At 40.5% G+C, this 551511-nt stretch overlaps 2 protein-coding genes across 25 annotated transcripts; both read left to right on the top strand.

Annotated features, from left to right (window-relative positions):
- Positions 1 to 107189: 107189 nt before the first annotated feature.
- Positions 107190 to 544683, top strand: LTBP1 (latent transforming growth factor beta binding protein 1; the record flags this gene model as incomplete). 24 transcript variants are annotated; one of them, XM_079721395.1, is made up of 34 exons in its annotated part: positions 107190 to 107659; positions 108726 to 108796; positions 163166 to 163463; positions 258607 to 258776; positions 281797 to 281964; positions 327908 to 328132; positions 329310 to 329584; positions 354227 to 354329; positions 358355 to 358426; positions 381418 to 381540; positions 391102 to 391269; positions 394194 to 394262; positions 396424 to 396446; positions 401101 to 401200; positions 402023 to 402121; positions 411821 to 411946; positions 413160 to 413285; positions 413688 to 413810; positions 417311 to 417430; positions 443227 to 443349; positions 449437 to 449559; positions 452054 to 452176; positions 458684 to 458806; positions 464568 to 464693; positions 493239 to 493364; positions 496974 to 497117; positions 508641 to 508817; positions 509532 to 509618; positions 511513 to 511641; positions 512316 to 512456; positions 513448 to 513618; positions 535482 to 535604; positions 542167 to 542316; positions 543701 to 544683. In XM_079721395.1, the coding sequence occupies 34 exons, from the start codon at positions 107190 to 107192 to the stop codon at positions 543880 to 543882; spliced, it is 4977 nt and encodes a 1658-aa protein (XP_079577521.1). In that variant the 3' UTR covers positions 543883 to 544683. The 24 variants fall into 24 exon arrangements, with proteins under 24 accessions (XP_079577521.1, XP_079577510.1, XP_079577512.1 ...); XM_079721384.1 differs by having other exon boundaries at positions 394035 to 394262; XM_079721386.1 differs by lacking the exons at positions 107190 to 107659; positions 108726 to 108796; positions 163166 to 163463; positions 258607 to 258776 and having other exon boundaries at positions 281742 to 281964; positions 402026 to 402121.
- LOC307064093 (GA-binding protein alpha chain-like) lies at positions 398301 to 399666 on the top strand (the record flags this gene model as incomplete). Its single annotated transcript, XM_079720579.1, is given in 2 exon segments — positions 398301 to 398491; positions 398493 to 399666. Coding segments are annotated over 2 exon segments (1365 nt in total).
- Positions 544684 to 551511: the final 6828 nt, after the last annotated feature.

Here is a 551511-nt window from a genome sequence, read left to right as displayed (position 1 = left end):
ACAGATAAATACTGGAAAGGGTAAAGATTTCAGGAATCGAGTAGAAGATTGAAGAAGAATTTCCAGGTTTTAGAAGTTTTTAGTTCTCAGTTTGTTTTCCTTTGGGTTCAAAGTAGAAAGGCACTGGTGAGTGTGAACTGCCACAAACCAAGTCCTAAAAGGATTATTACCTTCTAGTCCTATTTTCAAATGCTGTAGTGGACCAAAGTCTCCAGGAAGCTGCCCTACACCTCTTTTTTCTTGGGATGATCTCACAAAAGAGCTATTAGATATCTTCTTTTAAAGGTATAGACCTATTAGTTATGTTTAATAGTCTTACTAGGCAAGTGAATGTTAAGTGAATGTTTAACATAATTGAAGAAAATGCCGGGGATAGGTACTATGGTAAAGTAGGAAAAACTTGGGTTTTAGCAAAACCTCATCTCTACCACCTCCTGACACTTAATACTTAACACTCTGGTACTTGATTTTTTCATCTGTAGAGAGTGTTGTGATAATAGTACCTCCTATCAAGTTCTTAATATCTCTTATAGCACTTTCACCCAGCTGCAGAGTCAGTAACAGAGTGTCTGTTTAAACAGCTGTATATCATTTCCGATAGGGTCTTTGGTGCTTTGTATTGCTATGTTATGATTTATATACTTGCTATTTCCAAATGCCTTATCTTTTATAGATTTTAACTTTGGTTTTTTAGTATTAATACATTGGTTTTCAGAATTACTTTTTTGTTTTATCAACTAGAAAAATATAAAGATGTTATCCTTTAATCTTTATTTAGTTCCCACAGCATAAATAATAATACTTACTGAGTTCTCACTATGTACTAGGTAGGTTTGTGACATCACCAGTAAACTGAAGAAAGAGAAACAGCCGGACTTCGAAGACTGCTGAAACCTGCATTCTTTGTACTTGCTATGTTGGGGCTAGAAAGAACTTCCAATGGTCAGCTGATTTCAGCCTTCTCTTTCCAACAATGGGATACCTGGAAAGATTGCCTTTCATTGTTTATAAAGTTTTTCAAGGAGTGAGTGAAATTCTGTGAGGTCTCAGTTAACAATTGCCTGTGGTCTGTTAAGATTATTTAGGATTATTTGATCTTTATTTTAATAAATTCTTTGTTGGCCTTTTTCCAAAGAAGCAACATAGTAAATGGGGACCCTAACTGCAAAGGAGTTAAAATAAACCCAAATGGAATAAGAAATCACTTCCCTACACCCAAACCCAAAACTCAGGAAGCTTGGAGAGTTGATACTGAGTCTGGGAAGCAGCGCCATGGGGTGTGTGTTGAGGGGTCGTGAGTAGAGTGGTGAGGTTCAGAACTGCAGAATCCCAGAGTGGACTTTGAGGCTCCCATGTAGGGGTGGACATCTTGGCTTTACCTCAGATGGAGACTCAGTACAGTAATGAGGACCCCAAACATTGAAAGCACTGACTTATTTAATATATATATATATATTTTTAGATTTCTTTTTGTATGTGTGGACCATTTTTAAAGTCTTCATTGAATTTGTTACAGTATTGCTTCTGTTTTATGTTTTGGTTTTTTGGCCCCGAAGCATGTGGGATCTTAGCTCCCCGACCAGGGATCGAACCTGCACTCCCTGCATTGGAAGGCAGAATCTTAACCACTGGACCATGAGGGAAGTCCCCGACTTATTTAATGTTGTATCAAGGCTATTCTCTTCATGCTGTACTTATTTCTGTTGGACATCTATTAGTGTGCTTTCATAAGCAGAAATGTGAAGAAATGGTATCAAGTATGTGTAGTAAATTCACCTACTTTCCAGACTACATTCAAAGATTGTGACATAAGCAGAGGTATGGCTAAGTTTAGGCTATTTGTGACCATTTATCCAAATTATGGTAAGTCTACTAGGTTAAAACCCTAGGTGAGTCTGATGAAAAGTATTCTTTTTTCCTATTTCTGTTTGTATAACATTCACATTCATCTAAGTTGGTGTTTAGATAAGGTAACTCTACTTGCCAAGAGTGAGGAATAAAACCTGTTAAGTGGGTGCAGCACACTTCCTTTCTGCCCGTTCATTCAGCAGGCTCTATAGTGAAATGGCAAAGAGCCTTTATTCAAATGGTGGGCGCCATGCTGTGGTGATACAGATGGATTTTTCACAACGTGCAGAAGTGCTTATAAATAGATAGGTTTCAATCAACAAGCAGCTTATTCAGGCATGTGCTCAAATATAGTAGCTGCATTCATTAGATAGACATTTCCACTAATCCCAAGACTATACTAATAAAAGAGTAATCCTTTATGGGCTAAGGGTAGTGCTGGCTTGCTTTTAACTCTTAGAGAGTCTTTCACAGACCAAGGCCTAATAATAATTGTAGCTGCATTAGGTTTTCACCAAGTGGACTATAAAAGCTGAGCTTATCTTGAAATTTTGTCTTTTCTTATTATTTAAAATTGCAGTAGCTTAGTGGACAAAGAGGTACTTTTTACTCAGGATATGCAGCTCACAGCAAAGCCAATTTAGAAACCAATTTTGTGTGCATTTGTGTGTGTGTTCTCATTACTTTATTATAAAGCACCTTCTCTTTCACCCTGGTTAATAAAGTGGTTGATAAAGAGTTTACTTGAGCAGATTTTGTCTTCCCCTTTGACTTTAGGATAAATAACAAGTTAATGTCAATTTTGAGGAGATTTGCAAACTCTTAGTTAGAGTGGTTGGACTTTCTATGTGGACCTTTTTGGGATTGGATTTGTCCAACAAGGTCTTCACTCCTCCCACACTGTTCAGAGCTAGCTGTAATTAGTTCGCTTTGCACAGCACTAAAATTTTTCTCTTGCCAGTGATGTCAGATCTGCCTTCCTTTTTATTATTCTGACTTTTTATAAACACAGTGACCTGTGAGTCAACCACACCATCTCTTGGCCATGTGCCAACATTGTGATTTATGAAGAGGGACTCCCGCCAAGTACTGTGAGGCAGAAAGCTGCTATTATGAAAGTGGTCCTCTGAACGGTAAGTATCAGCCATTTTTGAATCTTTTTGTGGTGTTGCCAGAAAGGGGTGGGGGGAGGTAAATCATGTTAATGTTGTTAAGGAGCTGACCCATGCATTGCTAACGTTTTCCAGACTGAGGGCTCAAACGAACATGAGCATCTATAGGCATACAGATATTATTACACAATGCTGCTCACAGACAGAGAAATGCTTCCTGAAGCCTCTGTTACCATGGGACTTGAGGAAGTCCTTAGCCTCTCTGTAAACTGTCAGTGACCCATATGACAGAGATGTTATCACAAGATCAATTGGGAAGATGCATGTAGAAGTGAAAGTAAAAAAGTTTGATAGAAATACAAATAAGAGTGTCTTAGAAACCATTTGGTAATAAGCATTGATACAGCCTTTTCTGTTCTCCATTGGGAGTTTGATGACGTGTAGTACTGCTGGACCATGATGCCAAAGTGTCGTGATTCTCAGCATTTTCATTCTGTTGCAAAGTTTCCACGTTTCTGGGCTACAAGTGCGGATAGGGGAAGGGAAGAAGGAAAGACTGTGATAGATTTTTCTAAAGTCAAGGAGAAACAAAATCAATTTCCCATCATCAGGATTTCTTGGGTTGGTGCTAGGAAAAGGAAAGAGAAACAGTGATGAGGGAGAGTAGGCAGAACAAATGGTGAAATGGGGAATTGACTGCCTAGGATAAACTCAGGGTTAGAAGACCTGGATTTAAGTCCCAGCTTCACCACTTCCTAGCTGTGACCACACCTGAGCATCTGAACCTCTTTGGGTCTCAATTTTCTCAACTATAAAATGCAAATAGCCTACAGACCAGACAGGATTGCTATAGGGGTCATATCAGATGATGTGTGCAAAGTGTTTTTTGAGCAACTGAGCACAATTAGTTCTTGTTATGATCAAGAGAAAGGGGCATTGTGGATGGTCTTTTGGGTCCCAGGGACTGGTGGAGTCCCTGGATGGGGGCATCCAGCAACTTGGCTTCAATTTCTGAAATCCCTGTGGGGTCATGACCCTAGAGCTTGAGAAACAATGCTGCAGAATTGTTTCCAGTCTTCTGTGTGCCCTTTATCACACTACTTACTGAAATCAGTTTGGCCTATAAGATGTCTGGTGCCAGGATTGATAAAAGCTGTCTTGGTATTTTTACAGCCGTCTGGCCAGAAAACCTGTTTATGCCCCAACAGTTCTGTTTCACAAAAAAAAATATGTAGCAGTAGCAGAACTAGAGTGTGCTTCATATGCTCAGTTGGTGCCCTTGATCATAACCAGTAGGAAACAAGGTTATTTATTTTGGGGGGGTGGGTATGCATGCCCTGATTAATGTTCACCTTCCTACTTTAATAAATTACACACGTGTTCCTTCCATGTTCATTGCCAAAAAGTTAACAAGCTAGAAGAAAAATATGAATCACCCAAAATCCCACCCCTTTACTAGATAACCATATTAACATTTTTCTGCATATTCTACACTGTTTCCTATGAATGTGCACATACACATCTGAGAGAGAGATAGGCTTTAAACTTTTTTTTAATTAATTAAGTTTATAATTAAGCACATGGAAGTAGGCCTGCCTTTAATATGGTGGGGCTTTGAGCCAGAGTACAAATGGAGGCCCACATACCATATGTCTAAATTATTTAAAAGTTATAAACCAAACTAAGAAACTGTTAAATAAAATTTGTTTTGTTTTTTGATCTTGACAAATATTCCTTCATACTGACTTGGAAGGGCATTTAAAATTTTTTTTTATTTATTATTAAAAATTTTTATTGAATGAAAGATTGTTTAAATTCTACAGTGCTTTACAGTTTCCAAATGTTTCACACACATGATTTCATACAATCCCATAATAACCCCTTTTTTTTCCCTACTGCTATATTGCCCCTCCCCACTTCAGTCTCCCCACTGGTCACCAGTAGTTTGTTTTCTATTGATATATCTGTGAGTCTCCTTCTTTTTTGTTTTATTCACTAGTTTATTGTATTTTTTAGATTCCACATATAAGTGGATATCATACAGTATTTGTCTTTCTCTGACTTATTTCACTTAGCATAATGCCCTCCACGTCCATCCATGTTGTTGGAAATGACAAAATTTCATTCTTTTTTATGGCTGAGTAGTGTACCATTGTATATATATACCATGTCTTCTTTATCCATTTATCTGCTGATGGACACTTGGCTTGTTTCCATACCTTGGCTATTGTAAATAATGCTACTATGAACATTGGGTGCATGTATCTTTTCAAAGTAGTGTTTTTGTTTTTTTCAGGTATATACCCAGGAGTGGAATTGCTGGGTCACATGGTAGCTCTATTTCTAGTTTTTTTGAGGAAGCTCCATACAGTTTTCCACAATGGCTGCACCAATTTACATTCCCACCAACAGTGTACAAGGGTTCCCTTTTCTCCACATCTTCACCAACATTTGTTATTTGTGGGTTTTTTGATAGCCATTCTGACAAGTGTGAGGTGATATCTCATTGTGGTTTTGATTTGCATTTCCCTGATGATTAGTGATGTTGAGCATCTTTTCATGTGCTCAACATCTGATGAGCTGTTGGCAATCTGCATGTCCTGTTTGGAAAAATGTCTATTCAGTTCTTCTGCCCATTTTTTAATCAGGTTGTTTGTTTTTTTGATGTTGAGTTGTATGGGCTATTTATATATGTTGGATATTAACCCCTTATTGGTCATATCATTTGCAAATATCTTCTCCCATTCAGTAGGTATCTTTTTGTTTTGTTAATTGTTTCCTTTGCTGTGCAAAAGCTTTTAAGTTTAACTAGGTCCCATTTGTTTATTTTTGCTTTTGTTTCCTTTGCTGTAGGAGATGGATCCAAAAAAATATTGCTCTAGGTTATGTCAAAGAGTGTTCTGCCTATGTATTCCTTTAGTAGCTTTATAGTATCTGGTCTTACATTTAGGTCTTTAACCCATTTTGAGTTTATTTTTGTATGTGGTGTTAGAGAATGTTCTAATTTCATTCTTATAAATGTAGCTGCCCAGTTTTCCCAGCACCACTTATTGAAGAGACTACCTTTTCTCCATTGTATATTCTTGCCTCCTTTGTCATAGATTAATTGACCATAAGTGCGTGGGTTTATTTCTGGGCTTTCTGTTCCCTTCCATTGATCTCTTAGTCTGTTTTTGTGCCAGTACTATACTGTTTGGGTTACTGTAGCTTTGTAGTATAGTCTGAAGCCAAGGATTGTGATTCCTCCAGCTCTGTTCTTCTTTCCCAAGATTGTTTTGGCTATTTGGGGTCTTTTGTGTTTCCATGCAAATTTTTTAAGATTTTTTGTTCTAGTTGTGAAAAATGCCACTGGTAATTTGATAGGGATTGTATTGAATCTGTAGATTGCCTTAGGTAGTATGGTCATTTTAACAATATTAATTCTGGAAGGGCATTTTTAAAAATTGAATGATAGTTGACTTACAATGGCAGGTCATATTTTAACTTAGAATATTCAAAACCTCAGAATTCCAGACCAGAAGAGGGTGGTGCAGGGATAGTCGGCTCTCCTTCAGTGCACCCTAGTCTTCTGGGGCCTCTTGTGCACCGGTGTGCACACCCCAGCACACGTCTCAGGTCTATCATACCCCCCACAAACAGTTATAATGCTACCCCTCAGACCTAGGGGTGCAAGACCAGAGGCCACTCTACCCTCGGGAATATAGGCCTGGGAAAGAGGTCTACGCAGCTCTGTGATGTAGGCTTTGGGTATTTGGGCAGGGGATTCTGGGGTCTCAGTTACCTAAGCATGGCCTAGAAGGTGGGGGTAGTACAGGCTTTAGGTGAGCATGTCCCTTTCCCTTGGTCCCATGAGTGAGGGGTGTCTGTGGAGGGACAGAGAGGGACCCGTCAAAGTGAAAGGTCAAGGCAGAGGGCCCTCTTGACTGGTTTTAAGGGAGGTACTGATGGGAAAATAGTGTCAGATATAGGAAGTGTTGAAAGGAACACCTATTCACCAGTCATTAATTTTCCTTAAAAGAAACAGAATTTCCTTCCACATTCTAGAAAGGAAAAGAACAGGAGGAATAATTTAGCATCTCTACTCTGCATTTACTCCAGTGCAGGAATGACTTAAGGAACTAGACAAGTTCGGCCCTCCCTCTCTTCCTCTCTTCTCCTTCCCCCTCCCTCCCTCCCCCGTTCCCCTTCTCACTTTCCTGCCAAAAGAGAGGTCGAATTCTCTTCCCACCCCTGCTCTCAATGGAAGCACAAAAAGTCAAGGCCCAGCCTTGTCTGAGAGTTAGCCCCCCTCTGAGTCTCCTTAATGGGGCAGTAATTCTGGGTTGAGGAATGTATCTGCTCTGTAGTCCCGAACTCTTCCTTTATGGATCAATCCAAGAACTAAACTTCAGGAGAAGTATCAGGAGGCCCAAATGTGATAACACATCAAAATAATAAAACTGACATTTTAATTTCCATCTGTCTGAGTCCAGCATCATCAGTACGTTAATTAGTTTCAAAATCAGTTCAGAGAGGGGAGGGGGGAGTAATTAATTAGAGTCAGAATTCTTGGATTCAAGCCCTAGCTGTGTTCAGTGAGTTGTCTAGTGGATTTTTTTAAGCATGGTGAATTTTTAACCAGGGCTGTGAATCAGAACCACCTGAAGAATTTTACAAAAACCAAAACACAGGAAACAAAAAAATCCTAGATTCAAACCTAGGAGATTTAGATCCCCTAGCCCTGAGCAAATGTGTTTTTTTAAAGCTCCAAAGATGATTCTGATACTTGCCTGTGTTTGGGGATTGCTGAACATAATTAAGCTTTAGAAAATGAAAATAATTCCTGTATTGCTTCGTAACAGACTGATGGTAAGGATTAAATGAAAAGAAGAGCACTGAATGCTAAAGGTCTCTCTCTCTATATATATAAAGTATTGTTACTTCTATTATGAATAATTATTTAGTATTACTCGTATTAATAATTGTCTAGTATTATTAATTACTATAGCTATTAAGTAATGTACATTTGGAACAAAATATAGTAAAATAAATATCAATGTTAATTGCCAACAATATGATTAGACATCCAGAGAAACCCATACTTAAAAGAACTGAATATACTGGATAAAACATTTATTTAAAAATTCCTTTTAAAGGGATGGCTGAATTGGTGGGGAAATAGGGAAATTCTTGGTGGTCATAAAGCATGAATCAAGAGAAGTAAATAAATGCTAAAGGGGCTGTGTGCTCTGAAAGCATCTACTAATCCCTGGGGGGTAAACTTAGGTATTAATGGGCTGAGCATGCTTGGAGACATGAGACAAAACCTAGGATCCATTTGAGTAAGAAGATTGGCTCAGGGATCCTCTGTGTCCGGGACCATCCTCCGTGAAAAGTGTAACAACAGTTACAACAAAAACTCACTCCATAGAGGGACATTGATGGGATATTTATCTGTCTCAGACTTGGCTCTGGGTTAAGGGGGAAAAAAAATGAAAAATCTCTTCTTTGAAAATTCTGTGATAATTCCTAACAGCAAGGCTGCTTAATATTGGAATTCATACTCCCTGTGTGGGCCTAAAGACAAAAATTATATCTGGCCCACCCAGATTGATGTGCCACCAGATATTTGATAAAATAAACCTCTTTGGAAGAATGCATTTTGAACACAGACCTCAATGAATTATTCCAATAAGGTTCTAAGGAATAAGTATTCACAATAAAAAATAAGAAATGCAAATATGTAAATGATATCCAATAAGGGATTAATATCCAAAATATATAAAGAACTCATATAATTCAACATAAAGATAAATCCCAATTTAAAAATGGGCAGAGGGGGACTTCCCTGGTGGCAAATCTGCCTGCCAATGCAGGGGACACGGGTTCGAGCCCTGGTCCAGGAAGATCCCACGTGCCTCGGAGAAACTAAGCCCGTGCGCCACAACTACTGAGCCTGTGCTCTAGAGCCCACGTGCCACAACTACTGAAGCCCGCATGCCTAGAGCCCATGCTCCACAGCAAGAGAAACCATCGCAATGAGAAGCCCGCGCGCTGCAATGAAGAGTAGCCCCCGCTCACCGCAACTAGAGAAAGCCCACATGCAGCAACGAAGACCCAATGCAGCCAAAAATAAATGATAAATAAATTTATAGAAAAAACTGGGCAGAGGATCTGACTAGACATTTTTCCAGAGAAGAGAGGTACATGAAAAGATGCTCAACATGCTAATCACAGAAATGCAAATCAAAATCACGGTGAGATATCGCCTCACAACTGTCAGAATCACTGTCATCAAAAAGACCACAAATAACACATGTTGGCGACAGTGTGGCAAGAAGGGAGCCGTTGTACACTGTTGCTGGGAATGTAAATTGGTGCAGCCACTATGGAAAATAGTATGGAGTTTCCTCAAAAAAACAGATAGAACTACCATATGATCCAGCAATTCCACTCCTGGTATTTGAAGAAAATGAAAACACTAATTTGAAAAGATATATGCACCCCTATGCTCATTGCAGCATTATTTACAATAACCAAGATATGGAAGCAACCTAAGTGCCCATCGATAGATGAATGAATAAAGAAGATGTGGTATAAATATACAATGGAATATGACTTAGCCATAAAAAAGAAGGAAATCTTGCCATTTCATGGATGGACTTAGAGGGTATTATGCTAAGTGAAATAAGTGGGGAGGTAGTCAATAACTATGTAATATCTTTGGTGACATAACTAGACCTATCATGGTGATCATTTTGAAATGTATAGAAATACTGAATCACTACGTTGTGTAACAGGAATTAACAGTGTTGTGGTCAATTATACTTCAAAAAAAAACAAACAAACTTACAGAAAAAGAGATCAGACTGTGGTTACCAGTGGTGGGTGGGGGGGGGAGGGGGAACTGGATGCAGCCAGTCAAAAGGTACAAACTTCCAGTTATAAGACAAGTACTAGGGACTTCCCTGGTGGCACAGTGGTTAAGAATCCGCCTGCCAATGCAGGGGACTCAGGTTTGAGCCCTGATCCGGGAAGATCCCACATGCCGCAGAGCAACTAAGCTCATGCACCACAACTACTGAGCCTACGCTCTAGAGCCTGCGAGCCACAACTACTGAACCCATGTGCCACAACTACTGAAGCCTGCACGCCTAGAGCCCATGCTCCGCAACGAGAAGCCACCACAATGAGAAGCCTGCGCACCGCAACGAAGAGTAGCCCCCACTCGCCACAACTAGAGAAAAGCCCGCGTGCAGCAACGAAGACCCAACACAGCCAAAAATAATAAATTTTAAAAAAAGATAAGCACTAGGAATGTACTGTACAAAATGATAAATATTATTAACACTGCTATATGTTATATATGAAAGTGGTTAAGATAGTAAATCCTAGAAGTTCTTGTCACAAGGAAAAAGTTTTTTTCTATTTACTTTTGTATCTATATGAGATGATGGATGCTTACTAAACTTATTGTGGTAATCATTTCATGATGTATGTAAGTCACATCATTGTGCTGTATCTTAAACTTATACAGTGCTGTATGTCAATTATATCTCAATAAAACTAGAAGAAAAATAATCAGAAATGCACCATGGGTAAGAATCAGTTGAAACAGCAACAGAATAAGATTGAGAAAGACCACAGGTGTTGGAATTACAGAATATAGAAAAAGTACATTTTTTTATGTTTAAAGAAATAAAAGGGGAAATCAACTTTGAACTTAGAAGACTATCAGAAAGTTTCAGAAAGGTTTAAGAAGAGCCATATTAAACTTTGGGAAATGAAAAATATGATAATTGAAGTTAGAAATTCAGTAGATAGGTTAAACCAGGGTTTCTCAACCTGACGTTTTCAACATTTAGGCTGGATAATTCTTTCTTGTAGGGGGCTGTCCTGTGCATTGTAGGATGCTGACTAGCATCTTTGGCATCTATCCTCTAGATGCCAGTAGTATGCCCCTCCCAGTTGTGACAACCAAAAATGTTTCCACACACTGCTAAGTGTCTCCTGAAGGATAAAATCACCCTCTTTTGAGAACCACCGAGTTAAGACGGCAGATTAGACAGAGCTGAAGAGAATTTGTGAAGAAAAGGATAGCTCTGGACATAATACAGCACATTCATATCAGAAGGGAGAAAAATAAAAGGGAATTTAGGACACATGGAGGACAGATTTCCAGAAGGATGTTTCTAATCAAAATTTCAGAAGAATATTAAAGAGAATGGGAAAGAGGCATTTGAAGAGTTTGTAAATGAAAATTCTTCAGAATTGATGAAAATTATTCTCAAATTCAGAATTTCCATATAGATTTAAAACTCAACTTCTCAATTTACACATATACACAACCTTCAGGGATTTTGAAAAGAAAAAAAAATGATACCATTTGTAGTAGCATAAAATCAAATACTTAGGAATTAATCTTTTTAAAGATAGCAAATACCTCAACAGAAAACTAAAACGTTTTCAGAGAAATTTTAAAAGTCCTAACTAAATAAGTGGTAGGAGATACTATGTTCATGAATTAGAAAACTCAATATAGTAAAGATGTTGTTTCTCCCCAAATTGATCTATAGATTTGAAAATAGTCTTAATCAAAATTCCCATAGATTTTTTGGTAGAAAATAAAATTTTAATTTTAAAATGTATATGGAAAGTCAAGCACCGTGAATGCCAAAACAATCTTGAAGAATGAAGTTGAAGACTTACACTACCAGATACTGATTTATTATAAAGCAGCAGTAATTAAGACAGTGGAATATTGGTGCAAGGACAAATAGACCAATGAAGCAGAACATAGAGTCCAGAAATATACATATACAGACACTTGATTTATGGCAAAGGTGGCATTGCAAAAGAGTGGAGAAAAGATAACCTTTTCAATAAATGGTGCCAGGTATTTAGATTTCTATATAGAAAAAAGTTACTCTTGACCCTCCTACCTCACACCATACATTAAAAATCAATTGTAAGTGAGTAGACCTAAACGTGAAACAATAGTGCTTCTAGAAGATAATATAGGAGAATATTTTCATGACATTGGGAGAGCTAAAGATTTTGTTAATGAGAAACAAAAAAGCACATTTAAAAAAATATATTGAACTACGTTAAAGTTAGGAGCTTCTGTTCATCAAAAGACATGACAAGGGGAATCGAAGCTAAGAGGTGGGAGTAGATATTTGCAATACATCTAATTGGAAAGGATGTGTACTCAGAATATTAAAAATAAATAAATAAAAACCATAATAAGAAAAAAACCAACCCAACTAAAAAAACTGAGCATTTCACAAATGAGGGTAACAAAATGGCCAATAAATTCCAGAAATATGCTCAGACTCAGTCATCAGAGACTCAGTGATCAAATGCAAATTGAAGTCACAATGAGATGACCACATACCCAACAGAATGGCTAATACTGAAATGACTGCGCATACCTAGTGTTGGTGAGGGTGTGGAGTAACAGATGCTCTTAAACATTGCTGATAAGAGTATAAATTGATACAAATATTCTGGAAAACAGTTGAGCAATGTCTACTAACTGAAGACATACATACGCTAGGATCCAACAAGTTTACTCCTAGGTGAACGCACATGCACAATACAAGTGCATACACACGTGCACCAAAACTCTCATTCAAGAATGTTTATAGCAGAATTATCCATAATAGCCTCCAAATGCAAGCAATCCAAATATCCACCAACAGTAAAAGGCATACACCCATGGGGGGATAGCCATGCAATGGAATAGTATGCATCAATGAAAAAGAATTTATTATAGCTGCACCACAGCAACAACATGAGCGAATCTCTAAAACGTGTTGAGCAAAGGAAGCCAGACATGAAAAAAATGCATGCTGCATGTTTCCATGTACATAATATAAAGTTCAAAAAGCATCTGAGGACTTCCTGGTGGCGCAGTGGTTAAGAATCCGCCTGCCAATGCAGGGGACACGGGTTCAATCCCTGGTCCGGGAAGATCCCACATGCCGTGGAGCAACTAAGCCCACGAGCCACAACTACTGAGCCCACATGCCCCAACTACTGGAGCCTGTGTGCCTAGAGCTCATGCTCTGCAACAAGAGAAATCACCGCAGTGAGAAGCCCACACACCTCAATGAAGAGTAGCCCCTGCTGACTGCAACTAGAGAAAGCCCGTGCAGCAGTGAAGACCCAAAACAGCCAAAAATAAATTTATTTAAAAAAAGACAAGCAGCTGAAATTATAATACTTAATGATGCAGGCATGGGTGTGCAAACTGTAAAGGAAAGCAAGGAAGTGATTACCACAAAAGACCGGACGGTGGTTACCCCTGTGGGTGCACAGGGGTGATGGCTGGGAAGGTGTATGGAGGGCTCCTGGGGAGTTGGCAATATCATTTATCGACTTAGGTCCTGGTTAACGTGATTCTTTTGCCAAATCATTGAGTTATACATTTTTGTTCTATATATTTTTATGAATGTGTGTTACAGTTCATAGTAAAAAACTTTAAAATATTAGAAACAGTACAGTCAGGCTTAATGTGAATCTGACTGTCTGCTTTCCCCTCCGGATCTTTGCACCTTTCTACCTCTTTGGCCTTTCCTTCTTTTTAAGGAGACCTGACTCCTTTTACTTGCAAATCATAAAACTGACTTTTGAGAAAGCATACTTCTTTTTGAGGTGAAATTTAACATCACAAACCCAAACTTAACCCCATGTAACTTTAACTCTCCATCCACCCACCCCAGCCTCTCAAACACCTTAAACAAAATAAAACATTTTACAACTAACTCTAAGGTGGTTTTACCCTAAGACCAAAATGTGGATAATTTTACAGTATACCCTAAAAGTCTCTATTTCTTTTGTCTACATAGTTTACATCCTGTGCTTTCCACATTGCTCTCTGGCTAAGTAGCAGGGTACTAACCTAAGGGAACCTGGCCAGCTTTGACTCATTGATAGAATGTGGCCATCTTGGTGACCAAAGCCAGCTTCTCACATTTCTTCTTGAAAAGCGTGGTGTTGACATGTTTAATATCCTGTGGCATTTCCTCTGGGCTCTGTAGTCTGATGAAAAAAGTCCCTGTTGTTGTCTGACGGCCAAGTTGAATAGCAAGGCCTCAAGACCCTCCACTCGACAGCTCTGGCTGGGGTGGCGATTTCCCTTGAAGTTGTACTAGGAATCCTGATGGTCATATTTGGCAGGATCCCTACACTACCACCTTCAGGGAGAGCATTTATGTGTGCCTGGATGGTTTTTGAACAAACAAAGGTGAAATCTCTCCCATAACTTCATAGGGAATGATAAATCAAAACCTAGCACACCACAAAAAAAAAAAAAAAAAAAGAAAAGAAAAAGATAACCCTAAGATTTTAAGCTTTTCTGGAAGAATTCCAAAAACACATATTTCAAGGGAATTTCTCAGGGCAACCCTAAATAAACTGGCGACCTATAGATCAAAGACACTGTGTTTTATTAGCCATCTCCTGACCCAGCCAATCCTACAGTCCTTCTCTGATTGTTACATGCATTCAGATAAACCCTCTCCGTCTTTCCTCCTCTGAGAATCGCAAGAATCACAAATCAGCCCTGACAACATTTGGTTTCTCATCTTCAGGAATGTAGCTGGTACATTCTTCAAGTGAAAGAGGCAATCCTAGGAAGGCATATGAACCAGACCAGACAGAGTGAAGAGTATCTAATTTCATCTGCACAGAACAAAAGAGCGTCTTTCCTTTCCCAGCGCCTGTGCAAGTCTGAGGACTTGAATGAAAGCAGACTGGCCGAGCTTCGTCCTGAGGACAGAGTCACAGCTGGCAGGGGAGAGAGGTCCACTGAGGTACGGGGGACCACTTTCCCTGCTCCAGGACTGTTCTTACAGTAGGGTTCTGACTTGCCAGGAAAAGTGATGGACACAGTTATTTCTCCTTGATTGTAACATTCCACCAAGATACATGCTTCCCACACTGATCTCAAGTTCTATAGGTTCATTTAGGATATAATTATTAAAACATTATGAGTTTCTCATAAGTTTAATCTGTGCTAGGAAGTTAATGAGCTGTATAGGCAGCTTGATGTCACTTCCCAGGTTAGGTTACATAAGACGGTGACTTCTATCTTACAGGCAGACCTTCTCCCTCGCTGGCTTTGATAAAATGGGCCTGCATGTTGGAGAGGCCCAGGTGGTCAGGAACTGAGGGTGGCCTCGGGCCAGCAGTCAGCCAAGCCCTAAAGGAAGCAAGGATCTGAGGCAGCCCTTCAGTCCAACAACCTTCAAGAAACTGAATTCTGCCAAAAATTACTTGTGCTTGGAAGCAGGTCCTTCCTCAGGTGAGCCTTCAGATAAGACCCTAGTCCTTGCCAATTCTAATTTTGGTTTGGTGAGAGACCCTGAAGTATAGGATCTGGCTCAGCTGGCCCTGGCCTCCTGTGTCACGAAAATTGTGAGATAATGTGTGCTTTAAGTTGCAAAGTTTAACCTAGCAATCTGTTAAATAGCAATAGGTAACTAACACAGTAGATTTCACCTGTCACCTTTCTTTCCATAACATAAATCCTTAAAACTCCTAATAATTACAAAACAGAACTTCTTTGGAAAACTTTTCCACTGTTATTTCTAAGACGGTAGACTGACACAAGTTAAACTCAGTATGCTTTCACTGTATATGATACTGTGTTGGGATCAGTCATCTCCTTAGAGAGTTCTGTGTGAACTAACAGATGGTATAAGGGTAAGCGACAGGAGGGCTCTATGGTCTAAAATATGGCTCTAGTTATATCACCTCCCCACCCCCCACTTAAAGAGCTTCCAGAGTTCTCCACGAAATACAGACTCTCCTTGTGGCATCCGTAATGTGAGCACAAACCTCCTTCCCAGGCTTTCTCCCCGTGGCACCACTCCCTGCCCCCTCCCCACGCTGGGGCCTATCCCTCCCCGTGTGTGTCTCCCCCTGCCCTTCATAGCACTCTCCCCTCCGCCCACCATCTCATGTCTGCCAGTGGACGGCCCACCTCCTCCATGAGGTGTCTCCCTGATCCCACGGCCACCCCTGAGCCAGGTGCTCAGTCTCCCCCACTGTGCCCTCGCACTGCTTTTGGCCTTGCTTGGAAACCTGTCACGTGCCGACCTTCATCCCGGTTTGACCTCTGCCTCTTCTCTGATTCCTTCTTCTCTCATCTCCCACGTGAGACCAAAAACTCCACAAGGGGAGAGACTGTCCACCATTCTCCGTGTGGCCCTTCCCACACCCAGAACATCACCTCGGCACAGGGAGGAGGGGGTGACCCGATGTTTGTGGCATTGAATGTAACGCAGGGCAGATCCCCGTGTGGTGCAGCACTACCCAGAAGTTCTACTAGAGAAGGACTGTGTGGCCCAAGGAGCTTGGGAAACAAGGTGTGCCCTGTCCCTGCAGGAAGAGTCCTCGTGGACATTAGATGATGAAAGTTTCTAAGAAGTGCTGCAGTAGAGAAATGGGTGCCCCACCTTTGGGCTCTGGCTTTCTGTAATGCCGGGATTTGGGCAGGAGGTTTGGTAGCAGCCTAGTCATGTACCTACAGCGCCGCTGCCCATTTGGAACTCACAGTGGATGCCACGTGCTGACTTTTTTCTTGACCAGGCTGCGAGTTTATCATGCTAAATAGTCATTCATGCCCCTGGTTTACTCACAGGTGATGCCAGAATGGTTTCAAATCACGATGCTCTGGATGGATTCTCAGCTCCTAAAAATACACAGACCCTACTGTTAGAAACAAAGCCATCTATACTGTGTTGGATTCTCAACTCCTAAAAATACACAGATCCTACTGTTAGAAACAAAGCCATCTATACTGTGTTCCAAGCCATGTTTGATAACTAGTTTGACCTGACCCTCGTCCTCCTGGGAGTTTCTGCTGACGTTGCAGAGACTGTATTTAAAGAGATTTCAGGGGCTTCCCGGGTGGCGCAGTGGTTGAGAATCTGCCTGCCAATGCAGGGGACACGGGTTCGAGCCCCGGTCTGGGAAGAGCCCACATGCCGCGGAGCAACTAGTCCCGTGAGCCACAATTACTGAGCCTGCGCGTCTGGAAGCTGTGCTCCGCAACAAGAGAAGCCGCAATAGTGAGAGGCCCGCGCACCGCGATGAGGAGTGGCCCCCACTTGACGCAACTAGAGAAAGCCCTCGCACAGAAACAAAGAGCCAACACAGCCATAAATAAATAAAGAAAAAAATTAAAAAAAAAAAAAATAAAGAGATTTCAGATGTTAAGAGACTCACCTTTTCACCAACCTTTGCCAGAGTCATTCCTACTTAATGGATGTTTAATAAGCATTTCCTGTGTGTCAGGCACTATGCTAGGTGCTCAGGGTACAAAACTTGATAACAAAACTGTTCCTGCCCTAAAGGACGTATAGTCTGACTCAGAACATAAGAGATTCTCTTCCTACAATTCTGTGAGCGCTAAAACCCTGTTATACACGGGGACCACAAGCAAGAGTTGGGGAGGAGTCATAGTCTAGAGAAGGCAGGCCGAGGATGAGAGTTAGCTGAGAGATGCCAAAAGCTTTCTCTGGGATTAAAGGTAGAAAGAACTGGTCCAAATTCAACAAACATTTTTTTTCTTTTTTTTTAAATTAATTTTTATTGGAGTATAGTTGCTTTACAATGTTGTGTTAGTTTCTGCTGTACAGCAAAGTGAATCCATTTTACGTATACATATATCCCCTCGTTTTTAGGTTCTCAGTAGTTATCTGTTTTATACATAGTAGTGTATATATGTCAATCCCAATCTCTCAATTCATGCCATTTCCTTCCGCCCCCCCCATACATACAGCTTTTTGTTTTAATCACACTAAATGACCAAAGATGCCCGAATCGCGGTGCTCTGTCACCTCCAGCCTCTTGCCTGTGTTGTCCCTTCTCTGGAAACACTCCCTGCCTTTTCTTTGCCTACCCGACTCCTGCTCAACTCCCAGTCGGACCTGTTTTTTTCTAACACTCACTCTCTGCCAACAACTCTGTCTGCTATGTCCTAATAGTTCTAAGATGAATGAGACACACTCCCTCCCGTCCAGGACTTTAGCTGGGGGTGATGGGGGCAGAGGTCAGGTGAGGGACTGATTAACGGACACTGAGAGACTCCAAGGACTGCATGATGAATTGCCAGTAGAGGAACCTTCCATTTTAATTTAAGCAATCATTTCTTGCCTCTAATCTTTTTTTTTTTTTTTTTTTTTTTAAAGAGCTAACATCATTCCTCTCGGCGTCTTGAGCCCATAAACCTAAAGACCTAATAGCTGTGAGCTTCAGAGTTTCTGTCTGGTCACTGATCACACGCCCCCTGCCTTAAACACTGCTCCGCCTTCCTCTCTCCTCGTGCTTGGCTTCCGTAAAGGGCAGTGGAAGGAAGGAAAAGGAGGAGGGCGTGCCTCCTTCTGTGGTCTTGATGACTCTTCCCCTGGGATTCATTCTGGAGAGCCTATGGAAAAGTGACAGCAGTAACTAAATCTGGAATCTGTGTCCATGGCTGCAGCCAGGGAGACCCTGTGGTAGTTTTGACTCTGCCGCGCATTTATTCTGTGTCCTTGGGCGTGTTTCCTAAGTCTCTGTGCGTGTTTACCTCATCTCTAAAATGGGGTAAAAAGTATACTTCACCGGGCTGTGTGTGGATTGGTATTCTGTGCTGAGCATGGTATCTTCATAAAGGCTGTATGTGGTGCTTAATAAATACTAATTCTCTGCCTTGTTTTCCTTTTCTTTTAAATTTTTATTTTATGTATTTATTTTTGGCTGCGTTGGGTCTTTGTTGCTGCATGTGGGCTTTCTCTAGTTTTGGCGAGCTGGGGCTATTCTTCCTTGCGGTGCGCGGGCTTCTCATTGTCGTGGCTTCTCTTCTTCTGGAGCATGGACTCTAGGCGCGCGGGCTTCAGTAGTTGTGGCACACGGGCTCAGTAGTTGTGGCTCATGGGCTTCGTTGCTCTGCGGCATGTGGGATCTCCCCAGACCAGGGCTCGAACTCGTGTTCCCTGAATTGGCAGGCGGGTTCTTAACCACTGTGCTACCAGGGAAGCCCTCCCTTGTTTTCTTTAAAGCAGGGTGTCACACATGTTCTGAGTGTATAAGAACATTCAACTTTCAGATCAGGAACTCAGCCATCAGGACCACTGATTGTAGCTTTCAAAGCTGGATTTTTATACGGGGACCCTGGTTACAAGTAGGCTGTTCCCTTCTCCTGATAAGTGCAGGTGTTATACCTTTTCTATTGGAGTTGAGAAAATTTGGCCATTGTATTTGTACTTAAAACAGGTGATGTGGAAATTTTTGTTCCATTCTTGGAGAACTCCATCTCATTTTTCTCCAGGTTACTTGAGAAAGCCAAAGGAGTTGGTAGTTTATGTTGGCATGCAGGGTTGAGAGAGAACATAAAAATGGGTGGGACATATCTTCAGCGATGGATGGAGATGTGAACATTTTTGGCTTAAAAATCAATTTTCCTTTGCTATTGTACTCAGGCCAAGAAAGCACCAATTGCTTTAGGTCTTTCCTGCAGTAATTAATTCACCTGGAATGCCTTCCTCTCCTCCCTTCCTGTAGTCCTGTCCCCATGAATTATTTCTCTTTATTCAGATAATATTTACTGAGGTTCTGTTCTGGATGGATGCCGTCCTAGGGACAGAGCTGGAAGAAGCCAAGCCGGGCGGCAGAGGAGCTGGGGAGGCAGTGGAGACAGACATGCATGCGCTCACTGCCTCCACCCCTTGTCTTGAGTTTAAAGCATCTGGCCTTGCGACTCTCAGTACAGGGAGAAAGAAGGGTGCCCTGGGACCTGAGGGTCCTGAGGGGATAACTAAACTCGGAGCAGGGGAGTAAGTGGACGCAGGCACCACAGGACCCAGAGGGGAAGCAGCAGAACCAGGATGGGTGGTGGGTTTGGGGGCTCATGGGCGGCGCTTGAAGAAGCAGTATAGGTCAGCAGGGACGGCACGTGGAGGAGTAGCGAGAATGCCAGCGGTGCAAATGCAGCAGACAAGGGCCCTCTCCTCTCACATCTCTCTGGGTCTGACCGTTTTCTAGATCATTTTAGCTACAGTTAATGAGCTGCCATCACGTCGTTTAGGGAAGCATCCAGTGGGTCAGGCCCTGTTCTGGAAGTGGGGATACAAACAAAAGTGGGACGTGGTCCCAGCCCCCAAGGAGTTGCAGCCAGTTGCTGCTTTCCCAATCCGGGCTGTGTGAGAATCTCCCCAGAACTTTAGAGCACACACCAGCCAACGTTTCTGACTCTGGCGACTGGACTGGTCTGCCATTTCCCCACCTAGTGAGTGAATATGACCAGGAGGAGGAGGTCGGGGTCCCTTCTTTTCAGGCGCCGCGCTAAGGGCCTCACATAAGAGGGGGTGAGATAAGTAAACAGTGGTGTGCTTGAGTGGCTCAGCTCAGCTCACAGGAGTCAGTTATGCACATTTCTCAACTTGATATGCAGTGACATCACGCTGATACTTTGAAATCAGCCATGGAGGTATTATTTATGCCATGGAAATTGGCAAATGATAAAAATCACTGGCATTTCCCTTCCTAGAAAGCCAGTTGTTAAACACCTCTGTGTGGTGTGTGTGTGTGTGATTGTTCTCATTTAATTTAACCTTCACAATAAGCCCAGGTTTTATGCATGGAATAACACTTTACGGCTTTCAGATCACTTTTTTTTTTTTAATGTGGACCATTTTTAAAGTCTTTATTGAATTTGTTACAATATTCCTTCCGTTTTATGTTTTGGTTTTTTGGCCACAAGGCATGTGGGATCTTAGCTCCCCAACCAGGGATTGAACCAGCACCCCCTGCATGGGAAGGCAAAGTCTTTAACCACTGGACCACCAGGGAAGTCCCTCAAATCACTTTTAAATATGTTATCTTCCTCTCCCTGTAATCCCATGAGAATAGGTAGGCAGGTGCATTATCTCCATTTTGAAGAAATAATGGCTCAGAGAGGTCACACAGCTAGGAGGGCCATACCTGACATGGAGTCCAAGTTTGATTCCCGGCTGTACTTTTCCTACTCTGGCAGGCACTGCCCAGTGGTCAGATTTCTGTTTCTGAGTCAGTGTCCTGATCACAAGCGCTGGAGAGACCAGACCTGACCTCATTCTCAGATATCTGATAACCGGAAGTTTCCCCAACACTGGCAGGTGTCACTTAATAAATGACATTCCTGCTCTGTTTATTTTTATGCATTGCATCTTCTCCTGCTAGGTTCAGGGCCTAAATAGGCAGGCTTAACAGAGGCCTCCAATCCAGAGGGTTTATATTTTGAAGGGGTGTTGTGCTGTGCCAGGGAAGCTTGCTTTTGACAGGCATGGAAAGAAGAGAATCCAGAACATTACAAAACCCACCCCATTAAGGTCTTGGCCAAGGCCGTGGGAATTTCCAGAGTTCACTTGTTCTAACTGAGGTAGCAATTAGTGTACTTTGCTAGTATGAGGCCTAGAGATTTATGTCACCATGGAAAATCCCCAGCAGAGAAGGAGCTAGTTCTAAAGTGGTGAAAATAGTGGCAAACTCGCTGCTAATACTGCCTGCTCTGGAAACAAGAGTGTGTCCTGAAGAAGAGAGGAAAGAGAAAGTCCTAATTCCTAGGGTGTCACTCCCCACACTTCCGGTTTTGTCGAAACCTACCTGGTATCTGCTGGGAAAAACAACTGAGTGAAAAGCTGGTCACGTCATGGAAAAATCACAGTGAAAGACCTTTTTAAGATAGAATTTTCCATTCTGTCTGGTGTTTGGGCGCCTTGGATTGTTCCACTCCCATGAGCAAACGCTCCAGATGGCAACCCTCATCCTTCTCAGTGTGTCTCTCACACTCTGACCACCACCTGGAATTTCCACGGAGGGTGTCAGATGTCACTTCCTCTTTATGTCCTGAAGGGTGTCCTGTCTGAGGGATGGGCTTCCAGGTGGCACCGGATGGAAAACTTGGGAGGCTCGTGATTTGTATTGCTGTGGGTGAGAGAGGGGACATCAGGGCTGCAGAGGTTCTCGAATGGACGGGTCCAGCGCCCCTGGGGCCTGTTGGGGAGAGGCAGCTGACCCCTTCACCAGGCACCTTCCACAGCCCCCATGCTCCCTGCCACCCCCAGTGCTTAGCCCCACAGTGAAAATTCATTTTCTTTGGAATCCGTAAACACGAGGGTGCTCCAGAAGTGTCTCAGACCACGTGGATCCGCAGCAGTCCCCACGGTGTCTGCGCAGAATGCCCCCAGGTTGGGGCTGTTGACGGGAACTCTGGGACTCAGCCCTCCCAGGTGGACCCAGCCGTACCGCAGCCGGGGAATTGGCCTCAGGAGCTCTGGTGCTTTGGGGAGCAACATAGACGGACCCAGAGTTTCAGACTCAGGATGTGAGGGGAGACTGGAGGCAGCTTGTGTAACCAAAGAGACAGCAGCAGGAAGGTGCAGGATAAAGCAGATTTGTTGGCCAACATTTTCAAAAACATTGCTGCAGTGTGGTTCCCAGAGAAGCAGCACCGGCCCTACTTGGAAACTTCCCTGGCGGTCCAGTGGTTAAGGCTCTGTGCTTCCACTTCATGGGGCACAGGTTCAGTCCCTGGTTGGGGGACTAAGATCCCACATGCTGCATGGTGCGGCCAAAAAAACAAAAACAAAAAAAAGGAAACTTGTTAGAAATGCAGAGTTGCTGACCCCACTCCACCCATCTGAATCAGAATCTGCATGTTAACAAGAGCCCAGGGCACTCCTGTGCAGTTCCAGCTTGAGCAGCACAGTTCTGGATGAAGCCAGGCCTTTTGTCAGCTCCCCATGACTCTACCCGCTGACCAAGACGAGGTCCGGGGCACATCCAGGTGCTGAACTATTTATTCTACTGTAAATATGTTCACGGTAGAGAGTTCAGTGGGGGAGATCTCATTTCTCTCTCACACGCATACACGTATATTATGTCATAAAGGACCCAGACTCAGAAGAGATTTAAGTTTCATGCTCGGTTTTGTCATCTAATCCTTGTGGAGCCTTGACCAAGTCCCTGACTTCTCTGAACATGTTTCCATATCTCTAAAAAAAAGATAATCGATGACTCCACTGAGCTGGGCACTCACAGGGAGCAATCGGTAGACATTTCACACGTGCTAACTCATTTAGTCCTCTGGACAGCCCATACGTGCCAGCACTACTGTTTCCCACATTTGACAGGTGAGGACCTGGAGGCACAGAGTGCTAACCTCCTTGCTGGGGATCACACGGCTCGTGGGTGGTGCAGTGGGTCTGGTGCCTGGGTGGTCTGCCTCTGGAGACCCTTGAAAAAGCAGCCCACCCCTCATCTCCATCCTGCCTTCCAAGAGGAGCAGAGCGTGCCACTTGCAGCAGAACTTAAGAAACTCTCTTAGGTCTGCATTTCAGCATCGTCCCCACCCCAGGGACCAGAACCCTGGGGAAGGGGGACTGTCCCTGTGTCTCCCTAGTTCCACTCCAGCCAAAATGAACACTCTGGAGAATAAGGCTTTCAGTGCATAAAGTAAGGGCATGGAAGAACGTACATATTAGAGACTCGGGGTTAATGACTTTATAAGTGTGCAAAAGTTTCCTCCAAAGTGTTTCCAATTATAGGGAACTCACATAATAAATGATGAAGGTTCCTAGACCTTGGCGGCAGCAGTAGCAGAAGTCAGAGTGAGGAAGAAGAGGGAGTTCTCAATTCCCAGGGCCTGGCATCCCACACAGTCTTCCGGGCTACTGTGCTACCAATGGTTTCACATCCACACCTACCTAGGGGCTCTTTAGATAAATACTCGAAGTGGGAAATCAAACGTATTACTTTTTTAAAAAGTCATTGACAAAGCCCCTAAAATAGATTTCATTTCTCTTCTCCTTTCTGGACTAGAAATGTTTGGGAGTTTGAGACTGGCACTGATCACATCGTTCTTTTATGTCCCTAAAGGGGTTTGTTGTTGTAGGTTTGTTAATGGCGGTCAAATACACGCATGCCTCAGTCATTTTTAACCTGCTAGTAGCTTGTTGGACCAAACAAACAAACCACCCCTGATTCTCTGCTGACTACTTTTACCAGGATTAGGTCCTATAGTTACAGGACCTAATCAGGTTGCTGCCTAAGCCAAAGTCCACTCCCAGCCTTCCTGGCTGAACCGTCTTTAGCTTCTTGACAGCGGTGAGCCCCCTCATCCCTGTGGGTGGAGGAAACCAGTAAGGGTGCAACTGACGGAAGGATTGTGGACACCTGCATCTCTTTCATGTGCCCAAACCTTCCTTCCCTGAAGCAGGGAAGGGCATGGTCTTGGCACAGAAAGGATAGTCAAAGATGTATCAAAAATGCTCAACAGGATGGAAATTATGAGCTAACATTCCTGGGATCACAGCTGCTTGAACAGGTCTGTTCCAACTCTGGCTAGTCCCCAAAGAATGAGGAACCTGTCAGAAGCTCCCAGAACATCTCCTTAAAAAGAAAAAGCCCTGAGGAGCTCTGGGCTTTTAGTGGGCCTCTAGAGGAATATACTAGACCAATCACTTGTCATAGCATGAGAGACATGAGTGTTGTACTGGATATGAACTCATGGCTGTGATGTCCATTTTATGAACAAGTTGAGACTCATCTCATGAGAGATTGTCTGGGATTGCAGGGCACATGTTTTGACTCTGAAAGTCCTAGGAGAGTAGAGGGAAAGGTCACCATGTTATTTTAAACTCAAACTTGATCCTCAGATATATTAATGGCCTGGCATAATAACTTCATACAGCAGTTAAAAAATAACTCCCTACTCCCCTTGCCACTGCTCAAGGCTTCACCACACATGATTTTGGGGTTTGGACTCTACATTCTGAGAAAGATTAAAGTATCCAAAGAGACTCCAAGAAGATGGGAAAAAAATCAACATGAAAAGAACGGATGGAATTAGGTCTTATGCAGAATGTTTAAACATATTGGGAAGAAAGCCACAGGACAATGAAATTGCTGTATTTAAGTAAAAGAAGGTTGATGGTACAAACAGTGCCTATCTGTTTTCTATTGTCAGCTAATTAAATGATTTTATTGCCCGGCTCCCATGAGGTTCTATCTTGGGCACTGTAGGCACTGAATAAGAGCATCTTCTAAGGGAAGACCATGAGAGTTCTGTGGACAGAAACCGAGGAACAGATTCACCCACCATGATCCATGCAAACAAGGGCCTGTCAGGTTTCAGTGGTTCTTCCTGAGCCTACCTGGTGACCTCAGGTGATAGAGAATCAGGGATCCATTCTAGAGAGGAAGATTGAAAGACATGTAGATAAGAGACAAATAAGGACATAAGTAATTTAAAGGATATGAAAGAAAAAGTGGAGTTTCCTTCCATGGAGAGTCTTAAGTGTGGTAGCCACCTTTGTTATTTTAAGGATACTCTTGCCTGGAGGCAGAGGGCTGTGTTGGATATCCTCTCAAAGGTCTACCTATTTTTATGAGTCTATGATGTATTAGGACTGTGAGGTCGGAAACCCAACTCTGGCTAGCTTGGACAAAGGGGCAGACGTAGGGCTCATGTAACCAATCTCCAATGGGGCAAGTTTGTGGTTGGTCTGGGGGCCCCTAGAACCAGGGAATGGCGTGCCACCGACACTGCATTTCACCTCTTCCTTTCTCACAGAAGAACACATAGTCACCGAGAGACCTGGCTTTGCGTCTCACTCTTCACTGTTAAAGGAGAGCTGCCTCTCTTTCTTTGGTCCCAGGCCAAAATATTCTAGAGAAGGGCAAGGTCAAGTGCACACCTCTGAAGGTGGGCAGCCCACCTCTCACTGGTTGGAGTGAAGGGAGGAGCAGATCTCAGGAAGAAGGACTGAGCAGACACACCATAGATAGCCAGCATGGTACCAACCAAGATGCCAAATCCTAAGGATGTGTGAGCGGGGGTGGAGAAAAGAGAGAGAAGTAGGAAAAAATGTCTGGGAAGGGCTGGGAAGAGTGGGGGAAACAGTCATTCTGTAGCATAAGCATGCTAATTGGAAGGACATTCAGTTCTGCTCTTGAACAAAGATGCCTCAGGTCATACACATTTCTTGCCAATTTCCTTTCAACCTTAACTAATAACTTTTCCTCCTTAAATTCTGTCTGAGCTAGTTGGCAAAGTGTACAGACATTTTCTGTTTATTTGTGCTTGGTATGGCTAGAAAGATTCCCATGAAGTGTTTTGCCCTCATCATTTTGTCTATAAATTTCTACCCAACATGAACCTTTTCTTAATAGGCTACCTGGGAAATGGTGAGAGGTAGTGGTATTTGTCAGTAATTACATCTTTTTACTTGGTAGAATATATCTTCCAGTGATGAACTCTAGCTGTGAGTGTGATGGAAGCATGTTTGCCCTTGAAGCTGGACACAGAAGCAGGGTCTTAGCTTTCCCAGAATGGATCACCAGCCTGACAGTGGTGGTAACAGGGCTGTGCAGTGGACATGGCAGGACTTTGGAGCCAGAAAGACTAGGACTTGAATCCAGGTTGTTAAATAAGGACAGTAATGACTAAGGACTGATGGAGTCAGAGCTGTAACAGAGGATGTAGTGCACCATCCAGATCACCCTTCCCGACTCAGGCGTTCATTCCCCCAATTACTGAGGGTATCGGGGGCTGATCCCTCACTGCCAAGTCCCTTCCAGGTGTTGCCGTGGCCAAGGGACCAAAGTTATATCTCTCCCAGAGTGGCCTGGGCTGATTCAGGGGTTTAAAGGCCCAGCACTCTTACCTCAGCTCAAGGCAATTTTGAATGTGTCCCAGCTCTGTAATTCCCATAGGATCTGCTGTGGCCTTTTTTTGTGACTTCCTCAGTGTTCAGCCTCTCCCTCTGCCTCGTCCTGTCTCCTCACTCCCTAACAGGTGTTGCTTCAGAGGGCACTCCCTAAATAAGCTTCCTGCATGCAAATGTCCATCTCAACGTCTAAGACAGGCATTTACCTTGTAGGACTTTTTCCATTGGGATTAAAGCCAATGTATGTCTTGAGCAGGTGCTTGTAAAGTTATTTTAATGCTTTTAAAGCCATGACTTAACGTGGTTCAGTCCTGGAGTTAAGCCACAATTAGATAGAATACAGTTTATTCAATCAGAATAATTTCAAAATAACTCAAGTCCTTTACTAGTTCTATTAGGAGCAAGACTTTTGGTTGCAAGTTATAGAAAACCCCACTAAGATTGTTTATGGAGAGGAAAAGTATATATGTGTATCCATATGGTTGCTGGGGAAGATCATGAAACTATGAAGTCCAGGGGTAGATGTTCATGCACATTGGAACCAGGGACTTGGTGAGGTCATCAGGACCTAGTTTCTCTCTGTGTTGACCTCATTCTCAGGTAGTCTTTAACCCCCTGGTGGTAAGATGGCTGCCATTACCTGCGTTGTCTACACCAAAGTTTCAACCCCACAGCTCATGTCCAGTGGAAGAGAGGATGCCTCCTTTCTAAGTGCTCAAATAAAACAGGCATGTTGTATAGTGGTTAAGAGCATGGACTCTCCCCCCAGATTGCCCAGGTTCACATCCCAGCTCTGTCCCTTACCAGCTGTATGACCAGGGTTGAATTACTTATCCCCTCTGTACCATAGCTCCCTTATCAGTACAGTGGTTGATGGTAGCCTACGCTTTTCCACAGGATTACATGTGTGAAATGTGTTAATATTTGTATTGTGTTTAGAACAGTACCAAGCATATTGTAAACACTACATAAGACTTTGTTAAAATTAAAAAATACATATCTGATTAACCTGACTTGGGTCACATTCCCACCTCTGAATTTATAACTGTGGGCCAGAAGGAAACGATGCCCACCCCAGAAAGTGAGGGTAGAGTTAGCTCCACCGAAATACAGGGTCTGAGGTGGGAGATTCTCTAAAAGCATTCAGGCATCTGTTACCAGATGAAGGGGAATAGGTGCTGGGCAGGAAAATAACAAATGTCCCCTCTATTTGTATTTTTTAAAATTATATACATGGGACACACAATTGTTTAGCCATAGTTTTAAAAATCTTTAAAAGAAAATTAAGATATCTGTATAATTAAGTGATCTGCTAGACACCAGATATTATCCAAGTGAAGAAAAGTTAGCATCACCTCAAATGAAACAAATTTTATGCTTCTTAATTTAACACAATGAGAAGATATTCTCCTTTATTAACTTCTAAAAGTTTCCTTAGGACTATCTGGAATTGTGTGTGATGTGAGTCTCCAAATTTATTTTTTTCCTATATGGATATCCAGTTTCCCTGGTATTATTTACTGTAAAATCCATCCTTCCCCCACTGTTCTGCTCTATCACTTCAATTATATTTCAACTGTTCATACAATTACGAGTTTATTTCTGGCTTTCCATTCTGTTCCATTGGTCTATTTTATTTCTCTGCCAATACCACACTGTGTTCATTACTACACAGGCTAAAGCAAGAAGGTTTAACAGATAATAGAAGGTCCTAAAAAGAGAGTAGGAGAGTCAAGAAGGCAAATAAATCCTAAGTAAGATAAATAAATATTAATAATAAATAATGTAAGAAGATGAATAAACAAATGAAGCAAGAGAAAGCAATAACAACAATCAATTCACAAGAAACACATCAACAGAACTAAAGAAAATAAAAAACAAATGGAAAGTCTTAAAAGAAGCTAGAAAAAAAAGACAGATTACTTATTAATGAGCGACGCTTGACTTCAGTGGAAACAATGGAAGCGAGAAAACAGTGAAATGATACCTATAATGTATTGAAAGAAAGAACTGCCATCCTAGAATTCTGTACCCAGTGAAAATATTCTTCAAGAATGGTGGTAAAATAAAGATATTTTTAGGTAAAAAGAGTAGTTTGCCACCAACAGAAAAGGGAAATTATTCTAAATGGAAGGTCTGAGATACAAGCAGTAAAGACCAAAAAGCTCGGTAAATGTGGCTACAACAATTATAATGGTCATTTGTGATGGGTTTTGTTTTTCTTGGTTGTCTATTTTTGTATAACTTTCATTATTTCTCATGATTCTGTGTGTTGACTGGACTCAGCTAGGCAGTTTCTGCTCGTTTCACTTGGAATGTCTCATGTGGTTTCCATTAGATGCTCTCTATAGCCAGAGTCATCTGGAGGCTCAACTGGTCCACCATCATATCTGGGCCTCTCTCACTCTCTGTTTGATGTCAGGGCCTCTTCTACCCTTGTGGTCTCTCCAGCAAGCTAGCCGGATTTCTTATATGGTATCTCAGGACTCCTAAAAGTGCAAGAGGGAAAACTGCCAGGCCATCTCAACCTTTGGTTGAGAATGTCATTTCTGTATTAGTCAGGGTTCTCCAGAGAAACAGAACCAATAGGGTGTATATATATTTAAATATAGAGACTTATTAGAAGGAATTGGTTTATGTGATTATGGAGCCCAAGAAGTCCCAAGATCTGTAGTCAACAAGAAGGCAACCCAGGAGAGCCGATGATGTAGTTCTAGTCTGAGTCCAAAAGACTGAGAACCAGGAGAGCTGGTCATCTGTGTTCCAGTCCAAAAGTTGGCAGGATCAAGATCCCAAAAGAGCCAGTGTTTCAGTTTGAGTCCAAAGACAGGAAAAGACCAATGTTGCAGCTCAAACAGGCAGAAGGAATTCTCTCTTTTTGTTCAGCCTTTTTTTATTATTATTAATTTATATACTTCTGGCCGTGTTGGGTCTTCATTGCTGTGCGCAGGCTTTCTCTAGTTGCGGTGAGCAGGGGCTACTCTTTGTTGCGGTGCATGGGCTTCTCATTGCGGTGGCTTTTTTTGTTGTGGAGCACGGGCTTCTAGGTGTGTGGTCTTCAGTAGTTGTGGCACACGGGCTCAGTAGTTGTGGCTCGCGGGCTCTAGAGCGCAGGCTCAGTAGTTGTGGAGCACGGGCTTAGTTGCTCTGCGGCATGTGGGATCTTCCTGGACCGGGCTCGAACCCATGTCCCCTGCATTGGCAGGTGGATTCTTAACCACCGCACCACCAGGGAAGTCCCTGTTCAGCCTTTTTGTTCCATTCAGGTCTTCTATTAAGTGGATGAGTCTCACCCACATTCGGGAGAGCAATTTGCTTTACTCAGTCTACCAATTCAAATGTTAATCTCATTATGAAACACCCTCACACACCCAGAATAACGTTATTTTTTTTTTTATATTGGACTGTAGTTGATTTGCAATGTTGTGTTAGTTTCAGGTGCACAGCAAAGTGATTCAGTTATACATACACATATATCTATTCTTTTTCAAATTCTTTTCCCAGTTAGGTTATTACAGAATATTGAGCAGAGTTTCCTGTGCTATACAGTAGGTTATCTATTTTAAATATAGTGGCGTGTATATGTCAATCCCAAACTCCCGATTTATCCTCCCCCCCTCAACTTCCCCTTTGGTAACCATAAGTTTGTTTTCTGTGTATTTGAGTCTGTTTCTGTTTTGTAAATAAGTACATTTGTATCATTTTTTTTTAGATTCCACACATGTAAGTGATATCATATTTGTCTTTCTCTGACTTACTTCACTTAGTATGATAGTCTCCAACTCCATCCATGTTGCTGCAAATGGCATTACTGCATTCTTTTTAATGGCTGAGTAATATTCCATTGTATATATGTACCACATATTCTTTATCCATTCATCATAACATTTTTCCAATTATCTGGGCACACTAAGGTCTAGTCAAGTTGTTTTATAAAACTAACCATCACAGCTTCTATTGATTAAATCAAACCATGGGCCAGAACAATTAGACAGAAAACCACTGTGGAAATAGAAAACCTGAACTGCATTATAAACTTATTAGGTTTCACATACATCTCTAGAATACTCCACCTAACAGTATCAGAATGCATTCTTTTCAAGTGCACGTGGAATATTCTCCATAATAGAGCACATGCTAGACCATAAAACAGTAAGTTCAAATGGACTGAAATCATACAACAACAATGGAATGAATTTAGAAATCAGTAACAGAAAGAAACTTGGGAAATTCACAAATGTATGAAAATTAAACAACACACTCCTAAATAACCAATGGGTCAAAAAGAAATCACAAGGGAAATTAGAGAATACGTTGAGATGAATGAAAATGAAAACACAACATAGCAAAACCTAAGAGATGCAGCTAAGAGATGTAGTGGTAGTGCCTATAGGGAAAATTATAGCTATAAATGCCTATATTAAAAAAAAGAGGGACTTCCCTGGTGGCGCAGTGGTTAAGAATCCTTCTGCCAATGCAGGAGACACAGGTTCGAGCCCTGGTCCAGGAAGATCCCACATGCTGCGGAGCAGCTAAGCCCATGAGCCACAACTACTGAGCCCGCGTGCCACAACTACTGATGTCCGCGCGCCTAGAGCCTGTGCTCCGCAGCAAGAGGAGCCACCGCAATGAGAAGCCTGCACACTGCAGTGAAGAGTAGCCCCCACTCGCCACAACTAGAGAAAGCTCATGCGCAGCAACCAACACAGAAGACCCAACACAGCCAAAAATAAATAAATAAAAATCTCAAATAATTAACTTAACATTCCACCTTAAAACACCGGGGTGGGGCGGGGGAGCAAACTAAACCTAAAGCGAACAGAGGGAAGAAAATGATAAGGACTAGAGTGGGAATTAATGAAATAGAAAATAATAAAATCAACAAACCCCAAAGCTGGCTCTTTGCAAAGATCAACAAAATGGACAAACTTTTAGCTAGACTGACCAAAGAAAAAAGAGAAAAGCAAAATTAATAAAATCAGGAATTAAAGAGGGGTTGTTACTATCAACCTTATGTAAATAAAAACACTTATAAAGAAATACTATGAACAACTGTATAACAATAATTAAATAGATGAAATGAATAAATTCCTAGGCAGGAATTTATCAAACTGATACAAATAGAAAGAGAAAATCTGAATAGACCTATAACAAGTAAAGAGATTGAATTAGTAATAATAATATACCTGGCAAAATATACCTTTTGTAAAATCTGCGTGTAGACCAAACGAGCAGACAATTTTCAGTGTGTAGCTGGCTGCTTCCAGAAACTCCTTTTGCTGGAGCTTTTCTATGTTCAGGCTTTGAATCTCAGTAAATGCAAAAGTCCCTTGAAGATGTTTCACACTAAACTGGTATCAGTCATTTACACCTTAGTACACACCAAGGACTTGAGAGATGTGATCTTTAATAACGTGATAAAAGGAGATATTTCAAAGCCTTGAGATTCAAAGTGGAAAGAAAGGAACTTTACGGAAGGATGGGTGGATAAGCTGGATGCCAAGATCAGAGCCCAAAACTTACCTCACTCACTTTAAATTTCCACAGTACCAGGCGTGCTTAAGTCCTTTGCAGATAATGATAGCCAAGTGTCTCTCCAACAGAGGATCTTAAATAGGAATCTCAGTGCAAAGCCATGAATCTATAATAGTACGGTTTTGGACACATACCAGCAGGAAGGTAATGGGTTTGGGAGCATCAGAGACTTCACAGAGCCCCTAAAATCACGAATTAGGTTCGCAGTTAAGTCTGCTGGCAGCCTCCTAATGGATGTCCAAGCTACAATTACTACAAAGATTCTAAACTTTTCCCTAAATATCATGCTTCTCTTAGAGACTGGAGGATATACGAATCTTTGAAAACTGCTGTATAAATATTGACATCATAGTTATTTTGACCTCAGTAACCCCAAGCTACCAGCAATGGCAGAGGAGCCAGAGGGTTCAATGTGATTGGCCAGTCTGATAGTTTTTCTCTGATTTCAGAAAGCCAGTGATTCCTTAAGTGCGTTGGGAATGGAAACTAAACAAGAGACGTTGCTTTCCTCTTACGTAGTGGTTTCCCATCTGAGCCTCACATTTCAAGTCTTACCTGTACCTAACACAGCCTTTGGCGTGAAATGCTTCCATGAATAAATTAATGCTTTTAAGTGGCTTGCTTAACTTTGTTCTCCTGCACACATTCAGTGAGCTAATTCTATTAGCCCGGGCTGTTAATGGTCCGAGAAAGATTGAAGGAGTTCATTTTTGGCAAAGACTCCACATTTGTAACGTTAGTGGTTACTGCACCCAAGCCTTCCAACTTAATTGGAAACAGTGGAATGTAATTTAGTTGTGGCTGTTTCTCGAGCTGTAAATTTAGCTGATTTGAATGCCATTAAGGTTTTAATGGAAATAATTCCTCACTAATTAAGCAGAACCTCTATTTGCTGGTAGCTGGTTACAGGTAGGATATGCACCGAGGTTCACTCCTCTCTGCTTCTTAAAGCAAACTCTGCGAAGGTGCCCAGCCCCGGCTCTGGATACATTTGGCATCTAGAAACTCTGGTGTTTATAATCAAAACCAGAGTCTATTCAGTGACCAAACACTAAAACTGCTTGAGTTTTGCTTTTCTAGCTGAATTTCCAATGACAAAATATTGAAGGCGTTTCGTGTATTGGCTCTTTCCAGGAGATCTGCTACTAAGATAAGGCTAAAGCTTTATGACTTTGTTTAAAAAGAGAAGTTAGCATCTTAAGAATCGTCTTTTGAGAAAAAAAGGATAGAGCCAATACTTTCCACTTCATTATTTTATTAAGACTTTAGTGACTTTGAAAATCTGATATTTTTGTCTGCTGACACTTGTGGACCAATTGTAGTTTTCTAAGTTTTCCACAGGAGTGTTCAAGCCGATCAGGCAGCCCCATGCTCTGAAATATTTACAAGACATGGACAGTGATCCATCTCAGTCATTTCTCCAGGTCAGGAACCAGCCTCAGCTTAGTTTCAAGGGAAGAGACCTGAACCCCAGCTATTTCTGCTTTAGGCCAGTCTAGAAGCTTCCTTTCCCCTTATATAGGTAACTCTATGCCATGGAACCCCAACACAAAAGTTCTTCTACAGGGTCATGGTAAAATATCACTTTTAAGTTGCAAAGGCAAATGTAGCCAGAATTAGAGAACTCTGTGATTGCATTCCCTGCATCTTCACCATCCCCACTCCCCCAGCAGCTGAATCTTCCTCCTTCATCCATAAGAACTCACTCCACTGCTTGTAAATTGCCTTAGTTTTCGGCGGCAGCTTAGATGTTGGCAGCGCTTTATTCAGTCTGGGAAAAGGAGTCTGCAGTCAGCACATTCAATTCTGAGGTCTGATGGGAATGTGTGTGACCACACAGCGACAAGGTGATTCCACCAGCCCCGCAGGGATCAGCCTCGTTACTTCACAGTGACGTCACATGGGTCCTTGAGGGAGAAACTTCTTAATTCCTGCTTTCATCAGGCCATTAGTTAAACTATATGCTTGTCTCATCTCAAAATTCACTGTTTAGCTTACCCAGACTGGAGACCTAAGGATGAACACATCACTTCACTGAGGGAAAATAATCTGTTCTCATTCATTCATTATTCAACAACCATTTATTGAATGTCTAATCAGGAATCGGATAATCAGATTTTCCAAGATAGCCCCATTTAAAGAAATTTCGATATTTCCCCTGAAGACAATTTGTTAACGGTATCTTAAATATGGTCATAATAGTTGAGGTTCCTTATAAATATACAGATGAGGAGAACAAAGGGGGGTTGAATTATGTGTTCCACATTTGAGGTTTGACTGTCTGATCACTTCAGCTGTGTGTTAACATCTTCGTTAGAAGCAAAGATGAATAAGGCAGGATCCCTGCTTTAAATTGTTCACGTGTAACGGGATGGGAAGCGTGTATGTCAGTAACTCTAAATAGAAGGTGGAAGGGGACAGGGCTGAGAAGGAACTCACTGGGCGGCTCAGAGAAGATCATGTTGTGCTGGAAAGGCCACCCAGAGGAAGTGTTTTAGCCAGTGTGAAGACACGGAGGTTTTGGATTAGCAGAGGTGTGGTGGAGGGTATTGAAGGCAGGCAAAATGTGTGAGCAGCAATCTGCAAAGAAGGGTGGAGGAGTTCAGGGCACGGGGGGAGTATAGTGAGATGAAGAGGGAATGATAAACCCACCCATAAATCTCAGGCCAGGGAGACTGGACACCATGTAGTAGGCAGTGAGGGTGGAGTGAAGCTGAACATTCAGGCAGGGGGTGGAGGGGCGTGATCAGAAGGCCAATATGACATCATGAGTAGAATGGGGGTGGGCAGGGGAGGCATGGGGGGAACAAGAGGAACGCAGGGGACTAGGAAAGTGGGCGCACCTTCCACGGTGCACAGGAAATGGTCAGCCTCCCATGCAGGAGGCAGAGGATTGTCTGTGAAAATCTGCAGCCACGTGGGGTGGCAGGATGCGTTCTGACATCTGACGGTGTGCGTAAATACTCTGACCAGGAGAAAAAAGGCCTCTGGGCGTGTTAGAGCAGCACTTCTCAGGATTTAATGTGTACACAAACCACTTGGGATCTTGTAAAAAGGTGGATACTGAATGTGTAGGTCTGGGTGGGGCCTGAGATCCTGCATTTCCAACAGCTGCCCACCTGAAGCCCATGCTGTTGGCCCAGGGACCACTCTGAGTAGCAAGGAGCTAGAAAGACACACTTGTTAGTTTTAGGCAATGATTTATAATGGCTGAAAATCTGAGAAAGTGACTCAGTTGTTTCTTAGTGTGTTCATTTCTTTAAAATCTCAGTTTCAATGTGTCAAGAAGCTGGCACGTGGCAAAATTGTGTTTGCTTTTTGGTTCTAGCTTGACCCATGCAAAACTAGCCCTCTTCCCAGGAGCGTGTGTGAACTGGTGTTCTGAGTGGAGAGGTCACAAAGGAGACTCCACTTGGCTGTGAGCGACCCTTTGAGACAATGCACGTGGCTGCCCTGGGTTCAGGGAGGGGATCTCTCCTTTGTTCCAGAAGGCTCCCTTCTCTGTTTGAGATCTAAAGGACTAGAAGGAAGGAAGAGCATTGTCCAGAGGTGGCAGATCCTTGAATGCATCCTGATCCAGTGTTCTGAAGTCAGGTTGCAGCTTGGGAGGGGCTGGGGTGGGCCAGTGCCCCAGCAGGGGAGCAAGCTCTGCCACGTTTGGGGCGGGCCCCATGGCACCGAGGGATGCTGCCGCCTTGGTCCCTGTTACTGTGTGAGGCTCTTCATGTATGGGGAGACCAGCTGCAGCTTCGTGACAACCCTCCAGCGGCAGAGGCCCATGGCCTCTGTGTGAATCAGAAGAGCTGGCTTCGAGCTTCTCCTGGAGCTGGATGAGGGCGTGCATGTGTCCATTAATGCACTTTGAATGATCCACTTATAAATAAGGGGTCACTGTTTATCCCTCTTCATTATCTTAGGCCACAGAGGAAGTCAGATTTCTCTTAATAATCAAGTTAGTAGTATTCTGAGCCACCATTCGCTGACTTGGGCCATGGAAGCACATCCTGCTTTCCTCTCCTGGGACAGCCTTCTGGTCTCATCCCTGAAGTCAGAGCTCCAGCCGGACCCCGTGAGCCTGCAGAAGGGCTGGGCACTGCTATGGACCATGGGGCTTGTGGTCCCTGTGCACAGCCCAGGCCCAGTGCTGACTGGCCAGAGCATCATCCTGGAGGCTGGGAGCTGGGGGATCAGCCTTGCTCATCATATGGGATTTTTGCGGAAGCCTGTGGCTTTGCATAGTGTGCCTGTGAGCCCTTGCTGGACAACAGCCGCTTCTCAGGGGTGGTGATGGGGGCTACTAGATGGTTCCCCCCCAGGCCTGGGCCCAGCGGTGCTGCAGCCATGTGATTTTCACTCATCTGGGTCCTTAATAACCAAGCCCAGACATACTGCTCAGAGCCCCCACCATAAGGATCCCCATCACAGTTTATCCCCGGACAGTCGAGGTCCTGGGATAGAACTGGGATCAGGGGTCACCTAGCTGGTCTCCTTCTGGTTGGGAGGGGTCCCTAGGTGTCATTTTCACCCACTGATCAGCACTTGGGCCCAAGTAATCATCAGCTACTCTAATAATTAGAGGTGCGTGCATGGAACTTCTGGAGTTGAACAAAAAGGGTTCAAATTCTGGTTTGCCATATATACATGGCCTGCCCGTCAGGCACGCACATTGGGGCCAGCTTGACTGTGATCTGGGTTCCAAATCCTTGTCTTCCTTGTTGTTAGACCTTGGGCAGGTCAGGTAGTCATCGTGAGCCTGGGTTTTCCCGGCCATAAAGCAGAGATGGTGATGCTCCCCTGCCTCCTGGGATTGTGGGAAGAATGGAGTGATGAGATGCACAGGGAGATCTTTCACACTTTGTGTGTACACGGGAAGCACCCAAAAAATATTAGCTATTACCGTGAGGTGCTGCTTATTCAATAAGTAAGGAGTTGTGGTTTTATTAGAAACAAAGTAGGTACATCCGCTTCTTAGTCCCTCATCCCTCTGGGAAGCCAGACCGTGAGCTCGTAAATGCACGGTGTCCACCTGGTGGCCGCATCCCCAAACCTCTCGTCAAAAACCTTAGAGGAAATGAAAAGGCTTGTAATTCATAAGCCGAGGCTTCTCACAGGGGCGAGCGGAGTGGTGAGGAGGGTGGAGTGCACACTCTGGGGCTCTGTGGAGGCTGCGCAGGCAGCACTTTGTCCTGTGACTTTGCTTTGCTTTCTTGTCATAATATTTAATTAAATTTGAAATTTCAAATAACATTAAAGGAAGTGTGAGATACATCTACTCAAGAAGGGAGCATGGGTTGAGAGCCCATCTACAACCTAGAAAACGCAGCCGAGCTCACAGGAAAGTGACAGCTACAGGGAGCTATGGCGTTCCACACCTCTGCCCGGCCAGCCAGCCAAGGCCCACTCACCCCCAAGCTGGTAGTGGAGGAGTGAACCCCATGAGCCCTTGCAGTTGGCCTAATTGGAAAAAGCTGGCACCTGTACAGGGCGCTTCTGTGTTCTGGACCCTTGCTTTGGCTTTATAATGCTAATGAGTGAAACGTGAACAAACGTTCGTTAAAACCATTTGAAACACGATGCCCCTTCATCCTTAGGATTTCACTATTATTCCAATGATCCTTTAGGATGTGGGGCATAAACCCTTTATTCATCCTAAGAAGTCCATTCGCCACCCTGGCTAAATAAATCTTCTTTGTGGATCTTTTTTTTCCGCCCAGTTCTAATTTTCTGTACACTAAAGACTTAATAGAAATTTAACAGTTCATAAAAGTGAAAAATAAACTCACTGAAAGGTGCACAAGTGTGTAGCTTAATGAATTGTTATGAAGAGGATGGAACCAATCAAGAAACAGCATTACCATCCTCTCCACATGCCACGCCCCTCTCCCCCCCGCCCCACCCCACCGCCTCAGCCTAGTCACTAACCACCCCCAGAAGGGTGAGCCCAATCCTGGCTTATAGCAGCACAGAATTATTTGGCTCGTTTTTGAACTTTATATAAATGGAATCACACAGGATGTATTCTTTGGGGTCTGCCTTTGTCCAGCATTCTGTTAGGAAGACACGTTGTAGATCATTCCTTCTCAGTGCTGTTAGTGTCCGTTGTGTTGTCCTTCATGATTGGAGACATCCCCGTAGGAGGTAGGTGTATGTCCCTGACAGCATTGGTCCCAGGGATGGACATGTGGCCTGGGTCTGCCAATTGGGATTTCCCAGACTGGAAGCAGATAGTATCTATCTTCCCCATGAGAAGTGGTCTGTCATAGCCGACCCTGGAGTCAGGCCATCTGTGCTTCATTCTGGCTGTGTCACTTACTAGCTGTGGAATCTGCTGTGAGTTTTTTAACGTCTTCATTTCCTCTTCTGTAAAAGTAAATAATAATAATAGCATCAATGCCATAGAGTTGTTTCCAAGATTAAGTGAATGCTTAGAACCACGCCAGACATATGTTAAATGCTAATGGGTGGGTTTTTATTCTTGGATTATGAACTCTAAAGGTGTAAGGGCTGTGGTGGCCACTGAGTTGCCTGCAGTGTAAACACTGAGTTCTCCGAGGTTCTGTGTGCCACACGCCTGCCGTGCCTTTGCACATGCTGTTCCCTTTGCCTAATCTATCATCCTCCTTTGATTCTCACACAAAATTTCCATCCTTCTTGCATGTCTCAGCCCAAAAGGACCAGAGTACCTTCTTTGTTTGTAATAAAACACCATCCCCATTGCTGCCCCGATCATCATGCTACAATAGCTCTCAAAGTGTGGTCTGCAAACCCTGGGGAGTCCTCCTAAGACACTATTTCCCTTTCCTACTTTGGGGTCATTTGCACTGATGGTACAAAAGCAACAGTGAGTGAAACAGGCTGCTTAACATGAATCAAGGCAGTGACACCAAACTGTACTACTGGACATTGGATCTTTCACCATCATGTGCTAGTTAAAAAAAAAAAAAAAAAAAAAAGCCAGTTTCACTTAAGAATGCCTTTGATTAAGGAGGAAAATTTGTTAATTTTTGACCCTTGAATGCATGTACTTTTAAATTTCTGAGATACCAAATAGGAAGTATGCATAAAGCATTTCTTAAGTACACAGAAGTAGGATGGCTGTCTCAAGGAAAAGCACTTGTACGAATGACTTACAAGCTGAATTAGCTGTTTTTTCCATGGAATACCATTTTAACTTGAAGGAACAAATGACAGACAGGCAGACGGTGGTTATTCAGACTTGGGTGTCTGGCAGACATTTTCTTGAAAATGCATGAAAGAGAGCCTGTCATATCAAGGAGAATATCAGTCAGTATGTGTGGCCAAAGGTAAAATCTGAACTTCAAGTAAAAATTGGAATTTTAGAAAACATGTCAGTGCCACCACAAGCGTGACAGCTTCCCACTACTTAAAGACTTTTCTGGTGAGATGGGAGGAGATATTAACAAATGGGACTTGGCCAGCATATTACATCTGGTTCTTTACAGGCGCCTCCCCGTCTCCTCCCAATACTAACTCCATTCCACTCATCGTCTTCCTCCATCTACTGACTTGTACTTCATCCTTCATATCTCAGTGCCACCATAGATTTGATGGACTAGTTCACCCCGGGAGGGGCTGGGCTGACCCCAGGCCACCTGCCCATGGATGACTGCCTTGCGAGGACAATGCTGGTGGTTGGGTGACCCAGGGGTCCAGGAGGGATTTGGATTCTTATGGTGGGAGGCTAAAGCCAGCTGAGTGCAGGGAAGCTGGCTCCCTGGAGGGCTGACTCAACCCTCAGTGAATCATAGAAAAATTTAAATTACGTTCTTATTGAAAACTGATTAATATTACTCCTTAGCAATTATTGTGAGATACCTTTTAAAGTCCCTTTTGAGGAATATTTTTCTTAGGACATCAGAATCTCTGATGTCTCATTCCTTTATTTGCTTTAGAAAAATTTTGACATTATTTGGAAATAATTCTATAATCAAAACTAGGTGCAAAAATAGTACAGTGAGTAAGTTCCTCTATACCCGTCACCCAGCTTCCCCCAGTGATAATGTTTTACCTAATCATAGTCCATTATGAATACTGGGAAACTGACATTTGTGCTATTGTCACTAAACTACAGACCTTACTTATTCTATTGCCACAAAGAAACTCCTTTATGCTACTCCTTTATAATTATACTCTATTCATCTTTAAAATATAGTTTTTATTTTAATGAAAATTACAGTTCATAAAAATATCTCTGATTGGAAACACTAGCGCCAAGCATAGGGCCATGAATGTAGTAAATTATGTGGTATTTAAGCTTGAAAACCTGGCTGTAAACATTGACCTGTGGCTCACTTGCTGTGTGATTTTAGGGAAGGAACATAACCTCTGAGCCTTGGTTTTATAACCTACAGAATGAAAGTAATAAAACCCACTTGGTAGAGTTGGTGCACAGGCTAGATACAAAGTATATGAAGTGCCTGACACGTCTGTCACAGGCACCCTGTTGTGGTCAGTGTCTTAGGTCCGGTTATCCAGGAAGCAGAGAGATGGAGATCTGCATGCAGGTTGTTTACAGGGAGCACTCAAGGGATCCACACTTATGAGCTAGTTGGGACACAAGATGGCAGAAAGAGAAGGTGAACTGTGATGCAGTTGCAACAGGAGGCATCAGATGGTCCTGCAGGGAGCTGCAATGGCCCTTTAGAGCTGTCTAGGCCTTTGTACCCCTGCATCGACCAGTCGCTGTATGGGGCTGCTCTGAGGGAGGGGTGTATCTCTGGGCAGGGTGGCTCCCTGCAGCCAAGGGTAAAGCCTGAGGACAGACTCAGCTGTGAGCCTCTGCACTGCTGGGGAATCTGATCAGTGCTATCACAGCATCTACTGTGCTCACTATTACTATTACAGCTCTGAGGAAGGGGGACATCAAAAGCAGAGACATTCATAGGTTTCTCATCTGCCCCACGTGTGAACCACATCAAACACAGGCAAATGTGAATGGCTTGATAGCCCTAGAAAAAGCTGTTTCCTTTTCTGTGTTAGGCCATTGAAGGGGATCTGTTTATGTCTTCAGGAATTGCTATTTTGGGAGAAAGGAAAAAAAATAGGCAACGGATTCTACTCTTCCTTATAGCTGCTAAAGGGAATTTCCTAAAATTCTCTTTGCCAGCCCCATAAAAGAACTCCATCTTGTACTATCCTGCCCCTGAAGTGAGGTTTGGAGGCATACTTTTAATAATAACTTTTCAAGAAAGCCCTTCTCAGTGTGCCAAGGACAAGTTGGTATCAGTGACATTATCAGTAGTTGTGTTTGTTTAGTAATAGCTGGCAACCTACTGGAAGGCTGACACTGAGCTAAGGCCCGTGGAGGACACCAAAGAGGAGGTACTGCGTCTCCCACTCAAAGGATCCCATTTCGTGCCTGCTCCCCATGAACAGCTACTCAGAGATAGAATAAATAGTGGAATTTTGAAAGTACCAACCTAAGAAACACAGTATTGTTCTGATTACTCAGTGGATGTGGATTAAGATCCTGATGATTCATATCTAAACTTGATTAGTGTAGTTTGGTCTATAAATATTATGATATCGTGTCTCCTTTTATAAGGTAAAGATCATATATGTTAAAGGGAAGCACACCTGTTCTGGGCAGCATCCTGAGTTTTGGGGTGAACAGTTGAAATAAGTGTTCCTGACTTGTTAAGTCTCTGGAATAAATTTCTTTGGCCTGTTATCCAAGCAAATATTTGACTTTATTTGTTTATAAATAAAGATACAGGTCCATTGTACACAATGATAATGAAATGATAACAAGAAGAATTTTCATAAATTAAGGAGATTTTTCTGCCAGAAAGCTTGATACACACTTTCTGCCTTTATCAAACATGCATGCTCAGTATTTGGGGGAGGTGTCTGCACTAACACATAGTAGAGATTGACCTAGAAACTTCCACATCTGTGACAAGGGTACAAGCCCTCATACTCTTCAGAGCTGGGAAGGGTTAAACTCAACCCTGCTGGTCACTGTCCTCCAGTACTCTGTCTCTCTCCAGACTTACAGCCGTGGCCTTCTCAGGATGGGAGGACAGAGGGGGGTAGGTCACTGCCCTGGAATGCCAAAGGATGAAACTCTGCCAGGGGAGTGCCCTTGCAGGATGAAGGGAGGTGAAAGCACATCACCCCAGGGGTCTTAAATTGCACATGTTCCCCCTTTCCTCCTCACTTGAGGGAAAGGCCTGGGGGGAAGGAGCCAGATCAGATCCCCTTTGTGTCTCCACAGGGCCTTGCACAGATAGAGTTGGTAATTAATAAATGTTGGGTTGCTTCCATGTCCTGGCTATTGTAAATAGAGCTGCAATGAACATTTTAGTACATGACTCTTTGAATTATGGTTTTCTCAGGGTATATGCCCAGTAGTGGGATTGCTGGGTCATATGGTAGTTCTATTTGTAGTTTTTTAAGGCAACCTAAGTGTCCATCAACAGATGAATGGATAAAGAAGATGTGGCACCTATATACAATGGAATATTACTCAGTCATAAAAAGAAACGAAATTGAGTTATTTGTAGCGAGGTGGATGGACCTAGAGTCTGTCATACAGAGTGAAGTAAGTCAGAAAGAGAAAAACAAATACCGTATGCTAACACATATATATGGAATCTAAGAAAAAAAAAAGGTCATAAAGAACCTAGGAGTAAGACAGGAATAAAGACACAGACCTAATAGAGCATGGACTTGAGGATATGGGGAGGGGGAAGGGTAAGCTGTGACAAAGTGAGAGAGTGGCATGGACATATATACACTACCAAACGTAAAATAGATAGCTAGTGGGAAGCAGCCACATAGCACAGGGAGATCAGCTCGGTGCTTTGTGACCACCTAGAGGGGTGGGATAGGGAGGGTGGGAGGGAGGGAGACGCAAGAGGGAAGAGATATGGGAACATATGTATATGTATAATTGATTCACTTTGTTATAAAGCAGAAACTAACACGCCATTGTAAAGCAATTATACTCCAATAAAGATGTTAAATAAATAAATAAATAAAATGTATGTACGTATGTTGGGGACTGAATGGAGTTTTCTGTTACCTTATTAACTGCCAGAAAGTGACAATATGAGTTAACCAGCAGTGATCAACACCACAAATTAGTCATCCTTAGAGGCAGCAGGGTTTTGACTGTTATATCAGAGATCTTGGGTTCGTGCCTGGAAACTTCCTTGGGCAAGTGTCCTTTTAAAATCAGAATCTGTGGTGAACTCATCTAATGGATGGTTCGCACTCGTCTGGGCGTCAGAGGAGGCCTGGGCTCAGGTCCTTTCCCAGCTATGTGACCTTGGAGAAGTGGCCAAACCACCTTAAGGCACAGTTTCCTCAGTGGTTATATTGGTTGATCCAATGCTGCCTCTTACAGGCCTGTTTTACAGGTCTGATGAGCTCATGCCTGCAAAGCATCAGGCTCACCCCAAGTGCTTAATAAATGGTGGCCAGTATTATCATTACTAGGATAAACATATGTCATCCAAATCAAGATACTTTGACAGCAGAAAGGGGCATAAAAACAATTAGAATGATAACTTTTTCTGAAAGATTTACTTACTGGCCAACAAATTGTTGTCTTATATTGGTAGACCAATAAAATGGTTCTATTCAGGAACTATGTTCAAGTGTAAAATTCCTTTGAAGAAATTAAAGAACATCTATCTCTGTACATTAAAGAAAATTTGAAAACTTTCCTTATGTTGATGTGATCATTAAAAAATATTTTTCTTTTTTTTTTTTTATTAGTTTCTGCTTTATAACAAAGTGAATCAGTCATACATATACATCTGTTCCCACACCCCTTCCCTCATGCATCTCCCTCCCTCCCACCCTCCCCATCCCACCCCTCCAGGCGGTCACAAAGCACCGAGCTGATCTCCCTGTGCTATGTGGCTGCTTCCCACTAGCTATCTATTTTACATTTGGTAGTGTATATATGTCCATGCCACTTTCTCACTTCGTCCCAGCTTACCCTTCCCCCTCCCTGTGTTCTCATGTCCATTCTCTACATCTGTGTCTTTATTCCTGTCTTACACCTAGGCTCTTCAGAAGCTTTGTTTTTTTTTAGATTCCATATATGTGTTAGCATACGGTATTTGTTTTTCTCTTTCTGACTTACTTCACTCTGTATGACAGACTCTAGGTCCATCCACCTCACTACAAATAACTCAATTTCGTTTCCTTTTGTTGCTGAGTCATATTCCATTGCATATATGTGCCACATCTTCTTTATCCATTCATCTGTCGATGGACACTTAGGTTGCTTCCATGTCCTGGCTATTGTAAATAGAGTTGCAATGAACATTTTGGTACATGACTCTTTTTGAATTATGGTTTTCTCAGGGTATATGCCCAGTAGTGGGCTCGCTGGGTCGTATGGTAGTTCTATTTGTAGGGTTTTGTTTGTTTGTTTGTTTGTTTTGCGGTACGCGGGCCTCTCACTGTTGTGGCCTCTCCCGTTGCGGAGCACAGGCTCTGGACGTGAAGGCTCAGTGGCCATGGCTCACGGGCCTAGCCACTCTGTGGCATGTGGGATCTTCCTGGACCGGGGCACGAACCCATGGCCCCAGTATCGGCAGGCGGACTCTCAACCAGTGCGCCACTAGGGAAGTCCTATTTTTAGTTTTTTAAGGAACCTTCATACTGTTCTCCATAGTGGCTGTATCAATTTACTTCCCACCAACAGTGCAAGGGGGTTCCATTTTCTCCACACCCTCTCCAGCATTTATTGTTTGTAGATTTTTTGATGGTGGCCATTCTGACAGGTGTGAGGTGATAACCTCATTGTAGTTTTGATTTGTATTTCTCTAATGATTAATGATGTTGAGCATCCTTTCATGGGTTTGTTGGCAATCTGTATATCTTCTTTGGAGAAACGTCTATTTAGGTCTTCTGCATTGAGCTGCATGAGCTGCTTGTATATTTTGGAGATTAATCCTTTGTCAGTTGCTTCATTTGCAAATATTTTCTCCCATTCTTTCTCCCATTCTGAGGGTTGTCTTTTCATCTTGTTTACGGTTTCCTTTGCTGTGCAAAAGCTTTTAAGTTTCATTAGGTCCCATTTGTTTATTTTTGTTTTTATTTCCATTTCTCTAGGAGGTGGGTCAAAAAGAATCTTGCTGTGATTTATGTCATAGAGTGTTCTGCGTATGTTTTCCTCTAAGAGTTTTATAGTGTCTGGCCTTACATTTAGGTCTTTCATCCATTTTGAGTTTATTTTTGTGTATGGTGTTAGGGAGTGTTCTAATTTCATTCTTTTACATGTAGCTGTCCAGTGTTCCCAGCACCACTTATTGAAGAGGCTGTCTTTTCTCCATTGTATACTCTTGCCTCCTTTATCAAAAAGAAGGTGGCCTGGGGCTTCCCTGGTGGCGCAGTGGTTGAGAGTCCGCCTGCCGATGCAGGGGACACGAGTTCGTGCCCCGGTCCGGGAAGATCCCACATGCCGCGGAGCGGCTGGGCCCGTGAGCCATGGCCGCTGAGCCTGTGCGTCCGGAGCCTGTGCTCCGCAAGGGGAGAGGCCACAACAGTGAGAGGCCCGCGTAACAAAAAAAAAAAAAAAAAAGAAAAAGAAGGTGGCCATATGTGCATGGGTTTATCTCTGGGTGTTCTATCCTTTTCCATTGATCTATATTTCTGTTTTTGTGCCAGTACCATACTGTCATGATTACTGTAATTTTCTAGTATAGTTTGAAGTCCGGGAGCCTGATTCCTCCAGCTCCGTTTTTCTTTCTCAAGATTGCTTTGGCTATTTGGGGTCTTTTGTGTTTCCATACAAATTGTGAAATTTTTTGTTCTAGTTCTGTGAAAAATGCCATTGGTAGTTTGATAGGGATTGCACTGAATCTGTAGATTGCTCTGGGTAGTATAATCATTTTCACAATGTTGATTCTTCCAATCCAAGAACATGGTATTTCTCTCCATCTGTTTGTATCATCTTTAATTTCTTTCATCATTGTCTTATAGTTTTCTGCATACAGGTCTTTTGTCTCCTTAGGTAGGTTTATTCCTAGGTAGGTATTTTATTCTTTTTGTTGCCATGGTAGATGGGAGTATTTCCTTATTTTCTCTTTCAGATTTTTCATCATTAGTGTATAGGAATGCAAGAGATTTCTGTGCATTAATTTTGTATCCTGCTACTTTACCAAATTCATTGATTAGCTCTTGTAGTTTTCTGGTAGCATCTTTAGGATATTCTATGTATACTATGATGTCATCTGCAAACAGTGGCAGCTTTACTTCTTCTTTTCCGATTTGGATTCCTTTTATTTCTGTTTCTTCTCTGATTGCTGTGGCTAAAACTTCCTAAAATATGTTGAATAATAGTGGTGAGAGTGGGCAACCTTGTGTTGTTCCTGATCTTAGAGGAAACGGTTTCAGTCTTTCACCATTCAGAACAATGTTGGCTTGCAGGTATGTCATGTATGGCCTTTATTATGTTGAGGTAAGTTCCCTCTGTGCCTACTTTCTGGAGGGTTTTTATCAAAAATGGGTGATGAATTTTGATGAAAGCTTTTTCTGAATCTACGAGATGATCATACGGTTTCTCTCCTTCAATTTGTTAATATGGCGTATCACATTGATTGATTTGCATATATTGAAAACTCCTTGCATTCCTGGGATAAACCCCACTTGATCATGGTGTATGATTCTTTTAATGTGCTGTTGGATTCTGTTTGCTAGTATTTTGTGAGGATTTTTGCATCTATGTTCATCAGTGATATTGGCCTTCAGTTTTCTTTCTTTGTGACATCTTTGTCTAGTTTTGGTATCAGGGTGGTGGTGGCCTCGTAGAATGAGTTTGGGAGTGTTCCTCCCGCAACTATATTTTGGACGAGTTTGTGAAGGATAGGTGTTAGCTCTTCTCTAAATATTTGATAGAATTCGCCTGTGGAGCCACCTGGTTCTGAGCTATTGTTTGTTGGAAGATTTTTAAATCACAGTTTCAATTTCAGTGCTTGTGATTGTTCTGTTTGTATTTTCTCTTTCTTCCTGGTTTAGTCTGGGAAGTTTGTGCTTTTCTAAGGATTTGTCCATTTCTTCCAGGTTGTTCATTTTATTGGCATAGAGTTGCTTGTAGTAATCTCTCATGATCTTTTGTATTTCTGCAGTGTCAGTTGTTATTTCTCCTTTTTCATTTCTAATTCTATTGATTTGAGCCTTCTCCCTTTTTTCTTAATGAGTCTGGCTAATGGTTTATGAATTTTGTTTATCTTCTCAAAGAACCAACTTTTAGTTTTATTGATCTTTGCTATCATTTCCTTCATTTCTTTTTCACTTATTTCTGATCTGATCTTTATGATTTCTGTCCTTCTCCTAACTTTGGGGGTTTTTTATTCTTCTTTCTCTAATTGCTTTAGGTGTAAGCTTAGGTTGTTTATTTGAGATGTTTCTTGTTTCTTAACGTAGGATTGTATTGCTATAAACTTCCCTCTTAGAACTGCTTTTGCTGCATCCCATATGTTTTGGGTCATTATGTATTCATTGTCATTTGTTTCTAGGTGTTTTTCGATTTGCTCTTTGATTTCTTCAGTGATCTCTTGGTTATTTAGTAGTGTATTGTTTAGCCTCCATGTATTTGTGTGTTTTACAGATTTTTTCCTGTAATTAATATCTAGTTTCATAGCGTTGTGGTTGGATAAGATACTTGATATGATTTTAGTTTTCTTAAATTTACCAAGGTTTGATTTGTGACCCAAGATATGATCTATCCTGTGGAATGTTCCATGAGCATTTGAAAACAAAGTGTATTCTGTTGTTTTTGGATGGAATGTCCTATAAATATCATTTAAGTCCATCTTGTTTAATGTATCGTTTAAGCTTGTGTTTGCTTATTTATTTTCATTTTGGATGATCTGTTCGTTGGTGAAAGTGGGGTGTTAAAGTCCCCTACTATGATTGTGTTACTGTTGATTTCCCCTTTTATGGCTGTTAGCATTTGCCTTATGTATTGAGGTGCTCCTATGTTGGGTGCATAGATATTTACAATTGTTATATTTTCTTCTTGGATTGATCCCTTGATCATTATGTAGTGTCCTTCTTTGTCTCTTATAATAGTCTTTATTTTTAAGTCTATTTTGTCTGAGTTGAGAATTGCTACTCCAGCTTTCGTTTGATTTCCATTTGCATGGAATATCTTTTTCCATCCCATCACTTTCAGTCTGTATGTGTCCCTAGGTCTGAAGTGTATCTCTTGTAGACAGCATATATACTGGTCTTGTTGTTGTATCCCTTCAGCCAGTCTATGTCTTTTCATGGGAGCATTTAATCCATTTACATTTAAGGTAGTTATCAATATGTATGTTCCTATTACCATTTTCTGAATTGTTTTGGGTTTGGCATTGTAGGACTTTTCCTTCTCTTGTGTTTCCTGACTAGAGAAGTTCCTATAGCATTTGTTGTAAAGCTTGTTTGATGGTGCTGAATTCTCTTAGCTTTTGCTTGTCTGTAAAGGTTTTAATTTCTCCATTGAATCTCCATGAGATCCTTGCTGGGTAGAGTAATCTTGGTTGTAGGTTTTTCCTTTTCATCACTTAAATATGTCATGCCGCTTCCTTCTAGCGTGCAGAGTTTCTGCTGAAAGATCAGCTGTTAACCTTAAGGGATTCCCTTGTATGTTATCTGTTGTTTTTCCCTTGCAGCTTTTGATATTTTTTTCTTTGTATTTAATTTTTGATAGTTTGATTAATATGTGTCTTGGCGTGTTTCACCTTGGATTTATCCTGTATGGGACTCTCTGTGCTTCCTGGACTTGATTGACTCTTTTCTTTCCCATATTAAGGAAGTTTTCAACTATAATCTCTTCAAATATTTTCTCAGTCCCTTTCTTTTTCTCTTCTTCTGGGTCCCCTATAATTTGAATGTTGGTGCATTTAATGTTGTCTCAGAGGTCTCTGAGACTGTCCTCAATTCTTTTCATTCTTTTTTCTTTATTCTGCTCTGCAGTAGTTATTTCCACTATATTGTCTTACGGGTCACTTATCCATTCTTCTGCCTCAGTTATTCTGCTATTGATTGTTTCTAGAGAATTTTTAATTTCACTTATTGTGTTGTTCATCATTGTTTGTTTGTCCTTTAATTCTTCTAGTTCCTTTTTAAACGTTTCTTATATTTTCTCCATTCTATTTCCAAGATTTTGTATCATCTTCACTCTCATGACGCTGAATTTTTTCGGGTAGACTGCCTATTTCCTCTTCATTTGTTTGGTCTGGTGGGTTTTTACCTTGCTCCTTCATCTGCTGTGTGTTTCTCTGTCTTCTCATTTTGCTTAACTTACTGTGTTTGGGGTCTCCTTTTTGCAGGATGCAGGTTCATAGTTCCCGTTGCTTTTGGTGTCTGCCCCCTGTGGGTGAGGTTAGTTCAGTGGGTTGTGTAGGCTTCCTGGTGGAGGGGACTGGTGCCTGTGTTGTGGTAGATGAGGCTGGATCTTGTTTTTCTGGTGGGCAGGACCACGTCTGGTGGTGTGTTTTGGGGTGTTTGTGACCTTAATATGATTTTAGGCAGCCTGTCTGCTAATGGGTTGGGTTGTGTTCCCATCTTGCTAGTTGTTTGGCATAGGGTGTCCAGCACTGTAGCTCACTGGTCGTTGGTTGGAGCTGTGTCTTAGCATTGAGATGGAGTTCTCTGGGAGAGCTTTCGCCATTTGATATTATGTGGAGCCAGGAGGTCTCTGGTGGACCAGTGTCCTGAATTCGGCTTTCTCACCTAGAGACACAGGCCTGACACCTGGCTGGAACACCAAGACCCTGTCAGCCACATGGCTCAGAAGAAAAGCGAGAAAAAAATAAAGACAGAAAGAAAAAAATATAAAATAAAATAAAATAATTAAAATTAAAAAATTATTAAAAATGAAGAAAAAATTAAAAAGTAATTTAAAAAAAAAGGAAAGAAAGAAGAGAGGAACCAAACGAAAAAACAAATCCAGCAATGACAACAAGTGCTAAAAAACTATACTAAAAAAACAAACAAACAAACCAAAAACGGACAGACAGAACCCTAGGAGAAATGGTAAAATCAAAGCTATACAGACAAAATCACACAAAGCCCACCGCCTCAATTTTGGGATGATTCGTTGTCTATTCAGGTATTCCACAGATGCAGGGTACATCAAATTGATTGTAGAGATTTAATCTGCTGCTCCTGAGGCTGCTGGGAGAAATTTCCCTTTCTCTTCTTTGTTCGCACAGCTCCCAGGGTTCAGCTTTGGATTTGGCCCAGCCTCTGCATGTAGGTGGTGCAGTCATCTGTTCTTTGCTCAGACAGGACGGGGTTAAAGTAGCAGCTGATTAAGGGCTCTGGCTCACTCAGGCTGGGAGGAGGGAGGGATACGGAATATGGGGTGAGCCTGTGAAGGCAGAGGCCAGCATGATGTTGCAACAGCCTGAGGCGCACCGTGTGTTCTCCCAGGGAAGTTGTCCCTGGATCACGGGACCCTGACAGTGGCGGGCTGCACAGGCTCCCAGGACAGGAGGTGTGGATCTTGACCTGTGCTTGCACACAGGCTTCTTGGTGGCTACCGCAGCAGCCTTAGTGTTTCATGCTCATCTCGAGTGTCCACGCTGATAGCTGTGGCTCGTGCCCGTCTCTGGAGCTCGTTTAGGCAGTGCTCTGAATCCCCTCTCCTCATGCACCCCGAAACAATGGTCTCTTGCCTCTTCAGTAGTTCCAGACTTTTTCCTGGACTCCCTCCCAGCTAGCTGTGGTGCACTAGCCCCCTTCAGGCTGTGTTCATGCAGCCAACTCTAGTCCTCTCCCTGGGATCTGACCTCTGAATCCGGAGCCTCAGCTCCCAGCCCCCACCCGCCCTGGCAGGTGAACAGACAAGCCTCTCAGGCTGGTGGGTGCTGGTCAGCACTGATCCACTCTGTGGGAATCTTTCCACTTTTCCCTCTGCATCCCTGTTGCTGCGCTGTCCTCCGTGGCTCTGAAGCTTCCCTCCCATTACCCCCCTACGTCTCCGCCCACGAAGGGCCTTCCTAGTATATGGAAACTATTCCTCCTTCACAGCTCCCTCCCACTGGTGCCGGTCCCGTCCCTATTCTTTTGTCTCTGTTTTTTCTTTTTTCTTTTGCCCTACCCAAGTATGTGGGGAGTTTCTTGCCTTTTGGGAAGTCTGAGGTCTTCTGCCAGCATTCAGTAGGTGTTCTATAGGAGTTGTTCCACATGTAGATGTATTTCTGATGTATTTGTGAGGAGGAAGGTGATCTTCATGTCTTACTCTTCCGCCATCTTGAAGGTCTCCATTAAAAAATATTTAAGCAGAATAATTATTCTTGTTAGGTAGTTAATAGTTTAATCAATTTCTTTGCCTACCTGTCATCATATTCTTCTACAGAATATAGTTTTCAATCGTTTTATAATTTTTAACTTTTTCCACAAAATTACCTGCATTTTAAGTTTAATAAATTTGAAAATGCTGTTACTTCAATTGACTTCTCTACAGAGCACTATATATTTCATTGAGAAAATACTCTTTACCAGTGATAAAGTACCTGGTAAGCCAGGAGCAATTCTGCTAAGTAAAGGCTATTCTCAATTCTAATTTTAAAAAATTTTGAAATGTAGAAATAATTCAGTCCAAATATTTTCTCAGGTAATTTTGTCCTCTATTCAGAGTACCTTTTTTTGACAACTATTTTAATGACACAGCTTGTCAAGTAAGTTGTGTCTGTTTATGATTCTTTTGAATGGTTCCCCAAATTTAGAGGATTCAAGATTGTATGCCTTCTCAATTACATCCTGTTCTAGGACAGAAGCTAAATTTATCCAAATAAAAATAGGAGCTCCATCAAAATATTCCTCTCACAGGTTGAGATCATCCAGGACACAATTATAGAGTTTCAAAATTAAATCTTATACTTCATTAGAGGGCTCATGGTACCCATCCCCCTCTTTGCAAGATATATTTCAATGCCTTCCTGTTCACAGGGCTGGTTTTGTGGGCTTGTGACTTTCGTGCAGTGCTTAGAAAGGCTCCACACTCTGTTTATGGACCCACTGTTGCCATCTTGAAATTCTTATTTTTTACCAAGGGATTCTGCATTTTCATCTTGTACCGGGCCCCAGAAATTATGTAGCTGGTCCTGCCTGTTTGTCAGCTTGGTTTTAAATAATTGTATCTTTCTAAAAGATTCAAGCTCAAAAGCTGAATTTAAAAAAGCAAAACAAAACAACTCCATTTACTCCACACTTTGAAGACTTCTAAATGATTGTGAACAAAATGAAACCAAAATTCAGAGCATTGTACGACACTCAGGTTGATTTTAACAAGGTAGTTTATCATGAGGACTCAAATTTTCTAAATCAGTTGATAGGCAGAAAGGAGAATTTTGTGATCCAGTTACTGTGTGTGTCTGTGTGTGTGTTTTTGTGTGTGTGTGTGTAAAACTTGACAGTTCAGCTTCCTTTTCTGTTGGTAGACCATCACAGCTTGTTTGGACAAAAGTACTAATTACATACATACATTTCACTACCCAGTCCAAGTAAGTTTCTGCTCTACAGGTTCTTAATTTAGCAAAAATATTTTTTCTATCAGGATTCCAACCATCAAAATTTATTACCCCCCAGGGCTTCCCTGGTGGCGCAGTGGTTGAGAGTCCGCCTGCCGATGCAGGGGACATGGGTTCGTGCCCTGGTCTGGGAAGATCCCACGTGCCACGGAGTGGCTAGGCCCGTGAGCTATGGCCGCTGAGCCTGAACATCTGGAGCCTGTGCTCCACAACGGGAGAGGCCCGTGTACCGCAAAAAAATAAATACATAAATAAAATACCTAGAAACAAGTGACAATGAAAACACGACGAACCAAAACCTATGGGATGCAGCAAAAGCAGTTCTGAGAGGGAAGTTTATACCAATACAATCCTACCTCAAGAAACAAGAAACAGGTCAAGAAAAACAACCTAACCTTACACGTAAAGCAATTAGAGAAAGAAGAATTTAAAAACCCCAAAGTTAGCAGAAGGAAAGAAATCATAAAGATCAGATCAGAAGTAAATGAAAAAGACTACCAAACGTAAAAGAGATAGCCAGTGGGAAGCAGCTGCATAGCACAGGGAGATCAACTCGGTGCTTTGTGACCACCTAGATGGTTGGGATATGGAGCGTGGGAGGGAGGGAGATGCAAGAGGGAAGAGAAATGGGGACATATGTATATGTATAACTGATTCACTTTGTTATAAAGCAGAAAGTAACAAACCATTGTGAAGCAATTATACTCCAATAAAGATGTTAAAAAACAAAAAACAAAAAAAAGAAAGAAATGAAAAAGAAATGAAGGAAACGATAGCAAAGATCAATAAAACTGAAAGTTGGTTCTTTGAGAAGATAAAATTGATAAACCATTAGCCAGACTCATCAAGAAAAAAAGGGAGAAGACTCAAATCAATAGAATTAGAAGTGAAAAAGGAGAAGTAACAACTGCCACTGCAGAAATACAAAGGATCATGAGATTACTACAAGCAACTATATGCCAATAAAACGGACAACCTGGAAGAAATGGACAAATTCTTAGAAAATCACAACCTTCTGAGACTGAACCAGGAAGAAATAGAAAATATAAGCAGACCAGTCACAAGCACTGAAATTGATTAAAATTCTTCCAACAAACAAAATCCGAGGACCAGATGGCTTCACAGGCGAATTCTGTCAAACATTTAGAGAAGAGCTGACACCTATCCTTCTCAAACTCTTCCAAAATATAGCAGAGGGAGGAACACTCCCAAACTCATTCTACGAGGCCACCATCACCCTGATACCAAAACCAGACAAAGATGTCACAAAGAAAGAAAACTACAGGCCAATATCACTGATGAACATAGATGCAAAAATCCTCAACAAAATACTAACAAACAGAATCCAACAACACATTAAAAGGATCATGCACCCCGATCAAGTGGTATTTATCCCTGGAATGGACGGATTCTTCAATATACGCAAATCAACCAATGTGATAAACCATATTAACAAACTGAAGGAGAAAAACCATGTGATCATCTCAATAGATGCAGAAAAAGCTTTTGAAAAAATTCAACACCCATTTATGATAAAAACTCTCCAGAGAGTAGGCACAGAGGGAATTTACCTCAACATAATAAAGGCCATATATAACAAACCCACAGCCAACATCATCCTCAGTGGTGAAAAACTGAAACCATTTTCTCTAAGATAAGGAACAAGACAAGGTTGCCCAATCTCTCCACTATTATTCAACACAGTTTTGGAAAATAAATAACAGAAAAATAACAGAAAATAACAGAAATAAACAGAAATAAAAGAAATAAAAGAAATCCAAATCGGAAAAGAAGAAGTAAAGCTGTCACTGTTTGCAGACGACATGATACTATACATCCAGTATCCTAAAGATGCTGCCAGGAAACTACAAGAGCTAATCAATGAATTTGGTAAAGTAGCAGGATACAAAATTAATGCACAGAAATCTCTTGCATTCCTATATGCTAATGATGAAAAATCTGAAAGAGAAATTAAGGGAACACTCCCAATTACCATTGCAACAAAAAGAATAAAATTCCTAGGAATAGATCTACCGAAGCAGACAAAAGACCTTTATGCAAAAAACTATAAGACAATGATGAAAGAAATTAAAGATGATACAAACAGATGGAGAGATATACCATGTTCCTGGATTGGATGATTCAACATTGTGAAAATGACTCTACTACCCAAAGCAATCTACAGATTAATGAAATCCCTGTCAAACTATTAATGGCACTTTTCACAGAACTAGAACAAAAAAATTCACAATTTGTATGGAAACACGAAACACCCCGAATAGCCAAAGCAGTCTTCAGAAAGAGAAATGGAGCTGGCGGAATCAGGCTCCCTCACTTCAGACTATACTACAAAGCTACAGTAATCAGGATAGTATGGTACTGTCACAAAAACAGAAATATAGATCAATGGAACAGGATAGAAAGCCCAGAGATAAACCTACGCACATATGGTCACCTTACCTTTGATAAAGGAGGCAAGAGTATACAATGGAGAAAAGACAGCATCCTCAATATGTGGTGCTGGGAAAACTGGACAGCTACATGTAATATAACAAAATTAAAACACTCCCTAACACAAAAATAAACTCAAAGTGGATTAGAGACCTAAATATAAGTCCAGACACTATAAAACTCTTAGAGGAAAGCATAGGCAGAACACTCTATGACATAAATCATAGCAAGATCCTTTTTGACCCACCTCCTAGAGAAATGGAAATAAAAACAAACAAATGGGACCTAATGAAACTTAAAAGCTTTTGCACAACAATGGAAACCATAAACAAGATGAAAAGACAGCCCTTAGAATGGGAGGAAATACTTGCCAACGAAGCAATTGACAAAGGATTAATCTCCAAAATATACTAGCAGCTCTTGCAGCTCATTATCAAAAAAACAAACAACCCAATCCAAAAATGAGCAGAAGACCTAAATAGACATTTCTCCAAAGAAGATATACAGGTTGCCAACAAACACATGAAAGGATGCTCAACATCACTAATCATCAGAGAAATGCAAATCAGAACTACAATGAGGTATCACCTCTCAGCAGTCAGAATGGCCATCATCAAAAAATCTACAAACAATAAATGCTGGAGAGGGTGTGGTGAAAGGGAACCCTCTTGCACTGCTAGTAGAAATGTAAATTGATACAGCCACCATGGAGAACAGTATGGAAGTTCCTTAAAAAACTAAAAATAGAACTACCATATGACCCAGCAATCCTACTACTGGGCATATACTCTGAGAAAACTATAATTCAAGAAGAGACATGTACCACAGTGTTCATTGCACCTCTATTTACAATAGCCAGGACATGGAATCAACCTAAATGTCCATTGACAGATGAAAGGATAAACAAGATGTGGCACATATATACAATGGAATATTACTCAGCCATAAAAAGAAACGAAATTGAGTTATTTGTAGTGAGGTGCATGGACCTAGAGACTGTCATAGAGTGAAGTAAGTCACAAAGTGAAAAACAAATACCGTACGCTAACAGATATATATGGAATCTAAAGAGAAAAAAAAAAACATTTTCTGAAGAACCTACGGGCAGTACAGGAATAAACACGCAGACATAGAGAATGGACTTGAGGACACACGGAGGGGGAAAGGTATGCTGGGAGGAATTCAAAGAGTGTCGTGGACATATATACACTACCAGATGTAAAATAGATAGCTAGTGGGAAGCAGCCGCATAGCAGAGGGAGATCAGCTCGGTGCTTTATGTCTACCTAGAAGGGTGGGGTAGGGAGGGTGGGAGGGAGACGCAAGAGGGAGGAGATATGGGGATATATATATATGTATAGCTGATTCACTTTGTTATACAGCAGAGACTAACAGACCATTTTAAAGCAATATACGCTAATAAAGATGTTTTTAAAAAAATGAAGCACCTGATATATGTTAAATTGCCTGAGGCTGTCCTAGGAAAACCTGAAAGTATATAGTCAACCAGATTATCATCCCTTGCTTTGGTTTTCCTGTAACTTCCCGATGAAGGGTAATCTCGGACTAATTTTACAAACAACTTGTATGTAAAAAAAATGACCTTTTGTTTAAATGAGAAGGAGAATGAAGTTGGTGCAGTCTGAAATGGGATAATATAAAACTAAAAGATGCAAGGCAACTTGGGCTTATTCAGACATCATGACTTACCTCTCCTGGAAGCTAAATCCCAGGGACAATTTCTGATCATTTTCTTACTGGTCCAGAATGATTTCCAGTTAAAGTAGGCTGAGTTCTCAAGGGGAGGGGGAAAACTGGGTAATTTATCTTACTCTTGCTTCATAAGCCCAGGGCCTGCATAAATGCGAGCCTACAGCACTGAAATCCCCTTTTAACTGTGCCCCAAGTGAAGTGTCAGGAAATCACTGCTTTTTTTCTTTTCTTTTTTTGAGGAGGTGGCGTTAGAAGTCCAAAGTTATATTCGAGACCAGCTGTATACAAGTTGTATAAGCTTTATTGTCTGAGGGCTTCATCACCTGTAAAATGGTCCTTCATAGCATGGGCTGCCAACACATCTGGGTCACAACAGCTGGGAACAATTTTCAATTGGAAAAATAACTTATGTGGAAAAGGAGAATAAGCTTTCATCATATACTGGCTGGTTGTAAACTAAGGCCATGTCAGGGAGAAGTTCTAATGGCTTGTTTTTCTGTTTGGTTGTAGTCAGATATTTTGGGGGCATATAAGGCACACATTTCCCAGGTGATGAAACATTATAATAAAATGAAGTGGATCACCTTTTTACCTTTTTTGAGTCCCTTACTAGTGGATTTTGGGAAACAGATGCTGAATGTCTAACAAAATTTTTATACAACTTTGTTAGGGCTTTTTCACAGTAACCTGATCAACACATTGTAGAGCAAACACATCAAAGTAAAGAAGCATATCAAAGTATATAAGTATGACCTAACAGATTGAAATTGAATTTTTCAAAATATCAAATAATGCTATGTGGACTTGGGTGATCAGATGCCTGTGACTAGCGAGTCCAGATAGGAGAAAACAGAAGAGAGGGTCCTGTCCAGAAGCAGAGTAAAACCATATTTTAAATTTGGAATCTGTTATAGTTTTAATCATCAGATATCCTGTTCTTTTTCTGGTTTAGGAAGTGAAAAGCATGAGTGGACCTCAATCCACAGAGTGTTTCAGAAATAGAATTGCACGAGGTACTTGTAAATTCTACCTAGATTTGTATCTTGTCAACTCTAAAAGTCTTTCTGTTTGCCCAAAGTCATGATAAAAGGTTAGTTTTTTTTACAATTTCATTTGATGTATTTTTCAACTATTATTTATTTTATAATTTCTAATTTTAAAAATTTGTTGTAGTAGAACATAACATTTACCATTTTAATAATTTTTTAAGTGTACAATTCAGTGGCATTAAGTCCATTCACAATGTTGTGTAACCATCATCCCTATCTATTTCCAGAACTGGATTTCTAATTTTTTAAACTTCTTCAAGTTACGAGACTTTAGTGTAAAAGAGGGAAAATACATGATTCTGCTTTAAAGTGAGATCAATAAGCAGCTGTTTGTTTGCTTTCTTCCTGCCTGGGGATGTAGATTATCACTGAGACAGTTCTTGTTAGGTATGTCTGAAATTGTCAACTTACTGTGCTTTTTTGAACTCTGCTTTTATTCTGGGATGGTTGTAAACCAGGAAAGAGCTACAAAAACCTATACATGCTCTGAAAAGACATTTCAGCAGGACTATATGGCTGGTGTGGGAGCTGAGGGGAAGTTTATTATGTTCATATATGGAAGAAAGGGAAGTCATTCAAGACCCACAATGGTTAGATGTGACTATGTGTGTTAACTAAATAGGGGGACAGTTAGGAGTTTAGTTTCTAAACTTCTGCAGTTCAGATTGTGTATGGATGTTATGTCAAATGAAGATGCTTGTAAAATGAAATCTCGGAGTATGTATGTGTTAAAGGAAATCAACAAAGCGTAGACCTGAGTAACTTTAGACTCAAAGCTCCCGGAAGCTCCTGATCATCAGATCTAGCCACTTGGGTATTTACAGAACGTTTAATCTCTCCTAAATGTCCCATATTAATGTCCCCTGCAGACTCCCTCACTGGCAATAGCCCATCTCTAGGTAGCAGTGAAACCTTGCTGAAGTCCCATTTGGAATATTTATGGTCTATTTCTGAACCCATGTCTCTTCTGTTTTGAAATCATGGTTGCAAAAGGCTCAGAACTGAAAGGTTTCATTGTAAATGTCCCTTAAAGAGAAAAATGGAAATGGGACTCTTGGCTTAATTTATTTCATGAGTCGAGTAGGGATATCCATCATTATAATTGGTTTTGACAGAAATATGGCGAAATGTTAGCATTTGTTAAATCATTATGGCTACTATATGGATGTTGGTTTTACTACTCTCTATACTTTTCTGGATCTACTAGGACAAAACTGAATATAAACAATTTATAGAATTGACAAAGCAGGGGGCATTATCCTTCTGGGGTAGGCAAGGAAAATTTCAACTTTATGTTAATTTGGAATTTACTGGGCTCCCTAGAATAAAGTTGCTTCCAAACTCCCAAGCAATCTTATCTGCACATCTTTTGAAAAAGACTTCATTGTTGCATTCATCCCATTGCTTCAGGGGCAGTACAGCTTACAGTGAAAGAACATTTCCAACAAGTACTAAAGATTGTCCCTATGTTGGCTGGTTTGGAAACTGTGGTAAGTGAATTCAGAAAATAAATCGTTCTGATTCTTTCGAGCTGTGAGGCTTTGAACAAAATAATGAATACCCCTTAGTAATTGACATGCTTTGTTTGTTTTTGGTTCTTTTGAAAGCAATTAAGGAAAGGAATGGAAAGGAAAGAAGTGCTCAGAAGGCCCCCCAAAGCACTTTGGCACTCCCAAAGCAGCCATATGATGAATTACACAGTGGGGGTATATGGCTAAGTGGGTCCTATTTTTGTGTTATTCAATAACACTAGGAAACATGCTTTAGTTCACAGCATTGTTTCTCTTGTAGTGTCTCCATTCAGCAGCACGTAGCTTTTGGTATTGCTAGAGTGATTTCAGTGTACCAAGTGTCTTTGAGTAGATGTCTAAGGGGATAAAGCTAAGGAAAAGAAGAGGTAGGCAGAGGGCATTTGACCACAAAGACTGAGAATTTCATTGGTTTGTGGAAGAATTCCTTGGCTAGTACCTCTGGGAAATAGGATGGTTTATAGCAAAGATTCCCAGGCATACATGTTCTCAGTAACAAAGAGGCTTTGGGATGCTGTGTTGGTGAGGGTGCTTTTAGCTTCAAGAAACCTCGGACCCAATTCAGGATGGCTTGAGCCATGAGGGGATTCATTATCTTGCATAACAAGCCCTAAAGTAGGCATGCTCCACTCAGGCCACACCAGGGCGCTGGCTCCACTTCTCTGTGGCTTTCTGGATTTGTCCTCTTCTCCGTGTTGGCATCATTTTGCAGCAGCTCTGAACACAACGGTGTTTTGTGGTCTGTTTCACACCAGTCTTGCTGGACAATTTCATATTCACTAGGGAGTCCCAGCAACTGACTCTTCTTTTTTTTTTTTAAAGTGTAATTGATTTACAATATTGTGTTAGTTTCAGGAATACAACAAAGTGATTCAGATACACACACACACACACACACACACACACACACACTTTTTTTCGATAGGTTATTACAAGATATTGAATATAGTTCCCTGTGCTGACTCTTCTTAATGAGGAGGTGCTGGAACCAGCTACCACTGAGGACAGCTGAGGTTGGAAAGACGGAGGTGCTACAAAAGTAAGAAAGGAATAATTGTAAGTAGATCAACCCCAATTCTTGAGGAGGACACACCCACCTTCAGTTACTGTTTTCTGACTTCTGGGATAAAACAACCAGCAAATCAAGTGAAAATGATGCTGTGCTCTATAGGTCACTGCTCATTCTTACTCTAAAAATGAAAACAGTGTGCCTTTAAATCTGTCTGTTAACAGGATTTAAGTCTGTATGCCTAAATTTGTAAATGCAATTTTCTCATTTTCTTTATTTTCTAAATACATTATGCTTGTGGTTTTCATTTCCTCTTTGACCAGCTCGTTATTTAGGAGCAGAATCTTCAATTTATAGGAATTTGGTTTGTCATTGATGTTATCTAAACTTCTATAAGTTCTGTAACTTTTTTCTTTCTACTAAACAATGTTGTGGTCTTAATTTTTTTAAAAACTTTATTTATTTATTTATTATTTTTGCCTGCGTTGGCTCTTTGTTGCTGTGCACAGGCTTTCTCTAGTTGCAGTGAGTGGGGGCTACTCTTCATTGCCGTGTGCGGGCTTCTCATTGCGGTGGCTTCTCTTGTTGTGGAGCATGCGCTCTAGAGCGCAGGCTTAGTAGTTGCAGTGCAAATTAGTTGCTTAGTTGCTCGGCAGCATGTGGGATCTTCCTGGACAAGGGCTCGAACCTGTGTCGGCGGATTCTTAACCACTGTGCCACCAGGGAAGTCCAAACAATTTAAACAAACGTGTACGTGGAAACAGACACGGCCGAAAATTCCAAAGGCCGGGTAGTTACGCCATTTTATATGGTATGGATTTCATGTTGGGCTGTGGCTCTTTAGTGAACCAACTGGAGACATAATTAGCTTAGGGAAACAAGAATATCTTCAGAGATTTGTCCATTTGTGTAGGCAGGCTTGTATAACTCTTTAGAGGATCTCTGAAGAGTAGTAGTAACTATGGAGACTGCCTAGCTTTACTATGTCCCAATCAATCCTTAGGTTTCATGGTCTGGAATAAACACTAAGAACCAAAGAATTAACTGACATATTATGTGGCTCTAATAATAAGTAAGGACTCTAATTTTTTTTCAATTTTTATTTTATATTGAAGTATAGTTGATTAACAATGTGTTAATTTCAGGTGTACAGCAAAGTTATTCAGTTATACATATACATGTATCTATTCGTTTTTAAGTTCTTTTCCCATTTAGGGTATTAAAAAATATTGAGCAGAGTTCCCTGTGCTATACAGTAGGTCCTTGTTGGTTATCTGTTTTAAATATAGCAATGTGTACATGTCAATCCCAAACTTTCAATCTATCCCTCCCCCAACCCTTCCCCCTGGTAATCATAAGTTTGTTCCCTAAGTCTGTGGGTCTGTTTCTGTCTTGTAAATAAGTTCATTTGTATCATTTTTTAAGGTCCTGCATATAAGTGATATCATATGATATTTGTCTTTCTTTGTCTGACTTATTTCACTTAGTATGATATCTCCAGGTCCATCCATGTTGCTGCAAATGGCATTATTTTGTTCTTTTTAATGGCTAAGGAATATCCCATTGTATATATGTACCACATCTTCTTTATCCATTCATCTGTCAGTGGACATTTAGGTTGCTTCCATGTCTTGGCTATTGTAAATAGCACTGCAATGAACATTCGGGTACATAAGAACTCTAATTTTTAAACAAGCATACCAGAAATTATGCATTCAAATGAGTGCTGTCCTCTTCAACATGGTATAATGCAAAAGGACAAATTAGTTGAGTACCCCAACTTCACTGGTTTGGTTCCTTAAATAGCTATGTTGGGGATTCTGAGGGTGAATCTTGCTCAGCAGAAAAGAGTACCTTGATCTACTGTAAAGTCTGCCCTGAACCTGGGTGGGGAGGGTGGAAACACAAGTGCTATATAATTGTCCTTCCTGGTCTCATGGTAAGACCCCTGGATTTGGGGGTTTGAAGACCTGCGCTTGATGGCTCTGTCATTTACCAGCTGTGAGATCTTGTGAAAACACATGCTGTGCACCTCAGCTTCTTTAATTTAATGGTAATTAGTCATAAAAATATTTCCACTTTCTATTTCATAGATATGTATGTGATAGCCCCCTTCATAACCTATAACGCACTAATTGTTATGTTACTCTTTAAGGTGGTCACTCTGGTAGGCTATGATCTTATTTGCAATTATTTGGTCATTGTACATGCTACTAAATGGGAGTACATTTACATTTTGAGCAACTTGGGAAAAGCACTTTTATATGTACCTTGTTTTCTTAATTCAGTTAGATTACCTACAAATTAATTGATCATGACCTTTGGATCTGAATGACATGATTCTTCCCCCCAATTAAATTCACTATCAGTAGGTGAAGATTTGCCACCACTGGGTTATTAAATAGAGTATGCCACAGGTTTTTGAAGGTTCTTCCCAAAGAGGAATTCCAAAAAATGATTTATGCAATGGCAGTCTCATTAGTACTAGAGTATGGTCTTCTGAGGATACTATATTGAAGGCCCAAACTCACTTGCATGTATAACTTTCTGCTAGCTTGTTTATAAATCAGTCATTTTGCATTAGAATCTCATGGGCTGTATAGCAATATTCCCATGCGTTGAATCAGAATGATGTTCCTAGGCTGATCCTGCAGTAATTTCTAGGAATGCACAGTGATGTAAACAAGGAGCGCAGATGAACTCTCAGCTCCTGATGGAAAGGGAATTAGAGATTTCTGGTGTTTACTGATAATATGTCAATCTCCAAGCAACCAAATGTTGGTAACTCCAGAATTATAGAATATGGATTTAATACAGCTGTGAAAAACCTGTCTGTCCATAAGCACTACTAAGGTGAGGGGTAGGCAAGAAATATTGGCAGGAAAGCAAATGAATGGAGGAGAGTCTTTCAGCATTGGAGTCTGGGCTTTCTGAAGGGAATGTTGACATAGTTCTAATCCTAAGCTATGATGGGGGGTGCAGTACCTCTCTCGGGGGTGAGGGGCCTCTGCCCCAGGTCCTGAGCCTTCAAAGGTCATTCTCTGGCCTTCCTCTCACCATGAAAAGAAGAGTCCACAGGGCCACAGGATGTAACCATCTTCAGTCCACTGTGGTAGGAAGAATTCTAAGATGCCACCTAAGATTCCCACCCCCTGTATCTTCCCCTCTCCCTGTGGTGGGACCTAATAATATAATGGATGTCACTCCTGTGATCAGATTATGTTATATGGCAAAGGCATTTGGAAGAGATCATTATAGTTCCTAGTCAGTTGACTGTAAGCTAATCGAAAGAGAGATTGTTCCTGTTCGGCCTCATTTGATTAGGTCCAATTCTTTAAAAGGGGGACTGAGGCTTTCCTGACAAGAGAGATTCTCCTACCGGCCTTAAAGAAGCAAGTTGCTAATAGTTCTACAGCCACAAGGAATGGAATTCTACTGACAGCCAGTGACCTTGGAAGAGGACCCTGAGCCTCAGATGAGACCCCAGCTCTGGCTAATACCTCGATTGCAGCCTGGTGAGACCCAGAGCAGAAGACCAAGGTAAACTATGCCTGGACTCTTGACCCCTGGAAACTCCAGATAATAAATATCTGTTGTTGTAAGCCACTAAGTTTGTGGTGATTGAGATGCAGTGTAGAACACCTATGTTCATCTTCTCATCCAGTGGTATGCAAAGTGTGGTCTGTTTGCTACTGGTCCACGATGAGCTAAATAAGAGTCAGTGTTCAGTGCTTTCTATAGCAGTTTGACACTTCTCAGACATTTAAGTTGTATTTTACAAAAGCATTGGTCCATAGTGGAGAGGACATTTTTAAAACACAGCAAAAAATAGTTATTGCCCAGAGAAGCATGGTCCCAGTTCATGATCTGGGTACCTGTAACCCTGACTTCCCTGCACAAATGACCTGAAGCCAGGGCCTGCACAGTCCTCTTTCTCTGTTTGCTCATCTAACGGCAGGTAGTCCTGCTGAGGAAATGACTCTGGGCCTGAGGGCAGCCAATGGGCAGCTTTTTATGGGGAAGTGAAGATGGAGCTTAGAAGGTGTGGGTTGGAGTGTCCGCAGGTGATGTGAGCCCCTCAAAGTGCTGGTGGGAGGTGGGAAGAGAAGGCGCTAGAGGCTGTGGCGATCTCTCTACACGCCCCCTCAGGGTTTCCTGACAAAACACGGGAAGGCCAAATTTCCTAAATTCAAGTATGGCTTTCATGTCATTGTGAAGCTCTGTTGAACAATGTAGGAGGAGAGAACACATTTTACTTAATGTTATCTTGATTTGTATTTTTTAATATTCTAGACACATGCTATGTGGGCTTCCACTTGTACTTTTGCCCTGTCCTTGCACGTGTTAGGAGTGAGCCTGGAGTGTGGTCTTTGCTTGTGGGACTGTTCCAAGTTCTTCTCGTGGTGCCTGCAAACCTAGACCCCTGGCATGCTTAAATGGAGGTTTTCGTTTCTTTGTTTTATTTTTAGTGAGGCCCTACTGTAATCAACACTGAAGGGTTTTCTGCCCTCATTATGCTTAGATTTTTACTCCTTTTTTCTCAGTTACAAAATAGTGGGTTATCCTGGATTTGTAGTATGCAGCAGGAACCCAGGGAAGCAGCACCTTTCTTGAACAGCATTTCAGATCCACAGCAAATGCATTTGCCAGTGTGGTAGGCTGAATAGCAGCCCCCAAAGATATCTCTGTCCTAATCCCTGAAATTTATGAAAGTTACCTTTTGTTTGAAAAGAGACTTTGCAGATATGATCAAATTGAGGAGACTGAGATGAGGAGTTCCAGGGTGGTGTCTATATGCTATCGCGAGCGTCCTTATAAGAGGAAAACACAGAGAGATTTGACTCAGTAGAGGAAGGAAATACGACCTTGAACTGTGGTGTGACACTGCTGGCTTTGAAGGTGGAACAAGGAACCACAAGCCAAAGAATGCAGCTCTAGAAACTGGAAAAGGCAAGGAAAAGGATTCTCCCCTAGAGCCTCCAGAGGGAGTGCAGCCTGACGGACACCTTGATTTTGGCCCAGTGAACTGATTTTAGGTTCTGACCTTTCAGCCACCAGGTTTGTGATAACTTGTTACAGTAGCCATAGGAAACTAATACACCAAAAATTAAGGCTCTTTCTTTCAGTCTGAATTAAAAGTTTGGGGGGTTTGGTGCGTATGTGCAACCACTGTCACTTTTCTAGATGCTTTCACTATCAGTTTTCTAGAAGCAAGCTTTCTGGAATAGGCAGAGTACATGAGAGTGAGGAAGAGAGTAACACAGCCCCAAAGGACATGCTTCCAAAGCTATGTGGAAGGCTGGATCTCAGCTGATACAGTACTTTAGAACAAAAGAGTGTTTTCTTAAAATAACTGAAGGAATGCGGGAAAGGACTATATACGTGTTCAGTTTTATGAATGGCCCACAGTTGACATTTATGATGTATCAGTCCCTGTTAATAGCTTGACTGACAGACAATTAAGGGAGGCATAAGACTTCCATCCGTAAATAGTCCTGAGCACGCCCGAGAAGGAGCATGGTTTAGGGCAGCCTCTGGGGACTAGATGGAAATTAAAAAGTGAAACCAAGCGAAGGAAAACTCAGGGAAAAACTTAGGGAACAAAATTTCTGACCAAGATATCTGAGCCTGGAGTCATCTTTCGATCAGCAGGAAATGGTGAGAAGCCCCACATCTAAAATGACTGGGACGTGAAAGGATTTGTGGCAGGATAACGGGGAGTCTTCTCCACCTCTCGCTTCACTGGTCTCTGCTGAAGCCCTGAGTTAGTCCCAAGGACTGTGGATACCCTTGAGGCCAAGAGAGCGCCAAGTAGTGGAGCACATGAGCTGAACTTTCATTCCTGTCTTCCCTGGGGCTCAGAGGAAAGGCTATTTGGCAAGCAGCTGCTGCACTTCTCCCAAAAGACCTTTCTTTGTTCCCTTCAGCTCCCAGCCTTTGAACACATTCTCTCTTTTTCTGTTATGCAGGTGTATGCTTGGGTCCAGCCTGGAAAACATCGCTGAAAGTTACTTGTGTAGCACCTCATGCGTCTGTGATGAGCTTGCTGCTGCCGACTTTCACCTCTGCTTGCCAAACAGGTTTAAAAAAATTTTTTTTAATTCTTTGAATCAGACCTTCTGGCCATAATGTTGTCCAAACAGCTGCAAAACCGTCTTGCTCAACTAGTCTAAATTTGGATTTGATTTACATGAGAAGAAAAAACTGTAGAAAAGAGAGCTTACCACCCCAAATCCACTACCTCCTCTGGCTTCTCAAGAGGTCAGTGTTTGCTGGTTGTGAATGATGGTGATCTGCATGGTGAGAAGAAAGATGTTCCCCAGAAATACTTTGTTTGTTTTCTCTGGTGTTTAACACATTCCACCTGAGCTTTATTGCTGTGTGTGCTTTTATTCTTCCTGGGACACAGGGAGATCCTCAAGGCCATGGAGCACATCTTTCTTGTTTTCATATTCCATTCTCTTGCAACTGCTGCAATTCCACACTTAATATTGCAGTCCATTGAATGAAGAGAAACCTTTGCACATTAGTTATTTAACAAATTGGTAACAAAAGTACCTTGAATGTGCACAGCACCTAACTATTTTGACGTGTTTTTTAATCTAATGTCCCATTTTATCTCTACAACATCCCTGAGGACTCAGTATAACTAGTAGTAATAGTTCCATTGAACAGGTCAGAACACTGAAGTCTGGGAAACTTGTGACTTAAAAAAGGTCACACTGCAAATTATTGGCAGGCTTCATGTTAGGATCGGTTTCTTATTCTGCATCCTTGCCATGACAGCAACAACGTGATGCTTTAGTCCATCTAGTTGACCCACAGTGAAGTATAAAACTTCTCATTGGGCTTCCCTGGTGGCACAGTGGTTGAGAGCCCGCCTGCCAATGCAGGGGACATGGGTTCGTGCCCCGGTCCGGGAGGATCCCACATGCCGCGGAGTGGCTGGGCCTGTGAGCCATGGCCGCTGAGCCTGCACATCCAGAGCCTGTGCTCCGCAACGGGAGAGGCCACAACGGTGAGAGGCCCGCATACCGCAAAAAAAAAAACCCAACAAAAAACAAAACTCATTTTTGCAAGTTGGGAGAAAACGGGGACCCAGTCATCTGAGTTTTGACCTGGCTGTAAATTGTGCCAATAGGGCTGGAACTGTGGTCTCCCAGATTGGAGAGTGTCAATCAAACCTTCACTCTATGGATAACCCACAAGGACAGCCTCGTAGTTCTGAACCACAGCAGTTAAACCATAATATCAACTTTGTCCATTTTCTTAATGTACCCTCTTAATTAAGTCAAGTTATTTTGTCGGGAGTGACGGTGGGAGGCTCCAGGTATGGTGATTTCCAGAAAGAAAATCTTATAGATGCTTTTGAAGACTCGGAACCCAGAGGATGATACAGATTCTTGCTTCCTTTCCCATCAGGGCACTGCCTGTCCATATTGGAGCCCACCCTGGAGGCTAACTAGGATTTCCTTGCTCACCCACAGTCCCCTCTGCCCTTGGACCGCCCTTCCCAGGGCCCTCTCAGCTGAGTGCTTTCAGTCTGAAGGGGCAGCAGTAGATGCTTTAGGTTTTCCCCAGAGAAACCAAACCCCCCAACTCAAATCACATTTATCTTGAAACGTTAACCACTTTTCACAGCATAGCACCCACAAGTTACTCTGCTAACCGAGCATCAGTCTCTGCTTCATCTTACAAAAGATATTTCCCCAGCAAATATCTGGGAAGTGAAGGCAAGAGAAGAGTGAGAAGGGAAGAAAATCCCAGCCTGTCCCACTTAGAGTTCTGAGCGTGATCATATGTCCTAGTCTGTCCCACTCATTCATTCAGCAAATGTTTACTGAGGATCTGCCTTGTGGCAGGAATTACATTATGGGATATAAATATGAATAGGACATAGTCCTTGACTTGAGGGAGTTCATGGTTTAGAAAAGGAAACAGGTTTATTTTAAAGGGAGGTAGAATTACAGGGATAGAGAAATGCCCAGCGTAGCAGGAATGAGGAGCATTCCTGAAGGAGGTGAGGCTTCCTGGAGAAGAGGGTACTTGAATTGCCCCATTTTGCAGGTGAGGAAATTGAGACTCGGCAGAGAATCTGTGGCCAAATCACAGACTGCAACGCCGGGAAGAGCATCGCGTCCACTTCAGCATGATTGTGGCATGAAGAAAAGTCTGGCTTCACCACAGTAAGAGCCTGGGGGTCGTCGGAGTGGACCTGGGAACAGCACAGCCCAGGGAGACTGAGGAGAACCTCCAGGAACAGGAAGAGGATCCCCAAGAGGTAGACAGGAGGAACTGCTATGACCCCTTAGGTGTTCACAAGATGAGGTATGAGGGCTTTGGGGTTCCAGAAAATTTACCCAGGGTGGGGTGGGGTGAGGTGGGGCAGCAGTAGGGGAGGAAGGTTGAGAAAAACTAGGATTTTCTCAGAATTTTATAAAACATCTCCCTTTGCTTTTCCCTGCATTCACGTGCAGCCTTGCAGCACCTAATAATGTTAATAAGCTCAGCCTCTGAATATGTCATTTCATTCCCACAACAGCCCTGCAAGGAAGAGTCTTTCATTATCTCTCTCTTTAAAAATAGATGAAAAACTGTGGTTTCAGAGGTTTAGCAGTGCATTCCAGACTGCACCTGGAGTTTGAACCCTGGTACTTGGACTTTGGGGGTTCTTAGTTGCCACAGTAACTCAAAGACCAGAGGCAGCCTTGACATGAGACTAAATCCATAAATATCAGGTATTAGACCAGTACAAAAGGGGGCTGGGGAGTGTGCTAGCTGATATTTATCTCACCTATTAAGAGGTTTGTCTTATTAATCCTCACAACATCTCTATGAGAACAGCCCAGTTATTGCTCCATTTTACAGGTGAGGAAATTGAGGAGCAGAGATGTTAAGTTACTTTCTCCAGGTCACACAGCTAGTAATGTGTGGGCCAGGATTTGATTCCAGATATGTTGGATTCTGAAGTCCATATACTCGCAGCTATAATATGTAAGTTGTGAAAATAAGCTAAAGCCACAAATGTTTTGATATTCTAAATCAGTGATTCTCAACTGGGGCAGTTTTACCTTTTAGGGGACATTTGGCAATGTCTGGAGACGTTTAGATTGTTGCAACTGGGAGGGGTGTGCTATTGGCATCTAGGGGGTACAGGCCAGAGACTCTGCTAAACATCCTACAATGCACAGGACAGCCCCATGACAAAGAATTATCAGCATGTCAGGAGTGCGGAGGTTGAGAAACCGTGTTCTAAATTTAAATAAATTCTAACACATTTTGAAGAAATAGCATATTTTTCTCTACACTGTGAATTCCTAGATTAAAGGTCAGAGGATCCTAATTCCAACTTCCTTCCAAATTTACTTTGCTCGTTCCAGAACCTTTTGGGCCATGGGACCACTGGCTCCTGTTTTCAGTCCCTGTGAGGATAGATGATGTGAGTGCCAATGGTGGGCCCACCCTAGCCCTGAGACCTGGCTGAGAACAGAGGAGCATACCTCACCAGGCTCCAGGTCTGAAGCAGGGACACTGACTCAGGACAATGACAAGGGCAGGGCTCCTGGGAAGTGGATCAACCCTACCTTACTTGATAGTCTTTGGGTATTGTCAACTAAAAAAACAAGAACAACAACAACAGAAACACACTTGACCTAAAGGTGAGAGTTATGTTTTATTTAGGGAACTTGCTGAGGACTATAGCCCAGGAGACAGCCTCTCAGATAGCTCTGAGGGACAGTTCCAAAGAGGTAAGGGAGGAGCCAGAATATAGAGGAGTTTTTGCTGAAAAAAAAAAAAAAAGTAGTCAAACATCAAAAGATTACTGCTAACACAAAAACCAGACATCTCAAGATAATGATTTTAGTGCTTTTCTATGTATGGGAAGATGCAAGAGTCTGGGCTTATTGGAATTTTTTATTCGAGAAGCATCTTAACTATCTAGGGCCAGTATTCTGTTTTTCTCCATCCTAAAATCCCCTCAGGGCACAACACTGGGGCAGCTACAGTGGCTGATGGCTTGATGCTGGGCAAAATTCATTGTTTAAATAAATGCTGGAGAGGGTGTGGAGAAAAGGGAACCCTCGGGCTTCCCTGGTGGCGCAGTGGTTGAGAGTCCGCCTGCCAATGCAGGGGACACGGGTTCGTGCCCCGGTCCGGGAAGATCCCACATGCCACTGAGCGGCTGGGCCCGTGAGCCATGGCCGCTGAGCCTGTGCATCCGGAGCCTGTGCTCCACAACGGGAGAGGCCACAACAGTGAGAGGCCCACATACCGCAAAAAAAAAAAAAAAAAGAAAGAAAGAAAGAAAAGGGAACCCTCTTGCACTGTTGGTAAGAATGTAAATTGATACAGCCACTATGGGGAGCAGTATGGAGGTTCCTTAAAAAACTAAAAATAGAACTACCATACGACCCAGCAATCCCACTACTGGGCATATACCCTGAGAAAACCACAATGCAAGAAGAGACATGTACGCCACAATGTTCATTGCAGCTCTATTTACAATAGCCAGGACATGGAAGCAACCTAAGTGTCCATCAACAGATGAATGGATAAAGAAGATGTGGCACATATATACAATGGAATATTACTCAGCCATAAAAAGAAACGAAATTGAGTTATTTGTAGTGAGGTGGATGGACCTAGAGTCTGTCATACAGAGTGAAGTAAGTCAGAGAGAGAAAAACAAATACCATATGCTAACACATATATATGGAATCTATAAAACAAACAAACAAAAAAAAGTACTGAAGAACCTAGGGGCAGGACAGGAATAAAGACGCAGATGTAGTGATTGTTTCAAGATGGCGGAGTAGAAGGATGTGCACTCACTCCTTCCTGCAAGAGCACCAGAATCACAACTAACTGCTGAACAATCATCGACAGGAAGACACTGGAACTCACCAAAAAAAATAGCCCACATCCAAAGACAAAGGAGAAGCCATAATGAGATGGTAGGAAGGGCGCAATCACAATAAAATCGAAGCCCATAACTGCTGGTGCGTGACTCACAAACTGGAGGAAAAATGTCCACAGAAGTCCACGCACTGAAGTGAAGGTTCTGAGCCCCACCTCAGGCTTCCCAACCTGGGGGTCCGGCAACGGGAGGAGGAATTCCTAGAGAATCAGACTTTGAAGGCTAGCAGGATTTGATTGCAGGACTTTGACAGGACTGGGGGAAACAGAGACTCCACCCTTGGAGGGCACACACAGAGTACTGTGCGCATCGGGACCCAGGGGAAAGAGCAATTACCCCATAGGAGACTGAACCAGACCTACAGCTAGTGTTGGCGGTTCTCCTGCAGACGTGGTGGGTGGCTGTGGCTCACCGTGAGGACAAGGACACTGGCAGCAGAAGTTCTGGAAAGTACTCCTTGGCATGAGCCCTCCCAGAGTCCACTTTTAGACCCACCAAAGAACCGGGTAGTCTCCAGTATTAGGTTACCTCAGGCCAAACAACCAACAGGGAGGGAAACCAGCCCTACCCATCAGCAGACAAGAGGATTAAAGTTATACTGAGCTCTGCCCACCAGAGCACCAGCCAGCTCTACCCACCACCAGTCCCTCCCATCAGGAAACTTGCACAAGCCGCTTAGACAGCCTCATCCACCAGAGGGCAGACAGCAGAAGCAAGAAGAACTACAATCCTGCAGCCTGTGGAACAAAAACCACATTCACAGAAAGAAAGACAAGATGAAAGGGCAGAGGGCTATGTACCACATGAAGGAACAAGATAAAACCCCAGAAAAACAACTAAATGAAGTGGAGATAGGCAACCTTCCAGAAAAAGAATTCAGAATAATGATAGTGAAGATGATCTAGGACCTTGGAAAAAGAATGGAGGCAAAGATCGAGAAGACGCAAGAAATGTTTAACAAAGACCTAGAAGAATTAAAGAACAAACAAACAGAGATGAACAATACAATAACTGAAATGAAAAATACACTAGAAGCAGTCAATAGCAGAATAACTGAGGCAGAAGAACAGATAAGTGACCTGGAAGACAGAATGGTGGAATTCACTGCTGCAGAACAGAATAAAAAAAAAAGAATGAAAAGAAATGAAGACAGCCTAAGAGACCTCTGAGACGACAATAAACAGAATAACATTCGCATTATAGGGTTCCCAGAAGGAGAAGAGAGAGAGAAACGACCTGAGAAAATATATGAAGAGATTATAGTCAAAAACTTCCCTAACATGGGAAAGGAAATAGCCACCCAAGTTTAGGAAACGCAGAGAGTCCCAGGCAGTATAAACCCAAGGAGAAACACGCCGAGACACATAGTAATCAAATTGACAAAAATTAAAGACAAAGAAAAATTATTGAAAGCAACAAGGGAAAAATGACAAATAACATACAAGGGAACTCCCATAACGTTAACAGCTGATTTCTCAGCAGAAACTCTACAAGCCAGAAGTGAGTGGTATGATTGATGAAAGGGAAAAACCTACAACCAAGATTACTCTACCCAGCAAGGATCTCATTCAGATTCGACAGAGAAATCAAAAGCTTTACAGACAAGCAAAAGCTAAGAGAATTCAGCACCACCAAACCAGCTCTACAACAAATGCTAAAGGAACTTCTCTAAGTGGGAAACACAGAGAAGAAAAGAACTACAAAAGCAAACCCATAAAAATTAAGAAAATGGTAATAGGAACATACATATCGATAATTACCTTAAACGTGAATGGATTAAATGCTCCAATCAAAACACACAGGCCTGCTGAATGGATACAAAAACAAGACCCATATATATGCTTTCTACAAGAGACCCACTTCATACCTAGGGACACATAGAGACTGAAAGTGAGGGGATGGGAAAAAATATTCCATGCAAATGGAAATCAAAAGAAAACTGAAGTAGCAATACTCATATCAGATAACATAGACTTTAAAATAAGAATGTTATAAGAGACAGGGCTTCCCTGGTGGCACAGTGGTTGAGAGTCCGCCTGCTGATGCAGGGGACGCAGGTTCGTGCCCCGGTCTGGGAGGATCCCACGTGCCACGGAGCAGCTGGGCCTGTGAGCCACAGCCGCTGGGCCTGTGCGTCCGGAGCCTGTGCTCAGCAACGGGAGAGGCCACAACAGTGAGAGGCCCGCGTACCGCAAAAAAAAAAAAAGAATGTTACAAGAGACAAGGAAGGACACTACATAATGATCAAGGGATCAATCCTGGAAGATATAACAATTATAAATATATATGTGCCCAACATAGGAGCACCTCAGTACATAAGGCAACTGCTAATGGCTATAAAAGAGGAAATCGACAGTAACACAATAATAGTGGGGGACTTTAACACCTCACTTACACTAATGGACAGATCATCCAGACAGAAAATTAATAAGGAAACACAAGCTTTAAATGACACAATAGACCAGATAGATTTAATTGATGTTTATAGGACATTCCATCCAAAAACAGCAGATTACACTTTCTTCTCAAGTGCACACAGAACATTCTCCAGGATAGATCACATCTTGGGTCACAAATCAAGCCTCAGTAAATTGAAGAAAATTGAAATCATATTAAGCATCTTTTCTGACCACAATGCTATGAGATTAGAAATCAGTTACAAGGAAAAAAAAGTAAAAAACACAAACACATGGAGGTTAAACAATACGTTACTAAATAACCAAGAGATCACTGAAGAAATCAAAGATGAAATCAGAAAACCTAGAGACAAATGACAATGAAAACACGATCCAAAACCTATGGGATGCAGCAAAAGCAGTTTTAAGAGGGAAGTTTACAGCAATACAAGCCTACCTCAAGGAACAAGAAAAATCTCAAATAAACAATCTAACCTTACACCTAAAGGAACTAGAGAAAGAAGAACAAACAAAACCCAAAGTTAGTAGAAGGAAATAAATCATAAAGATCAGAGCAGAAATAAGTGAAATAGAAACAAAGAGAACAATAGCAAAGCTCAATAAAGCTAAAAGCTGGTTCTTTGAGAAGTTAAACAAAACTGGTAAACCATTAGCCAGACTCATCAAGAAATAGAGGGAGAGGACTCAAATCAATAAAATTGGAAATGAAAAAGGAAAAGTTACAACAGACACCACAGAAATACAAAGCATCCTAAGAGACTACTACAAGCAACTCTATGCCAATAAAATGGACAACCTGGAAAAAATGGACAAATTCTTAGAAAGGTATAACCTTCCAAGACTGAACCAGGAAGAAATAGAAAATATGAACAGACCAATCGCAAGTAATGAAATTGAAACTGTGATTAAAAATCTTCCAACAAACAGAAGTCCAGGACCAGATGGTTTCACAGGTGAATTCTATCAAACATTTAGAGAAGAGGTAACACCCATCCTTCTCAAGATCTTCCAAAAATTTCAGAGGAAGGAACACTCCCAAACTCATTCTATGAGGCCACCATCACCCTGATACCAAAACCAGACAAAGATACTACAAAAAAAGAAAATTACAGACCAATATCACTGATGAATATAGATGCAAAAATCCTCAACAAAATACTATCAAACAGAATCCAACAACACATTAAAAGGATCATACACCATGATCAAGTGGGATTTATCCCAGGGATTCAAGGATTCTGCAATATACGCAAATCAATCAATGTGATACACCATATTAACAAATTGAAGAATAAAAACCATATGATCATCTCAATAGATGAAGAAAAAGCTTTTGACAAAATTCAACACCTATTTATGATAAAAACTCTCCAGAAAGTGGGCATAGAGGGAATCTACCTCAACATAATAAAGGCCATATACAACAAACCCACAGCAAACATCATTCTCAGTGGTGAAAAACTGAAAGCATTTCCTCTAAGATAAGGAACAAGACAAGATGTCCACTCTCACCACTGTTGTTCAACATAGTTTTGGAAGTCCTAGCCGCGGCAGTCAGAGCGGAAAAAGAAACAAAAGGAATACAGATTGGAAAAGAAGAAGTAAAACTGTCACTGTTTGCAGATGACATGATACTGTACATAGATAATCCTAAATATGCCACCAGAAAACTGCTGGAGCTAATCAATGAATTTGGTAAAGTTGCAGGATGCAAAATAAATGCACAGAAATCTCTTCCATTCCTATACACTAATGAAAAATCTGAAAGAGAAATTAAGGAATTACTCCCATTTACCATTGCAACAAAAAGAATAAAATACCTAGGAATGAACCTACCTAGGGAGACAAAAGACCTTTATGCAGAAAACTATAAGACACTGATGAAAGGAATTAAAGATGATACCAACAGATGGAGAGATATACCACGTTCTTGGATTGGAAGAATCAGTATTGTGAAAATGACTATACTATCCAAAGCAATCTACAGATTCAATGCAATCCCTATCAAATTACCAATGGCATTTTTTACGGAACTAGAACAAAAAATATTAAAATTTGTATGGAGACATAAAAGACCCCGAATAGCCAAAGCAGTCTTGAGGGAAATAAAACAGAGCTGGAGGAATCAGACTCCCTGACTTCAGACTGTACTACAAAGCTACAGTAATCAAGACAATATGGTACTGGCACAAAAACCGAAATATAGATCAATGGAACAGGATAGAAAGCCCAGAGATAAACCCACGCACCTATGGTCAACTAATCTATGACAAAGGAGGCAAGGATATACAATGGAGAAAAGACAGTCTCTTCAATAATTGGTGCTGGGAAAACTGGACAGCTACATGTAAAAGAATGAAATTAGAAGACTCCCTAACACCATACACAAAAATAAACTCAAAATGGATTAGAGACCTAAATGTAAGACTGGATAATATAAAACTCTTAGAGGAAAATGTAGGAGGAACACTCTTTGACATAAATCACAGCAAGATCTTTTTTGATTCACCTCCTAGAGTAATGGAAATAAAAACAAAAATAAACAAATGGGACCTAATGGAACTTAAAAGCTTTTGCAAAGCAAAGGAAACTACAAAGAAGACGAAAAGACAACCCTCACAATGGGAGAAAATATTTGCAAATGAATCAACAGACAAAGGATTAATCTCCAAAATATATAAACAGCTCATGCAGCTCAATATTAAAAAAACGAACAACCCAATCCAAAAATGGGCAGAAGACCTAAATAGACATTTCCCCTAAGAAGACATACAGATGGCCAAGAAGCACATGAAAAGCTGCTCAACATCACTAATTATTAGAGAAATGCAAATCAAAACTACAATGAGGTATTACCTCACACCAGTTAGAATGGGCATCATCAGAAAATCTACAAACAACAAATGCTGGAGAGGGTGTGGAGAAAGGGTACCCTCATGCACTGTTGGTGAGAATGTAAATTGAAACAGCCACTATGGAGAGCAGTATGGAGATTCCTTAAAAAACTAAAATTAGAATTACCATATGACCCAGCAACCGCACTACTGGGCGTTACCCAAAGAAAACCATAATTCAAAAATACACATGCACCCCAATGTTCATTGCAGCACTATTTACAATAGCCAGGTCATGGAAGCAACCTAAATGCCCATCCATAGATGAGTGGATAAAGAAGATGTGCTACATATATACAATGGAATATTCCTCAGCCATAAAGAGGAATGGAATTGAGTCATTTGTAGAGATGTAGATGGATCTAGAGACTGTCATACAGAGTGAAGTAAGTCAGAAAGAGAAAAACAAATATCGTATGTTAACGCATACATGTGGAACCTAGAATAATGGTACAGATGAACTGGTTTGCAGGGCAGAAATAGAGACACAGGTGTAGAGAACAAACGTATGGACACCAAGGCTGGAAAGTGGTGGGGAGCGTGGTGGTGTGATGAACTGGGAGATTGGGGTTGACATATATACACTAATATGTATAAAATGGATAACTAATAAGAACCTGTTGTATAAAAAAATAAATAAAATTCAAAAAAAGTAAAAAATTTAACAATCACACACACACACACACAAAAAGATGTGGACGTAGAGAATGGACTTGAGGACATGGGGAGGAGGGAGGGTAAGCTGGGATGAAGTGAGAGAGTGGCATTGACATATATACACTACCAAATGCAAAATAGATAGCTAGTGGGAAGCAGTTGCATAGCACAGGGAGATCAGCTTGGTGCTTTGTGTCCACCTAGAGGGGTGGTATAGGGAGGTTGGGAGGGAGACACAAGAGGGAGGATATATGGGGCTATATGTATATGTATAGCTGATTCACTTTGTTATAAAGTAGAAACTAACACACCATTGCAAAGGAATTATACTCCAATAAAGATGTTAAAAAAATTAATAATTTGCAGTATGCTTTAAAGGTCTTCTCCCTCACTTGGGCCATTGATGTTTTCGTGCTTTTGAAGAGTATTCACTCTCTGTTATGTTTTTATAATACTTAAATCACCTTATATTCATCTGCAAGATCCAGTGTGTCTCATGATTTGCTGTGGAGATTAGTGCATTACTGATACTTTTCCTTTCATATGCCTTCTAAAGAAAAAAGAAAAAGAAGCATGGATGCAAAAAAAATAATAATAATTCATTGTTTACTGAAATGGGAGGCAACATTTTTTGTCCACAGCATTCTCCAGGATACAAATATAGCTTTTTCAGTTCAAAGAAGTTTTTGAATATCAAAATATATCAGGACTGCAGTGTGTTGTTGTGCAGGTCACACCCTTGGGGATGAGCTGGGGCTGAAATCCCTGGTTTGCCTTGCTCTAATTTGCACAAAGGCACCAAATGAGCTAGCAAAGACCCAACACTTCAGCTGACTTTAGAGTCTTTTGACTGAGAGAATATATGATAACCCCTTAACTACTGTGAATTTGGTAACATGTTAAAGTGAATTTGTATTTTATTAATCATGGCATCGCCTACACTTTTGAAAGACTGTAGTGCCAGTATAGGCCAGAGGTTATTTATTCAATCTACTGCTTGGCCCACATGGACTTGTGGACTCTTTGCAATAGCTCCAAGTTCTCCCAAGAGTCTGGGGCTGTAGTTCAGACAATCCTACCCTGGACCATCGTACACAAAGTCCTTCTATTCCCTAGCTTAAGAATTTATTTTAGGGGCAGAGGGCCAGTTGGCAATATATGAAAAGTTTTAAGCATTAATGTTACACAATAAAAAATGCAAACTTTAAACATTTTCCATTTCCCCATTTGAAAGAAATTATTCTTGGATAAAAACCAAAGAAGTAACGGCATTGTAACCCACTGCCAATCCCCTCTCCTTCCCGGATCTGCCACAGCTTTGTTGTTCTGTATTCGAAGACCTCACTTGTCCTATAGACAAGCTCTATCCAATTAAAATATAATGCAAGCCACATATATATGGTAAAACTTTCTAGTAGCCACATTAAGAAAGAAAAAAAAGAAAGAAAAAGAAAGAGATGAAATTAATTTTAACAATATATTTTATTTAGCCCAATATATCAGGTATCTTATCATTTCAATATGTAACTGATGTGTTAAAAATTATTAATATAGACTAGAATTAATATATGTGCTGACATGCACTGTGACACTAATATCTTCCATGATCTGACAGTTAAAATCAAGTGTAGTCCAACTGAAACAATAAAGTTGTGTCTAACAGAAAAATATTTTATACCACGTTCCATTTTAAAATTTAAAATTTGAATTATTTGAAATTATATAAAATTTAAAATTCAGTCCCTCAGTGATCCTGGACACATTTCAAGTGTTCACCAGCCACAGGTGGCATGGCTATTGTATTGGATGGCATAGCTCTGGACCTTCCATGTGTTTTAACAGACCTGTATCTAAACCTCATAGGCCCCTTTACCATATGTCAGTGGTTTGGGGAGAAGTTCTAGAATCTTCTCTGTGTAATATTAGAGCAGATCTGTGGTTGTTGTTAGGATGCTCTTGGTTTATGTTGAACTTAAAACCTTCCTGTAATGTTAGTCTGTTTCAGGCTGATGTTCCCCTGTGGAGATGAAGAATACTCTGCTATTCTGGGTCCCGTAGCGATCGCCATCCACAGTCGAAAGCCATTCCCAAGCAGAATGGTTTTCAGGGAGTCGTGTGCCTTTTGCCTTGTCTCCAGGAGTGTGGTTTTCTAAAGGATGAAAAAAGGTAGGATTCTGAAGAAAATTTTCATGGGTGAAGGTCAGGCTGAAGCAGAGGAGGGGAGAGGACTAAGGATGGAGCGGCTACCATCTCTGAGGGAAATCCACCCCCCACTAGAAGGAAGCCCTGTGGTGTGGTCAAAGCTGGGAGGAAGAAAGAGGGTCTCGAAAAAAAAATTCAGGCAATAAAGTTTACGTGGACACAGAGCAGCACACCCAAGGTCTACACAGCTACTGTGAAACAGTACATGGTCAGTACCTCTACTGACCTCTCGGCTACTCCAGAATAGTTCAATAATTAGACACACCCCAAACATGTTTAGCATCACACCACCCGCTGCTTCTCATGGTCAGCATTATTTGTCATAAAATTTGATCCCAATGTTTGCCATATTATTAGATATCCTATGAAACAGAATCTAATAATACACTTATTTTTTTCTCTAAATGAGTCCTAACCTTGCAACTGGGGTTGCAACTATTAACACTGTTGCCTTTTTTTTTTTTTCCACTTTCAAGGATTAGGTAATAATATTAAACTCCCCATCTCATGCTACTCTCTGCTATTTGCACTTGGCTTGGTGCTTGAAGAATGTTATTTCTAAATTAAAGCTGTGCTACTTTTTATCTCATGCAATTATCCCACACAGTTATGGGTTTATAGATTTACTCTATCTCCGAATGTTTTCTGTCAAGCTGAACACATCCAGTCACTACCTATTGAAGTTCCTCAGCTGAAATTATTTTCATCTCTGAGAATTTCTTCAGAGCTGTTTCTGTTATGGAGGATAAAAGGGATAAAGGATTCATAGTTGCCCAGAGTCTGTGCCTCTTTAAATACAGGCCTTGCATCCAGAGTTTGATTTCTTCCTTTTATGGGGGAGAAGTCCTGCTGTCAAGGATGGAAGGATTTAGGGAGTATGAAGCAGCAGGTTTGCCTGGGCTTGTGTTCTGCTCTTGTGTGGCTGCTGAGGACCTTCTGGCATGTTCTAAGAAAGCCAATTAAAGCAGAAAAGGCCCTTAGAACCAAATCTATTGCCCCCAATATAGCTGTTAAACTTATAACTTTTTGGTGAGCTGCTGGTGCTTCTTGTGGCCCTATAGCAGCCCATCTATGCTGCCTTATGCTTTTCTGTAGCCTTCTTGAAAACCCTTGTTAGATGTAGTTTAGTGAAATGTATTCATCAGAAACAGAAACCACTGGAGTATTGACTGCAAAATCAGTTCACAGAGTGAAACACACATTTCTATATCTTCATATTCTTCTAAGCACCTATTCAAATACACAATTGTTCCCAGGCTCTATGACCACACAACATTTTGTCTGTGAAGGGTAGATAGTTTAAGAAATTTATTTCTGTTTGATTTCAAATAGAAAAGAGACAGCATTTTTTTTTCAGAAAGGTACATTGCCTCTGACTCTTAAAATAGATTTTCTTCTTGTTCTCACTTTGTAACTGCTGTAGGTATGCTATTTGTTTTAATTCTCTAGAAAGAGTTAAACGTCTTAAAGGTGTTAACCCCAAATGGAAATAATTGGTCCCTAAACTAAACTTGTTCTTTATGCGAAATATAAGACTCTAAGGGATTCTAGCCTTTTAGAATTATCTCAGAATTTGCCCAGGAAGTATGACATTGGCAGAAAGGGGATATAGGTGCCTTTTCCTATGTTTATATGGACACGGATTCTGGGTTTTACAAATAGAGAAATACGGTACAAGTCCATGGAGATACTGGAGTGAAATGTAGAGAGAGAAGGAGAAAGATCTTTTTGTATTTTAAAATGAAATAGTATAACCAGTCAGAGAAAAGAGAGTATAAAGGTAAAGCTATTTTGACATTGTTTGCTCTCTTTAGTTCTCTGTATGGGGCATCTCAGAGAGAGAACACAGTTTCACAGCATGGATGGAAAGTGTAGGAAACGTTTTTAATCTAGAATAGCCAGAAAAACCTTGAAAAAGAACAAAGTTAGAGACTCATATTTCCCATTTCAAAACTTACTACAAAGCTACAGTAATCAAGATAGTGTATTGGGTTGGCCAAAAGGGTCAGTTGGTTTTTTCCATAAGATGGCTCTAGTAGTGCTTAGTTGTCTTTAACTTCATTCGAAACAATTTTGTTAGATTGTATCGTGACAACTGTCATATCAGCGTGCATTTAAAAAAAACTTATCAGAATTGGTGAACTTTTTTTTTTTGTGGCACGCGGGCCTCTGACCGTTGTGGCCTCTCCCGCTGCGGAGCACAGGCCCCGGACGCGCAGGCCCAGCGGCCATGGCCCACGAGCCCAGCCGTCCCGCGGCATGCGGGATCCTCCCGGACCGGGGCACGAACCTGCATCCCCTGCATCAGCAGGTGGACTCCCAACCACTGCGCCACCAGGGAAGCCCAGAATTGGTGAACTTTTGTGTAGCTATTTTAATAGTGAAGGTGGAAGAAAAAAGCAACATTTTCAGCATATTATGCTTTATTATTTCAAGGAAGGTTAAAACGCAAAAAAAGATTTGTGCAGTGTGTAGAGAAGGTGCTGTGACTGATCAAACGTGTCAAAAGTGGTTTGTGAAGTTTCGTGCTGGAGATTTCTCTCTGGACCATGCTCCATGGTCGGGTAGACCAGCTGAAGTTGATAGCCATCAAATCGAAACAATAACTGAGAACAATCAACGTTATACCATGTGAAAGATAGCCGACATACTCAAAATATCCAAATCAAATGCTGAAAATCATTTGCACCAACTTGGTTATGTTAATCGCTTTGATGTTTGGATTCCACATAAGTTAAGGGAAAAAAACCTTCTTGACCATATTTCCGCATGCGATTCTCTATTTAAACGTAATGAAAACGTTCCATTTTTAAAACAAATTGTGGTGGACGATGAAAAGTGGATATTGTACAATAATGTGGAACGGAAGAGATCATGGGGCAAGCGAAATGAACCACCACCAACCACACCAAAGGCTGCTCTTCATCCAAAGAAGGTGTACATGGTGGGATTGGTTTTCTCCTTCTGGAAAACCAAACAATTAATTCCAACCAATACTGCTCACAATTAGACCAACTGAGAGCAGCACTCGACAAAAAGTGTCTAGAATTAGTCACCAGAAAACGCATAATCTTCCATCAGGATAACGCAAGACTGCATGTTTCTTTGATGACCAGGCAAAAACTGTTACAGCTTGGCTGGGAAGTTCTTAATGGAAAAAATTTCAATTCCCTGGAAGACTGCAAAAGGTACCTGGAACAGTTCTTTGCTCAAAAAGATAAAAAGTTTTGGGAAGATGGAATTATGAAGTTGCCTGAAAAATGGCAGAAGGTAGGGGAACAAAACGGTGAACATATTGTTCAATAAAGTTCTTGGTGAAAATGAAAAATGTCTTTTATTTTTACTTAAAAACTGAAGGCACTTTTTGGCCAACCCAATAGTATGGGCATAGGATAAACATGTGGACCAGTGGAATCCAAAGAGTCCAGAAAAAAAACCATACATCTATGGCCAATTGTTTTTCAACCCACATGTCAAGACTACTCAATGGGGGGAAAATAGTTTTTTCAACAAATGGTGCTTATCCACTTGAAGCCAATGAGTCTTACCCAGAGTGAGCCATCAGTCTTGCAAGAATCTGGGAGGGGAGTGCTGCCGTGGAGAAGACGACTCCTCCCAGAGTGGGACTGGAGAGGGGAATAGGCCTCCCCTACCTCCGCCACACCATCCCCTTTCTCACTAACTTGCTGTGGTACTTGAAATTCCACCGGCAGCCAATCCCCTGGGTTAATGAAGGGCTCACAAGTGGAAAGGCCTGTGAGAGCCAGAGGGTGCTGGGAGAGAGCAAAGTGGGTGGGCTGGCAAGCTGGGAAGCACATCCCACATGAGAGTGCTCAGGACAGAAGCTGCAGGAGTTGTGTACATGAAAGAGCTTGAGAGCTTGCAGTCAAGCAACAAGTGGCTTCTTGGCCCAGTCTACGAGATTTGGAACATGGGCCACGCTAGCCTCCCTGATCCGTGGACTAGCTCTGGCATCCTGGGGGCTCACAGATGTCTCTGCAGAGGCGAGCCAGGCCTTGCAGGGTGGGCTCTCTTCATGAGCACCAGCACCTCACAGTGGCCTGAGACTTGAGCCAGTGAGTGAGGGTGGGCTTGTTCCTGAGCCATGGGGCTCTGCTACCCCAGCACCCTTTTGTTAACCTTTTAGGAGGTGATGGCTAAAGTTCCATATGGGGGCTAAGAGCCATCATAACTTGGGCCATAATACTGCACTCAAGGGCCAGCAAGGCTAGGGTAACTTAGGATTCATTTCTAAAACAATATTCTCTGTTCCGCAGCACATCAAATATTTTATAATCCAAATGGGCCGATGGCCTCTTGGCTTGCATTAGTGCAATGCTATTATCTCAATAAGTGTAAATCTCCACTCTGTTTATTTTGGACAAGTTTTGGGGCCTCAGATTGCTGTTCTTTGGTGTTGCTCTGAGCTTTGCTAGGAACGTACAAATGTGCAGACGACAAGAACAGATGTCAGAGCCCCTAGAAGATCAAAGTGTCGGCACTGCCTTAGAAAATCTGCCTAGGCCACGTAATTCTCTGAATCTGCAGGAAGACTGTCATAAATATTCAGTACAGATCTGCTCAATTGAATCAACTCTAAAGCAGGCCTATTCTTCACCACTCTTCACTGAGGCTGGTGCATCGGCGGTCATGACTGAAAGCCAGTCGTGGGGTGGGACTCCTGGCAACATTTGTCACTGCTGGCATCCTTCCCCCTAGCATTTGTCCCTTTCCCCAATATTGTAATTAATTTGGTGCAAAGAAAATTTTCTCTCTTCTGCACTAAAGCTACCCTAAAATTGTTTTCATGGTTGTTTGTCTTTTCAAAACAGAAAATAAGAACATACTGTTTCTAGTGTTGTGGACAGTGATTCCAGACAAGGGGAAACCAGAAGGGTTTTATAACTCAGGAAAAGAGAGTTCCCAGAGGGGCCCAAGCTGTTTTTCTTCTGTCCTTCACTATTGCTATTCTCTGATTCTCTTTTTGATTATTTTTCAGTTTCTCAACTTGCCATTCCACACGCCAGCCCTCTCTTTTCTGCCGTCCACTGCTTCACCAGGTTTCAGGTCCAGATTTCTGCCAGGGCTTCTCTCTCACATTTATGCAAAAGCTCAAAATTATTATTGTTTTGGATAAAGATGAGCATAATGCCAGTAGGATGATTTATAAAAAGAGAAGCTGCCCCCGCGTGCCCACTCCTGACTGGGTTGAATCCTTCTTATGGGAGCATGCTTAATTGACACTGCATTGTTTGCAAGGTTTCATTCAACTGGCTGACTCCGTTATCTTTTAAATTGTGTACTTTTCTACAAAGACGTTTCACTGGTACAGCTGGATAAAACAAATGTCAAATGGAAAAAAAATCAAAAGTTGATATTTTTAAGACCTATCCTTAACCTCATTAAGGTTATCTATGCCAAAACCAGCATCTGGTAGTAAAATCTTGTCTTTTTCAAACATTGTTTTCTCCAAAGAACCATCCAAAAGTTGCTACTGTGTGAAAGCTCTTTAGCCATTTATACGTTGTGGCTTTTAACAGCCGTGTCTTCCTGGCTGACGTTTCCTGGTCAAGGTTATCACCCAGCACTCAATAGACACAGAGTTCTGACGAGATCATGACGTGCAGTCTAAGAAATTACCTGCCACCGAGGATGATAATTGACAAGAGTCTCACCTTTTGCCATATGGCATGAGCTATCTCTGTCCCCAAATATGCAACTCTCATGGTGTGACAAATTGTTTGTGGGACAACACATGTTTTAGCTCAGACAGTTAGACAAAACACCCCATTGGCGTTGAAACCACAGCCTAGGCCCTTGAATAAGAAACATGCAAAATCACACCTGCTGGCCAGCATTGCTCCTTGTGTTTTCCTCCTCTCTCTCTTTTTCCTTTCCAACAAAGAACATTAAATGTCAAATGAATTTAATGTTGAGAAAAGGACCCAGGGTTAGGTTCCCACATAAACTTCATTCCATCAATATTTTAGGTGGCCTAACTATGGATTGCTTGAGTAGTGTGGCTGAGGTCACGCTGTTTGTGATCTGGAGTTTAAAGCCTGATGTTTGATTGATGCCAGACAGATGTGACATAGATGGCTGACAACACAACAGATCTAGCCTCAACGGTTATCTGTGGTTTAGGTCTGGTTATCCTTTAAAGATTGACATATTCCAGCAAAGAACTCTTTTGCCACAGTTATGTTCTCATGTGCATGGCCGTTAGCACCCAATATTGATTAGAGGATTCAATTGGCTGATCTATTCTGATATGAGAAAGCCTTAAGTCTTAAATTTCAAAAACTTCTCTTTACAAGAGAGAGTTTGTCCTGGTGACTTAGCAAGACGAGAATGTTGTGCTGTCTTTAGTAAAATTTGTGGTATTTGTGTCTGTTGGGTATTAATGTATATTATGTGCATTGAAAGCATGAGTGCCTTCTCTATTTTAAGCTATGAGCAAGGGACTGCAATTTTATAAGCCATATGTATATACAATATATAGTATATATAATAATATAAAATGTATTTATAATATGCATATAACAAAGTATATATGCAACTTTGCTAATTTTCTTGTTGTTTTCACTGGGAGCACTGTGAGTTTCCATAGAAACATGCTTGTGATAAAGTTTATAACCGTTTGCAGTTTAAGAATTGTGCCAAACCAAAAGCCTCTTTTCTGGAGCTTTTGGTAGACGCACAGCATGAAATGGGTGCCTGACATGTGTTTTCATGAGTTCTGTTGTCATCACTGAATCAAATGCAACCTCAGTCTTTCCAGTCCATCCTGCCAGCCCAGTTCCAGGTCCCATTTTGCAGGGTCCACTCAGGTGGCCATTCAGTGCCTGCCACCCAAGTCAAGTTTTGTATCATTCTAGCCATTTTCCCCCTATCCCTCAAATTCCGTATTCAATTTGTCAGTAAATTCTATGTTACTTCAAAAAAAAATTCAAATGAACTTCTCTCCAACTTGACTACACACCCTCAATGCACACTTCAGCCTCATCTAAATACTACAGTAGCCTCCTAAACGCTCTCCCTGCATCCCCCCAGCCCCACACGGATCCATTTACCACAGAGCAGCTGGAATAACTATCAAAACACACACATCAATCAGATCGTGTGACTTTCCTGCTCAAAACGTTCAACGGCTTCCCATATCTCTTGGCACACATTCTATATTCCTTAGGATGGCAATATCTTAGCCCCTGATTCCTGTCTGTCTCTTCAACCTTATCTCACAACCTCCCATCTTCCCCTTTCTTGCTCACCAAGTTTACTTTCCTGGCTCCTTTCAGTTCTGGGAAGAAGTCAAGCTCTTCCAGTCTCAGGGCCTTTGCACTTGCTGTTCTCTTTGCCCCAAAGTGTTCACACAACTCTACCCTTGTCATCATATAGGTCTCAGCACAAATGGCATCTCCTCAGAAAAGTTTTCCCTAAAACCATCTTTAGATAGATACTCACTGTTATTCTCTCTTTCTCCTGTTCCTTCCTTCCGGGCTTTGCTATAATTTGTGATTATGTTCCTTATTTACTTGTTTATTGTTTTCCTTCACAAGACTAAGTCCAATGAAGGTGGGAACCGTATTTATCATGTATCCTCAGTGCTTAGCACAGTATCTGGCACAAAGTAGGTGCTCAAGGGAATTCCCTGGCGGTCCAGTGGTTAGGGCTCCACGCTCTCACTGCGGACAGTCTGGGTATGATCCCTGGTTGGGGAACTAAAATCCCACAAGCCGCGTGGTGTGGCCAAAAAAGAAAAAAAAAAGTAGGTGCTCAATAAACACTTGCTGAATGAATGAACAGAAAATACTTTCAAATAGTAAAGAAAAATCTGCCTATTTAAAATTTCTACTGTTGATTCTAGTTCTGTTTTTGAAGGCAACATAAAATGACTCTACGGCTTTTTATACAGACATTTCAAATCTTTGATACCCTTCTTAGTCATCTGATTTCTGTGCTATACACACCTCTGAACCTTACCTTGTAGGGCATGGCTTCCAACTTTCTCATCACAGTGTTCATTCTTTGTTGGAAGATACCAGTTTCACGACATCCCTCATTGAAAAAGCAGATGTGTTCTGACCACCACAGGGTCCAGTAGGACTCACCTTCTTTGATGAGAATCATATCCAGCTTATGGATCTTTAGTTTTCAGGATCTGTTGTTTTTTTCCCCAATATATTGCAAAATAGAACATTTCCCAGGGTTTCTGGCATCTTTCCCATTCTTTATGGTTTCTCAAACTCACTGCTATGAGATTATATCTGCAAATTCTTTTCGTACTCTGTAATATAATTTGTCTGGATCTGGAGGTTTGAAATAATCTGTATGCCTAGATTTTTCTTATTCCCTAAATTATTGTGGGCTCCACTTTCCTCTTTTCATGGTCTCCTTTGCTGCACAATTAGAATTCAAAATCTATTCTCCTTGCTTCAGAATATGGAATTTGAGTATTTGGCAACTTGGACCTTTAGTTGCCTGTTAACATGACACTTTCTTCCTGGATCTGTCACTTCCTTGTTCTCCTCTTCCTCATTCTCTTCCTCCTTCTTCCTTGGCCATGGCTCATGGGCCCAGCCGCTCTGTGGCATGTGGGATCCTCCCGGACCGGGGCACGAACCCGTGTCCCCTGCATCAGCAGGCGGCCTCCCAACCACTGTGCCACCAGGGAAGCCCCTATGTTCTTTTATCTTATGTTCTCTCCCTTCTTCCTTTCCTCCTTTCTCTCCCTCCCTCCCTCCCTCCCTTCCTCCTCTCCCACCCCATTCTCTCTCTCTCTGAACTGAATTTTTCATGGAAGACCTTTTTAATCACTTGTGTTTCTTAGATTTCCCATTAGCTGAGGCTTCAGCCTTCCTGAAAACCATCATTTTTTGTATTGGTTCTTGACTGTATGTCCCTCATGATCTCTCATGAACTGGTCCTTTAAAAAAATATGAGTTCATGAGAAAGTTTTCTGTGTGGCCATGCTGGCTTACGAGTTTACTTATCCTTTTCCTTTTCACTGGAATTCTTCATTATTACGTTGCCTTAGAATGTATGTAATCCTCCCCTTCCTTGCTATTATAGACTCCCAAAAGACCTGGTCATGTTCTCCCAAGGTCCCTGTAATTTCTGTACGGAAACCAGTTCTTTTTCATTGGTTAAAATTATATCCAGAATGGCAGTTTCTCCTTCTGTCTGAGAGCTGAAATTGTTAGCTAGGAATGTTAAAAATGTTTATAAGCAACTCTATTTTAGCAAACTGTGAATTCCAAGAGACATAAAGATAGTTCAAGTCCCCATCCCTATGATTGCTCGCTTGTAGTTATGTGGTCTGCCTTCAGAAAGCCTCATCCTTGCCTGGGCCATCCATGGTAAAGGCTCACCCCAGAAGGACCCTTGTTTGTATTTCTCCTGTAATTCTATCCTGCTTCCACTCTTCCTGAGTGGCTTTCTGTACAGGACCGTGGCATCTTTTGCATCTCTTTTTCATATATAAGGCTATTTCTTCCTGCTTCTTTTGAACCTGCTGCTTCCTTTTCCTGCTGCATTTCAGGCAGGTGACTCATCTCACCTGTGTGAGAATGGCCATGCTTATGTTAACATTCCAAGTCCTCTTTCTTTACATCCCATCCTCTGTGAATTGAAGTCAGAAATCTTTTAGCACATAAGGGTTTTTCCTGATGAGTTTCTCTCATTTTCAACTAAGGATTAGGTATGAGGTACCACCTGTAGTGTTCCATTCATTTCTCCAGATTGTCCCATTCTTCTCACCCTTGATTCCCATTCTCCTTCATCCCTTCAGAAGACTTTCCCTATGACTTCCTAGTGCTCCATCACCCTAGTCTTTTTTTTGCTAATACTCTTGTGTATGGAAAGGTGTTCCTCCAGGAACTGTGTTGGTGAGGGTGATTAACTTTGGAGTCAGATGAAGTTTGAGAGCTGGTTCTGCCACTAACTAGCTGTGTGATATGGGGCAAGATACTTAACTTAAGCCTCATTTTCCCCAGCTATAAAATGGGAACAACTGTAGAACTTACCATTTAGGGTTGTCATGACTAAATGAGATAATCCACGCAAAGCATCCAACCCAGCACTTGATGCTTAGCGAGGGCTTCCAAAGTTGTTGTTACTATTACTAGTGGCATTTGGTAATTTTGTTCACCCTCTTGCCCTCCGCAGCCCTGGGTCAGGAGAGAATTTGGCTGCCTGGTGAGGGAAGAGAGGAGGACAATGAGCAGAAGACCCCAGAAGGCATGAGAGAGATTCAAGCCCTTGGGAGGAAGGGAGAATAGATGGAAGGAGCAGCTGGAAAGGACAAGCTCAGAGAGGATGTGGGTTTAGTCGGATGAGCACCTGGCACTCCGTTGCTTTTGTTCTTGTCTTGTGCCTTTTCCATCATTTTTACGGGCTGGTGTGTAGACATTTGCTGAAAGGGCTATCCCACCTGGATCTCATTGAAATCATGCAGCCTTTTCCTTCGCCGAACGTTTTTCTATCCCAGTGACCATATAAATGTTCCATTTGTGATGTAATTGTTCTGTTTCAGATTTTCTTTCCTAAACTAAAGACAAGAGTTATCCAAAACATTTGAGACAATGGCTTGAATGTAACACTTTGTATGACAAACTCTTTACTTCCTAAGGTTTGCATATCTTTTTCCTATTTAGTCGTCTACCTCTGGCTCGAGGTGGAGGCTCCAAAGGTCAGGGGTTGCACTGTGAAGGGGATGGAAAGATGAAGGGAATTACTTCTGTTGTAAAATTTCCACTTCCTAGAGAGTAGGGGGAAGCGTGAGCTAAACAGGCAGCTTTCGCTTGTTCGGAAATACAAATCCCAACCCTTATTTTGGTTGCTTAAAATGTCTGCAGAAAACAGCCAGGTTCTGCCAAAATTATTTTTATAAAGAAAATATTCTGTTGCTTTAGCTGCCTATGGCAGTGACTTTTTCTTGGAGTCAGTGAACCTTCCTTCCATTTCATGATTCTGCCATATAACCACACGTGGAAAGAGGAGGGAGGAAGGAGGAATGGGCCAGAATTTAACTTTGACCTTTTTAAAGGTAGAAAATGGAACAGATCTTGTTCAGTGAGGAAATCAGGTAGGGCATGAATTATTTATTTGTGGTAAAGTGGAAGGAGGAGTGGTTTCAACGTTAAAGACCTGGACTCACTCTAGGAGGGAGACCTCCCTTCCCTCATGCTCAGGTTCTCTAGGGCTCCTCAATTGTCTTCCTCTGTCCACCCACCTGCAGCCCACAACCTTGACCTGTGCTCTTATGGAGGCATCATGGAGAGGTTTTCCGACCACAGAGGAGAGCGCCCTTAATCCTGACTGAAGATTTGGGAAAAGGCTTCTCAGAGAAGATGACACTTGATATGGACTTTGCAGGGGGCTGAGCAATTCGAGAGGCAGAGCAGTGGGAGAATGGCATCCAGGCTGGTGGAGAAATGTGAGCAGTCACGGAGGTGGCATGACTTCATCTCCCATGAAGACAGAGAGGAGCCTTGTGTGCTTGGGTTTTATTCTGAAGGCAATGGGAAACATCAGGAGTTTTTGAGCAAAATGGGAACATGATGAGTTGTATGGTTTGGAAAATAAATCCAGCAGCCATGAGAGGTGCAGATTCAAAGTAAGGAAACCCCACAGGGTTTGGTGATGATGTTGGTGAGAAGTGGAACTGGGACAGTGGGAATGGAATAGAAAAGAGGGACACAATTCCATAGAGACTCATCAGGGAGGGTTGGAGGAGAGTAAAAGGCTTCTCTGAGCTTACATCTGGGATGTTGAGGGGATGGTGGTGATGTTAATTGAGTCGGAGCTCAAGGCAGAAGCATGACTGGGAGGAAGATGATGCGTTATGGATGAGAAGAAGTGTCTGTAGGTCCAGCTGAAAGCAGTTGGAAATACAGATGAGGAAAAAAGATGAAGTTGAGTTGAAAAGTTGGGCTCATTTTCATATGCATGTTAGCTAAAACAAAAGGAGGAGAGATCATCCAGGGGAAACATAAAGAAGGAAAAGAAAAAGCAATTGAGCATGGAATCTTGAAGAATGACTGTATTTAAGGATGAGCAGATGAAGAGGAACCCCCAGTAAAGACTGAGAATGAGCCTCCGTTCGTTCATTCATTCATTCAGTCAACAAATATTTATTGGTCACCCACCATGGGCAGGTCCTGGACATCAAGGGTACAGTGGGAAAAGAAGCCTGCCTCCCACAGCTTGCGGTGTTGGAGGTGCTGGAAGAGTGCAGCGCCCTATGGAAGCCCAGCAAAAAGGGAGGTGGTGGCTGGAGGGTGGAGGATGCGGGCGGTCAGGAAGAGCTGGGTCTGATGATGCCGACTGCACTGGAGGCTAAGACGTAGAGAGGAGAGGTGGCAAAGGGCGGGGGAGGAAAGAGGGACCGATGGGAGAGGAGACAAGGCAGAGGCCCAAAGGGGGTTTTGTCGCACTCGCTGAGCCCGACCTTCTTTCTCCTGCCTCACCTGGAAGCAGAGTGAACGCCAGCCCAATCAGCTTTACCTCGTAGCTGTAGCAACCGCTGGGAGTGGCTTTGTTGCACATTCAAGAAACTTTTAAGAGAGGAAGCTGCTTTAGATCGAGTTACACACTAATTAGAAATACAGCACCGTTCCTGTCTCTTAAGACATTCTCTTAAAGGCTTGCCCCATTGTCTCTTTCCAGAATTCATTTTCCCCGTACTATTTCATTCACAGAGATTCTGGGCCATAATATATATAAACTAACAAAATATTAAAGATATGAAATAAAATTATGCTACTATCTGATTAGAAAAGTTCTCATTGCAAAAACTTGGAAAATAGAATACAAAGTAGAAAATACAAATTATTCATTTCCCTATCTCTTACTATTCTTTTGTTTTTCTTCCTAATCCTGTTTCTAGACACATTTTTACTACATTTAAATGTTTGTGATCATTTTGTATTTACAGTTTCATATATTATTTTGTTTACTAATTATATCATAGGTATTTCCTCATGTCACTAAAATAGCTATAAAAACATTTCATTCTACACATGCGTTATACTTTATCCATTCCTGTGTTATTTATTTAGGTTCTTTCTAATCTTTCTCTCTTTTAATGCAGCAATTATCCAGCTTTATACATAATTTTTTGTCCCTGACTCTTCAAATCCACTCATACTTCAAAATGATTTCTGATATATTTTCCCCTAGAATCCTTATGTTTAAATGAATGTCTCATTAATACAATGAAAAGTGATTTCACCATCCTTTGTCTCAAAATGCAAGTTATTTTGAAATGTTATCTGATTATTTTGTAAACTCCATTTTTAAGTCAAGAAATTTGACCAAAATTGCGATAATGATAAATTGTATTTATTTTTGGCTCACTATTAAGCCTCAAGTTTCTACCCATGCTTGCTTGAATTCCACAGGTATAGCAAACGGGGAACTATTTTTCCATGTTCTTAGCTTTGTCAGAGAATATTAATTTTGAACCCAGGTCATCTCTCATTTCTCTCTTCATATTCAGTTTTTCTCTTTGCTTTATTATAACACATCACTTTGTATGCGGATTGAAAGGCTACTCCAGAAAGCAAATAGAATGTATTTCTGTTTGCTGGAAAAATTAATCTGCCTTATAGAGCTTTTCGGATTATCTTACCCTCAAACATTTGGTGTGCTTCTGTTTTAAGCGTTTCTTATAAGAAGAATAAAGCTGGATTTCAAAAAAATGAACTTTTGGGGCTTCCCTGGTGGCGCAGTGGTTGAGAGTCCGCCTGCCGATGCAGGGGACACGGGTTCGTGCCCCGGTCCGGGAAGATCCCACGTGCCGCCGAGCGGCTGGGCCCGTGAGCCCTGGCCGCGGGGCCTGCGCGTCCGGAGCCTGTGCTCCGCAACGGGGAGAGGCCACAACAGTGAGAGGCGGCCCGCGTACCGCAAAAAAAAAAAAAGAACTTTTAACTGGCAAGTTTAATTCATTATTTTTTGCGATCATTGATATATTTCAATTTATTTTTACTATCTTTTTCATGCTTTCTATTTGTCCTGTAAAGTTCTTTACTTATTTCACTTTTTTTGCTCCTCTAGTAGTTTGAAATTTATAGATTATCTTTCTAATTTTTTAATGGTTAGAGTTTTTAATTATGTTTACTCTCTTCCTAAAACTTAGAGGGCTTTAACTCTTTCAGCTTATAGGCTATTGTTACCCAGTATTTTACTTCTATTAAAAATGTTTTGCAAAACCTATCATATATAGAAAAGAATACAGCACACACACACACACACACACACACACACACTCATGAATACTTATGCACCTACTATTTTTTTGTACCTACTATTTTAAGAGACAGAATATTACCTCTATTTGTGTGCCCCCTCCCCCAATTTTTTTTACTTCACAAATTAGATGTATTAGTGTTGATGTTTATTTAGATTTATCCACATGATAAATGCAGTTTCTTTGCTCACCTGGTTACCTTCCTTCTTAAATCTCAAATCTCTCTTCTGTGGTGCTTTTCCTTCTTCCTATAGTATATATTTTTAAGAAGTTCCTTTATTTCTTCTGTATTTTAAATCTAAAGAGGGTCTGTTGATAATAAATTAGTTTAGCTTTTGTTTGTATAAAAACACCTCTATTTCATCCTCATTCTTTAAATTTTGTTGGATATACAATTATATATCTACAATTATGTCCTTTCAGCACTTTGAAGACATTATCTTACAGTATGTTGATATCTGCTGTTGTTCATAAGAAGTCAGATATAAAGCAGGTAAGCTGTATTTTGGTGTGGAGGGGGACAGTTTTTAAGCTATTCAATTTGTCTTATGTGTTCTGCAATTTCACCAGGATGAGTTTGGGTGTAAGTATTTTTTGGAATATTTTGTAGTTCCTAAATATTAGGAGCCATGAAAATTCTTGACTATTATGTCTCTCCCATTCTTTCTACTCACTCCTTCTGGAACTCTGATTAGATGAATGTTAGAGCTCCTCACTCAAACTTCATGTCTACTAACCTCTCTTTCATATTTTCCTCCTCTATCTCTTTGTACTATATTCTAAGTACTTTTGTCATATCCAACTTTCAACTTGCTAATTATGCTTTTCAGTTGTTCTAATCTGCTAGTTAACTCATATGTTGAATCCTAAGATTTCAACTATACCTTTTACTTGCAGAAGTTAAGAATCTGCCTGGATATTAATGATAGTATTTCATTCCTTGTCCATATACTGAATTCTTTACATATTGAAAACATACTTACTTTACAAACTATGGCCTGCCAGCCAAATCTAGCACACTCCTTTTTTTAAAATAAAATAAAATAATTTGTATTTAATTAATTAATTAATTAATTAATTAATTTGGCTGCATCGGGTCTTAGTTGTGGCACGTGGGCTCTTCCTTGCGGTGTACGGGCTTCTCTCTAGTTGTGGCGCATGGACTTAGTTGCCCTGCTGCATGTGGGATCTTAGTTCCCCGACCAGGGATCGAACCCACATCCCCTGCGTCAGAAGGCAGATTCTTAATCACTGGACCACCAGGGAAGTCCAACACACTCCTTATTTTTGTAAAAAAGGTTTATTGGAATACAGCTAAGCCCATTAATTTACATAATGCTTGTGTCTGCTTTCACTGTAGAATGGTAAAGTTGAATCTTTTTGATACTGACTGCATAGCTTGCGAAGCCTAAAATATACACTACCTGGGCCTTTATAGAAAAACTTTGTCAAGTCCTGCTACATGGGATAACTCTACTAAAGAAATTGTGTGTCTGATTCTGCTATTTGATGTTTCTGCTCTGTCCCATGATGTCTTGCTCTGTGAGTGGTCTTGTGATTTTTCACTGTGAGCTCATTTTTGTTGGGGCATTATCTGTGAGAATTTTAGGAGGCAACTTGAGAGAATATTCCCTTTATTTGTGTTTACTTTGCCCAAGTACCTAGGGAGCTAAAAATCTAGGACTATTTTAAATTAGTTTCTTTGGTTTAAAATAGTTTCAGAATAGGCAAGTAGAGTGAATTTGAACCCCAGGCTTCAAGTCTGGGGTATGGTTATTTCCTCTGGTTGGCAGGTGGGGACCTTTTCTTCCCTTGCAACCCAAATCAGAGCTGAGACACACAATTTTTTTGATGTCTCCTTTTGCAGGGCAAATATTTTCCAGTCCATTCTTTCACTGGAAATTTGGGCCTTCAGGGACTCATTCCAAAGTCTATGCTGACACTCACCTGCCTTGTCATGTCCCCCCCAACAGTGGCAAATGCCATTAGGGGTCCACTACCTGCTTGAGTGAGCATTTACCATTGCTAATTCTGGCTTCTGGCTTCTACTTCATTTTTAGCCCCTTAGTATTTACCTTAATTTCTTGCCAAGTCAGCTATTCATTTTATTCAGAATTTTACAGGTTTTTTTTTTAGGGGAGGATTTTCATGATAGGGAGTCTGTCATAATGCTGGAAATAAATGTCATGAAAATTTTAAATTAAAAAATGTACAGTTAGGATAATGGAAATGGGAAAGTTTTATAATACCCCTACAGGCTCCAAGCCTACCTAGTATTTACTTATATCTGAATTATGAGCTGCATCTCTGGAGTCAGACAACCTAGGTTTGGAACCAGGCCTTGTGTAGAGTGCGGGGAGAGAGGGAGAGTGGGCAAACGTTTTCTGAAAAGGTCCAGATGGTAAGTATTTTCAGCTTTGCAGGCCATATGCAACTACTCAACTCTGCCACAGAATCATGAAAGCAGCCATAATTACACACTGTGTAATGAATGGGCATGGCTGTGTTCCAATAAAACTTTATTTACAAAAACAGGCAGTGAGCTGGATCTGGCCTGCTGGTTATAGTTTGCAGACCCCTGGCCTCATGCAAATTAATAAACCTCTATAAGCGTAAGTTTCCTAATCTCTAAAATGAGGGTAATAATACCTGTGTTATACATAGGTAGTTATGAGCATGAAATTAGGAAATTCATGTAAATGCTGGTGTTAGCTATGATGATGCTGGCAATGATGATGGTGGTTTCAAACCAGTTCCCTGATTTTGTAAGATTATCAGGTGTGTCTTCTCTTCAAAACCTTCAAATACATCCAGTGCAGCAGCTGAGGACTCATAATAGAAAGCTAACAATACTGCAGCAACAAACAACTTTAAAATCTCAGTGGCTTTAAAGAACTCAGATTTAAGTCTTGCTCACATTAGGTTTCCAGTACAATTGATAGGAAACTCTCTTCACTGTTGTCCCTCTGGGACCCAGACTGATGGAGCAGCCACTGTCTTGAAATTGCTGGTTACCACAGAGGGAAGGAGCTCTGGAGGGTCTTGCAGCAACAATTAAATGCTTGGTTTGCAAATGCCACGTGTTATTTCTGTGCACCATTCATGGTCAGAATGGGTCACGTCTTTCCCCCGCCACCCCTGTCACCCCAGTTGCTGGGCATGCTGTCAGCAGACAGTCCTCCCCTGTCAGCCCCTCCAGGAGTGCGTGTGCTGCAGAGCTGCCCCCCTTCCCAGGGCAGCCCACATCCAGTGACTGCTCCAGGTGGGGCATCAAGGCCCGGCCACTCTGACCCGATGCAGGACAACTCGAATGGCCGCTTTAGCTTCAGAGATCCTCGTGGGTTCGGCTCAGTCTGCTGTTGGGCAAATTCGACTTCTCCCTCTGCCCGGTCCTTCTTCCTTCTCCTTCTTAATACAGGATTACTCCCAAGGACAGTCCTAAAATAAACATCCTATACACTAAACTCCATCTCAGGGTCCTTCCCAGAGAACCCAATCTGTGACACCCTCCATATGCCCAAGATGGGGAGGGCTAAGAATATCTCCCAGGGAGACCTGAGGACTACCTCATTCACTAGGGTGAGCAACGGTAGTGCGTACACATGGGAGCGTCTAAAACCAGAGCAATGATAATAGCAAATAGTTATTGAGTGCTGATTTGCTGCATGCTGTAGAAGAATATGTTGCTTGGATTAGCTTATTTAATCCTCTTAACACCCTACATATTAGCCCAGGGGATTAGACCAGATGAAGACAAGCTATGGCCTGCGGACCAAATCTGCCCATTCATTTCTGTATTGTCTAGGCAACTTTCATGCTACAATGGCAAAACCAAGTAGTTGTAACAGAGACAGTGTGGCATGCAAAGTTGAAAATACCTACTGTCTGTCCCTTTTCAGAAAAGCTTGCTAAACCTTGTGTTAGGTATTATTCCCATTTCACAGATAAGAAGCTTCAAGAGGTGCATGGTTTATTAAATCATGGAATGCCATTTTTTGATTACAAAGGTAAATGTCTACCACGTGGCCCCCTTCAGTGATGACAGGTGCAGAAACCCCCTGTGCCATTTATGGGTCTTTATAAGTGCTCAACAAATGAACATGAACGATTCTCTTCCCTTCCCTTCCTCCCACCATCTCCCTTTGTAAACTTAAGGCCTCCTCTCCCATCTCTGCTCTTAATCTCACAGAAGACTCATCAGTTTTTGGTGTCTTTGACTCTAAAACCCCTGGAGGAAGCCCCATTTCCCCAGAAATGGCTACTGGAAGAGTTAGCGCAGTAAGTGTGTAGAGGCTGAGCTGGCTATCAGGAAACACTTCACGATCACTAAGAAATTATTCTGTGTGCTAAACCAGACAGTGATTAAAAAAAAAAAAAAAGCAGCTTTGACAGATCTAAGGCTGAGATTATCTAAGCGGTTCCCAGGGCAGAACTGAGTAACCCCAAAAACATTCCCTCATAAAAGTGATTGTTCGAGGGGGATTCAAGAACTTAGTTCCTTAATGCCCAGTCAGCTTCTTCCCACATTCATCCAGAACATAGGCTGAGGCACACAAGTTTACTCCCAAACTCAGGAGCAGAACTAAGAACTGAGCCCAGGTTTTTTGACACCAAAGTTTGTGCTCTTAACCATATATCCTACTCCTTCCTGGCAAGCAAATATCCAGGATCATGTCCTTACATCCTACAGATGCTGTTCTACATGCTCATAGATTTTCCGCCAATGATTTTTCTAGCAATTAGCTACAAGAGGACTGTGGGAAGAGATCCCATATATCCATCTCTTTATCCCATGCCTTCTAAAGAAAACTTCCCCAGCTTTCAGAGAGAATCCTTGCATCTATTCAGGCCTATTAGATCCCTAAGCAAAAATTTCTAAAATCCATTCTCCATTCTTAGTTAATTAGAAAACAATTGGGGGAATTCCCTGGTGGTCCAGTGGTTAGGACTCTATGCTTTCACTGACAAGGGTGCAGGTTCCATCCCTGGTCAGGGAACTAAGATAGTGCAAGCTGCGTGGAGTGGTAAAAAAAAAAAAAAAAAGAAGAGAACAATTGGCTCTCAAAAATGGCTAGTGAATGAATAAATGAATCCATGAATGAATGAATGAGTCAGTCTCCAGACCCCTGACAACTTAAGGATCTTGGGCAAGGTTTTTTGCTTATGATGAAGAAAAGATAAGGACTTCCCTGGTGGCGCAGTGGTTAAGAATCTGCCTGCCAATGCAGGGGACACGGGTTCCAGCCCTGGTCTGGGAAGATCCCACATGCAGTGGAGCAATTAGGCCCGTGCGCCACAACTACTGAGCCTGCGCTCTAGAGCCTGCAAGCCACAACTACTGAGCCCATGTGCTCTGGAGCCCGTGCACCACAACTACTGAGCCTATGTGCCACAACTACTGAAGCCCGAGCTCTGTAGGGCCCACGTGCCTCAACTACTGAGCCCCCATGCTGTAACCACTGAAGCCCGCGTGCCTAGAGCCTGCGCTTCACAACAAGAGGACCCATCCAATGAGAAGCCCGCGCACCGCAACAAAGAGTAGTCCCCGCTTGTCACAGCTAGAGAAAGCCCGCGCACAGCAATGAAGACCCAACACAGCCAAAAAAAAGAAAGAAAGATATTTGGAGGTTTCTTGTCGTGGACTGCTCATAGCAGTTACATGTCCAAAAGGATAGTCATTCACTCAACAAACACCGTGCATTTACTTACAACAGATATTTACTATGATTTGCAAACTGTGTTAGGCACTGGGAACGTGACACACCAGGTGTCTGCCCTCAACACAGGCCTCTAGTGATGAGGTGGAGGCATGGAAGTCAGTGTGGGTGCAGGTAGCTTCATGGGGGTGGGGTGGCATTGAGGGTTGGCCGGGTACTTGTATGTTGGGAAGATAACATGGGGGGAAATATAAAGATGGAAGATGCTCTTCGAAGTGAAATGGAAGTGTAACATCCAGGTTGTGGATTGAAAAGGGTTAAGTGGAAAGTTCTGGAGCAGCTGGCAAATGTAATCTGATCCCTCTCAGCAGTAGCTTGGGCTTTAAAACCAGGAAACCTGGAGGAATCAACAGAGACTGGGCTGGTTTTACTGATCTCCCCTCACTGTTTAGAAAGCCAGGCCTCTCCTTGTCGAGCTAGTGTTTCTTTAGTGGTGTGAGTTACTTCTGTATATTGCTCAGCTCATCCATATTATGTGGATTTTTACTAGATCCATTCTCAGAGTATGTCCTGGCCTCCCATAACAGGGTAAGTTGAGAGGGCAACAAAAAAGAGATCCTATAAAAGCCGTCACTACTTTAATGGTATTACTGGGAATGTAACAGTTTTCAGACAGAAATACGACAAAATTCTTTCTACAGAACTTTTCAAACTGTCAGTTCAGAGGGAGAAAACTTTTTTTTTTTTTTTTCCTACAGAGAGCCACTGCTTGATTCAACTTAATTTAGGTTTTGGGGAAAATTTGGGCAAACCCCATTGTTCAGCAGAACCCTGCCTTCAAAGAGCTAAAGACAAGTCACTTTGTCATCCGTTGTCATTGTAACCAAACCTCAACTATTATTAACCATGACTTGCCTTAGTTCTGGTTTATCTTAGTAAGACCAAGAAGAAAAAAAGTCTTCAGCTGCAAAAGTATTCTGTGTCTACTACCAAGCATGTATTCTGTGCTTAATGCCAGAGATGGATGAGAAATGCTATAAGAATTAGGAAGAGAGAGTAAACTGAGGTTTCGGGTGGTCCAAAGAGCTTCATGGAAGTAAAGGATCTTGAATTCTATTTTGAAGGGGGAGTAGGACTTAGTTGAAGGATGATGGTATGTCAGGAGAATGATGTAAGGTGAGACTAGAGGCAGGAATATGGGTGTCCTTTTTTTGCAGATTAGTGGCTGGCCAGCCTTTTTTTTCTTTCAAAGAGAAAGAAGAAAAATGGGTAGATAAATGTAGTTGGAACAGAGGTTCATTTGGGAGAGTAGCCCAAGATGAGGTTGAAAGAGTGAGAAGGAAGCAATCTTTGAAGGGCCTTGGGTCTTAGAGGACCAGACAGGCTGTCTAGGAATTGATATGTAGAGGTGGTACAGTAACTTCCCTCATTTTCTTCTTTTTTCTAGGCTGCTTTATTCACTGTATGATATTTTAATCAATTTTATGGGAGGCAGAGAGAATATTTTTGGAAAAAAATAATTAGAATCAAGTGTTAAACTCAGGCAGCAACACATACTTGTACCATTGGGTGAAAATTCTAATGTAGACAAGAGAAATAACAATGATTAGTATCCTGAAATTTACGTAAAGAAGCAATTCCAGCAACTCAACAACCCGGGAAGCATAGAGGCTGACACAAAGCAGAAGATTCCTTTTAAAATTGGATCATGACTTGTCAGTAGCATTTGAGGGAAGAGAGCGTTACTCTGCTTGCCTACCAGGCATTCAACCAACCTTGCAGGTGTCTGGGCATCTTTGAACTTAAATTTAAGCAGGGAAACTAGGTAAACGTCCATTGACTGAACGGAAGGTTAGAGTGTTTGTTTTGTTTTGTTTGTTTTTTGCGGTACGCGGGCCTCTCACTGTTGTGGCCTCTCCCGTTGCGGAGCACAGGCTCCGGATGCGCAGGCCCAGTGGCCATGGCTCACGGGCCCAGCCGCTCCGCGGCATGTGGGACCTTCCCGGACCGGGGCACGAACCCGTGTCCCCTGCATCGGCAGGCGGACTCTCAACCACTGCGCCACCAGGGAAACCCCAGGTCAGAGTGTTTATAACTGAGACACCAAAGTGAACTGCATTTCATTGGGGGCTGTTTTGTGATCAAAAGGCATGTGTTTCATAGAGTTGAAGGGCATCTCAGTTCAGTGTACATCCAAGTATTTTCCAAGATGCAAACTCTTTGAGACAAAGAACACATTTCCTTTGTGCCCTCTTGAATGTTGACCAGCCAATGACCCAGTGAAGTTTGGAGGAAGTGAATGAAAAGTATAAATAAAATTGTATTGATAGCTACTTAATTATTATGTAGTTTCATGTTTAATATTCAAAAATTTGACTAAATGGGTATGAAAAGCCTCAATGAAAGTAAATTAATGAACAGATTTTGGTTCCCTGAAGACAGAGAGGCATTTCATTGTCTTTGGCAGCTGCCACTGTGTGATACTTATCCTTGATTATGCTCAAGGTAAATAAGAAAGGACCAAAATAATCAGAAAGGGAAATTTAGTGTACATAAAACTTTACTTTTGGTGAGTTTCCTTTTGTGGATGGGCTCTTCAAAATTTGTAGAAAGCTAGTCCATAACCCTGACACTTTTCCTTTTATGGGTTTCATTTCCCACAGTCCTTTTTTCAGTACTCACCACACATGTAATTACTTGTTCCAGGTCTGTTTACCTCATTAGACTCCATATATTGCCATGGCCAGGCACTCAGGGTCAGTACAAAGGCACTCGCTGGCCCGGGGCAACTTTGGATTGCAATCCAGCCAGGCATTATTTAAACTTCTCCACCTGAAATGGAAGTTTGTTTTGATTTTGCTGTATGGGTTTACGTAGGCTAGCTGGGGGCCTTAGGGTCAACAAACATTTGCTGAATGACAACTAAGGATGCTTAGATTTCAAACCTGAAGCTTTAAAGGGAAGGAAGGCACTGGTGTAAACCTTGGTTCCACTTGTTGCTCAGTTCCAGGGGCACCTCATCTTTCTCTGCACATCAGCTCTGTCTCCATCTTGCTGACACATCTTGGCAGAAACACTGATACCTCCATAGGTTGAGTCTTCAGCTTTACTTCTTTTTTTTTTTTTTTTTTTTATTGGCCTTGCAAACGCAAGACCTCAAAAAATTGGGTAAAAACTCAGAATTGTTCCTTTCCACGGAAATCTTTAGTAAAAGGCAAAAAGATTTATATGATCTGAAGAGAAACCAGAGTATCAGCTTTACTTCTTCATTGGTAAAGCTCCATGTGATTTTTCATGGAAGCTGAGTTAAATGTGGAGGAACTCGGGCTTACCTGGTGGCGCAGTGGTTGAGAGTCCACCTGCCGGCGCAGGGGACACGGGTTCGTGCCCCGGTCCGGGAGGATCCCACATGCCGTGGAGCGGCTGGGCCCGTGAGCCATGGCCGTTGAGGCTGCACGTCTGGAGCCTGTGCTCCGCAACGGGAGAGGCCACAACAGTGAGAGGCCCGCATACCACACACACAAAAAAAAAGTGTGGAGGAACTCACACATTTCTAATCTCCTTCATCTCTGCTCTTTTGATGAAATGGTTGAAAGAACAAGGGAGAGGACCACAAGAGTAAATGTAGTACCTACTTGCAGGCATCTCAAGCTGAAGCTGCGGTCTTTGGCCACCAGCTTGTGTGAGAGAACACGGGATGTCCTGTGCCTCCTGCTTCGCATGTGGTGTAGGGCAGCCAGCCAGCCACCATGCTAGCACCTTCTAAGGTCACAGGTTTAATTCTAGCCCAAACCTGGACAAGCTGATGTTCAGGTCAGAACCAGCCAAGGTTCAGAAATGGCTGCCAGGATCCTGGTGAGCAACCTGAGAAGATTAGCCCGTGGATGCCAGGTATAATTCTTCTCTCCGTGTATTTCCTTTTTCCTTTTCCCCTCCTCCTACCTGTTTGCTCCTCTTCTCATTCATTGATTTCTCCTTCATTTTGCACTTCTCCAATCCATCCTCTTCCTAGCTTCCCTGCACCCACCTCTTTTTGTCCCTCCTTCCACTGCATCCCCTCTCTTTTTGTCTTCACACTTTCTCTCCTGTTTTCCCGTCCCTTTCTTTTCCATTCCTCAATCTCCTTCTCTCTCTAGCCTTTACTGTCCTTTCTCTTCCTTTTGTCTACAACTCACTGAATTCCTATTTCTCTCTGTCTCTTCTCCCCTCTCTTTCTCTTTATAAGAATTTCTTGATGAAATTAGAACTAAGAGAGGCTCCATGAAATCCTTCGCTGGAAGAAAAGATGGGTGGAAGGGATTCTGATCGTAGGCAGCCACAAAAGTTGATTTGTAGCTGATCTTACATGTAGGAAAAGATTTTCAATTACAAAACTCATAAAATGTAAGGATGAGGGAAACTGGCTGCATTTAGAATTTGACTAATGGTTTCAAAGTGCTTTAAAAAGTTTGGCATTTGCCAGCCTTCCTTTCTTCCCCTAATCCTCAAACCCATGAGTTTTTATGGGAAATATAATCCTTTTTTCTGATTCATTTACACTTAGCTCATCTGAGTATTGTTTTGTAAAAACCATCTGAAGTCCAAGAAGTTTTATGAGATCTTTAAAGACTTGTGTTTTGAACCAGGAAGTTGTGTACTGCCAATATAAATGGACCTTGAAACCTAGGGGTCTTGGCATCAAACAGGGTCTAAACTTGGCAAAAGCTGGTCCCCATGCCTGACAGAAACTGGGCTTTCATTTTCAGATTAATAGCGAGTTCAGTGTTTTAGATGAGTGACCATCTCATATGATAGTACATAGGTTGCACAACACATTTTTTCAAGGATTATCTTACTAGTTATGTAGATAGCAAGAGACTGATGTGGAAAAACTGTGACTTTGCTGGAGTTTCTCAACTAGAGTGGGGCTGCTTGCTTATGTGTATATTACCACATTAATGGTTGTATATAAACACACATGCATACAAATGTGTATGGATCATTCATGGATGAGATTAACATTTACACTAGAGATTCTTCCTGTGGTTACATTTCAGAGATAATCTGATTGTAACGTATCCAAATCTGTCATAAGGCAGGTCGTAATCAGATTGAAGACTGAGGTGAGATACCCACCTCTGCTTTGCTGTGGGTCAAGAGAAAGATTGTGTTGTATCTTTTTAAACATTTTTTTTCTGCAGAGTCATAGAGCGTGGTTGAGCTCATTGCTGTCCCCAAATGTGAGGACCTTGGGTTGATCTCCAGGCCCTCTGGAAACAGGCTCTCAGGTGAAATGACTTGCTCAAGTTCCCATGGGAAGTGAAGCAGCCACACTGCTCCAGCCCAGCCCTCTGGATCCCTGTCCAGGCTCTGCCCTCTGCAGGCAGCTGCCTCTCATTGACCGAAACAGGCTTTGATGTATGCCGTCCATGTGAGTCCTGGAGTGCCTAACAAGAAGAGCTCACCCACCACCACAGACTGCAGTCTGGTCCTTTGGTGATGCTGTCCATCACTATTTCCTGAGCTTTCACCTGTCTGACACGTCTTCTTTCCAGCCTAGGCTCTTCAGCATGGAGTTATTGCTTCTAGACACCCCCTGCCCCCATCCACTTCAACTGTTGCTCATAATCCCTACCTGAGAGAGAAAATCTCTGTAGACTGATTTCAGCTGCGGGTAGGAAATGTTTTCCCTACATGTTGTGAATTCTCCATGAGATGACAAAGAATTATGGGTTGTCCAGTGACATTGGCCTCTCACAAATCAGATACTGCCTTGGGAGAGTTCGGTTATTATCTCAAACTGTTGCTTTATTTATTTATCTTTTTAAAAAGCTTTTGTTTATTTACATTTTTTCTTTCTAACCAGATAGGAAGTTTCTCCAGAACAAAAAGGTTGTGCCTGTGATACTTTGTTTCTGCAAAGGGTCAGCCTCTCTGCTTGCCTCAGAGTAGTACTTGGTGAACATTTATTAGCTTGTGCTATGTCCTTTCTACAGAATCCCAGGCTGGGAGGCAGTTTCTTCACCCACCCTCCTTCCTCAGTCTTCTCAGCTGGTTCCCTCTGGCCTGGCTCAGAGACTGACCTTGAGTGACCTCCCTCATCTTGTCCACAGGGATGTTCTTAGAGACACAGACTCTTGGGGCTGGAAGGAATTTTTAATCCAACTTCTCTTTTGGATTATACAGGAGGAAGTCGAGCTTCAGAGAGGAGAGGTGAACTGCCTGTGGTCTTTCAGCTACTTAGCGGCAGTGTTAGGACTGAACTGAGGTCTCTCCCTCTGGTCAGATGCTGTTTATTCTGCGACTGGCTCTCAGAGTGTGTTCTCACATGAAACTGGTGGTCAGGCAGATGGACTGAGACCCTCTCCTGCCAAATCAAATATTGGAGGTCTTTCTCCAATGTACAGAAAAAATAGATTAAGGGATTAAGTTTCTTCAGCTTTAAATCATTTTCTATTAATTCTTCTTAAACGATTGTCACCTGCTACCAATCGTCCACTAGCCCATGCGGGGTTTTCTATTGCATTCATGTAATAAAAGCGTGAATGCTGCTGGAGACACCGTTTTAAATTCAAATGCTAGAAGTAAATATGTTACTATTTCATGGTTTCCACCCAAAAGCACCCTGACCCCAGGGACTCTGTTCCCTGGGACATGCTGCATCTCCCTTAATGTGATTTTGGGTCATCTCCAGTGAGTGATCCTTTCCTTTCGGATAGGGGTCCAGGGAACTGATCTGACTTTAAAAAGAGACTAATAATGGCTTGGCGTTGTCATGGATCCTAAACCCTGTATTCCTGTCATAGAGGCCTTTTCACCAGGAGCAGGGCTGCCTGCGGGGTCGAGTCCTGTTGCGGTTTTCCCAGTCTACGCGGGCGCCCCCTGCTGCCCACGCTGGTACATGCCAAGAGAGGAGTAGGGTACCAGAAGCTGCACACTCAGAAACAGTCACGCGGAGTTTACATTCCCAAAGGGAACGATCTAAACACTTTCGATGGACACTCGGCGCACCCCGAGCAGTCCTTTCTGGGGACTGAATCTAGTATTTTAATCCAATACCCGCAGCAAGTATCCGAGCAAACACGGATAAGAAAATGACTGGAAATGCCTTCCAGACAGATCAAATGAGTCCTGTAGGGCTTCTAGAAGGAAAGGACTGTTCAGTGACTTTGCCGAGTCCTTTGTCCTTTCCCGGGAGACGGGATCGAGGAGCGGGGACCTCTGCCTTGCCGACCCATAGGAACAATCGATGTGGATGTGGAGGGTGGCGGCGTGTTCTCGGGCTCATCTCACGCTTTCCCCAATTAGGATTTACTGCCTGACGTCACGTCTGCCGGAGATTGGCTGTTCAGATCTGACACTCGGTTCCACGGCGAGAGAAACTTTTTAAAGACTTTGCAGCCCGGGCTGCCGCTGAGCGTCCCGCGCGCTCACACCCGCCCTCGCCCACTCTCGCCGGGTCCCGGGCGCGGCAGCCCCTGCGCCGGCGGCGGGGCGAGCGGACCCTCACCTTGCGCGGCCCGCGCCCCTCGCCCCTCCCCTCCCGGGCCCCGTGTTCCCCACCCCCACCCCGCCCCCTCCTCCCCGCCGCTTTCGGCTGGGGTCTGGGGCCGTTCAGCAGCCCGCAGAACTTCCTCTCCTGCAACCGAGTTTCCCTCCTCCCCGCCTTTCCCGGGCTCCCGGTTGTTCTCGGGGGAGCCTGAGCGCGCGCGGGCGGCCGCACCGGGCGAGCGGCGCGGCCGGGGGCGGGGGCCGGGGCCGGGGGCGCCGGCTGGGGCCCGCGATGGCGGGGGCCTGGCTCAGGTGGGGGCTCCTGCTCTGGGCAGGGTTGCTCGCGTCCTCGGTGCACTGCCGGGTGCGGAGGATCACGTACGTGGTGCGCCCGGGCCCCGGCCTGGCGGCGGGCGCCTTGCCCCTGGGCGGGCCCCAGCGCCCGCGAACCTTCAACGTCGCGCTCAACGCCAGGTACAGCCGTAGCTCGGCGGGCGCCGGGGCCCCCTCGGAGCGGACTCGGCGCACCAGCCCGCCCGGCGGCGCGGCCCTACAGGGGCTCCGGCCGCCGCCACCGCCACCGCCGGAGCCGGCGCGTCCTGGGGGCTCCGGCGGGCAGCTCCACCCCAAGCCTGGCGGTCACCCGGCGGCCGCCCCGTTCGCCAAACAAGGCAGGCAAGCGGTGCGCTCCAAAGTGCCGCAGGAGACCCAGAGCGGCGGGGGCTCGAGGCTGCAGGTTCACCAGAAGCAGCAGCTGCAGGGGTAAGCCCACACCCTCCCTCCTTCCTCGCGCGCGCCGCCCGCGCGGGGACCCGGGGAGTCGCGGCCCCTCGGAGCCCAGCGGTGGCCGTGGGCGTCGTGCGCCGTCGGTGGGTTGTCTCCTCCCCGTCCGCCTCTGCCTGCCTCGCATGCAGCGCGGCGGGAAGAGCGGAGTGCGGGGAAGCCGGGGAAGTCTGACTGAGGATAAACTCCGATCGCATTGTTACTGAGCTGCGGGTAAACACAAAAGGCATTTCTGCCTGGGGCGTAACCTCCTGTGCGCGAACCAAACTACTCCTAGAAGATGGGCGTAAACATGAAGTCACTACAGCTTAATCCCTCAGCATCAATTAAACTTCTCTTTGCAGCTCAGTTTGATTTTTTTTCGAGCTAATGGGGAAAAAAAAAGTTTGGAGGAGGGCTGCCTGTAAAGATCCACTTCCTGTTCTGTGACCTGGAATTTTCAGCATCCTAGTAATTGTGAGCTTGGCTTCCCTGCACCTGTGGGGTCTGTTTTCCTGGGGCGGCGTGTCTTAGCATTGACAGGAGTTTCTGTTGGATAGTTTCTGTTACTGGGCGTTCATAAACGTCCTCCCTGCCACTCCTCCTCATTAATCACAGGTTGAGAGTGTGGGGGAGGATTTGTTTTGCTTATTTGTTGTTGTTGTTGTTTTCTTCAGGGGTGGTTCCAAGCGTTGTGATTTCACTCCTGTTTGGACGCCTCTCTCTGAAACTCAGATTCAATTTAAAACGTGGGCGCAGATAATACACAAAATACATTTGGCTCTACTTTACTTTTGGAGTTAAGAAAACCGCTTATTTGGACCTTGTTCTCCCCTCCTGTATAGTTCTAGGTTATGCAGGTGTTGGTTCTCCCGTCCTTCCCTGATACACCGTCCTTACCCTTCTGCTTGGGCAGCTTTGGGTTGGACATCCTGGGTCCCTGTTTCGAAGCCAGAGGAATGTGGAAGCAGGAGGCTGGGCTTGCAGGAGCCCCCTGGAGGCTTGGGTTCTCTGGAAGGGAGTGTCGCTACTACTGGACTCAGGGGTCTTGCTTTGTTTGTTTCAGGGTCAATGTCTGTGGAGGGCAGTGCTGCCATGGCTGGAGTAAGGCCCCTGGCTCCCAGAGATGCACCAAACGTAAGTTTCCATGTTCACAGCAGCCCTGCACAGTAGGTGAAGTGGGTCTGACCCCACAGGGGTCACTTGAAGAGGCTATGCAATGTCTGAGATGCAGTCTACCCCGTTATCTGAAGCCTTCATCACCACCCAGGAAGGGCTGGGCCAGGGTAATGATGGTATCAAGGCTAGCAGCGATTCATTGTACAAAACCGTGCCGTGCATCCAAGATTCCCTTGCACCCAACCGTGGTATTAATTACTCTGTTAGAACTGTGAATCAGGGGCTAGGAAAAGAAATTCCCATTGGAGGATGTGCCGTATGGCAGAACCAGTACAATTAATTTAAACGTGGATATCGACAAATGAAAAACATTCTTTAAGTTGATGGTAGGAGGGGAATGGGAAGTAGGAGGCCCTGCTCTGGAATAAAACATCAGTAGTGTTAAAGCTTTCTGAAAACAGCACTCAGAATCTGCCATCCTTGTGGCCTGTTTCCTAGGAAGTAACCACTCTACTGTCCTTCAGAACTGACAAGTGGGTTTTCCTGCATCGCTTCTCCAGCTAATACACAGGCTTAGGAGTGTTTTGAAACATGTATTAATGATGCATATAGATTTGAGAACATCAGAAAATATTTCCCTCTGCATTGTGAAATTAAGGATTAAGGTAAAATATTCTTTGAGGGTCCTCTTGACGAGTTGATTCTGTCTGGTGCTAACTGGAAATAAAGAAATCTGACTTCCATTCAGAAAAAGTTAAGCATTCTTATGTGTTCTCTGCATAGACTTTGAACCATAAACATGTGGATTAGAATCGTTCAAAATTTTAGCTGCTTATTGGTATTCAGTGTAATAAGTAAAATTTAGCAATTTGTCTTGTATACGGTTTGGATTTTAAAATGCTGGTGAATGAATTAAAAATTTTTTCTATTACGGTCATTTCTATTACAGTCATTCTGGTGAACTTGCTTGTTGGAAGATGCCTTCAATCCCTGAAAGAAACAGGACTTTGGCATAGTGGCTTTAGTTTTGTAAAAAGCAATGTCCAGGTGGGTTATGATTTGGCTGTGATCAAGGAGTAGTGGCAGACATGAACTCACTAATCAGCCTCCTTGTTATTGAACTCAAACCGCTAGATCAGAAATACTCAGGGTTGTAGGCATTTTATTTTTAATTTTAAATTTATTTTATTTATTTATTTTTGGCTGTGTTGGGTCTTTGTTGCTGCTCGCATGCTTTCTCTAGTTGCGACGAGCAGGGGCTACTCTTCGTTGCGGTGCGCGGGCTTCTCATTGTGGTGGCCTCTCTTGTTGCGGAGCACAGGCTCTAGGTGCGCGGGCTTCAGTAGTCGTGGCGTGCGGGCTCAGTAGTTGTGGCTCGCGGGCTCTAGAGCGCAGGCTCAGTAGTTGTGGCGCATGGGCTTAGTTGCTCTGCGGCATGTGGGGTCTTCCTGGACCAGGGCTTGAACCCGTGGCCCCTGCATAGGCAGGCGGATTCTTAACCACTGTGCCACCAGGGAAGCCCCAGGCATTTTAGATTAAGTCGTAATTCTTCACTTCTTCTTAGATTACACTTGACAATAGTGCACCACCATTTTCCTGAATTTACAATTGCTTGGGTCCAATTACATACCCTCTCCTCCCTTTGGTAACTCCTGCTCAAAACCTGATATGATGTTGTTTGCTTGTTATGTGGCAGACAGCCCATCCATGACAGCAGCATTGCTGTGTAAAGTGGGGTATTGCTGTGTAAAGATTAAAGATACAGAGCAGGTTGTTATAGATGATGGCGAGTGCTCCTTGATGCCCATTAGAGAGAATGTGTTAAGACTTTCAAAGAAGTTTACTTGGCAAATGATGCCATTGAGTGCCCTCTCTGAAAAGAGAGTAGTACCCCATTCTAGGTTGTCTGAGGATTTGCAGATCCAAAGATGTTCTAGAAGATCCAAAGATGCTCTAGAAGGAGAACATCCAATCTTGAGGAATCACCTCATGGCTTCCTGCTTCTCCAAGTGAGGGAGGCAAGGGCACAAGTGTGCCTTGGTTTAGCCAGGTTTGCCCTCTGGTGACCCAGAAAGAGAAAGGCTGCAAAAGGCTACCAGTCAGAAAAGTTAGGGTTGAACAGTTACTGTATACAGTGTTCCAGAGGAAGTTGCTCCATTGGCTTAGTCTCATGATACCAATAACAAATGCTTCCGGCTTTTGGTTCAAGTTACCCTTCCAGCTTCTAGAAAGTAGCCCTTGGACAGCACCGGGACCTAAGCAATCAATGCAACATTAGCCTTCCAGTACTGCCCAATCTGACAAATTAATTCAGGCCCAAATGCTGGAAGCTTAAATCACAACTTTAAAATCACAAACTGTTGTGTTTTTAAAAATGATGCTGGGTTAGGTCAGTGCTCAATCCAAAGTAATATACGTTAGATGGATATGTTTCAATGGGGGGGTCTTGTGTTTGTCTCCCTATGCAGAGCCAGGGAGATGAGGGAGCCTTATACCTTCACACGGGACAACTGGGGTTACCACTGATGCGGCAAAACTTGTGTCCGTGGCTAAGCAGTGTGACACCAGGAAAGACCCCTGGCCTTGGGTTCAGGAAACCTGAGTTTAAACCCTCAAGCGTTCACTAGCTGTGTGGCCTTGGGGAATTCATTTGACCTCTCTTACCCTTATATTTTCCCATCCTGAAATGACTGTGCTAAAAACTTGACTACTGGGACTTCCCTGGCAGTCCAGTGGATAAGACTCCACGTTTCCACTGCAGGGGGTGCGGGTTCTATCCCTGGTTGGGGAACTAAGATCCCACATGCCGTATGGCGTGACCAAAAAAACAAAACGAAACAAAAAATCCCCCAAATTTGACTACTTTCTAGGATTGTTACAGGTATCAAGGTGAAATAGAATGATGGATGTGAAAGCCTTGATGAAACCAGAAGGAGTCTTAGAGTTTATTATTGAATCAAGCCAAGTAAATCCTGTCTCATTTATCTATTATTTGGTTTTCTTTTTTCCCTATGTATGTTTCTCCAGCTATTGTCATCATCTGCTTTTCAAAGAATGTACATGTGGATCCCTTTTTATATTACAGCTTTAAAGTAGTTTAGGGCTGGGGGAGGGGGAAATAGGGAGATATTGGTCAAGGGGTACAAAGTTTCAGTCCCTCAGGATGAATAAGTTCTGGAGATCTAACATACAGCGGTGTGACTATAGTTAACAGTACTGTGTTATATACTTGAAACTTCTTCAGAGGGTAGATCTTAGAGTGTTCCCACTACACCCACACACACAAAAACGTTAACTGTGTGGTGATGGGTATGTTTATTAGCTTGACTGTGGTGCTTATTTTACAATGTGTGCATATATCAAAACATTGTTATACACTTTAAATATATACAATTTTTATTTATCAATTATACCTCAATATAGATGAATAAAAAAAGGAATAAATGAAAAAGCCAGTCACTTCCATCCTGCCTGGCTTTGATTACTGAGAAAAAAGAAATCAAGTAGGCTGGGTTGTTCTGTATCCCAGAATGATTTATTTTAAAAGAACTTTGAAAGAGACTAAATATTAGATTATTTGTGTATCTCTAGTTCTCTTTGTGTAAAGCTTGCTGTTTAGATGGAAAATACTCCCCTAAGGTATTCATAAATTGAATGGAAAAAATTCTGACACCAATTTTTGTGACTACAACTACTTTGGTAAATAGTAGTGAAATTTAGACTGCAAAAGAAATTTATTTGTGGTCTCTTTCCTCTCTCACTTCCTTATTATGCTGAGATTGAACAATTGCACTTGGATATGGTTTATTACACTTAACAAATACAAAAACCAATGGCATGTCAATATGAATTTCCTTATTAAGATAGTAATCATCATATACATAATTAACACAACATTGTAAAACAACTATACTTCAAATTAAAAAAAGGTAGTAGTTAATACAATGTGTATGCACATGTAAATGTGCACATTAAATTTAAATCAACAGCAAGGATGCCTTGTAATTGTCAGTTCTATTTTGAGGATAATTGAAAGGGTTTAGCTGAAGAATTTCAGTTTATAGAGACTGTTTTCCAGTTGATGCAAAAAATATTTCTGCATAAGAGTTGGGATGTGTTTCTGTTGTTCAGTTTGCTTAATCCTGTGAGGAAAACAAGGTGCCTCTTCGAGGCAGACTGGATTGTTTTCAGTTGATTGAAACTTAATTCAAATGGGCCATAGGCAAATGCTTCTGAAGACTGAAGATTTAGCGAACCTGAAATTGCCAATCAGAGAGATGTGAAACAGACAGCAGCAGACCCACACGGGCAGAGAGAATGGATGTGGGTGTCCGCAATGGCAGCCCCGAGGGCTTTAGCCACCCCGTCTCTACATAGAGATGCCCAATTGCATGTTAATGCTTCTTTTCCAGACACCCTCTTTATGTGTGTCTCTAGGAATTGAAATCACAGCTCGAGATATGGCATTTTAGTTATTAATGTGGAATGACTGCTGATAGTGATGTCCATTTTGGAGAAGGCACTGCATCTGTTCCCTTTCCAAGGGGTTCACATTTATTGGGAAGGTGCTACCTTTTTTTAACCTGTCCCCATTTCTGCATTTCGTTCCCTCTGTCTAAACTGAACCCACCCCCTCTTGGTTGTTCCAATCTTTTTGTCCCCCTCTCAGGGTAAGCGCAGGCCAGAGAGAGACATTGCCAGTGGGCTCAGCTTTAAAGAGGAGACTGGACTTGGGAACAGACAACACAAAAGAATAAAGGGGAGATGAGGGTGAGGCCGGGTTGGCAGGATGAGGTGGATGGAACAGGAAAGATGGCAGATCTGAATCCAAAGCGGGTGCCTGGCACATGGCAAGCCCTCCCTAAATGCATGGATGGTTCTTTCATTTCTTTAACGGATATCTGTTTAGCTTTTACCATGTGCCAGGGTCTATGAATAGAGGAGAAACGCAGCCAGCTGTAGAGAGTGCAGGGTCTGTTTTTACTCACTTAACTCATGGCACATCAAATGACTTGTTCTCTCCTTAGCAAGAAACAGAAAATCGATATTCCATTGCTTTTCCACTGGCATTCAGCCCACAGTGCTTTGGGGGGGAAAAAAACCCAAAAGCCAACCCTAGACATTTTCCTTAATTATATACAGAAGAGACATAGTCACGTATACCCTTGGTGCTTAGAGTTGCTGCAGTCGAGGGCATCGTCCATGAGTGTGGGGTGTGGCTGGAGTTGCAGGTGACAGAGGCCTTTCAGGCCATCTCCTGTCCCTCTTGGCTTGGTGTTGTGCTAGCTGAGCTCGGGAGTCGGGCCCAGAGTGATCACACAGTTTTCATCTGCCCGCTGTGGCCATTGACAGCTGCTTCGCCAGTAGATCCACAGTGAAGTTTATTGTGGCAGCTGCTGGGAGCACCGCCCGGTCCCCAGTGCTGGGAGCAGGGGTGGGAGGGTCGGCTGGAAAATCTTGTCGTGCGGCACAGACCGCCCGGTGAAGGGAGAAGGACCCAGAGGTCAAGTTCACACTGGGTCAAATATGTGTTCTCAGCACTGGTTAAAACAAACATTTAGGAACCATAAATCCTGGGCTGCGATCATACTTAAACCTTCATTGTGAAACCCTGCAGCCCCTGGGCCAACCTGAACACCCCGCCCTCCAGCCCCTGCCCGGCCTGCTTTAGTGAAGTGTTTCTCTGCCCGGTGAACCCTTGGCCCTTAGGAAGCCTGACTTGTTCAAAGGACCTTTGGCCACCACAGGAGTCTGCTGTTTCTGAGCCTGTTATTTGTTGTCTTGGATATTCCAAACATACTCAAACATGTTTGGGAGCTCAATTAAATTTTCCTAAAATGCAGATTTTGCTTCCAAGTTCTTCCTAGCAATAAACAGGGCAACTAGGAGTGCTGGGGCGGTGTCACCACTCTTGTAACACTGACCAAGATCAGAGCAGGGGCTGAGAAACTGCTGATGAGGGGAGGGTAATTTGTGCAGTGCTTTAGAGCCTGTGGAGAGCGTTCGCTTTCTTTCTTTTACTTTAAAAAAAAAAAAAAAAAAAAAGGAATGCTTCACGAATTTGCATGTCATCCTTGTGCAGGGGTCATGCTAATCTTCTCTGTATCTTTCCAGTATTAGTATATGTGCTGCAGAAGCCAGCACTGGAGAGCATTTTCCTGACCTTCACACACTGGGAGTGTAGACCAGGCAGCCATGATTTATTACTCCCTTTTTAAATGGGGGGCAGGGCTCAGACCCCACCCCAGCTCTGTGGCTCTTGGTTTATTGTTCTTTCTACTGCCCTAGGCTTCCTGGACGTCCAGTGTGGCAGCATCTCTCTTGAGGTCTTGGTCTTTGACTCTCCTGACAGCCCTGCTTTGGTCTGGCTTTCACTGCCTCAATTCACTGTGTGATTTCCCAAGCCTGTAACAAAGTACCGCAAACTGGGTGGCTTAGAACAACAGAAATGTATTGTCTCAGAGTTCTGGAGGCTAGAAGTCCAAAATCAGGGTGTCGAGAGGGTTGGTTCCTTGTGAGGGAAGATCCGTTCCAGGCCTCTCTCCCTGGCTAGCAGAAGGCTGTCTTCTCCTTGTGTTTCTTCAACCTCATTTCCCCACTCTGCATGTCTATCTTTGTATCCAAATTTCTCCTTTTTATAAGGACACAAGTCATATCAGATTAGAGCTCACCCTAATGACCTCATTTTTAACTTGCTTACCCCTGTAAAGACCCTATCTCCAAATAAGGTCACAAACTAAGGTACCAGGGATCAGGAATCCAACATAGCTTTCTTTGTGGGGGGAACCATTCAACTCATAATAGAAGGCCATAGATGCTCTGCACGTGGGCTTGAGAAGTGGGCTGCTCAGAGCTGGGCCACCCCTGAGGCAGTCAGGGATTCCCTAGCAATGACCCCGGGTGGCTGGGCAGAGGCTCAGTTGCGCTTCTCCCACATAGTCTGTGACTGTGAATCTAATGCGGCTTCTTCCCTAATTCAGGAGCTCTGGCTGCTTCAGGGAGCAGAAAATGTGAGGAATTGGCCACTGGTGATTTTGGTTATACCTCTGGCCATTTCCACTTGGTCTGCTTTAAAGAGATTCTATGGTACCTCTTAAACATGAATGTGCAGCTAGTCGCTGGAGGAGTTTGTTAAACTGCTTTCTTGAATCAGTCTCTGGGATTTTTATTTAATAAGCACATCAGGTGATGCTGATGGAGGTGGCCCACCTTTTGAGAAACAGTGATCCAGAAGGAACCCTGTCCTGGGCAATATTTATGACACTTTGTGTGGGAATCTGAAGGCCAAGCCTAACACTTAGAAACTTGTCAAGGCGGGAGCCCTCTAAACATTGCTTTAGGTCAGTTTTAAATAGTACGTACAAAGATGGCTGCATACAGGGTTATTACACCCAGTTTTTCTTTAGTTAGTTGAATGATAGATACATGTATTTTTACAAGAGTTGGACACTTGCAAAGTTGTTAATGATACATAGGTGGTTAAATAAAGTGGTTTTAAAAAAGGTTGAAACACTTTGGAACACATTGGGCACTTTTTCCACTAAATATTTTATTTTTAATTATAAAATATTTTGAATACACAAAAATGCAGAAAATAATATATCCAGCTGCTGCTCATCGGGCTCATGTTTTTAAAACCACCCTGATGTGATAATTAAGCACAATAATTTACAGATAAGGGAGAAACTATGGTCTTATCTTGCTCTTTTTTTTTTTTTGGCTGTGTTGGGTCTTCATTGCTGCACACGGGCTTTCTGTAGTTGTGGCGAGTGGGGGCTACTCTTCATGGTGATGCACAGGCTTCTCATTGCGGTGGCTTCTGTTGGTGGAGTATGGGCTCTGGGCGCGTGGGCTTCAGTAGTTGCAGTGCGCGTACTCTAGAGCATAGGCTCAGTAGTTGTGGCACCCGGGCTTAGTTGCTCCGTGGCATGTGGGATCTTCTGAGACCAGGGATCGAACCCGTGTCCCTTGCACTGGCAGGTGGATTCTTAACCACTGTGCCACCAGGGTTATCTTGCTCTAACTGCATGTTTTACTAATGATGTTTCCTATCTTCCTAGGGGAGAGAAGATAGTACATAAATTGTTGGTGTGACACAAACTGGTTGTTTTGGTACTTATGGAAAAATACATCAGAGCTGTATTTGTATAAGCTCACGTGCACCTATTAATTTGCCTAGCTTATTATTAAGGATTGAACATTTCATGTAAGCACAGTCTATTGGGCACCAAGAATCTGTGTGCACAGTGTCATTTAGACCCAAGACAATGTGGTTACAAGAAGGAAATGCTACTGTCCCACCTGACCCACCTTTCTTGCCTTCCTCCTCTTTCTCTCCTTACTAGGCCTCAGTTTTGCTTGCCCTGAACTAGAGGCAGTATAGGTCCGTGGTTAGAAGTTCAGTCTTTGGAGTTAGAATACAAGGCACCTAACTTGATGTTAACACTTTGTCAACACATCCTCACTATGTGACCTTGGACTGTGAGAGCTGAGGCAAGGCTAAGTTACCCCATTCAGAGGACAGGTGTGATGATGGTTTGTGCCATCATTCAGAGGCTTGTTGGGGGACCGCATGAAGTAATATACAAAGAGTTCTCAGAGAGCAGCTGTCCCCCTGCCCCCCGCACAACAGTATTTGACAGATGTGAGCTCTCAGGGGTTCCTGTTTGCTTGCTTAGACCCTCTCCCTCCTGGGCGCCTCAGCTTTTTACACACCCCTCTTGGTGTTCTCAGATCCCCTGGTGAAAATCATGGCTCTCTCTTCCCCCCTCTGGGAGCACTCTGTTTTCACTCTTACTTTGCTCTGGGTGTGGCTGGACCAGGGGAGAGGGGCATCTGCCTCCCCATCAACGTGGAGCTCCTGGGGAGTGGCATTTTCTTTCTTTCTTTTCTTTAACAAACACATTTTAAAAATAAGTTTATTTATTTTTGGCTGCGTTGGGTCTTCATTGCTGCACACAGGCTTTCTCTAGTTGGCGGGGAGTGGAGGCTACTCTTCATTGCGGAGCACGGGCTCTAGGGTGCGCGGGCTTCAGTAGTTGTGGTACATAGGTTTATTTGTCCGCGGGATGTGGGATCTTCCCAGACCAGGGATCCAACCTGTGTTGGTCCATTCATCGGCAGGCAGATTCTTAACCACTGTGCCACCAGTGAAGTCCTGCAGGATTTTCTTTGTGTCATTTTAAGTACCCAGGCTCTGTTCCTTGCCATAGTACAAATGCTAACTGAATTGAGTGGAAATGAATTGAACCAGCATCTCTGATTTTGCTGTGTTGTAAATACTATCCTCTAAATGCTACATAAAGAAATCTACTTCCTTTTTTGTTTCCTCTCACCTTTGGGCAATAATTCTCCTTTGGTTTTCTTTCTACTATTTTTTCTGTGTGCTTATCCCTTGCCTGACAGACACTGCTTATTATGACAGCTTTTCAAGGACACACCACCTTATTCCATTTCCTCCTACTTCTCTGAAGGCTACCCTGGCATGGCCCAAACTTTAAGACAGCTTTTCCTTTCTCACTGCCAATTTTAGAATCTTTCTGCTAAACATCATCTGATAGAGATTTGGGACTAAGTAAAATGAATGTTGTATGATTTTCCCTGTAATTTTAGATCCCCAAATACTTCTCTTGGCCAACTACACTATTCCCTGCGGTTTTTTCACTCCACTACATTTGAGTAATATTGTTGGCATGGACCTAAGTAAACAGTTTGCGAAATGTAGTGTTTTGTAAATTAGGAGATGGATGGGCTGGCTTTTTAATACATGCTCTTGGTTCTGCTGGACCAGAGGAAGGATGAGTTTGGTCAGTGGATGGGAAGACAAATTGGAGGAAGGTTTTTTTAAATTTGTTTTATTTATTTATTTTTGGCTGCATTGGGTCTTCGTTGCTGCACGCGGGCTTTCTCTAGTTGTGGCGAGTGGGGGCTACTCTTCGTTGTGGCGCATGGGCTTCTCATTGCGGTGGCTTCTCTTGTTGCGGAGCACGGGCTCTAGGTGTGTGGGCTTCAGTAGTTGTGGCACTTGGGCTCAGTAGTTGTGGCTCGCGGGCTCTAGAGCACAGACTCGGTAGTTGTGGCGCACGGGCTTAGTTGTTCCGCAGCATGTGGGATCTTCCCGCACCAGGGCTCGAACCCGTGTCCCCTGCATTGGCAGGTGGATTCTTAACCACTGTGCCACCAGGGAAGTCCCTGGAGGGAGGTGTTTTTAACTGAAGTTGATGTGGTCAATTTACTCATCAGTTATTTAAAGGTGAGAACTAAATGGTTGGAGGGGAACCTTCAGAAGTATATTTTGGTAATGAATTAAGGGAGAATCTTCACAGGGGAAAGAAGATGTATCCAGCAAAAAGCCACTGGAGGAAAAGAGGATCATAAAATAAGGAAAATATAATAATAAGGATCCTTTGTCTTTGTAGACTTTAAAATGTTTGTATTTCTTACAGGATTACCAAACAATTCCAATCTCCCTTTCAATCTTGCAGGAACTTCAGTTTATTATTGTTACTATAAAATAAAAGTAGAATCTCTATCCTTTCACCCATATGTGTTACATTTAACACCATATCAAGTGGGCAGTTAACAATTAGCATCTTCAACATGTTTCATTGTAAAAGCCATTCAAGTCGGCTAAGAGGTACCACCTCATCTTGATGAATCATTTGCTACATTGGTTCAAGAGTGGGAGCGCTTCTGTCTCTGCCATTAGCTGTGAAGTTTCAAGCAGATCAATTAATTAACTCCTCAGATTTTTTTTCAAGCTGAATGAAATGAATGGGGATAGGGCCATTCATCACCCAACCTAATTCAAGTCATTCTTGTGAATTTTGGGCATACAAATCCTCTTCTGTCTTAACTTTTTTTTTTAATTGGGGTATAATTGCTTCACAATGTTGTGTTAGTTTGTGCTGTACACGAAGTGAATCAGCCATATGTATACATATATCTCCTCCCTCTTGGACCTACGCCCCCCCTGCCCCACATCCCACCCATCTAGGTCACCACAGAGCACCAAGCTGAGCTTCCTGTGCTATACAGCGGGTTCCCACTAGCTATCTATTTTACACATTTTTCACAGTGTGTCACTGTTGTGTGTGTGCACTTGTGGGTGTGTGCTTCCCGGCTGGGTGTGAGCTCTGTCTGTGAGGGATTGATCAACACCATAACCATCTTTGTATCCTCGGTACCTAGTAAGCACATAGACTTTTATGGAAGGAAGGAAGGAATGAATGATTAAATGAATGAATGAATTCATTTGTTGTACTTCACTGAGTCCCTGTGTGCTAGGTACTGGCACACAGAAGGTGTTAAGATTTATTTCCTGTGAAGAAAATAAAACAGGGTGAGAGGATAGAGAGTGATGGGGGACGGGGGACGGGGGATGGAGTAAGGAAAGGTCACTGTAAGGAAGTGGTTTATGAGACCTGTGTGATATGAAAGGGTCTGGTGGAAGAGCCTTTTTGGACAAGAGAACAGCTAGCACAAAGGCCCTGGGGTGGGAAATACATTAAGCATGGCCCTGTACAGGGACCCAGAAGTGAGTTTTGTTGGGTTGTTAGTGTAGGCTAGAGTAATAGGGGATAAGGGAGACAGGGCTGCATCCCCTGTCAGGTCTTGTAGGCTGTGGAAAGCCATAAATAGGGGACTTACAAATGCAAGTAGATTTTATTATTAAGGAATAAACACAATACAGGATTTGGTATTTATCAGCACTACTTTTCTATGTCTGTGAGTCTGTTTCTGTTTTGTAAATAAGTTCATTTGTATCATATTTTATTTTATTTATTTTATTTTCTTTGCGGTACGCGGGCCTCTCACTGTTGTGGCCTCTCCCATTGCGGAGCACAGGCTCCGGACGCGCAGGCTCAGTGGCCATGGCTCACGGGCCCAGCCGCTCCGCGGCATGTGGGATCCTCCCGGACCGGGGCACAAACCCGTGTCCCCTGCATCGGCAGGCGGGCTCTCAACCACTGCGCCACCAGGGAAGCCCTGTATCATATTTTAGATTCCACGTATAAAGTGGAAGTAAGTAAGTGGACTTACTTCACTTAGTATGACAATCTCTAGGTCCATCCATGTTGCTGCAAATGGCATTATTTCATTCTTTTTTATGGCTGAGTATTCCATTGTATATGTATGCCACATCTTCTTTATCCATTCATCCATTGATGGACATTTAGGTTGTTTCCATGTCTTGGCTATTGTAAATAGTGTTGCTATAAACATTGGGGTTCATGTATCTTTTCGAATTATAGTTTTCCCTAGATATATGGCCAGGAGTGGGATTGCTGGATCATATGGCAACCCTATTTTGGCTTTTTAAAGAAACCTCCATACTGTTTTCCATAGTGGCTGCACCAATTTACATTCTCACCAACAGTGCAGATGTTTTCTCCACACCCTGTCCAGCATTTGTTATTTGTAGATTTTCTGATGATGCCCATTCTAACTGGTGTGAGGTAATACCTCATTGTAGTTTTGATTTGCATTTCTCTAATAATTAGTGATGTTGAACATCTTTTCATGTGCCTATTGGCCATCTGTATGTCTTCTTTGGAGAAATGTCTGTTTAGGTCTTCTGCCTATTTTTTGATCGGGTTGTTGTTGTTTTTGTTGAGTCGTGAGCTGTTTGTACATCTTGGAAATTAAGCCCTTGTTGGTCTCATTGTTTACAAATATTTTCTCCCATTCCATAGGTTGTCTTTTCATTTTGTTTATGGTTTCCTTTGCTGTGCAAAAGCTTATAAGTTTGATTAGGTCCCATTTGTTTATTTTTGCCTTTCTTTCTATTGCCTTGGGAGACTGACCTAAGAAAACACTGCTATGATTTATGTCAGAGAATGTGTTGTGTATGTTCTTTTCTAGGAGTTTTATGGTGTCATGTCTTATATTTAAATCTTTAAGGCATTTTGAGTTTATTTTTGTGTATGGTGTGAGGGTGTGCTCTAACTTCATTGATTTACATGCAGCTGTCCAGTTTTCCCAGCACCACTTGCTGAAGAGACTGTCTTTTCTTCATTGTATATTCTTGTCCATTGTATATTCTTGTCTCTTTTGTCAAAGATTAATTGACTGTACGTGTGTGGTTTTATTTCTGGGCTTTCTATTCTGTTCCATTGATCCATATATCAGTTTTTGTGCCAGTACCACGCTGTTTTGATTACTGTAGCTTTGTAGTATTGTCTGAAGTCTGGGAGGGTTATGCCTCCAGCTTTGTTCTTTTTCTTCTGGATTACTTTGGCAATTCTGGGTCTTTCATGGTTCCATATAAGTTTTAGGAGTATTTGTTCTAGTTCTGTGAAAAATGTCATAGGTATTTGATAAGGGATTGAATTAAATCTGTAGATTGCTTTGGGCAGTATGGCCATTTTAACTGTATTAATTCTTCCAATTCAGTGTTTCATTGTTCTCAATGTATAAGTCTTTCATCTACTTAGGTGTATTCCTAAGTACTTTTTTTTTTGGATGTGATTTTAAAAGGGGTTGCTTTATTACTTTCCCTTTCTGATATTTCATTGTTAGTGTAAAGACATGCAACAGATTTCTGAATGTTAATTGAAAAATAATGTTTTAAATAGAAAATTGAATCACCTTTGTTGTTAATTTTTATTGATGAGAAAAGCTGCATATAGAATAGTGAAGTACCCAAGGCCATACGTAAATTACTGTCGCAGTCTAACTGCCTGCATTGTACCCAGATCGCCAGACCAGCCCCATGCTGATTGGACCTCTGTGCCTCTGCTGAGCTCTGGCAGAAGGTGACACTCTCACCAGAGCCATGAGGCCAAGACTTAGGATGGAAGTTTGAGGATCAAAAAAAAAAAAAAAAAAAAAGTCTCTGGTCACTGCTGTGTTGAAAAGCAAACTAGGGGGGATCTTCACATGGTACTAAATAAAAAATAAAATGTTAAATCCTTTAAAAAACTTTAAACATAAAAATCCCAATCTTGTGCTTGTAGAAAATTCACAGAGAGCAGTTAGGATGTGTTAAAGTAAGAGTGTAAAATTTTTGGAATACATTTGAATTCTGTTCTGAAGTTTTCTTCAGTGCCTCCGCCCCATCTAACTTATTGTTGGTGGGGTGAGCCCGAGATAGGTGCAAAGGTAGCCTGTGCTGGGAGATTTTGTTCCTATTTGTAAATGAGGTTAATACCACCCTTTGCAGTTAAGAGCAAATAAAATGAGATTCATGAACATTCTTCACAGAAGAGCCCTATAAACATAAGGTGATATTATTAATAAAGTTTTTCTGGCTGTTTTGTGAAAACTTTTCAATTGTTGGTGAAAACTTGTTTTCTGTAATGTGTTGGTATATTTCTTTTCTTGAAAATTAGAATGCTTGGGACTTCCCTGGTGGTCTAGCAGTTAAGACTCCGCACTCCCAATGCAGGGGGCCTGGGTTTGATCCCTGGTCAGGGAACTGGATCCCGCATGCATGCCGCAACTAAGAGCCCACATGCTGCAACTAAAGATCCTGCACGTGGCAACGCAGATGCCGCGTGACGCAACTAAGACCTGGTGCAGCCAAATAAATAAATAAATATTAAAAAAAAAAAAATATATATATATATATAAAAGAAAATTAGAATGCTTAATGTATTTCAGTAAGTTTTGGGGGTCACAGATCTTGTGTATCACACCTTTACATTGATCATCCCGTTTATGGTCCCTGGGGGCACATCCTGGAAGTTGGCTTGAAAATAAGCAAAAATACCTAAATCTCTACTTTAATTCCCCATCCACATGCACGAGTGATTTGTTTTATTCTCCTAAAAGTAGAGTGCAAGCAAAGACGAAGATTTCTTCTTTTGAGAAAGCTCCGTTTCTTTCTTATTGTGATAGTGAAAAGGTTATGTTTTTAGTCCAAAATTTCTCAGTAATTGGAGGTGAAATAATGCAGATGATAAATTAAAGTCAGGGACCCTGTTTTTGTTTTACTTTGTATCCTTTGGGAAGTTGGCCTACCCAGTGGTTCTGCATATACAATAGACCCTTAGTTGCTTGATTAATAAGCATTACAAGTCACATTTGTTTTGAGGAAAAGACCAGCTGAAATTCATTTAACTCAGTGGCTACCGAGATTATGTCAGTAAGCTGTTCCTTTTGTTATGAGAGAATGTATATTGCAACAAACCTCCCTGGGTGACAGTTTTTAATGCTCAGTGTTGAGTGCTAGAGGCTCTTTCTCTGGTAAAATTGCCCCATTCCTTCCTATAATACAGACTGCATGAGTGGCACTTCATAGACCTAGGGATTCTCAAAGCATGGTCCCTGGACCAGGGGCAGCAGCATTGCCTGGGAACTCATTAGAAATGCAGATTCTCAGGCCCCACCCTGGACTCGCTGAAGCAGAAACTCTGAGGTTGGGGCCCAGCACTCTGTGTTTTAATGTGCCCTCCAGGGGGTGCCGTTATAGTTGTGGTTTGAGAACCACTACTCTCGCTAAACCCATCTCCTCCTCCCTTTCTGTGTCCCCCCAGCACCCCTCCTTGATCATCCAAGGGGGAGAAGGAGTACAGGGAAATTGGCTCCTTTGGGCTCCAGGCCTTGGGGACTAGAAGCTTGTGTTTTCTCCCCTTCCCAACGGAATGGAGCGATTCCCTTGTCTCAGGTGGGAATTCTGGACCTGAGCAGATGCAGCTGTGCACATTGACACACAGCCTGTTCTGCACAGTGACCAAGGAGACTTGGAGAATCCATTTTGCCATCCAGTGAACGTGAGTTTTGTACCTTTGGGCCTTCCTAGTTCTGTTCTTTACTGTGGACAGTGCTGAAATCACTTCTTCATGTTCTTCAGAGCTGCAGTTATCAACTTTGTGTGGTGCATGGATCCCCTCTGTCTCACAACCCCCTGTGGGATGTATAAGAAATGCAAGTTGTGGGAATGAACTTATTTAGGAGACAGAAACAGACCCACAGACATAGAAAACAAACCTAGGCTTACCAAAGAGGAAAGAGGGTGGGGAAGGGATAAATTAGGAGTTTGGGATTGGCAGATACAAACAGTATATATAAAATATCAATAGATAAATGACAAGGTTCTACTATATAGCACAGGGAACTATATTCAGTGTCCTCTAATAAACCATAATGGAAAAGAATATGAAAAGGGATATATATATATATATACACATATATATGTAGTGTGTATATATATACACACACACACACACACTGAAAAACTTTGCTGTACACCAGAAACTAACACAACATTGTAAATCGATTATACTCCAATTAAAAAAAAAAAGAAATGCAGTTTATGGGGCCCCACCCCAGACCTACCACAGTGGAACCCCCAGGGGTGACCCATGACCCTCGTTTTCACAAGCACCCAGCCGACTGATCCACATGGAAGCTTGAGGACCCTGGGTTTAAAGTGGGTATACTGAAATAAAAGATGTCACAGGCAAGGAATGATGAGAAAGGTATTACACAATAAATAAAAGGAACAGGAGTGAATGTGACATCTTGTTTTGGAGGCAGGTGCTGTTACTCGTTTCCAAGATAGTTTAGAAGTGAAATGAAGAGCAAGCTGTGGTCCAGAACATGCCCTCGGCATTGGCAGGGACAAAGCTTTCTCTTGTGAAGATAAGGAAGTTCAGACGGAGAATGGACAAGGCAGAGTGGCTTGGCCATTCCTTGGGGTCCTGCTGACTCATTCCTAGAAGTCACTGGAGGAATGCATCAGATCTTTGGAAACTGACCAGTTGAGAATTTCAGCAATGACACACACTTTTATGAGATGTGTATTTAGGAGAAGAATTGCCTATAATAAGACTAGGAAACTTTGTAGAGAAAGAGTGAATGAGGAGTTGCTTTGCTTGTCCTGTGAAATAGGGACTGTTTTTCCCCAACACATATCTTTTTTTTTCCCTGCAAAATAATGAATGCAAAAACACTTTATCTGTGTATGGAAGAAAAATTAGGTTTTTAAAAAATATTTATTTCTTCTCCAAATAGAAAGTTTTTTTTGGGGGGAAGGTACCTTATTTAAATCATCAGTTACTGTGGTAATAGTTATATGTGGTTAAAAGTAAATATTTTATTTTTTCTTCCCAAACATCTAGTTATTTCCAAATACCTACATGTTACTTTTGATAAAACATTCAAATGTTTGAATATCATGTAGACAAGGCCATAATACTAGAAAATGGTGCTAAAATTTTGAAAAGACCCAAATTTCAGGAATGGCTTAAAATATGAATTTTAAAAAAAATTAGTTTTCACTCCTTCTGTCTTAGATGGGTAAACCCCTTTTTTTTAAAACAACTGTTAACATTTTTATAGCTGAGTTATCTCTCTGTATATGTCCTTAGAGGCCTATATCTTACATTTGCTAACCTTTCATTTTAATTCACTAAACTTTTGATAAATTATCTACTATATAGAAGGCCTTGTGTTATGGGCTAAGAAGACCCTGCTCTGTGGAGCTGACAGTCTAGTGGAAAGGACAAGATGACCATAATACTAGGAGTGTGGCAGACACACCCTAAGGTATCCCCTGATGGGTGACACCCTTGTATAATTCCCTCCTCTTGAGTGTGAGAAGAACCTGTGACTTGCTTCAAGTCAATAGAATATGCAAAAGGTGATGGAATGTCATTTCCTTGACTTTGTTGTGTTATATACAACTCCATCTTAGCCAACTGGAGTAAGAGACTTCCTGCTGGCTTGGAAAAAGTATGCTGCCCTGTTGGGCTTGTGGCTTGCCTATGCAGAGGACCATGTGGCAGGAAGCTGTGGGCTGTCTCTAGCTGGTAGCCAGTATGAACCTGGGGTGCTCAGTCCGACAGACACAAGGAAATGAAGTCTGCCAAAAACCTGAATGGTCTTGGAAGTAGATTCTTCCCCACTTGAGCCTCAGATGAGACTGCAGCCCCACTGACCCCTTGATTATAGCCTTGTGAAGAGCTAGGTCCTGAAGCAGAGGACTGGGTTCATCTGTGCCCAGACTACTCACTTACAGAAACTGTGAGATAATAAATGTGTATTGTTATAAGCCTTTGAAATGGTGATACTTTGTTAGGTACCACTAGAAAATTGGTACAAGGAAGAATGTGCAGATGCCGGGAGAGCAGCCCAGCCCCAAGTCTCATTCACTCATGTAACGAGCACCTAGTGAACACATTCTATGTGTCATCCACTTTCCCAGCACTGGAAATGCAAACATGAATAAAACATGGTTGTACCTTCAAGTAGCTCCCAGTCTGGAGTAGTGGGGCTATGAGGGAAGGACGTTGCTCTCCCTTGGGGGAATATTAGAGTAGAAATTGTTTGAAATGGCTTTTGAGGATAGAGAGAACTTGGACTTGGGGAGTCTGTTGGTGGGAAAACCTCTCATTCAGGTAATGGATGGTGCTGACTTTTACAGTTTGGCTGGAAAAGGGGTTTTCACTTTTGGAGGGTTTGGATTTGCTTTAACCGTAAGTCGTTATTGAAGAAGAAGAATACCATTGCAGTAGATGAATAAGGCACCCTCATAGATTAAAGGGGTAAGCTCTATGGCCAAAGTGGACAGCATAACATTTTATTTTAAAAACAATAAAATTACAAATCATAAGGGCTCTGAAGCATCCTCTGATAATCTTTCCCTTTCATTCAAGTCCTATATTGGATCACTGAATCATAAAACCAGATTGTCAAAATAGTCCTGAATAATTTTCTTCTAAGCCAATTTTTTTTTCTTATTGAGGGGGACTTGTGGGTAATGAAGACAGCAGCTTACATTTATTATGTTTTTAGCCTTTAGCTGAGGGCACCCAAATGAGGTCCTCTAAGGACCCTTTCCAAGGATGCTGTTTACAGAAGGTACCTACCATGCTACAAAGTGGTGTCCATAACAGGATGGCCTCACCCACAGCTCTGAGTTCCTAAATATGTCAGTCCAAAGAGGACCAGTGTGTATCTTCTTTCCAGTGTGTACCTGGACAAGCACACGACTATCGGCTTCTGCTTTATTGCCGGTGATCATCTCATAATACTGCTGATATTACAAGTGCTTTTGGCCAAGCCTCTTTTTTTTGGATCTGAATACATTTCAGGTTCCCCTTCATCTCTCCTGATGTTTCTCATCACTCAGCTTGGTGGTATAACACATGGCTTTGAAGGGCTTCTCTGATCTTGTGATCTTATGAAATCTCCTTTCCTGATGGTTTTTCAAAAACAGGAGAGCAGTTTCTCTGGCCTGTTTTAACGCAGGTATACCTGTAGAGTGGGCTTGGCTTGTGGGCCTGTGGGGCCAGGATGTGAGAATGGAAATCAATTTCTCTTCTCCTCTAGGCTCCAGGCTCCAGGCCCCAGTGGGGTGGCAGAGGTTCTGTAGGCAGGTCTGGGGATGTTGAGGGGTGAGAATGCAGACATTCAGGGGTGGATGGTGCCCTGTGTAACCCTCCAGGGGTACTTCTTGGTTTCTTCTGGAAACAGCAGGGAAGACCAGAGTGTTCCCTTTTCCATCCCTTCCATATCTGGCGTTTGATCAGCTCCTTTCCCTTTCCCACACTTTAAGATTCTCTGCCCATCTGTTCCTGAAGGAAGGTCACAGATAATTTGAAGCATTCTGAGGGTGTTTTCTGCTATCAGTTGCAGGTGCCAGAAGGTTTCTTTTCTATTCTTTCTTTTTTTTTTTTTTGCGGTACGCGGGCCTCTCACTGTTGTGGCCTCTCCCATTGTGGAGCACAGGCTCCGGACGCGCAGGCTCAGTGGCCATGGCTCACGGGCCCAGCCGCTCCGCGGCATGTGGGATCCTCCCAGACCGGGGCACAAACCCGTGTTCCCTGCAATGGCAGGCAGACTCTCAACCACTGCGCCACCAGGGAAGCCCTCTATTCTTTCTTGTGCCTAGTACATGGTGGATACTCAAAAAATATTTTTGAATGAATGAATCTTTCACATCTTTCTGACCCTGTTGGCACAATTGAGTCTTATAAACACAGAAGATTGAACTTGATTCATCTGTATTTCTGAGGGAAGTCTAGACTCTCAGGGCAGGGGATCAGCTAGGACTTTTAGGATGATGTTGGTGAGCACATCGATTGACTGGAGGATAAAGCAGAGGCAGCTGGAGCCAAGTGGAGTGGGCGTCTGCAGGGTGTGGTGCGAGAGAGGGTGGACTCTGAGGCAGAGTTAAGCAGGACCCTGTGGTTGTAAGAGGAAGTTACACAGACTGGCCAAAGGAAAAGAGGCTCTTTATTGCCAGGTAACTGGGAGGCCTAAGGTTGATGCTGGCTTTAGGTCTTGCTGGATCTAAGGGTTTGAATGGTCATAACAGGACCAAATTGGCTACATAATCTGCAGGCCTCAGTGCAAAATGAAAATGTGGGAACCCTTGTTAAAAACCATTTACCTAGCAGTAGGTTAAGTGTGAGCTATTGTTAATTTCCAAGCAAGAATAGTAATAACCAAGGGTAAGTCCTGCATTTTACCATTTTGGGAGCTGCTTTCTTGATCCAGTGCTTATTGTGCCCACTGATATTCTGTATCTATGCAGTTTGCAGAGGTTTCAGGCCAATTAGCTTACAGTCTCTTCAGGTCTACTGGATATTTTCATGATCTCTGGGTGTTCTGCCAGCCTGAAGTGCTTCTAGAGCTCACATTTAATTTTCAGATTTCAACCCAGTGATGACTATTTTTATCAGATCATATGGAGACAAAGTATAGAGGAGGTAAAAAAAATATTTTTTAGTGTGAGTTTAGTATGAGTAACTTTTCCATCAAGTTCTAATGGAGTTCCAGTTTAAAATTTTCAATTAGAAACACATGGAGTGAGTTTTCCCAAAGTTTCCCGGAGTGAGTTTCCCTTAACACTGTCGGTTTGGAGTCATATTATTCTTTACTATTTGCTTATATTGTTTACATGAAGACTGGTATCTGGGTCACTAACCACATTTTCATGAATTTGGATGCTTTTCGTCTAGGTTTCTTGAATACCCTCTTTGATGACTGTTTTATAAACTGCTAAATAAGTGAACGTGTGTGTGGGAGTGTTCTTCAGATACCTTGTCTGATTCATAGCACAGCACTGCAAAGCAGCTGTGTGGGGAAAAGTCCTAACATTTCCTTAGTCATTTTTATGACTCAGTTTGGTATTAGGATTCTACCTGTCTGTGCAGCGTTTTCATCTGAGACAAATTAAGCTTTTGGGTGCCACGTAAAGGAAGGTGAATGTCAGAGTTTTCCACGAAGAGATTAGTCACCTCTTTAACTGTGTAAGGCGGTTGAGGGGCATCCTTTCTCTTGGGAAGCGCCGGCATTTGTTCATCGCTCACGGTGGACAGTTCATCGCTCACAGATAAACAGTTTACTTTCAAAGATTATAATAGCTACTACCCCTGGCTCCAAGTAGGATTACACAGTTAATAAAGATAGCTGTGGCAGATTTTTGAAAGTATGATGACAAAACTTTGACTCAAGAAGACAGTGCTTATTTTCTTTTGCTTGAATCTGTTACTCATTTTGCTTTTTATCTCCTATCACAGAACTTGTTACTCAAAGTTACAAAACAAAATATGATCTCATACTTGCCTACCTTTCTTTTTATATATTTTCCCACAAAAATACGTGTAACTATAGAGAGTTTAAGCCAACACTTTTTTTTTTTAAACATCTTTATTGGAGTACAGTTGCTTTACAATGGTGTGTTAGTTTCTGCAAGCCAACACATTTTTTTTTAAACATCTTTACTAGAGTATAATTGCATTACAATGCTGGGTTAGTTTCCACTGTATAACAAAGTAAATCAGCTATACATATACATATATCGCCATATCTCCTCCCTGTTGCGTCTCCCTCCCATCCTCCCTATCCCATCCCTCTAGGTGGTCACAAAGCACCGAACTGATCTCCCTGTGCTATGCAGCTGCTTCCCACTAGCTATCTATTTTACTTTGGTAGTATGTAAGTCCATGCCACTCTCTTAATTCGTCCCAGCTTACCCTTCCCCCTCCCCGTGTCCTCGAGTTCATTCTCTACGTCTGCGTCTTTATTCCTGTCCTGTCCCTAGGTTCTTCATAACCTTTTTTGTTTGTTTGTTTAGATTCCATATATGTGTTAGGATACGGTGTTTGTTTTTCTCTTTCTGACTTACTTCACTCTGTTTGACAGACTCTAGGTCCATCCACCTCACTACAAATAACTCAATTTCGTTTCTTTTTATGGCAGAGTAATATTCCATTGTATATATGTGCCACATCTTCTTTATCCTTTCATCTGTTGATGGACACTTAGGTTGCTTCCATGTCCTGGCTATTGTAAATAGACCTGCAGTGAACATTGTGGTACATGACTCATTTTGAATTATGGTTTTCTCAGGGTATATGCCCAGTAGTGGGATTGCTGGGTCATATGGTAGTTCTAGTTTTAGTCTTTTAAGGAACCTCCATACTGTTCTCCATAGTGGCTGTATCAATTTACATTCCCACCAACAGTGCAAGAGGATTCCCTTTTCTCCACACCCTCTCCAGCATTTACTGTTTGTAGATGGTTTGATGATGGCTATTCTGATAATGGCCACAAGTGTGAGTGATACTTCACTGTAGTCTTGATTTGCATTTCTCTAATGATTAGCGATGTTGAGCATTCCTTTATGTGTTTATTGGCAATCTGTATATCTTCTTTGGAGAAATGTCTATTTAGGTCTCCTGCCCATTTTTGGATTGGGTTGTTTGTTTTTTTGATACTGAGCTGCATGAGCTGCTTGTAAATTTTGGAGATTAATCCTTTGTCAGTTGCTTCATTTACAAATATTTTCTCCCATTCTGAGGGTTGTCTTTTCGTCTTGTTTATGATTTCCTTTGCTGTGCAAAAGCTTTTAAGTTTCATTAGGTCCCATTTGTTTATTTTTGGTTTTATTTCCATTTCTCTAGGAGGTGGGTCAAAAAGGATCTTGCTGTGATTTATGTCATAGAGTGTTCTGCCTGTTTTCCTCTAAGAGTTTTATAGTGTCTGGACTTACATTTAGGTCTTCATCCATTGTGAGTTTATTTTTGTGTATGGTGTTAGCGAGTGTTGTAATTTCATTCTTTTACATGTAGCTGTAAGTTTTCCCAGCACCACTTATTGAAAAGGCTGCCTTTTCTCCATTGTATATTCTTGCCTCCTTTATCAAAAATAAGGTGACCATATGTACGTGGGTTTATCTCTGGGCTTTCTATCCTGTTCCATTGATCTATATTTGTTTTTGTACCAGTACCATACTGTCTTGATTACTGTAGCTTTGTAGTATAGTCTGAAGTCAGGGAGCCTGATTCCTGCAGCTCTGTTTCTCTTTCTCAAGATTGCTTTGGCTATTCAGGGTCTTTTGTGTTTCCATACAAATTGTGAAATTTTTTGCTCTAGTCATGTGAAAATGCCATTGGTAGTTTGGTAAGGATTGCATTGAGTCTGTAGACTGCTTTGGGTAATATACTCATTTTCACAATGTTGAATCTTCCAATCCAAGGCCATGGTGTATCTCTCCATATGTTTGTATCATCTTTAATTTCTTTCATCAGTGTCTTATAGTTTTCTGCATACAGGTCTTTTGTCTCCTTAGGTAGCTTTATTCCTAGGTATTTTATTCTTTTTGTTGCCATGGTAAATGGGAGTGTCTCCTTAATTTCTCTTTCTGATTTTTCATCGGAAAATGCAAGAGACTTCTGTGCATTAATTTTATATCGTGCTACTTTACCAGATTCACTGATTAGCTCTAGTAGTTTTCTGGTAGTGTCTTTAGGATTCTCTACGTATAGTACCATGTCATCTGCAAACAGTGACAGCTGTACTACTTCTTTTCCGATTTGGATTCCTTTTATTTCTATTTCTTCTCCGATTGCTGTGGCTAAAACTTCCAAAACTGTGTTGAATAATAGTGGTGAGAGTGGGCAACCTTGTCTTTTTCCTGATCTTACTGGAAATGGTTTCAGTTTTTCACCATTGAGAATGATATTGGCTGTGGGTTTGTCATGTATGCCCTTTATTATGTTGAGGTAAGTTCCCTCTATGCCTACTTTCTGGAGGGTCTTTATCATAAATGGGTGTTGAATTTTGTTGAAACCTTTTTCTGCATCTGTGAGATGATCATATGGTTTTTATCCTTCAATTTGTTAATATGGTGTATCACATTGATTGATTTGCATATACTGAAGAATCCTTGCATTCCTGGGATAAACCCCACTTGATCATGGTGTGTGATCCTTTTAATGTGCTGTTGGATTCTGTTTGCTAGTATTTTGTTGAGGATTTTTGCATCTATGTTCATCACTGATATTGGCCTGTAGTCTTTTTTCTGTGACTCTTTGTCTGGTTTTGGTATCAGGGTGATGGTGACCTCGTAGAATGAGTTTGAGAATGTTCCTCCCTCTGCTATATTTTGGAAGAGTTTGAGAAGGATAGGTGTTAGCTCTTCTCTAAATGTTTGATAGAATTCGCCTGTGAAGCCATCTGGTCCTCGGCTTATGTTTGTTGGAAGATTTTTAATCACAGTTTCAGTTTCAGTGCTTGTGATTGGTCTGTTTATATTTTCTTTTTCTTCCTGATTTAGTCTCGGAAGGTTGTGCTTTTCTAAAAATTTGTCCATTTCTTCCAGGTTGTTCATTTTATTGGCATATAGTTGCTTGTAGTAATCTCTCATGATCTTTTGTATTTCTGCAGTGTCAGTTGTTATTTCTCCTTTTTCATTTCTAATTCTATCGATTTGAGTCTTCTCCTTTTTTTCTTGATGTGTCTGGTTAATGGTTTATCAATTTTGTTTCTCTTCTCAAAGAACCAGCTTTTAGTTTTATTGATCTTTGCTGTTGTTTCCTTCATTTCTTTTTCATTTATTTCTGATCTGATCTTTATGATTTTTTTCCTTCTGCTAACTTTGGGGTTTTTTTGTTTTTCTTTCTCTAATTGCTTTAGGTGTAAGCTTAGGTTGTTTATTTGACATGTTTCTTGTTTCTTGAGGTAGGATTGTTTTTCTATAAACTTCCCTCTTAGAACTGCTTTTGCTGCATCCCATAGGTTTTTAATTTTATTTTATTTATTTTTTTTTTTGCGGTACGCGGGCCCCTCACTGCTGTGGCCTCTCCTGTTGTGGAGCACAGGCTCCGATGCACAGGCTCAGCGGCCATGGCTCACGGGCCCAGCTACTCCGCGGCATGTGGGATCTTCCCGGACCAGGTCACGAACCCATGTCCCCTGCATCGGCAGGCGGACTCTCAACCACTGCACCACCAGGGAAGCCCCATCCCATAGGTTTTGGGTCATCGTGTTTTCACTGTCATTTGCTTGTAGGTATTTTTTGACTTCCTCTTTGATTTCTTCAGTAATCTCTTGGTTATTAAGTAGTGTATTGTCTAGCCTCCATTTGTTTGTATTTTTTACAGATTTTTCCTGTATTTCATATCTAATCTCACAGCGTTGTGGTCGGAAAAGATACTTGATATGATTTCAGTTTTCTTAAATTTACCAAGTCTTGATATGTGACCCAAGATATGATCTATCCTGGAGAATGTTCCATGAGCACTTGAGAAGAAAGTGTATTCTGTTGTTTTTGGATGGAATGTCCTATAAATATCAATTAAGTCCATCTTTTTTAATGTGTCATTTAAAGCTTGTGTTTCCTTATTTATTTTCATTTTGGGTGATCTGTCCAGTGGTGAAAGTGGGGTGTTAAAGTCCCCTACTATGATTGTGTTACTGTTGATTTCCACTTTTATCGCTGTTAGTATTTGCCTTATGTATTGAGGTGCTGCTATGTTGGGTGCAGAAATATTTACAATTGTTATATTTTCTTCTTGGATTGATCCTTTGATCTTTATGTAGTGTCCTTCTTTGTCTCTTCTAATAGTCTTTATTTTAAAGTCTATTTTGTCTGATATGAGAATTGCTACTCCAGCTTTCTTTTGATTTCCATTTGCATGGAATATCTTTTTCCATCCCCTCTCTTTCAGCCTGTATGTGTCCCTAGGTCTGAAGTGTGTCTCTTGTAGACAGCATATATATGGGTCTTGTTTTTGTATCCATTCAGCCAGTCTATGTCTTTTGGTGGGAGCATTTAATCCATTTACGTTTAAGGTAGTTACTGATATGTATGTTCCTATTACCATTTTCTTAATTGTCTTGGGTTTGTTATTGTAGGTCTTTTCCTTTTCTTGTGTTTCCTGACTAGAGAGGCTCCTTTAGCATTTGTTGTAGAGCTGATTTGCTGGTGCTGAATTCTCTTAGCTTTTGCTTGTCTGTAAAGTTTTTAATTTCTCCGTGAAATCTGAGTGAGATCCTTGCTGGATAGAGTAATCCTGGATGTAGGTTTTTCCCTTTCCTCACTTTAAATATGTCCTGCCACTCCCTTGTGGCTTGCAGAGTTTCTGCTGAAAGATCAGCTGTTAACCTTATGGGGATTCCCTTGTATGTTATTTGTTGTTTTTCCCTTGCTGCTTTTAGTATATAGTTTCATTGTATTTAATTTTTGATAGTTTGATTAATATGTGTCTTGGCATGTTTCTCCTTGGATTTATCCTGTATGGGACTCTCTTTACTTCCTGGACTTGATTGACTATTTCCTTTCCCATATTAGGGAAGTTTTCAACTATATTGTCTTCAAATATTTTCTGTATCTTTCTTTTTCTCTTTTTTTTCTGGGACCCCTATAATTCGAATGTTGGTGTGTTTAATGTTGTCCCAGAGGTCTCTGAGACTGTCCTCAATTCTTTTCATTCTTTATTCTGTTCTGCAGTAGTTATTGCCACTATTTTATCTTCCAGGTCACTTATCCCTTCTTCTGCATCAGTTATTCTGCTCTTGATTCCTTCTAGAGAATTTTTCATTTCATTTATTGTGGTGTTCATCATTGTTTGCTTGCTCTTTAGTTCTTTTAGGTCCTTGTTAATGTTTCTTGTATTTTCTCCATTCTATTTCCAAGATTTTGTATCATCTTTACTATCATTATTCTGAATTCTTTTCCAGAAGACTGCCTATTTCTTCTTCATTTGTTTGGTCTGGTGGGTTTTTACCTTGCTCTTTCATCTGCTGTTTCTCTGTCTTTTCATTTGGCCTGCGTTTCTGTGTTTGGGGTCTCCTTTTCGCAGGCTGCAAGTTTGTAGTTCCCATTGTTTTTGGTGTCTGCCACCAGTGGCTAAGGTTGGTTCAGTGGTTTGTGTAGGCTTCCTGGTGGAGGGGACTGGTGCCTGTGCTCTGGTGGATGAGGCTGGATCTTGTCTTTCTGGGGGGCAGAACTGCGTCCAGTGGTGTGTTTTGGGGTGTCTGTGACCTTATGATTTTAGGCAGCCTCTCTACTAATGGGTGGGGTTGTGTTCCTGTCTTGCTCGTTTGGCATAGGATGTCCAGCACTGTAGCTTGCTGGTCATTGAGTGGAGCTGGGTATTAGTGTTCAGATGGAGATCTCTGGGGAGCTTTTGCCGTTTGATGTTACACGGAGCTTGAGGTCTCTGGTGGACCAGTGTCCTGAACTCGGCTCTCCCGCCTCAGAGGCACAGGCCTGACACCCAGCCAGAGCACCAAGATGTTGTCAGCCACACGGCTCAGAAGAAAAGGGAGAAAAAAAGAAAGAAAGAAGAAATAAAATAAAGTTATTAAAATAAAGAATAAAAAATAATTATTAAAAATAAAAAATTTAAAAGTCATAAAAAAAGGAAAAGAAAGAAAGAAGAGAGTAACCAAACCAAAAAAGAAATCCACCAGTGATAACAAGTGCTAAAAACTATGCTAAAAAAAAAAAAACAAATGGACAGACAGAACCCTTGGACAAATGGTAAAAGCGAAGCTATACAGACAAAATCACACAAAGCCCACCGCCTCAGTTCTGGGATGATTCGTTGTCTATTCAGGTATTCCACAGATGCAGGGTACATCAAGTTGATTGTGGAGATTTAATCTGCTGCTCCTGAGGCTGCTGGGAGAGATTTCCCTTTCTCTTCTTTGTTCGCACAGTTTCCAGGGTTCAGCTTTGGATTTGGCCCTGCCTCTGCGTGTAGGTCTCCTGAGGGCGTCTGTTCCCCACTCAGACAGGACAGGGTTAAAGGAGCAGCTGATTCAGGGACTCTGGCTCACTCGGGCCGTGGGGAGGGAGGGGCATGGAGTGTGGGGTGACCCTGCGGCGGCAGCGGCCGGCATGACGTTGCACCAGCCTTAGGCACGCCGTGCGTTCTCCTGGGGAAGTTGTCCCTGGATCCCGGGACCCTGGCAGTGGCGGGCTGCACAGGCTCCCGGGAGGGGAGGTGTGGACAGTGACCTGCGCTCGCACACAGGCCTCTTGTCGGCGGCAGCAGCAGCTCCAGCGTCCCACGCCGTCTCTGGGGTCTGCGCTGTTAAGCCGCGGCTTAGGAGCTCTCTGGAGTTCCTTTAAGCAGCGCTCTTAATCTCCTCTCCTCGCGCACCAGGAAACAAAGAGGCAAGAAAAACTCTCTTGTCTCTTCGGCAGCTCCAGACTTTTCCCCGGACTCCCTCCCATCTAGCCGTGGCGCACTAGCCCCCTTCAGGCTGTGTGCACACAGCCAACCCCAGTCCTCTCCCTGCGATCCGACCGAAGCCCGAGCCTCAGCTCTCAGCCCCCGCCCACCCCGGCGGGTGAGCAGACAAGCCTCTCGGGCTGGTGAATGCCGGTCGGCACCGATGCTCTGTGCGGGAATCTCTCCGCTTGCCCTCCGCACCTCTGTTGCTGCGCTCTCCTCCGCGGCTCCGAAGCTTCCCCCTCCGCCACCCGCAGTCTCCGCCCGCGAAGGGGCTTCTAGTGTGTGGAAACCTTTCCTCCTTCACAGCTCCCTCCCACTGGTGCAGGTACCGTCCCTATTCTTTTGTCTCTGTTTTTTCTTTTTTCTTTTGCCCTACCCACGTACGTGGGGAGTTTCTTGCTTTTGGGGAGGTCTGAGGTCTTCTGCCAGCGTTCAGTGGGTGTTCTGTAGGAGTTGTTGCACATGTAGATGTATTTCTGATGTATTTGTGGGGAGGAAGGTGATCTCCACGTCTTACTCCTCCGCCATCTTGAAGGTCTCCTTCTGCGAAATCATTTTTAAATGGACCTCCGGTGTCCGGAATTGCATTAATTATACTTTTTGGTTCGTTACACACTATCATTATTACTTGCAAATGAACTTTGTGATTCTAATGACTTGATTTTTTTTTCTCGACTCATGGTTGTATAATTTAACTTTTCAGTAAAGTTTGCCAAATAATCACCACTTGAACTATCTAAATACGAAGCTGGCTTTTGGTGGGTTTGGAAAGTGTGTAAAAGTCACACATAGACTTTCATGATAAAAATAAGGTTTTGGGACCAGAGGATAAACTCATTGGCTGCTTTGACTTTTTACTGTTACAGAACTTCAGGGATAAGTGACACATTGATGCTTGGCAAAGAGACATGGGGTAGGGTTTCAGGGAAATGTTTTCAGTTGTACATGACAGAACATGTCTGTCATCTTCAGTGGGTATCCTGACAACGGGAAGCGGGTGGCTGGAATCCCATTTGGAAATGATCTAGAAAACCAGACCTCTAATCCAGCTACCCCATCCCCACTCCAGCCCAGGAATCCTCCAGGCACCTCTTCCGCAGGACACTTAGCCTCTGCTTGAATCTTCTAGAGACAACAAGCTCACTTCTTCATGTCCAACCTTTTTTTTTTAAACAATTGTGAAAAATTAAATTGACTTTGTAGAGCTTAAATGTGCTTCCTTATAACTTTCATTCATTTGCTAGTATTGTTAGTCTCTACTTGTAGGTGACAAAGAGTCCTCATGGACATAAGGAATTCTTTAAAATATTGGTAGAGGTAGGATGATGACATGTAATTTCTGACTCTTGCGTTTTCTCAGCGTGCTTCTCCTTGACAGCATCTTACAACATCTGCTCAATTCAGCAAGTATTTGTCGAGGGTCATTTATACACGAGGCACTCTCAATGCTAGGGTGGAAGATGTAGGGACACAAAGCTGAGCTGGTTCCTGCCCCCCAAGAGTATGCTGCAGCTTGAAGTGGATCAGAAAAACACACGGATTGGTATAAGAGGGAAACCAAATGCCGGGGGGTCCGAAGGAGAGAGGTCTGTATCAAACTTGCCTGTGTTAGAGAAGTTGCAGAGCAACATGCAGAGGAAATTGAGTTAGTTGGGTTAGGATGCTTTTGCAGGCTGAGACTGGGAGAAGGGCATTCTGGGCAGAGAGATCAACATGAACCAAGCCTGGGGGTGGGAAGCATGAGTTGTGTCCCTAAGGTGGGGATTTGCTCAGCTTACAGCTTACAGGATGCTTGTGGAGGAAGGGAAGGTGATAAGGACCACGGGGTAGGCTGAGCCAAGAGCTCCCAGAGGCTGGATTCCCCATCTCAGTTATTTGTCCAGCAGCATCATGATTTCAGTGGATTGGAATCCAGGTGTTGTCACGGAGCCTCAGCTTCCTGGTCTGAAAATGGAGATCTGTGCACATCTTAAGGATTGCAGGACAGGTAAATGAAGAAGCCAGCGCCCTGCCTGGCACAGAGCAGAGGCTTGATAAACAACAGTTGTTGCTATCTCTGCATTTGATAGGCTTAGAGAAGCCGGAGAGTGGAGCAGATGCTGCTGTGGGGAGTGCAGGGTGATTTGTTGAGGAAAACAGGCCACTTCAGAGGTGGCACCCCAGGAAAGAAAGCAAGGTGTAAACGACAGTGGTGCAGTGGGGAATGGAAAAGAGGGCCAGAGACACTGATCAAGGAGGTGGAATCAGGTTTAATGTCTGGGGCAGGAGGAAGAGGGGAGAGAGGTCACCTCAGGTTTTTGTGGGGAGGGAGGGGGGCAGGAGGGGTTCCAGGGCTGGGCGTGTTGACGTGGAGAAGCCTGCAGGTCCTGCAGGGAGAGCGAGAGGCTGGGCCTGAGGGGTGGGCTGTGAGGTGGGAAAACTCGGCGAGGGGAGTCTCCCTGCACCCAAGGGAGCGCGCAGGGCACGCGGGCAGGCAGCAGGGAGCCCCGGTTGCACCCAGCGTGCAGGCCAGCCTTGGATGTGTTGCAGGGGGAGCCAGAACCAAAAAGGGGCTCATTTAAAAGCAAAGAAAGGAATGAATTCAAGAGACACCGTGAGAGGAGAATTGGTGGAGACAGCCTGACGAATGGTTCCCGGCGTCTTAGAGTTCTCAGGGAAAAAACCCAACACAATCGCCACATTGTTTTTACACACACACACACACACACACACACAGTCACACTCATGTATATGAGTACAAACCAAACACCATCTATTATTTAGGTCTGTTAGTTTCCTCAGAAAAACCCTTCAGGAAATCCTCAGCTCACCCAGAGAATGTGTCTATATTTAGAAGACATTCAGAGAAAGCCTATTGTTAAATTTCAGTTTACAGGCTAATCACTAAGAGACTGCAGGAATGTCCATCACACGTCTGCACTGAGTGCACAGTGGGAAGAGGGCTGCCTTTTTTGTTCTATTGAAGACCGTGAGGTGAAAACACAACCCAGTCCTTTGTGAGTGCCTCTTCCTGGCACTGTGACCCCAGAGAACCCAAGAAGGGTGATGCTGGAGGGACCCAGGACCACCTGGCCTAACCCCTTGTGTAATGGATGAGGAAGCCGAGGCCTAGAGCGTTGTGGCTGGGCCAGGGTCACACAGCTCATCGGAGGCAGAGCCTGGGACTTCTTGCTGCGCGTTCCTGCTGCTTCAAGTGATGCATTCATCCCAGGCCAGGACCTCTGGGCTGCGTTCACAGCAGTGGCCCAGACCGAAGGGGTCTTCTACTAGGAGTGTGTGTATGTGTGCATGTGTGTGTGTAGGGGGTCATTCAGGGACCATCCGGCAGAGCTAGACTGTGGGAAGGGCCAACCTGAGTGATTATTGCAATGCCCTGACCCCAGAGCCTGTACACTTATTCTGTACTAGTGGCTCTCAACCTTTGCTGCCTTAAGAAGATTAAAAAAATCTCAGTTCTCAGGCTACCTCCCAAACCAGTTGAATGAGACTTTCTAGGGGTAGGACTTTCTGTGAATATTTTTTTTAAAGCCCCCAGATGATTCCAGCTCAGCAGGGCTGAGAACCACTGCCGTACTCCATAGCTGGTAGGGTTACTGTAGGGCAGTGGTGCATAGGAATCTCCTGGAGGTCATATTAAAATGCAGAGTCTGATCCAGAAGGTCTGGGGTGGGCCTGAGATACTGCACGTCTAAGTGATGCTGTGCTAATGGTCTTTGAGTTTCCTTTATTGGCTGAAAGCTAAACATCAAGGTTCCTTCCAGCTTTGAGACTTTATGGCTCAACTGTCAGAACTGTCATGTATCCGTGATTTTACTGAGTGACAGCCCTCTGCTAGGTACATTATGTACATTATTTCCTGTCCTCTCAACAGCCTTCAAGTGAGGTATCATTTCCCCCATTTTAGAGCTTAGTCAGAGTGCTACCCTGAGTCTTCTGAATCTAACACCTGAGCGATTACCCTGCTACATTGCTTTCCCCCAGGCATATAGATATTGTTCCGAGAAAAGCTTCTGTGGCATTGTCTTCCTCTTCTAAGCCCATGGGCTAGGTTTGGAACCCTCGAGAAAAGTCTCCCAGGAAACCAGCAGTGATCTGGAACTTGTTTAGTTCCACGTGGACTTCTTCTGTCTTCCTTAGGTCCTGGTTTATGAGAGTGTCTTACGTGTGCGGTGGTGACACATTATAAAGTACATTTATGATGTTCAGACTCTTGTTTCCCGTAAAGCTTGCTATCAGTACCTGATACGTTATTGCATTTGCGGGATGCAAATTCTAGACCTGAATATGGTCCCTGGCCTAGAGGATGACAGGAGTCCCTTGAGAAGCTTGCAGAGCTGTAATTCTTGGGCTCCTCCCCCCGCCTAGGAATCATCTGCATTAAGCCTGGTCATCTGTGTTTCTGAAAACTCCCCAAACTGTTCTAATGTACACTAATATTTGAAAACCACTGCCTTCCTGGTTCTCAGAGTGTGGTCACTGGATCGTCAACCAAGCATCCCCTGAGAACTTGTTAGAAACGCACATTTTAGGGTCCTACCGCAGGCATATTGAATTAGAAACTGTAGGAGTGGGCCCAGTCATCTGTATTTTAACAAGCCCTCCAGGTGATTCAAAAGTTTGAGAACCACAAGATCCTTACTGCTCAGGATGTGATCCGTGGACCAGCACGGCAGCAGCACCTGGGAGGTTGTTGGAAATGCAGGGCCTCAGGCCCCATCTCTACCCTCTGAACCAGATATTCATTGTAACAAGATCTGTGCATATTCACGTTTGCACAGGTCTGCCCTAGGCTGTGATTTTCTTCCCTGGTTGTGCATTATAATCTGAGAGGCCTTTAAAAAATACCCCTGCTCCCACCCAAGGCAATTAAGGCAGAATCTGTGGGGTTGGGTGGCGCCTAGACGCCTTGTTTTTTTTAACGTTCCTCCTGTGATTCTAATCACGCAAACCACGTTGAGACCCACTGGCCTGAGTGTTGGTGCCTGGTTGTCAGCGATCCCGTTCTGGCACGTAAGGGATGAGACTGAAAAGGAGTCGAGCCCCAAGACATGCCTCCTTCCTGCTCCTCCAGCATCTCGGAGTGTGACTCGACATCCAGGCTCTGGGAGTCAAGGCTCCGGGACTGGCCAAGAGGACTCCCTGCCTCAAGAAGATCAGGAGGGATAAGTTCTCTTTATATTTTCAGATGAGAGAGTGAGAGACTGAGAGAGACTGAGAACATGAGATTGAGGGGGGTGGAGATGAACAGTCATACACCACAATGCTGCTCATACCTCATGCACGTAAGAACCGCCTTCCATTGCAGCTTCCTGGGCTCCACTCCCGAGAACCAGCCTCAGCAGGGCTTGGGAAGGGCCCAGGAATATGCAGGGTTAACAGGCTCCCCCACATGATTCTGATGTAAAAGTCCAGGCCCTACTCTGGGACAAGCACTGCTCAAAGGCTGTGAGCTGGCTGATATCAGGATTACCTGGAGAAACTGAAGAATATAGGTCTCTAGGCCCCATCCCCAGCTCTTCTTATTCACTCTGTCTGGTGAGGCTCCAGAATCAGCTTGTTTGATAAGGAGCCCGTGCTTTTTTTTGTGTGTGTGTGGTACGCGGGCCTCTCACTGTTGTGGCCTCTCCCGTTGTGGAGCACAGGCTCTGGACGCGCAGGCTCAGTGGTCATGGCTCACGGGCCTAGCCACTCTGCGGCATGTGGGATCCTCTCGGACTGGGGCACGAACCCGTGTCCCCTGCATCCGCAGGCGGACTCTTAACCACTGCGCCACCAGGGAAGCCCGGAGCCCATGCTTTTCGACCTGTGCTCTCAGAAACCCTCAGGATTCCACTGAAGTATATCAGCAGCTACAAAGGGGGAGAGGTAAGAGGAGAAACAGGGTGGGGAGGGTGCTCAGTCACTCATCCCTGCTTTGTCTGTTTCATATATTAAGCTTTAGTGTAAAATTGCATTTGAAGAGAGCATTGTGTTTTTTATAAAATGATGAAGATGAGTCATGGCTCTCCAGTGGTACAGGACCTCCCTGAAACTGACAGTGTTCTCACCTCTCAAGCCACAGTTTAGGACAGATCACCCATCCTTCCTGTCACTGGGACTGTCAATCCCTGAGCTGCCCATGGTGCTTATCGTCCTGAATGACCCTGACTCCACTCATATTATTGGATTGCCTGACTCTGCCTTTTGCCCCAAGTCCCAAACTATTGATACTTTACAGCTAATGAATGCTGGTTACCCCAGAAATGTCCTTTGCATAGATTCTAGTACCTTAAGACAGTGACTCTCAAATTTGACTGTAGCTCACAAAATTTTTCATGCATCGGAATCACCTGGAGTGCTTGTTAAAGCACAGATTGCTGGCTTCTGCATGTCTGAGGTAGGACGTGAGAACTTGCCTGTCTGGTAAGATCCCAGGTGATGCCGCTTGTCCAGGGACCACATTTAGAACCACTGCCTTAAGATTAAATAACTTTGATGCACCTGGGGCTCAGTTCTCCTGCTAAAGAGATTTTCTCATTGGGTCGCCCTTCCTTCGGTGTTAGGAAGGATGATGACAGAAAATGTCTTGCTTGAAGAGTAAATGGTAAGTGGCATGAAGAACTCTGTGCATTCGGATTATGGCTCAGTCCTTTGTGTCCTCAGTAGGTTTTGCTGGGCTCACCTGCTAGGCTGACAGCCCTTTACCATATGGTTCTGCTGGAAGGAGCATTGCAAGTGTGTTCCCCTTGTCACTCATCCCCCGGACCCTGCCCGAGGTGACAGGGATCTGCCAGTGGCTTCTTGTTGCCCAGGGCTTGGTCAGGCGAGAGTGTGGCGGGCCATCGCCAAACACTGGTTATCAGAAAGGCAATATTTTTTCCCTCTGAGGCATCATAGGACAGAAGTGTCCGGTATTAAATGGTATTCTTTTTATTTATTTTTTATTTATTTATTATTTAATTATTATTTTTATTTATTTATTTTTTTGTGGTACGCGGGCCTCTCACTGTTGTGGCCTCTCCTGTTGTGGAGCACAGGCTCCGGACGCACAGGCTCAGCGGCCATGGCTCACAGGCCCAGCCGCTCCGCGGCATGTGGGATCTTCCCGGACCGGGGCACGAACCCGTGTCCCCTGCATCGGCAAGCGGACTCTCAACCGCTGCGCCACCAGGGAAGCCCCTAAATGGTATTCTTAAGGACTCCCCTCATTGCAGTCCCACACTCTTGCATAGAGCTGGGCATGGTGGCAAGTCAGAGAGAGATGTCCTTCCAGTGTCCAGGCAGACACGGGATCGTGGACCCTGCTGCCTGGGTTGGAGGTATCACCAGTCACTGGTGGGAAATCCGCCTGGATTCTCCCCACTATCTGACATTTTGATCAGGCAGATGACTATAATTATTGTGACATTAAAAAATAGCCCTTGTGCTTTTTAACCTCTGTAGTGGTTCAGCTCTGTGGTGGAATATATTTAATTTCAGTTTTCAACAGTACACCTGTATGACTCCATTAACTACTTGTGAACAAGTGCAGAAGTTTAGTTAAGAAGGTAATTACGTTTGTGCAGTTGATGGGGCGGGCGTCTGTGGGATGGTGAAAGGAAAATGTGTGTTTCATGTTTGGCGGGGTGGGGTCAGGCAGAACCACTCTTCCCTTTTCTGCCCGTGAGGCTGGGTCGGGGGCTGAGAATCAGGATGAGTACTCGTAGGTGAGCGTGAACTGATGGGCACCGGGCGGGAATATCCTGGAAGGGGAGGACCGAGTCTCTTCTGCACAGTGCTCTTGGGGGTGGATGTTCCAGACCGCTCTAACCTGCCAACTGAAGGAAGTAGAAGATAATCAAAAACAGAAAACGAGGTGCTGGCATGACATTTCAAAAAACCGTTCCCATCACTGTCCCACTTGTAGGTCTGCTCTGTCCCATGTTGGCTGGGCTGACCACTTTGGAAACATCACGTTAGATTTTGTCCTTCCCCCCTGGAATCGCAATAGATAGAATGATAGAAGCTAGTCATTTTGGTGGGCTTCCTGGGTTCCAGACCCTGTTGCTCCTTGCTTAACATTGAGGTGGGCTCTGTTCTAGTGAAGTTGCATCATTCATGCACTTAATGAGCTTGAGTTACTACACGTGCTTGGCAGAGGGAGAGAGATGGTGTTTAAACAAAGAAATGGTGACTTGTTAAATGCAGAAAGACATTTGAGAGATAGTATGTTGCCCATACTAAGTAGATTTGCAAGTCATTTTGACTACAGGTGATCGTCATCTCAGGCCCTGATTTCACTCCCTGCCTCGCTCCCTCCCAAAGATGAGCCTTCCTTCCCCTACTCCCATTTTACACATGTTGAAGTTGAAGCTTCATGGGGCTAGTAAGTGATGGAACTCAGATTTAAACCTAGGCATTCTGACTCCAAAGCTCATGGTCTTCTCCAGTACCGGGAGCTGCTGGAATATACTCAGAGCTGTGTAGCCAGGTGATGGAGGTGGCACAGTGCTGACCTGAGGAGGAGGTGCTGGAATGGGTATCTTTGAGTCAGGAGAAAAGAAGTCATGGGCAGGACGGTAGAGCTTTCTTCAAATACTACGGAAAGGGGAATTGGTGAATGAAAACTGAGTAGGTAAATTTTTTTTTTCTTTTGGTACGCGGGCCTCTCACTGTTGTGGCCTCTCCTGTTGCGGAGCACAGGCTCTGGATGCGCAGGCTCAGTGGCCATGGCTCACGGGCCCAGCTGCTCCGCGGCATGTGGGATCTTCCCGGACCGGGGCACGAACCTGTGTCCCCTGCATCGGCAGGCAGACTCTCAACCACTGCGCCACCAGGGAAGCACTGGTAGGCAAATTTTAACACAATATCAGGAAAAGTGTTTTTAAGATAGAGCTGTTCAAAGATGACCTGGGCTGTTTGCAGTGTGTAGGACCTTATGGAAGGTGCTTTATTGAGATATAATTCACATACCATGTAATTCACCCATTTAAAATGTACAGTGTTTTCTTTTTTTTGGTGTGTATTACATTATCTTAAAAATTGTGGTAAAGTGTATATAACATAAAATTTGTAATAGTACTCAGTTGTGGCTACTGTTATCAAAGATGGGTATTTTTCTGTACTTGGTAACTTGGCCAGGAAATCGTTGGAAAGCTGTCTTTGATCATATTCAGTGCTTGAAAATGCATAGATACAGAGGCCTGTGCTGGGTCTTCTCCCTGCTTTATATGATCCAGGAGGCTCTATGCTCATTTTTATTTTGAAGACTTGATTACACAACCACAGTTTATAAGTGCTTAATGCAGGATAATTTAGCATGGTGGAATTAGAATTAGCAGAAGCCCTGGAATGAGAGATGATGACTCTTCTTCAGGAAGATTGTTTCTATTTATATCTATTCCTGTGAGACAAATTATCCTAATACTTAGTGGCTTAAGACAAACACCATCATTTATTTACTCATGATTTTGCAATTTGGCAGGGCTCAGTAGGGATGGCCTGTGTCTGTACCACATGGCATCAGCTAGAACACTCACATGGCTGGCAAGATGATACTGGCTGTTGTTGGTTAGGAGCTCAGCAGGGGCTGTTGGTTGAGGGCCTCAATTCTCTTCCATATGGGCCCCTCCCTATGGTTGATTGGGCTTCCCCTTAACATGGCAGCTGGGTTCCAAGAGGGAGGAAGTATTGCTTCCTGGCTTTTCAGGCCTGGGCTTGGAGGTTCTCAGCAGGGCACTTCTGCATTTCCTTGGTAGAATAGTCCTAGACCCAGCTCAGATTCAGGGGGGAGGGACATAAGGTCCACCTTTTGATGGGAGGAGCAGCATGGGGGTGGATTTGGGACCATCTTTAGAGACTGGCTACCACAAAGAACCACAGTAGTCTTTCTTCCTCATTTCACTCCACAGAAGGCTACCCCTAATCATGGTATGAGCTGGTGATGACAAATAATGGGAATAAATCTAAGGGAAAAAATGAGTACCTGGAATACATGATCTTTGGGGGATTGTGGCTTGAGGACAGTGACTTCACAGTCAGTCTGTTAAACAGGCAGTTGTGAGACATTCGTGATTATTGTATTTTTCACAGTTTACTAAAATCTCTACTTCAAGAATTGTGTAAAGTTTCTGTACTTTCTCTTAATTATGTTTTTCCCGAACTGATTAGCAGGAAATTTAGCAATTCTAAGAAAACAGAAACAAATAAAATAACTACTAAAATAAGTAGGTTATTCATGGCATATTTTGAACAATGAAAACAATTACTTGAATTAAATCTTTTAAAATTTATATGCTTTATTTTCTTGGAAAACACAAAAACATTAAGAAGTTGGGAATAGTAACACCCTATGGTCATCATCATCCATTATTTAACACTTCTGGCATCATGTTTCAAATGGAAATAGTTGGTTTATTTTAAGATTGACAACTTTAACAGAAAGATCATTCTTGTTAATTTTCCTCCTAATAATTTTTAAATTTCTGTTTATTTGCTGATTACACATTTTTATTCACTTCTGAGATGATCAGATATTATAGAAGGGACCTGAGAGATTGATTTAGTAAAAAAACAATTTAAATGCATATGGAAGATAGGCCCAGTATATGGATAAAAGAAGCATTTTACATTCACAATGTTTACTAAAATAATTTCTCTATTCTGAAGGATGTCAGAAATAAGAAAAGCTATTTAAACAATTTTAATTTTGTATATTAAAGTTTTGAAAACAGAGCTTTGCTTATTCCTTTCAACTGCTTGCTGATGGGCCCTTTGAGTTCTTAGTTCTATTTCAGCTTCAGTTCTGAAAATGGTTATATCACATTTCACAATAATAGAGCTAGTAGTCAGAGGGCTAAGTGTTTGCAAATAGCATCATCTGCTGTGCTTCTTCCTTCCATTTAGAGGCATGGCCTTATATTTCACAGTGAGGCTTCAATTGTTGCTCCCATCTTGGGTTTTAGAGCCCAATTATTGTGATCCCTGTAGCTGGGGCTGTGTCCACAGTCCATTGAATGTTTGTGTTCTACATTGATGCTCAGGCATCAGTGACATTTGCAAGTGTTTTTATTTTAGCAAGGAAAGGCTTTGCATGGCCTGGATTATATATCTTCCAGGGTATTCCCATCCTTGGTCACATAATACTCTTAATTTACCTGAAGGAATGCTGTCAAAATAAAGGGTAATTTTTAAAGCCTCTGTCTCACTCATGTAGCTATTATTCTTTTTTCAGTTAAGAGAATTTGTTTCAAAATACGAGTCTTGAGCACGAGAACAACCATATAATATTTTATTTTGGACTAATGATGCTCTCTGTCACTTTTTTGCCACCCACAGCTTTATTCTGGATGATTAAATGTGGGAAAGAAAGAAAAAAAGTTAGCTTATTATGTTTGATTCAATGTGAAAGACTGTCTTGGATAAGTTTAAAGTTCCAATGGTAGAAATAAAATTCTATCCCTGATATAGATGTGACCTGCTTCTCAAAAGCTTCCTTAGAGTCTATTTTGGGGCACATGTGGGACGAATTTGATGTGTGGAATAATAATAATAGCTGACACCTGTCAAATCCTACTCTGAAGCAGGCCCTATCCTAGTGCTTTGCATATATGCATTCACTTAATCCATACAGAAACCCTCTTCTTTTTATCACTCCCATTTTACAGATGGGAAAACTGAGATGGAAAAAAAGTAATAAAAATATACCCAAGGGCACACAGCTAGTCAGTGTCTGAGCTGGGCTTGGTTTGGGCTGCCTGGCTTCAGTAGGCTCTTTACCACTAGGTGACACTCCCTAATCAGAGTAAAGTTATGTTTTCTGTCTTAGTCTTTTTTTCCCTTTATTTTAATCCAAGTTTCAGATACTTGATTCTCAAGTTGGCAGTCATTTTGGCCTAATAATGCTTATTTTTTATTGCTCTGATTTTCAAAAACATTTTTGGTTCACAAAAATAAAAGAAGTCAGCTTTTCTAAGAGGTTAAACATGTAAATAATAGTGCTTGCCATATTACCCAATCATAGTATGTTAAGAATAAGTTTCAAAGTAAAACTATTTAGTGTTCCAATATAGTACAGTTATGAAAAAGTCTAGTGTATGATACTCTGTCTCCCATATTATTTATTTATTTAATTTATTTTTTATTTTTTTCGGTACTCGTGCCTCTCACCGCCACGGCCCCTCCCGTTGTGGAGCGCAGGCTCCGGATGCGCAGGCTCAGCGGCCATGGCTCACGGGCCCAGCCGCTCCGCAGCATGCGGGATCCTCCCAGACCGGGGCACGAACCCGCGTCCCCTGCATCGGCAGGCGGACTCCCAACCACTGCGCCACCAGGGAAGCCCTCCCATATTATTTAGATTGTAGGATTTACACCCCTTAAAAATTTAAATATGTTTAAACTAGCCATTAAGTGAATGAACATCTCTTTTCAATAAAGTATTGTTGATTTTTGCCATGCTATGAAAGTAAAAATAGGCCATTGTGGAAAATATGGAAAGTATAATATGGTATAAGCAACAACTTAATCACTTGTGTAATTTCACCACTCATTGGTATATAATTCATGTTTGCATTAGTATATCTTTCTTCCAGCCTTCCTTCATGTGTTCATTCATTCAGCAGTTAGTTATCTTCTTTGAGCCAGATGTTATTCTAAACCCAAGGGAAAAAGAAGCTATCAAAATAGTCTTTCTGCCTGAGGAGCTGATATTTTAGTGGGAGAAACAGACAATGAATAGATAAATAATATAGGGATAAGTGCTTTAAAGAAAAATGAGGCAGACTAATCGAGGCCCAGAGATTGCTGTTTTGGAGCAGACAGTCACAAGGGAGGCTGAGTGATGTGAGAAAGGTAGCCCGTGAATATCTAGGGAAGAATGTTACAGGCAGAGGAATAGCCAGTGCAAGGGCCCTGCAGTGGAAGCAGGCGTGGTCTGCCCAGGGGCTAGCAAGGAAGCCAGTGTGACAGGAGTATGGTGCTCAAGGCATGCTAGAAAGTGACATGGGAGAGGTGGTGGAGACTTGCAGGCTGTAAAAATAAGGGCTTTGCATTTCACTGAGTGAGATGGAAGCCTTTGGAGGGTTTAGTGCAGAGGAGCAATGTGATCTGACTTTGGTTCTAACAGAATCCCTCTGGCTGCCCTGGTGAGAATAGATTGCAGGGGACAGGGTGGCCTGGAGAAGGGTTTGAGGACACGTGGTGAGACATGCATAGAGGGAAGACATGTGAAGAGAGCTTCTACGAGCCAAGGAATTCCCGAGGCCACTAGAAGTTTGGAGAGAGCAATAGGACAGCCTTCAGAAGAAACCGTCCCCTCCCACACCTTGATTTCAGACTTCCAGCCTCCAGACTGTGAGACGGTGACTTTCTGTTGTCTAAGCCGTGAAGTTTGCAGTGGTTTGATACAGGAGCACTAGCTAACAAATGCGCTTGGGGAGCAACTTTGCGAACAGTGGCGCCTTTTAAGGAGCTGAATGCTGAGGAGGAGCTGGGGGTTGGTGGGAGGAGGGGAATCAAGGTGTGCTAGGTTTGAGCTCCTGTTAGACGTCCACTCGGAGCTGTCGAGGAGGTGATTGGACAGGGAGACCTGGAGCTCACATAGGAGGACAGGGCCTGAGATCCGAACTGGAGCACAGTTTGTGTGGAGGTCAAAGCCACGTGACTAAATGAGGTCATCAGAAGGGTCCAAGGACCAACCAAGCCCTGGGAAATGTCAACACTGAGAGATCAGGAAGGGAAAGTGGAGCCGGAGGGAGACTGAGAAGGTTGATGGTGAGGTGGGAAGGAGGCTGCTGGGGTGACGGCTCAGCCCAGGGAGGAAGGTGGTGAGGGAGGAGGGACTGACCCAGCGCTGCTCTTGGTTGAGAAGGGACAAGGCCCACCTTAGCAGCCAGGAGGACTGGCAGCCAGGAGGGGACCAGGGACTCTGACTCAGTGGACAGGCAGAGATGCAAAGCTGAGTGGTCTGAGTTCTAGAGAGAGTAGGAGGGTTGTTTTTTTGTGTTTTATTTTTTCATCTTGGCATTACATCATAAGCATTATCCCATGTCATTAAAAATGTTTTTAAAACATCGTTTTTGATGACTTAATCAGATTTCACGATTTTTATCTATTCTTTGTTTTATGGGTAAGATATTTCTATTTTTTTACCACCATATTGATTGTAATACTGCAGTGAACAGATTTGAATATAAAATTTCCTAGATTAGGAATGATAAAATACAAACGGCATGAGTGTTCTTAGGGCTTAATCTTAAATATGGCCGATTGCTTTATAGACAGTGTGTACCCGTGGACCCTCGCCTTGGCAGTGCAGGAGCTGGCTTGGCTCACGCCTCTCTTGCATACAGTATTGACTGTATGAACATCCAGAACAGTGTTAAGTTACAGTGGTGATGATGGGCATCAATGTTTTGTTCCTGACTTACAGGGTAACGTCTCTGCTGGTTACATTAAATTGTACTAGATCAGCGTTCTGGACACATACATTTAAGAATATATGGTAATTCCTTCCCTGTTCCCCTGAACTCCATCTCTTATGAAAAGTCATTCTGGAATCAGTAGAGTCAATTTGCATTTTGCTTCTTGACAGCTTTGTGGCAGGTTTCACCACAAACATTTGGCCCTGCACTCTGGGACTGGGCATAGGAGTTATTTATTTCTCTCAGCTTTCAGATCTCATAGTAAGTTCATGATCTCAGAGCGGTCTTTTCTAATACCCCGAGTCCCCCAGGGATGGCCTCTCCGCCACACACCGTCTTCCCTTTCCAGAATGCTTGTAGTAATTATAATCACTGTTGCTCTTGGTCTGCTGGCTGGGCTGTGGGCTCCACGGGGCAGAGATAGTGTTTTCTTCTCTACAGTTCTAGTCACAGGGCATGTGACGGTGCCTGGTGCAAAATGGAGTGCAGAATTGTCACTTGGGATTTTTTTGAGTGAGGGACTGAGGCACAGGTCAGACTTGGAACTGGCCCTAGGGCACACAGCTGGGGCGGGGTTCAGACTCAGGTCTGTGTGACTCCAGAGTCCAGCTTCATCTCACCCCACTGCCTACTGCCATCAGTAGGTGAGCTTGGGCAGGAAGGATTTTATATCGCCTCAAGGAAACAAACCATACTGAGAATTCTTTGTGTCCTTTTTGGTCCCTTGAATATAATAATTCAGAATATTTGTTGGGGCTTCCCTGGTAGCGCAGTGGTTGAGAGTTCACCTGCCGATGCAGGGGACGCGGGCTTGTGCCCTGGTCCGGGAAGATCCCACATGCTGCGGAGCTGCTGGGCCCGTAAGCCATGGCCGCTGAGCCTGCGCATCCAGAGCCTGTACTCCGCAACGGGAGAGGCCACAACAGTGAGAGGCCCGCGTACCGCAAAAAAAAAAAAAAAAAAAAGTATCTATAAAATATTTGTTGATTAACCATTTAGGACCCTTCCTCCTCATTTCTTCTATACCTTTATTATTCCAACGCATACTGTATGGTGATGATTTTTTTTTTTATACTTGTCTGTCTTCCCTACTGGACTCTGATCTTCATGAGAGCAGGAAATTTGTCTTCTCCATCTTTTTATCTACAGTACTTGGCACAGTGCTAGTATATAAGGGGGAGGGACTCAATGTTTGAATAATGAATGAAGAAATATTATGATGGTACTAAAACAGATTAAAGATTTATTATTTAGAAATATATGGTCTTCTTTCCAATGAACTATAAAGATATCATTTATAATCATACCTTATATGTGCATAATAATTTAGTCTGCAAAACCCAAGATTTGTCAGAAACTTGTGTTTATTATACATACGTGCTAGCATTAGTGCACAAAATAAAATTATACTATTATTAGAGAAGGTACTTAATGAATGACTGAACAGCAAAATAACCTTGTGTTTTTATTCACATTAATAGTATTGATATTTAAAAATTTATAGTATCATTATAATTCTAATTTTGAAAGACTGTAATGACATATTTTACTCAATCTATATGCTGCTTTTGCATTTTCATTGGTATAAATAACTGCTGTGGACAGCTGGACATATGTATGTGTATAGTTATTTCCTTTTTTAAACTATTTTCTTAGGGTAAATTTCTAGAAATGAGGCTACTGAAATAGCCTGAAACATATTGTTAAACTGCTTTCTAAAAGGCTTGTTTCAATTTACTACCACCTTTGTGACATGTTGTATTAATACTCTTACATGCCTTTTAAAAAATTAATTAGCCATAATAGTGTACCTCCTTGTTTTAGTTTGCATTTCCTTGGATGACTTAATTAATTTAGACATTATACCACAGGTTTATTTACTAATTGTATTTTCTTTTGTCTTAATTGTCTATTTCTGGCCTTTTTTCATTTTTTTCGATTTTGGTCTTAATTTGTTAAAGACAACTTTTATCAGTTCCTTCTATATAATAGCATTTTCTGAAAGTTTTCTGGTTTTTTTCTTTTGCTATTTTAAATTAAATATTTACATAGTCTAAACTGTAGATCTGTAACTTTGTTTTCTTTTTCACTGACTTAAAAAAAAAAAAAACTTAATAAAACGGCAGTAATAAGACCAGAAACAGAACTCAGAAAAACTGCTGGTAGTTCTTCACTACATGACTTCTGACTTAATTATATTATACTCCGTGAGTGATTTCAGTTACCCATGGCGTGGGGAGGAGTGTGTTTGGCCTCAGCTGACCATCTATTTTAAATTAAATAACATGGTAACAAGCTACCCCTGCTGAGCTCAGGCTTCCAGAACTTCCACCTTCCAGAACACAGCTCCTGGGGAATCAGGCAGATGAGGGTGCAGTCCTTGACATAAAGGCAGTAAACTCCTCATAAAGCCATGAGATTCTGCACACAACTTTTGTGACTTGTATCCCATGTAATTTGTGCTGTGCTCAACCATCTGACTATCTGCTTGGTTAAATTGTCACTTGAGAGTAGATTAGAAAAGCAAACAGCATAGAAAGGGTAGGGAGAGAGCCTGGCTTGGAGGGGAGAGAACAGTGAAAGCACACACACATCTGAGGTTTTTCGTAGAGATGTTCATAACGATCAAAACCCGTGAGTTATTAAATGTGTTGGTGCATGGTTCACCTATCTAGAACATTCGGTTTCGTGGAATTCTTCATTATTCCACAAGGCTGGATAGAAAAGTCATTGGGGTGTTATACTACCGTTTTTTTGCTCCTTAGGGATTTTGGAGGAAGCGGACCCAGAGACATTTGCAACGAAAGTGCAGCATTTTATTTGGTACAAGGAGCATACAGAGTGAGAGGTAGATGAAACTGTGTGACCTCATGCTATGTTTATTGTGATCTGATATCACTTAGTGTTATTGAATGACTTCAAAGGGCAGCTGGGAATTACTATGAAGACACACACAGCAAAGCAATTTCTCACCTGCTGTCTCTGATCACAGAAGACACAGTTAGACTCACATTTCTCCCTGCGACACATGCGGTCGACATGCTGCAACTTGTTTGGAGAAAAAGGCAAGGGGCAGAGAGTCACTGTTTGCCCTGTGTGGGCTGGGACGAGTTTTAAATATAATCAAGAGTTACTTTTTTGGAAATAAGAGCAATAGAGACTAAGCTTCAGGGCATGGGATACTTCCTAAAAATACAGTCACTGAACTTTTAAAGAACATTAGGATCAGCTTGTTAAATGGAGTAGAATTCAAATATGGAAGAAATCTGAGAGTATGGTTTGGGGCAAAAATTGAGGATTTGTTTCAAATGATGAGTGTGTTCCTAAGGCTGACTTGGAAGCCAGGATGGAGTAGTATTTTGTTGCCCATCCTGCTCACCCAGGTCTTGATGTGGGCTTCCTGCAGGCCCACTTTGTGCAAACTGAATTCATTATTGTCATGTTGGCAATTTCTGCCACTTTGACCAACCTCACCCCCATGATCATCCCTTCACCCTGTGATTAAGGGTCAGGTTTTAACTATCTTCAACTCAATTGCCTTTTGTTGGCTTATTTAAAAAAATTTTTTTAATTGAAAGGTATACAGAAAAGTAAAAAGGCTACCATAGTCAGCACCTATGTATCTACTACCCACAGTGAATACAGGTCTAACCTGTTGTCATACTTTCTATCCATCTTTTTCTTTCTTTTTTTTTTTTTTTTTTTTTTGTGGTACGCGGGCCTCTCACTGTCGTGGCCTCTACCATTGCAGAGTATAGGCTTCGGACGCGCAGGCTCAGCAGCCATGGCTCACGGGCCCAGCTGCTCCACGGCACGTGGGATCTTCCCGGACCGGGGCATGAACCCGTGTCCCCTGCATCGGCAGGCGGACTCTCAACCACTGCACCACCAGGGAAACCCCCCATCTTTTTTTTTTTTTAAGAAAAAAATTCCAATAAAGTGACCCATTTCCTTCTCTAGAATTGTTCTGCTTCCTTCCCTGAGGTGTCACTGTCATGAATTTAGTGTGATTCCAGTACATATTTTTATGCTTTTGTTGATTTCCTATGTATCCATAAGAACAATGAGTATTGCTTTATGTATTTAAAAATTACATGGACAGTTATTATAATATCATATAAAGAACAGTATTATAAAGTAGCATCCTATAATTTACTTTCTTCAGTCAATGTTATTTTCAAAAGATTCATCCATGTTGCTTGGTATATAGATCTAGATCATGATTTTAACTGCTGTATACTGTTACATTATATGAAATACCACAGTTTATCAATTCATCTATCAATGCCACTATTTTCCTACTATAATTGGTGGGCAATGAACATTCCTGTATATGTCTGCTTGAGCACATGACAGCCTAGAAGTGAAATTGCTGGGTATTAGGGTTTTCACATTATAACCTTACTAAATATTGCCATATTACTTTTCACAGAGGTGAGTATCAAATTACCCTCATGAGCAGTATATAAGAGTTCCCATTTCCCTATATCTTTGCTAACACTTGGTGGTAACAGACTTATTGCTAGTGTCTTGGGTGTAGAATTGCATCTCAATGTTGTTTTGATTTGCAGTTCTCTGATAATTGGAGAGGTTGAATATCTTCTCACATTTATTTCACATTTCATCATCTGTGAATAGCCAATTCATGTCCTTTGTCCATTTTTTTCTATTGATTTTTAGGAATACTTGATATATCTAGTTACTAATCCTTTGTTAAATATATTGCAGGTTGTCTTCTCTTTATCATTTGTGTTTCAATGTTTTGTATGGTATCTTTTAAATTTTGTTTTAGTCAAGTTCATCAATTCTTTTGGATTTTTACTTACTGTTTCACATTTGAGAAATTCTTTCTTCCCCCAAACCATGAAGATATTCTCTCACATTTCCTCTTAAAAATTTTAAAGATCTGGTATGTATATTTTTAAGTGGGGTAGGGATCTAGTTTTGATTCTTTTAGATGGTTGGCTCTTTCTTTTCCAACCCCAGTTTTTTAGTCCATTGTTTTTCTGTAGATTTGTTATACCTTCTCCATCATGTTGCAAGTCTCCATTTATATTTGAGTCTGTTTCTAAGCTTTTCGTTAAATTTCATTGATCTGTTTTCTATTTCTGAACTGGTACCACATTCTTATCAGTTATGGTAGTTTGTAGAATCTTTTGGATTATCTACATAGACACATAGGTAAACTAAAATAATGATACATTTGTTTCTCCCTTCCTACTTCTTAGACCTTTATTTCTTTTTTCTTGTTTTGCCAGGTTGGCTGGGACTTACAATATAACATCAGCGGTAGAGGTTATTGTGGGCATTTAGACTTGTTTCCAGCTTTGATAGGAATGTTTCTACAGTTTCCTGATAATATTTGCTGTAGGCTTTGGTATACTATTTGTGTGTGGGATTTGCTGTAGTTACTGTTTACCAGAACAAGGAAATCCCTTTGTATTCCTAGTTGGCTAACAGTTTTTGTTTGTTATTATGAATAAGTGATGAATTTTATTGGAAAATTTTATGCATTCATCGAGACAAGTTCTCATTTAATTTTTAACATGTGGAATTCCATGGATAGATTTGCTGACATTTAAAACCATCCTTATATTTCTGGAATTAATTCGGCTTGCTTTTCTGTTTTGGAAATACCATCGTATTTGATTTACTAATATTTTATTTAGGAATTGTGCATCTATATTCTTAACTGTGATTTGTATGAGTTTTCTTCTGTGTACAGTTCTTGCTTGATTTTTATATTGAGGTTTTACTCTTAAAGGGAGTTTAATTCTGGGGTCTGTACTGAATGTCCTGACTCTGGCGGGTCAGGACTGGGAATTTGCAGCTTACAGGTCCTGGATAGTTTGTTGCACCCTATGCCTGTGCAGCTCAGTATCAGGAGAAGAGTCCTGGGCCCTCTGCAGAACTCTGGGCTATCTCTGTGTGCAGGTCTCTCCTCTCTAGGACTCTGCCCTGCAGATTCCGGCCACTCAGCCTCCATCACGCTGTGCGTGGGCTCCCTCCCTGCGCGGTGATCTGCCAAGTGCTTCCTGCAGGTGGTTGGGGTGATCCTAGGGCTCCCCTCTTTATGCCCTTCTCTTAGGATTCACAGTCCTCTCTTGCCAGTTGTCTGGTATCTAACAACAGTTGTCTTATATCTTTCATCCAGTTTCCTAGTTGTTTATGGAAAAAAAGGCTTGTTTGGTAACAGTTATTCCATCATGGCCACTTGTTTCCATCATGGAAATCCGTTTCTTTAACATGAAAACAATCTTAAAAATGATTGTTCTGTGTTTGGAATGGGGGACAGGGTAGAGGGTTAATTCACTGTGCTTATCTCGAGGTGAAGTCATCTTACAGGATTATCTACTTAATGAATGGTGGGCTCCCCCCAACTTTTGGTTCCTTTTCACGAACTGAGTATCTCTCAGAAGCTTTTTTTTCTACTGCACCTGAATGTCTTAGGCTAATTCCCTAATGCACTTTTGTACTGGAGGTTTAGTATCTTGTAACAGCTCCTATCAGCCCATTGTGATGTTCTTTTCTGTGAATCCACAACCAGTTTGTTTCTGAGTGCCCCTACCCTTCAAAGTTCTTTTAGAACACATTGGATCTGGGCTTCTGAAACTGTTTAACAGCATACTTCAGAATGCCACTGCAGACCATGTACATGAGCAGAGTTCATGTAAATATTAATTTTGATTTAAAAACATCTTTGAAAGATTGGAGACTGTTTGAACAACTGGCAAACCAAACCCAGAGACGTAGTTGTTATTATGTAATGGATTAAGAGCCCACTTATTATCTTCCCTTTATAGATGTCCTTAAATCCCAGCATTCTTGGAAAGAAATGGCTGTACTTTGACATCAGTCAGCCAAGATGAGGTTCAGGCTCCTGTCCTTGGGTACAAAAAGTTTTGCGTTTTCCAATTATAACTGACCTCACGGTTTGTATTCTAGTTGGGAAATAAAAGAGCTTTGTTAAAAGATGATTAATGTATGTGACAGTACATGTGAAATGTGAAGTGAATGATGAAAAACGAGCAGGAGGTTCGGGTGATAAAAATGGTGCAGGAGGTCGGGGTGGGCGTTTGGGAAGGACTTCACAGAGAAGGAGGAGCTTTCAGATGAGCAAGAGCTTTCAGATGAGCAAGAGCTTGAGGGGCCGGCCCGTGTTTCAGGACAGGGCACCGGGTGTGCAGAGGCAGGAAGGGGTGAACTTTTGCAGGGATGGACCAGGGGGCACTGAGGGTGGAAAGGGGGGGTTGGGGTCCAGATGTAGAGGGTCTTGAATGTATCTCAAGGGCAGCTAAAATGTGTTGAAAAATTTTAAACGGAGAGAAAAAAATTAAAAGAGCTGCACTTTGGGAAGATTAGTCTGTCAGCAAGTCTGGTAGGATTTTGTTCCCTCACCTACTGGCTCTCAAGTTTGGCTGCAAATTGCAATCACCTAGAGAGTTAAAAAAACTGAAAAACAAAACTAAAACTGATGCATGAGCCCCTTCCCCCAGATATTCTGATTCAATCAGCCTGGAGTTAGGCCTGGGTTTTGAGAGTTTTTAAAAGCTCCCCAGGTGATTCTAATGTGCTGCAAAGCCTGAGAACCACTGCCCACACCACTGCTAAGATCTTTTTTCTAATTAAAAAAAAAGGTTTTTTTTAGTAATTAATTAATTTGTTTTTTTGGCTGCGTTGGGTCTTCGTTGCTGTGCACAGGCTTTCTCTAGTTGTGGCGAGTGGGGGCTACTCTTCTTGTGGTGTGTGGGCTTCTCGTTGCAGTGGCTTCTCTTGTTGTGGAGCACGGGCTGTAGGCGCGTGGGCTTCAGTAGTTGTGGCACATGGGCTTTGTTGCTCCGCGGCATGTGGGGTCTTCCTGGACCAGGGCTTGAACCCACGTTCCCTGCATTGGCAGGTGGATTCTTAACCACTGTGCCACCAGGTAAGTCCCACTGATAAGATCTTGATGTAGTGTTTACTCATTGTGTTCAACCACAGCTGGCCAGGCAAATGCAGAACCAACTGGTGGAAAACATTTTTTTAAATTTATTTTTTATTTTATTTTTTTAAATGTTGAGCCTTCTTTTAATTTATTTATTTTTATTTTTGGCTGTGTTGGGTCTTCGTTTCTGTGCGAGGGCTTTCTCTAGTTGCGGCGAGCAGGGGCCACTCTTCATCGTGGTGCGCTTGCCTCTCACTGTCGTGGCCTCTCTTGTTGCAGAGCACAGGCTCCACTCGCACAGGCTCAGTAGTTGTGGCTCATGGGCCTAGTTGCTCCGCGGCATGTGGGATCTTCCCAGACCAGGGCTCGAACCCTGGTGTCCCCTGCATTAGCAGGCAGATTCTCAACCACTGTGCCACCAGGGAAGCCCTAGTGGAAAACATTTTAAAGAACTTCTGTAAGAGTTAAAATATTCCACATAGTTCAGAACCTCAGTTAGAATAACAGTTTTTTCCAGTAACAGAGTCACAGAAAACAAACTAGTGGTTACCAAAGGGGAGAGGGAAGGGAGGAGGGACAGATTAGGGGTATGGGTTTAACAGATATAAACTAGTATGTATGAAATAGATAAGCAACAAGGATATATTGTATAGCACAGGGAATTATAGCCCTTATCTTATAATAAACGTTCATGGAGTAATCTGTAAATATACTAAATATCTATGCTGACACCTGAAACCAGTGAAATACTGTAAGTCAACTATACTTCAATTAAAAAAAAGAATAACAGTTTTCTCATAAATGCCTACAAATTTTTACATTGGCCATGAAGTAGATGGTGACAAATGTATAAACGTTTGGAAGGGACCCATAATTATCTTGAGAATTTGGTCACATGGAAAAAACTTTTAATTTTTTGCATTAAAAACAGAAGGGCAACATAAGACAAACACGTCTGTCATGGCAAGAATTCAGTCACATAAAAGCCATTGTAGTGTGAAAATACCAAACTTGCAGTGATAAAAATGTAAGTTCTCAAAAAACTTTGGTGGAAGGCTGCCAATTTCCAAATCCTGTGTCAGTGGTTCTCAAACTGGAGTGAGCATCAGACTCACCAGGAGGGCAATCAGATTGCTGGGCTCTAGTTTGGGATTTAGCAGACCAGGGGCAGCCCAAGAATGTGCATTTCTCAAGTGTTTCCAGGTGATGCTGCTGCTGGTCCAAGCACCACAGTTTGAGAAGTGACACGTGGGAACCGCTATTGCAGAAGGTCCAAATATCACACGAAAAAGGGCTTGACAAAATGTGGTTGCAGAACCTGAGTTTTGCTTTTCGTGTCAGGGGAGGGGCTTGTCTTGGCAATTAGGGAATCTGTCCCTGCCCCCAGTTTAAGCCAGCCCCTCCTGTCTGCATGCTCCAGGAGGCTGCTGTTGGAGCCCAATGGGGAAGGTGGAAGAGGAAATTGTCTAATGATTCTCCTTATTGTCTTTTCAGACTTAGTGTGAAAGGGTGTTATCGTATATAGTCATACTGGTATGTCATATGTTCTTTTCTGTGTGAGTTGAAAGTTATTTTTTTCCTTAATTATTCTTTCCGCACTCCCCTCACCCTACCACATGCAAAATTTGAAAGGTTAAAAGAAAATCGCTACCCTGTTATACTTCTAACCCATCCATGTCCTCCTCAAGATAGGCCCTTGTTGCATATTCTCAGTGGTTTGGGGAAGATTTCGGTGCTTGGCTTCCATCTAGGTACCAGCTTTTGTAAGCCTCTCCTGGCGTGCAGCCTTCCTGGTAGATTTGTAGACATTTGCAGTACACCTTGGGAGGGAGGAGAAGTGGAAATCATTCTCAGATGTTAAACTGAAACATGTTTCTAATTGAAAGCATGAAGAGAATGTATACATGAAAGTGCCGGGGGGTGATCTCTGGCAGAGTCTCAGCTTTGAAAGCCCCATCCAGTCCTCGCTTGTGGCCACTTCTGTTCTCTCTGGGTGGAGCCCATTTCCATTCCTGTGACATTCCATAAATAACCGTGGCCGAGTAGGGACCTAATGATCATCCCTCGGCCAGGAAAACGCTGATAAATTAGAATCGTGAACTTTAGAAGTGCATAGCTTTTGACTTTGAATTCTAGAAGCCTAATATGGAAAGAGCCCTCGGGGACCATTTTAGAACAAGCAGCTACTGCCCTCCCCCCTGCCCCTGGGCTTGTACAGGTGCAGAGGCCAAGCTTAAGTAACTTACCCCAAGGTCACTTCAGGAGCTGGCTGCATTTATCTTTCCTTTTATTATTTTTCTCCCAAGAATCCTTCCAAATTTTTAGAAAATTTGTCAGCCTAGTATTCTGACACTTGACAGCCATTTGTTATCATTATTTGCTGTAATTGATAGGAATTGTAGGGAGATAGGAAAAGTATCTTCTCTTGTTTATAGAAAATCAGTAGGTTTCAGGGCTTTTAGGTCTTGGTCATTTGGTTCCTCCATAACTGAGCCTCCTCTGGTTCATATTCCTCATCTATTTTGTGGTTGTTTGTAGACTGAACCTTGTGCTGAATTTTATGGGAGATTTAGTATTGGGATCTGCCTCAGGACAAAGAGTTTAAGTCAGAGGTGGGCTGATAGCAAAAGGTTCATTTAAATAATTAATTTGGACAAATAAAGAAGGGACTGAAGGAATCATGTCCGTAGGCCTATGATGTTCATAAAATTTAAGTCAGTAACATCTAAACTCCCAGGGGACCTTGCCTATGATAAAATCCACTCACCCTACCCATGACCCATAGCCCTGCTGACTTTAAAACTCTGCTCGGCCACAAGTCTGGTGATTCAAAGTACATGCATCCTAGTTAATAGATAAAGAGGTTGTTTCTTTTTGGTTGCCTTTTGTTATAAGATTAGGGATGTACTTGCTTAAAAAAAGAAAAAATCTATGCATATATATATGTATATATATGTGTGTGTGTATATATATATGTGTGTGTGTGTATATATATAAAGGTTAACTCTCAACCTTTCTGCCCTTGGTTTTTCTCTCTCTCTCAAAAAAAAAAAAAGTAGGTTGGACTAGATTTCTGAAACAGTCACTCCAAGCTCTGATAGCTTATGCAAGATGAAGGCTGTAACACTTTTGGGGGTTTGGGTTTGGAATTGGGCTTTTGTTTTTTGCCAAATGTTGTTTGGATGCCTAAAATTTAAACTTAAGCCACAGAACACAACTTAAAAAGAAGGGCAGGATACTTTCTTCTTTTCCCTGTATTTCTGATGCATTTCTGAGTGGCAGCTATAGTAAAGTGGTTAAGAATGATGACTTTGGAGCCAGTTCACTTGAATTCAAATCCCAGCTCTTCTATTTACTAATGATTGTGTGACCTTTGGCAAATTATATAACCCCAGTGCCTCTTTCTTCATCAGTAAAATGAGCAAAATAAAGTATCTACTTAAAACAGTTGCTGGGGGGTTAAATTTGTCGATATCTATTAGAATAATGCCTGGCACATAGGAAGCCATTAATAAATATTATCTATTATCGTCATCATCATCAACATCATCATCATTTTGTTTTATTGAGGGATAGCCCGATGCTACTGGTAAGCCTTTGGAAGAATTAGTAAAGTCTACAATGCTTTTCTTCAAAGTGTGTCTTCTATTTCTTTCTGCAGCAAGCTGTGTTCCTCCATGTCAGAATGGAGGGATGTGTCTCCGGCCTCAACTCTGTGTGTGTAAACCAGGGACCAAGGGCAAAGCCTGTGAGATAACAGCTGCCCAGGACACCTCGTCACCAGTGTTTGGAGGGCAGAGTCCTGTGGCTGCTTCCTCCTGGGTCCCTCCTGAGCAAGCAGCAAAGCACACTTCATCTAAGAAGGCAGACACTCTACCAAGAGTCAGTCCTGTGGCCCAGATGACCTTGACCCTCAAGCCGAAGCCTTCAGTGGGACTCTCCCAGCAGATACATTCTCAGTGAGTGTTTTGAACTTGCCTCCAGCTCAGGAGCATCTTAAGTTCTCTCTTGGATGCATTGCTTTAAATCACTCTTTTTTTCCTGCACAATTTGCAGAAATCACTTGGATAGTAATGTCCTTCTTTCCTTTTCTTAAGGTTTTACATGTTATGTTTACACATCAAGTGTCTTAAAAATACTTGATGTGTGTGTTTAGCCTCTGCAGGGAAGATTTACCATAAGCATTAAGCAAAGCAGTAGTGAGGATTAAGGGGATCAAGGTTGGAAGGGAATAATAGAGGTAGTTGTTTGGTTATGGTGGAGTTGTGAGTTAAACAATTCTCTTTTTTCGAGGTGGGGGGTGCTTTCAAGTTTTTGAAGTCATAATTTAAAAAGAGAAACCGTGAGTGTGATTTTTAAAGGTACATGGAAAAGGTAGGAACTCATCTTTCCACAGAGAAGGTATTCAAGTGAAAGTGAGTCCTGGGAAAGAGAATTTCTGCACCTTGGTAGCAGGTTAAGTGTATCTTCTATTAAACACCATGTTTACCTCCCAGTTGCCATGCAGGTCCATTTTTGGTGAATGAGCTTGTGTTTTATTTATGGGAGCATGGTTTTTTTTCTTAGCGTTAGGAAGTAAGTGCTATTCTGAACAAAATGAGAACTCTGTAAGGACAGGGTCCTTACACAAATTGTTTCCTTTTAATTAGCTACTCTACATGGATGACAAGATGCAGAATTACTGCAGCTATCACTTGTCATTTGTCTAGGAATGTAAAATACAGGAAGTTCTCAACTTAAAAATGACCCAGCAGTTCATCTGTAAGTCACTTGCTTGGAATTTTGAATGCTTTCCCCACCAACCCCCTGGGATAGCTTCCACCTGGTGATTAGTATCCTGTCAGCCCACAGAAGTTACTTAATCTGTTACTACAGATGAAATTATCCTAATTTATACTTCCCCTTTGAGTAGGCCACCTACTGTCCCTGATGAGTGGGGTCCTGATAACTTTTTCCTTTCTCTTGTTCCCTCCTCAGTCCTCTTCTTTTCATTTTTTCCCTCTCATTTCTTCTTGCCTCATTCTTCAATTCTACCATGATAAAGGGATTTGGGAGGCTGTGCTGGAATCTAAGCACTTTGCTACCATTTCAACTGGAAAACACATCCTGCAGCCCTCAAGAAGAAGGAATTGTAGTTATAGCCAGTACTTAGTAACTGCTTACTGCATGCCAGGTACTGTTTCACGTGCTTTGTATGATTGTTCATTTATAACTCACAGTGCTACCCCATCAGGTAGGTGCCATTACAAACCCCATTTTACAGGTGAGGAAACTGAGGTGCAGAGTGCTTAAGTAATGTAGTCAAGGTCCACAGTTAATAAGTGAATAATAAGTGTTAGGATTTAAATAGAGGCAGAATAAGGAGAATACATATTAGGCTTTAAATGGAGGCAGCCAGGCTCCAGCATCCATGCCCTGAAGTGTAAAGGGTGGCAGACTTTCTCTGTAAAGGGCCAGATAGTAACTATTTGTAGCTTTGTGGGACATATGGTTTCTTTTTTTTTTTTTTTTTTTTTATTAGTTTCTGCTTTATAACAAAGTGAATCAGTCATACGTATACATCTGTTCCCACATCCCCTCCCTCATGCATCTCCCTCCCTCCCACCCTCCTCATCCCACCCCTCCAGGCGGTCACAAAGCACCGAGCTGATCTCCCTGTGCTCTGCGGCTGCTTCCCACTATCTATCTACCTTACGTTTGGTAGTGTATATATGTCCATGCCTCTCTTTCCCTTTGTCACAGCTTACCCTTCCCCTTCCCCATATCCTCAAGTCCATTCTCAAGTAGGTCTGTGTCTTTATTCCCGTTTTACCCCTAGGTTCTTCATGACATTTTTTTTTTTTTTTAAATTCCATATATATGTGTTAGCATACGGTATTTGTCTTTCTCTTTCTGACTTACTTCACTCTGTATGACAGACTCTAGGTCTATCCACCTCATTACAAATAGCTCAGTTTCGTTTCTTTTTATGGCTGAGTAATATTCCATTGTATATATGTGCCACATCTTCTTTATCCATTCATCCGATGATGGACACTTAGGTTGTTTCCAGCTCCGGGCTATTGTGAATAGAGCTGCAATGAACATTTTGGTACATGTCTCTTTTTGAATTATGGTTTTCTCAGGGTATATGCCTAGTAGTGGGATTGCTGGGTCATATGGTAGTTCTATTTTTAGTTTTTTAAGGAACCTCCATACTGTTCTCCATAGTGGCTGTACCAATTCACACTCCCACCAGCAGTGCAAGAGTGTTCCTTTTCTCCACACCCTCTCCAGCATTTATTGTTTCTAGATTTCTTGATGATGGCCATTCTGACTGGTGTGAGATGATATCTCATTGTAGTTTTGATTTGCATTTCTCTAATGATTAATGATGTTGAGCATTCTTTCATGTGTTTGTTGGCAGTCTGTATATCTTCTTTGGAGAAATGCCTATTTAAGTCTTCTGCCCATTTTTGGATTGGGTTGTTTGTTTTTTTGCTATTGAGCTGCATGAGCTGTTTATAAATTTTGGAGATTAATCCTTTGTCAGTTGCTTCATTTGCAAATATTTTCTCCCATTCTGAGGGTTGTCTTTTGGTCTTGTTTATGGTTTCCTTTGCTGTGCAAAAGCTTTGAAGTTTCATTAGGTCCCATTTGTTTATCTTTGTTTTTATTTCCATTTCTCTAGGAGGTGGGTCCAAAAGGATCTTGCTGTGATTTATGTCATAGAGTGTTCTACCTATGTTTTCCTCTAAGAGTTTGATAGTTTCTGGCCTTACATTTAGGTCTTTAATCCATTTTGAGCTTATTTTTGTGTATGGTGTTAGGGAATGATCTAATCTCATACTTTTACATGTCCCTGTCCAGTTTTCCCAGCACCACTTATTGAAGAGGCTGTCCTTTCTCCACTGTACATTCCTGCCTCCTTTATCAAAGATAAGTTGGCCATATGTGCGTGGGTTTATCTCTGGGCTTTCTATCCTGATCCACTGATCTATCTTTCTGTTTTTATGCCAGTACCACACTGTCTTAATTACTGTAGCTTTGTAGTATAGTCTGAAGTCAGGCAGCCTGATTCCTCCAGCTCCGTTTTTCGTTCTCAAGATTGCTTTGGCTATTCGGGGTCTTTTGTTTTTCCAAACAAATTGTGAAATTTTTTGTTCTAGTTCTGTGAAAAATGCCAGTGGTAGTTTGATAGGGATTGCATTGAATCTGTAGATTGCTTTGGGTAGTAGAGTCATTTTCACAATATTGATTCTTCCAATCCAGGAGCATGGTATATCTCTCCATCTATTTGTATCATCTTTAATTTCTTTCATCAGTGTCTTGTAATTTTCTGCATACAGGTCTTTTGTCTCTTTAGGTAGGTTTATTCCTAGATATTTTATTCTTTTTGTTGCAATGGTAAATGGGAGTGTTTTCTTGATTTCATTTTCAGATTTTTCATCATTAGTGTACAGGAATGCCAGAGATTTCTGTGCATTAATTTTGTATCCTGCTACTTTACCAAATTCATTGATTAGCTCTAGTAGTTTTTCGGTAGCATCTTTAGGATTCTCTATGTATAGTATCATGTCATCTGCAAACAGTGACAGCTTTACTTCTTCTTTTCCAATTTGGATTCCTTTTATTTCCTTTTCTTCTCTGATTGCTGTGGCTAAAACTTCCAAAACTATGTTGAATAAGAGTGGTGAGAGTGGGCAGCCTTGTCTTGTTCCTGATCTTAGTGGAAATGGTTTCAGTTTTTCACCATTGAGGACAATGTTGGCTGTGGGTTTGTCATATATGGCCTTTATTATGTTGAGGAAAGTTCCCTCTATGCCTACTTTCTGCAGGGTTTTTATCATAAATGGGTGTTGAATTTTGTCGAAAGCTTTCTCTGCATCTATTGAGATGATCATATGGTTTTTCTCCTTCAACTTGTTAATATGGTGTATCACATTGATTGATTTGCGTATATTGAAGAATCCTTGCATTCCTGGAATAAACCCCACTTGATCATGGTGTATGATCCTTTTAATGTGCTGTTGGATTCTGTTTGCTAGTATTTTGTTGAGGATTTTTGCATCTATGTTCATCAGTGATATTGGCCTGTAGTTTTCTTTCTTTGTGACATCCTTGCCTGGTTTTGGTATCAAGGTGATGGTGGCCTCGTAGAATGAGTTTGGGAGTGTTCCTTCCTCTGATATTGTTTGGAAGAGTTTGAGAAGGATGGGTGTTAGCTCTTCTCTAAATGTTTGATAGAATTCGCCTGTGAAGCCATCTGGTCCTGGGCTTTTGTTTGATGGAAGATTTTTAATCACAGTTTCAATTTCAGTGCTTGTGATTGGTCTATTCATATTTTCTATTTCTTCCTGAGTCAGTCTTGGTAGGTTGTGCATTTCTAAGAATTTGTCCATTTCTTCCAGGTTGTCCATTTTATTGGCATAGAGTTGCTTATAGTAATCTCTCATGATCTTTTGTATTTCTGCAGTGTCAGTTGTTACTTCTCCTTTTTCATTTCTAATTCTACTGATTTGAGTCTTCTCCCTTCTTTTCTTGATGAGTCTGGCTAATGGTTTGTCAATTTTGTTTATCTTCTCAAAGAACCAGCTTTTAGTTTGGTTGATCTTTGCTATCGTTTCCTTCATTTCTTTTTCATTTATTTCTGATCTGATCTTTATGATTTCTTTCCTTCTGCTAACTTTGGGGGTTTTTTGTTCTTCTTTCTCTAATTGCTTTAGGTGCAGGGTCAGGTTGTTTACTCGAAATGTTTCCTGTTTCTTAAGGTGGGATTGTATTGCTATAAACTTCCCCCTTAGAACTGCTTTTGCTGCGTCCCATAGGTTTTGGGTCGTCGTGTCTCCATTGTCATTTGTTTCTAGGTATTTCTTAATTTCCTCTTTGATTTCTTCAGTGATCACTTCGTTATTGAGTAGTGTATTGTTTAGCCTCCATGTGTTTGTATTTTTTACAGATCTTTTCCTGTAATTGATGTCTAGTCTCATAGCATTGTGGTCGGAAAAGATACTTGATACAATTTCAATTTTCTTAAATTTACCAAGGCTTGATTTGTGACCCAAGATATGATCTATCCTGGAGAATGTTCCATGAGCACTTGAGAAAAATGTGTATTCTGTTGTTTTTGGGTGGAATGTCCTATAAATATCAATTAAGTCCATCTTGTTTAATGTATCATTTAAAGCTTGTGTTTCCTTATTTATTTTCATTTTGGATGATCTGTCCATTGGTGAAAGTGGGGTGTTAAAGTCCCCTACTATGATTGTGTTACTGTCGATTTCCCCTTTTATGGCTGTTAGTATTTGCCTTATGTATTGAGGTGCTCCTATGTTGGGTGCATAAATATTTACAATTGTTATATCTTCTTCTTGGATCGATCCCTTTATCGTTATGTAGTGTCCTTCTTTGTCTCTTCTAATAGTCTTTATTTTAAAGTCTATTTTGTCTGATATAAGAATTGCTACTCCAGCTTTCTTTTGATTTCCATTTGCATGGAATATCTTTTTCCATCCCCTTACTTTCAATCTGTATGTGTCTCTAGGTCTGAAGTGGGTCTCTTGTAGACAGCATATATATGGGTCTTGTTTTTGTATCCATTCAGCCACTCTGTGTCTTTTGGTGGGAGCATTTAGTCCATTTACATTTAAGGTAATTATTGATATGTATGTTCCTATTCCCATTTCCTTAATGGCTTTGGGTTCGTTATTGTAGGTATAGTCCTTCTGTTGTGTTTCTTGCCTAGAGAAGTTCCTTTAGCATTTGTTGTAAAGCTGGTTTGGTGGTGCTGAACTCTCTCAGCTTTTGCTTGTCTGTAAAGGTTTTAATTTCTCCATCAAATCTGAATGAGATCCTTGCTGGGTAGAGTAATCTTGGTTGCAGGTTTCTCTCCTTCATCACTTTAATTATGTCCTGCCACTCCCTTCTGACTTGTAGAGTTTCTGCTGAGAGATCAGCTGTTAACCTGATGGGGATTCCCTTGTGTGTTATTTGTTGTTTTTCCCTTGCTGCTTTTAATATGATTTCTTTGTGTTTAATTTTTGACAGTTTGATTAATATGTGTCTTGGTGTATTTCTTCTTGGATTTATTCTGTATGGGACTCTCTGTGCCTCCTGGACTTGATTAACTATTTCCTTTCCCATATTAGGGAAGTTTTCAACTATAATCTCTTCAAATATTTTCTCAGTCCCTTTCTTTTTCTCTTCTTCTTCTGGAACCCCTATAATTCGAATGTTGGTGCGTTTAATGTTGTCCCAGAGGTCTCTGAGACTGTCCTCTGTTCTTTTCATTCTTTTTTCTTTATTTTTCTCTGCATCAGTTATTTCCACTATTTTATCTTCCACCTCACTTATCCGTTCTTCTGCCTCAGTTATTCTGCTATTGATCCCATCTAGAGTATTTTTCATTTCATTTATTGTGTTTTTAATCGATGCTTGATTCATCTTTAGTTCTTCTAGGTCCTTGTTAACTGTTTCTTGCATATTGTCTATTCTATTTCCAAGATTTTGGATCTGGGAAATAGAATCTTGGATCAGCTTTACTATCATTATTCTGAATTCTTTTTCAGGTAGACTGCCTATTACCTCTTCATTTGTTAGGTCTGGTAGGTTTTTATCTTGCTCCTTCACCTGCTGTGTGTTTTTCTGCTTTCTCATTTTGCTTATGTTACTGTGTTTGGGGTCTCCTTTTTGCAGGCTGCAGATTCGTAGTTCCCGTTGTTTTTGGTGTCTGTCCCCCGTGGCTAAGGTTGTTACAGTAGGTTGTGTAGGCTTCCTGGTGGGGGGGACTAATACCTGTGTTCTGGTGGTTGAAGCTCGATCTTGTCTTTCTGGTGGACAGGTCCACGTCTGGTGGTGTGTTTTGGGGTGCCTGTGGCCTTATTATGTTTTTAGGTATCCTCTCTGCTAATGGGTGGGGTTGTGTTCCTGCCTTGCTAGTTGCTTGGCATAGGGTGACCAGCACTGTAGCTTGCTGGTCGTTGACTGAAGCTGGGTGCTGGTGTTGAGATGGAGATCCCTGGGAGATTTTCGCTGCTTGATATTATGTGGAGCTGGGAGGTCTCTTGTGGACCCGTGTCCTGAAGTTGGCTCTCCCACTTCAGAGGCACAGCACTAACTCCTGGCTGCAGCACCAAGAGCCTTTCATCCACCCGGCTCAGAATAACAGTGAGAAAAAGTAGAAAGAAATAATTCGTAGAAGAAAGAAAGAGAGATTGAAAGAAAGGAAGAAGGGAAGTAAGGAAGGAAGGAAGGAAGAAAGAAAGAAAGGAGGGAGGGAGGAAGGATGGAAAGAAAGGAAAGAAAGGAGGGAGGGAGGGAGGAATGAAAGCAAAAGGAAGAGTGAATGGAAGAAGAGAGGGAGGGAGGGAGGAAGGAAAGAAAGAAAGAAAGAAAGGAGGGAGGGAGGGAGGGAGGAAGGAAAGAAAAAGAAAGTGGAAAGAAGAAGGGTGGGAGGGAGGGAGGGATGGAGGAAAGAAAAAGAAAGAAGGAAAGGAGGAGCGGAGGGAGGGAGGGAGGAAGGGAAGGGAGGAAAAAAAGAAAGAGCAGGTAAAGTAAAATAGAATAAAGTATGAAATATAGTAGCGTTATTAAAATTAAAAAGTAATTATTGAAAAAAAACACGGACCGAAAGAACCCTGGGACATATGGTGGAAGCAAAGCTATACAGAGAGAATCTTACACAGAAGATTACACATACACATTCACAAAAAGAGAGCAGGGGGAAAAATCAAAAATCTTGCTCTCCAAGTCCACCTCCTCGATTTGGGATAATTCGTTGTAAAAAGAGGAAAAGGGCGAAAAGTCTGAAATCTTGCTAAGTCCACCTCCTTAATTTGAGATAATTCGTTGTAAAAAGAGGGAAAAAAAGGGGGGGAAAGTCTTAAATCTTGTCCTCAAGGTCCACTTCCTCAATTTGGGATGATTCGCTGTCCATTCATGCACTCCACAGACGCAGGGCACATCAAATGGACCGTGGAGCTTTAATCCGCTGCCTCGGAGGCTGCACAGAGAGATTTCCCTGTCTCTGCTCTCACAGCTCCCGGGTCTCAGCCTTGGACCTGGCCCCGCCTCTGCGCGTAGGTCGCCGGAGGGTGTCCGTTCTTCGCTCAGACAGGACGGGTTTAAAGGAGCCGCTGATTCGGGGGCTCTGGCTCACTCAGGCAGAGGGGAGGGAGGGGAATGCCCTCTCCTCGCGCACCAGGCAACAAAAGGGAAAAAAGTCTCTTGCCTCTCCGGTAGCTCCAGACCCTTTCCCCGGACTCCCTCCGGGCTAGCACTAACCCCTTCAGGGTCTCTTCCTGCCGCCAGCCCCAGACCTCTCCCTGCGCTCCGACTGAAAGCCGATACCCGAGCCTCAGCTCCCAGCCCCGCCCGCCCTGGCGGCCGAGCAGACAAGTCTCTCGGGCTGGTGTGTGCCTGAGGGCACCGATCCTCTGTGCCAAAATCTCTCTGCTTTGCCCTCCACACCCCTGTTGCTGTGCTCTCCTCCGCTACTCCGAAGCTTTCCCCCTCCGCCACCTGCAGTCTCCGCCCTCGAAGGGGCTTGTAGTGTGTAGAAACCTTCCCTCCTTCACGGCTCCCTCCCACTGGTGCAGGTCCCGTCCATATCCTATTGTCTCTGTGTATTCTTTTTTTCTTTTGACCTACCCAGGTATGTGGGGAGTTTCTTGCCTTTTGGGGGGTCTGAGGTCTTCTGTCAGCGTTCAGTAGGTGTTCTGTTGGAGTTGTTCCATGTGTAGATGAATTTCTGATGTATCTGTGGGGAGGAAGGTGATCTCCGCGTCTTACTCTTCCGCCATCTTCCTCCGGCTCTCTGGGACATATGGTTTCTATTGCAGCTTCTCAATTCTGCCGTCCTTAGCACAAAAGCAGCCATAGATAATTCTTAAGTGAATGAGTGTGAGTGCTCTAATAAAACTTTATTGATGGATATTGAAATTTGAGTTTCATATAAATTTCATGGCACGCAATATTATTCTTTTGATTTTTTTCTCAACCATTTAAAAATGTAAAAATCATTCTTAGCTTATGAGCCATACAGAAACCGCTTGTGTGCGCCAGCTTTGGCCCCTGAAGTGTAGTTTGCTGACCCCTTCTCTAAAGGATAGTAGTGGTTTTTTGTGTCAGAACATGTGTCTTTGAAATAATATAAAGCATTGATTATATCATAGCTAGACATCTCCCTGCATTGTTCTGGATCTTAAAAACAAAGAACAATTCTGTGTTGAACTGTGCCTTGGCAATCAAGAGTCAGATTACTGTGCATTGCAGTTATTTTTTTCTAGCATTATTACTTACATAAGCTGTGAAGTCATTTACAAGCGACATTATTTATCCTGAATATCACCATCCCCTGTTAGAATTTGACCCTCTATGATGTGTATATATGGATTGTTAGTGAGAACCACATGTCAGATGTCAGATAAAGGAGCAACCTTTTCCCCCCTCCCCCTTTTTTCTTTTTTTGGTAGCAGCAGTGTAATTTAGACAAGAATGTTGTGAGTCAAAGGGGAGGCTAAGGTTTCAGCTCCAACTTGGCTTTGGGAAAATAAAAGTCATTAGATAATTTGCTTCAGAGACCTCATCTGCTGAATGAAGATGGTTTTTACGATCGTATTGTTATAGGCATGTGTTTATGGGTGTGCCTACTGCGTGCTTTTGGGTGAGGAGAAGAGATGGCCCAAGATGCTAACAATTCTGATGTTTTCCTAATAAACTTTTGTCAGTTGCCCTGTTATCTGGGTACTGCAGGGAGTATTAAGATGTACAAGATCCAATTCTGCTCTTAAGGAGATTTTGAAGTGATAGATGAGCTCTCACTTGAGAGGGGTACAAAGGAAGGGGTACAGTTGGCCCACTGATGAATTTAGGTAATGACCCGATCACCTGAAATTTAAACTGTCAAGGAGGCACATGTGATAGGACCATTTTGGCTACTTTTGAGAAATGTAACAATTCTTAAGTTACCTACTTGTAATATTGCCTACTTTAGACTGTTTCACGTTTGGTTTGGTTTTTGTTTAGTGAAGGAGGAAATTAATTAAGCCTTCTTAAAATGCTTGTAGACATAAAGGCACCTAAAATATCAAAATGTGTAGTTAGTGTTACATCCATTGGGTGGCATATGAAATGCTGCAGTCTTGATCATTTATTCAGGTTTTTATTGAGCACATGCTATGTACCATGCATTGTTCTAGGGGCTCAGGATGTAGCACTGAAAACTAAACATAATGTCTGCCTTCCTGGAGCCTACAGTCTGGAAGGGGGGAGATGATTAATGAGTGGTGTAATTAAAACATATGTTAGATTGTGGTAAGTGCTGTGGAGAAAATAAAACTGCAGTAATGGACAGGGAGTGCAGAGTGGGTGTTGGATGGGAAGGAATGAGGGCCCTGGTGGTTTTAAATAGGCTTTCAGGGAAGGTTCTGCTGAGGAGGTGACATTTAAGCAAAGGCCCGGAGGAGGTGAGGGTGTGAATCATGGAGAAGTGTGGGGCTAGGGCAGAGGCCCCAGCGGGAGCCTGTCTGGGCTGTTTGAGGAATAGCGACTTTAGTAAAACTGTAATGTTAAAACTACACATTTTAGGCAGGTGGGGGTTGGATGAATTGGTTTTACTTTGGCCAAATTGGTTTTAGACAGCTTGGCTTAGAACCAGATACAAAGTTCTCTAGAAAAATCAAAGGAGGGAGCAATTGTTTATAGATTTTGGAGCATTGGGGATGTGGAGGTCTAGGGATGGCTCTGGAGAGTGTCATCTGTGTGCTTGAAAAGATGGTTAAACTTGACCACAAAGAACTGGAGAAGAGCATTTCTAGGAAAAGCAATGATGTGACACCAGAAAGACTGCTTTATTAGTTATCTACTGATGTGTAATAGGTCCCCACAAACTTGGCAGCCTAAAACAATAAAAATTTATTGTCTGAGAGTCTCTGTGGGTCAGGAATCCAGGAGGTGCTTAGCTGGAAGCTCTGGCTCAGAGTCTCTCATGAGGTTGCAGTCAGCAGGGTTGGCTCTACTGGGGCCAGAGAACCTACTGCCAAGGTGACTCACTGCCATGGCTGTTGGCAGGAGGCTTCACTTCCTTTCTGCACGGACCTCTCTGCAGAGCTGCCTGAGCATCCTCACAACATGGCTGCTGGCTTCTCCCTGAGCAAGTGATCCTCAAGCCACAGGACCTTCTCAGTCTTGAAAATGACACACCTTTACCTCTGCCTTATTCTACTCATTAGAAGCAAGTCACTAAGTTGAGTCCACTCTCAGAGGGACTGTAGTTAATAAGCTGCATTGTTTGAAGAGAGAAATATCAAAGAATTTGTGAACATATTTGAAAATGACCACATTTAGATATGATTTGAATGGAACTTGATATAAATGAAGACTAGTGGTAATGAAAGTTTTTAAAGGTTGGTTAAAAACCAAGTTACAGACTAAGATTTCAAGAAAACAATTCCAAAAAGACCCAACAAAACAAAATAGAAAAAGTAACGAAGGGGGAACCTATAGCTTAAAAGAGGTTTAAACCACAATGTTCATTGCAGCTCTATTTACAGTAGCCAGGACATGGAAGCAACCTAAGTGTCCATCAACAGATGAATGGATAAAGAAGATGTGGCACATATATACAATGGAATATTACTCAGCCATAAAAAGAAACGAAATTGAGTTATTTGTAGTGAGGTGGTTGGACCTAGAGTCTGTCATACAGAGTGAAGTAAGTCAGAAAGAGAAAAACAAATACCCTATGCTAACACATATATATGGAATCTAAAAAAAAAAAATGTCATGAAGAACCTAGGGGCAGGACGGGAATAAAGACGCAGACCTACTAGAGAATGGACCTGAGGACATGGGGAGGGGGAAGGGTAAGCTGGGACAAAGTGAGAGAGTGGCATGGACATATATACTCTACCAAACGTAAAACCAATAGCTAGTGGGAAGTGGCCGCATAGCACAGGGAGAACAGCTCGGTGCTTTGTGACCACCTAGAGGGGTGGGAGGGAGGGAGACGCAAGAGGGAAGAGATATGTGGATATATGTATATGTATAGCTGATTCACTTTGTTATAAAGCAGGAACTAACACACCATTGTAAAGCAATTATACTCCAATAAAGGTGTTAAAAAAAGAAGAGGTTTAAGAAACATATTAACCAATCACAATATTTAAATTATGTTTCTCCTGATGCAAACACATAAAAGAAAAAAGATAATGATGATAGAACAACCATGAAAATGCTGACATTGATTTGGAAATTTGATGATATAAAAGAATGATTGTTGATTTGGGGGGCTGTGCTGATGACCTTGTAGTTATGTAAGGAAGGGGAATAATATTAAAGTATTTACAGATGACATTGTATGATGTCTGAGCTTTGATTGCAATTATCCGCTGGGTTGAGGTATAGCGGTAACAAGATTGGCCACGAGGGGATAATTATTGAAGCTGGATGATAGGCACACAATTCTTACACAATTCTCTCTACCTTTATGTATTTTTGAAATTTTCTGTAATGGAGAGTAACAAAAAAGAGAGTTTCAAGGAGGAAGACTGCTACGATTTTTCTTCTGCCTTGGGAGAATAATCTGGCTGCAGCATCTAAAATGGATTAGGACTAGTGGTAATTGGAGGGTGGCTCTGTAATGGGTGTAGTGGTGCTGGTACCCTAGAGGAAGGACATGAGCTCGGGAGGTGTTGTTAATGAAAGATCTTGGCACCTACTCAAATGTGGGAGGCAAAGAAAAAGAGAATCAGGTACTATCCAGGCGTGGGACTGTGGGCGAAAGGGAGGGCGTGGAGGTCTTTCTATCCTACTGTCTTCCAACATTCCTTGGTAATATCATGGAACTCCACGTTCTTTGATGGTGGTTGATACTTGGTGAATGCATGATTTCTGACAGAGCTTTATAGATGAATAGCCAAGATCATCCTCTGTACCCCAGCAGGGACTAAAAGCAAGTGGGTATCAGTGGTACATGCCTGGCCACTTGGTCAGGTACTGGTTTGGAAAGACCTTGGTCAGGGCATTCTGGCAGTAGTCATTGCTGTAGTTGGTACTTCCATTCATGCTTTCCGTGGAAGTTTATTATTATGGCGTTCCTTTTTTCAGTTTTCCGGGCCACATCATGGACCCTCCGTGAGCTAAAGAAAAGACCAAATGATGCCTCATCTTCCTGTATACAAATTTTGGCCGTCACTTTTCTCATTCTTTGAACTTTTATGTCCCTTGATAATACTGCATTCCTTAGAATATTAACACTTCAGGTTACTTTCATAATTGCATCCTGTAGATGTTGTTCATGTATAGCTGTCCAGGTATTCAGCGAAGAATTGCTGCTGTTAGGTCACAGGTGCACCCCCAGTGTCTGTCTTTAGTCCTGTATGTAAAAAGGTATTGATGCTTATATGTTGTGGCCAGGAGCTCCACAGAGGAGCAAAAATCAAAACTGTTCAGTTTTCCAGAGCTTTTTCCTCACCTGTCAGTATCATTTTTCACATGTATGTTGAAGTTTCCCACAAGAATTTGTTTTCAATCCTCACTGCTGCTCAGTGAGGCTGTTTCAACTTGTGTGAAGTGTCTGTCTTTATCCTTGTTAATCATCATGGGTGTTACAGGCACTGACCATGGACCCATGAGGCAGAGGTCGTAAAGGACATTCTTCAGCTGCTGATGTCTTCTGCTTGTTTAGAGAATGTAGGTGCAAATGACCACTGCTTTGCCAAATGGGGAGCTGTTATCTGTACTGTGTAAGGAGGAGGCACTTTTGCAGGACACAGTGTGCCCAGTCACCGCTCTTTGAGCTTGAGAAGGAAGTCTGGTTTCACTCAGGATGTGGATGTCAAATCTATCTCAAGAGCGCACATGTATCCAGTCTTTTTTCTTCCCTGGTGATGGCTATTTTCATCATTTTATGTTTCAAAGGATGGTGGTTAGTTTCTCTGGAAAAAATAGTTTTTTTCCTGTCTCAAACCAGTGGAGGGGGCCTGAACTTACCGGATGTCGTGGATGTCTTTTCTGTCATCGTCTTCTCAGGGATGGGGTAAAGAGAAAAGAAGCAATTTAGAAAATGGTCTCTTTTAAGACAGGCATAATTCAAATATGTTCTCTGTTTATCAAGTGAGCTTATACTACACCAGATATTTTCTAACTATAGGGGAGGGCCCTTTAAAATCCACATTGAGATAATGGGTTCCACTTTCAAAGGTCTCGAGAAATGAATACTTCACATTTACCACGGGTCGGTTGATAGGAAGCAGTGGCAAGTGATGTCTGTGCCAGGGAGAAGAGGGTGCTACACTGTCCTTTATCTCTTTCCAGTTCTTAGCTTCCTGTCCCTGTGGTTGTTTGAACCTTAAAAAAACTATATGCAATGATATGTACAAGGATGGGAGACTTCGTGGAATGTTCCTTGAAGTATTCTACTCTCCAGATTAACAGCAGCAGCAACAAATATAAGCTCATTCGCTTTATTTGGACTCTCTCACACTACTCCTAAAGGAAAAAAAAACTCATTATAAAACTACACCAACAGGTGCAATTTTAGGGAGACGTTTCAAGCTTTTCGTGCACTAATAGCTGAGATTGCGACCTTATCTGAATTTATTAAAGTAGCCAAGGAAATGGTCAGTACTTGAATAGACGGTCTCCCCAAATGATCTCTCAGACTGTGGGGGGCCCTTGCTTAGTGTTGACCCCCCCACTCTGCTGGCCCTCCCCCATGTTTTTCTTCTGTGCTTCCTGTACTTAACCATTGTCATCATGCTTACTGCACAATCATCTGTTTTATCTACATAGGTACACAGAGGGGCTACAATAAACGTTTAATACATTTTTGTTGAGTTTTTCCTGGAGAAAAAAATATGAATCCCTAAGTCCCTGTCTAAGGATTGTTTCCTGAACGCTGATAGTGCAGGAGTGACCTTATTCTCTTGGAATAATGCCATTTGCCTTCGTAAAGCCCTGTACATTTGCACAATACTCTGCCTTCCTTGTTGTATTTGCCCAACAGGTCTATAAGATGAAAGTTTTGAGCCTTACTTTATGATGTGGGGGAAAAAAAAGGCAAAGTGGTAGAAAGTTGAAGAAAAGGAACTCAATCTGGGGATTTTAGCGTCCATGACACTTCATGGATGCGATGGGAACTAAAAATGTGAACCGATGACTGATTTTATCGTTTTATGTGAATGTTTTTTAAACTTTTATTTTTAGAAATAGCCTTTAATTCAATATTTTATTAGTCTAACTTTCTAAAAGCCAATTTATTTATTTATTTATGCGGCACGGCATGTGGGATCTTAGTCCCCGACCAGGGATTGAACCCACACCCGCTGCACTGGAAGCGCAGAGTTTTAACCACTGGACCACCAGGGAAGTCCGCTAAACTTTTTTTAAAAGTAGGAGTTAAATTAAAATTATATACAGAAGAGTAGAGAAATCAAAAGTGCACGCGCCTGGTGATTATCCCACACACATGGAACTACCATCCACGTCAAAGAGTAGAACGTTGCCAGCACCACAAACCCCCCTGTTTCCTAGATTTGCCCTTTTTCTTCTCCCTAAAGGGAGCCACTATCTTGACTTCTAACACCAGAGATCAGTTCTGTCTGTTTTGAACTGTATAGAAATGAATCATACGGCGTGTATATTTTCACTCACCATCATGTCTGAGATTCATCTACGTAATTATGTGTGGCTGCAATTCACATTTACATTCCAGAGATGATTCCATCGTATGAGTATACTGCGACTTATCATTTGTTCTGCTCTTGATGGATGTTTGGAATTTTTCCAGTTTTGGGCTCTTATGAAGAATGCCGTGTGCATAGGTATATGTGCAAATTTCAGAAAAAGACCTTTGTGAATCTAAGTCACCAGAAAAACAAGCCCAACTAGTTACAACAATGTCAGGGTTTGAGAAGGACCTCACAATCCGTTGTGTGAAGTTGGATCATGTTGGTATCTGTTGGCTCTTTGAGAAAAGCAGGCACATGAGGGAAGGGATGGGGTGACAGTGCGTCTGAGGAGCTGGAAGCAAGGAACTTTTTCCTCCTGAGCAGGACTTGGCAGGAAGAGTGGACTGTGGAGTTGGGTGGAGAGGCAGGGGAAGGGTCAGGGAGGTCACTTTGCACTCCATGCTGTCTGCACCTTACTGGGTCCCACAAGGAAGGCTTGGCCAACAGTGGTTTTGAGATACAACCAGTATCTGACTGGGTTTAAGTTCTGGACAAAGGTATATAAGGAATTATGTGGAAACTCAAAGTCTGTGATTGAAAAGGGCAGGTGCTGGGATAGTTTGCCCTCCAATTTAATTGCTAGAAATCAGGATGGTGTTTGGTGCAGTATAGTAATAATAATAGTTAATATTTACTGAGTGTTTATTCTGCGCCAGGCACTGCTTTAATTACTTCTTGAGTATTATCTCATTTAACGCTCTCAAAGGAATGTGAGATAGACATTTATCATTATTGTTATTACCATCCCCATTTCATATGATGAAGCAATTCAGGTGCACAGGGTTAAATAATTTTCCCAAGGGCTTTCCTGGTGGCGCAGTGGTTGAGAGTCCGCCTGCCGATGCAGGGGACACAGGTTCGTGCCCCGGTCCGGGAAGATCCCACATGCCGTGGAGCGGCTGGGCCCGTGAGCCATGGCCGCTGAGCCTGCGCATCCGGAGCCTGTGCTCCACAACGGGAGAGGCCACAATAGTGAGAGGCCTGCGTACCGAAAAAAAAAAAAAAAAAAAAATTTGCCCAAATGCACTCAGCTAATAAGTGTAGGGTCAAGATTCAAATTTAGGCAGCCTGTGAAGTTAACCTCTGTATACTGCCTCTTACTTTGATGGCATTCTCATTAGTTTCCTATCACTGCTGTAACAAATGACCACAAATTTAGTGACTTAAAACAGTGCAAATTTGTTCTCGTAATTCTGGGGTCCAAAGTCTGAAATGGGTCTCACTGGGCTAAAATGATGATGTTGGCAGGGCTGCCTTCCTTCTGAAGGCTCAAGGGAAGAGCCAGTTTCCTTGCCCTTTCCAGCTTCTAGAGGTTGCCTGCATCCTGTGTCTCATGGCCCCTTCTCCATTGTCAAAGCTGATAATCTCGGGCTGAGTCCATCTCACTGCCAGTCTCTGGTTCTTTCTTCTGTGTCCCTCTTCTACTTTTAAGGACACTTGTAATGACATTGGACCAACTTGAGTAGTCCAAGATAATTTCTCCATCGCAAGGTAAGCTGATTAGCAGCCTTAATTCCGTCTGCAACTTTAATTTCCTTTTGCCACGTAACCTAGCATAGTCAGAGGTTCTGGGGAGTAGGGTGTGGACATCTTTGGGGGGGCTGTTATTCTGGCTACCACAGACTTTTACCAGGGACCTGGTCTTGTCCTGGCAGTCTTCTCTGCTACTCACGAGTGACCTATAATCAGAAGGGATAGTATTGATAAATAGTCATCACAGTCCTCTTCAGTGAAGAGCAGAGACAGCCCTTATGACTCTTATAATTGTTAGGTTTAAACACTTCACATAGATTTAAGGTCTAAAAATGGCCCCCAGTTCTCTGAGACCTTGGGACCAGCACACTCAGGCACTTGTGGTGGATGGAAGGGGGGAAACCAAGAGATCAAGGGCCCAGACATGGCCAGGCACCAGGAGGGGCTGGCTGTCCTCATGCCCTTTGCCTCGTGGAACTAGGGGTTGAAAAGTCAACACCACTTTTGACATATAATGGCCCCACCCACTAGACAAAGTGGCCTGTGGACTCTGATTGCAACTCTCTTGGGAGGTGGGGCAGTGAGGAAGGCGTGGACAGACGTGGGGAGGAGTGGGGAGAGGGCTAGGAGTATCCCTCCCTTCAACAGTTACCCTGGGGCCCTCGAGTCCTGTAAAGTATTTCCCATGTGATTATTCTTCTATGATGAAATAAATCTCTGCACTGAAAGTTGAATTAATTAGTTGTCAGAGCACTTGCTGCGAACAGACCATAGTACTGGGATTGAAACACACACGAAGCCACTGATAAGCAATTGGAACAGAACACAGTTTGGCTGACACATGGAATCCATGAGCTTTAGCCTGGCCTGCATGGTCGATGCCAAGCATGAGAATGATTTTTAGGGCCTGACTATGGGTGTTATGCAGATTAAAGTAAAGATTCCTCTTTACATTTGGATATGTTTGGCATTCCATAGATACTGCCTGTGAATCCTTCCAAGGTGCCTCTGGGGTTGCACTAAATCCTCTTTCCTTGTTTTCCTTGGCTTAGCTGTTTGTTTATGTTTGAGAAAAGTGAAGACTAAATTATAAGACTAAATTTTTATAGCAGTTCTCTGCCCTGGAGTTGCCTGGGATTAGGATAAAGAACCTATAAGACGTGAGTCCTGTGTGAGGGAGGTGACAAGTACACCTCACATAATACAAAATATGCACACATAGGAAATAAAAATTTGAGTTAAATAACTTGTGTGGTAAATATGCCTACAGTTAGTCTATCTTCACTGAGGTTTTCAAGGTTGAGTATAGTTTTTACCTATTTATCTGTTCATCATACTAGAGATGACCTAGCAGAAATAGCTGATCCTAGGGTCCAGAGACAAGAACTTGTAAGTGGAAAGAAAGTCTACTTAAACACTGTGGAGAAGAGAAAGCCTCAATTTGCTAATCCAGGAAAAAATGTGTCATTTTTCAGGACTGCAGTTTTTGAACAAGGTGTTCATGCGTTTATGCAGGATGGCAGGAGGAACCAGCAAGACTGGGTGAAATTAAATTGGATTCAAGATTGTTCCTGTGCCCATTAGAGTTTGGGGGGCTTTTCCATGAGTGGAGCAGAAAGGGTCTGACTGTCCCCTGTATGCCAGATGCTGGGGACTTTAGGAAGTTTAGTTCAAACTAGAGGGATCTTTTCAAAATGTGAGTCTTGTCTTGTCCTGCTCTGCGTAAGTGCCTCACTGGCTTCTCAGTGCATCCTAGGGGATGGGACTCCACGGTCTCCACTTGCCCAGCCTGTCACTGTGTCACAGGCAGCTCCTTGAGTCTGCCCAGCTCCTTACTGACACACTTTCTCTGTCTGCAGCTACCTGTGCCATACATGTTTGTCTTCCCTGTTAACACCTGCTTGTTCCACTGGTCTCCGTTTCCTAGGGAAAGCGTTCCCTGCTACCCCCCTTACTCCCTGAAAGATGCTTTCCTAGCACCATGTCTCCTCACCTCCTCCCTTCATAGCATTCATTTCAATTTTTGTGATTTACTGTACCAAGCACAGTGCTTACTTGGTGAATGGAAAAATGTAGGTGATGATATGACTGCTCTGAATCGGAAAGTCTGATCACACAGGAATGCGGATATTAACCCATCTTCTAAGCTGCCTCCGTTTCCCCAAAGTAATCAGAAGAGACAAGTTCAATAAATCACTGATCAGAGTAGGCACAAGTTCACTCAGTCATTCCCACTCACTATTACGGGACAGTCGTGCAGCCCTGCATCCATCCCATTCTTCTGTGGTGCCTCTAGGTGATGATGGGACCTGCTTTCTGTGTATCTCTGAGTGTTATAGGAACTTGAATGGATCAGATTCCACTTAGTTCTCTGGATATTATCTTCTTGATGTTGCAGTGCCAAATCTCCGTGCTCCTTACACTTCCTAGAATGTCTGTCATAGACACAAGGCACATTAACAAACAAGAAAGTGACAGCAGAGCCCAGGCAGCCAGTCTCTTGGGAAAATTACTGAAACTGACACTATAAATCCAGTTTATGAGCTCGAATTTCCTAATACTCATGAGTATTTAATTAAATATTGGTTGATTTGAACCTTGATGCAAGATTGGCTCAAGTCTCAGAAAGCAAACAAGGACATTCAGACAGACTTCAGTTATTTTTCACTTAGAGTTCATATGATTCCAGAGTGATGTGATTTCATGGAGTTATAGCTCTTACCAAAAAACAGAAGAAATATTTTATCAATATCTTTGAATAGAATTAATCTTGTGTACTTGTCTCTTTTGAAAGTTATTTGAGCATAGCAGAAAATAGAACAAGAATGTATTAGATACAGATTTTTTTTTTCATCATCCAAAATTTTCAACCAGCACAGATCATAAAGTTTTATTGCCTAAAGGGGCAAATACCTTACCCAGAGTCACACGGGAAGGTAGCAGCAGAGCTGTGACTTGAACCTGACCTCTTAGTCCATGTTCTTAGTCCTTGCTATCTTTTATATGCTGTGGTCTGATTCTTTTACCATAATAATAAAAAAAAATTGCACAGTAATTTTGAAGCCCAAAATATAAATTAAAAGGGTGGAGGAGTGAAAAATTTTAGTCATTGCATGAATTCTCAAGTAAACCACTCTTGTTTGACAAAAAGTTGTTTATTTTCAAAACAATCAAGATTCATTTAGTCAAAATGTATTCTGTTTCATGAAGAAAATGTGACAGTTCATTATAATAAGTTACCTATGTAGAAGCTGTCCTAAATCTTTAAAAATTAGCTAGTATATCTGCCACAGATACAGAAATTATGTTTTAAAATTCTCATTTTAGGGCTTTATTGACATGGGTATCACTTTTATTGCTTTAAAGCGCCGCCTTTTTTTTTTTTTTTTTGCCTGATGTTGGTGTTTTGCCAAGTCCCAGTATTTGGAGATTTGATGGACAGAATCTAAAGTGAGACATCATTCTTTCTTAATTTGTCCAAAGCCTCTTTATGCAGCAGCTAATCCTTCCTAATTATATTTCTAGGAAGGATGTTCTTAACTCAAACAGGAAGATGACATGGACATTTTGAGGAGATTAGGGTGTGCTTTACTTTGAGAAAAGAAATTTGAAAGGAAGCACTCTCTTTTCCATTTCTCATTCCCTGGGCATAAATAACCCTTTTCCTCCTTGACCCTTTGTGGAATTCTTTCTTCTCTCTCTTTCTGTTTCTCTTCCATTCCTGTGTCTCCTCCTGGTTTAAGTAAGCTATTTGAAGGAATAAAAAAAAAAAATTCTTAAGAAACTCATTTCCATGTATGAGGCAAGCATTTCACAACTTAATTGGCTTAATGTCTTGAAAGGGGACCTGGGAATCTAAATAGTAGGAAAATTTAGTGTGCGTATATTAGAAATATTTTACTCAAGGTTGAAACACTTTGCAGTCTCCTTGATTAACTTCTTTGCTGCAATATTGTTTTGTATTAATTTAATGTAGTGATTTTTATGTGGAAGTAAATATGTTAGTCAGCGACATGTTTATTAGATTGCTTCAGATCCTTAATATTTTGAACAGAGTAAGTGTGGTCACTGTCAAATAAGACTTTGATAAATTATAGTCTGTAACATCTTAGAGGTTTTGAATATTCCTATGAAGTATGATATTATCACATGCTCACAGAATAATTTCAATTTGTTCTTAGTTTTTTTAAATTGAGGTAGAACATTTTCCACTTTTATTAGCCCTTTGTATTTTTATGTGGATAATCTATTTACATTCTCTGCCTCATTTAAATTACATGTAATTTATATTACGTGTTATAATTATTTATTTTTTAATTTGTAAGAGCTCTTTTCATATTAAAGATCCCTTTGTTAAACATTTCAAGAACTCTCAAAGGGGGAAGCTCTTGTATGCAAAGAATGTTATTAGTATTTTTTGAATCTTTTTATATCCCCATTTGGAAGAAACTTCTTAAATTGGATTTCTGAAAAATCCCACTTGCACATGAGGACAAGAATACAATCTATGACTCATTGGGTAATTTATTTCATAATTCTTCTCTCCTATAAGAGGCTTGTTGATTGACACAGGCAGACTTCTTTAGGTTCTCCTGAACCATCTACAACTTTCCAAGCCTAAATAGTTCTCAGGCATTTTGAACTGGTTGCCTTAACCCAGGCTCACCTTAATGAAGTTAGAAGCTCTCTTCTCCTCACCTCCACAATCCAAAATTTTAATTTACTATAGTTGATTCATTCAGTCTGTAGACAAATGTTTATTGAGTGCCAACCACGTGCCAGGTAATGTTCTAGGCACTCCAGTTGGAGAGATCAGGCTAAAATGCCTGATAAATAGTTAATAATATAGGATAATACCCAGCTGACTGGTAAATTATACATTCAAGCGAAGAATCAGGAAAGGGGCCATCAGTGGGGACAGGAGTAAGGGAAAACATACTAGAATCTGGAGGACTTAGAAAAGTGAAGGAGAAGCTGGCCTTTAAGTAAAGGCAGTAACAAGATAGAAGATATGGTGGGAATGAGTCTCCTGTTTCCATAGGACAGGTGGGAGATTAATCTTATGAGGGGGCATTGAAGAAGAGTAGGAAATGAGATGGGTTGGGTAGATTCAGGTTATGGAAAGCCCTGACAATCGGGGAGAGGATCTTTGAGTGTTGAGAAATGAGAGATATCACTAAAGAAATATAAGACTTACCTGTGGGAAGCCAGGTCAGGTAGGGTGCTGTGAACATGTGAGGGGAGGCCCAGGGGTTGATGGGCAGATTAGAGAAAACGATGCCTGAAGGAGCCAGCTTTGCAGGCTACCTACCCCTCATAGTAACTTCCTGAGAGCAAATCTGATTTTCTGTAAAACAGAAGGAATACAGACTACAAGTCAAGAAAACAGTTCCTTTGGATCCAGGCTAAGGAAGTATATGTATGTTTCTCTCTCTCTAGATATGTTAAATCAAATGATACATGACCATCCACCTGAGGAATGGGAAAATGCGGGACTGTCTTTGAAAGCTTCCTTCTCCTTACTCCACTTTATCCCTGGATTTAAATTCACCCACCTGTAATCAGAACCAGATTCTATTTTCTTCTGTGTTGATCAAGCTAACACTTCAAAACGTATTTGGTGACATTTCATCATGTTGTATACAAAAAGCAAGGCCCCTTTTTACTTTTTCAAATGTTCATCAGACTTCAGTTTCCTACCTTTACGTTGGTTGGTTGACAGCTTTTGCCGTTCACGTTATTTTTGCCCCTTCCAGCATCTGTGCATCTTCTCTGTGGTTTTCATGCTATGCTAGGAGTGATCAACTCACCTATATGCCTCCTCCACTAGGACTGAAGTCCCACATCTTCCATGCTGTCTTTACTGATGAGCTGGAAAGGAGCCTTGGACAGTTGTTTGTGCACATGCGCATACGCACATGTGCACATGCGCACACACACACAGGTCTGTGTAACAACCTACATGTTGATAGGCTCAATATCTTTCTAGTTGGATTGCATTATCTAGTTTCTAGTTGGTCTCATAGTTATTATTATTTAAAATAATATAATAAAAAGAATTAAAGTCTGAAACAATCGCATTATTATTTATTGTGCAATGTTAAATAATAAATAATGCAGTTTTGTTTCAGACGTGACTTACCTTTGTTGTTTAATTTCTTTGTTAGGGCCTAGGGTTGCTAGGAAAGGTTTTATGATTTACTTTGTGAAGTAATCAGTCCAGCAACATGCTGCTTGATAGTAACAGTAGTGTTGTCTTTCACAGAATCAGAAATACTTTCCAAACGCAGTAAGGAAATACTGTACTTCTTTTAAAAAAAAACTTATGGGCCTTCCCTGGTGGTGCAGTGGTTGAGAGTCTGCCTGCCGATGCAGGGGACATGGGTTCGTGCTCTGGTCCGGGAAGATCCCACATGCTGCGGAGCAGCTAGGCCCGTGAGCCATGGCCGCTGGGCCTGCGCGTCCGGAGCCTGTGCTCCGCGACGGGAGAGGCCCCAGCAGTGAGAGGCCTGTGTACCGCAAAAAAATAAAAATAAATTAAAAAAACTTATGTATATCATCTTCATGTCCAAAGGATGGTCTTTAAAAAAGGAAGGATTTGGTCCAGGGTCCATTAGGAATTCTTTGGCAAGAAACCAAAGGAAATGATTTGGGACTTTGAATCTCAAGTATTTTTATTGAGTACTTACTATGTGCCAGGTACTGTGCTAAACTAAAGACTCTTTAATTTCAGTGAATAATCCATATCTGTTATGTTTCTCACCTCCCTTTTTAGTATTTCTAGAATGAGGAGTTAAATTTTTATTTGTTTTTTAGTAAAGAGCTATATTTTTATAGGAGAAAGCATCTGCAGTGCAATTCCCTCTGTTGATATTAAATCAAATATTTGACCTGTTCCATGAAAGTCCAGTTCTGGTTTTAACAGGCCTGAAATCAGTTAATTAGATGATTAGCCTGCTGTAATATCATGCCAGGCATCCTTCTGACTTGTAGACAGTACTGTGGGAAGATCTCACTAACCCCTAACTAGCCTTTCAAACTCAAACCACTGCAGGTGTGGGGAATTAGATAAGAATGAGAAAAGAGATTTTTGCCTGACTGGAAACACTGAGCAACAATAGTGCATGAGTTGATAGCTCCTGTAGAGTTTTTGAAGAATAGGGTAAGGCAGCCACAGAAAAGAAGAGGGGCACTTGGTGTTTGTGATATTTCCCAGGAAGAGCAGAATCTGAATGCTAACTGGCTTCATCTGGATGGGCTTCCTTTTGTATGGAGACGCTGCCTCTACTGTTTAGGAAAAAATTCACACTAGAAAATAGTGCAACATTATGGTGCCATCTATCTTGAAAATGAATTATTTTTTATTGTCTGCTTTAAAGTAGTTCCCAGACGAGTAAAAAACTTCAACTAGCGTTGGTGCTATTTTGCATATGGACAAGTTCCGCAGGCAAAAGCCTTTAAAGGTGTATTTCAAAGGGGCCTCAGGAGTTATCCATGTGGTGTGATGAGGCTGCTTCTCATAAAGCTCCCAGGAATCCCACCTGCCCAGCTTCCTGGGCGCAAGGCGAGCATGTGGAGGAACGCTTGCACTTCTTCTCTGTTGATCCGGCTTGTGACAGGTTTTCAAGACATCTCTCTTTCTCTCAGATGGTATTTTTTCCCTAAATTCAAAGTTTCACTTTCTTCCTAAGAGTGCTTTGTATTCTTTTTTTTTTTTTTCTTTTTCTTCTTTGAGGGGATGAGGGGCCTGGATACACAAATCTATGGAGTTAGAAGGGTAAGGCAAAATTGGAAGGTTTGTTGTCTTTGTTTAAGGGAAAAAAAGGCTAAATGGTTTTACTTCTCAGATTTTCTTAGAATAAATTCAAATGAAAAAATAGTGGAAGTATTTTAACCTATGAAAATGCTTGCCAAAATTAATACAATTAAGATACTTAAGAGTTTAAATGTTTAGCACTGACAAAGCACTGGTGAAATCTTGGAGGTGAGTTTTTTTTTTGGTTGGTGGGGTTGCTACCTAAAACTTTGTAATATAAATGTATATAAACTTCAGTTAAACTATTAATATTTGGATTTTAAAGTCTGCCTGGATCAGAAAATGGATTTAGTATCCCACATCCTCTAGAATGATGACAGGCCATGGAAGCCCGGGACAATGCTGGCACGTTTTCAAAGGAATTCTTCCCTGGTCTGGATACTATAATAAACACAACTGCAGTTTGGTCGATTTATTATATACACAACATGTATGATAGTTTAGAAGTTGGGTTTTTGCTTTTGTTTTAGGCACACTGGTTATAGCTGATTTTGTAAAGGGTTTGAAATAGCATTTAGTTAAAAACGGGGGCTGGCATTCTTAAAAAAAAAAGACTGGTAATGATGAATACAGAAAATGCAAACATCTATACCAATCGATTCATAAAATGATTCGAGTTGAAACATATGGACACAAGTTGAACTTTTATGATTATGCCATTGGGCAGCAGGTGGCAAGCTTTGCTTTTCAATGAACTTGGGTTTTATTTTTATACCATAGAATGCCAAAATTTGAAGAGGGTGGTTTGAATCCACTGGAATATGTCATTTCTTGGCAGTGCGACCTTAAACCACCTCCTTTGCTCATTGTGCATAATTGCCTTTCTTTGGATGCTGAAGCCGGCCTTTGAGTTCCCATGTTCCAAATGGATAGGAATTAATTCATATGAGGGATGCTTTATTCTCTCGTGATTTTTAGCAACACATTGCTAATGGAGAAAATAAATTAGAAACAAATGAGTTTCTTGGGGCAGTCCCTGTATGATTTATAAGACTTTTTGTTGTACAGTTTTACCTAATAGTAAATCTTACATATGTAATCTTTGGGGGTTTCTTTTGGTTTCACTTTAAAAAATCACTTCTTACTGGCTAGATACCTTGATATGGAGGTGTGAGAAGTAATTAAACAGAACTGAACAGATTTCCATGAAAGTATTTTTTGGAAAATTGGAGAAGAAAAATACATGTTAAGACCAGAATTGAAAACCATTATCTTCCCTTAGGCTATACTGTGTGTTTAGTGAGGATTTGAATTTCAAGTCTGGAAGAAAGATTAAGCTTAAAGATGGGAGTGATGGTGAAGTGGGCACCAAATTATAGACTCTTTGTTTATACTTTCTATAAGAAATATTTCTTTTTGGATTGTTCTGTGCATTGTGAAAAATTCGGGAGAAGAGAATGAAGAAGGCTATGAATCACTGTAAACATTTAATAGTCTATAAATATCCAACACCTGCTATGTACTTAAATAGTTTTCTAGGCCTTTTGTTAGAATTGAGTTCATATGGGCTATATTTTATGTTCGTAATTGTTTATGTTCTCAAACTTTTTTCCTATTCCAGCTCTGCATTTTTGTGTTAGAAATCATATTTACAAAATAGTTTATTACAGAGTTTAAAGGGTGATAATGAAAAACCAAAGTGCTCATACCCACTGCCTAACTGGGTAAAACACTACCGTTATCGTAGAGGCACTCTATGTGGCTCCTCCCATGCGTAATTTGTATGAATCATTCCCTGCTTCTCTCTCTCTTTTTTATTTTTTTATTATAGCTTTACCATGTGTTTTGGTTCTTCTGAACACTGTTAATTCAGTAGCCATTTTTTTGACTTATTTTAAAAGTATAAAATAAGTATATTGTTTGTATTCTTCTGAGAGTAGCTCTTCTGCCCTTTGTAACAGTGGCTCTCAAACTTGAGTCTATCAGATTCACCTGAAGGCCTTTTAAAACCATGGCTTGCTGGGCCCCACTGTAGACTGACTTATTCAGTAGGTCTTGGGAGGAGGCCTGGTTAACAACCTTGCAGGTGATGCTGATGCTGTTGGTCTCGGGGCCACTCTTTGAGAGCCACTGATAACCCTGATGCTTCATAGCTGGCATTCATTTATTCTTCCTTCGTGTAGTATTCCATTATGTGAATATACCTCCGTTCTCTTGGTGATGGGCATTTGGGTTGCTTCCAGCGTTTTGCTGTTCCAACAGTTTTGTGATGAGCACTTTTGTGTGAGTCTTCTGTCAGATATTAAGTTTTTATAGAATGGAATAAGGAAACATCCAAGTGTTCCACTTGTCTTTAAGGGTAAGTTTTGTTTTGCAAAACTTTTTGTTTTAGAAAGTTCTTTCACACACTCTACTATATGAAATGACTTTTTAATTTTTTTTTTTTTTACAGATTTCTCTCATCACAAGAGTTTAAAACAACTTGTATAGAGTAGTTAAATTGATCAGTGTTTTCCTTTATAAATTATCTTGTTTAAGAAATCCTTCCCTCTCTCATTGCTCTAAGATACTTTTCTAAAAGCTTTTCCATTCACATTTGTTTAGTGCACCTGGAATTGATTTTTGGGTATGGTGTGATTTTATAATATTTATTTTACATATGTGTAACTTACTGGCTTAGTGCTATTTATTGACAAACCCCACCTCTACCCCCTACCCCTGAACTGTGATACCATATTTGTCATATGCAAATTTCTAAATATATGTAAGTCTGTTTTTGGATTTTCTGTCCTGTTATGTTGGTCTCTATCCTTGAGTCAATACCTTAAGTACTATAATTGCATAGTAAGTCTTGGCAGGCAGTTCCTCCCTCTTTGTTCAGCTGCATTTCCATATAACTATACAATCAACTTGTCACACTTTTTTCTAGAAACTTGCCTGGAATTTTGATTATTGCATTGAATCAGTATAAAATTTTGAGATGAATGTGCATCTTTTTGATATTGACTCTTCTTATCCATAAATATGTCCCTCCATTTATTTAGATCTTTCATGTCTTTTAACATGTTTTTATAACTGTCTTCATGAGGTTCTTGCACATCTTTTGTAAGATCTATTGAACTAATATTCCCAGTTGCTGTAGTAATGGAATTTTTCCTAAAATTCCATTTTCAAACATGCTTTCATATAGAAATGAGGTTGCATGTTTTTTGTACACTGAAACTTTGCTCAACTCACCTAATTCTGGTACACTGTCTGATTCTTTTGGGTTTTCTATATAGAGTTATATCTTGGAGAGAGATTATTTTTCTAACCTTCACATCTGTAAGTTTTATGCCTTACTGCATTGGCTGGGGCCGCCAGCTCATTGTGAGGCAGAAGTAGTGATAGTGGGTTTGGTTCCTTCTTTCGAGGAGAGTTCTTTTAGCCTTTTAATTGTTGAGCATCACATGTGCTGTAGGTTTTTTTTGTAATTAGCCTTTATCAAGTTAAAGGAGATCCCTTGTATTGCTAGAATGCCAAGAGTATCTGTTACAGATGTTGAATTGGATCATTTGATTTGATCATATGGTTTCCTTTTATCTTTAATGTGGGGAATTATATTAAAAGATTTGCTAATGTTGGAACAACCTTGCATTCGTATAATAAACTTCACTTGGCCATGATGTCTTTTTTAATCTTTCAGTGCTCTCAGTTTGCATCTGTATTCATGAGTGAGACTGGTGCTTTCTCACACTGTTTTGATATGACTTTGGTATTAAGGTGATGTTAGCATAATAGAATGAGATGGGGGGAGGATGTTCCTTCTCAGTCCTTTCTTGAGAAACTTTTGTATAAGATTGGATGTTTGGTAGGACTCATTTATAAAACTATTTGGGTATTTTCCATGTAGGGTGATCTAATTTTTATTGTCATTTTGTACTTACTATTTGTAATTGATCTTTTGGTCTTTTTTTTGGTTCTCCTTTTTGGATTATCTCTTTTTCTGCTGTTCCTCCCCCACCCCCCCACCCCTAGTACTTTGGATGATATACTCCATTTCTGTTCTTAGTGATTAGCCTAGATATTTACCCCAAATAAACACGTATATTTAAATTAACAAAGGCAAAAGGTATTTAGTATTTTTACCCTCCTACCAAACAGTATAAGCCCTGGGATGCTTACACTTGGATCACTCCCTCCAGAGGTCTGGGCTGTTATTTTTCAACATTTGAATTAAAAAAACTTTAATCCTACGAATTAAATGTTATCATTGCTTTATATAGTTAATACTTATCTAGATTTTTACCACATTTTGATCCTTTTTCTGTTGTTGTTCACCATTCCTACTTGCATTTTACACAGTCTCTTTGGGAAATTTTTTCTTGAAGTGCCACTTCCAGAAATTCCTGTGGCGAGGGTCTTGATTTCATTGAATTTTTCTGGGTGTGCAGTTGTAGCTTGACGGCTATTTTGTAAGCATTTTGAAGCCATTGTTCCATGGTCTTCTGGCTTCCCTTGTTAATTGTTGATAAATCAGCTGATGGTTTGATTCTTGTTCCTTTATAGGTAATCTCTCTATTCTTTCTAGATTTTAAAAATTTATCTTGGGATTTACTGGGATGTGAGGACTCATGTTCTTTCCTTTTGGAAGATTCTTAGTCATTTTTTTCTTTGACTATTTCCTCTCCCCAGCTCTCATTTTATACGTGTGGTTAGACAACTATTAAACTTTCTCAGTCTCTTAATTTCTATCTCATATTCTTCCTTGTCTCTCTGTGCTGCATATGGGGCAGTTTCTTGCAGTTTACTAATTCTCTGTTGAGCTCTGCTATACCTGCTGTCATCTTTGGGGTTACCCATTTCAAATGTTACATATTTTTTAAATCTAAAAGTTATATTTCAGTTTTTTTCACCTCTCCCTAGTCTTACTATATTAAGTCTTTTATCAGCTAGTCATAATTTCAATGGCATATTTATTTATGCATATTCAATAGACTGGAATTGTAAGATACAGAATATAAGTGTAATAATCTCAGTTGTTACTGGACTGAGACTGCAGTTTGATTTTTTTGTGCTGATTGTGGCTTATTTCCTTGTACATTTTGTGATTTCTGATTATGAGTAAATATTCACTGGAATTTTGTTTCTAGAATCCCTCCAGATCTCGTTTTTTTTTAAAATTTTATTCTCATGTTTTGAAACTTTATTTTTTTTAAAAATAGATTTATTTATTTATTTATTTCAGCTGCATTGGGTCTTCGTTGCTGCACACAGGCTTTCTCTAGTTGTGGCGAGCCGGGGCTCCTCTTCGTTGCGGTGCGCGGGCTTCTCATTGCGGTGGCTTCTCTTGTTGCAGAGCATGGACTCTAGGCCTGCGGGTTTCAGTTGTTGTGGCTCGCGGGCTCTAGAGTGCAGGCTCAGTATTTGTGGCACACGGGCTTAGTTGCTCCGCGGCATGTGGGATCTTCCTGGACCAGGGATTGAACCCATGTTCCCTGCATTGGCAGGCGGACTCTTAACCACTGCGCCACCAGGGAAGCCCAGATCTCGTTTTAAGATATGTTCCTACAGTGGGCGTTTATATTTGCTTTTAACAAGTTCCTGGGGCACTACCCATCTCGACCCACATTTAAATTTGAGTTGCCATTGTTCTGGTCACTCAAGTTTTTGGGTTTTTTTTTCCTTCCCTGTTTTTCTTTTTTTCAGGTATTTTTTAATTTGGCTGCTGAAACCGCCCAAAGGTGGATCTATAATTAGGAATTCTCACCCCCAGATTATTTTTGTTACTGTAACTTCGTGTATAACCAAAGCCCAAGCTGAGACAGGCACATATCTGCGTAGTCTTTCTATAAGGTGGCTTTCTTGGGTCACCTACTGAAAGTGCTACTGTTTGGTCTCACATGGACCTCTTACCTCTTCTGGTAACTGGGTTCGTGCCTGTGCCCCATACAGCACATTAAAACCCATAATCTAGACACCCAGAAATGGCAGATACCCCTTCAGGGCAAATACCTCTTGTGGTGCCAACTCATTTCCCTGGATTCATGCTCTCAGGTTGTGTCTGGCCTCTGAGAGTTTCTCTTACTCTGCTCTGCCAGCTCACCCATAGTTTGGTATTTTGTCCAGCAATTTTAGTTGTCCAATTCTGGCAAATTTTCTCTAGACATGTAACCCTCTGTTCTGCCAGAAGTAGTGATCCGAGTTAATTTAGTTTAAAGAGCTTTTGTTCTGAGAAATAAGAAACCTAATATTTGGAGGATAAACCTAAATTTCCCTGTGCTGCAAGCAGCTCATCTCACAATTGAATAAGTATACTCTAGGTCTTTGGAGTGATTCATGCATTCTTGTCGTTTATAGCATGAGAAGTCTTATGAAAACCTCCCTTTTTATGGGAGGGGAGGGAACTCATCCAACCAAGCAGACAGTGAGCCTGAGGGACCTGCAGGCTCCTCTGGGGCAGCTTTCCCCCTGTCTGCCCCTTGGCACCCTGACGGGGACACCTGTGCTCTGGGCTGTGCCTCCATTTCCTGCCCTTTGTCTTTTTGTCCCCAGCCTAGTTAAGCCTCATCTCCTGTTGCTTCATTTTGCTCAACAGTTTCATTTGGGCGTTCTTAAGCTCTCACAGACATGTACTTTTAGAGTACTGATGAGTGTATTCAGAGGTTAAATTGGCCTTTGTGTGTTATAATCCCTCTTTTCTCTTTCAGGGTTTGATGAAGGAAAATTGAAGGGTTGTTTATTATTACACAGGGGGGGCGGAGGAGAGGGCTAGTAATTTGGGGGTAGGAAAAGGGCAGACACATAGTTATTTCTTCTACTCCAGTGGCATCTGACAGGAGGAAAAACAGCCGCTCTTACAAGGGAGAGTCGAAGGCCCATCGATACCTACGTTAATATGCCTGAATTAGTGTAGCTGTATAGCTATAAATGAAAGTAATATTGTGTCTGTTTTGAGTGTGCTACTTCTTGGGTCTCAATTCATAAACTTTAGTGCTGTTTTAGACTCATCCCTTGCAATGACCACCTGTAACTTGGCAGCCTGAAGAGCATTGCCAAATATACCAGGACACCAAGTTAAACATCTTTTCTAGCCAAAATTGAGATCAAGTATATTTTTGGCTGACCAATTCTAATCTCAGACTTGTCTAAGTCATTGAGAAATTACATGTTACATTTGTGGGGGGCTATAATAATATAATCATGGGCAGTTAAATTAAATTGAGGGAGTGAGTGAAATTCTTTTTTTGTTTTTTTGCCCCATATTGTTTCTGTTTCAGGAATCCAAGTTGGAATTTGATAACCATCAGTTTAGTATGTCATTGTCAAATGCAGGGTGATAACAGGTTTGGAGAGGCAGCTCCTGGGCGGAGGAAAGGCTGATAATGGTTGCTTGAAGTTGAGGCTTCAGGTATGAAAGCTTGGTTTTGTGTGCTATTTACATTGGGACTGAAAACAGGATGAGGAAGGAGGCTAGGTGTAGAATCCTGGAGTGTAGGCTAGGAATCGAGGAGAGAGCAGAGATCTGATGGGGCAGGTTTTGGAGTCTGGGAGTGGCTGGCAAGGGCCAGGTACTGCAGTGGGTAGTATGGTGGGTACCAGAGGACAGAGACTCATAGAGGCTTCATCCCCTGGTGCGGAAGAAAATGAGCAAGGGTTACTTGAAGGATAAGCTTTGGATTAGTGATCATGAGTACTTATTAAAAGGAGGTGATAATCAGTAGTTAATGAGGGTTTGCAGACAGGGGGATGGAAGCCTGGCAGTTAGAGGGAGTTCACAGGGGACCTGAGGATAGGTGTGGACCCAGGTGTTTGGAGCAGTAGGTATTGTGGACTCCAGCTCCAGACAGCGCTTCTCCCACCACAGTGGTGATTAGAGTCCCTTCCTTGCAGTTAAGGAGCTCCCAGTTCAGTGGAAGGCGTATATACATACAGAGAATAATGTGTCATTGTGGTAAAGGTAATGGGAGAGGTTTTGCTGCAGGTGCTTTGGGAGTTGAAGAGTGACCTACCACTTCCTACTCCATCCAACCTAAACCCATTTCAGAGCCTTCTGTGATATGGACCCGTCTACTACTTGCTCAACCTTTACTTTTTTTTTTTTTTTTTTTTTTTTTGTGGTACGCGGGCCTCTCACTGTTGTGGCCTCTCCCGTTGCAGAGCACAGGCTCCGGACGCGCAGCCTCAGCGGCCATGGCTCACGGGCCCAGCCACTCCGCGGCATGTGGGATCCTCCCGGACCGGGGCACGAACCCGTGTCCCCTGCATCGGCAGGCGGACTCTCAACCACTGCACCACCAGGGAAGCCCTCAACCTTTACTTTTCATTAGTTTCCAGCCCATGTCCCCCCTCCTCCTGGCCCAGTCTCCTCTCCCAGTCTGTTACTTCCTTCTCATTCCACCCCTCATCCCTCATAATCTTTTTCAGCTTTGCACTTTTGTTTTCTTTCATCAAATCCCCCTTGAATTGTAGGGCATGATTCAATTCCTAAGAGCCTCCCTTGAACTTTCTCAGTAGCCAACATTTATTGAGAACAATGTTTACAACACATCTGGCGTTTTGCATGCATGATCTCATAACGGGTGTTGTTTAAATCATTGCTGTACAACATAGGCACAGAGCAATTGGAACAGAGCCAGCTGTGGTGTGGGGCAGGCAGGGTCCCCAAGGTCACCTGCTGTCCTGGAGGTTATTCCTTTGGCAGTGAATTATAGAGAGGTCTTGGGGAAGTTTCATGGGGGGAACGGCACTCGGGAGGCTCAGGACAGCACCTATTTGCCATCTGCTGTGGAAGAATTTCAACAGTTTTATGATGGTAGCACCATGTTGATATCTGCTAGCTGACTGTCAGGCTTCCCTTCAACAACCCCATCATTAACACCCTCTTCTTACACATCAGGAAAATTTGTTTCAGAAACATCAAGTAACCTGCCAAAGTGACAGCTAGTCAGCCAGAATCAGACCTTGAACCCAAGCCTGTCTGACGCCAAAGAATGATGGAGAACTCTTTACTACCATGTCACTTAACACAACTAGTGGTCAGTCATTTGCAGTCTTGGGTTCACCATTTCTTCTGGTCGAGTCTGTTTCTCTAGCTGTATGGCTCTCTAAAGACAGAGACCACATCTTTTCCATTGTCTGTATTCCCAGTGCCTTGTCTGGAATGGAGCACGTGGTAAATATTCATTCTTTTATTTATTCAGCAAACAGTGAACACTCAGGTACCGAGCTTTGTGTTAAGACATAAGCAGGGGATAAAAAGATATAGAAGACAGGATAGTTACCCATAAAGAATCCACAATTTACTGGAAGGCATATATGTATACAGTCATCTCTCAGTCTTCCCCAGGGATTGGTCCCGGGACCAAAATCTTCAGATGCTCAAGTCCCTTATGTAAAATGTTATAGTACAGTCAACCCTCTGCTGATCCATCCGTGGTTGGTTGAAACCACAGTTGTGGAACCCTTGGATATGGAGGGCCGACTATATATGCAAGCACACAAAGAAAAGTATAGTGCAATGTGATAAATACAATGATAGAAATTTGTGCCAGGCACATCTATTTGCATCTTTTTGACTATGTCAGCTGGATGAGGGTCATTTGGTAAGGGGATGTTTAGTTGTTTTTTTTTTTTTTGGGGGGTGGGGGGGGGGTTTTTTTTTTTTTTTTTGGCGGTACGCGGGCCTCTCACTGTTGTGGCCTCTCCCGTTGCGGAGCACAGGCTCCGGACGCGCAGGCTCAGCAGCCATGGCTCACGGGCCCAGCCGCTCCGCGGCATGTGGGATCTTCCCGGACCGGGGCACGAACCCATGTCCCCTGCATCGGCAGGCACTCTCAACCACTGCGCCACCAGGGAAGCCCAGATGTTTAGTTTTATAAGAAGCTGACAAACTATTTTCCAGTGACTCTACCGTTTTGTATTCCTAGCAGCAGTGTGAGTTCCAGTAGCTCCACATCCTCACCAGCACTTGGTAGTGTCAGTTTTTCTTGGTGCCTTTTAAATAAGAGTATAGTGGTTGCTTATTTTGGTTTTAATGCGAATTTTCCTAAAGAAAAATGTTGAGCATTTTTTCATATGCTTACTTGCCATTCATATATCTTCTTTGGTGAAATGTCTGTTTGGATCTTTCACCCATGTTTTTTTATTGGGTTATTGGCTTTCTTATTATTGATATGACTGATCTTGAACAGAACTTCCTTTTCAAGGATTTGTTAATTAGGTTTTCAGTGGCTTTTGATATAAATAGTTTATAAAGTGCTTCAAAGAAGATGATCTAGGAGTGATTGCCAAGGAAAACTGAAATGGACTTTGATCCTGACTGGAGCACAAGTGGTGAGGATGACATTTAATGTGTGCTTTTCCTCAATGTGGTTTTGAAACAGGAGGACAGAGAAAAGGGAGAGAGAGAAAAAAGCCAGGAAGCACAGGAGGGGCTTTGATCTTCAGTCTAAAAAGGAAAACAGGGATTTGTTCAGTTGCCAGTGGAAGCTGGGAGGGTTAGAAATGCCAAAGGGATGGTTTACTCTGATGAGAAAAGCAATTCCACAACAACAAGAAGAAATGCAGGGAGGCTGTTAGATGCTCATCCTTTTCAGCCCAGTACTGGATGAGGCAAGGCCAGTGGGAGGTCGATACCACTGGGCTGTGACCTCATATTATTTCTGTAACCCTGGAGTCATCTAAGCAGATATCCAGTACTTGGAGGAAGGGTTAGAATGCCTTACTCTGTGCCTTGATATTGACACGATGTATGTAGTTTCAACGTCTATACTGGTAATTGTTTTTCCTTAAAAAAAAACCCCACCAATTTATTATTTGGCTTATTACATAAAAATTTCTGGGAAGGAGTCTGTACAGCTAAAACTCTCCCTTTCTGTCACCTGACTTGTAGGCCCTTTGGCATTGGGAGAACCAACCAGGCTTCTTCTTCTACTTTTACTGGGGTTCAAGGCCTTTGGGACATCTGACCCCCGCCTTTCCCTTGGCATTGTCATACACTTGTGTATGAATATTTTTATGGGGATGGTTACATAGCTTTCCTCAGCCTCAAAGAGGCCTCTAACCCCCAAATGGCTGTGAAGCACTGCCCTAGAGGGCGTGCTTGGCAAATTCACTATAGTGATGGCACAGCAGACATTCTGTGTCTCAACTTGAAAACATTATGGCAGGAAGTCCTACGTCAGATGAAATTAGGTGTACATTCAAGTAGTGGGATTGAGCCTAGAGTCTTTTTAGCTCTTGTATAGGCAGCTTTGATTCTCTTCCCAACATAATTAACAATTGGCCAGGAAAACTTTTTTTAAACTTAATAAAAGAAGTACCCCAGTTAATGTGTGTTCCTGGTTATATAGCTATAATTACACAAACTATATTTTTGTGTTTAATAAAAAATCAACCCAACTTATAGGGTGACCCTAACTTATGCACTGTACCATGCTATGTATTGGAGAAGACAAGACAGTGTACGTTACGATCTTTTTGAGAAGACAAGGGGTCTATAAGCAGAGCATGAAGCCTAAGGGATTGTGTTAGGAGGAGAGTGGTAGGCTGGGTGGCAGGTTTTAGCCACAGCTGGATGGATAGGTGGTAGTCAAGAGGCTGAAAGTAGAGGAAATGGCATTTTAGTTGGGGGAAAATGTGTAAGCACTTGCTCACAGGAGGAAATTTAGGGAGAAAATGGTCTGAGCATGTTTCACATGGAGTATTCCTATTAGGGGAATCAGATGCAAGCAAGGTTGAGGATATGACATCAATGAAATGCCATTTTGGGAAAACCTGGTTGAGGGGTCATGTGTTGTAGAGACGAAAAGGGGGTTAGGATCAGATGATTCTGACACAGACTCCATGTTCACAGTATTTATTTATACCTTGTTTTCTAGAAGATCTTTTTAAATGTTCCAAAGGAAAAGTGCTTGGACCTCTTATTAAATAGAGTTGTTAAAAAAAAAAACCTATGTGGGATGAACCCAGCACTATGGCACTGAATAAGGTAAGATCCATAGTGCTGTTACCTGGCACCATTTTGGAGTGGTAGATTCCAGAGGTCTCTTGTAAAGAGAACAAAAGGGCCATCAGGAGTTTGGAAGCTGAGGATTTCAGGTGAAATTGTCTTGGTGGAAAGAGGCTAAGAGCGTTTATTTAGTACGAGGAGGTGTATGACCATAATTGAACCCATTCCTTACGGTGCAGCCAAGTACTGGCAGGAAAGACAGAACCAGAACCATGATGGGATTCTGGGAGTACAGTACAGATGCTCCAGGTTTCTTCCAGAGAACAGTGTTATTGGCCTCTACTAGTAGAGCAAAACAAGCCGGGTTAGAAGTGGTTGCAACAGTTAAATGTTTGCCTGGCACAGTGATATCTGCAACAGCTCTTTCCAAGGTCTGAGGTGCGAGTACCTCACTTGTGTAAGACTTTCCATTAGGATGCAAGAAAAAAAAGGTAGACATTCTACTTATACATACTTGTATCTAAAAATAGGAATTCAACTTTACTGATAAGCAGCATACAGACTGACCCTGATGCCTTCATGTGGTCCAAATGCCAGAAGGTCAGTGGCAGGGCGTGCAGCCTCAGCATTTCAAGGGAAGAGTGTACATTCCTCCCACAGGTGGGCTGACTTCGTTGATAGAAGTTTCTCTCTACCCAACTGAAAAGATTTACAGATTATACCATTTTAAAAGGCCAAAAAAAAAAAAAAAAATCTTACTGTACTTCATAATGACATGGCGTGGTGATCATTGTAATCTTTTGTACCACAATTGGTAACTGGAGCAAATTACTTAAAGGCGAGTTGTTGAATGTGGATTAAGAATTTTTCTTGCAGAGACGGGCATTTCAAAATTGCTGGCCTTTTACGTAGTACATGGCTATGGGATTATTGCCCTGCAAATACTTAATTGTGGAGAGAACATTGATAAAATAAGTATATGGAAATACTTCCATTATTAGGTGATTTTCATTGGTGAAAATAGTAGTTGTGTTTATGTATAAAACTCATATCTGCACACTTAACCCTTGGAAACAAACCAAAATCTTCCAAAGGTTTTCAAACTGAACTAAAACATCTTCCAATTAGTTTGCAAGACCAATCGAGTGACAGGACAAAGAAAGCTACTAATTTTAATTTTTTTTTTAAGCCTTTGAGAAATTAGTGTATGAGACTGAAACGTGAGGTTTTTGGAAGCACGTTTCTTTCTGGGTCTGTCTTTGTCAGGTGTCTATTTTAGCTAAACCAGACCTTGAAGCTGAATATTGAAATACACTGAACTTAGACCTTTGAGTTGCTCTATCAGAAAAGTGTTAAACGAAGATTTAAAAAAAACAAAAATGAAGCAGATGGTCACGTTGCAGTCACCGAAATGTTTTAGTGAAAACAAAAAAGATAAAGCAAAGTCATTTTTTAAATTCTTAACTGCATTTTTATCTCAGCTTTCCAAATTGTATTTGATGTATAATATATTAATGCAGTAAACATGTATATAATTTGTAAATAACCATATATTGGGGGTTAGGCTAAACTTTATTTCTGATGTGGTACATGATCATAAAAGTTGGTAGGCCGTTGGCATACAAAAGGAAATGTGCTGGAACTTATTTACAAAATCATCCTGGTCTCAGAGACTGAAAAATCCCTGAAACACCCCTCAGTCTTTCCTGTACTGGGAAAGGTGGCAGCAGTGACAGCAGAGGGGAAGAGGAAGGAGAGAAGGCCGTGCCCCATAGATTGAGTGGGGCCCCTGCTTATCTGAGAGTCTGGGAGGTGTGGGCTGGGCTGTGGAGAAGGAGGGGGGCTTTTACTGAAGGAGGCAGGGCTGTGCCCTGCTGGCAAGGCTCTGGCAGCTGGGAGGGAAGGAAGGAAAGCCTTGCAGAGGTTCTGCGAGGCCTGTTAATGCCATCTCTGGTAGCGACAGTTTTGATGGCGAATTGTGCCTTCAGGATAACACTGTTCAGTAGTAACATGATGCGAGCCACGTATGTAATTTTAATTTTCCTCGTAGCCACATTAAAAAGCAAAAAGATGAAATTGTTCAGTAAGACATTTTGTGTAACCCTATATATCTAAAACTTTATTTCATGTAGTCACTAGAGAATGAGATCTCACAGCGGCTTTTCTATGCTAAGTCTTGAAAACCAGCGTGTAGTTTTACACTTTTCATCTCAGTTTGAACTAGCCCCATTTTGAGGGCTTGATAGACCGAGTTAATGCAGCTTTAAAACAAGCACAATCAGAAACCTTACTGCGAAGCTAGAAGTGGAGATCATCTAACCTCATGGGCTTATATACCTGGCTGGATTCAGGATCCTCAACTACCACCATTAAAAAAAAAAAATTGGAGTCCTATATATTTTTAAAGAATATATAATCATTAAGTGACTTACACATTTTGATAGCCAACATATAGGTGAGTTGTGTACTGTTTCTGGATTCAATTTTTCCGGACAGAGACTGAGATGCTACAACTTAGCTTTTGACAGCCACTCAAAGAATAGAAGTTATTCTATGTATAAGATCATGCAGATATCTCTGAACCTATGTTGTCACCTGAATGTCCTAAAAGTGGGGTATGAGAGCTTTGGTCTAGGGAAAAAGCCCTGGATTTAGAACTCTTGGGGTCAGGTTTCTCCTTTGCATCATCCTAGCTTTATAATCTGGGCAAGTTATTGAACCTTTTGATGAAGTTTCTTTAGCCAGAAGATGAGCACGGTCACTTTTCAGTCTTACTGTGAAGTTCAGTGAGTTAAGGCAGGGAAAGTGCTGCGAAAGCAGGTAGGTAACCGCCTTCATCCCAACTATGGTGGTCCTGCTTTTGCTGAAATTGAGAATTCTCTGGATGTACCTGTCAATATATCAGCATTGCCTCAGAGCAGGGTTTTGTTTGTGATGGCTCACTTGCACTTAGGGCTACTCTTGGGTTCCCAAAGCTGGTGTCGCCAAGTTTTATAATCTGTGTGAAGCTGCTGGGGGTCTGCAGCCTTGGCCTCCTGCATGGTGTGTAATGGGCCCGGGGATGCTGGTGATTTCTAATCAAAAGCCGGCTCTTTCCCACACCTTGTTCATTCTGCTAGGCTTACAAGCATCTCAGTCCTAGTAGGCCTGTCAACTCTCCCCAGGAAATGTTGAACCCAAAGACATGGGCACATACGTTCATTTTCTTTTTAAATGAATACAGCCCTTTGCAGTTTTATTGGAATACCGATCCATGGTTTGCACAAGCTGTTTGAATTTTAAACAGATGTGTGTGAAGCTGGGAGTCAGCTTTGCATATCTCAGTCCAGTTTTATAGTCATTGACTTTTAGGGTTTCAGCCTGGTCTCATGCCTGTGCCTCAGGCGGACAAGCTCATGTGGCGTTCCATGTGTTTTTTTGTCCAGAGCCATGACACTTCAGCCAGGACCAAGGCAGCTTTCTGGCTCTCCAGTGGAAGGCCATGTCATATGACCATTGTTATGGGAAATAACCATGAGCACTCATAATCTACATTTTACTGATGGCCAAATATATGCATGTGTGGTATTTAGAAAGCTTTAGGTGAAAACATTTTTAATGGTGCACTGATTCTTTGAAAGAGGTGTCTGCTAATGTTCATTAAATTGTGAACCATTTTTAATGTTCATATCTAGCTAAGATTAAATTAGGTTCTCTAGACATATTTAAACATTTTCCATGCAAAAGTGAATGGGAAAATGTTGGACAAAACAAAGAAACTCCTTTATTGAAATCTAGGAGAAATGTATTTTTAAAAAAAACCCAAATAGTCAGTGTCTGGTATTATGTGTGAGTCTAGGGACCTGATTTACTATTTGGCAACCATACTTTATATTGACAATAAACTTATATTGTCTAAAAGAAAAACGCGTAGAGCCAAGATACAGGACAAAGCAGAGACTGAGATGCTAAGGGAAATAGGTTTATCGAGGAGTCTTTAACAGTAAATGGTTTTATTTTTCATAATTGCCATTTTAGAATTATGCTTTGTTAAAATCTACCATCTTGGTCAGAGTCCGTGATTTTTGGGTCTCTTTCAGTTTAAAACTCCAATCTCAAACTAGACTAAAAAATTCTCCTTCTCTTTCAGTCTCTGTTGAGAGTTGGGGCTAGGGTGATGGAAGAAGGAAGTGGTGCATGGTCTACTTTCAGTCCTCTGAGGTTTGGCGCAGGGTGGAGGGATGGGTTAAGAATGAGTGTCCATTGCTGGTACCTATGAGTAACCACCTTTAGTAGGATACTAAGCAAGAAAGCTTAAGCTATCTTTACATTAATGAGGATAGACCAAGTTTCACTGTAATAACAAATACAATCTCAATAGCTTAACACATTCATGTCATAGTCCAACGTGGCACTTGTGGCTCACCATGCTGGCTCTTCTCCAATAGTGAATCAAAGGCCCAGTTGCTTCCACTTTGCAGCCCCTCATCTTGTAGTTCTTTGCTTCCAACTCTGAGTTCAGGAGAGAGAGCTTAGATACTCATACCCACGTTTATTTCCCCCCCCCCAATAAAATCTTTTTAAAGATAGTATTAACATGCCACACAATTCACCAGTTTTAAAGTGTACAACTCATTCGGTTTAGTATATTGTTATCTCACACCCACTCTTACTTGCCTATAACTAGAATTAGAGAGTTATTTCCACTCACATGTCCATTGGGGAGAACTTACAAGGTCCTGACCTAACTTCAAGGAAGACTGGGAAATGTAGTCCCTCTAGGTGCCCAGGAAGAAGAAAACAGTAGGGCAAACACAGAACGTTGGCACCGCCCTGCTCATTTTCTGTGATTGTCCACTTGACTCATGGGATGGTCACTCTTCTTTGCCCTACAGTTGACTGAAGGGCAGGCTGTTCATCTCACAGCTCACCTCTCCATTCGCTGGGTTCTCCACTTTTCTCACCTGTGCAGACAGGCAGGGAAGGGGTCACAGATCACTCAGTGCATCGCCTAAGCAGATGTCTGACTAGGGCACAAATGACAGACTCCTTGTGTTGTGGGAAATCTCAGATTACACACGAGGTTCAGTCTCAGTGTTCTCCCTTATTTGACTTTCAGGAAGATACTTCCTCCGTGAGGTCATTGACTTGACAATTTTCTGCATTCCTTTCTCAGTCCTCCCTTTACAGTTCAGAACTGGAGTTAAAGGTGAGGAAGTCCAAGTACCTAGTAGATATCTCTGGATTGGGGAGAGTTTTCCTTTATGGAAAATGGGAGGCTTTTCTTACTTTATAATTCCATAAAATCGTGAGTTATCATGAAACAGTGCTTTAAAACAACGAATGTATCTCAAAATTTTCTTTAGGGAATATCTTTGAGGTGTTAAGATGTTTATTTTATTCAGTATATTTCAAAATTCCTTGGATTATTGGCATTTTTTAAAAATATATTTATTTATTTTGGCTGTGCCGGGTCTTAGTTGCGGCACGCGGACTTCTTAGTTGCGGCATGCATGTGGGATCTAGTTCCCTGACCAGGGATCAAACCTGGACCCCCTGCATTGGGAGCATGGGGTCTTACCCACTGGACCACCAGGGAAGTCCCATATCGGCATATTTTAATTCAGTGAGTTTTTATGGAGTCTGAGTCACCATGTAAAACATTTGACTCTAAATGTTTAAAGAACATCTTGATTTATTAATATTAATAAACTGTAGTTAGAATAACTTTAGTTTTTCAGAAAAGTTGCAAGGATAATACTGGGAGTTCCCCTATCTTTTACCTAGTTTCTTCTAATGTTACATTTTGTATAATGATGGTACATTTGTGAAAACTAAAACTCACATTGGTATAGTGTTACAGACTGTATAGATTTCATTCTGGCTGCACTAGTTTTTCCATTAATGTCCTTTTTCTGTTCCAGGACAGGATAACACTTCACACTCAGTTGTCATGTCTCCTTAATCTCCTGTAATCGACAGTTTTTCAGTCTTCCCTAGACACTTTTGAAAGTATTTTGTAGGATGTCTGTAAATTTGGGTTTATCAGTGCTTTCTTATGACTAGACTAGGATTATGGGTTTGGGAGAAGAATACTGCAAAGGTAAAGTGCCTTTTTCATCACATCATATGAGAGTGTTTGAGAAAGGAACTTGAATTATCGCTGGTGATATTTATCTTGACCACTTGGTTAAGGTATTGTCTGCCAGATTCTGCCACTGTAAAATTAATGTTTCCACATTTCATACTCTGTGCTTTGGAGGCAAATCACTGAATGCCATCCACACTCAAGGAAAGGGGAATTAAGCTGTCTGTCTGGAGGGGGAAGGGAGCAGGGACATATCTTCATACGTTATTTGTAAATCAAGGGTCTGTCGCTTCTTCCCCACTTAGTTATTCAATCATTTATTTATGTTAATTTAGCCTCGTTTTATTCTTGCGGTTATATGATCATTATTTTGTTCAAATTATCCCACCTTTGGCCATTGGGAGCTCTTTCAACTTGATTCCTAGGTAAAGAGTTAGAAACCTAGAAATGTTTCTATCTTTGGATTCTAGTTACTTTGGCCTCGGTATACCTGGACTTCTCCACTTCCTCAAAGTGGTAACTGTTAAATGAGAAGTGTCTTACAGTGTTTCTAAAGTTCTTGGAGACCAGTAATAACTATCTACAAGGAAGTATGTAGAAATTTGCCAATATTTACGAAAGTAGTAAGAATTTAGTAATGGAATTATATTTAGCATTAAAAGCTATTATTTGAAAGAGATTAATGCCTGCAAAAGACCATTGATTATAGATTCTTAGAGGCCTAGAGGAAATTGGAAATGAACTTAACCTACCTCCATTACAGATAAGAAACTAAATCTTCCAAAGTGTGATTTGCCTAAGCAAAGCCAGAAATAAAACAACTCGAATAACTTTTAAACCTAGTTCTTCCCATTAAATCAAGCATTTTTTTCAAGAATGTGAATGTTCTGGAATATTTTTCTAGATATGGAATCATACATAGTTGCTATATAATAAATACACAAGATCAATTTTGCGTATCTGCATTTCAAGTTGATAATTTATTAATAGCACATTAAGAAGCAATTTTTATTGAATTTTGTATTTTGATATGATTTTTAGCACAGAAAAGCAGTGTCAAGTTTTTTGGTTATACTTTTTTTTTTTTTTTTTTTTTTTGCGGTACGCGGGCCTCTCACTGTTGTGGCCTCTCCCGTTGCGGAGCACAGGCTCCGGACGCGAAGGCTCAGTGGCCATGGCTCACGGGCCCAGCCGCTCCGCGGCATGTGGGATCCTCCCGGACCAGGGCACAAACCCACGTCCCCTGCATCGGCAGGTGGACTCAACCACTGTGCCACCAGGGAAACCCTGGTTATACTTTGATTCCAGAAACTCTGTTTAACTGGTAGTAATTCAATTGTTCCTATTTTTATTTTATTTTGGGAATGTCAGTTTAGTGTAAGTGTAGCAGGAGAAAAAGCATTTCCTTTTAAGCTCAGGAAGTGACATGACGTGTGCATTGAAATGACTATGCTTCAAGGAGAAGATGGAAAATGCTGCCAGCTTGTTAATTTTACCTGCGGTTTACACAAATACAGGCATTTATCTTCTCACAGCCATACACATTCACGGTCACTTGGAGTTATCCTTATAAGTGGTCATCGTTAATTTAAGTTCGCCTTTCAGGAGCTGAAGGATGATGTGAATTTCATCTTTAAAAGGCAGAATTAGGTAGTACAATGTTTAAGAAGTGTCTTGCCTGTGCCCATAACAAGCCATACCATTATGTTGATGGATTTGCTACTTTGTGTCCCGTTAAGTATAAAATGTGACCATATATTTTGGATTCCAGGGTCTTTTCTGGTTTGTTGAGCACACTGGTGCTTAAGATGATTTAAATTAGTTTTAATGTACTTGGGTAACCAAGCGTACAGTGCTTTGAAGCCACTGGTGGATAGAAAGAAGAGGGCTATTTCAGCCATCCCCAGTAATGAGACCCATAAATCAAAAGAATGAATGTGGAAACCTCAAGTGAGCCTTGGGATCTAATTTCAAACACCTTAAAGGGACTCCTTTTTTTTGTTTAGACTTGCTAGGACCACAGTGCCCAGTGTAACGGTTGAACTGAAAAATCTAGATGTAAGACAGAGAACCCCTCTAGGACTAAAACAGCTGAGCCAAACACTCTCACTCTTAGCCTTCAGATTTGAGAGGCTTGTGGTTAGGAAGTCTGGGTCTAAAGAGGTGGGAAATGTACAGGGATACTTTCAGTTAGGGGTATCCACATTTTCATATACCAGATAGGTAAGGAAATCGTAAGATGATTTTGCAGGAGGGGAGAATGTTTTTCATTAAGCATATAATTATAGTGGATTTTTGAAACTAACTTGGGGGCAATAAAATAAGAGCATAAAAGCTTTTTCACCGAGCCAGAGGAAAATGGTGTGAATTTCTGAATATAAATCAGACACATCCCTGAAAAATGGAGAAATGCCTTCAAGACTTCAGATACGTCTATGGCAAATATGAAGACAGTCTATTCCTAGACTTCTGGCAGGCAGACTGGCCTTTCATTCAGTTCTTTAAAAAAGAAAATAGGCAAGAGAAGCTTGGAAAAAGAAATCCAGCTTCTTCTAGATGTTGGTTCAGGCAGTATTAGAAATTCTTCATAGTTCCTCTCTTGCAAGCTGACTTTGGACTGTGCACATAGGCCTATTTTTAAACTGCAGACTTTCACTCCCACATGCTTTACCCTTCTGCTGTTCAAGTTCTAAAACCAGGGATTATTTAAGTTAGTTTACAGGCTGGTGCATGATGGGTTGAGAGTTTGGGTTTCTGAAACTGTGAAAAGCAGGTTGAGAGGAAATAAATGTGGAGAGGCTAAATGACAATGGTAATACGGATCTCTTTTCTTTTGACTCACCCCTTTTAAAGTTCTCTAGTCCTAGAACACACACAGATATTTAATTCTAATATCTGTAGGAATAAATGCATTCAGGGTAAGTGGATTTTAGTAACGTGTTGCTTTTGCTTCTTATTGGGAATAGTTTAAGCACTAAGTATAATGGCACAATTATTTTGCCATTAAGGTTTACATTTTAACTTGGGCTTGTGTGTAAATGATCTTGAGGGTCTGTGTGTGTGTGTGTGACTGTGATGTATGCGGGGGCGGGGCAGAGAGGGGAGGGAACTTTTACATGCCATTTGTAGCACTGAATTTAAAATTCATTTTTTTCTGGAAATGTGTTTCTGATGGATAAAACTGAAATATTTGTGGTCTTCAATAGCAAAGTGATCAGAAGGAGGATTATTTTCATTTTCAAAAGAAAGTTAGGAGGTCAGAAAGGCTTCTGGTTTTCAAGTTAAAATGTAGTGTTTACATTTTTAAAAAACTCATGTTTTACAGCAGCTGGAATTTTATTGTGTGTGGCAGCTTTTTTAAAAATAAAAATGATATTTTTATAATTTTTTTTCTGAAATGGCTCTTGGAGACAGTTGAACAAATGAAAACTGAAAATGAATTGTAGCCAAGTACTTGATTATATTAGATCGTATAACAATAACAAGGGGCTTTTTGCCTGGTACTGAGTTGGAGGAACTACTAGTTTTGGTTGGCATGTTCCTTTCACTTTGATTACTTTGTCCCTAATTATTCCCCAAAGTGGTTATGGAGTATAATTTAGTCTATATTTGTGAATAATTTCATTTTCCTAACAAATCTCATAGTGGTTCTTCTACCTTGGAACTACAGTGTTCATCCATCAATCCATCCTGGTTTCTTGATGCTTTTCAGACTAAGATGGTACATCATCAGTATGTTTTTACCTGTAAATGCTTTAGCATACATGTCACTAAGTAGAGGTCACTATTTGCTTATCACTTAAATGTAAATTTTACATGCACTGAAAAGCACAATTCTTCCATGTGCCCTTTGAATTTTGAGAAATGTATACATGTTACCTAGGAGGTCTCTTCATGCCTTTTCCCACTTAATCCTACTTTCTACCCCAGAGAAAACTGCTCTTCTGCTCTTTTCATTATTAGTTTTCCCTATTCTAAGACTTTGTATAAATGGAATCATACAATGTATACCCTTTTTATAAGGCTTCTTTTACTCTCTGTACTGTTTTTGAGATTCATTCATACTATCATCTGAATAAGTAGTTCATTCCTTTTCATTGTTGAGTAGTATTCCTTTGTATAATCCACCAGTTTGTTTATCCATTCATCTGTTGAATAACAAGGGATTGTTTCTAGTCTTTGTGTGGACATATGCTTTCACTTCTGTTGGGTTAAACACCTAAGAGTGGAATTGCTGTGTAGTAAGGTAGGTGTTTGGTTAGGTTGGTAAGAAACTGTCAGACCTTTTTCTAAAGTGGTTTTACTATTTGACTCTCCCACTAAGAGTGGATGTGAGAGTTCTGGTTGCTCCATATCTGTGCCAACATACGATATTGTCAGTCTTTTGAATATTTATCTTCCTTAGTGTATTGTGGTATCTCACTGTGTTTTTCATTTGCATTTCCTTGATGACTAATGATGGTGAATGGTTTTTAGTGCACACATTGGCCATCTGTATTTTCCTTAGTGAAATGTCTGTTCAGTATTTTGCCCATTTGTTTACTGAGTTTTTCCCTTATTAAGTTGTAATTCTTTACATATCTTGGATATCAGTCTTTGGTCACACATACACTGCCTTTTTTCTTCCCATCTGTGGCTAGTCTGTTAATTTTCAAAATGTCTTTGAGCAGGAGTTGTTTATTTTGAAGTCTAATTCGTCTGTTTTTATATGGTTGATTTCTGTGTGCTATTTAAGAAATCTTTCCCTATCCCCAACTTAGAAAGATATTTTCCTGTGACTTCTTCTAGAAGCCTTATACTTTTAACTTTTACATTTAGCTCTGTGATTAACTTTTGAGTTATGTGTAGTGTGAGGTAAGGACCCAGGTTCATTTTTTTTTTTTTCCTCATACTGATGTCTAGTTCCAGCATTATTTTTTGAGAAGGCTCTTTTCCCCTTTTGGAATGTTTTGGCACCTTTTAATAAAAAATCAGTCAACTATATCTCCTCTGCTTTGTGGTAATTATTAGCCTATTCTCTTGATCTATTTGTTGATCTCCTTATGCTAGAACCATGCTGTCTTGAATACTATAGTTTTGAAAGTAAGTCTTAAAATCAAATTCTGTAAATCTTCCAAATTTGTTCATTTTCAGAACTGTTTTTTGATGTTTGTAGGCCCTTTGTATTTCCATATAAATGATAGAATCAGCTTGCCATATTTATTTTTTAAAGCCCAGTGGGGTTACAGTTTGCATTCTCTTGAATCTGGAAACCCTGACATTTACCAGGTCAAAACTGTTTTCCTAATACTAAGGCATTATTTGCTTTCTTGTTCCTATTCTCTCAGGAGTTTACAATGAGTTTTCCAGAGGCTATGTAATATGGGATATTGTAATAGATTAGATACAGAAGCAGGTAGGAAAATCCAGCTATCTTGTATTATGTTAAATATTAAAAATATTTGCAGAAATGTAAAACAATGCAAATATTTTCACTTAAAATTTATTTTAGGAAGAATGAATTTTTATAATATGTTAACATTTAATGAGTGATCATTTAAAATATTTTTTTCATTTTAAGTGGTAAAGTTTATATAACTCACATAAATTGAAGCTTTTTGGGATGTTCAGTTATTTTTAAAGTGTCAAAGGAGCCCTGAGAACAGAGATAGAAAACTGTTGCTATAGATCAATTTGGAATAGTTGACACCTTAGTAATATTTATTCTTCCAATTCATGAACATGGTATGTCTCTACAATTATGTTTTATAATTTTCAGATTGGCATTTTAAAATATCTTCGTTAAATGTTTTTCTGAGTGTTATATGATTTTTTACTCTGTAAATGGAATAGAGTTTTAAATAGAATTTTGCAACGAGTTGCTGCTAATATATAGAAAAACATTTGATTTATACTTGTTGACCTGAATCTTGCAAATCTGCTACACTGAGACACCAGTCTGGTGGTGGTTTTTCAAGAACTGAGGAGTTTGAGATTTTATCCCGATCACAAGCTAACAAATTACCCTCCCACAGTTTCATGGATGCTGATAGAAGACACGAGAATCCTAAGTCAGAGAGAGGACTTTATTACTCACAGCCTAGCAGGTGGCAGTACTTTCATGTTCACATTGATTCCCCATAGCCCCTAAGTCCCACTGGGAAATGCCCAGGTAGATGCTACTGACTTGGTGGGTTTGTGTCACAGGCAGGGAAGCCTGAGCTCAGAAAATCTCATTCTCTACAAGAAGCTCTAGCAAACCTTGCCTAATCTTTGCCCCAGAGGGAGATGTTCTTTTCATTTTCCTGGACAGAAAACACATCAGCCCTTTGCCCCACAGGGAGACATTGTCTTCCAAGTCTGTGGGCTATCCAGAATCCTTGAAAAGATCATCCAGAACAAAAGCTGATAGAAGACTTGCAGAAGCAAGAGAGACAATATTTCTCCTAACTACCACTATAGGTTTTTTCTGGTTTCTCTGATTCTAACCCCTTCAACTGGATCTATCTCTTCTACAGATGCTACATCTGATAGCTCCCCAGAGCTTGTTTTGAAGTATTTCCCTACTCTTTGGGGCCCTAGTTCCTGTAGTCTTAAATTCATGTTACTCTGACTGCCTTAAGCCCACTTTGTTTCTCCAGCATCATTTTTCATACTTTTCATCTGTGACCCTAATGCTTAGCTTCATTCTGACTTAGGGCAGTTTTCTTCCTTGGCATGTTGTCACGTGTTCCTTCTGTCTCTCCAAATCCTACTTCTTTTTCGAAGCATACATCAAACTAGATCAAATTGCACCTTTTTATGTACTTCTCCAACCTGTTCGCTCTCCCCACAACCATTAATATTTCTCTTTTCTAAGTACCTAGGGCAACTAGAAATTTGATAAAAGTTTAGAAAACTAACATTAAGGTATTAATGACCTATGATAATTTTCCTTAATAAGTTCTAGCATTCTAACCAAGGCTTCCTTCATCCATCCAGGTGGAGCTACTGGGGAGAGTTGGGTACTCGATCTTTATCTTATTGGCAGGTTCCCAGGCCAGTCTGTTAAGGAAGATGGAAGGGGCCAGGAATGGGATGGGGGAGGAGTCAAGTTGGATAAACACTTTCCCCTCCCTCTTCTACTGCCCATGACCCTGGAGCAGTCACCCAGGAGGGATGGAAACCATGCTCATCCAAAGCCAGGTGCCTCTGCATGTGACCTACACATTTGCCTTTCTTACCAGGAGGAGGTGACGAGGCTGTGCTGTTCTATACCTGCTTTTACAGGGTGTGGCTGGCTTGATGAGAACCCAATTCCTCTCTTCTTTGAACCATGTCTGCCCCTAGTAAGCCTCAGTTTTGGTCAAAGAGAATGACTTTCCCAGTTAGAGGGGCCATTCTTTGCTAAAGGACTGATTTTTCTTTTTTTCTTTTTTTTTTCCTGGCCTCATTTGCTATTTCCTTGAGCTCACTTCCCTGACAGCCCAGGTGCCCTACTCAGGCTGTCCACAGCAGTGTTAAGGATCAGACAGGCCAGAGTTCATATTTTTGGTCTGCTATTTACCAGTAGTAGGACTGGTGGGAAATCATGTAACCTGTCTGAACTTTAGTTTTCTCATTGGGGAATAATATCACCAATGTCATAACTGTATAGAGAGGATTTAAATGTAAAACTCCAAGGTCACTGCCTGGGACATTAGTCCATAGATGGTGGTGGTTACTGTAATAACAACCAGACCTGTAATCAGGCATCAGGGATCTTGTCATTCGAAATTTCTCTGAAGGCAAATGGACTAGACCTGAGCAAAACTATGAAATGGACAAGGTTTATCGGTGGCATCTCTAATCCCCCTCTTTTCTTCATTTTATATTGTCATCAAGTCTACTCCCTCATGGACCGAGTGGCATTCTGCTTTCTGTCCACCTTCCTCAAATGGAAAGGGTAAGAGTGTGATGCTGACGTAACCTTTCTGATGTATCCAAATCCATCGGTGTAAATCAATGGCTAGATCCTGTTTTTGTACTGCCTGTAAGAATGTTTTTTCATCTTAAAGTGACTGAAACAAATCAAAAGAGTAACGTTTTATGACATATAATGTAAAAATTTATGAAACTCAGGTTTCACGAGGTTTGCCAGAAGTAAAGTGTTCCTGGACCACAGCATGCTCATTTGTTTATATATTGTCTATAGCTGCTTTCTCGCTGCAACAGCAAAGGTGAGGAGTTGTGACAGAGGCTGTGGAGAGCACCCTTGTCACCTAGCACTGCCGCTCTGTGCACTGCAAATCAGTGATAAAGTTCTCACTCAACAGTGTTCACTGTCACGTGTATGGCTTTACAGTGACACTTTATTTATCAGTGCATATCCTTGATGTCAAAACAAGGAGAGAGGAGAAAAGCGGGCTGTGAGTGGTGTGCTTTAAAGGTACAGTGGAGTGTAGTTACTTTATTACTGGTGAGATGGCAGAGCATCTTATTTATTACATGCCGACAAGATAACTGCCCTAAACGAATATACATCTCCATCAGCAGATTGAGCACTCATTACAGTATGCCCAACTCACAGGAATGTGACAGTAAAAAATGGGAAAACTTAAAACCAAGTATCTCATAACAGCAGTTTCTTCCCAAAAATAAAAACTGAAAATGAGGTGCAGCCAGTGTAAGTTTCCAAGTGGCTTGTTTGTTAGCCAAGCCAGAAAAGCTGTTTGACGGTGAGTTAATGAAAACATGTTTTATTGCAGCAGCTGAAGAAATGTGTTGAGAGAACAAAATCGTTCAAACTCTTAGTCTTGAGGAGAGAACTGTTGCTGAAGGAGTTGAGGTCTTTGGGCTCAATGTCAGTAGCTAATTAACAAGGCAAATGGTTTTGGCTGGTTTTCCTTGGCTCTTGATGGGTTGACAAATAGTACCAGTACCACTCAGTTGCTGTTTTCCTGAGGGGTCAGCACAGAGTTTGAAGTGACAGAAAAGTTAGCCTCTTTGAATAGTCTGTATAGAACATAAGATTTTCAAAAAAATCAAGAGAATATGAATTCAGTACAGTTTGAAGTGGAATCTGCTAAGGTGGTTTAGGATCGATGATGATAAAAGTATTGGGTTGGCTAAAAAGTTCGTTCGGGTCTTGATGTTATGGAAAACTGGAACAAACTTTTTGGCCAACCCGGTACGTGTACAGCAGAAAAAGGCTTAGTTGGATAAATCTACAAAGCTCTTGGAAATGTAAGGTATTTAAAGCCTTTCGCTGTTTTTATCACCAGGACTTTGCAGATACTTGAATTTGTCTTGTGCTATTGAACAAGTGATGCTAGTGAACTTCATTTGTTCTCTTAGGTTCATGTTGGTCAACTCTATGAATTTTTGTCAAAAAACAGAAGCTGTATATCCTCATTTGCCTTACTGCACAAACAGTTTGATGGCCTGATATGGTAAAAGTGTGTGTGTGTTCTTCACAAAAATCTTTAAGCCCAGGGCTGAGGTGAAAATTCTTAAAAGGAAGAATTGCCTTTAGCCACCATTATTGAACATTGAATGGCTTTGGACATTAGGCTTTCACTGAAGAGTTGATAGTGAATTCAACATAAAACTACAAGGCAGGGGCTTCCCTGGTGGCGCAGTGGTTGAGAGTCCGCCTGCCGATGCAGGGGACGCGGGTTCGTGCCCCGGTCTGGGGAGATCCCACGTGCCGCAGAGCGGCTGGGCCCGTGAGCCATGGCCACTGAGCCTGTGCTCTGGAGCCTGTGCTCCGCGGGGGGAGAGGCCACAGCAGTGAGAGGCCCGCCTACCGCAAAAAAAAAAAAAAAAAAAAAAAAAAAAACTACAAGGCAAAACAACACTTATAGGTGAAACTTAATATTGAAGTTGTCATTTAGTCAAACAATATTGGTTGTCATCTCACTAGTAATGTCAAGCTGCTTTATGTATTTCCTGTACTGTCAAAAATGAAGAGATCTCTGTTCCCAAACAAGGTTGTAGCAAATACATTTTCTTAAACTAAGTACCAGTACTGCTTTTCAGACCTCAATGCAAGGACAAAGGAAGTTTCCATATTTCAAAATCCATTTAACTGTGAAAATCAGGAGCTTCCACCTAATTTCAATTGGAAGTGAAGAATCTGCAATCTAATGACATACTAAAAGGAAAATATCAAGAGAAGCATTTAACCGAATTTCTTAAATGCCACCCAAATGATGAATATACTTAACTAAAACCCTCTGCTCATGGATATAATAAGTATTTGGTATGGCCTATAAGTGTGAAAAGACATTTCAGAGATGAAATATGTAGAATTGCATTACAGATCAGCATTGACAGATTAACGTTCACAGTTGATTTTGATAAGGGGCACTGACTCTGAAACCCAGTTAAGCAAATTGTCATCCCCCAAATAGGATATCATTCTTCACATTAGGAGGTTTATATTACAAATAATTGTCCTATATTTTTCAAGTTTTGGCAAATGTGTGGGAGGTTTTCTTTTGTTGTTTAAATATAATATCCTTTATTACTTCTTGGCCCATAAGCCTCAAATATTTACTCTGTGGCTTTTATTCAAAAATGTTTGCTAACCTGTGATTCATATCAGTGTTCACTTTTTCTAGCTATCCATATACAGGGAATGAATGCTTTTGTGTTCTGATAAAGATTTATTTCAGAAACCACTGTGAAGGAGATTTTGTTTGAGGCTGAGGTCGTTTTGCTCTAGAAGTTATGCTAACTTAAATTTTACTGTTGCCTTTGAACTGTGTTCAGGGCAGAGCACAGAACAGGATGGTTCAAGATGGATCCTTCTCCCTGTTTACTTGTGAGGTATCCCTGCTGCCCTGGGAGGATGGCCCCGCTCAAGGCCTGGTTTCTGACAGTTTGAACTAGGAGGGGAAGGAGGCTGTGGGCTCTGTGCACTGATTCCCTCCTGCCACTCCCCTGAGGGCTCTTCTTCCTCCTCCTGTTCATGGAAACACCCCTCTAATCCCACAGCTCCCAATCTCCATGGGTCAGCACCCACGCCTGCCATTCACTCTGGACAGTTCCTTTTGGGCTGGAGGATGGTGTCACCTCCCAGAAAGTCGCAACTGCTTGCCCCAGAGTTCCTGCTGTTTCCTTAGGCTTCCCTGGGAAGAAGAGGGAAGAGGAAGCAGGTAACAGTGATTCTGCTGCCCTTGAAACCCACGGAGAGGGAGGGAGCGTGTGTGTGAGAGTGCACACGTGCTCAAGCATGCATATGCACACGTGCAATAGTCTGGAAGTCCTGGATCAGGACTGATTATTCTCAAGCATCATAGCTTTAGGTTCCCACAGCACAGACGTCAGCTTATAGACCAGTCTTCTCTTAAAAGTTGGAGAAGAATGAATACAGTGTACTTGCACTGTTTGCCTCTTAGCTCCCTCTTTCTTGTCCACAAATTTTTACTGTCATTACTGTTTTGTGCAATCTTAATTGCTCTGGGTTCCTGGTGGGGAATAGGTCAGCACAGTGCTGGAGACATCCTTAGAATCTGAGCCACTACCCTCCAAAATGGCGGAAACAGCTTGCAACCTAAAGGAAGGTCATGGGAAACTTGGTCTATTGATCATGTTGAAAGGTGAGCATAGCGTGTGGGAAAATGAGTCATTGATGGGACTTCACCATTGCTCTCATTTTAAACTTCTTATGGTGAAAGCATAACCCAGTTCTGACAAAGATTTTCAGCCGGGGCTGGACCTGCCTTTGACTCAGTGATGTGTCATATTCTCTCTGCCGGAAACTTGCATTCTTAACACCAGTCATCATGGTCCTGGCAAGAAAACTTTTGGAGAAGTGTTGGTATTTGGTAGATTTATTTTTTTTTCCAGCTGCCCGCAAAAAATAAACTCAGAAATATCTTTTTTTTTTCCCCTCTCTTTGAAAAGTTTGTTGGAATAGTTTGTCATTTCTCTGTCTGGCTTTGGTTATTGCCCTGACAAGGATCGTTTGCTTAGGGCCATGGCAAGGTGACTATGGCCCTAAGTGAAGGCTAAAATAAACTGGGGAGGCGTGCCTGTCTGGGAAGATGGAACCTCTTAGCTTGTTTTAGGCGGTGGGTGGCTAGCTGTGGCTGGTGGCCACAGATGCTCACTTCAAGTGTGGCTGGGTTTTGCTTAAAGAAGCCCTTCAATTGATGCCTGCCCAGTTCCCCACCTAAGTGGATACCTCTTCACTGTTGAGTAGTTTTGTGCCAAGAGAATGCCTAGACTTGCTAGCCTGCATTGGGAACTTCCCCAGAGCCTGAGGACCACACCTAATTTACAAGAAGCAGAGCCTCTGTTCCAGTCTTCGGTTTATTCTTACAGCTCATGGAAGAAACATGTTCCAACTGGCTCCTTCACTCCTAATTTATAGATTTCTTGCAAGCAGATCCTTGAAGGCAGGGCTGTGCCTTCCTCCTGTGTCTCCATTGTGGTGTTAGCTCACAGCAGGCCCCAGTAGCAAAGGCAGTATGGTTTGGGGGAATTACACCTGTGTAGTGGTCGGGGAACCAGATCAGAACTCTGGGCTGGCCAGTAGCTGTAAGATCTTGACACAGACAGTTCGTTTCTCTGGTTTCCCCTCATTATCTAATTACTAGGTTGAATGAGAGATGCTATAAAACAACGGTTCACATCCTTGCTATGCATCAGAAACACCTGTGGACTCTTATTTAAATATACCTGATTGGACTGTACTTCCATGGTGGGTTCAACAGGTCTGGGTAGAGCCCGAGGAGTGAATATTTTTGCCAAAATTCCTTACGGCCAGAGTGGAGGACCTCTGCCTATAGTCCCACCTGCCTGTTAGGAATTACTTTAAGAACTAGCTAGATAACAGGAGCAAAGACTGGGTGGTTAATACACCTTATTTTAGGTATCCTTAACATATCTTCAGTAGGACTTTGTGTGCAGGTTTTTAAAATACTGAAAAGGGAGAAATAATTTTTTTTTTTTTTTGCCTTAATAGAAACATCTGAATTGTTCTGTGCTCTGGCAGGTGGAGCATCACATTGAGTGAAATTTTCAGAAAGACTCTGGGGGCAGAGGACAGGATGGGACAAAAGCTTAGGGATACTAGCAAAAGAGGCTTAAGTGGTTGTCCCATATAAGAAACCCAACCAATGGCCAGGCCACAATTCTTCTTCCCACTTGGAATGTTTCTGCATTGCTAGGTGAAAGTTCTTTTTTTGGAGCTTAGCTTTGCTTGTATCCCAAATAATTATGAAGGGTGATTCAGAGTTTCTTCCACTTGCATATCTGGTTTTAGGAAAGCATTGTTATTCCTGAGTTTTACTCTCAGAGATAATGTTTAAAAACTGTTGAAACTGTAATATAGGTCATACCGATAAATTGTGTATTCTTTTCAAACCTGATTTTTGGTGGATGTGGGCAGTGAGGTACCAGTTCACTGATAAGGGGAACTCAGAAGGCGGTGAAGCTGATGAATTCATTGTTGGATGTTTTGCAGCTGAGTTTGCCTGCAGGAGGATGTTCATTTGGGTGTAGATGCCCAGGATGCAGTTGCAAATAAGTGGAACTGGGAAGGTCCCATCTAGATGTATAAATTTTGGAGACATTTATGTGTAACTGGATACTTGAGATGATTGAGTCTGTTCATTCATCATGAAATGTGATAACCCCCGTCATAACATCATGAACTTGGAATTGGTCACATAACTGATGTTAAGTGGTGGGAACACAATCAACATTTTCTCTCAAGGAAGTGGAAAGGCTGCATTTTTGACCTCTGCAGGGCAGTCAACAGAGTTTTAATGAAGCAGTCATACACTTACACAGGCCTGCAGACCTGAATTTTGAAGCAATTAGTTGCCTAAAATTAACCAAGCTGTTAGAGAGAAAGATGAATACTAGTGATGTGACCAGAAGCACTGTTGTTAAGGTCAAGCTCATTTTGAGTACGTGTATCTTTACTGTGGGATGCATAATTGTGGAAATAACTATTTGAAGAAAAATTGGGGGAGCAATAAATCTTTATATAGATAATTATTTTTAGTTCAAAGGAAAACAAAATGTTTATAATCTAATCAGATTTTATAGTCACAGTTTAATCAAAGGTGAGTTTGAGTTAATTTTAATGAAAATCTTTAATACTTATTTTTAAAAGTAGGAATTTGCAAGTAGTTAATCATCACTAAACTGGACTTATGTATAGTCAGTTCAGTAAGGTTGTGTTTTTACCGTCCTGTGGTCTTGAGATAGGATTATTACGTTTTCATTTTACCTGTTAATTTTGTTTTCTCATATATTCTGACTGTTTTAAAACTATTTATTCAACGTTAATTGAGCAGTTAATTTGTATCAGGTGCAGGAGATATAAAGATAAATAAGTGAGACTGTCCTCAGGGATGAAACATTCTAGTGGAGGAAACAGTAAACCAGAATCACAGGACATGGGATGGAAATTATCATAGTCAATGAAATGGGAGTACAGATGTAGGATAAAGGAAGCTTTTTGGATGTTTCCAGTTATTGTGCTAAAATGACAAAACCAACAGGTGGGAATGTGGTAATTCTTTTAATTAAACTGATTATACTTCTTGGCAAGTCAGGCAATTTGAAGAATTAATATAGAACAAATATTAGGAAATACTGTGTTAATAGTATGTGAGATTAGTAGTCATTATCCAGAGGCATTTCCACTTTTTCTGGGTGATAAAATGTGAACCTTTAGAGTGAAACTTGTGATAGATATATGTACTATAACATACTTCTGTTACTGACTTAAAAAGGATCCATATGGTGAAGTGACCAGTTGCAGTCTACACTCTCAGTTGTATAGTCCAGCTCCCTCTGAAAGGCAACCAGGCTATCCTAGACCGCTGGCGCCACCTAGGGTGTGTTATATGGACTGCATCATCTACAACTTGACCCTGTCACCTCTTTTCTTGCTTCTTAGGAACGTTGTTTCTGTAATTCTTTTTTTTTTTTTTTTGATTTTGTGGACGAAACTTATTTATTATTTATTTTTACAGGAGATTTTTATTTTTATTATTTATTTATTTAGAATGAGAACAAATCACAACAAATTATAAATTTTAAAAAGATGACAAATGCTATAAACTCACAAAACCCAGAAAAATAACACTACAATCAATTTTAGAACATTTCGTCACCCTGAAAAAACTCTCATACCCATTAGCAATATTCCCCTTTTTACCTCCCCTTCCTGACAGCCCTAGGCAACCACTAATGTACTTTTTCTCTATAGATCTGCCTATTCTGGACATTTTAAGTAAATGGACTCATTCACCTTGTGATTCTTTGTAACTGACTTCTTTCACTTAGCTTTCATTCTTAATGCTTTAAAGAATCAGCCATGTTGTACCATGTATCAGTACTTTGCTCTTTTTTTTATTGCCAAATAATAGTCCATTGTATGGCTGTGCCGCATTTTAGTTGATGAGTATTTGGGCTTAGTTGCTCTGCGAAATATGATATTCCCGGACCAGGGCTTGAACCCAGTTTCCTGCATTGGCAGGCGGATTCTTAACCACTGCGCCACCAGGGAAGCCCCTGTAATTCTTTAACTACATGCACTGCAGCTACTTCCCCAATAGATTGCCTTCTAAGAAATGTTCTTCTTAATCCATATAGTACTGTTCTTTTTGACCTGATGCCCTTTCTTTCTGCGTTGCAAATGTAGGCCAAAAAGAGCCCTAATTGTGACTAGTGATAATGAAAATAACACAAATGATATTGCTATATTAAGGCAGACCACATTTTGAAGCAGAATCAATGTCCTCATTTGTTTAAGCCCTTGAAAAATTCCAGAAGTTCTATTTAAAATTTCCATGTCTTTATCTGTTTGTTCATCACCTACTTAAATCTAAGCTCTTTTTATATCTGGGTTCAAAACACACTCAAATGCATTTCTATTTTTAATATAAAATCTTTAAATATATATATATTTACATCATATTTTGTCTTATAAAATGTACTTTCTGTGGAAGTCTTCTGTTTCAAATAACTGACATAGAAATTAATCCTTGAAAGCAGTTTTATTTATCCATTTCTTTGTGTCTCTCTGTCTCTGTGTGTGTCTCTCTGTCTCTCTGTATCTGGACTCCACTTGGGAGGCAAGAAACAGGAAGGAACAGGAAGCCCGGAGTGACACAGGATCAGGGTTGTGCTTTGGGAAGACGCACCTGACAGCAGTGGGAGGGTCTGGGAGCAGGGCTCTTGTTGTGGTCCCTGCAGGCATGTGCAGTAGTTAGTTCCTGTGCCTCAGTGAGTTTCCCTAACAATGCATAGCTGCTGCCTTGCAGGCCTCACTTAAGGGTTTAGTTCCTGGAACTCTCAAAAAGAAGTTGTATTAACTCTTATCTGGATGTGCCCTTAAGGCAGGGCTGTTGCAATTGCAGAATGTCACTATTTGAATGGAAAACTTCAGAGGTCAAGAAACAGTCACTGAAAAAGGAAGTTCCAGAATGTCACTTAGAAGGAAATGTTCTTTTTCTGTTGTGACCTCCTGATGCACTGTGAAATGGAGAAAGCTTAAATTCCTAGTGGTTTTTTGACCTGAAAGGCCATTTGACGCTCTAACAGAGGAAGTTCCTCTAAGAGGATCAGGGGCTCCCCATGGCTAATAGTTCCTTAACTTGAGGAGGCCTAGTTGAGTGTTAATTAAATTTGCATTACAGGTGGAGGAACCTGAGGTCGAGAAATGCTTTCTCTTTTCAAAGGGTGAGCTGTGGATCTCCAAGGCATTCTTTGTGACTCTTCAGAAAATAGCAGACAAAGAAGGCTTTTATAGGATTAAAAAACACGGAAAACATCTCAGCGAAACGTGATGATCCCGTATTTGGGGCACATACATGGATCAGATTTGTGTGTGTGTGTGTGTGCCCAGATAGGTATTTATGCTTTAAAATTTGAAGTCTGGTTCAATTACCTACATCATTCAGATAGGCATATTCAGGGCAAGACTGGGAGGAGAGAGGCTTTCAGGTTGTGAAGGGAACTGTGAAGCAGGCAAGCCTCTGGGGGCTGGGAAGATCTGTCAGAGAGGGTGTCTCCAGGCTTCTCTCTGTATCCGCATTGTTTCTGTAGCAGTTCATGCAGGCCTGCTGGTAGATCCTAGGCAGTAGTAACAACCTGCATTTACAGAACTCTCTTGGATATCCTGTAGGCAAGCAGGTGACTCAAACTATTCTGAAGGATATGATATGAAAAGTAAGGGTCACTTCTCGCCGTATCCCACTCTCTAGAAGCCACCAGTTTCCTGTTTCTTCCTGCTGTAAAAAAAAATTCTTTGCACAAATAGGCACACGTTTTAAAAAACATGAATATCCTTTTTCCCATTTAAATTGTACCACTTGACACATTGTTCTACAAACACTTTTGCCAACACCATCCTCAGGTGCCGCCTTCAGCAGATCAGTCCTGCTCAGCCCCTCCCGCAGCTGGGGGTATTCCCTCATGTTCCACAATTTGACCAGGTCTCTGTGATAAACACCTCAGCTGGTTTCCAGCCTTCAGTGGGTTGAAGGGTGGCCTCCAAAAGATAAGTCCATAGTCTGATCTCTGGAACCAGGGAAGGTGACCTCATTTGGAAAAAGTCTTTGCAGATGTAATTCGTCTAAGGATTTTAAGATGAGATCATCCTTGACTAACCAAGTGGGCCCTAAATCCAATCGCAGGTGTCCTTACAAGACAGAAGAGGAAAAGACAGGGAGAGGAAGAGAAGGCCACATAAAGACAGAGGCAGAGTTGGGAAGGATATGAAGTCAAAGGCCAAGGAGTGCCTGGAGCCCCCAGAAGCTGGAAGAGGCAGGGAAGGATTCCCCCTTAGAGTCTTTGGTGGGTGTGCAGCCCTGCCAACACGTTGATTTTTTTTTTTTTTTTTGTGGTACGTGGGCCTCTCACTGTCATGCCCTCTCCCGGAGCACAGGCTCCGGACGCGCAGGCTCAGCGGCCATGGTTCACGGGCCCAGCCTCTCTGCAACATGTGGGATCTTCCCAGACCGGGCCACGAACCCATGTCCCCTGCATCGGCAGGCTGACTCTCAACCACTGCGCCACCAGGGAAGCCCACGATTTTTTTTTTTTTTAACATGTGGTGTCTGTAACGGTGAGAATAAATTTCTGTTTTAAGTCCCCTAGTTTGTGGTAATTTTATGGCAGTCCTTGGAAACGAACACATTGCCCAAACGCTAATGAAAACCTCTCTCCCTGTTCTGAAAGATACTGAACACCCTCTCCAGGCACATCCATGCATACCCACTAGAGCTCATCTGTAGGGCAGGTTTCCAGAAGTGGAATTCTCATTCTGAATCGTGATAATATTTTTTCCCCTCAAATGTGTCATGTGCATCCTTGTCTTAGGAATAATGTGAAAAGCAACTACTTTGTTGAGCACTCATTGTGTGTTAAGCATGTGTTTACACTATCTTATAGCAACTCTTTCTCATTCTTAGGCACCCTCATTTTAAAGATGGAAAACTGTGGATTAGAGAACTGAAGTCTCTTGTATAAGATCATAAGTAAGTAGGAGGCAGGACCAGAATTCAAACCATCTTCTAACTAGGTTGAAAAATAAACCACATTTTAAATTTTGGGGTGCCATGTTGTGTGGACATGGCCTGGCTGCTAGGTGTGGTGGGTCTTGGGTGGTGACTGGCTCAGCTATAACTGCAGGAGGAAGTCTGGCCTGGCAAGCAGGATGTGGGATCCACAGGGCATGGTGAGTCGGGGGAGACAGCACCATGCATGGCCCATCTTGGAGTAGTGGAGTGCGAGCAGGTGAACTGAAAATCCAGGAGTTAGAACACAAGTAATAACTTTGTTAGCCTTTTTTAATACGACAGGCATTGTTCTAAGTGTTTAACACGTATTAGCCCATTGTGAAGCAAGTACTATATTAGCACAGAAAGGGACCATCCATAAGTTGTGGGGTATGACTACTTGGACTTAGGTACAGAGAAGTGCTTGAGTGAGGGGAGGGCAAGAAGCAGCAGAGGTCTTTTCAGGAGGAACTGAAGTACCAGGTAGATTACCAAGAAAGATATCAGCTCAGGCTATCTGATGGGTATGCAGTTGATGGAAATTGCAAGGTGGTGGAACTGGGGTTCATAGCCAGTGGTGAACCCCAGTATGCAACAGGAATGACTTACACCAAGTCCAGAAGTCGGTTGGGACCCCTGGGAAGAGTACAGCGGCTGCAGGATGATGGGAAAAAGATAGAGCTTGGCATTGAAACCCCCAGGGTTATGACCTGATGGTAACGGTGACACACATTAGGCCTGGAAGTTTTTTGAGTAAGCCCTTGATATCAGTATGGTTTCTTATTTATCTTTTTATTATGACTGGGGAACATGAGGGTTCAGCCACGCAACTTCTGGGTAGTACAACATAGGATTTCTCTAAGCCTAATGATGTAATCATTTGCTTAATTTTTATTTTCAGTAAAATTATCTTTACAGCGTTTACTAGTATCTATTAATTCATTAGAAACATTGAGAACAGTTTCTGTTGGTTGAGCAGCCAGAATCGTTTTCGCATTCTTGTCTTGTTCGGCCCTGTTCCATCTTTTGTTAACTTCTGGCAAAGAAAAATAGAGTAACGCTTTGATTGTTTGCTTGTTTGTTTTTTCTTTTTTTTGGTAGGAGAATATCCCCATCTTGTGGATATTTGTGTGGTGTTTTAGCTTCTACAGGTGCAAACAGAAACTGACTAGGGAGTTCCATGGTGGTCTAGTGGTTAGGATTTGGGGCTTTCACTGTGATAAACCGGGTTCAGTCCCTGGTTGGGAAATTAAGATCCCACAAGCTGTGTGGTACAGCCAAAAAACCCCACAAAAAAAACAAAAAAACAAACAAACAAAAATTAACTGGTTTGTACACTTTCTCATAGATGTACTTCTTTTTTTTTTTAACATCTTTATTGGAGTATAATTGCTTTGCAATGGCGTTGTTAGTTTCTGCTTTATAACAAAGTGAATCAGCTATACGTATACATATATCCCCATATCTCCTCCCTCTTGCATCTCCCTCCTACCCTCCCTATCCAGCCCCTCTAGGTGTTCACAAAGCACTGAGCTGATCTCCCTGTGCTATGCGGCTGCTTCCCACTAGCTATCTGTTTTACATTTGGTAGTGTATATATGTCCATGCCACTCTCTCACTTCGTCCCAGCTTACCCTTCCCCCTCCCCATGTCCTTAAGTCCATTCTCTACATCTGTGTCTTTATTCCTGTCCTACCCCTAGGTTCTTCAGAACCAATTTTTTCTTTTTTTTAGATTCCATAATATGTGTGAGCATACGGTATTTGTTTTTCTCTTTCTGACTTACTTCACTCTGTATGACAGACTCTAGGTCCATCCACCTCACTACAAATAACTCAGTTTCGTTTCTTTTTATGGCTGAGTAATATTCCATTGTATATATGTGCCACATCTTCTTTATCCATTCATCTGTTGATGGACATTTAGGTTGCTTCCATGTCCTGACTATTGTAAATAGAGCTGCAGCTTCTTTGGAGAAATGTCTATTTAGGTCTTCTGCCTATTTTTGGATTGGGTTGTTTGTTTTTTTGATATTGAGCTGCATGAGCTGCTTGTAAATTTTGGAGATTAATCCTTTGTCAGTTACTTCATTTGCAAATATTTTCTCCCATTCTGAGGGTTGTCTTTTCATCTTGTTTATGGTTTCCTTTGCTATGCAAAAGCTTTTAAGTTTCATTAGGTCCCATTTGTTTATTTTTGTTTTTATTTCCATTTCTCTAGGAGGTAGGTCAAAAGGATCTTGTGATTATGTCATAAAGTGTTCTTCCTATGTTTTCCTCTAAGATTTTTATAGTGTCTGTCCTTACATTTAGGTCGTTCATCCACTGTGAGTTTATTTCTGTGTATGGTGTTAGCGAGTGTTCTAATTTCATTCTTTTACATGTAGCTGTCCAGTTTTCCCGGCAGCACTTATTGAAGAGGTTGTCTTTTCTCCATTGTACATCCTTGCCTCCTTTATCAAAGATAAGGTGGTCCATATGTGTGTGGGTTTATCTCTGGGCTTTCTATCCTGTTCCATTGAGCTATATTTTTGTTTTTGTGCCAGTACAATACTGTCTTGATTACTGTAGCTTTGTAGTATAGTCTGAAGTCAGGGAGCCTGATTCCTCCAGCTCCGTTTTTCTTTCAGAACATTGCTTTGGCTATTCAGGGTCTTGTGTTTCCATACAAATTGTGCAATTTTTTGTTCTAGTTCTGTGAAAAACGCCACTGATAGTTTGATAGGGATTGCATTGAATCAGTAGATTGTTTTGGGAAGTATAGTCATTTTCACAATGTTGATTCTTCCAATCCAAGAACATGGTATATCTCTCCGTCTATTTATATCATCTTTAATTTCTTTCATCAGTGTCTTATAGTTTTCTGCATACAGATCTTTTGTCGCCTTAGGTAGGTTTATTCCTAGGTATTTTATTCTTTTTGTTGCAGTGGTAAATGGGAGTGTTTCCTTAATTTCTTTTTCAGATTTTTCATCATTAGTGTATAGGAATGCAAGAGATTTCTGTGCATTAATTTTGTATCCTGCTACTTTACCAAATTCATTGATTAGCTCTAGTAGTTTTCTGGTAGCGTCTTTAGGATTCTCTATGTATAGTATCATGTCATCTGCAAACAGTGACAGCTTTACTTCTTCTTTTCCGATTTGGATTCCTTTTATTTCTTTTCTTCTCTGATTGCTGTGGCTAAAACTTCCAAAACTATGTTGAATAATAGTGATGAGAGTGGGCAACCTTGTCTTGTTCCTGATCTTAGAGGAAATGTTTTCGATTTTTCACCATTGAGAATGATGTTGGCTGTGAGTTTGTCATATATGGCCTTTATTATGTTGAGGAAAGTTCCCTCTATGCCCACTTTCTGGAGGGTTTTTATCATAAATGGATGCTGAATTTTGTGAGAAGCTTTTTCTGCATCTATTGAGATGATCATATTGTTTTTCTCCTTCAGTTTGTTAATATGGTTTATCACATTGATTGATTTGTGTATATTGAAGAACCCTTGCATTCCTGGGATAAACCCCACTTGATCATGGTGTATGATCCTTTTAATGTGCTGTTGGATTCTGTTTGCTAGTATTTTTTGAGGATGTTTGCATCTATGTTCATCACTGATATTGGCCTGTAGTTTTCTTTCTTTGTGACATCTTTGTCTGGTTTTGGTATAGGGGATGGTGGCCTCGTAGAATGAGTTTGGGAATGTTCTTCCCTCTGCTATATTTTGGAAGAGTTTGAGAAGGATAGGTGTTAGTTCTTCTCTAAATGTTTGATAGAATTCGCCTGTGAAGCCATCTGGTCCTGGGCTTTTGTTTGTTGGAACATTTTAAATCACAGTTTCAATTTCATAACTTGTGATTGGTCTGTTTATATTTTCTGTCTCTTCCTGGTTCAGTCTTGGAAGGTTGTGCTTTTCTAAGGATTTGTCCATTTCTTCCAGGTTGTCCATTTTATTGGCATATAGTTGCTTGTAGTAATTTCTCATGATCTTTTGTATTTCTGCAGTGTCAGTTGTTACTTCTCCTTTTTCACTTCTAATTCTCTTGATTTGAGTATTCTCCCTTTTTTTCTTAATGAGTCTGGCTAATGGTTTATCAATTTTGTTTATCTTCTCAAAGAACCAGCTTTTAGTTTTATTAATCTTTGTTATCATTTCCTTTATTTGTTTTTCTTTTATTTCTGATCTGATCTTTGATTTCTTTCCTTCTGCTAACTGGGGTTTTTTTGTTCTTCTTTCTCTAATGGCTTTAGGTGTAAGGTTAGGCTGTTTGTTTTGTGAGGTAGGATTGTATTGCTATAAACTTCCCTGTTAGAACTACTTTTGCTACATCCCATAGGTTTTGGGTCGTCGTGTTTTCAGTGTCATTTATTCCCAGGAATTTTTTGATTTCCTCTTTGATTTCTTCAGTGATCTCTTGGTTATTTAGTAGTGTATTGTTAATCTCCATGTGTTTGTATTTTTTACAGATTTTTTCCTGTAATTGGTATCTAGTCTCTTTTTTGTGGTTGGAAAAGATACTTGATATGATTTCAGTTTTCTTAAATTTACCAAGGCTTGATTTGTGACCCAAGATATGATCTATCCTGGAGAATGTTCCATGAGCACTTGAGAAGAAAGTGTATTCTCTCTTGTTGTTTTTGGATGGAATGTCCTATAAATATCAATTAAGTCCATCTTATTTAATGTATCATTTTAAGCTTGTGATTCCTTATTTATTTTCATTTTGGGTCATCTGTCCACTGGTGAAAGTGGGGTGTTAAAGTCCCCTACTATGATTGTGTTACTGTTGATTTCCCCTTTTATGGCTGTTAGCATTTGCCTTATGTATTGAGGTGCTCCTATGTTGGGTGCATATATATTTACAATTGTTATATCTTCTTCTTGGATTGATCCCTTGATCATTTTGTAGTGTCCTTCTTTGTTTCTTTTAATAGTCTTTATTTTAAAGTCATTTTGTCTTGTATGAGAATTGCTAACTCTAGCTTTCTTTTGATTTCTATATGCATGGAATATCTTTTTCCATCCCCTCACTTTCAGTCTCTGTGTGTCCCTAGGTCTGAAGTGGGTCTTTTGTAGACAGCATATATATGGGTCTTATTTTTGTGTCCATTCAGCCAGTCTATGTCTTTTGGTTGGAGCATTTAATCCGTTTACATTTAAAGTAGTTATTAATATGTATGTTTCTGTTACTATTTTCTTATTTGTTTTGTGTTTGTTACTGTAGATCTTTTCCTTCTCTTGTGTTTCCTGCCTAGAGAAGTTCCTTTAGCATTTGTTCTAAAGTGTTTGGTGGTGCTGAATTCTGTTAGCTTTTACTTGTCTGTAAAGGTTTTAATTTCTCTGTCGAATATGAATGAGATCCTTGCTGGTTAGATTAATCTTGGTTGAAGGTTTTTCCCTTTCATCACTTTAAATGTGTCCTGCAGCTCCCTTCTGGCTTGCAGAGTTTCTTCTGAAAGATCAGCTGTTAACCTTATGGGGATTCCCTTGTATGTTATTTGTTGCTTTTTCCTTGCTGCTTTTAATATTTCTTCTTTGTATTTAATTTTTGATAGTTTGATTAATATGTGTCTTGGCATGTTTCTCCTTGGATTTATCCTGTATGGGGCTCTCTGTGCTTCTTGGACTTTTTTGACTATTTCCTTTCCCATATTAAGGAAGTTTTTAACTATAATGTCTTCAAATATTTTCTCAGTCCCTTTTTTTCTCCTCTTCTTCTGGGATCCCTATAATTCGAATGTTGGTGCGTTTAATGTTTCCCCAGAGGTCTCTGAGACTCAATTCTTTTCATTCATTTTTTCTTTATTCTGCTCTGCAGTAGTTATTTCCACTATTTTGTCTTCCAGGTCACTTATCTGTTCTTCTGCCTCAGTTATTCTGCTCTTGATTCCTTTCAGAGAATTTTTCATTTCATTTATTGTGTTGTTCATCATTGTTTGTTTGCTGTTTAGTTCTTCTAGTTCCTTGGTAAACATTTCTTGTGTTTTCTCCATTCTATTTCCAAGATTTTGGATCATCTTTACTATCATTACTCTGAATTCTTTTTCAGGTAGACTGCCTATTTCCTCTTCATTTGTTGGGTCTGGTGGGTTTTTACCTTGCTCCTTCATCTTCTGTGTGTTTCTTTGTCTTCTCATTTTGCTTAACTTACTGTGTTTGGGGTCTCCTTTTCGCAGGCTGCAGGTTCATAGTTCCCGTTGTTTTTGGTGTCTGCCCCCAGTGGGTAAGGTTGGTTCAGTGGGTTAGGTAGGCTTCCTGGTGGAGGGGACTGGTGCCTGTGTTCTGGTGGATGAGGCTGGATCTTGTCTTTCTGGTGGGCAGGACCGCACCCAGTGGTGTGTTTTTTTGTGTCTGTGAACTTATTATGATTTTAGGCAGCCTCTCTGCTAATGGATGGTGTTGTGTTCCTGTCTTGCTAGTTTTTTGGCATAGGTGTCCAGCACCGTAGCTTGCTGGTCGTTGAGTGGAGCTGGGTCTTAGCGTTGAGATGGAGATCTCTGGGGGAATTTCGCCATTTGATATTACGTGGAGCTGGGAGGTCTCTCATGGACCAATGTCCTGAACTCGGGTCTCCCACCTCAGAGGCTCAGGCCTGACACCTGGCCAGAGCGCCAAGATCCTGTCAGCCACATGGCTCAGAAGAAAAGGGAGAAAAAAAGAAAGAAAGAAAAAAATAAAATAAAGTTATAAAAATAAAAGAAATTATTAAAAAGTAATTTAAAAAAAGAAAGAAAGAGCAACCAAACCAAAAAACAAATCCGCCAGTGATAATAAGTGGTAAAAAGTATACTTAGAAAACCTCCCCAAAATAAAAAAAAATGGACAGGCAGAACCCTTCAACAAATGGGAAAAACAAAGCTATACAGAGAAAAATCACACAAAGAAGCATACACATACACATTCACAAAAAGAGAAAAAGGAAAAAAATATGTTTATTTAAAAAAAGCAACCAAATCAATAAACAAATGTACCAATGATAATAAACTCTAAATACTAAACTATGATAAACATAAAACCAGAAACAAATTAGTTGCAGAAAGCAAACCCCAAGTCTACAGTTGCTCCCAAAGTCCACTGCCTCAATTTTGGATGATTTGTTGTCTATTCAGGTATTCCAGAGATCTAGGGTACCTCAAGTTGATTGTGGAGATTTAATCCACTGCTCCTGAGGCTGCTGGGAGAAATTTCCCTCTTCTTTGTTCACACAGCTCCTGGGGCTGAGCTTTGGATTTGGCCCTGCCTCTGTGTGTAGGTCGCCATCTGGCGTCTGTTCTTCACCCAGACAGGAGGGGTTAAAGGAGCGGCTGATTAGGGGGCTCTGGCTCACTTGGGCCAGGGGGAGGGAGGGGTACGGAATATGGGGTGAGCCTGCAGTGACAGAGGCTGGCATGACGTTGCATCAGCCTGAGGTGCGTCGTGTGTTCTCCTGGGGAAGTTGTCCCTGGATCCTGGGACCCTGGCAGTGGCGGGCTGCACAGGTTCCCGGCACAGGAGGTGTGGATAGTGACCTGTGCTTGCACGCAGGCTTCTTGGTGGCTGCAGCAGCAGCCTTAGAGTTTCATGCCTGTCTCTGGGGTTCGCACTGATAGCCAAGGCTCACGCCCTTCTCTGACGCTCGTTTAGGCGGTGCTCTGAATCCCCTCTCCTCATGTACCCCAAAACAATGGTCTCTTGCCTCTTAGGCAGTTCCCGACTTTTCCCCGACTCCCTCCCAGTTAGCTGTGGCGCACTAGCCCCCTTCAGGCTGTGTTCATGCATCCAACCCCAGTCCTCTCCCTGGAATCTGACCTACGAAGCCGGAGCCTCAGCTCCCAGCCCCCACCCTTCCCAGCGGGTGAGCAGACAAGCCTCTCAGGTGAGTGCTGGTCGGCACCGATCCTCTGTACAGGAATCTCTCCGCTTTGCCCTCTGCACCCCTGTTGTTGCACTCTCCTCTGTGGCTCTGAAGCTTCCCCCCTGCCACCCCCTGTCTCCGCCAGTGAAGGGGCTTCCTAGTGTGTGGAAACTTTTCCTCCTTTATAGCTCCCTCCCAGAGGTGCAGGTCTCGTCCCAATTCTTTTGTCTCTGTTTTTTCTTTTTTCTTTTGCCCTACCCAGGTATGTGGGGAGTTTCTTGCCTTTTGGGAGGTCTGAGGTCTTCTGCCAGCATTCAGTAGGTGTTCTGTAGGAGTTGTTCCACGTGTAGATGTATTTCTGATGTATTTGTGGGGAGGAAGGTGATATCCATGTCTTACTCCTCTGCCATCTTGAAGGTCTAACAGTCTGAGTGGTCTTTACTTCAAAGGGAGGCGTTGATCTGATCTTTCATCTTCTCAGCTGTTGCTCACCAGCTTCCTTCAGATACTGTTTGAACTAAAAACCCCACATTTCCTATTTTGAGTGAGCAATTGCCATGATACTTCTAATCCTCTCACTTGGAAGCTACTAGATGTACTTCTTGAAGCCTTCCTTAGTCTCCAAGTTTCCTATCACATTGGGTTCTGGACATATGGAATGCTGGACAATCTCATGTGATACTGATTTATCTTTACCCTAATATTTCACTTTTAATGCTTTCAGAGTCTTCTAAAAATGATTTCATTTGCTCCTTCAGATCCTCTTAAGGAATAGGTTATACATTCTATTAAGATAAAGGTATTGAGGTAACATAGTACATCAGTATTAGACCCAAGGTCAGAAATCTCTAATTCTTTCCTACAGATCACTTACCAGCCCATACTCCACCCTGTCCCCAACTTCAAGCATGGGAGGAAGCAGTATGTAAATGATAGCATTGTCTCAAACCATCTTTTGGAAAGTTGGACACAAATACATCATTTTTTTCAAAAAATGCCAATGGAGTTTATCCAAACAGAATTTGCTTTGCCTTAATTATTTAAGTTAAATACTAAGTACATTTCACTTTGAAGAAATTGAAATGAGTTTACTTGACAAGTCATACCATCCAGTTCTGATTGCTGTCTTAAATTAGAGAATTCCAAAAATTGGGCGTGACTTGTGGGTAACTGTATGGTGTAGGGGTGCAGATTTGGAATTTGAAGTGATTTTTGTCTGGTGCATTGAAATGTAAACATAGTTTAAGAGAATTAGACTTTTTGGTACTAAAATAGGAAACTTCAGTCTTTAGGCATTCATTTTGATAAAATTCCTGGATAGTACGAGGCACATAAGTGTAGAAACTTTTTACAGATAGAGTGTTTGAAGTGGTTGTCTTCCTTGCACAGAATAATGCAGTAGAAGTCTTTTGTTAAATAGTCAATGCCTTCTTGGAGATAGGATTTTGAAGCAGAAAATGCTAAAGCAGATTGTTGATTTGCCCGTGCTGATGTCTTCGTGTGTTTTGCTTGGAAATGTCTCACTAGATCGTGCTTCCTGAAGGCAAGCACTGTCAGTTTTGTTCATCACTGAATCCCCTGGCCCAGAACAGTGCAAAGTAGGGACTTAATATGTATTTGTTGAGTGAGTTAATGAATGGGTATATAAAGACTGTAAGAAATGAAGGTATGTCTTTAGTAATGACTAGTAAGTGAAACCGTAAATTTAATGAGAGGGCTTGTATGTTTCTTGATCATGATCATAGTGATATGAATATATCATCTAAATACATCATTTAAGTATGTATACTGTAAATGCATGACAAAATAGGCAAAGCTGGAGCTTCAGAGCTAGAAAGACTGCTCTGACCATGTTTTTCTTTAATGGGAGCACAATACAGCTGTGAGATTGTAGATGATGTGTGTAGAATACCTAACATAGAACAGTGGCTTTCTCTTCTCATTAGTGTTTTTTCAGATAAAACTGAGAAGGAAACAGTCATGTCTTAAGTCAGTAGTTCTCATCCAGGGTGCTTTTGGCCTTCCTCGGGACATTTGGTAGTGTCTGGAGACATGGTTGATTGTCAGGACTTGGGAGGATACTACTGGCATCTGTGGCCATAGGCCAGGGATGGTGCTAAATTATCCTCCAGTGCCCAAGACAAGGCCTCCCAGTAAAGAATTATCTGGTGGTCTTCCCTGGTGGCGCAGTGGTTGAGAGTCTGCCTGCCGATGCAGGGGACACAGGTTCGTGCCCCGGTCCGGGAAGACCCCACATGCCGCGGAGCGGCTAGGCCTGTGAGCCATGCCGCTGAGCCTGCGCGTCCGGAGCCTGTGCTCCACAACGGGAGAGGCCACAACAGTGAGAGGCCCCCGTACCGCAAAAAAAAAAAAAAAAGATGTGGTACAAAGCATCAACAGTGCTGAGGTTGAAAAACCCTGTCCTAGTCATTCATGAAAGTTATAATATTAAAATATTGATCAAATTAAAAAGTGTCACCATATATATCTTCAGTTGGATGAGATATTATTTGTCCTGTTAATATGTAGCAAATGAATTTTTTTTCAGTTCTTGATACTTCGGTTCCTGACCTAAGTTAGTTTTCTTAGTTTCTGTCAATATCAGGGATTCTTTTCATCAATATACTTATGTATCATAAGAAGTTATTTGCTTTCCAAACAGTAGAATACACATATATCTAATGAATCATTGCTGAGCTCAGCAAACACTATTATTTGAGACTTAGAACTGCCACAGAAGATTGGAACTATTGTCAGTTTGATCGAAGTACATTTGACCAAAATAATTTGATCAGTTTACTAATGTTGATTAATGATGACATGAAACTCGATGATATTATCTGCTTGGTAGGCACTTAGCCTGCATTCTAAATCTGTTAAGTTTTTTTTTTTTTTTGAAAACATTAAAATCAGATTTCTACTTCCTCTGGAAGAATATTGTGGATTTCTGAGGCAGGAGAAGAGATTTGGAAAGTTTGGGTAATTCCATTGTTTCCTTTCTCATTAGACATTGGGCGATGTATCATGTCTGCGTTAATTGTATGGAGTGGAAAAAACTTAGAAGACGTATTTTGTGTTTATTATTGTTGGCTTAAAAGTTGACTCTTTTTCCTGGATGTTGCATGACACATCAGTTATTCGTTTGGTATTGACTTTGGTGGTCTGATGTTTCTCCAGAGGGGCTCTGATGTTGCTGTATCTTTCATGCTTGTGACTTTGTGTTCAACTCCTGGGTGCTGTCTCAAGTATAGCTTCTTGTAGTGAAAATTGATGATACTTAGGACTTTAGTTTGTTTCAGGTACAGCACTAAATGCTCTTCATGAATTACCCATTTTATTCTCTCACAATGCCATGAGGCATTGCTATTTTTACAATTCCCACTTGTCCGTGGTTGTATAACCTAGAGGGTGGTGGGGCCAGACCTGCTTAATGACCTTTGCTGTCTTCAAAAGAGGGGGGTTAGGTGGTGGTGGTATACCTTGAGGGGGATAATATGGAGGGAGGTCTGATGACATCAGTGAACTATAATACAACACCATTTCTTAAAGTTCTGCAAGGACAGGGAAGGTACTTGCTGGTGGAGGAAATGGGGTTTTAAAAGGATTGCCTTGTGAAGTCAGTTTTCCCTCCCTTTCGCTAGAAGCTGGGGCAGAATGGGGGGTGGTACAGACTTGCAGTAACACCTGTGACCCGAGAAGAAGCTCCCCAAGTCAGGTTTGGCTGCTTGAGTTTAGACAGACCTCTGCAGGCCCCACAACCCTCTAGTTCTGCCTGACGATGGTCTAGGATGGCAGCATCTCTGGGTAGGAAGCACTTCTACAGGGTTTTCACGTCTAGGAAGCTAAATGAATTGAGGTTTGTACTACGCTTTGTGTGCATGTGTGCATGCACTTGTGACTCCCATTAGCGGTGATGAGGGAGGTATTGTCTCTCCTGTGGGTGCTGGGTGTATGCCTGATAGAACTCGGGTCCCGTGGGAGTGTAGCTAGTTAATTCTGCCCAGTTCTCTTGGGTCTGTGAGCTCCTTCAGGACGGATAATGTGTTAACAGTAGTCATAATAGAGACCAAATGTGTTCTAGGTGCTCTTGGTTTGAATGATGAGGAAACTGAGCAACTGCCTAAGGTTATCAGCCAGTGAGTGGAAAAGCTGGGATTCCTACGCAGGACTGTCTGATGTGAACACCTGTGCCCTTTTCACCACTTCTTCATCTTTTCTCCATCTTTCATCTCCATCTCTGGCACATGGTAGTTAATAAATGTTAGTTGAAGGAATGCATGCTGCCTGTGCAACCTTACAGGTGGAAACTAAGTATTGCTTTTACCTGAACATAATGCAGAGCTGCCAAACCAAAGAAGAGTGACAAAGGGCGTCAGGTATTCGAGCCTGATGAGCTGCCAGAAGGAAGCCTTGTGTTCTCAGGGTCTCCACCTGTTTGTGTCTCTCAGGTCTGGATTTCCCAGTCTCCACTCCAGCTTCAGAAATCTGCTTCTGGAGCCTTTGCAGGGAAAGCTTTCCAAATGTTCCTTGATGCCATTTGGACTTGGACTTTCAGTATGATTCTTCATTCTGACACTCCCTGCTGCCCTGGAGGGAAGTCCTTACCCACCCCCAGCTCCAGGTGTGGGCCCCCTCTAGCTGGGGACTGGAGAAGAGAGGTTGGCCTTTTTTGCATCTCAGTTTTCTCCTCTGTAATGTTAGGGACTTGAAGTAGTAGGTAGTCTATTTCCATAGTTCTTCACCAGTTTTTTTTAAATCAAGCTTTTTAAGAATATGCTAAAAAAACACAATTCTGTGGGACTCAGACTCCCCTCACACAAAGCCCATCCATCTACCAGTTACACCACGTAAAGGATCTCTTCTTTACTGGGTTCTCTCCATCTCTTGACAGTTTATGGCATGCCATTATAACATTGTGTTCTTTTTAATTAGCAAATTTATTGTGAAGATAGTCTGTATTATGACTAGTCAAATTCATAGACCTTTCAACCTGGGCTTTGACACAAAAAGATTGAGGATTTTGGTGTAGGCTCCTATCAAAGAGATGCTGACAACTCCAGACTTTAAGACTTCTGGATTATTCCTTCTGACTTTTTTACCCCATGTTCTCATCTATATTATACAAACAATGGATGAATATGTTTTTCTTGGAGGGATAAATAGTGGAGAGATGTTTTATAGGTGGAGCTTTAGCCTTACAGGGCACATCAGTAATTTATCTCCAGTTTAGTTTAAACACTTAATGGGTAAAGCATTTGAGGAGCTGTTGGGTCCCACAGAAAAACTTGAAATCCTCTTTCCTCATTACTGTCGATCTCTGCACATAGCAGCTACCCTCCAGAGTCCCCATTCCCATGACCCTAAATGCTCTGAACCTCTTTTCACCCCACCTCCTTTCCTGGCCTTGTTTTCTGCCAGTAAACTCTGTTCTCTGTTGAAAAAATCCCACCCACCTTTCTGGGGCTACTTCAGAGATCTGGGCTCCTTCCTTTCACGGGGAAGTTTTCAGTCACTTAGGTTTTACATATGTTCTTTCATTCCTGTCAGAGGTGGAAGGTAGGAAACTGAAGGGGTAAGAGGAAGAGACAACCTCACGGGCATCCCAAAGTATTACAGGACCATGTGGTACCCACACCACTCACTCCAGCAGACAGTCTCTCAAGTGGAACATACCTTTCAGCAGACGAGCAGTTTATTCATAACATTCTAACCAGTCCCTCATACATTTGAATCAAACCTTTGTTTTACTCGCATGTATTTTTGAAGGGAAATAAGTGAGCAAAATCAAATATTTGGTTTACAGCAGTCAAGATGGTTAAATGCAAACGTTCTTGGCTCGCCCGCCTGCCCCCCTCCTTGTTTTTGGGCCCCTGTTCTGCCTCCCAGATAGTCTGATAGCCTGTTGCCCTGGGACTCGGATGGGATTTTGTTTACTGCCTGGTGGAAACAGCTGGGAGGTGGGGTAGGGGAAGCAGTTAGAATAATACAGGCATTTGAAACAGTTTCTTGGCTTTTTTTTTTTTTTTTGGCAACTAAGATAGGCCTGCTCAAAATATGTTTTAAAAAATGTTTTACCTTAGTGGGCTCTGCGTTTGCCAGTGTAAATGTTTCCAAATTGTTCTCTTGATTTCATTCTTAAGAATCTAAGCAACTGGTATAATGTATACATACACAGAGATTACTTTTGTTTTTTTGGTTTAAAAATGCAATTATTTTTGTTGAGAAATAATAACTGTGAAGTTACCTATCAGAAGCCAGCTAATTGAACTCCATGCAGAGTGTTTCTATACATTATAGTAATATAAGGTAGTAGTAATGACAATGCTGATCTCATAGGACTTGCCTTGGCATTTATGGGAAAATCCCACAGAAGTGAGGAAGTAACCAGTCCTTTTATTTTCAACACTTCAACAAATTAGGGCATAGAACTCAGTATCTCCTGGGTCCCATATGGGAACTGAATTTTACTGAAGTTTAATGTGGAACTGAAAGACCTGAAAAGAGATTTTAACAGGACAAATGGGTTCTGGCAAAAAAGGTAGCAGGTTAGTAATGTAAGTAAATAATAAGCAACTTTCAGTGGCGCTCTTACAGTTGATGATATTTGTGAAATATTGGCAATAATTTTTGTTATTCTGTAAGGACTGCTCTTTTGGAATACGTTTTTTTTTGCTGTCTTTAGTCTTTAAAGACACAAGAAGGTTAAATTCCCAATCTTGTTAAGCAGTGAGAGGGAAAAAATTTAGGGGTTTTGTTTCCTTAATACTTTGGTCTATTTTGTATCTTTTATATTTAATTTTTTTTCCATATGTAAGAGAAATAGTGTGAAGTGCAGGAGGAAGCAGTTGGCTCTAGTCTTGTTTCTGCCACTGTTGACAGTTACTTAATTTTTTGGTCTTGAATAAGTTACTGAATTCCTCTGGCCCTCAGTTTCCCCATCTGTAGAGTAACGTGATTGGACTAAATCATGTCCAATCTCTTAGCTGTCTGAACACTACTTTCCATCAATGAGGGTATAACTGGCCTCACTGCAGAATGTAGAATACCAGACCATTATCCCATGAATTGCAGAGTAAGTCTGGGGAAACTACACAAAGCTGCTTACTCTAATTGACTTGCCGTGCTCAGTGTGTATCACATAAAGATGCTATCCTATTGTTCAGTGAGTTAGATCTTACAAATTCCCCAGTTGCCAAAACCGTGATGGATCTTCTGGCCTTGGCAGACACGTTGCTTTCATGAGTCACATTGCACATGATGATAAACCCCCATGGTTTTCTGAGCTAATGTGTGAGGTAATGCTTCCAATGAGGGGAGAACCCTACATCTACCTGTTTCTCTAAAGAGGACATATTTTTCCCCACTTTAAAAATAATTCCATTACCAAATGTAAAGATGCATAATAAGATGTGATCATTTCCAAGTTTATACTGTTTTTTTGTTTAGTGTAAGCAAATTTTGCTGTCTTTAGTCTTTAAGGACATAAGAAGGTTAAATGAAATGAAGGAAAAACATGTTTCTAAAATATCATTGCGGGGAACTTCTTATTCTGGTCATGCCAATAGCAGCATACTTTTATCAGAGGACCCTTGATGCAGATAACAATTATAAACTGGGGACAAGACATAAAATCCATATTTGAAGCCACCAGAGAGCAACTGATAGCTGACAGAAATTGGAGGGAAGTTGATTCTTGAAAGATGTGAATTGCACTGGATAAAGTTAACATTCATATACTGTTTTTGCCTGGTGGCATTCCCCAGTCTGTGTATAGTGGGATGGCTAGACGTAGAGCAGAAAGTGGCAGTTACTGGCTGGAGGAGTTAGGAGATGAATGGCATTTGTGGCTGCCAGAGTGACTGGAAAGTGAGGAGACACATCCAGGAACGGAGGGAGTCACAGAAGAGGAAGCCGCAACATTTTACATTAAACTCTGTCCAAATTCTTGGCTGATTCATGCAGAGACTCTAAAGTTCCCAGTGAGAAGAAACAGCTGGAAAGCTGAAAGAACTGAGTAGTTCCAGCCACTGTACACCATAGTGAAACAATTTGGAGTTTGAATCTAGCTAAGTAACTGATCAATATTCTTCAGAAAAAGATGGTCTCTACAACATAATATTCACAATAGCCTTCCCATAATACCAATCATATGAAGAAAAGGGAAATGACTCATAGTCAAGAGAAGAAACAGCCGATAGAAAACAACCCCAAGATGACTGAGATGCTGGAATTTAGTGCACAAGGACTTTAAAAGCAGATATTATAAATATTGTAGACCCAAAATATGGTCATAATGCAACAATAGATGGGAAATTTTAATAGAAAAACAAAAAACCCAGATGGAAGTAAGATAAGGTAATTTTGATCAGGCTGTCTTCAAGTTCAGTTATTCCATTTTGAACAAAGATAAATGATTCAAGAAAAACAGAAAAGTGTCTTGGTGCTGTTAGGATAATATCAGCTGTTAGGATAATATCAAATAGTATATATGTAATTGTAATCTCAGAAGATAAGAGAATGTGTCAGGAAAAATATTTGAAAAGATAATGGCTGATGGTTTCCCAGATTAGGTGAAAAATAAACTTAAAGATGAAAGCAGGTCAGCAAACCTCAAGATGAATACAAGGAAAATCACACCTAGGCACTTCATAGAAAACAGCTGAAAATGAACCAGAACATTGAAAGCAGCCAGAGCTAAAAGATAAATTACATACAGTAGAACAATGATATAAATGATGGGTCACATCTCATCAGGAACAAAGGAGGTTGTAAAGTGGTAGAACATTTTTAAAGTGCTAAAGAAACAAGCTATTTGAAATTTTATGTCCAAAGAGAAATCCTTCAAAGACAAAGGTGAAATAAAAGTATATTCAGAGAAATGAAAACGGAGGCAATTTGTTGTAGATCTTCCCAACAGGAAAATCTGAAGGAAGTTCTTCAGACTTAAGGGAAATGACACCAGATTCCACCGGATGGAATAGTGTGGGGTTTATAGCATAAGTAGATGTAAAATTCATACATTTTAATATATTATGAGTGCTGTAGAGATCTTAAGGATAGTGAGATCTGTGAAACGTCAGTGTTCTTACAAGACGAACAAGAATTTTATGGTGCTTTGTAGTTTTTAGTTTTTTAAAAACATGTAGGTCGGGCTTCCCTGGTGGCACAGTGGTTAAGAATCTGCCTGCCAATGCAGGGGACACGGGTTCGAGCCCTGGTCCGGGAAGATCCCACATGCCACGGAGCAACTAAGCCTGTGTGTCCCAACCACTGAGCCTGCGCTCTAGAGCCCGCGAGTCACAACTACTGAGCCTATGTGCTACAGCTACTGAAGCCCACGTGCCTGGAGCCTGTGCTCCGCAAGAGAAACCCCTGCAATGAGAAGCCCATGCACTGCAACAAAGAGTAGCCCCCGCTCGCCTCAACTAGAGAAAGCCCGCACGCAGCAACGAAGACCCAACGCAGCCAAAAATAAATAAATAAATAAAACTAAAAAAAAAACCGTGTAGGTCATTTATAAAATCATTCACACAGGACTGTTTGGGAGAAAGAACTTAGATGATATGAAAATCAGCTTGTAAGAGAAAAGGAAGTGGTGGTGGTAGTGGGTGTAGATCAGTCCCACATTAAGGGGACTGGAAGTAGTTGCAGGAGCAAACAAAGTTTTTGTAAAATTATTTTTAATAAATTCTGAGAGATCCTTCTCTTATAGTAACTCTGATAGGGTAGAAAGGGTGGAGATGGAGGAAAGAGGAAGGCACTGATAACCCACTCTTAGTAGAAACAATGGCCAGAATCTAGGTGATCTAGAATTATAAGTCTACAGAATCCATAGGTAACTAGGTAATCAAAACTTTCCTGAAGGAGTTTTGGTGTAAAAAGTATCCTGCTCAAATGTATCCACTCTGCTCTCCAGACTTTTGAATCGTACACTGATAGCAGCAAAAACGTCTTAGTACGTACCCTATATATGTAGCCCATGAACGATTGAGCTAATATATTATGAATGTTATAAAGCATTCTAAACAGAAGATAAAAAGAGAAATACAAAGAAACAAAAGTAAAGTTCTAGTGTTATTGGATCACAGCATTATATTTTGTACCTTTTGAGGATGGTATCTAGTTTGAAGACCACTGCAGTGACAATAAAATGGGATGTACTTGTAGTTATTTTGTTTCAGATCATCTGTCTGTATTTCTATTTATGGAGTATACATAAAATTTTATACAACTGGAATATCATATGCCTTTTAAAAACAATCATGGACAGCTTTAAAATTCAATCTTGCTTTTTACCTTTACTATCATTCCTCCCCCCTTGAACCATACTACTCCCCTTCATAGATAACTTAATAACCTAGTGCCTAAGCTGTGCTATGTTTCCCATGTTCATACAGTCATTTATTATTGCTTAATAATAAGGACATAGTATATGAATGTTTCTGCGTCTTCATTTTCTAACTAAAAATAGGTTGTAGAAAATCCTCCAACATAGATAAAACTCATTTTTAATGGTTACATAATATTCCATGTTGTAAATGTGCTGATTTATTGAACCATTTTTCTATTGGCCATTCAGCTTGTTTCCAGTGTTCTTAACTTTTTTTGCTGTTATAAACAGTGATTCAATAAACATGTTAAATATATATCCTTATATACTGGGATATATTTCTTTAAATTATAAAAGATGCAGTTACTAGGTCATTGGATAGCTTTATCTTGAATTTAAGTTTTCTAGATTGATTTCCAAGGTCTTAGAACTCACATTTCCACCAGTGGTGCCAAAGAGTATTGTTCTTCTCCCACTTTATGTCCCTGTCAGCCATAGTTCCATCCTTTTTTCCCCACATTTTCGTGATTTGAAAAAATCTTGGCAGAGTGGGTGTGAAATGCAGTTTTAAGTTTGCGTTACTGGTGAGGCTGGGCATCTTCTCCATCTTCTGGATTTTTCTCTTCAGTGAATTGCATGTTCATGTCCTTTGTCCATTTTCTTACTTGGTTTTGTTCCCATTGGGTTACCCATTTGTTTTGTTGTTAATTTATAAGAGATCTTTGTATCTCATACCCATATTTTTCACGTGCATTGCAGGTATCTTTTCTAATCTCTTATTTAATTATTAACTTTATTTGTGGTATCTCTATGCACAAACCAATTTCTGTTTTCTAAAGTCAACGTAATTTTTCCCAAAGTCAAATTTGAATTATTTGCTTAGAAATTCCAATGCAGAATAGGGTAACAGCCCTGAGAGCAAAGTTCTCCTAGTATATACAGGAGCTGGAGAGGCACTGCCTTCACCATGTTCTCTGGATAGACCTACCGAGCAGGGGCTTAAATTGGGCACATACCCAAGCAAGGTTTGCTATGAGCCCTGTTGCCCTACTGTGGGAATATCCAGCAAGGCAGGATTTACTTGATCGCATTTTGCTGCCTCTCACATAGTTTTGTCCTCCTTGTGCCTTATTGAAATAGGCCATATTTTTTCATTAGGTAATATTGGCTTTAAGAAAACAACATTTCCAGCAGTGTGGATCTTGCAGGTCCTGTAGGGCAGTGGATATTTTATTTCAGCTGGATCAAACCCTGAAAGAGGAATGGAACAGATGTTTGAATTTGGTTAAATGCTTTCAATATTTATTACTTAGGTGACCTAGTTTAGCAGCAGTTGTAATAGAAAAAAACAAGGCCATTTGGGAAAAACAGAGTTTATTGCATTCACCTTAAAAATCAAAAAACGTTCCCCTTTTAATTTTAGTTAGCTTGAATGTGGGTAAGTAAAACCCCGAGAGATTCTCTTCCCACTTTGAACAGACATTTACATGTATACTACATTAAAAATAGTTTCCCATATGAAATATTTTCTGATGTGACTAGAGAACAGTTTTGGAGCTACAGTTCTTGATGTGCTTATAATGGAGTTTCAGAGCTGGGGGACTTCTGAGGTCATCTCATAGAGCCTTACACCTTATAAATGAGGGAACAGACTTAGAGGAATTTGATCCATGGCTCTCAGATTCAGTAGAACAGGCAGAAGTACAATTGAATTTCCAAAATCTGATTCAGTGTTTGTGCTTTCTCCATCTTGAGTGCTGTGGATGCCGTGTCCTGGAAAAGTGAGCTCTTGGATCCTTTACCGTTGTATCCATCCTTGGCTCTTGAGAGGCCAGTCTCAGAGCTCAGTGTAAGGAAGGTGCTGGCTAGGAAGAGGGAAGACTGTAGAAGAACAGCTTGTCTGATATGTTCCCACTATCTTTTGCATTCTTCCGGGTTTATAGGTAATGAGGAAGGAGTGTACAAAGTTAACATCCAAAACCAGAAACCATGAATATCCCTTTCAGCTGCCATTAGGGTCCATGATGGAGAGTTGACTAAAAATTCATGTAAATACAATAGCTCTAACAGTGCTGTGGGAGAAGAATTTGGAGAATGAGCAGTTGGGTATGAAAGGCTTCCCAGACAAGTGGATATTTATTTCCCATATCTGGCCAACCAGCCATTAATTCCTTGCAGTGTGGTAAGACACAGGTCACTGGAGAATGTAACATTATGGCAGCAGAGGCTGAAATCTCATCATGTGGTATAAGGAGCAGCTACCAAAGGGAAGAGTGTTAGAAAGCAGGAGGGGAAAAAAACTGAAGTGATAATGTGGGGGATATAACATATACCTGATTATTACTGTAAAACTGGCATCTTAAACAGTTGGCTAAAAGGAGACAAAAACATATTTGGAATAGACTGGGATGAATAAGCCTTACATTTTATCATCCAGAAATACTGAAGGATGGGGAACAGGAAGGGTAAGAAACCTGCCCTTTCATTCCCTGTTTTCTTATTTTTATTTTTTAATTTTGTTTAGTTTTGGGTTTGTTTGTAGGGAATCTGGGGTCTTTTTTACATAGTTTTTTTTTTATAGTGGTAAACCTTGGCCATTTTAACCTTTTTAAGTGCACAAGTCATTGACATTAATTACATTCATGCTGTTGTGCAACCATCACCACTGTGTTTCCAAAACTTTTTCATCACCCCAAACAGAAACTCTGTACCTATTAAACTATAACTCTCCATCTCTCTCCCACTATTTTTCCCCTCTGCTTTGTCTTTATAAATTTGCCTCTTCTTGGCACCTCATTTAAGTAGACTCATACAGAATTTGTCCTTTTGTATCTGGCTTATTTCACTTCACATCATGTTTTCAAGGTTCTTCCAGGTTGTAGCATGTATCAGAACTCCATTCCTTTTTATGGTTGAGTAATATTCCATTGTGTGTATATCACATTTTGTTTATCCATTTGTCTGTCAAAGGGCACACCTTAGGTTGTTTCTTTCACCTATTATGCATGATGCTCCAGTGAACACTGGTGTACAAGTATCTGTTCGAGTCCCTGTTTTCAGTTCATTTTGGTCATATACATGGGAGTGGAATTGCTGGACCATATGGTAATTACGTCTTTAGCTTTTTGAGGAACTGCCAAACTATATTCCATAGTGGCTGTGGTGCTAGGTTCCTTGACTCTCTATTGGAAACTGGTGGAGGTCTCTCACTTGTAGGTATAACTATATAGATAACTGACCTCAGGGTTGCTGAAAGGGACTGTAAATTCCAAACTCAATATTTACAAATAACTTCAGAATTTTTTTTAATAAAAATTGTTTGAAACAAACATTGCTTTTAACTATACATTTGGGCAGTCTCTGAATATGAACTCTAATGTTACCAGAGGGGTAAAATCCTGTATTTGTGCTCTCCTCCTTATTGGTGGAGGGAAGTAAAAGAATCTGACACCCTTGTGTGTGCATCAGATATTGTGCTAGGTATTTTCACACACTTAACTTACTGATACCCAAGAAAAGTATAGGTAAAGTCATATAATTAATGTACCCCCATGTTTACTAAATAATGAGGCTTCATTTTGTAAACCATAGAACTCACAATTCTCAGATCATTATATCAGAGGAATGAAAATGTTTCTCTATGCTTGTAATCTGTATTTTGATCAAGGATCACACAATGAATTGTAAAAGGCTTTATTTAGATTATGTGTGAAATTAATATATGTTAATTAATAAAACTGAATCGTTTTTAAAAAAACAAATCCCATTTCATGTTGTCTTTACATTACCTTTGTGAGGTGGATATCATCACTCTCATGTTGCAGTGAGGAAACTGAGATAATTCTCCCCTTCCTTCCCAGGGCAAGTGGTAGCATTAGGATCTGGTTCCTAGAATTTGATGAAAAAGCTTTGCAGTTGTCACTTCCTCAGTAGGGTAGAAGCCCTTAATTATTGTTTACATTTTGCATTTTTCTTAGATTGTATTTAGTTAGGTTTACCCTGGCCTCTCTTAGTTTAGATAAATAGGAGATGGCTGCAATTCCTTTTAAATTTGTGTGCAGGGATGCTGTCCCAAGTAACCAAATGTGGTAGCTCATTTTTGACAAAACTAAGGACTTTGGTTATTAACAATATTTCCTTCCATGGTTACTTGCTAAATAAATCATCAAAACCTTGAACTGAATAAGTTTAGTCATCTGTGCTTTTCAGAGCTTTTGAGCAGTTACCTCATCCTTTGCAGATAGGATATCTGCCTCATTAGCTTGTAGCTTTTTTTTTAAATTTTATTTTATTATTATTTTTTATACAGTAGGTTCTTATTATCTATTTTATACACATCAGTGTATACATGTCAATCCCAATCTCCCAATTCATCCCACCACCACCCCCACCCTCCCACCCCCGCTTTCCCCCCTTGGTGTCCATATGTTTGTTCTCTACATCTGTGTCTCTATTTCTGCCTTGCAAACTGGTTCATTTGCACCATTTTTCTAGATTCCACATATATGCCTTAATATACGTTATTTGTTCTTCTCTTTCTGACTTACTTCACTCTGTATGACAGTCTCTAGGTCCATCCACGTCTCTACAAATGACCCAATTTCATTCCTTTTTATGGCTGAGTAATATTCCATTGTATATATGTACCACATCTTCCTTATCCATTCGTCCGTTGATGGGCATTTAGGTTGCTTCCATGACCTGGCTATTGTAAATAGAGCTGCAATGAACATTGGGGTGCATGCGTCTTTTTGAATTTTGGTTTTCTCTGGGTATATGCCCAGTAGTGGGGTTGCTGGACCATATGGTAATTCTGTTTTTAGTTTTTTAAGGAACCTCCATACTGTTCTCCATAGTGGCTGTATCAATTTACATTCCCACCAACAGTGCAAGAGGGTTCCCTTTTCTCCACACCCTCTCCAGCATTTGTTGTTTGTAGATCTTCTGATGATGCCCATTCTAACTGGTGTGAGGTGATATGTCATTGTAGTTTTGATTTGCATTTCTCTAATAATTAGTGATGTTGAACAGCTTTTCATGTGCTTCTTGGCCATCTGTATGTCTTCTTTGGAGAAATGTCTATTTAGGTCTTCTGCCCATTTTTGGATTGGGTTGTTCTTTTAATATTGAGCTGCAAATATATAAACAGCATGAGCTGTTTATATATTTTGGAGATTAATCCTTTGTTCATTGATTTGTTTGCAACTATTTTCTCCCATTCTGAGGGTTGTCTTTTTGTCTTGTTTATAGTTTCCTTTGCTGTGCAAAAGCTTTTAAGTTTAATTAGGTCCCATTTGTTTGTTTTTGTTTTTATTTCCATTACTCTAGGAGGTGGGTCAAAAAGATCTTGCTGTGATTTATGTCAAAGAGTGTTCTTCCTATATTTTCCTCTAAGAGTTTTACAGTGTCTGTAGCTTGTAGCTTTGATAATTAGAAATAGAAGAAAAGTAGGGATGTGCATGGCTGGAATTTCTTTGTCTTTTCATTCTTTTTTCTTCTCTTGCTATTTGTTTTCTCTTTTTCTTTTTGTGAATACTAAGCAATATTGCCACCTTGCACGTAAGTAATGTTTTCTACTTTTTAACTTTTTTCTTCTAGTTTTATTGATTTTTTTTCTACTTTTCAAAATACTTGTAAATAGATGATCTCATTTGATACAGGTTTAAAATAATTTCATATACTTGTAGTTTGTAAACTCTTAGAGAATGGTTTAAACACATAAAAACAGAGAAAATAGTATGGAGAAACTCCAAAGTGTATCCATCCTTATCAATTCAGAGCCAATTGTGTTCTTTTATACTCTGCCTACTTCTCTTCTTCCCCCTGATTATTTTGAAGTCAATCTGTAAATATTTAGCATATATTTCAGTATCCCTAAAAGATAAGGGCTCTTAACACATACCCTCAAGACCTTTATCCCACCTAAGATAATTAATAAAATTTATCATTAAGAATCCAGGTAAACTTCCCTAGATGTTTCATAAGTTTTTAACAGCTTATTTGTTCAAATTGGGATAAAAAAATATTTATCGTGGCAGTTTTTGTTTCTTAAATATTTTGATCTGTGAGTCCCTCTTCCCTCTTTTTGTGTTTCCTTGAAATCTCTTCACTGAACTGTAGATTTTGCTGGGAAATTAACATGTACTTTGCCCATTGAATTTGCTGTAAGTGGTGTGTAGGTCCAGATGCTTGATCACATTCAGGTTTGATTTTTGATGGGACTGCTTCCAAAGTGGTGGTGTGCTCTTCCATCATGGGGCATGTGTTGTCTCTTTTTGAGATGTTAGCAGTCATTGATTATTGACTACATTTCAATAGGGGTAGCAAATATGGTATTTTAATTCTATCCTTTTTCTGCTAGAAAAATTTTCCAAACCATCTCTCCTCAGTTGTTTGCTTGAGGTTCAGTTTGTATAGAGAAAGTAGTGGGTTATATATTGGGCTTTTTCAGAGAAACAAAACCAATTGCATGTGTGCATATGTGTGTGTGCATATATACTGTATATAATGAGATTATTTTAAGAAGTTGGCTCATGTGATTATGGGGGCTGGCAAGTCCAGGTTTGAAGTAGAGCCAACAGGCAGAGATCCAGGAGAACCTAACCAATGGTGCAGGTAATGTTAGAAGGTAGTCTGCTGCAGAATTCCCTCTTAGTCAGGGAGGCTGGTCTTTTTGTTCTATTCAGGCCTTCAACTCATTAGATGAGGCTCACCCACATGATGGAGGGCAATCTGCTTACTCAGAGTCCACCAAGTTAAATGTTAATCTCATCCAAAAACACCCTCCAAGTTGAAACATAAAATTAACCATCACATGAGGGTGTAGTGCTAATTGTTGATTGACCAGTTTTCAAATAATGAGTTGATTAACATCTTCCAAAGGTGACTTAGTTTTTTTAATGAATGGTTACATTTAAACATATTTCAAATAATTCAACCCAATCACAGTTATTCTTTGGCTAATGGAGGCTTCTTCAAATGGCTTCATTAGACCTTTTGACCTTCTAGACCTATAGTGATGTCACTTCTCTCATTTCTAATATTGATAACTTGTCTTCTTTCTCTTTTTGTTTATCATTCTAGCCAGAGATTTATCAGTTTTACTGATCTTCTCAAACAGCTTTTATTGACTTCCCCCCCCCTCCCAAATTCATATATTTCTGCTCTGGTCTTTATTTCATTTCTTTTTATTTTGGGTTTTACTTTCCTTTTTGCTGGTTTCTTTACTTGGAAGCTGAGGTCATTGATTTGAGACCTTTCTTCTTTTCTAATATAGGTATTTAGCATTACAAATTTACTCCTTGGTGTAGTGGTTTAGCAGCATCCCACAGATTTGGATAGGTTGTGTTTTCATTTTAATTCAGTTCAAAATAATTTTTATTTCCCTTTTGATTTTGTCTTTGATCCATTGGTTATTTTGAAGTTTGGTTTTTAGTTTACAAGTATTTGGAGCATTTTCTAAAGATACTTCTGTTATTGATTTCTAATTTAATTCTGTTATGGTCAGAGAACATAGTTTGTATGACCCAAACCCTTTAAAAGTTACTGAAATTTGTTATATGGCCCAGAATGTGTTCTATCTTGGTAAATATCTTGTATGCATTTGGGAAACATGTGCTCTGCCCTTGGGCAAAGTGTTCTATGAATGTCAATTGGGTTAAGCTAGCTGATAGTGTTGTTCAAGTCTTCCGTATCCTTACTGATTTCTGTGTACTTGTTCTGTCAATTGAAAGGTACTAAACCTGCAGTTACAGCTACAAAGTTTTATCTATTTCTCATGGCTTTTTTAAAAATTTCATTTAAGTTTTCACTTCATGTATTTTGAAGCTCTGTTATCAGGTTCACAACTGTTGAGGATTCTTATGTCCTCTTGATGAATTGACCCTTATCCTTATGAAATGATGCTTTTTATCCTTGATAATATTCCTTGCTCTGAAATCTACTCTGCCTATTATTAACAGCGCCACTGCAGCTTTTATCTGACTCATGTTAACGTGTTACCTCTTTTTTCATCCTTTTGTTTTTAGCCTATTTGTGTCTTTATATTTAAAATGGAATTGTTGTAAGCAGCATATACAACACCTGGGCGTTTTTATTCAGTCTGACAGTCTTTGACTTTTCATTGAGTTAAGACCATTTACACTTTTTAAGCGCTTAATTTCAGTCCACTTCATTTAAAAAAAAATTTTATTGGAGTATAGTTGATTTACACTTCATTTTTTTTTTAATCTCCCAAGCATTATGATTATTAAACTTCCCAAGAGGAGGCCTTGCTCACTGTGCTTCTTAGAGTCTCTTCTTCATTACAGCTCTTTTATTATAGTCCCCTCCCTTTTAGGAATTTGGGATTAGAGGGTTGGAGAATTCCTTGAATGTTTGCATGTAGCAGTCAGGTCCAGAAGGCTCTTCTAACCAGGGCTATTCCAGGGCACAGGGTGCCTCTGAGAGGCCAGCACTTGAGGTCAGACAGATGTCTTCAGAGGAGAACGTGAGGACCGTGAGAGTAGTGTGGAGAATTGTTGGTGCAGCCCTGTGCCTTTCTCTCTTGTTATCCGAGACAATTCATGTCTGGCCCCAAATGCTTCTGACCTTGTTGGCATAACCAAAGCCATACAGTAGATGGGACTCACCTTCCTTAGAAAGCGGTTTAGTGACTGACCAGATCTTATTTTTGCATCGTGTCTTTATGGCACACCCTCAGCGCAGTGCTAAGCAGTTTATCAAAGGGCTTTCTCCAACCACATTCTATACTGTTCCTTTGAGGAGTTCTAATAAAAATGATTATTTTCTTGGCCATCCCATTACATTTTCAGTGATATTCTAGCATTCCTTATACCCAAGCCACCCAAACAACTTGAGTACAAGGCCACCTTCCTGTGGCCTTAATGGGGCTTCCAAAAGACACAGGTGGAAATTGTATGTTTTTTATCAATTTCTTTATTGTTGAATCTAAATTCTTGTGTTCCTGGTTGCATCATTTCTGTGGACATCTTCATTGCTACTCCTGGAGGCCATTGGCTCTTTACTCAGGTGTTCATTACACCTGTTTTGTGTTAATAGCTCATGATTACAGCAGTGTTTCTCAACCTCAGAACTGTTGACATTTTTAGCCCAATAAGTCTTTCTCATGAAGGACTGTCCTGTATGTCGTAGGATATTTAGTAGCATCCCTGGCTTCTACCCACTAGATGTGAGCACCTTACCTCCACATCCTGATAATTACAGATGCCTTCAGATATTGCCAAATGTCCCTGGTTGGGAGTCAAATCACCCCAGTTAAGAACCACTGGTAAAAGAAAATCGGTTCAACTTGGTTGAGTTTACCATGTTTATTCATGATGACCACCAAAGCTCCCTTAATTTCCATGTCTTTCCAACATGCCCCCCAACCCCCACTATCTACCTTCTTTAATTTTATTTTTTCAATATTTTTTTGTCTTTTTCATCTCATTTGAAGCGTAAGACTTTTTACTGTTCTATCCCTACATTGATATTTTCAGTGTAATCTTTACTTTCTTCCTGTTCTCATGACTGTGTTTGCTTGTTTCATTTCACTTTCTCTGTGTTTGTTCTGGCATGCTCTAGCCCTCACTCTGTTACTGGAAGTCTGTGCTGTCCTTTAGACTCGTCATCAGCAGCCTTTTACCTCCTTATTTTTTTTGGTTGGATAGATAATTTCCTATGAATGGGGTTACTGAAAACAAACACTTGTCTCCCCTTACCTCTGTGTGTGTGTGTGTGTGTGTGTGTGTGTGTTACTCTGCCTTGCGACCTCTTCCTAGAGGGAGGTTTTTCTTTGTCCATCTCTGTGCACATTGTCCTTGAACTTTGCAGGAAAGAGCCTTTCTCCATCAAATCACAGCTTGCATTTCTTATTTACTTTGGTGCATTCTGTTCTTTGAGGAGCATCCACCCACGCTTCTAAGCTACTTGAAACACAACCGGGCACATATGACCACTTGAACTTTGTAAAGAGAAACAGGCCCTGAAAGACTGGAGCTGACTTCTCTGTGGCAGCCTGTTTCCTCTCCTAGTTTTTCTTCATCCTGATTATAAACCTGAGTGCCCTAATCATAGGGGAGAGGGTTTGATCATGTCAGACCTACCTTCTGTGGGAAACATTTTATGGTCTGTTGGAGGCTCCCTTCTGTGAGGTCCAAAGCCCTTTCCTTAAGTGGAAAGGGGCTTGGGTGTTGCCAGATCCTCCCACCCGCTCTACAGGTCAAATAATGGATTTAGTAGAAATATGGAAAAATTTAGTCCATTCTTGTGCCAAAAATTGCCACTCTGGAGGCAGAAGTGTAAACAGTGTGTAACTAATCCCTTCTTTTAAGGAAAGAAGTTTTATGTAATTGTTTCCTTTCTACTTACAAAGATACAAAGGTTTACACAGATTCAAGTCTTCAGATGGCTGACTGTACCCCTGCCTTCTGGCCTGCTTCTCTCCTTTTCCGAGTGTCACTAGTAGAGCGCTCATCAAGTGTTTCACCCCATGCAGTCCCACTTCTGTCACTAGTAAAGTGGCAGTGCTGAGGGGGCTGTTGACCTACAACCCAACCCAGTGGCCTTTTCCAATTGCTTGTTTCCCTGCCTTTTCTGCAGCAATTTTCTGGTGGTTCTCTCTCCTTTCCATCTAGAAACTTTCTTCCACTTATCGTTTCTGTATCTGTGTTATTTTTGTTTTTATCTCCTCTTGATTTTCTTTGTGCCCCCACCACTAAGTGCGACTAGCCTCCAAGACTGTGTGATTCCATAGTTTTTCTGAAACATTTTTGCCTTAGAAGAATTTGGCCTCTCTTGGAACATCACTGTTCCTAAACTCAGAGGCTTTCTGTATCTGCTCCCCAGAGATCCACCCCACATTTCTCTCTCTAGAACTAACATAATTATCTTCCTCACACACTGGCCCTTTTTTTCTGACTGCTTTAACTCGGCACACCTCCTTGCCTTTACTTTTCCTCTTGGACTTGAACCAAAAATACCCTTCTAGTCAACCAGGCTGGAAACCTTCATCATCACTTGACTCCTTTTCCTTTTGCTCCCTGCCACCCTTAATTTAATCCTCAAGTCCTATTACTCCTTCTGCTAGTGACCTCTGGCCAGTTCTAGATTTATTCCCTTTAAATGTTGTCTAAAAACTGCTTGCCGTAGGAGATGAAGATTCAGCTTATTCATTTCACCTCTTGCTCCCCACCCTTCCTCTCAAACATCATTGTTTAGTATTGTTTGTCTCTACATACTCCGCCAACACATTTAAACCTCTATTTCCTCTCCCGTCAACCTCATCTTTCAAGGTTGTGAATGTTCTCTCATGACCCTCCATTTTGTAAGATGAGGGCAGTGGCTCTCCTCATCTTCCCTTTACTTCTCCTCTTCCAGAATTTGCCAACCTCCTACAGCTAGGTATGTATATTTATATCATCTACGTTGGTCACATGGGTTGTTTCTAGCAGTTACAGCCTTCGCAATATTGTCTGTGGGTGTTCCACTCAAGGCAAAGCCGAGTATAGGGTGCTTGGGTTGCTCCCTCTGTGTGTCCATAGCCAACATCTCTGTGCTTTCTGAAGGAGTGTGTTCCTAGCATCAAATGGGAATGGGTTCTCCCTTTTCCCATTCCATCAATTGCATATATATAGTCAAGTTTCTCCAAAATCTCAATCATGTTTTCCATTCTCATGACTCCCCCTTTTTTCCCTAGGATCATTCTCCTGGAACGCCCTGTCTCCTGGTTGCCTGGCAACCTTCCTTTTAGGGGAAATATGGGAAACCAGTCTTGAAGCTAGGGGATCTCCAAACACCAGAATGAGAGGGCCTTACTCTGGGGGAGTAAGTTTTGTGGTTTGTACCACATAGTTCCGTTTTTTTAGAGAAGAAGACCCATTTTTTTCCCGGATGGGGGTAGAAGCCTGACTTTTGGATGTTCTCTTTGCTAGAATCAGGGAGAACAGCTGCCTTCATATGTAGCCTTCTTAGTGAAGACACCAGTGTTCAGCCCTACTTCTCATTATCACCCTGTGCTTTACTTGGTTTGAGTATCCAGAACATGTCTGTGGTCTCCTGGGAAGATGGTTTCCTCTGTGCCTGTGTGATTTTTTCGACCAGTGTCCTTAAGCTACTTTGTGACCCATTAGGAGTCAGAAAGTCATGACATCAATGTAGTAGTTCAAGACTGTCATTTAAAAAAATGACAGGAGAGAATATTCGTGTCCTTTGCATAGTAAGGATAAATATACTATTTTGTAATACTTAGCTGTATTTAAAAAATATATATGTATGGATGTGTACTGGATCTCCATGTGAAATGTGCTTCTTACTGTAGATGGAGGTAAAAGAAGTTAAAATATTTAGGTATGGCTTCCTTCCTGCTACAACAGTCAACATTTCTCAGTCTGCCCGGCTCTCTTACAGATTTGTTGAAATTTTTCCTGTATGTGTTAATGGGCTTTGTGAAACATTTTTAGTATCCTTGGACAGCACCTGTGCCACAAATCAGAAAGGATGCTGGAGCCAAGACCCTGAGGTCTCCAGCTCTGTCAAATGTGAATTTCTTACTTATGGGACTGAGTGGATATCCTGGGGAGTCCAGTGGAGTCGGGGAGGGAAGAACACAAAGGGCTTGGGACAGTAGATGTTTGTCAGAACAGAGTACTTCAATGTTTTAATGACTAGTGTGGCTGTCCTATTGCATAACAGCCAAATGTCAAGTCTGGATTTCTCTTCTTTTTTTATTCCTTACCTATATCTTTTAGGGCTTCTTTGGAGGAAGGGAAAATATATGGGTGCCCCCAAATCCATTTTGAACCAGGGGTCCTGTAGTTTTCATTTTAATCTAATTTTCTTTAAACATTTTGGTTTTCCCTTAAAAAATTATTTATAATGCTATGAGAGATCTGATTTTCACTAGCGATGGTTAAGCCTTTTTTTTTTTTTTTTAATGTAAAGGGATGGGGGAAGAGAGGAGAAAATCCCAATTGAAAGGAGATTTTTTTTTCTTCCCTGGGAGATAGGAAACACTACATATACTTCAGTGAAAGAGAAGGAAAAGAAGAGTTAAAGAGGATATATATTTGTAAGGCTGAGAGATGGTCCAAAGCGGAAATAATTGTGAAGGGTGAAATTAGAGGAAAAGGTAGATGCCAACCATGAAGGAGGAAGTGAGGAAGAGAGAGTCGGATGGTGATTACACTTAATTTCTGTTTGTGGAATGAGTGAGTGGACAGGTGCCTCTACTTGCCCCACATGGTGTCACTTCTTATGGCTTTGCTTCTCCACGAGGCCACGAGACAGAGTGGCCTGTCTGTTCATGTGTCTGTGTGTCTTGGCGAGCACATGTATTTAGTTGCATCCTCGAATTGGAGGAAAGTGAAGGAGGTGGAGGACGAGGAAGCACAGCTCTGTGTAGTTTCATATCTGCAATGTGTTTGTCGCTTGTAGGATAGTTAGAGTAAGACCTGGGTACCGGTACCAGTACTATTACTCATTTCCTTTAGTTAATGATGGCTGAGGTTTGTTACTCAAGTTCTAGACCTGGTACAGCTCTCTTGTTTGTTCATTACCTTTTTGTTAAGGTTTAGGGAAAAGGAGCCCACACACACATATGCTTTCAGCTCGTTTCTTGCTGCTTCTCACTTCTGTGATTCAGAGGGGAGAGAAAGGGAGGACCTCAACTAGAAGGCAGAGCCCACGGTCACCCTTATCTGGCAGTGGTCAGAGCAGGAATGAGTTGTAGCAGCTTCAAGGTCTCTTGGAATGCCGGGCTGTCCTCTTCTGAACAGGAGTCAGCCTGTACTTCTCTCAGCAGGTCCCAGTAGTATAGTGACGGGGTTGACAGTGTAGCTGGGGAGCGAGTTGCCCCTGAGATGAGAAGGAGGGCTTCCCCTTTCCACAAGGCTGACAGAGCAGCCTTGTGGTTCTTATCAGTCACCACCAGATGTGTCCAGCTGTTTCACTTTCTACTTCATCCCAACCAAACATACTTAAAGTTCAAACCGACACTTACATCATCAAAACAAAAGTGTTTCCAATGTTAAGCTTTAGGCTTTTAGTAACTTAAGTCAGTCATCCAGTGACAAAGAGAATGCCCTTCCATGGCATTGCGTCTGGGAAAATCTAGGCGCAAGATGTATTTTCCTAGGCTTTCCTGGGACTACAGGGTTGAAAGTAATAGGTTTAGATCGCTGACTGGCTAAGAGGGAAGCACCCTTAATCCCAGCCTCTTCTATTTGTCTCTCATGGTTGTCTTGTCTCACAAAATAGCTCATCCATCCCAACCAGAATGAATCCAATAGGCTGGATCTATTCAAGATTCTGCTACTGCTTTTGATGAGACACTGTATGGGTGTTTTTGGTGGCTTGATGATTTATCTTTCTTGCTCACCACCCGTGGTGTCATTTCTTCCTCTTGTTCAGATAGTCCCTCATTAGGGCCAGTCTTTTGGGAAGATGGTTGACTGGGCTAAACTCATGCTAATAAGGTGCCACAAAACCCCAGTTATACTATGGTAGTTTGGAAATATTGTTCAGTTTAGATGGCTTTAACGTGTCACAGTCAATAATATTCAAGATTACAGCAGAGGGCAAGTTTCCTTCCAGAGGCTCAGTTTGCTACTAAAATGGTCTGTTCCAACAATTTTAATAGCAAGTTTGCATTTTCCAGAATTAGTTGGTATATCTTCTTTATATTCTACATTGTTTGTCTTGCTTAGTGAATGATTTCAATTCTGTCCCTCAGGGAGTGATTAGATCTGGATGAAGGCTTATTTTAAAGTATACAGTACATGCAGCAGTAGAAAACTGTCATAGAAGAGAAAAGGGTTCAACCAGGAGGGTGAAAACACATAATCGTGTTCAGGAGTCCTCAGAGGTCTTGACTCGTGTCATTGACAAAATTATGAGATTGTCGTAAGTTATTATTCTTCTTAGAGACTAGTAATTATGAAACACTTAACCTAAATAGTACAGTTTTAATCATTGAGATACAGCATGAAATATTAAAATAACTGTTAACTACAATGATATGAGTGTGTTTTTTCCCCATCATCATAATTTATATTTCAAAAGATTATAAAATTTTTTTCAGTTTTTATGTGTTCAGATTTTTACAAGAATTTTTTTCTTAGCCTTGTGCAGCAGATATTCCATGGTACAGAATAGGAAAGTGAGGCTCAAAGAGGCTTAATACCTTCCTGATATACATACCTGTTCATGCATGTTTTTGTCTTAAATATAACTTGCGTGTGTTGCATGAGGGCTCATGGTAGCTGTGCTTTCAGTGCTTTGATAGACTCCGTCTGTTCACGACCTGTATGTCCTTATGCTTCTTGACTAGACAGGCAGAGTCCCCTTTATGTTGGAGGTTTCCAAGGGTAAGGTGTTATTATTTCTTACTATGTCATGACTACAGTATTTGAAGGAAAAAATTAGCCTTGTATGAAATTTTTATGCTCCTTTCTAAGTTTAACTGATTTCTTATTCTTTCCTTCTTACTTGACTTTAAAAGTCCATTATTAATTTCCTTATCCTTACTTTGTTTCTTTCCAGAGTGACACCCCTTTCCTCACAGAATGTGATGATTCATCATGGCCAGGCCCAGGAATATGTGCTCAAGCCCAAGTACTTTGCAGCTCAGAAGGTGATTTCGGGAGAGCAGTCTACTGAAGGTTCATTCCCTTTAAGATTTGGACACGATCATGGGGCAGCACCTTTTCAGTGTGAGTATGTCCTGTCAATCATCTTTCTAAATTACAGTATCATGGTTTGGAAACACTTCGCTCTGTAGATGGCTCTAATGTGTCACAGTAGATAAAATTCAAGAATCATTTTTTTAAAATCCATACTGGTTCCTGAAACAACCAGACAGCAATATGTTTTCCTTCTTCAGAGGAAAGGCAGTTTTCCTGGACATTGCAGGATCTGAAGTGACTTGCCTGTAATACTGTTTCTGCAAGATGGCTCCATTTCCAAGATATACTTGCTCTAATTTTCTGTACAGTTGTATGGCTGATGTGTTTACATTGATAAAATATTTTCCTTAGTGAGCTAGCCAGGATTTATTCCTTGTGAGATGTCTGCAGTGTCCTGCATTACCCTCCGAGATTTACCTACAGTGGATATTTTCATGTTAGGAGGGCAGTGTTTTTAGTATATCGGTTCCATGGTGTGGCAGGTTTTACTGAGTTTGTAAAGAGCTATTGTATCAGTGGCCAGCTTGGTTAATATCTCACTGTGGGGGAGGTTCAAGGACAAGCCCCAGCTCAGAGGGTGGGGAATGTGATGATTTGTGGGTTAAATATTACAGAGTGTCTGCTGGCAGCATCTGGAGAAAACGTTCTTCAGTGAGGCGGCAGACCGTTCAAAGGGGAGAGCTGGATGCACACGCTCCTTCCAGCAGCTTCCTGCTCCGTCTCACGTTGACGGATGGCCTGCGCCATCAGTAATGAAAGAGAATGCCAGTTGTGAGGTTGAAAAGGACGGTCTTTCACCACCCAGAGTAGTGTGGAGAGCTGAGAGAGAATTCTTACTACTGTTTGGCACTTCAGAAGCCTGTGTCTGTATGGGCTTGATTCCTGGGGACCAGCTCCACATCCCGGAATTGGCCACTTAACAAAAAGAGTAGCTAATATAAGGTATGTACATTCCACTTTTCATCTTTTGAGAAAATTGTGCTCAGGACTTGAGGCTGGACCCCAGAGCAATTGTCTGAGGTGATTTATTGGGATGATGAGGGAAGAATGGAGAAATTGTGTAGATCATCTCCTTGCCCTTTAGAAAGGATAGCTTCCAAGTTATTTGCAAAACAATAGATGTATCATCTTGTTTTTGTTGTTGTTGTTGTTGTTTGCGGTACACGGGCCTCTCACTGTTGTGGCCTCTCCTGTTGTGGAGCACAGGCTCCGGACGCGCAGGCTCAGTGGCCATGGCTCACGGGCCCAGCCGCTCCGCAGCATGTGGGATCTTCCCGGACCGGGGCACGAACCCGTGTCCCCTGCATCAGCAGGCGGACTCTCAACCACTGTGCCACCAGGGAAGCCCTATCATCTTGTTTTTAAAGCTCCTTTGATTTCAGTGCTTAATAGCCTGTTCTCTAGAAATATCCCTAAGTATATAATATTTTTCTAATCTCTAAAAATCTAAAGAGGTACTACTATTTCCTTGAAGCTTTATATAGATCATATTTTATAAAAGCTCTCCAAAATTAGAATGTGATGGGAAGAATTTTTGAAAGCTTATGATCATACTGATAAAAGAATTCTGAATTTCACGGAGGTGTCAGGAAAAGATGGTTTGGGAATCTCTGGTATTAAGACTGGAGACTAGTTTAATTTGCATGAGTATCATTTTGAGCAGGGGTCTGCAAATTTTTTTCTTAAAGGACCAGGTAATAAGTACTTTAGGCATTAGGAGCCAAGATACAAATTGAGGATGTTATATATAGGTACGTACATAACTATTTAAAATGTAGACATTTAAAAATGTAAAAACTCTTAGCTAGTAGGTTGTTTAAAAAAAAAAAAAAGTCAGGTAGCTGGCTGGATTTGGCCCATGGGCTGTAGTTTGCCAACTGGTAATCTAGAGACCTAGTTTCTCAATCTACTAAAAAGACAACCTATGGAATGGGAGAAAATATTTGCAAATGATGTGACTGACAAGGGGTTAATATTTAAAATATACAAACAGCTCATACAACTCAGTATATATAAAAAAAAAAAACCACCCAATCAAGAAAGGGGCAGAAGACTTGAATAGACATTTTTACAAAGAAGACATACAGATGGCTAACAGACACATGAAAAGATGCTCAACATCTCTATAAGAGAAATGCAAATCAAAACTATGAGGTATCACCTCACATCTGTCAGAATGGCTATCATCAAAAAGTCTACAAATAACAAGTGTCGGAGAGGATGTGGAGAAAAGGGAACCCTTGTACACTGAGGATGGGAATATAAATTGGTGCAACCACTGTGGAAAACGGTATGGGGGTTCCTCAAAAAACTGAAGATAGAGCAACCATAAGATCTAGCAATTCCACCATATGATCTAGCAGTTCCACTCCTGGGTATGTATCTGGAAAAAATGAAAACAGTACTTTGAAAAAATACATGTGCCCCAGTGTTCAGTGCAGCACTACTTACAATAGCCAAGATATGGAAGCAAACCAAGTGCCCATCAACAGGTGTTTGGATTAAGATGTGGTGTGTGTATATAAACAATGGAATATTACTCAGCCATAAAAAAGAACGAAATACTGCCATTTGCAGCAACGTGGATGGACCTAGAGAATATTATGCTTAGTAAAATAAGTTGGACAAAGACAGATGCTGTATAATATCACCTGTATGTGGAATCTAAAAGATAATACGAATGTATATACGAAACAGACTCAGAAGGAGGGAGGGACAAATTAGGGGTATGGGTTTAATAGATACAAACTACTATATGTAAAATACATAAGCAACAAGGATATACGTATAACACAGGGAATTATACCCACTGTCTTGTAATAACCTATAATGGAATATAATCTGCAAAAATGCTGAATCAGTATGTTGTATACCTGAAACTAACACAGTATTGTAAATCAGCCATGCTTCAATTGAAAAAAATCAATCTGCTGAAAATATATAGATTTTGGACCTAACTGACTGGTGCCTGAAACAGGACAATTAAACCAAAAGATGCTCTAGAGGCCCTGTGTGTAAGCAACTGTTCTTCAATGTCACTATTCCCAGCAACCCCCCCTCCTCCCCATGATGATTCTCAGATGTAGCTCCACTTGGTTTGGAGGCAGCCAGAAAAGCATGAACTACCAGGAAACCAGTTGTGTTAGATAAGTCTAGTTTCCTTTAACGTTAGAGTGACATGTCACACAGCGCTGGGGAAAGTAATGGATGTTACTCCTGGTTGTTTATAGAAAGCCTTTTGATACTGATGGAAATAACATTTTCACTGGATGACCTATTAATGGCCATGCGGCTGGACTGAATTGCATGAATCACCATGAGTTCCTCAAAAAGTTAAACACAGAGTGACTCTATGACGCAGCAGTTCCACTCCTAAGTATATACTCAAGAGAAGTGAAAACATGTGTACACAAAAATGTATGTACAAATGTTCATAGCAGTGTTATTCACAATAGCCAAAAAGTGAGAGCAACCAAACTGCCCATCAACTGATAGTAGATAAACAAAATGTGGTATATCTTGCCATTGGCTGTTCAGCCACAAAAAGGAATGAGATATGATATATGCCACAACGTGAATGAACCTTGAAAGCATACTGAATGAGTCCAGGTACAAAAGAATCCAGATCACATATGATTCCATTTTTATATGAAATGTCTAGAACAGGCAAATTATATGAAATATCCATGCAGACAGATAGTAGATTAGTGGTTGCTGGGGGCTGGGGAGAGCAGGAATGGGGTGTGACCATTGATGGTTAAGGAGTTTCTTTGGGGCTGATGGAAGTGTATTGGAATTAAATGGTTATCATGGTCGCACAAAGTGTGAATATGGTAAAGCCACGTTATGTTAAAAATAACACAAAAATACTTAAAAATTATTTCCAAATAAGTAGTTATAAAAGTTTCAAGGAATGGAGGTCGCTGGTTCTCTCAGAAGTGCTAAGAATGGCGTTGGGATCTACTTTATCCAGTACCTCCTTCAGTAATTTGTAGGAAAGGTTTGACTACATAAACCAAATTCTGTTGTGGTTGGTTTAGCAGTGTTTTTAACCTAGAGGGAGGGAAGTTGAAATGACTTGATGATAACATTTAAAGGCAATCTTATAACAACAGTCAGTTCAGATTATCTTCCTATCTGCTCAGGGGCAGACCCAAATATCTCACACCTAAAGAGATGATTTCAATACAATGCACTAGAAAAAGATCTTGCTTGAGGGTAATAAGTATCCATTCCAGACTATCTGCTGTTGTGCTGAAAATACCATGGGATGCTTGATCATACTAAAACCAGAAAATAACATTTCGATTTTGGTCCATGGTGGAAGGATTTTTTTATCATCAGGGGTAATCATGGAGAGCTTCCTAAGGTAGAGTGTGGAGTGACTTATAAAGGAGAGTTTTAGGATGAGCAGAAATATCCCTGTAGCTGAAATAGTTCCCTAGACTACTGATTTGCAGCGTTATGCAAAGAGTCCTAGAGCTAAGAAATTGGAGAATCTCTGATTTGAATATTCACCTGCTCCACTTTTTTTTTTTCTATTACCTCAGTTTAATTGGAAATTTTTAGAAATGTAAACTTTTATAATTGGATTTCTCCTTGCTAATTCCAGTGGTTTTCCTCTCAAGGTGGACTTAGCTTTTAAAAAGGTTAATTATATTTTAAAGTTGTCTATTGAAACCTTACTTCAGATTCAACAAAGCCAAAATCTTAGATTTCAAGAAAGGCAGACACCATCTTTTATATACTACCTTTCTAAAGTTTCTAAAATTGATACAAATCAGATTCTTAAAAGAGTTGCTGATTTATCTCCCGATGTGCTCAGAGACATGAGAGAGGGATTGATTATTGTCATTGAGAAAATATGATACTTTTCAGTTACAAAAAGTTAGGAGAAGCCCACATTTAATTTTTACTTAAATTGTTAAACTTAAGCTTTCTGCTTAGGTAAACACCCATAGTGGTGCAGGAAACACATACACAGCCCCATTAGGCTGCTTCTGACAGAAGAAAACCTTATCATGCCTGCACTGGGACCTCAGGAAACATCTTAGCCCTGGATCCTGTGGTCTGTGCTGACCCCTCCCATTCCTTGCAACAGGCCAGTCGACTCAGCTTCTGCTCCCACCCTCACCCCCCGACATGAGTCACGGGCTGACTGGAATTCCTGGCTCCCCCATTTGAAGATACAGCAGCCCTCCTCAGCAGGTCTTAGGTCTGAGAGGGAGGCAAAGAGTCCATTGAGCAACTTTGCTGCCCAAATCCCTGCAGCCCAGTTCTGGCCTGACCGCAGTCCATGTTCCCATACTCTGAAGAGCGCGGGCCCTTTGGGCACACGAGCCTTCCTCTTTTAGCCACACTATGGTTGAATGTGCTAGCATTAGCCTTCAGGCTGTGTTCACACTGCCACCAAGAAGCATAAGGCGTGAAAGTATCTCAGGGTTTGATGACAAGTGTTATATCTCCCCGGGAAAAAAAGTTCATGTGTCTGGAGTGCAGATTTTCTGTGGTTGCAGACTGATAGAGCGAAGATGTTACCATTAAAACTGCATCTTCCTGGTTGCCCTGAGAGAAGAGAGTAGTTCTGCAGAAGGTTAGAGGACACATCCAAGATTTTTGCTTTAGCAAAACAAATCTGAAGTTTAAAGGATAGGCAGGCAGTATTTGGCTTAGGCTGTTGTGCTTATGCCAGCCATTTCAACTAGGTGGGCAGGAATACTCATTAGAGGCTCGGATGCACAGTGCTAGTTACAGAATCTTCACAGGGAGGGAGTCTGTGGTGTAGTTCAGAGCACCCACCATAGATGGAAGTTGGCTTTAAGGAAGACCACATTCATCCTCCACTTCCTGGGCCTTTGCCAAAAAATGGGAGAAGCCGTGGAGTGGCAACTAGAGGAAGGCAAATGTAGATGTAATAAGTGCAGATGAGAAGAATTGGAACCAGATTCTTAAGTGCAGGATGAATTTGCAATAGGGATACCTCCAGAGGAAGAACAGTTTGAAAATGCGGGTGAGGAAGAGTCTGGTCCTGAGAACCACCCTCACCTCATTTGGGTGTTGAAGTTTAAGATGTGAGTGATAGGAAGATCGTGTGAGGAGAGAAAAGGGAGGGGGAAATCAAGTGTGCTGGCAAATCCCAGTTCTCTGAGATGCTCTCTCTGTTAGTTCCTGATTGCTTGGGAGCCCCACTAGGGCAAAGCTTTGCAGACGGACACACTGGGCACTTGGGAGGAAGGAGAATTCCGTAGACTTAATATTCTTCAGCACTCGAAATCCTTCCCTGCATGGAGACTACCCTTAGCTTGTCATGTGCAGGTAAGTGTGTCTCGAGGGAATGGCCCCACACCAATACAACAAGTACGAAGTGACAGTGGAAGCTGTACCAGCCAGAAACGATCTTACAGGAAGCTGATGCAAACTAACAAACGATTTAGCATTTAAAAAGGATACGAGGTGTGAAAACATACTGCCTGGAAGAAGGGTTGGTAGTAAAGCTCTGTGCCTTTTCCCTTGTAAAATCAGCAAGCTCCTGGAGCTGCTTGGTCATCCCCACACAGTGTTGTTTGGGAATCAGGAACATTGAGCCAGTTTCCCAGCCATGTGGCAATGTGGATCTTAGCACTAAGATGGCCAGAAGAAAATTACCCAGTCTTCAATAATTTCTGGTAAAATCCTTGTTGGCCTTAAAAGCTTAGACAGCAAAGCATCAGCATACTGGGTATTAAAAAATGCTTGAGAAAGCATTCTGGTGAATGTGGGTGAACACCAGGGTTTTGCTGAGTTGATGTCCTTAAGAATTCAGGTTCCTTTGAAGGACAGAGTATTACCTATTATAGAAGTTGTTCCATGTGTGGTCTTGGCTGTGGCTGCCGTGCCTCAGTTGGAGGGGTGAGGGCAGGTGGTTTATTTTATCCAGGGGTTGTTTGGTCATACCCCGGAAGGTATGTGGATGTGAACTTCTCATCGCCTGGTTACTCACGCACAGTTCAAGATAGCTGGGCAGTGGTAGGCATGGATTGATTATAAACACTGCCAAGAAGCTTATCCAGCAATGTGAAAACAGTGGAGGAAAACCTAGAGTGAGAGGATTATGTAACCTAAATTCCCCAGTGGGCAGCTTTCCGTGCCAGAGAAAGAGGCTTTTAAACCCAAAGGGCCCAAGATTTCATAACAAACCAATCCAAGGATATTTCTGGGTGTTGAGACTGAGTTCAAGATATTGAGAAACACTGTGTGGCTCCAGAATATTCTGTGACCAAACTGTGATATTTCTAAGGAAAAATAAAACACATGAATTTACAGTTTGCCTGAGGGAAACTACAATGCAACGTTTTGGTAGGAGAAAACTTGAATTTGAAAAAAGATGGTGCCTACTCAGCCTTAGGATTTATTTACCAGAAACTGAGGGCTTGACTTGATTTTTCTTCTAAATGGGAAAATAGCTTCTAGAAAATTAATCATCATTAGAGTTGAAATGATACTTTTGATACAAAAGTTCTGCTTATGAGATGTTATAAAAGGAATTAAAGTAGAATGCTTTGTCTTCTTGTGGGTCAGTCTCCTTATAGAAAGGTCCTCTTAGCATTGAAAATGATGGCCTTGTGGTGAATCTGTACCCACTTTGTGGAGGTAAAGACCTCAGTACCTTCTTTGTGTTTTTGTATGACATTTCTTAAAGAAGTTTTTGTGTTGTGGTTATCTACAATTTTAGTTGTGCATTATTTTTCAATATTGACTTAGTATGAGCGTCTTATGAAATTATCCTTAAGCTGAAAGCCAGCTGTCCTTGGTCTCCCTTTCTCCTCGCATACAAAGGTAGTAGAAATTAATACATGGCAGGAGGAGGAGGAAAACCTTTCTTCCCTAGGAGGTAATTGCAACATGGTTTTATGTGAGTAATTCTTCTGGCAGGCAAACTTTAAATAATGAAATATGTGTATATACACATAAACACACAAATATATTCAATCAAATACATAAATGTGTATTATTTAAAAATTTACTTTTTTGGAGCTCCTTATAGTATCCATATAGCAAGTATCCATTAAAGAAGTTTTCTTGTAGCCCTAACTGTGCTTCACAAGTTTCTCTCAAGGTACCAGTTTAACTAAATGAAAACATTTTAGGTAGGCAGTGGTTGCTCTTGGGAAAAAAAATCATAGATATTTTAAAACCCTGTATCCTAGAAACAGATTTGGAAAGCTTTGCTGAAAGCAAGCAAGCATCATAGTGCAGGTGAGAGGGTGTTAGTCATAGTTTCTTTTGGTTGATGGCCTCTGGGCTTCTTATGTGGGATTGAGCACTCTCCTTTAACAAGGTCTGGAACCCCACGCACCAGGCAGCTGCGCTGCTTGTTTTAATGATCACCATTTAACGGCTACAGGTGCATCTCAGGATCCCTCTTTCCCCAGCAGGGATGATACTGATGAAATGAATCAGAATCTCTCTTAAGGTGTTTGTAAGTTAGAGCTAGGCAGTACACAACTGTTACAAAAGTGAAACACCAGCAGAAGCAGCCAGAGAAGCTTTCTGTCTCATTAATGTTGTATATAAGAATGAAGTTCATCAGCCTTTTCTGAAAAGCACTGGGGACAGGGCAACATATAATGGGGTGCTACAAGTACTGTGGATTCTCAACATCATCCTTGCCGTTACTGAAATGTGCCCTAGTCTCCATGAGGGCTGGCTGTCCCTGGATCTTCTTGGGGCTTATCTCCATGAGGGCTGGCTGTCCCTGGATCTTCTTGGGGCTTATCTCCCTGATTGCTTCACACAGCTTTACCATTCCATCACTCCAGATAACATGCACCCCTCACATTGTGCTGTGGACAGAGACTCTGGCTAACACATGTTCTATTTGTACCCTTCCCTCTAACAGCTGCCTGTCGTGACATCTCAGAGCATCAAACACTGGGGTGGTCTTGTGATGCATAGAGGAGTGGATGGGTCAGTTCTGTCATTTCCTCAAGACTACTGAAACACCTAAAGAATTGTTCTGCCTGGCCTGGTCTCAGTAGGACCTGATGTGTTACCACATTTATGTCTGAGCAGCCGTTAGGATTTTTAACAGAAGCATTCTTGGGTCTCAGGGATTCTTGCTCATATGGAATGGAGAGCGTCCAGTTAGAGTTTGTTAGTGAGTGCGGATAGGAATACTTTCAGTAACACTTCCGAAATCCCATTATACCTTTTATTCGTTCATCATTATTTTTGGTATGGGTTTTCAGGCAACCACAAAGCGGGGGGTGGGGAGTGTGTATAAATTCATAGCAGACATTCTCTGCCATGTCTTGAACCTGGAAATATAGCGAAGTTAGAGGCCTCTTTTTAAAGGAGTTTAAAAAATACTCTTAGCAGAGAAAGTGATTCATAATGTTTCTTGTCAGAGATCCCAGTTTCCAAACCACACCTTAATATACCTCAAGAACATACAATACATATTTTAAAAACCTGCTCTTGGTGTTGTAAATTATATTCATGTCTCTGAAGATCAGGAAATTTGGACATAGGCTCATTTATATTCTCCAAAGACACTGTGGATTCAGTCCTGGCCTTTCTCCTCATCTATTTAGCACTTACCATATGCCAGCCACAGTGCTAATTGCTGCATATGCATTAATTCAATATGTTACATTGTAATATTAGTACATTATTATTCTTTTTTTTTTTTTTTTTTTTGTGGTACGCGGGCCTCTCACTGTTGTGGCCTCTCCCATTGCGGAGCGCAGGCTCAGCGGCCATGGCTCATGGGCCCAGCCGCTCCGTGGCATGTGGGATCTTCCCGGACTGGGGCACGAACCCATGTCCCCTGCATCGGCAGGCGGACTCTCAACCACTGCGCCACCAGGGAAGCCCTATTATTCTGTTTTTGAAATAAGTTTATTTATTTAATTTTTGGCTGCACTGGGTCTTTGTTGCTGCACACGGGCTTTCTTTAGTTGTGGTGCACGGGCCTCTCATTGCAGTGGCTTCTCTTGTTGCAGAGCATGGGCTCTAGGCACGCAGGCTTCAGTTGTTGTGGCACATGGGCTCAGTAGCTGTGGCTCGCGGGCTCTAGAGTGCAGGCTCAGTAGTTGTGGCACACGGGCTTTGTTGCTCCGCGGCATGTGGGATCTTCCCAGACCAGGGATTGAACCCATGTCCCCTTCCTTGGCAGGTGGATTCTTAACCACTGCGCCACCAGGGGAGCCCATTAGAACATTGTTTGAGTGTTTAAACTGTTACCCTACGTGTTATACGTGTATTTATTTGTTAGGAAGCAAAAATATAACAAGGTATAAATTGCCAAAACAAAACTTGTTCATTGAAAAGATTGCTACTTTAGCTCTTCGTGTAAGTTACTTTCAGGGGAGTCCAAAGTCAAAATTTGACTATATTTAAAAATTTTGTCAACTTTATTATATGTAGGACTTTAATGACCATGACACATTTAAAAAATTATCTGAATATAGAGCTTCTGGGAAGAATTTTTTTAACAAAAATAATCCAAATGCAAAATAAACCTTTCTAATCAGTGGGTTCCTATTGCCGTTTGAGATCCATTTTGATAGCTTTCAAACAAAATGAAGCAATCAGATCTTACCTGGAAATTGTGTAAGGACCAAAGTCCACAGTAGAATTTTACTTTCTTCTAGAGTTTTTAGTAGTAATTATGATCATAAAAGCAAACATTTCGAGGTGAAAATTTCCCATATTTAGAAGCTCTTGTGTGTTTTGCTCTGTAATTTATCTTGGAGTAAGTATTGCTGCTCATTTGAGTTTTTCCTCTAAGAGCTGACTGCATGAAATGATAACCTCTTGAATTTGCGTATTTAACAGCTTATGAATCATATTCATACAAATTATTTCATATGGCCCCTGCCACAGCCTTGTGAGGTAATGGGTTGGATGGCTTTATTCTGCATGTCTTTGTTCTACTCTTGATTGCAGGATTGGGAGGGTAGAGCCAGAGAGTGGTTTTATTGTATCCCATCTTGTTGAACCTCTATCCGTTTCTTGGACAAATAAAACTCATAACACTTATTCCATAAGACTGTTTGTTGTAAGAATGAAGTGAGATGGCATGTGACACCTAACATGCTGCCAGATACGTAGTCTGTGCTCCATCTCTGTTAATTTCCCTCCTTCATCCTGACCTTCCCATATGTGCTCCATCTTCATTTCTCTCCTTCATCCCAACCTTTCCAAGTGCCTCGTGTCGTGTAATTTTCATAGTACTGCTCATTAAAAGTGTGGGAGAGGCACTGGGGTTTTGAGGAAAGAGCAGGGCTTGCACTGAACTCCCAGCTTCCACCATTTCCTAACAAAATGACCTTGGTCAAGTTTCTGACGAATGTCTCTGTAGTCTCCTAGTCTGTGAAATGGCTATGAGTGTAACTTACATGGCCGTGGTGTGTATTTGAGCTTAGTAAGCGCCCAGTACATGTTTCATGAGTCCGTCAGTCACGCAGACAGTGCTCTGTGCATTTAGAAAGGCCCATATATACTATTTCTATGTTCTCAGAATCTAGGCAGAAAATAAAGTGGAGAAGAAGAGTGTGTGTGTTTATATTATCTATTGCCATGTAACCGAGCATTCCCAACCTTAGTGGTTTAAAGCAACAAGCAATATCTTACAGTTTCTGTGGGTCAGGGATTGGGAATTACCTTAGCTGGTTGGTTCTGGCTTAGGTTCTTTTATGAAGTTTCCGTCAGGGTATCAGGCAAGGGCAGCAGTCATCTGAAGGCTTGCCTGGGGCTGGAAGATCCGCTTCCAGGATTGCTCAATCACATGGTAATTGGCAGGAAGCTTCAGTTCTTTGTTGCGTGGGCCTCTCCATAGACGCCTCAAGTATTCTCACAGCATGGGAGCTGGCTTCCCTCAGAATGAGTGATCCAGGAAAGAGAGCAGGATGGGAACTGCAGTGCAGTGCCTTTTATGATCTAGGCTCTGAAGTCACAAACTATCACCCTGCTTTATTCTGTTCTTTAGACAGGAGTCGCTAAGACCAGTCCAGGCTCAAGGGGAGGGGAATTGGCCATCATCTCTTGAAGAAAGACATAGCAAAGAATTTGTGGACACATTTTAAAACCGTCAGTGTTCAACAGGAGAGACATTAACTTGATGAGAGTCAAAAGGGAAAAGTTGAAAATGAGTAACCTAAAAAGAATTAGCTGACAGCTGAAAAACTTACAATGTGTAATTACACATCAGTAATTCATTTTTTATTGGCAACTAATCATTTTTCAATTTTATTTATGACATGATACTGGACCATATTTAGATATAATATGACGACTTTGAGAAAAGCGATATTTAGGCTGAAATCTTGCCTAATGGTGAGATCTATTGAATTTGGCAGTAATCCCTTGGGGAGAGTAGCTGGGGCCATTTGATGGAGTCATTCAAAAACTGAGCCAGGGAGAAATTTGTGCTGGGGAAAAAAGAACTGACAGAATTGGTGTTCTGCAAGCATGGAGATCCCTGATTCTATAATTCTAAATTACTTTAGAGATTTAAAAAATGCCAGTTTTCTTCTATATAACTAATGGCTTCAACAGTTTTTTCTTTCAATTGAATCCATCAAACTTTGGAGGAGTTTTGATAGTTGCACAAATATTCCTATGTTCAGCTTCCTTAGTGCTTCTCAAAATAAAAGGCATTCAAATTTCTAATATTTTGTTTGTACTGGGTTTTCATTACCTACACGAAAGAATTGGGATCTCTCAGAGGCACATCACTGTATCTCCTCCTGGCCTGGCAGCTCCAGTAACTCAGAATGCCTGTCCAGGGCACAGTAGGTTTTGGTTTCCCTCTCTATCCTGTCTTTTGACTTTTTCTTTCAAGCAAATTTAGGTTTTGTAAAGTGTAACAGGTCGTTTTCTTCCTTGTGTCTGCCTTTAATATAAGAGGGAAATTTCCAAGCCCCTTGTGGAAATAGTAGAACGTTGGTGGCATTCAACTCCGTTAATGTTTTTGTGACTTCCAGGTATTAGCTGTTGGAGTTAAAGTCGCTTCTCTGCCCTTTGCTTTGTCTGTCTTCCCCTGTATTCCCGGCCTGAGTTCATTTCCTCCCACTGTGTTCTTTCCCACGTCACTCCCCTCTCGCCACATACTCTTTCCCATTCCCAAAAAGGGAGAATCACCAGGTGGGACTTGTGTTAAAAATAGCAAAGGAGGATGAGAATACAAACTGTTTTCTTTGGCTTGATTGAGGCCAAGGGAATGTTGGAGGAGAGAAACATACATAAATAGAAGTATGTGCAAAGAGCCAAGAAAAAGTGGAATGTATGGTCGTGCCTAGGTTGGTGAGAATCGTGGATGGGAGTGAAGGGATGAAAGGTGGAGAGAAAGGAGGAAAGGTTTTCTGGGGTGGGGGGTGGGGGGTGGCGGGGAGGAAACTGTGAGAAAGAAGCAGGCGTGTGAGTGAGGATCGTTGGGCAGTTCTGCCCGGCTGATTCCCTGGCTGTATGTGTGGTTGCTGAAGTTGAGGCTAGATTGGATGTAGGTGGGCAAGAGTCTTCATTTCCTTTGAAGGACTTTGATTTTGTTGGAAATATTTGTTTTAACAATTACATAGACTAAATGGAATCCTATTTCTCCAAGTACATAGTAGAGATAATTGGGACCCTCATGGGGAATGGCCCCTACTCTATCAAGCTTGTGAGTAAGTCATGAAATTTGTTCCTTGGTACACACACAGCCCAGTAGATATGGATCATTTTAGTCAGACTTGCTTCTCCATGTGCAAGCAAACATGTTATTTATGGAAATGGTGAGTGATAGACTGATAACAAGTGCCTCCATTGACTTCTTTTTGGAAAAACAACAAATGTGGGGATAAATAAAACCTAATTCTGTTCTAAAATTAAGGGATAGAAAATTCGAATCATGTGAAGCGTGTGTAGCCCACTGCTTCTGTAAGGAGCCCACACAAACCCGCCAGATTGAGTGAGTGTTAGAGATGGAAGACAGGGAAGTGTTTACTGCCCTGCAACTTGTTCTTTTGATTCAGAGACAGTGGTGAAGTCCTTCTCTTAAGCCTCTTCCACTGCCCTGGCCACAGTGTGGAAGCTAGAGTTATGCTGCGGTGAACACTGACATAGGTTCTTTGAGGGAAGTGGAGACTTTTCACATGAAAAAGTGCATCTTTTCAATGGTATTTATCCCTCGAGAGATGAACTCTTAGAGTAACATCTTGAACCATGATGCCAAAAAACTCCTCTAAAAATCCCTGGGCAAACTTATTCAACCCTCGCCAAGTGTGCTTGCCACAATTGTCAGGATTCTAGATCCAGGCCATGAATTACACTCTCAATTCAGAATTGAGAAAGTGGGTATATTGTGCTCGCTCCTGTTATTCTTTATTACTTTTAAAGTTATTACTTTATTACTTTTAAAGTATATTGTGCTCCCTCCCATTATTCTTTATTACTTTTAAACACAAAACACATTAAGTCTTGTGTTTCTTCAACTCTGCAATCACAGCATCTCAAATACCACTGTTCATTCTGGAGAGGCTGGCTCTCTGGTATTAAGGATGAGCAGAGGAGAGATTTTCACATGCTCTAGATGGGGGCTTTTAAAGTCATGTTGAAGAAAACACCACAGGACAGTGGCCTGCTGCAGTTGTAGGACACCAGAACTGAGGAGGGTACCCCATGAAGTATGCCTGGTCGGTTGAATCCCCTCAGGGTCTATGATGTTAAAGGAAAATATTTTACAGAAAAGGTCAGAAAATGAAAATGTCAGAAAGTCACCCGTTTGTTTTGCTAGTTCTCTACTTTTATTACCAGCTATATTTTCTTTCCCCAAATATACTGGGTCAGATCCTGCTGGGTGAGTAAACTACTTATTGGGTAAAAGTTAGCTTCTTTTGACTGTAAAATATATTATACCTTGAAACGTATTTGATTTTGTTACAGGGATAAAAATAGGACCTTTTATTATATTTCTAGAGAAGAGAACTTAGGTTTGGTATTTAAAGAGAGAAAACTCCAGGGAGAAAAAGGAAAAATTAAAACAATCCCATAGTCTCAAGGTGTGCTTTTTAAAGTCCTACTGGGGTAGTGGAGTCTGGCTGGCAGGGCAAGGTTGAAGTTGAGAAAACGTGCGATTCTAGGTGAAAATCTTAGTCCTTAAATCTCGAGTCAGGCTAAAACAAAGATTAAATTAGTGAAATGGGAAATGAGACCCAACTCCTAAAATAAGTGGAAATTTGGGATGAAATCTGCCATCTTTATTTCTGGACTTCTGGATAGTCTCTCTCCCAATCTCCCTGAGCTGGGAACCAAAGTGTATTTCTCTTTTTGGGTGGATCTTATGGCTTAGTGGCAATTCACATCAGACTCGAAGAATCTGGGTAGTAGTGTTTTTAATTTCCTAGCTGTTCTTAGCCTAACAAAGGGAATGAATACTAAGTAAATCAGAAATATATTAAAAAACCAAAATCCTTAGATATCATCATCAATTTTATTTATAAAATTAGTGGAAGTTTTTCCTTATGTGTCAATTTGATTTTTACATAATACATTGTGGAATTTTGGGAGCAAGTAATTGTCTGTTTTTCTTTTGAAAAAGTGCTTGAGAAATTTGTTTCCTGTTTATTCAGTTATTCTGTCATTGGCATGTTTAATTGAAAATTTTTACTTTATATCATTGGCCATTTTTTGGTAATGTTTTAATGATTTTAGGGAAAAATGTTTTGTAATGATTGCAGGGTTTCCTGAATAACAACTTGTGCTTTCCCTTGATCTGAAGCTTTTATGACTAAAACATTTCTCTCTGACAAATATAGCATAAAATAAATGTTTTGAGGCTAAAGGTTTCATAGAAGTGTTCTTTATTTTTTTAAAAAAATTACTGACAGTTATCCCTTAGATAAATATTATTTCTTTAGCTCTCTGTCAGTGAAGTTTATTCATTCATTCGATATTTCTTGAGCACTTGCTATGAGACACATGTTGAGTATTTAGTAGTGACCAGACACATTCCCGCCCTCATGGAGCCTGTGTTTTTATGACAGTAATCCAATGCTAAATCTATAAAGTGTACTTATAAATAGGAAACGTAAAACAGGACACAGGGAATCAATGTGTGTGGGATGTTGCAGTTTTATGCCAGGTAGTCGGGAAAAACCTCCTGATCATGTGACGTTCTGGTGAAGTCTTGAAGGTGAGGGAGGAAGCCATGTATATCTGGGGAAGAGGATTCTAGGCAGAGGGAACCGGAGGTTCCCTGAGATAGGAATGTGCCCAGTATATGAGGAATAGCAAGGAGGCCAGAGTGAGTGCTTTGGGGACACATGTAAGAGACAAGGTCGGGGAGCTCACAGCTTGTGGAGAGCCCAGTAGGCCCTTGTGAGGCCTTTGGCTTGTATTCTGAATGAGATGGGAAGCCACTGAAGGGAGGAGTGCCATGATCTGACTGCCATACATTAAAGGATGCACCGAATGCCGTGTGGGAAAAAGCTGTAGGAGGGCAAAGTTGGAAGCAGGAAGTCCAGCTGGGAGACTGTTGAAATAATCCAGACAGAAGATGATAGTGAATTGCACCAGTGTTTGCCATGAAGGTGGTGAAAAGTTGTCCCCTCTGGAAATAGAGTTAACAGGGTTTGCATGTTGTATTGAGTCTCAGATGACCAAAAAAGGGTCAAGAATAGACTTGCCATTTTCAGAGATGGGGGAAGACTTGAAAAGGAACAGGTTTGGATGTGGATACAGAGAGGGATCAAAGCTTAATTTTGAATGTTTTCTTGGGACAGCCACTAGACCTTAGACACCTACCTAGCAAAGTCTCATAAGCAGCTGGACAGCTGGATTCTTGGACACACACAAATACACACGTCTGCAGTACTCATACGCACATATACAAGGTCGAGGGGGTCCAGGCTAGAGTCAAACATTTTCTATACAGAAATCTGTAGATGGTATGTAAATCCATGAGATAAGACAGGATAATAGCATCTGGGAAGTCAGTATGGAAAGGACAAGGCTACAAAGACTGAGCTCTAGGGCTTCCTCTGGACAGGGTCATGAGGAGCAGTGGCCAGCGAGGCAGGAGAGAACCGTGAGAGAACAGGATAACCTAGAAGCCGAGTAAAGAAAGAGTAGCGGGCTTCTCTGGTGGCGCAGTGGTTGAGAGTCCGCCTGCCGATGCAGGGGACACGGGTTCGTGCCCCGGTCCGGGAAGATCCCACATGCCGCGGAGCGGCTGGGCCCGTGAGCCATGGCCGCTGAGCCTGCACGTCCGGAGCCTGTGCTCCGCAATGGGAGAGGCCACAGCAGTGAGAGGCCCGTGTACCGCAAAAAAAAAAAAAAAGAGTAGCACGAAGCAGAGTGGTTCTTCTGTGTCAAATAGGCTGGAAGTTTGAGTCATAAGGAGCCAGAGGATTTACTGTTGGTTTTGGCAACATGGGGGCCAGTGGTGACCTTCATTCACAAGGGCAGCTTTGGTGAAGGGTTGACAGCAAAAGCTTGGCTGTGGCAGGTTCAAGAGAGAATGGGAGGGGAGGTGGTGGAGGCAGCCAGTAGGGCAGCTCTTTTGAGGGGTTTTTCTTTAAGGAGAGCTGGGAAATAGAGTGGCAGCTGCAAGAGGGTGGAATGGGGACCATGAGAGGAGAGGTGTTTTTGACAGATGGGGCACAGTACAGCGGGTTTGCCTGCTGATGGAAATGAATGGGGAGGAAGTCTTTCGGCAAGATAGGAAGGGGATGCATTGCTTTAGTGGAAGGGTTGGCCTTAGGTAGAACCACCTCCTTCATCGGGAGGAAGGCAGGACAACTATAGATCCAGGTAAGTTGGTAGGCCTGGCTTCGCAGCTTCTATTTTCTCCATGAAATAAGAAGTGAAGTCATACTTGAGAGTTAACTAGTTAATCATCTGCTGCATTTCTGCCAAATGAATATTTTGGGGACTGTCGTTACATTTCTAAACATGGCTTATGTTTAGTACCTGCTTTTTGAGAAATAAGCAATTCTTCAAGAAACTCAGAATATATCCAGAAACGTATTCTTGTATTAAATGATTTAATATACTCGCCTTCTTTGCCTCGCTATAGGCCTGTCTCTTTACATGTATAAAAAAGGAAAGAAATCATACATGTATCTGCAAGAGATGAGTAAGTGATACAGTTTCCATCAGTGAATATTAAGGGAACATGGAAAAGAGGAGGAAGCACAGATGTTTTACTTTATATCACCTGCGTAGAAACTCTTTCTCTACCTCTTCATTTAGTTAGTTCTATGTGGAAAAACTACAAGAGGTGGTTCTGGAAAGTAACCCTAGATTCTGATCTGAGGAAGTGCCCACAGCAGAACTAGACATCTCTGAGTTTCCTTCCCTCTTGGAGAATTTTCCATGACTGGGGCAATCTGATGAAGTAATAGATTTGATACTGATTTCTATTTACATAGCACCTTTAGGAGGAACAGAGTATTCTGTGGGCATTATTTTAAGAGTCCTGGAGGAGTTAAGCAAGCCTGGAGAGCTGAACGATCAAGTCTTGTTATTCTAAGCATTATTTAATACGTTTATGATTTGTCCTTCAAAGAATTCTTGGCCTCCCGGCAGGCAATGGATTGCAAAATGGGAGAATGAGCTGTTAGCTCAGTTTTTCTCCCACGTGACCTGGGTATTGAATCGGCTCCGAAGTCCCACTCAGTCAACAGGGCAGGATGCTTCTCCTTCGCAGAGGATACTGCTGGTGCTGGCTGGCCTCCCCTTGTTGAAGTTGGATGAATGCTGATGTGCTGTCGCAGCATTCTGGTTGAATGCAGAGGCGAGACTCTTTGTTCATGACCTCTGATGTGAGTCTTGAACTTGTTATATTTATTTCTTTAGCTGCCTTTGCTTTTGGTCACATCCTAGTTTAATGACCGAAAGATGGCAGCTAGGCTGAAGTCCATTTGTCAAGAACAGCGTTCACATTTTTGAATTTTGCTCTGTCGTTAATGATTGGGAAGCAGAAATGAAAGCTTTTTATATTGGGGAGGGTATCAGCTCCACTTCCATCCCATTTGCCATTCAGTCTGAACGTCTGTGGTTTGTTTTAACCCACGTGCCAGCACCTCTTCTTGGAGGTATGAATGCACACAGGGTCTGGCAGAAGCTGCAGACGGGATGTTGACTTTTGAGTGTCTTGACTGACTGACTAGGAGGCCCAGTGGAGGTGCTGTGTGGCTCCAGGCAATCTGTTTCTAGCCAAGGACTCTAAAACCCAAAGTTTAAAAGTGCCTGGTTAACATTTCTGGGGCTGATTTACCTACAGGGTAACTCACATGTTTTTGTCAGAGGGACCAAGCAAGAAAACTGTGCCAACAGTTGCCCTGTTAACTCCTGACTCGTCTGACTTTGGCTTCTCAGATTTGTAATTCTTAATCAGCCAATGGGTGCAGCTAGGGATGATCTTCTTCCACTGATTTGACCCGTGGGCTTCACTCTCATCACTGGTGAAGCAAGGCTCTTGGACCAGAATGGCCTCCAGCATCCTGTGGGCCCCGATCTCTGTGGGGTTGTACAGTCATCCTTTGAGTCACTTGGTTCCACATTTATTGGGTTACCTACTTTACAGAAGGCACTAGGGGTCCTTAGGTATTAATTTATTCAAGGCATTTGAGGAAGATGCCTCTTAAACAGCAAATGGCCTGTGTAGGAAAGGCCACTGTCACTGAAGTCCCACTGAACTCTTGAGAGATGAGTAGTATTGTCTTCAGCTTGTCACATTGAGGAATTTGAAACTCAGAGCACTGTATGTTAGTTTTGTGTGCTTTAAAACTTAAACTCTTTACACAATACCCTAGATAATGTGGAAATGATTTTAAAGTAATGGAAATGATTTTAAAGGAGCAAACACAGGAGAGAATATTATCTAATGCATTTAATGTTTACGGAGATCCTCTCAGAGCTATGGATGACAATCTAGTGTCAAACAGGTAAGTTTTTCAATGCTGATTTTGAGATTGTGGAAAACTTAACTAATAATAATGGAGAAGTATTACAAATGCTTCCTGTAGACACAAGAGGATCATCTGAGAGTATAAGGGTCTCTTTTAGAATTAGATTACTTTATAGCAGAATGCTTATAAAACACGAGGGGGGAAATATGAAATAAAATATATTTTCTGCTTCCAAGAAGATGTGAACATTATAAAAATCAGAATTAAGTCATATGAAACTGTCTCTGCCTCTTGAAAATACAGATGATTCCAGGCCAAAAAGAATTTTTTTTGGCAAAGAAACATACTAAGTTTTTTAAAAACAATAAGCCCAGAGAATCTCAAGTGCCTATAAAGTGACTACTATAGCTGGGAGGTAACATGGGCATAATGATGAAGGGCTTGCTTTCTTTGGATGTCTCAGTTCGCCGAAGTGAGCATAATTTAGGTGATGGTATGAGCATCTGCATGGCAGCTGCTGGTACTGAGAGTTAATGCCAGAGAAGACAAAATAGTTGGCACACCATTTCCAACTTCATTATTGTTCCAAGGGCCAGAAAAAAAAATAGAAGTTTATATTCTTTTGAAGTGGGACGATGTTGTCTCTTTTTTGTCTTGGGCTTCACACACTTACACACACACAGTATTCTCAAGATATTTGTAAGCTTGGTCTGACAACTTAGAGTGAGCTGATTTTTTTTTTCTTCTACTGTAAAAAAAAAAAAAAAATCAAACTAGGTGAGTTTTGTCTGTTGTAGAATCAGCATTCCATTATAGTTTTTTAAAATTTATGAGGTATAGTCCTAGAGAAAATTTAAATGTCCTAAAAACATTTAAAGCACTGGTTTGAAAACTGTGTGTCTTTAAATAAAGTTTTATTGGGACATAGCCACACTCATTCATTGACATACTGATTTTGACAGTCTGCTTTCCTGCTACCGCAGCAGAGTCGAATAGTTGCAACAGAGTCCTTTAGGCCTACATCTCTAAAATATTTACTATTTGGCTGTTTGTGGAAAAAGTTTCTGGATGCCGTCTTGCAAGGGGCTGGAAGACCTGGTTGGCCACTAGGATATCTTCCCACCCCAGACTATGTTTCTTGATCTCCTGCATTAGAACCACGGGTGAATGAGAAACAGTCTTGGAAAACCACTTGAAAAGAACTGAGGGTATTTCTGCTCCAGAAGAATCATTTTCTTTTAAGCGAGAGGGCCAACCCAAGTGGATCTCTTCAGGTCCCTTATAACTTCAGCTTTCTTGGCTTCTGTGGTACTGTCTGTGAGGAATTGAAGGGCTGTCAGGTGGAAGAGGCATTAGATTGTGAGAATGTGGGGAGGTGAATTAGGATTAATGGGTGCAGCTGACTGTGAGGACATAACTTCAGCTTAAGAATAGCACTTGTTAGGGACTGCCCATAACTAGAATGTGCCATCTTAGCGGGTAATGAGCTCCCTGTCCCTAGCGATGTTCAAATAAAAGTTGTCAGAAAACCTTTGATGTGCCATTCCAACCTTGAAATTCTAACGGCTCCTTTGGTTAAGGTTTTTGTTTCCAAGCTCAGATTTGACCACAGTTTATTTTATTGTGGGCCTTTAGAGGCTTCTTGGATGATTTTCTGAAAACACAATGCTTGTCAAACCAAAGCAATATAAAGGGGGAGAATCTCTTCTGTTGGGCAGGGGATGGTAGAAGATAGGCTGACCCAAAGGCAGGCTTTCCTTTGCCCACTGCAGTAACACAGTGACCACAGGAAGGGCACTGCTTCCAATCAGCCTTAAAGCTTCAAAGATGAATCATGTGTCTTCCGCTGTCTTGAGCTGCTGCTACCATTTTTGCTTTCTGCCTAGGCTCCTGGGAAACAGAAGGACCTGGCTGGGGGCATTTCACAAATGTGGATGTCAAAATAGGGTTTCTGTATTGTGCTTTGCCCGAGTTTATATTGGGGCCTGGCTGCAAGTGGCAATCCTGGACGAGGCCATCCCATCTCTGTGCAACTCTGTTGTTACTGCACAAAAGCATCCGTAGACAGTATGTAAATGCACGAGTGGCTGTGTCCCAATAAAACTTTATTTACAAAAGTAGGCAGTGGGCCAGATTTGATCCCAGGGCTGTTGCTTGCTGACCCCTGATAAACATTGAAAGTTAAAACTGGCTGGAAAACATCATTTCTAATTCTCTCATGTTTTGGAGAAAAGGTGAAATGACAGGTCCAGAGTCATAGCATGGCTGAGCCAGGATGACCACCCAGAATCTGACTTGAAGATGAGTGTCCATTATGTGATATTGTGCTGCCTCTGCTGTGTAACAGGTGACAGCATCTGGTTTTTAAAAGAGGGCTGTGTGAATGAAAGAAATACCTCCTCTAGGTGGCTTGTGAGGAGCCGCAGTGAGACCTCCAGGGTGGCATTTTAACCGAGGCAATCCTTTAGCCCGGGGCCTTGGCCTCCCTTTCTTAGATGGACCCTGTTCACAGTAAAACAAAATATAGGTTGCATAAATTTATATGGAGAAGGAGTGCCCGGAGTTGTGAAAAAGCACTGGGCTCCTGCAGCTGCGTCACAGGATTTGATCACTTCAGCTGGGAGTGCCAGGAGATTTGAGACAGATGTTTTCAGACATGCTGCATGCCTAAAACATTTCCAGGGGTCGGGCTGCAAATAGTGACTTAATAAGTGGAGGAACAGGGAAAGTATGCAAGTCGAGGACACAAGAGTTTATTCACCACTAGGTGCACGGCCAACCTCTGTGCATTACATCTGCCTGTCAGGGCTGGCTCTTTCATCTGTCGTGCCCTCCGTACTGCTCTTTGTCTGCCCGTGAATAAAGTGCAGCATTGTGGTTAGTAATCCCACTCCAGTGACTCGACTTCAAATGTGGTTTTGGAGTGCATCCCAGAGTTCTGTTTGCTAAGCTTCCTACTCCTGTTTCAGAGACACCACTGGATACAGAGCAGCGAGCACTAAAGGCTTCCCTCTTTCCTTAACCTGTCGGGTTGTGGGCTCTCTCTTTCCCCCTCTCCCTCCTTTCCTTTCTCTTTTTCCTTTTTTTTTTTTTTTTTATAACCTTCCAAGGCAAGTTCATGGATACTAAGCTGATGTGTTTGTTGTTCTTTTTCTCCCTGCCTCCACTCCTAGTGAGTAACCACACTGGCCGCATCAAGGTGGTCTTTACTCCGAGCATCTGTAAAGTGACCTGCACCAAGGGCAGCTGTCAGAACAGCTGTGAGAAGGGGAACACCACCACTCTTATTAGTGAGAACGGTCACGCTGCTGACACCCTGACAGCCACGAACTTCCGAGTGGGTGAGTTCTAACTGTCCTTACCGACTAGAGTTTGAGATCGTAGCATTTAGACACCCCCTCCATTCACCCTGCTCTCTGCTTGAATGGGTTTCTGTCTATGAGTACGCATAGGCTGCTTTCATGAGATCCTTTAAATTACTTTCGGAATAATGTTTCACTTGGTATTTGGTTTCTGAGAGAGATGGCAAGGAGAGTATTGCCCCTAATTGTTTATCATGTGTACAGCCTTGTGGTGATGGGGAGGTATCAGTAGGACAGAAGGCAAGAGGCTTTAGATTAAGACCCTAATGTACAGCTTGCAGGGATTCATTTCAAATTTTATCTGCTCAGTGATAAGTAGAATTTATGTTAGATTTGAATCATGTTATAAAATTGGGATGGTAGTGATTAAGTTTAAACTTGTATGTCATACATAGCCAGGTTCTGAAAAGTTTCTAAAAATTGTCAAAAATCTGTATTTCAGTTGTAGAAAGGGATACAGACTGGCATCTTTTGCCACGTTTCTGCTGTGTATCAAAAGGCTAAATTATAAGTTGATATATGACATGGATTTTGGGGAAGATATGCTAGTGGATTACTGTCAGCACTTAAAGCCTTTTAATCTTTCATAATTTAAATATGAACTGTGGTAGTTACTGCAAAAAGGCTTTTTACTTTTAAATTCTTGTTTCTTTTTTACTACTTTGGAAATGGAGAAAGTATTGCGGACCACTGAATGCTGTCACACTGCCATGTTGTCATGCAATATGGTATTTTTGTCACGGAAAAATGTCTTTTATTATTTTTTGACCAATTATGGTTTGCCATGTGTACTCAAATAATCACAGACACCCATGATACTTTATGAGTTACTCACAAGAATAACCCGAATGTCAGACAGATAATAACACTGGCTAGATCTGGTCTTTTTATGGAATATTGCTGTTTAGTCTTGAGAGCATGTGTCTAGGGGGTGGCGGGGGGTGTCTGTTTCAAACTGATTTCCATCGAGACAAAATACAAGGAGGCAGTTTGAAGTCCTTATTAGCTCTTTGATTATCCTCCTGTTTTACTGTGACTCCAGTTTCTTTTGAGGTCAAAGCACTGCTCTTCATAGTCTATACTTGGAAAAAAACATGTGCCCATAGATACTATTTAAAGGGGTGTTGTTAATTTCCTGGCTATGATAGGGGTACTTCAGGCATATTTTTTAAAAGAATTTAACTGTTAGGTGCCAAATGGCACATTATGCTTTAGCAGGACAGAGAGCTGAGTCTAATGGGAAGTGTGTTAAACTGATGATCAGGAAACTAGATTCTGGTCCTGGTCCTGCCAGTAACTAGCTAATCCACAGGGTGCGACAGTTAATATTTCTGGACCTTAGTGTTTCTCATCCATTAAATAAATGGCTTCTATTTAGTGATGTCTAAAATTCAGTCCATCTCTAAAATCCTAGGACTTTTTATCAGTAATAAGCAAAATTGTTTTTCAGCTATTTTACAGGGCTATAGACAAGGAAGAGAAAAAGCAGTTCCCAATTAGGTTATTACGGGCTAAATGGCTTATTCCCATTTTTACTTTCCTTGATTGCCTTCCTTTCTCTCATTGCTTTTCTTCCTCCATCATCATCGATAATGTCTGCTCTTCTTCCTTTTGGCATTTTTCATAAACCTTTACAGTAGGAATGACAAAGCAGTTGGGTGGGTGGTAATTTTTTGGCTTACAGTGTATTCACTTCGAAACTAAATATTTGAAGGCTTTGAGAAGCAGAGGAAGTCTGCTTGTTAAAGCATGCTGCACACTTTCCTCTCTGGCATTAGAGCAGATGTTTAGGAACGGGATACACACAGCCTATTCAAAATACAAAACGGAACACAACTATTTACCAAAAACATCTCAAAACTGGCACTAAAACTCTGCCACAAAAGGATTGGCAAAGTAGTTTAATTTTAAAAATAATAGTAAAAGGGAGAGGGCATAGTAATGACTAGTTTCACATGGGAAATCATGGGAATTGTTTCATTTATATCCTGAGCTATTTCTCTTCTGTACTTCAATTCAAATATAGGGTAATCTGACAGACAAGTTTTAAAAATTATTTTACTGAAGATGGTAATTTTGTAGAATTTAGAGATTATGATTCTCTAGAAATACAGAGAATTTCAAAATTCATTTTTAGGCATGTAAGATATCTTCTGGGGATTTACTGGTTTAATATAATTTTATTACTTACAGGAAGTGGTTTTCTAATTGATTTTTTTCTCACTATATTCACAATATGTTAAATCTTTTGACAAATAAGATGTGTTACATGGAAAACAGTAGTTTGAGGACAATTCAAAATGTATTGTAACTTGTCAGCTACTCTTTAGCCTCTGATATTTAAGGCTACTAAAAGGTGGGGACTGACAAACTTTAAGGGTCCAGATAGTAAATATTTTAGACTTTGCAGCCCATACGGTGTGCGTCACAAGCACTCAACCCTGTGTGGTAGCGTGACAACAGCCAGAGATGGTAGGTGCAGGAAGGGTGTGGCTGCATTACAAAAACAGTCAGTGGGCTGAATTTGACTCTAGTGCCAGCGTTTGCTGACCCCTGCCCCAAGGAGTCAAAATAATACAGGGAAAAGCCATATAGATTTCATAGTTAAGGCACCTTAATTAAATAATCCATTTTGATGATCAGAAGAGCAGAAATAATTTTTAACATTTCCATGGTGATGTCCAGTTATTTTGAAAAAGGTAGAATGGATATTATTGTTACCATTTTTTTGGACAAGGAAACTGAGGTACACTGGCTTAAGTGAGTCTCCCTTCATTACACAGCAATTCAGTTAGCTGGGACTAGAGCTCAGGTCTCCTTGTGTCCTCTTTAACTCTCTGGGGTCTGACTGTGATGTGTAGGAGGGACAAGTAAAGGAAGAACCTGAGGGAGTTGGGTTTTCTGGGAAGGCTGGATGGTATAACAGAGAATTAGCACCGGGAGTCAAATAGCCCTGGGTTCGAATGCTGGCTTCTTCATGTCCATTGGTCAAGTCCATTGGCTTCTTCATGTCCATTGGCATCATGTCCATAGATGCTTTCACCTATTGTGATGTGGTGCTTACCTGGCTCACTGTCCTTTCCAGGTTCAGGTCACTCATCCACACAGTGCAGGTGATAATAGGTAGGTGGTGGGTTTAGTAGGCACAGGGGTGACATAGGTTCCTTCCTCCCTTTTTTGTGCTGCTCCTGTTTTTTCTTTCTGGTCTATGGTGGCTATGAGTCTGGGCTGGTCAGATGTGAGAGGCAGGTGCATTTCTTGTGACAAGTAAGCATGTACTCTCTTTTCCTGGGAATTCAGTGGCAGAAATAACCTTAAGTTCTACTTAATGTGACTCTAAAAGTGAGGCCTGAATGAAGATGATGTCCAAGGGAAGTACTCTGAGATTCTAAGATAAACTCATTTTTGTGAATGTGATGCTGACATGATATAACAGAATATTTACATTAAGGGGAATTTTCTGTAAAGCAAACTCTAAATACCACTTTTGTTGTGGCATTCTGACCTTTGCCTCCTTGCACTTTCCTGCCTTTGCCTTTTTACAAAATGGAAACATGTCCCCAGTTTTAATGGCTTCTTTGCATTTCATGGGGGTATAATGAAGATGACCTCCTGGGACTTTTAAGTTGTTGCTTATAGAGTTATAAGTTTCTCTAATAAGAAGAACATAGGAATTCTCTGATGCCACAAGTAGAATATTTCAAATAAAATAATACTGTTGCTTGGCCTATCTTACTTGTAGAGAGAGAGATTGAAAGGTAATCACAGTTGCTAAGCTAACACATTTGGTTTATGTGATGCTGCTTCTCTCTGAGTAGTTATGAGGGACTCATGTTCCATTAGCACCAATTGAATACTGATAAAAAGTATTTGAGAATTTAAAAACTATGAGCCCATGTTATTTCACTTGGTGCTTGCTTCCCCTGAGAGAGGTAAATGGTAGTATCCATATTTTATAGATGTGAGTACCAAGGCTTTCGTGGTTTGATCAAAGGTGACTTTAAGTCAGGTTTTCTTATTCCAGAGTCTAAAAACCTCTTCTCTTCCTGTGTTGCCTCCTATGACCATGTGTTAAGTGATTATGTAGACAACATTGTGCTAGATTTTCCAGGACAAGAAAATCGTAAAGCTGCCCTTGAAGAGCTTATGCTTTGAGGAGGAGATGAGGAGTGTATGTAAATAACCCTCATTTAAGGTAGAAAGCTCATAGCAGGACCTCAGAAGAGGAGATACCACTTCTAGCTGAGGAAGAATACTTTGAGAGAGAAGGGATGGCATGGGACTTTTCTGTTCAGTTCTTTGTGCTCTCCCCAGCTGCTAAACATGTTGGCTCACAGTAGGAGTAGGTTGTCTGACGGCAGACTGATGGGGGCAGTGCAACTTGACCCAATGATACGTTCCAAAATAAAGATGGATGGGAAGGGAGAGGTAAAGTTGATAAGGGAAGGAAGAATTTACCCATCTGAACGAGGCATGGAGACTTGCAGGCACAGGTGGTTTGTGGAAATTGAGAGGAGTTGCATTTACTGGTGAAAGCATGAAAGGCAGTCATCCTGGATGGCAAGTCTGGGAAGGTAGGCTGGGGCACGGCTGTGGAGCACCTTGAATTTCAAGCTTAGGAATTTGGCTTTTACTCTTTCAGAACTTACTAAAGAAGGTCTCTGAAAAGGGGACATTGATATTTATCATTCTGAAAAAGAGAGAGGGAAGGTTTCTCAGTTTTTTAGGCAGGAAACTAGTGATCTAATAGTCTAAATAAGCTCTGAACAGCCCATGGTAATGATGACAACCTCTAGCTGCTTTCACCTATTGTGAGGTTCCTTTGCTGCCCTACACTGGGAATCTCCCCATGTATGTCAGAAAGCCAACTCAATACTACAGTGTTTTGGGGTGGAATGGAAGGGTCCTTGATGCTACACTCATTAGGTAGGTTCTCCTCATAAGGATGGAAAAAAATTCACTCTCAATGAGGCATTAAATAAACCAACATCACTGCTCAGTCGGGAGAAGCATTGAGACTTTTTGGGGAGCGGCTTAGTTCAGACACTGAGTCCTTCACCTTCTTATCATTGTTTGGATCCCTTGGTGTTTATCCAGCACAGAAACCAATGAAAGGCAACATGTCACTCTTTGAACTGGTGCATATAGTTTCCCCTTAACACATTGTACAGGTTTTATGTTTTTTAAAGATTAGCCAATACAATACTAAGAAAATGGTTGCCTTTCATTTGGGCAAGTTAGAGTGCTTACGAACTTGTGCAACTACTCCAAAATATATTGAGCCTCATAAAATTATCTTCTAATACTGAGTAAATGTCATAATGTTGAGCACTGCCTTTATTTAAGCTGTGAAGCACCCTTAAAAGGCAGGTATTGGGAACGTTATTCATCTAACATATACTTACTGAGCACCTACTATGTGCCAGGAATTGGTTTAAGCTTTAGGAATATATAGCAATGAATAAAATAGGCAAAGTCCTTGCTCTCCCGCTATATTAAAAACATGTGGCTATATGTCAATAATATATGAACCTTTAGGACATTATGTTGAGTGAAATGAGCCAGTCACGAGAAGACAAATACTCTGATTCCACTTATGAAATATCTAGAATAGTCAGATGCTTAGAGAAAGAGAATGGTACTTGCTGGTGTTGGTGGAAGGGGGGAAATAAGGAATTATTTCATGAGTACCGAATTTCAGTTTTGAAGGTAACATTCGAGAGAGCATATGAATATATAATACTTAACACTACTGAACTGTACACCTAGAAATGGTTAAGATGGTAAATGTTACATCACAGGTATTCGACCAAAATTTTTAAAAACAACAAAAGAGTGTACATTACTGTCAGATGTATACTATCAAAAATATACTGTCAGAAACATTATATATGATATAATGTCAGGTAGTGATAGATGTCATGAAGAAATAAAAAGTTGAGAGAGGGAAGATCATGGGGAGTGTTGGTGGAAGGTATGGATCACTATTTCGGGCATGTTAGGAAGGGCTCTCTGGTTAGATGCTACGTAAGCAGAGACTTAAATGAAGTGTGAGTGATGAGCTCTTGGAGGGAACATCACACACTTAATAATCTAACTCTGTGACTGTGTTTGTTATTTTATTTAAACTGTAGAGCCTCTCCAAAGGCTGGTGTGAGAAGCATTTATTCATACTCTTCCAAATGTCATTTTGGGTTAGGTTTTAGTGATATGTATGGTATCAGGGAATCATATTTAATAATATCTTTAGATAAAGAGTCTCATGTACAGAGGATAGAGCCAAGCAAGTCTTGTCCCCTGGGTGGAAAAATGGTCCTGGAATTATTGCAAAAGGAATCTTGGTTATTTATAATAAAAAAAAAAGGATAGGGTCTTAGATGTAGAAACAAATTACCAAAAAAGCTGTGTCACTTCTTTCTTCAACATTATTTTGTATAAGACAGATGACATGGGCCTCCCTGGTGGCGCAGTGGTTGAGAGTCCGCCTGCCGATGCAGGGGATACGGGTTCGTGCCCCGGTCTGGGAGGATCCCATATGCCGCGGAGCGGCTGGGCCCATGGGCCATGGCTGCTGAGCCTGCGCGTCCGGAGCCTGTGCTCCGCAACGGGAGGGGCCACAACAGTGAGAGGCCCGCGTACCACCAAAAAAAAAAAAAAAAAAAAAAAAAAAGACAGATGACATGATTTTTGGCTGGAGCTTTTAAGTAAGGGAAGTAAAATCCGTTCTGTTTATGAGGGTGTGTGTGTGTGTGTGTGTGTGTGTGTGAGAGAGAGAGAGAGAGAGAGAGAGAGAGAGAGAGAGAGAGAGTAGTGAGTGGAAGGGAGCTTCATGGAAAGGTAGTTCCAGGGGTTGGTCGGACCAAGGAAGAGCAATAGGTTGACCCTAAAAGCCAAAATTGGGAGAAAATGGGGTGCTATTTGATTGAAGATGCAGATTCCTGAAGCCAGGAAAGTGAGGGGCATCAGAGTGGGTAGTATAGAAAGTATGTCTGTAGTCAGAACAGTTTAAAAAAAAATCCTTAGGTAAAAGAGGGTTCAGCAGTCTGCTGGCTCTGTGAGAAAGTCATGTGTGATCGATTGCTGCTTTTAAGCTATGTCTGGCCTGTATCATGAGGGTGGATGGGACTTCTTAAAGGAGTCTTGCTAGGCTAGCCTAGGATAAATGACCTTTCAAAATTCCTTGGAGTCTGCAACACAATGTCACAAAGCATGTGTTCTTTCCTAGTCTGTCAGCTTGAGCATGTGGAATGATCTTTGGAAAACTCCAGACTGCTTAGCATAACACACGGGGCCCCTCTAGGATCAGCTGCCACCTGGCCCCCTGGCTGTGCCCCTTTCTCTCTGCTTCTGCCAAACTGAGCCTCTGGGGTGCCAAGGTCCCCCAGTGCTCCAAACCTTCTGTGCCTCTGTTCACACTGATGCCTCTGCCTGGGGGGTGTGCTCCCCCACCCAGTCTTCCTGGGCATCACCCACTGCTTCTGCAAGAGTCAGCCAAGCACCACTCAGGCTACAGAGCCTCACTTCCCTTACTTGTTGCCATGCCTATTTCTTCCACTGAGCTCCAGACTGGGGACAAGGCCCTGTCTGCTTCACGTTGGTGTCCCCAGTGCTGGTGTAGTGCCTCACTTGGGAGATGCTTAACCTGTTCTGGTTGACAGAGTACATTGTCTCTGCAGGTGCCCATGTGAGGGTGGCACGTACACACCTACCCAGCACAGCTTCTTCGGGACTTCTTGGGCAACTGAAATCGCAGGAGCAGAATAATCATCTGAGAAGTCTCTACAGGGCTTGGGGTCACAGGAGAGAACACATTCCAGTATCTGAAAGATGCATGAAAAAGGGCACCTTTGTAACACTGTGCTTGGAGTTTGGATTTTACATTTTTAACACTGACTGCAGTGTTCTTTCTACTCAGGGCAAAGTGCAGTTAGATTTCCATACCTTTAGTACAGTTTCCCACTGCACGGCATTCCTGCTTCCCATCCTGCGTCTATCTAAATACTGACAGTCTTTTAAGGAACAACCTCAAGTTCTATTTCAAACACTTCTGTCTGTGCTATTTTTTTTTTTTTTCCTATTTTGCCTCTAGTCATTACCATGCCTGTTGACACTCGGTGGTCTAGCTCAGGTGTATTACTGACTGGTCCCAAGAACCTGGGCTGGTGATTGAACCTCTTTGATTTCATGCTGGTAAAATGAATCTGATAATGCCTTGACCTTCCTGTAGAACTGTTCTGGGGCTCACGAGAAGCAGCAGGCTGGTGGTGTATGTGGGTCCCTTGGATTGCCTTGAAGATCTTTTTCTACTTCTGAAAATAACCGATCCTGCTCTTAATTAGCAAACCCTACCTCCTGTGAACTGAGGGAGAGTACTTCCCTTTCCTGGATAGGGTGTGCTACCTGTGTCACACAGAGACGGTGGTTCCTTTGTTTCCTGATCCCTATAGCACAGTAGCATCAAGAAAGACACAGGAGGATGTTTCTAGTACTCCTTCATGTTGGCACTCTACTAGTACCAACTCCACTAGTGCACAGAAGGCTCTTTACTTACAGGTAGGCTTGCTCTGGGCGGGTTAGACTACCCACAAAGTATTGTCAGTTACCATCATCACATGGCAGAGACAACCTACTAGCACTGTGCCCACCTCTGCCTCGGATCATGTACCACCTCCTTGAGGGGTTCACTTGCTTACCCAGGAGGCTCTTGCATGTTGCCAAGCCTGCTGGCAAGGGTGAGAGCATTCAAACAATGTAGCAAGCTTTGGAACCAAAAGCTATGGTCAGGAGGAAAAGTAATCATCTTGAAGAGATGGGGCATCCCCAGAGATGTAGGATTATAACATTTGATCCTGCTTTGTGCTGTTCACTTGGCGGTCGTTTGTGTCATTTACCTCTGGTCTCCTAGGTTGGAGTCAAATTAAAGATGCTGCTGGACTTAAAATAGATATTGAAGTCATATTTATGTGATATAGTATATACCTGCAGCATTTATTGGCTTACGAGTTGGGCTCAGTTTTGCATCTGTTGTCTAAAAGTCGAACATTTGTACCAGCTTGTCATATTCAGGTATATATAATTTTTCCAAGTGGAGGAGGAATAATGAATTTGTATATTGTTGGAAAAACCTCTTGGAACTAACATCACAGATGATGTGAAAATGTTTTTGAGGGCAGCCAGACAGTCCTCTTCAGCCTATGCAGTCCAGGAAAATAAAATAACTACCAAATGGGGAAGGATGAAGTTAGTGAGGAAGTTGGTTTGTGATTTATTTCCCAAAGTTATATCACAAAGAAAATGAGATGAGCCAGATGCCCTTCTATTGCCAATTTAATGTAATGCTCTCACTGATGCACTTATTAAAACTCAATTTTCTGTTGAGTTAAAGGGTATGGGTTTAAGGAATGGCTTACTGCTTGACTCTATTATCTTGAATTTAGACTCATGCAATAATTACTGAAAAATTGGCGTGACTGCAGTGTTGACTTTTTGTAAGATTTGGTGGAGAAAAAGAAAGAACTTTATGCAGTAATGAGAGATTTTTTCACTCTGAGACCAAACTTCAGATGCCCATCAGATTCAATAAAAATTTGTTCTGGATTATGGGGACTTTCTAAGCTTTCCTAGTACAAAAACTCAGCCTGATTTTCATCAGATTTTCCCTAGAAGAGGTAAAAGGGAAACTTGACATTAAAATCCTATGCAGTGAGGAAAGCAGACCACTGCCCTTTTCCTGGCAAATTAGGAGAGTGCACTAGAACATACTTAAGTCTACTTAGCAAGATTAAACTATGTCACTTTTTGCCACTGCATTGTCCCTTTCTAAAGGAAGGGTGATTTATGAGTCCTTTGGATCTTCTTGTGGTATTAATAACATCTTGAGCCAGCTGTTTTATTGGGTGTACACACAGGGTAATTAGGAACATCTGAGAGTCCTATAATGTGCCCGGAAAACCATCATGCTATATGGAAAAGAAAAAAATAATGTTCATGCCAAAGTTGTGTACTTGATAAATAGATGCATTAGTATTAAACAAAATTTATTCTATTCTACCATTTTTGAAAAAGAAGCTAGGCTCTTCAGGCTGAAAATATTCTTTCATTGAAATACACTCATTGCAGAAATCATAACCTTATTTGGTAAAAGACTCCTGACTGTGCTGTTCATACAGTAATTATCATTTCCCTTCTGTCAAACTTCATCATATTATAGACCATTTTCTGCCAGAAGAAGTATTTCTTCTTTTTACCTGGCAGTTACTTGAAAACCTTAGAATTCTGAGGGATCTCATTTAAGGAAATTAACTCTTAGAAACATACTGCACCAGGGACTAATAGTGCCCAATTTGCCTAATAGTCTATCCTAGAAATTGGGTTGGGATTCAAGAGTTCTGGGCTCTATTTTAGCTGGTTATTTGAAATCTGATCTCCAATGGTGGCTGAGTTTGAATATTTGGGTATGCAGCAATCACAGCGGCTAAGTCAGGGTCTGATTTAAATCAGGTCCTGTTCTCTCTTCCCTCAAGACAAAATCTAAGACAAGAAAACCTAACATTTGGTGGTGGCTGGTGAATGGTTCCTTTCATCTTCATTCACAAATAACAAGCCTTTATGAGAAGTCAGTGCTGAGTCAAGCTGACATATCCCAGGCGGCTGTGGACAGGGCTCAAGTTGGAGGCCTCCGGTGTCTTTACAGCCTATCTTGCTCTGCATGTCCCCACTGGGTGTGCCATTTTTGTCCTTTTTGATCATTTCAAATGGGAGTTTTCATCGCTCACAGAAGCAGAATTGTAGCCAGTTGTCCATTTTGTTAGAGATTGGCGGTGACTTAATGAAGCCTCTGGAGGGAGGAGTGGATTCACCTGTGTAAAGATGTTTATGGTGGGGAGGTGGGACAATCATTGGGAGCATTAAACATTTTGAAAGTATTTTAGGCTGGTCTTTAAGAGAAGATGCACTTGAATGATATCAAGTTGACTAAACCTGTCATCGTCCTTTCTGATAACATAAGATCTCTATTCTGAACTTTCCTATCCACAGTGCCTGGATTTTGACTTATGATCATGGTGCTTGAGAGCACTTCCGACACTGTAGAGAAGTTGAATTAGTGGACAGTGGTCCACATGAATTTATTAGCTGGGACAGTAGAGCTGAAACTCCCCTTTCTTTGTGCCACCAAAAGCCTGCCGTATTTCCTTCAGTGTGGCCTCTTCCTCTTTCCAGTGTCGTCTACCGACACATGGGTTCTGTGTCTTTGTCTCTGAGATCCTCTTATTTTAGGTACATCCAGCAGTCATAGCCTTAGCTGGGGGCTCCCTCGGTTTCCTTTCTTCCTCTGAAATATCTGGTTCGCACCCATAATGCGGATAGGAAGGGGAAAGTTGAGTTTGTCTAATGGTTCTCCACCAGGAGAAGTTTGGCTTCCCAGGAGAGACATTTGACAGGGTTACGAGACGTTTTTGGTTGTCCAAACTGGGAGGGGGAGGTATCCTGGCATGTAATGGGTAGAGACCAGAAATGCCACTAAGTAGCCTACAGTGCGTAGGACAGTCCCACAACGACGAAGAATTATTGGCCGCAAACGTCAACAGTGCCAAAGTTAAGAAGCTCTGCTGTAAGCATTGCCTTTTTCCCCATTGGACAACATCTTGAACCCACACTCTGGTAATTTTGTCCGGGTCCCTGGAGAACCCTCCCTCTTAAATCTCCAGGTAGTTCTCTAGGTAAAACCTCCAGCATTTTGACACAAATGTATTCTGTTTGTGATGATTCTGGGCCTCAAACTGACAGCTCTTTCAGCCCTCCTCATACGTGTGTTCCCTAATAAACTGGACCCTGGCTTCTGTAGGCTTCATTTGCATTTGACTGTTTATATGAGATCTCGTTGGATTTTAGAGGGTGCAAGGATCGAGATGGTTTGGGATATCTCAGGATGACTCAACAAGTAGGATTGATTGGCCTTTATTATGAGGATTCTTTAGAAACTGAAGAAATAGCAAATGGGAAAACACTTAGCACAGGAGTCATTTTTTTAAAAAAAGCACATCTCAGAAGTGATTGTATAATAGAAACCACTTTTCAACACTAACCATTGCTACTGTGGATACCCGTTTGCAAAGTGTCTGCGCTATGGCTGTTGGGAAAGGAAAGAAACCCAAGTGTGTTTATTTGAACGATAGCATCATCACATGTTCAAATAAACACAGCACCTTGGGAGGGTACAGGTTTGTTATTTGTAACCCAAATGTCTTTACACATGCCTTTTGAAGGGTCGTGTTGCCAAGTTTGAAAGAAAAAACTATCCAAGCATTAAAAGTCTGACATATTATTTAACTTGTTGGAAAAAGAAAAACTTCCATGGCCCAAACACTCTAGGTTAGCTGGACAATGAAGTATATATCACTTTTTTCAAGAGCTCACTTTTGGACGGATCAAGAGCACTAGGGAGCGAGTAAAGACATGGCCTTCACCTGCCTATAACCTCCTATAGCAGTTTTCTGTTATGTGTTGGTCATCTTGCCCAGGAAACTTGGAATTTTCACAGTTGATTCTTCGGTGCTTTTTCACTTGAATGAAATGCCTGTTCTTAATTCCGTCAATATAGCGGTGATATATTTTACTGCTTATCTTCATAAGACCCCAAACATATAATTCACGTGGCTGATTTTTTTCTGTTGTATCTTTTCTTTAGTTGTGGTAAAATATAACATTTACCATTTTAACCATTTTTAAGTGTATACTCCAGAGGCATTGAGTACATTGACAATGATGTACAGCCATGACCACTCTCCATTTCCAGAACTTTTCATTTTTGCAGAGACTCAATACCCATTCAACAATAACTCCCCATCCCTCTCCCTCCTTGGTCCCTGATAACCTCTGTTCTATTTTCTGTCCCTATAAATTTGCCTATTCTATATATTTTATATAAGTGGAATCATACAACATTTGTCTTTTTGTGTCTGGCTTATTTCACTTTGTGTAATGTTTTCAAGATTCCTCTATGTTGTGGTGTGTGTCAAAATTCCTTTTTTAAGGCTGAATAATTCTTCGTTGTATGTATATGCTACCTTTTGTTTATTCATTCATCTGTTGTCAGACGTTTAAGTTGTTTCCATCTACTGTGAAAAAGACTGCTATGAACACGGGTGTACAAGTGCTGTTGGAAGCCCAGCTTTCATTTCTTTGAGGTCTATATCTAGAAATGGAATTGCTGGATCATATGGTAATTCTGTTTACTTTTTGAGGAACTGTCAAACTGTTTTCCACAGTGGCAGCACCATTTCACATTTCTACCAGCAGCGCACTAGGGTTCTAATTTCTCCGTGTCCTCACCAGTACTTCCTTTTTTTCCCCCCTTTGGTAATAGGATCCTAGTGGATGTGAAGTAGTATCTCACTGTGGGTTTTTTTTTTCCAGAAAAATAACACACTATTTTTTATTATTTAAATGCTCAACACACCTCTGTAATACCTTTTAACCTACATTTTGGTTGCATGATTTATGACAACAATTCTGCAATATCATTTTCTACAGAGAAAAGAGAAACATAATTAAGTCCTTTCTTTACCAGGGTGATAAAAATTATACTTGATTATTGACAACATGTAAAGTATTGTTCATCTTTACAACTCTTTATTGGTGTTGTCATGTAAATTTTTAGGACTGTTCCATTTATGAAGAAACTTTCTCATTTGAACTGTAAGATTTGGGGGCATTACAAATTTTTATTTACCGTGAGTATTCTTAAATACTGTTTTTTTTTTAACATCTTTATTAGAGTATAAATGCTTTACAATGGTGTGTCAGTTTCTGCTTTATAACAAAGTGAATCAGTTATACATATGTCCCCATATCTCTTCCCTCTTGCATCTCCCACCCTCCCTATCCCACCCCTCTAGGTGGTCACAAAGCACCGAGCTGATCTCCCTGTGCTATGCTGCTTCCCACTAGCTATCTATGTTACGTTTGGTAGTGTATATATGTCCATCTCATTGTGGTTTTGATTTGTGATTCCCTAATTACTAATGATGTTGAACCTCTTCTCATGGGCTTATCACCCTTTTGCATATCTTCTTTGGAGAAATATTTATTCTAGTCCTTTGCACAATTTTTTTTTTTTTTTGCGGTACGCGGGCTTCTCACTGTTGTGGCCTCTCCCGTTGCGGAGCACAGGCTCCGGACGTGCAGGCTCAGTGGCCATGGCTCACGGGCCTAGCTGCTCCGTGGCATGTGGGGTCTTCCCGGACTGGGGCACGAACCCGTGTCCCCTGCATCAGCAGGTGGACTCTCAACCACTGCACCACCAGGGAAGCCCTCTTTTGCCCAATTTTGAATTGGTTTGTTGTGGTAGATTTTTTAAAAACTGGGATTTCCACTTACCAAGTTAGGCCTTTAATTACAGTGTTATCTATAGCTGATATTAATTGTGAATCTTCTGGGAGACCTGAGTTCTAGTCCTGGTCCTGCCATTTGGACAAGACTCATTTTTAAGTCTTAAGTTTTTCATCTGGAAAAGGAGGAGTTTAAGGAGTAAATGTTCAAGATCTTTTACAGCCCTAAAATGCTATTATCCTGTCTAATATAAAGCCCTTTTAGGAGAATGATTTTAGAAGTGTAAATGGAATTAAGCTATCTTTAGTATGTTTTATTCTGAAAATATTTACTATGATTTCCCAGTATGTACAGTGTGTTCCCGTTTGTACTTTTTTGGCTCCACTTTCCACTTTAAATCAAAGGATGATTTTATACAAGTTTAGTAATATATTGTGTGGTGATGTGTGGTCGGCCTGACAAGCTTGATCAGAATACTAGAGGCCTGAAACATTTGACAAACTTACAAATAACTCTATTTTTCTTGCCTAGTGATTTAGATCAGAGTGCTGAGAAGAGTTTAGCCAGAAACAGAATGCCTCCATGGTGGCCTGAAGGAAGCACAGCTTGTATGGAGTGAGATGCAAGGATGGAGTTGATGTGGGTTCGGCCACTCAGTTTATAAAGAGCTAATTTTTTTTTCTTTTTTTTTTTTGGTGGTGAGCACTGAAGTGAAGGCCTGCATGCCTTAGAATGTGCTGGACCCCTTCTGCAAACTATAACAAATGTGTGGTTTAGGATTAAAAATAGGAGCTGTAAGGGTTTAAATCACCTTACAGGGAAGATAAAGTCAAAACCTAATTTTAAACTTAAGGAACATAGTTTTTATTGTAATTGAAGAGGTAGCTTTTCCATCTGACACATGTTTGAGTTCATTTATCTCTTGCCAATTCCCCGGGTTATCTCAATTTACTTGGATTAACAGCTCCTTGAATTTTTTTCTTCCTGTGGAATTAAAGAAAAAGCCAGATGCACAAGTGTTCTGCAACAGTCAAAATACAGAGTTTAATAGTTGCCTGTGCTGGAAATCCAGCCTGCTCTGCACCCCTAGAGGCATCAGTGAGCTCCCTTTTCCTTCAGGAGATTGGCAGGTGGAGCGGGAGAGAGGTCGGGGTGTTTATTTGCAGCCCCTGTCATGAGGAGCTCTCTGCCAGGTCCTTATTTTTGCACTCCCAGGATACTATTCTCACTGTGGTTTTCCCAGACCGCAGCAGAGTTCCTATGTACCGATGTCAAGAATCTCTTTATTAGTCTTCAATTTTGCCCCACTTTAATGTTCCTCTTTTTCCTGACAGTCTTTTGACTCATACTAAAATTAGTTAAAAGATCTGAAGGCAGATTTTTTAAACAGTCGATTTGTATGGCATCTACTTTAAAAAATATGTATAATTAGCTTTTTTGATTATGTAATACATGGTACAAAACTTAAAAGGCACAAGAAGGCCTACTCTAGAGTGAGAATGAAGTTCTCTTGTAGGGGCAAATACTCTTACCCATTTCTTGAGTATTCTTCTTGAATTTGAGTGTGGGAGCATATAATCTTGAAACTGCTAGAATATTTTATTTAGTATATTTCACTGTGCTTTGTTCACCTGGCAGTTCATATCGGCACCAACAAATCTGCCTTGTTCTTTTTGATGACTGCATAATATTCCATGCTGGCATACACTATAATGTATTTAATTAGACTGTATTGTTCAGCATTTGCCTTTGCAACTTTTTCTGTTATCATCCAAACTGCAGTGAATAATAAATTCTTAGTACACATGTGTGATTATCTGAGGATAAATTATTAGAAGCAAAATTGCTGCATCAATGGGTATGTTCTGATTTAATTTTAACAGATATTTACCAAATCATCTGCTATAAAAGCTGAATCATTTACATTCCCAATAGTGAGAAATTAGGATTTAGAACCCTAATCTGCATCTCCCAATAGAGATATTGTTTGTTTCATCATATTCTTTGCAATATAGATTATTAAGCATTTTGAACTCTGCAATTCTGATAGATGAGTTCTCATTTGTATTTTACTTGTGCATGAGAATGAGTCTCCTTGTGTCTAAAATAGTGTTTCTCAACCTCAGCATTATTCCCATTTGGGCTGGAAAATTCTTTGTTTCAAGGGACTGTCCTATGCATTGTAGGATGTTTAGCAGCATCCTGGTCACTACACAGTAGATTCAAGTAGCATTCCCACCCCCACCCTGCACCCAGGTTGTGACAACTAAAAATGTCTCCAGTTGTTGGCAAATGCTCCTGTGGGCAAAGTCACCACTGGTTGAGAACCCACTGGTCTAAAAGTTTTTCTCCTTTGCCTGTTTTTCTTTTCCATTGGATTGTTGGTGTTTTAACTTGGCTTGTGGTAGTTTTTTCTTTTTCTTTATTTTTCAGCCATGCGGAAATTTTGAATTTTTATATAATCAGACTTACCAGTCTGTTTCTTACCACTTATAGTTGGTAGAGAAATCTGTTTTTGTAAAATTAAATCAAATAAAGGTACCAAATTCATCTTCCTTTGATCTGCAGAGACACCTGTTCAATCTTAGACAGCAAACTCCATGGGGAATACCAGGGTAAGCCTTGAATTTTGTTGAGTGGCATATAAATATATTGAGTGGATTAGAAATCTTCACTTAACACTTCTTGAGTGCCTTCTCAAGAAGGCAGGGCAAGCCCAGCCCTGTTTTGGTCACCTTCCATGTATTACATTTTAATCTTAGAGCAGCCTGAGTCAGCAGGTTTTTATTATGAATTTATAGGTGAGGAAACTCAGGAACAAGGAGATTAAGTCACTTGCCTAAGACCGAGGAGTAAGCAAATAGCACAGCTAGACTTGAGACTCATATCCTTGAGAAACCTAGGGCCGTGCTTCACCCTGCATGGTGGTGTCTTGGAGTCACCTCTCTGTGCCAGGATTGCCATGAAGCCTCAAGGGAATTTTGAGGGGAAAGAGTGCATTTGATGTGTCTGTGAGATCCATTTTCTTTCTACTGGGTTTGGATAGACCCACAGAATACTTCAATTAATTGCATCTGACTCAAGTCATTCACTCAGTCATCAGTCTTGGCCTGAGCTCTGTCAAATCTGTGTGTGAATCTGACTTTCCTCATCTCTAGAACGGGAGGGATTAATACTAGAGTTGTTGTGAGGGTTAAATATGGAGCATGTTTTTTTTTTAAAAAAAATGCTTTATGATCAGAACAATGTCCCTATAATCAGGTGTTAGTTTTCTTATTAATTGCTTGATTATGACACCGCATACATTTGATTACATCAAAATGCAATTCATTAAACTACAACACTGAACATATTTAAACATATTGTAACATATAAGAGATTGGCATTAACAAAAGTAACCAATATATATTGAATAACTTGTGTACGTTGAAATTGACCAAACATCACAAATTAATGGCATTGCCTGGTACTTTAATCTTACATCATTTAGCTGCAGTTTCAAGTCTAATACAAAGAAATTATTTTCTCCTATATATAGCTTTAACTTTAGGAGAATCCAACGAACTTTGATCCCATTTAATTTACTATTTGGGGTTTTCATAAAGAATTTAAACACTTCACAGTTCTGCAAATGGCAGATTTTTACACAGTTGATAGTCACTCCATTGGTGACTAAAGAGGAGGTTTTTAAAATTTGGACTCAGGGCGTGCCTGGAAAGCACACGTTGATTTCCTTCCCTCCTGAAGTACTTGGACTTTGAAATATATAATTTAACTTTAAAATTACAGATGCTGAAAAATTTGTAAGTCAAACTTCAAAGGTGTTAGATTCCAGAGACTTATTGTTTGGGTTTACTTAAGATGTCATTAGTGCAAATAGAATGATCATGTGGCTAATACATGTATGGAAATGAAGAGCTGTGAAGATGGAAAACAAGGAAGGAAGGAAACTGACATTTCACAGGTGTTATTTACCGTTAGTGTGTTTCTGAAAAGTCAAAATTTATGATCGTATGATTGTGCCAAATAATCTTGTGCTCATGAGGGGTCATCATTTCTTGGAAATCTTTGGGGATTTGTTTCGTGAAGTGAATACCAGACCCTTAGCACTGGGAGTGGCTTAGAGAACATCTAGTTCACCCTTTTCATTTTACACATCAGAAAATTGAGGCCCAGAGAGGGAAGGGGATGACCTTAAGGTCACAGCTAGTGGCAGAGCTCAGATTCAGACCCTGCCTTGTGATTCTCATTGCATTGCCAAATGAGATTGTTTTTGTAAGGTTATTATATCTGGAGATTTTGTAAAGTGGCCTTTTGTTGGCCATTGCCCCTGTGTGGCGATTTCTAACTCAGCTTGAATGTACAAGAGTGGAGTATCCGAGAGGGATTCTGCTCCAGCCACTCCCTACCCACCCCATTCCCACCCAAATAAGGTGAGGGTGAGAGTCACTGGGTAACTGGGCAAAGATAGACTGACCATACTCAAAAAAACATAAATAAGACAGTATTCCTCAATCACTATGAACTTTTGCTCAACAAAAGAATGAGTAGACTATGCTGTATAAACTTTAGATAGAGTGATGTGTAGAATACCAAATTCAGATATCCAGGGATTAAGAATTAAAACTACAAGTAGTCATGCAGAAGGAACATCCCGGGGCATTGGCAGGCGGGTCCTCCAGTCCCAGCCACAGAAGGCTACTCCCCACCCATAGCCCCTTCTGCAGGGCTTGGTAAGGACTGGATGCCCCAGTTCTTTACCACTTTCTGGAATTAACCCAGAGAAGAAACCGAGAGAGGAAATTTCAGATGAGCTCAGGTCTGAGACGCTTTTCCCTAGCTAATTCCTAGAGGGATCCTGAGTGACATTTTCTTAGCTCATTTAGGGAAAGTCGAGTAATAAAGTACCGATGATTCATGGACATTGTGGTTATCAAAGGAGACACCTTCTAGCCAGAAAATGAAAGATTTCTTTCCAGTGATTCACATGTATTACCCAGAACACTTCGACTTCCTGGAATTTAAAATATAAACTGAAGTCCTCTGGCAATAACTCTTAAACACCAGAAATCAATGCATCTTCCCTTCCTATCTCCTCTTCTTCCCTCTCTCCTACTCTGTAATGCTGATTCTTTTTTTTTTTTTTTTTCTGGATGGGGAGACCAAGCTATTATTATTGGAGAAGGTGGCATTTGAGCAAGCCCTTAAGAGTGTCTCTTTCAATCGACAGAAAATGAGAGAAAAGAGAGGAATTTATGGTGAAGTGTAGAGTCATAACAAAGGTATGGTGGTGCCGATAACCCTGATGCTTCAAATGCATCATAGCGTACCTAAATGCTGGGTAACTGAAGACAGAGGACGATTGGTCTTCTTCAAAATGGCAGAAACACAGCGTGTACCTTTTTTCTTTTCTGCAGAATGATGACACATTTTTAGTTTCGCACATCATAGAGTGAGACAGGAAACACATTTGTTTGGAGAGCTCATTTAAGGTGAGATGAAAAATGTCTATTGTGCTGCTTTGTCTCATGGCCAGACAGAATGCAATGAGATGGGAATGCGGGGGGCTTAGGGTCTGCTTAATCCTGGCCCTGAGCGTGCCTCTGTGAGTGAGGGAACAAAGCTGCAGCCTGGTGAGCTGTGGCCATAGTAGCAACAGCTGCACTTAGCTTGGTTCCCTCCCCTTGGCCTTGACTGAGCCCTGCTAGTCTTCACAGAGAGGAGCAGCCTGCTCCTGCTGTGGCCCTGTGACTCAAGGGATTCCTATCGAAAATAATAGGAACTATGGGTCCCTCCAGGCTGCAGCTAAATTAATGATAATAGTCCCTCTGAAACTTGAGTGCTTGCTGTAAAATCAAGGCTCAGCCAGTTCAGCAGCCACTTAACCAAGTTGTTGAGTTTGAGTTATCAAAAAAGCCACCACTGCCAGCACTTCCTGTCCAGCACCTTTTAAAAGTCACATCACTGTTCTATTGTTAAAGAATTTCTGTTCCTTATCTGTATCTTATTGTGTCTGATTATTCAAGTCTTTAAAAAATATCTTTAAAAATAGGAGCACCAGTGGCCATGCTTGTTTGAAGGCCCTACTGATGCTGCTTATTGACACTGCCTCTTGGATTATGGGTTGGTCCAATTTAGGCTGCTTTAGCTTCCTGTGTGATAACTGGATGGATTATTGAGGAAAAATTCCCAGAGTAAAACCATGGGGAAAGATCTGGTCCAGAGCTGGAAGGAAAGGAAAACTCATGTTTATTGAGTACCTTCGCTGTACCCATCATAGTTTTAGATATTTTCACATAAAATTTCTTTTCATCCTGAGAAAAATAGGTATATTATTCCCATTTACTAATTAGAAAACAGAGGCCTAGCAGATTTAAGTAAAGTACTCAATCCCAGAGAACTGTAATACGGAATCCAATTGTAAAAATAACTATTGTGGACAATTTCCATTTCTGTAGCCACATGGAGAAAATTTATTAGGGTATTGAGGAGACTGGCCCCTTTTAATTGCTGGTAGATGAATAGCAAAACTTGAAATTAATGGAATCCAAGTGCTTTGGAATTATTTTTGAGCAGATCATTCATGTGGTTAGGGCAATGCTACTTCCAAGGGAGTATTTTGATTGATTGTGTCAGCATCCTTGGGTGGCCCTCCCAAGAGCTTGAATGCCTGTGTAAGTTTGGTTTCCTCTAGCTAGCTTTTAAGCTTTTACAGATGAGACACCACATCTTTATGTTGTTTCTCTAATAATGATTAGTAAAGTAAATTGAAAAGTATGGGAATTCAGTATAGTGGGCTGACCTACTAAAGAAATAGGCTTTTTCATCACTGTTGAGAATAACTACATATTGTAGACAAGCACACTGTCAACTAGGTGTTTAGCCCTTGTGATTAGTAGCAACTATTCTGTCTCATTATTGACGATTGCAGTACTTTGGAATGGAAAGTAGATTTTACCCAACTCTACCTGTGACTGACCAGTGTAGTGTGTTGAGAAGGATTCAGAGTCTCTTTCTAGGCCCAGCAAGAGCCATGGTAGACAAGTAATTTTTGTTAAAGGTAGAGGAGGAGAGACTATAGCACCTACACTGCAGCTGCTGCTTCCATGGGTGTTTGCAGCAGCCCCCTGGTCATAGCAATAATGACTGGGCCTTTCCATCCCCTCCTGGCCTCTCTAAAATCTGCTGGGGCAATATGCACACTTTGGAGATAGATAGCGTGGTAGACTTTGAATATCGATTCTACCATTTTGGGAAGAAAACAAAATGTCTCAGAATCTGTTAACTCTTCTATAAGTTGGTATAAAATTATGTCATTCACAGAGTTGCTTGAAGGAGTAGCTGGGGGAGTGAATATAGTACCCTGTAAAAGAGTAGAAGTCCAACAATTGTTAGTACCTTTCCTTTGTGTAGAGGCCATGTAGCCATTTCCTTATTGAAACTTTATTGTTCTTGCCTTCTGCAAACAAATATTTTCATATGGATAAGTAATGTCAAGAGTGGCATTAAAGCATTTTCAGATAGGTATGTTATTTCCATCGCTTTTATATATTAAATATATTAGCTGAAAAAGGTTAACATATTTTAATTTATTAACAGATTAAGTGGAAACTTTTCAACAGGTTTATGTTGGGCATATTAAAGAATCTGCATCTTGGAATAAACATTCAGTTGATAACTTTACTGATGATCAGTTTTATAAATTTTTTTTTTAACATAATTCCTATCTTTGGCTGTGTTGGGTCTTCGTTTCTGTGAGAGGGCTTTCTCTAGTTGCAGCAAGTGGGGGCCACTGCTCATCGCGGTGCACGGGCCTCTCACTATCGCGGCCTCTCTTGTTGCGGAGCACAGGCTCCAGACGCGCAGGCTCAGTAATTGTGACTCACGGGCCTAGTTGCTCCGTGGCATGTGGGATCTTCCCAGACCAGGGCTTGAACCCATGTCCCCTGCATTGGCAGGCAGATTCTCAACCACTGCGCCACCAGCGAAGCCCCAGTTTTATAAATTTTGAATCATTTGGTTAGTTACTGAATAATGTCTTCTGAACTTCTAGACAGTTCTCATTGAATTCTTTTTTTTCTTTTTCTTTTTTTTTGTCCTGTATCCTTCATGGCTTTTGAATTGCTTCTTTCGGATGGGAATGGAGTGACTTGGTAAAAGTGAGCATGCTTGCTAGCATTCTTTGATTGCCTTACAAGAGCCTGAAAAACACATGGTGAGGAACTTGTTAGACTCATCATTTTTAGGATAGAGTGACAGCCAGATATAAATAACTTGTTTGGCTCAGAAAAGCAAATTTGAAGGGACACAGTAGTGTCTTTCTTATCTACCTTTTGTGGCTGAAGTGTTGAATTTAAGGTACTAGAAATAGAGGATGACATTTATCAATTGTGAATGTTTAGTAGACTTGCATTTGTTTGTATGTGTGTCAGTAGATTCATACATAATAAGTGAGCCTATATAAAGGTAGTGGCCAAATAACCTCTTAAAAATCAAACTGAGTTCTTCCTTAATCATCATTTTTCTTCTTGGCTTTAGGAATTCTGACTGGATATCGTGATCATATATCTAATAATTACTTGGAAAATTCTATCAATCTCTGGTTTTTCCTTTTTCCCTGGGGTACGGGACTATGAAAACCTGAATTTTCCATTTTAATAGTAAGAACTCTATGGTTTTATGCTAATGGTGAAAGCAGAAATTCTGTTCTAGCCTTCAAATCAAGTTTAAGCTTTCCTAATCTAGACCCCATTGATTACACATATATATATATATATTTTAAACACCAACTTTTATGGATTGGTGCTGTTATTATTATTTTTTAAATTTTTATTTATTTATTTATTGACTGCGTTGGGTCTTCGTTGCTGCGCACAGGCTTTCTGTAGTTGCGGGGAGCGGGGGCTACTCTTCGTTGCGGTGCCCGGGCTTCTCATCGCAGTGGCTTCTCCTGTTGTATATCAGCACAGGCTCTAGGCGCGCGGGCTTCAGTAGTTGTGGCGCGCGGGCTTAGTTGCTCCGTGGCATGTACACGTATTTTTGACAAGTAAGATTCAGTGTCTTTCCTCTGCTTGGCTGTTGATCAGCGTGCTAACAGCTGGAAGATCTAATCATAAATCACTCATAAAGATTATGAATAAGCTGTAAGTTTATCCACATGTGTAGCCTTTCTCTCCCAGTGATAGAAGCTTCATATTCAAAAATGAAATATTAGTAAAATATTTATGAAATTTTATTGTAGTTTTCTTGCTTTTTTTAAAAAGAACAACAAAGTAAGCTAGCAATTAATTGGAGAATTAATAAGGAGAATCCAGAAGAGACCTGCCAGATACAGACAAAAGAGAAGGGCTTTGGTAAAGAGAGTGAGATAATGTTCATTTTAGACCTAAGAAATAGGAAGCTTTAAGAGCTTTATCACTTAACACTGGAAATATGCCAGTACATTAAAAATGACGGAAAGAATACAAAATATGGCTTTTAAAGTGTTCTGGATGTAATATTAAAAGTTTTAAAGACAATTTGAGGGTTGGGACTAAGGTAGCAGAAAAATCTTTCCAGGATTGCTGCTATCTATTTAGCGGAAAAAGCATTGGAAGCAGTCTAAAATACCATGGAATGCTAGCTGAAAACTATCACTTCACTTCAAATGTTACATATTTTGGTGTCATTTGGAACAAAAAGGAACATACAAAGCTGTATTGGGAAAAACATTCTTACTTGGTCCCTGTATAAACCCAGAGAGTTTAACTTTGGGTCTTCTGGCTTCTGTCAGAAGGCTGAAGAGTTGGCCCCACTGAGGTGCTTTCAAATCACTGACATTTACTGGGCACCTACTCAGGGCACTCCAGGTGCAGGGAAGGCAGGAGCACCTGAACCTTATGGAGTGTCACAGGAGGCCTCGCTGAAGGGGGGGACCTGGAGGGGGCCTTAGGCCCAGCAACTGAAGAAGAGGGAAGAGGAATTCTTCCAGAATCTAGCCAGAGGCATGACATGTGCATTGGCTTGGATTCAGGGGAGAGAGAGTGGTATGTTTCAGGACTCAGGTAGATCAGTTTTGTGGTCTAAAATGCCCAAGGCAGGACATGGTGGAGGTAAGACTGGTAGCACCTGGCATTTAATGCACTGTTACCATGAGCCAGGCCTTTGACGCTCACTGCAAACCCCGTGAGGCAGCCCATGGGCTTATTACCCAAATTCCATTGAGAAAACAGGATTTTTTTTTTTTTTTACGTGATAGCCGTAGATATGGGGAAATGAGCTAATTAAGTATACATGTCAGAAAGTACATTCTAGCCAGGCTATGGAGAGAACATATTGGAGAGGAGTAAGAAAGGAGGTGGGGAGGCTATCAAAACGGCTCTGCCATAGTCTGTGCAGGATACAATAGCCTGAACTTGGACAAAGGCATTGGGTTGTGGAAAGGAAGAAATAAACAGACATACGAGAGAGAGAGAATCAGTAGAACTTGGTTACAGTCGATGTGCGTGTGTCAGGATGGTGAAGCGAGGCTCCAATGTTTGCGGCTCCTAAGCAGTATTCTTTCATATTTAATAGATTATAGGACCATAAAAGTTTAGCACTGGGAAAAAATTTTATATCAGTTAGAGCTATTGTTTTACCAATTAGAAAACCAAGTTTCAGAGAGCTGAACTGAACTGCTGAGGATTGTTTAGCTGTATGATGCAGACCTACGAGGTGGAACTCAGGTGTCTAGTCTCCCAGTACATGGACCTTCTGACACACTAGACTTGAAACTTGTATCACATCCAGGAAGTATTATTATTATTATTATTTATTGGTTAGGTCTCTTTCCTGATAAAAGTAATGGACTACAAAATGTGAATCATGTGGTCAAGTTCCATGAAGAGAATTAATAGAATTTTAGAAGTGAAGCAGTGAAAATGTTTTGCTCTAAATGGCTTGTGAAAATATGTATTTGAAGTTGCTGGGGTTCAAGCTCTGATGGTATTGAATGTATTAGTAGATATAAAAGGTGTAAAATGCTTTCTTCTTTCCCCTTCTTCAGCTTTTTCAAGTTGCCAGTTCAGTTGTGGCAACTACCTTTTCCAGAACAGCATTAACTCTGAAAGTATTGATAGATGAATATCTCTCTAAGTAATGTATAGGCTTTTTCTTATTGTTTGGGTCAAATCAAATATGTGATAAATTATACCACTTCATGTTGAAATCAATTTGGTAAAATGTTTTAGCTTGTAAAAAATACAGAGAAATGATTGTAGTTTATGAAAAGACTTCACTTTTTATCAGTAGCAATCACTGTATTGCCTTATAATTCTGAATTAAAATATCCTTATATACTTTCCTTAACTTCAGTGTCTGACTGGCCATAAAAGGAAAGAAGAATGAAACAGGAAGAATACTAGGGAAAAGTTTCTGAAATTCTTCTTCGTATGCCCAGGTAGTTTCCCTGATGATACTTGGTTTATTTAGGAACTTTGCCAGGAGGATTTGGAAATTTTTCTAGTCCTGATTAATGATGGTAGTTTTAATTTACGTTTCTTCCATGCCTCGGATTCTTAATCCTGTGCAAAATCTAGACCTCTGATTGTTTTATTGTGGTAACTGAGTATTAGAGTATACACTAGGATGTTTCAAAAGTCAGCTTACTCTGAGTCTGGGCTACATCTCAAGAGAGTTAATTAGAAACATATTCATGGGCCAATATTGGGGATTAAAAGGAATTATCTTTAGGAAGTCAGTTTTGATACATATTGTCTTGATTTAGTGGAATGTTCCAGATTCAGGAAGTATATATGGAGCCCTGAGGAATGAATAGGCATATTTTAATAACCTGAACTTGACATATCAAGTCATTTAAGTTAAATGGAAGAAGACATCTTGGCTCATCTTACAGTCAGTAATGAATCACGTGGCTTTGAATAGCTTTAGCATTTGACTCTGGAAAGTTCTGCCATGTGATTTTAAGCCGTCTGCAGCAGAAGCTTTCTAAAATGACCTCCATGTAGCTGAATTTGCATATGAACCAGTTCCCTCCATTCCTCTTTAAAAATACACTGACTGATGCCCATGGCATGCTGAATATTCCTCGCTGATAGTTCATTCCACACATTATACCTCCCATGTCTGAATAATATGGCTTCCAAGGGTCAATTCTTTTGTTTCTGACTGGAAATGAAATCATTAAATTAAATGGTATTTAAGCTGATCAAAAAAAAGAGTTGTTTTTATGAATATTCAGTTGAATAATTCAGAAAGGCTCAATAAAAGCAAATAACTAATATTGTATTGACTGTCAATTTAGGGTAAGGTAAGACAACATTAGAAATTGGAAAGGAAACGATAAACTGGAATTTGGCATTCACCTGGCTCCACAATTTAAAAACAATGTTTTGTAAAAAGCTCCGTTTGTTCATTTGTTCATTCAGAAAACACGTACTGGGTACCCACCATGTGATTAGCATTTTGTTAAGCTCTAGGGCTGGGCAGCTGAAACAGGCAAGATCCCAAAGACAAGGTTTCCTCCCTTCCAGGCACTCATGACCTTCCGGAGAAGTCAGGCATGCCCTCAATTATAGTGGAATGCTGGCTGTGCTGGGCTGGCTGTGCACATGAATACATTGCTCTGAGACTGTGTGGCAGAAGTGGGAGCTGTCAGTTTTTCTCTGGTGTCATCAGGAAGGGCCTTAGTGATGAGGTAAAGCGTAGGCAGATGCTTGGGTTGACATAGTAGGGTTGGGGTGGTGAGCTGGGAGGAGGAGAGGAAAGAACGTGTCTAGAACCACGTGTGTGTGAGGGAGCGTGGTGTGCTCAGAACAGACCAAGGGTTGGGTATGACTGGAACTGAAGGGAACAAGACCACAATGGTGGGGAACCCGGCTGGATAGGTAGCAGGAACTAGATCAAGAAGAGACCTGCTGGGCTTCCCTGGTGGCGCAGTGGTTGAGGGTCCGCCTGCCGATGCAGGGGATGCGGGTTCCTGCCCCAGTCCGGGAAGATCCCACATGCCGCGGAGCGGCTGGGCCCGTGAGCCATGGCTGCTGAGCCTGCACGTCTGAAGCCTGTGCTCTGCAATGGAAGAGGCCACAACAGTGAGAGGCCTGCGTACCACAAAAAAAAAAAAAATGCCATGATTGGGTTTAGATGTCTTCCTTTGGTGATACAGAGAATCTCTGAAATTGTTAAGCAGGAAATTGATGTTTTTGGCTTTTAGCTCAAATGAGCCTGAATCTCAGAAGGAATGATCTAGTAAAAACTATTTGGGAAGCTCTTCACTACCATCCTAGTGTGTGGTCATATCCATAAATCACCTTCTCATTCCCGTTAGGCAGTCTCATCCTTTACCCCTAGATATGAGACCCAAAAATGGGATGCTATTTCAGATAAGAAATCTGAGGTAGGGTTTTCTTTTAATCTAACAGGTTGTAGAATTGAAACTTGTGATGCAGTCTTACGAGTTTTTAGTATTTAGTATTTGTAAAAAGCCCCTCTTTTACCTCTAACTTCAACTCTTTCACTAAGGCCTGTATGAGTCTTAAAAGGCAAAGAAGTGACAAATCAGTTCTTACTAACTGAAGCAGAAACTGATACCTAATTGTGACAGCAATTGTCAGGTGGTTATTCAGCCCATTTTGATTGTGAGTTTAGGCAATCTCTGTCTATACCTATGTGTATATTCTGTCACCTATATGTAAAACTTTGAAATTCATCAGTATTTGGGACAGTTTACCCACCAGTGTAGACAGGCTTCTAAACTGGTTTTCCCTGTGCATTTTTGTGTTACATGGAGGTTTTAAGGTCATAATCTGCCTGGACTCTTAAGTACATAAAGAAGGCATTAGGAGTCTGTTTTCCTGCCTAAGGATTTTCTAGTTCAGATATCTAGAAAGATCTGTGGCTGCCTTGCTCAAATGCACAACCCATCAGCAGCTACACAGGATATTCTGTATCCTTTGTGTTGGATATTTTCCTAATCATGGTGATTGTGACGTCCGGCACTGCATCCCAGTGTCACCTTCCTTTATGCTCCTCAGTGACAGCTTACTACTCAGGAAGAGAATGCTGCAAGGGATCCCTGCTCTTTAAAAGAAAGAAAAGGGGCTTCCCTGGTGGTGCAGTGGTTGAGAGTCCGCCTGCTGATGCAGGGGACACGGGTTCGTGCCCCGGTCCGGGAGGATCCCACATGCCGCGGAGCGGCTGGGCCCGTGAGCCATGGCCGCTGGGCCTGCGCGTCCAGAGCCTGTGCTCCACAACGGGAGAGGCCACAACAGTGACAGGCCCGCATACCACAAAAAAAAAAAAAAAATAAAAAAAAATAAAAAAAATAAAAGAAAGAAAAGACCAGGATAAAGAAATATGCTCGCCTAGGGTGGCACAGTTAGGTGGGAGCCATGGAAGAGTAATGATCCATGGATGGTGGGAATAAAAGGAAGCTGTAGACGGGCCATGCAGATTTTTGTTTATAGTAATGGTTCCTGAACATTGTCTACTCAGAATTTATCCCTTTTGGCATCCGACTGAATTTTACAGACCCCATTTCATTTTATTACCCAGTGAGTTTCTTCTTTCATGTCTCTCAGGGAATGTTTCTCTGCTTTTGTATTAGTCCTGGGCCTCCAGTCTGTTATCCTGCATTCTCCTTCCTCCTCCCATCCTGGACTCCACCCTAAACTGCCCTTTTTTCTTTCTTTTTTCCACTACATTATGTCTTCCCCCTTTTGAACACTTCCACTCAAAATAACTTAGCTTTTAAAAAAAAATGGGAAAGGAAGTTTTATTTAATAACTCATGTGAAGCCATTTAGATTGCAATTTGAAGCAAAATGAGTGATACCCCGTATTTATACACTGGGTAAAAATTCCAGATGGAGCAAGTTAAATAAGCAAGAAAGAGATGGAAATAGTCTAAGGACCTAGTATGAAATAGGTTATTTATCAGACACTTGGAGGGGTAGCAGCTTTTAAAGGAATGAAACAGAACATTATAGAGAAAGGAACCTATAAACTTAATTATATGGAAATAATAAAATACCTGTATCCAAACAAACTAAACTTAAATGAACAGGAAACATGTTTGCAAAGGTATTTTCATCGTTAGGACAAATAAAATCTTAAATTGTATTATACGTAAAAACCATAATTAAAGTAATTTTAAAAATCATTACGGGGCTTCCCTGGTGGCGCAGTGGTTGAGAGTCTGCCTGCCGATGCAGGGGACATGGGTTCGTGCCCTGGTCCAGGAGGATCCCACATGCTGCAGAGCGGCTGGGCCCGTGAGCCATGGCCGCTGAGCCTGCACGTCCGGAGCCTGTGCTCCGCAATGGGAGAGGCCACAACAGTGAGAGGCCTGTGTACCGCAAAAAAAAAAAAAAAAAAAAAAAAGAATTACTAAGAAAGATACAATTACATGCTTGAGGATGTTCCTTGCAGCCTTATCTAAAGTAGTTAATAAGAAATTCAGGCAATGTAAACAAATAATAAAGGAATGACTATGTAATTTACTATCTGTCAGCTTAATGAGATATGTAGCTATTCAGGCTCTGTAGCAGCTTATAGCATGGAACAGTGTCATGGCTATATAGGGACAAAAGACTGCAAATATGAACTGTGGTAATCCTAACTGTAACCTGCATGCCCCTCTAGGCATTATCATTGCAGGTATAGATAATATAATAATGATAAACCCAAGTTATGCTGGCCCTAAACCCTTGCCTGCTTACACAGAACCTTCATCCCTACTGTACCCCTTGCAAGAGTTTCTGAGGATCGGCAAGGGTACTCTCTCACTCCCCACCCAGTGCTGGTGAGCTGCTTTCATGACAAAACATCTGCCCAGGTCTTCCTATCCAGACCCTTCAAGGGCCACTACAGATGGAGCCCCGAGAGAGAGCCCCAGCCCTGCCTTGTGGAAGGTCCCTTCCCGGAACACCCAGCTCTGTGCCCTGCCTGACCTCTTTTCATGCTCAGAGAGGTGTTTGGTAGCCTGTAGAACTGAGAGAACAAGCCTTTATCGAACGCCGTCCAGCTCCTGGGCCCCAAACCAAGATTGTTCTCATGCCCAGAGTCTCACAAAGATGATGAGATGACAGAAGGTAAGAGCCAGGAGGGCAGGGAATCTTGGTTTGCTTTTTTTTTTTTTTTTAACATCTTTATTGGAGTATAATTGCTTTACAATGGTGTGTTAGTTTCTGCTTTATAACAAAGTGAATCAGCTATACATATACATACATCCCCATATCAACTCCCTCTTGCATCTCCCTCCCACCCTCCCAATCCCACCCCTCTAGGTGGACACAAATCACTGAGCTGATGTCCCCATGCTATGTGGCTGCTTCCCACTAGCTATCTATTTTACATTTGGTAGTGTATTTATGTCCAGGCCACTCTCACTTTGTCCAAGCTTACCCTTCCCCCTCCATGTGTCCTCAAGTCTATTCTCTACGTCTGCATATTTATTCCTGTCCTGCCTCTAGGTTCTTCAGAACCTTTATTTATTTATTTTTACATTCCATATATATGTGTTAGCATATGGTATTTGTTTTTCTCTTTCTGATTTACTTCACTCTGTATGACAGACTCTAGGTCCATCCACCGCACTACAAATAACTCAATTTCGTTTCTTTTTATGGCTGAGTAATATTCGATTGTATGTATGTGCCACATCTTCTTTATCCATTCATCTGTTGATGGACACTTAGGTTGCTTCCATGTCCTGGCTATTGTAAATAGAGCTGCAATGAACATTGTGGTACATGACTCTTTTTGAATTATGGTTTTCTCAGGGTATATGCCCAGTACTGGGATTGCTGGGTCGTATGGCAGTTCTATTTTTAGTTTTTTAAAGAACCTCCATACTGTTCTCCATAGTGACTGTATCAATTTACATCCCACCAACAGTGCAAGAGGGTTCCCTTTTCTCCACACCCTCTCCAGCCTTTATTGTTTGTAGATTTTTTGATGATGGCCATTCTGACCGGTGTGAGATGATATCTCATTGTAGTTTTGATTTGCATTTCTCTAATGATTAATGATGTTGAGCATTCTTTCATGTGTTTGTTGGCAACCTGTATATCTTCTTTGGAGAAATGTCTATTTAGATCTTCTGCCCATTTTTGGATTGGGTTGTTTGTTTCTTTGATATTGAGCTACATGAGCTGCTTGTAAATTTTGGAGATTAATCCTTTGTCAGTTACTTCATTTGCAAATATTTTCTTGCATTCTGAGGGTTGTCTTTTTGTCTTGTTTATGGTTTCCTTTGCTGTGCAAAAGCTTTTAGGTTTCATTAGGTCCCATTTGTTTATTTTTGTTTTTATTTCCGTTTCTCTAGGAGGTGGGTCAAAAAGGATCTTGCTGTGATTTATGTCATGGAGTGTTCTGCCTATGTTTTCCTCTAAGAGTTTTATAGTTTCTGGCCTTATATTTAGGTCTTTAATCCATTTTGAGTTTATTTTTGTGTATGGTGTTAGAGAGTGTTCTAATTTCATTCTTTTACATGTAGTTGTACAGTTTTCTCAGTACCACTTATTGAAGAGGCTGTCTTTTCTCCCCTGTATATTCTTGCCTCCTTTATCAAAGATAAGGTGACCATATGTGCGTGGGTTTATCTCTGGGCTTTCTATCCTGTTCCATTGATCTGTATTTCTGTTTTTGTGCCAGTACCATACTGTCTTGATTACTGTAGCTTTGTAGTATAGTCTGAAGTCAGGGAGCCTGATTCCTCCAGCTTCGTTTTTCTTTCTCAAGATTGCTTTGGTTATTCGGGGTCTTTTGTGTTTCCATACAAATTGTGAGTTTTTTTGTTCTAGTTCTGTGAAAAATGCCAGTCGTAGTTTGATAGGAATTGCATTGAATCTGTAGATTGCTTTGGGTAGTAGAGTCATTTTCATAATGTGGATTCTTCCAATCCAAGAACATGGTATATCTCTCCATCTATTTGTATCCTCTTTAATTTCTTTCATCAGTGTCTTATAATTTTCTGCATGCAGGTCTTTTGTCTCCTTAGGTAGGTTTATTCCTAGATATTTTATTCTTTTTGTTGCAGGGGTAAATGGGAGTGTTTTCTTAATTTCACTTTCAGATTTTTCATCATTAGTATATAGGAATGCAAGAGATTTCTGTGCATTAATTTTGTATCCTGCTACTTTACCCCATTCGTTGGTTAGCTCTAGGAGGTTTCTGGTAGCATCTTTAGGATTCTCTATGTACAGTATCATGTCATCTGCAAACAGTGACAGCTTTACTTCTTCTTTTCTGATTTGGATTCCTTTTATTTCTTTTTCTTCTCTGATTGCTGTGGCTAAAACTTCCAAAACTATGTTGAATAATAGTTGTGAGAGTGGGCAACCTTGTCTTGTTCCTGATCTTAGTGGAAATGGTTTCAGTATTTCACCATTGAGGACGATGTTGGCTGTGGGTTTGTCATATATGGCCTTTGTTATGTTGAGGTAAGTTCCCTCTATGCCTGCTTTCTGGAGAGTTTTTATCATAAATGGGTGTTGAATTTTGTCAAAAGCTTTCTCTTGCTTTGTTTCTTGACGTTTGCTAAGGGCTTAGAACAGTGCTTGGCCATGGCAGACATAGAATAAATGTTCTCTGAATGAACCAACACCACTTTTTGAGCTTCTGGCCTTTACTGGAACCTCTCTGGAACTGACGGGGACAGTGAAAGACCAGCAGAGCAGAATAGCAGTTTCTGCAGTGATGGAAATGTTCTCTGTCTGTGCCGTGTAACAAGTGTTGTGCAATTCCTTTTTTATTTCCTCCTGCTCCTACTCTTCCTCTCATGTCTGTGTGTCCTCCTTTAAAAAAAGAAAAAGGCAGCTTGGTAGTTTCTACTCATATATTTTGATCCCTGAAGGAGTTTATGAGTGTACCTCATCTGTAACTGGCCAAACCTCCATCTAAGTTAGGGTTCCATTAGCACATCTCATGACTAATTATGAAAAATGTTTCTGTGGAAGAAGGAAGAAAGACTTAGGACAAGACTATGTGGTGAGACTTGAGGGACACCTCTAGGTCCTTGCATCATAAGAGCTATGTGGGAAAGAGCACTGGACCAGGGTTTAGGAAAATGTGGGCTCACATCCCATTTCTGTCACAATCTGGCCCTGAATCCTAAGCACACACAGTCTCTGTAACTCACTCTTTGTCTGTAGGATAAGGTGATTGAATTAGGTTATTTAGCTGGTTCTTTTTAGCACCTCTGTGGAAACTATAGTGTGTTCTGGAGCATAGTTTGAAAACTACTGTTTCAGTACAGATTGTCCCAAATTTACAGTGGTTCGAGTTACTTTACAATGGTGTGGAAGCCATGTGCCTTTGGTAGAAACTGTACTTTGGATTTTGAATTTTAATTTTTTCCTGGGCTAGTTGTAGGCAGTAGGATCTCTCTCATGAGGCTGGTCAGTGGCAGCCATGGCAGCTCCCAGTAGCCACACCATCATGAGAGTAAACAACCAATATACACACAACCCTTCTTTGTACCCACACAACCATTCTGTTATTCACTTTCAGTATAGTAATCAATCAATTAGATGAGATAGTCAACACTTTATTATAAAATAGGCTTTGTATTAGACCATGTTGCTCAACTAAGTGTCCTTAGCATGTTTAAGCCTGGCAAAGCTAAGCTAGGTAGGTTAGGTGTATTAAATGCATTTTTGACTTTTGATATTCTCAACCCATCAACTGATCTCAAGATGGGTTTATTGGGATGTAATCCCTTTGTAAGTTGAGGAAGATCTGTGTGTGCTAACGTTAAACAGCATCAGAAGAAAAATGAGGAGTGTTACAAGAGGTAAATGATGCATTTTTTTCCATCTCAAGTTTTTAGGGAATTAATGGCAACATTTTTATGTTGAGTTCTTGTCTGCAAAATGCTGTGCTATGAAAAATGCGGGAGATACAAAAATGAGAACATGGCCTCTATACTACCGTATCCAAAATCTAGTAGGAGGAAGAGAAACAAAAAAATAATTATAATACAAGGCAGATTGATAAATGACACAGAACTTATATTAGATAACCCCCACCCCATTTGCAAATCCTTCTAGGATTCTTCCTATTCACCATCTTCCTCTCTTTGGAGGAAAGTTTCTTTATTGGAGGCCATATTTAGACCTGACTTGAAAGGGCTCCAAGAATTTGTACTGGCTATGAAGATAGGAGGTTTTAGTGCAGTTTTGTGTTCTCAAGTTAGATATGTACGTCAAGGTTTTGACTTGGCAAATATTTTAAAATTCTAAATTTAGATTAATCTCTAACTCTATCCTGAAGGTTCAGGATAAATAACTAACAAGCAGATATTAATGAACTTGGTGAGAGTATGCACTTGGTCTTTAGACCAAGTTTGCAAATTACAGTGGTGCAGTACATTTTTTAATTTAACATCTTTATTGGAGTATAATTGCTTTACAATGGTGTGTTAGTTTCTGCTTTATAACAAAGTGAATCAGCTATACATATACATACATCCCCATATCTACTCCCTCTTACATCTCCCTCCCACCCTCCCTATCTCACCCTTCTAGGTGGACACAAAGCACCAAGCTGATGTCCCCATGCCATGCGGCTGCTTCCCACTAGCCATCTATTTTACATTTGGTAGTGTATTTATGTCCAGGCCGCTCTCACTTTGTCCCAGCTTACCTTTCCCCCTCCCCATGTCCTCAAGTCCATTCTCTACATCTGCGTCTTTATTCCTGTCCTGCCCCTAGGTTCTTCAGAACCTTTTATTTAGTTACTTATTTTTAGATTCCGTATATATGAGTTAGCATATGGTATTTGTTTTTCTCTTTCTGACTTACTTCACTCTGTATGACAGACTCTAGGTCCATCCACCTCACTACAAATAATTCAATTTCATTTCTTTTTATGGCTGAGTAATATTCCATTGTATATATATGCCACATCTTTTTTATCCATTCATCTGTCGATGTACATTTAGGTTGCTTCCATGTCCTGGCTATTGTAAATAGAGCTGCAATGAACATTGTGGTACATGACTCTTTCTGAATTATGGTTTTCTCAGGGTATGTGCCCAGTACTGGGATTGCTGGGTCGTATGGCAGTTCTATTTTTAGTTTTTTAAAGAACCTCCATACTGTTCTCCATAGTGACTGTATCAATTTACATCCCACCAACAGTGCAAGAGGGTTCCCTTTTCTCCACACCCTCTCCAGCCTTTATTGTTGGTAGATTTTTTGATGATGGCCATTCTGACCGGTGTGAGATGATATCTCATTGTAGTTTTGATTTGCATTTCTCTAATGATTAATGATGTTGAGCATTCTTTCATGTGTTTGTTGGCAACCTGTATATCTTCTTTGGAGAAATGTCTATTTAGATCTTCTGCCCATTTTTGGATTGGGTTGTTTGTTTCTTTGATATTGAGCTACATGAGCTGCTTGTAAATTTTGGAGATTAATCCTTTGTCAGTTACTTCATTTGCAAATATTTTCTTGCATTCTGAGGGTTGTCTTTTTGTCTTGTTTATGGTTTCCTTTGCTGTGCAAAAGCTTTTAAGTTTCATTAGGTCTCACTTGTTTATTTTTGTTTTTATTTCCGTTTCTCTAGGAGGTGGGTCAAAAAGGATCTTGCTGTGATTTATGTCATGGAGTGTTCTGCCTATGTTTTCCTCTAAGAGTTTTATAGTTTCTGGCCTTACATTTAGGCCTTTAATCCATTTTGAGTTTATTTTTGTGTATGGTGTTAGGGAGTATTCTAATTTCATTCTTTTACATGTAGCTGTCCAGTTTTCCCAGCACCACTTATTGAAGAGGCTGTCTTTTCTCCCCTGTATATTCTTGCCTCCTTTATCAAAGATAAGGTGACCATATGTGTGTGGGTTTATCTCTGGGCTTTCTATCTTGTTCCGTTGATCTATATTTCTGTTTTTGTGCCAGTACCATACCGTCTTGATTACTGTAGCTTTGTAGTATAGTCTGAAGTCAGGGAGCCTGATTCCTCCAGCTCCGTTTTTCTTCCTCAAGATTGCTTTGGCTATTCGGCGTCTTTTGTGTTTCCATATAAATTGTGAAATTTTTTGTTCTAGTTCTGTGAAAAATGCCAGTCGTAGTTTGATAGGGATTGCATTGAATCTGTAGATTGCTTTGGATATTAGAGTCATTTTCACAATGTTGATTCTTCCAATCCAAGAACGTGGTATATCCCTCCATCTATTTGTATCATCGTTAATTTCTTTCATCAGTGTCTTATAGTTTTCTGCATACAGGTCTTTTGTCTCCTTAGGTAGGTTTATTCCTAGATATTTTATTCTTTTTGTTGCAGTGGTAAATGGGAGTCTTAATTTCTCTTTCAGATTTTTCATCATTCGTGTATAGGAATGCAAGAGATTTCTGTGCATTAATTTTGTATCTTGCTACTTTACCAAATTCATTGATTAGCTCTAGGAGTTTTCTGGTAGCATCTTTAGGATTCTCTATGTACAGTGTCATGTCATCTGCAAACAGTGACCGTTTTATTTCTTTTCTGATTTGGATTCCTTTTATTTCTTTCTCTTCTGTGATTACTGTGGCTAAAACTTCCAAAAGTATGTTGAATAATAGTGGTGAGAGTGTCTTGTTCCTGATCTTAGATGAAATGCTTTCAGTTTTTCACCATTGAGAACAATGTTGGCTGTGAGTTTGTCTTATATGGCCTTTATTATGTTGAGGTAAGTTCCCTCTATGCCTACTTTCTGGAGGGTTCTTATCATAAATGGGTGTTTAATTTTGTCAGAAGTTTTTTCTGCATCTATTGAGGTGTTCATATGGTTTTTCTCCTTCGATTTGTTAATATGGTGTATCTCATTGATTGATTTGCATATATTGAAGAACCCTTGCATTCCTGGGATAAACCCCACTTGATCAGGGTATATGATCCTTTTTTTTTTTTGACATCTTTATTGGAGTATAATTGCTTTACAACGTTGTGTTAGTTTCTGCTGTATAACAAAGTGAGTCAGCTATACATATACATATATCCCCATATCGCTTCGTCTTACGTCTCCCTCCCTCCCACCTTGCCTGTGATCCTTTGAATGTGCTGTTGGATTCTGTTTGCTAGTATTTTGTTGAGGATTTTTACATTTATGTTCATCAGTGATATTGGCCTGTAGTTTTCTTTTTTTGTGGCATCTTTGTCTGGTTTTGGTATCAGTGTGATGGTGGCCTCATAGAATGAGTTTGTGAGTGTTCCTCCCTCTGGTGCAGTACATTTTTAAACTTATTGTTAATATTGTATATAGCTTAAGTGGTATTACTTGGTTCTTGAGAAAGCATTTTGCAATGACATTAAAGAAAATGCCCTGCTACTATAGCTAAAATGACTTCGTGTCCCTGAAGATAGTTGCAGTGATACCACTGTAAAAGGTATGGTCTTTAAGGATGAAGCGTGTTGTCATTTTTGTGAAAGCTATCTCCCTGTCCATTAGTGTGCAGCACTATCATTTCCCCAATTACGTTTACATAATTCTCCCAAGTGAAGTCAGCTTTGCGTAAACCTCTGGACATTTTATTAAGTGCGTTGTTACAAAGTAGGCAACTTATGTTTGAATCAGTGTCTGATTGTGCATTAAAATAAGAACAAAGCACACCATGTAACAGGTTAACCCTGTCCCTTCTACGTAAATTGCGAGTGGCGGGATATGTATTTGTCCCTTTTAAAAATTTTATATCATGCCGGTCTCATTAGATGAGATGAGGAAATCCGAATTACACTCAACTAACTTGGTTAGCGTTTTGAGAACTTTAATTGTAGGAATAGAATTTTAATTGTAGAAACCTGTGGATTGTGTCATTGGACCACCCCTTTGCAGAGGAGGGCACAGTAATCTACAAAATGAAATGATTTGCCCCTATCCCAAGGTGTGTGGGACTGGTGTGTTTACTCTGTAGCCTGCAGATGTTGCTGTGTTATTCCTAAGGGTAAAAGAGGAGCCCAGAGTTTGGGAGTTACTGAGAGCAAGCCTCTGTGGATGGAGGATATAAAGTGGAATTTTGTGATTTGCCTGATATAGGAAGCTCCGTAGGTTATGAAAAATATAAAACTAGATCAAATTAGATAGCCCACAGCTATGGTGAGGTTGATGATCAGTGAGCAGAAAGCCATAAACAAAGTTGAGATGATGAATGTTCTTATCCCAAATAGGAAGCTCTGATGCATGTGTGGGTGGTAGGGCTTCCTATCTCCTGGATTATAAACAGAACATGCTATCCAAGCATTCGCTAATGTGCACCAGCATTAAAGATTAGGTTTGTGGGATTTTTGTTTGTATTAAGGTTGAGATATTGCATTTGTTGAAATGTGAATTTCCTTTAATTCTAGTCCAGTGTACTTTAGCATTTGATAGATGGGGATGGGATGAAAATGGTCATCTTAATTTCCAGAGCAGGTAAAACAAAGAGATTGTCTATGGCAGCAAAGGGTATGGTGGGTGCATTTTTAGCTTTTGTGGAAGTATTTTCTCTTTGCTCCAAGATTTCTTTAGACTCTGTTTTTTCCTTTTACACATACTATGAAGAACATTAGTCTCATAATGTTACACACATTGTATCATTGTACCTTTTTCTTCTTCTTCTTCTTCTTCTTCTTCTTTTTTTTTTTTTTTTTTTTTTTTTTTTTTTTGCTTAAAACAATAGAGATGTATCCTCTCACAGTTCTGGAGACCAGAAGGTCAAAATCAAGCTGTAGGCAGGGCCATGCTCCCTCTGGAGGCTCTAGAGGAGGGTCCATTCCTTGCCTCTTCCCACTTCTCATGGCTGTTGGTGCTCCTTGACTTCTAGCTGCATCATTCCGATCTCTGCCTCAGTCATATTGCCTCTTCCTCTTCGGTCAAAGCTCCCTGACCCTCACTCTTAAAAGGACCTTGTCACTGAAATGAGAGGTCACCTGGATAATCCAGGACAAGTGCCTCCTCTCAGGATTTCTAATCGCATTTGTTTTGCATTGTAAGGTGGTGTTCACTCATCTACCACATGAAGTAATATTCACAGATTCTGAACTTTCACAGGACATGGGTGTACCTTTTGGGAGACCACCATTCCACCTACTACGATTATCATGCCCAAATGTAATCAATATAAAGAATTTTTTAGAAGTCCTCTTATCTGTAGAATCATTATCTATTTGAGTCTTAAATTAAACCTTCCAGAATTTAACTTCAATCTGGCTAAGGTCCAGAAACTCAAGGCCAAGTTTACAGTGCACATTGCTTGTGTATACAGTAGATGATTCTACTTACCCTTACTTATCCTTGTTCTTTCTCTTCCCCTGGTTCTGTCTCCTGTGATTCATAATCTGTCCTGTTCCCAAGTATGAACTTACTTACATTTTTCCTGTTTCCTGTATTGTAGGCAGCCCTATACCCTTGTGGAGAGAAACAGGAATCTGGCCCTGCTCTGTCTCTCCACCTAGCTTTTCTCACTTGCTCTTCTCCTCTGACATTCCCACCACATCAGCCTCCTTTCAGTTTCTGGGCCTTTCTAAGCCATGTCTCACCTCAAGGTCTTAACTCCTATTATTTCCTCTTCTGCAAACATTCTTCTGCCAACTTTCACATCACGGGATTCTTCTCCCTTTAGGTTTAGGTGAAATGTCACCTCCTTGGATAGGTTACATGAATGTTTCCTTGGTTCAGTCTGGGACTCAGTATATGTTAGCATACAGATAATCAAGAATTGGCTGTAAGCAATGTTGGAGCACAGCAATGATAAATCTCTGCATTCAATAAAAATACTCAAACTTAGATTTTAGTAAATGCCTACTAATCTCTGTACTTCCTTTCTTGGCTTCTGTGTAAGACTAGGCCTCCTCAGTTCCTCTGTCCTTGCTCCAAAGGAACGTGACTTCCGTCTTGGCTTTCAGCTTCAGTTGCTTTATTTATTTTATTTTATTTTTTGGTGCGGCAGGATGATGAATACTGAATTAAAAGGCAAAAATGCAGGTTTTTAAAAAGTGGGATAGGTTCTTAAAATGAGCAGTGGTTTGCTGTGGCATTTAATTATTATCTGACGTACTTGTTAGCTGAAAGCTTTAAATAGCTACATTTTTAACCTACTTTCTGGCTGAACAGAGTCTATGGGTACCCTTTAAAAGAGGGTGATGTAGGTATATTGAGGGAGAAATAAAATGGTACCTTGTACTTTCTAAAAATGTTATTGCTTTCTTTTCACCCTGCAAGGGACATCAAACAAAATGTTGAAAGCCTTTAAGGGAACATTATTCTCCTAATCAGAGACAAGTGGGAAAGTTGAAGTAGCTATTCAAATCAAAATCATGTGTATGTCTGTTCTGTGAAATGACAGATGTAAGTTTTCCTTCAGATGGAGGTTTGTTTTCCCTGTTCTGCCTTAGCCACAATAACTTGAAACAGTCTGTCTGCTGGCACACAAAGCGAGGGGGTGGGTGGAGGGGCCCGGGTGTTGCTGTAGGAAAGTCAAGTACATTCTTAGAGCGCCTCTTGGGGACAAGCAGCTGAAATATTTTTATAGTCAGCTAAGATAACAGGGAAGAATGAGAGTCTAGTTTTTTATAACTCAAATCTGCAGAAAATTAGGTTTTCCCATATTTGTATCCAAGTCAGTACCTATTCATTTAAACTAAGTTCCAATTTGTGGCATAGACTGTGAATATTATCCTGTCAGCCCAGTTTCTTGAGTCCTGCAAGTTGTTTTATAGACCAGCGTGAATGGTGGAATGCAGTGAAATGCTGGGCATATTTAAAGCCTCCAACTTTTTCTTCCAGCCTGGATCCTTTTGCTCATTGTGACCTTTTATAGTTGTACCATGAGATACTTGGAGTGGTTGGCACGATATTCCACTTTCTGGAATAACAGGCTGAAGGCCCGTATACCTCTTGTTATTTGCTGTAGGTCCCAGGTGACCGTATGATGCAATGTAGTGAATTATGGTGATGGCCAGCAAAATGTCAAGCTGACAAGGTTATGGAATTTCTCAGCCAGCATTCTACATTACACCTTCCAGTTATATGTTCTAAAATATATGTGCCATAGCTAGACTTACAACCAGCATTCCACAAGCCAGCCTTAAAGATAACTTATTCTTTTTCCTCTTCATATGTTGAGAAAGTTTTATAGAACACTGGCTGCACAGACTATATATCACCAGGTGATGTTTTGAGAGTGGCATGAACTTTTGAAACAGAAAGAAACTATTCATAGTTAAATCCTTAACTTTTGTAGGTTGATTTTAAATTTGTTTTCTTTGACATAAAAGACTATTTAACTTTAAAAATAGCACCTGCCACAAAGAACTCAATGCACAGTGAGTGAGCTGGGGCAAAGAACTTTAAATTATAATTTAGATTTTATGAAAATGCTGGAACAGGAGAATAGGTATTTTATTTCTCATTCATAAATGGTTATAAATAGTGGCCTGTTGTTGGTTGGAATAAGTCAGCAGAAACGGTTTCCTTTATGACCAGAGAGAAACAGGGTTATTGGAGTTCTCTTCTGGGATTATTGCTGTATCCACTTAGACTAGTACAGTTCTTGAAATATTTGTGTGGAAGCTATCTCAGAGGTTTAAAAATAGTTTTAAACAAAGCTAATTAAATTCATGTTGGATTCCAAAATCTGCTATTGATATTAGAAATAAAAGTCAGCTTCTCTGTAAAAAAAAAAGAAAAGAAAAGCTGATAACATAGATGAAGTTATTTTAATAAAGATTAAAGGTAGTCCTCTTTGCATGGTGATGCAGGACCATAAAAATAACCATGGAAGCTGTAACTGTGCAAAACGATCTTAATAATCAATGGGAAAATTACTAGTTCTATCACCTTAAAAAATTTTTTTGTCAAAACATTACAATTGTTTTACTGTAGGTGATGTATTTATGGGGAAAGGAAAAAAATAGTAAAGCTGATATTTATCTAGTGCCCTGTAATTTAAAATGTTAGAAACACTGAGAATTGAAGTGTTTTCTTTCTTCCAGTAGAACTTAATAAGAGTAGTTAGAACATTTTTGCTTTCTTCTCATATACTTTATGATGTGGAGTATCTCTTCTTTGCCTTAGTGAGCCATTATACTCCTTCCCAAGTTTGAATCAGGTTCCAATATCTTACCATTATGCTTTCAAAGTTGTGGAATATCTGTGAGTTCCTTTAATGTTATTTCCTTTGGACCGTCTTTATCCTACATCACAACCACTTTCCAATTTTACTTCCAATGTCATCACTTTTCATTTCTTTTCCATGCTTTTTTGTTGTTGTTGTTGGCCCTTTTTACTATACACTTCTGTAAAATGTCATGCAAGTTTATCAATGTAAAGTGAGGAGGCAACACAACTACCTGCTTTGCTGTCTGTGCATGAACTGAATAACAGATATGCTGGGATCAATCGCCAACAGCCTCTGAAGGAAGTGACATGATTGATTACTGATCATGGTACACATCTGTTATTTATGTAGTGGTTTGTGGACCAAAGAGCTAGCAGTGAAGTTTGTACTTTATGCAGTTACCTAGTTAATATTGTGGCAAATGAAGTTCAAACCGTGTTGTTGGGGGACTGAAGTTATTTAGCTAAACTGCATTAACTGAAATTCCTGCATATTGGAACCATACAAAGTGAGGAGTGCTTGTATTCCAGTTATAAATTATTTGTAGTATTGTGAAATCTTGGCCAGGCTCCCTGTGTCCTTGCCTATTACACACTGAACCCATCCAGCGTAGCCAACCTGTCATTTAGAAATTCAATTCAGAATTGAACTGGGAGTTACAAAGTCTTTGACTCAACCTCAGAGTCAGCTTTGACTCTTCTTCTTACTCTGCACCTCAGTGTGGATCAGACACTAGTGGAAACATATTCCAGACCCTATCCAGCGTGGGCAGTTTTGACTTCATCTGCCACATAGTGAGATCCTGGACACAGTTGTAGGTGGTTACCTTGGTCATTTTTTCTAGCTCTTTCCTTTCTCCTTCACTGTCTTCCCTCTTCTTTGGCTTGCTGTTTATTTCCTGTGTCCTATCTCCATGTTGTACTGATTGCCCATCTATCATAATATTACTTCATGCTTCTTTTAATTCTTGTTGCCATCATCCTAATCCATGGATTTTTCAACTTGTCTTTCAGTTATTTTAATAGTCTCCTATCTGACTTCTCCACCTAGGTCACTCTCCTTTCCAACTAATGCCACATGCTATCACAAGAGTAATCTTCCTGGAAAATTCTCTCCTTGGGGTCTACAAAATAACTTGCTAATTACAGAATAAAATCCAAACTTTTTATCAGGCCTTTATCCATTGTCTGAATTAAGCCTACATCTCCCAGTTTATCACCTGACCCCTCCCCTCAGGAATCTGGGGTTTCAAGAAGATAGACTTTCTCATTATCTCCCAAATATGCCTACCTCCCTCTTTCTTACACACTATCCTCCTAGGATACAATCCTTTCTGTTTTTCTGAAGCCTACCCAGCTTCAAAGGCTTATCTCAAATGAGTTCTCCTGTAAAGTCTGTTTTGACTTCCCAGAAATGACTTTTCACTGGAGTTCCACAGAATTTACATTTTATATTTTCCAATGTTACTTATTTGTATTTTTAGTTATCATGTATTACCTAGTAGTTCCAGTTAGCTTTTACTTTCTTCTGTAGTGTGTAGAATGGTATTTGAAAAAGTGGTAGCCATAAATGTGTTCATTCTTTCATCTAGTATTTTTTTTTTTTGAGCTGCAGCCTTTTTTCTAAAAGCTGAGATACATACTAGAGGTAAAACATTAAAGTCCCTGACCCCACAACACTCTAGTTGAATGAGGTGTACAGAAAAGTAGTCAGGTGATTGTAATGTAGTAAGCCAAGCAGCATGATGAGCAGTGAATGAGAGCCCACAGAAGCACAGAGGAGAAGCACCAAACCTAGTTGAGGGGCAATTGGAAGTGCTTCCAGGGAACTGAGGTTTAAGCAGTATCCAAAAGGTGAGTAGGAGCTAGGTAGGTGAGGGGGGACAAATGGAAAGAGTGTCCCAGGCCAAGGACACAGGGTGTATAAAGCTTAAGGAGGGGTGAGAGGCCCTGTCCACTGAGGAACTGAATCCAGGTCTGTGTAGCTAGATTGTAGGGAATGAGGTTTCAGAGAGAACAGGATCTCTATGATGAGAAAGATGTGGGAATATTTGATGAATGTTTAGAAGGCAGGACCTGGAGATGGATGTTTGGGTGGGTGAAAGGATAGAGCAGCCCTCAGGTTTCTGTTAAGGGTCTCTCAGTGAATGGAGGTGTTAGGGGAAGATGATCAAGTTCCATTTAGGACACTGTAAGTTTGAGATGCCTGTAGAAGGTCTACAGGAAATAAACAGTAGTAGACAGTGTGGAGCACAGCCGAAAGCTTTGGCTAAGAAATATAGTTTTGGGTGACATCATCACATGATAGGCTGAAATCAGAATGTATGGAGTTAGTAAAGCAGAAGATTTTAAGACCAAATCTTGAAGCACATCAGTGTTTCAAGGGTAAAGAAAGAGTGGAGTCTGCAAAGAATATTAAGATACAGTGAACAAAGAGGAAAGAGCAAACTAGATGGGTTGAGATGTCACAGAAGCCAAGGGAAGACTGAAATCCATCCATTGGATTTAGCAACATGGAGACCATTAGTGACCTGAGTAAGAGGAGTTTCAGCGTAGGAGAGGTGTGGGGAAAGGGAAACACAGTGTGACCCTTGCTGGCTGGTAGTGAGTGGAGAAGTGAGCAGACAATTCTTTTGGAAAGTTTGGTCATGGAGGAGAGGATTGAAGCAGAGTAGAAGCTGGAAGAAAATGGAGTTGAGGGGCTATTTTTTAAGCTGCTGGAAATCCGATCATTTCAGGGGCTGATAGGAAGAATTCATTTGTGATAAATAGGTTGGCCTTAAGTTGTATTTAGCCAGAATTCAAAACTCCTCTTAAAATTCTTCACCCAAACATGTCCTTTTATCTTTTGGTATTCTAAATAAATTTCCAGCTATTAATCACTACTACTTCTAGGATTCGCTGTGGTCTTGTTATCCCAATGAGATTGCAAATTCCTGTAAAGCAGGATTCAAACTTCTGCTCCCTTATTCTGTGTAGCACTTATTTCAGTGTCTTATGCAGAGAAAATTCTCAACAGATATTATTTTTAGCACTCTCATTTGTTTATTCTTTGAGGAAATATTTAATGTCCACTGTGTGCCTGGCATTATTCTAGGTGCTGAGGATACAAAGGTCATTAAACTAGGCATATTCCTTTCCCCCAAGGAGTTTATAATCTAGGGAGACAGTAAATAAACTAGTAATTAAATAGGAAAGCAAAGTAATTATAGAATGCAAGAGATATCCTGAGTGGCTACTTTATATATATTTATATACATGTATATTTTTTCCCAAGAATTCTTTCCACCATTGTGGGTGAACAACCACAAGCAATTGGAGAGCTAAATGACTTACTCAAGGTGGAAAGAAAAAGATAGTAAAAAAAAAGAAGAAGAAAAAAAGGAAGTATTTTTGTCATAGTGTATACTCCTTTGTTTACCATTTCTAAAGTCATTGGGAATATGATGGCTGTGCTTTGGGGGAGATTTGTTGGTTGATTGTTACTTAGCATTTGAGAAACTAACCAACTCTCCACATTTTCTCTTTTCCTTTACAGTAATTTGCCATCTTCCATGTATGAATGGAGGCCAATGCAGTTCAAGGGACAAATGCCAGTGCCCTCCAAATTTCACAGGGAAGCTTTGTCAGATTCCGGTCCATGGTGCTAGCATGCCTAAACTTTATCAGCATTCCCAGCAGTCAGGCAAGGCGTTGGGAACACATGTCGTCCACTCAACACATACTTTGCCTCTGACCATGACCAGCCAGCAAGGAGTCAAAGGTAAGCTGATTATTTTGATTTTGCCCATTTGTCAGAACTCTGTTAACATGCCAAACCCTTACAGAAGCCAAGTGTCTGCAGGGCTGGTATTGGAACAGAATATGGGCCCAGGTATATGGTGCCAGTGCTTTCTAGGCTGTAGGGAATTGTAACTAGGAAATAAGAAAATGGAGCCCATCTTTCTCTGGTGATGCAGGACCAAGAGCTGATAAACATACATGGCACTGTTCTGGCAGGTCCTGGGAAATGGAAAGATGAACAAGATGGTGTTCTGGCCCTTATGGGATTAATAAACTAGTAGATCCCACAGTACCTGCTGATGAACACCAAGTCTATTTTGTAGTCGAAGAGCTCTTGGTTTTAGTTCTAAACAATCTGTAACCTCACCTCCCTGGGCTTCAGTTTATTCATCTGAAGAGGAAGGTAAACTAGGTCACTTGGAGCTCAGAAATTCTATGACTAATTCATTCTTTTCAACCTGGCACCTCTTACACATGCACAATTTTTAAAAAAGGGGTCAGAGAAGTGTTACTGGCTCTTATTCTTTAAAACCTGAGTCTTAGCATCAGAAGATGAAATTCTGTGTGAAAGCTGCAGAGAAAGAAAATAGAGATATAAAATATCACACTTCGGTATTTTGTGTGTGTCACAGGAAGCACAGAAGTATGTACACACCAGGTTTAAGGGTAAGACTACTATGCTTTGTGAAATTGTGTTGTAAATCCTACAGTCTCTACGATGGAAACTTTGTGAGAAATTCAAAAATAATCAAACTCTTGAGTCTTTATTACTCTTGTTTGATAGAATGTATGACCACAAGTAGCACGAATTTCGTAGTTTTATGACTCCTCTGAAGAAAATTTTTGTCTCATGGATCTGTTACTGTGAGAAGTTTAAATTTCTCTTTGTAAAAGCAGTTTTATTCTTTAAAGTATATAAATTCAGGTTTAATTTTTGAGTGTCCCCTTTTACTCTGAAGAGTTTTTTAATGGCTGTGCAGCAAAAACAGATACACACTAAAAATGTATCATTTATCCCAGGTATAATATATATGTACTTAAGTTTATGTGTGTATATAAAACTTAGTTTCCTGCTGACTAGCATGAACATTTACTTTCATCCTGATGTGCGTATTAATTATTTATGACTGATAAGTTTTCTTCCCAATCTGTTTTAGTGAAATTTCCTCCTAACATAGTCAATATCCATGTGAAGCACCCTCCTGAGGCCTCAGTCCAGATACATCAGGTTTCAAGAGTTGATGGCCCAACAGGCCAGAAGGTAAAAGAAGCTCAACCAGGCCAGTCCCAAGTCTCTTACCAAGGACTTCCTGTCCAGAAGACTCAGACAGTCCATTCCTCATACTCCCACCAGCAAGTCATTCCTCACGTGTATCCGGTGGCTGCTAAGACGCAGCTTGGCCGGTGCTTCCAGGAGACTATTGGGTCGCAGGTGAGCAACACTGCCCAGCCCATTTTAGTCTCATTGTAGTAGGAAAGACAGACTTGGTACAAGTAAGTTTTTTGTAGAAGGGGTTAGCAAACTGACCTGTGGGCCTGTTATTGTAAATAAAACTTTATTGGCCACAGCCATACCCATCATTTACATACTGTCTATGTCTGCTTTCATGCTATGGACAGAAGGATGGTATACTTTCAATGAGGTCATATGATCTGAAATGCCTAAAATACGGTCTGCAAAGCCCTTTTCAGAAAAAGTTTGCCATAATTTGTCATCTTTTATTTTCTTATAAAAATTTATCACTAGAATGGCAATGCATGAGTTGTTTGAAGTGCATTTTAAATATCATTGGATTTATGTGCAACTTTAGGTCTATATATCATAAAGTGAGAGAGAGGCTGACTTTTCTTTAAAACTCATCATTGAATGTGCATAGTAAAAGCAACATAAAATTACTGGTTCCTCTACCCCAGTTACTTGGTGCTTCCTGCTTTGGAATTATGTGATAATGACATAGCTTTGTCCTATGGTTCTTCTCCTGTCACCTGATTATGGTTTGAACCCCCTGTGAGAAGAATAGGCAAGATCTATTTATTATTCCTGCCGTTACCTGAATATTCAAAAAATTGTGTGTGTGTTTGTGTGTGAATGAAATATCTGTTGGTAGTAGAATCCATCGTCCTTGCTTTTGAAACCTGGAGAACACTTTTAGGTGCTGGGCAAGTCCATGGTTGGGTCATCCCCTTTCTTCTAGGGGAAGAGGCAAAATTGATTTGTAGACCAGAATGGAAAGAACAGCCATGTAGAGTTATAAGACCTTGGTTAGAGCCATGGGCTCAGCACTTGGTGGCAGGGAACCAGCTTCCTTATTTGTAAAGTGAAGACAAGAATATGGGGCTTTGTCAAGATTAGACAAGGTAATGTGACATGCTCTGCAAATGTTACAGAACTATGCAACTACTAGCTTAGAAGACACTTACCTATTGATAGAGTCAAACATAAAAATGGAGCAGGTGATTGCTTATGTCATGTAACTTCAGTAAGACATGGAAGCCTTGATGCCCCACACAACCTTGGTCTGCCTGCGGAGCCTGAAATGCCTACTTAAGAGGGACCTTTTCCTTCCTCAGTGGAAGACCAGGTTTAAACACATGCTTTTTGGAGAAGGAATATCATCAGTTTACATTTAGCTTAGAAGTAAAGACTGGATTACTGTGTTAAGGGCAAGTTTTTATAGGGACAGTGGGGCTGATGTAAACCTCGTATGCTGCACAGTTTGCCCCAGACAAGCCTTGGAGAAGGAGGCTGAATTTGGTGCCATTTGCATTGTTTAGTCATTTCAGCTTAGGCTGGTCATGAGAAAGGAAAAAAGCAGGTCCTTTTAAAATTCTGTGCCCAGTATCCTTCTCCCTAGTTTCCAAGTTGGAACACAGATGGTAAAAAGCAAGAAAATGAGATGTCAACAGACTTGTTATTCTTTTACATATAATAGTAGGCAGATGATTGCTAACTAGAAAGAATATAAACAGATTATTTACTTTTAGGCCTAAGCTGAACTATACAATCCACATGAATTGGACAGTCGGTGGAGTTACCCAAATAATCCAAACTCAGTGGAATACTTTTTTGCCTTATCTGGATACTTCTCTGACTTTTGGTCTGAATGAACCAGACAGTGATCTCAATTCTTAATTCATTTTGCATGTGTAGTAACTAATACACAGCTTCAAAATAAGACCTGTTTTGAGAAAACATTCTCAGAATATATTTGCTTTTTCTGTTGGTGAGAAATATTGCTGAATGCCCATGATTGTCCAATTTGTGCAATTAGGATGATCCAGGCATTAAAAAAAAAATTACTGGCAAATAGTCAATAGTATATAAGATGTATCCTACAAAGGTGTTTGAAAATATTTGTGCCTTCTTGCTGTGGTTGGTTTGCAAACATAGTTACAGAGAGAGGTACAGGTGGATTTTAAATGAATGGCAGAAACGACTGCATAAATACTTACTAGTGCTTTGCTCAGTGAGAAAACTCTTATTAGATGCAGATTATAACTACTGAGACCTTCATGTCATAGTCATCAGTAAGCACCTATGTTTATGTATTGCCATTAGAGGTCATATACAAAACAAATTTAGTAGAAATAGCCCTTGTTTCTGTGGCACATTCTAAAAATGAGGCAGTAAACTTGAGGTTGAAAAGCCAACATGAACTGTGATCAGTGTATTTAAATTCATGGGAGCTTCATAGAATAGAATTTTAGGAACTGCTTGGATGGTGGAGGAAAATGGATGATTGGTTAGGAAACTAAGCTCACAGAGAAGTGGGGGAGAAATTAAACAGAAGAGAGAGAACACTGCAAGAAACAGGTAAGGAAGAAGTGTCAGAAGAGACCAGAGAAGTAAACTAGTTTAGAGTTCCTGGCAGGCTTTGGCACAGATACGAAGCCTTTTAAACCTGAGGCATAAGGCAAAATAAAAGACTTGGTATCAAGGTAAAAATCGCATGATGCCCCTTGATCAAACTCAGAATCATTAGAAGGGGGACAACTGATATTATATGCCTCCTGATGGGATGCAGTATGAAGTGTAGAGCAACACCTTAAAGGTATTCTTGCCAAAAATGTGTGAGCTGAATCTAATCAATCCTTTACACCTAACCTCCAGCTCATAGGGAATATTGAGGGTGAAGAAACAAGCCAAAACTATCATACTCCCTCACATCACAAAGAATGATAATGTAGGGTATTATTGCTTGGTTTCTTCATATCGTTAAAAAATATAGATTGACTTCCTCAGAAAGAGACTAAAGAGAGACAATAGCACATATAATATATGAGCCTTAATCATATCTTGGTTTTAAAAAAATCAAAACCCAGCTCTGAAAGACATTTGAAGAACAATTGAGGAAGTTTAAATATGGACTGGATATTAGATGGTATTTTTGGAACTATTATTTTCTTAGGTGTGATAATGGTGTTAGAGGTATGTAGGGTAGTGTCCTTATTCTTGAGTGAGGAATGCCATGATGTCTGTAATTTACTTTCAAATGCCTTTTATACACAAATGTAACAAAATTGTAAAAATTGTTGACTCTGAGAGGTGGGAAAGCAAGTGATCACTGTATTCTTTGAATTCTCTCAGCATATTTGAAAATTCCTTATGAGGAAAAGAAGGAAAATGTGAACATTTCCTAGACTTATAAATAGAATAATATAATTTTAAGATGAACTTAAAAGCTGTAAGTTTAATACATTTAATTAACTTTTAGAAAATTTTAAAAGTTTCAACTTTTGAATGAGATGGAAGTGGATGTGGGGATGGTAGACATGAAGAGGCCAGGGAAGAGAAGTTGGCCTTAGTCCCATTGTGAAATGATCGGGGTCCAATCTAAGAAGTAAATTTAAAGATGAAGAGATTAATGCAGAGACCTTTGTGAAGAGTCCAGCATCAGGATTTGATTATGGGCTGTTGTGAAGAAAAAGATGGTGATGAGTTGGAGTATTCTGAACTCCTTGGCTTCAGAAATCAGATAAATGTGCTCTCTGATTGATTAACTGACCCTTGGAGGGGAGGATGGTGAGGTAAAGATGAGTAGCTACATCTTTGTTTTAACCAGTTCCATCTTTGATTGATGTCAAGAATCAGGTATTCTTGAATATCAATCATGGAATCCAGTGCTGTTTTAGAGATGAAGTGAGAGAGGATTAATGGAGAAAACTCAGTGGTCAGTGACTAGACTTAGTGATGATAGTTAAATTAATAAGAACAGAGATTGTTTTGGCTTGGATTATAAAGTGGAACGAGGAGGAGTAATGGGATTGGAAATATCTAAAGTGTTTTTCACCTTGATGGAGAGTGTCAAGATAAAGGGGGAAATACCTTTCCTATTGTAGAAAGTGATGTTTCATCTTTCCGAGTCCTAAAAATAATTTCTTGTTCTTAAGATTATATAAACTGTTGATTTCTGTGTGAATCAGGCTGGGCACAGGCATCACTTAATTCACTTTAAAGTATTAAAAGAATAGAAATTAATCTAATAGAACATACAGGGTGGCTAAGAGGACTTGGCTTCTTGAACGTAAATCAAGTTTGAAGTAGCTGAAAAGTCATAATTTTGGCAGAGATAAGTATCTGTGCTGTCTGCAGTAAACAGTGGTATGCCATATATATTTGAAAACATTTCTGAGATTTTGCTCAATGTGTAGATCAAATTAGAATTACATTTCTAGGGGTTATAATTACCAACTACTTTCAGTATAATCTCATGTTTTCATGTGCTTAAAACTTCAACATTTCCAGTCAAGTTTTCATCTCTAGGGAGAGGCCAAATTTCAGAAAAATACCCCTCAAATCTATTTTTGCACCACAGGGTCATCGAATGTGTACACTTTTTCCATTGTGCAAGGGTGTCCTTTATTTTAAACGGGTTCTCTTAACAGTGACTAAATTTGAGATTTATTTGGCATCTGAGTTTTTGGTTGTTTCAAACATGTTTTATTTATTGCCCAATTACTGGAAATAAACGTTTACAGTGACCTAATGATGTCAGAGGGTATGAAGAGACCTTGTGTGAGAGGTAGGGTTCAGAGTCCAGCTTCCATGTTGGGTGTGCCATTGCTGCCTTGTGAAATCATGTGCTTTTTGTTCATTGTGGAAACATGCCCCTTAATTAGACAGGAGTTACAAGATGAGACAAAAATTCAAGTGCCTCAAGACTTTCCGATTGCAAGTGCCAAAAGAGCAGCAAATTCCATGTATAAATACCTGAGTTAAATAAGGATAGAAATACTAGAAAACCTGAAGCAGATGTAAACAGAAGAGAGAGGGTATTTTTAGTACAGCACTCTAGCATGGATAAAGATAATCAAATAACATACAAACCCACTTTCATAGTTGGCAACCATAAAATCCCCATAATGATTTTAAAAAACCCATAGGTACAAGACATACAAACTATAAGGTATAAAATAAGCTATAAGGATATACTGTACAACATGGCGAGCATAGATTATATTTTACAATAACTATAAATGGAGTATAAACTTGAAAAATTGTGTACCACTATATTGTATATCTGTAACTTATATAATATTGTACAGCAACTGTACTTCAATTTAAAAAATACAGTTTAATTTACAAAACCATAAGAAACACTCTAAGATTAAATTCTCTAATATATATTCTATAGATGAAAACAAGCTTTATGTGGATTAGGAAGAAAAGGACCACTTCTTGATGTGAAATCCTGATATCGTTGGAAAAACCTTGCTTTCCTTTAATTACTGGTCATATAAATTTTAAGCCCTGGGGCAAAAACTGAGTTAAAATGACACGAGAACAGTTTGGGATCCTCTTAGAGGTTCCAGAAGTTGTTCCAACAGTTCTTTTTGGACAGGAAGAATAGAAACAGAATAGGCCACTGGAGAAAAAGATTCTTTAATTGGAGATTGGTCTCTTTTGGCAGACAAATTCAAAAACATCCTCAAGCTCTAAACTTTAACACTGGAACGAACATAAACACACACACAATTCTGAAGAGCCAAGCAGATGCACTTTGCTTTTGTTTAAAAAAACGTTAAAAAAATAAGCATCATGGAGAAATTAACAGGAAAGTGTGAACTCACTGAAGTGGAAAAGTAACTGAACTACATGGCTAAAAGTACTTTTTAAAAAAGTCACAGGACTTTGAAGAAAAATATTTCCTGGTTTCTACCACACAGAAGCCAATGAGAAAGTAGAGAAACAGATGCCTGTCAGTTCCACACGGCAGAAAAAACAGAGATGGATAAGTAGAGATGTAGCTGTAGATATGGGCTGCAGACTTTCCAAATCTCTTCTCAGTGATGGAAAAGGAATTTAGTGCTCAATTAAGGGATCAAGGACGTGAAGTTCTGCTTAGAAACCTCTTTGATTTCCTCAAACTCTTCTCTGCCCTCATGATGAGCATTACTGGGGTGAGGCCTGAAGCTATGATGAAATACCAGTTTTATCCTGAGGGGGGGATAATGCCAGCATGGTTGTAACACTTTCACTCTGGTTAATTCCCTAAATTGAGTCCATAAACTACATAAATAGATGAGAAGTCTAAACAAAGAATAACTATAAAACATTTTACCAAAGGCTCTTGGCCTCCTGTATCTGTGTTATCCCTTATGTGGGAAGGAGAACTGAGTCATCCAGGCTGGGTCAACAGTGGGTACAAGTGTGTATGTGGCTCTATTCTCTTCCCCATTTCCCCAGGCCACATGCTTTTGGGGTTGGGGCCCTCCCGGTTGAACTTGGCCTTCTTGCAGAGGCGCTGCTGGACAGTGATGAGGGAAGGCAGGGCCAGAGCCACCGGACATCTGCCTTCTCCAGGAGCAGAGAGCCCTGTGGGGGTGTGCTGATTGCATTTACTGAAGTTTGGCCTCCTTCAGGTGGAATAAGTCATGAACACCAGGCACTTCCTATGCCATCTGGGGTTTACTTCAGTATCCTACTCAAATAGTCCTTTGGCATAATCTAAGAAATATTTAACTGACTGTTAGGGAGTCTGGTTATCCCCAGCAACTGTAAAATGGCCATCCTTGCCAAACCTTACCTGTGTCAACAGCAGAGGGTGTCACTGAAGGTGTCACATGCATCGCAGTGATAGGTCTTGGACCTCTGCAGTGTCAGTTGGTCTTTCCAACTGCCTCTGCCAGATGGACTTTGTGCAGGGGCCCTCTTCCTTGGAGTTGAAAAGATCAATAAAGACAGGGATAAGATCCAAAGGGGAAACACACTGCACATGAAAGAGAACATGTCTCCATGTCACTGGGCTTCTGCCAGTGGCGGGAAGAACCGCTGGTTTTACTTGGATTGAGAATGTAGGACTGAGACATTAGGATAATCAAAATATAGATTCTTAGAACTGAAGTAGAGTACTTAAGAGAATGGGTGATGACCCAGACGTTACCCTTCCTACTGCCTAATATTGAGTCTTTACCCAGGCCAATGTCTTCTGGGCACCAAAGAGGCTGTCAGCTTCAAGTGTCCACTTACCCTGACCTGTTTAATAGACAAGCAAGTTTATGTTTCTTCGGTCCGCTCAGATGTTTTTCATTTTATTTATGATAAAGGCAGTGAAAATGCCTTTATCATGACATGGAATATCAAATTTCTGTATTTTATACCTCTAAGGCTCACTAAAATAATATACCTATTAATTAGACTCCTGTTTTTTCAGAGGAGTAGGCATTGAAAATAATCATGGGGCAGTTCAGAGTGGATGCATGTTGTGTCACTTCTGATACTGACAAAGTGGCAAGATTTTGTGATCATTACATTTGAAGATGACAGTTCTGAGCATGTTGAAAGTGGTTTTAAGAGCCCGTGACTTGAACTGATGGCTGGTTTAGGCTCTATACATTACAAAAATGTTTGAAGAGTCACAGCTGGTATTTCTAGGATCTGATGTTGTTTCTTGGCTTTGTCTGCGTGACCCCTTGGAATTGAGATTTGCTAAAATGAAGTGGAATCATCTGATTTGCTAAAAAACAAAACAACACAATTCTTCAGAACCTGACCCATAAAGTTGTAGTGAAAAAAGCAACATTGTTGCTTTTTGTTGAAAAGACAAATAAAAGGATAAAAGGATTCCCCAACTCTGCCCTGCACCTTCCCCCACAATGATGATAAATACTGGGTTTTTTTCTCATCCTCATTCCATTTTTTCTCCTTTTGTATATAAAAGAATTTATATATGAAATTGGATATTGTTTCAACAAGATCTCTCTTTGAGACTGTGCATTTACTCTAGTGATACTGCTGTTGTGCAGTTTGGAAACTGGTTTTGAAGGAAGTGTTTCAGAACCAGTTAACAAGCTGCACGTGAAAACTAGTCTTCGATTTTCTGCAGCTCACCCATTTAATGTATTCTCAATGAATCCGAAAGCTTCTGATGCTCAGTTCAGCTTCTCGTGAGCTGAATACCACCACTGAGGGCATTTAAAATAACATGTCTTCAGCCCTGAAGAGAATTCTGAAATCCGGACAGCAGAGTTCTAAATATTTTGAACAAAGACAGCAGTGCTTTCAAGATGACACTTTGGAGAGGACTGGCTTAGAGTGTGCAGGCTTTGATGGAGTTGAGAAAATGGTCTGACGGCTCTGTGGCTTTGGGGCAGGCATCTTAGTAAGGCCGTGTATTTTTATAAAATAGTTGATAGAGAACATTCACATGTATGGCCTTACCTGACCTTCAAAACAACCTCATAACAAGGAAAAGTAGGTATTGTTGTCTCCCATTTACTTAAGGGAAACTTGAGGCTCAGAGAGGTAAGGGGACTAGCTTGTGTTGGTATTTCCAAGATAATAGCTCTTTTTCCACTTTGGCAAACTCACCATATCTCTGGCCCTTGGTTTCTTTATTTTTCAAATAACTGGTTTGGCTGAGAAGACTACCAAGGCCTCTTTTAGTCATGCAGTCCTCTGACTGTGATGATTTTGATGTCTCTCTTCTTTGCTGTAATCTTAGACACCACTGATACTCACATATGCACAGGATCTGTGGACAAAGCAAACTGTACAAACCTCGAATACAGTCAATACCTAGAAAGATCTTTCAAATCCACCCCGACTTGAGAGACACAAGTGTTGGCTCCTCTAAAAAGCATTTCAATCCTTCAATGCACATTGCTCTCTCCTCCCGACCTTTTACTGCATGTAGAATCCAATCAGACCATTTTGAATTTAGTTGTCTTAAAGTTGATGATTTTGTGCCTCTCTTCTCTTCCCCACAAGCTTGTGCTTTGCATGAGGACAGGGCCATTTACAGACTGAGCTCAGTACTGGGCACAGGTGAGTCGTCAGTAAGTATATTAGTATTAGTCAGTGTAGGCTAGGTTTTGCTGCAGTAATAAACATTACAAAAGCTTACACTTTGTATGCACTATATGTCTAACAGGTGAGCAGGGAGCTCTGTGCTACACATCTCTCAGGGACTCAGGCTGATGGTGGTCTCCACCATGTTACTGCTGTGCTATATGGAATATAGGACCTCTCAATTCTGACAACAAGAGAAGTCTTAACCCCCAATGTGACTGTAATTGGAGATAGTCTGTAAGGAAGTAATTAAGATTAAATAAAGTCGTAAGGGTGGGGCCCTGATACAATAGGATTAGTGTTCTTGTAATAAGAGACACCAGAGAGCTCCCTCTCTTCATCATGTGAGGACATAGCAAGATGGCAGCCTCTTATAAGCCAGGAAGAGAGTCCTCACCAGAACTGGCCATGCTAGCACCTTGATTTTGGTTTTTGACACTCCAGAACTGGGAGAGAAAATAAATGTCTGTTATTGAAGCCATCCAGTCTCTGGAGTTTCATAATGGCAGTCAAAGCTGACTAACAGAGTAAGGGACCAGAACATGTGGGGAAGCAAGTGATTCTTTGGTGAGCAGTAAATGTTCCCGCCACAAGTGGCAGAGCAGTGGTCAAGATAGACATGGTTCCCTGCTCACAGGGAATTAAAGAAACTTATTAATATGGTTTGTGGCATTCAGTTTTTCTATACTACTTGTGACCAAACCACAGGTAATTATTAGTTTTGAGTTCTGTGTACTTGGATGAGATACCGAAAAACTGAAAGCTTAACCAAGTGAGGCACGTGTTACAGCTGACATAGTGTTATGAGGCCCCAAATGGGTTTTTGTTCCTTTCGGTATCTCTATGTAAACAAAATGAAACTGACAAGCAATGAAGCTTCATAGAAAGAATTTCTCTCAATACAGTTCTAGAAATAAGCATTGGGGAGAATAGGCGTTAAGTTCATCATTTGTGAGTGATCTGATTGCTGTAGTAATAACCATGCCATGCCTACATGCCTGTCTTTATTTCCTCCCTCATCTTGAGCCTAACTTTATAAAGGGAATATCCTTGGTAATGGAAGTTTGGATAAATTTCATGTTTGTACCATCTAGTACTAGGATTTATGATGTTATTTGTGTTTTGCTGCAAGGAAAGGCTAGCAGGAATTATGATGTTGGGATATAATCATGAAAAAATATAATTCTTTTTGCAATTTAAGAATAGCAAGACACATACATCATAGCCTACTAGACTTGACTGTTGAAATACTCAAATCATTGTAGAGGTGGAGAAAATAGGCAGCCCAAATTTGATAGTTTATTTAGAAAAGATGTCAAGTAGAATCATACGTTTCATGCTTAAGAATTTTTTCTCCTTTTATGTTACTTTAAAACCATTTTTGTCTTAGTGTAACTTTAAAAATACTGTTTCATAAAACTAAAGTAGTTGTCTGGAATTCCTTGAAGCCCATGGTTTGGCTTCAGCAGGCTTTAAACAAATACACTGTCAGAAATCAATGTGGATACATTTCCAACAGTTAATGCCCTAGTCACAGTAGATACTTTGTAAAATCAATACCCTGAAATATCAGAGGATTATAGTTGTATCAGATACACCACATGCCTAACATTGTTTTAATTACTCTAATAAAAGAAAGCTGGGTGGACTTTAAAAAAACAAAACAAAAACAACAAAAAAAATCTTGCCTGTAAAGAATGTTCTGCTCAAGCCAAAGCAAATTTTTTACAAGTTCTTTTAGAAAATCTGGAAGTATTTAAGCGTTTTCCTCTTCTTCTTATGAGACAATGCCTGTTACCCTGCCAGTGCTCCATCGTACAATATTCTCCTTTATGACAACAGGCCTTTAGAACAAGTTGATCAAATATGTTGCTATAGTTGCATTAGTGATAGGGTTCAGAGATTTGGACCCTTTTTCTCATTGGCACATAGACATGAACATATTTAATGTTCTGATACATGGACGCTGAAGAGTTCTCATGAGGTTTTCTAGTTTGATTTGGAGCCATAGTTGGTCCACAGGCTGGAGGAGGACTGTTTTGCTCGGAAGATGGGCAGAAGTCATTTTGCCAAAGTGGAGATGTGTTTATATCACAGCGGAAAGATTAATAGAAACAAAGAGGCCCTGTGACAGAAGTTTGGATTAATTGTTACATTACATACAGGGAGAACTTTCCCCATGAGGGTCCTCATTCTGGTTTTTATGAGAAATCCCAGATTTTCAAAAAATGGGATTCACATTCCTCAACCAGATTCATAGAACTGAGGGTGTAGCTTCTGTTTGCCAGAATACCTCAAGGCTTTGTGCCAGAACATTGGAATAAGGTGCTTCTGGGTGGGGGTAGAGGTTAGCATGGCAGTTGCACACTTGGAATAATGTATGGGACACCTGTGCAGAGTGGGTTGATCAACCATAATATGACTTTAAAATGAGTCATCGCTCAAGGCATGGAAAATCTGTATCTCCATGACTGTCTTGAATAATTTCTGATATTTTGCCTATTGGTAATCATCTATTCATTATAATTCTTATAATTTAGAAAGGAGCCATTTAAAAGCCATGACTGTTTTTAGAAAGAGCTGCCTTTTTTTTGTGAGTACTGACTAGCAGGAAAGGGAGAGGGTATGAAGCAGGGTCCAGAAGAGGAAGAAGCCCATTCTGGTTATCACTGAACAAGTTGGTCCAGGTCATGGTATGATGTTAGGACTAGGAAGCATGTGGCAGCAGGGAATCTAGTGTATCAACCTGGCAGGCAGGGAACATTTAAGGAACATGGAACTTCACAGGTTACCCTCACCCCTGCACTAGAGTCTTCATAAAATCATAGAATCTAGGTGCATCAACGAATATTTGCAATTAGTCTATCCTTAAAATTTGATTGGTGAGGAAGCTAAAGTCCAGAGAGAAATAAATTTGCTTCACGTCTTGTTTTGAGTTTATGGTAGGTAAGGGCCAAGACTGAGGCTTTCTGCTTCCTACTCCAATATTGTTTCTACTGTTCCATCCAGGCTCTTAGGTCATTTCTCCTGGGTGTGGAGGATTCACAAGAGACCGTTGTTGTCTGTATAAGTCAGCTTGGGCTGCCATAAAAAATACTATAGACTGGGTGGCTGAAACGACCAAAATTTATTCTCATAGTTCCGGAGATTGTAAGTCTAAGATCAAGATGTTGAGAGATTCAGTTCCTGGTTGGGCTCTCTTCCTGGTTTGTAGATGGCCACCTTGTCACTGTCTTCAGATGGCAGAGAGAGAAAGGGCTCTAATCTGTCTTCCTCTCCTTATAAGGACACTAATCCTATCACAGGGGCCCCACCCTCATGACCTCATCTAAACCTAATTACCTCCCAAAGGCCTTACCTCCTAATATCATCCTGTTAGGGGTTAGATGTGAATTTGCCTGGAGGGGCACACCAACATTCAGTCCATAATACTAGCGGAACATGAAAGAACAGATACATTCTCTGGAACATGTTTTAGGGAGTTTCATGTTCTGTGGTGTCTTGTGATTGCACCATGTATGCTTGGGAGTAGATGCAGAGTAGGCTTCACTATTTTAGCTTCATGGTCTTGGTCCTCTGGCACCAAGACATGGCATATGACAAGAAGGATCTTGATGTCCCCAAAGTGAAATCATCTGCTGCTTGAACATTGATATGAACTGGTTGACTTATTGTGATACCATGTTGTCCTTATTGAGTAGAACAAAGATGAAATCCAGATAATCACAAACTCTCCACAGCATTTACTCCCTGACCATTTTCTACTGGTCAGAGCACTTTTGTGAAAACCTGAACATTTTTAGCAAAATCTTAAGAATATCGTGTTTCTTCTTAAATATCTAGAGCTAACTTTTTTTTTTTAATACATCTTTTCTCTGTAAGTTGAATCTGGGACACTGTATTATATTGAGTAACTGTTAGATTACTTGGTCATTTGTTAAATAAGCCCGGATTTTTAAATGAGGGACCCAGAGGAAGGGGTCTAATATTGACTGTGAGCCATGCATGTCTGGACATGTGGCTGTCTCACATAGAAACTGCCTCTATGTATTGTCTAAGTTTTGAGAGCTCTGTGAAAATGGACATTTTTAGTTCCATTATATAGAGAAAATAGACAGAGGTTGAGAGTTTTGCCCATGGCCATGTAGGTGATGATGGGTAAAGTGAGGATTTGGACCCACATTGTTCCAACTTCAAAGACTATGCTCTTGTCATTTATTCAGTTATGGGTCATCTTTACACTGCTTTTCACTGGGCCCATAGGGGATAGAATTGTGTGGGAAGGTCAATTTCACAGTCATAAAGCACTAATTCTGCCAAACATGGAGATGCCTGGGAGTTTGTTTTGTGTTGGGACCTCTCTTACTGGGACAGCATTTGTTGGGAAAGAGATCATTTGTGGTGAACTTAAAAGCCCTCTTCTGCTAGTCATGTGAGGAGAAGTATAGCTAACGGACCTTTAATAATTATCCAATTTTATATTTTGGTCCCCTATTACTGATCATGTTGACCTTAAATATAATTTCTTCCCTTTTTTCCCTCATGAATGATGTACTCTATCCCAATAATTCTTACTTACTTTTGAGGGGAAGTACCAGATGTAGAATACTATACTTTTATAAAAACATACTCTTTTCTTCCTCTTCTTCCTCCTCTTTATCAATATTTCCGTGTTTTGCCACACTGCTTCAAAGATGTCAAATATCTCACTGGAAGCAATCCAGAACTTTTGGGAAAAGGAATGGTAACCTTTGCTTTTCCCTGTCTCCTGATTAATTTTGATATCCAACTACAGATTGACTCCCAAATTGGGAGAATTCTCCATGGCTTAACTCCACCTCATTCTCTGACTTTCCCCACCCCACCGGCTTGCTGTTCCTTTGCATTTGGCCTGCCTTCCTCTGTCCTTCCCCCACCCTCGCCCTGGGGTCCCTTCCAGTTGTATTAGGTATTGGGCTTAGTTAAAGCTGCTCCATCCCTTTGGAATCTCTCTCCCCAGTCCAGCCGTTGAGTCACTGCCTTGTTTCAGTTCTTGCCTAAACACAGCTCTGCATACTCTTGCAAGAAAGAGTTGCAATGCATCAGCCTCTCTTCTTTCATGTTTTACTTTGGTGCAATCTCTAGGAGCATTTTAAAAATCTGTATTCTTTTAACATTTTAGGTTCTGTTTATATGTTTCTTTGGTTCTAGTGCCTTAATCTCTTTGAGAAAATGTTCTTTATTCAAACTCAAAGTATTTTATACTTCAATGTATAATGGTTCCTGATAATAAAATAAAGTGAGGTAGATACACGTGATAAGGATAATTTGTAAGAGTATTTCAGTATGAACATTTTTAAATGTCTTAAGTAGTGAGTGCTTGACATGGTGGCCATCTTCATGAAGTGACCCTTCTACTACTGAAATATCTGAACCCTTTTAAGAAATGTATCCTGAGAGCCTAACAAATTGGCCAGCACTGTACCACTTGATAGGTTGCACCCACACAAGATATAAGCTGAGGAGGACGGTGCAGATCCAGCCCATGCTCTGCTTACCAAACACTCTGTCCTGGTGCAGAACACACCCCAAAAGATCACGTTCTTTTAGTCCCTGCACAGGGGCTGATGGGGTAAGGTCAATCATGCTTGGACATGCATCATTTAATCTCACCACAATCCTTTGAAGTTGGGATTACTGTTCCATTGTCTCAGGACTGGGCAGGAGAGGCTGGATAATCTGTGGAACATCTCATCAGAGAGAGCTGGAGTTTAGATCCAGGTGTAATGATTCCAATCCAGTACTCCTTCCTTTTCCCCAAGGCTGAGTCTTCCTTGGAGAAGATGCACTGGCCCAGTGTAGCAAGCGTTCTTGAAATGAGAATATTATTATAGGTACCAGTAATCTTAAGGTATGAAAATTGAATCTCTTGAAACCACACTCCAATGTTTATCACAGTCTCTTCAAGCAGTTGTTCATCTCTGAAGTAACTCCAGTGGTGAGTTTTTAATTGACAAAAAATATAAGCCGTGATAAGTTGAAAACTTATCATTCCGGCTCATATATTTATAGGGAGATCTAAAACCAGTTGTCATCACAGCTGTATTTTGAGTATCAGGAAAGTGGTATGGTGTTTTAAAACCGAGGATTTCCAAGGTAAGTTTTTCAGATAAGTCTGCAGATAAGTGTTCTCAATCAGGTCAAGATTTAGAAGAGTACAGTGTCTTGCAGTCTGTTAATTCTTAACAATGTTTAACAAAAGTTTTTACACCATTGCTTGCAATAATTTTTTGTTGTAAAAATCAAACCATGAACATTCATGGAGTAATTGTAATGATTTTTAAATAGTCTTACCTTCTGATATATAGTGCTAATACAGGTATGAAGATAGGAAAGGTCGAGTTATTATCATGCACCCAATCTTCTAAGAATCATGGTGATTAGGGCTGGGAGTAGCTCTATTTGTTTTTCCCTTTTCTATCTAGTTTGCATAAGTCCTCACCTCTCAGGCTGGGGTGAGCATCTCTGGTGATGTTGATTTGAGGGACGAGGTGTGAGACACAGGAGATGGGCAGGAATGCATCTGCCCAGACACAGTCCTGTAGAGACGTGAGAGCAACAGAAGTACTTGGGGTTTCTCTAGTGTGTAGTAATTTGCACTTCCTCAATCAAGTAATGCAACCTATCAGTGTATACTGAGCATGGAACCCTCGACCTGGCAGAAACCCTAAGAGTCATCTACTTCATACCCTGAGCACTCCTGAGAGATGGTCCTCCAGCTTGCATTCCCAGAGAAGATATTGACCTCTTCCATTGTTGAGGATTATTAACTGTTGAAAAGGTCTCCTGCTTAATGAGTTGAATCCTTTCTTCCTGTGATTTGCAGCCTTTAGTCCTGCTAATACCTTCACCATGCAGCTAACTTCAAACAACAAGTTTGTTTAACATATCTGAACTCTGCCATCTGTCTTACTATCTCTACTTTTTTCGGTTGATACTCACAGGACCTGGTTGCCAGAACCTTCGTTGTTCTGTTTGGACACCTCTAGGTGGGTCGTACATTTGCTGAATCCTAGAAGGGACATGTGGGGTTAGAGTGTCCCCTATCTGCAGCCAGAGGTTGTGGGAACTTTTTGAGGAGCTTTATCACATTGATGGATGGACAGGATAGATTTTTCTTTCTAACTTGAAATAGCTAAATATTGGGTTATAAAGTTAGCACATTTCTCCTGGATTTCTAATAAGATATGCCTTGAAATGAGAGACAGGCTTTTTCTGAAAATGTGGTGAGTGATTCACATAGGAGAAATTCGTTTGTATTTTTTTTGTTTGTTTCTTTTGTTTTTTAAATTTTTGACTTTTATTTTATTTATTTTATTATACAGCAGGTTCTTATTAGTCATCAATTTTATACACATCAGTGTATACATGTCAATCCCAGTCTCCCAATTCATCACACCACCACCACCCCCCCCACTGCTTTCCCCCCTTGGTGTCCATACGTTTGTTCTCTACATCTGTGTCTCAATTTCTGCGCTGCAAACTGGTTCATCTGTACCATTTTTCTAGGTTCCACATATATGCATTAATATATGATATTTGTTTTTCTCTTTCTGACTTACTTCACTCTGTATGACAGTCTCTAGATGCATCCACATCTCTACAAATGACCCAGTTTCGTTCCTTTTTATGGCTGAGTAATATTCCATTGTGTATATATGCCACACCTCTTTATCCATTCATCTGTCAATGGGCATTTAAGTTGCTTCCATGACCTGGCTATTGGCTATTGTAAATAGGGCTGCAATGAATGTTGGAGTGCATGTGTCTTTTTGATTTATGGTTTTCTCTGGGTATATGCCCAGTAGTGGGATTGCTGGATCATATGGTAATTCTATTTTTAGTTTTTTAAGGAACCTCCATACTGTTCTCCATAGTGGCTGTATCAGTTTACATTCACACCAACAGTGCAAGAGGTTCCATTTTCTCCATACCCTCTCCAGTATTTGTTGTCTGTAGATTTTCTGATGAAGCCCATTCTAACTGGTGTGAGATGATACCTTATTGTACTTTTGATTTGCATTTCTCTAATACTTAGTGATGTTGAGCAGCTTTTCATGTGCTTCTTGTCCATCTGTATGTCTTCTTTGGAGAAATGTCTGTTTAGGTCTTCTGCCCATTTTTGGATTGGGTTGTATGTTTCTTTAATATTGAGCTGCATGAGCTGTTTGTATATTTTGGGGATTAATCCTTTGGCCGTTGATTCATCTGCAAATATTTTCTTGCATTCTGAGGGTTGTCTTTTTGTCTCGTTAATGGTTTCCTTTGCTGTGCAAAAGCTTTTAAGTTTCATTAAGTCCCATTTGTTTATTTTTGTTTTTATTTCCATTACTGTAGGAGGTGGATCAAAAAAGATCTTGCTGTGATTTATGTCAAAGAGTGTTCTTCCTATGTTTTCCTCTAGGAGTTTTATAATGTCTGGTCTTACATTTAGGTCTCTAATCCACTTTGCATTTATTTTTGTGTATGGTGTTAGGGAGTGTTCTAATTTCATTCTTTTACATGTAGCTGTCCAGTTTTCCCAGCACCACTTATTGAAGAGACTGTATTTTCTCCATTTTATATCCTTGCCTCCTTTGTCGTAGATTAGTTGACCATAGTGCCTGGGTTTACCTCTGGGCTTTCTATCTTGTTCCATTGATCTGTGTTTCTGTTTTTGTGCCAGTACCATATTATCTTGATTGCTGTAGCTTTGTAGTATAGTCCGAAGTCAGGGAGTCTGATTCCTCCAGCTCCGTTTTTTTTCCCTCAAGACTGCTTTGGCTATTTGGGGTCTTTTGTATCTCCATACAAATTTTAAGATTTTTTGTTCTAGTTCCATAAAAAATACCATTGGTAATTTGATAGGGATTGCATTGAATCTGTAGATTGCTTTGGGTAGTATAGTCATTTTCACAATATTGATTCTTCCAATCCAAGAACATAGTATATCTCTCCGTCTGTTGGTATCATCTTTAATTTCTTTCATCAGTGTCTTATAGTTTTCTGCATACAGGTCTTTTGTCTCCCTAGGAAGGTTTATTCCTAGGTATTTTATTCTTTTTGTTGCAGTGGTAAATGGGAGTGTTTCCTTAATTTCTCTTTCAGATTTTTCATCATTAGTGTATAGGAATGCAAGAGATTTCTGTGCATTAATTTTGTATCCTGCTACTTTACCAAATTCATTGATTAGCTCTAGTAGTTTTCTGATGGCATCTTTAGGATTCTCTATGTATAGTATCATGTCATCTGCAAACAGTGACAGCTTTACTTCTTCTTTTCCAATTTGTATTCCTTTTTTTTTCCTTTTCTCTGATTGCTGTGGCTAGGACTTCCAAAACTATGTTGAATAATAGCAGTGAGAGTGGACATCCTTGTCTTGTTCCTGATCTTAGAGGAAATGCTTTCAGTTTTTCACCATTGAGAATGATGTTTGCTGTGGGTTTGTCATATATGGCCTTAATTATGTTGAGGTAGGTCCCCTCTACGCCCACTTTCTGGAGAGTTTTTATCATAAATGGGTGTTGAATTTTGTCAAAAGCTCTTTCTGCATCTATTGAGATGATCATATGGTCTTTATTCTTCAATTTGTTAATATGGTGTATTACATTGATTGATTTGCATGTATTGAAGAATCTTTGCATCCCTGGGATAAATCCCACTTGATCATGGTGTATGATCCTTTTAATGTGTTGTTGGATTCTGTTTGCTAGTATTTTGTTGAGGATTTTTGCATCTATGTTCATCAGTGATATTGGTTTGTAATTTTCTTTTTTTGTAGTATCTTTGTCTGGTTTTGGTATCAGGGTGATGGTGGCCTCATAGAATGAGTTTGGGAGTGTTCCTTCCTCTGAAATTTTTTGGAAGAGTTTGAGAAGGATGGGTGTTAGCTCTTCTCTAAATGTTTGATAGAATTCACCTGTGAAGCCATCTGGTCCTTGACTTTTGTTTGCTGGAAGATTTTTTAATTTTATTTTTTTTTTTTTTGCGCGGTACGTGGGCCTCTCACCGTTGTGGCCCCTCCTGGTGGGGAGCACAGGCTCCGGACACACCGGCTCAGCAGCCATGGCTCACAGGCCCAGCCTCTCCATGGCATGTGGGATCTCCCTGGACCAGGACACGAACCCACGTCCCCTGCATCGGCAGGCGGACCCCCAACCACTGCGCCACCAGGGAAGCCCTTGCTGGAAGATTTTTAATCACAGTTTCAATTTCATTACTTGTGATTGGTCTATTCATATTTTCTATTTCTTCCTGGTTCAGTTTTGGAAGGCTATACCTTTCTAAGAATTTGTCCATTTCTTCCATGTTGTCCATTTTATTGGCATAGAGTTGCTGGTAGTAGTCTCTTAGGATGCTTTGTATTTCTGTGGTGTCTGTTGTAACTTCTCCTTTTTCATTTCTAATTTTATTGACTTGAGTCCTCTCCTTCTTTTTCTTGATGAGTCTTGCTAATGGTTTATCAATTTTGTTTATCTTCTCAAAGAACCAGCTTTTAGTTTTACTGATCTTTGCTATTGTTTTCTTTGTTTCTATTTCATTTATTTCTGCTGTGATCTTTATGATTTCTTTCCTTCTGCTAACTTCGGGTTTTGTTTGTTCTTCTTTCTCTAGTTCCTTTAGGTATAAGGTTAGATTGTTTATTTGAGATTTTTCTTGTTTCTTGAGGTAGGCTTGTATAGCTATAAAATTCCCTCTTAGAACTGCTTTTGCTGCATCGCATAGGTTTTGGATTGTCCTGTTTTCATTGTCATTTGTCTCTAGGTATTTTTTTAATTTTCTCTTTGATTTCTTCAGTGATCTCTTGGTTATTTAGTAACGTAGTATTTAGCCTCCATGTGTTTGTGTGTTTTACGTTTTTTCCCCTGTAATTCATTTCTAATCTCATAACGTTGTGGTCAGAAAAGATGCTTGATATGATTTCAATTTTCTTCAATTTACTGAAGCTTGATTTATGACCCAAGATGTGATCTATCCTGGAGAATGTTCCGTGTGCACTTGAGAAGAAAGTGTAATCTGCTGTTTTTGGATTGAACGTCCTATAAATATCAATTAAATCTGTCTGGTCTATTGTGTCATTTAAAGCTTCTGTTTCCTTATTTATTTTCATTTTGGATGATCTGTCCATAGGTGTAAGTGAGGTGTAAACTCCCCCACTATTATTGTGTTACTGTCGATTTCCTCTTTTACAGCTGTTAGCCGTTGCCTTATGTATTGAAGTGCTCCTATGTTGGGGGCATATATATTTATAATTGTTATATCTTTTTTTTGGAATGATCCCTTGATCATTATGTAATGTCCTTCCTTGTCTCTTATAACATTCTTTATTTTAAAGTCTGTTTTATCTGATATGAATATTGCTACTCCAGCTTTCTTTGATTTCCATTTGCGTGGAATATCTTTTTCCATCCCCTCACTTTCAGTCTGTATGTGTCCCTAGGTCTGAAGTGGGTCTCTTGTAGGCAGCATATATATGGGTCTTGTTTTTGTATCCATTCAACAAGCCTGTGTCTTTTGGTTGGAGCATTTAATCCATTCACGTTTAAGGTAATTATCGATACGTATGTTCCTATGACCGTTTTCTTAATTGTTTTGTTTTTGTTTTTGTAGGTCCTTTTCTTCTCTTGTGTTTCTCACTTAGAGAAGTTCCTTTAGCATTTGTTGTAGAGCTGGTTTGGTGGTGCTGAATTCTCTTAGCTTTTGCTTGTCTGTAAAGCTTTTGATTTCTCCATCGAATCTGAATGAGATCCTTGCCGGGTAGAGTAATCTTGGTTGTAGGTTCTTCCCTTTCATCGCTTTAAGTATATCATGCCACTCCCTTCTGGCTTGTAGAGTTTCTGCTGAGAAATCAGTTGTTAACCTTATGGGAGTTCCCTTGTATGCCATTTGTTGTTTTTCCCTTGCTGCTTTCAATAATTTTTCTTTGTTTTTAATTTTTGCCAATTTGATTACTATGTGTCTCGGTGTGTTTTTCCTTGGGTTTATCCTGTATGGGACTCGCTGCGCTTCCTGGACTTGGGTGGCTATTTCCTTTCCCATGTTAGGGAAGTTTTCCACTATAATCTCTGCAGGTATTTTCTCAGGTCCTTTTCTCTCTCCTCTCCTTTTGGGACCCCTATAATGTGAATGTTGTTGCGTTTAATGTTGTCCCAGAGGTCTCTTAGGCTGTCTTCATTTCTTTTCATTCTTTTTTCTTTATTCTGTTCTGCAGCAGTGAATGCCACCATTCTGTCTTCCAGGTCACTTATCCGTTCTTCTGCCTCAGTTATTTTGCTATTGATTCCTTCTAGTGTAGTTTTCATTTCAGTTATTGTATTGTTCATCTCTGTTTGTTTGTTCTTTAATTCTTCTAGGTCTTTGTTAAACATTTCTTGCATCTTCTCGATCTTTGCCTCCATTCTTTTTCTGAGGTGCTGGATCATCTTCACTATCATTATTCTGAATTCTTTTTCTGGAAGGTTGCCTATCTCCACTTCATTTAGTTGTTTTTCTGGGGTTTTATCTTGTTCCTTCATCTGGTACATAGCCCTCTGCCTTTTCATCTTGTCTATCTTTCCGTGAATGTGGGTTTTTTTCACAGGCTGCAGGATTGTAGTTTTTCTTCTGCTGTCTACCCTCTCTCGTTTGTATTTTTAAGTTGTAAAAATCACTTTAATCTGGGAATAAAAATGTGATTCAGTAGAGTCAGCCTGTGTCCATGTGATAATGTCTCATGGAGAAGTAGAATCTTCCATTCTGAGTGAAGGTCATCCTGGATTCTAACATCCTGTTCAATGTGTTGTCTCCAGTGTGGCGTTTTGGTGTGGAGGGGAGATTCTTCGTCTACCTTCTTTTACTCTAGATGCTTCCTACATGCAGGTAAGACATAGTGGTGCTGAGTAGTCTCTTGGGTGAGAGCCCTCATCTGGCCACAAAGATGTCTCAAGTGGAGTTTCTAGCTACACGTTGAAGTCTCTGCATCGTTGAATAACTAAAGGGGCATACATGAAACCTTGTGCCTTGTTACAAGCCTGGTTTCATCCCTTGCAGTCTCTCCTCATACTGTGCAGACCCAGTTTTGAGAAGAACACACAGTGTCATGGTACTACCTACGCTGCCATTTATTTAATCGATTTGGATGGCTTGTGCTGCTGCTCTTGGCGGTGGACCCGCAAAACAAAGCCTGGGATAAAGCGGCCTGAATCCTGTAATGAAAACCTTGTACCTGTTTTGAGGCCTGGTCGGGAAACATGATTTATTTTTGCCCTCCCAAATAAAACATTCTAGGAATCCAAGGTGAAAATCGGATTTTAAGTGCTACTAAAATTTAGAGCATTTAAAATCGGCAAGTGTTGAGAGTTTTGCTTGATGAAGGGAAGAACCTAGAGCGTCTGTGTCAAGAATGGACTACATGTGATTTGCACTGGTGTCTTATGTAAATCTGACTGATAAAACTGGAAATAAACCATAAGCAAACTTTGGCAGTGGACTGCAACAGTAGAGACCTCTGTGTTCTTAACATAATCATTTTGTTTCCAGTCTGTGCCTGGAGCACTGTTCTTTCTTCCGTGCTTCATATTTCAGATTTAAGCCTTCTGTGATTAAGCTAAAGGAGTCTGGGAACTACCTCAATCCAGCCAGTGTGTGCTCTTCTTCCCTCAGGTTCTCCATTTTGTACAAGTGTTCACACTCCCTTCCCCTTTCTCCCCTCCCCTCCTCCTGCTTATCATACGCTATTTTTGGAGAGCCTACAACATGCTGTTGAAATCATTAAAAACCACAAAAACCTAAGGAATTCAAAGCTATGATGTAACCAAAACTTCATTAGCTGAGCTGAGCCTTCTCTGGTTTTGTTTTACAATTGGGACATATAGTTACTTAGAGCCTCATTGGGAATGCTGCATGGGTGGACCTGGTGGGAAAGCAGCGCTGTCCCTGGAGGCCTGCCAGGTGACTGGTGTCTACTCACTGCTGCCTTTCTTCGAGTCACCACCTGCCCCAGCTTTTAGTCCCTGAGCTCTGCTTGCTAGCCTGGGCGAGTTTGCTAATTTCCATGGTTTTTCCCAGAACCACTGCTTGCTTGAATGGATGGCAACTAGTTTGTTGGTTTCCTAGTTCCTCAAGTTGTTTGCTCCTTTCTTCCTTCCACATTTATTGAGCGTTTATTTGCAATGTGTACTGTGTATTGGGATATAAATAAGATACATCTGTGTTTAATTAAGATGCATAGTGGAAGCAGTGGAATTGTGTAGAAAGTGCCCTGGAGTAGAGGGGATGGTTGGAGGAACTTGCTGAAATTGAGGAGACGGGAGGCTTCGTGGTGAGGGTTCTGCAGGGCTGGGGATTAAGGGATAAAGAAAGTTTCTCCAGGCAAAAGAAGAAGGAAGGGCGTTCCAGAGAGGAGAAACGGCTTTTGGAAAGACAGTTTGTACAGAAGATAAGGAGTCCTTTGGTGTGCCTGAAGAATGGATGTAGAGAGGTGGAAGGGGACAGAGAGAAAGATTGTCTAAGGTGAGAACAGGAAGGTCCCATGTATCATGCTAGGGAGGTTGCAGTCTTCAGACAGTGGAGAGTCGCTGAAGGTTTTCAATCAGAGTGGTGTGATCAGACTTGTCTTTGGAAGGATGACTCTGGAAACCATTTGGAGAATCTTACAGAGACTGAGGCAGAGGAAGGCAGAGGGACCCCTTAGATCCGGGGCGTGGGCTTAGCCTGCACAATAGGGCTGAGGAGTCAGGTGGCCCTTCCTGCACAGCTGGCCTCCAAATCCGTACACAGAGCAGAATCTGTTGTCCTAGAGCCTTCCCAGCCCCACTGAGTTGGTCTAACTTTAGGATCCTGCCTCTCAGCCTCTTCTGACCTTGATTGACCAAAAGATGAGATGGATCTTCACATCTGTCAACTCGTGTTGCTCAGGTGGCCTCTGCGCCTGGCTCTTCTGCCTGCTGGCCTGACTTAAACCTGCCAGCACCTTCCTAGCTTGGCTGACTTCCCTGGGTCAGGCTGCTTGGATGCCTGGAGCCTTTGTCTTGTCCAGAGCTCATCTGGCTCAGCCCGTGATCATATCCTGTCCCTGCCCAGGCCTTGGTGTTACAGGAGGACCAGTGGCCTCTTTAGGTGGGATCTGTGCCACATTCTCAAGGTCTCTATACATGCCTCACCCTTACAGCTCTGTTCCCTGAGTGTCCACGGCAGAGATTTCAACAGACAATTAAAACTCAAATTTAAAAAGTTTATCTTTTATTAATTTAAAAAAATTTTTAAATTAATTTTTTAATCAGAGTATAGTTGATTTATAATGTTGTGTTAGTTTCTGCTGTACAGCAAGTGAGTCGGTTATACATATACACATATCCACTCTTTTTTAGATTCTGTTTCCATATAGATCATTAGAGTATTGAATAGAGTTCCCTGAGCTATACAGTAGGTTCTTATTGGTTATCTATAAAAAGTTTATCTTTTAAGTTTTGAGGTTCTTACTAAGGAAAAAATGGCATTGGAAAGTTAAGTTTTATCAAGTGCTCTGAACAGTGACAGGTTTTCTGAAGACCCAAAAAATGCCAAGGAGCTCTTGGAAATATGCACGTTTACTTAAGCTCAGTATTGATTGTGTGCTGGTGTTTTGTTCTGAGGTTTTAGAGGTCTCCCTGCGCCCCCACCCCCCACCCTGTTCTGTGTCAATAACAAGGGAACTGTTTTATAATGTGGCTGTGAAGCACAGCAGTGCTCTGGAGCTGGGCATCCTGCATTCAATTAACCTTTGTATTTCACACCTCATCATTGCAGTGTGGCAAAGCGCTTCCTGGCCTTTCAAAGCAGGAGGACTGCTGTGGAACCGTGGGTACCTCCTGGGGCTTTCATAAATGCCAGAAATGCCCCAAGAAGCCGTGTAAGTGACGTTTCATCATTCCTTTGCAAGTTAATGTAACGTATCTGTTTCCTTATGATTATGGTTTTAATGGTGAGACAACATTAGACTTCAAAGAAATCGCATTGAATTATAGAACGTAGTGTGAGCATTTGCATTTTCAGAAACCTTGCAAGTCTGAGAAAGCTTTCACATGGATTCTGTTTTTTAATAAACAGTTATCAGTTGCCTTGTCCAGCTGGATTACTTATTTAAAAAAAAAAGTCTTTAGAAAGGGGATGTGCTATAAGTAGGCTCTATTTTCTGAGGTGAAAGAAAAATAAGATCTCTTTTAAAATGATGATTAAATGTTCCAAACCCTATAAAAAGTCAGAGCAGTTGCTATTTCTTAAATTACATTCCTTAAATGAAATTTTTATTAATATCCACGACTTCTCTTGTAGTTTTTATTACACTATAGGTTTTCAAATTTCACTGAAAGGAAAAGCTAAAATGGAGAAACGAATGATTGCTGATTTGTGAAAGAGAAACTTACAATCACTAGGACACAGTGCTTTTCTCCTTTTCCTCTTAGTTGCTACTGTTAAACTATCACATTTTCGTGACATGAATCTCTACTGACACCCACATGCATTTAGTCTATAAAATTTGTTGTTCAGAACCTGTTGAAGTGAATAAATCCAGATGTACATCTTTCTATTACTTTTTTCACAATTTTTCTAATACTTTTCAGAAAGCCAGAGGTAACTTGTTTTAAGTTGAGCTTTTTTCCTCTTATTCGTCGTGTTTTTGCCAAGAAAGCAAGTGATGTTTTTCTCTTCATCATCTTTTGCTTTGTGTTATTGAAGATTTTTATAGTTTTTTTTAATAGTTTATGCTGCAAGGAATTTCTCATTGGCTTCAATTGGATAAGTTTTATTTACCCTTCTTTAAATGTCTGTTGATTTGATTGATATTCTCAACTGCCTTTTAAACCTGTTCAATCTAGAATCTGCCATTTTAGAATCACTGCTCCATAGGTCTGTCTTACATACTGTTCTTCCATCGCCATCATAATTTGTTTTAAATAAATTGTCTCTCTTCCTTGTCTTTCAGACTTACATGTTCTCTAAATCTTTTGATATCTACATTAATTTCACTTATTTTCTTGATAATTGCTCCTATCTTCCTTTAGAGGAATAATTTTTGGAAACACCTACTAAAGTTTCTGATAATTAATGAATTCTTCATATGGGGGGGAACACATAAATAAAGACATTCAGTACCGAGACATTGTCCCCAGTGGACTTTCTCTGAGTTTCAGTAATGATTACCAACGTGAATTTCCAGCAAGTGGGTTGAATGTGATGGTCCTGCCTCACTGTAAGACCCATCTGCCTAAAATTATTGTGGCAACCTGACTGAAGGGACATCTAGGGGACATTTGGTATGATTTCAAGAGCATGGAGTTTAGAGTTAGGTAGACCTGAGTTTGACTCCAGCTCTGTCATTTGCTGTGGAGTCTTATGGATCATGAAACGAGTCTATATTTAAAATGTTGAAGAAGCATTGCCTTTTTAAAAATGTCTTCCCTTCATTTTTGGGTAAGTTTGTCTTCAGGAATATTGTGAAGGGTGGTATGTTTCCCACTGCTAAGTCTAAGGGCTGAACAAAGAGAAGTCCAATTCTTACAGCTTGGTTTTGGGACTACATTTATGTTCACTAATACTTTTTCCATTTTATCTCTTATTTTTCTTTTCCATTTCTCCCCTTCTCTGTGTATCTTTTGCTTTTTTAGCTTTTTCTCTTTCCTCTTATTTCCAAACCCCAGCGTTGCAAGACAAGGACAGAAGTTAAGAGTAAAGGGAATCATACTGTTGTGTTTTTCTGTTTTGCTTTGTTTTTTAATCCCTAACTCCCGACCTTCTATCATGTTCTATCTAGAATTTTATCATCTGGGGATAAATTCACTGCTTTGTATGGTTTTATATCTTAATATGATAATTTAAGTAGAACGTGAAAGTACAAAGTAGCTATCACTTTTAACTAAATGCTGATGAAAATAAGGTCATATATGGGCTCGCCTAATGTATAAATTGAAGACATTGATTCTGTTTCACGAAGAGCAACGCAGATTAGGAATGAAGTAAACTATTAACATCTTGACATTTACTCCTTTTGTGCCGTCCTACGATGTGACTCACTCCCAAGAAACACACTCAGGGTCACATTCTTCCTGTGTCATTTAACAAACTTGCCTTGGTTGGTACTAATCTAAATCATACTCGTTTTGGAAAAGAGCAGACTTTCCTTGGCTTTAGACGCTAGGGTTCTGTGTTCCGTGCCTTTTTTTTTTTTTTTTTTCACTCGAAGTAGTTCAAAATTCAGTTTTCAGGTGGCTTTTATTTAATGTTTTGAAGTTTTGGTTTAGCCACATACAGAAGGACCTTTCATTGTTGATCAGTTCTTATTGTGAAAACGTAATTTTAAATCTGCAAATAATTTCATTAGAGAGTCTGTACTCTATTAAAAATGTACTTGGTATGAACAAGTCGCTTGTCCTTTAAACATTTTTAGAAGAAAATTAGCATCAAATTCTAAACGGAAGAAGAATTTAAGATCGTTTGGTCCAGCTCTTTCTGCCTTGAGGTAGATGACTGTTAATTTTTAAACAAGATATGATCTCTCTTTTGCCTTTGAACAATTCACAGACAGAGATAGCACAGTCTCTGTAGGTAACCTACTACAGGGTGTCCTTGTTATATGGGATAAGACTGGACATGTGGCCAAGAGCCTGAATGGGTGACTCCCCCTGTACCAACCTCTTTTTTCTTTTAACCCACTATTCCCAGATTCCTCACTTTAACCATTTTCCGGCAGGAGAAATACGGCAAAGAAAGGAAGTAATAGAGGAGATGAATGCCACTAGTAAATACTCACGCCGTTCACTAGTGGTGAGAATAAAGAGCATGTGTTAGGGGCAAAATAATTTTATTTTTCAAAAGAAAATTTCCATTTTACTTGCAACTTTCTTTTTTTTACTCCTTGTTCAGGTCTTCAAAGTGGTTTGACCATTCATCCTATTTTGATGACAGCCTGTCTTCTGTTACTCATTATCTTAATAAAATAACACCTTATTGCAGGAAACAATGGTATCTGGGCTTATTTTTGTCAGGCATTGCAGTAAGCATTTTGCATAAATTATCTCTAAACTCCACAACAACCCTGACCTGCTCAATAGATGGGAATACTTCCACTGTACAGAATTCCATTTGAAACCCAGGAAGCTTGTCTTCCAAGGTGGCAGAGCCAAGATTTGAACCTAGGTCAGCTTGGTCCCAGAACTTATGCCAGAAAGGTTCTCGGGTATCACGTTAGGATGTCAGAATTTCAGTGACTAGGATTTTGTTGATGAATTGGTGACCGTGACATTTGTATTGTTGATGAGTTTTCTGAGTTGATGAACCATACAACTGATCAGAGCAGCCCTTCACCTCTCCCAGCTTCTTCTCCTCACCTTCTATTCTTCCCAGCTTCATGGTATAAAGAATCAGTTCATCACTGGAATATGTGAGCCTGTAAATGAGGCGAACATATAATTTATTGTCTAAACTGGGACACTTTTAAAAGTGAAATGGAGTGCTATTGATGAATTTTGCTGGAGCAAAGGTATCACCAAGGGTTGTCCGAGGCAGACCAGGATGTATAGTCACCCTTTCTGAATTTATAAGAAAATTCAACTGCCTGTAGTTAATCATTGGGGAGGAATTGATTCTTTTTTTTTTTTTTGGTAATAAATAATCACTAATTGGAAGAAAATATAGAACAGTCTTACGATTCTTTGAACTAACATAATCAAGATTGACAACTAATTGAGATTTATGTCTGTTGCAAAATATGAGGTATACTGAAAAACAAGGAAAATGTGAAAGAAATGCATATACCTTGGGTTGGTATCTTAGAAATAAGATCACTGATGCTTTATATGGCTTTGGTTATCACATATAGTAGTTTAGGGTTGTAAGAATTTAAATTAAGCATGTAACATAACTATTTCTTCTTTACAGCTTATCATGGATATAATCAAATGATGGAATGTCTACAAGGTTATAAACGGGTTAACAACACCTTTTGTCAAGGTAAGATTAACTGACTTCATTGGTGTATGAGCTCAACAATTGTTTGGCTTTTGAGAAACCTGAGTTGTTTTGCCATGCTTTGTTCATTAGCCCAGCATGTGAAGGTTACACAGAGCACCATCTCTTGCTCACTGTTTAGGAAGTTGAAGTTTAGTGTGTGGTTGCTAGAATTACTTCACTACCATTTAAACTTTATGGAACTTTCCCCCCTTCTGTCAGTTTGTGATGAAATCCACGAGAGATGGGATTACATTATGGAGCCCTCTGTGGGCTCCACGCTAGTCACCTCCTGTCCACATGTGGGTGTGTGTGCATGTGAGCACATACATGGACCTAGAAGTACTACTTCTTTACTGACATATGATTGGGCAGCAGAGTCCCCTTTTTTCTTTCCTCAGACTATTTCTGGCTACCTTGAAGTATTCAGGTATTAAATATCAGAGCAAACACACATTTCTTAGTCAATAGGGTAAACCTATATAGTTAAATGTGAAATGCCCTGAGTGCTTTTTTTTTTAACGTCTTTATTGGAGTATAATTGCTTTACAATGGTGTATTAGTTTCTGCTTTATAACAAAGTGAATCAGCTCTACATATACATATGTCCCCATATCTCCTCCCTCTTGTGTCTCCCTCCCACCCTCCCTATCCCACCCCTCTAGGTGGTCACAAAGCACCGAGCTGATCTCCCTGTGTTATGTGGCTGCTTCCCACTAGCTATCTGTTTTACATTTGGTAGTGTATATATGTTCATGCCACTCTCTCACTTCATCCCAGCTTACCCTTCCCTCTCCCCGTGTCCTCAAGTCCATTCTCTACGTCTGCATCTTTATTCCTGTACTGCCCCTAGGTTCTTCAGAACCATTTTGGTTTTTTTTAGATTCCATATATATGTGTTAACATACGGTATTTGTTTTTCTCTTTCTGACTTACTTCACTCTGTATGACAGGCTCTAGGTCCATCCACCTGATTACAAATAACTCAATTTCATTTCTTTTTATGGCTGAGTAATTTTCCATTGTATATATGTGCCACATTTCTTTATCCATTCATCTGTTGCTGGACACTTAGGTTGCTTCTATGTCCTGGCTATTGTAAATAGAGCTGCAGTGAACATTGTGGTATATGACTCTTTTTGTTTTTTTAAAAGAAATTTATTTATTTATTTTTTGGCTGCATTGGGTCTTTGTTGCTGCACGCGGGTTTCTCTATTTGCGACGAGTGGGGGCTGCTCTTAGTTGCGGTGCACAGGCTTCTCATTGTGGCGGCTTCTCTTGTTGTGGAACGTGGGCTCTAGGTACGCGGGCTTCAGTAGTTGTGGCACTCAGGCTCAGTAGTTGTGGCTTGCGGGCTCTAGAGTGCAGGCTCAGTAGATGTGGTGCACAGGCTTAGTTGCTCCGTGGCATGTGGGATCTTCCCGGACCAGGGATTGAACCCATGTTCCCTGCACTGGCAGGTGGATTCTTAACCACTGCGCCACCAGGGAAGCCCGTGTGGCACATGACTTTTTTTGAATTATGGTTTTCTCAGTGTATATGCCCAGTAGTGGGATTGCTGGGTCATATGGTAGTTCTATTTTTAGTTTTTTAAGGAAACTCCATACTGTTCTCCATAGTGGCTGTATCCATTTACATTCCCCCCAAGAGTGCAAGATGGTTTCCTTTTCTCCACACCCTCTCCAGCATTAATTGTTTGTAGATTTTTTTTTTTTTTTTTTTTTTTTTGGCGGTACGCGGGCTTCTCACTGCTGTGGCCTCTCCCGTTGCGGAGCACAGGCTCCGGACGCGCAGGCTCAGCGGCCATGGCTCACGGGCCCAGCCGCTCCACGGCATGTGGGATCTTCCCAGACCGGGGCACGAACCCACGTCCCCTGCATCGGCAGGCGGACTCGCAACCACTGTGCCACCAGGGAAGCCCTGTAGATTTTTTGATGATGGCCATTCTGACTGGTGTGAGGTGATACCTCATTGTAGTTTTGATTTACATTTCTCTAATGATTAGTGATGTTGAGCATCCTTTCATGTGTTCATTGACAGCCCTGAGTGCTTTTGTTCAATGTATATGGAAACACACAGCAGAGGGGCCTTCAGAAATCATCCAGTTCAGTGTCTATACTTTACAAGTGAGGATATTCAAGCCCAGACTGGTTAAATGACTTTCCTGTGGCTAAATAGAGCTGAAGTTGTAACTCACGTTTACCAGTGCCTAGTATAGTATCCATATATGATAGCAAGTTCGTTTCAGTTACTTTGGGAGATGCCCAGTTAATGCTGCTAATTTCCCAGTACGCATCTAGGATGAAGGTGGTAGTGGTAGTAACTTATGTGTACTTTGGAATAAATGTTGAAAGAGACTCCAAGAGTCTTATTGAACGAAAATCCATATCAAAACACAGCACATGTCCTTGGACTTGTGGTTTCAGGCTCTCTCTCCTTGGCCAGTATGTGTTTATAGGGCTGAGTAGATTTAGGTAATGTTAACAATATATAGATTAATCCCTATTAAAATGGTTCACGTCAAAGGAATATCTTAATTACCTGAGAATTTTCTCAAGTAAATTGTCTCTGTAATACTGTGTCTGTTTAACTTTTATGATTTGTAGAGCTTTTACTGACTTAAAAAGAATCTTTTTCTTGAAATGCACATAGACATACCATGTCTTTAAAAAGTTTTGCCTTCAAATATTATAAGCCCTCATCCTAGATGAAAGAATGTTGGCAAAGGAGAGGGTGCCCAAGGTGCTTTTTGAGAAACATCTGCAAACCTGTAGTACTGCTAGGTACATGGGAGTAATGGATTAGTTAACATTATGTAAGAATCAGTAGAATTTAAGATATTATTAAAAGTTCATATTATATGGATGGAAGGTTGAATTAAATGGATGGAAGAATGAATAGATGGCTAAATGTCTATTCTACAGTATAAACCAAGTTGTTTCAGAGATTTGGATAAAAATATATATGAAAAGCCCTAGCCCATTATGAGGATGTGTTAGTAGAAGCAGAATGAGCAGGGCATTGGAAGTAATGACCTTGTAGCCTGCCAATCAGACTGAAATTGGGGTTTGGGTATTTGGTGTTCATTATCTTTTGGCTAATAAGGTCAGCCAGGCTTGTGAAGGGCCTGATGTTAAACATGAGGGTGTTTAGCCTAGAGGAGTTGAGACTGAAGAGAAATATAATGGCTGCCTTACAAACATGGTTTTAAATAAATGTTTGATCAACTTTCCTACAAAACAAGACTTTTATGAGTTGCTTCAAAGGCCAAAGTCAATAGAATGGAGTTACAAGGAGGCATATTTACAACAACTACAAGCAAACCTTCTCTGTGGGTTAGAGTTCCCCATCACTGTAATGAAACACCTTTGGAAGTACTGAGCTTCCAGCACTTAGAAGTGATCCAACAGATCCTTAATAACTATTGGCTTGGGATGCTACAGGGACTTTCTATCCTATGCAGTACATAATGTTAAATAACTCTGTAGGTTCATTCCAGTACTCTGATGCCAGTATTACTCTGTCACCAAGGACAGAGGTTGTGCATGAGAAGAGGGAAATTACTTTTTGGTCTGTCGCACAATTTTTAGACATGTAGTTTCCTGAAGTGTCCCCTTGATCAGGCATATCTGGTTGCTTCATTAAGCTGTAGAAAGAGGAGGATCCTTATTTATCCTTCACCATCCTAATCCTACATGGCTAATTGTTAGATACTCTCCAGAAATGTCAGATGCTCCTAATTCCTCTGAATGTCAAATGATGAAGAATATACTTATTTTCTCGGGGTGGGGTGAGATTTGGACCTTAAGAATCCCAATTAGAAACAGAGAGACTGAGAGTACCCAAGGTCACACAGATAATTAAGAAGCCCAGCTAGGATTAAACTCCCAAGCCACCTCTGTTTCTGTCTGCAGCTTGACCTCCTTTACCAATTTTGTATATATCTGTGAAGTATTACTAATGTAGATACGATATGCCATCTGTTTTGAGAACGAGTAGAAGTCAAAGCAATTAATGTTAATTTGGTTTTGTTTAATAAGAAAGGATGGTTATCTAACATATTCCTTCTACTGGCTGGTTCAAGGTTCTAACAGTTCATATTCATAAAAATACCACTGTAGGGCTGCCCTGGTGGCGCAGTGGTTGAGAGTCCACCTGCCGATGCAGGGGACGCAGGTTCGTGCCCCAGTCCGGGAGGATCCCACGTGCCGCGGAGCGGCTGGGCCCGTGAGCCATGGCCGCTGAGCCTGCGCGTCTGGAGCCTGTGCTCCACAACGGGAGAGGCCACAGCAGTGAGAGGCCTGCGTACCACACAAAAAAAAAACAACACTGTAGAAGTGGAAGTGAAAATTTGCAAGTAATCATTTGCCATCTCATTTAGCAAAATAAAATGGAGAATCCTTTAAATAATTCCTTGAGGTTTTTTGTCTTTTCCTCTTCTGGTTTGGCTGGTATGGAGGGACCTTTAGCAAGTTTTGTTCATACTGAGCATATCAAATGGTTCCACCTCAGTCAGTTGCACTGATGTTCAGTAACACCAAATCCTGGCTTATGTTGGTCTCAGGAAGATATTTGCAAAACAGTGTTGTACTTTTTGGCGTGAATTCTGGAATGAAGTATCACAGAAAATTCTATTTCATGGTGCCTCAAGAAGGCACAGCTAAATTACACTGCAGGGAAGATTGACTCATAACATAACATGAATCTATTGAAATTGCTTTTGAGAGAAGGGCTTAATTTCACTCCCTTGGTGATATTATTGGTCACTAAAATTGGGTAGAACTTTCTCACATTACATATATACACTTGGATTTTCCTAGAGCCTTGAAGCCTTTTGATTTTATGCTGAAGTTTTTCCAAAAAAGCCCATTAGCCATCTAATTACTTGTGCATTCCACATTGTTCTTGGAGTTTAATGTCTTCTCAGTTTACAAAGCACATTTAAAATTAAAGTGATTAATAACTAGAATTACATTATTTCCTTCAACTAAGTGAATTAATGTCCTGAAACAACTTTTCATAATGGTCACTCCGTAACAAAGAACCAACTGTTCACAAGTTAATTTGAGGAGCTTTCAAATAATTGGGTTTTTTTCCCCTCCTTTCTAGTGGTGCTACAATTATCTTTTCAAAGGAATGATTTATTACATATAAACACACGGAGCTCTAAAACCTTGCCTCACTTCCCTCAACATTATGGAATTGTTATAATTTGCTTCATTTATCATAACAAACAATACCATTAAATTTCCTGGTGGGTCTAGAGCAGCTTTTGTCATTTGATTATTATTCTAAAGTTTTGATGTAGAACTAGAATTAAACGAAGTAGTACCTCATGGAAATGATCATAGGAAAAAATAAAAATAAAAATAAAAAAAAAAAAAAAAAAAAAAAAATGATCATAGGAGCTCCTACTTTCATACTTCTTCCCTGCATTTTTTTTTTTTTTTTTTTTTTTTGCGGTACACGGGCCTCTCATTGTTGTGGCCTCTCCCGTTGCGGAGCACAGGCTCCGGACGCGCAGGCTCAGCGGCCATGGCTCATGGGCCCAGCCTCTCCGCGGCACGTGGGATCCTCCCGGACCAGGGCACGAACCCGTATCCCCTGCATCAGCAGGCGGACTCTCAACCACTGTGCCACCAGGGAAGCCCCCTCCCTGCATTTTGATTACTCATTTGCCCTTAACTTTGCCATGAAATAAATGAGTTCTTAAAAATTAGGTGTAAATCTAACCTTTAAAACTAGAATTGGGTTCTGAAATTACTTGGGGACCAGTCTTTTCAGTGAAATCTTTTATTAAAAGCAAATATCTCTTGATATGCTAAAATCACTTACCTGTTTGATTTTATAACTGTAAATTAATCCATCTACTGTTTTCTACATTTTTAGCATGTGCAGAGGTGCTGTGGGCAGCGCCAAAATACATAGCTAGAAGCCATCTACACTTTCAGAATCCAGTGTACGCATATTCCTTTTTAAAGAATAATTTTGAAATCTTTAAAAAATATTCCATAATCCACAAACATTAGTTGGCGGAGCACTCCTGAGCTACAGACTGAGGATATGTGATGAATGATGAATAAGACATTGGTCTTGCCCTTTGGATTTAGTGTAATTAAATCAGTTTGAATCAGCAGGATGTGATTTGCTTTGTTCACTCATCCATCTAGCTGAATTTCAGCTGCCTCCAGATGAGCCTGTTAAAGCAAGTATGAAAGAGCTGTCCACATAACTTTCTTTTGGCATTATTTTATTACACTGGTTGTTCTGCTTTAATAAAATAAATTTACAACACAGATACACTAAGACAGTAATACTCTATTAAAACTTTGACTGCAGGTCTCCTTTTTGATAGAAAGTGCCCCGAAGTGCATCTAAAACTGAATTGTATTCAGACCATAGAAAAGATAATGCACTTTTTTTTTCAGGGGTATATCTCTGTCATTACATGAAACTCACCAATCTTGGTTAATCATCCACATAAGGAAGCTGTACATGGAACTTCTTGGTTATGAAGAGCTTGTCTGGACTGTAGCTTACATTTCAGATGTCTTATTAATGATCATCAAAAAAATTGCTTGTGAATGGAGTATGGTGAACACATAGAGGAACACTGGTCTTTGAGTGCTTTGAAGGGACTAGGAAGTACAGGAGGGACCCTCAGGAAAACTGACTTGGCTGGAGAAAAGAATGTGGCCTATGGCATAGTGTTGGGTTAAAGCAGACAGGTAGGGTGAGATGAAGTGATGCCTAATTTTAAGACAAATTTCTTATGTTTCTTATGATTAATTGCATGTATCATTTGTAATATAACGGGCTTTGTGATACATGCTGGGAAAACAGCTGTTGGATTTACACTTCTTTTAATGTAGAAATGTCCAAAGGCCATTATGACAATGGCCAAAATGACATTTAAAAGAAAACAGATTTGTGGCTTAGAGAAGAGTTATCATTTTAGAATTACCTTCAAAGGTAGAGTTAATGGAAATAGTCTTTTTCATACAGTTAATAGTTAAATAAATTTACTGACACTGTATCAGTTTTTGCACTCAGCATTGTTTCTTGTGTCCTCTGCTTGCTTTGTGGGTTCATGTTTTCTTGTTGTGGTGGGATTGCCAGGTAAAATATAGGATGCCCAGTTAAATCTGAATTTTAGATAAACAGCAAATAATTTGGGACATGTATTTTAAAAGTATTAGTTTATCTGAAATTCAGATTTAACTGGGTATCCTGTATTTTTATTTGCTAATTTATATTTTGAGATCACATCCCTTAACAGCTCTTTAAATGAGGATCGCTGAGAAGTATATACTTTACATGTCTGAGAATATCTTTATTTTGAGCTCATTCTGTAACGAGACTAGTCAGGTGTACAATTCTAGGATGACAGTTATTTTCCAACAATACTTTTGACCTACATTATACCAGTGTCTTTCTGACCTCTTTTTGATACTTTCTTCCTTTATAGATAATGTTTCTCTCTTTGGAGATCATCTCTGAATTCTTTATGTTCTGTAGTTTTACCACAATGTGTGTCTATATTTGGATTTATCTTGATTTTACTCAGTAGGCAGAGTGTTGTGTTGTCCATCTGAAGACTCAGGTCTTTCCTCAAATTTGAAAAATGATCTGCTGTTACCTCTTAAAATATTGTTTCTCCACCATGCTTTTCAGCTGAAACTCCTTTTAGACAAGTGTTGGAGCCTCTGGTTTTCGTGTCTCTTATAACACGTCTTTTGTGCTTTTATCCTCTTGTCTTTTTTGCTACCTTATGTGTGAATACCTCAGTTCTGTCTTCCAGTTTTCTAACTGCTGCTTTACTATGCCAATCTAGATTCCATCCCATCTGTTACACTTTTAATTCTAAGATTATTTATCAGTTCCAAATTTTCTCATTGTTTTTCATAGCTAACCTGTTCTTTTTTCATTTTTTAAAATGTATTTATTTAACTTTTTAAGCAAACTGAAAAGTTTAGCTGGATTTTAGTTGCTGAGGGAGGAGTGTTTTTGCATAAATAGATTTAGTTTGATATCCTCAGTTGTTAAACCCACTTTTGACTGGAGACGTATTACAGCCACAGGCGTTTGTTTCTGCAAAAATCCTTTGGTCAATAATGTATTAAACTCCTGGCTTCCTGTGCTGCTTTCTAGACAGCAGACCCAGAGCTTCAGTGACCACCAGCTACCATGTATTTCTATACCATTTCAGGTTTACTGAGATGTTGACCTTGTTTTTTGACCTTGATATTTTATCTGTAATTGCTTTATGTTAGGAATTGGGGTGAATGCCAAAGCATGAACTTACTGTGTTACTTTAAAAAAAAAAATCCTCATATCAGGATTGAGGTTTTTTTTTTTAAGAGATCAGTATCAGAATGTGGTTTTTAACATATATATATATGTATCAATATAATAAATTGCTTTTCCTTGAGAATGCAGAAAAGCTTTTCAGAAGACTTCATATTATATAATTGTTATCCACAGATAGTCTTTTTAACCATTGTAATTAAGCAGCCCATCAACATAAATTTATTCACCATTTGCCATGCATTCACTCATTTGTTTTATGAATATTTAATGACGATTTAAGTGGGGGCACACTGAGAAATATATTAATAAAACTCAATTCCTACCCTTACAAAAATCACTGTTCTCACATATAATTAAAACATCAAGGCAGCATGTAGTTAGTGCTGTAAAAGAAATGAACCAAACACTATGCAGTTTCAGAGGACAGTTCCCATTGAGTTCAAAAATCACAGATGGCATTTAAAAACATATTCCTTTAAAAAAAAAAGCACTTTCTTTCCTGTTTATAAAAATAATTCACACCTATTGTTTAATATTTAGGAACTAGAGAAATGTATAGAAAACAAAAATTATGAAATAAATGTATTTTGTTATATTTTCTACCAATCATATATATGTATATATATACATATATATAAATTTGAGATTATATTTCATGGATAGTTGTGAAAACTGTGTTTTTACTTAATAGATAATGAACACTTTCTGATATTATTAAGTAACCTTCTAAAAATTATTTTAATGCCGACATAGAATCCCAGTTAATGGATATAGGGTAATTCATTTAACCATTCCCCGAAAGTTGGATTTTCAGATTAGTTTCTTTTTTTCCTTTATATATATATAATGCTGTCAGGGGTGTACTTGAACATAAACCTTCATGTGAAGCTATGATTATGTATAGAAGAGACATTATTGGTTCCCAAGCTTTGATTCATCCTGTGCACATTAGACTTCAGAGAGGGTGTACAATTTCCCTTCCCACTAGGCTTAGAGAGCCCACTGACTGTGTCCCTCCTCTCCTTCCTTATTTCCTTTTCTTTACAAATTTGAAAACACAAAAAGGGCAGTTAAATAGTATGTTTTTCTTCACATGGGCTCTTCACATTTTCATTTAGGCTTTCCCCAGGTACTTTATATTGAATATGGCTACGAGCAAGATTGTTATTTTTTTTTTAACAATCTTGGAACTAACTCCTGTTGGTTTTAATAATTTTGTCTGAGTTTTATATGTAGAAAAATAATTTTACTTTCAAATAATTGTAATTTGGGGAAGATGGTGATATATGGGTCAGGGTAGTTATTAGGGCTGAAAGGAACTAAGACACGGGCATGGGAGAACATGCACCAGTGGAGGTGGGTAAGTCAGTTGAGGTATGTTGGGGGTTGAAGCAGGCTGAATTTGAAGTTTGTCTGGTACGGTGCCTAAGGCTAGTGAGTGTAAGCTTCTTTCAAGGTTTTATTTTAAATACATGGGAAGTTGATATAGTTTGTTAATTAATTTTGTTTTTTTCCTCCATTGACATTTTTGGTTTGCTTCAAAGATTTTGGGTTGTGACCAAATTGTCATGGAGCTAATATAAATGTCTTCAGATTAGTACAGTCGGCCCTTCACATTCGTGGGTTCTGCATCTGCAGATACGGAGGGCTGGCTGTATTATGCCCTTTGATGCAAAGGACTTGAGCATCCACAGATTTGGGGATCTGCATGAGGAGAGGGGGTCCTGGAGCCCATCCCTCAGGGTTATCAAGGGATGACTGTAGTGAGTGCTCGGGACTCTCCCTCCCTTTTTCTCTCTTTCCCATGCTCCCTTCCTCCCTGTCTCCCCATCTCTTTCAAGGCCCACTCACCTTGTTCTGGGTCTTATTGCAGTGTTGGTAACAAGGAACAAGGGAGACGGTGATGATCTGTAGACATAACTATGTTTTTAGTGACAGTGATCCTGACACAGCAAGTGCCATGAAAGGTCTAAGTTTGCTAAGTTCTCCAGCTCTCAAGCCCACTTTAACCCTTTTGTACCTACCCCACCTGCTTCCTCTAGTATTCTTAGGTTCTCACCCAACTTTTCTCCAGACTTTCTCCTGAGGTGGAACTAGTTGGCCATCTGCTGCTCTAATTACTGTTGATTTTATTTATGTGCTACTTCTCTCCTTATGGTAATACTTGCATAAGAAACTTGATAACTTTCTCTTTTCTAATACAATAAATTTCCTTTTTGGTCATTATCGCCTACACATCTTTTTATCTACCTGTTTATGTATTTTGCTAGTGTTTATTGAATGCCTTTTTAGTGGAGCCATTGGGTTGGGTGCTTCAGCTATGTCATAATTTTCACAGTAACCCTGTGAGATAGTGTTATGTTTTTTTAAACTTGTAGTGAAACTGAGCCCTGAGGCTCAAAGAAATTAAGTAATGGAAGATAGCATACCTGGAGAGTGCTAGCATCTACCTCTGATGCCTGGGCTCCCTCTCCCCGCCTCTGTGCTACTAACATTTACGTAGTAGTTTGTAGTACTTCTTATCATGCTTTTTATGTCATTAATTCCTGACAATGACTGCATCTGCTTGTTACAGGTGGGGAAACCATGGCTTAAAGCAGCAGCACTTGGGGGGATATTAGATGCTCTCTGGTTCTTTTACTCTTTAGATCAGACTGTCCTGTTAGGTGCTTTCAGTAACTTGGTTTAGAAATCAGAGTTCTCCACACTTCATTGTTAACTTTTGTAGCAAGTTTTCTTGTTTTAAATGTGTCTGCTTTGTAGGTAAAATAAGTGTTTTTTCTCTTGTTATTAGCAAGCCATTGTACCTTAGTTTTTTGGGGGGTTTTGGGTTTTTTTTTTGCCGTATGCGGGCCTCACACTGTTGTGGCCTCTCCCGTTGCGGAGCACAGGCTCTGGACGCTCAGGCCCAGCGGCCATGGCCCACGGGCCCAGCCGCCCCGCGGCACGTGGGATCCTCCCGGACCAGGGCACGAACCCACGTCCCCTGCATCTGCAGGCGGACTCTCAACCACTGCGCCACCAGGGAAGCCCTGTAGCTTAGTTTTATCCTGAAGTCCTTAACAAGCAGAACGTTGAGGCCTCTAGAGCCTGTTTGTTTAAGCTTGCATTCCTTTTGAGCACTCCTCCTGAGGCACTCCCCTTCTGTATAACCTCTTCTCCCTTCCCCTGTAAGTTAACAGTTACTTTACTAAAGCAGTCATGTGTTTCTCACACTTCTGGGGGCAGCTGGACAGTTCTGCTGACCCAGGCCGGGTATGGGTGATGTCAGCCAGGCTCAGTCTTGCGTCTGTGATCAGCTGACGGCTGCCTGGGGCTGGGGTCCAGGATGGCTTCAACAGGGATGGCTCAGCAATCTTCCACAAGGTGTCTTATCTAAAGCTTTTCAGGCCTAGGCTTGGGATTGACACACTGTCACTTCAGCTGTAACTGGTGGCTGAAGGAAGTCACAGGCCAGCCTGTATTCAAGGAGTGGGAAAATAGACTCTACTTGCTAGTGGGAGAAGTTACAAAGTCACATAGACAAGGTCATGGATACAAAAAGAGGTGGGGAATTGGGGCAATTTTAGAAATCAGTCTGTAACACCTTGAAGATCTTTATTGTATTACTGGGAGGTCACTTTATGTCTAAACTTATGAGGCCATGTTGAAAAATTGTTGGTGAAAAAAATCTGATAATATTAGAAATTATGTAGTTTATTATCTATTTAAATTTTTATTAGTAGTGTAACCTATATATAGAACAGTGCCCACATCACAGGGAATTAGCTCAGTGAATATCACAAAGTGAACATAACTGTGTACTTATCACTCAAGTCAAGAAATAGAAGATCCCCTGCACCCCAGAATCCTCCCTCTTTCCCTTCTCAATTTTTACTTTCTCCCTCTTTTCCAGAAGTAGTCACTGTCCCGACTATTATAAGCATAGATGAGTTGTCTTTTTAGGAACTTTCAAATTATCCAGTAAATGTTTCGTGTCTGTCTTCTTTCACTTAGCAACATGTGGCCAATACCATTTCTTTAATATTCAGAACTGTGACTAGTGACGTGATAATATCCATTGATGTTTTCATTTAAAAGCTTTTCAGTGACTTCTCCCTTCCTTCAGCATGTTCTTCTGTGACTTCTTAGTTTATGCAACATTCGCTACAGTTAGTGTTTTCTCTGAAGTTCCCTTCAGTTCCATTAACATAAGGGAATTTATTACTCTGATATTTATTTCTTTCCAGGAGGAAATAAGCAATATGTATAGGAGACTAATGTGGGTATGAAAATGAAACTTAGAGTCCACTGTTATTGCTATATATTTGGGAAATCATAGTAGAAAATCAGTAGGCGTGAACTAAGACTGGTGTCAACCAGACTTGATAATTAAATTATTCAAAGTACTTAAAATGTTTAAAATTCTTTTTATTTACCTATCAGATTCATCACAGTGCTCTGCTGTATTTAGTGATTTAATCCCAGAAACTGGGGGGGGGATACTTAATGTGATGCTGAATCATGTTTTGAGTCTCAGTGACCAAGAGGCAATTGATATGTTTTACTGATGTGAAGGTGTTACTTTACTGGCCTAGACATCTTCTTGGAACTCCTGCTGCTCTTTTTAGTCTAAATAGGCACAATATTTTGGGTAAGAATTTAAAGTTTTGATTTGGACCTGAGTATCATTTTAGCATTTAAAATCAGTTTGGGACCCATTCCCATCCATTGTAAAATCATTTTCTGGTGTGTCCTCTTACTATGCTCCTATCACTGGGATAGGATTCAAAAAGGAAATGTCTGCTTATTTTATTTACTTTTCTTCAGGAAAGACAGTGGTGAAGTGAGTCATTAGCACATTGTGTTTTCCAATAGCTCTTTGACCTTAGTCTCTGGGGCTATAAAATCAATGGGAAGATGCCTGTTGTATCATGAGTCATGGGGAAAGCCTGTAATAGATATGTTACTATGAATGTTTCAAGGAGAAATTAATGTACTGTCTATAGATTATAGTCGGAAATCCAAGACCAGCAGAGATGTGCATCTCCCATGTGTAGCACACATGTATTGAGAAATAAATACAAGCTGTTCTCTGGGCTCTGATAATTCTTCTATCATGTTACCCTGCAGACAGAAGGATTGGAAGGCAGGGAGTTGTTCCCACAGTGGTTTGCTTCCTTTGAGTGAGTTCAATGATTGAATCCACCCCATGCTAGATGATTATTTTATAAATGTGGGACAGTTACAGGTCACGAGGGGAGGCTACAGCTGCGGTAGGGCCTAGGTTGAAACAAATACAATCACAAAGAGACCCATATGATAGTTCCTGGGGCTGACCCAAGAGAGCGACATTTCACAAAATGTGCTCCACAGACCACTAGGTCAGCTCGATGTTAATAGGTGGTGTGTGAAAAAAGATTCCATGGCCAAAAGTGTGGAGAATACCAAGTTAAACAGAGAAAACCAAGAGTCCTCGCCAAAGAACTTCTCAGGGGGTCTTTCATGTGCAAATGTATATAGAATATATAGCGTTTCTCAATCATATTCGGCCACAGAACTCTTCTTTTAGCAGAAGTCTCACAAAGTTTGTGTTTTATATAAAATACCTTGGGTATTTTATATAAAATTTTATATAAAATTGCTCTTGAATGTTGATCTTCTAACATTTTTTTGTTGCCTTATCTCCTAAAATAATTTTGAAACACTTAGGTGTTCACACATTTTTAAGCCAATATCTGCATTTTTTTAATCAAAAATTAAATGGGTGTAGTAGATTCATTTCTGGCATGTTTTATTAAATAGGGGCTTTCAACGTATTTTCAGCAGCAGCATTGGCTCATTTACTCTATGAATGATGTCTGCCGTCTAACCTAATTGGCAAAACCAGACTTTCTTATGAAATAAATCAGACTTATCCCTTTTCCTGTGACTGTCCCTCAGGAGGGATATATTTGTGACTTGTTCATTTGTTTGGTGTCTTTGATAATTTCACATTGTAGGGCAGTGCACCTGGAGAGATTCCAGATGGGCAGAAGGGTACCTTGAAGAGAAAGCAGACACTGAGTAAAGGAGAGAGGGAAAAGGAGATGGGCAAGTGTGTTGTTAGAGCACTTTTAGAGAAGGAAACACATGAAGGCTCAAGATCTAGGAATTGATTCCCTTAAATAAAAGTATCCAAGCATGGGCCTCCCTGGTGGCGCAGTGGTTAAAAATCTGCCTGCCAATGCAGGGGACACGGGTTTGAGCCCTGGTCCGGGAAGATCCCACATGCCGCGGAGCAACTAAGCCCATGTGCCACAACGACTGAGCCTGCGCTCTAGAGCCTGTGTGCCACAACTACTGAAGCCTGCGCGCCTAGAGCCCATGCTCCACAACAAGAGAAGCCACTGCAGTGAGAAGCCCACGCACCGCAACCAAGAGTAGCCCCCGCTCGAAGCAACTAAAGAAAGCCCACGCACAGCAACAAAGACCCAACGCAGCCAAAAAAAAAAAAAAAAAGTAGGGCTTCCCTGGTGGCGCAGTGGTTGAGAGTCCGCCTGCCGATGCAGGGGACACGGGTTCGTGCCCCGGTCCGGGAAGATGCCACATGCCGCAGAGCGGCTGGGCCCGTGAGTCATGGACGCTGAGCCTGCGCATCCGGAGCCTGTGCTCCGCAACGGGAAGAGGCCACAGCAGTGAGAGACCCGCGTACCGCAAAAAAAAAAAAAAAAAAAAAAAAAGTATCCAAGTATGTGTGTCCCCTGTGTCACTTGCCTTCAGGGGTGTGTGTACCTGGTGTGAAGCTGCTTCCCGGGGTGGGGAAGTTTAAGAAATACATATGTCCTCTTAGAGAGTGAACTCCTCCTTTATCTAAATTAAGTGATCCCTGTTAAACAGCCAAATGGTCTGTCTGGCTAGGAAAAGTATTTACCTCAGAGGTGTTTTTTTTTTCCTGCTTTCATCTGGAAGTCAAATTGCTGAGTTGTGTAATGGCATTTCTGTCCATCAGCAAAAACCAGAATCTCCAAAGCACTTCATATTTTCACACAGTATAAAGATCTGCATGTACTGTTCTCACCTGGTACCTAACTCCTGTTGGTTACTGGACATGCCTCATTTCCTGTATAAACTTGTGTTACTAAAAAGGCAGTAAATTAGTCCTCACTTTGTTAAACATACCTACTTTCCTGTAGGAGCATAGATACATAAAAGTGTGTTTATTTCCCACAGGGTACTTATGCTAGTCATGATATATATTATGCCGTAAATGTCATACTTTATTTATTCCTTGGCATTTTCAACTCTGGCAACTTGCAGATTGTTTTGAAGTCAGGATATTTAAGCTAGAAGCAACCTTGGGGATTATCTGCGTTGCAAGAGAGGAAAGTGAGATCAAGAGAAAACAAATGACTTGCTTTAGGTGACATAATTTAGGATCCTAGTTACCAAACTAGGTCTTAATGAGAGATTTCTCCCATTAGATTTCCCCATTCTCCCTTAACCCTTTTAAAAAATAAGAGCTTGGACCAAGTTATCTCTATAAAACTGTGAATAACTGTTGTGTTGCTCACCGTCCATAATTGTTACAAAGTTCCAGTGAGAGAAGGTGTGCTGTACAAATACAAAAGAGGGTGATGAGGATCCTTGCCTATAGTACTAGATTGTTGTTATCATCCTCGGGTGCTGAAATGCTAAGGCTGTGTTACATTAGGCTGTGTAGAGTCTCTTGTTATGCATATGTCCCAACTACTCTGTATTTTTTTTTTTTTTTTTTTTTTTTTTTGCGGTATGCGGGCCTCTCACTGTTGTGGCCTCTCCCGTTGCGGAGCACAGGCTCCGGACGCGCAGGCTCAGCGTCCATGGCTCACGGGCCCAGCCGCTCCGTGGCATGTGGGATCTTCCTGGACCGGGGCACGAAACCATGTCCCCTGCATCGGCAGGTGGACTCTCAACCACTGTGCCACCAGGGAAGCCCCTACTCTGTATTTTTATACTATCTGGGTAATAGATGCCCCAGCCTTCTGTTTCTTTTGTATTAGGTTGAACCATGTGACACTGCCAATATTCAACCATTTTAGATTTATAAGAAGAGCAGTTTTGTATTATTGAACTTGATAAATGGCCAGAGGTTCGTGGTAGGCTGTACTGGGCAGAGACACTCTATAAATGTTCTTAGTGAATGGAGAAGTATGTGAATCTGCATATGAGCTGTAGCCTCCCTGTCCCTCCACCCTAGATTTTGCCTACTCTAAAGGTATACACTGGGATTTATGAGTTTCTCCTTTCCCTTTTGCTTCGGCAAACTTCTGGACTCCCCAGCCCAGCAGCTCAGATGGAGCTATGGGGCGGGGCGGGGTGGTGGTGGTGGAGGTGACTGGTTCTGAGTCAGCTCCTTCCGCCATTCATCTTGACCTTGTTCTTGAACTCAGTAAGCTGTGTTCTATGCAAGTGGTTACACCATTCTTTCAAAGGATAGAATTCCACAATTGTCCAGAGAAATTAAGTGGTCTGCAGAGGGAAAACCATGAACAAATTCATTTGTTTACCATTGGTTTGTTTTTTTAAACTAAGTACTACAATACTTTCAGTTTAATCAGAACACATTAAAGGAGACTGGCTGATCCAGTAAAACATGAGACTCCTGAAACAATTTTTTTTGTCAAATATAAGTAATTTATAAAAAATTATAATCAAGTTAGAAGTTTTATTTAATTTTAAATAAGAAAATAGCCTGAGGAATTGAAGCCTAAATAGAACTATAATTCATAATTAGCTGATCATGTTTCATATAATTGTTAAACTTTGGCCCAATAACGCCTCCTCTCAGCCTAATCCTTAAACTTCTCATATCCAGAGAGCACACTTCCAGTCAACCCGTGTTTTGTTCTTAATGCATCTGTGAATCTTTAATTTCCTTCAGTTTATTTATAAAGGTCTTAAAGAGCCTGACTACCTCAGAAAGTCATTTAGATAATTGCTCATGTTTCATATTAATTTCTGGGGTTCTAAATTTAAAAACACGGGGCATAAGTTTTTTGCCTTTTTCTTTAAACACAAAGGATATAAACTATCTAGCCACCCACAATCCTCTCAGGAACGAAGCAGGGGATGGAAAAATGAAGTGGCAAAAAGTAAGAGAATTCCTATCCAATTTTTAGATTTCAAATTTGGCATATTAGGAATGAACAGTTTATGAATGGAATGCTTTTTAAAGTTTTATTTGTGAGTGAGTTGTTGAAACCTGGAATATGATTTTTCACGGAAATAACGTCAGTGATTTTCAAATTTTCTTTACAAATGCCATCTTAGAAGTTCAGTTTTTGAAGCAGATGTAAAGGAACTGCCTTGCTTAAAAGAGGTGTGTAGGGTGCCCAGTCTCCGGGGACAGGTCCGCAGGTCACAGTTAAGTCTGATGAATTACCTTAGAGCCCCGGTCAGACATGGTGATGCTAGGACTCTAGTCTTGCAGATCACAAACCACACACAGCCCCGAGCTCAGCGATCTGGGGAACCTAGTCTGTTTTGCTTCTTGCTCAGGCCAAAGCACCATCTCAGAGACAGCAGGAGACCATCCAGATGTAGACAGTATAGAGGCTGAGTTGAGTGAATGCAGCCCTTCAAGTCCCCTCATGGAGCAAGCACTCACCTCCACTCCATCATTCCTCAGACAACTTTACTTCAGGATGGTCCTTTCTGTACTTATAAACTCATATTTTCATCCCCTGTGTGTGAGTTTTTCAGTGAGGGCATTATTGACAATTTTCTTTGTCAAGGGGGACTAACCACACTTTGTTCAGTTCCCTAGTGTCCACCCAGTGAGTGTTCCCCTGTCCTTGGAACAACCCAAAGTGTCCCATAGCTAAGCATACCCCACTTTGAGAATCAACTAAGAGGGAAGCAATCTTATTGACTTACAACATCCCTATAGGTATTTACATTGTAGGAGAGATTGCTTTTAGATCTAAATGGCTACTAAATATACGAAAAGGAAATGCAGGTCAAAACCACAATGAGATAACACTACACTCCCGCTCCATGACTAAAATGAAAAAGACCGACAGTAATTTGATGAGGATGTGGAGAAGTTGGTACTGGAAATGGAAATTGACATAACCACTTTGGACAACTGTTTGACAATATTTATTGAAGTAAACATGAGCCTTATTTAGTGACCCAGAAATTTTACTCCTAGATATATACCCAAGAGACATGAGTGCGTAGGCCTACCAAAAGACATACATATAAGAATGTTCACAGGTGCATGGTTGGAAATAACCCCCAAATGTCTCTCAACAGTAGAACAGATAAATTAACTTTGTACTCACACAATAAAATGTAACAGAGCAGTGAAAGATGAACTGTATATAATAACATTGATGAATCTCTTAGGCATAATAAAGTCAGACAAAAGAATATATACAATATGATTCCCTTTATATGAAGTTTAAGAACAGCTGAGACTAATCAACAGTGATGGGAATCAGGATAGTAGTTACCTGTGGGGGCAAAGAGGTTGACTGGGAAGGGACATGAAGTGCCTTCTGAGGCACTGGGAATGTTCTAAGTCATGATCTGGGGGTGGTGGTTATACAGTATGTGCATAGACACGTGTACACACATATCTACTTGTATGTATACATGTATGTATATGCAAAAACCTCGTATAGTTGTACACTTAAGATTGATATACTTAGCTGGATGTAACTTTAAAAAGAAAAAATCTTGAAAATTTAATTTCTAATTTATAGTATTTTCTAGAATATGATAAAAAATAAATTGAGGTAGTTGAGGGAAATGGGAGTTTTTCTGGAAGCTTTGAGAGTGTGTCCATGCTTCTGGGTTTCTGGAGCCAAAATTAGGGGAAGTGGTATTGCTAGTGGCACAAGCTGATTAGAATAGAGATGGTAGGAAAAGGGAAGGGAAAAGCTTTATATGATTCCTCTTCTTCACTCTACTTCTTCCTGTCTGTAGCCATAGTGTTTTCATTTAAGGCTTAATTTCTGTCCTCCATTCCCATGGCATCATGGTCGAAGTGGTGGGCAATGTTGAGAGTCAAAGAGGGGACACTGGAAGAGAGCATAAGGCAGTCGTTGTGTATCAGGTATCTATGCTTTGTGGGGGACAAACACCACCTTAACCTGCAGGGAGGTTAGCCAGCAGGGAGACTGGGATGGTACTGTCATAGAAACTTCCAGATAAGGGAAAATTCTGGGTCCCAAGAGGTAAACATGGAAGGCGTAATGGTGCAGTCAATGAACAGGAGTAAAAGCCCCTCAGAGAAAGAGGAAGGCTGATGATCACACCCTAGTGGGAACATGAGGGGAAACAGTGGTCCAGCCTTTTTGACCACAACTGGCTGGTTACCCAAATTTGAGGTTTAAGTGGGGACATACAATAGGGGCTTCGCTTGTACCATGTAAGCCCCAACTGGACTTGGCACTCTTCCTGGTCCTTCATGGTGGTTCTCTTAAAGAGAATGAGTTATAGGGGGATATTTTCAATCACATGCTGTGCATAAATGTGCGTTATAATACAACACACACTCTGATCAAGAGTAAGATGGACAGGTGCTGGACCATATGCTGGTCCAGGTGTCATCTAGCTATACTAGTTTCCAGCTGCATGCAAGCTGGAATGCTGTAGAATTTACACAACAAACATGGGTTGTCATTTGAATGTCATTGAAAATGTCATATTGTCATGTGTCGGGTAAAATATGTCCATGTAGATATCTTTGGCTACGTAGAATATGAAATATAAGCAAATAGTGATTTATTGCAGGCTGCATTTGCCTTTTTATGTGATGATTCTGCTAGTAATGTTTTGCTACCATGGCGTTCAGTTTAATGTAGAAAATTAACATTTTAGGATCCTTAATAGAAGTTTTATTAGAATTAATGATTGAAAGAAGTAAATGTAATTTCAAATGGAAACACTAAAAGCCAAGTCTGTTAACTGTTAAGCTTCATAAGACACCCTGAATAAAATAGATAACTACTAATTTTTTTTACTGTTAACTTGTCACATTCTGTTTATTTTTAATTACCTTTGCAAATGACTCTATAATCTTTTTTTAAAAATTGCCACATTTTCGTCTCTCCTCTTCCAAATCATTTTGATTTCCCCTTGGGCCACTGTCTTAGTCCATTTGGGCTGCTATAACAAAATACCACCAACTGGATAGCTTAAAAACAGCAGGTATTTATTGCTCACAGTTCTGGAAGCAGGTAAGTCCCAGATCAAGGCACCAGTATGGTCACCTTCTGGTGAGGGCCCTCTTCCAGTTACAGATGTCTCCATTGTGTCCTCAAATGGTGGAAGGGACTAGGGATCTCTCTGGAGCCCCTCTTTTTAAGGCACTAATCCTATTCACGAGGGTTCTTCCCTCATGACTGAAACACCCTGCAAGGGCCTCACCTACTAATACCATCACCTTTGGGGAGGGTTAGGATTTCAACATATGAATCTGGCGGTGGGGTGGGGGGCACAAAACGTTGAACCATAGCAATCACCACATGCAGATGACCTTGAGGCTCTGTTTCCAATGATGCTTTCCTTTCACTTTATTCCTGAATCTGCTGCTGTGGCTGGATATTTATACAATACTTGAGTATCCCAGAGTGACCTTCTAGTGTAAAACTTACCTCTTTTTTTTTTTTAACGTCTTTATTGGAGTATAATTGCTTTACAATGGTGTGTTAGTTTCTGCTGTATAACAAAGTGAATCAGCTATACATATACATACATCCCCATATCTCCTCCCTCATGCGTCTCCCTCCCACCCTCCCTATCCCACCCCTCTAGATGGTCACAAAGCACCGAGCTGATCTCCCTGCGCTATGTGGGTGCTTCCCAATAGCTATCTATTTTACATTTGGTAGTGTATACATGTCCATGCCACTCTCTCGCTTCGTCCCAGCTTACCCTTCCCCTCCCCGTGTCCTCAAGTCCATTCTCTACATCTGCATCTTTATTCCTGTCCTGCCCCTAGGTTCTTCAAAACCATTTTTCTTTTTTTTTTAGTTTCCATATATATGTGTTAGCATATGGTATTTGTTTTTCTCTTTCTGACTTACTTCACTCTGTATGACAGTCTCTAGGTCCATCCACCTCACTACAAATAACTTGATTTCATTTCTTTTTATGGCTGAGTAATATTCCACTGTATATATGTGCCACATCTTCTTTATCCATTCATCTGTTGGTGGACACTTAGGTTGCTTCCACGTCCTGGCTATTGTAAATAGTGCTGCAATGAACATTGTGGTACATGACTCTTTTTGAATTATAGTTTTCTCAGGGGATATGCCCAGTAGTGGGATTGCTGGGTCATATGGTAGTTCTATTTTTAGTTTTTTAAGTAACCTCCATACTGTTCTCCATAGTGACTGTATCAATTTACATTCCCACCCACAGTGCAAGAGGGTTCCTTTTTCTCCACACCCTCTCCAGCATTTATTGTTTGTAGATTTTTTGATGATGGCCATTCTGACAGGTGTGAGGTGATACCTCATTGTAGTTTTGATTTGCATTTCTCTAATGATTAGTGATGTTGAGCATTCTTTCATGTGGAAAACTTATCTCTTCATCTGCCTTTTTCCTTCACAGAGCTTTCTACAAAACCAATAGTGTCTTTTCCTCTTTGCTCAGATTAGAAGCCTCAACGGCATCTTTTACCCTCTTTTTCTCCAATGCCATGTTGGCCAGTCAGACACCAAACACCATGCACTGTCAGTTGTTCCTTCAAAAACAAACAAACAAAAACACAACTTCATTCCTTCTCTTCCTGATTATTCTCACTAACCTGGCTTGTCACCAGTCTCATACTTGCTTTATTCCTTCAGTGATCAAACTTTTAATCTCATCTCACCAAGCCATGTGCTGGCCAGATGTGTTTCCCTAGAGCCCGCCCTTGATTATATCTTCCTCCTGCTCACAGACCTTTCATATATTTCCCTGTTTTCAATAAAATTGCATCCAAACCTAGCCTGGCTTTAACCGGCTCTTTTTCCAACTATTCACCTTCCTGAAACTTCTTTTCCAGCCAACAGTTTGACTCATGATTTCCTGATCCCTTTCCTTCTCCAGTCTCTGTCGCTCATGCTCTGATGTCCACCCATGTAGATCATTCACCCCTTCCTGCCCATCCATCTGGCTTCTCCCCAAATTCAACACCTGATGAAGTCTTACCTCCTTCTCCATGCTGCAGTCTCCCTTACCTCCACCTTCCTTTAGTAGCTCTTATTTGTCTATAAGGCAATTTCATAATTTAATTTCTTCAGGTTTATGACCTTTCTTCTGATTGTGATAACGATTTTCACTTCTTTAATTTTTACATAGTTATAGGCACAACTAGACTATAAGTGTCTCCAGGGCGAGAGTCTTCGCCTTGCCTGTATGCCCTATAATACTTTAAAAACACTAACACTAAAATATAAGCTCTGTGAAGGCTGGCATCTTTGGTCAGTTTTGTTCACTGGTAAGTCTCTAATATCTAGCATAGAACCAGGTACATAGTAGGTACATAGTAAATATTTGCTAAATTGTAGATGTTCAGTAAATGTTTGATTTGATTAAAGTGCTGCTGCATTAAAAGTTGCTCGCATCTCTTACTTACTATAACTGAGAGGTATTATACTGATAAAGACAGGGAATGCAATTTACAGCCAGAATCTGTTCCATAGAACTTGACTTCTCTTTCTAAAAGAATTGTTTTCCTGCAGATATTAATGAATGCCAACTACAGGGTGTGTGCCCTAATGGTGAGTGTTTGAATACCATGGGCAGCTATAGATGTACCTGCAAAATAGGATTTGGGCCAGATCCTACCTTTTCAAGTTGTGTTCGTAAGTAATGATCACTTTTTATTACTATTTTGCATCTGTTTTTTTGGGGGGTGGGGGGATGGGGAAGTATCCAAAAGAAGGTAAATACTCAGCGGTCAACTAAATATTGTAAATATGCAGGAAAATGTCATTAAAATGACAGGAGGGAGGAGGCGGCCTGATATACTACAATAAATCTATGTTTGTTTTAAAAATGCATTTTTATTGTGTTCAGAAAAAATGACAGCTTAAACTTAAGGTAGAGAACAAGCGCACAGAGGAATTATGCAAAGAAACAGTTAATTAAAATTAGCATACCTAAGACATGAAAACAGATTTTTCCTTCATGAGTATTTTAAGCATTATTTAGGTGGAGTGAAACTTTGTCCCAGCTTCTGTCTTTAATTAGTCCAAATTCTGAGTCACTTCTGTCTGATTTAATGAGGCTTCACTGTACTTTCTTGGTTAGAAGAGTCTGGGAAATAGTTAGCAAGGCTTTGTGTTTCAGATTTTTTTATTCAGTTCTAATTTCAAATATTCTATTCTGTTGTCCTCAAAAACCACTGATATGTGTCCCTGAAGTTAAACTATTTTGCCTTACAAATCTGTCTTTAAGATTTTTTTTAACTTGTTAAGGATAAAAATCCTCCATCAAATCTTATGTTCTAATATTCGTACAGAAAATGTAGTTTCTCCAAAAAGATCCTATTAAGGATCTCTTGCCACAAAACCTAATCCAGTGTAATCAATACAGATCACCTGACAATTAGAGATGTATGCATTTTAGATGTAAAGGGCTCAGACACAGAATTTTTTAAGACTACCTTATTTTTAAGGTACTTGTGCCCATTATTACAAAGTAGGTAAATGCAACAGATTTTTCAAAGTCACATACGATTAAAGGTTAAACATTTTAAACTAATGTATGGCAGAAAACTGTTGAGATAATGTTAAGAGCAATCCTGCATTAATTTTTGTCTTGCTAGTTTTTTTTTATTTACCTGTTTTTATAATGTGTCATTGGTATATGTTAAGTTGTATCTTTCTGGTCCCCAGTTTTAAATTTGTCATATCATCAAGATATATTTTTCAAGAAGGTACCATCATTTGCTTTTAACTGTGCATCTCTAACTCTGTGCCCTAAGCTGATGGATAGACATGGTGAAATAAAGACAAATGTAATAAAATAAAAATAGCAATCTCATTCATTACTTTTAGACGAGTTTGTTGAGTGTTTTGGAACATTGTTACTAATTACTACTATTTTCCTTTGAAACCCGTCACATACAGATTTGGAAATTTTGCACATAAGTTCTTCCATGTTCTTTCACAGACAGTTCTGATCATAAAGCAGGCAGGCACCTAATTATAGGGCTTTTTTTGGCGGGTGACAAAATTATACTGTAAAATTATGCTTGCATACTAGGTACACTTGAAAACTGATGCAAGGATTTGGAAATTTCAGGCCAAAAATCACATCATTGACAATATCCAGATAATTTAGGGATAACTTCTGGCTGATTGGAATTACATGAGTAGAGTATTGTAAATACAGTTGTATAATTTAAGCATGAAACATTTTTAAAGTTTGAACATAGAATTTGATGTGAATATTTGTTTTTCCTTAAATAATTTGCTTTGTAGTCTGGTTAAAATGACTACATTGAATATTGTAGATTAGGTACACTTAGAGGACTGGTCGCAAAGTGTTTTATTTGACTAGATCTGATGTCTAGAGCTAAGGACAGACATCCAGCTTTTAATAAGATTGTAGAAACTGCCAATGAGATTTTTGAAACACACTTTCCTTAGCATTTATTTTCCCTGTCGTTGCCCAGATAATACTGAACTTATTAAACAACCATCCATTCGTATTTGAAAAATAAATAATTTAATTTTATGGTTCAGCTACAACAGCTGAAACGATAAGTATTAGGAGACGTTTGTTGCTAGTTAAATGTTCCTGTTTAGAGTTTGAAGTTGAAACCTGGGCTCTTTACCAGCATTGAGTGGGCAGATTTATTTCTCTTTCCTCTGAATTTACCACATGTAATATCATAGAGATATGTAAAGTGTTTCAGGATTTGTGACTTGGTTCAATCCAGTCTGATCTGTGGGTGAACCGTATTTTGAAGAAGTTGATAGGGAAGTCTAAAGAGAAGGAATGTCTTGAGAAAGAATGAGGGGAGAAGGTGATACTTACAAAGTAGGGTGGAAAAGCACTGGCGAGTTGGTGGTACCCTTGATAGTCACGGGGGGAGCAGAAGGAGACCGGGGGTCACACATGTGCACACACGCATGCACAGACACGCAGACAGACACACAAAGGCACTGAGCAAAGCTATCTGTCATTTGGAGTAAATGCTCTTGCAAGATATAAAAACAGCCTTGGATAGACCGTGGAAGCAGATGGAGAAGATTGACCACGTTTGCTCCAGGCAGCATGAATTTAGGGCATATCCAGGCCATAAAAGGTGTGGCTGACTCTGTGAACTCAAAGAAATGCACTTGGCAGTGGCTGAGGAGCAATGGGAAGCTCTCCCTGTTCTCGAATACGCTGAGGTGAACACCCTCAGAATTCCTTGACTGCAGCCAAAGGTTGCAACCACTTCACTTTCTCTCCTTGCCCGCACCCTGTCCTTGACTTAGCCAAGCTGAAAGAAGAAAGTAGGAGGGTTCTGGCGTTTGCTGTCTCCGACCTCTGTGTCTGTGGATCAGGGCGTTGCTGCAGTAGCATTCTCCAGACCTGCTCCTACATCTCTGTGGGGAAAGGTGAAACTCCAGGATTTCTCAGAGCCAGTCCAAGAAAAGTATAATAACCTGTGCAGTCGGAGTAGGAAAGCTTTCTGACTTTTTAAGCTGCAATTAATTTTCTTCAGAAATTCAAGAGCTCCAGGATGAATGCTGGGGAGGGTGTGTCCACAGGTTCAAAGGGCCCAGGTAAAAGAATTTTGAGGGGCTTCCCTGGTGGCGCAGTGGTTGAGAGTCCACCTGCCGACGCAGGAGACACGGGTTCGTGCCCCGGTCCAGGAAGATCCCACATGCCGCGGAGTGGCTAGGCCTGTGAGCCACGGCTGCTGAGCCTGCGTGTCCGGAGCCTGTGCTCCGCAACGGGAGAGGCCACAACAGTGAGAGGCCCATGTACCGAAAAAAAAAAAAAAAAGAATTTTGAGCCTGCATATTTGCTCAGTGAAATTTGTTTCATAATATTCTTGACCCATGGACTTGGTGCTCACTGACAGAAATAGAGTTAGAGAGAAGATGTGCTTCTGCCCTAACTCTGGAAATCATGAGATGCCGAACTCATCCCTTTGAAAAGCCAGTCATATTCATGAACATCATTTCTTTTTAGTTTCTGCAGCTTCCTTATGAGATATGAATTATTTTACACAATAGGAAACTGAAGCTAGGAGAGTTTTAAGTAACTTTTCAAGATCACATAGCTTGTAAATGACATTTGAGGTTTAAAATTGGGTTTTGTGCCTCTAACTTTAGGGTTCTAGATCAGGGATTGGCAAATTATAGCCCGTGGGCAAAATCTGTCCCACCGTCTGTTTTTGTAAATAGTTTTATTGGAACACAGCCATGTCCATTCATTTATATACTGTCTAAGGCCGCTTTCACGCTGCCGTGGCAGAGCTGAGAAGTTGAAACAGAGACCAAATGGACCACAAAGCCTAAAATATTTATCTTGCCTTTCACAGAGAAAATTTGCTGACTTTTGGGCTAGATCAATGCTGTCCAGTAGAACTTTCTGTGATGATAGACAGTGCAGATACAGAACATTTCTGATGTGATAAGACTAGTCACAAGTGGCTGGTGTGACTAAGGAATTGAATTTTAAATTGTATCTCATTTAAATTTTATCTAAGTAGTAGTATGTGGCTAGGGGCTAACACATTGGATCTCATAGTTCTAGATCCTTTTTTTTTTTTAATAAAGTTGATTGGGTAAATGACTGCTAGATCTCTCTAGCAGAGAGAGAAAAATGGGCTTTCCTTCCTGACTTGGTGGTTTTGTCCATGGTGACGTTGTTCTCCCCAGAAATGAGGCTGGGAGCCTCTGAGTCACCTCTGACTCTGTCATCTCCTTTGGTCTCCAAGAAAGTCGTTAGATCTTCATAATCTATTTTCTACCTTTTCCTTTCTTCCCACCTCCTCCGTGGCTGTCTCAGCTTAGGCTCATAGTTTTCCTCACTTAGTGGTCTCACAGCATCATGGCCTTGAGGTTGTACAGACAGATCTGTGCCAACTGTTTGCTCCCATATAAAAGCAGTAACAACCAAAACCGTGACAGTAATGTAGTAATCTTTACTGTTTACTTACTAAGTGCCAGGCACTGTGATGAGTACTTTATATGGATTATCAAATATAATACTTACAAGATTTCTATGAGGCTTGAAGTGTTGTTCTTCCTATTTTAGAAATGAAGAAGTTGAGGCACAGAGAGTTTAAGGATCTTTCCAAAAGTCACACAGCCTATAAGCGGTAGAGCCCAAATTTGAAACTCAATTTGTCTCACTCCACAAGCTGAGCCTTTAATCAGGAAGAGGAAACTGGTCTAAATTGACAGGAGCAAGTCATCTATTTAAGCAGAGCCACTATTTAGTCTCACTGTAAAATGCTGGTCTGACTCTGCAGTGGCCTCAGAATCATTGTTTTTCTGAAATTTTGGTTCTCGCAGAATTTATTTTTAATAACCCGTTTCCTGAAAAGGGTGCCTATGGGCTCTTACCTCCCTAGGAAAGTCATCTCTCAGACTCCTTCTAACAGTGTTACTTGCTCCCCACACCTGCATCCCAGCACTCATCCCATTGGGACTTTAAGCTTTAATGGTATGAAACTCTAATGTGGAATTTCATCCAAGAAGTGAATAAGGATATTGGAGGTGTTTGTGGGGGGGGAGAGTGAAAACAAACTAGTAGGAGAGGCTAGCTTATATGCTGTCTCCTCAAGTCTTCTCTGTTTTTCAACTTGTTCCAAGTACCAGGTTAATTTATATCTCCTTAATACTACTTACATTTATGTTTGAATTGATAAGAGCAGCATGGCTTTGAAAGTATAATCAGTTGGTTGTACGACCCTATAATTAAGTATAAGTTGGTTAATACATTACTGGGGAGCCCAAATGTGAGAACCATAGCATATTACCTTCTCACGGTGGTTTGTTATGCAATCACCATCAGCATTGGCTATATATGGTGAAGATTCAATACTATACTTGGGTATACAGCTATATGTTTATTTCTTTGGAAGATTTTTCCCATGTCTGTCACCAGGAGCAAAAGATTTGTTTTCTTGACTGACTGATGTGGCATTTCTAGTAGGGTTTATGCTTCTGAAATGTTTTTCCCTCTATATAGAGTAACTGAATCTGTGCACCTGAATCGTAGCAACACATCCTACAGAAAATACAATCTGCAAAACCCATATTTCAGGGAACCTACACATATGAACCTACCAGCACGCTTTGTAATTCCTCCTCATTACTCTGACCCATTCCCATTTCAACCAATTCTTTTTTTTTTTTTTTTGTGGTACGCGGGCCTCTCACTGCTGTGGCCTCTCCCATTGAGGAGCACAGGCTCCGGATACGCAGGCTCAGCGGCCATGGCTCATGGGCCCAGCCGCTCCGTGGCTATGTGGGATCTTCCCAGACCGGGGCACGAACCCGTGTCCCCTGCATCGGCAGGCGGACTCTCAACCACTGCGCCACCAGGGAAGCCCTCCACCAATTCTTTAGCAATCTTTGGGCAATATTGATTTTTTTTTTTTAGTATAGTGTAAATCCTTATGATGCAATAGACTATATAATCACGTTTATTATATTTTAAATAATAAATGTAGTATACGAATGAGTTAGCCTTTACAACCAGCCTTTCAATCTGTGGTTAAAGATACTCAGACAGTAGAAACACCAATCATGCATCATTCTAGGTAGCATATTGTTCCTGGGTTTATGTGTCATGTTGAATGTGAAAGTGCTAGAGGTGTTTAATGAAATAAGTGAATTGCCATATAAGTCATTTGAAATGATAAAAGAATAACAGGTGACTTAGGCATTAAAATAGAGGCCATTTTAAAGGGCACATCCTGTTAGAAATCTGAGGGAGGCATAAATTAACACTTTTTGATCCACATAATTGTAGAGCAAAGAAAATTTGAATCATAGGAGCATTAGTATAATTTAGGTATGTAAGCCAGACCTTTCCAATGGCTTCCTCCTGGGATTTCTTCCATCTTTGAAGGAGCAGATTTTTTTTTATTAGTTAATGGCTTATTATTATGTGCACTTGGGGTGAAGCACAATGTTTAGTTGCAACATGGTCTGATGTTCCCTGAAACACCAACAGCTGAATTTTGATGACTCTGTAAGCCAGTGATTCTTATTCCCTTAAAAACCCCCACTTGAAGTGCATTGGAAGCTGTCATGGAAAAAAAAAAAAAAACACCAGTACCCTAGCACTTAGGGAGAATCTCTGGGTTAGGAAATGATGCAAGGACAAAAACCTATAAAACAGAGACCTTTCAGGAGAAGATGTTGAGGAGGAATTAGCTTGCTTGACTTCTGTCATTATTCTCCACATGATAAAATGCCTAAAATTTTGCTTTTTCTGTGTGTGTGTGTGCTCCATGCATGGAGCCTCAACCAGAGACTTGCTTTAATGAACAAGCAATCTCTTATAATTCACTTACACACAAATACACATACTAATCCCTTAAAAACTGAATTGCTGATTTGGAGTTTGGGGTTAATCTGGGCGGTAGGCCTGATATGTTACTTTAAAGTAGAGTCCTTGGATAGGGGAGCAGAGTAAGTGTAACAGGGATGGTGCCTAAGGCAGTATCACTACCCTGGATATGAGGGCGAGGTGGATACCAGGGAGCGAGTGTGGACAGGTCAGCGTAAGGGGCCAGTGTCACCGTCTGCCAATGTCCAGGGTTTGGGGAAACTCTGCTCTGCTGTAAACGGCCCTTGTTCTTGGGATCTAGAACTAACCTTAATGCTATTAGTGTTATAATTAATCCCTACCACGTGTAAAATAGGCTCTTGTGAGTTGACCTGATGTTGTTTCTATGGAAATATGTGTTGTGAATTCCAAACACTTTGGTTGGAGAAGAAATTTTGGAGCCAAATCCTTGGTGAGCTGATTATCCTAGAACTACGTATATGTTCTTAAGATTATACAACTTATATATAGAGACAGACCCACACCCATATGCTATATAAGTGCTGGTCAATCATTCCAGAAACTTATCCTTTTGGGGGTAATAACCATACTCATAAATTTTCTTTTACTTTTCTTCTGTGACCTTTAATCTTTCATAGCTGACTTGCACAGACTCCAGAAAGTGAGTAGGAGAAGGGAGAGAAAAAGACTCAAACTTCTCCCTTTTACCACGTTTTTAGTGATCTTGGGCAAACCTGGCCGTATTAGAGGAACTAAGTTTTGAAGCCTTAGGAAGGTCTCCTGTGCACCCCCCCTCCAATTCACCCATATCCTTTTTTCAACTGTTTTCACTTTGTTGAAACTCTACCACTGCAGCAGTGATCACGTCGTGTACAAATGCCCTTGAGAGGATGGAGATACCTGCTTTTATTAATAAGGCAGGCTGATGTGTATATTGTGTCTACTCTGAACCAAACGTTTAGCGTATGATATTTTGAGTCTATACATTGAGCTTGTCACCTGTAAGTGAGGGAGTTATTGAGGCTCAGCCAGTGTATTAGTTAGCATTCTCTCCAGAGAAATGGAGCCAATAGCGTGGGTGGATGAAAAGGGATTTTTAAGGAATTGGCTCACATGAATGTGGAGGTTGGCAAGCCCCAATCTGCAGGGTAGGCTGGCAGCCTGGAGGTCCTGGGAACAGCTAATGTTGCAGCCAGAGTCTGAAGGCTGTCTGCTGGCAAAATTCCTTCTTCCTCTGGGGAGATCAGTCTCTTTTTCTCCTAAGGCCTTCAAGTGCTTGGATAAGGCGCACCCACATCCCGGAGAGTCATCTGCTTGACTCAAAATCTACTAATTTAAATGTTAATCTCACGTGAAAAATACCTTCACATCAACATTCAGACCTGTCTTTGACCAGCTATCTAAGTTCTGTGGCCCAGTCAAGTTGACACATAAACCATTGCAGCCAGTCGAAGTGACTTCCCTAGGTTATGTTGCTGGCAAGTGGTAGACCCACTATGTGAGCCCAGGTCTGTCTGGCTCTAAAAACCCTTGCTCTCTTCACTGTGCTGTAGTGCTTTCATTGAATCAGGTTGTTTCTGGTAGCGGAGATGTCAGTCATTTTGTGAGAATGAAAATTTAGCTCTGAGCAGGAAAGGAAGGTGATTTGGAAGTGCCAGGTGCTAGAGGAATTGGGTAAGGGAAAGGCAAATTGGGAAAAGCTCATTTGGACAGTGATGCAGTAGAGAAGAGCTTTTGTTGACATGGGGAATGAACAGAGAGGTGACCATCAAGCTTGGTCTATTCAGCAGTGTTGACTTGGCCTGGAACTGGATCTGTAGAACATTCTCCATGCATGCACATTTACTCTAGAAAATGATCTTTGTGAAGGCAGGGGTGTGTCTTTCTTATTCTCATATTTGCCCTATGTGCCCAGTAGCTGTTAGATTAATGAAGTCTCATCTACTAAATTTATAGAAGAAGAATCAGAATGAGGACTTAAGTATTGGATGACTATGGGCTGATGTGCTTTTGTGATGTTTCCTGAGGGGTTGAGGATGTCATCTCCTCCTTCTCTGGTGTGCTGTCTGGCTGGACCGGGGCCTTGTGTGGCATTGCCAGTCAGAAGCTGTCCTCTGCCTCCCATTTGCTGGTTGCTAGCCTAGGATGAGACCAGATAGGACCCTGCAGGCTTTCACGGTCCTCCAAGCAAGAAGAGTGATAGCTGATTTGTAGTATCTACTATGTTCAGTTCCTGACTTTCCATGATACCTGGCTGTTTACCAAATTCTGCCCTAGAACTACGTCTCTTTTTTTTTTTTTTTTTTTTTTTTTTTGCGGTACGCGGTCCTCTCACTGTTGTGACCTCTCCCGTTGCGGAGCACAGGCTCCGGACGCGCAGGCTCAGCGGCCATGGCTCATGGTCCCAGCCTCTCTGCGGCATGTGGGATCTTCCCGGACCGGGGCACGAACCCATGTCCCCTGCATCGGCAGGTGGACTCTGAACCACTGCGCCACCAGGGAAGCCCAGAACTACCTCTCTTATAGCTAAATACAAGACAACAAATGAGGTAGAGATTTTGATAATTAGGTTTTATAGTTAGGTTTATTTGGGCAGGTTTATTTTGGTTGAAATTATTTGTTCTCACTCACGCACACATAGTTGATTTTCAACACTTACTAAAATGGAAGAAGGGACTAGACAGAGACAGGGACGTTTGATGTCCTGACTCTTCAAACTCATTTGGTCAACTGACCCTAAATCCAGAAGGGTAATGCCCTACATCTAGACAGATTTATTCTGAAGTATGACTTCTAATCCAAACTTTTAGGTTCATTTTACTATTATGTGAAATGTCGAACTGGTTTTTGTCGTTTCTTGGGTGACGTCAGGCCTTATCTCTCTGCTTCAGCGGATACCCCTGTGATCTCTGAGGAGAAAGGGCCCTGTTACCGACTTGTCAGTTCCGGAAGGCAGTGTATGCACCCCCTGTCTGTTCATCTCACCAAGCAGCTCTGCTGTTGTAGTGTGGGCAAGGCCTGGGGCCCACACTGTGAGAAATGTCCCCTTCCAGGCACAGGTAAGACATGCCCCACTGTGTGCTCACATTCACTCCTGGCCACACAAGCACACAGGATGATTTGGGCAGCTTGGGTTATTTGTGGTTTCTGACTTTAAAATTAGTTATTAATAATGCGATGTGTTTTTATCCCTTTTGTAAAAACCGTGAACACATGAGGTTGAATCAGTGGAAAAAATTACATGCAAAGAGCTTTTCCCATTGTGTGTAACATTAGACTTCCTTTTGGATGTTAAGAAAAGCCATTGCGTTTTATCCGTAGCTTCTAGGGCCCTAAGTCTGTTGTTTGAAAGTGTGGAGAGACCAGAAGGCCCTGTTGGACTTGCACTTTCCTGATGGTTGCTCACCGCCTGCACAGCGACTAGACCTGGTGCAGTTTAACTCTTTCACTCATGTATTGAACAGGTGCCTCTCAGGTCCTGTTAAGAACATTGTGCTTGATTTCTCCAGTTGGAAATGGAGAAAATTATATTCACTATGAATATGATTGATTGAATTTATGCTATGAAGATTAATAACTCAAGGGCAGATCCTGCCAAAGCTCCCATGAACTTCTGGGTGGGAGCTGAATATTAAGAAGTGATGATTCTTTATCCTTCAGCTGAGTACGTAATGGCCTAATGCCCTGAAAGCATAAATTTATCTAAGTGCCTTGCTTATACCAGGGAGTCACCAGCTTCTCAAGCAGGGTCAAGTAGAGTTAAAGAGAAGAGAAAGAAATATACCTGAAAATACTGGGCATGATATTATCAAAAAAGGAGTGGCCCCAATTTCACTGGCATGGGGTAGGCATAAAAAATGTCTACTCAGTTTCTTGTTCCATAAGGTGCTTCCCACATAGGGAAGTGTATTGACTCTCACAGGGCCATTTAATGTCTTAAGCCTATAACTTGCACTGTTGCAGACAAGTTGTAAATATAAATTTAACTATCATGTGCCACGTTTGTTGATGGCTAGGATCAGAAAGAACTGGTAAAGCAGAGACAGTATAATGTTGATGGTAGTTTGGTTTACTGGGTAACTTGACACATCTCCAGAAGGCCCTAGTATCCTCCTGTGGGATCTGATCCTCTCAGTATTAAAAAGTAATCATCAATTAAATTCATGATCTTGATAATTCACAGACCCACTTTAAGTTCAATTTTGATAGCTTTTGTAACCCTTACATGAAGCATAAATCAAGAAGGTAAATGTAACACTGGAAGACTTTTCCATAAAGTGCAGTAACTAAGTTTGAAAATAATATTAAAGATAAAATTTTGATACTTAACCAGTTTTTGGATGTATGGTGATTTTCATAAGAGTAATGTTTAGTTCATTCATGCTTCAAATATTTGATAGAAAAACATTTTTGCTAGAAACATCTATTCCACATGAAAATTGTATTTCATAGTTAAACATAAAAATGAGGTTCTACCATTTAATGTGTGATCCTTAGAAAAACAAATTTTAGCATGTTTTAAGGAGTATTTGGGGGTTTTATTTTTACCAAGAGCTAATTTTAGATCCAGAACATCAAGAGGAGATCTCTTGTTCAGTGGAAGTGAAAAGTGACTTATTTTACTTTCAGTTTTAAAAGTAGAAATAAAAACGTTGACCATGAGCTCCTTGGTGTCTGCATTTGGTAACTTGCCTCCAGCGCTGACACCAAAGGGCTTAGGTGGATTGTTCCTCCTTGGGCCACACACTGCCTTGCCTCTCTTGTCTTTCCCCTTGACTCATTCCTGGCAATTATGCAATGGAGGCTAGCAAATCACAGGTCCCCAGTCAACCTTTTTTTTTTTTTTTTTTTTTTAAAGCATACAAAACCACCTTCCTGGCGGGAATAGCAGTTCCAGGGCATAGAATATTTCCTAGCCCTCAGGATAATTCGACCAGTTGGTCATGGTCAGGCTTTTGCTCACTTGTCGTCCCTCTCCTTGAAAATACCTACATTCTAACTTGGCGTGTCCTTTTTTCCTTTATTTCTACCCATCATCCCTTTAGCATGTGTATTTCGCTGGATTCCTTTTCACCATCCTGAGAATCTCTCTTCAAAGCCACTTGCCCTGTTTCAGTCCTTCTTAACCAGCCTCCCCATATCAGCTGATAACCTCCATCCTGGCTGAGTCCTTTGGTTTCTTCAACTGGAAACAAATTAGGATGATTTCAGCACCTCATTTCCCTCCATAGTGATTTCTTTTTCTTTTTCAACCTTCTTGCTAGTCATTTAACTTAGATGTTACTGAGTTCCTGGTTAATAACTAGTGAAATTAGACCAAAGCAAGAGGGAACAGTCTGATTTTTGCTGATATTACACTCTCCCTGAGATATATATAATATATATAGTATGTTCTGTACCTAAAAATCTAATGTATTACATATATTTTATGTGTGTAATACATGATACATGATGTGATATAGAATATTAAATAGAAAACATGATATGTATGCTATCTCCTAATTTGTAGCTGACATATGTTAATATATATAAAATATGTGCTCTCTATATGCTATATATGCTATATATATATATATATAAAATTCTGATTGGGTAGGATAAGGAATTAACAGATGGAGAAATGTTTAGTAAAAGAAAGGGTTCGGTTTTTTCTGTAAATATGCAAGTTTGACAGAAATTCAAGCATTTTGCATCTGTTTTTGAAGTTTTTAAATGTAACTATATTAGTGATGATTTATTAAGAGATATTCATCATGCTGTTTTCCTCTGTATAAGTTTGCACTTTTAGATTTTTAAAAGGAATATTTTCCCATCCCAAATCTAGCTGCTTTTAAGGAAATCTGTCCTGGTGGAATGGGTTATACGGTATCTGGCGTTCATAGACGCAGGCCAATCCATCACCATGTAGGTAAAGGACCTGTATTTGTCAAGCCAAAGAACACTCAACCTGTTGCTAAAAGTACTCATCCTCCACCTCTCCCAGCCAAGGAAGAGCCAGTGGAGGCCCTGACCTTCTCCCGGGAACAGGGGCCAGGAGCGGCGGAGCCAGAAGGTGAGAGTGGAAATGGATCACGGACCTAGCCATCTGTCTGTGGGTCTTTGCTTTGGTTTCCCTGCTTATAACCTCTAGAACAGGGGTTTTCAGCCTCGGCACTATTGACAATTTGGGGTGGATAGTTCTTTGATGTGAGGGGCTGCTCTGTGCATTGTAGTATGTTTAGCAACATCCTTGGCCTCTAACCTCTAGAAGCCAGTAGCACCCTCCCCCTCCCAGTTGCTACAACCAAAAAGGTGTCCAAGTATCACTAAGTGTCCTCTGAGGGCAGAATTACTCCTGATTGAGAACCACTGCTGCAGAGTAGTATGCACCTAGCAGGTGGCAGTATTCCACGGTCATCTCAGGACATTGTCTTGTGTTTGGGAGCTACTTTTTCTTGGTGTTTATTCCTGGAGAGTGATTCACATTTTTCAGGGAGTAGCCTGAATTCACTTTTGTGTCTACAGGGCCATTTAATAAATATGTATTTACTTTAAAAAATGGAATCCATAGACTTAAAAAAGTTAAAGCGTCAACTGAGCGTCCATGAAATAGAGTCTCACAGGCAGTCAGGGATAAGGGGAAGCAAAATGAAGAAAGACAGGATCAGTGAAAGAGATCTTGGAGATCACCTAGTGAAGTCTTTTAATTTACATTTTGAGAAACCAAGACTTAGAGCAACTGACTTGCAGGTGTCATACAAAGAGTATGTGATATGACCAAGGAGCACATTTTTCCGAGGAAGTGGTTAAGGCTGCCTACTCCAGAGGGAGACTAGAGACAAGGGGCTTTGACTCTCTGGTTCGGAAAGAGGGATTATCTATCTCAGTCTCTCCATAGAGACCAGCATGTCCAATACTTTGAATATCTTTGTCACCACAAAAGTGCTCACCTCAGATGGGAGGAACAAAAATCTTAGCTTGTGTGGAATAGGTATTGGCTTTAATAAAGCTCCTGTTGGCCTTTCACACTTGATTCTTAGGTCAGAATTCAGGGTGTCCATTTATGGGTTTTGTGAGGGGAGAAGGTGCCCAGGTTAGTGAGGCGCTGGGAGCTTGGCAAGGAAGAGAGGTCTCTTTTCAGGGCTCTGAACCTCTGTGTGTTCTAGCCTATTTTATTGCCCTCTCTCACTTGCTGCATTTCTCCTTGGTTAGGCAGACGAGGTAGGACCTCACCTAGAATTGACAGTGCTGGCCAGTTTGCTCCTGTGCACTTGGCCAGATGTTTGCACCTTCTCCGCCTTGGCACAAGCAGGAGGAAATGGGCTGTGGTCCAGATTCTGCCTCAAGAGTTTCTTGGTGGTGGGTTAGACAGGATAGAAGGTTAGTTGACTTTTTCTAACCACAAGAACATTGCAGCAGTGGTAACAATCTGGTGCCCTGATAGGTTTTACAAGTTAATGCATCTACCTTTTATACTAATGTTTATAGAAACGTTGACTCATGAGAAAAATCCCTGTGATTATTGATCTAAGGCTTAAGGACTAATTCTACATACTGATTTTTGAAAAGTGTTTCAAAATAGAAAGGCATAATCACTCCCACTCCCTATAATAATGTCGTTGATGGTGTAATCTGTGATTTGTTCAACATACTGATGCTAATCTCTCATTGGATCTTTCTGGCTTGTGATTTTTTTCATGATCTTGTTAGCATATCTTCCTGAAAATGCTCACAGGGCTTCATTAAAGATCACTATGCACTAAGAATGCAGCACCCTTTCTTTGGTCTCTTATTGAAATAGGGCGTTCTTTTTTAACAGTGACATCAGAAAGCATTTCAAACATTATTTATTATGTTAAGGATAAATATAATGAATATGTTTGTTTTCCAAGGTGTGGGAAGTTCTACAAAGTTGAGATTAGGCATGAAACAATGTACCAGGAAGTGTTGCCTCCTTTAACTTTTTTAGTTAGCAAGTGAGTTGGAAAGAACTTCATCACATCTGCTACCTGATCTCCTGTAATTGAGGAATGACGTAGCACAGATACTTTTCCCCTGTCATTCGTGTAAAATTCTCCAAAATGGTAGATGACCATAATTCTGCATTTGATTTAGTTTGATTCTTAATCCTGTTGGAGACATACTGAACTTTTGTTGCTTTTTTAGAAAATGAAATATTTTGTAGTGGACTGTCTAAAATTGTACTAATGTCCTTCTTTCTTTTTTGATTTTAGTGGCAACTGTACCTCCTGAGAAGGTAATTTATTCATTGTTTGCAAGTCGCCTTTTGTTACCTTCAAAATGACTTTCTTCTAGATTATGTGTGATTTTTTAAGACTTAAATACAGTAACATGTCTATTATGCATTATTTGGTTTAAGGAAATATAGCATTCATTCATTCAATAAATATTTATTGAGCACCTACTGTATAACTGGCACTACTCTGAATGTTAGGAAAACAGTAGAAAACAAATCAGACAAAACTCCTTGTTCTCATGGAACTTAAATCTAGGGAGAAAAAAACGATAGGACTGATGGGAATCAGGGGCCTAAATGAAATTCAAGGAGTCAGTTCATGGCCTGGACCATCTATGGAAAGAAAGGTTCTGACATGTTTATGTAATTGTGTATTCTCGGAGTGCATATATATACTGAGTGATGTTACTTCTTAGTTCAACTAATATTTGACGTGCATGTTTGAGTTAAATTGGAGTAGGAGCAGAGCTTACCCTTGAAATTTATAATCAAATGCTGGGATATTGCTTCTTTAAAATTTTAGAGAAATTTTAATCTATCTTTTTTTGGCACCAGAAAAAGGCTATGAATTGTGAGATTTATCAGTAGAAAATACTGGCATTTGCTGGAGCTCTGTCTTATTTATGTAATATTGTTCCTTGTCTGAATATTTCTTTATTGGTAACATGAAAATTAGGTAATTATTAAATGTTTATACATTTGTGTAGTGTTCATTCAGTTGGCAAGATTGCAGTAATTGTTAGGATTTAGATGGGTCATATACATATGTGAATTATTACAAATAGTTTTTTAAACCTTTAGCTTATAAATAGGGGGATAGAATAACATAAGTGTTGAAAGTGCTGAAAGAATCTAGAAAAAAGGAACGATTTTAGACTGATAGCATCCAATAAGGAAAAATGTTACATTATATTGACCCCCAAAGAAGTACAACAGATATGCATATTTTGCATGCATATTTGCAGCTCTTGGGTAGCATTTCCAAAGATCAGTGCTGTACAGTAGTTTGCAATTTTGTTGATTTTGAATTGCGTTCTGGGTGATGAGTGGGAGGAATCCTTTAGCCCATGAGTGGGCCAGCCAAGCTCCCTGACAACTTCATCTTATCTGATTTTGTTCTCCTCTGTTTATGATTGAGTTCATAAAGGATCTGAAAGAGGGCCTGAGAATTTGCTTGTGTACTTTTCCTGAAGTTTATTTGGAGAGGAGGCAGTGGGGAACATGCAGCCATAGGCTTTGCGGTCTTGACTTTTTGCAGAGGTCTCACGATATTAAAGATTGATGAAGAGAAAGCAGGGTGGTCCCTTGATGGGAAATTACGTGCACATAGGTGCAGTGAGGGAGGGGACAGCAAGAGGTCAGTTAGGAGAGCAGGAGAGGCTCCATTAGAAAGAGGACTTGGCGGGGGGAAGCTGCTTTGGGAGGCTTGGAACACCAAACTGCAGTTGCAGTAGGTGGGGAAATCCCCTCCTCCTCAACTGGACCGAACTTGTCAAGTGGAGAAGTGACATTGGTTAGGAAGTAGGAAGTCGGCCGCCCCATGCTGCTGGGGGCGGGGAGTCGGGGGGCAGGTGTGGAATTCTGTCTGTAAGCTGCGGGAGTGGACTCACATCTGGTCATGTCTGCTTCTTGCTAGCATTGACCATGGGCTGCAGGGGGTGGGGGTGCAGTTGAGACTGACTGGGGTCACCTTTTAATAGATAATAGAAAAGCTAGTCTGTATCCTTAAGAAGAGGAGGAGACTCACCGGACAGGAAGCGTCTCGGAGACAGTCGGCGACCGGACGGCTCTAGGTGAGACAGAAGCCAAACAGGAGGAGGAAGTGGAGGGGTCAGCTTTTGAAATACTTCAATCATGACGAAAAGAGAAGCAGAGGGGCTGATAGAAGTGGAGATTGATGGAACAGAGAAGCCAGAGTGCACGGAAGCAAGCATTGTTGAACAAACCTACACTCCAGCTGAATGTGTAAGCCCGGCCATAGACATCAGTGAGCCAATAGGCAATTTGAAGAAACTACTAAAACCAAGACTGCAGTGTTCTTTGGAAATTTGAAATTTGCCTGCAAGATATCCAGCTGGATCCAGAACGAAGTTTATTTGACCAAGGAGTAAAGACAGATGGACCTGTACAGCTTAGTGTTCAGGTAATTTCTTACCAAGGAATTGAACCAAAGCTAAACATCCTGGAAATTGTTAAACCTGCGCAAACAGTTGAAGTAGGTATTGATCCAGATGCCCACCGTGCCGAAGCAGAAGCACATCTTGTTGAGGAAGCTCAAGTGATAACTCTTGATGGCACAAAACACATTACAACCATTTCAGATGAAACCTCAGAACAAGTGAAGAGATGGGCTGCTGCTCTGGAAGGTTATAGGAAGGAGCAAGAACGTCTTGGGGTACCCTATGATCCCATACAGTGGTCCACAGACCAAGTCCTGCGTTGGGTGGTTTGGGTAATGAAGAAATTCAGCAAGACCGAGATAGACCTCACTACACTGAATATTTCCGGAAGAGAACTCTGTAGTCTCAACCAAGAAGATTTTTTTCAGCGGGTTCCTCGGGGAGAAATTCTCTGGAGTCATCTGGAACTTCTTCGAAAATATGTATTGGCAAGCCAAGAACAACAGATGAATGAGATAGCTACAGTTGATCAACCTGTGCAAATTATTCCAGCATCAGTGCAGTCTGCTACACCAACAGCCATTAAAGCTATAAATAGTAGTGCAAAGGCAGCTAAAGTACAAAGAGCTCCAAGGATTTCAGGAGAAGATAGAAGTTCACCTGGTAACAGAACAGGAAACAACGGCCAAATCCAACTGTGGCAGTTTTTGCTAGAACTTCTTACTGACAAGGATGCTCGAGATTGCATTTCTTGGGTTGGTGATGAAGGAGAATTTAAGCTAAATCAGCCCGAATTGGTTGCACAAAAATGGGGACAACGTAAAAATAAACCTGCAATGAACTATGAGAAACTTAGTCGTGCATTAAGGTATTATTATGATGGGGACATGATTTGTAAAGTTCAAGGCAAGAGATTTGTCTACAAGTTTGTCTGTGACTTGAAGACTCTTATTGGATACAGTGCAGCAGAGTTGAACCATTTGGTCACAGAATGTGAACAGAAGAAACAAAGAACAAAGATACAACTCCATGGAATTGCCCAGCCAGTCACAGCAGTAGCCCTGGCTACTGCGTCTTTGCAAACAGAAAAGGATAATTGAGCCCAGGACCTTTTGGGAGTCCAAGGTCTTTCTTAAATGTTAGAGCAAGTATTGCTCTTACCTTTATTACTGAATTTGAATCTTCTTTTATTTCTAGACTGTACAATCTGATGCATGATTTTTTTATAAATATTTCATACTCTTGTGAAAAAAAAAGAAGAGGGGGAAATGTGGGAAAAAGTAATAAGTGCTCAATGTTTCTAGAAGATACATCACAGCAGGATTAACTGAGATGGGGAGAAAGAGGAAGCTTGAGAGGTCGATTAGATGACCACAGGAAACTGAGAATGAGAGAGTGAGTGCACACGAGGGTAATAGAGGCTATGGATGTGGAAAAAGATGAACAAATACAAGGAATAGTGGAAATGGGCAGGGCTTGGAATGAGGAATGAAAGAGGGGGTACTAAAAATTGACTTTAAACCTGGACAGGTTAATGACTGTGGCGTTAATAGGAATGAAGAAGGTGGAATCAGAGCCTGGATGCTTTGGGGAAGAGATGGGTTTGAGGAATTTGTGCAGTATCTAAATGGAGTTACCATATAAGCACTCATGCTTACACAATTGGGTCTTTGATGACATACTCAGGCAGGACATCTATTTTACCAAAAGCAGAAAAGGTGATAAGGTAAAAGGGAAACAGAGGCCAGGGGAATGAGCTTTCTGGAAGATGACAGTGATTAAAGCAAGGAGGGCTTTAACCAGGAGTGGTGATGTGAGCGCTCTGGGCCCACAATGGTGTGAGTGAGGTCTCAGATCCTTACCTAGTCCGATTGTTCAGTCTGCAGGAGCCCTAAGGAGCTGTAACTGGAAACTGAGCCCTGGGTGCCAGTCTGTTTCTTTGCTTCTGGCCCAGAGGACAGGAGTGGTCAACAGGATGTGTGAGGTGTTCCTCCAAGTCCCTATTTTTCTGTTGCTGTTTGACTACCAGTATTCTGAGAGGTGGAGGTGTAAAGTTACTGTAATGACTGACTGGCTTACTGTATTTTAATGTATTGTGTGTTCTTTGTTATGGCACGCCTGTATCCATTACTTAATCTGCAAAGTGTGGCTGGTCATTTTATTTGGGCAGAAGCCACATGTGAATGAGGTGATGGTGGAGTTCTCCTCTGGGGTCAGTTTTGCCTTGTTCCAGACCAAACGTGGGCCCCTGAGCCAAGGCATTCGTTTAAAATATCTGAAGAGACCTTTTGCTTTGGGCCCCTGGGAAATGGGTGAGGGTGTGTGCACATATCAGCACTGCTCGGAAAACTCAAGGGCTTAGTATAGCAGCAGCAGAGCAATGGTTCATTTTTTTAAATTTCAAGCAATTGCACAAGCTTTTGTGTACCTGTGATATTTGTTGCCTTTCTAAGAGTAAAATTTATAAAAATAGTAATATGTAGAAACTAAAAATTCCTACTTTCTGTTTTCTTCTTTTTAATACAACCATCTAGGAAATACCTTCATTGGATCAAGAGAAAACCAAACTTGAGCCTAGTCAACCCCAGCTCTCTCCAGGCATTTCCACTATTCATCTGCATCCGCAGTTTCCAGGTAGCCTGTGTTGATTTGTGCTGTTTGTAAGAGTACTCTGAATAAAAGAGTAAGATGAGGATTTTTTTGTGTCTTTGGTTTTAAAGTTTTAATCAGGAGAGTTACTAAGTGAAGTAAAATGTGAAACACACTTATGTATATTAATATACTCATATAATGTTAGTGTAAGTATGGTACAGTCAATCCTTCTTTATCCTTGGTTTCACTTTCTGTGGTCAGCTGCAGCCCAAAAATATTAAATGGAAAATTCCAGAAGTAAACAATTCATACATTTTAAATTGTGCATTGTTCTGAGTAGCATGATGAAATCTCACGCCGTGCTGCTCCATCCTGCCTGGGACGTGAATCATCCCTTTGTCCAGTATCCATGCTCTATATGCTTCCTGCCCGTTAGTATAGGAAAAAACATAGTATATGTAGGGTTTGATACTATCTGCTGTTTCAGACATCCACTGGGGAGGTCTTAGAACATATCCCCCGCAGATAAGGGGAGACTACTATATTATAAGTATTGTAACGATAAAATTTTTTCACTGTTTTCTGTGGTCAGGAGTAGTATATATTATTAGAACATTATTGAGGTTCATCATTTGATGAAGGGTCGTTTTTCTTGGCTTCCAAATTGCTCTCAGATATTCTTGCTACATGTTGAAACCAGGACTACAGGCTAATATCATGAGCTTTAGGGACCCATAGCTGTTTCCTCTATCCAAGAATTACTGTGGTATGTTGTTAGATTAAATTATGCTTGCATTTTGAAATGGGATCTCAATGCACATAACAGCCTTTAATTTTCATTTTATTCCCCCCTTCCTCGTATAGTAGTGATTGAAAAAACATCACCTCCTGTGCCTGTGGAAGTAGCTCCTGAAGCTTCAACATCAAGCGCCAGCCAAGTCATTGCACCTACTCAAGTAACAGGTAGGTGCAGTATCGACGTCACAGAGCCTGTGGAGGAGACGTGGATATGAACTTCATTTTAAATGTAGTGTCAAAACTGTATCACATGGGGCTTCCCTGGTGGCGCAGTGGTTGGGAGTCCGCCTGCCGGTGCAGGGGACGCGGGTTCGTGCCCCGGTCTGGGAGGATCCCACATGCCGCAGAGCGGCTGGGCCCGTGAGCCATGGCCGCTGAGCCTGCGCGTCCAGGGCCTGTGCTCCTCAGTGGGAGAGGCCACAACAGTGAGGGGCCCGTGTACCACAAAAAAAAAAAAAAAAAACTGTATCACATGTATCACAAGATTGCTCATGGCAGAGTTAGTCATAAGAGCAAATATTTGGAAATAATCTAAATACTGTTTAAAGGAGGAATATGTTTAAACAAGTTATGGTACATATGCAGTGGAATATCACATAGCTATAAATGTTTTTAAAGTATTTAATGTTGTGAGGAGATGCTTATGGCAAAATATTAAGAAATATAGAACACAGTGATTCCAATTTTATTTTTTAAATGTTTACAAACAGAAAAAGTTCATCACAGTGTTTAACCATCCCCAGTTGATAGGATCATGGATAACATTTATGCTCTCCAATGTATTTTTATATATTTTAAAATTCTTTATAATAAACATATATTATTTTAATCATTAGTGACAAATTATAAAGATTTATCATAATTTGTAGCCAACAGCCTAAAAGTTAATATCCTTAATGTATAGTGAGGTCTTACACATCAGCAATAAAAATGCCGATAGGGGCTTCCCTGGTGGTGCAGTGGTTGAGAGTCCACCTGCCGTTTCAGGGGACACGGGTTCGTGCCCCGGTCCGGGAGAATCCCATGTGCCGCGGAGTGGCTGGGCCCGTGAGCCATGGCCGCTGAGCCTGCGTGTCCGGAGCCTGTGCTCCGCAACGGGAGAGGCTACAACAGTGAGAGGCCCGCGTACCACAAAAAAAAAAAAAAAAAAATGCTGGTAGAAAAATGGAAATAATGTAATCAGGTAATTCATAGATAACATACCAAGAAACATATATGTAATAGGAAATTTCAACTTTACGAGTAGTCAAAGAAGTGCAAATTAAAATGAGAATTCTTTATTCTTAACAAATTAGTATTTAATTTTTACTAGAGTGAAATTGAGGCTCTCACACATTACTGAAAGGAATGTAAACTAGTTCAACTTTTCTGGAAAGCACAAACTGGCAATATGTGTCAAGAACTTTAAAAAATCTTCAAGACTGTTTAGTCAGTATCCCATATTAAAATAACTAGTATAAGGAAATAACGTCCCCCCAAACTGTTGTAATGGTTTATATAAATGGACACTTACCACATCACCATGTATAATAGAGAAATAGAAACAAAAAAACCTAAGTATTTAACTATAGGGAAATAGATAATTATATCTACATTGAAACAGTATGCTACCATCAAATGCTACAGTATTTTTGAAGAATTTTTATTAAAATCTCTCAGAAAATGGTCACAAGATATTGTTAAATACAAGATGAAGTATATAAAAATGAAGGATACAGGGCTTCCCTGGTGCTGCGGTGGTTGAGAGTCTGCCTGCCAATGCAGGGGACACGGGTTCATGCCCCGGTCCGGGAAGATCCCACATGCCGCGGAGCGGCTGGGCCCGTGAGCCATGGCCGCTGAGTCTGCGCATCCGGAGCCTGTGCTCCGCAACGGGAGAGGCCACAACAGTGAGAGGCCCACGTTCAGCAAAAAAAAAAAAAAAAAAAAAGGATACCATGTATTAAACCAAATATGTATAGCTGATTCACTTTGCTGTACAGTAGAAACTAACACAACATTGTAGAGCAGCTATACTCCAATAAAAATTTTAAAACAAACGGAAAAACACAAGGATTTACTGTATAGCACAGGGAACTATATTCAATACCTTGTAATAACCTATAATGGAAAAGAATCTGAAGGAGAATATAAATATAAAAAAGAGACATACATACATTGAGAAAATTCTAGAAGAAAATACACCAGATATTAACAGTGATTATTTTTTGGAAGGCAGCTATGCTCACCACTATACCACCAATGCCACGATATTAACAGTGATTATTTTTTGTGGTGGGGTCTGAGATGTTCGGGTGTTGTTTCATTTTAGAATTTTTTGTGTATTCCACATATTCTTGTGTGGAAATATAGTATTATAATCAGAGAAAATATCACTAAGATGTATCACAGCAGCTTAAGTTCCTGATGTCATTGCAGGATGAGGCTGGCAATGAGGTTGGCAGGAGAAGCTAATAGAGGAGTGTACAGCCTCCCTTAGAATTTCACCTCTTCAGAAACATGACATGCATCATTTCCAATAGACATGTGCTTGATCAGATGTGTTAATTAGTGGGACTGTGGTGATCATTTCACAATGTATACATATTAAAATATCAAGTACACCTTAGACACATACAGCTTTTATATGTTTTAAAAAACCAAAAACTTTTACCCATTTTCTCAAAATTGTGGATGTAATTTCTCTTAGATACTTGAACTGATACAGCAGACTAGAAAGTGTTTTTAAAAAGCACCCCTGCCCCAAGGTGAAATGCAGTTGACTAAATAGTACAGAGTCGCATCATGGACCCAGCAGTGTGTTTTCACCTACTTCAGGGATACCCTCAAGGTGCAGCTGCACCCAGAGCCATGGTCTTCCCACGTGAATGCAGGGCAACTGCTCTTTGGTTTTACTATAAATACCGAGTAAAGTGTTATAGAAATGTTAGCTTTCTAAATATTTCTAGTGATACGGTGAAATGCTAGTGATTTTTTTTTTAAATGGCTGTGGCTAAAATTGTTATTCTCTGTTCTGAAGTCACATGTATGTCTACCCACTTTATTAATCCCATCTATGAGAGACTCTGCTATGCAGTGCAAGGCATACAAACATGTAATATACCATCTTGGTCAGCGAGGATCTTCTCATTGTTTATATCAGCGTTAAAAAGAAAAATTGCAGTCTGTCAGTGCAAAAGTTCTTTCAAGTACTCTGTTTCCATTTTCCAATGTGAAGACATACTTTTGTGCCTTTTTAATAATGGCTGACTTCAACCATCAGACTTCTTGCAAACTAGCTTTGTAGAGGTTAAGTTTGGCTAGATAAAGGTAGTTTCATCATTTAAATGCAGGCCTGTGAGGAATAATAAGTTGCAGTTACTCAGCTTCAACTGAACTGTGGAGCTGATTGAAAAAAATGAAAGTAGCTGTGCTATATGAAGTTGTTAGAAGACAGCTTAATTTGAGTTTGGCAGAGATACAGGGCTAACATCTGCTATCACATGTTTGAAGCACAAATATTTCCTTCCAGGAAACAAGTGACATTGAAATTTTATTTTCATGCAGCATTTGTAGGTGCTCCGACTTCATATAGTAAAAGAATCTTTCTAAAACAATCCATGGGGAGAACATTGTAGATAGTCTTTGAATTTAAATGGCTTGCAATTTTTGGAGCCATACTATATGATCTGTAATCTACACTAGAACAAGAGGACTGTTTTGTATCAAATTTAATTGAAATCAAAATATAGATGTTCCCATTGGTTTTAATAAGAGAGCCAAACATGTAGGTTGAAGGAGCAATCTGATCATTTCTTTCTGAAACATTAGGCAGTGTTTTGTTTTGTTTCCCCTAGAACACAAAGGAGGTAGATGTTTGTCGCTCTTAGTTTCATCCATAAATTGAAGAAAGGAATAGAATAATAAGTAGGTGCCTAAAATAAACAAAATAAGCTCCACATTGCTGGACGATGCTTTATGATGGTGAGATTGGAAGTAGCCTTTGCAGATTTCATCAGACTCACTTTGACTTGCAAAGTGAGCCACATAGTTGCAGGGAATAAGTGTGATACTTTCCACTCTCAGCAGCTCAGTTGGTGGTTTGCAATATTATTGGCATACTGTTTCCAAATAAATGATACATTTCAGCATATAAATTCTCGATTTAGCATAGTATCTTAATAGCTCAAGGATAGGTTGGAAAATCAAACCTTTATTTCTCTGGCGAGTATTTACAAAGTGGAAACATCTGCTTCAGTTGTTGTGGGACAGTTTATGCTCTTTGTGGGGCAGTTAGGAAGCCAGGGCATTTCTGTAAACCTTTCCATGAGTTGACATTTGATGCCTTCCTCCAGCTCTTCCTAAACTTTCTCCATGGCCCTTGCAGACCAGCCAGAAATTATTCTTTGACTTTCATGACTGCTTTGTGTAAACCTTTGTAATCATCATGGCCCAAACATTATAACAACTATTTTGCTCATTAGATCTTTTCCAGAACTCAGAAATGACCACTTTATAAAAACGTTTGTCCCTGAAGCATATTACCAGTATCATGACAGCCTCAATAAACTATGTATGCTAATGGAAGATGAACTTTTTTCCATGTTAACTCATCATGCTTTAATATTTCCAGCTCTGTTTATTTATTTATTTTGAGTAATCACATGATGAGGAAAAAAGCTAACGGTCAGCATACTCATTCTCATATTTTGTCAAAAGCTCTTTTTCATTTAATTCTTAAAAATAAAGACACCAAACTCTTAAATCCACCACTGGCCTTTTTGCCAGGATAAATAGAGCATTTGGTTTTCCACTGGCTTTTGGTCATGGCTCTTCTTCCAAATTCTAAATGGGCTCCCGGGAGAGAAACAGTAAGGTCCTTGGCCCAGTGCAGGTGAAGCTGTTTCAGGGGCCACATGTAGTAGGAAAGCATAGGGCGGTCCTGCAAACCCGGGGAAATGTGATAGGTGTAATGAAGGAGGACACCCGGAAGAGTCCAGTGGGAGCAGTCTCTTGATCTCTGGGAAACTGAACATGCTTTAGAAGAGAAGACATTATCATTAACCAGAGTGCCCGGGAAGCCAGTAATTAGTGCTTCCTGTGCGAGGCTTTGCCATATTCCCAGTGCTTGTGTTGACGCTATCAGCATGTACACAGAAATGTATGTTTTGACCTGAACTGATCCTTTCCATGGGAACAGGCTCACAAGCCTATGTGTGAGTGACCTCTTAGAAAAATGTAAAGCATAATGTCTGTGCCCCACAAAACACACAGAAAGCCAGCAGCTTTTTTTCAGTTTTAAGACAATACCCTCAGGACTTGGCTTTCTGTATAACTTATATGTGATCAAGAATGAAAGCGTATCGGTGCTTTGTGACCGCCTGGCAGGGTGGGATAGGGAGGGTGGGAGGGAGACGCAAAAGGGAGGGGATATGGGAACATATGTATATGTATAACTGATTAAATTTGTTATAAAGCAAAAAAAAAAAAAAAAAAAGATTCCCATTGGGGTCACTCTGATTCCCTTTCATTTCTCCTGAAATGCCTCTACTTGAAGCCCAATATTAGCCATTGCTTTTATACTATAAACCAAACTCCTCACAATGGCCAAAGAGTCCAACATGATTATTTCATTCCTGCTTACTTGTCCTGCCTCTTACTTTCTACTAGTCCTTCCTTTACTACTGTATGCTCCAGATATACATAATTGTATGTTTTCTCTTGCTGTCGCTTTCACATTTCCTCTTCCTCTCTCTCTCTCATGTATCCCGTCTCTCTCTCTCCTCTCCTCTACACCACTTCACAAAAAAAAAAAAAAAAAAAGAATGAAAGCGTAATAGACAAGGAGGGAAAGCATGGGAAGAGGTGGTGGGAGACATGTTGTTAAAGTTTTAAAATAGGAATAGCAGTAATTTACTTTTTACCTTAAAAATGGTATTGATCAATTTTTTGGGTTCTTTTTTTTTGAGACGTGGTTGACATAACATTATATAAGTTTAAGGTATACAGTGTGTCGGTTTGATACATTTGTATATTGCGCTATGATTATTACAAAAGCATTAGCTAACACCTTTATCATGTCACATACTTTTCCTTTTTGTGTGTTGAGAACAGTTAAGATTTAATCTCTTAGCAACATTGGAATATATAATACAGTATTGTTGACTATAATCTGGTAAATTTTTTGATGAGTAGTACAGAGAAAGCAGAGGTGTTTCGAAGTTGTTATGGCTTTCTTTTTTTGTTTAACTTAGAAGGGTGGAATCCTCCTAGCAAATGGATAAAAGGTATCTCTGAGGACAAACTGATAAGTTACATTCATCACTCCTATATTAAAAAAAAAATGGGGCAAACGGTGTAGAAATCAAGTATACGTTAGTAAATGTCCCTTCACTCCTTTGATGTATCTCTTAGTACCCTCTAGTGGTGTCAGAGTAACATTTTCTTACATACGTTAGTACCAACTGGGATCAACATTTTGAAGCTGCATCTTTATGTACTTAATCTGAGGTAATCAACTGAAAATCCTCAAACTTCCCTCATAACTATTTCAACCTCATAACTTCCATTTAAGACACTAGATTGGAAGGAAAGGCTATTATTATTCATTTCTTAAGACTAAGGAATTAAAATTCTTAACCATTTCTCCTGTCTTAGAGCTGACTTAAGAAGAAAAGATCTAAATATTGGCACACTGGTATAGGAATGTATCTCATCTGAATTAAGCATCACATATTTTTGAAGACTTTTGTTCACACATGTAAAAGAATCCATCCTAAAGCTATGCCTGAATAAGGACAAATAAATATTTGGTAATCAACAAATTGGTATGTGTGGGGCTGGGGGTGGGGCAATGAGTACTGATCAAGCCTTTCCTGAAAACCCCAGATGTACAGCCTTTTAATTCTGAATTCTTGTTCCTAGTATATTAAGTCATCTTCTAATTTTTCTTTTTGCAAATCTGATCAATATGTCTTTTCTGTTTTAAGAAAATGGCAGATAAGAACATAATGGAAATAATTACAAACAAAATCAAGAAATCTGAATACCAGTAATTTTCAAAGAAGGCATCTACCTACATTACGAATAGCTGGTTAAAAAAAAAAAAAGAATAGCTGGTTAAAGATGTGCTTCTCACACTATTCTACTAAAGAATTCTTATAAACAGAGAAGGGAGTGCTTACCTGAGGGTCTAGGAGCAGAACCTGGAGAAGATTACCTTTTCTGCCTTCAGATTTTTGTGGCACTTAGAAATAATAATTTTTTAAGAAAGACTTTTCTGATTATAGAAGTAATCATACCTGTTCATTGTAGAAATTTTGAAAAATACAGAAAAATATAGACAATACAAATCCCCATAATTGTAACACTTAAGACTTATTTCCTTCCAGTCTTCTGTTCTGTGTATAAAATAATTTAGATCATATCCTATATTATAATTTGTACCTAACTATATTTTCTTAACAAATAAGCATTATCCTATCCTGTTAATGATTATATAATGATCTATGCTATGTATGTATCATAATTCATTGTTTTATGTTGTTAGTATCAGTCACTTAAGTCTAGGCAATCATGTTAATCACCCATGTTTTTTTAGCCTTTTGGATTATTTTTTCTGTAATTTGATATTATACTGACTATAAACAGTCTATTTTTCTGATAGTGAATTAGCATAAATAGGCTCACTAAAGGTATAAGTAACTTGTAAATGTGCGTTTTTTTCATAATCCAAGTGATTTGGTGCAAAATACTGCAGTTCGTCCTTATAAAGCCTAGCAACTTTTCAAATGACTTGCATCAGTTGTCTTAAAATCACAGCACAGTGAATAACACTTGATGACAAATGAATGTGGTTTGGGTTTTGGAGAGCAACCTCAACCCCAACTTAGGTCATTTCCATAGTGAATTTTTGTTAAAACACTGTTTTTCACATCTTTCTTCAGAATTCACAGTGGGTTATTGGTGACAGTAGCATGCCTGTTTTTCTTTCCTTCAAACCATAGATTGCTCTAACAAAGGTGTGATTTAGCTTGTCATGCTTGAGGCCCCGTCTTCCTCCACTGGGCCACTTGGGCTCATCCATGGTCTCATCTGTTTTAAGCGTTGTTTTACTACGTGATGACAGTGAGATAATAGCCCAAGGTAGTTATTATAAATGTGCTGTTTCTTTGTTATCTATTCTTTTTTTTTTTTTTTTTTGCTGTATGCGGGCCTCTCACTGCTGTGGCCTCTCCCGTTGCGGAGCACAGGCTCCGGATGCGCAGTCTCAGCGGCCATGGCTCACGGGCCCAGCCTCTCCGCGGCATGTGGGATCCTCCCAGACCGGGGCACGAACCCGTGTCCTCTGCATCGGCAGGCGGACTCTCAACCACTGCGCCACCAGGGAAGCCCTGTTATCTATTCCTAAATGACTTCAACAGGAACAGCCACAGTAATCAGTAATAATGGCTAACTTTTTAAATTTTTTATTTATTTTTATTTTTGGCTACGTTGGGTCTTCGTTGCTGCACGCAGGCTTTCTCCAGTTGCGGCGAGTGGGGGCTACCCTTTGTTGCCGTGGGTGCTCATTGTGGTGGCTTCTCTTGTTGCGGAGCAAAGGATCTAGGTGCGCAGGCTTCAGTAGTTGCAGCACGCGGGCTCAGTAGTTGTGGCTCACGGGCTTAGTTACTCGGCGGCATGTGGGATCTTCCTGGACCAGGGCCCTAACCTGTGTCCTCTGCATTGGCATGCGGGTTCTTAACCACTGCGCCACCAGGGAAGCCCAATAATGGCTAACTTTTATTGAACACATATAATGTGCCGGGCATTGAGCTACATGCATTATTTAGGTTAACTCTTTAGAACTTCACGCTGTGAAGTTGGTGCTCTGATAATTCTCATTTACACAGACAGAAAAGTGAGGCTTAGATTGTTTAAGTAACTTGCTCTTTGTTACAGAGCTAAGAAAGGGCAGCAAGGTTGGTACCTGTACTGTCCTCCAAGGCTGGGCTTCTGACCACCAGCTGTGCCCCCCGCCCCCCACTATTCTATTATACATTCTTACAAAGATCATTGAAATCAACAGACTGTCTTGGAGTAATTCATCTCAGGTCAGCTTTGAGTCCTCAGGTCCTCTTGGTAATAAAACACGCTGTGATGGCCTTCGCCCACTGGGAGCTCCTCTCACCTTGCCTTGACCACAGCCTTGTCTGTGAGTGGAGTGAGGACTCGGGGCTCATTTTCTCAGGCTTCATAGAAGAAGCCAGTCTCACGCAGGAATCAGGAGGAGAGTGAGGGAGGAATTGAGCAGAGAAGATTTGGAAGAAGATTCTACACTAGTATAAATAAAATATGCTCCTGTTGAAATTGGCAAATTAAGAGTAAGTTACATCCAGAAGTTCTGCTTTGACTAGAAGTGGTAAATCTTTCTGGAGAATTAATGAGAAATTTGGAAGGAGGTTGAATATAGTTTTTGGAACTTGAATTTGGCCTGCTAACAAATAGAAAGTTACCATCTATTTCTTATCAGGAGAAATCATGTGATTAGTCCATCATTCAAAATGAACTGGAGTGGATAGAAACTCATTGATGGGCCATCTTGGAAATTCAGAATTGACTATAACGTTTAACATGGCCTCTCTCTGAATTTCCACCTTCTCCAGTTCATCTTAGAAGTTGTTTCATTAAGAATTACTGATGACCTTGGCTGGGACTAACTGATCAATAATGAAATGATGATCATCGGTAATCAAGTGAATTTATACTTGATTTTAGAGTATAAAACTTTGTTTTCTAATTGCATACTTGGCAATAAGGTAATCAGGAAACCCAAGTAATGGTTTGCAAGTAGCAATGGAATCTTTGTTTATATCTGTTTTTCCCTACTTTTTTTTATTTTTAAAGAGATCAATGAATGTACTGTGAACCCTGATATCTGTGGAGCAGGACACTGCATTAACCTACCGGTGAGGTATACCTGTATATGCTATGATGGCTACAAGTTCAGTGAGCAACAGAGGAAATGTGTTGGTAAGAAGAGACACTTTTGGTAGATGAAATTATTAAATATCAAATATTTGCACATAAAGAACATTTTTTATCATGGGGAAAATGTTATTGTGTTTAATTTTTTAAAAATTTTATCGCTGAGCTAAGGGTACTCAAAAAGAGGTTCAGTAAACTCCTAGGAGGCTCTTACCACTTGGTTCAATGCTACCTACCTTGCCAAGTGTAATACAATTACATAAAGGTGGAATAATTTCCCAAAGCTTTTCAGGTAAAGAATATAAAATTAAGAGCTCTAGAAATAGCTATCTACAAACATATTTAGCAAAACAAATGAATATATTCTGCAGTAAAGAATTATGTTCATCTAAGTTCATAAAATTTGATTTTTAAAAGGGATTTCTATATTGAAAATCAATATATGCTGACACAAAACTATTAATGAATCTATAAAGTAGGGATCTCATATATGCTTCTTTGGGGAAAAAAATGAATCTCAAAAAGGGGTGTAATAGTGTTAAGTAAGTCATTTTAATGTGTTAACACTAAATTTAAGATCCTTTTTTTAGAAAAAGAAAATTCAGCACTAAGAGTTATAAGGCAAATATAGAGCAACAAAGGCATATACCTAATTAAACCCATTTTAATATGCTGAATGCCATTATGCAGATGTGACTTTTGCTGTTTTGTTTTGCATACATATGTGGGGTGAGGTGTGAGGGGAACATCCACCTGCTCCATAACATGGCTATTACTCTTGAATTTGTATACATTAGATGTATTATGTTTAGAACCCCAGCATATAAAGTTGAAAAGGGCAGTCGGTCGAGATGATTCAGTCTCGCTTTACCCAAGTGCACAGTGAAAGGGTGCCTGTCCCAACATTTCTGACTGTCTCTGCTGAGCTGGCCTGGGAGTTGCACAGTGAATTCAGTGCTTACATGACTCCAGTTATCAGGCAGGTCCTTTTGTGGTGACCTGAAATCTTTCTCTTTGAAACACCTATGTCATGGTTGTAGCTTGAGCTTTCAAAGCAGTACACCGTATGTGTATTCCCTTTTCCCGGTAACAGCCCTTCAGGTATTCAGGAAGAATGATCGTGTCTCCTTTTACTGTTTTCCTCACTTATAAAGGTTTGTGGGACACAGGGGATGATGTGCTGGTATTTCATGAACAGAGAGACTGAGAATATCATGCTAGACTACACTAATCCTTTTATCTGTCTTTTTGTTAACAGATATTGATGAATGCGCTCAGGCCCAACACCTCTGCTCCCAGGGACGCTGTGAAAACACTGAGGGAAGTTTCTTGTGTATTTGCCCAGCGGGATTCATGGCCAGTGAGGAGGGTACTAACTGCATAGGTAATGACAGTGTTCTTTCTGACGCATAAATTCCCACATGCGGGTTTCTAGCTCCCCTAAGATTCCATCAGTCCAGGGCTTATTCAGACAACCCCAAATTTATTATTAAACCCCTGTTACAACATAGTTATCTGCTAGATACTGGAAGATTAAAAAATGGAATTTTTTCCCCAACAGTTTTGAATGAATAGTGTCAAATGTCTGCAAAAACCAGAGGTGTTAAATGTTTCTTTTGGATTCAAGTAAATCAAAACCACTCAATTTTTTTGGAACAAACCAAAGAGATGATAGATAGTAGGGATCAGTTACTTCATTCTTAACATCGAACTAACCTGGGAGATGGGAGAGGTTTGGAATTATGTTTTGGGAAATAAACCCGACAACGTTTTCTGCTTTGAGTAGATGTTGATGAGTGCCTGAGGCCAGACGTCTGTGGGGAAGGGCACTGCGTCAATACCGTGGGGGCCTTCCGGTGTGAATACTGCGACAGCGGGTACCGCATGACCCCCGGAGGCCATTGCGAGGGTGAGTCTGCTGAGAGGATGGGGAGCCTGCGCCCCTTTGAAGTGCTGAGTGCACGTGACCATGAAATGCAGGGCTGGGTCCAGAACCCAGGGCTGGCGGGCACCTGGCCTGGTACGAATTTTCCTTCACCACCGATCTGTGCAGGATACCAGCTCATCCAAGCTCTTGCTGCCTTCTGGGATCACAGCCCCTTTGCCTTACTTCAGTGGCTCTGTCTGGGTCATTTTCCACCTTCATATGTTCTTTATTACTCACTTCAGTATCTGCCTTCTCTGGTATGTGGAGTGAAATCACTTTAGAACAATTAACTGCAGAGGATTTTAGTACAGACCCAGACTTAATTATAGTGTCTGCATCATTCATCTGGGGGCACGGTGCAGGTGTCACCAGTGTGGACTTTTTGTTTTCGACCTTTTCTCCCTGTTCTATTCCTTTGTCTCAGCTTCTTTCTTTCGCATGTGTTCTGGGACTTGCTTGCAGACTGTCTACAGAAGTGCTGTCTGACCAACTCCAAGTCAGATTCCAGCTGTGCTAGATAAAATTTCTTTCGTATCGACCCCAGCAATGGATTTGCTCTCGTAAAAATGTTTTGAAAAGTTTGTAACTTTTCAAAATTAAAATGATTAACCATTGAATATTTCTGCTCATGCTTGTGTCCAAGTCACACAGGTACTTTTTGAAACCACCATGGTATGCTTTGAATAATTATTTTCGTGAAGAAATATGTTGAACCTCTGCTAAAATCTTGCCAAAGAAATGTGAGGGCAAAGGAGCAGGGGTCTCTGGGCACGTTTTTGAGGAGCCTGTCTGTAGGGATGGTGCTGGTTCTGTGGGGTTCCCTGCCTGGCTGCCTGACATTGAGCCTCTTTTCAGACGTGGCTGGGCCTCCAGCACTCGGGAGGGATAGGCCGGTTGGGGCAGGCTGCTCTCAGCTGTCTCTTGGCTCCTACATGTTGGTTTTCTTCACAGTTCTAATGACCGGGTCTGGAGGGAGAGCCCATTAGACAGTTTTTTGGCAGCCTGCACCTGCCTTTTCTTGCTGGCCCCTTGCCTCAGCCCCTGAGTTATCTGGAGAGAAGTGGGGAGCGTTTTATGTTACTGCCTCTCTGATCAGCTCCCATTGGAACAGAGATATGAACTCTTCTTCTGACGGCTGAGGGCCCTGGGACAGCACAGGTGTGAAGTGTCCCTACCCTCCTCTTACGGGGGACTCTCCCTCTGCTTTGGAGGTAGCTTGAGGATGGGGAGATCAGAGACTATGGCACGACCCCCACACTCAGTAACTGTCTAACTTGGAGCCAGGTACGCAGCCCCTTCAAAACTTAGTTCTTCCTCTGTAAAATGGGAACCATGCAGTGAACTTTCAGGCTTGTGCAAGTAAATAGGTGTTGCAGAATGTGGTATGGTGCCTGTCACCTTGTTACTTCTCAAGAAGTGTTAGTTTCCTTAAACTTCCCCTTTCCCTGACTCGTTTTGTTTTTGCACAGATCTTCTCAGAACATCTATAATTGTGGGAATGTTTTATAAAAAAAAAAAAAGGCGTCGGTATGTCTGACAAGCATTTATTTGCAAAGCAGTGCTCCTCCAGAAGGTCAAATATGGATCCTCAAGTTCTACACACAGACTCAGGACAGGAAGATAAGCTATTTAAGGAATTACTAGAGCATAAGGATGGACAGTAGAAAGGAATAGAAAGGAAATTTGAAGATAAAGGAAATAAATGGAAAGCAGTTAGGAGACTATTCAGTGTATAGAAATTATTTAACAGAAATATCACCAGCATTCCCTGAGTAAATAATTATGTAATTCTATCCCCATGAAAAGGCTTGAAATGAAGGAGTCAAATAATGTAGCTGTTTTCTAATTTCATCATGGACCAGAACCAAAGGTCCCCGGGCTTCTGGCTCACTGAAGATTTTCTCAGCTGTCACTGACAAAGTTGCTTTCAAACAGCGCCAGTCTCCAAGGAGTCTATTGTAGTTTACAGACGTTATCTCATGCATCCTTACTTTATTCTGTGAAGGTATTACCAGGCCGGTAGTCCCTCATTTACAGATGAGGGAACAAGCAAACAGAGGTGAGAGCAACAGGAAATGCAGGGATATTGTCTTGTGTTTCTCAGCGTTGTACCTTATTTATCAAACCAGCCTATCTCAATGACCCTCTCTGACTTAGCAGTTGTAGTTCCATTTTTTAAAATATCCCATCCAGAGAAGGATGTAATGCTGTTTGGAAAATGAAACTGGCAAGCATCATCTTTTTGTAGAACAAGAAGTCCCAGAACATCTGACCTAAAAAAAAAAACACTGTCATTGTCTATTGGCAAGAATTTTTTGCTGATAGGAAAAAAAAAAAAAAAATTACAACACTGACCTGGTGCTTATTCTATTAATAACATCTTTTACCTTAAGCATCTTTTCACACATGTCTAGTGATATATAATGAGAGATGATTTTTGAGAATTTATCAGAATGATGACCTCAAATACCCATGTATGTTCAGTGTATTTGTTATATATTTCTTTCACTTTTTAGCTTATGTCCTGAAAAATCTGTTTACATTTCAGGTATGATTAGGGGTCCTATATACATCTCATATTGAGACACTTAGACATTGAATCCACTCACTTGAATTCAAAACTCAACTCCAGAAAAACACCTATTTTTGTTGGGGTTGGTACCCAAGGTGTTACTACTCATTTTAAACTATTGAACCATCTCCTATATGTTACTTTTCCTCCATTTTATTGTTTTACTATTCTTGAAAAAGCCTGAAGCTCTTGTATCTCTGCCACAGTTCCATCCGTATTTAAGGTGTTTTTTTTCTCCTCACATTGAAAAGAACAAGGATTAATAACTTTCGTTAGCTGTGAATGTGAAAAGTAAGGTGTATTTTAAACCAGAATGTATTACCCTATGATCATTCACTGTATTTTCTGGAAAATCTTGGAAGTATCTGATGAGTTCATTCTCTCCTAATATTCTTTTTCCACCTCCAAGGAATTCCTATTATATGCAATGTTTTAAATTATTCAAACCTAGGATGTTTTGGGGGCCATGAAGCCAAAGCAAGGATTTCCCTAGGGCATCCAGTGTCTGCAGAGAGAACCTCTAGCCAGGTGGATAAATGGCTTCCTCACTCTCATGTCCATTTCTTGTATTTCTTTCTGGCAAGCCATGCTATTACTTGAAAGGTTTGATGTCCAGAAAGTGGCCCCAGAGAACTGCCAATTCCCAGAGTGGAGAGGTCTGGGCCTGCCAGTTGGAGAATTGGGGCCAAGTTCTTCCTTGGAACATGTGTAAATATTTCAGTCAAGGTATACTTGGCCATGCATTCTCACTGTGTGTTTAAGTACAGACCCAGTGTGTCACTTTTTCAGTTACTGTTTTCCTCACCAAAATGTAGATAAAACATGCCTCTTTTCCCCTTCATCATACGAGTCAGTTTGTGTTTTAGTATTCTGATAAAATGTCTGTGACCTAGCTTTTCGATTTTTTCAGATGTTGATGAATGTTTGACTCCAAGTACTTGTCCAGATGAGCAGTGTGTGAATTCTCCTGGTTCTTACCAGTGTGTTCCCTGCACGGAAGGGTTCCGAGGCTGGAATGGGCAGTGTCTTGGTAGGTACTAGAGTGTTATCATGGTTGTGTTTCATCTGTCTGGCCCGTTTTCTGACAGAGTGGTATAATGCCTCTTTCAAAGTGGAAAAAGAAAAAAAGGGATGTAACAAACTCATGTCATTCAGAGAAAAGTTCTAAGTAACTTTTAACCATGAAGAAAGTAAGAAATTCAGTTGATAGGAAGGAAGTGAGATTTTACATGGGACAGATAATTCTGATTGAAACAAATTGTTAGCCCTGGTGTGATTAATACCCAAAACCAAATAAAATAATCAGTGCCACAGAGAGAGAGAAGTGGAAAGCAAAATGCTTAAAACGAGAGAAAAGGCATGAGAAGCTACCACAGACTCATAGAATCAGGAAATATACACAGACTTGCAGCAGAAGTTGCAAATGTAGAAAGAGAAACCTGGATTGATTGCCCATGCCCCTTATATTCATTCATTCATTCATTCATTCAAGTATTTAACAAATATGGAGTGCCTACTTTAGGCACTGAGGAAGATAAGTGATGAATCTGCTTTGGTCCCAATTACCTGTGCTCTAGTTAGCTTTCCCTGTTAATGGTTTTCCTTTGTGTTTCTGATCTTTTTCTGCTCCGTGCCACATCCTGACAATGTGAGTTAAACTTTTCCATCCTTCCTTCCTTCTTTCCTGTCTTCCACAAATGCAGTAGAACTCACTATCTATACCCAGAGTTGTACTCAGTGCTGGGATATACTGAGGGACCAAAAGAGTACCTTCTTCATGGAACTTACTATCTAGTTGAGGAGACAGATACTCAGCCAGACATCTCATAAGTAAATGCAAATGTACAAATGAGCCAAGTGTTAGGAAGGAGGGCTCTCTGGTGTTACAAGAGCATGTGACAAAATGAGTTGCCTCAAGGAAAATTCTTGAGTTAAGCTTTGGCCGGGGGTTTGACTGGGGTAGGGGATGGGAGGGAGATCATTTTGGACATTTGACATGTGCAGGGGGCTCGTGGAAGGAGGAAGCAGGTCATGTTCCAGAAGCTGAAAGGCTAGTGTGCTGAAGGCCAGAGTACAAGGGAAGATTTGATGCAGGGTGAGGGGGCAGACCATGCCAGACCCTGTTGGTCCTACAAAAAGAAGTTGGTCTTTATTCTTACATCTCTGGGAAGACGCGTGGGTGTTCTGGTGGAGGTGGGATAGGTAGGCTTGGTGGAAGCACTCCCAATTTCGAAGCTTTGGACTCATCACCTGGCAGCATGAGCTAAGCCTCTACCAGTTTCAGGTGGTCCCCTGCCCTGAATCTCATGCCCATCCCCAAGGGTATCTGTCAGTGGAATTGTGAGGTGCTGATCTTTGGGGAGAAGAAAATTTTTTGTTTTCATAGACATTTGTTTATGTAATTGGTGTTGGTCAGAATGTGCATTTGGTTTTAAGTTTTTCCATTTGGCATAAATTTCATAGTTGCCTATCAAGGTTCCATTCTTGTACTCGTTTTCACATATCACTGCATATTGAAATCCAAGAGCAGAGCCTGAACTTTACCTTAACTAACAAAAATTCATAATCGTGGTATAAACACAGCCCTGATTCATGAATTTACTAATGCAACATGACTGACCAAATGGGAAAGTGATGCTCTTCAATGTAAATGCATGGATCTAGGTTGGGGAATAATAATAAATGAGTTCTTACACCTAGATGTGCGTAATCAATCTGATTGTGACCACGCTGCTCCAGTTGAGTGACAGAAACAGAGCACCTCATTTAACAGCAATATCACGTTGCCAGCCAGATTAGTAGAATCATAAGCAGAACTATTAGGTCACCACGTTACTCACCCCAAGTCACACACTTGGCCACTTGGCCAAGCAATAACTTTCGGTTTTGCATTGCTAACTAAGGTCACACATTTCCTATTAAAAGTAGGCCGGGTACTTTTCTCCTTCTGCCTTGGGTAGAGTTTTAGGTTCTATGTCACCTGTCCATCAAGCTTCTCCTCTGTGGTGTAATTATAATGCTATCCATTGCTCATCTTGAACTTGCAGTTCTTGTAAATTTCTCCTGTGGGCTATTGCAGATTGTACCAAAATGGATTTTTCCATCTTAGTTTTTTATGGCAGTTGAGCTTTAAATGTTAAAGTTGAGTGGGATGAAAAGCAGATATTGCAACATATACCTTTCTGCTCAGATTGAGCCAATGAATGGATTGGATTTTTCTACAATACTCTGACAGTGCTTGTGAATACCCAGTCATATCTTTTTGGTTTTGTTCCTTTATACATTTTAGTTCTCATCTTTGTACTTCTGGTACTTTAAAATACTTTTCAGAAGGTGCAATCCTACCTAAGCTCATCTTTGAGTTGAGCTCATTGATAACACAACCTGACATATATTCATTTCTTCATTTGCCACTTTCATCATTCAACACTGTATTCATACTTTGAGCCAGGCATTTTGTTTTAGACCCTGGGAGTTGAGAGTGAACAAAATAAATTTCCTCCCTTCATTGCACTTAGACTCTAGAGTTCACAAGTAAGAAAGTAGAGTATATGGTATGTCAGGTGTGATGAGTGCCATGAAGAAAAAAAAAAAAAACTGCCTAAGGGATATAGAGAGTGTTACGAGATTCTATGGAGGTCAGAGAAGGCATCAAATGATAAATGGTTTACAAAATGTTCCTTGCTAATCGACTGTTTCTGTGTCTAACAGTTAAATGTGACTAGTTTTGAGGCTTTCTCTATCCTTTTAGTGCAGACAATTCAGGGTACATTGATGAGACATTTTCCCCCAAGTTTTAATGTATGAGGGCATTAAAGACTAAAAAAATTTCCTGAATCTCATTGTTGGGAGAAAAGTCCAACACAGAGCATTTGTTAGTTGTCATCTGTAGAGATGATAATCCCTACCTCGCTGGGCTGTTCTGTAAGTCTTAGTATCCTTCCTTCTCTACCACTCTCCTCTCACAGCATATTTTAAAGCTATTATAATTAAACTTGTACAGTGTTGTACAAAATAGTACTTTCTTTGACATTACGCTTATGGTTTTATTTTTTTAAAAACTCGTTGATCTTGATGTCCAGTTGGCTCTTTTTTCTATTAAACGGTTTCATTAAGAATTAAGAATTGCCATTTTGACCCTTATATTCTGCAGGGATTTGATGCCAGGTACACTTTCTGCTGCTTTCGCTGACTAAATGGTGAACTTGCTAAAACCGTTAATGGCCTCTTTGTATTCATGCCATGTAAACTGGATCTTACTGATTGATGCTTCTCCTTGATTTATGAATTAGAACAGAAATTGTTTGGGACAGAAACAGGTAAAATGTCAGCAGGTGCTGTCTGGGGTTTTATACTTTTTCCTAGGGTTTAGTTCAGGGCATATGATCCTTCATTCTCAATAGTTTATTGTGCACTTTCAAACTTCCTATCCCTTAATGCTTTTTTGGCAACTCGTGTTGGCTCTTCTGTTAATGTACCTTCTTCTTTCCAATTGTGGATTTCTGTGCTCTCTTGAGAGCCACTTTCATCGTTTAACACTGTATTCCTTGGACCTCACATTCAGCCTGGAGCTGTTGCCCACACGATCCCCACCTTTTAGGACTATTTCGTCACCCTGGGTTCTGGCCAGTTCCATCTGGCTGCTTTCAATCAGAACCTTTCTTGAAGGAAGCTAACGTGTCAAGTCCTCAATTTACAGGTTTCCCTTGACTCTTGAAGTACTAGCCTGATTCAGACCTGACTAGAGCCATCCCCCAAAGGAAATTCTCTAATATATAATTGTTTAAAGATGCATTTAGTAACTGTGATATAAAGATCATATTTCCCTGAATTTAGGCAGATTATGGGCTATGTGACCTCTCTGAAGCTTGGTTTCAATATCTGTAACATGTGTATTGAAATACTTTCTTCATGGGGTTTATTGTTAGAATTAAATGTGATATAAAGCACTGAGTAAGGTGTCTGACACAGGTAGGACCCAAGAAATGTTATAATCCTTCTTCCCCCAACCCTATTACCTCCATTTTATTTCCCTTGTCCTGAAATAGAAGAAATGCAATAGTAACTGATACCTGTTAAAGTAAATTATATGTCAGATTTTTATGGATAACTGTCTTCTCTTTGGCTTTCTTTAAGCTCATTTCATATAGTTTTTAACTGTCATAGGAGCTTTCTCTTTTGAATTTAAGTTATCTCAATCTTACAGTTTCCTTTCAACTTCTGAGCATTTTTGTTTTGCTGGAAGATACCTCTTGAGAATCATAGTACTTCTCTGCAGGGTCATCCCTAACAAATGTTTTCGCTTCTACAGTACTGCCATCCTCTTTCTTTTGCTTCACTTTCTTTGCTCACCTTCACAATATCTACACAATAGACACAATATGTAATATCTGTCACCTGGTAGATGTGCGCAGCTAGCCTTTTTTGAGTTTATTGCCTTGCTTTATAGTTGAGTCTGACAAACCATGTGATACGGGGACACAAATTTCTGAGATTTTAATCAAAGTGATCCTTCTTTGTTGGCCGTAATTAAGTTAATGATGACTTTGTGACTCCCATTTGAGTGTTCTAAATGTAGTAGGTCTTTGGTATTTGAAGAACTTAGTATTGATTAAGATTCCTAAAACGAAGATGGCGGAAGAGTAAGACGCGGAGATCACCTTCCTCCTCACGGATACACCAGAAATACAGCTACACGTGGAACAACTCCTACAGAACACCTACTGAACGCTGGCAGAAGACCCCAGACCTCCCAAAAGGCAAGAAACTCCCCACATACCTGGGTAGGGCAAAGCGGAGAGATTCCCGCACAGAGGATCGGTGCCGAGCGGCACTCACCAGCCCGAGAGGCTTGTCTGCTCGCCCGCCGGGGCGGGCGGCGCTGGAAGCTGAGGCTCGGGCTTCGGTCAGAGCGCAGGGAGAGGACTGGGGCTGGCGGCGAGAACTCAGCCTGAAGGGGGCTAATGTGCCACAGCTAGCCGGGAGGGAGTCCGGGAAAACTCTGGAGCTGCCGAACAGGCAAGAGACTTGTTCTTCCCTCTTGGTTTCCTGGTGCTCGAGGAGAGGGGATTAAGAGCGCTGCTTAAAGGGGCTCCACAGACGGGCGCGAGTCGCGACTGAAAGCGCGGAGCCCAGTGACGGGCGTGGGACACTGGGGCTGCTGCTGCCGCCACCAAGAAGCCTGTGTGCGAGCGCAGGTCACTGTCCACACCGCCCTTCCGGGAGCCTGAGCAGCCCGCCACTGCCGGGGTCCCGGGATCCAGGGGCGGCTTCCCTGGGAGAACGCACGGCGCGCCTCGGGCTGGTGCAACGTCACGCCGACCTCTGCCGCTGCAGGCTCGCCCCGCACTCCGTGCCCCTCCCTCCCGCCCGGCCTGAGTGAGCCAGAGTTCCCGAAGAGGCTGCTCCTTTAACCCTTTCCTGTCTGAGCGAAGAACAGACGCCCTCCGGCGACCTACACGCAGAGGCGGGGCCAAATCCAAAGCTGAGACCCGGGAGCTGTGAGAACAAAGAAGAGAAAGGGAAACCTCTCCCAGCAGCCTCAGAAGCAGCGGATTAAAGCTCCACAATCAACTTGATGTACCCTGCATCTGTGGAATACATGAATAGACAACAAATCATCCCAAATTGAGGAGCCAGGAGTCAGTACTGTGCCTCTGAGGTGGGAGAGCCAACTTCAGGACACTGGTCCACAAGAGACCTCCCAGCTCCACATAATATCAAACGGCGAAAATCTTCCAGAGATCTCCATCTCAACACCAGCACCCAGCTTCACTCAACGACCAGCAAGCTACAGTGCTGGACACCCTATGCCAAACAACTAGCAAGACAGGAACACAACGCCACCCATTAGCAGAGAGGTGGCCTAAAATCATAAAAAGTCTGCAGACACCCCAAAACATACCACCAGACGTGGACCTGCCCACCAGAAAGACAAGATCCAGCCTCATCCACCAGAACACAGGCACTAGTCCCCTCGACCAGGAAGCCTACACAACCCACTAAACCAACCTTAGCCACTGGGGACAGACACCAAAAACAACAGGAACTACGAACCTGCAGCCGGCAAAAAGGAGACCCCAAACACAGTAACATAAGCAAAATGAGAAGACAGAAAAACACACAGCAGGAGAAGGAGCAAGATAAAAACCCACCAGACCTAACAAATGAAGAGGTAATAGGCAGTCTATCTGAAAAAGAATTCAGAATAATGATAGTAAAGATGATCCAAAATCTTGGAAATAGAATAGACAAAATGCAAGAAACAGTTAACAAGGACCTAGTAGAACTAAAGATGAATCAAGCATCGATTAAAAACACAATAAATGAAATGAAAAATACTCTAGATGGGATCAATAGCAGAATAACTGAGGCAGAAGAACGGATAAGTGAGGTGGAAGATAAAATAGTGGAAATAACTAATGCAGAGCAAAATAAAGAAAAAAGAATGAAAAGAACAGAGGACAATATCAGAGACCTCTGGGACAACATTAAACGCACCAACATTCGAATTATAGGGGTTCCAGAAGAAGAAGAGAAAAAGAAAGGGACTGAGAAAATATTTGAAGAGATTATAGTTGAAAACTTCCCTAATATGGGAAAGGAAATAGTTAATCAAGTCCAAGAAGCACAGAGAGTCCCATACAGAATAAATCCAAGGAGAAATACGCCAAGACACATATTAATCAAACTGTCAAAAATTAAACACAAAGAAATCATATTAAAAGCAGCAAGGCAAAAACAACAAATAACACACAAGGGAATCCCCATCAGGATAACAGCTGATCTCTCAGCAGAAACTCTACAAGCCAGAAGGGAGTGGCAGGACATAATTAAAGTGATGAAGGAGAAAAACCTGCAACCAAGATTACTCTACCCAGCAAGGATCTCATTCAGATTTGATGGAGAAATTAAAACATTTACAGACAAGCAAAAGCTGAGAGAGTTCAGCACCACCAAACCAGCTTTACAACAAATGCTAAAGGAACTTCTCTAGGCAAGAAACACAACAGAAGGAAAAGACCTACAATAACGAACCCAAAACAATTAAGAAAATGGGAATAGGAACATACATATCGATAATTACCTTAAATGTAAATGGACTAAACGCTCCCACCAAAAGACACAGATTGGCTGAATGGATACAAAAACAAGACCCATATATATGCTGTCTACAAGAGACCCACTTCAGACCTAGAGACACATACAGACTGAAAGTAAGGGGATGGAAAAAGATATTCCATGCAAATGGAAACCAAAAGAAAGCTGGAGTAGCAATTCTCATATCAGACAAAATAGACTTTAAAATAAAGACTACTAGAAGAGACAAAGAAGGACACTACATAACGATAAAGGGATCGATCCAAGAAGAAGATATAACAATTGTAAATATTTATGCACCCAACATAGGAGCACCTCAATACATAAGGCAAACACTAACAGCCATAAAAGGAGAAATCGACAGTAACACAATCATAGTAGGGGACTTTAACACCCCACTTTCACCAATGGACAGATCATCCAAAATGAAAATAAATAAGGAAACACAAGCTTTAAATGATACATTAAACAAGATGGACTTAATTGATATTTATAGGACATTCCATCCAAAAACAACAGAATACACATTTTTCTCAAGTGTTCATGGAACATTCTCCAGGATAGATCATATCTTGGGTCACAAATCAAGCCTTGGTAAATTTAAGAAAATTGAAATTGTATCAAGTATCTTTTCCGACCACAATGCTATGAGACTAGATATCAATTACAGGAAAAGAGCTATAAAAAATACAAACACATGGAGGCTAAACAATACATTACTTAATAACGAAGTGATCACTGAAGAAATCAAAGAGGAAATAAAAAAATACCTAGAAACAAATGACAATGGAGACACGACGACCCAAAACCTATGGGATGCAGCAAAAGCAGTTCTAAGAGGGAAGTTTATAGCAATACAATCCCACCTTAAGAAACAGGAAATATCTCGACGAAACAACCTAACCTTGCACCTAAAGCAATTAGAGAAAGAAGAACAAAAACATCCCAAAGTTAGCAGAAGGAAAGAAATCATAAAAATCAGATCAGAAATAAATGAAAAAGAAATGAAGGAAACAATAGCAAAGATCAATAAAACTAAAAGCTGGTTCTTTGAGAAGATAAACAAAATTGATAAACCATTAGCCAGACTCATCAAGAAAAAAAGGGAGAAGACTCAAATCAATAGAATTAGAAATGAAAAAGGAGAAGTAACAACTGACACTGCAGAAATACAAAAGATCGTGAGAGATTACTATAAGCAACTCTATGCCAATAAAATGGACAACCTGGAAGAAATGGACAAATTCTTAGGAATGCACAACCTGCCAAGACTGAATCAGGAAGAAATAGAACATATGAACAGACCAATCACAAGCACTGAAATTGAAACTGTGATAAAAAATCTTCCAACAAACAAAAGCCCAGGACCAGATGGCTTCACAGGCGAATTCTATCAAGCATTTAGAGAAGAGCTAACGCCTATCCTTCTCAAACTCTTCCAAAATATAGCAGAGGGAGGAACACTCCCAAACTCATTCTACGAGGCCACCATCACCTTGATACCAAAACCAGACAAGGATGTCACAAAGAAAGAAAACTACAGGCCAATATCACTGATGAACATAGATGCAAAAATCCTCAACAAAATACTAGCAAACAGAATCCAACAGCACATTAAAAGGATCATACACCATGATCAAGTGGGGTTTATCCCAGGAATGCAAGGATTCTTCAATATACACAAATCAATCAACGTGATACACCATATTAACAAATTGAAGGAGAAAAACCATATGATCATCTCAATAGATGCAGAGAAAGCTTTCGACAAAATTCAACACCCATTCATGATAAAAACCCTGCAGAAAGTAGGCATAGAGGGAACTTTCCTCAACATAATAAAGGCCATATATGACAAACCCACAGCCAGCATCGTCCTCAATGGTGAAAAACTGAAACCATTTCCACTAAGATCAGGAACAAGACAAGGTTGCCCACTCTCACCACTCTTATTCAACATAGTTTTGGAAGTTTTAGCCACAGCAATCAGAGAAGAAAAGCAAATAAAAGGAATCCAAATTGGAAAAGAAGAAGTAAAGCTGTCACTGTTTGCAGATGACATGATACTATACATAGAGAATCCTAAAGATGCTACCAGAAAACTACTAGAGCTAATCAATGAATTTGGTAAAGTTGCAGGATACAAAATTAATGCACAGAAATCTCTGGCATTCCTATATACTAATGATGAAAAATCTGAAAGTGAAATCAAGGAAACACTCCCATTTACCATTGCAACAAAAAGAATAAAATATCTAGGAATAAACCTACCTAAGGAGACAAAAGACCTGTATGCAGAAAATTATAAGACACTGATGAAAGAAATTAAAGATGATACAAATAGATGGAGAGATGTACCATGTTCTTGGATTGGAAGAATCAACATTGTGAAAATGACTCTACTACCCAAAGCAATCTACAGATTCAATGCAATCCCTATCAAAATACCACTGGCATTTTTCACAGAACTAGAACAAAAAATTTCACAATTTGTATGGAAACACAAAAGACCCCGAATAGCCAAAGCAATCTTGAGAACGAAAAATGGAGCTGGAGGAATCAGGCTCCCTGACTTCAGACTATACTACAAAGCTGCAGTAATCAAGACAGTATGGTACTGGCACAAAAACAGAAAGATAGATCAATGGAACAGGATAGAAAGCCCAGAGATAAACCCACGGACATATGGTCACCTTATCTTTGATAAAGGAGGCAGGAATGTACAGTGGAGAAAGGACAGTCTCTTCAATAAGTGGTGTTGGGAAAACTGGACAGGGACATGTAAAAGTATGAGATTCGATCACTCCCTAACACCATACACAAAAATAAGCTCAAAATGGATTAAAGACCTAAATGTAAGGCCAGACACTATCAAACTCTTAGAGGACAACATAGGCAGAACACTCTATGACATAAATCACAGCAAGATCCTTTTTGACCCACCTCCTAGAGAAATGGAAATAAAGACAAAAATAAACACATGGGACCTAATGAAACTTAAAAGCTTTTGCACAGCAAAGGAAACCATAAACAAGACCAAAAGACAACCCTCAGAATGGGAGAAAATATTTGCAAATGAAGCAACTGACAAAGGATTAATCTCCAAAATTTATAAGCAGCTCATGCAGCTCAATAACAAAAAAACAAACAACCCAATCCAAAAATGGGCAGAAGACCTAAATAGACATTTCTCCACAGAAGATACACAGACTGCCAACAAACACATGAAAGGATGCTCAACATCTTTACTAATTAGAGAAATGCAAATCAAAACTACAATGAGATATCATCTCACACCAGTCAGAATGGCCATCATCAAAAAATCTAGAAACAATAAATGCTGGAGAGGGTGTGGAAAAAAGGGAACACTCTTGCACTGCTGGTGGGAATGTGAATTGGTACAGCCACTATGGAGAACGGTATGGAGGTTCCTTAAAAAACTACAAATAGAACTACCATATGACCCTGCAATCCCACTACTGGGCATATACCCTGAGAAAACCATAATTCAAAAAGAGACATGTACCAAAATGTTCATAGCAGCCCTATTTACAATAGCCCGGAGATGGAAACAACCTAAGTGTCCATCATCGGATGAATGGGTAAAGAAGATGTGGCACATACATACAATGGAATATTACTCAGCCATAAAAAGAAATGAAATTGAAAAAAAAAAAAAAAAAAAAAAAAAAAAAGAACTTAGTATTGTTCAATCCACTTGACAGCTGGTTAGCCACAGTCTTAACCAAAACCAGGTGCAGAAAACTTGCAGGATAAACGTGGAGAGCTCCTTGTTCTAGGAGTTCTTTTCACCTTAGGATTTCTTTTCAGATTTTAAGACTCATTGTTAACCTTTATGGAATATATGAAAATTCATAAACGTAAATAAAATGGAAGACTTTAGTCCTACAATTATTCTATTTATGTAAGATGGCAGCTGAGCTCAAGGTCTACCTTTTGTGGATATTATAAAATGTGCAAACATCAGCCTTCTCCCTAAATCATTATATGCTAAAGGAATCTTCTAGTCAGTCAGTAAGTAGTTATTGAGCGCCTACCTATGTGTATGTTTGCTAGATGCCAGAGAAGATTTGAAGTTGTAAAGAAGCAAAACAAAACAGTGTAGAACGGTATTTGGGCCTGGGGGTGGGGGAATTGGGGAGATGTTATTAGAGGATAACACACATTTGCAACTAGTAGGTAAGCCCTGGAGATGTAATGCACAGCTCAGTGATTGTGGTCAACAATACTGTATTATAAACCTCAAAGTTGCGAAGAGACTGGATATTAATTGTCCTCACCAGGAAAGAAATAATAATTGTGAGACATGATAGATGTGTTAGTAATGCTATACAGTATTGATCATTTTGCAATATGTGTATCAAATCATCCCTTAAACTTGCACAACGTTACGTTTTATTGAAGTATAGTTGATTTACAATATTGTATTAGTTTCAGGTGACAACGTAATGATTCAACATTTTTATAGATTATGCTCCATTTAAAGGTTTTACAAAATAATGGCTGTATTTCCCTGTGCTGCACATTACATCCTTGTTGCTTAACTTACATAATGTTATAATGTCAATTATATCTCATCGAAAAAAAACAAACTACTTCTGAAGGCAGGAAATATACCTGTGTGGGAATACTAGTTATTGTAATAACTAACAATTTCTCGTTATATAGTTTACAGTATACCTGTAGTACAGATATAGAAATATTTTCCCAAATAGGTTAATGGGCTTGCTCCTGGTCATAGGTAATAAATGGCAGAGCTGGGGCATGATCCCAGGTCTCTTAGCTTCAAAGCTAGTATTGTTTTGTTTTATATAATGTCTCATATACCTCTCATGTACACTCAAGACAATTAGAGGACAAAACAATATAATTAAGAAAATAAGGAAAATAAAAGTTCATAGAATGGAAAGATCCATGTGGACTGGAATCGTCCCTTACAAGCAGCAATAGTTCTGGCTCAGGGGTTCTAGAGTCTGAGATGGCAGGCCTATCCATAGGTAGCCCAGTTGAGATTTTCTGAAAGACACAATGTTCTTTTAGAAAGGGGAGGTAGAAAGTTAGTGATCTGCTCAGATTAGTGGGTTGATTTTCTGAGGTCATCTTTGGATCTTCATCTGCGATGTACATAGCATTGGCTGTTTTCCAATTCTGAAAAGCAGTGATGAGTCTTTCAGGAACATACAACCTATTTTTGTAGGCAGCTCTGCTACTGCGTATTTTTAACTTCGTCAGAATTGAGAGAGGGGGTGATATCCTGAGGATTCACTTTACCTCAAGTGCAGGTGAGGTGATTTCATTGCATTGGCCTAATCAGCGTCTGTCCCTCATTTTGCCATGCTTCCTTTTTTTTTTTTTTTTTAAACATCTTTTTTGGAGTATAATTGCTTTACAATGGTGTGTTACTTTCTGCTTTATAACAAACTGAATCAGTTATACATATATCCCCAAATCTCCTCCCTCTTGCGTCTCCCTCCCACCCTCCCTATCCCACCCCTCTAGATGGTCACAAAGCACCGAGCTGATCTCCCTACGCTATGTGGCTGCTTCCCAATAGCTGTCTATTTTAAATTTGGTAGTGTATATATGTCCATGCCACTCTCTCACTTTGTCCCAGTTTACCCTTCCCCCTCCCCATGTCCTCAAGTCCATTCTCTATGTCTGCTCTTTATTCCTGTCTTCCCCTAGGTTCTTCATGACCTTTTTTTTTTTTTTTTAGATTCCATATATATGTGTTAGCATATGGTATTTGCTTTTCTCTTTCTGAGTTACTTCACTCTGTATGACAGACTCTAGGTCTATCCACCTCACTACAAATAACTCAATTTCGTTTCTTTTTATGGCTGAGTAATATTCCATTGTATATATGTGCCACATCTTCTTTATCCATTCATCTGTCGATGGACACTTAGGTTGCTTCCATGTCCTGGCTATTGTAAATAGAGCTGCAATGAACATTGTGGTACATGCCTCTTTTTGAATTATGGTTTTCTCGGGGTATATGCCCAGTAGTGGGATTGCTGGGTTGTATGGTAGTTCTCCTTTTAGTTTTTTAAGGAACCTCCATACTGTTCTCCATAGTGGCTGTATCAATTTACATTCCCACCAACAGTGCAAGAGGGTTCCCTTTTCTTCACACCCTCTCCAGCATTTATTGTTTCTAGATTTTTTGATGATGGCCATTCTGACTGGTGTGAGGTGATACCTCATTGTAGTTTTGATTTGCATTTCTCTAATGATTAGTGATATTGAGCATCCTTTCATGTGTTTGTTGGCAATCTGTATATCTTCTTGGAGGAATGTCTGTTTAGGTCTTCTGCCCATTTTTGGATTGGGTTGTTTGTTTTTTTAATATTGAGCTACATGAGCTGCTTGTAAATTTGGGAGATTAATCCCTTGTAGTTGCTTCATTTGCAAATATTTTCTCCCATTCTGAGGGTTGTCTTTTCGTCTTGTTTATGGTTTCCTTTGCTGTGCAAAAGCTTTTAAGTTTCATTAGGTCCCATTTGTTTATTTTTGTTTTTATTTGCATTTCTCTAGAAGGTGGGTCAAAAAGGACCTGGCTGTGATTTATCTCGTAGAGTGTTTTGCCTCTGTTTTCCTCCAAGAGTTTGATAGTGTCTGGCCTTACATTTAGGTCTTTGATCCATTTTGAGTTTATTTTTGTGTATGCTGTTAGAGAGTGTTCTAATTTCATTCTTTTACATGTAGCTGTCCAATTTTCCCATCACCACTTATTGAAGAGACTGTCTTTTCTCCATTGTATATTCTTGAATCCTTTATCAAAGGTAAGGTGGGGGCTTCCCTGGTGGCACAGTGGTTGAGAGTCCGCCTGCCGATGCAGGGGACATGGGTTCGTGCCCCGGTCCGGGAGAATCCCACATGCCGCGGAGCGGCTGGGCCCATGAGCCATGGCCGCAGGGCCTGCGTATCCGGAGCCTGTGCTCCGCAATGGGAGAGGCCACAACAATGAGAGGCCTGCGTACCAAAAAAAAAAAAGGTAAGCTGACCATAGGTGCATGGGTTTATCTCTGGGCTTTCCATCCTGTTCCATTGATCTATATTTCTGTTTTTGTGCCAGTACCATACTGTCTTGATTACTGTAGATTTGTAGTATAGTCTGAAGTCAGGGAGCCTGATTCCTCCAGCTCCGTTTTTCTTTCTCAAGATTGCTTTGGCTATTCAGAGTCTTTTGTGTTTCCATACAAATTGTGGAAGTTTTTGTTCTAGTTCTGTGAAAAATGCCATTGGTAGTTTGATAGGGATTGCATTAAATCTGTAGACTCCTTTGGGTAGTATAGTCATTTTCATAATGTTGATTCTTCCAATCCAAGAACATGATATATCTCTCCATCTGTTTGTATCATCTTTAATTTCTTTCATCAGTGTCTTACAGTTTTCTGCATACAGGTCTTTTGTCTCCTTAGATAGGTTTATTCTGAGGTATTTTATTCTTTTTGTTGCAGTGGTAAATAGGAGTGTTCCCTTAATTTCTCTTTCAGATTTTTCATCATTAGTGTATAGGAATGCAAGAGATTTCTGTGCATTAATTTTGTATCCTGTTACTTTACCAGATTCATTGATTAGCTCTAGTAGTTCTCTGGTAGCGTCTTTAGGATTCTCTATGTATAGTATCATGTCATCTGCAAACAGTGACAGCTTTACTTCTTCTTTTCTGATTTGGATTCCTTTTATTTCTTTTTCTTCTCTGATTGCTGTGGCTAAAACTTCCAAAAGTATGTTGAATAATAGTTGTGACAGTAGGCAACCTTGTCTTGTTCCTGATCTTAGAGGAAATGGTTTCAGTTTTTCAACATTGACAACGATGTTGCCTGTGGGTTTGTCATATATGGCCTTAATTATGTTGAGGTAAGTTCCCTCTAGGCCTACTTTCTGAAGGGTTTTTATCATAAATGGGTGTTGAATTTTGTCAAAAGCTTTTTCTGCACCTATTGAGATGATCATATGGTTTTATTCTTCAATTTGTTGATATGGTGTATCAATTTGATTGATTTGCATGTAATGAAGAATCCTTATATTCCTGGGATAAACCCCACTTGATCATGGTGTATGATCCTTTTAATGTGCTGTTGGATTCTGTTTGCTAGTATTTTGTTGAGGATTTTTGCATTCATGTTCATCAGTGATATTGGCCTGTGGTTTTCTTTCTTTTTCACATCTTTGTCTGGTTTTGGTATCAGGGGGATGGTAGCCTCTTAAAATGAGTTTGGGAGTGTTCCTCCCTCTGCTATATTTTGGAAGAGTTTGAGAAAGATAGGTGTTAGGTCTTCTCTAAATGTTTGATAGAATTTGCCTGTGAAGGCATCTGGTTCTGGGCTTTTGTTTGTTGGAAGATTTTTAATCACAGTCCCAATTTCAGTGCTTGTGATTGGTCTGTTTATATTTTCTGTTTCATTCTGCTTCAGTCTTGGAAGGTTGTGCATTTCTAAGAATTTGTCCAGTTCTTTCAGGTTGTCCATTTTATTGCCATATAGTTGCTTGTAGTAATCTCTCATGATCCTCTGTATTTCTGCAGTGTCAGTTGTTACTTCTCCTTTTTCATTTCTAATTCTATTGATTTGACTCTTCTCCCTTTTTTTCTTGATGAGTCTGGCTGGCTAATGGTTTACCAATTTTGCTTATCTTCTCAAAGAGCCAGCTTTTAGTTTTATTGATCTTTGCTAATGTTTCCTTCATTTCTTTTTCATTTATTTCTGATCTGATCTTTATGATTTCTTTCCTTCTGCTAACTTGGGGTTTTTGTTGTTCTTCTTCTTCTTTCTCTAATTGCTTTAGGTGTAAAGTTAGGTTGTTTATTTGAGATGTTTCTCGTTTCCTGAGGTAAGATTGTATTGCTATAAACTTCCCTCTTAGAACTGCTTTTGCTGCATCCCATAGGTTTGGGGTCATTGTGTTTTCATTGTCATTTGTTTGTAGGAATATTTTGATTTCCTCTTTGATTTCTTCAGTGATCTCTTGGTTATTTAGTAGTGTATTGTTTAGCCTCCATGTGTTTGTATTTCTTACAGATATTTCCTGTAATTGATATCTAGTCTCATAGCATTGTTGTTCAAAAAGATACTTGGTACGATTTCAATTTTCTTAAATTTACCAAGGCTTGATTTGTGACCCACGATGTGATCTATCCTGGAGAATGTCCCATGAGCACTTGAGAAGAATGTGTATTCTGTTGTTTTTGGATGGAATGTCCTATAAATATCAGTTAAGTCCATCTTGTTTAATGTATCATTTAAAGCTTGTGTTTCCTTATTTATTTTCATTTTGGATGATCTGTCCATTGGTGAAAGTGGGGTGTTAAAGTCTCCTACTATGATTGTTACTGTCGATTTCCCCTTTTATGGCTGTTAGCATTTGCCTTATGTATTGCGGTGCTCCTGTGTCTTCTGATTGGAGCATTTAACCCGTTTACATTTAAGGTAATTATTGATATGTATGTTCCTATTACCATTTTCTTAATTGTTTTGGGTTTATTACTGTAGGTCTTTTCCTCCTCTGTGTTTCCTGCCTAGAGAAGTTCCTTTAGCATTTGTTGTAAAGCTGGTTTGGTGCTGCTGAATTCTGTTAGTTTTTGCTTGTCTGTAAAGGTTTTAACTTCTCTGTCAAATCTGAATGAGATCCTTGCTGGGTAGAGTAATCTTGGTTGTAGGTTTTTCTCCTTCATCACTTTAAATATGTCCTGCCAGTCTCTTCTGGCTTGCAGAGTTTCTGCTGAAAGAGCAGCTGTTAACCTTATGGGGGTTCCCTTTTATGTTATTTGCTGTTTTTCCCTTGCTGCTTTTAGTATTTTTTCTTTGTATTTAATTTTTGATAATTTGTTTAATATGTGTCTTGGCCTGTTTCTCCTTGCTTTTCTCCTCTGTGGGACTCTGCACTTCCTAGACTTGATCGACTATTTCCTTTCCCATATTAGGGAAGTTTTCAACTATAATCTCTTCAAATATTTTCTCAGTTCCTTTCTTTTTCTCTTCTTCTTCTGGGATCCCTATAATTAGAATATTGGTGCATTTAATGTTGTCCCAGAGGTCTCTGACTGTCCTCAGTTCTTTTCATCATTTTTTATTCTCCTCTGTGGTAGTTATTTCCACTGTTTTATCTTGCAGTTCACTTATCCGTTCTTCTGCCTCAGTTATTCTGCTATTGATTCTTACTAGAGAATTTTTAATGTCATTTTTTGTGTTGTTCATCATTGTTTGTTTGCTCTTTAGTTCTTCTGGGTCCTTGTTAGACGTTTCTTGGTTTTTCTCCATTCTATTTCCAAGATTTTGGATCATCTTTACTATCATTACTCTGAATTCTTTTTCAGGTAGACTGTCTATTTCCTCTTCATTTGTTTGGTGTGGTGGGTTTTTACCTTGCTCCTTCATGTGCTGTGTGTTTCTCTGTCTTCTCATTTTGCTTAACTTACTGTGTTTGGCGTCTCCTTTTCTCAGGCTGAAGGTTCGTAGTTCCCCTTGTTTTTGGTGTCTGCCCCCAGTGGGTAGTGTAAGCTTCCTGGTGGAGGGGACTGGTTCCTGTGTTGTGGTGGATGAGGCTGGATCTTGTCTTTCTTGTGGGCAGGACTGCATCTGGTGGTGTATTTTGGTGTGTCTGTGACCTTATTATGATTTTAGGCAGCCTCTCTGCTAATGGGTGAGGTTGTGTTCCTGTCTTGCTAGTTGTTTGGCATAGGGTGTCCAGCACTGTAGCTTGCTGGTTGTTGAGTGGTGCAGCATCTTAGTGTTGAGATGGAGATCTCTGGGAGATTTCCACCATTTGATATTATGTGGAGCCAGGAGGTCTCTGTTGGACCGATGTCCTGACCTCAGCTCTCACACCTCAGAGGCACAGGCCTGACGCCTGGCTGGAGCACCAAGACTCTGTCAGCCACACAGCTCAGAACAAAAGGGAGAGAAAAAGAAAGAAAGAAAGAAAGTAAAAAATAAAATAAAGTTATTGAAATAATTTTTTTTAAATATTAAAAATTAAAAAGTAATAAGGCTTCCCTGGTGGGACAGTGGTTGAGAATCCGCCTGCCAATGCAAGGAACACAGGTTCGTGGCCTGGTCCGGGAAGATCCCATATGGTGTGGAGCAACTAAGCCCGTATGCCACAACTACTGAGCCTGCACTCTAGAGCCTGCAAGCCACAACTACTGAAGCCTGTGTGCCTAGAGACCATGCTCCACAACAAGAGAAGCCACCACAGTGAGAAGCCCATGTATGACAATGAAGAGTAGCCCCCACTCACTGCCACTAGAGAAAAGCCCGCGTGCAGCAACTAAGACCCCAAAAAACCCAAAATAAATAAATAAATTTATTTTAAAAAAATAAAAAGTAATAAAAGAAAAGAAAAAGGAAAGAAAGGAGAGAGCAACCAAACCAAAAAACAAATCCACCAATGATAACAAGAGCTAAAAACTATTCTTAAAAAACAAAGAAACACAAAAACGGACAGACAGAACCCTAGGACAAATGGTAAAAACAAAGCTATACAGACAAAATCACACAAGAAGCACACATATACACAGTCACAAAAAGAGAAAAAGGAAAAAGTATATATATATATATACACATATTTAAAAAAGGAAGAGAGCAACCAAATTAATAAACAAATCAACCAATGATAATAAACTCTAAATACTAAACTAAGATAAATATAAAACCAGAAACAAATTAGATGCAGAAAGCAAACCCCAACTGTAGTTGCCCCCAAAGTCCACCACCTGAATTTTGGGATGATTTATTGTCTCTTCAGGTATTCCAGAGATGCAGGGTACATCAGGCTGATTGTGGAGATTTAATCTGCTGCTCCTGAGGCTGCTGGGAGAGATTTCCCTTTCTCTTCTTTGTTCGAACAGCTCCTGGGGTCCAGCTTTGGATTTGGCCCCGCCTCTGCGTGTAGGTCGCCTGAGGGCTTCTGTTCTTTGCTCAGACAGGATGGGTTAAACGAGTGGCTGATTCGGGGGCTCTGGCTCACTCAGGCCGGGGCGAGGGAGGGGTACGGAATGTGAGGTGAGCCCGCGGCTGCAGAGGCCAGTGTGACATTGCAACAGCCTGAGGCGTCCCCTGTGTTCTCCCAGGGAAGTTGTCCCTGGATCACGGGACCCTGGCAGTGGCGGGCTGCACAGGCTTCCGGGAGGGGAGGTGTGGATCGTGACCTGTGCTTGCTCACAGGCTTCTTGGTGACTGCATCAACAGCCTTAGCGTTTCATGCCCATCTCTGGTGTGCGCGCTGATAGCCACGGCTCACACCCGTCTCTGAAGCTCATTTAGCCGGTGCTCTTAATCCCCTCTCCTCGCACACCCCCGAAACAATGGTCTCTTGCCTCTTAGGTAGTTCCAGACTGTTTACCGGACTCCCTCCCGGCTAGCTGTGGCACACTAGCCCCCTTCAGTCTGTGTTCACACAGCCAACCCCAGTCCTCTCCCTGGGATCTGACCTCAGCTCCCAGACCTCACCCGTCCCAGCTGGTGAGCAGACAAGGCTCTCGGGCTAGTGAGTGCTGGTCAGCACCAATCCTCTGTGCGGGAATCTCTCCACTTTGCCCTCTGCACCCCTGTTGCTGCGCTCTCCTCTGTGGCTCCGAAGCTTCCCCCCAGGCTATCCCCTGTCTCCTCCAGTGAAGGGGCTCCCTAGTGTGTGGAAACTTTTCCTCCTTTACAGCTCCCTCCCAGAGGTGCAGGTCCTGTCCCTATTCTTTTGTCTCTATTTTTTCTTTTTTCTTTTTCCCTGCCCAGGTACGTGGAGAGTTTCTTGCCTTTTGGGAAGTCTGAGGTCTTCTGCCTGCGTTCAGTGGGGTTCTGTAGTAGTTGTTCCACATGTAGTTGTATTTCTGATGTATTTGTGGGAGAAAGGTGATCTCCACATCTTACAACTCCGCCATCTTGAAGGTCTCTCCGCCATGCTTGCTTTTCTGTCAAATACGTTCTCCCATCATCTTTAGTATTTGGTTGGCCAAAAAGTTCATTTGGGTTTTTCCATAAGATGTTACAGAAAAATCTGAATGAACTTTTTGGCCACCCCAATGTAAAGACTATGTGTGAATAGTTGAGGGATAATTGAAGTAATGTTTGTGTGGGCACTAATCCTGTATTTTCATGTAGCATAGTGATAGAATAAGATGTTTTCTTCCCATATCAAATGGTGCTCACTCACTGAAGTCTCTTGGTCACTAATGAATTACATGAGGTTGAATGGCTTCAGAAAAATGATTGGTTCACTGTGTTGACAGATTCATCTCCTTGATAGTAAAGGAAGTAATGCAGGTAAACTCTTGCTCTGGACCCTATTCTGACCAACCCCAAGGTGGGTGAAGTGGAAGGGGTCAGTACAGCCACGGGCTGACCTGTGGGAAGGTGGCCACTGAGCACCCTTAGAACTTTAGAGGGCTCGCCCACCACAGAGGGGCTTCGGGCAGTCTGGTGTGTTCCCAGGATATTAGGAAGGGAAATTTCAAAAGGGTTCCTGACCCAGATGAATTACCTCTCGAGACAATGAGAGAATTTGCAGGTGGGATTGCTGGCCAGCTGGGAATCATCTTTGTGAAATTGTGGAGAATGGAAAGTTGCCCAGGACCTGGAGAGAGATTAATGTCCTCATTTCCCCCCAAAGAGGAAAGAAGGTGGAGTTCGGGAACTAATGACCACTGAACTTCATGTTGATCTTGAAAAAGAACTGTAGACTGCAAGATTCCAATGATGAGGTGAAACATTTTTTAAAGGATGTGATGATCATAAAAATCAGCCAGGTTCGTTCAGGACAAATTATGCCTCTGACTGCCTCTTATGACAGGGTTTTTAGAGGAGGAATCAGGAAATCCTATAGGTGTGGCGTATCCAGTTTTCACCAGGCATTTGTGAGAGTCATTCAAGGTATTGTGGATGAGAAGGATTCATTTGGATTGCGTGATAGTACTGTGAGGTGGATTCATAAACTCGTTCACAGTCATCCACAAATTGCTGACCTAGTAAACTCCTGGCAACTTCCTTACTGTGGGAGGTTTAATTAATTCATGAATGGCACATGCCAAATTATGTCCCCAAAGCCCATTGGTGAATTGTTTTTCTTGAATTTGTGACCCATTTTTCTATGGACAGTTTCCCTTTTGAACTCATTATGTATTATGCGTGTAAGAATTTGGGTGATACAACTCTTCTGTAAGACTGTAATCCTAGAATGAGTTTTGAGCTCCAATACAGAAAACAGAGGCATAACCATCTCCCTCTGCTGCAGGGGTAAGGGGCTGTGGGTGTTGGGTGGTAGATAGTAGGGTGGGTAGAGACCACCTTGTTTCCCATGACATTGGTCCTCCCAAGGGTTAGAAGTAGGGATTATGGGGGCCTGACTTTCTGTCAGTACCATTCAGGGCCCCACAAGTTTGTACTGTATCCTTGACTGAACTGAAAAACCCTGGAAACGATTGAAAGTTTTTAAAGTAGAGGAATAACATCATTGGTCAGATTTGTATTTTAGAAATATTGTTGTGGCTGCAATTTGGATAATGGATTTGACAGGGTAAAATTTTAAATAGAGGAACAAAAGATTATGCCAGTAACCCAAGTGAGAGAGAATGGTAGTGGTGGGAATGAAGTAAAGTTGGGTGTATCTGAGAGAGATTTGGTAAGTAGAATTTACATGACTTGGTAGTAAATTGAATGTGGGGAAAGAGGGAGAGTAAGGAATCTAGAAGGGATGACTCCCAAGTTTCTGACTTGGGCATCTGAGTGGGTCATGGTAGCCTATGTTGACATGAGACAGCATAAAGAGAAGGCAGGAAAAGGATCAGTTTGGGCCCTGAGGACTCAAGAGGTGCCTGTGGGACATCAAGTAGAGATGTCCCAGTAAACTAACAGAATATAACAGTAAAATTAATTTCTGAGATCATAGCTGTGGCGATGAGCAGTTAAGGAGAGAGGTCTGGCTAAAGATACAACACTGAGTTTATTTCATTCCCTTTACATCCACCAAGGGAGACTCCACTCTAGACACCTTCCTTCTGTATAGAGATTCTCTTTTTTTAATTGAGATATAATTGTGAGATAGCATTATATTTCAGGTGTACAAAATGATTCGATATTTGTATACATTGCAACACGATCACCATAATAAGTCTAGTTAACATTCATCACCATACATGGTTACAAAATTTTTTTTTCTTGTGATGAAGACTTTTAAGATCCACAGTTGACCCTCTAACAATGGGGGCGTTAGGGGCACCAACCCTCTGTGCAGCTGAAGATCTGCATATAACTTATAGTTGGCCCTCTGCGTCCACAGTTTCTCCCAACCACGGATCTTGTAGTACTGTAGTATTTACTGTTGAAAAAAATCCATGTGTAAGTGGATGCATACAGTTCAAACCCATGTTCTTCAAGGGCCAACTGTATTCTCTTGGCAACTTTCAAGTACGCAATACAATGTTACTAACTATGGTCACCATGCTGTACATTACATCACCATGACATTTATTTTACAGCTGGAGGTTTATACATTTTTAGTGATATTTTACTATATATCATTATCGCCTTCAGAGCATAAGTGCCACTAAGCTCATGTACTTATTCAATTCAAACTGTTCTATCTACAGGATTCTGGTTCCATGCAATTATGACTGTAGTAAGTAAAGAATAAACACATCAGGGTCTCCTAGATATTTCAAAGCATTCTGCTTCATCGTTAATCATGGTAGTAGCGTGGTAAAATAGAAGTTTTATAAGTATCTCCTGAATGGTAATCTGCAATGCCTGTTAATTTACTTTAAGAGAAAATATGGTCTTAGAAATTAATTTTACTGTTATATTCTGCAGTCTTTTAAATCACACTCTCTGGTGCATGAAAAATTAAAAAGAGCAATTGATACATTTTTCAACTTGTTAACATTTTCGAAACCAAACCAGATCCTAGACACGACATTTTTGCATTGCTCTTGGAATTTCCATGCCCAGCGTCTATGTTCATTCTGACCCATTATTTATTTTGGCTCCAGTGTTTGGCTTCTTTGAAGTAGTTTGCTTTCAATGTTTACAGAAGTGGACTCCCACAACCAAAGAAAGGATGGATAGTGAGTCAGTCTAAAGTGTTATTTTTGTTTGTAATGGAATAGGGTCACTCTACTATAATTAGTGATGTTGTGAAAGCAAGGCAGAACGCCTAGGCAGTGTCAATTACTTGGCTGTTTTCAGTATGCATATGGCATACACACAAGTGCACACACACAAGATCCCCAGTGCCTTATTTTGGTAATACTCTACTTCTGAATTCCATTGTAAGAAAGAAAAAGATAGAGTACAGTTTTAATGAAATGCAGTGCAAATGAATGATTGCTGACTTAAAACTAGGTCTCTGTTAATGTGCTCGTGATTCTCTGTTAATACTGAGGTGGAAAGCTATATTGCTTTTGTGGCGAGCATTGTGAAATGAAATGGATACAATCGAGCCTTTTCCTTTTTATTGTTTGTCTGCCTTATGTATAAAATATATTGATTAAGTTGTAGCCCACTGTAAAATTAAGTATAAATTGTGATGCTGTGTATATTTTTTGCACTTTGTGGTTGAAGTTTTTTCTCTTTAAATTTTTGGTTATTTATGCTACATTATATACCTTCTTTCTGCAATGTATAGTGGACTTACCCAGGGGCATTCAAATGGGGCACAGAACTCAAATTTTTCTTTTTGAATTAACGATATTCTAGTAGGAGCTTAATGAAAGTTTGTTGAATGAAATCAGTGAGCACTTAGATAATGATTATTGATATAAATGCTGTGTTAGCAAATCATAAAAACAAAATCATGCTTTTTCTGTTTAACTGTTTCTATCTCTAGACTTAACTTTGCCTATGACAGAACCTTACAGTTTAAAAGATGGTCTTTGGAGTTAGGCTGACTGAGTTCAAATCTGAGCCATCAGTTTCTAACCATGTGGCCTTGGACAAGCTTTGAACTTCTTTAAATCTCAGTTCCATCCTCTGTGAAAGGTTAGCCCATATGGATTTTGTTAGCATTAAATGAGAGAATATGTGTAAAGCCTTCAGTGCCTTCATACAGTAAGTGCCTGATAAGGATTAGTTATTATTCCATTGTTTCTATGTGCCACATCTTCTTTATCCATTCATCTGTCGATGGACACTTAGGATGCTTCCATGTCCTGGCTATTGTAAATAGAGCTGCAATGGACATTGTGGTACATGACTCTTTGAATTATGGTTTTCTCAGTGTATATGCCCAGTAGTGGGATTGCTGGGTTGTATGGTAGTTCTATTTTTAGTTTTTTAAGGAACCTCCATAGTGGCTGTATCAGTTTACATTCCCACCAACAGTGCAAGAGGATTCCCTTTTCTCCACACCCTCTCCAGCATTTATTGTTTGTAGATTTTTTTGATGATGGCTATTCTGACTGGTGTGAGGTGATAACCTCATTGTAGTTTTGATTTGCATTTCTCTAATGATTAGTGATGTTGAGCATCCTTTCATGTGTTTGTTGGCAGTCTGTATATCTTCTTTGGAGAAATGTCTATTTAGGTCTTCTGCCCATTTTTGGATTGGGTTGTTTGTTTTTTTGATATTGAACTGCATGAGCTGCTTGTAAATAAAAAGAAATGAAATTGAGTTATTTTTAGTGAGGTGGATGGACCTAGAGTCTGTCATACAGAGTGAAGTAAGTCAGAAAGAGAAAAACAAATACCGTATGCTAACACATATATATGGAATCTAAAAAAAAAATACAAAATTGATAGCTAGTGGGAAGCAGCCACATAGCACAGGGAGATCAGCTAGGTGCTTTGTGACCACCTGGGGGGGAGGGTGATAGGGAGGGTGGGTGGGAGGGAGATGCAAGAGGGAAGAGACATGGGGATATATGTATACGTATAGCTGATTCACTTTGTTATAAAGTGGAAACTAACACACCATTGTAAAGCAATTACACTCCAATAAAGATGTTAAAGAAACAAAGATTAGCTATTATTATTGTATCTGCCTCTTCAGCCTATACCCCACCTTCAAACTACCCAGTAGGCTTATGTTTGTCCCCTAGATTGTGTTTTTTTCTTTAATCACCGATTCAATGCCATCTTAGAATGTTTTGCCAGATTTTTTTTCACCTTTCTGTTAAAACTTTCCCATGGTTTTTCTGGGTCATGAATCATATCTTTTGTTTCGATGAACGCTCACATTCTACTGAAGTTCATCAGTTCCCTAACTAGACCTCCACACATCTGTGGTTCTTTGGAATATTTTATCTTGCAGGGGATGTTGCTCTACATCTATCCTCTCTTCCTCCCTCCCCTCTAAAACAAGCCTTCCATTGAGTTTATTTGTAGAGCATGTTTGGTTCCTTTTTTGAGTTGCTTTGCAGAAAGTAAATTAAGCCATGGAACCATCATACACATACCTCATACCAGAGCTTCTCTTCCTCTTAAGGGCTAATTTGAAAGCTTATCTTAAAGAACCTGCCCCTCTTGGGAATTCTCTGGTGGTCCAGTGGTTAGGACTCCACACTGTCACTGCTGAGGGCCTGGGTTCAATCCCTGGTTGGGGAGCTAAAACTCCCAGAAGCTGCATGGTGCGGCCAAAAAAAAGAAAAAAGAATCTGCCCCTCTTTAGAAGATCCACTATTTCTGTTTCTAACCAAATTCAACTTTATTTATGTTTTATTTCTTTTTTTCCTCTTTGTCTTTTTTTTCCCCTTTCCATTATACCCCATTCTTTAAGATGTGGATGAATGCCTGGAACCAGATATCTGCACAAATGGTACTTGCTCCAACCTCGAAGGATCCTACATGTGTTCATGCCACAAGGGCTATACCCCAACTCCAGACCACAAGCACTGTAAAGGTAAATACTGTGATCAGATGTCTCATTTTTATTTGAACTGCACTTAAAATCATATTAGAGTAACTAGCCTTAAAAAAGGGAAATATGCTACCTGTCATTTATTTTGATTGAGCTACTTGGAGCACATTTTGGTTGGCATCTTTGAAAGTGACTCCTCATGGTGATTAAATACAGACCCTATCTGTTTACATAGAGAAAAACAGTGTTTTTTTAGAGAACATCTGTAAACCACAGATCTATTTTGTTTTTTCCAGTTATAAAAACAATACATGCAGTTGTACAACTCTGTGAATATACTAAAAACTGTTGAATTGTACACTTTAAATAGATGAATTATGTGGTGTGTGATTTTTATTTCAATAAAATTGCTATTAAAAAACATGCATTTGCTATACGAAATGTAGCAAATGCAGAAAGGTAAAAAAGACAAAGTAATAATCTTTCAACCTCATTTGTGGATATTTGTATCTCATGGATATTTTATATCATTATGTTCTGTGTACAGTTTTCTATCTTGCTTTTTATCATTTAATAGTATATCATGAGCATTTTACATTTCATTAATAACTCTTTTCAAACATTAGTTTTAAAGGCAGTGTAATATCCCGGTGTATTGCTGTGTCACCATTTTCTTGCTGTTCTTCAGGTGTTGAAGAACATATTTTTTCCAGCTTCTGATTATTATGTAAAAATAAAACCTAACAGGCATCTCTTTAAAAAATAAACCTTTGCCTGAATTTTTGGATTACTTCCTTATTTATAAAAGTGGAATAATTAGGCACAATGTTCTGTGTTTAACGATTTCAATAGAAGAACACTAATTTCTAATTTTAAAATGTGTGTTTCTTTTACTTCTAAAAGATTTAATATGTATTTTATGTGCTAATTTCCTAAACACTTATAATTATTAAACACTTATTTCATACATCTGTTAAACATTTATATCTCCTCTTTTGTAAATTTGTTAATATCTTTTCCCGTTAATCAAGTTTTTAAGTCATTGTGTATGAACACTTTATATATAGGATATATATATATAAACCTATGTACAGTGTATATATTTAACGTATACCGTTTTCTTTAGAATATTAGTGTAATTTGTCCAAGGTTTTTCTAATTTTTTAAATAATTTTTTAAGAAATTTTCATTTTTTCTGTGGTTAAATCTATGGATTGTTTCCCTTCTGCTATCTTCCATCACTTTTATACCTAAAAGCATGCTCTTTCAAAGGGAGAAAGAGGAAATCAGTAAAAAATTTTTCTTTACTGTCTCAATGAAAGTGAAGGATCTAGGGTAGTGATTAATTTATCACTGTGGTAGGGAAGCAGTAAACAGATACCCTACTACTGACCTGTAAGAATTGAAGCATCTTCCACTGGCAGGGAATTCACAGACGTCTGAATCTGGTGCCTTACTCCTTCCATACAGCAGAATACTATCCACTCCCAGGAGAGCATATGAAGTAGGCACATGTCCCTTTTCTCCTGGTCCTTTCCCACATCCGCAGCTTTCCTTCTGACTCCTTAAGCTGGGCACCTCCTCAGAAAAAGTTAAACATGAGAATCACTTGAAAGGTATTATATCTTCCTTACATACAGGACTAATGGTGGCTGAAGGTCTCAGCATTAGAAGCCATTGTTAATCTTTATTTGATTGCTGTATCTGGTTTATTGCCATAACCTGTCATGTTACTTTCTCTTCCCAGTCTGCCTGCTTCTTTTCATCTGCTTATTCATAAAAACCCTTGTAATCGGCCCGCACTTCATATTCCAAATTTGTCACCACTGCTTTCTTCAGTTTGCAATCTCTGTCCCATCCAACTGATGTCACAACTGCCCTGGGTATATTCTGTGCTTATTTTGACTCAAGTACTTGCTCATGATTATCCTGACCTGCACACCCATCTTCTTCCTCACTACTGACCTGAATCCTGGCTCTTCCAGGGATTCACTATACAACCTTGGATAAATAATCTCAGGTTTCCTGATATCATGTCATCCCTAAAATTCGAGGATTGGACTCTCTAGAGGGAAAATGCACAGAGTAAATACATGTTGAATGAATGACTCATTACCACCATCTTCCTCTTGGCATTGCCATCCCAGATGAGCCTGCTCCTCTCTAGTCAGTCTCCCTACTACCTGAGAATTCACACCATCAATTGATGCCACCCCTAGGAACATTCGTGTTTTCCAGTCTCTGGGGCACTCTGCTGGGCTGCTGCAGAAGCTTCTCTTCATCCTTCCTTTCCTTCCTCTCAAGTGTATCAAGGAACCAACATGTTCCAGGCACTGCGTATGTTAGCAAGAGGCTGAAATCTCTCAAAGAACTATTACTCATTGGAAGAGATGCAAACCTGCATCAGATCATTGGAGACAGTAAAGTACTAAGTGATGAAAGTTAAGTCGTCAGTGATGTCATGTGAATGTCATGTACTCCTGACATTATGTGAGGACCAAAGCACTTTACCTCTGTGCTATTCTTTCCAAAAACCTGTAACCCCAGTCTTAATCATGAGAAAAACATCAGACAAGTCCCAATTGGGGAAATTCTGTGGAATTCTGGCCCATATCCTCAAGGCAATTGACGTTGTCAAAACAAGGAAAGACTGACTGGAGAGATGAAACACCTGCATATAATGTGGTCCCCTGGATTGGATCCTGGAACAGAAAGAGGACCTGCATGGAGAAACTGGTGAAATCCAAATAAGTCTGGAGTTTAGTTTTATTTTTCTTTTAAAAGGCAGTATGTCATATTCTAGCTGTGATACTCTGAAGCTGTGTTAGCTTGGATAAGTTATCTCATTTCGCCAAGCCTTACTTGCTCATCTGCAAGAAGGTAACAGTAATGGCACCTATGAGGGTTGACGTGAGGATTGCATGAGATAATATAAGGTAATGAAATATCAGAGATAATACATGGAGGATGAGATATAAGGCAGGAACAGAGCATGACATTTTGTGGTAGATGTTGTTATTCACCGAATAATAGGCATGTACAAAGTTCTGCTGAAGCCAAGAAGTGTGTGACTAATTCTGATTGCATGCTTCTGGGAAGGCTTTGCAGAGGTGTTGCTATTTGAACTTGGTCTTAAAATATTGAATACAGAGGGGAGAAAACCTTAGCAGGCAGAGGAAGCAGCACAGCACTGACTGTGTCTTCACCTCACTCAATGTACTGACAACTCTTTTCAGGTTGTAAATACATTATCTAGTGTATTAATCCATTACGTATTTGTATCTTTGTATTTCTTTATACATTTTAGTGCTGTATGTACTAAATGTATAAATACCTAGAGATAGTCTCTATTTTAACTCTGAGCAGGACTTATCATAGTAATATATGCAAAAAGTCCCTTAAAGAAATACCTTTTGGGACTAACCTGGTAGCACAGTGGTTAATAATCTGCCTGCCAATGCAGGCGACACGGGTTCGAGCCCTGGTCCAGGAAGATCCCACATGCCACGGAGCACCTAAGCCCGTGTGCCACAACTACTGAGCCTGCGCTCTAGAGCCTGAGAGTCACAACTACTGAAGCCCACATGCCTAGAGCCAGTGCTCTGCAAAAAGAGAAGCCACCACAATGAGAAGCCCACACACCACAATGAAGAGTAGCCCCTGCTCGCTGCAACTAGAGAAAGCCTGCGTGCAGCAACGAAGACCCAACGCAGCCAAAATAAAAATAAAATAAATTTATTTTTAAAACCAACCAAACAAATACCTTTTGTGAAGAATAATATTTTCTGTTCATCTCTTGGCACAAGAGAGAGAAGACATTTGTCCTGCATGCCTATTTTATTAGAAAGTGTTCTTTTGTCATAGGAATTTTGTCCCTCATCAGAAAAGAAAAAATGCTTTTTAATGTGTAGAATTATGCTGCCTCTGTTCCCGTGTCCTTTTAAAGACCCAAAGATCACCTCATTCAAGATAACAGAGTTGCCTCGAGTTTTTCCAAATATGTGTATCATTACTTATAATGAATTACTTCTGACAGTCTTCCCAACATAAATGAGTAACTTATGTAAGATGTCTGGTGTATCCTGACAGTACTTGGAATAGAGGGTATAGTCTTGCTGCAGACATCTTCACATGGGAATGCTTAATTTGTCATCTTCTTTGAGAAAGTCAAAAAGAGGCCAAAGCATTAAAAATGTTGTCAGACATTACGTGAGATCCAACCAGCTACATGAGCTATTGTTGGTCTTAAATTCTTGAACTGACGTCTCAAGTATTTTATAGAATGTGCTGAAAGAAAACATGGTGTGGGCTCGTCTTTGCCGTGGACCACTTGAAAAGCTAGTAGACTGAGAATGCTGGAAAGGTGTAAAGTCATTCGTAAGACAAAATTCTTATTTAATTTCTCTGTTGGTAGTCAACAGTTGACAGCCAGGAATTATATATAAACAAAAGGGATCAACTTCACAATAAGTGAAACAAAGGTTTCTGGTAAACTCAAGTAATTTCTGCAAGAAATTAAATCAGAAACAAATTTCTGAACTCCAGTTACATTAATAGTCAATGTGAGCTTTTTCAGGAAACATAAACTGACACCTTGCTTGCATGAAGATAAAATTCAAAAGGTTAATGCCTCTCTAGAGGTTAAGAAATGCAACTTTGCTCAGGAAACAGGTAATTGTCAGTGATACTTGAGGGAAAGGACTGTGCAGTTAATTGAGTTCTCCTGGCAAAAACTTGTAGATGCAAGGGGGGAAAGTGATGGAGGAGGGGCGTGGTGGTGGGATGAATTGGGAGATTGGGATTGACATGTATACACTAATATGTATAAAATGGATAACTAATAAGAACCTGCTATATAAAAAATTTTTTTTAAAAACCTTGTAGATGCATTTTAAGTAACAGGATGTTTTCAGAAGGAAGCACTAGTCAGACATTGGTCTTTAGGATGTGATTTCCTTAAAACAAGTTCTGCTCTTTTAAGATCAGGACTCCTCTCTCCCACTCTGAGTACAGGGCTGGTGTGTTTTCGTCCATTGTCTCCACTAATTCTCACAGCAAACCTGTAGTGGAGGTGGTGAAGCTCAGTCCTACCATATTTTAATAATCATAAACTCTTACAAACTGACTAGCTCTTCAGCAGAACATTCTGAGGCTGTATCCGCAGAGAGAAGGCAAGACAGCACTATCTAATTAGATCAGACCAACCTGACAGCCAAACAAAAACGTTTAGAAAACACGCGCTGCTTCTACCACAAGTGTTCAAGTTATTGAGGAGGCCAGGCTTTTCTTCATTCGTGTAAATTCATATCCACGACTAGGAAACTTATAAAGAATTATGTTCTTTCTCAGTCAATAGCTCTATGTTTATTCAAGGCATTTGAAAAAAAATCCTCACTCATCACTTTCTCCTTAGACATTCCAACATCTATCATCAAAACATTATCGTGCCTCTTGGCTTTCCTTGTTACTTTGAAAATGAGCTCAGTGTCCTTTAACACAACTGTTTGACCTTATACTTTTCCAGGTTCTTCTAGAATGGTAGAAATGTCTATTTCCTCCCATAACTGCCTCCATTATGGTTTTGTTTTTTAAATTCTTGGGAGAGTTTTAATTCTGCCTATTTTCTGCCTTCTACAGGTCTGCAGACTGCCTCGTAGCCATTATTTTATGTTGAGGTTCTTTCTTTTTTCAACTCTAAAATATTTCATATTGTGTTTGTGCTATATCCAAAATATGAGAGAGAGAGAGTTGCCAAAGAGCTTGCTGTTGTATTGAAAGCAATTTTACTTCATCATAAATTTATAATCTATTTGTAATTATTTCTTTTCTACAGTTTAGCATACTGAGGTTGATGGTTGGAACACTGGTGGGCTGATTCAAACTAAAATGTAGAGTGCCTCACCTAGGAGAAGTACTATTATTTTTGTGGTAATAACCCCAGAATGCATTGGAAAGGGCAGAGCCTTTTTTTCTGCTTATTAAAAATTTTCTATTGTGGGTCATGCCTTAAAAGGCCAGCCTGGAAATGGAAGGCTTTGAGGGCAGTAGCTTGGTTTACAGTCTCAAACTTTAGCTAATGGGGTGTTTAGATATAAGAACTAATGTAAACAATTGTCATTGTGTTTACAGATGTTGACGAATGTCAGCAAGGGAATCTGTGCATAAACGGGCAGTGCAAAAACACCGAGGGCTCCTTCAGGTGTACCTGTGGGCAGGGCTACCAGCTGTCAGCAACAAAAGACCAGTGTGAAGGTAGGAGCGTAGCACCATGAACTACTGTGATTTCAGTTTAAGGCACGTGCCTAAAACAAAACGTGCACTCAGTAAAGTGAGTGGGTTTTGAGAAACTACCTACGTGATTGTTTTATTGTGCCAGAAATCAAGGGACTTACAATTAAGTCAGGAAAGTCAATGAAACAGGATGGGAAAAGTCTAAATTTGAAAACTAAGGTATTAGTGATCAGTGGCTGGGCATTACTATTGGAAAGAAAAATGGTTGCTCTCTGTGTTAATTCCTTACTTGCAGAAAATCAGTTGTATTAAAATCATTCGAAAGTTTCACCTAATAGGATTAACACTTAGAAGAGAACTATGTCAGCCTGGTGTTATGTTTTGGAATATTAATGATCTAGTTTTTATATGCATTGAGCTTTTTAAAATTCTTACTTTAAAAAAAAATAACCACTAAACAAGACTTTTCAGGAAGACTGGAATAGCATCCCCCTTATACTCAGGGATAAAGTTTGTGAAATATACCCTGTTCCTACAGGTGATAGTGAGGATTTTGGACCTCACTGAGGTTGACCTTAGACTTAAAAAAAGTATTTTTCTTCATTGAACTTCATACAGAATTACAGATTGGCCCTTCAACAACACATGTTTGAACTGCATGGGTCCATTTATACGCAGATTTTTTTCAGTGAATACTTAGTAGAGTACTACACGATCTGTGGTTGGTTGAATCCTCAGATGCAGAACTGTGGAGACAGAAGACCAACTGTCAGGTTAAGTGCAATTTTTGACTGTGTGGTGGTTGGCACCCCTAACCCCCTCATTGTTCAAGGGTCAACTGTACTTCACTTCCCAGCAAGTATATGCTTCCTGAGCTTGAAAATACTATGGTATCACCAGTGACAAGCACAAGTGTCCAGAGTTCCTGAAAAGAAATGTCATTTAAACGTCATTTATTTAAGAATACACACTGTACATGATCAGTTGTTTCATTATAGGGAAACAAATCATATCCATGTCTGTATGTAAACTTTAGATATTTAATAAGTAGAAAGGTCTCCTGAGGTAGTGTTATAAAAGAGACAATGTATGGTGGTCCTACAAAGGGACCTACCAATACTGTCATAACCTTCTTCAATTATCCCTTTCTAGAACATAGAAAGTTATTACACTACCTAATCTAGAGGTGAAGAATGATCAAACACACACAAACACACTCATGTACACAGATAAATTAAGTAATTTGTTCTAGATTCTAGTCCCTCTCAAAGTTTTTATACTTTATTTAATGAAGCCTGACCTTTACAGTGTGTGTGATAAGAGTAGAGGTCCACACATAATATAATAAGGCCATCGTGTTCATAGTCCTGCCTTTTGAAGGGCCAGTGATGTCACTCCTAGAGATAAGTCAGACACAGGAGAATCACCCACCAGGTTAGAAATAGGGGCAAACCAATTTTAGGTGCTAAATGCCAGGATAATCAGAATGATGCTATAAGCAGAGTAGGATACAGTGGTGTAGGGTCCCTGTGGTGTTAAGTCTTGCAGAATCACATTGCCAGAAGTAACACATACGCAAAATGTGATGAATAAAGTTTATCAGCAAACAACATGAAATAAGTGCCTGCTGATTGTTGAAACACTAGGTCATCTAAGGAGTAAAAAAAGATGTGGTAGCCATAAGCCCTGCCTTAGGAAAGTCAGAATCTAATGGTGAAAGTAAATGATGGAATACATGCAATATATTATCATGCCTTCTATGTGTGGATATGATGCAGGCACGTGTGTGAGCCTGAGCTCAGGACTGCGGTTACAAAACAAATAATCTCTAAGCAGAGGCTGTGTGTGTCAAGCAAGAGAGATTCAGAGGCAATGTAGGTATCAAATGGGCTGAGAGCCCATTTGAAGGACCATTAGATTTGCCCAGAAAATCATTGAGAGAGAGAGAAGGTGGAAGCCTGATTGCTAGGGGTCTAAAGGGTAAATTACTGAAAAAGAATTGAAGACATTCACGCCATGACACTTTTCAATCAGGGGGGTCAGCAAACTTCTCCTGTAAAGGGCCAGATAGTATATGAATGTGTGGTGCTATTTTCCAATAAAACTTTATTTATAATAATAGGCAGTGGTGGGCTGTAGCTTGCTGACCCCTGCTTTAGACTATCACAGGCCTTAGTGCTTTTAAACTCAGAGTGTTAAACTGGAACCTATAGAAGGAATTCCGAGAAGCTTCGTTGTGATTCCCAGATTACAGCCAAGTATTTGCCCCTTATCAGTGACCAGTGGAATTAATATCTACAGATTCTTAGCTCATTGCTTAAAATTTTAAGCTCATCTGGTTTTCCCTACAGGGATATTAATGAGTGACCTTTTACTAGAGGTCAGTTTGAATCACAAAATGAAAATTCTAAATTAATTAGAAACCAGATAGTTTATAGACCTCCTTTACATGAATGATTAAAAACTCACTTTTAAAGCACCACTTCTAAGCTTCTTTTTACTCTCTTGCTCATAGATATTGATGAATGCCAACACCGTCATCTCTGCAGTAATGGGCAGTGCAGGAACACGGAGGGCTCCTTCCGCTGTGTTTGTGACCAGGGTTACAGAGCGTCCGCCCTTGGAGACCATTGTGAAGGTGAGAATTGCTCTTGATTGCAGAATCATAAAATGTGAGAATCAGGATCAGGGAAATCTGGACATCATCCTGGCCTCTGTCCTTGACCCCATACTTTTGACTTCACAGTTGAGGACACTAGGTCCCTGCAAGATATTTTCCCCATGGTCACACAAATAGTGCCAAGAAGTGCATAGAATCAAGGTTTTCCTTACACTACTCAGAGCAGTTATGCCAGAAGAATTATGCCAGCTAAATGAATAAAGAATCAGTTTAACTTTTCTCAGCTGTGGACAGTTTATCCTGGGTGTATAGTTCTGTATAGCATCCATTGGGGTGCAGGACCAGTGGTACCAACGATCCAAGTAAGTAAAGACAAGTTAATTTTCCAGATAAATGTAAAGTTTTTAAAGCCAGACTTTAATTCAGTTTTGAACTTTTCACATAAAATATTTCTTCAAGATAACCCATGTGTACAGCATTGTGAGTTGTTCACCACTTTCCCTACTTGCCTTGGCTCAGAACCCCTTTGGGTGGTCAGGGCTGCTGAAACTGCCTGTCACCAGCCTGTCACTTGTGAATTCTCTGTGTTCACTGTGTGTTTTTCCCACTCATCTGCTGATTTGCTGCATTTAGACCCTGTCAGTTATGAAAGCAGAAATGTGAACATGGCAGGGTTTGCCTCACATGGTGAGGTGGTGTCTGCTTGAGGGTCTGAACCCCACCTTTGATAGAAGAGAATGAGCTTTTCAGTGACTGGTTTTGTGGCACATACTTCAGTGGCCCCAGGTACTTTTGGACTTTTCAGTCCCTTTGGTTGGGAAAGATCAACTGTATTGTATCCTTCTCTTCTGACCAGAGAACTTGGCTCAAACAGTCACAACCTGTCTGGAGGGCAATGGGTGCCGTTTCAGAGGTGTTAAAATGTACATTATTGTTGAATCAGTGGGTCATCTTCTAGGATTTTATCCTAAGGTAATAATGTTTTTCAAAGGGTTAATACATCCAGTGAAAAGTTGTAATCAACATACCTATTGAAAAAATAGGCAAATGATCAAGTGATAAGTCATAATAACAATAATAATTGGTTGTCTGAAAACTGTGGATGGGGAACTCTACAATATATGGGTAAATGTTGATGATTCAACATAGTGGCAATGCAAGATGGAAGAGGCAGTCGTGTTTCTGGGAGCCAGTCATGGAAGAATCTATTCTAGAAGTAAGTAGGTGGTAGGGCACATGCTAAGGCACTGAAAACCTACACTGACCACCAGTATGTTTTTTGCCCTAATTCCTGGCCTAGCCAAGAGGATAACCAGGCCACTGACTAAGTCTTGGGTAATGGGTGCTTATTATAGGACATGTTCCTCTATTTTGGCTATTTTAATATGTAACCATTTCACCAGAAGTCCAATATTTTTATTCTAAAACCATCCATTTCATGACAAGCCAGATAAAAACTTTTCCCCAGCTTGCTTGTCATCAATATATATGTTCCATAAGAAAGCTTCTTTTTAAGTATATAATCAGACTCTTTTCTCTTCAAGTCAGGGCTAATTTCCCTAGTGTCTTAGGTTATAAATAGGACTGGAGTCCCAGTCAATTAATTCAGAGCTCCCTTTGAAACGATATTAGCACTTCAGCCTGCTAATTCCCAACTAGCACTGTTTCTGACCCTTCCCAGTCTTATGTAGCTGTAATTAACTGAGCTGTGACGGCTCACATACCTTTCACAGCTGTGGGAGGAAGAGCCATCTTTCTTGTTGGCATTTCTATTTACATGTGTAATTTTCCTCTTCTAACTCTGGCAGAGACTTGTTTTCTTACGGCGTTATCCTGCAGTCCTGCTGGCCTTCTTGTGGAGTCAGAATCCCAAGCATTGTGCTAATTTCTGTGGGCAACGTATGCCGGCACACTCAGTAGCCACTCAGTCTGTGATTCTAGGTGGCCTCAGTTGTCCTGGTTATTAGAGGTCTTGGCATCTCAGCCTTCAAAGGCTCTGCCTCTGACTTGTTTTCCCTCCAGGCACAGTCTCTGCTTCCATGCCTACCTTGGCACCTTCCCCAGCCCCTTGCTGTGGTTGCTCCATGCTAGTCCCTTGCAAAGCCTGAGAAGAAGATTCATGATTTACTCTGTCTTCCTATGGCCCTTCTCTGTTGGTCATTTATTTGCAGACCAAATCGAAAAAGGGAAGAAGTGCTAGTATTTCTTACCTTCTGACATTTCTTTCCAAGTCAGAGTCATCCATTTATTCATTTATGCATTCATTCAACAAAAATTTGAGTATCAAGGATGTGGCAGGCACTGTTCTAGGTACAGGATATACAGCAATAAACTAAACAGACAAAAAGTCCTGCCCTCGTGGAGCTTACATTTTAGTGAGGGAGATAACAATAAAAAATGATAAATAAATAAACTATATAGTTTGTTAAATGGCAGTAAGTGTTAAGGGGAAAATTAAAGTGGGGTACATGGGGGGTGCTGAGGGAGGGAGGGAGAGTGATGGTCTTAAATAAGTAGGCAAGCAGAGGTTAGCCTGAGATGATGACATTTGATTATTTCTGGGGGAGTGTTCCATGAAAAGGCTTTGTGGAGGAGATTAGGAGCTTGACTTGGGCATTTTCAGTTTGTGTTGCCTACAGTGGGTATCCAAATGAAGATATCTGAAAGGCAATTGGACCTATGTGTTTGGAATTCAGGGGTGAGTTCTGAGCTGGGATTCATCAGCATGTAGACAGTGTTTAAAGCCATGAAGTTGGATGGGATCACCAAGGGAGTGAATGTAGCTAGAAGAGAGAAGTTGTCCAAAGACTGAGTCCTTGTCCCTCATTTATTTAGAAGTGAGGAGGTGATAAGGAACAAGCAGAGGGGATTGAGAAAAAGTGGCAAGTGAAGGAGCAAAACCAGAATCCAAGAGAAGAGAACATTTCAAAGAGGGCGTGATGAGCTTGTGTCAAACATTGCTGCTAGGCAACATGAAGACCAAAAGTTGACCATGGCATCTAGCCAGGTGGAGGTCCTTGGTGACTGCCAAAGCAGTCTCAGTGGAGAGGTGACCACGACTGACTGTTGCTATCCTTAAAGCCTGATGGCCAGCTCCTAGAAGAAATTCCTCTTTCATATCACCCTAGTCGGTGGTGTCAGACAATCCCACACTGGGCTCTCTTAATATTCCACCTACTCTTTTTTTTTGCTTTTGAAGACAGATATCTTGCAAAAATTTTAAACTAAACCAGACTCTAACATAATGCACTGAGTTTTAAAATCTGTACAATTATTTATAAACATTTTTAAAATGCTTCCTTTTACTCTCATATACATTACTTCTCTTAGATTTTGGAAAGTGAATGAAAATTATTTTAGGATAAGGTGAACAAAGCTGACACATTTCCATTATGCTGAGGCACATATATTGGTAATAGAGTGTTGTTCCTGAAATTCATATCCTCAGGATTCTACTTGCTCTATTTTGAATTGAGATTTTTCACATAATGCTAATGATCAAATGTGCCTTTTCTTATTTTGTTGTCTCAATTTCCGAAAGAGCAAAGAAAGAAAGGTAGATCTAAAAATGGACCTCCAACTCAACACCTGTTAGAATGGCTGTGGAGCTATTAGAATAAATATGGAACAGTTGGAACTCTCTTACCTTGCTGGTGGGAATGTAAAATGATACAGCCACATTAGAAACTTCAAAAGTGAATCCTACTATGTGACCCAGCCATTCTATTCCTAGGAATTTACTCAAGGAAAATGAAAGCCTATATTCACACAAAGACTTACACATGAATGTTTATCAAAACTTCATTCATAATAGCAAAACTGTAAACAGTCCAAATACTCATCATAGGTGAAGGGTAAGCAAATCGTGGTACATTCATACAATAGAACACTACTCAGCAATAATGAGGAGAGAGCTATTGATACACATGACAACCTGGATGACTCTCAAAAACACTGTGCTGAGCAGAAGAAGCCAAACAGAATAGGGGAACAAATAACCTTTTGGGGCAATGGAAATGCCTATACCTTTTTGGTAATGATTGGTCCAGGTTATTCCTTTAGTACATGTTTTATGGCAAAGATCCATAAACAGTAGACTAGAATATCCCCATTTGGTTCAACCACTTCAAAATCATGAAATAAGCAGAGAGTTGGGGCTTAAGAATTATTTTCACAGAATTTATATCTAAAAACCTTTTCTCAATTAAATTTGGTTCCACTTTTAGGAATCTTGATCTACCAAAGGTCAGTTAATCAGTGAATAAAACCTTTGTTGGCGGGCTTCCCTGGTGGCGCAGTGGTTGAGAGTCCGCCTGCCGATGCAGGGGACACGGGTTCGTGCCCCAGTCTGGGAAGATCCCACATGCCGCGGAGCGGCTGGGCCCGTGAGCCATGACCACTGAGCCTGCGCGTCCGGAGCCTGTGCTCTGCAACGGGAGAGGCCACAACAGTGAGAGGCCTGCGTACCGCAAAAAAAAACAAAAAAACAAAACTTTGTTGGCATAGTCAGGCTTTGCAGGAGACACTTAGTCCTCCGTGCTGTTATCTTTCTTAATTGTGCGTGATGGTTCCTTTACGGATTCTTTCACAGAAATTATAACACCCCAGGCATTAGATTAACAGGAATGGAGATTTTAAGGTCAGACTGGAAAAAGAGACTAAGGAAAATGTCACCAAGCCTTATGTTTGTCACTACAGAATGACATTCTTACAAAGGTGTGTCATTAATTCCTTAAAAAACATTGCATTTGCAATGACGTTAAGAATCCAGCAGTGGATCCTTACAGATATAAATTGATACAGAAATACCTGTGCCTTGATTGTGATGATGGTCACAAGAATGTGTCTACATTTGTCAAAACTCACTGAACTGGACTCTTAGACACATTCGTTTTATGTAAATTATACTTAAGTGAAGTTGGAGAAACACACTAAAGAAGTGATAAATCACTTTAGTTGTGATGGAGTCACATCAGCATTGTTTTACATTTTAGGATCAAGTATTCAGAAACACTTTAAAAATGGGTGAACCTCATAATAATTTATTTTGATAGAATGAAATTATAAGGTGCTTCTCTTTTATCTGCCCCATGAATGGTACAGAAGGCAGTTAATTAGTTGCTTGGGTTCTTTGAGGAATATTTAATTCCTTGTGCCCACATTTTCAACCAGACAGCGAGGAGAGTAAGGCAGCAACCATCTCCATATTCACTTCTTCCTGGACCTCCTCCTGTATTTTAGCAGCAATCATAATTATTAGCAAGAAATGCCATAACATGCCAAATTTCTGAGAAAACAAATTGTTCTTTAGGTTTCTTCAGTGCTAATAATTTGAATCCTACACATACAACAGAATCGGGGCTCATGGAGTTTGTTAGGAATAATGAGCTCTGACTAGGAGTAAATGAGGTAATAAATAGCCCTAGTGAAAGATCTGCCTCAAGTTCATGCAGCAAGGGGGGGTCATTAATTGTCTTACATGCTCACAGTCAAGACCCATTATTGGCTACATAAACCGTTTTTAGTTGCATATACGTTATAAGTACATACGTTAGAAAAAATCCAGGCAACATTATACCTGTTTGTGATAACTGCTGTGTAAGTGACTTTGGACTTTGTTGACTCCCTTGCCCACCAAAAACTCTTCTTCCACCTCTGCCACTTTCCACCCTGCTGTCAAGGCTCCAAGTAAGTTCTGTATGTTACACAGGCCACCTTTGACCTCTGTAGCGTCTCTTCTCTAAATTCATGTGACACTGGAAGTTGGTTTTATTCTTTTGACAAATATCTTTTTTTTTTTTTTTTTTTTTTTTTTGCGGTACGCGGGCCTCTCACTGTTGTGGCCTCTCCTGTTGTGGAGCACAGGCTCCAGACGCGCAGGCTCAGCGGCCATGGCTCACGGGCCCAGCCACTCCACGGCATGTGGGATCTTCCCAGACCGGGGCACGAACCCGTGTCCCCTGCATCAGCAGGCGGACTCTCAACCACTGCACCACCAGGGAAGTCCGACAAATATCTTTTTTGACAATTCTTATGTTAAATTATTTTAAACTTATAAAGCAACTCAATATTTTTCTTATTAATATAATTTGGGTGTTTTGGTACAATCATGTTTCTTTGGAGGCAGGGAGCATGCCAAGTACTTTAAAAATCTTTCCTGTAATGCATAATACAGGATCTTGTATAAATAGATGCTCAAGATATTCTTATTTGAAGAATAATTTTATTCTCTATCATCACGGAGAATTTAACCAAGTAAATTACTGTTTGTTATAGAATCTTTACTTTCCTCTTTGAATTGATTTTATTTGATGTTAAAACTTGTTTGTTTATTGTGCAAAGCTAAAATCCTTTCAAAATATTTCATTTCTCAAAAACTCTAAAAGGTAAATCGTCATCCATTTAAAATCATGCATTATGAGAGATGTAAAATAGTGTTCATTTATGTGAGTCTGGTGTGTAAACATAAGGAAAATGTTTTTCTAAATACATTTTGTCTTTTAAATTTTGTAAATTGACTTGTAGATATCAACGAGTGCTTGGAGGACAATAGTGTTTGCCAGGGAGGAGACTGCATTAATACTGAAGGGTCCTATGATTGTACTTGTCCAGATGGATTCCAGCTAAATGACAATAAAGGATGTCAAGGTACTTCTCTCTCCATCTTTTAAGTTATAATTTACATTATTGTTCAGTTCTGCGTTGCTTCCTGATGACAGTCTGCGGTTTTACCACTTTATATGTAAGTGAGCTATGCCAATTTGTATTTGTATAATATTTTTCTTGAGTCTACATCAAGTACAGGAAGTTCTCGCTTTGCACTGCACCATGTTAACTGAAACTCGTGTTTTGGAACTGTGTCCTAGCTTTGTGTGCTTCTGTGGTGACTGAGATCACCTGTACTTTGCTGTTCCTTCCATGGGCCAACCTTGGTACTTGATTCTAAATTATCTTCTAGCTTTTTTATCTCCTTCATGGGTCTATTTAATTTTGTCCCATAGCTGATATGTATCTGCTTTTTTTTTTTTCCTGATCCCTGTTTTTATCCAATATCCAGCTTCTCCTCTCCCCCAGAAACCTCACTAATGTTTTGGTCACAATTATAGAGGACAGGATTTTATGTTTTTTCAAAGTGCTATCATGTTTAATCTCCTAAACAGCAGTCCTCCTCCCCTTATCTGTGGTTTCACCTTCTGCAGTTTGTTACCCACAGTCAGCTGCAGTCAGAAAATATTAGGTGGAAAATTCCAGAAACAATTCACAAGTTTTAAATTGCTCACTGTTCTAAGTAGTGTAATGAAATCTCATTCCATCCCATTTCATCCCACCCGGAACGTGAATCATCCCTTTGTCCAACATGTCTCATCTGTTAGTCACTGAGTAGCCATCTCCGTCGTCAGATCCACTGTCGAGGTATCACAGTTCCTGTGTTCCAGTACCTCTTATTTTACCTAATAACAGTTCCAGAGCACAAAGGTAGTGATTCAGCAATTTGGATATACCAAAAAGAAGCCATAAAGGTGCTTTTTTTTTTTAAATGAAGAGGTGAAAGTTCTTGACTTACTAAGGAAAGAAAAAAAAATCATGTGTTGAGGTTGCTAAGATCTATGGTAAGAACAAAGAGGGAAAAAGAAATTTGTTCTAGCCTTGTTGTCACCCCTCAAACGGCAAAAGTTACGGCCACAGTGCATAAGTCCTTAGTTAAGATGAAAAAGGCATTAAATATGTACAATAAGATAATTGGAAAGAGAGAGAAATTACATTCACATAACTTTTATTACAGTATACTGTTATAATTCTATTTTTAGTTAGTGTTGTTAATCTCTTACTGTGCCTAATTTATCAATTAAACTTTATTATATGTATGTATAAGAAAAAAGTAGTATCTATAGGTATCCACTGGGAGTCTTATAATGTATCCCCTGGGGGTAAGGGAGGACTGACTGTACAGTGGACACAAGGCACTAATAAGAACACAGCACCGATCACAGCACAGCTTTAACTGAATACCTACTATGTGCCAGTTGCTGAATTACCTTACTTAATTTGTAAAGAATTGAAGAGGCAACTTTTCTTTTATCCATTTTGTGCATGAGTAACTGAAGCTCAGAGAAGTTAATTAGCATGTTCCTCACTAATAAGTAATTGAGCTGAGATTTGAACCCAAGATCTTTCCCCACTCTTTTCTCTACATTGCCATGCCAATTATTGTTACACTTATAGCCAAAGGAAGGAAGACAATGAGATTCAGTGAGTTTTTTTTTTCCCAGTGTAACACATTGAGTTATTGTTGATGCTGGGGTTAAAAAATCAGATTGTCTAGATCATTTGTTCCATCATTTTTAGCTACACCTAACTGCCCCACAGGTTTTCCTATAATTATTAGTCTTAATAAATCCATGCCTTTTTTCCCATTGAAAACTCAAACTTCCCTGTACTCTTATTTATTTCTAATACTGGATAAATTTTTTTTTCTCATTGTTCCTCCGTCATTATGGAACTCTGTAGTGTATCCCAAAGTACATATAAATAAAAGCTTGTTGGAGTCATTTTTTATCCATTGCTACTGGACATGTATGACTTTTTTGTTCTCAGTTGTCATAAATTCTATCCCTCTCACGTGTCCCAAATCACAGTATTCTTAAAAGGGAATATGGTGTCTATTCTCTTAGTTGTGAATATTATACTCTGTGTATCATTATCTACACTCAGCTTTGTGTCCCTGAGGTACAAAAGACATGGGCCTTTGCCTTACTGATCCCAAGATTTAAATATACTGCAGTGTGTACCTCATTTTATATCATATATTTATTTACCTTCAAGGTGAATTTAAATTTTTCAGTATTTTCAATACAGAAATTAAATGTGCTTGGATTTAATGTAGTTGAGAAGAAAGTTTTGAATTATAAATTTATGTGACAATATTTCTATTTGGGGTCTTTTTATATCTTAATAAAATCTTGATTTATATAAAAATGCCAAGAGATACCCCCCAAACCACCTGAATCCTGTTTTTATTACAGACATTTGGGCTTAGAAGTAATATTTTTTCTGTTTCCTCTTGTCACAAATTTTTGACCAAATAGAGGTAAAACCAAGTCTTGTATAAAGAGACCATGATTTCATATTGCAAATTATATGCACTTCTAGAGTTAAAGTGCATAAAACTCATTTAGCCATCTGATTAATTAATTATACTGTCTTCTCTCTGTATATTAAATTTGTGTTTGTGATTTGATAGGAACTCATATGTGACTGCTCCAAACATACGATGTTTTATTGACTATAAATCATTATTAAATTGACTTTGTTCTCAGTCACGTCAGTGATTCCTGATTTCCAGAATAAATTAATGTCTGCTTGAAAAACTTATATCCAAACGAATGAAAAATATTCCTGAAGCGGGATCGAGTACCATTTAAAAAATACTATCTGTGAATATGCTCCATCACCCACCTTCTCTGATTAGAGTCTGTTTATAATACCATGTGCACTCACCTTGTTTTGAATCATTTCTCTTTGCCACGTCACTGGAGGCAGCTTTGTGATCCTTCGCTCTACCTGAAGTTAGTAGCCTACTTCTATCTAATCCCATGATCATGTCAGCATTCTGTACATGGGTGTAGATTTCAGAGTTTGTTTTAATGCTGAAAACATAATTGATGACAATGTGAATAACCGTGGAACATATTTGAATAATAATGCATGATAGGCATAAACTTTAAACCTCACCTAATAATCTGAAGATAGTTCCATATTCAGGAAGGCATTTTCAGTTGAGAGTGTAAGAATCTCTTCCCCCAGCAAAGTTAACGATGTCATACAGACAGCATGGAAATTCTATGTTAATACTCTCTTTAGGAATGTGGCAGCATACATTTGATCTTCAGAACACACTCAGTTTCACGTTTTGACTTACACGTGCCAAATTGTGAATTTCTGTGGAATCTTGGACCTATGAAAGAAACCCAACTTAAATATAGTCTGGCTTTCAGCAGAGTTACTAGCAGCATAGTTTAGAAATGCCTCAATAAGTGCAACCCAGATTGAATGCATATGTTTCTCTGGTTCCAGATATTTGTGTTGTTCTTTCTTGGTGGTTTCCTGGAAAAAAGTCTGGGAATTCATCTTCAGTTCCTGTCATCAGACTTTTTAGACAATTATTTGTTAATCAGTGACTTCTCTTTAAGCAAGAAGTTTATGCCCATTCTTCCCTATGCAAAGTTGCAAAGTCTGACAGCTTTTATAGGGCCATATTGAGTCACAGATAAAATAAGGAGGTGGTCTCGGATAACCTCTAGGGCTCTACAAGATGGATATCGACCTGGGTCTTGATCTCCAGGCCAGTGGAAGTTTATGGCACTTTGTTGCCCAGGTAGAGGGCAACAGATTCTAGGCAGCAGATTGGAAAGAAAGAATGGAGCTAACTGGTAAAAGAAGGTCAGAGTTCAAGAAAGATTACAACCTAAGGTATTATCAGTAGGTAGAGAGGAAACACAGAGTATACCTACCAGAGATTTTATAAAAGAAGTGAAGAATTTCACAGAGTGGAATCATGTTGAGAAATAGTAAAGTAGGAAATGATTCATTGCTCTTCCTTGAAATATTTTAATGACAATTAGAAGAATGGGAGAATTGTTAAGAAAATGAGTAATTCGTATATGATTTCTTAGTTGGGTTCAGCCTTAGATAAGCCAGTTAGCCTGAAATATATGGCAGAAGGAAGGGTAAAGTGTTCAGGCTTGTTAATACAGAGATGCCTAAATCAGTAATATTGCCGGAATTCCTATTACACAGTGAGATCAACAGGGCAAAAAGAAGAGCCCCAGGAGATCCTGGATACGGGGAAAGGGATGACTCTCTGGAGGAGGTGAGCTGCCGGCTTGGTGGCTAAGCATGTTCTAGAGGTCACTAGGAAGGTCCCATCATCTGTACCTTTTCCATGTTCCCATTAAGCTTTACAGTTATTCATGTTGGCTCCTGCCTCCCCTGTTACATTGCGAGCTTCGTAATGGCAAGGGCCCCTTCCTCCTCAGCCTTCTCATAGGAAGCCTTCAGCAAAAGTTTTTAATTGAATTAAAGATGGATTTTTAAGAGGATATGTTGAGGACCTCTTTAGCAAGAGATAAAGAGGAGGACCTAGGAGACTTCAGAAAGATAGGAAAATGACCTTAGTAGGGCTACTGCCTGGATGGTGCCAAGGACCTGTGATACTTTTTATGACCCCCAATTAACTAAGAGAGCCTCAATCAATCACTCTTCAGTTATTAGAGCATGAACAAAACTGAAATTTTTTGGCGGGCAAACATTCATAATACACTGTTCACTTGCTGTGCTAGGAGTTGGGGACTCAGAGTTAAAATATGCAGTTCTCCTTAAGAAGCAGTCAGTGCAAGAGGGACACAGATGAGACAAACAGCATTTAAAATGCAGTGCACATAGGCAGTTGCATGTGTCAGCACCAGTGTGACTAGGTGAACCATTCTCCATGATTCCTTATCTTGTCCACTTTGGGCACTCTTAGCCAGCATAACTAGGATTAGTTTGAAAGAACACTGCATTTACACCCCATACTTCAGGCATTATCAGTGTTTAGGAGTGCATCATCGCCCTGGCTACAGGGAGCATAATCATTCTTCATTGAGGGCAAGCAGAGCATGAGATGGTCAACACAACTACAGCATGATTTGTTCATGGTAACAGTCGCTACCACCTTTTGACTCTTGGTTGTGTTGGGTACTGCATTAAGCGCCTGATGCTCATTCACTAATTTCATCATCACAAAGCTGTGCCAATATTAAGACTTTCCCTGGTATCAAAGACCTTTTTCTTGTACTTTATTTCTTGTATCCATTTTCAGTGAAATATAGATCATAGTCTATTTCATTTGTATATTCAGACATCTGAGAAGTGCCATTTTTGAGCCAAACACTGTAAGACACGTCCAGCCTTGCCCTTAAGGAGTTCACATCCCAGGGATGGATAGGCATGGACATGGGGAGACGTACAGGCCACAGGAGAGTTGTTTGCATGGTGGTGGGAGAGGACAAAGGAGAGCCCAGTATTCACACTGAAGAATATTTCACAGAGGATTTATTTGATTGTAGACCCTCAAGCCTCCAATATGTCTTTTAAAAAAAGGGTACCTTTGGGTTGAAACGATGAAACTGCTTTTTTTTTAGGTTGAAAATGGTTTGAACATTGGCTAGTTCCTGTGATTCAACCTAAGTAGTTTCTCTCTGCTGACAGTCCAACTTGTCTTGTGGTCTGGTGTGTGTACAAACTGTATAGTTGTGCCACCAAATAAGTGTCTGACCATTTTGTAATAGATTTTTCTTCCTGTATGTCTGGTATCATAAGAAAACAAAACAGATTTTTTTCAACTATGTAGAACTCTTCTCAATTCCAGATATTAATGAATGTGAACAGCCTGGACTCTGTGGTCCTCATGGACAGTGTCTAAACACAGACGGTTCTTTTCACTGCGTCTGCGAGCAGGGTTTCTCAATCTCTGCAGATGGACATACATGTGAAGGTAAGACAAACCTTAAGACATCACATAATTATTGCATGATAAAGCAGAGAGGAGATCACTCTCTATTTTAATAGGCAAAGGCTCTGAGACACTGAAAGACACTCATGATTTAAGGCCTTAGAACATGTATGCACCAAGGTGACCCCTACCCGAAATCACAGCTCGGCGTGGCTGGGATTTACAAACAGGATAACCGGCCATTATAATGGTGAAAATACTCACAGGTGATTCCACTACTGGTACTGAATTAACAAGTCAAAATGTGTGGGAGGTGATGATTTTAAGTGCACATGGGAGACCTAAAGGAAAACGGGGGCAACATCCTGATGTAACTCGAGACTCTGCCAGTTTTGATTATGCTTCATATAGACCATCTGAATCATTCTGTTTATAAAAATGCCTTGCTTGATGTTTTCTCTGCACCACTGTCAGCAGAGATTTTCCAGAGTTTTTCCTCTAATATCCTTAGCTCTAAGCCAGTATATTTTTTTATCTATCAGTATTTATTATGTCCTAAAAGCTAATTAACTTGTAAGATGTTAAGATAACACTGTGGGCTTCCCATTGGCAACCTCTGTATGTTTTCAGGGATACAGCTCTGGTTATATTCATAAGATTTATATCTTGATGACTTATTATAGTTTGATAAATTGAGGAATAATTCATCTGAACCTTTATAAAAGTAAACCGAGAAGATTCCTATAATCATAATTTTTAATCCATCCCTTTGTGAATCTAGGTTATCAAAACCCAGCTATGTTTTAAAGAAGTATGAAGGTTTTGTTCTGGGCCTATGATAGGATCCAAATGCTTTGCTCTAAAAAATAGTGCAGCAGGAAGTGTATGCTCTCCTTACCCATACCACAGTGGAATCAAGCCGAGGAACGGCAACCAGGTTCATCTGAAACTAATTATTATATTGGGAAGAATAAACTGATCTTATAAAAAGCAGGAGATTGTTGAAATTGCTCTCTTGCTGAGCAGACAAAACATTGATACCAGATTTGGTTTCAAGTGAAAGAGAGATAGTGCAGGGTGGGGTTTAAACAAGCAGCTTCTGAGGGGTTTGAAAGTGATCAAAAGTGGGGAAATGGAGAAAAAATCATAAAGATGGCCATGAGAGGTTTACTCCATGTTTCAGTGGTTCGAGTTTTAATTAATTTTATATTTAGAGCTCTTAAGAAAGACAGGGCATGAATGCATACATTCTGGGGGGATCACAGTATCCCTCCCTGGTGGAGGGAATAGGGTACTAGCCCCTCTGAGTCACGGACGAAAGGAATTTGCAGAATGCACATTTCCCTGCCTTCTAGAAAGGTGCAGGTTTGCTTCTTCAGCTAGCTCTAAAACATGGATAGTAAGGGCTTCCTTTGCTGAAAAATGGTCCCGGTTACAACTGCCAATAGCTGTGCCATGCAAAAACTATATTCAGAAAAAATGTAAGTCACCTCAAGTGCTCACCAGTCAAAGCCATTGCTCCAGAAGAATATACCAATATAAGCATATTCACATTTATTTTTTCTTTTGTACTTTATAATTTTTCTTTAATTCTGTATCTTTTAAAATCCTGATTTCTGCAACTCCAGAGTTACATAATCATTCTAATTTAGTTGCAGTTCTAATTTTGTTAGTCATTTACTTGGCAGAGATTTGAATTTTAAAATGTGCTTTTAGAAAACTTCCAGTGCTTTGTAAATTACTGTACTTTAGTATACTGTCTTTGACACTTGTTCCATATTTTTTACTCCAGAATCTGGACAGTTTTACAAAAAAAAAGTAGATAATTTAGAATATTGTGCTGATATATGGCAGTATAACTAGAAAGCTCCCTAATTATTAGGCATGTTAATCTCTTTTTAGAATAAGCTTTGCAAGATTTTCATTTTTTGTGGTCTTAATCCAATATATTAAACTGGTCCAAATTTTTTGTTGTTGGACTTAGTCTGAAACTTGTGACAGTAGCAGTATGTCCTGATTCTACCTTTGACAGTGGTGTAGGACGAAGCTAGTCCATGTGATGGGGATTTAGCTATGGAGGTGATGTGCATAGGACTTGAATTAACATTGAGAAGTGGCTGGCACCCTTATTTCAGGCCCATCCACCAGCTTACTTCCGAACTTCTAATTAAAGCAGTTGAAGCCACGTGGACGTGTGAGGGCTGGCATACCCTGCTTTAAGCAGGGCTGAAGGAATCCCACCCAGCTGAGGGAAGAAGGGCCCTTCCCTGATTTCCTATGACTTGGAGAGTTGTCAGCATCTCTGCACAGTTATTGAACCACAACGAAGAGGTGTACTCTGTCAGCATGAACTGTCTCAGGTATCAAGTAGCATGGCCGATTCTTTGGAAATACAAACAGCACCACTGGCTCCTTCCTTTCCCTTATGTATGTGCTGCTCTGGGAGCACATATGTGGGAGAGGATGGAGAAACATCTTGTTTTTTCTATGTGAGATGAGGAACAACAGTGTCATTTGAAGTTTGAGTGGAGTGGGTAGGAAGTGATGGGTGAGCAGCTATTTATTTATTCATTCCCTCAGCAGTGACAGAGTGCCTGTCTTGTGCCAGGCACCATTACTGTTCCGAGGGCAAGACGCACCCTGTTCTTGTCCACATGGAGCCTACGTTCTAGGAAGGGATTCAGGGATCAATAAGTAAATAGTACATATAGAAAATTACGTTGTTGTATTTAAATAATGTAACATGGTTATACTTTATGGATACACATAAGTGCAAGGTATGGCATGCCATATATAATTTATAATGCACAGGGTTTTTTTCCCCAAGTCCTACATGTGGATGTCAGGAAAGTGCAGGGAAGCAGGACCCTTCTGATTTACTTCCACCTCGGTAGTTCTCGGTAATTCTTTCTTTTCTTCTCATAACTGCCGTTCATCTTTTCCTGCCACCTCCTTTGCACCCTCTAGCCAGAGCTTTTATCTTGTGTAGGAAAACAAAGGAAATTTTTTCTTCTTTCATTCAGCTCACTGTTTTATATTTCAATTTATCTTATCGATTTGTTGTAAAAAGTTACAATTCTTTGGCTCCTTTCATTTTCCCCACTTTTTAAATGGCAGCATTTTAATTCATAGGAAAAATATGTATCATCCCGTTTATAAGCTGACTCAGGGTTTGGTTTCTTCATCATCAGCAGAATGTGAGTGAGTGGGAAGAAGAATAGGGAAACTTGTGACTGTACCCTCAGTGTCACCATGTCTGTCCCCTGACTCCCATAGAGAAATGCCTCCTGGTCTCTGACTTGGCATCACTCCATTCACATGCCTCTGGGCAGGCTGCTCTTGGCCAGGGATGGCTGTGCTCTCCCAGTTGGGTGTCCAGGTTGACTGAGACCTTGTATGACAACAAGTAGAATTGGGGACATTGGGCATCTCTGGACCCCACTGTGCTTTCTAGTCTGTTCACGTAATAGACTGGGCACACTGGTCTAGCAGGGACCTCAGAGGAGCCTGGCAACACAGAGGGAGCATTGGTGACTTACGGAACCTGCTTAGTCATGGCTAATTAGGCCTCCAAACCATGACCAAAATCACTCCCTAAAGCCCTGTCCTTTAGAAAGAAGCCTCATTCATTCATCCATTTGACAAATATTTATTACGTGTGTGCTATGTACTGGCCACTCTTCTAGGAACTGAGGCTGTGTCAGTGAACAAAAAAAGAGTTTTTTGGAGGCAATAAACTAATAAGCAAACTACGTAATATGCTAGACAGTGATAAACCCCATGAAAAAGAGCGGAGTAATGGGGTGCTGAGGGCTAGAGTGAAGAATGGAAGCTGGTATAATACAGACTAGGGTAGTCACAATGGGCTGTTCTGCCTCTGTAATATGGGTTAATGAAAGTAATACTAAAATTGTGTCTGAGTAACAGATAAAGCCATATTAAGTGCCTTTCTTTTTCAAACTGATCATCTCCTGGCTAAGTGATAATAGCCTGTCAATAAATAGACAAGAGGACATGAGATCATCTGCTAAAGGCCTTTTGCCAATTACCAACATGAGTTCTGTTGTCCAGACAGGGGAATAAAAAATCAGGGTACAACACCAAGAGCAAACCCTAATGTGAATTATCGGCTTTGGGTGATCATGATGTGTCAGTGTAGGTTCATCAGTTGTAACAAATGGACCCCTCTGGTGGGGGATGTTGACAGTGGGTGACGCTAGGGGAGGGTTTTGGGAAAACAAGGGGAATATGGAAACTTTCTGTGAAATTTTACTGTGAACCTGAAACTGCTCTTTAAAGTCTGTTTTTAAAAATCAGGCATTCCTGGCATTACCTGTTCTTCATCAGAAAAAAAAAAATCAAAACCTTTAAGTTCGTCTATATTCGACTGCTATCTTTTTCTCCCCTGAATTTTGTTGTTTATTTCTCACTTTTCACAATAATACCCCAGATGGAGTGTGTGATCAGGAACTTCTCTCATATTCAAAACAACTCTCATATTGATTTAAAAATTGAGAACTATAGGATTGGAAGGGGACTTCTTAGAACATCTAGGCTGAACTCTGAATCCCAAAGCACTCAAAGAATCAAGTCCTATTGTTGAACAGCTGTAAAGGCTCTAATCCTGTAACCTATTTAGATGTCTACCATAAACCACTTCTTGCTAACTCATTCATTTGGAAGGGAAAACACAACAACTGCAAGTGGTAAGGAAGGCTAGTGTCTTGAAGTTGACTGAGAACAGTGATATCAGAAAGATTAAAAGAAGTTGGGTCCAAACTCTTAGGCCAATTTTGTGTTCGCTGGGAACCAGAAAATACAGTAAAGGCAACCTTTGCCAAATCAAAGAAATAAAAACGAACTGGGAGCTAGTGTGGTTTTGTTTTCAGACTTTGAGGTACATTTTCTGTGAACAGTGTAGAAAGAAAGTATACCGCAAAAAAAAAAAAAAAAAAAAAAAAAGAAAGTATAAAACCATTGTTGACAACACTCCAAGGCAGTTGGTGGTTTTGTGGCATGGAGATAGAACTTTATGTCTATCACCGAAGAGAAAATATTTTTGAAAATGACTTAGCCAAGTAGGACATTGAAGTACCCTGACACAATAATATATTACATCTGGCTGCTTGGCACAAAGATTTTTAGGGTTTTTTTTTTTAGTACTTTTAGAGTTGGAAACTGAAAAGCCCAGTAAGAGAACACAGCCTGGAGTGTTGCTTTTCTAAAGACAGGGAATTCAGCTTAACAACAGGATCCTTTCCCTCCCTTGTGTAAAAAAGGATCAGACAACATTCCAGGTAAGGAAGGGAAGTGGCTTCTTGCTGTAAAGGCTACTGTTCTTCACACTCACTCCTCCTGTGAATGTCCTTCTGCAGAAGTGAATGAAATGGATGATGAAATCATTAGGGAGAGAGCTGAGGAAATCTTGCTGGAATAAGCTGCTTTTGGACCTGGAATACATATTTTCCATGCATTGTTTGATTGTCCTCCATATATGAACATTTTTATAAAGAAATTCATAATGGTAGCAAAAAAAATTCAAGAGCTCTTCCTAAGCCTTTTATCGCTGCTGACCTTTTAAAACCCCAGAGCTATGGAAAATCATCTGTTCATAGAAGAAGTAAACACTTTTCCTTGCAGCCAAAAAAATAGACATGAAACTGCCAGAAAGGGAAGTCTGTGAATAGGCGGGCTGCCCCCACACTTCCTACTGTGGCCCCCCCACCCCCAGCTCACGTCTGAGGCACCAAGAGCTTCCTGCATCTACTTTGACCAGTCTTCTGATGTCATCAACAACCCACGTTCTTGAGAGATCATGGAAGGTTGTTGTGAATAATATTTTTATACTTTAGACCTACATTGTAATGCTTAATATATTGATTCCAGAATCAGTTACTTTTTAGGCATCTAACAGAGAATATCATATGGTTGTCTTGGACGCCCAGTGTGAGTGGACTGGAGATACTTCACATGTCTGATTTCATGACTTTATTAAAACAACAGCAGTAATAGTAATAGCCAGCATTCACTGAGTTCTTGTTAGGAGCCAGGCACTATGCTAAGCGCGTTGTACCCATTTTCTCTTTTAATCTTTACGACAAACCTATAGGTAGGTTAAGAACTAATTGGTATGCTTTTGGCTGCAATGAGCAGCTTACTATAAAGAAATTTATTATACTAATAGAAGTGCAGAGATTGTCAGCTCTCATCTACTATAGGTCTTTATTTAACGTCACTTTCTCAGTAAGCCCTTTTTTTTCCATTTTTTTAAGTATAGTTGACTTACAATGTGTTAATTATTGCTGTACAGCAAAGTGATTCAGTTATACATATATATACATTCTTTTTTATATTCTTTTCCATTATGGTTTATCATAGGATATTGAATATAGTTCCCTGCGCTATACAGTAGGACCTTGTTGTTCATCCATTCTATATATAATAGTTTGTATCTGCTAATCCCAAATTCCCAATCCATCCCATTCCCACCCTCCTCCCCCTAGGCAACCACCAGTCTATTCTCTATGTCCCTGATTCTATTTCTCTTTCATAGACAGGTTCATTCGTGTCTTTTTTTTTTTTTTTTTTTTTGCGGTATGCGGGCCTCTCACTGCCGTGGCCTCTCCCGCTGCGGAACACAGGCTCCGGACGCGCAGGCTCAGCGGCCACGGCTCACGGGCCCAGCCGCTCTGCGGCACGTGGGATCCTCCCGGACCGGGGCACGAACCCGTGTCCCCTGCTTCGGCAGGCGGACTCTCAACCACTGCGCCACCAGGGAAGCCCTGTGTCATATTTTTGATTCCACATATAAGTGATATCATGTGGTATTTGTCTTTCTCTTTCTGACTTATGTCACTTAGTATGATAATCTCCAGTTGCATCCATGTTGGTGCAAATGGCATTATTTTGTTCTTTTTTATGGCTGAGTAGTATTCCATTGTATATATGTACCACATCTTCTTTACCCATTCATCTGTCAGTAAGCCCTTTTCTAACCACCCTTTCTCACCTTCACTCACCCCCAACATTCCCGTTCCCAGTTCTTTTTCTTTTAACTACTTTATTCTCCTTCTGTGTCTTATCTATTATTTATTGTCCGACCCCCCTGCTAGACTCTAAGGCTGATAAGACAGGAATCTTCATCTGTTTTGTTTACTACTTTGTGCCATTAATTAGGGCCCAATAAATACTTTGTGAACGAATGAAGGGATGATAAACTGTCTGTAACTCATCCTGGACTGTCAGGAAACAGACATAATTGAGTGTGTTGTGCACTTCTGCGAAGCCTTCCCTTTTTTTTGAGAATTTAATTCCCTAAAGCATACCCTGCTTAGTAATTTGGTGCAGCAGTGGTTAAGAAGTTAGGCTCTGGAGTCTGAGTATACATGGGCTTGAACTCTTGCTCCAGCACTTCCAAGTTGTGTGGACTTGAGTAGGCTGAGTAAGAGGCTCACATGCCTCAGTTCCCCACTGCATGATGAGGATAAAATACAGCACCTATGTGGAGTTTGTTGGGAGATGTAAGTATGTTGATATGTGTTGGCAAGTATCAACTTAGAATGCAGCCTGGCCCCTAGAACATGCTCGATGAATGTGAATTATTGTTAGTATTTTAGCACTTCTTACATGGGCACTCTAGTTATTGCTGTTTGTTTCCCTTAATATGTGGGCACCTAAAAGGAAGGGGACATTTAACATCTATTTATTTTATTTTTTGTGTGTGTGTGTGGTACGCAGGCCTCTCACTGTTGTGGCCTCTCCCGTTGCGGAGCACAGGCTCCGGATGCGCAGGCTCAGCAGCCATGGCTCACGGGCCCAGCCGCTCCGCGGCATATGGGATCCTCCCAGACCGGGGCACGAACCCGTATCCCCTGCATCGGCAGGCGGACTCTCAACCACTGCGCCACCAGGGAGGCCCGACATCTATTTATTTTTATATGATGTGTGCTTAGAAAATATACAACGCACAGTTGTATTGTTTGTGAATTAAATTGTTTGGTAGTTATAAGTCCAGGTCTGGATATAAACAAATTACTATATTTTTTCCTTTTTTTTTTTTTTTTTTGCGGTACGTGGGCCTCTCACTGTTGTGGCCTCTCTCATTGCGGAGCACAGGCTCCGGACACACAGGCTCAGCAGTCATGGCTCACGGGCCCAGCCGCTCTGCGGCATGTGGGATCCTCCCGGACCGGGGCACGAACCCGTGTCCCCTGCATCAGCAGGCAGACTCTCAACCACTGCGCCACCAGGGAAGCCCTTTTCCATTTTTAAACCCCCAATTTTATTAAAGTCACATAGAATATGGTACAGTAACTCATTTATACATAATTTGCTTTAAATTCCTCACCCTTTGTGTTCCCTAAGCATTACATGTGACTAACTTTCCCCACTCACCTCTGAGGTATTTCAAGTTTTTAAGTGTTTGATGTGTCAATTGCCAGTAAACTGATCGCTCATGCTAATGCTTATTTGTATTTAAGTATTGACACTGTTATTTCTAGAGGTACACTGTCTATCTTCTGTGGATTCATAACTAATCTTTCTTGGCTTCCTGTTTGAATATAGAAAGAGAAAAATTAGAATAGGGAAAAAAAATGGGAATCTTTTTGGCTGATCTTGTATTGCCTCTGGGGCCCAAGTGTCAAAAAGATGAATCTGGGGTTTGATGTATTTGGCCTGTGCTTAGCGTTTTCTCCCAGTCTCACTGGCAGCACCTCTTAGTGTAAGAGACACTATATGAGAAGGGAAAATGTACAGCATGACTCTGAAGTTAGAATGAAATATTTTTTAGAAAAGCTCAGATGTTAAAAATGTAAAACCATTAAATGAATGCAGAGATAATCCAAACGGTTATAAATTGACCTGATGAGACAAAATGGTGCGTTTTAAAAACTGATACAATGTAAAAACACACATAGTATCTTTTTCAAGTAATTGTGGCAGGAGAAATATGCAATTGGAGTTCAGGATATTTTCCACGAGTATCTAAAGAACTTTTTCTTAATGGCATGGAATTTATTCAAAATGGAGAATTTATTCAAATACTCCACTTTTTGTGATATTCCATTATATGATGGTGAATGAGGATTATTCTTTACCTTTGGGAGTAGAAAAGTGTTTTTTAAAAGCTTTCTTCCAGTTTCTTCTCTTTAAATTTTCAGAAATGTTTTTTTCTGTGGCAAATTCAAATCCTTCTCATTCAGTTTCCCAGTTTTTATATAACATTTTTTCAGTCCATCGTGGGAAGAAATAGGAAGAAAATGGCTTTTTAAGTTCAGAAATCACTTTGATTCTCTTTCTCTCAAAAGAAGCATGGATGATTTATTGTGTTTACAAGTTTTGCTTTTGTGAAAAGAAAAAGTGTTTGGTGTCTCATTAAAAATATACTATCGGGGGCTTCCCTGGTGGCGCAGTGGTTGAGAGTCCACCTGCCGATGCAGGGGACACGGGTTCGTGCCCCGGTCCGGGAAGATCCCACATGCAGCGGAGCGGCTGGGCCCGTGAGCCATGGCCGCTGAGCCTGCGCGTCCGGAGCCTGTGCTCCGCAACGGGAGAGGCCACAACAGTGAGAGGCCCACATACCGCAAAAAAAAAAAAATATATATATATATATATACTATCGGGCTTCCCTGATGGCGCAGTGGTTGAACGTCCGCCTGCCGATGCAGGGGACACGGGTTCGTGCCCCGATCCGGGAAGATCCCACGTGCCGCGGAGCGGCTGGGCCCGTGAGTCGTGGCCGCTGAGCCTGCGCGTCCGGAGTTTGTGCTCCGCAACGGGAGAGGCCCCAACAGTGAGAGGCCCACATACTGCAAAAAAAAAAAAAAAATATATATATATATATATATATATATATATATATATATATATATACTACCTTTTCAGCTTAACTCAGAGTTTTTCCTTTAAATGTCACAGATACTCAGTTTTGGATTTTCACCGATAATACCAAGGTTTTATCGTAATTGAACAAACATCTGGTGCTTGCAGTGGCTTCCCCAGGCAGCACCTCTCCCCTCCACCTGTGTCTCCATTTTCTGAGGGGAAAGATCTGTACCCAGCGCAAACTGCAGGCTTTCAGAGCTGTTTAATGACACAGATGCCCTTTCCAGCTACAGAACCTGAGGAGAAGTGAGACAGACCACTTTCCCCATTTTCTTAAGTCTTTCACTGCATGAGTTTGTTAATCCGGTTTGAAATGTGAAAGCCAAAACACTCTTCTGAAGTTTTTTCTAAAGCAGTTGACCTAAAATTATTTCATTCATGAGGATTTTCATCCTTGGCCTTATTTTGAATAATAGAGATAATCTTCTGTACATTTATTCCACTTCCTTGTCTTCAAAAGCCAAATGGAAATGAGAAGGGACATAATTTAAATACTTGAAAAATTCTTAGGACTTTTTGGGGTCTTAAAAAAACCCACAAAATTTTAAAACTCATTAATTTTATATTTTACCCTCATGAAGAAGAACATTTACTAGCTGTATTAATTTTAAACTTATGAAAGGGCATGTGGGGTGGAGAAAGAGAGGAGAACTAGGAACCCACTCTCAGCATTTCAGATGCACGTGGGAGGGAGTGTTGCCAGTAAGGGCCTGGGGAGCTGTACTGATCCAGATCAATCATCATTAATGCTTAATAGTCAAATATGACCTCCCTTTTCACATCACATGTTTCTGTTTAAATATTCATGATTCCTAAAACCCTATATCCTAGAACATTAGGATTCCAGTCTGTTCTGGACATACAGCAATGCTGTTATAATTCTAAGAAAATGATTTTAAAATTCATTCCATAGTAATTCTCCATCACCTACGAGACAGAAAATAGTAGCATAGTCTGGACAGTATTCAAATGATTCCCTTGACTTGCAGTGGGTCACATAGAAATTTTAAAATTTTAAGAAAAGATATTTTGTGTTACATTGGTTCTCTTATTTTCACCTGTGTTCCTACTTAAGAAAAAACAGAAAAATAACGACTTCATTTGCATATGGAAGAAATTTAAGTGTCAGAGTATTTGAATGGCTTACAATGGACAGGTAGTGAGTGGTGACCAGGATTGCTACTTAGAGTCCCTTAATATTTTAGTCTAATAAGTATATATCTCTTACCAAGGAGAAAGGGAGACAGAATGAGCTTTTGAATGTGTAAGATGGTCTTTAACCAGGAAATATAGCAGTGTGGATTGGCTTTTTTTTTTTAAGTAAATTTTTTTAATTGCTTAAAATATATAAAGAAAAGTGCATCAGTCATAAGGGTACTTTTGATAAACTTTTACAGAGTGAGCACACTTGGTAATGAGCCCCTTGAATGCTCTCTCAAGCTTCTTCCTGATTATTACGCATCCCCCTGCCCAATACCCATACACAGCAGTAACCACTATTTTGTCTTCATTACTATGGCTTTGTTTTGCCTGTTTTTGAACATTGTATCAGTGGAATTATGTAGTAGGTACTCATTTGTGTCTGGCTTATTTCATTCAACATTATGCTTATAAACTTCACCTGTGTTATATGTAGCAGTACTTCATCTTCAGTGCTGTACAGTATTTCATTGTATGAATATACTACAATTATGTATCCATTCTGTTGATGGCCATTTGGATTTCTTCAAGTTTGGGACTGTTGTAAATAAAGCCTTAGTAATCATGAACATACCTTTTGGTGGATGTAATCACTAATTTCTGTTGGATATTACCTGGTAGTGTAATTTATAGGTCATAGAACATATGTATGTCTCATTTTCATAAATACAGCCAGTTTTTCAGACTACCAATTTACACTGCCACCAGTTAAGTGTGAGACTTCCAGTGCCACATCTTGTCAACAGTTGGAATTGTCAGTCCTTTTAAAGGTTAGCCATGCTGAGTAATGGTATCTCCCTGTGGTGTCAATTTGCATTTCCCTTGTGAGGACTGATGTGCAACAACTTTTCATACCTTTATATTGGCTCTTTCAGAATTGTTTCATTTGTCTACTTCTGTATAACAGACCTCTTCAAAAGGAGGTACCCTACACAACAATTCTCTCCATGGTAACTTCAGTTGAACCCAAGTTCTTAATTTTAATGAAGTCCAGTGTTTTCATTATTTCATTTGAGATCAGTACTTATTGTGTCCATAATCTTTGCAAACCCTGAAGTCATTATGATACCTTTTATATTTTCTTCTGAAAGCTCTATTTTATATTTTACATTTGGAATCTGTCCTTGCCATGAAATTGATTTTTGCATATGGTGCGAAATAGAGGTCAAGATTTATTGGGTTGGCCAAAAAGTTTGTTTGGGTTATGGCGCCATCTTCTGGGAAAACCCGAACTCAATACTTTTTTTCCTGTGTCCGAACTTTTTGGCCAGCTCAATACTTTTTTCCTATGTCCATTTGGGTCATGGCTGTTTGAGAAGAGCAGCCTTTTCCCACTGATCTACACTGGTAACTCTGTTACGAAGCATGTGGTCAAATATATATGGGTCTATTTCTTCCTCATTCTATCCATAGGTTTACTTATCTACCCTTGCTCCAATAGCATACTCTCTTAATTACAGTGGCTTTATAATCAATTTAAATATATGGTGCTGCAAATTCTAAATTGTTATATTTTGTTGTCCACTGAGATTGTCAGGCCTATTCTTGGCCCTTTTCATTTCTATATAAGTTTTATAATCAGCTTATCAATTTTCACCCAAAAAAAACTCTGCTGGGATTTTGTTTGGAATTGCATTGACTCAACAGGTCAATTTGGGAAGATTTCACATTTTACCGTATTGAGTCTTCCAATCCTAAATAAGACATATCCCTCAATTTGTTTAGGTTTTCTTTCATTTATCTTGGTGTTTCATTACAGCTTTTTTGTGTAAGGTCTTACACAACATTTTTAGACTTATGCCTAGGTTTTTAATATTTTTGTACTGTAGTGAATGGTACTTAAAGTAGGTTTTTTTACCCTTATAATTGTTACTAGTGCATAGAGCTACATTTGATTTTTGTACATTGACCTTGTATCTATTACCTTACTAAATTTACTTGTTATTTCTAGTAGTTTATCTGCAGATTCTTTTGGATTTTGTACATAAACCATTATGTTGTAGATGAAAAAGTATTTACTTATTTTCTTTTGATAATTATACTTTTCTTATCTTAGTCTTTCTAGGACCTCTACTACATAAAGGTTGTGATAGCTAGCTTCTTTGTCTCATTCCTGATCTCAGAAGGGAAAGCATTTAATATTTATGTATGGTGTTTGCCATAGTTTTGTTTTTGTTTTTAATATGTACTCTTTATCAGATAAGGAAATTCTTTTCTATTTATGATTTGCTAAGTCTTTATTATGAATGGTTTTGAATTGTAATAGATGCTTTTTCTGTGTCTATTTAAAAAATTATTTTCTCCTTTATTCTGTTAATGTGAATTGCATGGACTGATTTGTTTAAACAAGATGAAAGTTTGTTTCTCTCTATGTAGCTGTTCAAGAACAAGTAATTGAGCGTTCAGAATGCAAGTGTACAGCACTGGAACCCAGACCATAGCTGTTTTATTCTGCTGTCCTTGACATGTGGTTTCCATATCATGGTCCAAGATGGTAGCTCTAGTGGTCACCATCACATGTGCATTCCAGCCATATTAATTTTTTTTTTAGTGAAAATACCCTTGCATTCTTACCATAAACCCATTAGTCATGATGTATTAGCCTTCTTACATATCCCTAGAGGCAAACTGATAACACTTTTTTAGAATATCTACATCCGTGTTCATGTAAATTTTCCTTCCTCTTAATGTCCTGGTAAAGTTGTGGAATCATGGTGGTTCTGGTTTCATAAAATAAGTTGAGAGTATCCCTTCTTTCTGATTTTCTGAAAAAAGTATGTGTTAAATTGGTATTACTTTTTCCTCGGATTCCTTGAAGAATTTACAGGTAAAGTCATTTGTGCCTGGAATTTTTGGTTTTGTTTTATTTTGGGGGTGTGTGTGTTATGAAAGTTTTTAAACTGTAGTTAAGATGTACTTAAAAGATAAAATAACATTGTTTTTTGACTTTTCATGTCAGTTTTGGTAACTTTTGTTTTTCAAGGAATCTATACACTTTAGGTAAAATTTCCAGTGCACTGGCACAAAGTTGTTCATAATATCATCTTCTTATCTCTTCCTAATGTCAGTAGAATGTGTAGTAATGCCTTCCATTTTTTATTTTAGTAATTTATGCTTTCTCTGTTTTGCTCTCAGTCTTCCTAGGGGGTATTGGTCTTTGCAAAGAAACAACTTTCTTTTGTTAAGTTTTCTTTGTTTGCGATTATATTAATTTCTGCTTTTATACTTTTTCTTTTTACTTTCTTGGGGTTTAATTTGTCCTTAATTCTAACTTCTTGTGATTGATCCTTGGATCACTGGATTTCAAACTTTTCTAATATATGTATTTATGACTAAGAATGGCTTTACTGCATTCACAAGTTCTGATGTTTTTTTGTTATTCAGATAAAAATATTTCAAGTCCATTTTCTTTGACCAATGAATTATTTAGAGTTGTTTTGTTTAATATCTAGAAATTTAGAGATTTTTCCTTATCTTTTTGTTATTAATTTCTATCTCTAGTCAGCTAAACATACTTTCAATGACTTCAATCCTTAAAGTTTGTTGTGGCTCAGAATATGGTCACTTTTAGTAACTATCTCTTGTGTACTTGAAAGCAATGTATATTCTGCATTTGGACCTGTGTATATATATATTTTTTTTTTTTTTTTTTTTTTTTTTTTTTTTTTTGTGGTATGCGGGCCTCTCACTGTTGTGGCCTCTCCCGTTGCGGAGCACAGGCTCCGGATGCGCAGGCTCAGCAGCCATGGCTCACGGGCCCAGCCGCTCCGCGGCATATGGGATCCTCCCAGACCGGGGCACGAACCCGTATCCCCTGCATCGGCAGGCGGACTCTCAACCACTGCGCCACCAGGGAGGCCCTGGACCTGTGTATATTAATTGGGATCAGTTTGTAAATTGTATTGTTCATATCATCTATATCCCTATTGTTTTTTTTTGCCTGCTTATTACATAATTTACTGAGGGAGTATTTTATAATCTCCATTATTATGGAGATTTGTTTCTAATTTTAGTTTTCTGGATTTTGTTTTATATATTTTCTGACACTGGAATTAAATATAGAGTTTTTGTATCCTCCTGGTGGATTGAACCTTTCATCCCTTTGAAATGTCACTATTTGTCTCTATCAGTGCATCTTACCTTTAAATCTACTTTATCTTTCATATAGCTACATATGCTTTCAGTTAAATTTTGCACAATTTATCTTTTTTTTAACATCTTTACTGGAGTATAATTGCTTTACAATGGTGTGTTAGTTTCTGCTTTATAACAAAGTGAATCCGCTATACATATACATATATCCCCATATCTCTTCCCTCTTGTGTCTCCCTCCCTCCCACCCCTCTAGGTGGTCACAAAGCACTGAGCTGATCTCCCTGTGCTATGTGGCTGCTTCCCACAAGCTATCTATTTTACATTTGGTAGTGTATATATGTCCATGCCACTCTCTCATTTTGTCCCAGCTTACCCTTCCCCCTCCCCATGTCCTCAAGTCCATTCTCTAGTAAGTCTGCGTCTTTATTCCCGTCCTGCCCCTAGGTTCTTCATAACCTTTTTTTTTTTTTAGGTTCCATATATATGTGTTAGCATATGGTATTTGTTTTTCTCTTTCTGACTTACTTCACTCTGTATGACAGTCTCTAGGTCCATCCACCTCACTACAAATAACTCTGTTTCGTTCCTATTTATGGCTGAGTAATATTCCATTCCATATATGTGCCACATCTTTATCCATTCATCTGTCAGTGGACACTTGGGTTGCTTCCATGTCCTGGCTATTGTAAATAGAGCTGCAATGAACATTGTGGTACATGACTCTTTTTGAATTATGGTTTTCTCAGGGTATATGCCCAGTAGTGGGATTGCTGGGTCATATGGTAGTTCTATTTTTAGTTTTTTAAGGAACTTCCATACTGTTCTCCATAGTGGTTGTATCAATTTACATTCCCACCAACAGTGCAAGAGGGTTCCCTTTTCTCCACACCCTCTCCAGCGTTTATTGTTTGTAGATTTTTTGATGATGGCCATTCTGACTGGTGTGAGGTGATACCTCATTGTAGTTTTGATTTGCATTTCTCTAATGATTAGTGATGTTGAGCATTCTTTCATGTGTTTATTGGTAATCTGTACATCTTCTTTGGAGAAATGTCTGTTTAGGTCTTCTGACCATTTTTGGATTGGGTTGTTTGCTTTTTTGATATTGAGCTGCATGAGCTGCTTGTAAGTTTTTGAGATTAATCCTTTGTCAGTTGCTTCATTTGCAAATATTTTCTCCCATTCTGAGGGCTGTCTTTTCGTCTTGTTTATGGTTTCATTTGCTGTTGCACAACTTATCTTTTCCTGTCTTTCTTTGTTCTTATATTGAACGTTCTTTCTCTTGTAAAAAGGATATATTAGTTCTTGTCTAATTCATGTTGACAATCTTTGTCTTCTAATTGGAGAATTTAGTTTGTATACATTTAATTACTGGTATTTGAGAGGTTCAAATCTGTACCTAATTCTGTTTTCCATTTGTCTCATCTCTTTGTTCCTTTTCCTTTCTTCCCCACCCACCCTCTTTTAGAGTATTTTTGATTATATCACCCCTAACTTATTTTTTTATATATATTTTGGAAAGAATGTTTCCCTTTGATTTTTTAACTGAATAGTGAATGAAAGGAAAATAAAATGCACCAAAAGTTAAGTTTGAGATCTAAAATGTTTTGGTCTAAATTCTATTTTCACATAATAAAAAGTGAAATTGTATACAATACTTATCTGTAAGCAGTAGAAAAGTCAATCTTCAGATAGAAACATTTACAAGTGGCAATGTACTATTTGTGTTTGAGGAAGAGATTAGGTTCAAAGTGTTTATTTTTCATTCAACAGAATCTCTGAATTCACGTTCAGAAGACTGTACTTTTGGGCAGCGTCTCCAGAGTTTTTGAAACTAAACAAATACAGCTTTGTATGCAAAAAAAAAAAAAAAATCTTGGTTAGATTAAAAAGCACTTAAAGTCTTTTTGTTTGGATTATTTTTGTTTGCTTTATTGTTTTCAATTGCAGCTGTAATTGTTGAAAATTGCTATGGTTTCCTAACTTAAAATATTTCCTAACTTAATAATTATCAGCAGCATTTCTCTTAAGTAATTTTTAAAAATCATTTCAAGCAAAACAGTTTATTTTAAAGTAAAACATTCAGCTTTCTTAATTGTCAATTTGAAGAATTATTTAAATGTTACAAGTTTTTCAGTATATTTTAGAATATTTATGAATGTCTATTCCACTTTTGTACAGTTTTATTCATTGCTGTTAGAGTGCAGAATATACTTAGGTATATACTCAAGTAGAATAATTTTTTACTTTCATATCTTCAAATAGTTGACTGCAAACAAAAAATTTTTCTGATTTTAAGAGTCATATGTCCTCAATCTGAAAAACTTAGAAAATGTTAAAAAGTGAAAAAAAAATCATTTATCAACCAACCAGTTGCTATTTGGTCTATTTCTTTTTTAAGTTTTCAGTATTTAAGTGTTTTAATAAGATCATATGCTTTTATCTTTACTTTTTCACTTAGTATTATGATTGTACCATACATTTTTAAAGATATGGTCCTGATTATGGAGATAGACTCTGTCCTATGTTGTTATTGCCGTTAAAAATGTTTTATGAAGAAACTTGTATGTAAACATTTTTTTTCATCAATGCTCATGTCCCTAGAGTAGATTCTAAGATATTTAATTACAAGATCAAAGGATATTAGCAGCTTTATGGGTCTTAACAACATATGTGAGCTCCTTGCTTTCCAGAAATGTTGTACCAGTTTCTGCTTCCACCAGAACCCAATGAGACTTCCTAGTCTAGACCTCCTAGACCTCCTAACATTCTCTCCAAAAAGAAACTCATGTTCATATTTTTTTCTCTGTTAATTTGATAAGAATAAAATAATATTTAATTTGCATTTTATATTAGGTTAACTTCTTTTATATTTATCTCCTTTCTTCTGTGAGATATTTTTTTTACCTACCTGAGGTAAAGTTTTTCTAACTGATTTATGTGTACTAAGGATAATAATCACTGATCAATATTTTACAAATGTTTTCCCCATTCTTTAACTTGCCTTTTAATTTATAGTGCTATTATTTCTTTCATTGCTTTATACTTGGCCATTTTCCCTGTTCTGTTGTGAACAATTGTATATTTATATTTCTTATAGTATTTTATCTTTGTGAGGGTTTTTTTTTTTTTTTGTATTTAACTCTTTCATATATCTGGGATATAAAAATGAATGTTTTGGGCTTCCCTGGTGGCACAGTGGTTGAGAGTCCGCCTGCCGATGCAGGGGACACGGGTTCATGCCCTGGTCCGAGAGGATCCTGCGTGCCATGGAGTGGCTGGGCCCATAAGCCATGGCCACTGGGCCTGCGCGTCCGGGGCCTGTGTTCTGCAACGGGAGAGGCCACAACAGTGAGAGGTCCGTGTACCGCAAAAAAAAAAAAAGAATGTTTTCTTGCCCATCAGTTTGTCCTTTTCTCTTCATTCTAGAAGAGTGTTTTAAATTGGAATTTGAAATTTTCAAATACATGTTCCTGCATTATAAATTCTACTTTTTAAACTGTCTGCAGCACAGCTTTAATTTGACTGTTGCTTTCGGATGGAATGGGAAATGGCTAGGTTACCAGCTGTTTTTCTAGCTCAGCTCCATTGCTTCAGTAGTTCTTCCTCCCATGCTGTGGCTGGGAGTGCTCAGCCTTGTGTTTTGGTGATGATGTGATATACCATCATTCTAAGATCTTCATAAGTGTTTAGTGAGGGTCAGGAAGAGCCTGTGTGAGTAGACACATTTTCAACACAAGATTGGGTCAAAAAATCTTCTAAGAAGCTCCAGCTGAGACTAGAAGAGCTTGGAGGGCAGAGGAACATTATCTAGGTGAAAAATGTGAACTGAGATCTGTGGGGAACGGATGGGGAGAGGGTGTTCTGGCATAATAGATGCCACTAGCAAAGATTTGAAGACATGAAATACGGCATGGATTTTGGGACATAGTAATTAAATTAGTTTCAGTTGAACATGTGTGATGGGGGAAAAAGTGATACATAAGATATAGCTAAAGAGGTAGGCAAAGGCTGGATTGTGGAAGGCTTGCTTGCTTTTGTATTCAACAGTATTATGTTTAATGTTGCCATTACACACCTATTATGTGCCAGACTTTGTTCAAGGCTATGGACATACAGTGATTAGCAAAACAGACATGATCTCTGCCTTCTAGGAACTGCACTTGCAGGGCGCAAGCAGTAAATACACAAGTAAACGTTTCAAAAAGCATATGACCACAGATCATTATGCTGCTGCAAGGGAAAGAACAGAGTCAATGAGAGGAAAGAGGAGGGAAAGCTCATTTATTTCACCTGAAGGGTCTCTTAAGAAATGGCATTTGAGCTGAGCCCTGAAGAGTGAGTTTCCCATGGAAGAGTGAGGTGGTGTGGAGCGTTCCCAGGTGGAGTTGTAGGAAGGGCAAAGGTGCTGAGGTAGGAAAGTACTAGGTGCATTCAGGGAGGTGAAAAAGACCAATGCCTGGTGCTTAGAGGGAGGGAGACACAGTGAGGGATGGACTGGAGAGTTGGGGATGGAATGTACAAAGCCTCACAGGAGACATTAAGGGTTTGAATATCATTCTAAGAATAATTGAAATAGACTGATAGATTTTAAGCAGGACAGTGATATACCAAATTTCATCATTTCTAAGATGCATATTTTTTTCACACTTTAATATTGGGATGCTTCTTCCAGTTGATGTGATTTGTTTAAAAATAAGCAGTATGAAATACTTGAATTTGCAGAGACCTTTTTCTTTCTCTTTTGATGGTATATAAAGTAAACTCTTAGGTTTGATGTTATTCAATACTCTATATTTTTAAAGTGTATATTGCCCAGGGTACATTTGAAAATGGGATTAGAGGGGCAAGAGAAAACTCAGGGTGTCTTCTCAGCTGTTGTTCAGACCAAGCATATTGGTAGCTCAGGCTACAGTAGTAACAGTATTATGGAGAGAAACAAATGACTCAAGAAATGGTTTGGAGAGAGAACCTGGTACTGGATTAGAACATAGTGCTGGTTTGGATGTAGGGTAAGGAGGAAAAGGGATACTGAGGATAGATCCCTGGTTCTGAATGTAACAATTAGATATTTGGTGGCACTATTTGCTTACATGGTGAAAAATTAAGCAAAAAAAATTTTTAACATCAAAAGTATGATTTGGGTGTATTGAACTAGAGTTGCCTTTGAGATGTCCATGTGGGTGTGACAGTCAAGCAATTGGATCAAGTTAGATCTGGTGCTTGAAATAGAAGTCTGTGCTGGAGATACAAACTGGAAGTCCCCAGATATAGATGGTGTTTGAAGCTATTAGAATGGATGAGTCCATCAAGAGAGACCATGCAATGAGAAGAAAAGAAGGCCTAGGACTAAGCCCTGAAAAACACATCTAGGGGTCAAGTAGAAGAGAAAGACTGTGGAATGTGGCTAGAGGATTAAGAGAAAACCCTGGAGCATATAGGACCATGGAATCTAAGGGAAGAGCCTGCTTTAAGAAGAAGAGAGTTGTCAAGTGTGTTAAACACCACTGAGAGATCTATTAACATGACAATCAAGAAGAGTCCTTTGGATTTTACAAAATGATGACCTTATCAAGAGCCGTTTTGGTGGAGTACTATATATGAGAGCCACCCAGGAGCAAATGAGAACTAATGGAGTAGACACAGCACATGTAGGAAAGTCTGGAACCTTGACTGTTAAAGGGGGTGAGAAATATGGTTCTAGCTGAAGGGATTTTGTGCCCTGAGGCTCTTTGTTGTTTTTAAGATGATAGCAGGAAGTGTTTGATCCTGATGGAATGATCCAGTAGAAGGGAAAGGGCAGTAGAAGATGCAGGGGCAGAGGGGCCAGCTAGGAAAGCAAATAATCTGAGAAGCCGAGTACGGATGAGCTCCAGAAGGCACATGGCATGGGCCTTGATACTGTTATCCCTGGAGAAAAACTGAAGAGGCTTTAGGCAAAGAAGTATTTGGTTGGACTATTTCAATAGGTTAATCATTCTCTCATTGTGGAGGATGGGTTTGGAGTGGCAGTGAGTGGCTGAGAGCACAAAACCCGGTAGAATGTCACTGCAGGAGTTCCGATGAGAGATGAGGAGGCCCCCAGTAAGGTTGGAGAAGAGGGGAGAGATTGGAGATAGAACAAGAGAGAAAATCAGAGGAGTGCGATGCTTGTATGTGGGGAGGTGACCGAGGATGAGTCCCGTGTCTTTGGATAAGTTTGGGATTATGATGATTGTGATTTTAGGGTGGTTTTCCACTAGGTTATCTTTAACTGTGGCTGGTGAATGTATGTTATTCATGTAATGGATGATTAAAATCAGAGCAGAGTTTAAGTTTTGTTTCTTGTGAACTTCTAGCTATTCCCAGATATCATTTGGGAGGCTGCTCTGGGTAATTTTTAAAGAATAATTCAAGTAAATCTCTTTTAAAGTAGTGAGTTTCAAGGCTGGAAAAAAAAAAAAAAATTGATCTCTCATTGGCCAGCCTTGTTTTCCAGAATTTGGGGCTGGAAAGTTGGATTTGAAATAACTTGCTATACATCTGCCATTTCTCATTGCTGATCTTAGGCCACTAGCTTTCAAAACATACTTGTGACCATCAAGGTCCACAGGTTTTCTCCCCAACTTCTCTGTCAGGCAACAGCATGGAAGTCAAACTCTGCACAAGGATGTCATCTTCTGCTGTTTTCTGGCTCATCCCCATTTCCCAGAACAAAGTTATTTTCCATAACAATAAGGCCCATATTCTTCAGCCTTGTTGATGTTGCCAGACCTCAGTGGACCTTTTTTAAAAGGCTCTTTCCATATCCTATTGTGTTGTCTGGACCGTCTCCAAATCCAGTTTTTAATTTCCTATTGGCTAAATTTTATTTTTTTTCTTTAGGCCTGCACTCATCTTCCATTTAATCTTGGCTTCCCTCCTATGCTGTGAGAGAGACCTTAATCTCTTTTGGGCCCATAGCCATGCCATTTAAAAATTCCTTTGGGCAGATATTCAGCTGGTTTAACATTGTTCAGTCCCACTTCTTGGCTAGTATTTACTGTCTCCTGGTCTGCTTCTGTTCCATTCAGTAAAGAGTCCGAGGGCTGCATTTCTCCTGAAGCAGGAACCCTACATCCCTTCCAGTGTAAGCCCCCTTTCTTTAGCTCTATTCTCCTAAGAGTCTAGTGCCAAACATTTAACCAATTCCAGTTGGTCAGGAAGCCTTGGGCTGAACCAGTGGGTCATTCCTTCTCATGGAGAGATCCAAAGAGCACCAATTCTGGACATGGTCCTGGCATATTCCGTGGGTTACACATCCCTGGTGCTTGATGGGTCTTTCTTTGCAAGGGTCTCCTAGAAAAGTAGCATCTTCAGGACCTACAAAACCTCAGATCTTTAGATTTCAGGTATGATGATACTTGATGTCAAGGCCTTGTTGAAGGACAAGCGGAGGTTACTTGATTAAACTGTAAGTCAGTAAGTGGTAAGTCTAGGAGTATGTGTTCTGACTTACACCTTCATAGTGGACACACTCCAGTGTACTTGATGGGCTCACAACTGGGTTAGTTCTGTTCATCCTCTCAGTTTTATAACCATGGTGGGAGGCAAGAAGATGTGGTGGATACAGCCACAAACTTAGACTCTGAAGATTGTTCCTTCATTAAGCTCTGCTCCTTTGCCAGTTGTACCACTGATTGACTGGGTAACCTTGAGGCAAGTTACTTCTCCTCTCTAGGCCTCTGTCTTCTGGTTCTTAAAATGAAGAGATGGAACTGGATAATCTTCAGAGTCTCTTTGAATTAAGATAAACCTTATCATTCATCTAAAAATGCTTTGATGGGGACTTCCCTGGTGGTCCAGTGGTTAAGACTTTGCCTTCCAATGCAGGGGGTGCAGGTTTGATCCCTGGTCGGGGAACTAAGATCCCACATGCCTTGCAGCCAAAAAACCAAAACATAAAACAGAAGCAATATTGTAACAAATTCAATAAAGACTTTAAAAATGGTCCACATCCAAAAAATCTTTTAAAAAAAATAAATAAAAATAAAAGTGCTTTGATGACAGGAAGGCTTTTTCTTCCCAACCATCCAAGAGCTGTGGGGATTTTCCTATGAGTCATCCCTTATCAAAAATGACACCCCGTTCCCATCATGCACCTCTCTAGAGAGCCCTGGCAGCAGAAGGAAGGCTCGTCAGAGAGCTCCTTCCTTGAATAGATGGATATGTCTTGTTCAGAATAAGGAAAAGGAAAAGCAAGAAAACAAAGGTAGGAGATGTTAAGAAAGTGAGAAAAAGACTCTTGTTAATTCAAAGCAAAACAAAAAACTGAAGAGCATATCTGAAAAGAAGAAAACCACATCATTTATTTGACAGAATATACCCAAATACCCCTTTTCCCCATGCACATGGACTTTTCTGCATATAACACAGAACATCTAATGGAATCGTTGAGGTTTTGTTATGAATTTCATTGTTGAGGTCTTTGAACACAGTTGTAATTTCTTGGTTAGTAAATAAAGTTTACCTGACCCCAGCTCCTTTTAGAAAATCATGTTTCCTCTCCATACTTTCATGTTATTTCATAGTTCACTTTACCTAAGTGAGAATCGAAGGACATGGTACAAGGTTGGAGTTCTCCTGTTATATGTAGAATCCCTAATAACAGTCAGTAGGTTTTGAAAAACTTTTGGTTCATTGAGAAAATGGACTAAGTAAAAAGCATACGGACAAGGAAAATTGATCTACCAAGTAGGACAGTGGTTAAGACCCTCAAAGTGTGGGCCTGTTGGTCATTGACAACATTACTCCTTTAAAAATGAGCCCCTGGCAGTTCCGTTCATCCAGGACTATGCTCTATTTCTCTTTCTGACATTTAGGTTATCTTGTTATTGGAGAATTCACACCAGTAATCTGCTTTCCTTGGTCTGTGTAATTTTTTCTTGAATTCATTTCCATTGAAATGATAATATTTATATCTGCCTTGCTTAGTAAAATGTAACTAACAAAAACTTGCATGAGAAATCAATTTTTACAGTAGTGTATCAAATTCATCTGGGTTGTCAGCTGAGAGATCTCTGGACAGCTACTCCTGTATCACTTACCTGGTGGACAGTATGACTGGTGATAGATAATATCATGCATGGCTTTTACAGATGCCCAAGCAAAATTCTTTTAGTAATTTAACAGAGTCATCCTTCATTAAGCAAAAAGAAAATCTGTGATATATGAATCATTCAAAATTTAGTTTCATATTCAAAATTCAACTTCAGCAAAAATGGGGTGGCTTTTACTCATCCATTTAATGAAGTTTGCATCTTGATCGGGCTTTTATTCTAGCATAATAATAAATTTTCTTAACATTTAGCTTTATTCTTAGAGTTAATATTAGTTGTAGCAGTTCTTATAAATCCATTTATAGACAGGACTAACAATGGAAAAAATCTCTGAGAGCTCATGTCATCAAAAAACATTCTAATGAAATGATGTTTTTTTAAATATAGGTCATTAGAGAAGTGAAGCAAACATCCTCTTATTAAGCTATTACTTCACCTCATTGTTGAAACATGAAACTGCTGAAAGTTAGAGTATATCATTTTCATAAAATATTAGTTGTTGAAGAGCTAGTCTCCAGGCATTTTATGTTATTTTTCCTATTTGGTGAAATCCAAAATATTGCTCATCTAAACTTTCTCTGTTAATCACTATTACAGTAAGTCTGAGACTGCAAGACATCCAGTAATTCATAACCGGCTCTGGATTTGTTCACCTTAAGGTCAGTTATTCAGACCCTGAGCTGGCAATCATTAACAAGAAATCGTCATCTATAAGTGCACAAGAGTTCATAAAAAGGAAAGCAGGAGCTTTTACTTCAAGAATCTGGACTGAAAAGCCACCAGGTTTCCAGGCGCTGCTTTCCCTTCTTCCTCCTTTGCTGTCCACTGTCCCATTTCGTAGGGAATAAGTTGCTGGTGAGGTTTAGTTGAAGGTTCCCCACCCCCAAAAGTAGCCCTGATAAGCACGGTAATGTCTCCAAACACTCTGGGAGCACAAAGAAGGGTCCCTGAAATCTGCCACACAGGAGGTGTCTCTTGGGCTGACTAAGGGCCAGGGAGAGTTTCTGAGCAGAGCAGACAGAGGGGAGAATTTCTAGTGGAGGAAGAGATGTGCACAAAATCAGTGAGAAATTAAAGACTCCAGGGTTTTCAAAGAACTCTAGTGCATATCCTCATAGGACTGGAGCATAAATTAGGAAGGAGGTTGGCTAAGAACCATGACCAGACATGTAGCCAGAGGCCAGATGATGAAGGGGGCTCAGGGCTCGGGGCTCTGCCAAGAAGAGTGGTCGGTGTTCTCTAGCTGCAAAGAGGTATGGAACATTCAGAGCGAGGGAATGTCCCTGGCAGGTTTGCAGTTTGGTGGAGAATGGATTAGAGGGAGGGAGACAAGACCAGAGATAAACCAATTAGGAGTATGAGGAATATCAGGAAAGATAAGAGGGTATGATTGGGGAGGGATGAGGAATAGGAGAGAGGGAAGGATTGACAGGAAGGTTCATGGCTGGGGTGACGCGTTGGGTTCTCGGGAGAAGGGAATACAGGAGAAATGGTGAGTAAGTTCACTTACTATGAACACGTCCAATAGATATTAGATAAATGGTTCTAAAGGACAGAGGGCCAGCCCTTGAGAGAGACTGGGAGACCGTCAGTACGTTAAGTGGTAATTAAAGCACTTCTGAGTTTCTTTCCAGCCCTTAAATCCTGTGGTTCAGTGAATAACGTAATCTCTTCAACAAGTGCCCATTTCAGGAAGTCTAAAATGAGCAGTGGCCTGTGTGAAGTGACTTGATGACACAGTGCAGTTACCCTTCTCATGGTTGTGATTAGTAAATCAGTTGTGATCCCAGACTGATGCTGACATTGAAAATCCATCAGGGCAGATTTATTGAGTGTCTTTGTGTTAGATGCTGCAAGGGAGATTCATTTTTTTAAGATGTGAAATAATTTCATAGAGTTTTTCCATTGAAGTTGAGGTAAGATGAAGAGGCAAAAGAGGAAGGATAGAGGTGAGAGAGATTGCTCACGAAGGCCAGCAAGTGGGGTTTAGTAGGAAGACAGTGAATGTGGTTTTAGGCTCGGTAAGTTGGAGATGATAATAGAAGATGAAATGATCAAGAGTAAGAAGGATCCTGACTGGAGACAAAGTTCTGGGGATTTGTGCCCTGTGAATTCTGGAGAGTGTGGAAAGGGTGGAGAACAGAGAAGAAGGGAGTGCTGAGGATGAAGCAGATCCCAGGGAGGGCTGAGCCCGGGCAGACACCACCTTCAGGCTGGAAAAAGGTGAGAGTGAGCCAGAGTGGTTAAAGGTAGAATGAGACTAATACTCTGCCTGGGGTCGGGAAAAGGGAGTTCAAGGAGAAGATGTTGACCAGACATAGAGGTCTAGGGTGATGAAGATTGACTGGGAAATGATCATTGAACTTAACGATAGGTTGGCCATTGGTGTTTTTTCTCAAAGGGGTTTCATGGGATGAAGAGTTAGAAAGACAGATTGTAGGTCATTAAGGGAGGAGTAAGAGGAGGAGGAGTAATAATTATAATAGTAATAATAGTAGGTAACATGTACACTTCCTACCTTACATGCCAGGCAATGTTCTGAGCGCTTTATACATGTTATTTTGTAAATTATCATAGTATTTCTAGAAACGTACTAATATTATTAATGTTATCAGTATTGTTACTGTTTCCTTTTTACTGTTGAAGTATATTAGGAGATAAAAGCAGTACACATAGATAGTTCTTTTTATATGTTTTGCAATGATAGAAGGAATGGAAAAACACGGTTGGTGACATCATGGTAAAATGAAAGCTTTTCCAAGAGATTTTAACATGTTTGAAGGCAGTGAGGGAAGGAGCCAGGGAGGAATAATCGAAGATGCAGAAGAAGGATGAGCAGGTGGGACTAGAGGAAGAAGAGACTGGTAGGGATGGAGAAGGGGCCCCGGACACAGTTTTGAGTTGAGAAAATTAAGAAAAGTTTGTAGTCACTCATATTTTACAATTCAGAAGTGAGACAGTCTCTGAAGTTATGCTTGATAGTGTTGGACAGTTAGGAAGAGAAGTCAGAGCTGCTGAATATCATTGCATGCATCTTCTTTTTCTTCTTGAAAAATTTTTGACTTGGTGTTTAAAATTTTAGAAAGAGAAAACTCAACTTTATTAGTATGAACTCCACCAAACTAAATTCTGTCGAGTGCAATTTAACTTGTCACTTTCTTTATCGTTTGTTATCTTATTTCTTTATTTGAACATAAACGTGAAATCTTCTTCACATGTATTTGGATGCCGTAATTGCGTTTTCTTTTGATTGTTTCTCCAAAAACTTGTGTTTGGGGCCTGTGTAGTCCAGAGGCAGAGAGGACAGGGAGCCTGGAGGGTGGAATGTGCAGTGTGGCCATAAACAAGGAGAACGGGAGTGATGGGGATGGGAGAATGGAGAGGAAAGGGAGTAGCTGTGAGGGTAAGGAAGAACTGTATCGAAAAGTCCATTTGTAACTTCACAATTGAGACATCACTTTTATGAGAACATTTTTATTAACAGGGGATAGAAAGCACAGGACTCCTATCATCAGGTTTATAGAGAACAAAGTGAATTCACAAGTTGGCCACTGGCTAATCAGTTGGAGCAGCACTGACATTTAGGACCTGAGTGGCTATAACTTGGTGACAGGAAATTGTTTCTTGTGAATAAAGTCTTTTTTTCTAGAATAACTGGGACTGGCTGGCTACACCGCTGAACTTATCAGATCAAATTCTCCCTCTCGTGGGAGGGAGACGCAAAAGGGAGGGGATATGGGAACATATGTATATGTATAACTGATTAAATTTGTTATAAAGCAAAAAAAAAAAAAAAAAAATTCTCCCTCTGCCCCTCCTCCTTTCCCCTACTCCCACCCCCCATTCCCAGCCCCCTTCATGGGAATGCTGTTTAGACTTGACCAGGCTTATCTCTAGGGTTGAATAAATCTTTGCCCAGGCAGGCCAATGCTTTCAGCTCCCAGTTCGCCAGATAGAACGATTAGCATTTACAGCAATCAAAAAAGGTGACAATACTTTCAGATATTTCCGCTGTAGGAATCTCCTCTCCTTGGAAATAAAGAGTTGAAAACATTTAGAAAACACTGACCGTGGCAACTGCAGCAGTCATTTCAGTTTGAAAACATTTCCTGAGGAAAAGTAACTGTTTTCTTTCTCATAGAACCCAATATTTTGTCTAATGAGATATGTTCATCAAACATTTTATGTATATGTAAAATGTTTTAGAAGTTCATTCTGTATAAACATGATCATCTCATACTAATCGGGGTGTGTTGAGCACCTCTGTCTATCCATTAATAGCTGGTGTTTGTCTATGTTTTGTGTCTCATGGTCAATGTCTTTTTTGCAGATATTGATGAATGTGTAAACAACACTATTTGTGACAGTCACGGGTTTTGTGACAATACAGCTGGCTCCTTCCGCTGCCTCTGTTATCAGGGCTTTCAGGCCCCACAGGATGGGCAAGGGTGTGTGGGTGAGTTTTTAGATTTTTTTCTCCCGACATGTTTCATATCTCTCTATCGAAAAGAAATCAAAGTCATCAACCACAGGAGAGATGGAAGCAAGATAATTGGGCAGAATTGCATCATAATTTGATCTTGTCGTACGGTTTGGAGATGTGCAAAAAGATCCTGTGGCTTCTGAAATGGTTAGGGACATTCAGAAATAGAGAAGCATAACTTTGGATTTAAATGTGTATTAAAAAGAGCATCTGTTTAAACTCTTAGCTGGGTATGTGGAACGCTTCAGTCCCTCCTGCACAGGAAATAGAGTCTGGTGTGTGGTGGAGCTTGTCTGTCTTCAAAATGCACCTCCCTTAGGCAAGTGCATTTAAGGAAAAGTGTTGGCATGGGTTTCTGTTTCCAGGAATGACACCCGTAAAATGATGCTTTGGATTGTGCAAGCATATTTCTTCAATCTGTTCTGGGATTGTCGGAGCTGGAAGGAATCTTGAATATCATCAGATGTCCTAGAATATGGTCCAGCACATGCTCACATAAAAGAAGATACTTTATAGTTCATGTTCTGATCAGCCATGATTTCTTTAAGTGAAATTCATTATGAAATGTTTGCAATTAGAGCAGTTAAATGGGAAGGAGGGTATTCATTTCATAACTTCACCGATAGCAAGGCTTTTTCCTCATTCTTTTTTTTTTTTTTTTTTTTTTTTTTTTTTTTTTTTTTGTGGTACGCGGGCCTCTCACCGCTGCGGCCTCTCCCGCCGCGGAGCACAGGCTCCGGACGCACAGGCTCAGCAGCCACGGCCCACGGGCCCAGCCGCTCCGCGGCATATGGGACCCTCCCAGACCGGGGCACGAACCCGCATCCCCCGCATCGGCAGGCGGACCCTCAACCACTGCGCCACCAGGGAGGCCCCTTCCTCATTCTTAATTAAGGAGGAAACCTCTGGTCGTTACATGGCAGATGACACTTGACGAGGAGTCAGTAACTTTTTAGTTTGGAAATTTGCAATTAAAGCACCAATTCATTTCCCATCCAGATTAAACTGGAAAAACAAAATCTAGAAATTGAACAATAAAAGCACTTGAATAGTAACCTCCTTTAAGCTAACACTGTCGTTAACACTTGTTCCAATTCCTGCTGTAGTCTCCTTTGCACTAAAATACAAGTGGTAAAAACCATCTGCTATTCACTAAATATTTTGACTTAATAGGTTGTGTAGTCTGGCCCCCACTTAACCTTCTCAGCCTCACCACCTGCTTCCTCCCCATTTACGTTCCTGCAGCATAAAACTGCTTATGGTTGTTCACGTAACTGGGAAGTTATTAGGCTGTTGTTTGCTCCTTCTGCTGGGAATATCCTCGTGGCCTCCCCTTCCCTGAGCCTAGATCCATCCCACGCGTTCCTAAAGCTGGCAGTTAGATGCCATCTCCTCCCAGATACCATCCCTGCCCCACTTCTCACTCCAGCTGAGCTGTGATCCCTTCTCCTGCTTCTGGAAAACCTTGAACAAATTCTATTATAGTACTTACAAGCTTTTTTGCAATAATTTAATCATGTATGTACCGCCTGCAGCTGCCTTTTCCAAGGCAATAAGCTCCGTGTGATTGAGAATTTTGTGTCTCTCTCTCTCCTTGCTGGGCCTAATGTTTGGCCTGTTGTAGGTGCTCAGTAAATGTTAACTGTTACCTAATGAGGTATCAGATGTCAAACCACTGACTCCACATAGCTCCTGGGCCCCTGGTTAATGTTCATTTCTAACCAGTCAGAGGAGCACACCGAACCCATGTTGATGCTTCATTTTGACCCATAAGATACCACCCTTATAGAAGGAATATTTGTTATGTTAATGAACCCAACAAATATCGTTATATTTGTCTGTTTCTTCTCTCTTTGAAAAATATTAACTGAACACCTCTTATATGTACCTCACCACTCTGGGTGTTCTATAGAGTTTAAGAGATGAATCAGCCCTCTGGGAGCAGCCTTTGGCCACACTTTTCCCTCTGCTTGGACCCTGGCTGCCCACCCTTCTTACCTGCGCATCCTTCAGGTAGAGCTTGGCTCCTCTGTCACTTCCCTAACCCACCCCTGCACTTAAGGTCCACTGTTCCATGCTGTCATCGTGCTCTGTACTTTTCATTCCCAGCCCTTCTCCTGGCCTGTATGATTATCTGATTAATTTCCCTGACTTGACAGTAAGCTCCCTGAAGGCAGGAGTTGGGCCTGCCTGACTCATCATTGTCTCCCCAATCTGACCCATAGAAGTAAACTAGAAAATATTTTTTGATTGGATGTACAGTCTGGTAGGAGAGATTTCAATAGCCTTGGAAATATTACAAGTTAGAAAGTAGAAAATTCCATTTGACAGTTACCTAAAATTGATAAATGCAAACTGGCAAATTTCTAAAGTCAATTTTTCTGTTCTAAATTATGACTGTCCAGGTTGATTAAATATACCAACTGTCTGCTTTACTTTGTCATAATATCTTTTCATAAGCAAAACTCAGCTCATTGGATTTATATCTGTTTATATACAAAGTGAAATGGAAAACCGAGGTAATTATCCAAATAAGTCAAGAGACATAAACTTTTTGTCCAATTAACTGGGAATAGCAGGTGAAAATTGTATTTTTTTTCCTGAATGATTTGGATAATTGCTCAAATTTTTAACTTTGTATAAATCATCTCAGAGTGTGCTCATGAAAACTGATGTTTGTACATGTTTAATCATGTTTAATGCATAAAATACATGAGCATTTCAGATGCCAAGTCAGGTACTTTGTTTAACTGGACACCCATTAATAAAATTTCTTCAGAGAAGAATGGGTAAAAAGTAGTATTGGGTAAGGGCAAACACAAAATTAGCCTTTCTTTATGGCCATGTACTTAAATAAAATGGACTTATCTGTGAGTTTTTAGTGTTTTAATTAAGTATATTTAAGTACAAAAGAAAAATATCTGTCAAAATAGAAATTACGCTGTGGAACACCAACAGAATTTTTAAAGGCATCGTGAAATCACTGAGGAGTTACTGGACCAGTTTGTTTCCCATGAATGATTAATGTAGCCCAGTGACTACTTACAGGGGTTGTTCCTTCATTTCTCAAAGGGATACACAACCTGAATTCTGGTTGTTAAGTTATGGACATTTTGGCTGCTAGGAAACTATAGTTTTAGACATTTGAGTAGATTTAAAACAATTTCTAAAAATGCACTTAAAGAATTCTGCAGTTTCTGAAGTGCCAGTGCTGCTAAGTTTCCTTGAATTAAAACTGAGAGAGAAGTGTCATATTATTTAAAACCTCATTATGTCAAAAAGTCAGGGAAGAGAAAATTAAACAGTGTACATACGATGCTTGCAGTACAATTCCGAGTTGTTCCTTAAAGCCAGGATTGGAGTTTGGAAATTTTGCTTTGTGATTTCACGGTCCTTTCACACAAACCAAAGCTTTCAGCCCTGCCTCTGGGAGCCCCTTCCCCCAAATAGCTGAAGGGTTTGATTGCTCCCGGGGGGTCACCTTGTTTCCAGCAGACACCACTAGTCTTGGCACAGCTGGTAAAACAAAGAGCTGTCAGGGGTGAGGAACACGTCTGACTTGATCTGTGCTCCCTTTTCCAGATGTGAACGAATGTGAGCTGCTCAGTGGCGTGTGTGGTGAAGCCTTCTGTGAAAATGTAGAAGGGTCCTTCCTGTGTGTGTGCGTTGATGAAAACCAGGAGTACAGCCCGATGACTGGGCAGTGCCGCTCCCGGGCCTCGGCAGGTAAGTGACACTGTGTCGGGACGGAGGGCTTCTCTCAGGGACCTGTACCTACACAGGTTTGGGCCAAACACTCTGGGAGTGAGGAAGAAATAACCAAATATTTTGGCGCCATGCTGTTTCTGGAAGCTTCCATGCTCTTTCCGAGCCTGCCTTATCAGTGGAATTAGGATGTGGGTGATGACTGTTGCAGCTACATGGCCCCTAATGTGCTTTCCAGCCCGGAGACGCCATGGGTAGGGTGAAGGATCCAAAATGATGAGCACATTGGCTGGGGATTGCCTAAAACTCAGTACCGTCAGCCCAGGGTTTAATATGGCAACATCTCATTAAGTTGCATAATTCTTCTTTCTTGGCCCTTGGAGAAATGTATTTTGACACTTCTCTAAATTGAAAGCAACATAAAGGCCCCTCAGGATCTACAAAGACTTCCTTCCACTTGGAATTCTTAAGGTGTTTTTTATTTTTTTCCCCCAGAATTTGGCCTAGAGAGTGGCCATGATTGTGTTTGTTGAAAATTTGATTGAGGCTGTGTCATCATGGCACATATTGAAATGGAGAGCTGATACTTTTCCAGATAAATCATCAACTTCCAGATCACCATTTTAGTTTACGCCATGTGGCTAAAGCATGGTTGTATTTTGAGGGAAGCAGGAGACTAAATGGTCCTTTGAGACCCAAATAAAATGAAACATAGACTGTATTACTATCTTGCTCAATCCCGGTTGATTTTATCTATGCTTCTAAGAAAGCTTTCGCTCTTCCTCAGTAGGGTACACTTGTTCTGTGTGAGACAATTATCTTTGCAAGCAGTAGGGAATAAAATATAACACTATTTTCATCCACACACATTTTCTTCTCAATGATTAAATATAGAAAGGTGATGGGTGCAGAATTAAATGTACGGACAGTAATTCAAAAACACTATGACGGGAAAGAGAGTGTTTCTGGAGGGAAGGATTGCTCTTCCTTCAGTGACCACCCCTGCAACTCATGAGCCATAAAGAAAAGACTTTTCATTTTAGCTCTACTTGTAATGGAAAAAAAACAAACCAAAAATCAAAAACCTGGCTGGTCAATAACAGGACTGGTGAAGTAACGGCCTTTTTCTTATTTGTCTTTGGTTCTATAGAGTAGTGCCTTCCCCATAGTATTATTTTGACTGGAAGAATTCACATATAATATTGTAGAGTCATTAAGTCATCTATATGAAGGTTAGGTAGTCATGATAGATGCATGTTGTACAATGTCAAGTGAAAAAAAAGATACTCCAGTGATCACAATCTGTGGAGGGAGGGAAGGAAAGAAGATGTAAAAAGATAATTATTAGAATTAATGGAAATTTTAGTTTTTTCCTTTATTTTCCAAACTTTTTTTAATACTTTAAACTGGAATGACCAGGGTTCTGGTCTGCTATTTTCCAGTTATGTAAGCTTGGGCATATCATTCAACATCTATGAGTTTCAATTTTCTCACCTATAAAAGAAAGGTTATATTTACCTCACAGAGTTTTATACTTTTTTTAAAAATTATATACATAAAAGCCATTTGTTAATAACTAAGTACTATATGAAGTATTAAAATGAATTATTAAAATTCAAACACATAAGGGTTATCTATTTCTCTTCCTTTTGTGATCTCTTCTGAGATGGTGGGTTTTTTAAACTATAAATACAGTTTTGCTGGAATGTTTTAGTAATGTCAAGAAGTGGTTTGTTCAGTTCACATAGCTTCAGTTAAGGTACATGTCTGGGATCCTAAAGTTTGCTCATGTCTTTTGTAGAGATTAGTAATGCTTTAATAGGATCATGAGACAATCTGAACCATTTTTGATGAACTGGATTAGCTCACTGTAAACTACTTCTTAAAACTTTACAGTGACTCTTTTTGTAAGCCTTGTTCCTCATGTCCTATTTTTTAAGTTCTTCTGTAACCAAGTCCTTAACAACTGCTTTGCCTTTTTGTTCTCTTTGTCTCCTTGGTCTCTCGTTGACTCTTTCTGGAAAGTTCTTCCAGTCAGAGTTCACTAAGTACTCTCCTGCTTTTGCAAAGAACAGCATTTTGAATACTCAGCTTCATAAAGCTTGTCTGCCAGTGAATACATAGTTTCTCTTTCCACTTAACATTATATCTGATCCTTTAATAGCTTCTTGCTTATTTTCCCCATAGTTCTCTGGCTTCTGCCAAATATTGTACATACTCAGTCGTTTTATTGGTCCATGTCAGTATAATCTGCCTTAGTAACTGGATAAGCTTATTAATTTGTATAGTTCCTGGCAATTCTGACTTCTACCATACCTCAATTTGTAGGGTTCTTGGCAAATTCGAACTGATTGTATGGAGTCTTAAGATTGTCTATGATAACATCTTCATTTTAGCAATTCTCTCTCCTGAGAGATAGATCAGCTATAAACTGCACAGGAGTTTCCCTCTCTGACTTCATCAGACTTCATCAAACTTCATCATAGCTCATTTGTTTGAAAAAGGTGATTAAAACTGGAAATCATAAAGAAAGATAATACATCTTTTAAATATTTAAGTTTTAACTTAAAGCACATAATGTACATTTATTCCCCAGTCTCCGAAGAAGAGCCAAGGTCTGTCTTCGAGTAGAAATCCATTTGCATTCTGTATGGGCTTGTCTTGCATAAACCATATCTATTATGCATTATCTACACTGCCCACTTTAAAGGGAGTAAGAATTTAAAGGCCTTTGCTGAGTAAATAAGTGCAAAGTCACTTTAGGTTTTCTTTTTTTTTTTTTTTTTTTCAATCTTCTGCAGTTGTATTATCCATTCCTAGTTTGATAACCTTTTTTTTTTCTTTTTTACTTTTTGTAACCTTAGTCTTTCTAAAGGTTTAACTTGTTCTAGAAACAACTCTTCTACTCATTCATATTTTATTGGTTTATATACTATTTAATTATGTAATTACAATAATCAATACATTGGCACAGAGTGTTTGAGAATGAACATAGCTGAGTCTCTGTTGGCATACCGCTCAACACGTCAGTACAGAAGTATGCTGACCCACCTGAGAACAGCCAGCTGGCTGTAAGCCTTCCACCTGCTTGTGGGCATTAGCCAGGATGTTTTTCAGAGGACAGGAGAACATTAGTTCATCTAACAAGGTGGTTAAGTGGAGGCTAGTTAAAAGTTTGTATCATACTCCAGTCAAAGAATCTGCTGTTATACAGAACAAAACATTTTGTACCAAATTTAAGTTAAAGTTTTTATCAAGATCGGATTCAAATTAATTTCATTATATACCTGATAGACTAACAGCTTAGATCTCATCCCTCCTGGAAGGTAATTAGGAAAAGAAAGATACATTTGCTCTCTAGGCTGTAATATTTCCTCGGCTTTAAAATTTCCCCAGGACAACAGACATTCCAACATGGAGCAGTAGCATCATCATCTGAAGTGGTATCTTACTGAGGACAGAACTGGCTGTCAGCAAGGCAGATTTCAGATCAGTATGCAGAAGAACTTTCCAACAGCTAGAGATAGTCAGCACATAACGGTCTCATGAAATCGTGGGTGTTTCCTTAGAGGTGTCCAAGAACAGGTGAGAGACTCACTGGCTGGCAGAAGGGCTCCTACTTCCAGCATGACATTGTCCCAGGTGACCTTGAGGGTACTTTTGAACTTGAATGTCCTAGGATTTTTATTTCTAAAATACTTCTTGGCTCCCACCTAATTTTTTAGGTCTGGTCTAATGTTTTCATTGCCTGGGCCTTCGGCCACTAATTTACATTGCTATACATTGTGTAAAAGCACCTGAAACAGAAATAACTAAAAAATGTCCATATCAGACCACTCATCACCTGTAAGAGGGTGTGGCCATGAAATATAGCCTGATGCTTTTACTTCCTCAGTGCCTGTGACAATTACTCTATAAAAACTTTATGTCCTTGGGCACTCTAAGGGTAGCAGTAAATATTTAGTGTTGGCAACTGCAGCCTTCAAGCCCTACACGCAAAATGCTGTTCTCTGTCTTCATTGGTGCACAGAGGAGACTCTGTGGTGGTGGGAACTGAATTTTATTTTTAAAACAGAAAGTATAATGAAAAGAACACAAAGATATATATTATAATTAATGCAGGTGTGCCTTGCTTTAAGAAAACAAAGTAAACAAGATCAGAAATTATAAAACATGTAAATCAGGCTGATTATTTGCATTGTGTAATAATTGTTCTTCACTTTAAGACAAGCAAATAAACAAGATCAGAAATTAAAGATCTATAAATAAACAAGATCAGAAATTAAAATCTATAAATAAACAAGATCAGAAATTAAAGATTATTTGTATTATAAAATAATTGTTCTTCACACAATTCATGATAGGGTTTCCTTAAATATCAGTTTTCTCTAATATATTTGAGAGCTTATTCTCACATCACAAGCTAAGCCCTAGACTTCTACATCTAGAAAACACCCTAGTGTTTTTCCAGCCCAGCAACTTTATTTCCAGGTAAGGAAGCCGAGGCCCAGAGAGAAGTTCTAAATGTTAAACGTAGGGCCATATTGCTAATGACTGGCAGAATTGGCCCAGGAACCCGACTCCAGGGTCTTTCCCCTTAATTCTACTTCTCAAGGCTGAGGACCCCATGACAGCACATTCTTCTAAAAATTGGCTTCCTTTTCACTTTATTTCTTTGTTTTGTTCTTGTTATTGAAACAATGCATATTCTTAGAAAATTGGCAAATACAAAAATAGATCAAAAGAGAAAATCCCCTGCTGTGTTACCGTCCAGGGATAATCTCTGTGATCATGCTGACCTCCAGATTCTTTGAAGGGGCCTCCCTGCCTCCACTGAACCATCTCCCAGTTGATCCTCAACGCACTGAGATCGAGCCCTCAGACCCTTCATCTGGGTGAAGCTCTTTCCTCCTGTGACAGTAGTTTCTCATCTTCCCTCCCTCTTTCCCTTTTCTTGATTTCAGGACATTACTCCTCCCTGTATCCTCCCACCTCTTGCCCTGGTCTTTCTCTGTCTCATTCTTGACTCTTTCTTTCGCCATTCCTTAAATAATAACATCCCAGAGAGTTGCAGGGTTAGCCCTCTTTTTACTCTGTATTCTTCTCCTGGGATATTTTATCTTCTTCTCCAAGTCAATTTACTTGGAGTATTACTTACTTGGTGTGGATGACCAACTGAATATCTATGCCTCTCCACCTCTCTCTTGAGTGCCACACTCCTATTTCCAGCTGCCTGTTTCTGGACCTTCCTCCCAGGGTGTCTTGGAAGCATCTCTGCCTAAAATTATCCAAAAGCAAATTAATTACCATACCCTCTCCAATCTGTTACTCTCCCTGTGTACACTCATTAATTGCCAAACAGCCATACTATAGATCCTGAAGTCATACTTTACTTTCTCTCTCCATCCATCCAAGCCATCATAGCATTCTGCTATCTCTACCTCAACAGTATCCTTCAAATCTCTCTGCTCCTCTGCTACCACTGCCCTGGGCCAGTCCTTCAGCCTGTCTTCCCTGGACTGTGGCACTTGCCTTCTGACCTCTCTCCCTGCCTCTCCCATCAGTTCCTGTTCCACATTGCTGCCAATTCACATTTTTGAAACATACATCTGGTTTTAAACCCTTAAAACGTTCAGCTGCTTATTCCTGCCTCCAGCATGAAGTCCAAATCCATCAGCAGGGTAACAGGACCCTTTATGCTCAGTCATTCATTCCTCTTTGTATTGTCTGTCACCCAGCTCACTGCCAGGCATCGTGCCTGACCTACAGCAGACACTGTAGCCTGTTTGAGTAATAGGCTTCTCCGCATTTGAGACTGTGTTCCTTCTCTATCCCATCATCTCATTCCCAGCTCATTCTGCAGAGTAAGAATTATTCATTTTATCAAAGGTATCATGGACCACACTTAATTGATCTAGTCACACTTCTAGGTAGAGGGGACAGTACCCCTATGTGCTTTGGTTAAATTACAAGTAGAGCAAAAAAAAAATTAAAAAAGAGCAGGTCCCTGCTATCAGGGGACACTGTGCAAATCATCCTCGTGGTTCTGACAGTTGAACCTAAACAGCGTGCTTGTTCTCTGTTCCTGGAGAGGTCCACTACAGGTTTTGTGTATGTACATATTTTTTTAAAGGCATGAGACCACATATAATATCACTCAACCATTATATCTGGCACAGTGGGGTGTTGTTTTTTTTTAATGTGTTTAAGTAACCTGTAAAATAAATTCACTTTGGAAGAATTTTTTAAAATAATTTCTGATTGGAAAAAAAAGACCTTTGGTAGGAAAAAAATTAAAGACAGTGAAACCACAGTATTTGGAATGCAGCATTGTAAAATGCCATAAAACTCCTGAGGTCTTATTGTGTATTCGTAATGGATCTATACCATAAATGTAGCTAAGGCTGAGGAAAATATGCTCATTTGTTATTTAAAAAAAAAAAAAGTCAGGTTTCTTCCCACCTTCAAAAACAAGAGTGAGAAGAGTTTACTACCAAATGGTGCTTTTATTTTCATGAAGTTTTATGCTTGCTGTGTATAGTATCTAAAATGAGTTTTTAATAAAGAGGTGTTGATATTTGAATGAACTGACATATCAGTTAAGTAAACCATGTACATAAACCATTTTATCCTCTTAATACAAGAGACACCACGCTGTTGCATTAGAAATGCATTTTGTATCCTAGAATTCACTACCAATAAGGCCTGGAGAGGAATGGTTTGTACAGTTCCTTTTAAATGTTTCCAGACATTTTACATGTCTCTGCAGATGTGGCTTTATTCTTGAGGTCGTCCTCACAGGGCCTCTCCATGCACGTGTGCAGGTGTTGTGACAGCTCTCATGCTGCTGTGATGTCATCTCCTTTCCGTCTGTGCTGCCTGTTGCACCTCGTCCCAGTGTGCGTCTCCCGGTTTTCTTTCTCCGGGGCGCTTTATTCTGCCTTCAGGAGTCTCTTCTTTCACCCAGATCTGCCCGCTTTTCTTCTGACTTCTTCAGTTTCTAATAATATTTCCATCATTGAGACTTTCACTTCTCACCGTCTCCGCAGCCTGTTCCTATCCCAGGCTCCCTCTTCCCAGTGTCTTCTAACTTCTTCACCAGAAAAAGCAAAGTCAAAAATATCCTCCATTCCACGTGGCAAGGCTGAGGCGACTCTCTTCCAATAGAGACTGGTATTGTCCTCTGCCTCAGCACCTAAGTCACAAACACACCTATCACTTGTTCACATGTTAATGCATCCCTGCCCCATTCTCTTGTTCTCAAAATCAGTTCTGTGACTCCTTCCACAGACCACTTCTCCCCTTGCCTGCTCTACCCACACAGACCTAAGGATAGTTGTACTTTTTACTCCTCCTCACCTCTGTCACACCTTACTTTCTAGCCAATTTTTTTTTAAGTTTATTTTTCAAGAACTTGACTCAAAATGTCAGCTCCTCCAGGCAGCCTTCCAGGATTGCCTTGCTCCCTGACCCTTTACAGTGTGGCTTACATGCCCAGCTTGCTTTCCTTGCACTGTCATGCCTGACCACCTGATTGACCTCTTTAAGGATAGACACTGTGTGGAAGAATCTGCTTTGAAAGTATTTTTGCTCTTGTACTTCACTTTCTAAACTTTATTTTGACTTCTTCCACGTCTTTTACTATCTGAAGTTACCACCTTTCTATGATCTTCCTTTTTATTTGCATCCCTTCATGTTCAGTCCATTCCTATTGTCAGTGCTTATTTTCTGAAACTCACCAATGGCTTTCTTTTAAATTCCACTTAAAACACACACACTTCTCATCTTCCAAGTCTTTGAATGAGAAAACTAGGGGAAAAAATGAATTTCCAAGTTCTCTTTTACTCCCTTTGGATTATTACACTGGAATGCTTTTTCTCATAAAAGTATGAGTTGGTATAAAACATTAGTGCCTGTGGTGATTTTTAAAATAAAGAGAATAAAGCTTACTGAGTAATCCTATTCAAAGTCATTTGCTGAACATTATTACAGACACAGACTTTTATAAATTGATGTCTTTTTCAGGACTAGGGCAGGTGTTTCATTTGGGGGCATTGTTTACTCACACGTATTTGTGATGTGACTCTTGGGTCACTGTCATCATCCTGTCTCAGAAGGATATGGAGGGGATTGGCATCTGAAGGCCTTCAGAAAATATTGCAAATGGAAAGTGAAAGCAAAGGCAAGGGCCATTTAGAATGTTTGTGTCCACTCTAACCAAAGAAATGTTCCAGATCTCCCCACTCCAACAGCAAACCTAAGATTAGACATATTTAGGGGAAGACTAAAGCAGGAAATAATCCTGTAAGTGAACACCCACATCCTCTTCTTTCTGACGAAGCAAGAGAGAAGAGCTTCTAGAAAGGGCAGTTCACCAGTGGTACCTACTGCTCAAACCCTCTCTTTAATATTTCAGAGCAAGGGAAGAGGGTCACGCTGCATGCTGCTTTGTCACTGAACTCTACATCAGCAGGATTATCTGCTGCCCCCTGGGCAAAGGCAAAGCAAAACAAACTCATGCTCGCTGAAATGCTAAGAAGCTGAGCCCCGTAGAAGAGGTTTAGGGAAAGCATTAGGCACTGGACATTAGACCCAACCTAAATGTTCTCCAAAAAGCGAGGATGCTCTATAACTTTCGCCGTCTAGCTCATGGAGTTACTTTGTGTATCACATGAAAAGGCATCTGTGAAAGTTTCTTCAAAAAAGGCACACACATGAGAGGTCCAAAAACTCATTTATTATCACCAGCCATACATACCCCTGGGATTAAAATATACACATTGCTTTTTATACACAGATGTTAAGCTAACCTCTTAATACATATTGAAAAATCAAATCTGAAAATACTGGAGGTGAAGTAATATATTTCCTAGAAGTCTATGGCATGAGATATGAAGTACGGCTAACCTTATTAATAAAATCTTTCCGAAAAAATAGAATTCATTCTTTTCTGAGCTTGGCACCTTCTATAACTTTTGATTTGATCTTTTAAAGTTATTTTGTGATAGAAAAATTCCTCCCCTAATGACAGTGACAAACTCATAGAGATTTTTTAAAGAAATCACATTACATGTCTTTACTGATCAGAGTGTTCCCCCTGTGGAAAAATGCTCTAGGCAGTTAATTATTTAAAGGTTAAGAAGATAAGGAAATTGTAGCTTTTCACAGAATGACCTTTGTGGACCAGTTTTTTTAAAAGGAATTTTCATCTCTTTCCAAACACGGATGAGGGCCTGACTAACCCTCAATTTCAGCTGTGTAAACACTGAAGCTTCAAACTGCTTGGAAAGAAAATAAGACCAAAACTTGTAATAACCAATGTAAAACCTGAATACTACAGTGATATTGATTATTTCCCTTATGCAGTCACCTTTGAGTTTTGTTTCAAAGAAAAAACTATTTTATTTCTGTGAGTATAAAAAAACGTGGTAGAAATAGTGTTTAAATGTATATGAAGTTTTTGACTCAGAAGCCTGTGGTCTCTAATTACCTATGAATATAGCAGCCTTCATTGAAGTGTTACTGTACAATGTTTCCATATTGTAATAAAAACTGTGACTATCTACAACTTTGTACAAAGAGAAAAACAGTTATTGAGCACTCTTTTAACATAGACTGTAAACCTGATTGGCAAAACTCTAGTTGTGTTGCTGACTTGATTTATATTTCTAAATGCATTCATTAATAACTAACTGTGTTTTAGGCAAACTGAATAAAATGAGTAGAATTGTCCATATTAATAGTCTGTCAATCTATTCACATATACTGGGAGAAAGTTTATAAAATTTTTTACAGGGTTCATGATTGATTTCATATTAATTTAAAATACCTACCCTTAATTTTCCTCAATAATACCCTGTGTAAGAGTTTGGAGCCCCTCCTGAAGGGAATGAACTGGTGATGGTGATCCATGCCATGAAAGCAGGCAAAGCACATGTCTGTCCCCTGCACACTTGAAAAGCTAGTTGAGACGAGGGATGTGGCAGGTTTTATCCAATTTCACACACAAGGGAATGATTTAAAACCACTTCATAAACTGCATAGGAATCCGCATTTCAGTTTTTTCCTGGACACTTATTCTAGGTTTGAATTTGTCATCAGCTATTAAGACTAAGTTAGAGTCCAAGCTGAATTGTCAAAGGTAGAATAATCTGAGAATTAGCCAGAATCAAGGGTGAGAGGGATCCTTTACATTCTCATTGATATTCCGCATTCTGGGAGTAATATATACGTCGAAGCTTTGTTTGCTTGCCTTTACTGCCATAAGGGGAAAGAAAGGGCAGTAGCTCTTCTGATAGAATTTTATGAACTTACATTTTAAGAACACCTTTGTTATATGACATATTAATCAGGTTTCCGCAGTCAGTTTGACCCTGCCAAAGTAAATATATAGGAAACTATTATGAAAATAAATCATTAAACTTTCCTCATAGTATAATGATCTGCCAACTTTTTTTTAAAAGGTAGGTATTGAGATTAAAGTCTTATCCTTACTGGCAAGTGTTATCCCCTTGTCCCTATAGTTTCTTTGGGTTAAGAATCTGTAGATAGCAGTTCTAATGAAAATATTTCATTAGTATTAATCTAAGTAATTGTGATGGCAGTAGTCAGTTTATCTGACATAGCATAAAATTAAAATAAGAAATTCTAACTGGATCATAGGCAGTAATTTGAACTCTATAGCATTTAGTAGGGAAGAGTTTTTTTATCATTTTTTAAAAGCACAAACTTGTTTGTAGACTTCAAATCTGATGGAATTAAATCATTTTTAGTATTAACTGAAAGTAGGTGGAGTTGTTCTTATCATTTGTATTCTATCATATCACCTTGACTTTTATCACAGAGGGTTAAACAGACACTGTTGGAATATATCAATATATTCTTTAGGACACACTTGAGCTGGGACTAGAACCCAGCCTTGAAATTCTACCCCTGGGATTAGCTGGCTCTTATTGTTTCATTCAGAATCATATATTTGCAGCACTGTAAGTAGATTTCTAGTAATGAAAGGGTTTTTTTTAAAATAGACTCAGGTTACTGCAGTGTTTTTCTATTTGTCATCTTCTGCTTTGTACTGTTTAGAAAATTTGGGGGGGCATGGTTATCTCAATAACCATCTAAGGGTTAAATATTATGTGTGGCCCCATATCTCTGGTCCAGTGTTGGGGAATATTTTCATTGATTTACATAGGTGTTCTAGCTCAGTAAAGAATGACCCTATGTGTGACAAGAAAGCAGATATGGAAACTGTACTCACAGCCAAATTTACCAGTATAAAGTAATTGGTTAAGGTAAAAGGAAATGATTTTGACAGACTTACACTCTTGGGGTGGGTTAGAAATCCACCAAAATTCAGGATTCATGTGCATTTTTATCTTGAAGTGGAAGAATCCAACACAAAATGGAAAGCAGCTTTCTGTAAATGAAGTGCCATTGGCACGTCCAGTCAAGCTTTTTTACCCCTGTGTTTTCAATTCCGTTGTGATACAGGTAGATCTGATGTATCCTGTCAACACTCTTTTTTACTTTCTCTACTCTTTTTAGACTTAGAAGTAGATCAACCCAAAGAAGAAAAGAAAGAGTGCTACTATAATCTAAATGACGCCAGTCTTTGTGACAACGTGCTGGCCCCCAATGTCACCAAACAAGAATGCTGCTGTACCTCTGGTGCTGGGTGGGGAGATAACTGTGAGATTTTCCCCTGCCCAGTCTTGGGGACTGGTAAGAATTAGCTAAGTGCTCTGTTCATGCTGGTATTTGTTGTATGGTGTTCATGGGCCTTGGAATGTTCTCATTTGGGTTATTGAAGCCTTGAAATGGTAACATCTACTGGTACCTGCCATAGTCAAATTGAAGTGAGATTACCTTAGAGTGGGTTTCATTCAGGGCTGGACCCATACCCTTATCCCACTTCAGTATGAATTCTTAAACTTCTGTTTCTCACACAATATGCTGTTATAGTGACATTCCATATAATATTTTGGCAGAAAGATAATTCAGTTTTATTCCATTTTTAAGGTAAAACTAATCATTTTTGCTAACAATGACACAGCATTATTCCTAACTGGAGCTTGCATATTTAAGCTAGGATTTTGGATTCTTATTGAAATTTGAAAATACTAGAGACCACAGTAATGGAGAAATAAGTCATAACACACCATAGTACCCATAGCTAAAACATGTGTAAATAATATATGGGTGAACTAGCAAGGTTTTTTGTAAATTATACTTATGAAGTCATTAGGTTTATTTGCACCTAGTCTGTAATATTTGAGATTGTACTGAATTTATTTGTCTGAATTAGATGGCAAGTAAAATTAGATGAATTTATTTGTCTGAATTAGATGGCAAGCAAAACTGAATTTAAATACTCATGGAAGATATTGGTTTTTTTTTTTTTTAACTTTTTTTCCCCCTTATCTCTCCTGAAATCAGCTGAATTCACTGAAATGTGTCCTAGAGGGAAAGGTTTTGTCCCCACTGGAGAATCCTCTTACGACGTTGATGGCGAGAACTATAAAGGTCAGAATCAAGCAGAAACTAATTTGCAATGTGTATGCATATTTGACATTCAAGTAAATGCGTGGCTTGGGTTAGACAGAAGAAGAATTCTTTTCAGCCATGGAAACTAATTACAAAGCCTTGAATTCTACCATTGGAAGAAGGCTCCAATGGACTCTAGGGAGAACCGTGGCTTGGGTGTTAGAACACTTAAGGCTGTATGATAGTGGGACTTCACTTAAGATTCTGAGTTTCCACTTCTGAGATAAGAATAATGTTTCAAAGGTTGTCATGAGGATTAAATGAGATAGCATATGTAAAAGTACTTAACACAAAATTCTGTACTTAATAAATTCATTCTTTTATTGTAGAATTATATTAGAAATCATACATTAGGACCAATATAAATTTGACCATCGTCATGTTGGCCTTTAATGGTCATCAACAAAGCAAAGATTCTCGCCTTTTTAGAAAGCATCCTACTTTGCTAGGACCATTTACTAATGGCCACAGATTAATAATAAGGAATGGAAAGGAAGAAAGCGAAAGGAGATGTGTGTTTTATATATTTAATGCTATTAGTCTGTAATTCTAAAATAAATGTGCAGCTTTTTAATTTTGGTGAAATTTAAACTACAGATATGAGTATTTCCTCATTAACCCCTAACTTTTAATATTTCAGTGATAGAGATATTATGGCCTTTTATATACAAAGTGATTTTTTTTTCTTTACAGTTTAATATTGAAAACTGTTAGGTGGCTGGAAAACAGACTAAAAACATTTTTATTGTCTATCCATTTTTGCAAACCAGGGTTTTACTAATATGGTATAATTCAGCAGCTGGATAAGAAATTCCATATGTGTTTTTTTAAGTACATCTGATTTAATTCAGTGAAATAACAAGACTTAGTTGGCGAAATGTGTTTAACGGTTTTCAAATTTGCAAATATCATATACTATGTTCTTTCAGGGATGTAGTTAAATTTCACTTTGTGCTATGAGTGGAGCCCTGATTTCACCATAAAGTCATCCTCTTTTTTAAAATAAAAATAAATTCCTCTTCACCCTATCTTAGCAGTGCTGTAAATGGTTGAAAGAATATTAGATTCGGATTCAAACAGTCATATATTGTCGACTTGGTTTTGCCATTTTCCAGCTGTGTAACTTTGAGCAATTTATCTATGAAGTCTCCAGTTTTTTAAATGAGGACTAGATGACATTAGCTTTAAAATGTTAGAAATGATGCTAATAATACTTGCACAAAAGCAATAGATCACACTTTTTGAGAGTATACCGAGTCCTCTGCGTGGATTTTCTCATTGAATCCTTTCAATCCTATCAGGTCGATGTTCCTCTTATCTCCAGTTTACCACTGAGTAAACTGAGGTTTGTGGACAATAAGCTCTGTAAATTCTGTGGAGGAATGGGTCTGCCAGCATTCTTAGCATCTGTGCTTTCATTAGCTCATTATCAAGAAAGAAGACTTCCATCAAGTTGCATCAAACTCTTCGCGGGAGTTTTCTTCATCTCAACTAGTTAATGGGCCAAAATATACATTTATAGAAAGGCACATGTCTTAAAGGGTATTTTCTACAGAGAATATTATTGGTGCCATTATGGAACCTGTAGACTATTTCATCAAATACGAGGTAGCATCTCCGAAGCTCTATTTACAAATATACCTTCTCTGATAATGTTTTGAGCATTGCTCCTTAAACAGAGAAGCCTGATTATATTTCTACCTCTGTGAATTAGTCCTAACTTTAAGAATTTGATATTGCTGTGTTTTTAAGACTCTTTGTAATATAAATATTATAATATCTAACTTGCCCAATATTGGTTAGACTCTTCTATTTAACTGAAAATCCCAAAATAACTCCTCTTTCTAAATATTTCTCCATTTTTCCCCCATAGATGCAGATGAATGCCTACTTTTTGGACAAGAAATCTGCAAAAATGGCTTCTGTTTGAACACTCAGCCTGGTTATGAATGCTACTGTAAGCAGGGGACATACTATGATCCCGTCAAATTGCAGTGCTTTGGTAAGTTTTAAGAGGATATAGTGTGATGTGCTATGCAAATACATGGAAAAAATAAGTAATGCTACATATAAAAACAATGTCTTTGAATCTAAATCATGTGTTGAAAAGATCTGTAAATGTTTTATGGATCTTTTTCTTGAGCAATATTTAAGAAAATAAAAACCCTTCATACTACTATTTGAATAGATTTCGAAGAGTTAATATTCAATGTGGGATTATAATTCAGGTCACTGGTATAACTGAAGTGTTCTTTTGGTCTGGGGAGCCTCCTGTTTCATCACTCATACCATGCACTGAAAGTCATTTTAAAATACTGACCCAGACTTTAATGCCTAAGCAGAAAACCATATACACTAGGCAGAAAAACATAGCAAAAGAAAATAATTTTAAAATTGTCATAAAGAGACATTTTATCTTAAATTTCTAAGCATATCCTGTTCTTAAATGTTTTCTTTCCTTATTTAATGTCAGCAGCTGTAGGGTGGTATTATTTTTCCAGTCAATACAACTTAACATTCTTATAGTCGGAGCTGTTCTCTTTTGGATGACGATGTGTAGCTGATTAAAATGTGGCAGCCCCTGGAATCTGGACTAAATTTAGCAGTGTATTAAGTTTGGTTAAGTGTATGAGGTGCAGCTGATTGCTGATTTTCTTTCATTTTTTTTCTCTTAAGATATAGATGAGTGTCAAGACCCCAACAGTTGTATTGATGGCCAGTGCGTTAATACAGAAGGCTCTTATAACTGCTTCTGTACCCACCCAATGGTCCTGGATGCTTCGGAAAAAAGATGTATCCGACCGACTGAATCACATGGTATGTCTGGATATGAGATGCAAGTCTGTGTCCAAATAAACATCATAAGGTTTTCCTTTTGACTGAAATGTGAGCTGTTGGAAAATTTAAAAATTGATTCCTTGGGTATTTTGAAATAATTAAAATGATATGCTAAGAGAAAGAATAAGATGCATATCATCAATATGTAGGAGATTTAACACCTTGCACATACTGATTTAATGGACAACAGAATACGGAGTGGCTGAGCAGATGGCAGAGCTGTTAGTGCCTGAGGGTTGATCGCATTGAACCATTAAAGGCAACTGAGGAAGATGTAAGTTGAGGGAAAAATAATTAGGTTTGCTTGACTGGACTGGAGGACACAGATGAGGCTGGACAGAGCAGAGGGCAGAATTCATCAGGTTGGTGGAGGGCTCTGAAGGAATCGGTAGGAATCCCTGTTCATCCCCGAGAAGGTAATGTGCCACTGACTGATCAATGGCTTAATTGATCAACGTATCAGCACATTCAGGAGACTACTTTGGTTGAAATCAATTGGAAAGTAGAAAGGTTCGCATTAAGGACCCTAGGATGAAGTGTCACTAGTTTAGGGCTTCGGCAAATGAAATGGATGAAAAAGGATGAATCCCAAAAATTTTATGTAGAAAGAAATGGTAGGATTTGACAGGAGAGTAAATGTGAAACATCAAAGATCAGAAGAACAAGAAGTCCATCAGGATTATGAAGTACAGGCAAGATAGTGGAGGGTTTTATGTAATGATGGAAGCTAGAGAGGGAAGGATTTAATTGGAACATGATGGGCAGGTTGAATTTCAGCTGATTGGAATGACACCCAGTTGGAGATGACAGAGGTTTGATCCATGGAAAGACCAGACTGGCTTCAGACTTTTGCTTGGAAGTCACTCTTAGAAATAGGGATGGAAACTTTGAGACTCGCTGGCTTCTACCACAGTGTTTATGAAATAGGAATAATAGTGCAATTGTCATGGAACCACGTCTTCCTTTTCAGAACAAATTGAAGAAACCGATGTCTACCAAGATCTGTGCTGGGAACATCTGAGTGATGAGTATGTGTGTAGCCGGCCTCTTGTAGGCAAGCAGACAACGTATACTGAATGCTGCTGTTTGTATGGAGAGGCCTGGGGTATGCAGTGTGCCCTCTGCCCCATGAAAGATTCAGGTGAGCCCTTACCTAGTTCCTTCTATTGCAGGCCTTTGGAAATATCCTTTGGAGCCTGACAATTCTCTTTTACTTATATATCTTCACCTGCACTCCTGATACCTTGCTTTCATCGGGGGGGGGGGGGGGGGTGTGCACACGTGTGTGTGTTTAGGGAGTGGAAGAGCAGGACTGCATAACATCCGGCTCCTGGTTTACCTCCAATCCAGACCTTGTCATTAATTTTTGAAACCCTCATTCCATTTCCCCAAAGAATGCTAAATAACCCAAAGAAATATAATGCATCTTAGCAGTTGGTGGCATAGGTCTTTAGAATTTATATTTCCTGATACTTCTTTTTTTTTTTTCCCCCCCCTACAGTCCTCCTCATTTCTAACAGTTTCTACTTAGAGCAAAAAGTATTAATATAGACAATATAGGTCAAAGCCCAAGTTTTTATGTCAACCTCTTTGTGGGAGAGATCACAGAATCTCTCCATAAAGGAAGAGAGTAGAAAGTAAGTAAAATGTACTTGAACAAATCTCCTTGACTTTCAAGTTTTAGACCTGGGGTTAAAACCTTTGGTCAAATGGAAAAAAAATGGGACTGGCTAAGCTCTCAGTTTCCTCCCCTCTCCTCATGTGGGAGGAGGGCTGGAAGGTGCTGACTCTTGGCTCCCAGGCTGAGCTACTTGGTGACTGTTGGGTTGTGCGCCGATTGCTTATTTCTCTTCTTGACGCCACAGCTACTTACTGCCTGTTAAAGGAAAGCACTTGAAAGTGTTCAGTATAGCATTTTGTCTTTGACTATAGAATCGATTTGTTAAAGCTGGAAAAATACTGTGTGGATATAAAGTGAAAGAGTTTATAATGAACAAATTCTCAGAATGGCCAAGAGGGGAAGAATTGCTTGAAAAGAGGAACTGCATTTATTTTTAGTTAATTAGAATGTAATCTTCAAGATATTTAATAATAAATTAGCTTTTTAGCTTGGAAATAACTCAAACCAATGTAGCACAAAAAAAGAAAGTAATTTGAAATGCTGTAAAAGGAAAAGGAACAGCAAAGGATGAAGAGCAACCTCTTAAAGATATAGATGGTAATGATAGTAGCCCAGAAATGGAAAGGGGATGGGTTCTGGGGCCAGAAAATCTGGATCTGGAATTCAGAACTGCCCACAGCAGCTGCGTGACGTGGGGAAAGAGAACCTCACCCAATGCAGCTCATTAATGGAGGCATCTGTCTTGTTGAGTTGTTGTGAGAACTGGGAGGATGTAGATAGGGCAGGAACACAAGGAGTGTGGTATATTATTAGCGTTACTGTAGCCTCTGTCCCTAGAGGCAATTGCCACAAGGAGAAGAAGGTGAAATCTTAAGGAAGTGACTATAATATATATGACTTGAGTCATCTTCTCACGATGCTTGAATACCTCAAACCTTTCTACTTAGGCAGTGTTTTTATTGTTTAATTTTTTTAAAAAATATATCCTTCTTCTAAAGAATTAATCAAAGAGGTTATGTCCCCCTCCATCTACCCCATCACAGCTGAACTCCGCTCCTTGAAGATCTGCTCCTTGAAGATGTTCACTCTTTTTTTTTTTTTAATTAATTACTTAATTTATTTTTGGCTGTGCTGGGTCTTCGTTGCTGTACGCGGGCTTTCTCTAGTTGCAGCGAGCGGGGGGGCTACTCTTCGTTGCGGTGTGCGGGCTTCTCATTGCAGTGGCTTCTCTTGTTGTGGAGCACGGGCTCTAGGTGTGCTGGCTACAGTAGTTGTGGCTCGCAGGCTCTAGAGCGCAGGCTCAGTAGTTGTGGCACACGGGCTTAGTTGCTCTGCGGCATGTGGGATCATCCCGGACCAGGGCTTGAACCTGTGTTCCCTGCATTGGCAGGTGGATTCTTAACCACTGCACCACCAGGGAAGCCCCCACACACTTTTTTTTTAATTGAAGTACAGTGTTGATGTACCATATGTTACAGGTGTATAATGTAATTATTCACAATTTTTAAACATTATACTCCATTTATAGTTATTATGAAATATTGGCTATATTCCCCATGTTGTACAATATATCCTTATAACTTATTTTATACCTAATAGCTTGTACCTCTGAAGATGTGCACTCTTCACAGTTGGTTTTAATTATCCAAGTCTTTTTTCTATACATTAATTATTGTTATATTTTTAATCCATATTAGTTATTATAAATTTATATTTAAGAGAATATTTAAAGCTGAAATCCATATCATCGATCTGAGGCACACGTTTTTTGATTTACTTGTTAGCATCTCTGAAATTGGGGGTATCTTATAATTGATGGCATCTATTAATGGCCACAAGCGATTTTTTTACATTTTAGTGTCATTTATCAGGATGTATTTTGCAATCTAGGGTATCTTAGAACTGGTGAAAGATGGTAACTTTTAAATGGCTGCACAGACTCTGTTTTATGGATGTACAGGCATACCTTGGAGATATTATGGGTTCAGTTCCACACCACCACAATAAAGTGAATATTGCAATAAAGCAAGTCACCCAAATTTTTTGGTTTCCCAGGGCATATAAAAGTTAAATTTACACTGTACAGTGTTTATGTCTGTTAAGTGTGCAATAGCATTATGTCTAAAAAACTATACATGACATTTAAAAACACTGTATTGCTAGAAAATGCTAACCATCACCTGAGCTTTCAGCAAGTCATCTTTTTGTTGGTGGAGGGTCTTGCCTCGCTGTTGGTGGCTGCTGACTGATCAGGGAGGTGATTGCTGGGGATGGGGGTGACTGTGGTAATTTCTTAAAAACAGCCAACAGTGAAGTTTGCACCTCAATTGATTCTGCCTTGACAAACAATTTCTCTGCGGTATGCAATCCTGTTTAATAGCATTTTCCCTAGAATAGAACTTCCTTCAGAATTCAAGTCAGTCCTCTCAACCCCTGCTGCTGCTTTCTCAATTAGTTTTATGTAATATTCTAAATCCTTTGTTTCCACAGTTAAGTTTACTGTCTCATATGGGTGGGGTTTGTGGCACTCTACAACAATTACAATAGTAACATCAAAGATCACTAATACCATAACAAATGTAGTAATAGTGGTAAAGTTTGAAATATTGTGAGAATTTCCAAAATGTGACACAGACAGGCAGTGAGCAAATGTGGTTGGAAATATGGTGCAATAGACTTGCTTGATGCAAGGCTGCCACAAGCCTTCAATTTGCTAAAAAAAAAAAAAAACAGTAAAGCGACACACAGTAGAACAAGGTATGCCTGTACCATGGTTTATTTAATCACCTCCAGCACTGGACATCTGGGCTGTCTGTCTCCCCCAACCCCTGCCCTTCCCCAGTCTTGATTTTCCTGTTATAAACAATGCTGCAATGAACCTTCACATATGTATCTTATATATAGCTGTGGAAGTGTCTTGATAAGAAAATTCCTACAAATGAAAATACTATACTATATTACTCTCCAAAAAATACAGGACAGATTTACACTCACACTGACAGTGTTTGAAATGCCTTTTCCTCATACCCTTTTACCACTAGATATTCTCAGTCTTTACAATTGTTATCATATGGGTAAGAAGGGTATCTTATATGCGTCTCCCTATTTCTAGGGAATTGGAGCATCTTTTTCTTGTTTATAGATGATTTGTGTTTCTCTGTCAGTGAGTTATACCCTTTGCCCATTTCTCTGGTTGGACTTTGTGTCTTTTTCTTGCTGATTTGTAGGAGCGCTGTGCCTATTCTGTCCGCAACCCCAACACTTGGGTTACAGAAGCTTCTTTATGAAAAGGTTCTGCGTGTATTTGCACTTTATTCTGTCCCTGTCCTGATGCTGGGATGTTAAGTATTTATGGCATGAAAACCTGATGAGCTAGTTGCCTTTGCGAATCAAATCTAACTGACTACGGGCCTCCCTGGTGGCGCAGTGGTTGAGAGTCCGCCTGCCGATGCAGGGGATACGGGTTCGTGCCCCGGTCTGGGAGGATCCCATATGCCGCGGAGCGGCTGGGCCCGTGAGCCATGGCTGCTGAGCCTGCGCGTCCGGAGCCTGTGCTCCGCAACGGGAGAGGCCACAACAGTGAGAGGCCCGCATACCACAAAAAAAAAAAAAAAAAAAAAAAAAAAATCTAACTGACTACGTTTTTAAAAGAATATTCAAGTTATTTTGGTGTTAGAAATGAATTTTAGAATATTGCATCAATTATTTTTAACTGAGACTTTACAAAACAAAATTTTAAATGTAAATTCAAACAAATCCATGTGAACACATATATACTGTATAATATCTTTAGGAAAGTATGGGGTACGAGGAAATAGTGGTACCACATGCCAAATTAAAAAAAAAAAGTTTAGTATCTTTGCTGCACTCTTTCTAGCTTATATATGCACAGTACTGGTGATAAATTTTCCAAAAAGAATCACTAGTCTACAGTCAGCCAAATCCTCAAAAATCAGTGATTTTCAGTCTTTTATTTTTTTAGAAAAAGGTAGTCTTTTGTCAACGGAATTATTATTTTAACTTCCAATATATATAAATTCATTAACGTGAAAGATGCTGGAGCTGGTAGGGAGAACAACTAGTTAGGCTCTTGAGGTATCCGTGAAGGACCCCATGGTTCCAGGGAACATATATTGAAAAACACTGTTCTGTTTCTGTTGGAGTATAGGAAGTAGTTAGACATCCCAGAAGGAGTATTTCTTTTATACCCCTGAAATTATGGGCCTTGAACTAGACTTAGGGATACTCTACCCTGAATCCAGGGAGAAGCCCATGGCAAAGTTAAGCAATTTTTCCAGAGGCCCTGTGATTAGCTGGCATTTCCTTGATTGGTACCTGATGTTCTGGTCATATCTACACCAAACCGTCTCCCGTTGAGCATGTTTCTGCCGGAGTATAGCAAGCAAGAAGAGCCAGAGCAGAGGGGTTATTAGCACATGGACTCTGGAGCCAGGTTGCCTGGGTGGGAATCCTGGTTTGGCAACTTTCCATCTACACAGCCTTGTTCCTTTGTCTCTCTGTGCCTTAGTTTCCTCACATGAAACTAATATCACTTGCCTCACAGGGTTGTTGTAAGAATCAGTTAATACATGAACACTTAGCATGGTGCTTGACACACAGTAAGCATTAGCAGGTTGTAGCACCTAATGCTACTACTGCCGGGTGAGTCAGATCAAATGCATTTTCAAATGTAACTGAAATCTAAGGTTCTCATGAAATACACTTACCTAATAGCATCTGAACATGAATTAAGAAATTAAGGATAGACGAATGCAGAAATAATTGTCCTCATATAAAACTTTCTCTTCTAGACCACTGCTTCACAAACATTAATGGGCATGTTAATTACCTGGTGATGTTATTAAAAAAAAAAAAAAGATTCTGGTTTCTAGGTGGAGGTGGGTGGGCAGGATTCTGCATTCTTAAGTCCCAATGCAATGCTGCTGCTGGTCCTCAGACCACACTAGCAAGGTTCTAGAGACACGTAGCAGCATTCAACCTGATTTTGTTAAAACCGACTTTAATACCGTTATTAATTTTTCGTAGAGGAAGCAGAGAATGTGTGAATTTTAAGACTGATTTGCTCATTCTGCCATTGAGCCTTTTAAATGTTGCTCTTCAGGAATACATGATAGTTGAGAAAGGACCATATTGTCTATTTGTTAATAAAAGCACCGGATGAATTCCAGCCTGTCAGGCACTGAAATTTCCAGTTTCCGTAGGAGTGCAGCACTGCTGTGGGGAACAATTAGTTACTGATGGAAACAGTGCTGGAGGAATTTAAGTAATAAATCGCAGTGCTTGTCATCAGCTTTGAGCATTAAAGTGCAGTGTGTAAAGTAAAGCTTTGGCTCCAAAACAGGCTTTCACACTTCTGGTCCAATAGGTTATGGGCACTAATTCTCACTAAGGCAGCAACTGCATCTAAGAATACTGGTAGTTGGAGGAGGTAGGAGTGGCTCCTGAAATAGTGTTCTCTGAAGTTAGATGGCAACTTGCAGATTGGTACCAGGTGCAGACTGGTACCACATGCCGGGTGAGTGAGTGGAGGCTGATGGATTGTGTCAGGGTCACTTTACATGAGAAGAATTGCCTAGTTGTACCATTCAGTACATTTCTGGAGCTGCTTGGGGCTCCCATTTTAATCCTCAGCTAAAGTCTGGGAGGCCAGACACCAGGTATTAGGAGAAGGTTTCAGATGGTTTTGGGCGGCCCGGCAGTGAGTTTGCTGAAGTGGTCGTGTCCTGACATCCTCCGCCTCCTCAGCCTCTGGAGTTTCTCTTATTCCTGCCCCAGCATCCTCTTCTTCTCCTGCCCCTCTCAATAGCCCCTAATCCTGCCTGTTCTTAAAAAAAATTTTTTTCCCTTGGTTTGGGGAGAATGGCTGAACCGCTTTGGGAGGACCATCAAATTTGGGCTCTTTATCATGGCCAGCCTCTGCAAGAAAAAGCTATTCGAAAAACCAAGTCAGGAAAGACAAACCACTGTGTCCATATTTTGAATGAGAGAGGGTGGTCATTGTTTGATCTTTCTGGAAGTTTTCAGTGCCATGCTAGAAGGAAGTCATGAACTCTCAAATCTGGAGTTTATTGAATACGAGTTTTATGTAGCTTGGTTTTTCTGGGTCTCCACCTGAGTAAAAAATGATGGTAGCTGACATGTGTATAACACAATGCCAGGCACTGTTCAAGAGGCTTACCATCAATTAAGATATTTAATTCTCCAAGCCATCCTATGAGGTAAGTCTATAATTACCTCCTTTTGGGTGGAGAGGAACTGAGACACACAAGATTACCATCCGTGTTCAGATACCAGCAAGTGGCAGATTCAAATCCAGGCATCCGTGCTATCAACCACTTTAGTGTTACCCCAGTCCCTATCTCCCCAAGGTCTCAAAGCACATCTTAGATAAATAGTGTCACTTAGAATATAAAAGTAACAAAGTGAAAAATTAAGGATGAGATTTTTTTTCAATTTCCTCATGCGTTGTGTGCTGAGAGAGAAACTCTACAGCCTTAGAGCCAGTCAGTAAGCTTAGCCAACTTAGACTCTGTATCAGAATCGAGCACACGGTAGCCATAATAGATAACAATACATACTTGATGAATTAATGGATTAAAGCAAGTCAGTAATTCTCAGTGAATTAAACTGTTGGTGATGCCTAGCACATAGGTAAAATGAACTTTTAATGTTTTTATTTATTGCTACTCTTAAAAGTATAAACTCAAAATTTTCTGGAAAAATGTACCTATGGGTTACAAGATATGTAGGGTGCTATTATCTCATGGAAATAAAAACCTATTGACCTGCAAATGAAAGAAAATTAGACATATTTGAACACTGGAATCTAAAGTACCCAGGGATCCCAGTGTCTGTGGTTATCTTGTTAAAATAATTAGACTTCTGGGGGATTCCCTGGTGGCGCAGTGGTTGAGAGTCCGCCTGCCGATGCAGGGGACACGGGTTCGTGCCCCGGTCCGGGAAGATCCCACATGCCGCGGAGCGGCTGGGCCCGTGAGCTATGGCCGCTGAGCCTGCGCGTCCAGAGCCTGTGCTCTGCAACGGGAGAGGCCACAACAGTGAGAGGCTGGCGTACTGCAAAAAAAAAATTAGACTTCTGTTAAGTAAATTATTAAAATAATTAGACTTATTGTGAACAAACTGAACATAAAGAATTGATAAAGTCTTGATCTAAAACGTAGAAGTTAAGAAATTTTGAGGGGAGACTTAGTGTGTTGAGAGATTGCCACCTCTTGGTTGGTACAGTGTACTTGCACCACAGGTGTTTTAACCTCTGAAGTACTAGGTGCAGGTCAGGCATAGAAAGGTCACAGTGGGGTTAAAAAAAAAAAAACTCCAAGGAAACTGAAGTACCACAAAAGAAATTGTCAAATGCTTAAAATGTTTTGTGAAACACTGCTATTGATCAAAATGTGGAGGCATCGGTCCTCTCAGTTTTGCTCACAGAGCAATTCAAAGATATAGATATATAAATAGATTTGATTAGAAAACTCTGGTTGTGGGAATAGAGATTATCCTTGTACTTGAGTGCCAGGAAGAAAAATATAATCATTACAGCATAGGAAAACTTTGAAATCAATTCTGTCAGTAAAGAATTCTATAGATCGTAATATAGATTTATGTCTAATTCTTATTTTTTAAAAAGTCAAATAACAACATGTTTAGTAAACTATTATATGCAAGGTGCAGTTAGTAAGAACCATGTCTGAAATGCAGTCTAAATTACTTATAGTTTGCCTGTCTTCAGTTTCAGTTAAATTATCTACATATTCCTTCATTTCATTTTTTACTTGAACCACCTACAAGGCCACATCTAGGCAATAAATTTTGGAGCAGACGTGCAGTCTGTATTTACAGGAAATGTAAAATTCTGTAGAACTGACATGATATAAAATTATGTTGTACTGCTAAACTAGAAGTTCATTCCTCAGTATTGCTCATTCAATTGTACAGATAACATCCTTATGTAATAAATTCATCATCTCCTGTGACACACTATTTTTTAATACTTCCTAGTAACTTATCTACCCCGTCTTTTCATACGGTTTTGTAAGAGTGAAAGAATCTGGAATCTGTCTTTGACCAGTTAAGCTAGTGATTTCTTTCCTATCTGTGCATGGCTCTTACATGTTCCCAAAGATCTGAGTGTAAGAAGTTTCATAATACCCTTGGAGGTGTGAAGGAAGACAGGGATTTGACTCATGGACTAAACTTGAAAAAATATTGTAATTGGGCAGCGGTTGCAAAAGGCCTTTCAGCAGTCACAGTTTAAAGGCTTTTCCAAGAACTATGTTTCCAAAGAATGTTAATAATAACTCTGGAACATCCTACATGTGAGGCACAGTGAGTGGTCACCGCCTTTGGTTTGGGCAGTCCAGGGATCTCGTTCTGCTTTTGGCACTGCTTCTGTCAATTGCACTGGGCGAGTTACTTCATTTTCCTATATCCGAAGTTGAGAACTCTTTTGAGGTTATGATAATTAATACTCTGTAAGTATGAAAGCATTTATCATTGTGATCATAGATCCGGATTATTATGATCAAAGAAAGTGCAGCTGTTAATAAGCTATAGTGGAGAATTTAAATCAAACTGGAAAGATATAAAAGGCCTCCTAAATTGAGTGGCCACCATATGTGTACACTGTATATACAGAGAGAATACTCTCAGAGGTAAGTGGTCCAGTTCTCTGGGACAGAATTCTTGGTATCCATGGAACTAGACTGAATTGGATACCATATGGAAGGGCAAGTAAGCAATTTATATTGTTTCTTATTGAAAAGATTCTTTGTATTTATTTAGAAGGCTACCCCTTACTTTCCCGAAAAGGGTGAAAGTACTTTTCTCACTATAAAAGGGTTATTGCAAAATAAAATTTAGTAGTGAATTATGCACATAGAGCCTTGGTATTAAATGTGATCATTACGTTAGTTTCCCCACTTGTAAAATGGTAGTAGCAACATCTTCCTAAGGATTGTTTGAGGGTTAAAAATGTGCTAACGCATGTTAGATGCTTGGCATACAGTAAATGCTTCGTAGGTGTTAGCGATGATTATAGATCAAATCTTGTTCCAGGATATGAGTTGAGCTAATGATTATTCCCCATTGTTACCTTACTATACAGTGCTAGAAGTCTCTTTGAAAGTAAGCAAGAGTCAAAGACGATGAGGGGCAGGTGAGAGTTTGGGGACTAACACAGAGCCAGATAATCTCTGCAGCCCCTGAGAGAACCTGCTGCTTCTGTGCCCCTCAAGGCTCCCAGGCTACCAGTGTGAGTTATTATATAATGTCTGAGAGAGGCCTTGTGCCTGGAAAAGACCACTCAGGGTGGGGTTTTAAATGAACATTCAGTGTATCCAATTTATCAATGTTAAAACCTGGACTTACCTAAGAATTTAAGTTCAACGTAAACATTTTGTCCTTCTGTTTATAAGTCCAATATTTTTATATAAAATAAGATCAAGTTTTATTTTGTGATTAATGTTTATATAGCTCAAGGAACAGATTAAATTTTCCTTGAGAGTTATTTCTATATCAAAACTCAGTTAATTAAGTCTCTAACACTTTGGCCTCTGATTTATAAATTTTATGTATTTGATTTTATCTCATGCATTTTATATACCTGAAAGGGCAGCCTCCAATCCTAATAAGCATTTTCTTCTTAGGTATTTAAGCAGCTCTTATCAATCTAATAAATCAAGCTTAAAATGCAACAAATTGAATTCCCTAATGAATCTAAATCCTTACTGACCTAATAGAGTTCTGTGAATTCTCATGTAATATAAAATCCTAGATATTTCAAATTGAAATCACAAGGCCCATCAGATCATCTAGTATATGGTTCTCTTAAACATTGTAGACATATTAAATAGCAACAAGAAAAAACCCTTACTCTAAAACTTTCACAGTAAAGTATTAATGTTCTAAACTTAATGTATGTCATTATCTGTATAGCAGAATTACCATCTTAGGCCAGCTAAGAAAAATTCATGACTGTGATTGTCAGTTATTAGAGAATTAAGACCAGGACATGGAATGTGTATACTCACAGTGTGAGTCTAAGTAGCCATGTGTGACATGCAGAGCACATTCTGTTGTTTCCATGTTAACAGGGGACCCCACGTGTTCCTAATGTGTACTGTTTTTATAAGCAATACCTTCCATTGCAGTGACTCTCAAGGGAATAATAGGGCAGATAAATAGGGCAAATAAAATTAATAAAAGCTTTTCTCTAACTACACAACTCCCCTCAAGAATCAGGTACCTTCTGCTAAAGGTATGTGCTCACCTTATTGAAATTCTGTACCACACTAATGACAAACTTCCCCTGACCCAGTAAAGAAGGTTTCAGGCAATATTCAGGGTTCTCCAGAAAAACAGAACCAATAGGAGAGAGAGAAAGATTGATTGATTGATTGAGTCACTGATTCATTTTAAGGAATTGGCTCATGTGATTATAGAAGCTGGTAAATTCAAAATCTCTAGGGTGGCTGATGTTGTGGAGGCCCAAGGAAAGCCGAGGTTCCAGGTCAAAAGCCATCAGCCAGAAAGAGCCAGTTTTGTAGATGAAGTCTGAAGTCCAAAGGCAGTTGGGCAGTGGGCAGTGGAATTCTCTTTCTCATAGGAGGGCCAGTCTTTCTGTTCTAATCAAGCCATCAACCCACTGAAGGAGGCCCACTCACATTATGGAGGGTAATTTGATTTACTCAGATCCACCAATGTAAATGTTAATCCCATCCAGAAACACCCAAAATAACAATTGACCAACTTCATCTGGGCAGTCCGTGGCCTAGCCTAGTTGACATGTGATATTAGCCATCACAACTGGGATTGAAAAAAAGGTTGAGAACCAGTTAAAGAAAATATTTGCATTTTGTAGAGCTTCTCCAGCTCCCACTACCATCCTGTACAAACACACACTTAAGCAAGGGCCTTTATGTTCAGTTGGGAGTGAAATGTCGTTCTTCTCCTTCCCCAGATACACACTGGAAAAGGGCAGGGAGGAGGTGGGATACTGAACACTCAATCAGGACCCCCGGCTGGACAGGGCTTTTATGGCAGGTCGGGGAAGACCAGGAAAGAGATATTGGACTTGTGGAAGGGAGTGAATAAACAGGAATGAATGATACAAAGGCCAGGCACAAAAACAGGGACTGCATGAGAGGAAGAACACTAGAAATGAAGCCAAAATGTGGATTCTTAAAACAACATTGTCTTGGGCAGGTGCTTTAAAGGAAGAGAAAGCAATGGGCCATGTTCAGGTAAGCCATGTTCAGGTTATGATCATATTGCTGTCATAGTAGGAAACACGGTTTGTCTCAGGGTAAGGAAAGCTCAAAAGGAAAATTTAAAAAACTCTCGGGGCTTCCCTGGTGGCGCAGTGGTTGAGAGTCTGCCTGCCGATGCAGGGGACACGGGTTCGTGCCCCAGTCCGGGAAGATCCCACATGCTGCGGAGCGGCTGGGCCCGTGAGCCATGGCCGCTGAGCCTGCGCGTCCGGAGCCTGTGCTCCGCAACGGGAGAGGCCACAACAGCGAGAGGCCCGCGTACCGCAAAAAAAAAAAAAAACCTCTCATAAAGGGGAAAACTTACTCCATTTCCTGCTAAACTGTTGGTGACAGAACTTGGAGGAGTGTCCTGGAACTGGGCAGCAGTTCCCAAACCCAATTCCCTGGAGTTGGTGTGAGTCAGCGAGGGTTTGGGATGCCAGCTGGGGAGGACCAGCACGCTGGTTGAAGCTATTGTCTCAGTGGCCTCAACAACTATTATAGAACAGCTAAATGTGAGGGGAATTTGATGGGAAGATGGAAAGTTGGTGACAAGAACACTCCTGAAATTTTAGTTTGTGTACGATTTGGACTTTGGGGTATCAATTTTATTCAAGGCTTATTTTCTTAATAGCTATACTACATTGAAGTGCTAAGAAGGTGTTTGGCCATGCTCTGTTATTGAAAATATTCTGACTGGAGAATAACTTGCATTATTATTATAATCATATGTATCTATTAGAATCTTTCTAATGTAAAGCCAAAGTAGAGAAATTAAGATATGCATGCAAAATGAACCATCAGATCACAAAAAGCAGCACTTTTATTTTTCACTAACAAGCAACCTAATTGATCTTAAATCAGATTTTTAGCAGTTTAAACTTTCTACCTTGAAATCAGACATTATGAATAGGCATTCGATTTTCTAGAAATGCCTTTTTGGTGTTGATTTTCTCTTTAGTGGAAATTTTACTTTCACATATTTTAAAGAAATTTTGCCGATAGGATTTTTTTATCTTCATTGATAGCTGAAATGTACTCTCAGAAAATGAACTGTGCTGAGTGGGACTATGAAAAATATCACTGTATGTAATTGCTTAAAGCCCTGTTCTGTGTTTGAGGTTTTGAAATCAAATAATGTTGTATTTATTTTGACCTTTTCCTAATTGACTTTATAAGACAACTATGGCTGGAAAAAAGCCACTGGCTGCCCATGTCTTTTATATGCTGACCTCATGGCTAGAGCAGGCACGCCTGGCAGAGGAAGAGTGAGGGAAATTTTATCTGCTCTCCCTTCATGCAGCAGACAGATTGCACCTCTTATGACTGGGAGGAAAGCATCTAGGAAGTGCTTAGGAGGCATGTTGGCATAAATCTGCAAGGAGCAGAAACTTGGATGATAGTTATTTTGCTCAACATCAGTAGCCAGTGTCTTAAGAAGCAAATTACAAAAGATTAGCTCATTGGAAGGCTTCCGGGCACAACAAGGCCTTCTTTTATGCTTCCTTCTGAGCTTCAAGTCTCAGTGGCAAGCAGAGCTGTTATGAACAGTTGTGTTAGTTGTGCACTGTTCAACCCTAGAAGGTACCATTCACATCATAATCTTTCAGTGCCTACCGAGGTAGCCAAATAAATCACTGCCAGAGGGAAGAGTTACTAGGACGGTATCTGATTCTGAATAGATCCAGAGGGGAAGGTAAGAAGGGAGTTACTTCAGATTAAGATAAATAGCAATCTATGAGCAACTCATAAAACAGAGTTACAGATCTTAAAACAGTTCAGTTTTGCTCTGCAGCTTTAGCTTATTTCCTATAATTAAATGGGATACATATTTATGAATAATCTATTAATTATGTTTAGCAGTACTTTAATATTGCATTAATTACCTAGAACTTGCTCTTCAAATGATGATCCAGTAGTACATCTTTATTTCATAACCTTGAGGTCTATACTTTTGAATATTCATTAAGAGAGTTTTGAACAGCTTCAAAACTTAAGATACAATTATTTTTACCCTTAGATTTTAATAATTTAGTTTTATTAAAAGAAAACAATATTTTGAAAATTTAACCTGACTTGACCTTTGAAATATCATTAAATTTCTCTGGACCTCAGTTTCCTCAGCAGGAAAATGAATGAGGTTAGACTGTCCATGATTACTTACAGTGCATTCAATTCCATTATTCTCAGATATCTGGAAACACCCGTGTGAGCACCACCTGAAGACAATAGCGCCATCTGGTGGTAATTACCTCATATTATAGCCCACAAGTTTCAGTGACAGATTGTCTTCCCAATATTTTGCAGCCTAATAGTAAAAATGTCTGCTTAGAATTGTAGAATATGTAAGCTAGAAAGGACCTTAGAGATCAACTAGTCTTGTTTTCTCATTTTACCAATTAAAAGTAGAAAGGTTAGATGAATACCGGACTTCAAAGAATACATTTTTTTGTTTCTCTTGACTTGTTTTTTAATTGGGGTTAAATTCACATGACATAAAGTTAAGCATTTTATAGTGAATAATTCAGTGGCATTTAGTATATTCCGTATGTTGTGCAACATCCTCTTTAATCTTAAGCACATGTGTAGCTCAAATTTTATAATAATTCTTACTTGGTTAATGCAAAAAACATAACAGAAGAAACAAAATGTATTCCTTCCATATAATATTTATTTTTCCTAATTGTTGACTTCTCAGTTTGTCACTTCAGAGTGGCACTTAATGATTAGGAAAGCAGGAAATGAAACAGTTTATCTGTCCTTCCAGTTGGAAAAATATGAAGTAGATCAGCCTAGAAAATTAAAATGTTGAACTTTCCTCCTATTTGCCTGTTCATTGCATTGTCCAGTCTTGTCTCATCGAATATTAGAAGTTACTTCATTCCTAATTTCCTCTGAGATTGCCTGAATGCAAGACTTAATGTTTTATTTCCAAAGCCCTGTTTACTTAGAAATAGGGGAAACCTTTCATGCAGTCCTTCCTGAGAAATTCATGTTATCAATCATTATTTTAAGGTTTTCATGTGTGGCATAATTTAATGCTGTTACAAGTCTATAAATTTTGAATCCATGTTTTAGAAATGGATTTCTAAATGGAACCTCCATTGTTTTGGCATTCACACCCAACAAATCTCTCTCTCCAGTTATAGTCTGGCTACGTAAACAGCAGTGTGATGGAAAATGCTGGGAGTGACTGAACTTGGAAGGGGCAGCATTAGGTGAAGGTTGGGGGTGAGGGAACTTGGTTGGTCTACAGCCTGTGAGTTTCCTTAGAGCATTAACATTTACAGGCGTCCCACAGAATGTAAACCCTGCCGAGACTAGACTTCATTACTTCCCTCTCCTCAACAAGTACAACTTAATTAAACATTAAGCAATTTGATCTCTTCCACCTAATAAATTGAGCAAATTCAATAAATATAAATCCTGCTAATGATAAAGCTGACCCTGGTGGGGCTGAGTTCACCAGCATTCACGGTTATTACTCTCCCTGGAATTTTAGTCAGAAATGCTTATTGCTGAACTAAGTACTTACCTGATACTTACAGTCTAGGGAATGTATTTAATAATTTTCTTCTAAGGGTTTCAGAAGGGCAGCTGTGGAATTCAAAGAGCATGGTTTTACAGATAGACCAACAGAGTCAATCCTTCAACTAAGCTAGGACAATTATGCTGTAAACCTTAGCTTCCTTATCGGAGACAAAAGGAGCTAATTACAGTTATTTCATAGGATTCTGAGATTTAAAGGGAAAAGTGTGCGCAAAGGTACACAGCGCCTAGCACACAGGAGCTTAATAGTGCATGTTAGCTAACTTTCCTTTTTTCGACTGTTCTTTAGCAGGGATGGGTAGTAGGCAGCATTTATGTGGTCCTTTCATTTCCCAAAGACTTTCTTATCTGTTATATACGCCTATGACTCTGAGTTACCTTCCCTCCTCTTCTTCACCTGGCTGACCCTCTTTCTGTAGATGCTCATCTCCAAGGTGAAGGCTTCAGCAGCTCTTCCTGGCTGACTCTAGGCATTACCTCTTCTTCATGCACTACTGCACATGTCAGTGTACTGTCATTTTATCCTTCCTCTCTCTCTCCCAAACCCCACGCTGCCTGTAATATTCTCAGCCTCTGGTCGGATGAGTGAGTCAATCACTGAATGGAGCAATGAACTGCCTTTAATGCTGCTAAGGCACAGCACCATAATCCTGTTCAACAGACACAGCTCAAAGGAAGGTATCTAGTCCAAAGAATAGGAAGCAGTAGGACTAGAACCCTGGGCTTTTGACTCTGGGTGCTTCTCTTTTTATTATTATTATTTTTTACACCTTTATTGGAGTATAATTGCTTTACAATGATGTGTTAGTTTCTGCTTTATAACGAAGTGAATCAGTTATACATATACATATGTTCCCAAATCTCTTCCCTCTTGCATCTCCCTCCCTCCCCCCTCCCCATCCCACCCCTCTAGGTGGTCACAAAGCACCGAGCTGATCTCCCTGTGCTATGCGGCTGCTTCCCACTAGCTATCTATTTTACATTTGATAGTGTATATATGTCCATGCCACTCTCTCACCCCGTCACAGCTCACCTCTCCCCCTCTCCATATCCCCAAGTCCATTCTCTAGTAGGTCTGTCTTTATTCCCGTCTTACCCCTAGGTTTTTCATGACATTTTTTTCTTAGATTCCATATATATATATGTGTTAGCATACGGTATTTGTTTTTCTCTTTCTGACCTACTTCACTCTGTATGACAGACTCTAGGTCCATCCACCTCACTACAAGTAACTCAATTTCGTTTCTTTTTATGGCTGAGTAATATTCCACTGTATATATGTGCCACATCTTCTTTATCCATTCATCCAATGATGGAAGCAGTAGGACTAGAACCCCGGGCTTTTGACTCTGGGTGCTTCTCTTTTTAGCAGGGGGTTCCCAACCCCCAGGCCGCGGACTGGTACCGGGCCGCACAGCAGGAGGCGAGCAGCGGATGAGCGAGCGAAGCTTCATCTGCCGCTCCCCATCGCTCGCATTACCACCTGAACCTCCCCCCAGTCCGTGGAAATATCGTCTTCCACGAAACCTGTCCCTGATGCCACAAAGGTTGGGGACTGCTGCTTTTTCGGATACCTAATTTTCTCTCACAACTCAGCAAGTTTTAACATCAGGAAAGCAGGTTCACTGCCTGCTTACCAGGCACTGTGGATAAGAGTGTATGTACTCTCTGAGAATGAGCATAAGCAGACAGACACCTAAACAGATGTCCAGTTCCACAGGGTGTGGCATCACCAGTAGAATCCTCTCTCTTACGTTCCTTCTTCTGTCATCAGTACTGGATGGTATGTTCTGTAAATGGTCAACATTTTTCTAATTCCATAGCTTTTGCTAATTTCAAAGAAAAATGCCGATTATACTACTGGCTCAGCATGCGCTCAGGTAAATATTCGTTCCATTCTCCCTGTCTCCTTCCTCCATTTCCTGGTGTGTATGTTTTCCAAACGCCATCATCAATTAATAGTACATGTGGAGGCCTGTAGGAAAAACACCTGATCTAGAAGTTTCAGTAAAATATGACCCATTTTTCCTTATGCATATGAATTGGTCCTTCTCCTTTATTTGAAAATCATGCACTTCAAACTTTAGAGCACTAGGTTTTCAGCCCTCATGTGTGGAGAACAAAGTGCAGCCTCTTCATCATTTCTAAAAGCAGCTGAATTTAATCTGCCTCAGTCAGACTTCACCTCCCAGTTTCTTCACATGCCTGATTGGCATTGTGATGTGTGACTGTCCAGACCCAGCCCTACAGATGTGTCTGTCATAAGGAAGGAGATTTCCTGCCAGGATATGATAATGTGCTTCCCATTGCTGCTGACAGCGGGGGCCCCAGACCTCTTGGCTCCAGGGGGGCAATTTTTAAACTGTTTTTTTCAATTTAGAATTAAAATCAAAGCAGTACCATCTGTCATGTGAATCTGCCATGCCAGGGAACTGAGCGTGATCCATAGCCTGGATCTTGTTTAGACCACGTAAGTGATGGCGGCCCACACCATCCCGTATGTGTCTGTCTTTCATAGCTTTGATCAAGAGCTTAGCATTTGTGCCTGCAGAGGTGAAGAGTGCAGTGAGTGGGGGGACTTTGAGGTGTGAATATTTCCACTTCCTATTCATTTCACATTCATATTTGGCTAGATCCTGGACGGACACATTGTATGGTGTCCCAGAAATGGCATTTGCCTCACAAAGTACAAGCCCTGCTAAGCAGAGCTCTTCCTTTGCACCAAGCCCCAGACAACCAGGTGCTTAATTGTCATCAACTTGCTTAAGTAAGGAGTGTCTTGCAGAAGGAAAAAGACTCTAGGGACAAAAAATGTGTTCTTCTCTACATGTTGAGCTGGATGAAGTGGCAGCTAAGAGATTCCCATGGGCTGCCATCAGGAGCTGTGGAAACAGTTCAGGGATCTGCTATTCCCAGCTCCACAGCCTCAGCCAACCACAACTCATTGCCTCCCCAGCTGGACTATAGCCATGACCCAGCCCTAGGGATAACCAAGGCCAAGCACCTCCAAGCTCAGTGGGCTCTGGTGTGGCTTGGGATGCTCAGAGATCCAGCACATGTTAGAAAGGTGCATGTGCCCAGATCCTGGAGGAGACCCCTTACCCAGGATTCACTAGAAAACTCCACGATATTCCAGTTGTTGCCTTAAAAGATGATGAGAAACCTACTGGCTATTCAAGGCATTTCTAAAGGGGTCGAGCGTATACTAACAACTGCTGAACATCAGTTTTTCCCCCTGTATTTTGAGTTTTGTTGATCTAGTGTTATAATGTGTTGTTGCTGATACCTTATCACTGTCTGATCAAGCAATTAAATTTGCCCAGGCAGTCAATAATTTTTGAGATGAAGACATCTTTCTCTGTTAACTGAGTTGGAGTTTCCCTCCATCTATTTAAAAATTTCAAATCTTGAAACAATATCTAAAAACATCTGGAGACTGTGCTTTCATTGCTCTTAATTTATTGTACAAGTTTTTGCCCATTGACAACTACATTTAAAGTTTTGCTAACACTATGTTATATCAATCATTCTGATACCGTCTTTGCAAATCCTCATTTATTTCCAGATGTTTAGCAGGGACATGAGTGATTTTACCTAAAAGAAAAAATTGTAACCTCCATTTTCTTGGTGCTTCAAAATTTATGAACAGTTCCATAACATCATCTCATTTTTTAATACACCAGTAACAGAGAGGCAAACAGGAATTATCCCCATGTGACAGATGTGAAAACTGAGGCTTGCCCACAGTTGCTAAGCTGGAAAGTAAGTGGTACAGTCAGGACTTGAGCCCCGGCTTCTGCCTCTGAAGCCCATGTTCTTTTCATTACCCCGTGCTCATTTCACCCTTGACCCTGGCCAAGAACGAGAGCAGATGTGCGCAATGGGAGAGGCAGCATGGATGGATTAGGATAGACCCATCATGCTCCCAGAAAAATAACTCAAAATGCATGTCCTGGTGTTGATGGGACTGTAGCACATCTTCAAATACAAGAGAGTACATTTAATGTAGAAATGATGTTTTGATAACTGACCAAAAATCTTGAAGTTTGGATTGGTAACATGTTAGATAAAGTGAAGCAGCAAAGGACAGTAAGTTCTAGAAACTTGAGAAAAATGCATGTCCAGGGATGAAGGGAGGGGAAGGAAGATGCAGAAAACCGCAGAGGGTCCCCTGCCCATGACTCTCCTCTGCTTCCCTTTACGGCCTGGGTCACGTCCAAAGCCTTTCTTAGGAACTACTTGGTAGTCCCCAAACACAGCTTACAGTTTGCTTTTGTGATGCCTTTGGGTAAACTCTTTTTAGAATCCCAAATACCTTCTATTAAGTAAATCCTTCTAATCTACATAGTTTCAGGTCAAGTGTTCCTTTTCTAGGAAGCTGTTCCTAAACATCACACAGGAACAGAAGTCCATTCCTCCTCCACTCCTCTCCCATTTGATCCCTTCCTTTTGTGATGTTAGATGGTGAGAGCTTGGAGGGTGGAGACCAGGTCATTTCTTGGTGGAAGAGGCATGGTCTAGGGGAAAAGCCATGGGCCCAGGACTTGAGAGCAAGATGCTGAAGAGGAGCATACTGCTCAGCCATCTCTGGACTTAGGTTTGCAAAATAAGAGCATGAATTAACTTTTTTAAATATCCACTCTTGATCACAACTGTTGCCTGGATACAAAATGTTGTCTCCCTTTCAGATGTACAACAAACATATATAAAAAGTCATGAGAGAAAATGACCTCAGTGTGTGAAACTTGTAAACATTTCTGCGATCTTGCCTTTGCAGGGAAATCCTTAATTCTTCTCTTTCAAACCTGAAGCAGAACTGACAACCATTTGTGTTCTCTTTGTTTGAAGCTTTATTTTTGTGAGTCAACGATCTTTTTCCTGGTTTAGCTATTTCCTTAATGAAATTAATATTTCTCATGAAATGGTTTCGTGAGGAAGTGCTCGGGGATGTCTGCGATGGGGGTGTGCGCCATTCCTGGAATGCTTCCCACAAGAAGAATTTTAGGAAGGGGCAACCACGATCCTACCCTGTCTAGGGGTTCAGGGTCTTTTCTGCTTTTACGCTCCCTTTTGGCACTTTAGGGGAGAATGTGTGGGTGTGTGCACGTGCATGCGTGCACATACACACACATACCTCACACACACCTTTGACTCCTTTAAGAGGAAGGTGATGGAAGAAAGCCTTGAGAGTTCACACACTTGCCTCAGTGCTTTTCTTTAGTTTTGTTACAGAAGGAACTAAAATAGAGGAAAACTCCTTCAATCTGTGGTCCAGGCAAGTGTGGCTGCTGCCTGGTGTGGCTGCCCTGAGTGTCCAACCAGTCCTGGGGCCGGCTGACCTGCAGCTCTCGGTTCCGGCAGAGATGTTGAAGTCTGGGTAGCCCCAGAATTTTCACCAACTGCTAGATGAATCCTTGGGCAGTATATTTTCTATAAAATGTGCGTTCAGAGCATGAAGATATCTCTTCTAAAGCTTTCCTCTCTAGACCTTCTAAATAACTCTGCTCCAAAGTACGGGTAAGAGCCTGAGTGAAATGCACTGAAAGCACAATCATCCCCAAACATGTGGAGAACCAAGATCCCATGTGCTAGGTGGGTCCTGTGAGGAGGACTAAAGGGGGAGTTAAGTCAGATGGCCAGGGAATGGGAATGTGGCCTCAAGAAATGGTAACTGCAGATGAATTTAGCTAAGGTGCAGAAGAGGCAAAGACAAGAATTACAAAGGAGCTAAGGTAGATGTAGGAGGGGAAGACTGTTAAGTGTACACCCTTCAGCTGCATGACTGAGTTCAAGTATGGTGCTGTCTCATACCAGTTGTCATTTAGCCACTCCATGCTTCTACTTCCCATTGGTAAAATGGAGATAATAGTAGCTTTTCATAGGGTGGTGTAAATATTTTAGTGAATTAATGTGTATTAAGTGCTTAAAACAGTTTCTGGCACAGAGCAAACATTATACAACTCTTAGCTATTATTACTAGTACCATTACTTCACTATTACTGTTATGATGATGATCATCACCATCACTGCTATAAATGTTATTCATAAGGACCAGGTCTTGAGTAGAGAAGTATAATAGTAGGTACTAAATTCAAATGGTACTTAGTTGCATCTTCGTTTGGTTGTATCTCATTTTTGGATCACCAGAGATGCATTTTTTTTCTCTCTCTAGTGAGTGGAAAAGTGTATCTCTGTATGAATGACTACTTTATACACTTTAAATGTTTTGATGAAAACACCTGATGGGTTCAGATAAAGCCATTCTTCCAAAAGGCTTGCAGCACTCTCCGATGGCTCATTTTTTCAGTCCTTTACTCTCCTGGGATACATTCTACCAACTGTTGAGCTACTGTGTTGGGTCTGCTATTCAGAATCTTAATTATGCTATACAGCATGAATTGTATGTGGATGTATAGAGCATCCATAAAGAATATTGAGATGTTTCAGGATCAGGGGTGTGTGTGGGAGATGGGGCACGCGGTGACTGGGTGCATCCAGGTGCGAGCAAACAGCGATGGTGTGTCACATTCATTGTCATTTCCTTCTCAGATGACTATGCCCAGCTGTGTAACATCCCCATCACAGGACGCCGGCAGCCATATGGACAGGATGCCTTGGTCGACTTCAGTGAACAGTATGCTCCCGAAGCTGATCCCTACTTCATTCAGGACCGTAAGCAACATTTTTAGTTACTTTGGAACTAAATTGTGGTTCTGAGGTTTAGTCAGTGGTTCTCAAAATGTAGTCCCTGAGAACTTGTAAGAAATGCAAATTTGCGAGCTATGCTATAGACCTGCTGAATCAGATACTGGGTTGAGACCCACCAGTCGGCTTTACCAGCCCTCTGAGTAAGCCTTACGTACACTCAAGTTTGAGAACCACCGGATCAGATTATGAGTCTCACTGGTGGGAATGCTATTACGTTTATTTTCTTTTATTTGTTTATGTTTTGAATTTTATTTTATTTATTTATTTTTATAAATTATTTGTTTTTATTTTTGGCTGTGTTGGGTCTTTGTTCTGTGCGCAGGCTTTCTCTAGTTGCAGAGAGTGGTGCGCGGGCTTCTCATTGCCGTGGCCTCTCCTGCTGCAGAGGACGGGCTCTAGAGCGCAGGCTCAGTAGTCGTGGCACATGGGCTTAGTTGCTCCGCGGCATGTGGGAATCTTCCCAGGCCAGGGATTGAACCCGTGTCCCCTGCATTGGCAGGCAGATTCCCACCCACTGTGCCACCAGGGAAGCCCTATTTATTTTTTTATACAACAGGTTCTTATTAGTCATCAGTTTTACACACATCAGTGTATACATGTCAATCCCAATCTCCCATGCATCACACCACCACCACCACCCCCCACTGCTTTACCCCTTGGTGTTCATACATTTGTTCTCTACATCTGTGTCTCTATTTCTGCCCTGCAAACCGGTTCATCTGTACCATTTTTCTAGGTTCCAAATATATGCGTTAATATACGATATATTTCTCTTTCTGACTTACTTCACTCTGTAGGACAGTCTCTAGATCCATCCACGTCTCAACAAATGACCCAATTTCGTTCATTTTTATAGCTGAGTAATATTCCATTGTATATATGTACCACATCTTCTTTATCCATTTGTCTGTCAATGGGCATTTAGGTTGCTTCCATGACCTAGCTATTGTAAATAGTGCTGCAGTGATTGTAAATAGTGCTGCAGTGAACATTGGGGTGCATGTGTCTTTTTGAATTATGGTTTTCTCTGGGTATATGCTGAGTAGTGGGATTGCTGGATCATATGGGAATTCTATTTTTAGCTTTTTAAGGAACCTCCATACTGTTCTCCATAGTGGCTGTATCAATTTACATTCTCACCAACAGTGCAAGAGGGTTCCCTTTTCTCGACACCCTCTCTAGCATTTGTTGTTTGTAGATTTTCTGACGATGTCCATTCTGACTGGTGTGAGGTGATACCTCATTGTGGTTTTGATTTGCATTTCTCAATTAGTGATGTTGAGCAGCTTTTCATGTGCTTCTTGGCCATCTGTGTATCTTTGGAGACATGTCTATTTAGCTCTTCTGCCCATTTTTGGATTGGGTTGTTTGTTTTTTTAATATTGAGCTGCATTAGCTGTTTATATATTTTGGAGATTAATCCTTTGTCTATTGCTTCATTTGCAAATATTTTCTCCCATTCTGAGGGTTGTCTTTTCGTCTTGTTTATGGTTTCCTTTGCTGTGTAAAAGCTTTGAAGTTTCATTAGGTCCCATTTGTTTTTGTTTTTATTTCCATTACTCTAGGAGGTGGCTCAGAAAATATCTTGCTGTGATTTATGTCAGAGTGTTCTTCCTATGTTTTCCTCTAAGAGTTTTATAGTGTCTGGTCTTACATTTAGGTCTCTAATCCATTTTGAGTTTATTTTTGTGTATGATGTTAGGGAGTGTTCTAATTTCATTCTTTTACATGTAGCTGTCCAGTTTTCCCAGCACCACTTATTGAAGAGACTGTCTTGTATATCCTTGCATCCTTTGTCATAAATTAGCTGACCATAGGTGCATGGGTTTATCTCTGGGCTTTCTATCTTGTTCCATTGATCTATATTTCTGTTTTTGAGCCAGTACCATATTGTCTTGATTACCTAGCTTTGTAGTATTGTCTGAAGTCAGGGAGGCTGATTCCTCCAGCTCTGCTTTTTTCCCTCAAGACTGCTTTGGCTATTCAGGGTCTTTTGTGTCTCCATACAAATTTTAAGACTTTTTGGTCTAATTAATTCTGTAAAAAATGCCACTGGTAATTTGATAGGGATTGCATTGAATCTGTAGATTGCTTTGGGATGTTTATTTTCTTTAAAGAAAATCTTATTTGTTATAATTTCCATGACAAAATCATTTTTTTAGCCATGAAGTGGTGGCCTAGTTTAAGGGTCAGAGTTTTCTTGATAGCTTGGTTATTATATTGTAGTCTTTTTTCATACAAGGAAATGGTAAATATTAACTGTACTGAGTTGATCTTTTTTTTTAACATCTTTATTGTAGTTGCTTTACAATGTTGTTGTGTTAGTTTCTGCTGTATAACAAAGTGAATCAGCTATACGTATACATATATCCCCATATCCCCTTCCCTCTTGCATTTCCCTCCCTATCCCACCTCTCTAGGTGGTCACAAAGCACTGAGCTGATCACCCTGTGCTATGCAGCTGCTTCCCACTAGCTTATCTACTTACATTTGGTAGTGTATATATGTCAATGCCTCTCTCTCACTTCATCCCAGCTTACCCTTCCCCCTCCCCATGTCCTCAAGTACATTCTCTTAGAATGGGAGATAAAATGATTGCTCTCCTGGTCAGAGATTAATCTTTAGAATTCACTTGTGAGGGGGTTTATTAAGTAAGAAATGATGTGTGATGCTTTTCCTGGATTTGTGAGCAGACTTTTCAAATGGGAGGTGGAGTGTGTATGTGTGAATCCTGTTCCCATTTAGAAAGTAAATGCCTAAATGTACAACCAGAGTGTCCCAGATAAGGAAGCCACACAAGCTAAATATGTCTGTGGGAGAGACCAGAGCTTGCAAATACAGACTAATTATGTGAAGATTGAAAAATGGGATGGTACAAATTGAAATATCAGTAGATAATGGGTTGTCTGCCTTCAAGAATGGGACTAGAGCAGTGGAGTCCAGGTGCCTGTTCCACATCCTACAGAGGGGGCCTCATTGCAGCAAGTGAAGCTGCTCCAGATTTTCGACAGAATCCCTGCAGACCAGGTAGTTGGGGTTAGGACTTTGGAGACACTGCTGAAATTATAAAATACAGCAATGCTGCTCTTTCTTTGGGACCTTTCACCTGTGCACAAAGCAAACTAGCTGTGACCTGGGTCCTGAGGAGCAACACAAGCTTTGTGGCTGCCTCTGGAGCTACTTCAGTTCTGAGCCCGAGTGCTTTCCTCCTTCCCTTCCCTCCTTTTGTTTTTTAAAGTATGCAGTGTATTGATCCTTCTGCCAAATTAAAACTGCTTTAAAATTTACATGAAAACAGCATTCTATTAAATCAGCTGGGTTGGGTCGTCTAGACCTGAATGGATCTAGAGCATTGCCAGCATCCAGAAGGACACCTGGTTCCCTTTTCCCAGCTGCCCTCCCACCCACTCAGGGTAACCACTATCCTAACTTCTAACACCTTAGATCAGTGGTCCCCAACCTTTTTGGCACCAGGGACCGGTTTTGTGGAAGACAATTTTTCCACAGATGTGGGGGGGGGTTTAGGATGATTCAAGCTCATTACATTTATTGTGCACTTTATTATTAGATTGTAATATATAATGAAATAATTATACAACTCACCGTAATGCTAACAGGAGGTGGAGCTCAGGCAGTAATGCGAGCGATGGGGAGCGGCAGATGAAGCTTCACTCACTTGCCCACCGCTCACCTCCTGCTGTGCAGCCCAGTTCCTAACTGGCCATGGACCAGTACCGGTCTGTAGCCCAGGGGTTGGGGACCCCTGCCTTAGATTTTCTTTTAATCAACCACAAATAATCATGCACTACTTCAAGAAATGTGCTTAAATACATTGACAGCTATAAGCCTGTGCACTTATGGTTTCTACACTTCTGTGTATATATTTATAGGTCAGTAAACATTTACTTTAAAAAAAAAAAAGGGAGAAGAAATATTAAAGTTGCAAGAAAGTACAGTTTGCCTGCCCCATAAATCCAAAATACCAGGGTAAATCTATGTGTAACTCTGACACAATCCCATGGCTTGTGTGTGCAGCCTCTAATGCATTATAGTTCAGATGCCAGGAATTTTAATGTTGAAATGTTCTGGCTTATGTAGTTTTTTTTTTAAGCTGTCATTGCTTTAAAACTTTTAAAATTCACTACAAACGTTAAGAAATAAGCATGTTGGTATCAGGTCAATTTCCTGTTTAGCAACATAGGAAGTTGCAGATGCAGTTCAAAGACCCCCAGCTTTGACTATGTAACGGCCTTTAAATTTCTTACAAGTTGCAGAGAAATAGCTCCTCCTTCCTAGACCAGGATCAAAGGCTCTCTGGCCCTACTGAAGACATAAAATCGTATGGGGTAAGATAGTAAAAGAGCGGGCTTCCCTGGTGGCGCAGTGGTTGAGAGTCCGCCTGCCGATGCAGGGGATACGGGTTCGTGCCCCGGTCCGGGAGGATCCCGCATGCCGCAGAGCGGCTGGGTCCGTGAGCCATGGCCGCTGAGCCTGCGCGTCCGGAGCCTGTGCTCCGCAACGGGAGAGGCCACAGCAGTGAGAGGCCCGCGTACCGCAAAAAAAAAAAAAAAGATAGTAAAAGAGAGGCTGAATCACACCACCTTTATTATTTATCATCTTGTGCCTTTCTGTTGAAGAAAGTTGGGCTAATGACTGGTGTCACCTTTAGCTAGAGCAGTATTTCTAAAACTGGAATTTTCTAGAGCAGAGATCAACTTTTTCTATAAATGGCCAGACAGTAAAATTTGTAGGCTTTTCAGGCTATATAGTCTCTTTTGCAGCTACTCAACTGTGCTCTGGAATCAGGAAAGCAGCCACAGACAGATATTAGCAAATAGGTGAGGCTGTGTTCCAGTAAACTTCATTTATAAAAATAGGTAGCAGGCCCACGTTAGAGCACGGGCTGTCCTTTGCTGACTGCTGTTGTTTTAGAGTCCTGTAGAAGTATTTTGGGGAGTCTGCTTAATGTGTGTGTAGGAGTTTCAAATTTTAATTTCATGTTTTAACTTCTGTAATAAATATAATTTTACTAGTTAAAATGGACTTTGCTGTGTTACCTGGACTTTGAAATATTTCCATAGGTTGACTTTCTTGTCAATATTTCTCAAACTGGCTTCAGGATCTGCTGACAGTCTTGATGCCCAGTCCTATTTTTTTTCCTTTTTAGATGTATTACTTAATTTTTAAAATCATTGTTAGACCTTACAGCCCTGCATAAGAAATGATATTTTGCTGCCCCCTGCAGTTCGACTGGAGAATTACTTCAAAGGCCAGATGTAGAGTTCTGACCCTAGGTTGATTTTTTTTTTTTTTCCCTTAAACCTAATACGTGGGGCTTCCCTGGTGGTGCAGTGGTTAAGAATCTGCCTGCAAATGCAGGGGACACAGGTTCGAGCCCTGATCCGGGAAGATCCCACATGCTGCGGAGCAGCTAAGCCAGTGCGCCACAATGACTGAGCCTGTGCTCTAGAGCCCATGAGCCACAACTACTGAGCCCGTGAGCCACAACTGCTGAAGCCTGCACTAGAGCCCGTGCTCTGCAACGAGAGAAGCCACTGCAATGAGAAGCCCACACACTGCAACAAAGAGTGGCCCCCACTCGCCACAACTACAGAAAACCTTGCACAGCAACAAAGACCCAACACAGCCAAAAATAAATTAATTTATATATTAAAAAAAGCAAATACATGGTGCCTTCAGAAGGTGGGGGAGAGGATGAGACCCCCCACATCAACAGTGTGTTTGGGTCACCGTGGATTTATATTTACAACTTTCCTCTCTAGAAACAGAGGAAAATATTCTTGATGCCTGGCTACATTGTTTTTGTATTACTAAACTCTAGCTCCGAATCAGTTTAAAGATATCTAAAAAAAAAAGAGCCAAACAAGAGCTTCTTTGTTTTCTTTAAAAGAATTTTGGTTTTCTAAACAGAACTATGATGTATTTCTCGTTTATCAGGATGTTTTGAGTCCCTTTTACTGCCTTTATCCCTTTGATCCCCCAAGAGCCCTTTTGTAAGGCTCATTCCAGAGCCAGAGCAAACAGACCTCACATGGCAAGGCCAGCCTGGCTTTTCTCCACTCCTGGGAACTCCCCATGAAAGAGCACTGCCTCCAATGCTTGTGCATCTTAGCAAATGTCTACCCTCATAGTGAGTTCCATCGGTTCTGTCCTGAAAGATGTTCTGACATTTACCCTACTGAGAACTCAGGAAATTTAAAATCTTAGACAAAAAATTTTAATAATAAGGGCAAAAACAAATACCCTACTTGCTGTATCGTTTTATGTGATTTTAATGTAGAGCATCAGAATTCAAGATGTGGGGCTAATCTGTACAGCCTACACAAGGTTGGTAATAGTTTGCTTAATATCGTGTACAGATATATCTGCTTAAATTTTAATGCTATCTTTAAGGAATTGGAAATATGTATGTATGACGAACCATAACCTTAATGATCATGTCATTTTAAAAAACGGTGTAAGAGGTTGAAAATTTCTAACTTGCCTCCTGTCCTTTCCCTTCCAGGCTTTTTAAATAGCTTTGAGGAGTTGCAGGCTGAAGAATGTGGCATCCTCAACGGCTGTGAAAACGGGCGCTGTGTCAGGGTGCAGGAAGGTTACACCTGCGATTGCTTTGATGGGTATCACTTGGATATGGCCAAGATGACCTGTGTTGGTAAGAATCATATGTATTTGATGGGAAATTACTCTTTTCCTGAATGCCCTGTGGCTGGACCTCAGACAATCTAGTACATTTAAGATTTGCAGAGTTTCAGTTTGGGAAGATGAGAAAAGTTCTGGAGATGGACAGTGGTGATGATTATACAAAAATGTGAAGGTACTTAATGCCACTGGACTATCCACTCAAAAATGGTTAAAATGGTCAATTTTATGTTCCATATATTTTACCACAAATTTTTTAAAAGTTGATATTTAAGAATTCATATAAATGGTACATACCTATGGAGGAAAGGCCAGAAAGTTTGGGGTAATTAGTTTGACTCTTTTAAATTGAGCTTTTGACTGCAGCAAATGTTCTCCCTGAATACCTGACACCAGCAAGAGGGGAACATAGATGAAGAAGAAAATACAACTTCCATTTTAGAGAAAGTGCTCTTCACAACTCTCAGGTTGCCTTCCCTCTTACTTTTTTTTTTTTTTTTTTTTTTTTGCGGTACGTGGGCCTCTCACTGTTGTGGCCTCTCCCGTTGTGGAGCACAGGCTCCGGACGCGCAGGCTCAGTGGCCATGGCTCACGGGCCCAGCCGCTCTGCAGCATGTGGGATCTTCCCAGACCGGGGCACAAACCCGTGTCCCCTGCATCGGCAGGCGGACTCTAAACCACTGCACCACCAGGGAAGCCCCCCTCTTACTTTTAAGAGAACAGTAAAAATATGTTTATCCTTACCTGTGATTGAGGCTGTGTCCCTGAGCCTGTTGGCCTCCTTGCTAAATGACCCTTGACTTGTATCATTTTTTTCCTTTATTTTTGTGGCTGTTTTGCTCTGTCGTGTAGTTTCCCCACTTCAGTTTTGTTAGTCTCAGTCTGAGGTGGGTCTAAAAAAAAAGGTAACCTGGGTTATTAAAGATGTTTCAAGTGCATAGAGCCTTTCTTTCCTGTGGAAAGAAATCTAAGAAAGTAACTTAAACCTTTAGAGAGGCTGCTCAGAGGCTCTCTGTATTTCTCATGACAACCTAACAGTTCTTCTGCATGTGCAGAGAGGAATTTAGAAGTAGGATAGTTGTTCCAGCTTTCTTAAGGTTTGACTATAAAAAGTCAAGCTGACAAAATGGTCCCTGTTGTGTTAAATAACAAACAGGGAAAGATATTCTAGAACCTCCTGGATAATCACCTTTTTAAGATCTAGAAAGTAGTATTTCTCTTGCATGTAATTGGAACAGACAGACAATAATGGGAAAGACTATGCAGTTTACTGGGGCGGGGAGAGCACAGAACAGCCAGGCTGTGTTCAGGCCGGATGCCTCAGGTAGGGTGTAGATTGCATGTCCTCCCGGAGTGATGTTGAAGCTTGCTAACCTGCGTGGTTTGGCTTATTGCAGATGTCAACGAATGTGATGAGTTGAACAACCGGATGTCTCTCTGCAAGAATGCCAAGTGTATCAACACCGAAGGTTCCTATAAGTGTGTGTGTCTGCCCGGCTTTGTACCTTCCGACAAGCCAAACTACTGCACTCCATTGAATACCGCCTTGAATTTAGAAAAAGACAGTGACCTGGAGTAAAAGTGAAGCCACATAACCTAAGCCTGTATACTCTGCACTGTGTAAAGGAGAAAGAGAAATGTATTATACTTCAGACATTTCACTTGACCCAGAATGTTGGAAATATGGAAACATCATGGAGTTGTATATCCTCAGAAGCGAAAGGATTCAGTGTGAGCCTGACTTGTGTGACAGACCAAATGGACATTTCTCTGAAAAAACAGTATATATAGTCTGTTCATATGTAAAATTCAGTGGAAAAGAGGCAGAACAGTGCTATTATTTTAAACAGAAGGTTGTATTATTATGTTTTTTGTTTTGATATTTTTTACTATTGCTTGATTAAATCTGGCATTTAAATAGTGGTGGAAATATTTTATATAATTTTCATTTTTTGGTTATGCAGTTCCTTGGCTACTGTTTCTCTCTTTCAAATGTCAAGTGCAAAAGCCTTTGATAAAATATTGTTTAAACTATTATAAGTATTGTTACACAGGGTTATGCTATTCCTGGTCTGGAACATTTTTAAAATCCAAATTGTCCTGTGGAGCAGGCAGTGATTGATTGTTTCAAAACTTTTATACACATCTGGAGAAAAGTACTTTATATTTACAATGTGGTATCTGATTTTAATGTCCATTTTTAGCCAAGCTGCTGGTAGGTGTTAATTGGATCCCTTTCCTACAATGAAATGGAAGAACTAATGAGCTTACATTAGTATTATAATGTGTAAAGTAGGACCAGCAAATTTTAAAACTTGATGATCCCAATATATTTACCATTGTATGTTAAAGCAAAATAAATCACCATTTTTTTAGAAAATTTCTACATCCGAGTAATGTCAATGACCATATGCACACAAGTTGTTCCCGACCACCCCACTCTATCAATGGTCTTCTATGAATGTAGAGTCTTTTACAGGTTAATTATTACATTTGTTAGATACTGTTATGGGTGGAATTGTGTCCCCGGATTTCATGTTGAGTAATGTCCCCTCAGTACCTCAGACTATGACTGTATTTTTAGATGAGATAATTAAGGTTGAAGAAGGTCAGCAGGGTGGGCCCTAATCCAATAGGACTGGTGCTCTTATATGAAACTAGGACATACACAGGAAGATCCTGGGAAGGCACAGGGGGCCGACAGCCATCTACAAGCCAAGGAGAGAGGCCTAAGAAGAAAATTCTGTAATACCTCGATCTTGAACTTCTAGCCTCCAGAATTAAAAAAAAATAAATTTAAGCCACCCAGTATGTGGCACTTTGACAGCCTTTGGTAAATGAATACAGATGCATAACATAGGAAGAATAGCTTTCAATGTTCCAAGCCTTACTTAATACAAATCTACAGTCATACAGTTGTCTTATTTAACCTGAATTTCAGGATCTTTTTTTTTTTAAGACTTTTTTGATGTGGACCATTTTCAAAGTCTCTATTGAATTTGTTACAATATTGCATCTGTTCCATGTTTTGGCTTTTTGGCGTGAGGAATGTGGGATCCCAGCTCCCCAACCAGGGATCAAACCCACAGCCCCTGCATTGGAAGGCGAAGTCCCAACCACTGGACCACTGGGGAAATCCTTCAGAATCATTTTTAATAAGAGCATCTGAGTTTTCAAAAACAAACCACGGATAGGCATACTCAGCAGAAAATATCCCCATTTAACATTTTCTTGTAAGACAGGCTTTTGGATTTTAGTATCTGCCATAGGAGGAATGGGGCATCTAAAATGTCCATGTCCTCTACCACCGAGAGTCCTATGACCGGGCACCAACCACTGTCCCTGCCTTCCCAGGATCTTGCACGGGCCGTGCAACTGCACACCCCCTGTCAAGGGGATAATGGCCAGCACACGGTAAGGAAAGAGACACCCAAACTAAAAGCAGCTCTCACACCAAAAAAATATTAAACCCACACAAGCTACACAGGGACACTCCCACTTATAAATAGACCTCCAAGATTACAGTAGATAATTGTTTCTCCTCAACTCACAGAGTAAGAGAAATACAGTATAAGCAAAATAAAGAAGCAGAGGAATCACTCCCACTTAAAAGACCAAGAGAATTCCCCTGAAGGAACAAACAATGCAACAGACCTCTTCAGTCTAACAGACACCGAGTTCAAAAAGGAGGTAATGAAAATACTGAAGGAATTAAGACAGGCTATCAACAGAAATGCAGATTACTGTAAAAAGGAACTCGAAATTAAGGTGGAGCCAAGAAAAATTAGAAAATTCATTTGCCAAGACAAAAGCTGAGCTCAAGGCAATGAATAGCAGGATGAATACATTAAGTCCCCTACATACAAACCTTCAAGTTGCAAACTTTCCAAGATGTGAACATGCGTTCCATCAACGTCAGGCGTGAATGAAATTGCAGCTTGCCCTCCGTCTCCTATTGCTGATGATCCTTCGGCTCTACCATCTCCCACCTCCTCTCCTCCAGTCAGTAACTCTTCTTGCCTGTTCACTCAACACCAGCCCCTGTATGCCAGCTGTTGTACTGTACTACTGTACTTCTCAAGGTACTGTACTGTAAGATTAAAAATGTTTTATTTTTGTGTTTGTTTTTTATGTATTATTTGTAAATACATTATTATGTATTATTTGAAAAGTATTATAAACCTATTATAGTACAGTACTATATAGCTGATTGTGTTAGTTGGGTACCTAGGCTAACTTTGTTGGACTTATAAACAAATGAGACTTAATGAATGCACTCTTGGAACAGAACTCATTTGTATGTAGGGGGCTTACTGTACATAATGCAGAAGAAAGAATAAGTGATCTGCAAGATAGAATACAGTGATGGAAATTACCCAATCAGAACAGGAGACAGCCAAATGAAAAAAAATGAAAGCAATATAAGAGACCTATGGAATAATATAATAAGTATGACCAATATAATGTAAAAAAATATAAAGCTTGCCAGTCTATGCATAATAGGGATTTCAGAAAGAGAAGAAAGAGAAGGGGGGATTAAAAATGTATTTGAGGGGCTTCCCTGGCAGCGCAGTGGTTGAGAGTCCGCTTGCCGATGCAGGGGACATGGGTTTGTGCCCCGGTCCAGGAAGATCCCACATGCCATGGAGCGGCTGGGCCCATGAGCCATGGCTGCTGAGCCAGCGTGTCCAGAGCCTGTGCTCCGCAACAGGAGAGGCCACAACAGTGAGAGGCCTGCGTACCACAAAAAAAAAAAAAAAAAAAAAAAAAAATGTATTTGAAGAAATTATGGCTGAAAACTTCTCAAACCTAAAGAAGGAAACAGATATCCAGATACAGGAAGCACAGAGGGTCCCAAACAGTCCTACATCAAGACATATTATAATAAAATTGGAAGAAGTTAAAGATAAAGAGAGGATTCTAAAGGCAGCAAGAAAAGTTAATTACAAGGGAACCCCCCTATAGGGCTATCAGCTGATTTCTCTACAGAAATGCTGCAGGCCAGAAGGAGGGAGTGGCAAAATATATTCAAAGTCTTGAAAGGGAAAAATCTGCAACCTAGAATACTCTACCCTGCAAGATTATCACTTAGGAGGAGAGAAAGAATTTCTCAGGGACTTCCCTGGTGGTATAAAGAATCTGCCTTCCAATGCAGGGGTCAAAGTTCTAATCCCTGGTCAGGGAACTAAGATCCCACATGCTGCGGGGCAATTAATCCCACACACCGCAACTAATGAGTTCACTCCCCTCAACTAGAGAGCCTACATGCCGCAAACTACAGAGCCCACTCTCTCTGGGGCCTGCGCACCACAACTAGAGAAGAGAAAACCTGCACACCACAACCAGAGAGAAGCCTGTGCACTGCAACAAAGAGCCCATGCACCACATGAAAGATCCCGCATGCCACAACTAAGACCTGACGCAGCCATAAAAGTAAAATAAATTTTTTAAAAAAGCAAAAACTAAAAGAATACAGCAATATTAAACCTATCTTAAAAGAAATATTGAAAGGTCTTCCCTAAATAGAAAAGAAGCAAGAAGATATAGGAAAGAGGGAATCACAATTGGAAAGTAAATCACTTAAGCCGGTTTACAGATCAAAAAGAAAAAATAACCTATTTGTGAAAGCAATGATAAACATAAGGAACAGCAAAAGGATAAACATGAAGATGTAAAAAAGGACATCAAAATCACAACATGTGGGGAAGGAGAATAAGAAAATGTAGATTATTTTTTTTCCTTCTTCCAATGTCTATTCTAAGACTATCAGTCTAAAGCAAGCAGTTATAGAAAGGGGTCAGCATACCTGAAAAACAGGGTAACCACAAATCAATAACATACAACAGATTCATAAAAGCCAAAAAGAAGAGAATGCAAACATAAAAGGAACATCAAACCATAAAAAGAAGAAAAGAAAAAGAAACAAAGAAGAAACATAGAATCAACTGGAAAACAAGGTTTAAAACGGCAATAAATACAGATGTATCAATAATTACCTTAAATGTCAATGGACTGAATGCTCCAATCAAAAGACAAGAGTGGCCAACGACCAGCAAGCTACAATGCTGGACACCCTATGCCAAACAACTAGCAAGACAGGAACACAACCCCACCCATTAGCAGAGAGGCTGCCTAAAATCATAATAAGGCCACAGACACCCCAAAATACACCACCAGATGTGGACCTGCCCACCAGAAAGACAAGATCCAGCCTCATCCACCAGAACACAGGCACTAGTCCCCTCCACCAGGAAGCCTACAAAATCCACTGAACCAACTATAGCCACTGGGGACAGACACCAAAAACAATGGGAACTACAAACCTGCAGCCTGCAAAAAGAAGACCCCAAACACAGTAAGTTAAGCAAAATGAGAAGACAGAAAACACACAGCAAATGAAGTAGCAAGATAAAAACCCACCAGACCTAACAAATGAAGAGGAAATAGGCAGTCTACCTGAAAAAGAATTCAGAATAATGGTAGTAAAGATGATCCAAAATCTTGGAAATAGAATAGAGAAAATGCAAGAAACATTTAACAAGGACCTAGAAAAACTAAAGATGAAACAAGCAATGATGAACAACACAATAAATGAAATTAAAAATACTCTAGAAGGGATCAATAGCAGAATAACTGAGGCAGAAGAACGGATAAGTGACCTGGAAGATAAAATAGTGGAAATAACTACTGCAGAGCAGAATAAAGAAAACAGAATGAAAATAATTGACGACAGTCTCAGAGACCTCTAGGACAACATTAAACACACGAACATTCGAATTATAGGGGTTCCAGAAGAAGAAAAGAAAGGGACTGAGAAAATGTTTGAAGAGTTTATAGTTGAAAACTTCCCTAATATGAGAAAGGAAATAGTTAATCAAGTCCAGGAAGCACAGAGAGTCCCATACAGGATAAATCCAAGGAGAAACATGCCAAGACACATATTAATCAAACTGTCAAAAATTAAATGCAAAGAAAACATATTAAAAACAGCAAGGGAAAAACAACAAGTAACACACAAGGGAATCCCCATAAGGTTAACAGCTGATCTTTCAGCAGAAACTCTGCAAGCCAGAAGGGACTGGCAGGACATATTTAAAGTGATGAAGGAGAAAAACCTGCAACCAAGATTACTCTACCCAGCAAGGATCTCATTCAGATTTAATGGAGAAATTTAAACCTTTACAGACAAGTAAAAGCTGAGAGAGTTCAGCACCACCAAACCAGCTTTACAAAAAATGCTAAAGAGGGCTTCCCTGGTGGTGCAGTGGTTGAGAGTCCACCTGCCGATGCAGGGGACACGGGGTCATGCCCTGGTCCAGGAAGATCCCACATGCCACGGAACGACTAGGCCCGTGAGCCATGGCCGCTGAGCCTCCGCGTCTGGAGCCTGTGCTCCGCAACGGGAGACGCCACAACAGTGAGAGGCCCGCGTACCGCAAAAAAAAAAAAAAAAAAAAAAAAATGCTAAAGGATCTGCTCTAGGCAAGAAACACAAGAGAAGGAAAAGACCTACAATAACAAACCCAAAACAATTAAGAAAATGGGAATAGGAACATACATATCGATAATTACCTTAAATGTAAATGGATTAAATGCACCAACCAAAAGACACAGACTGGCTGAATGGATACAAAAACAAGATCCATATATATGCTGTCTACAAGAGACCCACTTCAGACCTAGAGACACATACAGACTGAAAGTGAGGGGATGGAAAAAGATATTCCAGGCAAATGGAAACCAAAAGAAAGCTGGAGTAGCAATTCTCATATCAGACAAAATAGACTTTAAAATAAAGACTATTAAAAGAGATAAAGAAGGACACTACATAATGATCAAGGGATCGATCCAAGAAGAAGATATAACAATTGTAAATATTTATGCGCCCAACATAGGAGCACCTCAATACATAAGGCAAATACTAACAGCCATAAAAATCGACGGAAATCGACAGTAACACATTCAAAGTAGGGGACTTTAACACCCCACTTTCACCAACAAACAGATCATCCAAAATGAAAATAAATAAGGAAACACAAGCTTTAAATGATACATTAAACAACATGGACTTAATTGATATTTATAGGACAGTCCATCCAAAAACAACAGAATACACATTTTTCTCAAGTGCTCATGGAACATTCTTCAGGATAGATCATATCTTGGGTCACAAATCAAGCCTTGGTAAATTTAAGAAAATTGAAATTGTATCAAGTATCTTTTCTGACCACAATGCTATGAGACTAGATATCAATTACAGGAAAAGACCTGTAAAAAATACAAACACATGGAGGCTAAACAATACACTACTTAATAACGAAGTGATCACTGAAGAAATCAAAGAGGAAATCAAAAAATACCTAGAAACAACTGACAATGGAGACACAACAACCCAAAACCTATGGGATGCAGCAAAAGCAGTTCTAAGAGGGAAGTTTATAGCAGTACAATCCTACCTTAAGAAACAGGAAACATCTCGAATAAACAACCTAAGCTTGCACCTAAAGCAATTAGAGAAAGAAGAACAAAAAAAAACCCCAAAGTTAGCAGAAGGAAAGAAATCATAAAGATCAGATCAGAAATAAAAATAAATGAAGGAAATGACATAAAAGATCAATAAAATTAAAAGCTGGTTCTTTGAGAAGATAAACAAAATTGATAAACCATTAGCCAGACTCATCAAGAAAAAAAGGGAGAAGATTCAAATCAATAGAATTAGAAATGAAAAAGGAGAAGTAACAACTGACACTGCAGAAATACAAAGGATCATGAGAGATTACTACAAGCAACTCTATGCCAATAAAATGGACAACCTGGAAGAAATGGACAAATTCTTAGAAATGCACAACGTGCCAAGACTGAATCAGGAAGAAATAGAAAATATGAATAGACCAATCACAAGCACTGAAATTGAAACTGGATTAAAAATCTTCCAACAAACAAAAGCCCAGGACCAGATGGCTTTACAGGCGAATTCTATCAAACATTTAGAGAAGAGCTAACACCTATCCTTCTCAAACTCTTCCAAAATATAGCAGAGGGAGGAACATTCTCAAACTCATTCTACGAGGCCACCATCCCCCTATACCAAAACCAGACAAGGATGTCACAAAGAAAGAAAACTACAGGCCAATATCACTGATGAACATAGATGCAAAAATCCTCAACAAAATACTAGCAAACAGAATCCAACAGCACATTAAGAGGA

This window comes from Hyperoodon ampullatus (assembly GCF_949752795.1).
Source record: "Hyperoodon ampullatus genome assembly, chromosome: 15".
In the NCBI taxonomy this organism is placed as follows: Eukaryota; Metazoa; Chordata; class Mammalia; order Artiodactyla; family Ziphiidae; genus Hyperoodon; species Hyperoodon ampullatus.
Note: the sequence above shows the minus strand (reverse complement) of the source record. Positions and strands in the feature narration are given on the sequence as shown.